General features: G+C 41.0%; 39 protein-coding genes, 2 long non-coding RNA genes, 4 other non-coding genes and 1 pseudogene across 100 annotated transcripts in view; 14 read left to right on the top strand and 32 right to left on the bottom strand.

Moving 5' to 3' along the window:
• The window catches only part of LOC146508513 (nectin-2), an 86344-nt gene extending 80027 nt beyond the window's left edge, over positions 1 to 6317 (bottom strand). For 4 of the 6 annotated variants that reach the window (XM_085177682.1, XM_085177683.1, XM_085177684.1 and 1 more), the window contains exon 1: positions 5513 to 6311. In XM_085177682.1, coding sequence (XP_085033808.1) covers positions 5513 to 5600 — 88 coding nt within the window. In that variant the 5' untranslated portion in view covers positions 5601 to 6311. Of the gene's footprint in view, positions 1 to 5512 lie in introns of all 6 variants that reach the window. The other 2 variants (XM_085177686.1, XM_085177687.1) reach the window with 2 other exon arrangements.
• Positions 6318 to 8551: 2234 nt separating this feature from the next.
• On the top strand, positions 8552 to 20808 carry g6fl (g6f-like). Its single transcript, XM_085177681.1, has 11 exons — positions 8552 to 8736; positions 9612 to 9944; positions 11359 to 11625; positions 11933 to 11968; positions 12269 to 12601; positions 14959 to 15234; positions 19013 to 19135; positions 19347 to 19420; positions 19648 to 19674; positions 20037 to 20083; positions 20375 to 20808. The coding sequence occupies exons 1-11, from the start codon at positions 8664 to 8666 to the stop codon at positions 20394 to 20396; spliced, it is 1611 nt and encodes a 536-aa protein (XP_085033807.1). The 5' UTR covers positions 8552 to 8663; the 3' UTR covers positions 20397 to 20808.
• A 50-nt stretch (positions 20809 to 20858) lies between these two features.
• On the top strand, positions 20859 to 35393 carry abhd16a (abhydrolase domain containing 16A, phospholipase). Its single transcript, XM_085177679.1, has 20 exons — positions 20859 to 21006; positions 23832 to 23888; positions 23993 to 24059; positions 25753 to 25839; positions 26113 to 26198; positions 26298 to 26371; positions 26533 to 26640; positions 27085 to 27199; positions 27283 to 27384; positions 27494 to 27557; positions 27671 to 27720; positions 28023 to 28146; positions 28595 to 28699; positions 28786 to 28849; positions 29022 to 29078; positions 32236 to 32298; positions 32399 to 32475; positions 34434 to 34532; positions 34632 to 34678; positions 35304 to 35393. Exons 1-20 carry the CDS (start codon positions 20905 to 20907, stop codon positions 35385 to 35387), a joined length of 1632 nt encoding a protein of 543 aa, XP_085033805.1. The 5' UTR covers positions 20859 to 20904; the 3' UTR covers positions 35388 to 35393.
• Positions 32189 to 51268, bottom strand: vars1 (valyl-tRNA synthetase 1). Its single transcript, XM_085177653.1, has 29 exons — positions 51118 to 51268; positions 50245 to 50603; positions 50017 to 50160; positions 49724 to 49925; positions 49522 to 49637; positions 48866 to 48941; positions 47327 to 47427; positions 47106 to 47233; positions 46852 to 47016; positions 46683 to 46764; positions 46472 to 46591; positions 43785 to 43893; positions 43512 to 43691; positions 43212 to 43336; positions 42977 to 43080; positions 42724 to 42882; positions 42106 to 42196; positions 41871 to 41976; positions 41645 to 41715; positions 41309 to 41434; positions 41118 to 41222; positions 40535 to 40682; positions 40023 to 40150; positions 39586 to 39741; positions 39270 to 39494; positions 39025 to 39136; positions 36833 to 37008; positions 36314 to 36463; positions 32189 to 36230 (listed from the first exon to the last, which is right to left on the bottom strand). The coding sequence occupies exons 1-29, from the start codon at positions 51251 to 51253 to the stop codon at positions 36162 to 36164; spliced, it is 3969 nt and encodes a 1322-aa protein (XP_085033779.1). The 5' UTR covers positions 51254 to 51268; the 3' UTR covers positions 32189 to 36161.
• A 917-nt stretch (positions 51269 to 52185) lies between these two features.
• Positions 52186 to 57714, bottom strand: LOC146508509 (uncharacterized). Its single transcript, XM_085177680.1, has 3 exons — positions 56127 to 57714; positions 53925 to 54719; positions 52186 to 53102 (listed from the first exon to the last, which is right to left on the bottom strand). The coding sequence occupies exons 1-3, from the start codon at positions 56439 to 56441 to the stop codon at positions 52581 to 52583; spliced, it is 1632 nt and encodes a 543-aa protein (XP_085033806.1). The 5' UTR covers positions 56442 to 57714; the 3' UTR covers positions 52186 to 52580.
• A 92-nt stretch (positions 57715 to 57806) lies between these two features.
• On the bottom strand, positions 57807 to 63073 carry ino80e (INO80 complex subunit E). Of its 4 annotated transcripts, none has more exons than XM_085177696.1 (8): positions 62983 to 63073; positions 62596 to 62678; positions 62427 to 62497; positions 62288 to 62340; positions 62107 to 62188; positions 60603 to 60720; positions 60200 to 60298; positions 57807 to 58660 (listed from the first exon to the last, which is right to left on the bottom strand). In XM_085177696.1, the coding sequence occupies exons 2-8, from the start codon at positions 62674 to 62676 to the stop codon at positions 58454 to 58456; spliced, it is 711 nt and encodes a 236-aa protein (XP_085033822.1). In that variant the 5' UTR covers positions 62677 to 62678; positions 62983 to 63073; the 3' UTR covers positions 57807 to 58453. The 4 variants fall into 4 exon arrangements, with proteins under 4 accessions (XP_085033822.1, XP_085033821.1, XP_085033823.1 ...); XM_085177695.1 differs by lacking the exon at positions 62983 to 63073 and adding an exon at positions 62810 to 62976; XM_085177697.1 differs by lacking the exons at positions 60200 to 60298; positions 62983 to 63073 and having other exon boundaries at positions 62596 to 62976.
• Positions 63074 to 65717: 2644 nt separating this feature from the next.
• LOC146508507 (zinc-binding protein A33) lies at positions 65718 to 69408 on the top strand. Of its 2 annotated transcripts, none has more exons than XM_085177357.1 (7): positions 65718 to 66257; positions 66476 to 66550; positions 66737 to 66832; positions 67005 to 67238; positions 67725 to 67747; positions 67915 to 68030; positions 68119 to 69408. In XM_085177357.1, exons 2-7 carry the CDS (start codon positions 66485 to 66487, stop codon positions 68670 to 68672), a joined length of 1089 nt encoding a protein of 362 aa, XP_085033483.1. In that variant the 5' UTR covers positions 65718 to 66257; positions 66476 to 66484; the 3' UTR covers positions 68673 to 69408. The 2 variants fall into 2 exon arrangements, with proteins under 2 accessions (XP_085033483.1, XP_085033482.1); XM_085177356.1 differs by having other exon boundaries at positions 65719 to 66257; positions 66442 to 66550.
• LOC146508505 (uncharacterized) lies at positions 69337 to 93760 on the bottom strand. 3 transcript variants are annotated; one of them, XM_085177353.1, is made up of 12 exons: positions 93474 to 93760; positions 89797 to 89869; positions 80513 to 80578; positions 80316 to 80336; positions 79933 to 80211; positions 78065 to 78185; positions 77763 to 77938; positions 77390 to 77532; positions 76129 to 76276; positions 75151 to 75332; positions 74958 to 75050; positions 69337 to 74244 (listed from the first exon to the last, which is right to left on the bottom strand). In XM_085177353.1, the coding sequence occupies exons 2-12, from the start codon at positions 89813 to 89815 to the stop codon at positions 73561 to 73563; spliced, it is 1932 nt and encodes a 643-aa protein (XP_085033479.1). In that variant the 5' UTR covers positions 89816 to 89869; positions 93474 to 93760; the 3' UTR covers positions 69337 to 73560. The 3 variants fall into 3 exon arrangements, with proteins under 3 accessions (XP_085033479.1, XP_085033477.1, XP_085033478.1); XM_085177351.1 differs by lacking the exon at positions 89797 to 89869 and adding an exon at positions 81353 to 81489; XM_085177352.1 differs by lacking the exon at positions 89797 to 89869 and having other exon boundaries at positions 93474 to 93759.
• Positions 87579 to 89790, bottom strand: LOC146508506 (uncharacterized). Its single transcript, XM_085177358.1, has one exon. The coding sequence runs from the start codon at positions 88837 to 88839 to the stop codon at positions 88231 to 88233; it is 609 nt and encodes a 202-aa protein (XP_085033484.1). The 5' UTR covers positions 88840 to 89790; the 3' UTR covers positions 87579 to 88230.
• A 1379-nt stretch (positions 93761 to 95139) lies between the features above and the next one.
• Positions 95140 to 107334, bottom strand: mdc1 (mediator of DNA damage checkpoint 1). 4 transcript variants are annotated; one of them, XM_085177347.1, is made up of 12 exons: positions 107159 to 107334; positions 106344 to 106508; positions 104534 to 105094; positions 104368 to 104446; positions 103041 to 104278; positions 102609 to 102671; positions 99170 to 102528; positions 98554 to 98691; positions 97463 to 97645; positions 97247 to 97372; positions 96538 to 96648; positions 95140 to 96405 (listed from the first exon to the last, which is right to left on the bottom strand). In XM_085177347.1, the coding sequence occupies exons 2-12, from the start codon at positions 106477 to 106479 to the stop codon at positions 96202 to 96204; spliced, it is 6198 nt and encodes a 2065-aa protein (XP_085033473.1). In that variant the 5' UTR covers positions 106480 to 106508; positions 107159 to 107334; the 3' UTR covers positions 95140 to 96201. The 4 variants fall into 4 exon arrangements, with proteins under 4 accessions (XP_085033473.1, XP_085033472.1, XP_085033476.1 ...); XM_085177346.1 differs by having other exon boundaries at positions 106344 to 106481; XM_085177350.1 differs by lacking the exon at positions 107159 to 107334 and adding an exon at positions 106865 to 107152 and having other exon boundaries at positions 106344 to 106481.
• A 3342-nt stretch (positions 107335 to 110676) lies between these two features.
• On the bottom strand, positions 110677 to 115234 carry tubb5 (tubulin, beta 5). Of its 2 annotated transcripts, none has more exons than XM_085177355.1 (5): positions 115069 to 115234; positions 112483 to 112591; positions 112111 to 112218; positions 111772 to 112016; positions 110677 to 111661 (listed from the first exon to the last, which is right to left on the bottom strand). In XM_085177355.1, the coding sequence occupies exons 1-5, from the start codon at positions 115123 to 115125 to the stop codon at positions 110849 to 110851; spliced, it is 1332 nt and encodes a 443-aa protein (XP_085033481.1). In that variant the 5' UTR covers positions 115126 to 115234; the 3' UTR covers positions 110677 to 110848. The 2 variants fall into 2 exon arrangements, with proteins under 2 accessions (XP_085033481.1, XP_085033480.1); XM_085177354.1 differs by having other exon boundaries at positions 112111 to 112221; positions 115069 to 115233.
• A 7084-nt stretch (positions 115235 to 122318) lies between these two features.
• On the top strand, positions 122319 to 131814 carry flot1b (flotillin 1b). Its single transcript, XM_085177046.1, has 13 exons — positions 122319 to 122479; positions 123090 to 123140; positions 123527 to 123602; positions 123849 to 123939; positions 125129 to 125272; positions 125436 to 125555; positions 126241 to 126336; positions 126705 to 126857; positions 126943 to 127124; positions 127208 to 127253; positions 127416 to 127553; positions 127991 to 128155; positions 128250 to 131814. The coding sequence occupies exons 2-13, from the start codon at positions 123098 to 123100 to the stop codon at positions 128277 to 128279; spliced, it is 1284 nt and encodes a 427-aa protein (XP_085033172.1). The 5' UTR covers positions 122319 to 122479; positions 123090 to 123097; the 3' UTR covers positions 128280 to 131814.
• On the bottom strand, positions 131078 to 177718 carry ddr1 (discoidin domain receptor tyrosine kinase 1). Of its 5 annotated transcripts, none has more exons than XM_085177037.1 (20): positions 177316 to 177718; positions 161328 to 161485; positions 157951 to 158053; positions 154169 to 154244; positions 153022 to 153174; positions 152055 to 152202; positions 150825 to 150927; positions 149680 to 149866; positions 146369 to 146618; positions 144627 to 144779; positions 143958 to 144017; positions 142684 to 142850; positions 141518 to 141725; positions 140519 to 140638; positions 137346 to 137647; positions 137130 to 137257; positions 136009 to 136206; positions 135639 to 135906; positions 134804 to 134953; positions 131078 to 132999 (listed from the first exon to the last, which is right to left on the bottom strand). In XM_085177037.1, the coding sequence occupies exons 2-20, from the start codon at positions 161425 to 161427 to the stop codon at positions 132859 to 132861; spliced, it is 3015 nt and encodes a 1004-aa protein (XP_085033163.1). In that variant the 5' UTR covers positions 161428 to 161485; positions 177316 to 177718; the 3' UTR covers positions 131078 to 132858. The 5 variants fall into 5 exon arrangements, with proteins under 5 accessions (XP_085033163.1, XP_085033162.1, XP_085033161.1 ...); XM_085177036.1 differs by lacking the exon at positions 177316 to 177718 and adding an exon at positions 175663 to 175929 and having other exon boundaries at positions 140519 to 140596; XM_085177035.1 differs by lacking the exon at positions 177316 to 177718 and adding an exon at positions 175663 to 175928.
• A 13373-nt stretch (positions 177719 to 191091) lies between these two features.
• On the bottom strand, positions 191092 to 206598 carry gnl1 (G protein nucleolar 1). Its single transcript, XM_085177040.1, has 12 exons — positions 206390 to 206598; positions 205319 to 205466; positions 203833 to 203969; positions 203563 to 203714; positions 200369 to 200440; positions 197917 to 198109; positions 197611 to 197709; positions 197285 to 197467; positions 195467 to 195645; positions 195042 to 195219; positions 194073 to 194213; positions 191092 to 193962 (listed from the first exon to the last, which is right to left on the bottom strand). The coding sequence occupies exons 1-12, from the start codon at positions 206460 to 206462 to the stop codon at positions 193691 to 193693; spliced, it is 1827 nt and encodes a 608-aa protein (XP_085033166.1). The 5' UTR covers positions 206463 to 206598; the 3' UTR covers positions 191092 to 193690.
• Positions 206599 to 207037: 439 nt separating this feature from the next.
• Positions 207038 to 217763, bottom strand: znf384b (zinc finger protein 384 b). 5 transcript variants are annotated; one of them, XM_085177042.1, is made up of 11 exons: positions 217532 to 217762; positions 214579 to 214633; positions 214171 to 214238; positions 213854 to 214082; positions 213287 to 213400; positions 211693 to 211847; positions 211517 to 211608; positions 210574 to 210798; positions 208953 to 209120; positions 208762 to 208840; positions 207038 to 208644 (listed from the first exon to the last, which is right to left on the bottom strand). In XM_085177042.1, the coding sequence occupies exons 3-11, from the start codon at positions 214234 to 214236 to the stop codon at positions 207952 to 207954; spliced, it is 1821 nt and encodes a 606-aa protein (XP_085033168.1). In that variant the 5' UTR covers positions 214237 to 214238; positions 214579 to 214633; positions 217532 to 217762; the 3' UTR covers positions 207038 to 207951. The 5 variants fall into 5 exon arrangements, with proteins under 5 accessions (XP_085033168.1, XP_085033169.1, XP_085033167.1 ...); XM_085177043.1 differs by lacking the exon at positions 214579 to 214633 and having other exon boundaries at positions 207038 to 208341; positions 208486 to 208644; positions 217532 to 217760; XM_085177041.1 differs by lacking the exon at positions 214579 to 214633.
• Positions 217764 to 226432: 8669 nt separating this feature from the next.
• LOC146508498 (F-box and WD repeat domain containing protein 10B) lies at positions 226433 to 237143 on the top strand. Of its 3 annotated transcripts, none has more exons than XM_085178084.1 (13): positions 226433 to 226878; positions 231446 to 231564; positions 231992 to 232245; positions 232586 to 232709; positions 232971 to 233092; positions 233577 to 233663; positions 233840 to 233929; positions 234224 to 234312; positions 234950 to 235172; positions 235272 to 235394; positions 235817 to 235982; positions 236764 to 236852; positions 237013 to 237143. In XM_085178084.1, exons 1-13 carry the CDS (start codon positions 226789 to 226791, stop codon positions 237117 to 237119), a joined length of 1683 nt encoding a protein of 560 aa, XP_085034210.1. In that variant the 5' UTR covers positions 226433 to 226788; the 3' UTR covers positions 237120 to 237143. The 3 variants fall into 3 exon arrangements, with proteins under 3 accessions (XP_085034210.1, XP_085034207.1, XP_085034208.1); XM_085178081.1 differs by having other exon boundaries at positions 226434 to 226878; positions 232016 to 232245; XM_085178082.1 differs by lacking the exons at positions 226433 to 226878; positions 231446 to 231564 and adding an exon at positions 231585 to 231931 and having other exon boundaries at positions 232016 to 232245.
• A 1225-nt stretch (positions 237144 to 238368) lies between these two features.
• pianp (PILR alpha associated neural protein) lies at positions 238369 to 260184 on the top strand. Its single transcript, XM_085178111.1, has 5 exons — positions 238369 to 238479; positions 238678 to 239069; positions 239453 to 239531; positions 246683 to 246829; positions 247500 to 260184. Exons 1-5 carry the CDS (start codon positions 238469 to 238471, stop codon positions 247519 to 247521), a joined length of 651 nt encoding a protein of 216 aa, XP_085034237.1. The 5' UTR covers positions 238369 to 238468; the 3' UTR covers positions 247522 to 260184.
• LOC146508497 (uncharacterized) lies at positions 238955 to 242588 on the bottom strand. Its single transcript, XR_014876945.1, has 3 exons — positions 240573 to 242588; positions 239139 to 239277; positions 238955 to 239060 (listed from the first exon to the last, which is right to left on the bottom strand). It is a non-coding gene; the product is annotated as an uncharacterized LOC146508497 (long non-coding RNA).
• cops7a (COP9 constitutive photomorphogenic homolog subunit 7A) lies at positions 250433 to 269625 on the bottom strand. Of its 2 annotated transcripts, none has more exons than XM_085178101.1 (8): positions 269373 to 269625; positions 262952 to 263074; positions 258516 to 258591; positions 257703 to 257791; positions 256680 to 256882; positions 256483 to 256588; positions 252325 to 252486; positions 250433 to 251005 (listed from the first exon to the last, which is right to left on the bottom strand). In XM_085178101.1, the coding sequence occupies exons 2-8, from the start codon at positions 263072 to 263074 to the stop codon at positions 250943 to 250945; spliced, it is 822 nt and encodes a 273-aa protein (XP_085034227.1). In that variant the 5' UTR covers positions 269373 to 269625; the 3' UTR covers positions 250433 to 250942. The 2 variants fall into 2 exon arrangements, with proteins under 2 accessions (XP_085034227.1, XP_085034229.1); XM_085178103.1 differs by having other exon boundaries at positions 252317 to 252486; positions 269373 to 269616.
• A 2238-nt stretch (positions 269626 to 271863) lies between these two features.
• Positions 271864 to 280560, bottom strand: LOC146508494 (C-type lectin domain family 4 member E-like). Its single transcript, XM_085178106.1, has 6 exons — positions 280154 to 280560; positions 278221 to 278331; positions 275431 to 275565; positions 275177 to 275328; positions 273230 to 273351; positions 271864 to 272964 (listed from the first exon to the last, which is right to left on the bottom strand). Exons 1-6 carry the CDS (start codon positions 280242 to 280244, stop codon positions 272802 to 272804), a joined length of 774 nt encoding a protein of 257 aa, XP_085034232.1. The 5' UTR covers positions 280245 to 280560; the 3' UTR covers positions 271864 to 272801.
• Positions 280561 to 281451: 891 nt separating this feature from the next.
• Positions 281452 to 284850, top strand: LOC146508493 (perlucin-like protein). The gene is made up of 5 exons (XM_085178110.1): positions 281452 to 281616; positions 281704 to 281898; positions 282007 to 282158; positions 282246 to 282367; positions 284561 to 284850. The coding sequence occupies exons 1-5, from the start codon at positions 281595 to 281597 to the stop codon at positions 284721 to 284723; spliced, it is 654 nt and encodes a 217-aa protein (XP_085034236.1). The 5' UTR covers positions 281452 to 281594; the 3' UTR covers positions 284724 to 284850.
• On the bottom strand, positions 284233 to 305741 carry cd4-1 (CD4-1 molecule). Its single transcript, XM_085178112.1, has 11 exons — positions 305673 to 305741; positions 292165 to 292290; positions 288263 to 288331; positions 288008 to 288165; positions 287757 to 287906; positions 287251 to 287487; positions 286786 to 287163; positions 285833 to 286078; positions 285586 to 285686; positions 285438 to 285481; positions 284233 to 285221 (listed from the first exon to the last, which is right to left on the bottom strand). Coding segments are annotated over exons 1-11 (1542 nt in total). The 5' UTR covers positions 305675 to 305741; the 3' UTR covers positions 284233 to 285190.
• Positions 304577 to 338970, bottom strand: LOC146508489 (uncharacterized). Of its 8 annotated transcripts, XM_085178095.1 has the most exons (11): positions 313723 to 313758; positions 312069 to 312149; positions 311191 to 311540; positions 310225 to 310265; positions 309770 to 309928; positions 309549 to 309686; positions 307864 to 308106; positions 307715 to 307780; positions 307483 to 307619; positions 307293 to 307357; positions 304577 to 307075 (listed from the first exon to the last, which is right to left on the bottom strand). In XM_085178095.1, the coding sequence occupies exons 4-11, from the start codon at positions 310250 to 310252 to the stop codon at positions 307000 to 307002; spliced, it is 912 nt and encodes a 303-aa protein (XP_085034221.1). In that variant the 5' UTR covers positions 310253 to 310265; positions 311191 to 311540; positions 312069 to 312149; positions 313723 to 313758; the 3' UTR covers positions 304577 to 306999. The 8 variants fall into 8 exon arrangements, with proteins under 8 accessions (XP_085034221.1, XP_085034220.1, XP_085034219.1 ...); XM_085178094.1 differs by lacking the exons at positions 312069 to 312149; positions 313723 to 313758 and adding an exon at positions 311813 to 311917; XM_085178093.1 differs by lacking the exons at positions 312069 to 312149; positions 313723 to 313758 and adding an exon at positions 311807 to 311911.
• On the bottom strand, positions 312077 to 318646 carry LOC146508491 (uncharacterized). The gene is made up of 8 exons (XM_085178104.1): positions 318537 to 318646; positions 317588 to 317628; positions 317135 to 317293; positions 316909 to 317046; positions 315939 to 316181; positions 315769 to 315855; positions 313723 to 315647; positions 312077 to 312149 (listed from the first exon to the last, which is right to left on the bottom strand). Exons 2-7 carry the CDS (start codon positions 317613 to 317615, stop codon positions 315481 to 315483), a joined length of 822 nt encoding a protein of 273 aa, XP_085034230.1. The 5' UTR covers positions 317616 to 317628; positions 318537 to 318646; the 3' UTR covers positions 312077 to 312149; positions 313723 to 315480.
• On the bottom strand, positions 326460 to 338964 carry LOC146508490 (uncharacterized). Its single transcript, XM_085178105.1, has 7 exons — positions 338816 to 338964; positions 337873 to 337913; positions 337433 to 337591; positions 337214 to 337351; positions 330671 to 330886; positions 330483 to 330566; positions 326460 to 330371 (listed from the first exon to the last, which is right to left on the bottom strand). The coding sequence occupies exons 2-7, from the start codon at positions 337898 to 337900 to the stop codon at positions 330205 to 330207; spliced, it is 792 nt and encodes a 263-aa protein (XP_085034231.1). The 5' UTR covers positions 337901 to 337913; positions 338816 to 338964; the 3' UTR covers positions 326460 to 330204.
• A 2960-nt stretch (positions 338971 to 341930) lies between the features above and the next one.
• Positions 341931 to 346011, top strand: LOC146508488 (uncharacterized). Of its 3 annotated transcripts, none has more exons than XR_014876944.1 (4): positions 341931 to 342425; positions 343473 to 343622; positions 343936 to 344111; positions 344206 to 346011. It is a non-coding gene; the product is annotated as an uncharacterized LOC146508488 (long non-coding RNA). The 3 variants fall into 3 exon arrangements; XR_014876943.1 differs by having other exon boundaries at positions 342111 to 342420; XR_014876942.1 differs by having other exon boundaries at positions 342118 to 343622.
• A 2981-nt stretch (positions 346012 to 348992) lies between these two features.
• LOC146508487 (uncharacterized) lies at positions 348993 to 351551 on the bottom strand (annotated as a pseudogene). Its single transcript, XR_014876941.1, has 6 exons — positions 351377 to 351551; positions 350831 to 350857; positions 350276 to 350434; positions 350052 to 350187; positions 349262 to 349504; positions 348993 to 349180 (listed from the first exon to the last, which is right to left on the bottom strand). The product of XR_014876941.1 is annotated as an uncharacterized LOC146508487 (transcript).
• Positions 351552 to 352225: 674 nt separating this feature from the next.
• On the bottom strand, positions 352226 to 365280 carry usp5 (ubiquitin specific peptidase 5 (isopeptidase T)). Of its 3 annotated transcripts, none has more exons than XM_085178071.1 (20): positions 364982 to 365280; positions 364306 to 364434; positions 364139 to 364202; positions 363909 to 364036; positions 362595 to 362740; positions 361314 to 361498; positions 361069 to 361163; positions 358578 to 358771; positions 358395 to 358466; positions 357529 to 357616; positions 357256 to 357381; positions 356846 to 356999; positions 356534 to 356696; positions 356353 to 356441; positions 354956 to 355141; positions 354515 to 354658; positions 354281 to 354423; positions 353458 to 353608; positions 353237 to 353321; positions 352226 to 352512 (listed from the first exon to the last, which is right to left on the bottom strand). In XM_085178071.1, the coding sequence occupies exons 1-20, from the start codon at positions 365087 to 365089 to the stop codon at positions 352419 to 352421; spliced, it is 2544 nt and encodes an 847-aa protein (XP_085034197.1). In that variant the 5' UTR covers positions 365090 to 365280; the 3' UTR covers positions 352226 to 352418. The 3 variants fall into 3 exon arrangements, with proteins under 3 accessions (XP_085034197.1, XP_085034196.1, XP_085034198.1); XM_085178070.1 differs by having other exon boundaries at positions 364139 to 364205; positions 364982 to 365279; XM_085178072.1 differs by having other exon boundaries at positions 355013 to 355141; positions 364139 to 364205; positions 364982 to 365278.
• A 239-nt stretch (positions 365281 to 365519) lies between these two features.
• Positions 365520 to 385480, top strand: p3h3 (prolyl 3-hydroxylase 3). Its single transcript, XM_085178074.1, has 16 exons — positions 365520 to 366117; positions 367448 to 367632; positions 367849 to 368007; positions 374450 to 374642; positions 374725 to 374856; positions 374962 to 375104; positions 375313 to 375402; positions 375494 to 375546; positions 375636 to 375715; positions 378255 to 378382; positions 378456 to 378551; positions 378636 to 378786; positions 378928 to 379045; positions 382671 to 382746; positions 382835 to 382975; positions 383761 to 385480. Exons 1-16 carry the CDS (start codon positions 365823 to 365825, stop codon positions 383926 to 383928), a joined length of 2208 nt encoding a protein of 735 aa, XP_085034200.1. The 5' UTR covers positions 365520 to 365822; the 3' UTR covers positions 383929 to 385480.
• Positions 385481 to 388573: 3093 nt separating this feature from the next.
• gnb3a (guanine nucleotide binding protein (G protein), beta polypeptide 3a) lies at positions 388574 to 395139 on the top strand. 4 transcript variants are annotated; one of them, XM_085178087.1, is made up of 10 exons: positions 388574 to 388777; positions 390295 to 390472; positions 391269 to 391377; positions 391510 to 391655; positions 391907 to 391970; positions 392271 to 392433; positions 392520 to 392586; positions 392673 to 392874; positions 392982 to 393198; positions 393632 to 395139. In XM_085178087.1, exons 3-10 carry the CDS (start codon positions 391321 to 391323, stop codon positions 393736 to 393738), a joined length of 1023 nt encoding a protein of 340 aa, XP_085034213.1. In that variant the 5' UTR covers positions 388574 to 388777; positions 390295 to 390472; positions 391269 to 391320; the 3' UTR covers positions 393739 to 395139. The 4 variants fall into 4 exon arrangements, with proteins under 4 accessions (XP_085034213.1, XP_085034214.1, XP_085034215.1 ...); XM_085178088.1 differs by lacking the exon at positions 390295 to 390472; XM_085178089.1 differs by lacking the exons at positions 388574 to 388777; positions 390295 to 390472 and adding an exon at positions 390493 to 391145.
• Positions 395140 to 396842: 1703 nt separating this feature from the next.
• On the bottom strand, positions 396843 to 399790 carry cdca3 (cell division cycle associated 3). The gene is made up of 6 exons (XM_085178086.1): positions 399678 to 399790; positions 398997 to 399149; positions 398291 to 398411; positions 397299 to 398186; positions 397158 to 397225; positions 396843 to 397052 (listed from the first exon to the last, which is right to left on the bottom strand). Exons 2-6 carry the CDS (start codon positions 399126 to 399128, stop codon positions 396960 to 396962), a joined length of 1302 nt encoding a protein of 433 aa, XP_085034212.1. The 5' UTR covers positions 399129 to 399149; positions 399678 to 399790; the 3' UTR covers positions 396843 to 396959.
• Positions 399791 to 400822: 1032 nt separating this feature from the next.
• Positions 400823 to 418287, bottom strand: pex5 (peroxisomal biogenesis factor 5). 5 transcript variants are annotated; one of them, XM_085178076.1, is made up of 17 exons: positions 418065 to 418287; positions 414377 to 414533; positions 412844 to 412882; positions 412565 to 412682; positions 412327 to 412473; positions 411690 to 411774; positions 410231 to 410321; positions 409828 to 409950; positions 407182 to 407295; positions 406706 to 406789; positions 406275 to 406394; positions 405929 to 406072; positions 405657 to 405727; positions 405051 to 405272; positions 404799 to 404964; positions 404551 to 404708; positions 400823 to 402611 (listed from the first exon to the last, which is right to left on the bottom strand). In XM_085178076.1, exons 2-17 carry the CDS (start codon positions 414488 to 414490, stop codon positions 402365 to 402367), a joined length of 2043 nt encoding a protein of 680 aa, XP_085034202.1. In that variant the 5' UTR covers positions 414491 to 414533; positions 418065 to 418287; the 3' UTR covers positions 400823 to 402364. The 5 variants fall into 5 exon arrangements, with proteins under 5 accessions (XP_085034202.1, XP_085034201.1, XP_085034203.1 ...); XM_085178075.1 differs by having other exon boundaries at positions 418070 to 418287; XM_085178077.1 differs by having other exon boundaries at positions 414377 to 414526; positions 418070 to 418287.
• Positions 418288 to 427129: 8842 nt separating this feature from the next.
• clstn3 (calsyntenin 3) lies at positions 427130 to 458505 on the bottom strand. 3 transcript variants are annotated; one of them, XM_085178067.1, is made up of 19 exons: positions 457969 to 458503; positions 456987 to 457053; positions 454494 to 454616; positions 452916 to 453126; positions 452531 to 452739; positions 447464 to 447613; positions 446427 to 446612; positions 446056 to 446343; positions 443184 to 443296; positions 440354 to 440513; positions 439629 to 439688; positions 439362 to 439510; positions 436825 to 436973; positions 432532 to 432758; positions 432238 to 432399; positions 431610 to 431755; positions 430668 to 430803; positions 429331 to 429515; positions 427130 to 429141 (listed from the first exon to the last, which is right to left on the bottom strand). In XM_085178067.1, the coding sequence occupies exons 2-19, from the start codon at positions 457051 to 457053 to the stop codon at positions 428992 to 428994; spliced, it is 2871 nt and encodes a 956-aa protein (XP_085034193.1). In that variant the 5' UTR covers positions 457969 to 458503; the 3' UTR covers positions 427130 to 428991. The 3 variants fall into 3 exon arrangements, with proteins under 3 accessions (XP_085034193.1, XP_085034194.1, XP_085034195.1); XM_085178068.1 differs by having other exon boundaries at positions 439641 to 439688; XM_085178069.1 differs by lacking the exon at positions 456987 to 457053 and having other exon boundaries at positions 457969 to 458505.
• A 613-nt stretch (positions 458506 to 459118) lies between these two features.
• Positions 459119 to 476209, bottom strand: lpcat3 (lysophosphatidylcholine acyltransferase 3). Its single transcript, XM_085178085.1, has 13 exons — positions 476066 to 476209; positions 472852 to 472959; positions 470636 to 470742; positions 470090 to 470183; positions 469885 to 469922; positions 467469 to 467647; positions 467230 to 467338; positions 467036 to 467122; positions 466643 to 466806; positions 462710 to 462857; positions 462272 to 462427; positions 460169 to 460312; positions 459119 to 460082 (listed from the first exon to the last, which is right to left on the bottom strand). The coding sequence occupies exons 1-12, from the start codon at positions 476148 to 476150 to the stop codon at positions 460193 to 460195; spliced, it is 1395 nt and encodes a 464-aa protein (XP_085034211.1). The 5' UTR covers positions 476151 to 476209; the 3' UTR covers positions 459119 to 460082; positions 460169 to 460192.
• A 9052-nt stretch (positions 476210 to 485261) lies between these two features.
• Positions 485262 to 491409, top strand: LOC146508478 (triosephosphate isomerase B-like). Its single transcript, XM_085178108.1, has 7 exons — positions 485262 to 485453; positions 488476 to 488599; positions 489302 to 489386; positions 489505 to 489637; positions 489866 to 489951; positions 490031 to 490118; positions 490196 to 491409. The coding sequence occupies exons 1-7, from the start codon at positions 485345 to 485347 to the stop codon at positions 490312 to 490314; spliced, it is 744 nt and encodes a 247-aa protein (XP_085034234.1). The 5' UTR covers positions 485262 to 485344; the 3' UTR covers positions 490315 to 491409.
• On the bottom strand, positions 490844 to 490899 carry LOC146508479 (U7 small nuclear RNA). The gene has a single exon (XR_014877054.1). It is a non-coding gene; the product is annotated as a U7 small nuclear RNA (small nuclear RNA).
• Positions 491410 to 491902: 493 nt separating the features above from the next.
• Positions 491903 to 491958, bottom strand: LOC146508477 (U7 small nuclear RNA). Its single transcript, XR_014877061.1, has one exon. It is a non-coding gene; the product is annotated as a U7 small nuclear RNA (small nuclear RNA).
• A 534-nt stretch (positions 491959 to 492492) lies between these two features.
• Positions 492493 to 492548, bottom strand: LOC146508476 (U7 small nuclear RNA). The gene has a single exon (XR_014877053.1). It is a non-coding gene; the product is annotated as a U7 small nuclear RNA (small nuclear RNA).
• Positions 492549 to 493661: 1113 nt separating this feature from the next.
• LOC146508474 (triosephosphate isomerase B) lies at positions 493662 to 499525 on the top strand. The gene is made up of 7 exons (XM_085178107.1): positions 493662 to 493876; positions 495587 to 495710; positions 497997 to 498081; positions 498194 to 498326; positions 498466 to 498551; positions 498631 to 498718; positions 498796 to 499525. The coding sequence occupies exons 1-7, from the start codon at positions 493768 to 493770 to the stop codon at positions 498912 to 498914; spliced, it is 744 nt and encodes a 247-aa protein (XP_085034233.1). The 5' UTR covers positions 493662 to 493767; the 3' UTR covers positions 498915 to 499525.
• LOC146508475 (U7 small nuclear RNA) lies at positions 496156 to 496211 on the bottom strand. Its single transcript, XR_014877055.1, has one exon. It is a non-coding gene; the product is annotated as a U7 small nuclear RNA (small nuclear RNA).
• A 2888-nt stretch (positions 499526 to 502413) lies between the features above and the next one.
• On the top strand, positions 502414 to 503706 carry LOC146508473 (uncharacterized). The gene is made up of 2 exons (XM_085178100.1): positions 502414 to 502675; positions 502787 to 503706. The coding sequence occupies exons 1-2, from the start codon at positions 502504 to 502506 to the stop codon at positions 503470 to 503472; spliced, it is 858 nt and encodes a 285-aa protein (XP_085034226.1). The 5' UTR covers positions 502414 to 502503; the 3' UTR covers positions 503473 to 503706.
• Positions 503707 to 512574: 8868 nt separating this feature from the next.
• atn1 (atrophin 1) lies at positions 512575 to 529294 on the bottom strand. Of its 7 annotated transcripts, none has more exons than XM_085176491.1 (10): positions 527699 to 529292; positions 525820 to 525954; positions 525266 to 525367; positions 524765 to 524884; positions 521736 to 524584; positions 521383 to 521599; positions 519735 to 521247; positions 517953 to 518126; positions 517628 to 517808; positions 512575 to 515179 (listed from the first exon to the last, which is right to left on the bottom strand). In XM_085176491.1, exons 2-10 carry the CDS (start codon positions 525844 to 525846, stop codon positions 515146 to 515148), a joined length of 5217 nt encoding a protein of 1738 aa, XP_085032617.1. In that variant the 5' UTR covers positions 525847 to 525954; positions 527699 to 529292; the 3' UTR covers positions 512575 to 515145. The 7 variants fall into 7 exon arrangements, 5 of the variants coding, with proteins under 5 accessions (XP_085032617.1, XP_085032618.1, XP_085032619.1 ...); XM_085176492.1 differs by having other exon boundaries at positions 519735 to 521244; XM_085176493.1 differs by having other exon boundaries at positions 517959 to 518126; positions 527699 to 529291.
• Positions 529295 to 531128: 1834 nt separating this feature from the next.
• Positions 531129 to 538668, bottom strand: LOC146508471 (gamma-enolase-like). 3 transcript variants are annotated; one of them, XM_085176501.1, is made up of 13 exons: positions 537779 to 538668; positions 537146 to 537231; positions 536886 to 536981; positions 536691 to 536749; positions 535214 to 535283; positions 534958 to 535091; positions 534643 to 534865; positions 534371 to 534568; positions 533760 to 533836; positions 533272 to 533396; positions 533077 to 533185; positions 531890 to 531948; positions 531129 to 531725 (listed from the first exon to the last, which is right to left on the bottom strand). In XM_085176501.1, the coding sequence occupies exons 2-13, from the start codon at positions 537228 to 537230 to the stop codon at positions 531656 to 531658; spliced, it is 1305 nt and encodes a 434-aa protein (XP_085032627.1). In that variant the 5' UTR covers position 537231; positions 537779 to 538668; the 3' UTR covers positions 531129 to 531655. The 3 variants fall into 3 exon arrangements, with proteins under 3 accessions (XP_085032627.1, XP_085032628.1, XP_085032629.1); XM_085176502.1 differs by lacking the exon at positions 537779 to 538668 and adding an exon at positions 537579 to 537758; XM_085176503.1 differs by lacking the exon at positions 537779 to 538668 and adding an exon at positions 537583 to 537758.
• Positions 538669 to 538791: 123 nt separating this feature from the next.
• mlf2 (myeloid leukemia factor 2) lies at positions 538792 to 545695 on the bottom strand. The gene is made up of 9 exons (XM_085176506.1): positions 545366 to 545695; positions 543165 to 543179; positions 542964 to 543075; positions 542821 to 542856; positions 541386 to 541439; positions 541144 to 541272; positions 540742 to 540901; positions 540332 to 540547; positions 538792 to 539262 (listed from the first exon to the last, which is right to left on the bottom strand). The coding sequence occupies exons 1-8, from the start codon at positions 545407 to 545409 to the stop codon at positions 540336 to 540338; spliced, it is 762 nt and encodes a 253-aa protein (XP_085032632.1). The 5' UTR covers positions 545410 to 545695; the 3' UTR covers positions 538792 to 539262; positions 540332 to 540335.
• A 1139-nt stretch (positions 545696 to 546834) lies between these two features.
• Positions 546835 to 552421, top strand: cdc42l (cell division cycle 42, like). Its single transcript, XM_085176509.1, has 6 exons — positions 546835 to 546962; positions 550067 to 550171; positions 550319 to 550391; positions 550509 to 550618; positions 551962 to 552159; positions 552284 to 552421. Exons 2-6 carry the CDS (start codon positions 550067 to 550069, stop codon positions 552371 to 552373), a joined length of 576 nt encoding a protein of 191 aa, XP_085032635.1. The 5' UTR covers positions 546835 to 546962; the 3' UTR covers positions 552374 to 552421.
• Positions 552422 to 552728: 307 nt separating this feature from the next.
• Positions 552729 to 561291, bottom strand: wnt4b (wingless-type MMTV integration site family, member 4b). The gene is made up of 10 exons (XM_085176504.1): positions 558559 to 561291; positions 558423 to 558465; positions 557952 to 558179; positions 557461 to 557614; positions 557273 to 557357; positions 557023 to 557154; positions 556587 to 556729; positions 556355 to 556495; positions 555385 to 555547; positions 552729 to 555271 (listed from the first exon to the last, which is right to left on the bottom strand). Exons 3-10 carry the CDS (start codon positions 558038 to 558040, stop codon positions 555102 to 555104), a joined length of 1077 nt encoding a protein of 358 aa, XP_085032630.1. The 5' UTR covers positions 558041 to 558179; positions 558423 to 558465; positions 558559 to 561291; the 3' UTR covers positions 552729 to 555101.
• Between the last annotated feature and the right edge of the window lie 4329 nt (positions 561292 to 565620).

Here is a 565620-nt window from a genome sequence, read left to right as displayed (position 1 = left end):
GCAGAGGGATAAGCTGAGGAACAGAGGGAGAGATGTTTCAAGGTACGGCCGTGTCGACAGTGCAAGCCCTAAATGTTTTCAATATCACATAAGGGCACTGCATCATCCACCATTCAATACCAGATCGATAACGCAAACCACCTTCCACCTCGCAAAATACATTTAGACACATTAAGGTGACTGCTAATGAGCAGGAGAGTGCGTGTGCGTGCGCACAAGTATACAGGGACACGGTGAGGAGGACGCAGTCAAGGGCCTCGGTGCTTAGCTGCACAGAGATCTGCTGAGTGCACTATGGGGATGGTTTCAGAAATAAAAAGGATGTGACAAAGACAGAAGAAAGAGGAGAAGGATGACAGAGGGAGGTTACAGGCCAGGAAACAATAATAAAAAGAGAAAGGTTAGTGGAGGTAGTCCTTTACTGTCTGCAATGAAGGCTCTTTAGTTATTAAATATGTGCCTAATGCTTTGAGAGCGTGAGAGAGAAGAAGGGAGGGAGGGAGGTGCGACTAAATTACAAATGAGCTGATAATTCCTGGCCTCCCTGGTTCACTCCCTCACACAGTTTTCTGCAATCCTCCTCCAGCACCTCTGCCAAGACGCTGCGGTGTGGAATTTGAAAATGTCGACAACCTCAACCCCCCCGACTCACCGCTCTGCCTCCGCTGCTCATCCTCTGTGATTTTTTCTACAGCAGGGTCACAGAGACACCCATCTCCCAAGCCTAGTTAATTAAGAGGATTTCATTTTAAAGAGTTTGGCTGCCTTTCAATGGATCTTCAATTGGAATCACCGCTCATTCTCTACGTCGGCTGAGCTGGAATGGGTTTGACCTGCATCCCCCTAAATTCCATCTGGGGTTTGTCAGGAAAACGCAGATAGGAAAATGCAGATTTGGCAGAAGGTATCTTGACTAATGGTGTGGAAATGTCTGTGCGACTGGGGGGAAAAAAAATAAAAAATAAAAAATCTCACTGTATACAAGATAAGCTCCTGGCATGCAACTTCAGCAAATGCTACAGTCTTAAAAGTCTCCATTATGTAGAAGCATGTGGGTGGGTAGGGTACATTATGGAACGGTATCTTGCGTCGAACCTTAATCGGTGCGTGTGCACATGCACGCAGATTTGATGTAGATAGGAGTTAAACCCAACACCTCCGCCAAGAATATCATCGACCCCAGCACAGTTGTGTTTTTAGAAACCCCTTAGCTGCACCATGCATATTAATAACATTTGGCATTCCTTCCAAAAGAAGGATTTCTGCTCATTTTCCTTTGGATCAAATGGGACTGACTTCAGCCGTCTGGCAACTCTCAGAGCCAAACACAAACATGCCGGCTGGGGGCTCCCAGTGTGACCTCCATCCACCCAGCATGTACAAGTCAACGGAGGAGAGCAGGGAGGGACTTCAGACGCAGAGCTGCTGGCTTTGGCTCTCTTGTCACAGGAAACCCACTATCATTATTACAAGTTGCAGGATAAGCCTCGTTTAAGGCAGTCAATTAAATGAGCATGGAGTTGGGGAAAAAAAGAAACTCCTCACATCTGATGTCTGTAGAAGATAACAGGGTTGCTGATGAGGATAACACTTGCCTTCCTGAAACAAACAGTAATACACATGCAGTGTCATTCTGTGATGTGTCGCCTCCGCCCTATTATTGGAATGTCATCTGACTTACAGTGCAGCCTCAGGTTACATCGCCCATGCATCTGCCTCTGTGGTATACTATGTGGCCTAAAACGCAACAAGATGCAGTGGCTGGCGCGCATCGACCCCCTCTGCTCCGCTCCATCCATCCAGTCTAATAATATTTGCCAAGTCAACAATAAACCTGATGGATCTTTTGTGTCTGTGGTCACTGGTAATGAAAACTCTATGGAGCAAAGTAATCTCACTAAAACCTGATTTATCAAAATAGCTGTATACCTAAAATCCGGTAAAATGTCAAGGATCAACAATTTAATCAATTTAGCTACCATATTGGTTTTAAAATGAAAAGTGCCTTGTGCTAAAATGTTTTCAATGCGTCAGTTAAAAAGCTTCACATTCGTCACAATTTTATAGTGGGATAAGTGGTGCTTCATTTCTGAGCGACCATTAAATATTACCAAGTCCTGCACCTGGAAAAAAAAACAACAAGTAGTATTAAAAAGCTGTCTAAATCATTAGGCTCATCTGGTGAAATGCCAAAGCTTCAATCATTTCACAATTTTGTTATTCAAAATTAATTGGGACACATTTGCCAAACACTGCCCACGTATAAAGGGAAATACAATGAATTGGCATCAATCTCATGTCTCCATTAAGCCATAAATTCAAGAACACTTTTATGTCTGAATCAACAAACCTTTAATGGCGACCATAAGCGAGAGGAAGACGTTATTGATGTGTCATTTAAACAGAAACGCTCAGGGAGTATGCATGTGTGCGTGCATGTGTGCGTGTGTGTTTTTAACAGCACATATCACAGTCGGGACGAGATTTTCTTTCACACGTACAGAAGCACACACCTGACCTTTTCAAAATCCTTCTGACATTTACGGTGCTGGTGCAAAAGGGTGAGGACAGCTCATTTACATAATGATAGGACCAAACCTCAACAGCCATTAACACAAAAAACTAAAGCCAGACTGAAAACTCCTCGCTCCACTGAGACTAATGAGATACTAAGGACTTACTTTTTTCTTCCCCTTTATTAGCATTGAAAAGAAAAAAAAAACTCCTCTCATGATCCATCAATTACATTCCTCTTAATAGACAGAGTCTAGTGCTCTTCCTCTGTTGTAATGATGAATTGTTCCAGACTTGGCAGGAATACACTGTTTCACACCATGTGGAGGGAAACTGTTAGACCTAATAGTATGAACTATTGCACACCGAGGACTGCCAAAAGAAAGATCAGTACATTCGAGTCAATCAGTATCCATGCTAAGTACATCTGTGTATGTGTGTGTGTCTGTGTGAGACTGAACAGGGTGGGCAGTTAATGATTGTGAAAATGCTGTGGTTTTTTCAGTACTTTGATATTCTACTGCATAATCATATTAGCTGGTGTGACTGTAGCTGTAAAAAGAATACAGCTCTGAAATCCTACAGTCACGACAGGCTATGGTAAGGTCATGTGGTTTATTGTCCTGTCTGGCTGCATGTTGTTCCTGTCATAAACAGCACAGCCTTGAGTTCGAAGAGAGGTGGGGGGAGGGAGGGAGGCCATCTGAATAACCCAATCACTACCATCACCCACACAAAAGCTCTGGACAGGAAAGAATAAAAGACAGCAGAAAAAAAACAGACGGAGACAAGAACAAGGCCTCTGTATGTAGTGGACAGCAGCGGTGGGGGAGGGAGCGCGTGCTTGGCGGGAGGGAGGGAGGGGGAGAGATTTCAAATGACGGTGGGAAAGAGGGTAGTCAGGGCGTCGCCTGTCTTAATCAGTTGCTGCCTGTTGCGTTTTCCAGCCAATCCAGAAGCTCAGCCACATCAATCCAACGCACAAAAGCAGCGGGCCGCTGAAAAGCCACCTGTTTTTGCTTGAATCTGAGGAGAGTCGTCAAGAATGGCTTTGCATACTTTTCTGAATGCTTTCAGGTATACAAAAGATTAAAAAAAACACAACAACAATGGCTTATTTGTGAGCGGAGAAGGACAGAGTCTCTTCTCCCAGCCCCGACCCTGCATGCCCACCGGTTTCTTGGACGCCCAGCCAGCCACCCCCTGCAAACACGCAGCTTACTCAGCCATAAAGACAATACTCCCACAGCCTCATACTCCCCCACTTTAAAAATTAAAAAAACAAAAAACAAAAACAAAACACTCCCCTCACGTAAGCCCACTGTTCTTCCAATAAAAACATCTCCTTGGTAATGGGCCAAAGCCTTTCTGACCCACATCCATGGTTCGTGGTGATCTTGGGGGTCGGGGTTGGTATTATAGTTCAATTTCAGAGCTTAAACTGGCAGGCCACTTGTCTGCTGAACTCAGAAATATTACAGAAGCCAACATAATTAAAAACCTATCCAATTCAATATTGAATTGGATAGGTTTTTACATTAAAGCTGGGCCATGTTAAATTGAAAACTTTGCAGAAAATTAATGAACTTCTTTCGCTCTCAGATTGAAGCTGGAGAAGTGGAGGTAAGTGGTTGCTGTCAAACCTCTAGAGGGAAAAGTGAAGGTAAAAAAATGCAAAAGGAGACCAGTAAACGGTTTCAGTTCCCCATAGCATATTAACCAAAAGGAAGTCAGACAGAAGCCCCTTTTGAAAAAAAAAGGAAAAAATACTAAAAATGAAAAGAAAAAGCCACGTTTGTGCCTGCACAGGGAATGCCTTGCTTTTGTCCTCACTCATAAATATGTAAAGCCTTTTGTTTTGTTTTCTCCACTTTTCTCCCTCCACTAAGAGCACTTCATGTTCTGTAAAATGAAATCGGACAAAAAAGGTCCACTGCATGAATAACTCAAAAACTGCAATTAAAAAAAACAGCACAACCCGCTCACTATTGAAAATGTATACTGTAGCTGTGCCAGGACTTTAGATCTAGTCCTACATTCCTGCCCCAATTACAGGAAAAAAGAACAACAAAATACCCAGTCTAGTGAGGAAAGGCAGCGAGAATGTTGAACTGGTTTCCTGCAACATATTCATATGCTAATAGGTTAAGTGCATACCAGGAATATTTTTAGGGAGCCCTACGGTCGCGGTACCTGTACACTACCTGAGCTCAAGCAGACAGGGAAACAGCTGAATTATTAACGCGAGCAGGCGTGGCCAGTCACTTTGCTTAAGTAATAGACGCCAGATTACATTAAAAAAAAAAAATCCAAGCGGTACACTGAAAGAAAATCATGCGCAAGTTCCATCTAGATATTAGCCAGAACGGGCCATCCAGTTCTTGCCCCCTCTGTCAGTTTCAGTGTACATTCAGAGCCGTTTCCAGACCAGTTTTCGTCAATCCGTGGATACGGGAATGAAAAGGAGCAGGGAGGGGGGCAGTGGGGATGAAATGGGCTTTAAGGTGGGAATAGGAGTACGAAGGATAGACTGAAACAGCGCCTAGGTTTAAAGAGGGGTAGTCACCAATGAAGCGCAGAAGGCACCTCGCCTCAACACCTTGCTCCACAGAGCCACACCTTAGGGAAACTAAACATGGCGTTGAGTCACCGACCGAAACTCGGGTCAAAGACCGATGGGCCTGGTTTACCATCAAAACCTCAGAGAGAAATAATTAAAATAAAGAGTTCTCTCTCTGACCACCGCACTTCGCGTTAGTCTAGTCAAAACTCAGAGAAAATCCGACGAGTTAAAGCGAAGAGTTAAAGCGTCGCCTGTACAGAAAGCAAGGAAATCACCTGCTGGATTTTCTTCGCCCGTCACCGCCCTGACAGGTGGTAGTCAGGTTTAAATTGGTCTTCTCCTAAATTATTCAAGCTCGGAGAAGAAAACGGAAAACAAGACGGTGTCGGCAATGAGCTGGACACCACTGACTTGTTATAAGTGATCTTTTCTTACCGTGCTGTAGAAGTATCGACGAAACCAAGCAGAGCAGTCCTATAATTTTTGTGCATTCAGGCCAGATTCGGGAGTCATGTCTCGCCATGGTTGATTACGGTCCGCTAAAACCCCAGGAACGAAGGCTCGCCGAAATAAATAGGGCTTTGAGAAGAAAAAAAAACTTCAAATAAAGGTCAACTTCCGACTAAAATCTCACTCAAAGAATAAAAACTTGTTTGGTTACAGGACAGGTCAAGAGTCCGACAGAGATTCTTGTTTGAAGTGTCCCTCGTTCGTCTTTAAAGCTAAATGCGCTAAAAACGAATGGAAATCCTTGTGAATTCGTCCTGGCAGCGCACAGGTGAATAGTTCCTCTCCGCCGGTGTTCAGGATGTGAAGAACTGCTGCTTTCTTTCTCTTTCTCTCTCTCTCTCTGCTCCAACAACTATTTCCTGCGTGTGAGCGCGCGGCTGTAGAACTGTGTGTGTGACTGAGGTGATGTCATCAGGCGTCACAGTCCTTATCCTTTCCACCCCCCTCCGAAAAAAAACAATTAAGATTAGCAATGGCAGGCGGGGGGGCTCAGAGAACAACTTGTTGAAATTGCTGAAAGAATTTTTCCCTGGAATACAACCTGCACCTAGATACCATCCAAACTACGCAGCAGGTTTTAAGTCAAAGCGAATTTATTTGTACAGCCCAATATCACAGATTTGCCTCATGGAGCTCTCCAATCTGTTCACCACACAGCACCCGCTGTTCACAGACCCCCGATGATGAACTGTACCAAAGACGAAAATGGGAGGAAAGACACCAGAGCAGTGATCTCTCTTCTTTGACGGGCAGATGCGCAGTGGAGCTGGTGCGTAAAGAACAGAGTCACACAATTTATGTGCTTCACTTTGAGGGGGAGATTTATTCCTTCAAAAGCATCAGGATGATACCGTTTTCACAACCCACTTCCAATTAGGGCACTGCCAAGTAAAATAATCTCACCAGCAATTTGTGTAGACTACTAATTGTTGCCAACAGAAAAGTGACTTACAACCTAAAACTATATTTAAAAAAAAAAAAACACGCCAGAAAACAAAACAACAACATAAAGTTAGCTTACCCAATTCCTCCGAGTCATGATGAAATAAAGCAGATGATGCTTACGCCCTCTGCTGTCTGCTTCTGCGCACAGACGTGACATTAGCTCATATAAACCCCAGAACAGCAGATGCCAAAATCAATAAGCATTCATTAATGAACGACAAAATACGAAACCAGTGGCAGCCACAAAAATCAAATCACAAGGAAACAGCTTCTCGTGTGTCTATTTGCAGACTCCAGCACACTCATTGTTGATGAGATTTTTTTCTTCTACAGAATAACTTCCAATTCATTTTGCCCTATTTTCCTCTGAAGCAGGGTGCACACTAGCATAGCAATGGCATTATCTGGTTTAGGTCTAATCCCTATACCCAAGTGTTTTACAGCCAATGTAATTACATCTCCGTAAGTCCCACAGTTTAAACCATGTTGCCTTCTTCCTGCCGTTCTCTTCCTTTTCTCAGTTCCCCTCAAGCGTCTTATTTCCAGACTATTTCTGAGATGCAAATTCTGAAGACGCTGATAGTGATCAGAGGTCAAGCAATGGTGTGCACACCTGAAAAAACAGCTGTAAAATATATTTTTCTTTTAGACTTCTTTTCCTAAAAAGGAATTCATTCTGCCTCCTGGCTCTGTAGCAGTGTTAGAAGACCAGCACAGTCATGGGAAGTGAGCGAAGACCACCCATACCTGCACTGCTGCTGCTAAATCTTATGCATTCATGGGAGAATAGGAGCTTTAAAGAAAGTCCCCACCAAATGGAGGGTTTCATTCCTTTTCCTTCCCACACTCATCCATTTTTCATACCCGTACCAAATCGACCTTCACACCTTCCACTTACCAGCCACTACCCACTTTCTTTACACAGTACCTCAACTCCTTTTTTCTCTCCATCTCATACCCTTACACCTTCCCTTCATTTACACTTCACTTTCATCCCCTTCCTAATTTCTCCTTCCTTCCTTCCTTCCTTCCCTTCCTCTCTCCCTCTTCCCATGTCATTCAGTTTTCTTTGTCCACTCGTCCTTCACTCCTCTCTGCTATTCATCCCGTCCTCCATCCTCATGCTCTCCAGGGGTCTGTGGCAGTGATAATGAAGCCCATAGTTAACAGATATTAGCTCATTGGCAGTGGCTTCATTAGACAGAGCCAAGGCTTATGGTGATTATTTACCCATAGAGGAGGGGCCACAGGATCAGCACCACGTTCTTTGTCAGCAGCCACAGGCTTCTTTGAAGTCACACTGTCTCTGTTCCCCTGCAACACTCTCTCACACTTCTTCTCTCCCCGGGTTTTTTTATTCTGTCTGAGCACCTCTCCTTCCACATTTCTCCCCCTCGTGCTGCTCTTAATTTTTTTTCTCTCTTTCCCCGTCATTAGACACCCACAATACATATCTACTTTCTCTCCCTCTCTCTCTCTTTCACTATCTCTCTTCACCGCCCCCATTCACCCAATGGTAATTATGGAAAAATCTGTAATAGTGCTCAGAGGAGCTGATAATACCTTTAGCTTAATTAAAGACATTTATGGGATGTAAAGACATGTAGCCTAGGGGTTGCAGTGCACCCACACCAACCCAAGCTCTTTATTTCTCGCTTTTTCATCTCCCTCAATCCCTCACTTTCTGTTATTCTTATCGTTTTCTCAGTTTCACACACACATTGTGATACGCACATGAGTACATGTTCATTCCTTTTGTCAAACTCGGCGTTGGGGTCAGAAGTTCTGTTACTAATTGCCCTGAAGTTCAGCTCGCAAGTGTTGTAAAACATTGTACACCAACATTATGGTAATGCCCGTGTATGTAGTTTATCAGCTCCATGCACACATACATGACTGGAATAATAACAGTCTTTTCCTGCTGATTATGTCCATTCTGGTTGCTCCATATCCTGTTCGGCTCAAAGATGTGCAGCAAAAGTTGTTAAGATGCCACTCAGGCAAACCAATAATATTGGAGGATGCAGAAAAATACTTCTTGCTGTTCTGAAGAAGAGTAAGAAAGGTCACAGTGTCAGAGACAGAGACAACTGGTGCAGTGAGAGTGGTTTTTCTTTTCTTTAAATCTGTGATGGAGGCTGGTTTTCTCACCTTTATTCTTGCTTCCTTCTCTGTGGTATATTCTTGTCGCGTCGGCATCACAGGTACGAACCGATTTCTGTGATTTTTGGAAGCACATTTTTAAACTGAACTTGAAACTATTCATGCTGAAAACACTGCCTTCATTTCCCAGCAATTACAGCTTTTGTAGTGCAAACTTTAATGAATTCACGGCTCTGAATGTAAATTATGATGATGAGTCACACCTAGCGAGGCTTGTTTTGTTGTCCCAGAGGGTCAATTTAAAAAAAAAACAACTGTACCTACTGTATCTTTTACCAAGTTAAGAAGAAGGAAAAAAAAGCTTTCTTCTTTCCTTTTGCTGTTTGCCGTTTTTGCCACCTGGTCCAGTTTACCTTGCTATTTAATCCTATGCAGCACCGATATGCCCACAGTTATCATAAGATGGAAAAATCCACAGTATTTGTTTTTCTGAAATGCATTTTATATTCATTTGAAGCAAATGTGATGCTTTAGTTGTCTGTTTTACATAAATCGAGTTGTTATCTCCCGTAGTCTTTTTAGTGCAAAGTTCTTTTTGTTACTATCCATCCACAGCAGCACTACAAGGAAATACTGTACCGTCTGGGGAAACAAAGAGAGGAATTCTGTGCTAAAAAGACTTTGAAAGATCACCATTATGTATGACTGACTCTAACAGCAGAAGCCTCATAATAGCCTCAGCTAAACTCATCTAAATCATTTTTACTCATAAATAGGGATGAGGATTAACTGTAATAGTTGCTTTTACTCTACGTATGGCCATGTGTAGAGTCATTTCTTGAGTTGAAAAACATAATCCTGTCCTTTGCGCATAAGATTAAAAAAACTCAAGCAGTAAAGCAAGACTATATTTTCAATGCATTTCATCTTCAGGAATTAATCTTTTATAATGACAAACATGTCTATTCTCCTTCAGATTGGAACGATGTTGTGGTGGTCAGAGAAGGAATGCTTACCACTTTGATCTGCAATGACACAAGTGTGAGAGGGGCTGTGACCATTAACTGGAAGGTGAAGCTATTTTGTACAAATGAGTGGAAACTGATCATGTTAGCCAGTGCAAATGAAAGGATCTCTGGAAGTGCCTTGAAGCCATCCATGCAACTGACTGACTCTAACTTTAAAGACAGTGGGGTTTTCTCACTGTCTTTAAAGCCTGAAGCAGCAGACATTGGTTTCTACTCATGCTTGATACGACAACAAGAGAAGATACTCAAGGAGGAGATTATCCTTTTAGTCATCCTTACAGGTAGGAATAACAAGACGTTACAGTGCATTTGAAAGATACTCCTACTAACATGTCATCAAAGATTTTCAGATATATAAAGTATGCATATGTGTTTATACAGATCTATAAATGATTAAAGTTCCCCTCCAGGTAATTTGTGAGATCTAAACACACTCATCGTTAAATAAAGAATTTTGTAATGCGGTTTTCAAGAACTATCAGCATGGCTGCATGGCAGTGTAATGGTTAGCACAGCAAGAAAGCTGTAGGTTGAAACCTCCTGCTTGATTACATGAAGTTTGGATGGGGTTTTCTCAGGTACTCCATCTTCTTGGTGCTTCTAAATCAACTGTAGGTGTGGATGTGAGGGTTCTCCTTGTGTTTACCTTCCCTCCCTCCAAATTCAGTTCAGTTCTGTTTATATAGCACCATTTCTCCAAGTCGCCACAAGGAAATTTACATTGTAGGTAAAGACCCTACAATAACACAATCAGATGACCCTCATGAGCAAGCAGTTAGTGAGTGACAGTGGGAAGGAAAAATGTGGTCTGTCTTTATAGTCCCTGTCAGACCATGACGAGGGCTCGAGCCCACCACACCTAGCAGATAAGCAGTTAAGAAAACAGATAGATGAATTTCCAAATGTTACTACAGGACACAAGCTGCCACTGAAAAAGTCTGTTCTCAGTGTTTGTGAGTCCAGGCTTCAACAGTGTATTTTACCTATTGGATCACTGACTTCCAAAGTAGTTGTGATGTCTGTCCCAGATCAGTCTTCTGGGTACTCATCTTTAAGAACACATTTTAGGTCCACTCAGAGAAACTTTCCACTTGAAGAGCTTTCATGTGTCTCTGAACATCCATCATTCTGTAGAGTCCCACATCCAGGAGAAGAAATACCAACTAAATCTTTTAGTGGAGGGAGACTTTAACTTAGTTGTTTTTGATTTTTCTGTGTTTCGGCTCCTCCATGCTGTTCTTTCCTTTTCTTTTAAATCTCTCTATGTTTTTTTTATACACAGTTATTCTTCGCAATGCTGCATAACTAAAAGAATATTATTTGCTTTATTTATAAATGACATCAAACAGTATATGTAGGAAATTATCTTTTCTGCAACCACACTTTTATTTCGTAACATCTGGCACATCTTCTTAACTCAAGTAGTGCACCTATATATGCAACTCGGTTTACACTGTTTTATTTGAACATTTAATCCACTGCATTCCAGAGGGAAACACTGGACTTTAAAACCTACTAGATTTATGTTGATAGTTACACAGCAGATAAATAATTTACTTGCAATCGAAAGGAGCCTCACATCATCCAGATACAGCAATAAAAGGCTGTTTTTGCCTGCCACAATGAATGTTTGTTTAAATGCCTGGAGAATTAAGTGCCTTTGCACAAATTAACTCTTTCCTTTCTCATCTCCAGTCAGCGTCGTCCCCAATGTACCCATTCCTCAGTACAGCACCCTGCGGCTGATTGCCAACGTCACTCCTGACTTTGCCTTCACAAAGGTCACCTGGGCAGGACCTGGTGATATTACACTGAAGAGCGAAAAAAAGTCAAAGACCAACACTGTGGCCAAACTACCACAAGTTCTGAACAACGATGATGGTGCTTATGTCTGTATGGTTTACCCCCGGGGTAACAGCAGCAGCCGTCTCTTTGCTTTCAATGTGGATGTAACAGTTTCTGGTAAGGCTGACTGGAAGAAGAGAAGCCGTGCAGAAGCATTACAAGCTAGAATGCATTTGTTGTTGCTTTTATTGATGGTGCAAGTGGGCATCAATGCCAGAAACTCCAGCAACAGCATTATTTATTTAGAAGTCTTGTAGCTACAGTTCTTCAAAGTATTTACTTTTATAGACCAGTTTCAAGACTCAAAAGCAGAGTGTAGATCTGCACTAAAATCCAGCTAGTCCTCCTGTGAATATTATAGTTGCTACATTTATGTATTATTCATTATTTGCTTTTTGCCCCCCACCCAACCCCATCCCCACAGCTGACAAAGTGGCCTCATTCACCAGTATAACACATGGTAAGTAACTCTGTAACATAAGCAGTCTGAAAGTCCTGTGTCAGCAGTTTGGTAATCAGGCAGAGCAGAATGCAAGAGCAGAGCTGAAGAAGTGACTCTGAGCATATAAGAATGTAATCCCTATTGTTGAAGGAATTTTTTTCCCTACTGTATCTCCATTTCCCCACTTTCTTGCTATTCTGTTTATAGTTTCTCTACCCCACTCTTCATGCATCCACTTTTTAAGTCTGAATCCCCCATTCATGTGTCTTCTTGGACAGTAATGTCTCCATATCTGTCCTCCTCCACCCTTTCCTGCAGGTCCTCTGATCTCCACTGCCATTCAGGCTCACACATCCTTCCTCTTAACCTGTCCTGGTGTTGTGGGGGACTATGTGCAGGTGCACTGGGTTCCTCCAGACACCAGAAATCAATATAATATGAAGAAGGTGTTCCATTATGACCGTTGGAGGGGTACTCTAACGACTAATCAAAACGAGAAACTACAGATGGCTGGTCTACCCTACAACCCAGAGGCTGGGAGCTTTTCCTTTCTGCTGACTCCTGACTTGAAAGATGGTGGCCTCTACGTCTGTGAAGTCTTGCTCAATGACAACATTTTCAGCCAGAGGACGTCGCTCAGCGTGCTGAAAGGTACAGATCGGGGTCAGAGGGAGGAGGCAGTAGAAAGAGGTGGACGGGAAGGAATAAAACAATAGGAGCAGCTCCAGTGGGTCACTGGAGATTAGGACTGTAGGTTTTAGTGTAACATGTGTTAGAATGACATAAAGGATGCTGTTATGCAAGCATCTGTGATAAAAGAGATACATGAAAAGACAAATTGTCTTTATTCTCCTTGACACAGATTCTAGAGAGATTTTAGACTTTTAAATTTGCTGGACGAATTTAAGCGCTGCCTTCAAAATATATTACTACAAGCTTTGTGAACAGTTGATGTATGTATGTGTGTATATATATATATATATATATATATATATATATATATATGTAGGTATGCATGGGTGGATGGATGGATTTTATTTGGTCTTTTAATCATAAAGTATGCCATATGTTTTTGTGTTGAGCTGAAATCCTGCAAAGGCCATAACATATGACTCACTCATCATTTTCATACTCATCAATTCATTCAGTGACCTTTCATGTAATCGCTGGTGGCATCTCCATTTGTTATATTTCTACTTATTCTGTTTTTATTATTATATTTTTTTCATTTTCTGTACACTTTTAAAGCAGTACTTTGACATTAAACGAAACATGCTTATTCACTTTTGTGCTCGGGGTGACGTTATAGATCAAAATAACTTGCTTTGTTTGGCTTAGTATCTAACTGATGATTAACACAAATCTTTTTTTGGCTTGAAAATTTCACATTTACCAAGATAGCAGAAAAATTCAAAATATAGCGATACAGAAAAAGTAGCTACAGTTTTTCCAGACAATCAACCTCCTTCTTTTTTACGCCACAATTTTAGTTGCCATTTTTTTTAGTTAATGTCATTGTTTTTTTGTTTTTTTTTATCTTTGTCGTAGTTCTAAGTTATTCTGGATGTGGGAGGAAAACTTTTTAGGGTCAAAATCAGTGGGTCCTCTTTTTTTGAGAACTGTTTAGTTTGCATTAGACTGTGAGGTTAAGCCCATTCTAACAACGTAGATCAGTCTAAAATATGTTAATAAAATCAGCCTCATTGCAGCGTCTTTGCTTGCTGCACAATAAGTCTGAGTATGTTTAAGGCTGTTTGGCAAACCTTAGATATTCTTTCACTGGAAAAAACAAACAAACTTTGTCTTTATACTAAACTAATATAAATGCCTCTTTTGTTCCTCTGCTAATACATTTCACAATGACACTGGACAATGGTGTTGAACTTACCATAGAACAAAAACCGTATAAATTGTGAAACTAAACTATGTGCAGCTTAGTTGCAAAGTCAGTGCAGGCTCAAAGAGTGCTGTAGTGAAAAGAGACTTCCTTCCAGGAGGCCCGTGTCAAGGTGTCATTTCTCCTGCTGAATTGTCCTTGAGCAAGACACCGACTTTTTCTCTAACCCAGTTCAGTGTTCCTACAGACGATGCACTCTGACTGCAGAATAAAGGAAGAGAAAATTTCCTGCAGCCACTGATAAATTACATTATTAAAGGAATACACTGACTTTACACACATGAAAAAGAACATTTGCTCAATTCATAAATTTAAAGGAGGAAAGAAAATCAAGCAGAGTGCTTGTTGATTTTTATGAGTGTGCCTTGGGGAGTTTTCACACTTTGCAGAAGCACACATTATCACCCACATTCACCAAAGCTAATATGCACGCATACACCATGCCCTGTCATGGTGGCCTTGGAGGGTTTTACTAATCACAGTCCCCTTGGCATCCATCACAGTTGTCCAGACATGACCGGGCGATCAGTCACTGTCGCTGTCACCCTGCTTCACATCTGCATCCCATACACACACACGTCCAACCATGCACCACCAATGCACTAATCATGTGATGCATATATTTTTACCCCACCTCATTATAAGTATCATTATGCATGATTATACCTGCTGCCCTCCCACCAAGGCTGTAGGTGGCCCACACTGATCACGCTAATCAAGAGTGAAATGTGTGTGTTTTTTATGTGTGTGTAGATGGGGTCTGTGGAGCTTGATTACACCCAGATGGATTCTCATTCCACTTTGATGAGACACTAAACATCAGTCACAGTCAAGCGATGCATTAGCAGCAAATCAAGTTAATGAATATATATTATTTTGACCCCTTCTCTGAATTGTTCTTTGTTTTTCATATCCCTTTACCTCATTACTCTCTATCTGTCCTTGCCCTTTTCTATATTCACACACTACCCTTTAACACACCTTGTTCCCCCCCGTAACTGCCTTTTCTCTAACTCATCATTCCCACTGACTTCCCTTTATTTCTTTGGTCTCGTTCTTTTTCCGTGTTGCCCTCCACTCATCAGCTTATCACTCCGCATCACCTCCACAGTTAAAATCAAGAAATATTCCTCAAAGATGGAGTTGATCTGCCTCTACTCGGAGCGGTCCCAGGTCCGAAAAGTCGAGTGGAAGCATCACAACGAGAGTCAAAAGCTAAAGATGTCAAGCAGCAGCCTCGGCAGCATCACCACCAGTCTGCCCTTGCCCATCACCTCTGACATAGCAGGAAACTACACCTGCGTTCTCCACCTGATAAATGGGCAGGCCATTCAGGCAACACAAGCTATCACAGTGTCTCCAAAGGTTGTGAAGAATTTGTCCAAAGGTTGGTCTGTTTTCTGATTTTCTTTAGGATCACTATTATATAACACACAACAGTCCTGGCAGACTTCCTGTCTGCTTGGGAATAATTAACCATGAATGTGGATGCTTCCCGGATATCTGCTCCACGAAGCGTTCTATGGCGTATTCAAGCCAACCCCAGGTCAGCTCGTCTGCCAGAGAGCCTTGGGTTTACAGAGACGAAAGCTCGTGACAGATACCATATGTTATGCTTTCTTAATGTAGCTAAAGAGGTCACAGGTCAAAGCTTCTGTACAAAAAGTCTTTGTGATAATATCCAGCTGAATAACTTAACGCATTGGATAATATTCTACTCTGCATTTTATTCTAGAAAATATAAAGCCATATAGGCTATTTTTTTTCTCATCAAACTCACCCAGCTATCTGAGTATAAGAAGACAAGACCTTAGGACATCTCTTCCCACAAAAACTAAATAATTCAAGCTTATTGTATTGGTGGCTGTGGAGGAGCACAGGAGGATGTGACAGTTGAATGAATCCCTTAGCAGAGATGAGTTCACTCCCCATAACCCAATACATCACTTGGGTTGAAGGCCCCCAGAGCTCATCATGATGCATGGTGATGGTAAAGCTATAAGAATAATGCACAGGAAAGAGCGAGCATTGGAGGGTGAATGGTGAGTAGGAGAAGAGATGAGGCAGCAAGATTTTGTCTGATTGGAGTGGTCAGGTTGTGATACATATGCAGCTGCATGAGAAAGTTTTTGGACTTTCTGGATATTCTCATGATAAGCTAAGTCGTGCTTATAGTCAAACACAATCTGACTCAATATGTAGCTAGAAGTTGCACTTTTTATGCACAGATTGAGCACACTGAGTAAATATTTAAAGTCTAGGCTGAGAGAAGTTAGGGTGCTTCTGTGCTCAGGTTAGACTGGAAGTGTGGGCTGGAGATGTGCCTCTTCTTACTAAATACATGCACACAAAGTCAGGTTACTGGCAAAGTCTGCTCTTCTCAAGAGAGACTGATTTGAAGCAACTCTCACGTGAAGATGGCATCATAGAAGTGCATAATGATAGAAAGGGCTCCAAAAGCATTTCTCTCAAGACATGGGTGTTCATGAGTTTACAAGAAAAACTGTCTGCAAGTGGAGGAAAATCAGGACTGTAGCTGCTCTACCTCGGAGTGGGCGTCCTGCAAACATCACACCAATTCTGAGTTCTGACCTCGACCCAACTGAGATGTTGTGGTTTGACCCGAAGGGGGCTGTTCAATCAAGATGTCCCTGAAATACTGATGAGCTGAAACAAGAGCATCTCAAAGATGCGCAAGTCTCAGAAGCAGCCACAGGAAAAAATCCACTGGAGATTGTTGTTGTTAAAGGGGGTTCAGCAAGTTAATAAATTCAAGAGTGTAACAAATTTCCGCCTGCACTCTAGCTGGTAGCTCTGTGTTTGTTATTATTTTTAATCAGATTTGTCTATAATTTTGACTTAGATAAAGATAAGACCACATTTTATGAGTAATCGCCTCATAAATTCTGGTAATTCAAACTATTTCTTGCAACTGTGTATAGAATAAATATGACAAGCGTTGCATTTTTCCAGCATGTCACAGGGAATTTAGACTGAACAGAGTGAAAATTCAAATAATGTGAGTGTTGGATGACCTACTTTTTTTTCTGTTGAAAAGTGGCAGACTGCACAAACACAGCAATAGTGCAAGATAGCACAAAAAATCAAATCATGGTTAATAATGGATAATGTGACAATAAGTAGTGACAGTTTAAGGTTTCTGAACTGGATTTTTTTTCTGGAAGATATCTCGGGTAGCATCATTTTTGTGCTTTGAGCAGGAAGTAAGTGAAGCAAGTTTTTAGTGCACCAAACGACCCATATTTATATTTATAATTTTAGGATATTAACTGAAATGTAAGCCAAGCAGAGTGCATGGTGTAGGAGGTAAAATAACAATGCACTGTCAAAATTCTTTCACCGGTGGCAGAGTTCAAAGAATGCAGAATTGAACCAATTATTGTGCTGAGGAGCACACAACATACTTCAAATGTCAGGGATTTTCTGCAGTCATTTTCCATCTTCAGTTTGTCCATCGTTTGCAAAGCCTTCAAGCAGTTCTTCAGGCACTCCTCCCTACAATTGCAATAATATAAATCACTCCCTACCTCATTTGAGATTAAATAGATGAGGTAAAGAAGTGGCAATGGGGGAAAGAAATAGTAAAGATATAGAGGAAGGTGAAAGAAAGAAAGAAAGAAAGAAAGAAAGAAAGAAAGAAAGAAAGAAAGAAAGAAAGAAAGAAGACAAGTGGTCATGAGAATCTAGGGGCATTTACGCCTCACTTCACTGTGCTCAATTACCATAATTCATGCGTTAAAGCTGGCATGGAGAACTGAGCAGGTCAGTCTTGGGGTCAGCTCTCACTACAATATTCCATTAGCAACCTCTACACTCACTCACCAATCAATTACACCTCACACAGCACATAATGATTGATTATTTTGAAGCTGGCTAAAAGCTGAGACACCAGGGCTAAGGTGAAGCCCAAGGGCCAATCCCCTTTCAAACAAAATGTGTGAAAAGTTGGTGAAAGTTAACTTTACTTTTCACCTGTTTTCTGTCCTTTGGAGAATCTTAAATGAATCTTTTCTTTGCAAGCTCCTTTGACTTAAATGAAGGAGTTAATCATAAATTCTGCTAATTATGTAATTACATAATCAGTCTTTGCAGTGATTGAGAGTGAATGAGGCTTCTCTTGTGTAACCCAAAGACGTTTGTTAGATCTTACTGTTTTGTGCTCTGTCTACAGTTGAGCAGACAGACAACGGTGCGCTTGTTCAGGTGCACTAATTTACACAATCTCTGTGGAAACAGGCGCCACCCTGCTGCTTCCCATGTTGCCCGGTGGCTGTGTTTTGCAAGACTGATGTCACCGTCATTATGCAAACAATCCTGACAAGTTTGATCGCACGCATGTGCTCTTCCCACAAAATTTGACTTGTACAACAGTGAGCTAATGTTGTGCTTATGTAATGTTTGTGATAATCATGCCTACGCTTTTAAACCACCTGTTTTTAAATACTGCATCGGCCGGGATTGGCTGAAAGACTGCAATCCCCCATTGTTTGTCAGTTTGCCTAGAAGCTTTTTGTCGCTGGGATCAGATGTCAAGGGAGTGCAAAGAAAAGCATCTCCAGACTTTACCTACATCATATTTAGAAAATGAGAAATGGAATAATTAGGGTTTTGTTTTTGCATAAACAGCTTTGTGTGGACGTGGCATTTTGCTGAGTTTTTGTTGTTTGTTGTAATGATCAGAGAGTATCTGGTCTCCTTGATACTGCTGCTTTCCGTCTTCTCATCCACACTTCAAATTGACAGCCTTTACTGTCCAGACGGAGGGTCTGTCAGATCGATGTCTTCGAAGCTGCTCTACAGACTATTCATTCTGTCTGTCAGAGTCTTGATTTCCTCGCCTTATTTCACTGCACCCTTTGTCTATGACTGACAGCAGTATGATGCAAATGCATGTAACATGTTCAGGAAATTGGAAGTACAAAATGTCCTAAAATATAGCTCCAAGTGTTAAGAAAAAAAGGTGTCGTCCCCCCCCCGCTCGACTAGAACAAACTGGAGAGCAAACAGCAATAAGTTCCTGGACAGCCTTAATGTCATTCAACCGCACACCATCACCGCTCTCTGAGTTTTATATTAGCACCGTTCTTGGGAAAAATCATGCTTCTCTCTCTCTTTTCTCTTTCTCTCACTTTTTCCTCTTGTAGAGAGTGTCGATGACACCACCTCCTCCCCGCGCCCTTCTCTCGCTGCTTTATTACTCCTGGTGCCCCTGGTTGCCGCAGCTGTCGGTGTGTTGCTATGGAGACAGAGACACATTTCTGATCGCGGTGAGTCTTCTGGCGTTTTCTTTTTTGACAGCTTTCCGTGTTCCGTCCATCTTCGGCCCCTGTTGGCTTCCACTGAGTGATCTGGGCCGTGACATCCTCTGGGGTTGTTGTAATGAATCTGCCCCCCACCCCACTCCCAGCTCCTCCATCCCTGTGCAGCCGAGTGTGTTTGTGTGTGTGTGTACACTAGTAACTGTCTTTTTGTACTCAGGTATCGAGCAGTCTCTGTCTGTCCACTCGGGTGAAGCAGAGAACATCTATGAGAATCCTGAAGATATTAGACAGGTGATGAATTCAACTAAATACCTCCTGATGATTTTTGCCCTGATCTTCCCCACTTCTCCATCACCCCTCTGGTATTTGCTTCCCTCCCCCTCCCCTCCCCCTTTACCGTCTTCTCTCTATAGTGCACTTTTTCTTCCCTCGTCTGCTTCTGTTTTCCTCCGACTTCAAGTGTCCCTCCCTCTCTGTCACTTGATGTTCATTAAACCAGTTTTTTCCCCTCCCAACAGGCCCCTCCCCAGGGTCCAGTCTACATGGTGAGTTATTATGCACTCACACACATGCAGGCACTGTGCATGCATGTGTCTGTGCAAGTAACTGTGACACACATCTTCACTAGTGCATACAAAGTCTCATTCTCTCTATTGCACCCTCCCTAAGCTGTCAGCAGATACGTCTTCCTTCTCACTTCCAGTCTTCTCCTCTAATCTATCAGCCTTCTCTCAGATAAAAACATTGCCTATCAACTGTCACCCTTACATTAGTGGTATTAACAAATCAATCTCATTACACACCAGAGGGACATAAATCTGGCCTGAGTACATCTCTCTATCCTTCTCCTCTCTGTCCCACTCCTTCTCACTCTCTCTCTCTCTTTCCCCTTTCTTCTTTATGTCAGGATTTGAAGCCAAGAGGAGAGGATGATGTCTATAAAGAACTGGAGCGGTAAGCAAACACAGTTGCATCACCTGTGTGTGCTTTTGTATGTTGTGTGTTTGCACTGCCACTCATGTGCCCTTAACATTCTTCTCACACTCACCAATCACCCCAGCCTGAAAATCACTCTGACACTGTGGCATAATATCACGCCACGCGCTGACAGGCAGCACTCCTTCACCCGTGTGCTGTTGTTGCGTGGGCTGTCTCTGTTTGTGTTTAAGGAAGAATAAAAGAGACTGGGGCACTGGAGATTTGTGTGTGTGTGTTTGTGAGTGTGTCTTTGCATTCTGTTTTCAGATACGAGCAGTGTCAAAGCTGATCACCTACCCACATCTCCCCCGTATCCAGCTGTCACATCCGCTCAGCTCCCAGCTGCTGCAGAAGGCCTTTTTAAACACAAGTAACAGCTAAATGTCAGAGTTTGGATTTAAAGAAAAACTTCAGTGCTTTAGGGACATGCTACACAATTGTTTAAATGTTTTACTGTATTCTAAGCTATTGTCAAGTAGTAAAGTTAAAGCATTCTTTACTTAAATGCTTCAAAACCTGTCACCCATGTATAGCAGTTGATACAGTACCCTACTTCTGTATGTCAAATTATCTTTTCATGAGTTAGCTGTCAGTCATATTTGCTGTTATCCAATTTTATAATGTTCTGCAAATAATATGTGTACCAATATTTTATTTTAATTAATATGTATACTAAACTTTTAAATAAAGACTTTGGGTGTAATTCTTGCTTTCATTTCTAAACAAGAAATTCTTAAGAGCGCTTCGCGTTTGAGGTTTTGGTGGGTACGGGCTTCCGTAGTTCTCGTAGTGGAAGAATGGCCGTCTGGATGTGGCTTCGCTGTGTTTTAGGGCCTCATCTTCAACGAATTCATCGTTCCCCGGAGCAGTCTCGACCTGACGGGAGATCGGGAAGGAGGGTACGGATGTGTACAGTATTTTGCATGATTTTTAAAGCAGCTGAGTGCGAAAGATTGAGCAATAATTAATCCTTTCGCTTCCATTTAGCTGCAGCTGCGGCCCGGAAGTGTCAGGTGTTTGTTATTGAAACCCTGCATTGCAATGACATTTTAGAAATGAATGAAAAGACAAGGACGCAACAACACGCTTTCCTTGGTCTCGTTGTGTTTTGTTTCGTCTCGTCGTCTAAGGAGTGGTCATTTAAATTCAATCTATTTTGATGATGTCAAACCGCTTCTGCTAACGCTAGCCAGAAGCCGAGGAGAATCCAGGAGGAACGAAACAGAAAAACAAATAAATTGAATAAAAAAATTAAACTCAAACAGGGACAATTTAAAGGCATAAAAACTGTAAAAAGGAATTTGGGAAGACAGAATTGTAGAATACATTCTGTCTTCAAATTATAATGCTAACAGCTAAGCTAACGTTTGCTAACTTGTATGAAATTAACGATAGATCGAATAAGACCAGAGTGACGCGAAGGAAATTACACCGCAACCACAAAATAATTAATTAAAAGTAACCCTAGAAATTAAATGAGAGCTGGAGATCTAAAGAATTCGACGCTCAGCATCGAATACATACACGTCTACATAGACTTACACACTTTATTAGGTACACCTTGCTAGTATCGGGTTGGGCCCTGTTTTGCTTTAGTTCTTCGTGGTACAGATTCCACAAGGTGCTGGAAACATTCCATTTTGGTTCATACTGTTATGACAGCTTCGCGCAGTTGCTGCAAGTTTGTCAGCCTTACATGCATTATGTGAATCCCATTTCACCACATCTCAAAGGTTTTGGTTGAGCGAGTGGTAGGTCGTTTGAGTGCGGCGAGCTCATTGCCATATTTAAGAAACCAAATTGATAAGGTCTGAGTTCTGTGATATGGTGACTGCTGGAAGCAGCTATCGGAAGAAGGGTACACAGTGGCCATAAAGGGATTGACATGGTCAGCATCAATATTGGGGTAGGCTGTGGTTTTTAAATAAGGCTTAGTTAGTCGCCCAAAGTATACCAAGAAAATATCCCGCACACTCGAGCCGGTGCAATTTGTAGCCTCCTTTTCTATTCTTAGGTGATAAGAGTGGCACCTGGTGTGGTCTAAAGCAGCTGTACACCATGTGTGTAAAGATTCAAGATGCGAAAAAGATTCAAATTCAGCAGATGGTCTTCACTTTGTTTACATGCCTAAATAGTTCTATCTGCAGTTGCACCTAATAAAGTGGCCATTTTACTATATGTGGTGATGATTAAAAGGAAGAGGGAAAAGATCAATAGGAACAGATGTGCAAAAACAAAGCAGTGAATAATATATCCAGTATATGTATGAATATGTACAGATGTTAACGTTCATGAGTACAACTGTGTGTTCACCTGTCACACAAGTGTGCAGTTTTATAGAGCTAATTCTTCCTGTCAGCAGAGGCGAATGAGTGTGTTGGAAATGTGAACGCAGATTGATACTAATGCCATTATCAATTTTGCCTTTAATTCAGACTAAAGCAGTTGATTAGCTTTTTGATTCCAGATCAATTTTATATTTGAGTCTGAATATGATCTGTAAAACGAGAGATGTGCAGATTAAGATGTGCAGAAGGTCCACAATGACATAAATTTGATGTCACTGTTTTCCAACTGTCAGAAAAACATGTTGTCATTGATACGATTCCTGAGGGATGGACACTCAGTTTCCATACTTTGTTGTATAATGTGCTTCATGGTAAATGGCCTGTATTTGTATATAACGCTTTACTAGTCCCTAAGGACCCCAAAGCGCTTTACACATCCAGTCACCCACCCATTCACACAATGGTGATGGCAAGCTACATTGTAGCCACAGCCACCCTGGGGTGCACTGACAGAGGCGAGGCTGCCGGACACTGTCGCCACCGGGCCCTCTGACCACCACCAGTAGGCAACGGGTCAAGTGTCTTGCCCAGGGACACAACGATCGAGACTGTCGGAGCCGGGGCTCAAACCGGCAACCTTCTGATTACAAGGCGAACGCCCAACTCTTGAGCCACGATCGCCCCATTGTCTGTGTGTAATGAATAATAGACAGAATAGGATGTTTTGTCTTTTATGGGGAGAAATCTGTTCATTGACCACCTTCATCTCACTGTCTGAAATGTGTTCAGCCTTTTCCTAATGATTGTTTCATCCTTGTGAATGACTTTATTGATCCTGTTGGCATCTCTTCACCAGTAGACCACAGACTGCTTGAAGTTCTCTAGTTGCATAAATTGACTGAGCTGAGCTTCCACAGATGATCCTGGTTCCTTATATTTCTGCCTACATAAGTAATTCCAACATTTAGCCTTTGCACTCAAACTTTAAAAAGCAATCAGCAGCTTTGCAAATGGCTATAATAAGAAAGGTAGATAAATAACAAAGATGCTGCCTGCAGATTCTGTGTGCTGTGAAGAAGATTATTAAAGTAAGTGCTCAGCAGGTATTTGTGCATAATATAAATGTTCAAATTTGACCATTATCTTCTCAGTCTTGTTTACATTTAGTAGCAGTTGATTCCTGCTACACCACTTCATAAAGTTATCCACCAGTTCCCCAACCACCCCCCCCCCCCACCACCACCACCACCACCACCACAAAGTCATCAGAAAGCCTCTGCAGGCGGCATGATTCAGAGCTGTAATAGAAATTTTAGGTGTACAGAGTGAACACGCATAACACCACTTTTTTTTTTTCTATTAATAACTTGATTTTACGTAACATGAGGGAAACTATTGATGCATGATATGATCAGTATTTCCTTCTCTTTTGCCAGGGATGGAACTACCAACCTAGGGGTCTAGAAAGACACACTGACAGCATTCTTGGCTGGGTCAGTATTATATTGTAATGAACTGTATAGAAAGAAGTAGGTGGAGTCAAATAGAAGTAGATTAAATTAATGATTAGTGATTTGTTTATGATTTCTTCCTCCAGGCTTCAGCACTATGGTCTCTGTCCTACTACAGCTCTCCTCTTCTTCTTTGCTATCTTTACAGGAAAGGTAGGCTGATTCATGAATTGTGTGACTACAGCTGAAATGATTAGAAATGTTAGTCAGTGTGTTGATTATCTGGTTAACTGGAATTTAGTCAGCAGCCATTTTTTACAAGTGATTAATGGAGGAAATGTCCAGTGGGAAGGTTATTTTTGTAAATTTGAAATTATTTCAGGCTTTTGAAGCCACTGCCTTGGGGTGTGGGAATGTTTAATAGAGATTTTCACTATTGTTTGATGTTTAAAAGACCTGAGTTAATCTATAGATTTGAGTAAATAATTGCTAAATGAATTGATAATAAAAGTAATTGATATTTGTGCCAGATATGTTGATGCTCCAACAAGTTGCAGTTAAAAATGAGTCTCACGACGCCAGATGATAATTTAGTGAATATATTATAATACATTGTGATGATGATAATAATGATGGTAATAATAATGTTATTTTGCTGCCTCTGGAAAAAAAGTGAAGCAAGTAGTTTTTGTTTGATGCGCAGTAAAAATAGCTTTGAGCATCAGTTTGATTATTTAATGTGGGAGTTTTTCATTGTTCTGGTTTTTTCTACATTACGTGTGTGTTTTTTAAATAGATTCATATAATTATACCAGTCTCTTTGTCCAATTCTGCTCCTTTGTATCCTCAGTGAAAAATGGCAAATTAAAAAAGAAGCACTGAAGCCATTTTCTCATTCTTTGTACTTCTAAAATGTGAGCTTCATGGGTTTAGTGGATGTCGTTCTCAAAAGCTTTAGGACCATTTTGGTGTTATTTATAATTTGAAACTGACTGAAGGTAGAATACATGGTAATTAATCTAGTGTAAAGACATTATAGATATTATGAGAAGTGGTTATGAGTACAAAATGTGAACATTCTAATTATTCTCTTAAAGAAATGCGAGGCTTCAAAACAGGTGCATAACCTGAGAGAGTCATATTAAAAAAATGAACTGGAGCACTGAGAAATAAAATAAATATTAACTTAAGTTAATATATTGATTTTACCCTTCTGTCCTCAAATCATAAGATTAATGATTTTTCTAAAGCTTTGCCTGATTAGATGCAATAACAGTGTTTACCATCTATGATATCCGACCCTGCAAAATGAAGAAATGTGGTCACAAAAAATTAACAAAAAGACGTTAATTTCCGATTTTTGGGGTTTTTTCAGATGCATTTATGGGTTCATGTGTATCTCAAAGAATATTCAAGTTTTTACTTGTAATTTAAGATTTGTTTTTTTATTCACTTGATATTTTCTTTTAGGTTTTACTACAGAATATTACCTCCTTCTCACTGCTATTTTTTTCATTAATTTGCTTAGAATGGTTTCAAATAATCATCACCATAATTTCCACTTAGACACATGTGGCCATATTTCTCTTTCTGCTGAGAAAGGGGGTAAAAATTACCATTAGGAGATGTACTTAGGAACTGCTGTTCACATACGTGTGGGAATAATATAAAGCTAATCAACTGAAACACCCAGTAAGACTGTGCATCAAGAAAGTAATTGCTTGAGGTTGTGTGTTACTCCTTAGTGTAAAGTGCTTATGATATTGATTTATGCACATGGTTGTAGGGTAGCTGTCAGCTTGTGAATCTTTTTATCAGTGCTTGTTAATGAGCCTCGAGTCTGGCAGACAGATGAAGGGGTACACTATTATGGTGTTTGCATCACTGTTACTTTGTCTGTCTTTAGGCTTCATCTGCAGCAGTAAACTGGTTCCTGTGAGTCAGTATGTGGGAACTGTTCTTGTGTGTCTTCTTGGAGTGGCCTGTCTTAGAGGTGAGGCTGCTGATTTGAACTCGCTGGGAGACGATGAGTAATTCAGTTCATTCATCTTTCGAGATCAAAACCAATGCTGTGTATGCTGCATGCCAATAAGATTTTATTACCATTGAGACAGTTGAACAAGGTCTACACCCACGAGGCATACTAAACGTACCCTTGAGGATTTGCAGTGAAATGTGTTTTGTGTCTCACATGGACTTTGCTATAACTCCATCTGTCTTTGCTTTACCCCCTGCCTCCCTTTGCTCTTTTCATTTATCGCCAAAGGGTGGGGGAGATTTAGGAACACTGATTATGTTCAGTTTATCACAATTCTTGAGGAAACCAAGAAGAATCACACCCCAGCAAACAAGGTAAGATCATAGCAGCTGAACTCAGAAGCTCAACATTAATACTGTTTTGAGAATTAAGAGAGATAAATGACTAAGACCTATTTTCTGCTTTCCTTCCAGAAAAAACTGAGATGCTATGACTTTGACTTCTCACATTGGCCTTTGGATTTCAGCTGGACAGAAGTCAGCAGTCCGTAAGTTTGTTTAATCTGTAGTGAACCTGAGGTCGCTGCTTTTCTCTTCTCTGCTTATTTTAAGTATATGAATTCAAAGCAATGGGAAATACAGCTACTGAATGTCAAATGCTTTGTGGCTCACTTGATTCATTGTAAGCCTTTGACTACTTGTCTGACAGAAAGCTGTCCAAGGCTGGCGTTTCTCTGCTGAGGCCAGAGCCCAGATTAAGAGGAGCAGCAGACAATGTCCTCCACTCTGTCCGCACTTTACCATGCCACATCATCAGGTAAATGCAGAGTTTGTGTTACATCTCTTTTCCACCTACATGGTGTCTGTGCTGGTACTGATGCAGGCTTGCCTGTTGAGATCCATTTCTGCATGTTTAAGAATGGATTATTAATATCATAGCCAGTGGAAATTTGGGTAATTTCCATGGGCACATCGGGTGAAGCCTCTGGCAGTAATTGATGAATTTTGTGTGGAAGACTCTCCCATAAAAAAATAATATCTTTTGTGGTGAAAATGCCTGGACCCAGCACCACACCTGTGGAAAAGGGGTAACACTGATCAATGATTTGTTAATTGCAACGCACAACGGAGCACAAACTCTTAACCTTAGTACTAGGCATCCTATTCCATCCCCTTCAACCCTTTTTTTTTTTTTCTCTGAAAATATTTTTTAGCCTGTTAGCAGTTATGCCACAGTGTCATTATCTGTCTTTGTCTGCAGTTTTGTCATTGCCAACACGTTTGGGAGGAGGATGCTGTACCCTGGCTCTGTGGGTTTACTGCAGAAAGCCATGAGACCAATGCTGCAGCAGGGTCAGGCTAAATTAATAGAAGAGGTGGGGAAAGAAGCATATTTGGTTTCTCATATAGAGTATAATAAATGCACACACTCAATCATTTTTGTCCCACTTTGTCACAGTTTGACGGCCAAAGAAACAAGCTGGTGGCCTGCGACGGTAATGAGATTGACACAATGTTTGTGGATCGAAGGAGAGATGGGGGACAGAATGGCCAGACTCTGGTAAATGTCTGCAGTGATTTGTTATTTTATGCCTTGGGCTTGTTCCAGGGTCCGACATCATTTCTGTCGCGTTGGTCACGTTACAGCTTGTTCTCTAATTCTGCCACAGGTCATCTGCTGTGAGGGGAACGCGGGCTTTTATGAGGTGGGCTGCATGAATACGCCGCTGGAGGGTAAGGAATGCTTTACTTTCCAAGAGCTGAAATATTTTCTAGTGACATTTAAATTTTGTGCAGTGGGAAATTGTCGCAGTTATAGTTCAGTATTGTGCTGATGTACACTGTAGGTGGCTACTCTGTACTGGGCTGGAATCACCCTGGCTTTGGAGGCAGCACGGTAAGCAGTGTTGGTAGATTTATTTATTTTTTAATCATAAAATAGGTCTACAATGTATGTGCTGCATACTGTACTGCTGTGTGCTTGAGTTAGACCAAATAAACAGCTCAGTGGAAAATACCAGTATGTGGAAATTCTAGTTTTAGCCAGGGAGTATTGTTCAAGAGGAACGTGTACACTCCCATTAAAGATAAAATCATTTGGGAGGTTACTTAAAGTGTCATTGTTTATGTGTAGGTTGAGCCTGTTAATTTAGTCATGCATGATGGGCGGGTTTTTTTTAACCTGTATTTTCCTTTCAGGGAGTGCCGTTTCCCCAGAATGAGGCCAACGCCATGGATGTGGTGATCCAGTTTGCAGTACACAAACTGGGATTCAGCCTCAGTGACATTGTTATATATGCCTGGTCCATTGGAGGATTCACAGGTTCTCAAAGACAAGAACAACACATGCTATTTTTTTTTCCAGTTTGTTGTGCTAAAAAAAAAAAAAAGTAATTCTAACCTTGAATACCCAGAGGTAAAAATGTAGCACCCACACAGAGCTTCAGGATACTGTAGAGTAATCTTAATTTAACCTGTTTATTCTGACCATGTCAACAAACATGCTAATGTTTCAGCCTCGTGGCCCTCGTCAGAGCATGGCTGGAATAAATCGCTAAAATTAAGATTAGTCAACCTTATCCCGAGGCTTTGTGTGTGCGCGGTACTGTGTTTAGCTTTTGGGTATTCAGCTAAAGTACAGTACATGATCAGCACTTTAATGTTAAGTGTGAATTATGGTATGTAGTCCTTCCTCAGGCTTATGCTTATCCCTTATCTGTGTTTTCTTCTCTTTTTTTTTTGTTCCTCTGTCTCTTTATTTCCCTTTTTAGCCAGCTGGGCAGTGATGTCATACCCAGAGATCCAATCATTAGTGTTGGATGCCTCCTTTGATGACCTTCTGCCTCTGGCCCTCAAGGTCATGCCTGACAGCTGGAGTGAGTCCGAGATGTTAAAGATCTCAAACTCTATGTAGCAACTTTTTGTAGAAGTCAGTAACTTGAGTGTATTTGGTCTCTTTCAGGGCCGTTAGTACAACACACAGTTAGGCAATACATGAACCTCAACAACGCTGCGCAGGTTCTCAAGTGAGTGGGACAGTCTGATTGCAGTGACACTAATCGTGAAAAGTCAAACTCTGAATCACTGAATGTTATGCAATACAGCCGCTAACAATAGCAAAACTACATTTTTTTTTAGTGGATTGCTCACAGTTATGTGGTTGATGATTAACACAAGCGCATGCAACTCTTTGTGCAGATACCAGGGACCAGTCCTGCTGATCAGGAGAACCAGAGATGAGATCATCACCACAACGTAAGTCCACACATGTCATGAAATTTATAAAGTCCTTCAAATGGCTCAGCATGGCAGGTTTGCTTTTTACTGCCCAGCCCACTGCAGAAATGTCCACTCATGATGCAGTCAGACCACAGAAAGTTCAGTGATTGCTGGTGACATGAAGTGGGCAGGTTTTCTCACCACTGGGGTGAGCAATTAAAGCAACTATCAATGAGAATGCAGGGTATTGTTGGTTGATATGAGATACGGTTACCTAGGTAACCAGAGCCTGGAATATCTGGTAATTGCATCAACCACCAATGCGTGACAAACAAAACATTTCCGGTGTGGACTTTCCTAAGCAGGGACTTTTTTAGGGGAAGCTGAATTTAGAGAAGGAGAAAGAAAGCGCTAAATGACATCTCAAATTAAAAATGCTCCAAGATGAAGGAGATGGGGCATGTCTAGTTACCCAATATCAGTTTCCCAAAACCTGGGACATACTTGGTGACCTGGACACACTGACACACACAAGTATCTATAATATCTAATTATTAAGTACACTGAATTACCACCCATAGTATACCCTTACTTCATCCATAGAATTTGCTACAGAGGTGTGCATTAACATAGTGAACATAAACATTCATCCCAGAGTCATCCTGGGCATGCTCTATGCTCACGGACACTACAAGAAACTTACAGAGATACTACAGCTCGGACTTGTAACATTTAACTTGCTGAAGCCTGTAAAGTTGAGTATAATTAGAAGAAGACTGAACAAGTGTGGCTTGTTTGGAAAGGTTTGCCGGGAGAAAACCTCCCAGATGCCTGCAAAGTTGCATCTGAACAAACAACAAGACTTCTGGAACAACGTCCTTTAGACAGACGAGACCAAAGTGGAGATTGGTGTAAACCAAACACGGCATATTAGCACAAACACCTCATACCAACTGTCAAGCACAGGGGTGAAGGGGCTGCTTTGGTCTTGTTTTGCAGACACAGAACCTTTTTGCCTTGCAGTCATTGAGTTGTAACTCCTCTGTTTTCCAAAGTTTTCAAGAGTCAAATGTGAGGCCATCTGTTCTTCAGCTAAACATGGCTGAAATTGGGTTTGATCTGAAGCACAGCAGCAAATCTACAGAAGGATGGTTGAAAAAGAAAATAATCAAGGTGCTGCAATTGTCCAAGGTCCAGATCTCAATCTGATTGAAACGCTGTGGCAAAAACCTTAAAAGAGCTGTGGACAAACAAACACCCACAAACGTCAACGAACTGAAGCAAAGCTGTAAAGAAGAGTGGGCCAAAATTCCTCCTCAACGATTTGAGAGGCTGATAAAGTCAGTCAAAGAATGCAGAATGCATAATCTAGGAAGAATACTACAAATAAATTAAGTTATAAATAATTCATGTGATGAAGCTATGTCTTCGCATGCCTCAGCATATGTCTGAATGCATGACTTACAGGTTTGTACTAAATACACAAGCAAACAAATCCCTTAACTTGAGTTTCACAGAAAGAAAGGGAGAAATAAGAGTCACAATTTAACACTCTTATTGAAACGCTGTGGCAAAAACCTTAAAAGAGGTGTGGACAAACAAACACCCACAAACGTCAACGAACTGAAGCAAAGCTGTAAAGAAGAGTGGGCCAAAATTCCTCCTCAACAATTTGAGAGACTGATAAAGTCATGCAGAAAATAATTAAAAGAAACAAATAAAAAGCTCACGCTCCAGACTGCTTCAGGTTTTTTCCTACTCTTAGGTCTGTATAATAGCAGTGACAGTGGATTCTGGTAACGTGGCTGACTCTCAGGCACACAGCTCTGGCTGTGAGTACAAGATCCCCACGTAACCCTCCTATTTAAGCTTCACGGTTGTGAGGGACAGTCATTCAGAAGAAAGTTGATTAATATGGATTAGATTGTAAGTAATATGAAAACCTTTTAACCCTTGTGTACCAAGCAAACAGTTGTTTATTTATTTCCACAGCACTACAATAATGTAGTTGACAAAAGCAAACTCTCACAATACAGAGAGAAGTAGAAAGTTCACCCTCAGTCACAAATTGACATATTTCTTGGATAAGCAGTAACCAGAACTTCTTACTTCCTTTGGTTCGGTTCATTACAGTTATGAGATAGCTGTATTGTAGATTTCTCTTGGAAACTCCAGGGAACATGAATGCCAAGTTGAGCTTTTGACTCAAACTGCAGAAAATATTCAGTGCAGCGATATTTGATTTGAAGCCCTTGCACTGGGTGTTTCAGTTCAGTTTGCCTTGTAACCACTACAGGGAACGTGAAAGGAAAGTCGGTGTTTGTTACTTACAGCATTAAAAATCTGATTAAAAATCAGTATTTATCTGATGATGATAACCGTCTGGATTTTTCACAAGTTCCTGTGCTTTTTGTCCAAACTATTTCCAGTAATAACATCCTGTAGTCATAATTTCAGTTAAGGTTATGAAAGTTTTGTGTTTGTGAATGGATTTGGTTGCTTCTATTTTTTTTTTTTTTTTTTTTTTTTTTTGTTAAGAAATATTATTTAAATGTGAAAATTTGAAATGTGATGAAATTTGAAATGTGTTTAATTAAATATATGAATAATACAGCAGTCTGAGTGAAGGCAGATTCAGATGGATTTAAAACACAAATTCTTACACAAAGTTGCTGCAGGATGTGAGTTTAACTACAAAATCTTAAAGGCACTCAGCAGTCTTACTCTATATAGGAGTACAAGCAGAACACCACCAGTTGGCAACTAGTTGAGTGGAGTCTCCTGTTGCAAAGAGACCCATCGAAGGGTTGCGTTTATCAGCGCAATCCTTTTCATATTGATTGCAATCTGTTGGCGCTCTGTCTGCAGATAAATTCAACAGCAGTTATTTGCAAACCTTTATAATCTGTCTGAGTGTGATTGCAGTCAGTCTGAGTCGGATCATCGTTGTTTGGAGATAGGTTGCCTCCTGCAGGGTGATCTGTGCAGTTTCCTTGTGATTGTCCTGCAGTCAGTTGCACCAGGCACACCTATGTTTCCTCGCTGTAAGGAGAGGCTGTTGTCACATTTTTACTCTATTCACATTTTGTTGTTTCACATGTAGTTTTAAGTGTTTAGTTGGTTAAAATAACCTTTTTATTGTTGGATTTTTTTTTTTAAGTAATTAAACTTTGAGTTTTATTTTGCATTTCAGGGGTCCAGAGGACATCATGTCTAACAGAGGCAATGACCTCCTGCTCAAGCTGCTACAGTTCAGGTTGGTCTCTTAGCCTTCAATGTTCTTATTGTTCTCGCTGTTCAGTCAATTTGCACTTGAGTAATACACTTTTTAACTGGCGATATCATTTTCTGGACAGGTATCCCAAAATAATGACAGATGAAGGGATCAGAGTAGTCAGACAATGGCTCGGAGCCTCCAGTCCATTAGAAGAAGGTACGTGGCACAGTAAAACATGTTATCGTAAAAGTCTGACTCCTTTTAAACATCTAAAAACTATAATTCACATTTCCTCTTCGTGATGGTTTCCTTGGACAGATCTTGTGTTCTGATTACTCAACAAATGATTCAGATTGTGTTGCTCTGGCTGAAAATCTTCACAGCACAGATCGTTTGCCTCAGGATATTACAGTAGACCTTGTTGAAAAATTTACCCCAAGGTACAGAGTTACAGTGCACAGTGCACAACCTCGTGTTTGTAAAACCGATGATCATGCGCCTGTTTGCATTTCACCTTCAGAATTTGTACAATGCAGAAAATCTTTGTTTTGACTCTGAGGTCATTTAAATTAAATAGGTTTTTATTGTTTTATTCATTTTTATGGGTAAAACTTTTGATAACTTTGTCACATTATGGCCAACCCTGCATGAAATTTTTACTGGAGGTGCGATCTGCCCAAAAACTAAAGTGATAAAGTTTTGAAAATTGATAACCTGATCTGGGTCCAGGAGAGATGCAGTACTGTTGTGAAATGGGAGAAAATTGGGCAGATTCTGCAATATAATCATAAATACATTAAGAACGAGTGAATTTATTGTAGAGGGAATTTCCAGCCTTGTGGTGGTTGGACTCGGACATCTACAGTTATGCCCTTAGGTATTTAAAGAGTTTGTACACCTGACAGGAGGTTTTGAATCAAACAATCAAAAAAGCAGGCTTACCAAAAGTACTGTATCACCTGTTTTCAGATGCTTAGAAGTAATCGGACCAGTGGCTTACAGTTTCATGGCCTGGTGAGGCCTTTTCCCCTTCTTATTAAGTGACGATTAAACCAATAAGAGCTGAAGTTATATTTGGTAGCTTTTTACTCTCAATGAGAAGACCAGAGAGGTGTTTATGTAAGTGAAGGAAGACCATCATTAGGCAAAAACACAGACTCATCAGAGAGAATGTAAACTCTAGAAGTGGTCAAATAAACAATCTGATTCTTTCTTAAAAAGAAGGAATGCACTCACCAGAGGTAGGCAGATCATTGTGAAGATCTACAACCAAGAGGGGCATTTGTGAATGTAAATACAGAGGGTTTACAATAAATTGCAAACCACTGGTTACACACAAGAACTAGTAAGGACATGTGCATAGTCCTAAAATAAAAAGTATGAATGATGGGAAAAGTAAACCTATGGAGAAACAGAAACTGCTCATGATTTGAAGCATACCACGTTTTCTATAAAACATGGTGGAGGGTTATGACAGTGTAACTAGGTCACTGATGTTTGATGTTTTTGTGACTGCTGATAGAAATGGCAACATGAACTGGGACGTATACAGAGCTGCAGATTCAGCCAGATGCTGTTAAACCGATCAGGTAGCACTTTGCAGTGCAAAGGGATAATGACCAGAGTGGTTAAAGCTAAAGAAATTGGATGGCAGTCATTTGATCTCAACACAAATAGAGCTTCTTTTCAATTTTTACATGCAACTCACTGCAGCAAAGAGCCACAAATAAGCAGTAACTAAAGGTGGCTGCAATTATAGGCTTGGCAGAGCAAGGCAGGAAATACGGCATTTAGTGATGCCTATGGTATCTACACAGGTACTAATTGAATGTAAAGGATTTCATTCAAGTATTATACTTAAAATTATTATAATTTGTCATTTTACTTTTGAGCGTCGGGAAATGAGGACAGCGTTTTAAAGTGGCTGTTATTCCTTAGCAGTAAATGCAATGTATTTTAAAAACAGCTTGAATTCAAGCTTAGTCTGCCCTTCACTCCTACAGAATCCAAGCTACAAAATTAACTTAACTCATTGCTACAAAATTTGTGGAATTGTCCAAAAACATGTGGTCCTAAATGTATTCAAAGTGTAAATTTTGGCTATATTTAGGACACCAACTTGCTCATAAATTTGTATTATTAACTGTATAATAACACCAGCTCTTTGTCTGCAGCGTCTGTGTACAGTGGCTATGAAGTGGACGACGACTGGTGCGTGTCTGTGCTGCAGTCCTATCAGGCAGACAGAGATGTTTCGTTTCCATGGAGTGTTGGTAAGCCCTGGGCTGCTTTCACATTTAAAAGGCAAATAAACTCCCCACAAACATAAAGAGTGTTTTTAATACAGTCTGATGCACTCTTAATGTTACCAGGTGAAGATATGACTCTAGAGGGAAGGCGGCAGCTGGCTCTATTCTTGGTAAGGAAGTCATCCGCTGTTATCAGTGTGCTACATCTCCGTGAGAACAGTTATTCCCCTGTGTGGCTTAAAGGGCAGCCACTTGTCTTTATCTGATCTGTCCAAGTTTGATTTTAATACATTCAAGTCCCACCTTTTACGCTCAGCATCTCATTTCCTTTTCTCCGTAAGCCCCATCTTCTCGTTTTAGGTCTGTTTACCTTCCCCCCCCCTTCTATTGCATCCCCATTTTAAAAAAATAAAAAAAGATCACAGCTATTCAGACATCATTACCACTAAGGAACACTTTCCTGGTCGCCATAGCAACCAGCTCACCTGTGCTCTCAGGTTGACTGGTGTAATATATTTCACTGCGCTCAGCTTATTGAAGTCATTTAACATCAAACAAGAGGAGTGCCATCAATTACAGCTAATGCTATGCTTTTCCTCCCCTGGTAATGCCTTCTAAATTAGGCTTTATTCACCTCCTGTGTAAACCCTTAAGAGATGGGAGAGATTTGTAAGGCACTGAGCCAGATAGACCAAACCTAATATAATCAAGTTCTGCACTTTTTGTTCATTGCCCTCCCACACCTCTCATTCTACATTCCTCCTCCATCCCTGCTGTCTTTTTCTTTCTCTCAAGGCACGGAAGTACATGCGAAACTTCGAAGCAACACACTGCACTCCTCTCCCCGCCATCGAGTTCCACCCGCCTTGGAGACTGTAAAAAAGGGGGAAAAAAAGCCCACTGATGGATGGACGAGGGCAAAGACAGAGGACTCGTATGGCCGGTGGTCAGAGTTTGTTCCTGGCACAGCGTGAATGTACTGCTGTGATTTTGTTCTAGGATTTTTCTAAGACGAGTTGTCGCGTATAGTTTTGCCGTGATGGCATCTAGAAGTATCTGGTCTACTATTTATGCCCCCTCAGACAAATCCCTGTAAATTATAACATGTTTTATTTTAGTTTTTGTAATGAATTCTACTTTTCAGTGTTTCTCCTTTAAAAAGAAAATAAAGATGCATTTTAAATAAATGCACAAGCCATTACTCACTCCTTCCAGTCTCCCCCTCTTTGGCTGTATTTCTAAAGCAGCTGTAAGTAGAAATAGGTTGTAAGTGGATTAAAAAAATTCCCAATATTGTCAGGCCAGAAGAACTTAAGTCTTTAAAAATGCAGCCGAAGCCTTTCAGGTTCGTTTCCTTTCTGCAGGCACCGTCTTTCTGAACAAAGCTGTATCCTAAAATGATGCTCTTAAATGTTCTATTAAATATGCCGAATGAAAATTTGACAAGGGATTTGATTCTTTTGTTCATTATTTGATACGACTGCTCAACACTTTACAGATTTACAAGCGAGTTAGATTAATAGATTGCTTCACATCCCGCTGTCTGGAACAAGAGTTTTATTGAGTATTGTCCATTATTCACATTTGGGAAAAAAAAAAGAAAATTAACGTGACATGAAAAAAAAGCAGATTTTACATAAAGCTAAATAGGAATTAAATCATTTTCCTGAAGTTGTCCATGGCTTCTTTCACCTTCTCAAGCTCAATCTGGCTCTGTCGTAGCTGTGGAGAGAAAGAGGAAGTTTCTTATTTACAAGGAATTCTTACATCCTGAGAATCCTGGCGAGTCAATTTCCTTTTCCCACCTTCTCAGCATCCTGCTCCTGCACCTTCACCGGCACCTTCTCCTTGTAGTCATTCTTCCCCATCTTCTCTCTCAGTTTCTCCATCTGTTTCTCCAAATCACCTTTCTTCGTCATCAGCTTAGCCACTTCCTTCTCCACGTCAATGAGACCCTGTGGGGGGGAAAAAAGAAGTGAAAATGGGAATCACAGCTAAAACTTGTGATCCTGTTATTTTTGCTCTGTAATGGAGAAACTAAAAAAACAAACAAAACCAAAAAAAAAACACTGAACTGCCATTCAGGTGGAGCAAATTTAAAAATGGCATCCCTGATAGTATAAATGCATATCTACTCATATCTATCAGGCTATTCACAGGGGAATTCACCTAATTTAAAACTTGGAAAAAAGAAAACCTACATGTAAAACACTAGTGCATTCATACTACAAGGGGTCTAAAATACACACTTAGAAACACACACCTGATATAACAGACAGATGGAAGGATACAAACAGAACAGGGCAGATTATACTGGCCCTCACCTTGAGCATAAGGTTGACAGTACATCTGTCAGAAGCGATAGCCACAGCACAGCCTTCTGGGACAGGCTGGTTGGCTGTCAGAGGGATGACGGCCTGAGAATAAGACAAGGTCTGGATCTGCAGACTGTATTTCTGCACCAGGGACACGGTTGCAGAGTCTATGCACTGGAGGTAGCCTAAGAGAGGAAAATACAGATGGTAAAGGTTTCGAGCATCAGAACAGTGCATTCCAGATGAGCTATAACTCTGATTCAGTGCATACACATCCTCTACATACTGGTGTGCAGTATAATTCATTTTAATGAAGCATATTTTATAATAACAACATATGGTATGTAAATGCTTTAACATATTTTCCAATATCTGTATGCCAAAGTTGAACTATAAAGTAGGAGAGGTTGGAAAATATGTAAAGTAGCTGAAAACTGCTTGTTAGACTCTAATCCTTCCTTTTAATAGCAAGTTTACTTCTTTAGAGAATCAGAAACTTTTCTTGGAGACTTCTAAAGTCTTCGTGTGTTTCATGCCAAACTCTTGTTGCTATAGTCCACTCGATCTGTCACTACAGTTGCTCCCCTCTTTAGATCTTTAAATCATTGCTTGTCATAAAACGCAGCATTACTGCCATCAGATTCAAAACTATAATGGAATAAAAATAGAATGCTCAAAAAAGTAAAATAGGGGAACACTCGATCATCCCAGTATAACATAATATCCCTAAAATTTAAGTGGCATCAATCTGTCCAGTCAGAAATACAAAAACCATACAGAATCATGTTCACCTGCTTTGGTGCAAATGAAAGTTGCTGGAGAAGCAACAACAAGACAACCTCTGGAAATGAAATGGTTTTCACAGGTGACGGCCACAGACCATTGCTCTCGCTCTATCCCTCCTGATTTTACTTGCTGCTGGTTGCATGAGTCACTGTCTACATCCCACTCAGGTTACTCAGTGAGTCCAGCTCCAGGATGGCCACATCCATACAAGAAGATTTGCGGTGTCTCTCAGACAGACACCAGGGGACATGAGGAGAGCTGGGCATACTTGGCAGCAGGATTGGTATCTGGTCCATTGTGCAGCAGAGACAGAATGACCTCCAGCAGGTTATTCAAGCGCATGTTTCTAACCAAACAGTCAGAATCAGACTCTACGAGGGTGACAAGTGGGATCTGTGCTCACAGCCAAGCACCATGCAGCTCAACTGGCATTCTCCTAGGAAAACCAGAACTGGCAGGCTCGCCACTGGCATCTCATTCTCTTCACAGATGATGTTGCAGGCAGAATAACATTTGCCACAGCATCTCCAGACTATTTCATGCTTGTCACATGCTCAGTATGAACCTGCTTTCATCTGTGGAGAGAACAGGGCGCCAGTAGTGGACCTGCCAGTTCTGGTGCTCTCTGGCAAACTCCAATCAAGCTGCACGGAGCTGATCTGTGAGCACAAATCAGATTGCCAGATCAGGTGAATGTCGCCAGGTCCTCACATATTTTGTTTCTAACAGTTTGATCTGAAACGAGGATGTAAGTAGCCTGCTGGAGGTCATTCTGTAAGGGCTCTGGCAGTGCTCCTTGTCCCACAGAGAAGAACAGATAGCATAAGAGCCAGCTCTGCTAGTATCCCCAGGTATCACCTCCACACTGTTGAGACTGTGGTGGGGAAAGACAGCTAATCTTGTGATAACACTTATGAATGTACTGCCCTGGATGAACAGGACTCAATGGGCTTCAGATACCGACTCGAGCTACCAGCAGTGACAAGGATACTAACAAAAAGCCGAACTAAAGGAAACTCAACCAGGAGGGCAAAATTTTCTGTGGTCACCACCCCTCCTCCCAACTTTCTCTGTCTTTGTTGCCTCTCCAGTCCACCTGCTGTCACTTTCATCTGCACCAAACCATTGTGAAGTGAATTCTAAATGGTTTGTGCTTCCTAACTGGACAGATTAATATCCCAGAAGCTTAGCTGGGACTGTAAGGTCAAGTGTTCCCTTAATCTTTCTGAGCAGTGTGCAAAAAGATTTCCATGTGAAGCTGGCAGGCTTGTGTGAACATGCTGAATTGAGCTAATTTCCAACTGTAAGTATAGCATTGAACAGACATGCTGGTTAATTTCCACATGAAAATAGATGAAATATGAACTAAAAATTATTTTTAGCATCACTTTTAGAATTTATTTTGTGTGTCTTACAGTCAGCTCTGGTCTTGGTTAGATTGTAGTCAGCCCTGAGCGATCGGATTGTCTTGACAATGGTCATTATGAACTCCATGTCGCGGTCCACCTCCTCACTGTTCCAGCAGAACTACAACAAATCACAGGGAAAAAATGTAATTGCAAAAAACACAAAACAGCACTCTCCACAAAAAACTTTTTAAGGCTATTTGAGCATCAGTTAGATTCAGCACAAGCTGCCCCCCCCCCCTTCTTTTTCTCACCTCTTCGGTGGTGGGATATGATGTGACGCAGATGCTGGGAGGATCGCTCTGAGGTTTTCTTCGTGGTAACCTCTGATAGAGCTCCTCAGTGACGAAGGGCATCAAGGGAGACAGCAGGCGTAGACCAACCTCTAGACAGGTGTAAAGGGTCTGTCTGCACACCAGGGCTTGTCTCTGGCTCGTGCTGTCTTCCTCTGCTTTACTGAATACTGGTTTCACACTTTCCTGGAAAACAAGAAGAGAGAAAGGAAAAGATAAAGAGGAAGTGGAACTTTCATGAGACTCTGGGCTGCTCAGTCGCCTACAAGATCCTTACCAGGTAGATGTCACAGAGCTCATACAGCCAGAAGTTGTAGATGGCGCTGGTGATGGTCGGGAAGTCGTAGGCCTTGAAGCCGGCGTCACAGAGTGTAACAGCGGCGCTCAGCCTGGACAGAATCCACCTGTCAGATACGCTCTCCTCTCCAGATAACTGAGAGGATCGACAGAAGTGTAAAAAAGAAAAAAGAAAAAGAGATATCTTTAGATTCAGGCAACACAACCCCGTACCAGGTATGTCCCAAATGTCAATGTGTGCAAATCTACGAATACAAATCATGGCAAACTAAGCCCCCAAACAAACACTGTTTTGTTTTTTGTTTTTAAACAGAGATTTGGTCAAAATGTGTTACGCATGTAACTCGAGAAATATCAATAAGCATGGAACAGTCTTTGTTTATGTTCTGTATCCTTCATCTGTTCCCTTGGTCTCACCTGGACTTTCTCTGAGGGTACAAAGTTGTCTCCTAGAGTCTTCATGGCAAACTTCACAGCATTCCACAGTTTGTTGCAGAAGTGACGGTAGCCCAGGATGCGGTTGACATCCAGGTTGATATCTCTACCTGCGAGATTCAGAAATGAAGATTTCAGTAAATACCAAAGAACGACTCCAGTGGAAATCAAGCTGTATACTTGTTATACTTGTTAAAATGTGGTTTTCTATCTGCTAGAAGAATTATCATGAGTGAAAATGGCATTAGTGGCCATAGCTGTGGGTACTATAGCATTGGTCTGATGAAAGAAAAGGTGCAGATCTACACCAAAGTCATTTTCAGGCATAAAGGGATTCATTTACCTGAAACACTCATGAATGTCTACTTCTGATTGACAGAGATAAGCTTTATGGTTTGTAATTAATGTATATGAGTGAATCTCAAACACTGGTCATTAAAAGGAATCTAAGAAGAAAAAAAACAGGACAAACAAGGAAGACGTAAAAAGTTCACCTTGGCTGGTGTAAGCACACAGAGCAAACCGGAGAGCATCTGTGCCACACTCTGGGATGCCATTTGGGTAGTCTGACTTCTGGCCCTGCTGCGCTCTCTCCACCTCCACAGGATCCAAGTTGCTGTCCATCAGCTGGGCATGAAGACCCTAGAGGATAGAGAGTAAGAGGACGAGAGATGTTTTCAACAATTTTCTCTTTTATTCTTCAGAATATGAGACCTCCTTCGACTGCCTGATGTTTAAACTGGCCAGGGAGGAAAGGACCTTCAGAGGGAAAACATTCAGGGTTAAGCTTAGTTTACAAGTCCTTCAGTGCCCTCTAGAGGACAGGTCTGTTTCATCTGACTGAACATTTTCCCCGCAGCTGGTGAAGAGATTGATGGACTCAATAAAAGCTTGTTGGAAGCAGAAAGAGGTGCTTAATAAAGCTTATATAAGAGTAAGGGCCTCAAGGGACCCATAAGAGCATGGTGACTATGTAAAAGACAACCCAAACAGATGGGAGAGAAGAGTATGTATATTTATGTTTGCCTAAGTGTTTGTGTGTATCTGAGCGTGGATTAAAGGCTGATTAGGCTTTACCTCCAGGGAGATCCCTGTAATGACGTCTAGAGGGTCGATAACGTTGCCCAGAGACTTGCTCATCTTCCTTCCGTGAGCATCACGTACCACTGCATGCAGATAAACCTGACAAATGAAACGAAAACATCAGTGAGTCATGTAGTACAAATATCACATCCTGCTGTGTCAGTGTCGTGGGTGATTGGTCTCACCTCTTTGAAGGGCAGCTTGCCTGTCAGTTTGAGACCCATCATCACCATGCGGGCAACCCAGAAGAACAGGATGTCATGGCCCGTCTCCAACAAGGTGCCGGGGTAAAACACCTGCAGGTCCTCATTCTAGAACCAACGACAACAAACACATTGGGAAAAACACCGAATGACTAATATTTTAGGAGGGTTTTTTCTTTTATACTATGAAACCAGAAATCAGGTATTAACATTTCCATGTTTCTCTTTTCTATTCTGCTTAAGGTATTCTTTCAGTCTACTGAAACAATGTGCCCTCTGTGTCAGCAGAAAGAAAGTCATTTAACCTCAGTGTTTTACCTCATTAGGCCAGCCGAAGATAGAAAAGGGGAAAATGCCAGACGAGAACCAAGTGTCCAGAACGTCCTCGTCTGAAACGCAGGAGCAAAAGTTATCTAATCTGCATGAATATGGCGTAGAATTAATTAAATTAGGTGAATGTGTGTGTTGGCGCATTATGAAGTTATTAGATAACTTTACAATAATTGTACTACGGAAAAGAAAATTAAAAACAGCTAAATCTCACCCTGTCTGAGGGTAATTTTGTCGGCAGACACATTAAAGCGTTTCGCCGCCTTCTCCCTGGCCTCTTCCTCTGATCTCCCACTCATCCAGTAATGACCGTCCATGTCCTGCAGGCAAAAGAACAGAAGAAGAAATAAATCAGGGAAACAGACAATGACATGCACGATACGGATGCAGCTTTTATCTGTCATCTGAAGTCCTCTAGACCTTGACAACAGAAAGAGAAGTCATCTTACCTCTCCTGGTTTCACAGACGGATCGCTGACAGTGATGAAGTAAGCAGGAATACGGTGACCCCACCACAGCTGCCGAGAGATACACCAATCCCTGAAAAAGAAGACAGAGAGAGACGGATGTGAAAATGAACTCTGTGCACACTTTCTGATAATCATCTCCTTTCTAGTCCTGAACCAATTTGTTCACTAATAGGTGAGGCGATGGCAGAAAATTAACTAGCATCAATTTTAATAATTGATAATGTAATATATTCTTTTTTTAATTCAACTTTCTCCGGTTCTGGCTCATCACTTTCTATTAACTAATTTCCTTTTTTCCTGTGTGATGAGAAATCAAATATCTTCGGGCTTAAACAAGCTTGTTTCTGAGAAAATTTCATCTGTTTTAAATAACATATTAATCAAATAGCCAAGGAAATATTCTGCCAATTAACTGATAACAAAAAGACTTCCAATTGTAGCCCAACTACAGTAAAGTTAATATTTCCTACACTGAAATTGACACCTTTTCTCAAGATTTCTGTTTAAATGCCTAAAACCGCAGAAACCGAAAGTGTCAAAATGCTTAAACTAAAAGCTTAAAACTAAAAAAATAAACAATCAGGAAGCAGTATTTACTTAATGTTGTCCAGCCAGTTGAACCATGTTTTGAGATGGTGGTCAGGGATGATTTTGAGCCTGCCTTCTCTGACAGCATCAGCAGCCTCCTTGCCCATATCTCTGCAGTCTACATACCACTGGGGCTTCAGCAGCGGCTCCACAATGTCCTTGGAACGGCTGATAGGGAACACGCACAATGGGGCTTAAATACATACAGATAAAGGAAGCTCAAACAAAAACAACCCATGTCCAGCTTGTGCACAAATTTTACCTGCAAACTGGGACAACCATAGGGTTGTCTTTGATCTCTTTAAACTGGCCTCTGTCTTTGAGAGCCTGAAGCACTGCTTTCCTGGCCTCAAAACGCTTCATGCCCTGGGGGGGGAAGGACGAGTTAAAAATAAAAAATTCTGAAAAATAAGATAGCCTCATGAAGCAAACTATGAGAAAGCATGACTTTAGTGTCACACACTGCAGGGGGGAAGGATGATAATGAGACACTATACCAAGAAGGGAGGAGGCACGTTAATGAGCAGGCCATTTTCATCCAAGATGTTGATGAAGGCCAGATTGTGTCTCTCTCCAACCTCGTAGTCATTATGGTCATGAGCCGGGGTGATTTTGACAGCGCCTGAACAGAAAATGGTGCAGAGAGACAGGCCAAGCAGAGAACAAGGGAAAAAAGAAAAAAAAAGAACAATTGTAATGAGGCAAGTGGCTGGGCTTAACGACTTGTTATGATTACTTATTCTCGGCACACTGTAGACCTGCAGCTATGACATCTTTTTTCTGTACCCCAGGCCTACCTGTTCCAAAGCTCATGTCCACAAAGTCATCAAAGACTATGGGCATCTTGCGGTCACAGAAAGGATGAAGAACCATTTTTCCTTTCAGATGCTGATATCTGGCGTCGGCAGGGTGAACGGCTACTGCGGTGTCTCCAAGCATAGTCTCAATACGAGTCGTGGCCACGATCACCTCCTCATCTGAAGGACAGAGAAAGAACAAGGAGACCTGTATCGTAACAGCAGCACAAAGTGTCTTTGTTAACATTTTTTGCTTTCCATAAATTTACATACCAGATCCATCCACCTTGTAGGCAAAAGACACCAAGACCCCAAACTCAATTTTCTCCTTGTAACCAGGCACAGGCAAAAGAGTCCTGCCAGCGAGCTCCTTTTTATCCACCTGAAAGCCAAAAAATACATTTAATCAAGAGGGGACACAATGCCTGTCACTGCCAAAATGGCTCTGTTACTATTACAGCCTAATAACAGGGTTATCAGTGGAGCCTTTTTCAGGGTATTTATTCTGTTCATGCAGTCACACATTTATACAAAAAAGCCTAACAAAATAAGCAAGAGCCCTTAAATGCAAAAGTGTTTCATTTTGTATTCACACGAGCAGGAACTTGCATGAATTACCACATTACACAAAGTAAAGATACAATATCTCATCACAGTAAGTAGTACAAAGAATCCAAGAGTCTTTTTTCAATACTTCAGACATAATTCCGTAGGTAATCTAAAGGTTTGTGCTGATATCCAGTCCTAGTAATCAGTGGGTGACATTACCTAATGTAACATTGCTTCATCAGTTTGTTAAAAGAACGCAACTCTATCATCGAGATGTGATTCAGTTTTATGCTAATGTTCCTCACGGCTTCATTAAGACATTCTCACATCATTATGAGAACGAGCTGCAGTGCTCACGCCACATTTACCATATTTGGAAAGCACATCTAATGCCATGAAATACACGAGCTCAGGGATATCATACCATAACACTTGTACTGTATTATGATGGTTAATTTGATCATTAAGAGACGCCACATCCAATATCTGGCTATGGAATAAACATCCATACACTCAGACTAATATTAAACTGTAGCTTAGAAATGGAGCAACAGTAACAAACTTCATCTCCTGTTAATACTGTTCATTAACTTTACTAATCAGGACTTCAGATGGGTGAACTTTTATCTCTTTCCCCCATGAAGACAACATTTGACAACCTTCCTAGTAGCCTTAACAATTAGTCTGACACCTCATATATCAATAAAGATGTAGTTTGGCGACCAAGTAGCTACATAGGTGGAGACCATCCTCACTATCTTCTGATGCAGAGTTAGTCATTTTGTTCTATAAGCAGGCGTGAAATATCACAGAACCTGCTCAGCTCAGGAAAGAGCTTCAAGGGTTACAAGGTAGTAGACTTTCAAGGGCTAAAGGGACAATAAATGTGAAATTATAGAGTGAAATGAGTGAGGGCAGGTCTGTGTACACCTCCTGCATGTAAAGGCATGCTGATGGTGTCTTTGGGCTCTGTGTGATGTATCTGGACCAGTGCTGCTGGTCCTTAACATATATCATATAGTTTCATAAAAGAGCGGCTTTGAAGTTTCCTCTTTGTCACAGCCGCAGATCGCCGGACTCACTCTTATGTGTGGTTATTAATTTGTTCTGACAAGTCAGTGCAGACCTCTGTTACTATTCACCAGCCTGTTTTCCTCCGTTTCATCCACAACAGAGTAATTCACGACAGCCATTTCAAAAACTGGGCAGTCTGCTTTGTGCCTCCTCCTTGTTTGTTAGCTTTTAGGGTTGCGTGTTGCCTGGTGTGAAAGATTAACTGCACCTAGAAGGGCTTTCATGTTCCTGACTGTTATTTTTTTGTTCTGTAATCTTTTTTTGTCTGAGTCCAAGTTGAAAAACCTCCAGGAGAGCATCTTCCTTGCAGTCCTATTTTATTTTTTTTGCAAAACAGTAAAACCTTTAACCCATACTCGATAACTTTGTTAACTCTCACTAAACCTCTTTCCGCCTGGTTAGTTAATATTGATCCCCCTATTAAGTTGGGGTGGTATCATTTGTTTGGCCTAAGTTTGATTTGAGCAGAGTGTACCAGATTTGGTACATTTTTTTCCTCAGGGTAACTGTTCATGGGGGAGTTCAATATAATAACAATATAATCATGTTTCAATGAGCTTAGCAAATCCACAAGATGCATGTGAGACAGCTCCATTTATATTCTTTATATACTTGTCTGTGAATGTCCATCCTAGTATGAGTACCACTGCGGCTAGAGGTGAGACACGCCAGACATCCCCCAATGCAACATCACAATACTTAACTCAAAATAGGATATTAGTGTGACTTCCAACATTTATCGATATGTTGAATGTTAAAGTAATATATATTGTAATTTATGACCCTTTTTTCAACTGTAAATTGCATTCAGTCCAAGGCAGACTGCAACTGTTTACACAAAGCTCGCCTCCTATCAGACCACCTGTGCAATTAGCTTGCGATCAAATGTGGTTGTGCAGCACCCTCAACCTCTTGGCAACCATTTAGTCATCACAAGTTGAAATCTGCCAGAATGTGAAATAATTCAATTTAACCTCCAGGTAGCCACCAATTTATTTGTAGATGTGTCACATTTTTATTTGTGTGACTGAGCTTTTAGCTTGTCTTGAATTAGGAGGTAATTTTGTCAGTTTACGGATGGGGTTTTTTGGTTCAGCCGATTTAATTTTCTCGGCTAACATTACCTCAGGGTGTGGTGCACTCTGAGCACCGCTGTTCATATCATTCCAAAAGTATTTTAAATATTTCATTAAACATCAATATTTGTTGTCCCTGTATTGATCCAATGTTGCCATGGAAAATATCTCAGTGTATCAATATTCCCCCCACTTGCAGTTGTCTTGGGGTGAAAAAAGGTCCCGAAAATGAGACACACTGCTTAACGCAGAGTGACTTGCCTCTATGTCAGAGATGGCAGAGTTTAGTGTACAGGACCAGTTGACCAGCCTCTTGCTCCTGTAGATCACTCCCTCATCGTGCATGCGGATAAAGGCCTCTTGGACTGCATAGGAAAGTTTCTAGAGGAGCCCAGGTAAACAGAAAAATTTTATTTTTTAACTATTATTGAACACAAAATGTCCCACACTTCAAAGATTTTAGAAACCTTACAGGATCCATAGTGAAGCAAGCTCTGTCCCAGTCCAGGGAAGAGCCCAGTTTCTTCAGCTGATGGTAGATCCGGTCTCCTTTCCTACAAGGGAAAAAATAAATAATGTGGTGTTTTTTCCTATTTAAGAATGTTTAAATTGTCACTTTTCCTGCTACTTCTTTTACTCACTCATTCTTCCATTTCCAGACTTCCCGGATAAAGTTTTCCCTGCCCAAGTCATGACGGCTCATGCCCTTCTCTCTCATCAGCTTTTTCTCCACCACCACCTGGGTCGCAATGCCAGCGTGGTCACAGCCCGGGTTCCACAGGGTGGTCTCACCTCGCATCCTGTGCCTGCACAGACCGGATGGTAGATTAGCTCAAACATATTAGCAGAGAGAAATTTCATCAGTTAACAAAAGAATTATAGTTTATTAAATTACCATCTGGTCAGACAGTCTTGGATGGCGTTGGTGAGGGCGTGACCCAGGTGAAGTGATCCTGTCACATTAGGTGGAGGGATGCACATCATGAAGATGCCCTTAGCATTTTCCTCACTGATACTCTTCCTCTACAGAATATAGTGACAGACAGGTTATTTGAAGCTAAAATTATCAATTAAAAATCTAATTCAGGACCATTTTTATAATATCTGAGGACTTACCCCATACTCAGGCTTGAAGAAGCCCTGCTTCTCCCACCACGGATACCAGGCAGCCTCCACATACTGAGGACTGTAGGAGTCAGGAAGTGGACTAACAACATCTGGCAGCAAAGGTGAGGAAAAGGTTGAGTAAAGCATCTGAAGCTCACTCAAGTGAAATGCTGAAAAAACTACTAATATCATAGCCTGAAAAGAAGGTGCACTTTTTTAAAATACGTCATCACTCAGTGGAATAATAAAATAAAAATAAAATGAATAAAAAAAAGCTGCAAAACCCAGAAGGACTGAACGTGAAGGTCAACAAAGCACAATAATACACACATAATATACGATGAGAAGTGTGAAGACACTTGGATGTTAAGCTTTCTAGCATACATACGAATATCAAATCCTGAAGCCTAGAATCTGTTCCCCTAAATCTAAAGAATACTGTGGTTGTCTATCCTGTGTGTCTTTTATTTTACACAGCACCTACTTGGTGAAATGTCCACATTTATCTAAAAACTAAAAACTGTGGAGTGACCACAGGCCTGAGCTACAAAGCAGGATTTGGTGTTTACTGAGGCAACTTTATGTTTAAACCTGGATTTTCTGGGTAATGACAGTGGTGAACTTGTGATGGGATGGCGCATCACCATGGTAACGTCTGCTGCAGATCCATCTTGTTATAAAGGAAGTTAAGTTCAAGAGAGGGGGTCAATTGGTACAAAACTACCACCCACTGATCAATCAATTCTCCGGAAAATAGTGGTACCATTAACGTGGACCTCGTGCCCAGACAGCAGGAAGGTCTATTTTATCCAGTTTTACTTCCTGCCTTTAAAAAGCCTTTATTGACATAGTGCAGACACACACACACACCTCTATAAACTAACTTGATTGACAGTGGGGGGTTTAAATACTAGGCCACAGCTTAAATCATTTGTGCTTTTGGTATCAGACACGTCACACTTGTAATGCTTTTAGCCCACACTGTTTGAACTTTGCATATTTTTCAGATATTACAGTCTTTGTTGTTTTGCTGCCAACAGACCTGTCAGTGTTGTTTCCCCTTTCCTGCCCTACTCTCCTACTTTGCTCGTCAATTCCCTCTTTATCACGTCCAGTCATTAATGACTGTTCTCTAACTAAAGGACCTTGTTCTACCAGACCAAGCAGCTCTCCAGCATCTTCAGATCTCCACTTCCTTCTTTCTTTTTCTTGTAAGATGGAAGTACTGGTAGACTGTCTTTTTGCAGTTTTATTTGTTGGTTTACTTTTTTACCTCATTAGTTTAGGGAGAGAAGCTCTTGGTCCTACAGCCCACTGACCCTAATTTGTTCCACTTTTTTGCTTTCTTTTGCCAGGCCATTTCCTCTGTTTTATTTTCTGTTTAAATTAAACAGCTTGAAACTTAGGTGTGGCATCTGCTTTACAGGTTGTGGTCACTGAGATAAGGTAACTTCAAAGTGCAAGCTCAAGGGAAGCTTCCCTGGAACACTAAGTTACGTGCAATGTGCTTACAGTACACAAATCAACTCAAACATAGTGAACACTCACCTTTTTTTTCTCCAGCAGAGGTGGTCATGTTATATGTAATCACTCCCAATTCCTTCTTCTCAGGCTTGGTCTTTTTCTGAGAAAAAAAAAAAGATGAGAGACTTTGAAATAGTAATGTCTTCAGTGACTGTGTCACTATCAACTACAAATCAGATGGCTAGCTCAGGGTCACCCTTTCGAATTTTCATTTTCAAATTTTTGTGTTCCGTACATTTGTTTTTCTTACAGGTGAGGCAGTTAGCGATAAATTGTACTTTGTCCTTTTATGATGTCTTCCCTTATCACCCTCCTCCCCCTTTCCCCCCATATCCTGCCTTAGACTTTGTCATACTGTACACGACATACAATATGTAATAACTGAAATGGCATGAACAGAAATGAAGAAATAAACAGATAAGCTCTGAACAAGAGCAGTCTATGGAGAATTTATACAGCTGATCACAGTGCATTGAGATCATAATTTTGACAGAACACAGCAGGACTAAAAATAAAAAAACAAGAAAGTGCTTGTATGAATTTAATATGTTATATAAATCACTTTCACTTTCAAGTAGAGTAGAAAAGCACTACATAAGAACAGATGATTTACCATGGATATTTGCGATTTTCAAAACTTCACAAATGAATTTCTCTTTGTACATGTTGGGTATTTATACCTCAGATGGCGGCTGTGTCTTTTTCTTTGCTTCCATTTCTTTCTTCTGTTGGAATTTTTCAAGCTTTTCTCTCTTCTTTGCTTCTTTCTTCAGCTGGGCCTCCGTCTTCGGTGGGCCTGAGAGAGGAAACATCACAATGGCATGAGATACTGTACATTACATTCTGCTAATACTTATCAAGTGATTCGTTGAAGTTCCTAACCGTTTGCTGGAGCGCTGGGAGAGTCAGCAGCAGGACTGCCATTAACAGCATTTGTAGCAGCATTTGTTTTTGGTGTGACTGGGACCATCTTTTCACAAAGAACGATCTCCCCCAGTACCTTCAGGAACTGCGGCTGATTAATGCAGGTCGTGAACCATCTGGTAACATTCGTTACAGCCTTCCTGTCTGATGGCTCCAATGCCTGAGTATTCATAAAAGCATAATAAAGCTTATCTGTTCAGAAGCCATGCAGAAAAACCTGTTAGACAGAAAGTGTAGCGCAGCACACATACATATTTGAAGGGGAGTAAAACAGCTGCAGCTACAGCCATATCAGCCAGGGTAATGCTCTCTCCCACCAGGTAGGTTCTTGGTGCCAAAGCCTGATCGAGAACCTTAAGAACACGCATCAGCTCTGCACGGGAACTCTGCTGGAGCTGAGAATGCACAAAGAGTAGGAGAATACATTTTTACATGAACAAATCAGACACACATTCAGGTCCAAGGAAGCTTTTAAATACCTTCTTATCCACTCCTGTCACCCCCATCAGAGGGAAGACCACAGCACACGACACTGGGGTGAGCTCATTGTCTGCAAAGCTGAGCCACTGCCACACCTGGCTCTGCTGCTTAGCATCCAGACCAGCCCTCTTTCCCTGAAAGGCTAAGTACCATGACACAGCAGTGGCCCCGCTCACTAGAGACTCACCATCCCCAGCGGCGGCCAGCACCAGGGCTGGTCTGGAGCGGGCGTTCAGAGATGCAGGAGGGTCCTCTGTGATGATCTGCGGCCGGGAGGACGGTCCATATTCTGCAGCTAAGAGAGCCAGAAGGCTCCTGAAGTCATCAGGGTGAGGAGACACGTAGAGAGTGGTCATCTCTGGTGAAGACACATTCAGGTTGCATAAAGTAAGAGAGAAACATTCATTTTGTTGCTGTAATTGAGCATTTCCTTATCAGACTGGATGGGTGTGTTTGCTGGCAGAAACACTGTTATGCCAAACTTCATGCCACTCAAGGGGCATGTCCAGAAGGTGTGTCAAGTTTTTTTTAAAGCAAACTGTTTTAAACATATTTAATAAAATCAGCTTTAAGCATGTCACAGTGGGTATCAGATTAGCTTTAAAAAGGATAGATATGCTAGCCCGTTAACTCTTTGTTTCACTTTCTGCAGCTCTGAGCCGTGGCACCTGTCAAACTGATGAAAACTCATGCAAGCAGGCTAGTTAGCTTAAGCCAAGGAGTCAAACTGAAAGAAGTTTTTCTTCAGCAGCTCCGCCGTGAACTTTAATAAACCTTTATTCAAGCTGCCACAACTTTAAATTCACCAGAAAGTAAGCGTCTAAGAAACCTGCGGCTTGCTATTAAAATGTTTTAAAGCGAGTCATGCGTACCTTTGAATGAAACAGACGGAGAAGTCAGCTCAGTTAGCACACACACACAGCCACATGAATGCCAGTCTGATGCAATGAAACGGCAACGACGAGTTCCGGGTTTCAGCCGTCGCTTCCGGCACAAAACGGAAGTCATGTTATCTACAACCCTTTGACGAGAACAGATCAGCAACAACTACCACTGAAGGTATTTTAATCAGCGATCGGTGATTAGATTAGATTAGCAACGCCACTGTGTAAAGCTATTAAATTAAAAATTAAAGGACCTGCATTTAAAAAGTCGTATTAAAGCTGTTAAAACTGCTAATAAAAGCAATTTAAAAGCAGTTTAATAAAAAGTTAAAGTATGATGACGATGATAGTGATTATTATTATTAGTACTAGTTGTAGTACATAACTATTACATCAAATCAGGTAATTGTAAGAAAATGATAATAAGCAAGTATTTATTTAAAAAAAAATAGAAATTTCAATCAGTTGACTGAATTTAATTACACACACACGTATATTCAAATTTAAATACATTGACACACATAATGACTCTTACACTCTCGCCACTTTACCTTCCACCTTTAGCCCCTGGTACTCTATTGTTTCGCTCTCCTTCCTCCAGATGTTGCTATTTGGACTGTTATACTCAATCACTACAATGTCTGTTGATATGTATATTGCACCAAAACAATATATTTGCATGCAAATAGGCATAACAAATGTTTTATATCTCATGTGCCCTCGATAATAAAAATTTATCTGTGGTAGAGTCTTGCAGGTTAGGTTATATATTAGTTTTGCTTTCATTGTCATTTAGTATAAATAACGCAGTATAATAAATATAGTATAATAGTATAATAAAGCAGCAGTTTACTGAACTGGTTAAAATGTATTACCAACATCATCATGGTTTAATCTGTAAAATTCTGTCATTTTTTACTGTCTAAAAATACAGTTTGCAGTAGAAGTATAATATGACTGGGTAACTGGGTAAATTTACATATATGTGTCAAATTGTACTACTGGAAGAAGGAAACAAGAATATTCAATTAAGGAAATTCAAGGAAATGGTGCATGTCATGTTGGTAACCCAGCATACTCTTTTATTCAGATTTACAGATGTGACAGTTATCACACAAGTTGTCTTGAGTAATTACATCCAACAGCAGAGTGTGCACAGTGTTATTCAAATCACAGTTGGTTAAGCTCTCAGGTACAGCAGACTATTTGGCAGCCAGTTTTCCACAGTGAATTGTAAGATCTACAGTGTAAGAAATGCAGTGAAATTTACTCCATCACTATTTTACAAAATAAATCCAGCAAACCATCTGTAACGACTAAGGCATATCAAATTACATCATCTTTAATTAGTTTTTCACACGTTCATATCTGGAAGAAATTTACAAACCAAAACTGAAACTTCAGGGAAAAAAGTTTATTAAAGGTGTCATCTTGAGTCTTATTTTTTTCTTTCATTCTTCATTCGACTCCTGCCCAAAGGTCTCTCTTACACCCCCAAAGACTACATCAACCATTCCAAATATAACCCCTCCACCCAGCCTGAACACATTGATCACTCCCTTCCCACTTCTCCATACCAGTCTCCCAAAACCTCCTCCTACAGCTTGTGCTTGACCTCCCATCTCTGACATCACTGTTCCCACATAACCCTCACTGTGCTCCCACAGCCGCCCTCCAAAGAACTTGGTCACTGACCAAGCATTATCCAAAGCATCACCAAATACCCCCACCGTGTCTCCAGCTAGGGTGCCCAGACCAGTGACCCCAGTGTGGCAGCTGCTCAGCAGTTCCCCCATCATAGAGGAGGTGCAGTAATAAACACTACAGAAGCAGGTCTCCCCAATACCTAGCAGCATTTCTCCTGCTGTGCCCATCCAGGAGAGGAGGTCAGAGGTCAGTAGATGGAACAGGGTGAAGGTCTCTCCAGGCAGGGTAGAGAGAACTCCAAGGTCTTCCTGGAGAACATAGGTGACCTGAACGCAGATAAGAATAGTGAGTCGACTTCACAGTGTGACTGCAGGAAGTATAAACAACAAAAAGACAGAAAGCCTTGAGGCAATGTACTACACCTAGAATTAACTCCACCTGTACACCGCACCTCATTCCAGTCTACGGGCGGAGCAGACTGGAATGAGATGATTTATTATTTAACTCTGGACCTGAATATGTTAATACATAACAGGTTAATACATAACACAAACTCTTGAGACAGTTTTATTAACCCGAGGCTCAAATGTAGAAACAAAAATTGTCTATTTCTAATGATTTGTAATGGTTTTATTTTCCTATTGAAAACATTAATCAGAACCACGGGTCATTATACTGTTTAATGAATATAAAGTCATAATATCTTTTAATTCTCAAGGATTGAAATTAGAGAGTCTCGGGGAGCATTAGCCAGTCTGTGAAAACAATTGTCACACATGTGTTACACACGTGTCTGGAATGTGGATCTGAGAGGTCTGCCAAAATCATGAAGATGTTAACAATGATGTTTTTACAAACTAGGGTGTGGCGAGGTAATCCATGAAGTCTCAGTAATGCTTTATGGGAAAGTGGACCCAGTATTGCACCTTTCCCTTAATATAGACTCGACTCTATGGAAGTGTATGATATACTCCCAGAAAACATCTTTGAGTCTGAACCTCTTAATATCTGCACATCCTTTACAGAGAAAATAACTGTTAGTATGGTGAGAGGGGCAACTCAGTTTAAATTATGTTTATATTTATATTTTGTGTAGTATATTTTTGGATGTTCACATATTAGCGCTATTAGAGAGCTATTAGAGCTACCTGTCCAGGTAGTTGTGTGATTGTAGAGAATACAGGACGCAGAGGAAATTTGAAGATGGAGAAGGTGGTGGAGAGGATGGAGACCAGAGTGCTGGTGGAGTTTGTGTCCGTCTCTTCAGCAGTTTCATGTTCAGCTGAGGAGTCGGAGTCTGACCTGACAGCTCCTGAACGTGTCACATCACCCTGTTCATTACTGCTGCTCTCAGAAGTTGCTGCATCTGCTGAAGTCTCCTGCATGGCGTCAGCACCATCAGCTTTCCCTGACTGAGAATTAGCTGCCTGTTCTTTAGTTATCGACTCCTCTCGGCTTTCCAGAATCTCTGTCTGCACATCTGTATTTCCAGGAAGTCCCTCACTGTGGAGACCAACTCCGACTTCAACACTTTTCCCATCTCCTCCTCCACAGCCTTCAGAGAACATTTCTGCCAATCCTAGCATGTCTTCCAGCTCCTTCACGTTCACTTGCCTCACCCCTTCCTGCGTCTCTCTGATTAACCCAACGCTGAAGCCACCCTTCCCCTGCGGGACAGCACAGCACGCCGCAGACCACAGCGGCTTCGTCTGACACTCCTCGTCTCCATCCTCAGCAGCCCCGAGTCCTCCCGCTCCAGTAAGGATGTAGAGATCACCCCCTACAGTGCTGCACTGGGGAGACACGCTTGACTGGACCAGTGTTGTGACTGTTGAATCCCAGTGGTGAAAAGGGGAGTCTGTGGGCGAGACAGAATGAGATGGATCCACACCTCCTCTGAGAAGAGCTGGTGCTGCCACTTTAATGTCTTCTTCCTGCTCTGTCTGGCAGAAAAAGAACCAAAACCAGCAGTTTAAGAAAGAGTCCATCAAACTCTTCAATCTATGCACTCTGATTTTTAAATGTTCCCATATAAGGACACAACAATAACAGAAACATCTCTGATTCCTGTTTCTGTGTGCCCAGCTGTTCAATGTTGATAATTATGAGTGTGATAAAGATCCAATCCATCTTTTAAATTTATATTGTTTGCATTTTCTTTAAGCTCCATTTTCAAATGATTTTTAATGTGGAAAAAATAATCAGACTCCTTTCCTAATTAAAAAAAACTTTTTGTTTGGCCTGAGAGCTGAATGTTTGAAAAATAGGTGTTTTATTTTATATTGAATACACTTGTATTATTCAAAGGCTCTGCATTAAAAATCTTTAGCTATCCCCAGACACCTGTAATCCTTATTCGTATACTACTATTTCTTATTTATTATTATCCCAGATTATTTCCATTGTCTGGGATAAAGTATTCCAAGTAGAGTGCTTAACAAAGTTATTAGATCACCAACCAATATAATGTTTATGCCACAGCTGCCCTAAATTAACAGCATTGTAATTACGAAAATAATTTCTTATGTTTCCTAAATGCTAAAAAATCATTATTGTTGTTATTCATAAATTCTCTAATTTACTGTTTTGCAAAAAAGCAGAAAAAAGATAGAAACGTGTTATTATTTTTGATGCCAAATTGCAGTTATTTACTTGCCTTCCTGAAGGGAAAAATGTATTTTAGTGGTCGAATGTTATGTTTGATTAATTCCAGTGTGTTAGCTCAAATTTAGATATAAAAACATTCATTTAGTTTGACTATTAAATAACAATATGTAAGACATATGTAATATGTAAGAATGCATTCTGTACATAAATGTTCCTATGAATCATGTTTTCTATACCGATGATGATTTGACATTTCTCTGTAGGAGTAGAGAAGTAACGTCCTGTTTGACAAATTTATTTATCTTTTCTGTGAAATATTAATTAACGGTATCTATTTCAGTACTGAGCTAGTATTCAGATGTAAACACCTTAAAGTTTTTTAGAGATGAAATTTGTCTAAACTTCAACTGCAAAGAGTTAATAGTTATTACAGGCCCCTCTTAAGGGGTGGCCATCAAATCCAGCCCTGCGTTTTCTTCTGCTTATCCAATTCAGGGTCACGGTTGGGCTAGAGCGTATCCCAGCTGTCACAGGGCAGGTGGTAGGGCACACCTTGGACACGCTACCAATCTTTTGTAGGGCTCCATTTTCTGCGTTTTTTTACTTCATTTTCTTTATTAGAAAATTGAGTGGTTACCACTCACAATGTACTTAGTTACTTTCCACCACATTTCTTTACTTATAACTTAATATTTTAAAACTAAGCACTTCTACTTTAAGAAATGTGATAGATGTACTCTTACCTCAGGTTCTCTCCCCTCCTCTCCCTCCCTCTCAGTCCATCCCTGGCGGAGATGGAAGGCAGAGTAGACAGCTGTGTCACAGGTCGGTCTGGACAGAGTGGCAAACGTCTGCCCTCCCGGCAGCCTGTGGCAGCGTGGGCGCAGCAGCGGCCCTGCAGAGGATCCCTGAGGAGGCGTCTGTCTGTAGAAGCAGTTGCTGCAGAGGGTGAAGTCTGCCTCTGAGTTGTCCTCAGCTGGGAGAGACAGGCCTAGGCCCAGCACTGCCAGCAGGCAGACAGCCGCAGCAGCTGCACTGACAGCAGCAGGACACAGCATGATGGTGGTGAGCTTAGCAGATCCCCCCCCCCCTCCTCTCACTCACACACACACACACACACACACACACACAGAGTGAGAGGCTTATAAATTACCCAGTGATTTCCGTATATAGATGAGAAAGATAATGTGGCCAAGGTTGGCTGCTGATGGCTTGTTGTTTTCCTCACTCGCTCCTTGTTTCCTCCTCCAGTTTCTCTGCAACCATGTCTGTCCGCTGGAAATGTTAGCTGCACTCTGTGAGAGTGAGTCTGTTTGCAGGCACAATCTTGCTTACTCCTTCATTTCCCTTTTCCTGAGAGCCTCGCCCCCCTCTGTCAGTTCCACCCTCTGTGACTCTCCCTCTGCCTGTACCTCCACTTCACCCCTCCCTCTCATACTCTCTATGGTTACACCTTTAACTCCCATTTCTGTTAAGTACACAAGCAAAGCCCACACCTATTCAGAGCTGTCAATTACCTGTATGTCTGCATGCCTAAACAATGGTCTCTGTGCAAGGTTATTTGATTGACAAACTCTTGTTGTTAGGTAAAGCGCTTACCTTAAAGTGCTGACGCTCTATCAGATCAAATATTTGCTTTGCTTCCAAATCAAGAAGAATTTCACACCTAAAAGTCCAGATAAATGAGAGAAAGTGAACTCTAAATATAGCAGGGTCTGTTCATGAACTCCTTATTAGAGCTAAATCCGGATAGCGACAGTTTCACGGGTCATTGTCTCTCCCAGAGTGCAGCGATTCTTGAAATCTGAACACACTCCCTTTCATGGCTTGCACATTTGCCCTCCTAAATATCAGGACCATGCCTGTTGAGGCATGACGCTGGCACTGAGTCCTTTATGCAAAATCATTATGTCGCAAAAACAGAAATCTGCATGTAATACCACGGCTCTAGAGTCAACGGAAAAAAATATCTTGCACTCTCTTTTAGTCATCAAGAGCTGGAGTCGCGCCACGCTCCCTTCACATTGCTTAAAAGTTATGGCCAACATGAGCCAAATGTACCCTTGGGCTTCAGTCAACAACGGTATCAGGATTCCTTTGCAAAGAGGTCAAGCAAGCAAAGACAGTCATACACAGTAAGTGACATGGACATGAAGTTTACGCAGTATTTTAGTGTTGTAAATATTTAAAAAAGCAAAATGCAACACAGTACAAAGAGGACTGCCTACTTCAGTGTCTGTGTGGAGCTGTGGAATTAGAGTTTCAGGGTGTGAGTTCAGGGTGGGGCAATAAACCACAACATAAGAGCAATTTAACACTTTCACTTTAAAAAATATGTTACAAATGCATTTTGATAAACACTTTCTGTTTAAGTAAAGCTGCATCGGTGGAATCTGTGAATAACACACACACACACACACAAGTGAAGTTTAAATAAAAACTTTTAGTCTGCTGAAATTCTTTTAATCTGACACACAGTTGGATGGGTACAAAAACTATACACACCCATTCATGAGAAACACTTTAATTTTTGACCGATTTGATTAAATAAACTGTGTGTACAAATGAGAAATGTCAAAACTGTAACAAGTAAACAAAACTTAAAGCTGCACACATTTATGTCACAGTTGAACAGTTTTAAAAGGACTGCAGCACTTCTACAATACAAAGTCAGAGACAGCTGTTAAGCAATAAAAAACAAAGGACACACCTAGTTGTATTCAGTTTGTGTGGATGTTTTGACAAAAATAATCAGCAGGTAGTTTGAAACCGCTTTACAAAGTAAAGTATCCATCCAGCTCAGTGATTCCAGATCTTTCTTAATGCTTTGCAGACTGCACTTTTGTCAAAGTAACCCAACATAATTTTACACAAACGCACTACTGATGATATTGTTTGGACAGCGCTGCTGCAGTTAAGCTTAAGTCCACAAGGGGGAGCTTGACCCTCCTTTCAAAAGTGAGGACTTGTTTGTTCAATGCAGAAATACATTCAACCCTGTTCTATTTTTCAACCTTACATCCACATACATTTCCCTCACTTATAAATAAATCTAATCGCACACTCAGGCTCACTCATTAGGGATGTCAATGACGAGTTCAGCCTCGTCTCCCTCTCCTCTGTCTTCGTCTCCTCTGTCACTGTCTCCGTCGCTCTCGCCCTCTTCCTCAGCTGCATCTCCGCTAAACATTTGTCTAGGAACCCAGCTGAAGTGGCCACTGGCTGTTGGGGGAGCTGCAGGGCCTGATGGGTAATTAGCTGCCATTGAAGTAACGACCTAAGAAGATCAGAAAGAAGAAGTTGTTGTTTGGAACGACAAAGCGAGGGATGGACGGAGTGTAAAAGAATGATGAGTGGGGATTGATGGTAATGTCACAGATGACCGGAGTAAATCAGGACAAAGCATGAACAGTCATGGTAAAAAGACAGTACACTCTACTTAAAATCTAAGCTTTTATGTATCCGGATAGAATTTTTAAAAAAAAATTCACCTGGTCCTTAGTGGGTCTTAAAATTAGGTAAATACAACCGTAACAATTGCATATTACAGTGTGTCATTAGGAGTGTAGGTAGCAGCCAGATGCTGCTAATCAAATGCAATTGGTTAATTGATAATCAGCAAATGTGAGCACCTTTATGAAAGCAGACGATTTGGCAGTTTTCTGATCTGGAGCATTCAGATGTGTGTTAACACAAGCCATCAGTAATGATCAGCAATCTTAGAGAAGCAACTGTTGCTGCCCAAGGGCATTTCCAAACAATCTGCCCCATCATTCTCCAGTGAGAAGGATTATTGACAAGGGGCAAACATTCAAGACAGCTGCCAATCCTCACAGGAGTGGGTCTTAACACACAATGCTCAAAGAAACTGCAAAAAATACAAAACAACCAAACACAGCCTGTCAGCACAAACACCTTATAACAAGTGTCAGGTGCAGTGGTGCAGGGATGATGACTTGGCTTGCTTTGCAGCCACTGGATTCAGGCACCTTGCAGTCATAGAGTGGAGCATGAGCTCCTCTGTACACCAAAGCATTCTACAGTCAAATGTGACATCATCTGTTGGCTAACTCTGCAACAGGACAAAGATCCCAAGCACAGCAGCAACTCTAAAACAGAATTACTGAAAAAGTGAAGAATCAAGGTGTGATGGCTCAAAGTCCAGACCTCAACCTGACTGGAATGCTGTGGTGGGACCTTAAGAGAGCTGTGCATAAATGAATGCCAACAAACGTCAATGAACTGAAGAAGACTGATAAAGTCAGACAGAAAAAAATACTTCCAATTATTGGTGCTAAAGGTGGGTCTACAAGCTACTGAGTCATTGGGTGCACTTTGTTTTTCCACAAACTGCTTCTGCATTTTATGTTTTTGGTAAATAATAAAGACACAGTGTATAACGCCATGTGTTATTTATCTCAGGTTGTATTTAGCTCAATTTAAAACCTCCTAACACCAGATCATTTTTTAAATATTATATCCTGATATGTAAAACCTTACAATTGACAGAGGCTGCACTTTCTTTTTATCACAACTGTATATGCACTCATATATTTTTTCATTTTGGGGCTCAACAAAAGGGTCTTGAAATGTTAGAGCAATAAAAATGAAAAACTGTACACTATGAATATATATATTTTAGATGCTTTTTACTTTGTTATAAATATGCATCTAAACTGAAAATACTGGAAACAGCCTGCCGGGCCATCAAATATAAATAGCTGGTTTGTGTACAGTTTGTGAGAATAAAGCGTGAAGTGTTTGATCATAATTATTTTTATCTCTGAACATCTTGTTTCCCCTCTTCCTCTCTCACCTTCCCCGTAGTCTCTTTCTTGTTTTTTGCCGTCTTTGTTTTTCTCTCTTTCTTCATTCGTTCAGCTGGGGGAGCCAAATACTCTGGTGGGAAGGGCATCTGCCCAACACACACGCAGGCCCCAAATCATTGTCAAATGACCACACAAACATGCATGCACACAGTCAAAGGGCAGTTTATAAGACAGACACACAGAAAAACAAACAAAACATACACAGAAGAATGAACAATAAAAAGACAGTGGAGCAATTATAAATCTAAAAACAAAAAGCAAGGAACAGACTTGTGAATAAAATAATGCAAAATTAAAAAAACAGATTATGCTCTTTGATGAGAAGATGAATATGACGGCAATGTTATTGCTGTTGGTTGCAATAAGATAAGAGGGGAAAGAGAAACTCACAGCATTGAGGTAGGCCCCAGAGCCGGATGACTGCAGGGAGTTCACACCAGGACGGGAAAGCAGGGAGAGATGAGGAGATGATGATGAAGGGAGGCACGCACCGGGACTACTTTTTCGCCTGAAAAGAAGGTTGTGGATTAAATAAAAATAAATATGAATGTGTTTAGTTTAACAATTAGAAAGCACAAATGTTTCACTCAACTGTCCTAACAGGCTTACTTGGCTTGGACATGTAAAGTAAGCCCAAATAAACCTAGCTTTAAAATGCCCCCTACCCCCCACCTTCTGTCTTCATTGCATATCCATCCATCCATTTTCTGCTGATTATTCGGGGCCAGAACGTTGGGGCAGCAGAGAAGCCAAACCTCCTTCTCCCCAGCCACCTCCTCCAGCTCACTCGGTGGAACAGCGTGTCCTGGGATTACCCCGGGGCCTACTCCCAGTAGAACATGCATGGAACATTTCACTGCTACTACTCCTAGTACGTCCCAAATGACTGAACTTCTCACCCTGTCACTAAGTGGGAGGGCAAGCCACCTTCTCCCTCAGAGACAGGGTGACAGAAAGATTATGCTGAATTTTTTTTTTCATACAGAATTGTGAAAACACCGTCTTGTGCTAGCTAGTCACAGTTAAGAAAACGGAGAAAAACAATATTCAGCCACTATAAAACAGTAAAAATACTCACTTTATGATTTATTAGTGTTGGCTAGAGACTCACACTAAACAAAGGGAAATCACTACTCTAACCTGTACCTTAACATCATTTAATGCCTGAATATAAAATGACTGGCCAAATCCAGTCACCACCTGGATTTAACACCTCGAATAGGAAAGAGCCTTCCACCAATAATTACTGTGGTAATTCACACGCTTCATATATGGAGCTACATTTCAAAAGGGACAAATTAATGGTCTGCATGCATTCTGGATGATCTCTGAAACTACAAAAATTGGGTTAAGAACTGTTCAATACATCATTAAACCTAGAAGGGGTGCTGATTGAATGACTGTAGATCAAATCATACAACATGGCTATGTTTAATACTGAAAGACAGGGTATTTCCACACATAGCCTTAAGAAAACTACTTGTCAGATGGGAACCTGTTGGTCAGTGTTATGATCTGTAGTTGCTTCAGATTGTCTAGGGTTGGTTTGGTAGTGTTATTTGTCTGAAAATGAGATCAGCTAACTACCGGAATATACTGAATGCCCAGGATTTTTCCATCACTGAATTTTTTCTTCCCTGAATACACTGGCTTATTCCAAGATGACAACACCAGAATTCATTGGGCTCAAACTATAAAATGAGTGATTCATGGAGCATGCAACTACTATGAATACTTATAACACACAGTGTTGTGCAATGCAAAGTAAACAGGTAACTTCACATTGCACAAGACGTCTGTGGAGGGTGGAAATAAAAGGTTAAATATGAACCTACTCAAAAGTGAATGGTTCTGGTTGATCTACCTGGTAATCTATTTACTTAAATAGCCTTACTTCTTTGCTCCCTCTCGTTCCCTTTCCCTCTCTCTGGGTCCTTCCCCTTCACTGTTTTCCGAGGAAACAGTTGCTTCTGAATCTGATGATGAAAACAAAGACAAAATTGATCCACAGGACTTCAGAAGCAACAGCTTTTTCTTTTTTTTTTACTCATAAAGGTTTTATGTTCCTAGTCTACCTGATGAGTCTTCATCTACTCGCTCATACTGCAGCAATCTGTCCAGAAGAAAGCTGGAAAACATGTATAGAAAATAATTTTTTGCATTTCCATTAGGATGCACAAAGCATACCTATATGCAGACACAATCCTCTCAAACCTCTTGTCCCTGGAAACTTTCAGAAGTTTCCTCTGTGCTCTCCTCAGCTCCTCCTGAAAACACTCCTGCTCCTGGAAAAGGAAACCAGCGAAACGAAATCAGCGCAAAGACAGACACGCAACTATAGCACGGCAGAGGAAACGGGACGGTTTAAAATGAAAACACTCACATAGACAAGAAACTTTAATTTCCGTTTGAGATTTTTGTATTTCCGCTTGTAGTCGACTTCGACGTCCGCTTGGCCGTTCATGTCTAAAATGCAAATGATTAAACCATGAAATCTGCAGTTTGTTAGCAGCAGTGGATACTAACTGTAATCGTTTTATAGCAGGTAGTGTCTGTAAAAGCACATTCTTCGTTTCCAGTGGAACCAGCCTCCGTACCTTCAGCTAGCTCCGATATCTAGCCTGCTACCTATAGCTAGAGCGCCACGAACAGTTCAAATATTTACGAGGGCTTATTACAAAATATGGTAGCACGACTCAGGTGAATTTAAAGCTAATTTATCTCATGACACCTCTCTCTTGAGTCTGCCGTGGGACGTGCTATTGTTTACCTATCTGACGTCGTATTCGTGCGTCCTTCTTCTTCTGCTGTTACAGTTGTTTGACATTCAGAATTTCGGTGCTTTCCCGCCACCTCCTGGGCTGGAGTGGAAGTACCAGCTTTAAAAATCCCAACAATGTTTTATATTTAAATCCCCTTCTTCTTTTTCATGGTCATCCAGCTGTTCTCTTTATGGGTCACTACTTCGGATCACTTAATAATAATAATAATGGACTGGATTTATATAGCGCTTTTCAAGGCACCCAAAGCGCTTTACAATGCCACTATTCATTCACTCTCGCACTCACACACTGGTGGAAGCAAGCTACGGTTGTAGCCACAGCTGCCCTGGGGCAGACTGACAGAATGACATATCGCGCCATCGGCCCCTCTGGCCAACACCAGTAGGCGGTAGGTGAAGTGTCTTGCCCAAGGGCACAACAACCAGGACCCAAGGATCGAACCGGCGACCTTCCGGTTACACGCTTCCCAACCCCCTGAGCCACGGTCGCACTTGTCGCCATCTGACCCTGTTCCCTGCGTCCTCAGTCACACCAGCCCTCTGCATGTCCTCCTTTACTACACACATGCATCTTCTCTAAAGTCTTCCTTTTACCTTGTTTTAGCTCATTTTCAGTCCAGTCCTTGTAGCTGACTATTCTCAAAGGAATGTGTTTTTGTTTGTTAAAATGGACTGGTACATAAATGATGCTTCTCTATGAATTTGAGCATTCAAAGCACTTTTTTTTTTTTTTTAGCATAATCCTCATCTGGACCTTCAGCTGATCCATTCACTATTCATTGAAGCCTTATCAGTGGAAGGGCAGCTGTCAAGAAGACATTTTTAATGAAGGTAAACAGGGCAACAGGTCTTATAGAGTGATGAATCCAAACTGAAACCTTTGGTTCTAATTGAGAGAGGTATGACTGTAGTGTCTACAGTCATCTGTAAAACACAGTGGAGGCTGTGTCATGTTTCAGGACTGCATTTCAACTACTGGTGTTTGGGATCTGGGAAATTACGAATCCAGAAAAGTATAACCATTCAATATCATCTAGAAAACATCTCAATTGACACTACTTTAATTTCTAGTATGACAGTGATTTCAAACATACCGCCAGTGCACTGAAAGCATAAGCACAAAAACAAACAAACAAAAAAACGCACACAATGAAACACTATCAGTCAGAGATTGGCCTCCCCAGAGCCCAGGCCTCAACATTATTGAAACAGTGTGGGATCATCTTGACAAAGAGTAGAATAAAAGGCAGGCAACATCCAAAGAAGAGATCTGAATGAACTTAAAGAAGAGGAAAACTAATCCAAAAAGGCTTCTCAATTACAGGGAGTTCTGGCTGTGCTGAAGAATAAAGGTGGTCATACCTTTTTACATGCATATTAATTATCAAGCTTATTAGAATTGTTGTTTCCAAATTTCCATTTATGTTTGCATGTTTTTACACAAAACATAGAGAAGTTAGGGATGGCTCACAACTTTTGCACAGTGCTCTAAAACTATTCTCTCCTTGACCATTAAAATCAAGTTGCATAGGTCCTTCAAACATTTGTGCCCATGACAAAATATTTTCCATCTGCAGGAGTGGAAACTTCGGCCCCATTGGGGAAGTAAGTTGAGCCTCTTAAGTGCATATTTTTAAAGACCTGTTATGCAGACTTGTATCAACTTTGTGGTTGCAACTTATAAAAGTATGTAGTCACTGAAAGGAACAGTGTAGGGCAGAAAACCAAAATATGGGCTTACCTTGGCCCAGTCTCCTGTAGCCTGAACCTTTCTCTCTGGCCTATGAGGAGTAATCCAAATGTGAATTCCTGCAAATCAAATTTCCTCATATTGTTCCTTCTCATCTCTCTCTCTCTTTTTGCACTGGGGTTCTGCTGAACTCCCTTAGATATGTCTCCCTGCCATTTTCTGTGCCTGACGTCCCAAATTTGGGTTTGACATAGTATCCTCTCTTGTGTGTTTATTCCCTTGTTTTCTGCATGGTGGGAACTTCTCAAATTTTTCTAAATGTATAAATAAACACGAAGAGGAGACGGAAATCACTAGGAGGATTGTGTTAGGGAGGTCATCCAGAGTAAAACCCATACCAAATCAAATATGTGCAGATTTCAAGCTTTTATAAATACACATTTAGAGAAAGAAAAGTTCCACATGAACAAATGCATGCATCAGATGTCTTTTATTTCTTTTAGTATAAAGTATTAGACATATATTACTAGTAGTAGTATTTGTTCCTATGGATTAAGCATTAACTGTATTAGTATTGTAACACAATAGTTTGTGAAACTAGACCTGATTTATTAGGAATCGATCACAATGGCGATTAAAAAGCTCATGAAAAATCCTTTTATATTCTAAATATATAAATTTGATAGCCAGCAATGCTTTACAGCTACCTTTATCCTCAGTCAACAGTAGCATGCATGCGCGTCAAGACATTTTATTAAATCTCCCTGTCCCCTCCACCTGCCGCATGCTGCGGTGCACTGAATTTTCTGCTCAACCTTAGTTCAGCACAGTCACTGGCCAGCACCCAGCACCATGAATTATAGATGAAGAACATTTTGCAGAGATGCTGCTTCAGTGCACGTAGCCCACAGCCAGACCCCTGAGTGTGTGGGGGGGAGTTGATGGGGTGTGGGTGAGGCAGATATATATATATATATATATATATATATATATATATATATATATAAAAGTTTGGATAAGTGGACAGGCTGGAGGGAGGTTTATTTATTTATTTGTTTTTTTAAGACAGAAAGTGAGAAGAAGCAGTGGGGCGCAGACAGTGTTTCTCCAAGGGCATGGAAACGCTGACTGCACATTTCAAGATGCCACCCCTTGCAGTCGATATAGAACCCGGCAGGGCATCGATAGTGAAACAGCATCTTTTAATGCACCTTCCAGATCAGGCAGATATCAGAGAGCCACCTTGCAAAAATAAACACACACTGTCTCCCTTCCAGGCAAAACAACTGCCAATATGAAACACAATATCTCACTGACTTGCCGCCCCTCTCGTTGTTTCCAAAGACACTGGCAGACAGAAATAGACTCCTCTGTGTCTGCTGCCATAAATCGCTGCTGCCAACCACCCAGCCAGCCAGCCAGCAAGCCCTCCTGGCAGCTCCAGTCATCTGCCTCTCTCCCACCCCTCCATTTCCTCCCTTACTTTTAATGGAGCCATATTTTCTCGAGTCAGGCTGTGGCTGCTGATCTGTGCTTGTCAATACGTTTCCTCTTGTTAATTTTCTGCTTGGATGTACGTCCTCGTTGCTCTAATAGTCTGACTGTATCTCACTGTTGTTCTCGTTGTACTGGCATGCGTGTTTTCCCTCTCTCGCTCCTTTGCTCTCCCTCCCCATATTGATGTGTTTGTGCTGTATGTCATTAATTTTGTTTCTCTCCTTCTAACTCCGTCTTTCGCTCTTATTTCAATTTCACAGAGGCCTTTTTGTTCCTGCTTTGTCCTATACACAGAAAACTGGAATGTACCAAAACCACACTAAAGACACCAACAACAACTGCCAAAAAAGCCTTTTCTGTGGTCAAAAGGTAAGCTTCGAGTTCTATGGTTTCCACCTGCTGCTGTGTTTGGAACAGTTGAGAGCAGATACATTACCTCTTGAACGTTCTTTATTTTTAGCTTCCTGTTTTTTTAAACTGTTTGCAGTAGGATTCCTGTTCTCCTTGTATTTTATCTGCAAGGTTATGTCTCCTTTGTGTGTGTGTGTGTTACAGGAAAAGCTCATCCAGGCTATTAAAAGAATCAAGCATGAGGTAGATGAGTGCAGAGGAGCAGAAAGAGAGACATACATAGAATCAGTGGAAGTAGAGGTACCATCCCCACCTTATTAATTATCCTTTATCTCTTTTTACACACAATTATTTCAGTTTATTGCAGACTAATTGAGTGTGCTGAAGTCAGCAATGGTTAAACACAGTAACCCTTCAGTTTGACCTACACACTAAATTTCTTTCTTTCCATTTTCCCTGATTTATCTTTCAGAACAGGTTTGATGACCTAGAAAGGGAAATCAGAGCAGAGTTTCAGAACCTCCACCGCTTCCTGGATGAGGAGGAGTGGAGGGACCTGGAGCGACTAAGGAGGGAGAGACAGAAGCAACTGAAACAGCTGAAGGAGAGAGAGAAGAAGATAGCGGGGCAAGGGCGAGACCTGGAAAAAGCCATCGCAGTGCTCAACAACAAGCTGACTGAGGAGGACAGTCCTAAGCTGATCAAAGTGAGGAAGAGTGTCACAGAATAAGAAGACACGACGTGTGATTGTTAATTAAACTTGGGCTTTTATGAACTTGACTCTAATTATACTCTGCAAAGCTGTGGTGTGTTGATAGGCAGGGTTTATGTGTGTGGTGAGGAGCAGCAGCAATACAGTGCTTTATCTAGAGCCACTGTTTTCCACCCTGCTCCTTTGACACACTCGCCTTAGAGTAAAAATAACTTTCTATAATTGTCCATCCTCTTTAAACACTTTCACAGTTAGAGCATGCGTGTTTACAAAGGGCCACCCTTACACAACACCACTTTACTGGCACTTATTTGATCAATAAGTATTACATTAGATTTGATTGATTTGATTAAAAAGCAGTTTCTCATTTAGAAAACAAAAGACCAAACAGCAGACACGTGTCCAAATGCAAAGCTTTCTATGAGAAAAGTGCTCTGTTATGTTGTTTTAACTAATCAAGGCTGAATTCTTTTCTTGTAGGAAATTCAAGATCTCATTAAAAGGTATGTTTTCTCAATAGCGTGACTTTTAAATTTAATTCAGTAAATAATCTGAATCTTGAAATTGCCTCTTAACTCATTTATCCTGTGCGTATGGACGTTTAGCATCTGTGAGACTGTCTTAGAGATGGACCTCCTACCATTTAGTCCTTCTCTCTGTGTCCTAACAGATCTCAGGTCAGCTTTGTTCTCCCAGCGGAGGTGGACACAGAGGTTCGCTCTGGCCAGTTTGTCGGTCCCATCCAGTACAGAATATGGAAACACATGAAAAGCTGCCTCTACCCAAGTATTTCCATACAGCATCATTCATTCGATGCAATACACTTGTGAATAAGCAGCATCAGTCACTGTCCTCAATCTGTTTCTGTTTCTAGATATTACATCAGTGACCTTTGACCCTGAAACAGCACACCCGAATCTGACTCTCTCCCAGTCCTGCACTTCAGTTTGGTTCGATGAGGATAAAGACACAAAAGACTTCCAGGCCAACCCGCGGCAGTTTCACTATTACTACTGCTTGCTGGGCCGTGAGGGCTTCACCACAGGGCGACACTACTGGGAGGTCGAGGTTGGGGGCAAGACGGCGTGGAGGCTGGGTGTGGCAAGAGAAGACGTCCCAAGAGGGGAGATGTCTGCCACGGGCACCTCCAATGGCCTGTGGACCCTGGCACTGAAGAGCGGCTCTATCCTAGCCTGCACTGACCCAGACCCGATAAAGATCAAGGTGTCGCTCTGCCTCGTCCGCATTGGCGTGTTCTTGGACTGTGAAAAGGAGGAGGTGACTTTTTATAATGCCCTTACCATGGCACCAATCTACACCTTTTCCATGGGCACTGTGGAGGTACCTCTGTTTCCCTTCTACAACCCATGTGACAAAGATTATGGAAAGAATACGGCACCACTGAACATCTTTTTCCCTTCCCTATAAGAAGCTGTTCAGCTGGAACCAAACATTAAGACATTTGCAGAATTAATTACCAATGATTTCATCATGATTTTTCATTTTTAAAGCACCTCTCCAATTGGATTACTTAACATCTTACTCATCTAACATCTTACTTAGTAAAGCGCTATACAAATAAAGGCCAAGGCCATCTTACTCAAAAGTATAATAGCTAGATTAGTCAAAAATAAAATTAATAGTTGCTACAGTGATTCTATCATGTCTCTCATTTTAAGATGAAGAAAATCCCTCTCATTGATTATGCACTTATTTCCTGGTAAAAGAGGGTATAAATGGAAAAACTCAGTTTATGAAATAAACACAGGTCACTGCTTCTGTAACTTTCCTTCACTCTTTAAGGTTGTCATTTGCAGCCAACCTGGAGCTTCAGGATCCACAGCAGGTGTAAACAAAACTGTGATGTTCTTACCTTTGGCCTACATATAAATAGCTCTGTGTCCTGGGGCAGCTATGGAAGCTCAAAACGCACCAGAGGGGATTAATGTGGTCAGAAAGTGACACGTGTTCCCCACAACAAATCACGGCTGACATTGTGTGAGATCTCCGCTTGGTGGGATAGCCCTGAGGCGGCACTGTCCTTCTGAAAGGTTGTTAATCGCAGAGAAAGAAAAACTAAGACAGCAAGGCAGCAGATGTCATAATCTTTTGTTTATTCTTAGTATTCCTTTAGACATGAAATAAAGATATTGTCTTTACAAAACATCTGTGTGAAGTGTTGTGCAAAAAGGGAGTACAGAGAGAGAGAGAGAGACCATGTGGGACATCACACCACAACCAGGCCAGGAGCAGGAATTAGAGAGGATCAGAGCAGAGACAACTCACATAGTGCAAGGAGTACCAGTGGTCTTAAAAGTGGTGGGGGGGTTTTCTCTAATCAGAGGTGGGTATGAAACCACAATCCCTCTGGCACCAATTAGCTGTAATAACTCTTCCTTCCACTCACCGTCTGCCTCTCTCACACTCATACTCACTCTATTACTTTCTATTGCAATCACTGACAGCACACAGTAGTGGCGTTGTGTGGAAATGCAGTTTTAGCCACCTCTCATTAACCACTCACAACAACATAACCCAAACCCACACAAAGCTTTGTCATTCATCTGCTGCTATCATGAACTCACTCACAAACTCCAAACTAACCCATAGACACTGTTAATGGAAACACGCTTTGCTTCTATGCTGCCTACAATTAAATCAGACCCTTTTCATCTCTTTTAGAGCCCAACCAACAAAAGAGTTTAAAGACCGGAAGCAATACTTGGTGATTTAAAAATGCTATTTTCTTACAGACACATCAATCATAAACAGATTTCCCCAATATTTGTCCATTTGCCATGTGAGGTTATTTCTAATTTGACAATTAAGTTTATATATATATATATATATATATATATATATATATATATATATATATATATATATATATATATATATATATATATCTTGAGTTGGATCAGCTTGTTTTGCGTTCTAAACGTTGATCCTTGAATCTGCTATTTACCAGAAGGCTACCAGATGCTGTCAGCTGTGGTTGTAAAAAGGCATAAGGTCCTATAGAAGTCTATAGGAAAACAGCTTTCTGGGTTGACCTCTGTAAACACTTTCCTGCTGATTTTATGACTCAGTCACAGATTTTGAGTAATACTGAAGAAAAATCTTTCTGGTGATATGTCGGTCAGGCTCTAATCACACACATTTCTTTCACATTAACACATCTTAGGTTAGCCGGCAATTTTTGCTTTGTTCATTGAGGTGTGCAAACTGCATATTCTGGATCAGTGAACATCCTCCTCACTAAAAAGGTGCCATTAGGATGCGGCTAACGACAGAGCACAGGCCAACTATCCAATATACATTTTAGGCACTAAAACAAAGACAAAGAGTCACTTGAATATCTCAGAGTTACAATAAGTTTTTACAATATTCTTGTGGCTTCCATCACATTCACACTCATGATTTAAACACTGCACTTTTTGTTTTTTTCTCTTCACACTGCAAGACGACTGAAGCAGGCACATGGATACTTTGCTCACAACAAATGGAGAAGCACACATGAGAGTTTCGTTTCTGTACAAACTCCCTGTGCATAGATTCAGCACACGCTCGCTCATAAATCACACGCACACTTATAGATACGTGCATCATAGGCATACGGACTTTAAAACGCACACAACGATGGCGACATTAAAAACACCACTCCTGTATTCGCGCACACTGACACAACGTCTGGACGATAGAAGCGGAACGTGTCGTGGGCATGCTGCAGTCAATGCTGTAAATGACACTGGTTAAACATTATTAATATGTAAATAGTGTGAGAGATACGGTGTGCTGACAGCAGCGGATAATAACTGGTCTAAAATGGGCTAATACAGTCTCGATGGGAATTTACAATATTTGGAAGTTGATTTAGTTCAATACATTAGTGAATATTAGTATATATAGTATGTGTGTGTATATTTATATAATTATATATATATATTTATATATTAGATTTAAGTTTGTAGAGAAATTTAAATGATTTTTTTTTTTTAATATTAAGTATGACACATTAAAAACATTCAGCCTCATGGTGGGGAGGGGTTACACTTGCATACACATGCAGTATTTACAAGGCTGGAGTCCATGTTTGCGTTTTACATGTGTGTGTCTGTATCTGTGTTTATTTATATGAAGAGCTTTGTTAGTACTGCCAAATAGCGTTGTGGTTCCCACACAGATGCAGGCTGGAGAGCAGGCGTATACGTCTTTGTACACATATTACATTAAAAGACCTTTGTCCATGTGTAATACATCTGACTTATTGACGCTGTTAACCCATCTAATGCTGAGGCACCTTGAGTTTATTTTTGTATTTTTGTATTTTGTATTTTTTGTAATTTTAGTTTATTTATTCTGTTGCTCTTGGTATCAAATCTGACATCTAAATCGAGCTCATTTTATGGCTTTTTCAGATGCTGACAAAACACCTCATATTCATTTACTCATAAGAAAACTCTTTTAGTAAGGAAAGCTATAAAGAAAGGCCAGCTGACTGTATACGGATCTACTTTTAGTTTCCCTACATTCCTCTGATCATTTGATCCAACATGCTTTTTTTGATGTACACACTGTCAGTGTGTACATCAAACACTGACAGTCACTGGTTTGCCACTGGTCAGTTAAAACATGAAGTAGGGACGTGCACATTAAAATGAACCTGCACACCTCCTCTTTACCAGAAGTACCAAAAGAGTTTCAGCTGAAATTGCATTGACTGGACATCCTGAATACCAGGTCAGCTCAACACAGACAGTGTCATGGATTTGGTGAAGGCTTCGTACTGCTGGTTTTTGAAGCCAGTGAGGCATAAATATTTAGTTTCTGCCAAGTTTTACAGCATTTATGTAAGCGAGCAAAAATGAAAGCAATCAAATGAAAGCAGAATGAGGGAGAAGAAGAAAGGAGCGTGAGGATAAAGAAAGGAAGAAGAAGTGAAAGGCTAAAATCCCCTCTACATAATGCATGATTACCTCCGAATTAGTCTCGCAGTTTTCATTTGTGACGATATGGGGTGAAATACAAAAAATGCTGAGGATTTTTTTTATTTTTTTCAAAAGTCCCTGGATCCAGATTTGGATGACATTCAATAACTGAGCACTTCTAAGATGGGCCAAGCCCAGCTCTTTTAAAATTGTCGCATGAATCCACTAATACCTTTTGTAAATTAATCAATCAACCAAATCAGTCATATAGCCTCCTTGGTAGTCGTAGTAACAAAAAAAGAAGAGTGAACAAGGGCAAAGAAAAAAAGAAGGTGGTGATAACAGCAGAGGAAAGACTGAAGGAAAAAAGAGCAAAAGAATCGTGCTCTAACTATGTGAACTTACCACACACTTTGATTTTATATTTCATACTGCAGGCACGGGGTGGTCCCTTTAAGCTGCTGGAAGTTTTAGCTGTTGTGAGTTTCCCATTAAATTGTAAGAGTGCTGGGATTTTTATGGAGCTATGGGGAAATCCAGATCAAAGACAATAAAGTGGATGATCCGGACTTGAGGGATCAGCCCATAAAACACAATTTAATCGTCTGAAATTTCCACTGGGAGTGTGAATCTCAATCTCAAAGACTAGAAATAATGTGGTTAGTATTTTTAGTATAAGTGTGTGTGGTTAATGTGATAATGCACTGTGGATGTTTCTAGAGGACTGGCTCAAGTGAATGAAATCCAAAATTGAGCTATGTATAAAACTTCACCAGCAGTGTGATCTGATGGGGTTTTTAGTTCATTTTGATGATATCGGTGCCATCACATATTTTAGGAGGCTTAAGATGACACCAGCTGAAAGATTTTATCTGCTTCATCCATGTGCTGTTCATGTGCTGCTAGAGGAACAAGCGTCGAAATGAAAAATGATGGTTAGTTAGGGTCAAATAAGCTGTTGTAGTGAGCTGTTTCAATGAAATGTCGTAAACCTTTTAGGATACTTTAGAAAAAGACTTCATGTGGAGTAAACATTTTAGTTGTAAACTCTGCAAAGGATTGAACTTGCAGTTTGGCAGTTTAACTTTAAAAATGAACAGAAAAACAAGGCTGCGAGGCGTGTACAACTAAAATGTTTAACAATCAAAAGCCATGTTATGTGAAGTGTTTCTGAGCCAGAAAGTCTCAAAGGTTTAAGTGTCAGTTACAGATAAGTGAGATTATCAAGGTAATACTGTGTTCAGGCATTAGACATGTTAAATCGAAGTCCTCGCCCCAGCTGCAGTGGTTTCCTCATCATTTGGTAAGGGGTGTTCGATTGTCTACAGTAGTGGTGAGCGGTGGAGAAGATCTGTGGGGCTTCCTTTGTGTTTTTGAAGGGGCACTTCTCAGGTGGTAGTAGTTGAATCCTCAGTTACGGTGCCATCTTTGCCCGCCTCCAATATGGCACCACTAGCTTTCAGCTCCACTTCAGGGGTTTTAGGAGCGACTGCTTTTGGAGCTGAGCCTTTGATAATATCAGCGTGATCCGGGCTCAGTTTGGAATCCGGTCCAGGTTCGGGCGTGCCGTTGGTAATTGGTTCTGGTGTGGTTGGCTTGGGGTGCTCAGGGGTGGGAGTAAGGGCACTCTTACTCTCAGGGGTTGGAGTGGTGGCTTTGGGAACAGCTGGTTTAGGCTCTGGGCTTGGGCTGGGCGCAGGTTTTTTATCGACCTGGGGTTCTGGGCTTGGGGCTGGACTAGGTTTAACAGCTGCTCCTTTAGGCACATCCAACTTTTCCTCCACAGGTTTATCAGGAGTTTTCTTGGTCTCCGGGGCTGGGGTCACTTTAGTTTCAGGTACAGGACTGGGCTTAATTTCCACAGCTGGTGGAGCACTTGGCTTGGATTCGGCAGCAGGCGGAGGACTTGGTTTGGTTTCAGGAGCAATAGAAATGCTTACAGCCTCAGAGTCAGGGATTTGATCAGGGGCCTCAGTGTCAGTGTCCAGGGGGAGAGCAGTGTTAAAGCCAACGCCGGAGTCACTGGTCTCTAGATTACCAACTCCAACTTCTTTAGAGGAAACCTCGAGACCCTGAGGGTAGGAAGACACGGTCAAGCAAGTTTGTTTGTGTCTATTAACAACAAATTGATTCAAAGTTGCATTAGATATAAAAAGGGGACATAAAAAGGCACATATACAAAAGATTTAAAACCACAAAATAAACTGGAAGATAATAATAAGCTAAAATCGAATAAAATAGGAGAGTACATGTCACAGCGAAGCTACAGTGCAATGCAAGGTTTTAACAAATGTAACTTAAGGTAAGGTGTAAAATGCGGTGGCAAAGAAATGTTTTCAGCCTTGATTTAAAAGAACAGAGTTTGGGCAGACCTCAGGTTTTCTGGGAGATAGTTTGAGAGATGTGGCGCATAAAAACGGCAAAGCTCAAAGATGCTTTGACATGTTTGGCTGTTTGTTTGCTTGACCTATCCCAAAAGACCTGAGGAGTCAGAATGACTCATGACACAGCAGCACATCAGAAAAGTATTTTGGCCCTGAATCATTCAAGCCTTTGAAAATCATAGTGATAGTGTAAAATCCATTCTTCGTCAGATAGGAAGCCACTGCAAAAATCTGAGACCTGGACTGACGTGATCCGCTTTCTCGATCTTAGTGGGGACTCTAGCAGTAGCGTTCTGAATAAGCTGCGACTCTCTGTAAACGCTTAGAACAGCATAAGAGTTGAGACATCATTAGAAACCTCAGTGACTCAGTTTTAAGTGGGAAATAACACATTTCCTTACTTTAATATCCACCTCAGTGCTCTGTGACTTCTCCGTGTTGTCAGCCTGGGAATGCTTGGATTCCTCGCTCATTTTGGTGATGTTCTTGACCACCTTTGAAGACGTACACAGAGCAGAACTTGTCGTTATATCCGAGCACACTCTATCCTTATGCTCTTCATCACATTGTCAGTAGTGTATTTTTTTCTCCAACCTGTCTGAAGGCCTCTCCTTCCTCCTCTTTTCCAGCGTTTTGGGCAATCTTCTCCAGGGCGGCAGCCCTCTTGGCCCTTTTCTTCACTTTGATCAGACAGGACAGCAGGCAGACCAGCAGAAGGAAAGCCAGCAGGCCCAGCAGGGCTATGATGGCCACATACAGTGTCTCCAGCTTATAGGCTACAAGGACACATGGCAGAAAATATTATTAATATTAATATTTCAACCGACTTCTCATTGATGTGTTGAAATTCTATTACTTGCATACAGAAGACAAATTCCAGAAGTTTTCAGCCCTCATTACTTCACAGGTACAGGAGATGGCCACATGACATTTTAAGGGCTAAATTGCACATTTAATTTTAAAAAGCTTAAATGGCTTAAATTCACAATCTAAGCAAAAATTAGCAAAAATGTATTGCCTATGGTGTAGAGTAGACTTATTGTTCTCCGATAATTCACCGGAGAAAAGTTTTAAAAGATTATATTTTGGCTAAAAATATCATCACGTGAAAGAGGTGGCTGGTCAAAACAGGGTAAGGCATATGAAATGTCTAATTTCTACATATTTTTAAGCATTTTTACTTTTATTAAACACTTAAGATCACATCCACGGTTAACCATTTATGCTCCCTTTCACACCTATGGTCAACCTAGAATTACTAACTAACATAACAGTCATCCAAAGACAGTCTTCACAGTCTTCTAATTTAAAGTCATGTTAGAAATGTTATCATTGAGGGCTTAAAAATTCAGGAAAATAAGACGAATCAAAAAACACCAAATTTGAATTTACACATTTTGAACTTGAATTTTGAAGCTAACATTTTGCATGACTTTAAACAAATCAACTCCCTTTGTAGGGTTCAGCTAGGGTGATTTTTCAGATCCAGTGTAATTTAGATGGAATGACCTTTTACCAGCATAAACAGCAATGCAACCCAGTCTATTAGTGTTTTCCCCACTCCTTGCTTACGTTTAATTTCCAAGAAGACAGTAGATACAGTGAAATTCTGTAGGTCCTTAATCGTGAACAGGCCTTCATCTTTATCATTGACGTCATCCAGAATGACCAGTGAGCCCTCCAGAGACAGACGGTTCTCAAAACCCAGCTCTGTTTGGGCCTAGAGTGAAAAAACAAACATTTTCACATTTGGCATCAAATACAGAAATCCTGATTAGAGCAATAAACATTAAATGTGAATGACTGATGAGAAATGGAATACAAACCTATTCATACTGACTGATACAAGGATTTAGCTCCTAAGTAACATAAACAACACACACAGTCTGTTAGAAGCATTTATCAGCTATAAAACAGCCTGACCTTCAGCACAGGCACTTAGAAAAGCTGCAATTACTCAGCAGGTTACAAATAATGAGAAGAGGAATATGGGCAAATGTCGTAAACAACAAGAGGCACACATAATTACAATAGCACTTATAAAATTTGCTTTTACAATATGTTTGAAAAATGAATGCTTTTTTATGCTTTTGTGCATAATAATATGTATATATTTTTATATTATACACCACAATATAGGGTATAATTTGTAAATGGCAGCTAGTGTGTAGATACAATACCTGTGGATAAAAAATAATCAGCCGCAGCTTTTAATCTTTGAATTCAGGTGTATAAAATCAAGGACCGACTCATGCAATCTGCCTTTACATATAGAGTGAATATAAATCCCATTAATCATGTTGTATTAATACCTATGAATTAGCTCAGTTTTATTATTAATTTTATAACTAATTTTAATTATTAAAGTTAAAGCCAACCTGTTAACATTATTAAATTAAAGTGGATCTTGATGCTCATTTCATGCCATATTTTTTTCCTGGAATTAGTTGTTTGGTATGAATCTTAGTTCAAAATAATCCTTATTTATCTGATACTCAAAGGTCAGCCACGTAGACACCCCCCATCTGAAACTAACTGTCCTGATCACCATCAGTATGTGAAGATGTTCCTTACAATAACAGGCTTAAACAGCAGGTGGTTGGGTTTCCGAGACGATAAAAAGAAATTCCCTTTCACTGAAATTATACAAATTTTTAAAAAGCCTTAAATTGAAAGATTACACATGCTGACCTTTTTTAAAACTTAAGCCATGTTTAAAATCAGCATCCACATTCGTAACAGTATATGGCAGAAAACAAGGAACAGAAATGACGTACAAAAATGAAAGAGTCATAGCTGGACTATAGTGGGGGGGAAAAAAGGCTCTAATTACAGGTGTAAATTCTCCTTTGTCCAGCAGCAGGCGCAGTGTGGAGTCACTCTTGGGGCTGTAGTAGAGGTACACCAAGGAGCTGTTGAGTATCAGGTTGATCTTCAGTTTGTTACCGCGTTGCACTTTCACAAACTCTTTGTGCTCTGAGACACAAAGAGGCAGAAAAGAAGGAGGGACATTTGATAAATAAATCACAAGTCTGTTTACAGCTCCATGGATCATCTGAAATGCATCAGCCCGCAGGAGCCCATTAATGTTTCCGTCTTTAAAAAGCCATTATGGCAGCAGGGGAGGGGGGGTTAGAAGCTCATTTAAAACAAGCCAAGTGTAGGAGAAGAACATAGGCATGAGGTGTCTTTATATGTGCTCTCACCTTTGACATTGAGACAGACTTTCCGTTCAATACGACCTTTGTTATCCCTGACAGTGTAGCTACCCTCATCTGCATCTGTAACACCGCTGAGGGTGACATAAGGACCGTCGGCACTGACGCGACCCTGATAGCGCTCCGGTGATGTCCCTGCAGCAGTCAGCACCACCAAACCTGGTCTGCAGGAGGGGAAGTCAAAGAGGAGGAGCTTTTTCTCAACCTTTCCTGTTACCTCTGTCTCACTGAATGTACATCAATGTTGCAAAATGTCATTACATATTCTCTTGGGTTAAAATATCACCTACTTAAATGTCTCCCTGGCCTCTGTAGCTCTGGTTCTGTATTCAAGGGTGATGGGAGGATTCACCCCCGACAAATGAATACTGAATTTGTCTCCATATTTGACCATCTGCTCAACGGTGCAATCTAGAAGATAAAAGCGGAGAAAAACACTTGATTAAGTGGACAGAAAACTGTCTGAAATTTTCACAGAGATGAGCAGAGACAGAGTGACAGTTTACTTGAGAAGGGAGTAAAAAAGAACAGGAAGGATGATGTGACAAATGCTGCAAAAAGAGGACAAAGGATCCAAAAATATCAGAGTTACAGGAATGAAGGGGAAGTAATACAAACCAAATAAAGTGAAAGACAGTAAAGACGAGATAACGACAGGACACCAGCAGGCAGGGAAGGAGAGCGGAGTGGGTTGGTGGTAAAAGAACTGCATAATTACTGCAGGGCAGCTTCACTCTCTACACACAAACACACACATACCTCTTCATCACTTGACTTCACATTTACTCTCAACATATGGTACACAGCGCTGCGCTATGGTCGCTTTTATCAATATTGGGTTTGAGCCCACCGCTCCTCCTCCCAGCCCAAAATGCCTTCTTCACATTTGTGTGCAAGTCTAATCTCTACAGAGTCAACATTGCTGCAACTTATAATTCTCACAGGACAAACAGGATGTGCAAACAGTAGGTTTATTAAGCTGCTGAAATTATTATTGAAAGCACAAGTAGTAGCAACAGCAACATATACCTAGTATCAAAAATATCTGTATTATTTAGTGGGTTTAAGAAGGCGTGTCTGTCTGTGTTTTGGAAATATTAACAAATATTATGTGACTAATCGTCTTTGACGATGTTCAGATGCTGTTTTAGAGCACTAGTAAAAACATGCAGTAATTGTTTCCTGCATGATTTTATCGGTCTCTCACATCATCGTGGAGGAATTTGGCCCACTATTCTTTACAGTGTTGCTTCAGAGCATTGAGGTTTGTTGGCATTCATTTATGCACAGCTCTCTTAAGGTCCCACCGCAGTATTTTAATAACATTGAGGTCAGGACATTGACTGGGCCATTGCAACAGCTTGATTCTTTTCTTTTTCAGCCGTTCTGTTGTAGATTTGCAGCTGTGCTTGGGATCATCGACCTGTTGCTTGACCCAAGCTTCACCTAAGCTTTAGCAATCAAACAGATTGACTTTAGAGAACTTTGGTATACAGAGGAGTTCATGGTCAGCTCAATGACTGCAAGGTGCCCAGGTCCTCTACCAGCAAAATAAACCCAAATCATCATCCCTCCACCACCGTGCTTGAAAGTTGGCACGAGGTGTGTTTTGATTAGATGCCACTGCAAACCAAAGCCATGCTGCCGTGTTCTTTGTAGAGATAAAAGGCTTTCACCTGGCAACCCTTCCAAACAAGCCATAATTGTTCAGTCTCTTTTAATTGTACTTGATGAAGTTTAACATTTAACATGCTAACTAACCGAGGCCTGTACAATCTGACATGTAGCTCTTGGGTTTTTTGGAGCGTCTCCGACCTTGGAGTGATCTTGTTGAAGCTTGCTCTCTTGAGAAAATTGGCAACTGTCTTGACTTTTTTCCACTTGTGAATAATCTTTCTCACTAATAAACCTCAGAATGCTTGTCTAATGTCTTTCCTCCATGGCAGTGTGTTAAACACCTGGATGCTGCAGACCTGCAAACATTTCTTGATTCCTAATCAAGTATCAATTATGTTATTATATCAATTATGACAATCAATTATGTGATTATTACTGTATTTGTAAAAATACAGTAAAAACAGTATTTAATTTAGGTGTGATTTTGTGGGTTTTTAGGAATTCTGTCACCATGTTTAATGTGTGTCTTGTTATTCTGTACCTCGGACTGTAAGCGACATGCGTTTGACATCGTCTGGCTTCTCTAGATTCTTCACGGTGTACACGCCCTCATCACCCTCACCCACAGCCTCTATAAGGAGATGGGTGTTGCTGCGGTCGAGTTTAGGCCGACTGTGGACCACTTTGCCTTCCCTCATCAGGTGCACATCCTTTGACCGAGGAGCAGACTTGTTATGAAACGTGACCTCCACATTTTGGGAGGGTAGTAGTAGGATGTGGAAATCCTCTCCGTGGAATAAGGTGTAAGCTTCCTCATCAGCTGGTTTTTATGGTGGATAAAGCAAAGATACAAACAAACATTAGAGTAAAGCTCACAATATATATGAGACAAATCAAAAAGTATCTCTCAGACACACGTTTTACCTTTTAAGGGGGCAGAAAGAGCTGCAAACAAAGACAAAAGAGCATTAGAGTTAAACTGATATGAGTAATATTTTACAACCTTTTCATCAGTTAAACTTAAATAAAAATTTCTAATTCCTCTTATAGCATAAAATTTACTAATATAACATCTAATTGCATGTCTTGTCAAAAACAAAACATGCTAATAATGGCCTTACCCGTGGTGACCAGAAGGCTAAGCACGATCACTCTGAATGTCCCCATGATAGTCGATTCTTTAGCGTCTGGAAAGAAAAGGGAAGATTAATTATGTTCAGATTAAATCACAATAAAAGCCAAAGGTACTTATTTTCCTTCATACTTGGACATAGTTTATATTTATGTAGGAAAATTACTTAGATATAATGAAAACCCATTAAGTTCAGTGCCTCAAACAGGAAACATCTAAAAACAGAAAATCAACAAGACAATGATGATTTTTACGAGACCCTGTGGAGGTTTACAGCAATGCTCAGTTGATATTGACGGTTTGAATGGCTGGCTTTCATGCCGACACATCAGAAGCAACGCAACAGGGGGCTGCAGCAAAAATAACCATCCTATGGTTTTTGAAAGCCCAGGAGGACCAGGAGGAAACACCTGCAGTGACCACAGCTTGACAGTGCAGCGTTTAGTAGCATATTTATCAAATATATGATAATATATTATCATATATTTGATAAACCTGACAAAGTGGTGCAGTTACCTGTGTTCACCACCTCTCTAGTTAATCTCAGCATACAATCATAACCCCACTCATCCTCTGGATACAGAGGAGCGGGTTCAGTGAACAGACGAGGTCTAGCTGTAGCACAAGCAACACAATCAACCACTTCCTGCTCTTTAGCATTTTGAGCCACCCAATCTAACCAAAGATTCCTATCACCGACTTAGGGTAGCATACCATAGGGTGATGACAAATCCACACATCATATGTTCTCCAGCTGCTACCGTCTCCTGGGCATCTAATTACCTCACACAAATCGAATGTGAATGCCGTCGTGGATCCACTCACATACCCAAACTCGACTCCCCCACTGGCTTTGAGACACCCATCGTTCCCACCTGAGCCAACCTCGCGCTTGAATTTTCTCGCCGACTCGATCGGTTTGGACTCTGGAGCAGATAGACCTCTGCGTCTGGGCAATTCACCTGTCTGCCAATGAACAAACAAACACGTTACAACACTTATCAACCCCAACATCCCCGTTATTTTCCAATTTTCCAACAGTTTCATGATCACTGTTCCCAGGCTCTTTTACTTTTACTTTAAACTTCGTGATAACAGTATAAGGTTATGAGTATAAAAGCTTTCGTCCTGTCTAGGTGGAGGTTAACCTTGAGTCGTGGTCAAGTCTCGTCAGCTGTTGTCAGCTTTTACCAGTCAGTCAGTTTGTTTTTATTTCCATTCATTCATCCATTCATTCTTTCTTTGCTGATAGTGGAAACCATCGTCGCATTTGATCTCCACCCTCAGCAAAATGACGTCATTTCAAAAAAGAACTTTAGATCGGATTACCTCGCTGAATCCTTCTTAGGCCGGGACTCTCATTTTCTAATTGTCCCAGATAAGTGGCTTCCCCAGAGCCCATTTTAATGTGGAGAAACTCACTTGCAACAACTTTATGGACCTGTAGCGCTTTTAATTCCCAACGTGCAGATCTGCTTAAAGAAAAGAAATTCACAAACAAAATCAGTGCACTGTTCAAAGATAAAAATAAAATAAAAATAAAATGAAAAAATAAAAGATAAAACTGAAAAACAAAAGTAAATAAAAATACAGAAGCCCAGTCTTAGGACTTGTCACTCTTATAAGTGAAAAAATACCAAATCTAAACTTGGTGCCATGGTAAAACTTTCCCCATACTTCAGAAACAAAAACAAAACAAAACAAAACAAAAAATCTGCTAGTTTCACTCATTTAAACTCTGGCTGCAGGATTCTGTTCACCCCTGCTATCATCTTCCCCAAAATAATACTAATTCAATCTATGTATCAGTTCTCGACCCACTCAATAAACCAGACAGGATGCTGGTAACAGTATTACCTTCTTAAAATTGTGTTTGATCCTAATGAGCTGATCGCGTGTGTGTGTGTGTGTGTGTGTGTGTGTGTGTTAGTCGGGTTAATACATTTTCTATTTCTATGTATCCTTTTATGTACCTTCCCCCTTTTTTCTGAAACAAAACTCCATTCACTCCTAAGTTTGTTTCAGAAACATCCAAATGAAAAACTCTGGCATAGTCAGGCACAGCTAAACCCCAAATGTTTGCAGGTTACCATCGGCAACCACACTGTGTGTTGTTAACCCCTTCTACAAATGCCCTCTTTTAATGTGTTACACTTTATGTATGATTTTGTGTTATCTCTAGTGCATATCATGTGAAGGTGTGGTGTTGTCTCTTCATTTTTCTACCAGTACTCTTGCATACCTCAGTGCTTGTCTTCCTCCCCCTTTTGTGGTGGTCTGGACACTGTGTCAATCCTCCACTTCCAGGCAGTCGTTTGTCTCCCCGGATTCCTTAACCCAATTTAATTCCCCAAACTAAAGCAGCAGCCTCTGTCATCACGTGCTCCTTTTCTCTCCGCTCTTTTCTCCCACTTTTCAGTCCAATAGCAGTCAGTTCTCTTCAGCTTTGTCCCGTGTATCTCTTTGTCCCACTGTCTCTCTCATTGCCATCTTGCTCCAAACATGGCAAATGTCAAACTCAGACAGTCTTCTCAAAGGTCCATCACACACAGTGAGGTTGCAGCTTGCTGGAAACGCATCTCCATCCATCCAATCTAGATGGTGGGTCTTCTCTTTCTGATGCCGTTTGCCCACAGCGCTGCTGGACCTCTCTGCCCAGCACTCCGGTATTGTCTCTTGGACTTCTGTCCATTGTTGATGTTCATGCTCATGCTTCTGGAACTGCACTCTGTGTCTTCAGGGAGAGATTAGCTTCCCTGGAGCTTGCTTGTCCAGGATGAGGATGGGAAGCTGCAAAACAATTCAGCCAAAATTCTGGCTGGGTGTTTCCATTTTTGTTTCTAATGATTTTAACCTATAATTTTCTTCCGACTGCTGCCCATGGAGAATTGATCCAGGTCCGTTCCCCACCTGTAAACGACAGACTGAGAGACTTTCATTACTCACTGTGACTGCAGATGTTTTCATCACTCCTAAAACAACACATCTCTACTTATTCTGTTTTGAACTCTACTGACTTCAAACCCCAAATGTGAATTTTTAGTTGTTCATAACCGCAAACACAAAAAATCTTCTTGATGTTTTTATTAATTATTTTTGTCCACAACACTCCAAATTATGTTTTCATTTTGTGTCCAGCAGGGGAATAAGGTGACCTCTAGCATCACTGCTTCCCCAGTTGGAGACAATTCCTCACTCACACTTCCACACTTTTATTTTCTTTGTTTATTTAGTTCTTTCTTTCTCTTTTCCTTTCCTTTTTTCTTTTATTTTTTTCACACGCACACCTTAACCTGTTTACTCACTCATACAGTCAGCCATCAAATTCTCCATTCATCCTTGAGTACTTGATCACCTTTAAAGTCACTGTTAATTTTGTCAATTTATTTATCTTTACCTTAACACTAATTCACTATTTTAGTTTCCTTTATTTATTTTCAGTTCACTTGCTCCTATTTGATCACTAGGATTTCTTGACTCTTATTATTTCACAGAAAATCAACTGATCTGCTTCTCCTTCTTTTGTCATCCAGGAATTCACACACATGCACAGGCTGGTCACTCGGCCCCCACCTTTTTCTCTCTCACAGACACACACACATTTTACTCCCCGTTCGGTCCGCCTGTGAACCCGCCCCTCGAGGCTGGCTCACACTCACTTCATGCTTGTCGCAGTACCATTCAAACTCTCTGTGAGACACTTCTTTCTCTGCTTATTCTGGACAACGCCCTAGACGGCACACAGAGCGGGTGCCATCCGCTCTTGTGCACCTCACAAATTTGCAAACTGCGCCACAGACTCGATACCGCAGTTTCTCTTCCCCTAAAAAATATAAAACCAAACTCAACCCCCCAATTGACTTCACAGTTTGATTTCTACACACCACAAACATACACTATTTTGTTTAATCCTCATACACTCAGCTTCTGTATTAAATCACTTTCACAATACACGCAGTTATAATCAACATAAGCAATTTACACAGCCGATTTACACTTTATTTTATATACATTTTATATACACAGGCCTGTATCAACATGAGAAACGACGCCAGATGCCAAGACAAATTATTCACTAGTTCCTTATCACTTCTTATCACTTCTGTACCGGTACACCTAACTGAGTTGAACAATTAAACAAATAGAGGAAAACAGTTTTTCCCCCCATTTTCCTTTAATACTCGATGGGCACATGCGCTGCCCCCCCCCCCCCCCCCCGTCTCTCTCTCCTCACACACACGCTGCGGGGTTAACCAAGCCCCCCTCTTTGCAGCTGCTTGAGACAGAGAGAGAGACACACTTTTCTTTTTTCTCCACCACACACGAAAGCAAGCCTATACATGCAAGCTTTTAAACAATATAAGCGCTTCTACACCGGTATTTACACACTATTTACATACACGGGCCCATATAGATACCAGTATTCCTAAGTTTTTAACTAATTTGAAAGCTCTAAGCCCAGGCTTCACCTTGGTCCACAGAACCAGCCTTGATGATCAATAACCCCGCGTCGGGAACGCCCTCACCGGCCGCGGTCAGATTTCTAAGCCCTAATTAATTTAAAACCGCTTCCCGCAGGTTGACAGGTCGCTCCACGTCTCGCGTCAAAGTCTCAACCTCACGCGTTCAGCTTTACTTAAAACTCACTGTCACCCACGTTAGTAGTCACGGCCGGGTCGCACCCTTCAGCCAAACAGCACAGTAAAAGGTAATCCTTGATTACCTGGCCTTTAACGGGTGTCCGAAGTCCCGCGGGAGGCCACCCGAGCTACCTGGACGCCGCCAGTGGTAACCGTACGCAGTAGCGGTTTTAGATACGGGCGACACGGGCAGTTGCCCGGGGCAGCATCGTGGTGGGGGGCGGCATCACGGGCAAAATGCTCGTACTCATGCTTCCCCGACGTCAGCCAGCGCATATTGGGAATGGCATAGGCACCGATCGGTTTTCTATCGCCCATTTGCTGGGAGTAAGGGCGCCCTCCGTTTGCGAGGTGCGCCTGCTGCTTGCGACACAGGGAGGAGAGGGCGGGGCGGCGGGGGAGTCTCTGGCTGGCTGGAGCGGCATCTAATAACCAACTCGCAAAATAAAACAAAATTAAAACAAACCAACAAACATGAAAACACCAGACATCATGATACAGACTTATAATTTGCACCGATGTTTTTTCGTAATTCTGTACACGAAAAGTGAGCGCGAGAGCCCTCGGTGCGCCTGCTCGCTGCTGAAGTCAAAGTAAACTTTATTGTCATCTCCGCTACATACAGTCCAGTATATAGAGAGACGAGACGACGAGGCTCCAGTTACAGCAGTGCAAGTAAACAAACAATAAATATAAGAAGAGTAAGAAAATAAATATACACTTTAGGACTCGGGGTAAAGAGATCAATAACGATTTAAAATTTATAATTTACAGTTTGATTATTTAAAGTCTCACACACAACCCGTCGAAAGGGGAGGAGGGGCCTGCTGCTTCCAAATAGAGCACATTTCATTCATAATGCTGTAAATCCAAGCCCATCATGTATTCATGATTTGAGTCCTGGGTTGTGTGAAATCTCAGAAATAAACCAGAAATAAACAAAGTGAATCTGTGAACTAAGGTGTAGGTCTGTTAGGTTATGTTGTGGTGATCCAAGAGTTGGGGGATTTGTGTTCATACAAATGATTCAAATGATAAAAAATAGCAACAGTAACAGACTAAACTCCAAACAATACATTATGTTACAGATTTTAATATTAATTAGTCATTGTCAGTTGTTGATTTGTCCTGTTCTCATTGTATGATGAATTATGATGGCTGTTTGGTAGCCGTTTGCATACTATGCATACTCTCTCTCTTCATATGTGTGTGTGTGTACAACAGTTTTATGTTAATGTACAATCCTTAATATGTTTGTGTGTGTGTGTGTGTGTGTGTGTGTGTGGTTGGGGGGGGGGGGGGGGCGCCAGAGGGAGTGTTCGCCCAGGGCGCCAAACAGGCTAGGACCGCCACTGACCGTACGTCTACGATTACCGGTCGCTGCCACACGCTGAACAACTGTGCTCTACGGGGTCCCACCCCGGTCTAGGTTAATTTATACACTGTTTAAAAGCGTCCCTGGGGACTCTCAGCCCCTCAGTTTTTAATTACCTGACGCCCGAAACCGCGCTTCTACCACCCAATGAGTCCGAATTCCCCTAACCTTAAAGAGTGCTTGGCATCTAACTCCACACTCTCTCTTAAGGCACATAAACCAAGCCTCTTAGCTTTAACACCACAAAACACCACACAAAAAACACAGAAAACGCCCTAAAATAAACAGCAATAACTTTTGGGAGAATTTTATCCAACTTTTACCACTAATTATCCTAATTAAATAAAATCACTACGGACAGAACCCAGCAGAAGGCCCCCCTGAGTGAACATTCAATTTAGTTTTAACTTCCCATTTAGTACCTTTGGATAAAAATTATTCAACAGGTGGTACTGACCTTTTATGCCGCGGTTTTTGTCACTCAGTCGGTCACTCCCCTGGGTTCCCCCGTCTTTTGGCACCCCCCAGGAGCTCCGCTCCCCGCAGCGCGTCTTCTTTCCCCCCAAACCGGGTTTTGGCACCAAAATGTAAGGTTCTTTTTGATTTGGAAGGAAAAGTAAGCGCAGGCAGAGTCCTAGGGGGTGTCCAAAAGTGATTTATTAAACACACACGTATTATACAGTGTGGGAAGCCGGACTTCCCTTTCTGCCTGATACAGGAAGCTTTATAGCCTTTATGACGTCAGAACAATTCCTGGGAGTCATCTTATCAGAACAACTCTTTCCCAGACTTAAAACCAGATGTTTCCAATCATCAGTATTTGGGAACATAACAATTGTGTAAGACGAGTGTGCAGTTGTGTAAGATTGTAGGTCCAGGCTAATGAAAGTTCAGCGTCCTCATCTGACTTACTGTGAATGTGTTTTATTCTGCGTGCTCTGGCAAATAGAAGAATCAGAATCAGAATCAGAATCAGAATTTATTTGTCACATACAGGTTGCCCTGCAGTAAAATGAGACACCCCCCCCCCCCCCCCCCCCCCCGACCTTACACATATAACACAGACATTACATTGGGGTTACAAGTCGGAGATCGGCAGTTATGGAAAAAAACACTGAAATGTACACACAATGGGAAGGTACAAGAGGAAAAAAAGAGACCCCTACTCATGCTGTGCTTCCATGGTAGGACAGCACGAGAACAGGAAACAAAAAAACTCCTCTGCACAAAAAAAAGCACATGAATGTTCACAGCACAACATTATGAAGACATAACAAGCCACAGGGTTGGGTAGGGGGATGGGGAGTAATCCCAGGCAACACAGCAGCCATCCTGCCACTGCGCCGACTCGCCAGCGCGGGCCCAGACCCGCCTCGTGTTCCCAGGAGGTAACAAGCATCGAAGGCGTTGGAAAGGGAAGGGGAGATGAGTGAGTGCTTATCAGTGTAAGTGTGTGTGTGTGCGTGTCCATAGTTCAGCTGAGACAGTGTCCTTCGCCCTATCAGGCTAAGTAAACAGTCCTCCAGCCAATCCAGGTGGCCTTGCAGGGATGGGGAGAATAGTCATCACACAGTCGTTATCAGGGAGTGTTTGTCCGGCTTCAGCCTTGGGCCTGTGCAGCTGGCACCGTGGTGGTGTCTGCATTTGATCCCAAATTTGTTGATTTATTGAGAATTTTCAAAGCTGATCTTTTTAACACTCTGATGCTGGTCTCTCTATCTCCCGTTGGAGAGTCGCGAGCCTCCCCATGATGGTATCAAACTTCTGATCCGTGGTGTTATCATTCTTTTGATTCTGAGACCTCACAACTGCAGTGATCCGTTCTGTGATGTAATCCAGCTTTCGCTCAAGGTTCTCATTTTGAGCAGGGCCCTCTCTGATGTATCCCACCATACGCTCAGTGGTGTTGTTTTGAGCCTTCACAGAAGCCGTAAGCGTCTCCAAGGTGTTAACCATGCTGCGTTCGTTGTGAGAGGTCGCGACTCGTCCCGTCGCTTCGATTCCAGCGGGCAGCTTTGGGGGGGTTTGAACAGCCGGTTCCGCTCTGTTATTTCTCCGATAAGTCAGGGCCATGCCAGCTCCGATCAGCAAGAACCCCGTTATCATGGTTCCGAATAGGTAAACATCTTCAGCGTCCTCGATCGACAGTCCCGCCAGGCACACGACCCTCCATTTCTGCCACCCGTCCATCGTGTAACTGGCAGGGAAAGTCCCTCCGGGGCACTCAGGCTCTCCCGAGCCCAGACTTCTCGTTGAGAAGAGGGTGTCAATAGCATTCAGAGACCAGTTGATCAAATCCATAATTCTCTTTTAGGTTTTAGAGAACGACAGTGAGAGACTGTTCCAGGGAAAAGAATAATGCACATGAGACAGACAAGGACAGAGAGGCTAAGCAGGGAAGATAAGGGTAAGGAGGAGAGGAGAAAAATGCGACCGCCTCCGCTGAGAGCCAAACGAGAATAGCATTATCAATATCATTTAATATACTAAATGATACATGATAATATGGGTGATAACCTGATGATAAGTGATACAGACTAATGAAGTAATGATGAAATAATGACCGTGCATGTGAATAATAACACAGTGACAGTAAAATAACATTCCTTTACGTGACACTAGCTATATACTTTAAAAAGATCACAATAAATTGAAATGTGTACATCTTTGACCTCATAATATATGTATGACCTTGTTTAATTATTTATGTAAAAGAACGTGTTTTGAACCTCTACGCAATACCTCTAAGGGTGAAAGTGCCTTTCCTCTCTTTTATCTTATTCTGTACAGGTAAAGACTTAAATTAGAAAAGATCTAACCGTCCAAAAAAAAACTGTCTGCGAAGAAGACACTGTATGCAGGGGCTTTTGGAGTCCCTTCATTTTCTTGGTTCTAATTACAGGTTTTACACAAAATTGGTGCTTGAAATGCAACTTTTGTTGACAAAATAGGATATAATAGCACACAGTTCTGTATAAAAAAGTATTGAGCCACCCTTTTTTTCAGATCTCAAGTTATTTCAATGGTTTTAGTTAGGCTACTTAACACTTATCCTATGACTCAATCCAAGGATAAAAAAGGCACCTAACTCAAGGGATTAGCCAGTGTTGTGTCTCAACATTACAATGTAATAAAGATAATAATAAATGATAGCTATAATAAATAATTTGTTCCCATTTCTTTGATTTTAATCCATAAAACAGCTTATTGCAGCATGACAATGATCCCAAACTCACTGTCAATGCACTAAAAGTATACCTGGGTAGATATCAGTCATTGATTGGCCTCCCCAGAGCCTGGATCTCAATCTCACTGAAGCAATGTGGCGTCGCTGTGACAGAAAACAGAACAGAAGGCAGCCAACATCCAAAGAAAAGCTTTTAATGTCCTTCAATAAGTCCAGAGAAGCCTTCCACAACTACTTAAAGAAATTATAAGAAAGCTTGCCTAAGAGAGTTCAGGCTGTGTTATACACTGAATTTCACTTTCAAGCCTTTTACAATTCTACTGAAGTACTAAATGACAATTTATGTTTCAATAAATTATTGCCCTTTTTTGTATTTTTGAATCAAACCATAGAGCACTGAGGGGTTGTTCGAGATTTTCTGCTCATTACTGTACATAAGCTTTAAATCGGGGTTTTAGGTTTATGTTTTAAAGCTTTTCTTAAAGCTGAAGAGAGGCTCTTTCTTGTTAGGAATATGTAAATATTTATGAGGCCCAGATGTCTTTGGGTCAGTTTCAAGAGCTGCTCATTAATAACATGCCCGAATGTCTGAATGTGACCACAGTATAAAGGTGATCTGGGTACCAGTTTGACTGGTTTTCCCATAGGAATTAAAAAAAAAAACAAAACAAGGTCTCTGTTGGGGAAGAATTCAGCTGAAACACTGAAGGGATTATTGTGATGTGAAGTGCCTTCTGCTACACAGAGGCAGCACATCAAGACAGTTTGTGCAAAATAGATTTTTGCTGCAGTTTCATTTACAAAGCCCAGGAGGGGCCTGGGAGGGAACACCTGCAGTGCTCACAGTCACACTTAGCAGCAGATAATAAACATGCAGTAAGGATTAAAGTGTCGCTTTGTAACACTGCAGACATCACAAGACATCCCGTTCCTGCTGGAAGTGATGAAGCACGCAGCCATCTTCACACTGTCTATTAGGCTGATCGTGTATTTCCGGTATGCCGGCCATCTAACTGGCTTTGGAGAATATGTTTCTTCAAAGCCTAATACTAAAAAGGCTCTCGTTGTTCCTTATTATTTAATTACAGTAATTAGCATTTCACAGTGTATTAATCTGACAACCAGAACTGCTGTTACCCAGAAGGCCTCATGCGACCCTCTGCAGTGTGTCTGCCACATTTTCACACAGCCCTCTGGGCAGAAAGCCTAAAAGCCCACTGATTTTATTGTATCTGAAATAAAATATGGAACAGAGCTGCGTCACACAGAACACTGTCTCGTGGCAAATGAATAAGTGGTGTCCATTCATCACTAAAACTCAAATTACACTGTAATTGTATAACAACAGTCCCCACCTTTGTTTTTCTTCTGCTTGAACCCTTTGTTTGAAGCTGCTGCATCATGCACTGACTGTGACATCTAACTAAAAGAAACCAGACTGACCCTTGAAGAAGTCGGCATTTAATTAATCCAGCAATCTGAGACGTAGGATTGGTTGGCTGTGAAGAGAACGAAAGGGGAACCATTTGTCTCAGCAGTTGGTCTCAGGGAGTCGCAACGGACAATCTGGTGTTTCTGTGCAGGATACGTGAACCAAAAAAATAAAAAATCTTCTTGTTTTTTTTTAGCGTTTGAAGCGAAACATGAGAAGACGAGGCCTGCTTCACTGAGCATGAACATGCATGCACATGACAACACGGGCATTAAGCTATAATATAATTTTATTTATACACTGCCCTGTGGGATGCCAACATAGGGACAGACTAGCATGCCATCTGCCACCCTTGCCTGACTTTCTCTCTCCTTTCCCCAAGCTTCATTCAGTCTTTGTTCCACCTCACTGGCCTCTCCGCTCAGTCTCCTTCTGTTTTTTCTTCTGTTTTCTCACTTCTGTCACCATTTTCGCATCTACAGATATTACCTTCTACCACCGTGACCTTGTTCAACTCACCCTGTCTTCTTCAGCTGCCTTCTTTAACTTTCTGTGCTTCTGTTTGACAGTTTGGTGTCATTTCTCAGTGTCTCTCCGCTACATTTTGTGTTCTCACTATGACTTTTCTCAACCCGAATCCCATGCCTCCTGTCTCAGGGCAGCTGTTTCATTTGCCACTTTCTCTGAATTTTCTCTGGCTCTCTCTCACTCTCGCTCTCTTATCGTGTCTCTTTTATCCTCTCCTCCTCCTTATCTTATATAATCCAAGCCAATGCATCCCACTCTGAAATCAAAGCCCGTGCCTGTTCCTTCAAACGCCAAACTCCCTGCTTACGGGAGACACAGTCAGATCTTTGTCCATGGCCTTTAAAGAGGCGGAAATGCCTTCAGTGACTGCAAATGTGGGGCAACTACAAAGCAAACTCTGTCTTTAACCTCCATCATTTCTCCTTCATTTTCACTTAACTCATTTTCTTTGCACGGGGAACACGGGGTCACGTCCCCCTCGTGCTGAGTAGGCAAGCTAGCTCAAGCTCAGGTGAGCTCAAGCAAGTTTACACAGAAGTACGTACTGCACCCTGCCTTCACAGAGCTTGCAATTTATAAATCATGAGGAATCAAAAAAAAGAAAGAAAGAAAGAAAGAAAAAAGTATTGTTGCATTAAGAGACACATGTGGGAGTGGATGAAAATGGTGCATTTGATTGCATCATATGTCAAAAACGAGCTTGGAGGTTTCCCCTTTACCAAAAGAAAGAATGGTGAAACATCACTGCAGATCTCCTCTTGTTGAAAAACAAAACAAAACAAATTCAAAGATCTCGTCCAAGCGAACTCAGAGAGTTTCATTTATGTACCATTTAGTAGAGGAAGCCTGTAGCAGCTGACAACCTATTTTCTTACAAAGCTCGCTGCAGTGAACTAAAGGATGAGACAGGTTTCCACCATATTGCTTGCACCTGTCAGATTCATTAAAATCAATGGACATGAGGGAGGAGCAGGGAGGTGGAGGAGGAGGGAGCTGGTGGAGCTATGTGCAGCATTGACAAACATGGTAGGAGAGGTGATGAAAGAAAGAAAAGATGTGAGATATATTCATGCTTAGGATGAAATAATTGTGCAGTGATAGAAAAAAAATGACTGGTTGGATTTGTTGGGTTTTGATGCTGTGCAGCAATGGCCACAGTTTACGAGCAGGACTGCAGGCAGAGGCAAGGCAGAGACAGCCTGTAGGCCAAGGCTTCCTCTGAGAAATGAAGCTATAAACCAAGCCTTTAAGTCTTAACAGAACATTTACCCAATAGACCACACAACTAGTACCACGAAACACTAAAATAAATGTATCTATATAATTTCCATATAATGATTAAATTACCAGCAATAATTAAATCAATCAAGTGTTAAACCTGCTTAGATGAGCCTGCATATTGTTAAAAATGAACATTTCCCCATCCACAATTTACATTTCTGAATTTTTTTTTGAATTTTAATTTTAACAAGATGAGTAATATATATATATATATATATATATATATATATATATATATATATATATTGAAAAAATAAATATCCACAAAGCCCGAGCTCCACGCCGGGACCGTTTAACAGGTAACATATTTTCACACCTCTCCTCGTTCCCAGTAAAGCGTGCACTTGGTGATAAACCCCGCAGCTCGGAGTCTTATCAGCCACCTCAGAGCCGGGACAGCGCATCAGGCAAAAAACTGCAGAATTTAACCCGTCACGTACCGGCCACGTTTAAGGCACACATCCGTACATGTATGTGAAGAAAAACGGCGCTCTGCGGCGCACTTACCTTTGAGTGGCCGGCTGGAGCTGTGGTGCATTCACGGAGCAGACTGTCGGGATGCTTTCAGAGGTGAAAATCTGTGCGGACGTCGCCTGATTTCTCCCTCGTCGTCTCCCTCCCTTGCAACCTCGCCCCCCTCAAGAGCAGCACTTCACGACTCGGGCTCAACATTTGGAAGATGTTCAGAATATGTCGGGCTCTGCTCCCTCTCGGAGCCACTCGACTCGTGTCGGGAAACACCGGACACCCTTCGTCCGCGCGATACCTATGGTCATCTGACAGCTAGGGGGGGTATTTAACGAGGTACCAGCCAGGTGATACACGAGGATACCGATAGAGCACAAAGCTGTTTATTGCACAGCATTGTCCACTACACATTCCTGTACATATACTGATCCACTTTAATGTCATTATTAATGTTTTTACTGCATTTAGTAAGCCTTTAAAAAAAATATGGTTTTACTTCGTTATATATCGTTGATATGTTTATATGTACTTAATTTTTTTAATAGGCTATATTATCTTTAATCTGAGACATGCTTTTACCTTATTAAAGTATTTGTTGTTTACCTACTGTTTTTACCACATATCTTTTATACAAACACAAAAAATTGTCCATCATTTCCTCAAACTATTGCTTTGTTTGCGTTTTTGCCAAGAAGATGCCAGAAAAGGGAGAGCCACTTATGCCATTTGGGGTCACCACAGTAGATCATCCATCTCCATCTCACCCTATTCCAGGTATCCTCTTCTTCCATACCAAACCTCTGCATGTTCTCCTTACATCCACTCATCTTCTTGGTGGTCTTCCTCTTATATTCCTGCCTGTTGGCAGCTCCGTCTTTAAGATCCTTTATCCACTTCACCTTTCCACCTCTCTCCGTTTCCTGGTGTTGTTTTGCTTCTACTGATTTCTGTACCTCTTCTTTCTGCAGCATACCTCCACTTCGCCGGGCTTTCCTCCACATCATCTCTCTGTAGTTAAAACCCTTCCACTCATCACCCTTGTTCTTTAAAATCAGTATCAGTAAATGGCCTGCATTTGTATAGCGCTTTTCTAGTCCTTAAGGACCCCAAAGCGCTTTACACTACATTCAGTCATTCACACACAGGCGATGGCAAGCTACATTGTAGCCACAGCTGCCCTGGGGCGCACTGACAGAGGCGAGGCTGCCGGACACTGGCGCCACCGGGCCCTCTGACCACCACCAGTAGGCAAACATGGGGTTAGTATCTTGCCCAAGGATATTTGGCATGCAGCCAGGAGGCAGCCTGGGATCGAACCACCGACCTTCTGATTAGTGGCTAACCTGCTCTGCCACCTGAGCTACAGCCACCTCAGTACACATCTCCATTCCTCAGACATCCTCTCACTCTCCAAGGGCGTGTCAAAAATATGGTCAAAAAGTTGACTGCCCTCTCTCCTGAACATCTCCACAGGTGGACCAACCACCTTTCCACTCTTCATAGCTGCCCTCGCGTCCTCCTCACTAATCCTCTGCTCGTCCCAATTTATCTACCCCCTTCTTCATTTATGACGTCCTCAGTAGTCTAAAATTACAATCAAATCTACTGAAAAACAAAAAGGTTTAACTTGAAAGTCAATTTTTGGATTTAGAAACTTCAGTCTGTGACATTTTAAACTCAGCAGTGTGGTTACAGCTGGAAAATATTTAATGTTTTTCATTCATAATGGAGACATTTTATTATTTGATACGAAGACAGACTTCAAGTTAAGGCATTAGCAGGCTAACAGTTCTAAAAATGACAAGCTACCGTCTTTAAAACACCAGTGACACAGCAGTGACGGTGAGTCAGTAATCAAGCTTTGTGCATTACACAAAAAATACACATCCACATATAAAGCAAACAGACATCGATGGCGAGAACAAACACCATAAAGGCGTTGATGCAGAAGGTACATCCGCAGTCTGTCTTGTTCTCTCTGGAGGAACAGGATGGGATAAGGCCTTAATGGAGTAGATGGTGGTGGTTAATGGAGACAGAAAAAACCCCAGAAAGACACGTGCGTAGCTTCGTCATTATCTCCATTTAAAAAGGCACCGTGAACTTCTTAAGTAGGCCGGAAATGAGCTTTTTTCCTCTGACTACAAGGCTGTTGGATTCCATAACAGACACCATCTCCACATCTATTCTCCCATCCACCATGATTTACACAAACTCCCTCTTCAAGGTTGGTTACCTGCCAAACAGGCTGATTGAGCTGAAGCAGTTCGCACACATGGAGGGTACCAGCAGTTTAGCAGTATTAATTTCCTGCTCTGCTTGTTTCTACATAAAAAAAGAAGAGTTTGAAGTAGAGGGGAGGTAGCTTTAACAGTTTCAATGTGTTTGTGTGTACAAGGCAAAAGAAAAAGACTGCACAAACAAGGTTAGAAAGAAAGTTTTCACCATTCTTCCAGAAATGTCTTAAGTTAACTCCCTTTTCTGTTTGTTTCTCAGTTCATTCTCTTCGAAAGTTGTAAAATTAGCTTTAAATATTTGATGATGGACAGTCAAATAATTCACATTCTTCCAGCACTGACGGCATCTGTAAATGACGCATTTACATCAGTGGACAATCGACAATACATTCAATACAGTCTTTCACAGTCCAATAGCTAACAGGTGTTTTACTGGTCTACAGTTTTAAAGTGTATCCAGAAATGATGGACAAACCTCACAGCTAAAGATTTCATACACAGACAGTCACTGTATTTTTGCTCCGGGAGTACTAAGTCTTCTTCCTGCCCCTTCCTCTGCCACCTGCAGGTTGTACATTTGCTGTGGAAGGCGAGAGTGTGTGGGACTGAAAATCGAGTTTCTGCTGCAGGATCCCTGTGAGGATGAACTCAGCGGTGACGACAGGGAGAGATGCAGACAGAGCCGGGCGACACTGAGGCCAGTCCTCCTCGCAGGAAACCACTACAGTGTGAGGCTAAGAGCCAGAGAGGGAGACGGGGGTGACAGAAAATAGAAGAGGAATTAAAATGTAGGTAATAAACATCATAAGCAAAGACTTATTTCATGTAACGTTTGGCCGGAGAAGAGCTCTCAGCTTAACTGGCACCTTATTAGAAGAGGGCATCTTTGGTAGAAAGGTAGCTCCACTGGAGGAAATGATGTCCTTCATGTGAACTGGCTCTGGCTTAACCGATCTAGTAACATGGACCTCGTATCCCTGAGAGACAGAAAGAAGGCAAAGCATTTTGCTCTATTTTTATTTGGAATACATCCAATGGTCTATTTGCTTTTTGTCCTAGGACAGCTGGGATAGGCTCCACCGCAACCCTGAATCCAATAAGCAGAAGAAAATAGATGGATGAGTGAATCTATTTTTATTTAATCTCTTCAAGAAATTTAGTAAAAGCCTCCTGGGATTGAAATTTGATATTATATGTCTAATTTTAGCTGGTATTATGTTGTAACAAGGTATGCCTTTACAAGCGTCTATGAAATAGCGCAAGCTGAGAAACATAATACATGCAATATAATCAGTATATTTACAGCAAATATCAAATTACTTTCCCCTAAGCCACAGAATGATGATAAACAATCCACAGGCTGCTGTTTTGAAGATTTGAACATTGCTAACAATAAAGAGGCTCAAAACAATGCTCGAAGGGAAGTATTAAACCAGATTTAGACTGAGGATGACTCAAACGTTTATGGGCTCCTATCACGAAAACATCATGCACCACCCCTGTGCCGTCTGCTAGTGGAAATACTGTTAATGGCACACTGTCAACCTCTCACTCTAAGGAAAAATGAGTGAGTACCTTTAAGAGAGGCTGGCTGCTGGCAATCCTTAGAGACTCGTGCAAGGAGAAAGTAAACTTCTTCTCTTGCTCAGGATCCTTAACAATAAAAGAGGAGGGAGACAGGAAGCTCCCAGCTTTGCCACTCTAAAACAGACAAGAAGGGCGACTATTATCATAATATACATCTGCAATAAATTAAGAGAGAACTTTCTGATTGCAGTTTTACAAACATACCTTTTCCAGCCAGTCTGTAGTGACGATTGGAATGCCTTTGGCCAGAGCACAAAGGAATTTCACAGTTCTGCGCACTTTGTCAGTCACAAGGCAGTTCATGTCTCCCACACCTTTAGCCATGCTGCCGCCTAAGCGCGCCAACACTTTCTCCCCTGCTTCATCCATCAGCCCCGTGAACAGAACCTGTGAAAGCAAAAGCCTCAAGTCAACTTAATCTGCCATGCAGGCAAAATAGCGGTGTGAAATTAGGTATTTTTCTCAAAGAAAAGCACTGTCATGCATTTTACAGTCATGCTCCAGAGTCGATTGAAATTTCAGAACAAGCTGCAGGAGGTAAGCGGAACAATGATTTCGTGAGCTCAAAACACCTGCTCTCATCTGCACGAACAAACCAAAAATAACTTTAACCCTGCACAAATTGATTACGCAGCTCTAAGTGTGAATGCAACGCTTAGTGAAATACTTTTACTCTCAATGATTTGGATGAGTAGATACTGCTGTTATAATAGACCACTGTGCACAGAGGTTAGATGGAGGAGGTTTTGTGTTTAGTTTATAATGCGTCCAAATATCCAAACGTTTTGAGCAGGAGCGGTGACTTCTGAAAGCTTCATCGATAATATGATGCTAACAAAACCACAACATGAATTTTACAATTCTATTAGGACACTGAGTAAAATGTTTATAAGACTAAAGCCTGATGAACTGCCAAAAGATTTAAACACTATATTAAACTGTAATTGTAAACATACATGTGCACTCATTTTAAATGTAGTGCCAGCAGCATGTTTCAGGAAAAACTGGGAAAAAACTGGAAGAGCATGTAATGCTAGCACCACGTGGTGGACTTTCCATAAATAATAAGTTTCACTGGCTACAGCTCAGTAATATGACTGAGAGCATTGTCGAGATGCTAAGATAGTTTAGAATAGTGTTTCTTAATATGATGTCAAGTATATAAGAATACAAGTATAGGATTTGCCACTATGATTCCGATGTCTTAGGCTAGGTTTGATCAGCCTAGCTGCCACTGTATGAGCGTCTCTTTCCTAAACACAACATGCGTGTTTTGCTAACACAACCACAGAGACCTTGTATGCCTGGCCTGCAGTTTGTAGTCGACCACCAGCTGCTGGGGATGCAGAGGAGGAGCGAGGACTCTTTGCCACGGGAGAGAAATTTGCAGGAGCTTGCCGCTTCCGGGATGCGTTGCTGGTTGGAGTCTGGGGCTGTTATAGGGGAGAGGGTAGGTAAAGACAGGGAAAACAAAACAGGCTGAAGACAGCGAAGGGCAAAGTATGGAACAGGCAAAGAAGATGGTACAACATCTTGCACCAGAAAGCAAACACCATAAAATGTAAGTGGAGGAAGTGACTGGATGACCACTAAACCACTTAATTCATTAGCAGTGATGCGGAGCAGGTTAGACTGCTCTAGAGAAAGTGGAGGAAACAGAGAGAGTAACTCATGTTGATGGTAGTTCATCAATATTGAAAAGGCTGACTCAGAGAGGAAAATGCACCATGGCCTTGAGCCAAGGTAAAAGCCTTCCTTCACAACAGAACTTCTCGACACTAATTATTTACTACTCAGCTTTCCATTTCATCTGATTTACCCTTCAATGTTAATGCATTTTTGTTTCAATCAAAACCGCATCTTTATCGTTTCCGTTTGGCCGCGTATGTTTAAAAGTGAAGCAATAGTCACCTCTGATGCCTCCAAATTTGCATCTTGATTTGTGGCGGTTAAAGATGTTCCACTTTCTTCCAGCTCCTCTTTCTTCTTTCTCGAGACCGCTGATTGTCGACCTCTGACTTTTTTCTCCACAGTCTCACCCTCCATCTTTTCTCTCTCCTCCTCCTCCACCTCTGAGAGAGACTCTTTTGCGCCCTTCTTTGCCTGAGTGGTGGATGCTCTACCTCTTTTCTTCCCTTGTAAACTAACAGGAATCTCATCGTTTGTTTTGCCTTTTCCTTCTTCCTCGTCTGTTTCTGCCGTTTTTGAAGCTCTTTCTTTCCTTTTGCTGCAGCTGAGATCTGCTCCAGTATTTGCCTCCAAGTCTCTCGTTGCTTTTCTTTTATCTTTAGCCTCATCATCATCATCATCACTGACCACAGGAGCAGCTGGTTTCTCCACAGTTTCACTCTTTACTGCTCTCTGACCTCTGCCCCTGACATTCCTTTTAGGTAGTGATTCCTCGCTGGTGCATGCTTCCTCTTGCTTCGACTGGTCTTCCTCATCTGTAGCTGCACTGGCTTGTTGTCGCCCTCTAGTGGTTGTTGCTGGCTGAGAGTCCTCTTTACCATTTTTAAGGAGAGCCTCATTGGAGGACTCCTCAACTTTCTTGCCCTTTTTTCCCCTGGCAGGGCTTAAATTCTGATCACTTTGACTCTGACTAACAGAAGGGATAGAGTCTGGGTCATGTTCTGTTTTCCTCGCTCTTCCTCGCTGCTTGCCTCCTCTTCCTCTGTTATGAGAGCTCACGCTGCAGCTTGAAACCTCAGGGGTTCGTGAGTTGGACGAGTCAGGCTCATGCTCTACGGCCCCTGCAGCCACAGTGGTCCTTCGATTGCTGCTTCTGGCGACGGGTTTCTGGGGTGTCTCACTGGTCTTTCTCGTCCCTCGGCCTCTCCCTCGGCCTCTGCCCTTGCTTTCCTGGGCGTGGACACTTGAAGCAGACCTCTCCGAGCTGACCGAGTTGGAGGAGTTTGAGTGTGATCTGGTTCTCCTTGCTGGGAAATCGTCATTGGTTGATACAGTTGAGTCTTGCTCTGGCTCTGCTGTGCTCTGTGAAGCAATAGTTCTTCTGGTTGTTCTTCGGCCTCTTGAAGGCGTTTTGGATTTGTCTTGTTCCTCTTTCTTTTCTTCCAGTTCTTTCAACTCTTTTTCTTGGGCTTCTTTTTCTTTCTCCACTTTCTCTCTCTCGAGTCTTGCTTGCAGTTGTTGCTCCCGCTCAAGCCTCTCTTCTTCTTCTCTCTTTGCAGTTTCTTTTTCTTGTTCCTTTCGTTCCCTTTCTAATCTCTCTTTTTCTTCTCTTTCTAACCTCTCCCTCTCTTCTCTTTCAATCCTTTCAGACTCTATTTTCTGTTGTTCTTCCTTCTCCTTGATTTCTCTCTCTGCTCTCGCTGCATCTTCAGCCTGCAATCTTTCTTGTTCTTTATTTACTCTTCTTTCTGTTTCTAACTTCTCTTCCATGAGTTGCCTTTCTATCTCATCCTGATGCTTCTCTCTTTCATCAGTCGTCCTCCTTTCTTTATCATTTTCTTCTCTTTCTTGTCTGAGATCTGCACCATCTTCCTCCTCTCTAGATTTCCCATCTTGTTGCTTTATCAAGCTCTTATTCACAGCCTGCTTGTTTCTTTCTCTTACCGGTGTTTCATCCTCTTCCTCACCATCATGTTTCTGCTGCTTCGTTATCTTTCTCCCTCTAGTCCGTTTTACCATTTCCTTATTGTTGTCACCATCAGACAAAGGTTTTCCACTCCTTCCTCTAGTCTGCCTCTTGGATGGTCCAGGACACGCCACCTGATCTTCCTCTTCTCTCGGTTTTGCTCTTGTCACTCTTAAATTTGGAACACAAGCTCCAATGGTTCCAGCTTCAGATTCTTCTGAAGACGATAATCCGGTTTTTGTTGTCAAGGGTCGAGTTTCAACAGGGGTAATTTTAGAATTATCGACTGGCTGTGTCTCTTCTTCAAGCTTCATCTGCTTTGCTTTTCTTTTCCGTGGACCTGGAATTGAGTCCTTATCATCACATTTACCTGTCACTACTGCCGGGGTTTCAACATCAGCACTAGTGAAGGGCTGCGTCTGCTCCTCTTCAAGCTGAAGTGGCTTTGCTTTTCTTTTCCGAGTGCATGCAATCACGTCCTCTTCATCACTTTGCTGGCCTTCATTTGTACTCAAGGGCTGAGTTTCCAGAGCAGAGACTTCAGAACTAGCAAGGGGTTGCGTCTCTTCTTCAGGCTGCAGCTGCTTTGCTTTCCTTTTTTGTGGGCCTGGCATTGAGTCTTCATCATCATCGGCACATGTAGCCATGGGCTGGGTTTCAGCAATGGAGAGCTCAGAGTCTGCGACAGGTTGCGTCTCCTCTTCTTCGAGATGAAGCTGCTTTGCTTTCCTTTTTCTCGGGCCTGGCATTGAGTCTTCATCATCATCTTCACATGTAGCCATGGGCTGGGTTTCAGCAATTCCACTGTGCATTGGCTGGGTTTCAGGAAGCAACAACTCTGAACAAGTGAGATCTTGTGTCTGCGCTTCTTCAAGTGGCTTTGCTGTTCTGTTTCGCTGAACTGGAAATGAGCCTTCATCATCACTTTCTTCACTGTCACTTGTACACATGGGCTGAGTTTCAGTTACAGACTGAGCGTCGCTGAGGCCCTTCTCCTGAGGCCGAGCTGCCTTTGCACCATCCTCCTTGAGGGATCTCGGCTGAATTTGTTGAACAGAGCAAACTGGATTTTCAGCTGCCAGATCCTCCTCTCCTGCAAAAGGCAACATTGGTTGGGTTTCTGCTATGGCAAGAGTAGAAGAGGCAGTAAAGTCTGAAGGCTGTGTTTCACAAGCATCATCATCTGCATCATCCTCAGCGTGACTGTATGGCTCTGCAACATATGCCTGTGTTGCTTCTAAGGCCACATCTACTTGATATCGCTCAGGCTCTTTATCTTCTACATAGTCCTGTGTGGCCTCCAGGTTCGTGTCATTTTCTGCAGAGGATCTGTCTGCAGCTGACATGGCTGCATATGCTTGGGTATCTTCCAGGTTCACACCCCTTTCCACAGAAACAAAAGCTTGGGTGTTCTCCATAGCTAAAGCTTGGTCTGGACACTGCAGGTGGCTGCTGTCAGACAGTCCCAGTTGGAAAGACTCTTCTTTGGTAGATTGGTCATTTTTATTGTCACAGGAAGACTCAAGTACAAAAGCTTGGGTTGGTTCCTCACTGCTCACACGGTCACGGCTCTGAAATGTAAAGGACTGCGTCTCAGCCACAGCAAAATCCTCCTCCTCCTGGATGTCTGAGCAGGGCGACAATACTACGGGTCTTACTGCAGGCACTGCCGCTCCTGTTGGCCAAGAGAAAAAAAAAATGAACTAATGTTTTTGAAACAGACTCGTTTGACATTATTAAAAGTAATTTACTCACGCCTTAATGAACCTGAAGAGGGACTGACGAAGGCTTGAGTTGCCATGTCTTCCACTTCTTCATCTGAAATCCAAAGTAAAAGTCAATTTAAACTTTCTCATCGCAACACAACAAACACTTTACACAATTGGATCGAAGAAGTTAACACAGAATCTCAAGTCCACTCACTTAAAAACAGATCGATTTCTTCATTTCAAACCTCTCTCTCCTGCAGGCGCCGTCTTTATTTTGAGCACCAACAATACACTTCACATATTTTGTATTATTTTCTTTGATTATATTTCTTCAAAGAGTGCGCCTCACCTAAAACTGTGCCACTGATGTATGTCATATATAATTAGTTACTGAATTTTAGTATTTAGAAAGGTAATGCAATAAAACAAACGAGTAGATATTTGCAGTCTAAATGAATTCTGAAGATCGATCGATTACCTGACATCTGCACAGGAGTGGAGCAATTCTGCAGAAGGGGAGCCAGCAACCCAGGTGTAGTTTCCCTGTGCAGCCCGGGCACCTGGTCCTCACCTTCTTCTCCAATATCTGACTTCTTATCTTCTGTATCACTGTCGACTCTGACATCAGCTGGTTTAGCCTCATCCCCAGCAGGGGGCACGCTAGATTCATCCACATCTGTATCTGCATCAGAATCTGCCAGAGAAGTCATTAAAGTTGGGCCAGGAGAAGCTGACAAGGTTGTGACACCAACAGGTATAGCCAGAAGAGATGCATCTTCCACATCTGTGTCGCTGTCAGAGAGAATCTCCAAATCAGCATCTGCAGTGGGGCGTGAATCTGCAACAGCAGCGACCACTGAGGGTTTACTGGTGGCAGGGACAGGGAGAGCCTCGTCATCCGTGTCACTCTCTATCTGCAGGTTGTCAGGAGCCACAGGAGCAGATTTAAGAGCTGTAAGCTTTATATCTGTTTTATTAGGTGTTTCATCTGTTGTATTTTTTGCTTCTTCTTCTTCGTCCTCATCTACATCAGTGTCACTGTGGAGGGGAAAATCTTCTGGTTGCACTGAAAAAGCAGAGTCTGCTGTGTGTGCACTCTGACATACTGTCGGTCCTGCTTTTGTGGCAGCGTCTGACACGACCGCATCATCGTCCACATCAGTGTCACTGTCCATGGTGACGCCTTCAGGTGGAATAACTGAAACAGCATGAGGAGTTTTGGCATTCTCATCAGAGGAAGGCAGAGCTTTGGGAGCTTTACCTGAAGCATCATCATCCTCATCGATATCTGTGTCACTGTCCATGTGAAACTGGGCCGTCTTTGGAGGTTGATCAACTTGTTGGTTTGTATTCAAGGTCACAGGCCCCGCTGATGCCACTTCTTCGTCCTCTCCCTCCACATCAGTGTCACTGTCCATGTTAAATGCAGGGATTGCGTCTGTAGAGACTGCTGGTGTTGACAATTCACCATCTCCTGTAAGACTGGCATTGCTTTCCTTTTCCACTGGCATATGCCAATCCCCTTTCAGAGACTTTGTCCCCGCTTGCACTGCTCTTTCTTCCTCCTCTTCACTGTCCTCCACAAGTGCAACCACTTTTTTGTTCTTCAACTGCTGTCGCACCGCATCTACCTCTGTCTCCTGTGTGGTGAAGCTGTCATGTCTGTTTGGTTTATTTTTAGAGGAAGAAGAAACTGTCATGGGGCTTTCATTGTCACTGTAGAACAGGGAAAAAACAAATTAACAGGTCTTACAATGAACAAGTCAAAAAGAATACCAATAAATAGCTTATTTTTATGGGTATACCTTTCAGGGACAACTTTGTTTGGGGGACTCAAGAATGACGAGCTGATGGGGCTGGATTTATGGGAGTCAGAATCAGACACTACAAAGAGAATTAAAGTGAACTTGTAAACACCAGGTCCAAAAAGCATAGCTTCAATAGTTATAAATATTTACATAATGTACAAACCTAGAGTCCTTCGTCTTCGTTCTCCTCTTACTCTTGTTTCGCTGTCTGAGTCTGAGTCAGATTCTGGGACCAAGGTCCCCTGTGGCTGATGGGGAGTTTGCTCTAAGGTCAGGCAGCTGGCTCTGACAGGAGTCTCTGTCCCTCCATTGACACATTTCTTGCTGTCTGTGCTTGTGTCATCTCCCTTTTCTCCCGAGGCATCTGGCAACTTGGTCTTTACCCCTGAATTTTGTCTCAGAGGAGAGTTTGCATCCCCCTGAGAAGAATCTACACCACAAATGACAAACTGACACGGGATGTCTGCCACCACCAAACTGTCACCTTCACTGAGGGCATAGCGTACATTAGGAGTCAGCTTTAAGCGGCCCTTGCAGGTCCCATTCATGCTCCCTAAGTCCCAAACCAAAGCTTCCATGTCCACTTCACTGCGACAGGCACGTCTCCGGTACACACAAAGGCAGATAGTAGCATGCTGTTTGGACACTGAGGATGCCGGCAAGGGCACAGTGCAGGAGTTGGGGTCACGGCCAAGCACATTATCACCCAAAAAGAGGGGAAACTCTGTGTGAAAGAGAGCATCATCATTAACGATATACTTAGATATATAGTCAGAAAGGTGAAGACATTTCTCTGGTTCAGATCTATTTATTTATGCCTTCATTTCATTTCAGTGTCTTTATTCGAGCGTCAGTATGTCACTGCAGCTGGTTTAAAATGCTGCAGCTCAGCTTTTTACTGGCAAATACTATTGAAACCGCATACTCCCAAACTGGCTTCCCTATTTGTTGCCTATTTGTGTAGTTTAATTTACTTTATTTGTTTATAAAACATCAATTTAATTGAGAGAGACAGAACATTAACCAAAATCCAGGAAAAAAAACATTACAAGTTTTGATTTGGATGTCACTGAGTGAAGTAAGTATTCGATCTTCTTGAATCCAACCAGAATTCTTGCACCCGCAGATTGGCTGTGTACAACATTACAATAAATCAGAAGAATGCATTTTTTAAACTCCAACCGCTCCATCAACATGGGAAGGACCAAAGAGCTGTCAAGGATGTCCTGGACAAGATTTTAGACCTGCACGAGGCTGGAATGGGCTGCAAGACCATCAGCAAAAAGCTTGGTGAGAAAGTGACAACTGCTGGGCCAAAACTACATGGGAGGAGGTTGTTAATGATCTGAAAGCAGCCAAGAACACCACTGATAACATACTACACTGTAATGGATTGAAATCTTGCCTTCCCTGTTCAAGAAGGCACATGTACAGGCTAGTCTTAAGTTTGCCCGTGAACAGCTAAATGATTCAGAGAAGGTGCGGGATAAAGTGCTGTGGTCAGATAAAACCAAAATTCAGCTCTTTGGCAGTGAAATTCGGAAGTGAAATGCAGAGTACGACCCAAAGAACACCATCTCCACAGTCAAGCATGGAGGTGGAAAAATTATGCTTTGGGGCTGTTTTAATGCTGAGGGTACCGGACAACTTCACCGAATTAATGGGTCAATGCACTGGACCATGTTGATCCTTTGCCAACAAGAGTTTCATCACTAACTATTAAGGGGGATCAATTATTATGTAATGTGTTTATATTGTCCCTCTTTATTAAAATGAAACTAGCATACTAATTAGAGACTGTTCATTTCATTGTAACTGAGCAAAGTTGCAAATTCTCCAAAGGATCAAATGTTTCCCCCTCTGTATGCAAGATTTACACATTTCCCACGTGTGGGACTAATAAAGGCTATTTTATTTAAGTAGTACCAGACTGTGCAGATCACGTGTAAAAACAACATCAGTTACCCACTCACCTGCCTCAGGTATGTGTTTATTTTTTAAGATGCACAGTTTAGCCAACGGTCGTCCCCTCTTATTTTCGATCTCCTCTTCATTATCTTCCTCATCTGACTCCAAGATTGAGTCACTGATCATCTGAGTAGCATCCATTCCTGGCAGAGCGCAAGACAGGAAGAGTGCTGCACATAAACACGGGTAACATGATGCATAAACTGTAATGTTAACGCATAATTAAGGTAACATTAGTTTTAACAGGGCTTTAAAACAAAGATCGAATAGCCTAATTAGAAACCTGTGCAGCTAACGTTAGCCTGAATGGCTAATTGACTCCCACCCACCATAGCGTTAAGTTAAAGTTCATCGGTACTTATTGACTAGCTAACTGTACCTGTGCCGTTGTATTCCTGCAAACACCCAATGTGTAGTGATCTAAACAGCGTTAAACAACGCGGAGGCAACTTTTATCAAAAGTCACCTCTAAAATCGCATCCCTGTAATACCACTTCCGGTCAATATGAAGACAAAATCTGCTAACGGCTAGTTTGTGTGATTCAACCATCGACATCACAGATTTTATGTGTCTGCAACCCAGCCGTCAAATTGATTATTACTAGCAACGAGGCATATGTAAGAAAACCATTTCTGCTCCTACTTTCAGGAGAATTATAATCCTAACTTTCCAACTTAATTACTTTGAAATCTATGAAGTAAGTAAAGTGATTTGTACGGGTGACTTGACTGAAAAATGTTTAACTGACGTCCGGTGTTAGCCTACAGTGAAGGTGCATTAAGTTTAAGCCTAAGAAAAAGATCGTACTCGGACACCCACCTTCGCACGCCAGGCCTTGTCCCGTATAGATAAACAAAAAATGTCATGAGCGTCCTGGAAGTGATTAACCACGCCCACAATAGGCGTTTAACGATGAAAACGATTGGCCAATATAAGTATCACTCAAGCTATAATATGTTGCCATTGGACACTAACTTCTCACTCAATGTCTTGGATTGGCCCACATGTCCTCTGGACTTCAGCGTTCATACATTAATTTTAGCGCCGTGCACCATTTTAACCACTCAGACTGGATGATACCATTATGGGCTAATGTGGGTTTAGCCCATACCAATATGGGCTAAACCAAGGGTGTCAAATATACCGCCGTGGTGCCGCACAGGGACCAATTTGCTTTACTGGATATCATTTAAAATGATGTAAACTCGTTAATTGCTCAGTAATAATATCAGGATTATAATAATAAAATAATATCAGATCGTGTTAGTGATGCAATGCCAGCATTACTATTTAAAAGTAAATGTTTTTACATTAAAAATCTGAGTGATGAATATTGTTTATTTAGCAAAACTCCACGGGTAAAAGTTTTCTGCCTTTATGAACTGGAATATGTGCATGTAATGACAGCCGATCCACTGAATGCAAAAAACTAAGGGCGTGTATGGAGGCAGCATCTCTACCAGTTATACACATTTTGAGAGATGTCAAAATGTCAAGTGCATGTATCCCATGTACTAACATAACATACCTTAATCATAACATACCTTCATACGTGTATATTATAACATACCATAATAGACCCATTTGTGTAATATACTTACATATCTATATTATTGCTAATATATATTTGTAATATATCCATATCATGGCTAAAGCACTTCTGGATGGATGCAAACTGCATTTCGTTGCCTTGCACCTGTGACATGTGCAGTGGCAATAAAGTTGAATTCTATTCTATTCTATTCTATTCTACTAAAATAAGTTTAACACCTCTGATCTAAACTGTCTCCATTAGATATCATATAATGATATAGAAATCACATATACTTATAAAAATAATGTAAGGTCTTTCCCTCTTCATGACACTAGTTTTGAATGTTTTGCAAAAGTTAAAATTTGCATGATACAAGAGTTAAAATAAGCATTTGGTGCTGCTTTATTGAGGCCTTGTCCCAAGTAGGGTCTAACTAAATTCAATTATATAAATTTTGTGCTTATGTGTTTTATATTCATAGAGAAATTATCGCATCAAAACCCAGGTGTATGAGTAGGAGAATTAGTGGCCCAGCAGCACAGTTTTGCTTTGGGATCCAACTCTTGCTGCATGCCTTGGCCACGAAAGTCCACTAAAGTGCTTATGTGACCTTAAGTCACAGAGCTGGATGATGTGCACTGTAGGGGTGGGGTATAATATTGATAGCTATAAACTGCATTCCTTCCTGTGTTGTAGATTTCTTATATATTACTTATAGAAAAACAAATTATAAATAGAAGGCTGGCTGATGCCATTCTTATGGAAGGGAAACAGCGAGAAAAAGGTGATGTAATCAGCAGTGTTGGGAAGGTTACTTTTAAAATGTATTCCATTACAGAATACAGAATACATGCCCCAAAATGTATTCTGTAACGTATTCCGTTACGTTACTCAATGAGAGTAACGTATTCTGAATACTTTGGATTACTTAATATATTATCATGCTGTTTACAACTACGTGAATGTACTATTGCTGTGATTTATTACTGTTACTGAAGGTCCGCGGCTCCGAACCGTAGTAAAGGGACCTCTGGCTAATATGTCGGGCTCATAGCCGAAAACTAGCTTTACTTTGTTGTCTGGGTCAACTTTGCTAGCGAGAGACAGAGAGAGGCGTCGAAAGGTTGCTCCAACGGAACTTATTGTTTCGGAGGAAAACACGAACACAGCGTACAGTCGAGTCTTAATAGCTTACTTACAACTGGGCTCGTCAGGCTCTCTTCTTGGCTGCAGTGGTTATTATTATATTTACATGCTTCCAGCTCCCGTTTTTGCTCGATGACAACTCGTACTTTTCCTTTTTCTCCGTCCCTCGCTCACAGACACATAACGGGTATGGCAGTCAATTCTCCCTGCAGCACAGACTACACTGCCTATGATGCTACATTCTTTAGAGCTATGCCTGTAGCATTCTGCCTATTAGCTTAGCACAACAACAAAAAGCCGCTCTCTCACCCAGGAAACACACAAAGAGAGAGAGCGGCACCCTGTAACCATGGCAACCGTAACACTGCCGCCTGGAACTATAGAACGTAGCTGTCAAACAAAACCCAAACAGGCCTGACCCGCCACAATATGAAACAGGGAAGTACCGCAGTGTAATCCATTTATTTCAACAAAGTAACTGTATTCTAAATACCACATTTTTAAATGGTAACTGTAACGGAATACAGTTACTCATATTTTGTATTTTAAATACGTAACGGCGGTACATGTATTCCGTTACTCCCCAACACTGGTAATCAGTGACCAGTCTTACTGAGTGGTGTATCCAAATGTAAAAAAATTTTTAAGAAGGAAGTCAAGAGAAAGAGGTACAACAGTGAGTGTCTAAAGGCATCTTTAAAACACTGGAGGCTCTGCCCTGGTTTGAGGCTGCATTTAAGCCAGTGGTGCCATTGCAGTAAAAACATACCTGGACAGAAAAACACACAATGTAGATGTGGGATCATCTTCACAGAGAGCAGAATAAAAGGTAGCCAACATCCAAAGGCGAGCTTTGAATGTGCTTCGAGAAGCCTGAAAAATATTCCTGAAGATTTTTTTTAAAGCCTTCCTAAGACAGTTCAGGTTAGAACTGTAAAAACATTTTTTTCCATAATTATTGTATTTCCTTGTGTGTTGTCATGTTCCAATAAATCACTGTACCCATTTCACATTTCCTTAGCATGATATAAAGAAATGGGTGTGGCTCAAGAAATTTACACATTATTGTACACCTCAATGCAATGAAGAAATCCTGTGTTTTAAATGTTTTTCCTTCAGTTAATTCAATATCTTGATGTATTGTAGCAAACTGTCCTCTATTGTAACATAGATGTGGAGTTTACCAGTCAAACTGTTTTTAATGTATTTCCAGGGAAAAAAAAGAAGTCCTCTTGTCAAAACCTTTACTGTAAATTCCCAAAATGAAATAGCTCTTACGAGTTCCCTACAAAATGTTAACATCTCAAATAACACATGTATATAATTAGTAGGTTACTCAACCAGCAAATGCCCTCCTACTTTCTCTGGTGTTATGTTATTGTCATCTAAAAACTGCCAGGGTGCAATCTCTTCAATGCCAGATAGTTGTGGGAATGTGGGTTGGTGCAGAATGTTGCAAATGGATGTGGGCCCTTAGCCATCACAATGCTTATGGAGCAGAAATAAACCCTTTCATTACATCACATTAGATTTTCCAGTAACTCGCAGCTCTATCTAGCCTACTGTACACTGCACCGAGAGGGCCTGGATCTTACTTTCCGATTGGCTAAACTGATGAGAATCCTGTATGTGCGAAGAGGAATGAGAGGCAAATGAGTTCTCAGTCGACAACTTTATTTGCACTCAATGACAAGGAAAAACTAACAGACACTAAAATTTTATTCTAGCAGTGATCTTGACACTATGTTGGTTTCTTGGTTACTTGTGGTTGTTCCGTTTTGATTATTTTCTGTTTTGGCGATGATTTCTTGACCTTCACATCTTGACCTTTAAGCATCCTCTTCAGCTTCCTCCTCAAATTCACCCTCTTCCTCCGCAGTGGCATCCTGGTACTGCTGGTACTCGGACACCAGGTCATTCATGTTGCTCTCCGCTTCAGTGAACTCCATCTCATCCATACCTTCCCCTGTGTACCAGTGCAAGAAGGCCTTACGGCGGAACATGGCTGTGAACTGCTCGGAGATGCGCTTGAACAGCTCCTGGATAGCAGTGCTGTTGCCGATGAAAGTGACGGCCATCTTGAGGCCACGAGGTGGAATATCGCAGACTGCGGTCTTGACATTGTTGGGGATCCATTCAACGAAGTAGCTGCTGTTCTTGTTCTGCACATTGAGCATCTGCTCATCGACCTCCTTCATGGACATGCGGCCACGGAACACGGCGGCAACTGTCAGGTAGCGGCCGTGGCGTGGGTCGCACGCGGCCATCATATTCTTGGCATCAAACACCTGCTGGGTGAGCTCGGGAACTGTGAGGGCGCGGTACTGCTGGCTGCCCCTGCTGGTCAGAGGAGCAAAGCCAGGCATGAAGAAGTGCAAACGAGGGAAAGGCACCATGTTGACGGCCAGTTTGCGGAGATCTGCATTGAGCTGGCCAGGGAAGCGGAGGCAGGTGGTGACCCCGCTCATAGTGGCGGACACCAGATGGTTAAGGTCTCCGTAGGTGGGTGTGGTTAGTTTCAGGGTGCGGAAGCAAATGTCATACAGAGCCTCGTTATCGATGCAGTAGGTTTCATCTGTGTTCTCTACAAGCTGGTGGACCGACAGGGTGGCGTTGTAAGGCTCGACCACAGTGTCTGACACCTGAGAACACAGAACGTCTATTCAGCTTCAAGATCTTAGGAGAAACCTCGGGCCAAAGAAACTATAATTAAAGCCAAAATTTATCATGTGCTATCACAAGGAGATGTTACCTTGGGGGAAGGCACCACACTGAAGGTGTTCATAATACGGTCTGGGTACTCTTCGCGGATCTTGCTGATGAGCAGGGTTCCCATACCAGATCCAGTTCCTCCACCAAGTGAGTGGGTGAGCTGGAAACCCTGCAGGCAGTCACAGCTCTCTGATTCTTTGCGGACCACATCCAGGACTGAGTCCACCAGCTCAGCTCCCTCTGTGTAGTGACCCTTGGCCCAGTTGTTTCCAGCACCACTCTGACCTGAAGGAAAAGGTCAGCGTTTTCAAGCATTCAAGTGAGTAACATTTTTCCTTAAATCAAAAAGGAGCATGAGATATGTCTTTAAGGCACCCACCGAACACGAAATTGTCAGGTCTGAAGATCTGACCAAAGGGTCCAGACCTCACAGAGTCCATGGTGCCAGGTTCCAAGTCCACCAGAATGGCCCGAGGCACGTATTTACCTCCTCCACGAGAAAGAGAAGAAGAGGAGAGCAAGACAGAGAGAGAAATAGAAAGAAAAGGGGGCAAAAAACATACCAGCTCAATAATGCAGGAAGGAATGACCTTTGGATATAGGTGAAAAGGTGTAGTAAGTAATAGTACAGAAGAGATGAGAATGCAAGAAGAGATGTAGTGTCATACTTTGGAATTAAATTGTCAAGTTAAAAATGAATCCATATATAATATACCCTCACTTATTAACATGAGTTAGGAAGACAGCTAACCTGTGGCCTCATTATAGTAAACACTGATCCTGTCCAGCTGCAGGTCACTGTCTCCATGGTAAGTCCCCGTGGGATCGATGCCATGCTCATCGCTGATCACTTCCCAGAACTGCAGACACAAAATGGAAGGTATCACATGACAGTTACTTGCAACGAAAGTACACATCTACCCATTAGATGTGCGGTTCATGGGATCGGGGGGTGGGGGTGAAAATGAGGAAAACAGCAGTGGGTTTGCATTTTTGTTTTCTGATGGAGATGACAGGATTTTTCCATTTTTCAGCGAGCCATATCTGAACCCATTCCCAACAACGCTGCTTTTGAGATTTCCGTAAGTGTCGAGTGATGACTTAGCAGAATGCGGTTCTTTCATATGTAAAATGCAAAGGAGGGAGGAACAAAGGCGCTACAGATCCGTCTGCGGGCCAACCTGCAAATAAAATCCATTTGCAAGCAGTCAGACGACACTGAAGATACTGACTCCCTTCAGATCTGAATTCATGTCTTGTTCACTGTTTAAAGACTACATTCAGATCTTTCAGAGTGTTTATGTATTAAATCTCGTCAGTGCGTATTACTCTACCATATTTACTGATATCGTCCAACTCAGACATTTCTTTTCAACACAGCCAGTGATTTCCTGCTAACAGCGCAATACGAGGATTTGGAATAATCTGGATAAGCTGGCTGTATAGCAGAGCACTGCTTAAGAGATTGGGAGTCAGCTGTGGACCAAGTATCATGACATCTAAATAAGACCATGTAAAGCAAAAATGATTAAGTGACCTTAATATGGGGAAGATAAGATCAACACAGCAGAACAAAGAAGCCCAAAATCAAAAACAAGAATAAAGAAAAATAATGCTAGGACAGCTACAGTGACAGGAGAGTAGATAAAGACTGAAAATAACCACAGTGAAAGAATGAGGACAATAAGCAGAAAAGCAATGCCACACCCTGACCTAATTCACCACAGTGTAGCCCTTCAGCAGTTCTGTCAATCATACCCACTGGACATCTGAGTCAATGAGTCCTTGGGGGGTGGAATCCAGAATATCCTCACTTCCAGGCTACAAGCAGCTATCTTTACATCATATATCATTAACACAAAGGAAATAATGGAGCAGCGGGCTTAAATAGGGAGGTGCATATAAATTGAATTTAGTAACATAATTAATTTTTTTTACTGCAACTGATTTTGGTGCAACTGCAATAAATACTAAATAGGATTACATACAATGGGCACAATTTGTATTTATTCCTAAAATTAGTCTACCAAGACATTGCCAGCAACTGCACATTAAGTCAATTGAGAACCCAGTGACTTCACCCACTGTGCATCAGCTGTTTCCTCCATTCCTCCCCCACCCTTCTCCTAATTTGGTTAGGGGAGGAAAGACATTGATTGCAGAGAAGGCCCTGTTTTACAGAACATCTGTCAGCAGCGCATCATGGCAGTAATGATGCATCCTGCAAAATATGGGCCATTGTTAGTGTAGTCTTTAAACTACAGTCCATCTAAATAGCAGGGCGAGATTACTGTTCTACTTAAACATATGCTGTCTGTGGCAAATGATCAGCTGGAGAACAAAAGGAGATAGTAAAACAGGGATAATAATGGGCCACTCATTATCTAACCTATTGTAGCTGACTGCAATTGTTACTATAAAAAATGGGTGGGTGATGAACTGAGCCTATGCAGACTTTGACTCCCTCCCCCTTTTTTGTTGGAATATAGAATTAAAATGCAGCAAAAACGTATAAAATTTGATTTTTAAAAAAGCAGTTACGTGAATCTTGATTATAAGTATTTAGATTGTGTCTTTGTTAATATGCAGCTTTAAAAACAAATAAATAAAGGGAGAATTTCTTTCTTGACCAATTATCCATGCCACACCCTTCCACAGCTCTTCTGCTTTCCAAGCACCCCAAACTGCAGTCTTCCTTTAAAGCTTGCCAAATCAATAATCTAATCAGTATGGACTATTGATCCATCAGTCTTTAGCGGGGGGCATAAGTAGGCCTCTCAAGCCCAGCTCCCCACTCATTGTCTGGAATACCAGTCATATCTGGCTGTGCAAGACAAAGAAACCCGAGTGCGGGGAGATCTGACAAGTAAAGAATAGACTGAGTTTTTCCCTCTCTCCCTTTTTCTGTCTCTTTTCCTGAGACAGTGTCTTGAGGTCAGCTGACTCTGAAGTGCCGGGGACACGCCCGGCGTTGTGTGAACAAAAACCAGTCGAGACACAAGAGCCCCCCGTTATACCGTTACTTCAATACGAGCGGCTGCGCTCTGCTGCTCCACACCCACCCACCAGTTACCGCAGTGCACAATATTTAGTAAAAAAAAAAAAAATAGACGCACACAAAAGTGATCACTTGACATTTACAGTTATATTTATATGCTAAAAGATATATGGTGCATGAAAAGAAAAGGGTATCCTTTGTCTTCACTGAGAATTCTTTTCCAGACAAGCCGAATGATTAAACTATGTCCTGATTATTAAACGTGAATTGTGACAGAAAAACACAGAATTTATTTTATTTATTTTAAGAACATAAATTCTTTGCATTTTATTTTCTTACCTTGGCACCAATCTGGTTACCGCACTGGCCGGCCTGGATGTGCACGATTTCCCTCATTATGGATGCAAAAGTTTTACAATGGGTAGCAAAAAAAGACAGCTGTTTCGTGAGCACGAGGAGCCGACCGCAGACTGGTGTGAACGTGCCGGACAATGGATTTATATCGCTGGAGCGTTTCCAGAGCTAGGCTAGGGTTGGGCGTGGCCAGACACCGCTGCCGCAGACGGGGATTGGCTGAGCGGAGTAGCACGGAGGAGTAGGAGGAGGAGCCTCACAGCTGCAGATCTGGGAGTGGAAATTAGATATATGGATTGACCAGAATGTTACCAGCTGGTGTCTGGAAAAAAAATGCCAGAAAGATACATTACAGTTGTTTTAGCTACCAGAGGATGACGACAACCCACTACTGTATCTGCTTCTGCAGAGGAAACAGATGAAGTGGGGACAAGATGGGGTCAGCCGGTTCATCAGGACTAGCTGCTGAAACAAGAGCATGTTGAAGCCTTTCTCTAGCTTCATGTTCAAACGAGCTGCAATACCTTACATATAGTTTACATATGTGTGCATTGCTGTACTTATTAGCCACCACAAGACAATGTGAAAATGCAAGGGTAGGAATTATTGTGTAGGAGGGGTGTGTGCCAAGCCTCTGATCCAAGCTCTCAGCAGATGGTTGTCAGAAAACAGGAGCAAATCTATATATGTTTGGCAATGGATTGCAGAAAATAAACTAAACACTGTTTCTAAAGAATGATAATGTGTATAGGCTATGAAATTGTCTTCACAGATCTTTAGAAAATGGCACAGTTTATTGATATTTTTACTCCATTGCATTGGTTCTATTCTTTATTTTCTTCCTTGTTCAAGACAGAAAGGACACTTTCAGCACATTTGGGTAAATGACTAAGCATAATTGTTACTAGCTGTGAATGCATCTGCAATCAAATTTAGCTTCACTTTAGATTAATAGTTACTTAGCCCTGCAATGAATCTGTAAAAATGTTATGTACCATTTTAAAATTAAAATATATGTTTTTACAGTGTAGGGTGTATCCTGCCTTTCACCCTGCAGCTGGGATATTCTACAGCCCCATGCATCCCTGACTTGCACAAGCAATTAAGAAACTAGATGTGTGATGGTCGTACCAGCAACCACACACTTGAAAAAATGTGGTAATATTCATTCAGACTCCATGTGGAGATACTCCTGAGGTGGGAGTGTAAAACCTTATATCTTACATTCTAACATTTAAGTTAATTAAGCAGTCGTTAAAGTTGTAATACCAAAAGTGAGTTCGATTCATTTGCTTAATCTATTCTTATTACACATTATGACACTACACTGATTGCACTGAACACTGTACCAGCAACCACATATACTGTACCAGCAACCATTATATACATAATAAATTGTATTATTATTTTTCTCTATTTTTTGAGTTACCTGCAGGCGGCTTTCATCCTTCTTTGTTTGAGTAAAAGAGGAGGCTGAGGGTGGAGCTGGATTAAATACAGAGACTAATCAAAGGGAGTGAACTGCCTGTTGTGACCGCATGGTTTCTTTATATTAAATGTAGTTATTGTGGCGTCTGCCTTTGAATGTAACCCTTGTGGTGTCCTCGGATCAAAAATGGTCCCTAGGTGAATGGCAAACAAGCATGGGAATCCCGGGGACACCACAAACTTTCTCTCAGTTGTTAAGCAGTAGCTTTGAGTAGACGTCTGTTTCATGGATGTACCTCTTTCTCAGAGTAACTTATTTTCTTTATTATTTTTGTATTTGGGGGGTATATTAAAACACATATTTTGAAAATTATACCTGTGCCTGTACATCCTTTGACTGCTTGGACACTTACAGGAAAAATATTTCATGAAGATATTATAGGAAAAGTTGCACTGCACAAGAGCCTGAAAAATGTGTTTTTTAATTTAATATCTGTATCACAAAGTGATCAAACAAGTATTTAGGTCTCTTACTTGGCTAAAAGTAATAATTCTGCTTACATAATAGTACAAAACAATGACTAAAAGTACTCATGCACAATGCCCCCTTTCAGAATCATATACATTTTCTAATCGGATCATTCATCATTACTGATTTATTAATATGTAGATCACCATTATATTGTCACGAGGCTGGGTAGTTTGTCCATAATAATATGCCCCAATGGCAAAATATATATTTTAAAAGCTGCAAGCTAATAAGTAATAATAATAAGTAACTTTAACATAAATGTATGCAGTATAGTAGCATTTTATAATACAGCCTATGACTAAGAGCAAAATTCTGCTGTAATTACATAAAATCTTATTATGTTTAATATGTATTTTATTTGAATTTACAATGTAAATATATTTACCTACCAATAGTTAAGGGTCGGCACATTAGAATAAGGGGGTAACAAATCAGGTTTTTACAGGAAACAAAAATAAAACAATAAATGTACATTCTGCATATGTAATTTTAAGTAGCAAGCAATTTGACTGTAATGTTTCACAAACATATTCATATTTCCTGATCTCACATTTTAAATACGTTTTTGGGGTGTGAGCTGCAATATGAAGTAGTTTAACTTTGCCGTTTTACATCTTAACATCTCATTGTTTTACCTCTTTATTTAATATCCATTATGTACCTGACAGATCTTCTATTATTCAATTGCCCCTTTACTTTAGCAATAATAATCTGATAAGGACTAAAAAAAATAAATAAATACCATCAAAGTTTGCAGGTTTATGTGATGGAGCCACTCCATAATATGGTCTGCGGCCTGAAAAAGTACAGTGTATATAGAATATAAGACGGGGAAATATTTTTTGTGCTTCCACAAAATTACCAAGAAAGTAGTACTTAAAATTGTTTATGCGGTAGTCATTATTAATTACAGTATAATCTGTGTTTCATTTTCTGTAAAATACCTAGAATTTAGGCACTACTTAAAATTACTTACAGACTACTTACATTTACCAACACATTACTTTAATTTACTTAGAGACTACTTATATTTACTTAAAGTGTCATTATTTCTTTGTTTGCTCTAAAAACCTGACTCGTTAAGCCCTTCTTCTAGTGTGCCTACTTTTAAGGATTTGCAGGTAAATCTAATTATATAAAATACATTGAATTTCCATTTAATTAGAGTACAATTAAGCCCTTAGTCAAAGGCCATATTATAAAGTGTTAGCCTGTCTACAAAGTACAACATTTTTATCCAAACTATTACAGAGCAGAAGTAAAAAGCACCAATGCTTATATGCAGTAAAAGTACTTTAAAACTGTACTCCAGTAAAATCCATGAATAAAGTTAATAAGTTGGTCTAGTCACATTTATACTGTCATTCAATGGCTCTGGACACTTTGACACTAACAGTACTCTTGTCCAATCATATTTCAGGTGTGACAGTGCCACCCATATATTCCTGCCTCTGGAAAAACCTCTGAAGCCCACATTTTATAAAATGCATCAATATAGAGTCTGCTTAACTGATGCCTTTGTTGGTATTTGAAAATTTAGGATTGGGTATTTTGTCACGTCTTAATTCAAGCAATGGTAAACACTGCCCACTAGTGGAAGTAATGAGATTAACCGACACACAATTTATCAACAAGTGCAAATGTGCTTAGATAAACATTTACAGGGGCAACAGCTTGCACATGCCAGCTGCTCTTGTAGGAATAGTCTGAATTCAGAATACTCAGTATTGCCTGTTACACAGATTACATGGCTAAGAATTCTTCATCTTCTTTTTAAACCATAGACTGTATGTTTATAATTAGTGGCAAAAGTATTTGCCACTTTGATAGCCATGGAATATTAATGGTATGAACAAGTTATGGGTTTTTGCAGGTTATTCCTCACACGATGCTCTCCGTATATTATATTGTTACAAAAATGCACTTGCAATATTGCAAAAATTAAGGTGTATTTGATAACTTATCAAGGCAAACGAGAAACACTAAATGTAGCTGGACTATTAACTTGTTTTAATTTTTATCATCTTTAAAATAGTTTCAATTTTGTTCCCCACCTTTGGATAAAATAATCTCTATCAGTGTGGCTTTATTGTGCAAATTGTTACTCTCATATCTGAATACTGTACATAACACATACCCGTGTACAGTTATTCCATTACAGTTATCAGTTATTTGGAAAAGTAGTATAGATGATATGATGACGGAAAAATATTATTAATTTGATTCTGTTGTTATTATTTTTTAATTAGCTGGAAATGAGTGAATTTTGACCTGTCCAGGTATGTTGTTAATCAATTTAAGATAAAATATACTTTTTAAAAAATAAAAAATGTTAGAAAAATCATGTGTTACAGCAGCCAAAATGGTGAAAAGCATAGACTAGATTAAGTACAGTACTGTGAAAAAGTCTTTAGCTACCCCTCATTTCTTTTCTTTTTTTTTCTCCTTTTTTTTTAACCATCAACCTATCAATCATTGAAGAATCAAAAAGGCTACTAATTCAAGGAATGAACCAGTGTTGTGTCGACACATACAGACAACCTTAGGCACTTTGTTACTAGCAGCCTGTTGCAAAAACATATCATTTGTTCATTTTTCTTCGGTCAAATCTATGAAATGTGCCAAAGACAACATCGTTTTATGGGCATAAAATAATATTTTTACACCAAAAACCCGAATCTCAAAAAGCTAATAGCTGAAATCTTGGCATATCTCGGCATGGTGTGCAGTGTGTTCTTTGAAAAAGTGACAGAACTGGTCAATTGGATGGCAAAAAAAAAAGAAGTAGTAGGCCTAAAAACAATACAGAACAGATGAACAATATTTTAAAATCATGTTCTTAAGAAATAGGAGAATTATATTGGCAGCCTAACATGGGACCAGAGAGATCCAGACCTTCAGCCAATCGCTTACTCTTTGCTGACGTCTGCACAGAAATGGTCTCAGTGGAAGCATGGCTGTCAAGAAGGGGAAATGGAGAAAAAAGGATGAGGTAAAATGCCAAATTACACAAGAACTGGAAATCAGGGGCAACAGGTCTTTTAGAATTTGAATCCAGATTTGAAACTTTGGTTCAAATTTTTGTTAGTGTGTGCAGAGTAGGTCAGGAAAGAGGCACAACAGAGAGTGTGAAACATGGTGGAGGCTCTGTCATGGTTTGAAGCTGCACTGCAGTCAGTGGTTTTGGAGATCCTGACAAAATTGATCGAATTAGGAACAAAGAAAAGTACCATTGGATTTTGACCCATCATGCAATACACACCTCACACACTTCTGATTGGCAGCAGCTTCATTTTTTAGCATAACAATGATCCCGAACTTGCTGCCAATGCAATAAACACACAGCTAGACAGAAAAACATTAACCATTTAATAATATTAGTCATGGATGTGTCTCCTCAGAGCTCTGACCTCAACAATACTGAAGCAGTGTGAGATCATCCACAGCCAACATCCAAAGAAGAGCTTTGAAGCCTGGAGAACTATTCCTGAAGACTACTTAAAGAAATTACAAGATCTTTGCATAAGAGAGTTTAAGCTGTGAAGAAAAAAAGGTAATCATACCAAATTTTGACTTGAAACGGGTTAAATTTTACAAACACAATGTTTTCCCTGCAAACTTTATTGCCATGTATTTTTACACGTTTCAGTAAATCCTTGCACCTATGTTCTATTTCCCAAGCAAAACATGTAGAAACGTACCGTAGAATAACTCATCAAAGTAAAAAAAGAAAAAAAGAGCCATTCATCCCTTTTTATAACCACTATTTCAGAATAGTGTGGCCTATCCCTTTGAGAAAATAGGGATCACCTTGGAGTGGTTACCAGTCTATAACAGAGAGAAACAGAAAAATAGAATAGAAAATAGAAATAAATAAATAATACAATAAAACACAACGTAAAAAAAGCTTAATTTAATACCTTGACATAGTATTAAAATTTTGGGTTTTCTCAATTGTACGTTTTTTTTTAAAAATTTCATTTTGATGTTTTGTTTCTATTTCAGTTTAGTTTCAGTCAGTTTAGGATTTTCCTGTTGTTGTTTTTTTTGTTGTTGTTTTTTAAAACAATTGTTTGAAAATGTTGAATTTTAGTCTAGTTTTTATAAGTTTCAGTCTTTTTAATTATTATTATATGGAAGACATACACTACCAGTCAAAAGTTTGGATACACCTTCTCATTTAATGCTTTTTATTTATTTTTTCCTACTTTCTACATTGTACATGCATGCTGAAGACATCAAATATATGAAGCAAGATATATGGAATTATGTAGCAAAGAAAAATTTGATAAATAACTCTAAATATGTTTTAGATTTTAAATTCCTCAAAGTAGCCACCCTTTGCTTTATTGGCAGCGCTGAAAACCCTTGGTCTTCTCTCAGTGAGTTTCATGATGTAGTCACATGACACGGTTTCACTTCACAGGTGTGCCTTGTCATTTGTGGAATTTCTTGCCTTCTTAATGGGGTTGGGACCATCAGCTATGTTGTGCAGAAATCAAGTTGGTACACAGCTGACACAATTCATATTTGACCAAGAAGAAGAGTGATGGAGTGCTGCGCCAGATGGTCTGGCCTCTACAGTCACTAAAATCCACGTAAATCCATTCGAGATGGTTTGGGATGAAGTGAAGGCAAAAAGGCAGAAAAGTGCTCAGCATCTCTAGGAACTCCTTCAAGACTGTTGGAAAACCATTTCAGGTGACAACCTCATGAAACTCATCAAGAGAATGCAGTGTGCAAAGCATGTTTTGAGTTATCTCACACTTTTTGTTTACTACATAATTCAATATGTATTCATTCATAGTTTTGATGCCTTCAGTGAAAATCTAGAATGTAAATAGTCCTGAAAATAAAGAGAAACTGTTAAATGATAAGGTGTGTCCAAACTGACCGGTAGTGTATGTCAGAGGCAAGACTGAGGAAAATCATCACAGGTATTACTGTGAAAAAACAACTTTTTAAAGGTGGGTGACTGCATATAGACATCCAATGTCTGAATAAACATGTTCATCATTGCCTCATCAGGCAAGTTGTAATGTTTTTAACCAAAATTACAAATACTAAAACTAAGAATATTTATTCTGTGTTTTTAGATTTTTCAAAAGTTGTTTCTTTATTTCTAGTTTTAGTTTTTACTTTAAGTTAACTATTATAACCTTGTATCATGATATCATAAATTCTTTGCTAGATAGATAAATAGATATGGTGGAGGTGCAATTGTCGCCGCCAGATGACAACAGACACACTTACGTCACTGTTAGCGTGAGGATGGGCGTGGTCGCAGAGCACTTCCCACTCAACAGACATTTTTCTGATTGCAGTGTACGGGCAGCAACGCTCTCACCATCGCAACAGTAAAACCGACTTTATTTTACTATTATTATTATTTTTATATAAAAAAAGGAGGTTTCCTTTTGACCTGACCGGATAACGGTAAGTTAACCGGAGTGCTCGTTTTAACGTGTTAAATCGCGGTGCTGTAGCGTAAACACTGGGCAGTTTTTTTTAAACCCCCACGTTATCGACCCAGACTCGATCCACTGGCTTTAAATAGCGAGATAGCGAATTTTAATATGCAGGTTAGGTCGCTTTCTTTAAAGTTTTTAATTTTACATCCAACACCCGTGTTTGTTTGCCATTATCGGTACTTTTTTGTGCTTTATGTGCTTTTTGGTTGCTCCAGCTATTACATTGAAAGTCCGAGTTGCGTGTGAAGATCAGGGCTGTCGGGAGTGGGAGGAGCCCCGAGGGTCGCCTGGAAAACATGGAAACCTAATTAGGTTTAAATGGTTTAAACCGACATGAATAAAATATAGTTGGCAGCAAAGGCCTCATTGCCTTTAAATAAGCAATAAGACGCTGTAATAAAAATGATTTAATCTATATTTTGTGTGTTGAACAGTGGGTTTTGTACTGGTGGATACATCCACCTGTCTGTTTATACATGTCATACATAGATTTTCTACTTTAAACATTTTTACAGGGCAAATCAAGTCCATTGGGTTTTTTTCTCACAAGTTTTTTGTGTGTGTCTCAAATTTAGGATTCAAGATGTTTTACACATGTGGACCCAATGAAGCGATGGTGGTGTCTGGTAATGGATTAATTATTGTTTCTGTGATTGTTTCTGTGAACAACACATGAGAATATTCTCACCATAGCATCTGCAAGCTTTATTGTTGTTTAGAAACTTGCAGCTCACAAGATCAGTGTAATAAACAAAAGACAGAGAAATCCTGGAACTGGATTGTTAGAGTGAAGTGTTGTGTACAAGTGTCACATGTGTCTTGTGATAAGGCCAAGACTTGCTGACAGTTTAGAGTAGGAATTTTCCAATGGCGCAAGCTGTTGTGGATGAATTGCATGAGTCGCACTGTCATGAAACTTTGCAAGTTCAGCTGTGCTCTCTTGAATCAGTTCCTGAATGAGTGACTCTTATTGGATGGATTTGTTAATGTTTGGTTTCCCCTCTTTTGTCAGGCTGCGGCCGTTCTCCACCCCTAATGATTGCTGGAGGAAGAGTGTTTGTCTTGCCGTGTATTCAACAAATCCAGAGGTAATTCCCATTTTCATTTTAATTTCCCTTGTGTAGTTTTTATAGCTACAACATTGCTGTGCAGTTCATCATAGTGTGAAATAAAGACAGAGACCGCAAATAGGGAAGCTTGCCATTATCAGGGAAGCAATCTTAGTTTCTCCAATGTTACTGTTACCCTTGCTCTCAGTTTTTGAATCTCATCAGTTCCACCCTTCCTTTTGGTCTTTTTTTGTTTGTTTGTTTGTTTGTTTTTGGTCTAATCAGGATCACACTCAACACCCTGACTCTAAATGTGAAGAGTGACAAAGTCTACACCCGCCATGGTGTCCCTATCTCTGTCACCGGCATTGCGCAGGTATGCTTTGAAAACTTTTTTCAGAATTTGAAGTTACAACAGATTGGGAATAATTAGATGTCACATGGCACAAAACTGCCTTTAAAATCAACTCTCACAGTTTCAAGTGAATCTCATTATGATTAAAACAGAATTAATAAAGTAAGGTACAAGGCGAGGTACAGTTTAATTCACTTTTAGCAGTATATTAATAGTTATTTAAATCAACAGAGTAACTAGTTTAAGAACTTTTAGCTGATTGTGTGTGTGTGTGCGTGTGTGTGTGTGTGTGTGTGTGTGTGTGTGTGTGTGTGACTTATGGGGACAAAATGCCCGTCCCCACAAGTTTGGAAGGAAGTTTTTGAGGCTGAAAATGTGTTTTTTGTGTCAGGGTTACAATTAGGTTATGGTTAGGTTTAGGCTAGGGGTATGAGTTAGGCATTTATTTTTGTTGGTTAGAGTAAGCAGCAAGGGAAAGCATTATGTCAATCAGATGTCCTCACTAAGATATAAGAGGTGTGTGTGTTTGTGTACGCGCATGTGTGTTCAGACTCCAGAAAAGCTGCTATGTCCTCCTCCTGAGCTCTCAACTTCCTGCTCTAATATTTTTCCTTCCTCTGCCTCATGCTCTGAAAGCAAAAAGTCTGACTCCACTTCTACAATTCTGAGTAAAATCCTCTCTGCCACACTCAGCCCTCTGCTTCCTGAAGTATCAGCATGGGTTGAAAACACATTTTTAAGTCCCACTGATTAAAAGTTTAATTTTGAAATGGTTGAAATTACGGTACTTTTTTTGAAATCCTGGTAAATTAAACTGAAGAATCTCATATTGAAGAAACAATTTCATCCTTAGCAATAGAAAAACAATATCTGCAAAACATGTATCACATCCTCACCTACTGCCATAAAATATGGAAGCTGTAGAACAGGCCGTGTTGTCTGTGGCATCACTAGAAAGGATTTCCTTTTCACAGTACAGTAGGACTCAAATTTTTGTAGGACTGCATAGTTTATGCTTGACATGTCACATGAACTCCACAAAAGACAAGAATGATTTGCTGGGTCTTAGGTTATAATGGTTATAAACTATTTTCTTCATGGTGAAATAAACATCTGTCTGTCTGTAGCTCGGGCCACACAGGAAGCATTATGGAGGATTCATAGCAGTGTCTTAATGAGTTCACATTAACCTGTGTTTTTTTTTCCCCAGGTGAAGATCCAGGGCCAGAACAAGGAGATGTTGGCAGCTGCCTGTCAGATGTTCATGGGAAAGTCTGAGGCTGAGATTGCTCAGATTGCATTGGAGACACTAGAGGGACACCAGAGAGCCATCATTGCCCACCTGACTGTAGAGGTTGGTTCACTGAGGCCCTAAAATGCATTTTGCAGAACTTTTATGCACAAAATTATAGTGTTTATTACTCAGTACTAGCACAGGGCATGCCTTTTTTTTCTTTTCTTTTTTTCTTTTTACAGTATGTAACTTGACGTGTGCAAATCTTTATGTGTGTGTGCAGGAGATCTACCAGGATCGTAAGAAGTTTTCTGAGCAGGTCTTTAAAGTAGCTTCCTCTGACCTGGTCAACATGGGGATTGGTGTCGTCAGCTACACACTGAAAGATGTTCATGATGATCAGGTATGCCAAGTCTGTTTATATTCTTCTTCTTCCAACACTGGTGACAAGACTCTGACTGTAAAAACATTACAAAATACGCTGGAAGGGCATGGGAGATATGCTAAACCTTTCCAGCTGGCCATTGTCAGTTCCTCAGTGGGTGATTGAATGTGCATGTATAGGAAAAATAGGATTTTGTTTTAAATATGACAAGCTGAAATAAAGCAAGCTTTGCGTGGAAAACCTGTAACGTGTGTTGGGGTCAACAGACAGCTTATCTACCATGAGATCTTGAATATTCTGTCAGAGCATTATATTTGGTACAACAGGAAACGATGCATCGTTGAGTGATAATATGCGGGATCTGTGACAGACCACTAAAAATAAGCAAATTCATGCAAAAAATTGCCTCCCCAAAAAGCCAAAAGCTGATGGACTTGTGATAAATTCATTAGAAATATGTAGGTTTTCAAAGCGTTTAGTCTTTGATGATTTCCTCTGTTACTGCAATGCTCTTAAGTGATTGATATTGACTTACCCGACTCTCAGCCTGGAGCCATCCCAGTAGACATAAATAAGGCTTAAGTGCTTCTGTGGTAACGACATTACTCGTTTGTCTGATGTAATACTTTACTTTTCAATGCCTGAATAAGGCTCTCTGGTAGTCGGTTGTCACTTTCTCTCCTTCTTTCTGTCTCTCCTACAGGACTACCTCCTCTCTCTGGGTAAAGCCAGAACAGCTCAGGTGCAGAAGGATGCCAGGATTGGAGAGGCTCAATACAAACGAGATGCTGTCATTAAGGTAAATAATCGTCAATGTCATTCTGCCTGTTCAGTTCAGTTTTATCTAGATAGGGCCACAACAACACAACAATAGTTGCCTCAAGGCGCTTTATATTGTAAAGTGAAAACCCTACAATTATACAAAGAAAACAGAGAAAACCCCAACAATCATATGACCCCCTATGAGCAAGCGCTTTGGTGACAGTGGGAAGGAAAAACTCCCTTTTAACAGGAAGAAACCTCCAATAGAACTAAGCTCAGGGAGCGGCCATCTGCAAGGACCAGTTGGGGAGAGGGGAGAAAGACGGCACAATGACATGTACTGACAAGATAATGCTGATGAGCAGTACCAAATTTGTCTTTCTCTCCTGTACTGTTCATTTTCAGGAGGCACACGCAATGCAGGAGAAGGTGTCTGCTCAGTACAGGAATGAGATTGAAATGGCGAAAGCCCAGCGAGACTATGAGCTGAAGAAAGCAGCTTATGACATTGAGGTCAATGCCAAGAAGGCCGAGTCAGAAATGGCCTATCAGCTTCAGGTACGCTCATCATAATGCCTGGCCAAGTCCAAAATGTTGTGTTTTATTGATGGTAAGCTTAGGATTGTTGGAATTTCCATTTCAGGTGGCCAAGACCAAGCAGCGCATCGAAGAAGAGAAGATGCAGATTCAAGTGGTGGAGCGTACGCAGCAGATTACTCTGCAGGAACAGGAAATCACACGCAAGGAGAAGGAGCTGGAGGCCAAGGTTAAGAAACCTGCAGAAGCTGAGAAATACCGACTGGAGAAGTTGGCTGAGGCCCAGCGGTGAGCACTAAATCATAATATTGCTTCTGTATAGTTTGAACTGAACAACAAAAAACTCTTTTTTTTCCCCCTTTCTACTGCAGTTCACAGCTCATCATGGAAGCTGAGGCTGAGGCAGAGTCCATCAGAGTGAGAACCGCCCATTTTCTGCCACAGTTTTTTCCTACTATTAATTTTCTCGTCAACTTTCCTTCTGTGACTTTGCATCATATAATGTGGCATTCTTTTCTCTCCTGCTTCATGTGACTACTGCCATCGTCACTTTTATCTGCTCTGTGTGTTGTCATGCAGATAAAGGGTGAGGCAGAGGCTTTTGCCGTGGAGGCTAAGGGCCGTGCTGAGGCCGAGCAGATGAACAAGAAGGCAGAGGCCTTCAAGCAGTACAAAGAAGGAGCCATGGTGGACATGCTGCTGGAGAAACTGCCATTGGTCAGTTTGACTCTGATGGATGAAAATATCATGAATATTGTTTTTTAGCCTTTCAACCCATTTTCATCAGAGCTAGTCCTTAATGTTGATTTCATTTTACTTCTCTTTGCATAAAAATTTGCAAAAGTTTTTTACATTTTCCAACTCCAAGGACTTTTTAAGATTTTAAAATATTTTTTTTAACCAAATTTCAGTAATCAACAACACAACTGAACTGTTATTCATAAAAGGTATATTAATTATATACCTTTATATCCCAAAGCTTGATACATTGTTGCTTTAAACCTTTGAGATTTCTTTGAAATTGTGATTCTCTGCTCAGTTTTCAGAAGAATTAGCTGACTCGCATGCTTCTTAGCTCACGGATGGCACACTTTGAAGGTGCAAGCATATCATGCTCCTTCAGTGTACCAATTCTGATCTTTCTTGTTCTGCAGATGGCAGAGGAAATCAGCAAGCCACTGTCAGCGACACAGAAGATTACCATGGTGTCCAGCGGTGGCGCAGATGTAGGAGCCTCCAAACTTGCTGGAGAAGTGCTGGACATCATGACCAAGCTGCCGAATGCTGTAGAGAAACTCACTGGAGTCGACATCTCCCAGGTGCAGTTTGCATGAAGAGCAAATAGGCTTTGTAACAGACTTCAAAACAAGTACATGTGTTATTTCATTCGTATTTGTGTTTTTGACCTCGCAGGCTGCAGGGAAAACCACCCGGGCCCATTGAGAAGAGTAATCAGGAGAGGTGTCAACAATATTTAGACAAAGAGCTCCACATCTCCTCGTACCTGTAACGACTGTACTGACTTGTAAACACTGTAAACCTTTCTCATTGTCTGTGTGAATGCATGCTTTTCACTCATGTCCTTCCCCCAGTCTAAACAATGCTAGGTTTTTCTTCCCCTGTTGTGTGGTTTTCTTTTCATGTCCCTGAGCTGTGCTGCTGTGCTTCATGCTGCAGGTCACATTGCAACCAGCCTCACATGATACAGCGACTGCACAACTTCTGTCTTTGGCTGACAAAAGCCTCAGCTAATACGTAGAAGCCCAGTTTTTAGGGACTAGGTCAATGAACTATTACGTTTGTTTGTTGTTTTTTTTACTTTTTAATATGAAAATGTAGGAAAAGCTTATAACCTTATTCTATTTTCTTTCTGTGCCTTTCAATTAATCAAATAATGCAAAACATACACTTTCAGGGAGCCCAACTGAGTATGCTGCTACACTTCTGCCACTGCTACACACCCCTTTATTAAATCTGATCATTCACCTGGAGGCTCTGAGCACGAGAGGAGGTGGTTCTGACAAAGTCAGACCCTAAAAAAAAACTAACTTTAGCGCAATGTACACTCTACATTTAGACCACTAGTTGGCTGACTGAAATCTTGCTGAGAGCGTTTATCAAATCACCTCAGAGTTTTGTGTGTTGAAATTTTTTTATTTTTATGTACTAATCACAAAAGACCGAATGTCTCTTCTTTGTCTACTAGTTCATTGCAAAAAGACATACGTGAGTCTCTTTGTAGTAATGGATTACATTGTTGGCAACAATGTTATCGGCTGGAACTGCAAGTGGGAGGAGTTTCTTTGTGTCTTGAAAGGAGGAGGGAGGAAGTGGGTGGTTGGAACAAGTTATGGTTTGGTTAGGTTTCCTGTTAAAGCCAATGAAAGTATGTTGAACCTTTTGTTTTCTTCTTCACTGTAACTGCCTTTTTATACAGCTGTCATAAGTAAAGAAGGACCATCACGAAGTAGCTCAGCCTACTGCTTTGTTATGCGTGCTGCTTTGAGTTTAGTCGCCTTGTCTTGTCTTTTTCCTGCGTTAAAGTAGTGCAATTTTTTTTTTTCCTTGTCTTTTTTTAGAATCACTCCGCATTTTGCAACCAAGTGCCTGGTTAAATCCTCAGGCATCAGTTTAAGACTAGTTAAACTCGTCAGGGAACAGTTCCTCATATCAAACTGGTCTTAACCCAGTTTGTCACCTTTGAGGACAAAAGCCAGAATCCGCCTGTCTTTTTTGGTGCTTTCTAGTGACTAATACTTTCTTCTTCTTTTTTTTTTTAATGTTGCATTTTCAGCCTTTGTTGATATAGTGTGAAAGTTGGCTGCTTGTATCAAATATTAAACATCATCTATGTTAGACTTATAATAAAATATATTTCAATCGATGAAACTTTTGATTTTTTTTTTGACAGATTTAAACAATAACAAGCACACACTGATTTTGAAAAGATTAACTTTATTAAAACATCTACAAAAATAGACAACACAGTGAATTACAATAGCATCAACGTAGCAAGCGTTCTACACAAACACAGAAGACCCCCAGTTGGGACAGAGTTTATATATTAAATGAAATTGTAATTCTGTCCTTAAAATATGTACATACTGTGATTTTTCAGCTTCAGACAGAACGGGACAAAGATCAGACAACAAGGAGAGCCTAAGTACCTATAGTATATATAAAAAAATATGGGTTTAGTTAAACTACAGTGTATCAAAAAGGACTCGTATGGCACAACCATTCACCACCGGTGAATTTGTTACTTCATGATGTTGATCAGGACTGATTTACAGTGCTGCTCTGTCGGTTAGGTAGATGCACTGACTCTACCGCAGTCAGACTGGGTCATTCAATATAAAGTCAGCCAAATCTATATAGCTATATATATATATATATAAAAAGTTTCCACCTGACCCCTCTGAATCAATATATTTTTGGTACAATAATTCTATTTAACAAAGGCATGCAAAATATTACAGTCATACCATAAATATTTTAAGAGTTGGTTAAAACTCGGTGCTTATTTTATTTGTTCTTATTTTCTAAATTTTTTGAGATGAAATGGGTGAAAAACATATTTTAGTTGTAATGTAAATATTAAATTGTTATTAATAAACCCCCACCGTCACAACCTGGAGCCAATACCTTGTATTTACTTAGCACACTTTTTCTATAACCAATTTTAAGATGAACCTTGTGCAGAGTTTGCATGTTCTCTCCCCTCTCTGGTTTTCTCCCGCAGTTCAAAGACGAGCGTGGGTTTGGGTAAGCCTGAATTGACAATAGGTGCGAATTTGAGCACGAATGGTTGTCTCTCTGTTAGCCCTGCAACAGACTGGCAATCCGTCCAGGGTATACCCTACTTTTACCCTATATCAACCCTCAAATGAACAAGTGGTAGAAGATAAATGTTTTTATTTTTAATTTAGTTTAACTTTTTGTATTTATTAAATAAGAACGTGTGAGTGAGTGAAGGTTGAATGAAACGCAGGTTGGATTTGACACTGGTGAGGACTCGAGTCTTTGGTACAGGAGTTGCCTGCTCAGTCAAGTGGACTATAGGGGCGCTGGATCAATCATAGCTCCAAAGCAAAACTACACTCATATAATCTGTATGCTATAGAGAAACAGAAATAATGACAAGCAGCCTGGATGCCTGGATCTGATTTGCTCACAGGAGGAAAAAAAAGTGCATTCTGGGTAATGTTTCAAGGCTCATATAAGCATGTGGTTATAACAGATGCTGTTGCTTCATTGTCTGCTCAACTTGTGGCAGTTTTGTTTTGGCGCAGGACAACATGTTCCTTTTACTCGATCCAAGTTTTTTACCTCAGATTTTGACAGTTGGTATCAATTTTTTTCAGGTTTGGCAGCGTTTTGCAACTATTCCCTGCACTTAACATTTCCACATCTCGAAAATGCTAAAACGATAATTTAAATTAAAATGTGTAACATCTGAACCCTCGCCTATGTACTTTGAGTTCCTATTATTTGGAAAATATTCATAGTATGAAGTATGTACAGTATAACCATGCATGCCACATTTTTTTGTACAAAAATATCTGCTGGTTCTGATGGGCTCAGGTGGGAGGCACTGATTACTTTCCATGGAATGACCCGCTTAATATCGGATACGACACATAATATCCTTCTGAACAACGATTACAGTGATACATTTGGATGAATGGAAACAGATTACTGGACGACTAAACATGTCAGCGCATTAAAAAAAAAGTGAACAGAAGGTTGTCACACATTTAAAATTAAAGTAACTGAGGATGCCATTCCATTTAAAAAATAAAATATTTTACATCTAATGGTTTGGCGAAGCTGTGTTGGAGAGGATTTTAAAAAAAAGCATGTTTGACCTGCTTCTGTGATTCGCTTCGATCTCACTTTGGAAAAAAAAGCAAAAAAAAAAAAAGCATTAGAATCCACATCAAAGAGGAATCATCACAGAGACGAGTTTCATCACAGCCGGGGATTCGTGAAGGGTTTAAAGTGCAGCTGGTTTTTGGAATTAAAAAAAAAAGTCTTTCCTTTTTGATGAGTCACAGCCGAAACACCCGAGCAGGCGCATCTGAAGTCCCGTCCACCGCCTGGCTGGTGTTACATCTGCTTGGAAAAGCTGTTCCAGTTTGTGGGAGCAGCAAAGGTGTAGCAGAGTCTCCTCTTCTGCACCTTTTTCTCAGGTTTGAGAAGTTCATACAACCTGCTTTGTTTTTTCTTTTTAAACTGTGGCTCAAAGATGAAGTTCAAATATTTCTTTTTGGGGTTTTTGACTACGACGTTGGTGTTGACTTGATCACATTGCAGAAATAGGGCTGCTGTTGTCTGGTCCACATCATTTCACATTAGTCCACTAAAACTGACAACTCTGGACGTGGGTCGCTACGTACGGATAAGGAGCTGAGATAAAAATGAAATCCATCACTGAGGTTCTAGCTCAGCCATGTCTGTGTGCAGTAATTTATACATACTATAAGTACTGACACAATACCTGTCTGTGTGTGTGTGTGTTTCTTCTCTAGACATGAGGCATTCTCTTAAAACTTTGCGGGTCATGTGACCCACACCTGTCATCCTGTGTGGAGATGCTGAAAAAAAAACAATCATTAAACTTCATAACTGCTCCTGATTTCCTACGTTTACAGAGTGTTTCTTGTAACTGAGCTCCTTAACTCTACAGTACATAATCACCAGTCACAGAAACCCTCCATGAAGAAATTAGATCCTATGCAGACCGCACCCACCACCAGTACCACCACCACCACCCGCAAGAAATGTAGCTTAAACTATGTTAAGAGGAAGTTAGCTTTGTCTTTGGGGTCTGATGTGGAATTAAAACCGAACCAGCGGTCTCTCAGCCCCATCCACCCAAAAAGTACAAAATATAAAAGCGAGCAACCCGGTCTCCCTTTTTGTCTGCCCCGTATGTGTAGCCACCACCACGTCTTCCCACTGTGGGAAGTATGCATGAATGCACAAGCCTTTTCTTCTTATTCTGCTCCTCTGCTTTACTTTACACCATGTTCATGGCGTCCTCCGTAAGAAAGGAGTGGATGTAAGCGAAAGATGGGCGGACCTTGCAGTCTCTGTTCCAGCAGCTCAACATGAGCTCGTAGAGACCCTGAGGACACACGGCCGGCCTGCTCAGATACACCTGTGGGAGAGAGGGAGAGGGAGAAAGGTGCAGGAAGAGATTAGAGATCACAGGCATTGCTTTGTTATATAGTACATTGTTTCCACACGTGACAAAAATCCGCTGTTTTAAACATATGCAAAAGTTATGAGTTTTCTTTTATTTTGATTTAATCTGAAGTGCAATTTATATTTTTAGCCTGTGGATTTTTTTTTACTTGTTTAGGAATTATGTGAATCATAAAAGTGTAGTCTAACTTCACCAGTGCATGCAGTTTTACCCTTTTAAACTCAAGGAAAAGGTTTGGCCCAATGAACGACCACTAGGGGGCGCCAGATAGCTGATGAGTTTATACTTTCAAATCACTTTATGCAAAAATTAAATAAGCTAAAGTGGAAATATGTGGAAGAATTCAAGAAAAGAGACGGAAATGATAAAATCTTGTATGATTAATCAAATATTGAAAAAAATAATAGGACACCTGTGTAAAAATCAGCACACAGCAGACACATCTTTATATTTTTCTAAATGTGCAGGCGGAGGCAGAACGGTTACTGGGGAAACTTTATATATTATAAAAAAACCCAACAAAAGCACAAAGTGAGCACTATTTAACCCATCCCCTCTCTTGGGTTACCCCCGTTTCTCTTTTCTGAACTGAGTGGTTTCTGTCACGTTTCAGAACAAAGTGACAGAAGTTAGTGAGGGCGAAGAGGGTCATCAAAGCATGTCTTTATGGGAGTTAAGGGAGTGAAAAACTGTATGAAGAACAAACAGGATATCTGATGAATCTTCTCATACAACATTGATACTGAATCTTTTTTCGGTACTTCTGAAACAAATAAAAATAAACAAATAAACATCCCACCATTATTTAATAAATCACTGGAACATAAAAGGATCCAAGCTGAATTTCAGTTCTGTAAAAGCCAGCACTGTAGCATCAGCAAACGCGTGTTTTGTTCATTTAAAATCTTCCATCAATCCCTTCATTATCTTATCCACTTATCCAAAGTCAGGTTGTGATGGCAGTATCCTAAGCAGGGTATTCCGGGCATCCTTCTCCCCAGCCTCACTTTCCAGTTTCTCCTGGGAGATCTGAAGGCATCCACAGGTCAGGTAAGATATGTAATCTCTCCAGCAGGTTCAAGTTTACCCCGAGGTCTCTTCCCAGTTGGGCATTCGTGAAAAACCTCTAAAGGAAGGCGCCTAGGAGGCTTTTTAACCAGATGCCTGAATCACATCAAGTAGCACCTTTTGACATGCAGAGCAGATCTACGCTGAGATCCCTCCAGATGTCTGAGCTCCTACCTCTAAGGCACAGGTGTCGAACTCCAGGCCTCGAGGGCCGGTGTCCTGCAGGTTTTAGATGTTTCCTTGATCCAACATAGCTGATTTAAATGGCTAAATTACTGTCCTGAAGGTCTCCAGAGGCCTGGTAATGAACTGATCACTTGATTCAGGTGTGTTGATCCAGGGTGAGATCTAAAGCCTGCAGGACACCGGCCCTCGAGGCCTGGAGTTCGACACCCCTGCATAGTCCAGCCAGCCTGTGATGCTTCCTCTGCAAGGTGGCCGTGTTTGCAACCTTACATGAAATCGGTCATTTGATGCAGTTTGTTTGTGCTTTTTTTTTTTTCCAGGTCTGCTCAAATCACGATTAAGTTCACAGTTCGAAAGTGATATTTCAGCATATGATCACTAAACAGTAAAAACATGTTAAAGAGGTGGTTTCACCAGCTGGGATGGTGAATGGGACAAACAGTTAAGAAAATGGATGGATGCTGCTTCAGTTCGTTTTAGTGTGTTTGCGTTTGAGATGTACCTGTCTGCCCTGGTCTCTGAAGAACTCGCCAGCATTGTCGATGACTTGTTCATCCGTGAGGGTGGAATACGGCTGCTCCTGACAAACGCTCAGCATCTCCCACAGAGTGACTCCGAACGCCCACACGTCGCTCGCCGTGGTGAACTTACCCTGTGATCAGACACCAACACAGTCACCTTCATTATCATAAACTCCATTACTGTAAAAGTAATCACATTGTATCATCTATGCTCAGGTTGTGGATCTATTCTTTAAAATTTCTTTAAAACTTTCTTTAAAACTTTTAAATTTACTGACTGGATATTTGAGACATTTCACAGTTGGCCAGTAATTTTAGTGTGTAAGAGCGATGACCTACACACACATCTGTACGGCTATCTTTCTGTGGTCATTTCTGTGATCATTCATTGCCTCGAAAAACCGGCCTGTTATCATCATTAAGTTAATTTAACCCTAAAAAGACAGAAAATTTGAATTTCTTGAATTTTTAACTCTCTGATAAATAAATTAAATATCAGTTTCCATATATGAGTTTTAATGTATCTCACTATAGCACTGCATGTGTTTGATTGTATAAATTCAGGGGAAAAAAACCCATGTACACTGATGATGTAGAGGCCTCAAAAATTCCTGAATCTAATATGATTCACTTGCCGCCACACGACTGCATGTGTATGATGCATGTAGGAAACATTAGGAAACTGAAGCCCCATAACTGCAAGTCAAACTGTGAACCACTGCAGTCAAATGTGGTCTAAGAAACTGTATAAAAAGAACAGTCATCTCTACGTTTGTTAATTAATCCAATATATAGACAAAATTCCTGTGCTCTCACCATGAGTATGCACTCCCAGGCCATCCAGCGTATTGGCAGCACGGCCCTGCCCTGGATCCTGTAGTAGTCTCCAGCGTACAAGTTCCTGCTCATGCCGAAGTCGGCGATCTTGATGTGACGCTCTCCGCCTTGGTCCTCTCCGCTCTCGCCCCTCTCACCCCCAACCAGACAGTTACGTGTGGCCAGATCTCGGTGCACGAAGTTAAGTGAGGAGAGGAACTTCATTCCTGACGCAATCTGGCTGGCCATGGAAATGAGCGCTGGGTAACTGGAGGGAGGAAATTACAGATGGAAGAAAATAAAAACTGTTGCTTTCTGTGTGTCTGTGTGTGTTTTTAAGTGTGTGTGTACATTTGTTTGCATGTCCTACCTGATGGTTGGTGTATTGTGTGAAGGCCCAGTTTTGTCCAGAAGCACTCGCTGGGACAAATACTGGTTCAAGTCTCCACACTCCATGTATTCGGTGACCATGCAGAGCGGATCACTGCTCACACACACTCCCAGCAGCCTGATTATGTTCGGGTCCTTCAAGCGAGACAGGATCTTCACCTCTTTCAGGAAGTCGTTCCTGTAGAGGTGAGAAGAAGTAGTTATCATCAGAGATAAAAAAGAGAAACAATTCCTTCTCAGGCTTACTGTAAAAAAAAAAACAAAAAACAAAAAAAACATGTTTAATGTTAACTCTGGGTTAAGTGAAGAGGTTGCCGATCCCCCCTGTGGTCAATAATCAACACCTCCAGCCTGCAGCTCCTTGTGGCTTTCCACACTTTTCACTTCATTGATTTGTTTTTGCTGCTCAATGTTTGTGTAGCTCTGGCTCTCACTCTCTCGCTCTCAACCTCAAATATAAATCTGTGGGGAGATGTTCCCTGAACATAAGCTCACGCGTGCTGATTTAATCTGCTCAGAGCAAAACTCCGGGAGAGCCGGAGTAAACAAGCAGCAGGTGAAGGGAGTCCAACACCTACAAGTCTACAGACACCCAGAAACCTCACCTAGTTTGTGCACATATGGCCAAAAAAACCTACAATTAGTTCCGAGACAGAAACATGTCATTAGAGGTCACAGACAGGGAGAGATGTCTGCACAGTGATAGGCATCAAATAAGCAGTTGAATTCTCTTAATTAACTTTTGATCCACAGAGATCAGAGAGAGAAGCAGGCATTTATTGTAGAGGCAGTAATCAGCTCGCTGTCACCAGCGAGTGGCTTGTGAGTGATTTGTACAAGAAAACAACAAGGTTTGCTTTACAAAAATGGCAACAAACTTCTACTAAAGGTTAACACTTCAAATAAAACAGAGAACCTGAGAATATCCAATGATTTGTTTTCAAATGACCACTAAATACTACTTGATAATTAAGAAACTTATTAGGTTCAAGGACCTCAGGAGGAAGCGTGAAAGACAAGTTAGGGTGGGATAACAGAAAGAAAACTTGTGAATCACACTGAAGCCAGAGTCCAGGCTGAGGTGCATATGACGCTACAGACCTGGCGTTCTTGGAGGCATCTGGGCGCAGTATCTTCACAGCTACCAGAAGGGGGCGACCTTTTCTCACATTGAAGGGGAATTCCAGTGTAGGAAGGTCCTGAGGGCTCTCGATTTCACACAGGTGTACCTTTCACCCAAAAAATGAAAAAGGCAGGCACTGTTAAAGCACACTCACCCTTCTACCCACTGGAGTTACTTTTCATCTCATTTCTCACCTCTCCAAACTGCCCCTCCCCGAGCTTCTCCTTGAAGATGAGACACTGGCGCGGCAGCTCTGGCAGCGGGGCGGCATCAGCCCCGGGGCTTGAAGAGGCCAAGGCCGGAACAGCGTAGGTGTTGTTGCCACTGACACCCTGCAAGCTCACGATGTCTGCCTCGGCATAGTGGGGGACGCTGGGGGGCATCGGGGGAGACACGGGCGGAGAGAGAGAAGGGTAAGGAGGGGACCCGGGGTAGGGAGGAGGCTCATCCTGTGCTGGGGGGAAACCTTTCTCCATGTCAAAGTCCAGACCACAAGCTGAAGAGAGGAGGAAGACGCAGAGAGGCTGGATGAGACTGAGAAACTACTGTGAGAGAAGAAATGTGTAATCAAATACATTTTAAAAACGGAGCTGTCTCTAAACAGTTTGTGAATTCTTGTTGTGAAGGGATGGATTGGATCATTTGAGCAGTGAGACTTGTTCAATAAAGTTCAGCACATCTACTAGAAGAGTAAAACAGGCAAACTGAGTGAAATCACACACAAAAGGCGTTTTGACCTCACACATTCAGCGTTGGAAATGAGCAGATGATAGGCCCGCACAGCTGTGCAGTCATTCATCTGCCTGGACGCTGAGCTAAAGGAAGAATAACTCAGAAACTGTCATCCAACAGAAATTCCAGCGCACACCGGGGATCTCTAGATCGTCTTAATTTATTAAGAGTCATCAGCAATCACAAATTTGTGAGCTCGTTTCTCACTGCGGTTGTGTCTGGTATGCTCATTCACACAATGCAGTGATGGCAGGGGAGACTTTTGCTTAAGTGGACACACTGAATCACCCCAATAAGAAATAAATCACGGAGGTCTGTGACGTGAAAAAGCCATGAAGGTGCTGTCAAAATCAGTGACACGCTCCTGACTGAAGGCTAAACTTTCTTACTTAAAAAACCCCAAACCCTTTCATGTATTGCACAGCATCGGTCTATTCTGCTTAGATTTAAACCTAATTAAAATGTGCTGCTGCGCTTACTAATAGAATTTCAACAGCTCTGAAATATTTAATTTAACAAGGGGTAACTTTGCATTCAACACAAACTCCTCTCATGAGGTTTCAACAGTTCATAAAAGTCAAACACTTGCGGGAGTGTGGCCTTTGAATACTAAGTTGTTATATTTTGGTTAAAATAATAATGGGAACAATAAGAGACTTTTTAGTCCACTTCAAGCTGAGCACCCACGGCCCCATGAATATTAATTATGTTTTAAACAACTGCTTAAATTCAGCAGTTTGGACTTTATAATAATTAATGATAATTAAGAAAAAATTAAGAAAAATAAGCCATGTTGCAGTTCTGTATGGCTGTGATTGATTGCAAACAGCAGCATGCTAACAGTCTCACAGCGGCAGGACTAACATGTTAATTTTAAACAGGTAGCAAAACACAACGTGCACAAGAGACTGGTCGAGATTAGTTTTACCGATTTTTGGCCATGAACCAAATTATTAGACAAATTAAAATTGTGACCAGATGACGTGAAGCGAAGGCATCACCGCATTTAGCCATCGAGGCTAGTTTTATTGCGGTCCGTCTAATAATTAATGATTCAATCAAACCCACAAATGTCGAAGTCAATGGTGGGAACCGTGGAAGAGTCCAGGAATGACTGCAGACGTGGCGCCAGGATTACGATCCAGGACTGAGGCTTGTAATTAATTATTAATTCAGTGTTTTTAATAATGCTGCTTCTATTTATTAAAAACAAATAGACGTACAAGTTAAGAAAACAATACTGTGATTTTTATTCTGCTGTGGATTGTGAAGACCAATGTAGGCTGTCCATTTAATTAAGCACCAAGTAGAGAAACAGAAAGACAGAAACTAGTGGGTGAGCTCCAAGGTAGAAAAAAAATGCACATTGTTCTATTCAAACTTTGCTTTTGTGACCAGTAATTGATTTTTAATTCAATTTACAAATGTCATTTGAAATTTTGAAAATAATAATACCACTAATACCACTTAGTACACAGCAACAAAAATCGTGACCTTCTCAGAAGTACGACGCTTAGAATTATTCGTCTGATAAAGTTTGTCACAATACTTCTTGTGATTTATGTCTTGTATACATTTGTCCTCTGATGTATTTTCCTTTTCTGTAAAATGAAGTTAAAAATGCAAGCTCACTAACAACAGTGAGCATAAATATTTGCAAACCAGCAAACACCACTTGATCAATCACATGACGGTGACTCACTGCATTCAGCCATGCAGAGATGGTCAAGAGACCTGCTGAAGTTCAAACCGAGCATCATAATGAGGAAGAAATGTGATTTAACTGACTTTGAATGTGACATGGATGCTGGTGGCTGGTCTGAGTATTACAGAAGCTGCTGATCTGCTGGGATTTTCACACACAACCATTTCTGGTTTACAGAGAATGAGCTCGGAGAGAGAACATATCCAGTGACTCCTTTTTGAAGTCAGAGGCAAGAGGAGACTGGCCAGACTGCTTCAAGCTGATAGGAAGGCAAGAATAACTCAAATAACCACTCGTTATAAGCAAGGAGCATCTCTGAATGAAGAATGAAGAGAGAAAAGCATCTCTGAATGCACAACATTTTAAACCTTGAAGCAGATGGGCTACATCAAGAAGACCACACTGGGTGCCAGTAGGGCACTTCTGAAGGCATAAAAGGGTGCAAACCTAATAAATTGGCCAGTAACTTTATTTCTCTTCATAAATAAAAGTTGCTCAGTCACTCAGTGAAAGGTACAAACTACAGGGGGGACCGTCCAATTGATCATTACAGCCACACTGCTTAGTGCATCTAGCAGCAGCATGACTGCTAGTATGACAGCTCTGCTTTCAGCTTGGCTCAGCTGGCTGCAAGCTATATTAAAAGAAAAAAAAAAAGTCTGAGTCTGTTAGTCAGTGAACACTTTTAGAATTACCCAAGAGCCAAACCATCCCTTCAAACAAGCAATGAGTAATTTGAGTGGTGAGTGAATGAGAAATGAGTGGAGAGGTCAGACACATGCAAAATACACTAATTCTAGGTAGGAAGAAATGTTTGTGTCTCGACTGCGACAGCACATCTGCCGTCTCGACTCAGGTAGTTACGGATGGATAGGTAGGTAATGAAGCAGGGGCCCCTCTTGACTGTTGGCCCAGTCTGAAGTCTCTTACCCTGGGGCACATTGAGGCTCTTTTTCCGAACCTGTGTGGAGCTGGGGACGACTAATGCTCTCGAGCCTTTTCTGTGATCTGGTAGGAGCAGGTAATGGGCTGGGTTGTTTAACAGCAAGGCTGGGAGTGCACACATAGACACACACACACACACACACACACACAAGAGGATGCACGGGGCGAGGTGGGGTATACACAGGCACCACAAAGTGGATCGTACAACGCACAGAAAGTGGCACAAAGTACACACACAGCAAAACAAAATATCAATGATTAGCATGACAATGTTAGCATATCCATCATAATAAAAAGGGATGAGGTGGGGTTGCGCTGGCACATGGAGCACAGAACAAAAGTGCATTGCAAAAACAGGCAAGTTAACATAACTCAGGCAACAATCAAACATAACAAGAACCAGTGGATAAAATAATGTTTCTGTTACTCGTGTTATTTCAAATTCACACAGGCGCCTAGTAAAGACGGCATGCCAACCTCCTGCGGTACAATGCAAGCAAAGGAATGCCTTTTATTTCTTTACTCGTCTTTCCCCCTCCCTTGTTGCTTTGTTCTTCCCTTTTTCCAGAACAATAGCTCTTTTGTGCCCCCTCTGTGCTGTGCATCTTCATGGAGGCCCTCTCCCTCGCAGGGTGTTTAGTTTGATTTACTTTAGCGTGATGGAACGTGTTGTAAAACTATTGTTTTCTTGACATTCATGCCACATTTTTTCCCCCGTCTCCAAATGTGTTTGCTTTCTGATATGATCAACAAAGCAATCCGTATAAACCACATACATTATTGTAGAAATTTACACACTGTACATGTGGAAGAGTGCATCGTTTCCAAGCCAGCTGCAAGTGGCTGATCAATCTTTGCCACCACATGTTTAGCATCAATCAAAACTAAGAGTGATTTCTTTGGATTGAGCAGCTACAACAGAAATCTTTAACCCCTCAATGAATCAAACATTTCCATCCATATCCTACATAACTGAGTAGGTACCTGTGCTGTCTCTGTGATCTCGGGGCCGGAGCAGGGCGCTGGGCTCCTGATACTCCCCTTCTGCCTCTCTGTCGTGGTCACGGTCATCTGGAAAAGTGTGGATGCGCTGGTAGCGACTCGAGTAGCTGTGGGTGTTATTGATGACCACGTTGTCCGAGGGGACCGAAAGGTGAACCCGCAGCTCATCGCTGGACAGACTGCCTTGGGCCTGGGGAGGGCAGAGTATTCAGGCAATATAAATGCACCATCTGAGTCTCCGGAGCAGATGTGATATCAAACCGTGGAAACGGGCACTGATCGTTACACAATTAGCAATAAATGTAAAATGATCCAGATGGAAATGCAGAGTGTCTCTGCCAAAAGACTGGCAGTTGTTATCTCAGGATGCCATCAATCATTTAAAATCGGGTAAAAGGACCAGCTCAGCCTAATCACATTTATCGCTTAGAGCCATTTATTCAGCAGAAAGTAGTTCCACTTGAATCTGTTAACAGCAAAATTACCGTTTACCATTTTCGGTTCTCTAGAAAATTATCGTAATTTTTGAGGTTTTCAAGACTTTCTGAAAAAGTAAACAAACATGTTTTAGCTGGAGTTTCAAAAGTTTTGCTAATAAAATCAGGACTATGTTTATAAAGAAAAGCCCACACTGATCATTATGAGTATATAATGAGTTGGCTTTTCTGTGGAGCTGCTCAGATATGAAGTATTACTATACTCATGCACTAAAAGTATCCCACAGTGCACACATACTTTAAAATGGGCTGGATGTGGTGACCCTAAACCCTCCCTTAGTTATACTGCAACACACCTGGGTTACTGGGGGCTTCCCATGATGCACTGAGTGTTTCCTTTTCACTTTCTGATTGTTTATACACCACTCTGCATTTAATCATTAGTCATCATTAACCTCTGTATCTCTTCCACGGTGTACCTTTGTCCTGCATCATCGTCATGTTGGAAAGTTTAACTGACTATACAGTAACCTACATAAAATTCCCAAAACAGGGAGTAGGGGAATTGTGAATGAATGACTGACTTTGGATACAACCCAAGATCGGATGAATATAAACCACTTGGGATAAATAAGAAAATGTTTCATGAGCTAATCCTCCATGAGCGCCAGTTTAAAAAGGAATGCCATGTGACCCTGAGTCTGGACCCACCTTTCCCAGTAACTTTTTCCAGTACTGCCTCCAAAGAATGACAACTATCACAGCCAGGAGCAGAAGGATGATGCCCACCAGGCAGCCAATCAGAATGGCTGTATTGCTGCTGTCGTCTTTAGCCACGGGAAGCCCCGCCCTTGGAGTAACAGCAGCAAACGCCGGCCCTGGAGAAGGCAAATAGAGGATGAAATGTTAGCATGTTTCCTTGATTTCCTATAAGTTGCATGCGGGTCTGACGTAATGTCTATCGATCACCATGCAACACCGGGTTCTTCGTGTGTGGGTGCTTGTGAGAGACCGCACGCTGGTCTGAGTTAATGCTCTGGTCAGACTGCGAGGATTTGCTCTTTCGGCACAGTCACTGAGGTCACACGCCAACGCGGTTTCATCAGGCTTACAAAGCATCTGATAGGGATTGCCTGTGTGAGAATGCATTTAGTATGCCCGCTCATACCAGAGAGCTTCTCAGAGCCCGCTGCTGTGAGAACAGTATGTCAACACTGTTTGGCTTTATGCAGCGCTTTAAAGTCAACTATTAATCAGAATCAAGCAGCTATTTCTTCTCCTTTGAAGGTCAAATGTGGCGTGTAATTTGAAAGATGAATGAAAGAGTTTCCTCGGTACAGTTTAGTGTAAACTTTTGCCCATAAACAAACCCTTACAGGCAACAGAGAAACTCATGCAATATGGTGCATAATGCATTTCCGTGGATGTGCGCACATAAATGCATATCATCAACAAACACACACCTGCGCCCACGCTAATGCGCGCACATGTACCACCAATTGATACATTACAATGTCAGAGCAGAAGACGGCCCCTTTCTGTCTGTCACTTCAACACCATGCGGGTAATAAATAAACCCAAACAAAGCCCTTCAACCGCAGCCAGTAACGAGGACAAAGCAGCATACACGCCACAGAAAACCATTTCCAGCTTTCTAAAAAGCCTGTTATTGTTTAGCTGTGGAGACTAGAGCCAGTTCCCGAAAAACATGCAGTTTGTGAGACCACAGGAAGCCCAGTTGTTATTCATACATAAATAAATTTTACTATAGCTCGGTTAGTGTTTTCTCCTCCAGCTGTATATCTTCAAACCCAGGGGATAGAGCCCGGTGCCAAAGACTGCCCCTGTAATCCCTCTCCCATTATACTTCATACTCTCTACCGAGCAATGGGACAGTTTTAAGATGTTGGAGGAGGGCCAGAGCGGATGGAGCTAGCTTCCCCACCCCTCTGATCATCCCCTCTCTTCTCTTTTTTTCCTCTCACCTGAAAGCGTCCAGTTACCAGTGGTGTCCATCATGACTGCGGTGGTGGTGGTGGGGGGTTCTGGAGGAGCGAGGGATGGACAAAGGAGGAAGGCATGAGAAGAAAAGTGGTGGAGACTCAGAAGAGAGTGATGAGCAGAGGAAAAAAAGTCCTGGAAAGCAGAATTCTGCCTTTTTTCTTTTACTCCGATACAGCAAGCTTTAAAGTTCAAAAAACTTTTTAAAAGCCACACTGTTATTTAATGAAACATTTGACCTTTAATTTTAAGCCTGATTTCTCCTTTAAATACAACACACTGTGTTAGATAAGGATCGGGCACAGAGGTTCAGGCAAAGAAATTTCAGAGCTCGTGATGACGACAGAGGCTAGTCAAACACGTGCCTCCTTTGGCGCTGCATGCCTCTGGATCTGCTTCATACGCATGACACAGATGCACTGCCGACATGCTTACACTCATCGCAACAGGAAAATAAGAGATGGGAGATGATAGAGAGATCAGGGGAATTAGAGATGCGGTAGAGCGCAGCATGGACCACGGAGGGGTAAATGAAAGAGCACGACAGGTGATAAAAGGAGACAACAGAGAAGGAATGGTAAGTGGAAAGAGTGAGAGGGGAGATAAAGGTCGGGGTGATGAGCAGAGGGATAGAGGGGAAGCGCAGGACTCACCAGTAGGCCCGGTAGTGGAATTGAAGGCACCGCGGCTCGATGTGGGAGCAGAGGAGGTGACATTAACAGGAGGAGGAGAAGATTTGGTGCCAGGAATCATGGGAATATTTGGAGGAAATAAATCAGTGTCTGTGACATCCTCCTCAAATGGCTCTGAATAACCAAAAAGAGACAGAGGGGAGGGGGAGAAGTCAATTTAATGAAAATAAATCATGTTTTATGTGTTTAGAGGGTTTTATGTGACGCAGCACACCTTCTGGTAGCCCGCAGCTGTGAGGAAACAGTGACTGTGGTCACAGCTGGTTGTTATTCCAGAGAAAGCCAATTAATTTCATTGCATTTAATTACCTTGTTTTTGACTGGGAACTGATCCTTTCCTTATTGATTAACATGACTGATTGTGTTAGCTCACTAACCCTCGGCAGGTAATCAAATAACATACTCTGTTTTGTTTGCACAACACAGCCAGCATCTCGGTCTTGTAGCTCACGTATGACTAAATGTTAATGCAGGAGTCGACCGGAGAGCTGGAAGGAGTTTGCTGTCAACTTTCAGAAACCAGAGGAGCTCTGAGCATACTCTCAGCTGCTGAATGCAGAATGAATGAGCGCCGAATGTTTATATGGACCCCCTAATATGAGAGATAGACTGTAGACATACGTGATTAGAGGGTGTAAGGAACATCTGACTCTGAAATTACCTCTAAGCCAGCAATGCTAGCCCGGTGGATAGTTGAGTAACAGGTTATCAACCAGGCCGATCGCTTTGTGATGCCAGATGTGAGCCAGCTCTAACTAACACAGCATACAGCTGCATTTGTCGGTAGTTTTGTGAATAAAGTCCGTTACAGACCTCGTACGACCTTTCTTTCCGTGTCAGACGCTTGAACCAAACGTCATTTGGTCATTTATCACCAGTCTGGCTCGAGTCCAGCAGCAAGACGTGGACTCGAGAGATCCCCTGACCTGAGCCACCTAAGTTTGGTGAGATAACTCGTTTGATTCTTATCCAACTACACCTGACAGTGTTTTTAACTAGAAAAGACAGCTTAATTAGTCACAGTAATCTGAAGCTGAGAGCAGAGGAGTCCTCTATCCGACTTTGACTCAGATAGGCATGAAACTCATCTTTCTCTGTTCGCCTTCATGCTGCGCCTGATTGTTGTAACCTAGACACAGATAATGAAGACAACAGATGGAGGGAAAATAGTCACTTTTTTAAAAACAGTGTTTTAGATCAGGTAGAAAAAAATGAATGCTAATTATCTTCACAGATGGGCTGCTTTGGGTTGTTAAAATTCTGAATAGGAAAGTACTGATAATGTCTCAGAGAATAGCATGATTTTTCTGTTCATGTCCAAAAGAGGACTCTCAAATGCTGATCATGTTAATCAGTTAAAAGGCTGAAAGCTTCACTCTAAAAGCCACAGAAATACAGATAAGCAGCTCCACTTTACTTAAATTTTACACTGAACACCTGAGGAAAGCTGATTGCTGTAGCATGGATGAAAATCCAATCTCTCACAGGTCTGTATTTTTTGGCTTTTTGTTTTGGTGTCATCTATATTTAGCCTTTCCTTAGACAAAGCCAAATCTCAGCTTGACTTTCACGATAGTGCAAGTTGCTAGGATATGTGTGACGTAAGCGCCTAGCGTCTATAGAAGCAATAACCGCCTGCCAGAGTGGCAAAAATACACATCTCACAGATGAAAAAAATGGACAAACTCAATTCTGTTTCCTACCAGAGAGGAAAGATATCTCGCTGATGAGCAGCCAACGGTCGGCAAAGTAGAATTTGCAGCGGAGGATCTGAGCCGGCCGGCCCCCCAGTGGGAGAGAGATGGGTCGTGACGAGGGGTCTTTTAGATCCTCGAGGGGCACGGGCAAGGTGAGGGCAGGAGAGGACCATGGCTGGAGGATGCCAGGCTTAAAAAGGCACTCCACTTTGCTGAAAACTCTCACACCCTGTGTGTGACGGTTATTACTGTGCACCTAGAGGAAGGAGAAAATTGTGTGAGTGCAGAGAAGCAGAAAAAGAAAGAACAGATACGGCGGCGAAAAAAAGTTGCAATCAGTTACAAAATCTTTTCACTACCTGTACATCGGAAATAGCTCATGGAAATATCTGGAAAACCTTTCGACCTTTGTCATTCATTATCCGCGGAAAGGCAGGAAATTAACACACAAAATTAATGACACATTCTCTTTCTGTTGAGCCATAATTGCTTTGGCACGACTTAGAGCAGAGCCGGGCTGCAAATTAACAAAATTAGAACACAGGAGGAGGGAAGAAGGATAGAAGAAAAGAAAGTGTATGACAGAAGAGAAGAGAATAGAGGATAGTTCTTCTCTGTTTTACAAGCAGGGAAAGGCCAAAGACGGAAGAATCCATAAAAGCGGAATTAATATACGAGGAGTCGTTGTGGCTGGAAGCGGAAAGAGGAGCTTGACAAGAAGAGATGAGGATGTGGGGAAAGACGGAGGTTGGTCAATTGAGGTCAAAAGTATAGATCTAAGAGACTGAAAATTAAGAACGAGATGATAAGAAAAATTATTTTTTCCCCTCTTAGAGAGCAGAGGCTGTTCTGACAGGTTAGCTGTAAACCTTACACACTGAAAGGCCAGCTGCTCTAACCTAATCCACATGTTAATTCTCTCTCACACACACACACGGCGTGCAAGTGTTTCTGTTTGGAAAGGGGACAAAATGGGGTGTGTGGGTATGCACTGGAAGTTGGTGGTAGAGGTAGAGCTCTGATAAGTCAACAGAAATGAGGAAATTTACTACTCCTTCAGGGAATGCAGCTGCAAGAGACTCACCAAAAGCTTAATGTAAGACACACGTTAAGAAATCAAGGGATATATTTGTCTACGTCCACATGCACGGGAAAAAATGTTGGACAAAAATGAACCAAAGAACAGAACAGAAACATTAGAAAATGTGTAAGAAGTGCATGTTATGGCTGACAAAATGTCAAAGGGCAGATTTCTCTTATTAAACACAGTTTGAGGAACTGCGGTCTTCAGAGACGAGTCAAGCCAGAATCAGGTTCAGGTTCCCTCTCCTTGTTTATTTGACCTGTGTGTCTGACATATCCGCTCGGGCAGGCTAGTGTAACGCTGCGTGTCAGTTGAGGTTAGTGTATGAAAACCACTGTGGAAAAGGCAAGAAAAACAGGATAAGCGTAGGAAAAACACCACGAATACCGCTGGGAGAGATTTTTAAAAGGTAACGGAGGTAAACTGTGGAAAAACACGTGGAAAAAGAAAATAAAGATTCAAAAAAAATGTTCAGTCACTGTCAGGAGATTTCAGAGTAATTACTTGTGCCCTTTATAAGGCATGCAGGCTGTTCAATCCACAGAGATGTATATGGTGCTTCTCACCCAAACCGACATTCCAGTCCGCGTCCAATGAGACAACAGTTATAATTCAAACTGGGTTGCTTCACACCATTATCCCCCTCATTGCTCCACAAACTAACCCCAAAAGCCGCACAGACGCACAAACAGACTGTGATGCAATTTGGTGGCTCCCAGAGAGACGAGCACTGATGCACTGTCCCATCATAAACAATGGCGCATTCAAACTAATTAAATGGCTGCAGAGCTATTCCAGTAAAAATGTTGCTTCCTGACGCTGCAGATAAAGGAACTTAGTGCTGTTTAAAAAAAAGAGACACACAGACACATAACAGTGCTGATGGAGTTCGTTTTAGGGCCCGAGCTGCTTGGAGACAAAGGAATTTCTAAGCAGTTTCATCAGATGGAGAAATGGGACATGATTGTTTTGGGCTAATGAGATAATTAATCAACCAAAACAATGTATTAATTACAAATACTTCTTTGTCAAGTCAATGGCCTGTTCATAACACAGGAAGACAGGAAGACAGACACAGAGCAGTTAACAAAAGTTAATATTTTTGTGCCTTCGAGAAGCTGGACACATCGAGGTGCTTCAAACGTTCAGACTGTAGCCCATAAAAAAGAAAGTTTGATTCGACTGCTGTCTGGTTTTCTCAACTTAAGTTGTTTTGGAGGGTTTTTTTGGCGGACAGTTAGAAAAAAAGATCTTCATTTTAAGCTGAAATGGATGATATGCATCAAGGACGCCCCATTTACTGAGCTGTGCTTTGAAATGTATCACACAGACAAAGAGACTCCTGTTGGATGGAAACTGTGGAGGGTTTAACTGCCAAAAAAAAAAAAAATCAACTACATAAATGCATTTATATGATCTTAAATGCACCAATCAATTTAACTGTTATATATAGAGAGAAATCTCAGTTTTAATAAGCTGTGTTCCTTTCCCTCCTGGTACTGATTGCCCTGTTTATACATATATGATTTTTCCTTTGCATTTTCCCTCATATTTATTCCCCAAAATTTATTTATTTTTGTGTTCGTTCTTTATGCATTTCTGCTTATAAAGGGGGGATTATTCAAAGTGTAACTGCACCAGCCAGAACAAAGCTATTAGTTTTCTACCAGTGGGAATACACGCAAAGAAAAAGTAATACAGAAATAAATCCATAAATAAATGAGTATTTCTTAAATTAATATTAATACATGGACGTGTGAATAAACAGGGGAGAGCAGGGAAAAGCAAATGGAAACCATTTATGCCACATTTTCTTTAATAAGTCAAGATCTATGTTCAATTTTAAACTGTAAAAATGTAGATTTCAATGATTTTTACCGACTCTCTTTCATTCATTTACTATGGCAGTTTCACATCTCCATGAACAAAGTCCTGCCATGTCCTCTTAACCATTCACCCAAAACAAAAACACAGGAAATGCACTGAAATGTGACCTGATATGAGATTATCTAAACACATAAAAAACTGGTTTGCGATAAAATGAGCGACGGTTTCTAAAGATGATCATTCTTACAAAGTGGATCTCCTGGAAGGCACAGACCATTGACTGTCGCTTTTAGCCCCAACGGCATCTCTGATTTACACGCAGAGCGACGCTATCTGCAGAGGTAACAACGCCCTGCACAGATTTATACACGCACTACTGCACACAAGCACAACTTCGAGTGCCTACCTGCATGTGGTGGAAGACTCGTGGTTTCTCAAAGTGGAACTCAATATCCACGCTGCCTTGCCCGAGGGCTTCCCGGCTCCAGCCCAGGTAGTCATACCCAGGCCACACCCTCAACTCCTTAGTCTTTGTAAAGTCGTCTCCTCCCAGGACACCGTCACACAGCTGACCAAGCCCTCCAAACTGTATCCTGCACACAAACAAGCAACAGGTAGCTTTAACTAAAGAGGTTGTGCAAAGTGTTGAAGTGTCCTCGGGCACTTATTGCATTGCTACTGAACCCCAAATTGTTTTTTGTGCGCACCAGAGGTTAAAAGAAAAAAAGAGAGAGAGAAAAAGTGTATAAAGGCACAGAATAAAGCACCAATTGTGTGTCTGAGTGTGGCTTTTAGAGCTCAGTAAGAAAAGAAAGTGCTTTGTAAGGACCCGTACATTTACCATTTAAAGCAGAAATAAAGCTGTGTGCACCAGGATGCCACACACTAACACAAGTTCAAACACAAACCTCAACCCCACTTCGTTTTCCCCTACAAACACACACCTCAGCAAACACTAAGCAACAGAACTGGATCCCCAAACAGTTCCCCCCACTGCCGACCATATGAGCCCTCACCCGTGTGTTTTGCTACGGGAGCGTCTGGATTACATCAAAAGTGCTACATCACTGGCTAACAAAACATTTCAGCCCCATTAAGCGCACAGCCCACGCAAGGGTGGACACCACCCCCATTTCCCCCCCTCCATGGCTCCCTACCAAAAACCTCACGGCCAGGAAACATGCCTCAAATCCCAGAACAACTAAAGAAAATAATGTCATTCCCTTTCGATTAGGCCAACTGGATAAACCTCATGAGAGGATTTGGCTTCAGAGCTAGCAGATGTGATAAGCACAGTTTTTGTTACACCATTGATGAAGCCACAAATATCATCATGATAGCGCTTCACCCCACATTCCTGGGTGTCACTAATGTGGTGTGAATTGTTGTCATGATCATATTTCACATTTGCCGCTGCAGTGCCGTGATTTATAAACGAGGCCATGCCTGCACATTTCCATTAGAGCGAAATCCAGGCGTTTATGGAAATCCAGCATACTCGTGCATAAAAATGAAAATGGAAAAGATGCTCGGAGCAGATGTACGTCTTACCCTTGTTCCGTGCTCCCATCATAGGTGGAGTCGTTGAGATACACAGACATGCCGGGCAGCTGCATGACATGACCCACTGGAGCTGTGTAAGCCTTCAACCCATCTGAAACACGGCAAGACGGGAAGAAATATTAGTCGAGAGGTCCTTGAAACAAGCATTTTTTTTCCCGTTTTCATTGTGAGTAGTTCAACATGTACAGAGCCAACAGAAATCCCAGCTGCAGGGAAGAACTGCTACAGCTGGATTTCAAGCAGTAAAACAAACTAAAAGACCAGCTTCTCGGGCCTGCTTGGCCCATTCACCATCCACCAGCGGAACTCGAGCCTCCTTGCCTCTAATGTACACCTAATCAGCCCACTCCCTGAGAACAGAGGTGACGTCAGTAACGCTGACTCCAGCCCAGTGCTTTGCTACCCAAAATAAACACAGTTCTTCACATAACATATGTGCAGCACGCCCTGATTGCACATAAACATGTGTCTTTAGATGTGAGTATTTGCAGGTACCGGTGTGCGAGTGCTTGAGAGCCAAGCAGGTCCAAAGTTAAAGCTAAGGAATAATAATGGGGTGACATTGTGCTGCCTCTCTAAAATCTGATATGGAATGAAATAAAAAGGTCAAATTGCACACATTTGACCTTTTATTTCATTCCATATCAGATTTTAGAGAGGCAGCATCACATTGTGTAGATTCTGCATAATCTCCAGCCCGTAGGTAAAACGAAAAGGGAAAAGAGCCGAAAGCCACATTCAAGCATATTTCAGAGGGATGGTGTCCCTGAAGACACAGATCGGGAACTGGTCTTTTAGTGCCAGTGGCAGTTGTGATTTACTGACAACCCAGTGAGCGTCTGAGGGAGGTGGGTGGGGCAGGATAGGAGACATAAATACTCAGTGAGTCAGTGTTGTGCTTCAGCAAACATGGAGACCAACACCATTCATCAATATGGGGCTTCTTTTATTTGGCCAAATCCCACAAAGGCTGTAAATTTGAATGCCTCAATTCGATGTATGGAATGCATGGAAAAAAAACAACCCACACACTTGTGATCATTACCATCTGATACAGGATCAAATCTGGGACAACAGCCAGCTACGCCATCTTCACCATATGAAATATTTTATCTGATCTGGAGGGCACGCAGCGCCTAGCACAGACAAAACGAGTGTCCGTAAAACCGGGGACACTGTGCGACGTCGTCCATCAACTCCACGCTCAAACACACTCACCGTTCCAAAGGCAGCCATAGAGCTCCACCCGAAGACAAACGCTCATAACCCGGTCGGCGAGGGGGTAGAATCGCACCATGCGAGCCACAATGGGAGGTCCGAGGTCTTTCAGCACAACATCATAGGTGTTCTCATTACCAGACACCACCTAGGGGAGAGCAGTTCAAATATTCAATCACACAGCATGTTGTTCGCCTCTGCTAATAACTGTAAGCTTGAATAAATCCACACCTTAAGGCGCCCAGACTTTATTCAGAGTGCATTTTCTGAATTTGTTAATCCAAGAGGAGCTGAAATGAACCGACTGAACTTTTTCTTTAATACATAAAGGTGCAAAGAATGATTGATTTGAGAGGTTAGAGCCTCAGGCTGTTTTTAGATGAAACACATTAACGCAAAAAAATTACTTCGGTTTGCAGTTTCTCAATATTTGTTGTGTGTCAATATAAGGTCCAGAATAATAAATGCAAGTGAGAGCCAAACAGTGTAAGGTCTTCCTTAAAAATTTTGTTGTCGGAGTTTGTAATTCCCAAGCTGCCATGTAAGAGTGGTACAAAACACAGAGTACGATGTATCACCAAATCGAATATTCAACAGATGCAATAATAGGGGTTTTAAAATAATATAAACTCTGCAAATGCATTCGTTGCATTGTTCAGCCAGAAGCTTGGCTTAGTTCCAAACTGCTCAACTTCACAATGAATAATAAGTAAATCAAATGCAAATGAATTATACAGATAGCTGTGATTAACACTTCATTTATACTCAACAGCCCCAGGATATTAAGTCGTATCCTATCAATAATGGAGTCGCCCTCAGCTGTATGTTTCTTGTGTTGACACCCCACTTGCTCATTTAATGACATTCAAACTGTTATTTCACTCCATTTGTTTACCAGGCGTGACAGAAACAGAGGGATCCAGTTCATTTGTAATCAAGGCGAGGACGTGAGAAAAATCCCACTCACATCTTGGCCCCAGCGGTCCTTCCAGGTGATCCATTTCTCTCCATCTCGGGAATAGCGGAGCCGGTAACTGCGTGCAAACTCCTGACCGTGCCCATCAGCGTGGCGACCTTGAGTGCCGACCAGAGCCAGGAAGTGGAGTCTGCGCAGGTCAATCTACAGATGACAGATGATCATAACGTATGTCACTCAGAAAGCTGGAAATGCCAACAAGATTTAAAAGTACTGGGATGCTTCCAAACTCACCTACATTTACTCATATTGTTCAATTTCAATATATTTTAAGACTTATTTTCATATGCTTATGATAGTCTAAAAAGTGTGTGCTCAGAATGCAAAGAGCTGATTTGGGAGGATATCGATGACCTTGATGTAGAGAAAAGATGATTAGCACGGTCTAGACTGAAAAATATGTGTCCTTGTAGGATTACAGTTAAGAGCTTCTTCACCACTGCAATTTCAATGATTTTTAAAGATAGAAAGGAAGAACTCATGAAGAGCATAAAGAGATCTTATCTGTCTTTCAGTATCTACTAAAAGCTGGGAGTGACACACGCATGCATTAGGAGAAGAAAAAGGAAAACAGCGACCCTGCTTCTGCCCAGAGGTAACAAACATAATGACTGGTAAAATAAAATCCTATCTTTGTTGCACTTTTTGCACAACTGTAACAAACATCCATCCACCCGATTTCTTAACCTTTGGAGTCTATCCTAGCTGTGATGGGTGAGATGCTGTGTACGGCCTGGGCGGATCACCAGTCCATCACAGGGACTAACTGAGAGAGAAAGGCAACCTTCACATTCACATTCATTCATGTTTGTAGCTGTGGGAGGAAACCAGAGTTCCAGGAAGAAGAAAAAAAACGCACATGCACAAGGAGAAAACGCAGACTCCACATTTTTTCTCCTAAATGTTTAAACAGTATATTTGCACTTTATTATTATGCCCAACGAAACCTTATAGCTTCTGCAAAACCACCTCAAAGTAAAAATCTGTCTGAATTATTGAACAGACTTTTATAATGGTTACAAATGCACTCACACCTTGTTAATCATTAAATATCAATCAATACCTTTCACGAAACCAGCAGCTGTACTGAGCAATAAGTGCACCTGCAAATCAGAGCAGAAAAAGATGAGCATCGCACCTGAAGGTACTCTGATCCGCTGGGGAACACGGATCCTAATGGACACCATGCTCCGTCCCCCTCTCCAGTACTCAACCTGAGAAAGAGACGATAGAGAGAGATGATAATGTCAGATAACAGTAAAGGAAAACAAACTGCAAGTTGTTTAAAGCGAAAACACAAATCGGAAGTTCACGAAATCCCAGTCCCACACGCAAACACTCGCACGCAGATACAAACATGACTACCGACAGACTGCATCAAAACCCCTAGTGCCGGCAGTGTGCAGAGGTACAAGTGAGAATTCAGCGCAAACAGTCCAGTCCTCCACCAGCACAAATTGGATTTTACAGCAGCCAAACATTCACATATAAATACGACAACACTATCTGAAAAAGAGAGAAAGACGCATGAAAACTGAAAATGACAAAAGACAGAGAGACTGAGAAAACCTTCAGACCCCTGTTATTACTGTATATTGATTTTTAGTTGATGTTGAATCTGTGTTTTTAATTTCACTTTAGGGTCCAGAGTGAATTTCCTGCTTTCAGTGTTTAAAAATGTTGGTTTCAGTTTTTATATATAGTTTTTATATGCATATATATTTATGTATTTTGAGTTTGTTTATTTGTCTAGAATGTGGTTTCAGTTTAAAAAGTCTAGTTTTTATCTTGAAATGTTTTTGTGCACTCTGTTTAGTTTAGTTAACCTACCTCATGGAGAAAGCAGAGAACACAAGCGGCTCATGAAGAGAGGAAACGAGATGAAAGGAGCAGAGTGAAAATTACCAGCTCCTCCACATTCTTCAAACCTCACAACAAGATCTGTGCGGTGTCGAGCGTCAGGACCAATCTTTGCTCGCAGGCCTGCCACGACCACACACGCACCAAAGGTTTTCACTCAGTCCAAACCCTAACCCTGAGAAGAAAAGTTCATAGCAGCACCGCGGAGCAGCCGCACGGCGACCACAAATTTGGCTGTGTGCGACTCCGACTCGTACCGAGGAGCTTTGGAACAGACGCCAGGCCACAACCGCGCTCTGACCACCGTGGGGCTTCTCTCAAAATGAAAGCTGCTGCTCAGACCACCAAAACAAATCACTGTATCAACTCGGTCGCACTGACAGCCATGCTTGGACTTTAATCACTCCCGTTCTCCCCTCAGCGGGTGAGATCATGCTGCTGGGAACCACAAGATGATATCAACACATTAGGGCTCCACCAAGTGTCCTCTAATGGAGAGAGGATGAGGAGGGAGAGCTAGCGTGCACCAGCCAGCATGGATAACATTACAGAACAGCGCTCTGCCAAGTAACTCATTTTTCTCCCGTCTCACTGTGTGTCTGTCTTTTGATTCCTCCCTAAATACCAGCCAACTCTTCATTCGTCTCCCATTGTTCACAGCTCACTCATTCCCTCCATCACTTCCTCTCTTGTCCAACCAATAAGCTGGTATTCCACTGGCCAAGCGTAATCACCTACCAGCTCTGCATCTCTCCCTCCACACACCACCCTCCCTCAAAAACCCTGCTTTCAGATTAATTTCCCCTGAACCTTTCAGCACGCCATCGCAGCGATCCACCTCACACTTATTTTATTTTATTTATTTATTTTTTTTAAACTTCATGTCCGCTGCTCTCTCTGTTTTCTCTCTTTTTGGATCTCTCTGATGTGCCTTAAAAAGAGGCTGCGCTAATAATCATTTCCACATGGTTAGACGCTCTGCCAAGAGACCCAACCCAGCAAGCTGATGGAGGCAAGTGAACCCAAACACACACATGCACGATCCCACAGATTACACGTGGCGGTAACATGTTGCAGACCTTACAGCCAGACAGAGAAGGTGGTGATCTAATTACCAAGTAGGTTTAAAGAAGACACACAAACTATCATCTTCCACCTTAATCTAATAAACCTGCTAAAAATTACTTTAGCACGGTGCCAACAGACTGAAAATAAGACAGCACATCAGCCTGGCATGAGCACTGGAATATCTCATTCCTGTGGAAGAGAGATTGCTTCAATTTTGCTCAACAAGTTTAAATACAACAGCAGCTCTTTTACAGAGTATGACAAGTGGCCAGCGTGACATCTTGACTCCTGAAAGAGATGATAACGCAGCCTGATAATTGGGCCCAATTACCATTTTGCTGCACTTAAAGACTCTGTATACGATTCGCTGAACAAATCAGAAATGTGGGCGGCAATTCAGACGACCGCTACCAGGCTATTAAATCCGCCCTATCAAGTAGAAACCAGCTGAGATCCCAGTCGGTGCTGCTATTCAAAGAGGTGATTATGTTTTCTTTATAAGAAGCTTTCTCCCGTGGCTGGCTTGGAAAGAAAAAGCAACCCAATTTTAGAAGCACCACACCTGTGGTTTTGCGTGCGTCAATCCATTACACCTCACATCAACCCTAATCATTCTGCTCTCAAACCATCCTTTAGCATTTTTTCCCTACTTCTCCAGGCATCTAATTGTTCTTTTTGATCTCAATACGGTGTGAAAATCAAATCGCTCTGAGAAGTTATTCGAGTTACGTAATCCGTCACAGCGAACATCAAGTCTGTATTCATTTTGTCACTGTTACACTTTCACTGCGTGGTGATGTCTGCTGTCTGAGCTGTATTATCTCACCACATCAAAGCGGTGACAGCCAGGAATAATAGGAAAAGAACTTCTGAATTTAATTACTGTACAGCACACATCCAAAATAAGTCGAGTCGCTGCTGCCGTCCTAAAAAAACCTTGTAAATCTGCCATTTTTTACTTTCTAATAGTAACAGAGTATAGCACTTGGACAAAAATCAAGCAATTTATCATCCCCTGAAACCTTCACTTAGTTGCTCTGATGCAGATGTGAACCCAAAGGTGTGTGTGTTGGTGCACGGTGACATCACTGCTGTTGAAAACTGTTTTTCAGCCGTCGCAACCAGAAACCGCTCTTAACCCTGCGTTATAACTTTCCACGTAACCCGGCATGCACCTTTTTAGAGAAACGCAACTCATCTCGGGTCGATGCAGCCCTCACTGAGTCTGACTGGCATTGGAGGTTGCGGCGCGGGGTTAGAGGGGTTTCCGGTTACATCATAAGTCACGAAGTGGATTTCTTGCTGAAGCAGAATTCAAGCGTAACTCTTCAAAAACTCGTCTTTAAAAACGGGACGGCAACCTGCTTGCAACTTGGAAAAGTCTGTAGATGTCTGGTGACTGCAGGTGGTTGTGGCAACCAGCTTTCAATCACAAGGCAGTTGCACAGGTTGCATGGTGAGAGCCAACCTGTCTCCAAACAATCAGAGTCAGAAAGTCAGAAAGACTGGCAAAGGTTTGAAAGTAACTTACATCCAATTCATAAATGCAAACATATTCAACACACTGTAATCAGTCCAAGTCAGAAACTCATCTGCAACATGTCTCTTACTGTTACTCAGTGCAACTGGTTGCCAACTGGTTGTATACTGGTTACGATGCACATTTTGCATTTTCTTTGAGGTTCTGGCTCTACTCTGAATCTAAACAGGTATTGTGAATTTCTGTCTCTGTAGATTGCAACAGATTTGATCACCTTCAGCTGCACATTGAGTTCATCTTGTTGCTGTTTTATTGCTCTCTCAGCTGACTGCGGCCATCTTCAGAGTAACCATTTAAAAGGCAAAGAGATCACTTTTGTTGTGACTGTAGCATAAGCGGAAGAAGAACTACAGATTTTAGACAAAAGTTTGTGTTTGTGGAAATGTGCTTAGGTATTTGAGAGTAACCTTTGAACTCCAGGTACAACAGACACACAGACACACACTTCCCACCTTCCATGTTTGGCCTCTGTGGAGTCTGACCAGGCGCTGGAGGCAGTGATGTCAGAATCTGGAATGGTGCCATCCTCCATCCCCAGGGCGTAACGACACTGAGCTGTGAGGGAAGGGTTGAGGGAGATAAAGACAGAGAAGAAGAGGAAGACACAGGCCGGATAAAGATATGAGAAAAATTCTCCTCCGTGTGGAGCACATGTCAAGGGGAAACTTAATATTTCCATTAGAGCATGAGTGGTCATCATTGGTCACGGAGCATAATGTTGTTATGTCATTTCTGGGAAAACTTCCGGACTTCATGCTTCATAACTCACACAGACAGTGAGTGGAAGGGGAAAAATGTAACGCTCCTACCTTTGCTTTTATTTGCTTTAATGTCCGTTGGTACTGCTGAGTTCATGCAATGCGTAATGTCACTGTCACTTATTCCGGTAATACCTCTCTGACTAGTCACAAGTGACTTCATTAGACGGACTGCCAGTAATGCCCGTATGCACCTCCAAGTTTATGCTCACAGCTTATGAGGCCACCCGCTGTGAAATACTGTGACCTGTCAATACACCTTTCCAATTTCTTCAGTCCCTTTTGTCTTTCCATGCAGCTTTCCAGCTCGCACAAAGCCACCTCCTTAGGGCTCCAGTGATCCCGTTTCTTTTGGGCATTTGCAGAGAGAGAACTAAAGGGAGAAAGAAACTAAGGGCGATGGAATGAACACAGACAGGTCTCCGATATCTGCACCGACTCTGCTCCAGCGGCAGCATTATCAACCGATCCAGATAGCGTGGTCCCAGGCAGGGATTACCCAATGATGGCGCTATCTGAGGACGAGGTGAGGGGGTGAGAGGCTGCGGGAGTGTTTGGGCAGTGATAAAGTGGAAAGGGGTTACTGACAGCGATATGCAGGGTTGGCTGAGGGTGACATAAAGAGGCGGGGGTTGGGTGGGCGTCTAACTCAGTTTCTGTCATTGACTCAGTGAACAGGAATGTCGGGCCGCATGACAAACCCTAAAACCTCTCAACGGACGCAACACACACACGCACACACACATAATTCATCCACACCCTGAGGACAGGTGCCCATTTCATTACATCATCATCATTATACCACATCGCCAGTCAACAGCCCGCCATCTGCAGTCTTTTCACCTCTCGCTCTCTCGTCTCTGCCCCGCTGTGTCCTCTGGCTTCACTTTCTCTGTCTGTCATCTTACATTAAACTTTAGCGCATGCACCAAACCTTGCTGCTCACACTGCCAAGTTTGATTTAATCATTTCAACAAGACAAAATGCGAGCGTCTCTATTGCACTACACAGCCTGCTAATTTATCTAGATTCACGGATATGATTAAGTAATAAATCAAACAGTCATTTAACAGGTGATTACTCCTCCCAAAACAATTTTTTAATTAGAGCTGTAAATAATAACCTTTTTCCAATACCAATCACTCCTCTTCAGTTTTTACTATATAATTTTTTCTGTCAGTTAAATAATAAAAAGATAAGCACAACCAGAACGAGCTTAATCTTATGTGTCAGAGACCATCAGAGAAGTCTTTCTTGAAAACTGTTTGGAAAAGAATCTTTACTTTCAGAGAACAATGTTTGCCCTGATCGTAGTCTATCACCGTCTACCAGCAGCTAAACTTCAACCGAGAGCTCAAGAAACCGTAAGATCAAGAAGTAAAAGGATATATTTATAAAAATATGTACATAAAAGATGGAAGAAACACTGGCAACAGGGGACGGAGACTCCTCTGTTCATGAAAAAAGACTGTTAGTGAATATTTTCAGATGATCTTAATAGCTTGTTTTAAGTCTTTTTTTTAAATAAAACAATGTGTTTGTTTTGTGAGTTACAGACCCACGAGGAGTAAATTGACCATATAAAGCATATATCCATTGTATGGTTTCACAAATGTAAGATGGCTCCAGCCAAAGCTTCTAAACGAGACATCACAAACCAGCGGGTAATGCCCTGGTGATTCAGTCCATCCTTTATATACAGTCTATGGGGAAAACAATCCATTGTCTAATGGGATTTGAAAGCTAAAAAGCAGTCAGTGTAGGAGATGCAGACACAAATGACTAAAATCAAATATTCATTTTATGAAAAACACCATCAGGCCTTTCAAGGACTCACACTGGCTGTGTTACTGTTAGCCATTACCTGTTCACTTCTAGTTTGGGTCTCTGGTACTCCACTGGTAAGATGTGCACTTTATTTGAAAGCCTGCACCAAAAATGTAAACGAAGCAATTGCCACAAACTTTCTTACTTTCTTTACCCTGTTTTAGTTGAAGTTGTTTGTTACAATTTCTTAATTTTTCAGGATGTTGGAGATATTCTCAGTTTTCAGGTGTCTGGTAATCATGCAATTAAAGCATTGGACAAAAAAAATCTGGGAACTCATTGGCTAGTCATCTCACCTGATTTTTGCTTTCAGTGAAGCCAGCAGATATCTGGGCCAAGATTTCCTTTCCCCTGCACCAGTGATTTCTTATGAACACAGATACTTAACAAAAAAACTAAAAACTATGTGGACTGTTTACCTGCATCCAATCAGGTCCACCACAGATTTAAATCTTCTGGCACCAAAAGACTGTCCAGGACAGAACAGCACAGCTAGAGTATGTTTTGCTATCCAGAGCGATGCTAATCAAGATACCGCCCATGCAAATATCATGTTTAATAATTCGACTACTTGTTTCAGTTGTAATTTGGGTAGACTTTAAGCAACTTCATGCAAAAACTCATAAATTTACTCAAATGTTTGCTGGGTTTTTTTGTTTTATATCAGCTTAAATATTGCTTAAATGTCACATGCTGGCAGCAGGGGATAAATACTAAATGTATAATTAAGTCAGTAATGACAATTACAGATTTGCTCTTATTCACAGACCAGCTGCTCCAGTCCAAAGTTTGGCCGCCCTGCAGACACTCTCCTCTGGTTACACCTGGCTGGCACACATTCACTAACTCCTCATGCATTCCCTTCCCTGACATTTTGATTGACACTTTCACGAACTGCTTGTGCATTAGCGGTCTTGCGGTCTTGACAAGCTGGCGGTTGGGGGGGGGGGGGTTGCCTAGCTATCTTATTCTCCTGTTTCAAACAACTGGCTGGCAGACAGGGAGAGGACACAGGATAGCCTGTTGATAGTGGATGGAGAATGAGGCTGACTGATCTGAGAATGTGAGGAGAATTTCAGAGCAGCGGAGAAGGCGTTTGCTGTGCCCAAGGAGAGGAAGAGGGTAACAGGTTTGAAAATGCAATCATGTCTGAGTTTGGGGGACAAAATAGGACACAAACAAAAACAAAGTCAAACTGAGGATATGATGTTTTTTGCTCTACACATGTATAGATGACATCCCACCTGGATCAAAGTGCCACTCATGCTCCTCTGCAGACGACGCCAGCACTGCCAGGATGGTGACCACAGCGACAGGGAACACTCGCAGGGTTGTCAAGGCCATGAGAGCAGCAACACACCTGGTTACCTGTTGGGAGTCAGACTGACGACCAAAGGCATACCTGTCGCAGAGAAAAAGGCATTTAGAACCACATCTCCTATAAAATTTTTTTTTTTTTTTTTAATTAATTCACACCACAAATCATTTCATATACATATATATACATTCACATGCACACATACAGGCCTACCCCCAGACTGCAAAGCTCACAGACCCGCCATCGCCATCGAGAACTCAACCCTCGGTTAAATCCTCTTATTCCAAAGCACGTCACGTGTCTCACAATCATTTGTTTCTCAACAATTTCAATGCCAAATGCAGAAATGAGCCAAAAGCCCCAGAGAAGCAAGCACAGAGCCGTATAACAAAGGCCACTTTCACAGGCTAATTTGTTTTTCTCTCTGGCACCAGAATGCCACGATACAATAATACTAAGCTGCCTGTATGAAGGCTACAAACGAAACAGCCTGGTATCCAAGGATGGTATAATTAGCCATCAACCATCTACTCCAAGAGAATTATATTCCTTCTGTATTTGAAATGCCATTCATCTCCAAATTACTGGTTTCAAACCTACTTTACGAGATGGAGCACATTTGGAGCAGCCAGTTACAGACGCTTGTTTGTAATAAATAACAAACAGATGAAACTGTAAGGCTGAAGAAATGAGAGCCAACAAGAAAGGGAACAGGACAGATGTCAGTGTTTGGAGTTAATGAGGACACAAACGCAGCCTGTGATAGGTTAGTACTGAGTAAATTACTTGCTTATTACAGACATTGTTTTATTCGACCGAGAGAGAGAAAGGCTCTAAAGATCATTAAACATTAAAACAGCTGCACTCAGTGGCCAGTTTATTAGGTACACCTCTCAAAATTTGAAAAAACAAAAAAACTCCAAAGCTGTAATGAATCGTTCCCTTGTGAAAGTTAGCATGTTTATTTTTTGTCTAAACTGTTTTACAGAGGTGTGGATTTTACTTTATGGTCATTCTGGAGTCTTTAGTCCGTGGTGCTGAACTGCACTGTTATGTATGGAGCTTCCAAAACGGCAATAAAGTTCAATAAATACCTCCCTAGTTTCAGCAAAAACAGTACATTATACCCGTCAAGAAGGCAGGATTTACTGCAGGTCTCCTGTGTTAACAGTTGGGCTATATTTATATAGTTTTAGCTAGTGACTAATAAACTGGTACCAGAGCATATCATGCAAGTGTAGATTTTGGATGGAAATACAAGACACAGGAGACGGCAAAACAAACAGAATGAGCTTTTTTTTTTTGTAAATGGCTGATTCTAGAGTCCCAGAATTCCAGACGTTAAACAAAACAGGAAACCACAAAAGGAGCACGGGAAGCACGAGGAGTGAGAGGTAAGCAGACAGATGAAAGACCGTAACACTGTATATGCACAGAGGGCCAATATACAGGTGGGAACACATCTCAGGGAAACAAATACTAACAAGAGCAGGGCTGCTGACCACCAAGGAGGAAAAGAACAGCCTGTTAAAAGGCAGTTTTTCCTTCCCACTTTTGCTGGCTCATAGGGGATAGTGTGATTGTTGGAGTTTTTTTTAATGTAACATTGCAGGCTCTGCCTTACAAAATAATGTGCCTTAAGGCAACAGTTATATATGTATACACATACATATACATATACAGTCATTCTGGAGTCTTGTTAATCTTGTTCACCACCAAACAAAACTGTTTGACTTCATGAGCATTATGACTACATGGTCATTAATAAACATGGTAAAAATAAAGCATGATCATGTCTGATGTGATGTCTAATGGTGATACAAAGGCTTAAACCTTCCTAATGTGGGAGTCGACCAATAGGACCACTCCCTCAATCATAATGACCAATAAGATAACGACACTGAGCAGGATATAAATGCTACGCACCACACGTGGTAAAGTGATCTAAAGGTGCCAAATGGATCAACACATAGAATCTGATGTTAAGGGCTTCACTAAGTGGTTTGAACTGAATATTGTTCAGTAAATGAAAAGTGAGAATTTGGTGAAATTGTGGGTGGTGTGCATGAAGGTTATGCTGTGAAAATGGAAAAGTGCACATAAAACAACAAATCCGACATTGACCTTCTGCAACGTTTCCGTGAAGCCCCATTAGGTGATCAGTGTGTGTTTGATTAAATCCCGACCAACACTGTAGGAGTAGGAGCGATCCTCGTGAAATTTGGATCCATGTCAAAGAACAGTAAAAAGATGAGCTAAACAAAAAAACGAACCCTCAAAGCAACACAAAGCTAAGAATGACCAACAATAAACACCAAGACGTAGACAGGGGAACACCAAAGGCAGGAAAAACTAGAAGCCCAAAGAAACCAATCAAGCATGTGACTCTTACAGAAATTAAAAAAAATAAAAAATAAATAAAAAAAACAAAGAAAACTTCCGATAGGGAAGCAAGAAGGAAGAAAGAAGCCTTAATGATATGTGGAAGTCTGAAGTGGGAGTGACAGCTGGGTGAAACAGAGGGGCCAGGCTGTCTTCCCTGCAGACCCTTTACATTTCAGCTTCATCTCTGAGTAGACTGGGACAGGCCAACAGCTGACACACAGCTGTAGTGACAGAGGATCAGAGGGAGGGGAGGGAGAGAGGCAGGCAGGGGGAATGTATGGAAAAAGAGGGAATAGTAGAGTCAGCTCACGCACAACGGGGTGGAGGGGCAAGAGCAGCGATGACACGGTTACATGAATGTGAGTATTTGGGAGGTGGTGCAGAAATGGTGACTTATGGCCTCGCAGTGCGTGTACGTATGGGTGCGAGCCGGTGCAGCTGTCCTGAATGGCAGTCACAACGCAACCGATACATGGTGCACGTGTTCACGTCGAGGAGAGAAAATGAAAGAGTGCCATCTTTTCTCCCTCTTCATCTGAATGCACATATGCCTGATGACACAATGCAGAAATATGGGGCTTACTGGACTAGGCTCAGCGTGCAAAAAACACTCAAGAGTTGAAACTGATGAGTGGGGCCACAAATCCAAGGCAATCACTATAACAACCACGGTGATATCAACAAACATCATCCTGAACAGCGTCCCATCACCGTTTTGGTCAGCAAGGCAACGAGCTCTCATCCAACACACCACTGAGAGACAAAGACATTAAAGAAAACCAGAAGAGCAACTGTTCCAGCGAGAAGGAACAAAAGTGGGCACAGCCATCTGAGAACATTGTTGTTAGGAAAAGTCAAATGGTGTTGAACAGCTGTGGTTAGCGCTCAGAGAGAATGAGAAGGGCCCGCTGTGTTCTGGAGGAGGCAGCGCAGTGTGCAGTCCAATCTACGCTCACATTTTGTCTCTGCTAATCCACGAGCAGGACTGTGAATACTTATGAGCAGCTGCTGTTTCTGTCCCGCACAGCAAAAAAAACCAAACAAAAAAAAACATGTCTGAGATAGACGAGAGCAGGGACGAACACACAGGAGAACTTTTTTTAAAGTTAGCAGCCATTGCATCATTAAAGCTAGCGTGCCAGTCTATAATTAGATTGCTTCAGCGAAAGCTGGCGAGACTTCCTTGGCTCTGGTTAGCGTCTTTTCTGCGGAACTCCTCGCCTTGGGCCCAAATTTTAGCCTTCATTATTCTTTCCAGTTGTCCAATAAAGCCACCCCCCCCCCCCCCCCCAAAAAAAAAAATAAAAAAATAAAAATAAAAATCAGAAATGATGTAAAAGTTTGTTTTGTTTTTTTTCTCCACATTTTGCATGTTTTAATACTTGAATTGCAAACTCTGCATGGTTCACATCACCGGCCGCTGACTATTATTAAAGTGTATCTCGACTTGTAGGCTCTTTTTTTGTTGCAGCCATTAGTATCAGTTTGTGTCAGTATAGTAGAAAAAATAAAGCTGCACAGGCTTGAAACCTAAGAGAGGTAATCAATCACAGTTGATACTTCGTCCATTTTTTTCTGTCAAGGGTTCTGCCGAACAGCAACCTTAGCAAATTTCATTTCATGCCTTTCATACTGGCCATGTTTGCTTACTATTTGCTTATCTTTCAAGTTTCTGGAGCAGAATGCATCAACTTATCAACTTGATGAATATGATCATTTACACTTGCCAAAACACTGCTGCTCAAAATGTTTGGGGTCGCTTAGAAATGTCTTTATTTTTGAAGCACACTTCACCCCTTTTCTATTTTAACTGATGATAAATGTTCCAAATTACAATCAGTGATGGATGGCGCCATTAATTATGAGTCATTCATTATTTTTATTGGAGTATATCCGTAGGTGTAAAGTCTTGTATTCCACTGAAACAAATTTCAGTACCTACTGCAGGTTTCGGATGTTAAAAGGCCAATTTATCGTTTCACGAGTGTGTATGCACAGCTGAAAACCGTTCTGCTGATTGCACAAGGAATACATTTGGCTACCTGAGTGTCTGGATTATTAGCCTTTATGGGTTTGATTATAGTTTCAAATTGACCTGAAAAAAGGAGCTTTCATCTCAAATTTGTCAGAGTATTTTTGCTCTAAAAGAAAGGATGCTTCTTTATTGAGGAAATTGTCACAAATAAAAGAAAAAATTAAGATTTTATATGATGGTGTGTGCCACTCAGTCCATAGATGAGCACAAACTGGCCCTAACCAGAATAGAAGGAAGAAGGAGGCCACAGTGCAATTCTGAGCAAAAGGACAAGTGCATTAGAGAAAAAGACACCTCACAGGTCCTTAATTGGCAGTTTTATGAAAGGTTACAGCAAAACAACAGTTTTAACGTCAACAGTGGAGAGGCGACACCAGGATGCTGTGCTTCCAGAAAAAGATTTTGCAGAGCCCATTTAAAGTGCCAGTTTGGAACCTGCGAGGCGTATGTTTCTCAGACTTCAGTCACTGGTGTATTTTTTTGTTTTGCTTAGTTATAATTAAAGCCAGACTGTGCTGTTCTATAGAGAGAATAATTCACTGCTGAATAAAACATGCAGCACACTTTTTATGTCTTTGAGCAATAACACGCTGATGAAATTCATAAGAAATATTTCTTTTTTGCCATTTTGAGACTGTGATCGAATCTTTGAAGGCTCTGGACACTCAAATAGCTAAATTAGAATAAGCTCTGAGAATTTTAAAAACACAGACTTGCTTTAGGTAACACACGGGAGTGATGTTTCTAAAAAAGGTGCACTGAACACCTGTGTAGATATTCCTTGATTGATCCGTGACTCATTAATAATTGATAATTACAACATTTTCAATTAATTTAACGTTGATGTGAGAGTTATTATTATTTTATGCTTCTTTACATTTCACATTTAATTAACATCAATAAAATGATCAAAGGTAGTGCGCTTTGCAGCAGTGGTATTCGTTACACACTCAGATACGTTGTTAGGGCAACCACTCACATGGCAGCAACCCAGGGCATTTAGACATGCAGGAATGGTCAAGATGACCTGCTGATGTTCAAACTGAGCATCAAAATGACGAAGAAAGGTGATTTGAATGTGGCATGGTTGCTGATGCAAGATGGGCTGTCTGAGTATTTCAGAAACTGTTGATCTACTCTGATTTTCCTACATAACAATCTCTAGGGTTTACAGAGAACAGTCTGAAAGATAGAAAATGTTTAGTAAGCGGTGGTTCTCTGGGTGAAAATGACTTGTTGATGTCAGAGGAGAATGGTTAAACTGAATTGAGTTCACATCAAGGCGGCAGTAACCACTTGTTACAACCCAGGTAGGCAGAAAAGCATCTCTGAATTCACAACATGACCAACTTTGAAGCTTAGGGGCTCTGGCAGCAGAAGACCACACTCCGTGCCACAGAAACAGATGTTACAATGCACACAATCCAAAATAAAGCTTGACTACATAAGACTGGAAAAAGCCTGGTCTGAAGATTCCTGATTTCTGATGCAAAAATTCAGAATTTGGTGTAAACAAGATGAAAACATGGGTCCGTCCTATCTTGTCTCAACAGTTTAGGCTGCTGGAGGTTTAATGAGGTGGGAGATATTTTTTGGGCACATTTTAAGGTGTTTAACACTTTAGTAACAATTGAGCACCATTTAAACATGATCTACTTGAGTATTGTTGCCGACCATGAAAAGACAGTGTCTCCCCCCTCTGATGGCTGCTTCCAGGAAGATAAGACACCATATCCCAAGCTGCAATCATCTCAAACTGGTTTGTCTGTAAAATGGCCTTCACAGTCACCTGATCTCAATCCTGTAGAGCACCTTTGGGATGTGTTGGAATGGGAGGTTCACATCATGGACGTGTAGCCAGTAAATCAGGAGCAACTGTGTGAGGCTATCATTTCAATATAGACAAAAATCTCTGAGGAAGTACATTGTTGAATCTGTACCACAGAGAATTAAGGCAGTTCTGACCCCAGACTTTCTCACCATCTTGTATTTTGTTTGTCTAAATCACCAAAAACCTGGCTTTGTAAGAATATGAATGTCACTCAGTTGGTGAAACATTTTGGTCAAAATCAACCTCATAATGGTGGGAAGAGAAAATACAAAAGTCGGTAGAGTTCTTCATCATCATCATCATCATCTCTGGGCACAGCTAAAGTCTGTTTAAAATATAACAATAATTTATCCATCTGATTTTGCAGATTGTACAGGAGACAGAACAGAGGTAATGAACCAGGACTGCATCACCAGCATGGCTACGAACTCTTATTTTGACAAGCTTTGATAAAATGTCTAAAAGTGTGAGGTTTTTGGGGAAAGTTTAGCAGTAATGTAGTGCAATGCATAGAATTTGCAACAAAAAGGGAATCAAAAGGCTTCGAATGTCGCTTATTCAATGTCGTTCTTGTTCTATACACAGATCTCGACATGTGAAGTCTCCAGTCTCGGCCAGATAAAGTAACACTCTGCCAGTTAGACATGAGTAATGGAGACACGGAGTAGTGAGCTCTTTGTTTTGGGTTTCTGTTCGTGTGTGCGCGCGTGTGTGTGAGAGAGAGGAAGCTGGGTGTACGCACTGCTACGCTCGGAGTCCTGGAGAGAATGAAGCATGAATTTATCTTCAGTCTTCACAACGCTTTAAAGGGTGATACTGTGGAGACTGTGCCAGTGACACAAACAAGGTCATCTGATGGCTTCCTTGAATACAACCTTGCTTTTGTGTGACTCAGGACTGGTGTGAGTAAAGTGCTGATCCCTGTGGGGCCACTGTTTTCTTATTTTCACTGAGGATTCACTCCAAGGGCAGGCTTGAGATGCTTGGCTATAGCAATATGTCCATGGGGATCTGTTTTACTGAAAACATTACCTACAGCTTGACTATTACAACATTACTCAGCACAATATTTGCTCGAGTGGGTGAAACCGCACAGCTTTTCACCCTTACTGAGGCTGCAAACTAATTTGGTATTTAAACTGAGAAAACACAGCACAACTGTGACATCTGCCATCAAATATATGACTGGGAGCTTCAGGTGAAGAGTGGTATTACGCCCTGCTCTTCATCATGGATTTGGGCCATGCACTAGGCATCCAGTTGAAAATCTGTGTGTCACAAAATTCACCTTTACAAGGAAGTGCCAGTCATGTCTGTGGAATCTGATTTTGCTGAGTGTACAGGAAGAAGCAGAAGGGAAGTGCGGATAACTCACTTGGAAACGGAAACGGCAAGACAGTGGAGTCAGAAAAACAAATTAAATCTGCATCAGTAAGAAACGGAGACCATAAACCATGTGAACAATTGCTGAGGAAGGTGGTGAGTCATGAAGACAGGGAATTGTTAAAGATGAAAACTGCTTCCAGAAACATTTGAATTGTGCATAACACCAGATGACTCATTACGACAGCTCAGCTTCCACCCCCTAAAAAACAAAGAAGCCCAATTTTAAAAAAATCTCCTTACTAAGACAGAAACGGGAGCCACAGGAGTCGAAGCTCAAGGATAGAGCAAAAACAAGTAAAAAAAATGAACATAATAAGGTTGGGTTCATTAGCATGCGACTACACAAAAGCTGACATCAGTCATAGCAACAGAATGAAACCTCCACCGGCTCCCTTTTCAGGTCCACTTGGCTCATCAGTCCATAGCAGCTGTAGCATTGCTCATCCTCATGGTGGACAGAGACAAATGCTGACTGATTACCGCAGAATGTTCGGGCAAATGAGATTGCCTTCGTCAATAGCAGCCACACAAACCTAGCTGTAAGTGCAGGGGACAAAATGTTACAACAAAACCGTTTTTAACGCATGCACTGCAGCTCTAAACCTTCCTGAAAACAGCTGAATATGGGAACTCCAATGTCTCAAATCAAACTTTTTACGTGGGTTTAATCTGCCAGCTGCCGAGTCAGTGTGATGTCCGATTGTGAGGACAGAGCAGGAAAATGTGTGGTGAATTTAAAGCAAGCTAGCGGGCATCATCCATCCTGCCTACTACCTCTACCTAAGAGTTCCCTCACCCACACCAAAGGGAGTATTTTCAGTGTTAAGAATGCATCGAAGTGGACCGTTTCCTCCTGTGCGCTGCATCTGAGTGACCGCTTCAGTCAATGTCCCAGCTTTACTCTCCTGGCATTGTCTCCTGAGTTTATTTGAGAAAATATCTCAAGTTTTAAACCAGAAACACATTTTCTTCGGACTCTTGGTTGGTTGACATGTGAAACATATTCCAGCCAAAAGATGCATATGTAAATAAGCTTGTACTGTGCAAAAGACTCCTCATTTCTTTACATGTTACTAGGAAAACATGTTTCGATTTAACACAAACTTAAATACATAATAAAAGGCAAACTTTAAGTAGTTTTCAGGAATAGTTCTCCAGGCTTCTTGAAGGACATTCAATGTATTTTATTTTAAATTGAAAAATCACAAAGTCAAGTCTTCTGGCTGTTTTTCCATGTTCCATATTAATGGCTTCTGGTAGAGCTAGACCCCAACCTTATGTTTGTTTGTCAACCCACTACAAGAAACTGTAGCTCTTTGCTGTGCGTCTTCCGCTGCTCTTTCCTGCTGAACTGTCAGATAAAGGCAAAAAAGCACCCCTAGTACAAACAGAGATAACAAATCTTAAACATACATACATCAAAAACACTGTCAAGCACAAAAATCCAGCACTTTTTCAAACACTGTTTCCTTGTCAGTCCTGCTTACTTGAGAAAAGACTCCAATTAACACACATTAATGAACAGATAACGCTCTTTTTCCAAGTTCCCTTTATTCTGAGCCCCTTCTGAAGTTTCAATGCTTTGACGGCAATGCTTGCCTTTACATATTTGCCTTTTCTCGTGTACTTGTCTAGACTTAATCCAATTGAAGCTTGTGAAATATTGAAAAACAGGAACTTTGCAGGTTTGTCTTTGTCAGTCGTCACAGAAATCAAGTAATTGAAACAACCTGCAGAGCAGGTAGTCCCAAGACTTGTCTCATGACTACAGTCCTACCAATAAACCATATATTTACCTTGGACTGTTCTTGTTATTTTTATTAAAGTTCCTATAATTGCGCTCCAACATTATGGTATCTGCAAAGGCAATCAAAAGGAAATGAGCCTGATCAGATACAGCAACAACACACAGTACAGAAGGAGGTAAACTGCCTGTTCGGTAAGCTCGACACAACAAGAGAGAGTCAAACCAAATCAGAAGAAGATGTTCTCTAAGCTGAAATAAGACAAAGAACAGAGAGCATAACAAAGTCGCACACAAAAAGAAAATGAAGGTTTTGTTAACACCTCTGATCTACACGGAGTCGGCTGTTTATTATCGTGAGACTCAGAGCGAAGTCTTCTTTCTCAGTTTACAAAGGAAAAACATGTGTTCAGTTTTGTCTGCATTTCTTCTGGGAAAGTGGTTGTGACTGACAGAAACTGGAATACTATTATGCTTCTCGGGGCTCGAAGCCTCGTACTTGTCGGCACATGTAGTTAGACTGTCCTCAGCTCCTTTTCTGCTCTGTTTAATCCATCTGGAATGAGATGAGATCCACTTCACTTTCTAGTGCGTCTCACTTGAAAGCGAAGCAAGCTCATGTGCTGCCTGAAGATTAACCATCACTGCTACTCCGAGGGAAGATTAGTTCTGAGTTTGACCTTAGCTGAAGCATGGCTGTAAGACTCGTGATGAGTATCCAGCAGGCATGAGGGACCATTACCATGTTAATACGATGACCTCGCAGCTGAGTGCATGTGAACCTCTGGCTCTAGTTTGACACCGAAGGTCCTTTAGGGCTGCAGTGTGATGGAGAGCCACAGCCCAATTCTCTGAATTCAATTTGCACAGTCTCACTACCACCTGTCAGAGAACAAGTGAGAAGCAGAGGGGAGGACAGGGTGAAAGGAGAGGCATGTGACGGGACAGTGAGAAAAACAGCCGCAGACTGAAGCAGGCAGACAGACAGAAGAACGCCATGAAGGAAAATTCCCACCAGTAATCGAACGAAGAGACTGGCAGAGCAAGCGTGGGACAAAAGCAACTCTTTGCCGCAGGAGGTTGAGAATTATTCATCCGCTGAGAAGCCACTGAAAAGGAGGGAGAGGGAACAAGAGAAGGGATGAAAGGAGTGAGGGAGAGGTGAACTCAAGAGTAGCAGAGAGAAAATGACAGAGAGGAAGAAAAAAAAGATCAGGGCAAACGGGAATGAGCTCAGCTAGACTCAACATTTTGAGTCAATGTGAGGAAATTAACTGGCCTAACCGAGCAATACGGCAGTCTTCAATTCCAGTGAATAAGAGCTGAGGACAACGTAGAGGTCTTCAGATGTTGCAGCACAAAATAAAAAAAATTTGCACACAAAAGCGCATTAGGATCCGAAAATATGGTGGCCTGGTTAATATAAAGCCTGGGCTTGCTCAAACTACACACACACACACACACACACACACACACACACACACACACACACACACACACACACACACACACACACACACACACACACCACACACACACACACACACACACACACCTTTTAAAAGCCTCAGGCACAGGTTGATACCTCTATCAAACTCTCAGTCCTCCTCCCTCTCAGCAGTGAAAAACAGCCTCAAAAGAACTAAATTACACATCACACAACAGTTTCCTGATGCTAATGCGACCCTACAAACCCCTCGGCGGAAACGGCAGACACGTCCAACCCACTCAGCGTGGATGTCATTGCAACTCAAATTCATCATACGCAAAGAAGACATATTGAAAAAGAAAGTAACCTTTGATGTTTAACGCAATTTTCTTCCCATGTTCCAACAAGGTTTCCAAACACTTACTTTGCCAGAAGCCATTAGTAATTATTAGTGGCGCTTTGTGCCACAGGAGGCACTGTGTGTGCTAAAAAACACCAAGTGCAATATGATGATTTGAAAAGTGGTGAGAAAAAAAAACAACTAAAAAGAAAGAAAGCAAGAGGCAGAGAAGGGAGCACGCTGGCTTTTAAGTTGGTTTCCATCTTTTATGAGGTTCTTTTCCAGCAGCAATAACTTCAGCTTCCACAAGTTGGCAAAATGTGTAGTTGTTTTTAAATCACAGGATTCACCATCGTCCACTTCTAATTAGACCATCCTAATCATCCAATTCAAAAATGACCTTGGCTAATTTTGCAGATTAAACACAGTCTTAAGGTTTTTGGAGAGTATGTAGTGCTGTGTGATCTGATACCAAGTAAATCCAGGGCCAGTATTGCCAGTACAGACTTTGAACTTATAGAGGCAGCTTATGTAGGGAAAGCAGTGTGTACTCATGATTAATCATCATCAGTTTGTAAATTCTGAACACATTTTTAATGACCACAAGACACTGTGAGGAGGACAGCACCATGCTGTCGCCTCACAGTAAGAAGGTCCTGGATTCAAATCCACCAGCCTGGGTCCTTCTGTGCTTGTCTCCAAGCCTGTGCACGGTCTCCCACAGTGCACGTTAGGTTAACTGGTGATCCTAAATTGGGTGTGACTGTGAGTGTGAATGGTTCTCGGTCTCAGTGTGACCCCGAATTGGATGAGGTGAAGGAAACTGATAGACAGAGGTGTGGATTTAGGAAAAATGAGACATTTCTTCATGAGGTGACAACAGCTGCTGGTGGCAAAACTTATTCAGATCACCAGCTAGACTCTCAAGGGTTTAATTACATTTTAAATAGTGGCGATACCAGGCTGTGACTGACGATACACCTGAAACTGAAGCAAGAGTGAAAGGGCCTTAAATCTGTGTTCTTTCTGATGCCCAGCAGGGGGCGACTCCCCTGGTTGTAAAGCGACATTGAGCTGAATAAAAGTAAATGGAAAAACCATCCTTGGCTCCCAGGATCTGTGACCTCAGTAAACACCCTCCTAATGCAGCTATGGCCTCAATAACTGTTAAGTATTTTTTTTTTTATAATAATCATGTTGATTGCAGAAATATAGTCCCCACTAAATTCAAAAAGAAGGGAAAAATAGGGTATAATTTACAGTGTGACTGCAGTGTCCCTTGCTTCCACTCATTGCATAAACACTGAGAAGGCATCCTCCAAAATATTTAGCTCAAGGTTATTTTTTTTCTTTAGTCCATTCAACTAAAAACAGCACACATTTGTGTATAAAAAGATTCCCTGCTGCTTAAATTGCACATCAAAATTTCACAATGTTATAGGAGTGCAATGGCTAATAAATGGAGCTCTCTTTTAATAAGAGTTTTTTATTATTTCATAAAGTCATAAAACATGTACTAGAGTTGAGAAATTATATATTAGGGAGATATGGCAGTACCTTCAAGCTTCTAGATTTCTGTACTTTACCACAGGCTGTCACACACACGTACATTATCACCTTCAAAAATAGGCCACCTGTAATTTTGGAAGTCATGCAGAGGCATTTCTGCAGTTTTCCGAGCTTATATCAGGGACCAAGTAAATGTCTTAGATACTTTGATAAGATACCCTGTGAGATTCTTTGAAGAAAACTTAACCCAAGGGTACTTGCATCCAAGAAGCAACACCGCTATCTAACAAGGGCACCCTTCACTGAAAGAGCAAGCAGATAAATAAGGAGACTCACAGGGACGATAGGAGAAGAGGCTGAGGGTAAGATGGATGAGCAGAGGAGGAAGATAAATAAAACGTCTAGTGCTGCTTCAAAGGGAATGGGGAGATACAGAAGATGAAGAAGAAAAATTCCATGTTACATGTAGGGAAAGAGACAGATTGCCAGAATGATCAATTAGAGGATCAAAAGTGTGCTCGATGCCAAACGAAGGATGGTGGGGAGGGACACTGGGAGGAGGAGGGCAGTCTGATCTGAGAAAAGGTAGGACTTCAGGGATGTAGATTTGTGAAGAGGAAATCAAATAGATTTGAAAACTCGCTGACAACTAAAGCCCACGAACAGCCCAGATCCCGCTTTGAAGTGTCACCACCCATTACACGATTAATTTGTTTGTCTGACAGCCTTGTTGAGCTCGCTCTGCATGTGACCACACATACACAGATGCAATTGAAAAGTCCAGCTGTCTAGACTTGAAGGGAAATTGGTTTGGGAAAACAGGCTGGACACTGGAGTCCCGCGTTCAATCGGTTTCATTTCCCATTACAGGGGGGATTGTCGAGAGGGAAGGCACGTAACCATGTCGTGTCTTTGGACTTAAATGAATTCTTCCACTTGCCTTCCTGTTCAGTCTGTCCGAGCCAATTATGACCAAAGACAGACTTTCTGTTTAATGCATGATCTCTGTGAGAGGTGTCACATAAAAGACAGTTCTTCATTGCCATTGTGCCCTTTCATGTTGTTAAGTAGCCCCTTTAGCGAGAGACAGACCAGGCAACTGTGCCAAACGTGCAGTTCAGTCACTGTTCAAGCTGCGACTCCTTTGAGGTTCAAATTTGTATCCACCTGCTGAAGTCTTTTAACTCCAAACAATGACCCAGATAGAGGATAACAGACTGGAGTCAATGATCAACCAGACCATACATACCAGTGTTCCCATGGCAGAAACTACACCGTGCTTCTATGTTTGCAGAAAAGCCTGCACTGGCACGCAGCAGCGTGTTTTCAATCATAAAACAACACCACTGCAAAACCACTCTTCATTTTTTTTTCTTGTCTTGCACATAAAAAAAACCTTTCCCAGACTTTTGTTGCTGAGTCTTAGACACAAATCAAATAAGAGCCATTCCTTTGAACAATGTTAGACAAATTACTTTGCTGTGTGCATACTTCTCCACAAATCATATTATGCAATTAATGCTGCTTTGTCACGAGCCTGCCAAGAGGAAGACAAATCAATAAAAAGCTGTTCCAAGTCTGTGCGTGAACACTTATACTCACATAACTGGGCCATCCAACTATTTCAAATATCTTGTGTCTTCTTTGCTCAACTGCACAGCTGATAAAAAACTAACTACTCCGAGTCAATGCCTCTCTCGGGACATTGTGGAAGAATCAGCGGCCAGATGCCTACTAGACTGAAATCCAGCAAACATGTGCATCAACACTCAGGGATCCTCCTCACTTTATGCCCCTGCCTTAGAGGCAGAGAGGGAGGGACGGAGAAAGGGAAAATGGCATTTTATTGCATTTCTATCTCTACAGCACAAGCACCCCCACCCACTCCTCCCCACCCAGCAGTTTATAACAATGGTGCACCTCCTCTACGCTGGACTGCCTTCTCAGTCTGCTAGCCAACAAACTACCCACATCAGCCATTTTCATGCAGTCAGATAGGTGACTGCCCACTGCACTTCACACCCACTGAAGCCCATTGTTTGACTCCTCCACTAGGTCAACAGCCCCCAGAGAGGCATGCACAAACACACAGGAGCAAGACAACACCACAAACACACGCAATCAAACCCACATTTTCCCTTCTCTTTGTTCTCTGTTATACAGAAATTAACAGAGACAAGATGCTGAAATATACATAATTCTGCACCATCCTGTTGTCAGACAATATGAGAATCACTTGTAACACCACATGACTGATCAGCTATCACCGCCCCCTTTCTTCTGCTTCATGCAAACACAAAATATACATCCTGTTCAAAGTCCACACTTTCCTTCAGCTCATCCCCAGAGTCTGAAATGTTTCCTTTATCAACACAGATCCGAGTTCCAGGCAACTTTACACTGATTTCTGACTTGGTTCTGGTGACTGATTAGCTCCCCACTGGAGAACCAGAGACCAGGGGTGAGTGAAACCAGAGCTGCCGGTCCCACTCAGGGTCCCCATGTGTTGCTATAAGGTCACAGGGTCAACAGTCTGTGTGATGACCATCAGCTGGATGTCACTAGGTCCTTTTAAATGCTACACGTTTGACTCAGTGCGTCATTACGCCCGCTGCAGTCAGTTTTAAAGTTTCCACATGCCAGCTCAGATTACTTTTCTTTAACTTTTTTTATTAATATTTATTTAAATGTTGTAAATGAGGTGGACTCTGAATAATGACACTCAAGGACTTTCAAAAGAGGAATGACTGTACAACTTAATCAAACCCGTGTAACTGTCTGAGAGTTAGTGGCAATGAGTCTGAGGTCGGGGAACGAGAAAAATCCACACTGAATATAAAAGGCGTGAAAGCAGTGAGGACTCTGAATAACGTTTTCTCTGGTGTCAGGCACCCACTTTTAAACACGATGTTGCAATAAGTCTAGACCATGATGTACGATGTCAGAATATCTCAGCTACGCAGTCGGCAGCATAAATACCACAATGTATCTGCCACACAAACGCGCAGAGTCCGGGGCGCAACGTTAAACCTCATATGCGCTTCCAAGGAGTCCGTGGCCAGCGTCCAGAGCTGCAGCGCTCCCGGATCACAACGAGACATATAGACGCCAAGCCAGCGAGTGAGAGACGCACAGACACACACACACAGAGACAGACAGACAGCTGGAAATACCCACAGCAATATTATTACAGCCGCTTATTATGGAGCTAAGCGCACGGAGAAGAAACGCGCAGAGCAGGTTGGGAGTACTTACCTAAAAGACAGGCAGAAGTGTGCTGTGACAGCGGTCCAAACTTTGGGATGAACTCTATGGTGAATTGCGCTCAATACAACACGCGTCCACCGAATAATCCAAACTGACCTCCGAGAGCAGCAGCTGAGTTTAGTGAACGACCTCCACCAAAACTCAGAAAACAGCGCAATACTCCGTACGGGCTGCGCGCACCGGCTGATTTCACACCCACAGGCTGACTTTCACTTGAGAGGAATATTTTTCAGCCTGTGGTTAATGGAGGGGGGATAATAAGATAAAGGGGGGAAAACACGCAAAGTGTCTCTGCTTCTCGGACCTTCTCTGATTCTGCGTCCTCTCTCAGCCGCTCCTCCACAGTCCGGGCAGCAGACGGGCCAGCAGGCGCCACCAGGTGCTCATTTACATAACTGCACCGGCTGTGTCCAATCACAGCCGTGAGCAAGGTGTCTGATTAAATATTCCAGCAGGCAACTCGACCAATCAGCGCCTCCCGTGGGAGGGCGCTGTGGTCTCAACGACGGTGTAAAATGAAATCCAAAGTGAAGTCTTCGGGGCCAGTGGGAGTTTCAGCGTTACAGCAACACAGAGATCTGGGGGATATTAGCTTACCCACGATACAGCTGCACGCAAGACGGTTTCACCTTGTTAACCCTTTGCTTGTCAGAACAGGCTTTCCTGCTGCTATGAAACTGATTTTGTTTTAAAGAAAATAAACTTGTAAACTCTTTAAATAATCTGTTCTTCCTCTTCACAGATGGTCAGGCCCATTTAATGTAGACCCAGGACTCTGCCTCGGTATTTACCTCTCTATTACAGAGTATTGGTGGTGTAACTGTATACCATTACTGGCTCTGGGCTATAATGACTCAGACTGAAGGGTTTGCAGTAAAACACAGCACTGAACTTGAATCAGGATATTTGTTGATGTGGGACCTTGAGGCAAAGCAGGAGGGAAGAGTGAATTCATGTCTGAAAAAGGGCCACATGTGTGCCCGTTTATGCTTAATAACATCAAAAAACTGAACACGTCCGACTCAGAGAGGCTGAAACAAAGGTTGTAAAGCAGCTACAGTATGTGCTGGTACTTGCCCAAGAGCGAGAGCGGGGAAACTTTAGCTGGTGCTCAATCAGCAGGCACAGACAATAAAGGTCATTTAACAGACTCCAAGCTCCACCTTGGATAAACAGATAAAGGGAACATGGATACATGGATACATTCTCTGCTGTCTAATGTTCCCTTGCACTTGTAGTTTAAACCTGCAAATGAGCTTTTTGTCTTGAAGAAGCTATAAAGGCTGCGTAGATTCATACCATACAATAAAATAAAATAAAAAAACCTCAAATACTCAAAACACAGAGAGAATATCTCTCCAAGCTAAAAAATAAAAAATAAGCGTAAAACAGCAGTTCCTCAAACAGCCACTTGAAGCTGGGTAAATATTGGACCCTTTCGTATTGATCTGGTACCAAGTAAAGACATTACCGATACTTTTAACATATAAATGCAGCTTATATATTATGAGATGAATCATCATCGATTTGAAATTCTGAACACATTTTAAAGACAACTGTGATTTTTATTTTCCACAATAATTAGTTAATACAACAAAACACACCTCTCAGCTTTTTGTGTATTTTGAAACTTGGTTTATAGGAGAGCTGTAAATGTTAATGTGCCTGTCTCTAAAGCACTTTGGGTCACCTTCTGTTGTTCAAAGTGTAGAGACTGTAGAGACTTCACAGTAAGTAGGAGAAAGTTTTTAAAAAAGAGTGTACAAAAAGTGCGGTATATTTGTGCTTAAAAAGGCTATATTTATAGGCTATCAATAAAATAGACCTGAGAGTCAACACAAAAAGGTTCAGACATTTTTTCATAAAAAATAAATAAAATTATTGGGCTACATTTTGAACTTACAGAATAGAAACCAAGTATTGAACTTTATGTGCTAGTATCTATCCGATGCCAATACCAGTATCGCTATCGATGCTATCAATATTTGGATTCATATGCATCTCTACTGTACATTAGTCGAATGCTGATTGGTTGACAAGTCTGGTGGGAGTGACAGCGGAGTTGACCAGGAATGGGAGAAGCGTGAAAAAATAAACATCAAACATCTTATCTGGGAGCTATTAGCACATGTTTTTGATACTGCCCCCATCTGAAAGTAGTCGCTCTTTGCAGGTAGAGGTCTGCCAGCGTGCTAGCATTGCTGAACCATATTTTCTCAGTCTTTAAATCTGACGTCATTAGCCGTTCCCAGGTCCAAACTCTGCTTTAGGTCCCAAAGTCAAACGAACACTGTGGCATCACTGAGAGTTACAAACTGTCTAAATTCTTTCAGCTGTTCAGCTCACATCACGACAACACAACAGCACAGACGTTAAGGCGGCGAGGCGTGATTGCGGGTGCCGCTCAGGTGCGTCAGCCTCCCACTGCAGCGGCACTGCAGACCTCGCCCCGCCACACACATTAACCAGGTAAAATACATATTTAGGCAGAATTTTGCAAATATCTATTTTTCTTTTTTTTTAGGAGCATAGTGCTTTTTTCCAATTGTTTTTTAAAAGTCAAGTCAAGGCTCCAAAAGCCCAAAGGAGATATAAGGGTGGAGGCTCACAACAGTTTTTGTTTGCTACATGGATCATTTTAGTTCAGCTGGGTGTCTTTCCTTTCGTTATATTTCTTTAAGAGTTCAAAATGTGTTAATTACATAAATAAAATGTAATTTTCTCTGTAGCACTTCATGGATTTCATAAGCAACACACCTTAGTTGTTCACACAAAGCATAAAGGTAAAAAACAACAACAATCTATACAGTGTTATCTTCATTTTAGATGTCAAAAAGTGTTTGAGGCTCCCAGTGTTTTCTTTTGCGTGGAAACCAGGTCCAAATGGCTCTTTGGGTGTTAAAGGTTGCTGACCCCTGGGATAGACTATCACGTTAAAATGGCGAATGCTACAGCCAGGATGAACATGTTTACGGCCCAGTACCAAAAGTGTTTTATTCTCTCTGGATAATCTCCCTTTAATTTTATTTTATAAATCAACCACTTTGATGTTATTAAAGGTTCAGATCAGAGGCTTGGCAACTGTGGATTACTTTTTAATGCTAGCAGAGTTAGCTGTATGTGGTAGCTTCTGCTAAGCTAAATCTTTGCTAATTTGTAGTGGTGCTGCAATTATCTGACAAATAAAATGGCTTGCTGTGCAGTTAATTGTACCGACAGCCTGTAAAAGAAGTTCGTGCTTCTGTCTGCATGAGGGAAAATTCTAGTATTTTATTATCCTGGTATTTAGTCATAATTAGCAGGTACAGTATGTGTGTCTGTACAGCGTGATAAACAAGCTTGTTAGTGTTAGCTTGTACGCTTTTGTTCCAGTAATAATAGTAAGAAGAAGAAAAAGAAGTACCGTCATCATCACTCCTGGCTTAAAAAACCACAATACTTACAGCCAATGTTACAAATGAGCAAACTGAACACTTTCTAGCTCCATGATGTGAATCTCCTATTTCATCACATCCCAAAGGGTCTCTGTTGGAGTGAGATCTGGTGATTGTAGATTGTGATGTTTAAATGAAATGAACCAAAGTGGAAGCCAAGAATGTTTTTCATTTTTTCTATGTTGTTCAATTTTGATGATCTGCTACTTGAAGCCTCTGTTTCCTGTTTGTAGGTAGGTTACAGGAGTGGGACAGAGTGTGGTCTTCTTCTGCTGCTGTAGCCCTTCTGCTTCAAACTGTTGTGTATTCAGAGATGTTCTTCTGCAATAGCTTGGCTGTAACCAGCTGTTGCCTTCCTACAAGCTACTTCCCTTTCTCCTCTGACCTTTGGCATCAACAAGTCATTTTCGCCCACAGAATTGCTGCTCAGTGGTTGTTTTCTCTTTTTCAGACAATTCTCTGTAAACTAGAGATGTTTGTGTGGGAAGATCCTGGTAGATCATCAGGTTCTGAAATACTACCAGCCTGTCTGGCCCCAACAACTATACCACATGTAAAGTCACTCAAATCGCCTTTCTTCCCCATTCTGTTGCTCAGTTTGAACGAGTCATCTTGACCACCTTTGCAGACTGATAGATTATTTGCACTAACAAGCAGGTGTACCTAATGAAGTGGTCAGTGAGTGTATATATGATTAGACGCAGGGATTAAGATACAAATAAATGACATGAGCCTCACGTGTATGCTCACAGCCACAAATACTTTCTAATTTCTCACTCGGCTTTCTGAACATTGCTTAATCTTGAACTTTCCTGTGTCTGCTTCATTCGTGCCACCTTTACCACCTCTACCCCTCCATCCTTCCCCCTTCACCCTCACCTCCTCCCTCTCTGCTTCTGCCTCAGACTTTAGACCGGCTTTCATCTGGCCTCATTCTCCCTGCATATCATTAACATTCTCTCATCGCTTTTCAATTGAAAGCTAAAACCAAACTAAGACTCTCCTCTTTCTCTGTGTTTAACATTGAAACTTTCCACTCGCAGTTCTGTAAAGACATATCGCTAATCTTCTAAGCAGTGGTTTCTCTTAGCACAGCCACTTTATAGACTTTGTTTTTCAGTAAAGTTAAGCAAATCTAAAGGCTGGTATACTTCATCTGAAATTAAAGGGACGACAGAGGGATCACTGCGTGTATTTGTGGGTTGTTTTGCTAACCGAGTTGTAGATATTACCCGGCTGAAGAGTGCAGCAACTCCCAGCTCGCTCCCCAGAGCTGTTCACATTTCTTTGCAACCCTTTCTGTTGTGCACATCGTCCAACTGCCTCTGCTTTGTTCGTCGTCCAGGCAACTGCAAATCCCCCGGCAGAAATTATGACCTTTTTCAGCATTATTTCCTTTCTGCCCCGTGCCGCCTCTCGTTGACTCTTTTCGTGTCTCACTTCTTCTTTCTCTGCTCCTTTTTATATATTTTTTCATTCCCTCACTTATGCTCACTTCCAAAGAGTTTTAGTTTGTTGTCACTAAAACGCCTCCCCCTTCCCCCCTTCGCTACTTGCTGTGAGTGAAAAGCAGTAGAGCATAAAAAGCAGGTCTGATCCTGTGAGGAATTCTCTTAGTAAGGGAGAGAGATGAACAAGGGGGGGAAGAAAGGGAATAGGAGTTTGAGCTGTATCACAGTTATGAGTCAGCAAAGACAAGAAAGCGCTTCGTGCTAAAGATAAAGAAAGTGGAAAAGAATGAGTTGCCCAAAACATCAGTGGTCTGTCAAGCAGAAGAAAGGGTTTTCAGCTGAAAAAAAGCTGTGTTCAAAGTTAAAAGTCTTCACTTTTTTACGAAAGGTGATTGCATTCAGTAGAAAATTACCATTTTCACCCAAAGCTTCTATTCAGCAGTAGTGACAGATGATCTATTGCCTGTCATTGTAAATATGCAGCTTGAATTTATCACCTCTCTGACATCACTTTGGTCCAAAAAACACAAACATCTGAATTAGAAATGGAAGCATTCAATTCAGAGGCATTTCATGGGAGAACACACACACACACACACACACACACACACACACACTAACTCACAAACACACTCAGTCAGGCAGCCTGTCCACCCCCTGTTGTGGTCTGACAGCTGTGCAGTGCTGCAGGATTCAGACAACACAGATCAGTTGCAGAATGCGAAGCTTGCAGTATGTTGGGAACCAGCGCTGAACCACATACCAGACATTCTACCCTCTCAAACATCTCCACCAGTGTCTTTTTCACTGGGAATATTCAAAACCGATAATGTCTCCAATTTACAAGGGTCAACAAATCCTCCAGGAAGTTAATTTTACAGCAGCATACCTCCTTTCTTCACATGCATACGTGACCTCAGGCCTTTGTTTGGCTTGAACGCGCATGTGTGGATGTGTGAGAGTGTGCACGCACCCCTACTTTCCCTTAATGTCTGCTTAGTGTGTCTTATCTGTGCTCAGTCAGTATCGGTCTCGCAGGCCTGCGGCAGGTTGTGTTTGAAGAGGATCTGTGAGCGTTGGAGGTCACGGGGTTAGCGTGTGCTCTAGGGGGAGGTTCCCGGGCGAAGGGTAACGGTGGGCGTTGCATGTCCCGAAGCTCTCTTCTTAGTTGTCTGGTAATGGTGTAATGGAGGTTCCCGTCATTTTCCACAAAGATCTCATTTGTTCATTGTTGATTTCCTGCTTTCAGATTCAAGGTCGTTAATGTCTTTTGTTAACGTGGTGAGTTTACAGTCATGTTCTGAGCTCTGGGAGGGTGTAGCTAACACAGCGCTGCTTTTGGCTAAACGCATGTTAATATGCATTAGTTACAATTCCTAATTAGCGCAAGGCGCAGAGCTGAAGCTGAAGGGAAAATCATAATCTCACATGATTCGAGTCTCATTGTTATGGAGATAATTCATTCAAAATCACAAATGTCAACATAATGGTGGCACAGAAGGAAAGGTCAGGGGGTCACCAAAGTGAGTTAGGGGTCTTTAATGGCATTTCATGGCAATCCATCCAATTTTCAGGCTGGTCCTTAAACGCACGCTGCTAGAATGACTAAAACCGTATCATTACATCGTCAGATACACCTACAGCTTTTAATCCTTTCTTTCACGCTTGAATTTTCTGTCTTCCTTTTTGAAGAATTCGAGTCATGCTTCTGAAAGGGAAACGCAGCTTACACATTTTTTTAAAAGTGCTTTTCACAAGTTCATTTTTATGGCTTGCAGCAGTTTCTCTCAAAGACACCCGAGAATCGGATAAATCCGACCCTGCTTGAGGTGTCCCTGTGATCACGCAGCTGGATGTGTGTGAAATGCGATGAACTCGGTGTTGTCGGGGGAATGAGGGGGGAGAGAGAGAGAGGTGAGGCAGGATTGGGTTTAGAGGAGTTGGCATTGTCAAGTGTCGGATCAGGCATGTTCCAGATGACCCCTCATGCGGTCAGAGCCTCTGGAGATCCTCTCAGCTGTAGCCGTGCACTTGTGCCTCCTCTTCCTCATATCTGGAGGTGGTAGAGGTGGAGGGAGGGGGTGCAGATGCTTTTTTGGTGTCATGTTTCCTCCTCTTTAGAAAGCCCCTGCTATTCATCTGTACACACACACACACGCACATACATCTGACAGTGTGGAGGGCTGCAGCCTCTGCTATGGCATTTGGGAGGCTCTTCCACAACTGTTGCCCTCTGTTCAGAGTGCCACTACAGCTCCTGTATTATTTTACTTCCCTTTTCCTCCCTCCTCTCCTCACCTGTCTGGACCAGCTGAGCCTGAATGCCTCCTTTTCTTCTCCAGTCTCTTTGTGCTGCTTTCAATAACATTTCGGGAGTTGTTTATCCATGTGAGAGTCGTCTTTGTCTGCCCTCCACCCTACTGTCATTACCAATTACATGTTTAGCCCATCCACACCCCTTGTCTGTTGCTCAGACAGCAGTTTAACTTGACTGATCACCGCCTCAAAACATCAGTGCCATGTTCTCAGAGCCTTTATGAAGAGACATATAATTACAGCTATCCTTTAATTATTTTAATCAATATTCAAATTGGCCAAAGCCCAAGGGAGAAACAAAGCTCAGCTAAATCACTGCAGTCATTCTGAACACCAAGTTTGATGGTCTGCCTTCCCCGTCTCCACGCCTGGATCTCAAAATTTCCCGCCCTGTTTTAAATCAGGCAGGCTGTTGCTGGCTGCTTCCAGTGAGAGTGACTGTTGTGGCTGACTGGAAGGCCCCAGAGACGGGGATGACGGGGAGGAGGTGAGGGAGGAGGACTCAGAGGGGTGCGAATGAGTGACATTGCAATGCAGTGAGAGGTGGCGCTAAAAATACCTATTGACACATGGGCTCCGACTCACAAACAGGGTCAGAGACAAACACGCCAGCCAGCAACCAAAGAGGTGTCATTCATGCATCACCGGGCAGAAACACTCATGCGTACACATTAAACCACAAACTCACACGCTGAATAATTAAACCAATAATGCTGCTGCCACTACTTACAGTAAAACTGGACTATTCCACACTGAATCACTCCGACTTTGCACTGGCAGTGTTTTGTATTTTGGAGCGCTCTGAATCAAACAGAGAGCAGCCTCTTTCCACACTCGAGTACAGGTCCTCAGAACAAACAAACTCAGCTGCCATATTGTGACCCTCTACAGGAGGAAGATGGGAAAGCTGCTCTGTACACAGCGTGTTGAAGGCTTGCTGTGGCAAATATTGTTTTTGAGTTTACCCCACGCTGACATGCTGCTGGGACAGTTTGCAGAGCGTTGATCACCTGAAGAAAAGAAACGCTTGCAGCTTTTCTTCTCTGTGTGCAGTTAACGGAGACCTTACTGTGCAACATGTTTTATGTGGTGTGAGTTCCCCTACAGCAGTTATGTAGATTTGTTGTGAGGTCATCCCCAAGAACATAAGGGGAAATTGACAAATGGATGTCAGATAGTCAATTTTACACATTTTCTGAGGCCTTGGTGTGTGTATCATTGGGGGAAGATGCACTCAGGTCATTTTTTAACTTCATAAAAATCACCAGTAAAATAATCCTGTTATAAGGTTTTTATTTAAAAGCCTACTTAAATCTAAGTGTATAGAGTTTCTTGGCAAGTACATTGTACTTAAATTATCAAAGTAAAAGTACTCATCCTGCAGACTAACAGCCCCTGTTGTCGTTACAGGGAGACTGATTTCACCCTCTTTCTATTCTGACGTTAGTTTAGGAGATAAAATCTGAGTTTGTGAGATGACTAATGGGAGCTGGAAAGACAAATTTGTAGTTATTTCTTGTATCATTTATTCATTTTTCATATCTAAGATTGTGCTTTTGATAGATTGGATAATTTTACCTCTCTGGGCTCTGAGCAGCTACTCCAAATGCAGAGACGTTCAACCAAAGACTCTCTGCAAAGTCAACAAGAAGTCACTTTGAAATCCATTTGTGTTGCAAGATGGTGCTTCATGTCTTACAGACTCGGTTAAAGTCAGAAAATGTGGGAAAGCACAAAGAATGATATTTTGTAGGATAAACTGGGCACATCTACATCAAAGATACTAAAATTGACCGTGCAGACAGCGCTGGAGTGTGTGTATTTCACACAGTTGTTGGTTATGGCAATAGGAGGCGATGATAGGGGAAGCGGCGGAGGACATCCAATCTTCAGTGTTAAGGTCTCGCCACCCCCCACAGCGCTGCTGCAGCACCAGGATGCCGACTGGGGGACAACTGCCAGAGCTGTAAATCAGTGTGTGTGATAGAAAATGAGAAAGCATATGTGTGTGTGTCACTACCAGTGTGGTTTCTGTATGTGAGAGAATAGTGTCGCTCTCTGATTTGTTACACAACTTCACTGAAAAGCGTAGGAAAAGGAAATTGCCTGTTGCAGGGAAAAGCCCAGGAAAACGGTAGTTCTGATCTTTTCACACTCTGATAATGCTCACAGACAGGAAATGTGTTTATAAAGGACATAACACCCACGTAATTGTGTCCCGACTTTTCTGAAGACAGTAAAGCTGAACATGGCTGGAATATCATATCGCCTGTAGACAGGCAGCTCGGTGCACCTGACTATTAACCGTAGCAAAAGGCTCTTGATGTTAATGCTGCCTTTGATAGCCCTCTAGTGACCGCAGAGGTGTACCTGCCAGCTGAGATAAAGAACTGTAATTCACGATAATGAGACTCTTTGCAGTTTGGTTGTTTCTACAGAGCCAAGTGGGGCATTTTTTACCCCCGTCTTCAACGCTAACACACTTGTGTTTCTTGTTGCTTTTTCATCATGCAAAGCTTTTTACAACTCCCCATTCGCCCTCTATCTCACCTGTACGTGTGTATGTGTGTCTACACAGCCCAGGGGAGAGTATAAAACCAGACTAATGAATTTTTCTGCTCTGCTTATGCTCTAGCTCTCACGCGCAGCCATTTCATTATTCCCCGGTCTCGCCCAAATGTTAGCCTGGGTCACACGGGGAGCACGAGTGGGGCAAATAAGTTGAGCAGAGAGGGGGAGAAGAATCCCCACAACAACCTGATCACGTCATGAGAAAGCTTTCCAAACCAGAAAAAAAAAAAAACAGGAAGAAAGATCAAATTCAAACCACATGGGCATGATTGGCGTGACCGATGTTGGCAGCAAACACATTCAGCACAGCAGAATTTAATTAACACTTTTGAAATTTATGGCGACATGCACCAGTAAATCTGGGGTCTTTGTCTGGCTGTAATTACTGCCATACAGGTTTGAGGGCCACAACATAGTTAGAGCTCTGACTGGGGAAATTAAGGAGCTGCAAATCGGAAACAATTCCAGATGATTCCTCTACTTCCACCCTCTGAGTTTATCTAGTCAGCAAATAGCTTCTCTTAGCACCATACAAGTTGGCACCGAATCCAAATTATGCTGAAATGAGGGAATTTCCACCCACTTCCAACCAGTAAATAATGATTATGGCACTTCTCGGCGGTGATTATCATTGTACTGTCTCAGCTTGCTCATGAACGGTGCCCATTGGGTCATGATAAACATAATGAGATAATAGCTGCAGCCAGATTTACTCCGTCAGGAGGATTGGATGGGCGTCGAGAGTGATTTTGATTTGACAAACACTGTCAGTCCCACAAGGATGGTGACGAACGGCGCTCGAGCAGAGCATAAATCTCAAGGAAAGGTTTGAGATTTTTATCAGATGACTATGGATATCATTTTATTAGGAGCTGGCACGGATGATAATCTGTTCCACATGCTTCACAGATAATAGAAGTAGTTTTGCTGTGGTCAACGCGTGGAGCTGCAGCGTTTTTTCCGCGCAAACATATCCCGCTTTATTAAACGTTGTCATGTAAGACACACAGTGGAGTGAAATTGAAAAATGGATGTACTTTGATAAACAAACAGCATTATGATGAAAGCAGACAACACGTTCCTCGGCAGCATCTTTTCTCCACGCTGCTGATCCTCTTCCTCGCTCTCGAGGGACCAGACCATACTCATAAAAATACTCATACTTCTTTTTTTCTTTTTATAATGAAATGTGTGATTTATTCCAGCAAAGCAAATGGTTATACTTTGACAATAATAGCAAGAAGTGCAACTATCTATTTTCTCACCTCCTACGCAGGTTAATGCAACACTGGAGTCTATCCAATCATGCACAAACCAAAACACATCTCATCCTCACTGACCCTGGAGAACAAGTTATTACCAACTTCAGATTTGCAGAACTTTATTTAAAATTCTACTCTGGGCCAGAGAGTTCTCAAAAATCTAAAATGTGTATGGATAATATGGAAAATAATGCCAATACACACATTTTGCATTTTCCTGCAGAAGATATAAACTATATACACTCAATAGCCACTTCATTCGTCATTTGTAATTAATCGATATTTGGATTACATCATTAATGCAAATACCAAATCAACCAATCACATGGCAGTAACTCCATGCATTCAGGCACGTAGACATGGTCAAGACGAACTGCTCAAGTTCAGACTTGCCAACACAATCGGGAAGAAATGTGGTTTTGGGGACTTTGAATGCATCACAGTAGTTTATGACAGTTGAGCTGGTCAGAGTATTTCAGAAACTGCTCATATACCAGGATTTCCCCACAGAACCATCTCTATAGTTTAGAAAGAACAGTATGAAAAAAGAAAAAAGACTTCAGAGGAGAAGGGCCAGACTGCTTTGAGCTGATAGGATGACAACAGTAACTCAAATTACTGACTTGTTTCACCCACGGTCTGCAGAAGAGCATCTCTGAACACACAACACACGAAATCTTGAAACGGATGGCCTGCAGCAGCAGAAGACCACACAGGGTCCCACCGAGGCAAAAATTCACACAAAATTTCCCATCTTCTGTTGTCACCAACACTGGACAACAGAAGAATGGAAGAATGTTGCCTTTTACAATGAGTTTCCATTGTCTGCTGTAACGTTTGGATAGTAGGATCTGCAGAATCTGACATAAACAACATGAAAGCATGGGCCATTCGAACCTTGTATCAATAGTAGAAGCTGCTGCTGGTGTAATCCTGTGGGTAGGGTGACCAGATGACTCTCTTTATGTTGGGACTACACAGCATCTTTATTCTTTATTCCCACATCTTGAGAGAAAGTCCCACACTGTGACTGCTTCTGCAGGATGTGCACTTCTAAAGTCAGTTTTTTCCTCAATATCCATGCTGGAAAGTTTTGATTTCTTTATTTTTTGTAGTTCCAAGAAGCCTAATGCCACACTCATGGGGGGAAGTTACAAGTCACCAAAAAGTCACAAGCTTTGCTTGGTGAATATGACGGAAAACGCAGCAGACAATATATTCTCAGAAATACGGTTTTTAATTTTTCAAGTTTGCACAGGGGAAAATATGGTGCGAAGTATCTGTGTGTCATAATTAGATATGGATATGGACACATCCAAACTGTAATCAGAAGAGCAGCTGAAATAACTGTGAAATAAAAGAATAAGGGAGTATGTGAGGACTGTCACAAGGAAACATAAGATCAAACTTAAGCTTCTTTTATCCTTACATGTAGTTAGCAGACACTTGAAATATAATATATCTGGCCCGGACATGCCAAATGATCACCTAGTAACATGCACAATTAAGTTTAATATGAAAATGTCAAAACCATCTCTCACCATTGTCCCACACTGCCCCCACCTCCCCACACACACTTTAGCACCAACTCACTTAAACATCACAGCACACCTGAGTATTGTTGCTGACCATGTCCATGCCTTCATAAGCACAGTGACCTCATATTCTGATGATTGCTTCCAGCAGGATAACATACTATCACAAAGTTCAAATCATCTCAGACTGGTTGAGTTTATTATCTCCACAGTCACCAGATCTCAATCCAACACAGCACGGCTGCTGAAACGGGATATTGGCATCATAAACGAGTAGCTGTGGTATCTGCACCAACTGTGTGATGCTGTCATGTCAGTTTGGACCCAAATCTCCGAGGAATGGTTCCAGCACCTCGGTAAATCTGTTCCTTGAAGAACTGAAGCAGTTCTGGAGTAAAAGGTGGATTCAACCTGATATTAGCAAGGTGTGCCTAATAAAGTGGCCAGTGAGCATATGTTATGCATACGATTATTTTAAAACCTCTTGTTGGACATGTGCAAATGCAGTGTGAACCAATACTAACCACCTATAATATTACAGTATGAAATAGATGGCTACAACTACAATTACTATGTTTAAGGTTTGATTAAAGCATCTCCACTGACATTCAGACATTTCACCTGGGTTCAACCTCAACAACAACTTTAATAACGCTGTAATGATTTTGTGGTTTGATAACTTTAACTTCATTTCACGGTATCTGCTTTAAATATTGGCCATCTGGAAATTTACCAATTAAGTAGTTTAGGAGGACTTTAATTAGATCTGTGCAACATGCAGCTGATCGTTATCGTCACTAAATCTCATCATCGTAATTATCTCCCTCGGGTACTCATAAAAGAAAGTCACCCAACTAATTACGAGACAACTATACAACTATAAAGCACCCAGATCGCCATGATAAGTCACATGTATCTATGTCTATTATGCATTCAGGAAGTATACCAACAGCAATTAGTCTGACAATGCTCAACCACATGTCTGAGTTGCCCACTTTGATCACAAACCTCCTGGAAGATTGTGTCAAACCATTCAAAGGAAAAGCTTAATTATGTGCATCTGAAATTAGGAGGATGTGGTGGACGGGGGACTTCGTAGAAAGACTGTCCTTTACAGCTCTGGATACAAGCAAATGTCATAAACACATCATTAAACAATGCACTAAAAAAAGAAGAAGAAAAAAAGATGCCAGAGTTTCTGAAGGTTATCTTCTTTTATTGCAGAAAGCAGTCCAGTCATCATCATTAGGCATACCAGGAATGAAATGAGGAATGCAGCAAATAGCCTGAACACACCTTGAGCCTTTACACTCACACTACACTCTCCAGACGCTGTCAGTTTCAATATTTCCAGGGAAAAAAACCCTCCCACATCAAAACAACTAAAACTCTGCTGTGTTTCTAACAGCATGGTAGTGTTTAGCATCTACTTTCATTGTACCAATAGTAGAAATGACAGCGTGTCATTGCTGCAGTGTGATGTATTACACAGTAACACAACACCGTGCTATGGGATTCCCTCGATGAACACATGAATGATGTACAACAGCACACGATAATACAGCACTCAGGTTTGGAGCGGGGCCATCGCACATTACAGAGAAATGTCCACTTTAAAATTTTAGACAAGAGGTGGAGCATAATGTTATATATAATGAAGGACATGTGGAAGCTGTAATGGCCAGTATCTCCTTCTGTGTGTTTTAAAGGAATAGATTTGATAATTTTTTATCGCTTGTTTTTTTAATAACAGTGTTTTGAGTTTTCATATAAAGGTGTCAGCAGTGCACAGAGGGACCAGCCAGCGAGGAGACGTCAAAAGCTTAAAAAATCAGACTTCCACTATCTTCAAAGGCCATTATATCTCAGTTTTTTCCATCGGAAAATATTTTAAAATAAAAGAACCCCCCCACCCCCCGGGGGATCTCAGGGCACTAAGAAAAATGCATAACAGCTGGTTAGTATTTATTGCAGGTCGTGGCGATGATACACCACAAGCATCCGTGCGAGGTTGCTTTGGTTACTAGCAGATGGATCTTCGATCTGTAGTGCAACTGTGAAAAGTGCAGTGCAAACCGGAAACCTGAACATTTGCTTTCAAAATAAACACAACTTTTAAACTTCGAGGCTAACTCTGTCTGGTACGCACTGGATTGTTTTTTTTCCCCATTATAGCTGAGTGACTTGTTTGCCAGTGTTTGCAGACAAGTTGGTGTCTTCCATGCAACCTGCTGGAAATCAAAGTGATCATAAGGAGGCTTTCAGTACAGCACCACATACTTCTTTGTGACCATTTTGATGCTAGCAACTGCCAGCAGCGGTTGCTGAATACAAAATTTTCTCTAAGATCACTGGTGATCAGGGGGTCACTGATCAGTCTCTAGGCCTGCATCAATGGGGCTTTAAGAGTGACAGCCACCAAACATCTGCAACAACTTGCAGAATACACATTCAAGCAACTGAGGACTAAGGTATCATACACTCACTTTGTTAAATATACGTGGGCCAAAAACTTTTAATCTTGTTTCTTTTAGTTTTATAAAATACTGAAATGTAACAATTAATTGCAGTTTTAATAGGATTTTATTGATGAGGGAGAGTTTCTCTGCTCACAAAACCTCACGGTGGCAGGAGTCCACTGCCCAAGAACAACCAAGAAAGAAAAAGAAGATTACAAATTGCAGCTTTTAGAACAGATTAAACAAACTTCTGGCCAATTATGGTCTGATTTTACAAGCATTCGACAGAGTCACGCTAGTCCCAGTCTTGCTAATCAGCTGCTAGCTGTAGCTTTATTTAACAAAGGGCTCAATCTTCAAACATACCTTTTGGCAAAAGAGTAAAAATCAAATAAATGTTAAACAATCCCTTCAATTATTGTTAAGCAGTCTCGGTTGGATAAAATTCACTGTGCTGGCATCAGCATATAAACATGCTGAATAAGCGCAGCCGAATCCTGGACGAAATACTGACAATCCCCATCAACATCTATGGAAAACAGTTGTAGTAGTTAAAACACTACAGGTTTAATTCCTGAAACAGCCTCATCCAGCAATACAGGAGTGTAAACACCCACTCCTCCCTCCCCCCAAAAAACCCACATCACTCTCTGACACAGAATAATGTAAATTCAGATCAGATAAATTATCTCTAACTGACTCATAATAGCAGTAACTGTGCGTAAAATGTTTACTTTATTAGTTCTAGTTTTACAGCCTAACATTTCCCACGTCCCCCCCACACCCTCTACTCAAAGTTGAGACACGCTGTGGTCAATGAAAAAGATTTAGAGTTGTGTTCTTTTAATCTCCAGCTGCTCTGAGAGCCAAATGGCTGCTTCAGTGAATGACATCATATCAACAGTGCATTTGATTTGTTTCATCATACTTTTCCAAACTTTGGCATCTCAGCTGTGAGGTCACTCATTTATGAAGATATTGATCATTCCAGGCTGAGGGAAGTTACTTCATTTTGTCTCTGAGAACTACATGCAATGTGTGAAGCTCAAGTCAAACCAAACCCATTCCTAAAAGCTCCACTTTAAAAAACAAAGGCTTCAAGGAAGAAGAAGCAGAGCAGAGGCACAGCATGGAATATGCTTTATATGAACGGATTAGAATCGAGCATGTTAATGTACAGAGAAGGTAATGACACGAGGAGGCGGAGGTGCAACAAAAAAAACCGAGGAGGAATGCAGGTCTATGGGAAACAAGGAACGAAGAGTGGACTGGGGCAGATGGGTAAAAGTCAGAGCAGAGGAACAGGTTATTTCTTTCTTGCGTCTCCTTCTGTTATCACTCGCACTCATTTTCCCGAAGGACGTTGTACATGTTGACCGTAAAGCCAGATGGCTTATCGTCGCTTCGTCTCGGGTGCCCGAACCCCTCATCTTCATCGTCCCCATCTCCGTCCTCGTCATCGTCCGCATCCCTGTCTCTCTCTTCCTCTGGCTCAGTGCTGGACTCGCCATCCTCCTCATCGTCCCTCTCTGCGGTTCCTTCTTCCTCTGTTGCTCTTCCTTGAAGAGCCATAATCTCTGGCAAGTCTGGGTGATTTTCCCAGTGCTCTGCAGACCATAAATAATCCCCAAAATAAATTAATTCCATCCACCTGGCATTTTAACTTTTCGAATAGTCTCAGAGTTGAAATGAAGAGACACAGAGGGCCTTCTCTTACCTCTCAAGCAGCTGTACCCGGGCGGTCTGAGGCAGAGGCACAATCTGCCATCAATCGCCAACCTAAGGAGGCTATTGGCTGCACGGTACACGTCGTTGCGAGCTGCTTTCGCTGTCTTGTAGCCTCTTCTCTCCGCCCAAGCTGAAAGAAGGAAGCATTTGCATGACATAAATTGGTGACAGTCTATCAAATGAAGGTATAATTAAAAGAGGAATAATGTCTGTGTATCCAAAATATCACGTCTGCCTATTCCTGTGCACAACTGGGCTCTCTTGTTGTACTGATAATATTAGAAACACCACAAAACTGGCTGACTCGTTCTTTCATTATCATGAATGAGGCTGTTGTAATTTATTTTGAGTGCTTTACTAAAACACCACCCTGCTACTGTACATGGTTGTTAGAGCACCGAATCCACAGCTGAGAACAGCCCAAATAATACTGCCTGAGTGACATGGACATCTAGCTGTCTGAGTAAATAACAGAGCCCGTTTAAAGGCCAGAGTTTATATTTGTGATGTACATTTTTAATCTAAACAATGTGCCTGGGGCTGAGTGCCACAGACAGCTAGGGCACGTCAGTATTTGTTTTCTAATTGTTTTATTGACTCATTTTTATTTTTGTGACGTTGAGCAGCACTTTAGTCAGCATTTGTTGTGATTAAATGTGCTACATAAAAAATTGACTTTGTTCAATTCGACTTGATAAATGGACCAGTGCATTGTTGGCTGATTTTTACTACAAGGCTGTGTTGACAAGAGAGAGCAAATAATGGCAGTGGCCCTGCAGCAGGGGGATTGGCTCTCCTTTGAATTGTACTGATTTTGTTATTTTAGAATCAATAAAGATCTGTGACTTGCATTAAATGAAGCTTGCCATTTATCCTCTCAATATTTTAGTGTATTGAAGTTTCCAAACTATCAACGACCACAACAACTCAGATGCTGTGACGCTAACTATCACCTTACCCTCACACACATCCCAGGCGGTCCAGCTGGGCTCCTCAGACTCCTGGTTTCTTTCGTTTTCCTGCAGACTGGGATGTTTGAGCTTCAGTATGGAAAGGAAGGGGGTCCTCTCACACAGATAACCCACTGAGCTGTAAGGTTCTTGTAGCTGAGACACTGGGTAGATGCCTGCCAGAATCTATAGAAAATTCATTTAAAGATAAAAACAAGAGGAAGAAATTCACGAACAAAATAAAGACAGGTCAGAAATTACCTTTGGTAACAGCAAGATAGCAACTAAGAGCTGTTTAAAAATTAAAGCGACAATCACACAAAATACTCCTGGAGAGTGTGCAGCTCAATACAATTATGTTTCTACCGCATCTAATCGGGCAAGTAAAGTGAAAGTCACATCTGCTCTGGAGTACACAACAGTGAACTTGTACCTGTAACTGTTTATTGACACGGGAGGGGAAGACCAGCCCGGGGCAGTCACAGAGCTTGACTGTCGGAGTGAGGTAGTAGGTCTGGAAGTATTTGGTGTGACCTGGGGTTCGAGACACGCTTACCACCTTCCTTCCCACCAGGCTGTTTATAACTGAAGATTTACCAACATTGGGAAAACCTGGAAAACGAAAGAGAGGTTACAAAGGCACTCATATGTTACAGTGTTCAAGCTCTATAAATTCTTTTTAAGAGTCACTGTTTGTGAATTTATATTCAGATGCCAATAACTACATTCAGTCAGGAACACTAGATTCAAAAAAATACGTTTGTAAAAACTTCTTAATGTTTAATGATAGTGAGGTGCATGTTTTAAGTGCATGACGCAATGTCTTTTATTAAAAGATAGAAACACCAATTGTACGGTCACTTCACACATCAACACCACAAGAAGCAGATCGAGCAGGTGTTTTTTGTTGTTGTTGTTTTTTTTCAATTAACTTTGCAAAGAGACAATTTGGATAAGCTCCAATATGCACAGTTTGATTTAACAATACACACACACATACAGAATATGTTACAAGAAGCAGAGAAATAAAAATACTGTGCCTATAACAGGCAAATATGAACTCAAATGACCTGCTGGGCGCTCGGTTGAGCGCAATGAAATGCATCATGGGAGGTTGCTGCAGAGCCAATATTTTCCCTGACAACTTTTCTTGTTGTATTTTATTCTGAAGGCTGAACCCTCCCTCTTCTGCCACACTAGACACTGAAATTACCACCATCATTTCAGCCACAGTTTTGCAGTCGGCCAACATTTCTACTGACATTTCTCACTTTGCTGAGAGGAATTCACACAAGTAACTTCTTCTGCATGAGGGAACACCTACAGCTATGACCTTGTGACACTCACAGACACGTCCAAAGATCTAGATGGAGAATTCTAGTATGTTTAATTTAAGTTAAAGTTATGAGCAAGACTGACCACTAACAATAACAATCCGAGAAGGTACTGTGGGGGAAATAATTATTTGACACCCTATTTTATGGATATTTGCTTAAAGAAAAGAAATAAACTCTGTCTAATTTTTCTAGTATTTTCATTTTGACGAAGATAAAAATATCAACCAAATCCAGTAAAAACAGATAACATAAAAGTTATAAATTGATTTGCAAGTCACTGAGTGAAATACATATTTGATCCCCAAGCAAAACATTAGTTAGTACTTGGCTGGAACTCTTGTTGATAATCACAGCCGTAAGACGTTTCTTGTAGTTGGTCACTGGGTTTAGACAAATCTCAGAAGGAATAGTAGCCCACTGCTCTTTATAGAAAGTACAGTTTTCTTGGCTGCTGCTTGGAAAATGAAGCTTCAGCTTCCTCACAGATTTTCTACAGGACTGAGGTCTGGAGACAAACTAGGTCACTTTACAAGCTAAACTATTAGCCTAAGCAGGCTGGATATTGAGATTGGTCAATCTACTAATGGTACACTCGATTATAATCAAGATACACATAACAGACATACCATGACTTCCTTTATATGGCCTTCAGGCTAAACCTATTTGTCCTCTAGTTTTTAATCTGAAAAGCGAATTATATTGTTGTGGACTGGTAAGACAATGTTCTTTCCTAATCAGATAAAAGTGAAATAATACTGTGAAATATTCTAATTTCTTACCAAAAAAGCAATATCTGGAGAAAATACTAAGATATACTTTCCAAGTTTCTTAACAAGAACCTGTTTTGCTATAATTGAAAAGAAAATGTTCACTGATTCTGGCCAAAGATTGTTGTTCTCTGAGAAATGGATTACCTATGCAGCCCAATGTAAGAACACCATCTTTGTAGAGCTCCTGTGATGGACTGCTCATCTCCAAAGCACTATCACTTTGATGCTCCACCAAGACAGACTCTGCTCCTTCATCTGTCCGTTCTCCGTCCAGCCGCTCAGAAACAGCATCTCTCTGAATCTTCTGCTCCCAGCTGGAGAGGTCAACTGACAAAACAACAAAGCAACAAAAAACAAAAAGATGATCAATAACATTTTGAATGAAATGCTGATTAAATTCATTGTGTGTATAACTTAATGTATTCATTATTATTATAAAAGAAGAACAGTGAAATGACTTTTTCTCTTACCTCTCCCTGATGTGATCTCCTGGCAAGACTTTAGGATATCTAAAGGACCTCCAGCCTGACTCCAGTCAGCCTTTCTCCTCATCCTCTTCTTCTGGAGGACTGTGAGTCAGAACAGAACAGACAAGTACAACAGTTATTGCAGTCACCACAGGGGCTGAACAGACACACAGCAGGTTATTCTGATTACACTGTGCTGAAATAAGTTCAATAAGTGACAGGTTTGTCTTTATGACTTTATTTTTCATGTATTTCTTCTCTCTATAACTCCCCCCCCCCCCCCCAAACATTGGCTCTCCCTCTCCTCACCTGTGCTGTATGGCTGGCCACGGTGTGAGGTGAAGCAAACTATTTCCAGGTGGGGGAACTGGGAGGCCATGTAGTGTTTCCAAGCAATTACCAGTGGTGGAGGACACAGGTCGGCTTTGTTCAATACCAGGACCACATGCTTCTGTAGCTCTCCAGTGATGTAGTGATACAAGTCTGGAGGGAACTGCAGCACCTGGGTGGTATACAGGTCAAGTCAAGAGCAATAGAAACATTCATAGGTAGTTTGACAAAACAATGATGGAGCTCACACTTAACCAAATCCAACAGAAAATAGGTACACCTTATGTACATCAAAAACCTTTGGTTCACCTTTGGTTTTTAGGCGAGAAGAGGGCACTGAGAGAAGTTGTTGGAACAATGACCTCGCTGACCTGGAGGCAAAATACTGAGCTAAAGACCTGTTGTGTATCGCAGAGCTAATCCATGGAGGGCTTTGAAAAAAAAAAAATTCATTTATGAAAAACCTTACAGGTAGCTAGTGCCGCTGAGCTGAACCAGTGTGGATCTGCTCTGTTTTCTTTGTTGATAGTTAAAAGTAGCTGCATGCTGAACCATCTGCAAATGAGAGTGAGTGGGACCGGGTAATCCCATGTACAGGGAGTTGCAGTAGTCCACTCAAGAGGTGATAAAGGCATTCCATAACAACTACTGCCTTTTGAAAAAATAACCCATTAGATTGAATCATTATAAATAGAAACAAATATAAGTGTACTGTTTTTAAATTTGCATTAAAAGGGAAATGTAACCATGTCAGAAGCACGGAACTAGTTTTTATTTTTAATGTGAATTCAGATGTTTATAAAGTGTTTATAAACATTCTTAGAGTAACGCTAAAAAACTAGTCCATGTGTTTGTTATATCTAGGCTGAAATGATCAAACCCCATCATACTACCTTGGCCCAATAAACCACTATGATCTAATACCATTTTTTCCATTAGTACCAACTCAGGTCAGGTCGACTCGACTTGACATGTTTTTCAAGGTTTTCCATTAGATGATAGTACCTGGTACGGGGTACATTTTAAGTGCCTTCTCCACTGGGGTTCCAAGCAATCTGAGGCAATCTGAAAATGTGACATCAACAGACTGCATGCATGACCCATGAGAGTTTCGTCCTCGGTTTCCTCCTTCGGGAAAACCAAAACTGCTGTTTTTGAAACCCAGCAACGAGGGAAACAGCTACATGGAAACAACACTGTGGTCCCCGAGTCTGACATAAAGCCACAGACCGAGCAGCAGGTATAACACCACTTTAACTTCCACCTTCATTGTAGCATTTGTGTCGCATACAAATGACGTCACAGGACAGTCGGCCGCATTGCTATAACGGTCCCATGCACATTAGGTGGTATTCAGTTGAAATGGAAAATGAGCCGAGTAGAGTCGTATCGCCTCAAGTCCTGTTGAGCTGATCTGAGTAGGTACTGATGCAAAAAGAGCTTAAGAGTGCAGGCTTACTTGTGATACCTTGAGTTTCCCACCCCTTCCAGTTTTGGTTTGGGAGTCAGACAAAACTCTACTTTTAAAATTTCTTCTTTGACAAAGCTCATAGTTAAGTTTGGATCAGGTGACCTTGAACAATCAGATCTGCTGCTATAAGCTCAGGCGTCCCGTGATGCACCTCACCTCTCCTCATTTATGGGCCACTACTGATGCCATTAACTTTTGTCTTCTATTTCCAGTAGATTTGTGTTTTATCTTCTCAGTGCTCCTTGTTCTGATGGAGATCTCTTCATTTTAAAAGGGAGTTTTTCCTCCCTACTGCTACCAAGTGCTTGGTAGGAGATCATCTGATTAGTGAGATTTTCTCTATCCAATATGGAAATATAGTTTCCTTAAAATATCAGGCACCTTGGAAAGGATGTTGCTGTGAACCGGTGTTATATAAATAAAACTGAATTGACTTGAATCTTCAGGAGCAGATCACACAGACACACACTGAACACAGCAGTAAGTAAATTCAGCTCACTTCATCAGCAAGGTCACAGCATCTATACAATTTAATGAGATGCTGATAAAATGTTCCAGTGAAATTTCTGATAAACTGAAGAGACGAATGAAGGGTCAAATTTATTCACATATAAAATACGGTCATTTATTTTCTTCTCAAATAATCAGCAGACAGTTTTGGTGCAACTCATGAAACTCAATTTTACATCTAAAAAGTGGGTAAACTGACAATATGCGTTTGATGCCAAAGCAGCATTTGAGATAATTTTCTAATTTATATCTTTTTTTGTCGTCTTCCAGCGTGCACCTACAGGTAGTAATAGCTGTATAGAAATCTTGCTATCTACTCAGCGCCCTCTGTTCCCATTCGAGGCTCTCTCTAACAAAACCTGCTTTCAGGATAAAATGCATCAGGTAAACAAACAGATAAATAATAACTTTTGACTGTGTCTCCATCTAGTGGTTACCAACTCTACCTACCGGATGCCTGATGTCAACAATGAGAAGAATCACATCCGACATCTCCAAGACTCTCCAAAGCTGCCTCCACGTCTAAAAGAAAGAAAGCAAATGGGGGAAGAAGAATGAGGTTTAATACTGTAAATAAAACAAATTCACTAGTTCCTTTTTTACTCAACTTGAGGATGTGTTAGAAACTACTCGAACATTTTCCAAGTGACTACACACAAATATATAAACCCAAAGACAAAGTCAGAGTGGTTGCTTGTAACGGTGTACATAAAGAGAGTTATTTAACAAATAGAAAGCTCTGCTCCGACCTGCACAGATGGATACCGAGTTTCAAGCTGATTAGCTGCTTGACCCACAACTGTTCAGCAGGTTCAGCTGCAGTGGGCAGCTGTTTTCAGAGAAAAAGCTCTAAATAACACAATGCACCAGACCTCCACAGCTGACAAACAGCAGACCAATGTAATTATTAACTAGCTGGTGAACATGGTGGAGCATTTAGCAGCTCAAGAGCCAGATGTTTAGTTAATTTGCAGAGACTTCATTTGGGAACCAAGAACAGGGACTGAATATTGGACCTAAATTTCCCAGGTGGCCTAAACATTCACTCTCCAATTGAATGATGCTTCACAACTGCCACATGTGTAAATGCAAAACTATTTTCTTAAAGTTCTTATTAACTTGTTTTACTGCTTTGAGAGAGCCAGAGTACAAAAAAAACAAACACGTTTCAGGTTTATTACCTGTCATTTTAACATGTCAGTGTTAGTGACCTGTATTTAACAGCATTTAATCTCTATCACAATAATGACAGAGGAGGGTGCATACTTATGAGAGGAAGGAGTATAAAAATAATCACCATGTGACACATGTGGTCATTGCACAGTCAAAACCACACAAAGCAGCTTTATGCTTTTCCCCTGAAATAAGAGTGAAGGGCAGTAAAACCAGCTACAGTGCTTAAAAAGGCAACATTAACTTAATCAACTTCCACTACGGAAACTGGAATAACCAACACCATTTAAACCAAAAAATGAGTCCCAAAGCTTAAAACTTAGATTTCAAATATTCTTTACACTGCAGTACTGTATATTTTACAAACTGAGAAGCTGGTTTCACATGCAAACACCACACAGAAAGGCCTCAGGGAGGTTTGAACCTCTGAGGCGATTGCGCTAACCACTTTACCATGTACCGTCCAAAGACCACCCTCAGTTTTTATATTTGTCGAAATGACAGACAGCTTTCTGATGTTCCTATTAATATAAAAAAAATAAGTTGCAGGTTTATGATAGCATTCCATTAAAGTCTAATGTAATCAACCTATTCGGGAAAAACAACATGTTCAATCAGCTTTTTAATCTAAATTATATTTTTCTATTATCCTGACTTCCATTTTAAAAAACAAAACAAAATAAACAGACAATTTCAGACTACTGAGGATCACCTATTACACCAGCCCTGCTTCTGCTGTGATATGGCCCAAGAACCCCCACTATGAAATTAAATGATCTGCAGGGCTTGTGGTTTTGAACAATATTGTTATCGGTTTCATACTCGGAGCAAATCTGAACAATAACACAGCATGCGAGGAAGATATGATGGTGCTTCTACCAGTGGGAAATATCAGACAATACAAAGCTATGTTCTATAACTCTTTGTAATCCCTACATCATCCTGAGCTAAGAAATGAAATAATCAGTCTGTGGTAAGTCCTGGAACCACATGCTGGATAACAGCTTGAACACTTATGCCTTTAAGACAAATATGGCACAGCAGGTCTGCTGGGTAATCATCAGCTTACCTAAAAATGTGTTAACAAGCAGCAATTCTTCATGTTTCATCTGTTCTCAAAGAGTCAGAAATGATTCAAGAACACAGACTTTTTGCAGAAGTGTTCTGCCACCCAAAAAGCAGTTACCACATTACTAAAATGGCTCCATGACTGCAAAATGAAGACCAATATTGAGAAAAGACACGCATGAAAGCACAGTGGCACAGCAGAGAATTTCATTAAATTAGTCACCAGCCCTGGTTCAGTGTGAAAATGACGAGGTTTAACCACAGTGGTGTGGCGTGTGATGATTCATCTGAAAAAGTGGAGAGTGTTTTGACTTGTTGGATTCTGGACAAAGGTTGTTAGACTGAACACAAGCATTGCATTTATATAAACTAAAGCCCTGTGAAGTTAGAATCATTATTTATAAATTATTTAGGCTCAATATTATATTTAAGCTTATGCATACGTTCAATAAGACAGATCTGTGCTCACTCATCTGCCTGCAATCCTGGGTCACCGGGATACTAGCTATTCTTCTGCTTAGCGGTGCTGTCAAACTTAATTATGTTGTTATCACTCAGGTCCAACCATGTTCATGCCCACCTTCTACAAACCAGCCTCAGTTCTGTGTGCTTAAATTTCCTCTGTCATTCTGCCTTTTCAGATTCTGATTCATACTGTTTTGTAGCTTCATCTGAGACTAATGGCCAAATAATTTCTAATTCAAACTAAGTGCTTTAATGAATTCAATTCATGTCTTTTGAAGGATCACTCCTTAATTAAATTAAATTAGTTAACCTCAATAGTCATTAACTTAATGACCATCATTTATTTAGCTTTAAGACTTATGAAAATGAATTAATAGCTTAATTATGAAAATTAATTAATTAATTAAAATGTGATGGTGGTGTTGAACACAGATTCACGGGGAGGTGGGGCCTCACAAGGGCATCTGTTAGTCCCAAAAGCCATAATCCTTCCACAGTTTTACCTACAGAGATATTTACTTCTTTTAGATAGATCCTGGTAACTAAATTAACTAGCTCTCTTTTAATTGCCTTGGCTGCAGCTACAGTAAAAAGTGCATGAGTTTGAGCTTTTACGTAGGGGTGAAAGTGCACAAAGTTGTTTTCTATGCCCATTACTTTGCTTTCATAATCATAAGAAGCCATAATAATTGAGATTAAGTGCTTAGCAACAATAAAAGCAACTTCATAGTACAAAGGTTCTCCTAAAAAATCAGCACTTCAGCCTGAGTTAGTTTAGGCAGCAAATGTACTCCTGGAACTTTTAAAACAAAATTTGACCTGCAAGACTCACCACAAATGCGGGTGAAAAAAAACCCCCATAACCATCAAAACTTTTTACATTTCATTATTGTGCAGTGGCACTTCTACAGTAAAAACAAACTCCTTTACTTAGTTACCTCCAGATTGTGCTCAAAGTGGCTGAGAGAGCCAGGTGGGTTTCTGGAGTGCAAGTCATCCAGGTAGTCTCTGTACGATTTCTCCTCTTTCCTCAGCAGGCTCTCCCGTGTCATCTCATAATTCCAGGACGGCCGTCGTGGGAAACCAAGGCCTGGCAGTGAATAATCAAGTGTTTGTGTGTCAAGCAGTGACCCACTCCATTAGCCTACTCTGCTCATGTTTGGTTTATTTTAGGATGAAGAAAGAATTAACACCAAAATGAATCAGACCTTTCTCTGAGGGGTAGATGTCATTGATGTCAACCTCAAGTTCTTTGTCTGAGACTTGTTGCAGCACCTTTTCCCTGGCCAGCTTCTTCCTCTTCTCCACTTCCTCTTTACCCTCTTTCTCAAAGTGCAGTCGGAACCTAAAAAATGAGAAAACCCCCTGTTGAGCCTTTGTATGACTGTCTGCTGTTATGACAAATTAATGATGAAAGCCCCTATCCAGTGAAAAATGTGCCTTCTTCTTCTTCCTACATTTGAAAGGTTGAACCACATTATTTACAAATACATTATATGAGCATTTGATTTATACTGGGGGAAAAACAGGTCAACTATGTAACGTCCTACAGACCTAATTTATTTTAACCTAATTTAGGATTAGAAGATCACTCCCTACTTGTTTCCTTTTTCCCTTCTCTCTTGTGATATCTTCACTTTCTAATTTGTTGTATATTTACTGTTGGATATTTATAATAATTTAAAAAATTAAACAAAGAAAAAGACTGTATAGACAAAAGTATTGGGCACACCTCTTAATTTTGAATTAAGGTGTTTTCAGTACAGGCAAATTGATCACCAAACCATGTAGTCCATCTTTACAAACATTTTCAAGGGAATATGTTGTTATAAACGGCTCATTGAATTCGAGCATAGTACCATTAAAGGATGCCACCATTACAACAAGTCAGTCTGGGAAATTTCTTCCCTCCTAGACTGTAGGTGGTATTATTGCAAAGTGAAAGGGTTTAGGAACCACGGCAACTAAGCCACAAAGTGGCAGACAAAGTAAAGTAACAGAATGGGCTCGCTTAGTGCTGAGTGCGTAAAAGTCACCGACGTTCTGCTGACCCATTAACTGCAGTGTTCAAAACCTCCTCTGGCATAAATGTGTATGAGGGGCTTCGTGACATGGGCTTCCATGACTGAACAGCTTCTGCTGAGTGTCAGTGGCTTTTAAATACTTTTGATGTGTGTACGTAAAGGCAACAAATTCAACAATCTGAATTTTCTCTTTGTTTACTGACCATTTGACCTGGAAACCGATCCCGATTGAGTAATCAGCATAAAAATGGGGTGTTAAAGCTTCAATTCTACAGTGAATATTAAGAAAGACTTGAAGCATGAGACAGTTTGTGTCCAGCAGTTAAAATTGTGAAATTAAAAACCCTTCTTATCGTTGTATTCTTCTAAGTGTTGTAGAATTTTTATTTTTATAACTGGAATGAGATTATAAGCGTTAATTACATTTTGACTGCAAATCATGTCCAACACAAATTACATTATTTTTGTAAAATTCAACACATGTGAATTTATCTTATTTTCTGCATGATCTTCTAAACCTCCAATTAGTTATCAAAATGTAGCTGCTTCCTACTTAAGCATCTTTTTTATGTGCGAATTCAAGCACAGGCTGTTGGATTTCGCTCAGTTTTACAGAACTAGAATCTGAAATCTGTACTATACTGAAATCTGCTGTACTCTTACAACTCACCTGTTAGGGTCATATCGTCCTTCTCTGTTGAAGGGCTGCTGATTTATTCTTCTAATATCAGTGGTCTCGCTGTCTGAGGTATCTGACTGCCGCTCTCCTCCTCGCTCCACACTGGCATTGCGACTGCTTGGTCCAGAGCCTGTGTCACCTGGAAGATCACAAACCAATACCAAAAAATTTTCTTTTAACTTGTCTGCTGCTTAAATACTGTGCTTATTAACAGGTTTATTGGTTCATTTTGGTGGAAATGTTAAATGCTTCCAGGCATAAATTAATTTGAACATGATAATTTTTATGAAATTCACATCCAACTATCCTGACCTCTTGATTAGTTAATGGAGGGTACAATAAATCCATAATGTCCTCCTGCACTGCAGAATTCATTGACTACCCTGTGTGGATGACCTGACCTTGGTAGAAAAGACTTTCAGTGTATGTCTTAAAGGGTTTATTGGCTACAGTAAGCACTTGAGTATAAACATTGTTATGAAAACTAATACTTTTCTTGTTAATCACGCTTTAAGTGGACTCAGCAACACCTAAAGGAAAGGCAGGATTTTCAGAAAGTGCCTAGTTGGAACATGCCTAGTTTTGACAAGTTATGTCACATTTTATGGCGTCCTTGATGGAAACTAAATCACGTTATCACTTGAAACATAGCGAGCACATGGAAAATCTTAAACCCAGCATGCTATTAGTGGTAATAAATTGACCTATTGACAGCACCACGGTCCAAGACCTCTGTTAAAGTAGCTCTGTCTCTAGTAGTTTCTATGGTTAAACAACAAGCACACGACTTTGCATTATTTAACACATTTAACCCAAGTCTGTGCGCTAATTTTCACGTACTTGCCCACTCCGAAGGCAAAGTTATACCACACTGCTTCTTATGACTGCTAGCTGAAACAAGCACTGGCTTCGGGTTACGGGCTAAATTAGTGATTTGATAATCAACTTAAGAACCCCCGACAACATGCAGACACAAAGAGTCATTGCAGTTAAACTCAGCTATGGAGCACGGACCGTTAGCAAACTGCTAAGCCTAGCATGCTAACGGCAAAATACTGTTACCTCTCTTTCTCTCCCGTTTGACTTGTAGCTGTTTCTTCTTTTGTTTGTTGCTAAATGGCTTTTTCCGGGGCATAGTTTTAAAAAACAAACAAAACGATTAATATATTTATATAGAGAAATATATGGAGTATGTTTTGCTGCGTAAAGCTTCTCACACAGCTTTCTTATTGGCGTTATTTACATGGATGAAGTTTCTCGACTCGTACACTTTTCAATGACGCCATATCCACTGCAGACTGCGGAGAATGACGGAAGAAACCAATTTTAGGTGTTGGAAAACCGATCATTTTGTGCATTTGTGGGGCTTTATTTAAATCTCATTTTACGATTACACTTCAAACGATTAAACATCTTTACTTTGTGTATCATTACGTAGAAATATAATCTGAAAATATCCGAGAAATTGATCACGACACCCCTGTGCTCTTATGGTACAGTCCACTCTTGTAAACACCTCGCAAATTTGCACATTCCAGCAAATATACCTGATCCACGGGCATGATTGTCATAAAATAAACAACATAAATGTGTTTATTTATTTTTAAGAAAAATAAAGACTATGTGAAAGGAATTGGGGGGAAAAGGATAAAAAGTTAAAGTTCCCCCATAAAGCAATTACAGCACATATGAAAATAATTAAAAAGGCAATAAAGTAGAAAAAAATTAAAAAGAAGTAATCACTTAGAGGGTTTTATTTTTATTATAAGCAGAAAAAAATCTCATGAGTCATTATGTCTATGAATAAGTGTTATAAATGTTGTTACTATGGAAGTATAATAGCAGAAGCACATTTGGATAACACTACTTTGAGGACATACATACAAAGCAGTACAACTGGATTACATGAACAGGCTCATCACTCTCTCTCAAAGGTTATGTGAAGGCCTGCAAATCGATTTAAATACATTATGTGTTTTACCATAACCTTTAAGCACGCAACCATACTTTATAAACTGGTAGGATATAACTTTATATATGTGATTGCTATTTTTTCTTTCCAGAAAAAAAGGATCACAAGCATTCGTTGTTATAACTTCGCAGAGTTAATAACGTTGATGTAAAAACTGAAAGTTTTTGTATGAAAGTATAAAAAAATACTTTCATAGTCAACTACTAATTTCAATAAAAGGAAGTCAATAACTTGAGATGGCCACAGTTGTATCTGTAGGGAAGAGCAGGAGGTGTTAATAGTAAAGTGAAGTATCTCTTAGATGCTTCCTATTATAAAACCATCACTGTGATGGACTGAAACATACTTTATTGCAGCCTTCACATGCACGTCAGACTGGACAGCTAAGCAAACAAATCAAACAAGGCAAGAAAAAAAAAAAAAGAGATAAAACTTAAAAAAATAAAACTAAAATTATAGTCTTCAGTTTATTGTGTCATGGTATTGTTTCTCCTGTCTGCCTCAAAAAAATCATTCAGGCACAGTCATTTGTTCCAAAGTTTCTGCATCATCTTAGTATTGCTTTAATTTTTCCACTCTTCATCCTCCATCTCTTGTTATTATGAATAAATTTTAGCTTGCCAACCTCCCACTCTCTCTCCTTTCATCTTCTCTAAGAGTTCAGGTGCTCCACTTGGATGGTGGATGCTGACACAGTGAGACAGAGGTCCTTGTGGGTACTAATGTCCGCCACACTGACTGACTTGTACTGGATGTCGTTGGCAGACACCGTCTTGTATTGATGGAGGTCAAACGGACAGGAGATGGATTCTGTCTGAGGGTAGTTGCTCTGGCTCTGTCCTTGCTGGCCCCTGCCCGCCGCTCCACTCCCAGCTCCTCCAGGTCGGCTCGATGCTCCATCTGCACTCTCTACCCGGCTCTGAGCTCCAGCCTGGCCCTGGGCCTGGCTTTGGTTCTGTTGTGCCGGCTGTGCTGCCATGACTGCTGATGCAGTCAACTGCTCTGGGTTGTGTTTCTCCATGTGTTTCACCAGATACGTCTCCTGAGATGAAGGGAGGATAGGTAGAGGGGAAACAGTGGAGACATGACTACACGGTGTAAAGTAGCTGCCAGGTGTCTGATGCCAGTGAGGCGATTCATAGTGTTGCATGTAGTAATGCTCTTCAGAAATGGACATTTGTCTTACTGAAGTGTAAGTGCGGTTGCAGAGACCACACGAGTAGATCCGGGCATGTTTGACAGTGTGTGTGGACATGTGCACCTCCAGGCTCGCTGCATCTATGTATCCTTTATTGCAGTTGGGGCACTTGTAAGGCTTGTCTTTGTTGTGTTGACGCCGGTGAGACTAGGGGAAAAAATTGTTATTGGCAAAAAAAAGGCATAACAATACAGTGAAATGTTTTGAGAGTCAGTTAATACCCAAACACTCCATGCATAAGAACAGAACCAAACTCATTCACACCTGTAAATTTGAGAGTTGCGTGAAGGATTTCTCACAGCCTGGGTGACTGCACTTGTATGGCCGATCTCCGGTATGAATCCTGAATAAAACACAAAAACACACACATGTACAAACACAGGCGCCTATCACTTTCAGGGTGACCTAACCTGACCGCAAGGAGATGAGAAACCCTAGACCAGTGGGTGATTTACCTGCTGTGCTGCTGAAGGTGACTCAGCTGTCTGAAGGACTTTTCGCAGTAGGAACAGGTGTAGGGTTTCACTCCGGTGTGGATGCGGATATGTTGGGCCAGGTAACTAGAGTTGGCAAATGACTTGGTACAATGGGGACACTTGTGGGGCTTTGCATCTGTGTGGTTCCTGATGAGAGCAGACAAGATGGTAAAAGAGAGAAATGAAAACAGGACTGTAAGGATAAACTGAAGACAAAAAAAAGCCTCATTTTAAGATAATCCTCTTAATTTATCATTTCAGGGAAAAACATCTCACACAAGGAAATTAAAGCTTGCGGCGATGAAGCACAGAGCAATGAAACATTTGGAAATTCTGAAGAAAACACCCCAACAAAATACGCTATACTGATTACGGCCAGCAGTAATTACAAAATTCACACAAACATCCAACAACATTAACAATTTTATATGTCTGGACCAACGCGATTAGATGCTTAAGATTTAAACACAAGAGATTATATTAAAGGGGACCCATTATGTTATGTAATTCTCAGCTAATACTGAATTTAACATGAGTAGCTTTTCAAGCCTTACAGGTCTGATGCAGCCCCTTGATGCAGCCCCTCAGCTGTCTGAAACAAGTCGTTTTATCTCCTTCTCGCTCCCCTTCAGTCAATTTTCTCCATCAGACAGGAGGTCTGAACAGCAGGTGGGTGGGGAATCTATGCTCCTAGCCAGAGCTGTGTCCCTGAGGTGACCACTTTATGGATATTGACTCTCACTGATATCATACAGAGCTAAGAGTTGAACAAAGTATCTACAACTAAGAGAACAGTCTAAAAGCTGTGTTTTTGCCTCACAGAAATTACCTTACACTGACTTGTTTAATATGAAAATCCAGCATTTTAATGGTATACATATGCCGGAAAATACAAAAAGCATAATAGGTCCCCTTTAAAACAATAAAATAATAAATACTAACACGTTTTACAAATGTATCAGTTTATCATGCTTCCCGAAATGATGGAAAATTGATACGAGCACAGCCCCCCAAAAAGGATCAAACAAACAGGATAACAGAGCATGAAAGCAAAGCATGGCAGAACATCACTATTGAGTGTTGAAGGTGAGAAGAGCACTGACAAAGATATGAACCATCAAATCAATAACACAAAGGGCTGTACAATGGTAAAGAGCAACAATACTGTCAACTTTATTTTTTAGAAGTTTACTTTGAAATATTTGAAATAGGTATGTGTGTGTCTATGGAAGAAGCAGTGTCGGAAGACATGACAGCACATGCAGACAGAAGAACAGAAGGTGCAGTGCAAAAAGGAGCAAGGCCTGCACAAACACAGCAAAGACAGAAACAAAGGCAGGGGGGAAAAAAACAAAAGAAAAATTTTTTTTACGGCCAAAGGCCAGACTTCAAAGGTGTCGTCTGAATTTTAATATGCTGAAAAGGTCACTGGATGGAACTGGCAACATGCGAGCCAACATCCACAAGGCAACGTAATATGGTCTGCACTTCACTGTCTTCACCAGGATGGAGAAGAACATAGGAGGGGTCTTAGCAGGACAAGTTAAGAGAACAGGGTATATGGTATGGGTGGGTAATGGGGTTGGGGGGTCTGTAGTACCGTGAGTGCTGCTGTAAGTGACTGAGCTGCCTGAAAGATTTCTGGCAGTAGGAGCAGGTGTAAGGCTTGGCCCCACTGTGGATGCGGATGTGCTGGGCCAGGTAGCTGGAGTTGGCGAATGACTTGGCGCAGTGAGGACACTTGTGAGGTTTGGCCTCTGTGTGCGACTTGGAGTGGATCTGCATGTCAGACTTACTGAAGAAGGTCGCCGCACACATCCGGCACCTACAGGCGTAGAGACAGAGAAATGGAAGGATGGGATGGAAGTACAAGGAGGAGGAAGAAGAGGGAGATGTACAAGAGGAGGAGAAAAAAAGAGAGAAGATGGGACAGAAGAAGATTAGGAGACAGGGTAATGGAGCAATGACCCACAGAGAGAAATAAGATATCACAGAAAATGAAAAGAAAAAGAAGAAAAAAAATCAATGAAGACAAAGGCGGGTTAAATCAAATAAAGACGACACAACCAGACAACACAGTGAAATGTCAAGGGAGAAATCAGTGAAAACTGAGGAGGAAAGGTACACAGATACTATAAAAAAGAGGAAAAGAAGGACACAGAAGTGAGATCACAGCTCAAAGAGCATGCTATATAAGGACAAAGGGGAGAGTAGAAGACAGGTTTGTGTCCAGTGTGTGCAGACGGAGAGAGCATCTACAAAGCATGTATTTGTTTTCTCAAATACATTTTTAGTAAAGAATTAAGCATCCATCACAAAGCCGGTGTGTTCAACCACAACATGCAGTGAAGAGTGTTTGTCTGAGGAGTCGGCGTGTCAGACGCTAATATCCAGCACTGCCAAGGTCATCTACAAAAGCTGAAAATCTCAATGCTAATTTCCAGAAGTGAACAGAGAAACAGATGTATGCATTTTTCACAGCCAGAGCAAGAACAAATGGAGATGAGCAGCAAGTATTTAAAAAAATAAAATAAAATAAATACCTGTATGTTTTCGTGCTATCTTTCGAGGCATGGTCTTCGTCTTCATTTGAGAGATCATATGGATCTCTAGCATGATGCTGCAAAGTTGTCACCTATTGATAATAAAATTAAAATTGATTTAATGAGCAGTTCGTTGCAACACCCTTCCTCTTTCACATCTGTAGCTGTTCTCTTACCTGGCCACCTGGCGTCAGATGAGCCAGTATTACAGTTTCATTTCCCGGCATGCCCAGAGGACCAACCCGAGACACTGTGGTCTTCTTCTTTCTCCCTCGTTTAGAGGGCGCTGGCATCACAACCACATGTGAATTCCCGTCCGCTTCTTTTTTGTCTATGAGAAGATCGACAGAAACAGGTTAAGATGCTGGAACAGAGTTTTGAAAGCAGAAGATAGAACGAGTTTGTAATAATCCCATCCCATATTTAAATAGCATCTACATAATGGTCTGTAGGTGCATTGACATCAAACTGAAAACCAGAAGATGCTGAAGGAAGTCTAATGTGTTTCAGTATAATTGACATGTGAATACATTTGGACAGCATCAGACACATGATCAAAATTGATGTGCTTCTTTTATAAATATGGGCACTTTTCATACTGAAAATCTGTATTTATGTTTGTTTTCTAAAAGCAAAGACACCAATAATTTATTAACAGTTTCAAACAGCATCTATTGTACTGGAAGACATAAATTTACTTAAAAAGACAGAACCATAAGTTACTGACACAGGCTTGGTAATAAAATAGTTTTCTGGTTTTGTTACTCATCAGATCACTCTGTGCTTTGTGGACAAGGACACAGATGTGTTCATAGCTCAGAGATGTAATTAACGAACAACCTGAACAAAGTCTAACTTAGCAGTGCAAGAAAGACTCTCAGTCAGGTTTGATCATGTTCCAGGTAATCAAGTCATCATTAAATGCTTCAGACATTTTTGTCTCCTGAGTTTTTAGTGTAAGAATGTTCTTTTATAGTCTCAATAACTCCATAAGAAAACATATGAATGCCCCCAAAAGCCAAAATATTCCACAGATGAGGGATTCAGTCAGTGATTAGTCATATTAAAACCTGGTTTATGCTCATTATAGTGGCCCTCATGAAAGTGCTAAAAGCACAAACCATGTTAAGTGTTGTTTCAGTTTATCGTGCACCTGAAAACTTTTGCAACCCAGCGTGCACAGCATTGCTGAGAAGCTATGAAGACACAAGAATAAGAATCCTTTATTGTCATTACGTGTTCACACAATGAAACTTTGTTCGGTAGCTCAGAATTGAATGGGGCCTTAGCGCACCCATCGACATACATATACTGTACATACATATATACAACTGTGCTGGTCTCAATGATATATACTGAAGCTCAGACATTCTCAGATTACAAAGAAGGAGATGCAGCAACACCTTCAAAATGAGACTTTCTGGAGAAATCTCTATGAATTCTTAGCTTCTTCTTTCTAATTCTTCTACTCATGTACCAGCACTGATGAAAAGTTGCTGCACCTATTATCTAGGAGAGGACTTCAGCGAGTTCAGTGCGCACTGAAGCGCCAGTAAGTAATGGCCATGGGGCTGCAGCGGCGTCACAGTCGGCACATACCAAAACCAATAAGGTGACCATAAACCAGGCTTTACACAATACCCTGAGTTCTGAATCGTAGTAAATCTATAACACTGTTTGATCCACCCATATAAGTTTTAATCATTTACATAGTAACAATATTGTACTTAGAAACAAGTTAGCCTGTGTGTATAATAACATGCTGTTCACCTGAAGAGTGGAGCGCTGAAACAATCATGGTTGTTGCTGGATGGCCAGACACAAACGACTGAGAGGAGGTTGGAGAGACTAGAGTTCCCTGAGGAGTCGTGATCACCAGACCAGCTGCAGAGAAAGAGACAAGAGCAGAGATGAGAAATTGTCTAAGATGAGCGGTGTCACTGAGGTTGAGGAATTCAATTTACAGCTTCAAAAACATGTTGCCAAAGGCATTTTTTAACTACAATCTACATCTCCAAGTGTAACAATAGCACTACAAAGCAGAATGTTTGTAATACAGCGCTAAAGTTGTCTCAGTTGAGGAAAACCTTGAATTAAAATTTTTAGTTGTTCATTTTACCCCCATTTTCTCTATTTACAAAATTTGTTCTCATAACCTAAATCATTTAACACACTGCTGTTACATTATACTTCAAAAACTGAAGGTATGGGATCTAAATACGGCCTTAATATTTGGTGTTTCAGTTTTTTAACTCAATCCCCAAATATGTCAACTCTTTCAACCTCAAAACTGAGAAAGAGACGCTTAAAGGTTTCTAAACACAGAAACAAGCCCACCTGCTGTCATGATGCCTGTGGAGGGGACAGGCAACACTGTGATGTTCTGGGTGCTGTGCGGAGGGTGGAGGTGCGCCGCACTACCAGCCTGGCCTCCTCCATCTGTCTTGGCCCCAGGCGTGGGGATGGTGAGAAGAGTCGTCTGGTAGTGAGATGCAGAGGAAGCAGAGAAGGAGGCGCTTTTTTCCTGTTGCTCTTTTACTTTGTTTAGGAACATGGCATTCTCAATCTGTCAGGAGAAAGGAGATTTTTCTTTGACGGAAACATTCTCTCCCCGTCATCAACTGATTGAACAGTAAATTATTTTGTAGCCTAACCTGTCCGGGCATAGTCGGGACTGGGGACCAGAAATATGATGAATTAAAATGAGAGTCTTCCATCATTTCTGCAACGACACAAAAGCAGCAAGATATAAAAACTTTCCATCACAACAGGCTAACACTAGAATTTATTATTATTCATTAAAATGAGCTAAATGTATCTTATATATATATATAAAAACATAAAGTCTAACGTTAGAGTTGATTTGGAAGCTGACGTTTGTAATAATGGTACATGCATTGTGCCATATTACATTTAGTCTAACCTCATTAAAACACTCAAAGTAGGAGGGAGGACCCATCGATAAAACTATTTTAACAGAAAATTAATTTTTTTAGCTTTATGATTCACTGGATAGCTTATTAATAAAATTTTAAAAAAGCATTGTTTTGAGTTAGGTGTACCTAATGAAGTGGCAGCGGAGCCTGTTTCCCTCACAGCTGCTTGTGTACATTAGGACTAAAAAAAAGAGAAGACATTTCTACTAGAGTAATTAAAAATTGTAGTGAAAATGCTCATGCGGTGTGTTTCTGTGTCTAATGAGAAAGACCTTAATGAAATGTTTCCCACACCAAAGAGCATGTACTACATTATTCTCCTGCAGATCAATGACAAGACAAATACCAGATAAATGCACTACTGTTTTAACGGCTCACCCACTACAAGGATTTCCTGTTAGGAGGCCTCTGGGCAAAAAAGGAAAAACAAAAGTAGTAATGGTTTGTCAACCCTCTCAGTTCATTTGTGCACCTTATTCCTAAAATATAACATGGCTTATTGAGTGCTGACTGCACACTGCAGAGCACCAATTAATTTGAGAACATACAGCTTGTTAGCAAAACCAAGAGAAATAATGAAAACCATAAATCTGAATCTTGACATTCTTCGAAATGGGGATCAGGTAATAAGGTTGGACCTAAAGAGCCTCGCCATATCAGTCACTTCACCGTAGCGGCGGGTGTAAAGCAGACAAAGTGTGTTGACGCAGCACATGTTGTTGTGACATGTTTTAGAATAAAAAGCAAAGACTGTTTCACTTCTAACCGCAGTGTACCAACAAGCCAAACCAGGACATTGAAACTAAAGTAGAGAAATGAAATTCACGTAATTCTGGCTGCTAAAAGCAAAACAAAACAATCCTCCAAAAATCAATAGGAGGCGAAATTATTTTAAAGAAACTCACAGCAAATGACTGCAAAGAGTTTGAAGGGTTGTTTAACTCAGTTGTGATGCAAAAGTGTCCTCTGCAGTGGTGCACATCAGATAATCGGCACAATGCAGGTTATAACACTGTGGTGACACTTTTGTTTGTTTGTTTGTGTTATTCTCACCTGTAACCAGGTTTGATTCACTTATCCTGTGTGAAGCACTGTGGTTACTTTAACTATGCTGATATGGCCCCAGGGTCAAAATCAGCCCTGAATGAGGCCAATGTGGAGTTTATAACTTACACTTCTGCTTTTTTTCCTTTGTGATACGAAATATTTAGACTGTAAGAAAACCTGGTTGACAGGGTGTTTTCCAGTTCAAGAAAAAAAAATACAGTTAAGAGGTGAGCATATTACTGAGTAGAAATACATGCACTCTGTCGTCATTTCCCACTGTTTGTTTTCTTTTGGCTCTGGCAAAAACTTTTGTGGGCACTAAATAAAAGACCCAGTTAATCAAATTACGAGACACTAACTCCCCAGTTTGAGGGTGGAGGTTTTTTAAAGGGTCCCTGAAGGTGTGGGTCTCTTGGGGAAGCACTAGGCTCATTCCTGTGACATCTTATTGCTATAGATACAGTTTAAAAAGGAAAAGTAGAAAGGGGGAGAAAGATTCTGTTTTTCTTAATTAATGAGATAATTATGTCGCAGAAGAAAATGTGCTGTTGCTCAGACTAAAAATCCCAAAAGAGTCTCTGTTGATTTAAAAGTTTCACTTCATAAGCATTAATGTTTAATTAAGCTTCATTTAATACAATTTTCTTTAGGTTCAGGTCTGAACCAGTGGGGGATACTGGTGTCTATGAGTAATATAGATGGTACTACACTGTTTATCAGCTTGATATTACATTGTTTCTCCAGGATCTTTAACATATAAGACAATCCATGAACATGTGTTTATCACCCAATTTTTCTAACTTAAAAGAAAACAAAATTGTACTGCATCACTGTTTTCATGAAGTTTAATATTACAGAAGCTATACTGGGGGGATTTTAAGAGATGTCAATAATTCAGAAAATATTTTTTTGTCAGATTAATTTAATAGATTTTTGAGATAGTTGGTACATTTATATGATAAGAAAAGCAAAACAAGCATGTTGGTCTCATGGATGAGTCATTAGAGATATTTCAATTAGCTTTTACTTTTGTCTTAATTTTTTGTTGTCTTATTGTTCATTACTTTCCATATTAAGTTTGCTGGTTACATTTTAGTTTCTTTTGTTGGAAAATGTTTAGTAATGTTTTGATCTTTTTATCTATTAGATTACAAGGGATGTTTGTACAAGGGAGAATTTTAGAAGCTCAAATCAATAAAAATACTCGACTAAACGTGTGCACAGATATCCCCCATACTGAATGTGTTCACAATTAAAACGTATCAGAAACGACTAAAGTGAAGACTTGTAACTTATATTTCTTATTGCACTCAGATTATTAAGGAATGTATGAAATACTGTTTAGTTTAGTTTTTCTTTTTTGTTTTGTTGAGAATTTGTGTTACTTTTTATTATTTCCGTGTAACTAACATGTATTGTCACACCCACTTTTAGTTTTTAGTTTGGTTGCCTATTACAGCCTTGTCTGGGTGCAAGTGTTTGGCTCCATACAGCTGTGATTTCATAACTGCAGCTCTGATTAAGCGTCCAGATGTGTTAAAAAGCACTATTAAATAATATGAGGTTAAACTTTCCTGCCCGCTTTCCCATATTTCAGTATTTAGCGGCATTAAAAGGGATCCACATCCAGCTACTTAGCTTTAAGTTTGCTCTGCGGAATAAAGTCGACCTAAAAGAACTACAAAAACATGAACTTTTATAAAACGCCACACATCGAAACAATGTAAGGCGCATATCTACAGCAGGTCTCCATTTGGCCTCCGTGCATCCTGCAGTTATTCAGGCCCGACGTGCTGATTAACATACATTTAGCAGACACACAGTGTGAGCCTGTGCTGCCTTCCCGCTCGGGAAAAAAATAAACGCAAAGCAATGAAAAAAAACAAAAGCATAAAAAAAACTGAAGCGAAGAAAAAAAAAATAGACCATCCTCACAGACTTCCGGCTGTGGGGACGGGTGGAGAGGCGGCAGCAGAGTCGACCGAATCTATCAAAATTTACTACCGACTGCGTGGAGAAGAGTGGCGTTTACCGGAGCTGACGACTCCGCTTTCCTCCGCGAAGCTCCAGCAGGCCGGGATAGTTTGGACACAGTTTCCAAATCTGTCCAAATTCCAGTGAATCAGTGAAGTTTCCCCCCCTCCTCCTCTTTTTTTTTCTCTGGCTCTCGCTCTCTTTTTTTTTTTTTTTCGTTTTTTTCCCTCCGGTGAGCCAGTCGCTTCGTCTGAGCTTCACTTCCTCCTGATAAGGTCGTCAGACAAAAGAAGCGTGTGCAGTGACGTCACTTCCGCTTTCTGTCAGGCAGTTAATTTAAAAAATCTAAAAAGTACGCGATCAGCTGGTCGTGTTTTTTTGAGTTGTAGTAGTGGTAGCAGTAACATAAACAAATAAATAATTATTTCACTGTATCGCATGCCAGCTTTTACTTACCAAGGGAATAAGTCCCCAGTGGTGCGTTTACTTGTGGTCAGAAATATAAATTAAGTCAGTACTGTCAGGGGTGTCCAACACTCGGCCCGCGGGCCAGAACCGGTCTGCCCAATGAATGTTTTGGGTTTTTTTTGTGAGGCACTAGACTCAAATGACTTTGTTATTTCATTATTAAACAATATACACACATGATTACTTTACTTTGTCACTCTTCCTGGGGACCAGAACCGGTGTCGTGCAAAAAGGGATCTCCTGACAAAAAGTAATTTCTGGCATTTAAACTGTTGTAAATGAGTTGTTGGCCTATAATCTGTCAAACATATCTCTCATGAATGATATCAACTCCTTTTGAGCCAGACAGAACATGAGAGATGACAAAGAGACATTCATTTATCCTTTGTGTATCCAGGTAAGAGTCGCTGACATAAAAAAAGGCCATTTTCAGGAGAGATCTGGCCAAGAGAGCAGCAAACATTTAAATAGCTATATTATCACAGTCCATAACGCCAAAACTTTTTGTTCCCAAAAGGTTATTTTTAAAGGTAATATTCCCTAAAATTATTCTTCCAAATTATTACCTTTCTGAAATATTTATCATTAACATTGTTATAACATTGCTAGTGGCACTTAAAAACCCCACATTTAATTATTTGTTTTTATTAATTTCTGTCTCTCTTCCAAAGTGTGTCTTTTGTTCACTCCCAATCGATCGAGGCAGATGGGTGCACCTCCCTGAGCCTGGTCCTGCTATAGATTTCTTCCTGTTAAAAGAGAGTTTTTCCTTCCCACTTTCACAAAGTGTGTGTTTAAAGGGCATCATTTGATTGTTGAGGTTTTCTCTGTATTATTTTAGGGTCTTTATCCAACAATATAAAGCCCCCTGAGATGACTGCTGATATGATTTGAAGATACATAAATAAAACGGAATTGAATTGAAATGTTACCAGGGGGATGTTTCATTAGTAAAAGGTTTATAAACATGTTTTTAAAATGAACCAACTGAGTTTTTTTGGGAAGAGGTCTGGTACACCTGGATGCTCTCTCAGTATTAAGAGAGCTTTAAAGAAATCTGTGGTTATTGAGCAATCTTGACAGCTCAGTTTTGATAAACGGTTATTGGTGGAATCTCATGGAAGCACTGATTTATCAGGGTTTTTTAAAATTATTTTTTAGATAATAACAGTACAGATTGCCTGTGTATTGCAGGGCTAACAGAGATGGAAAGATGGTGATTCACTCTCACATTCAAGGCCAATTTAGAATCACTAATTAACCTGGAGAGAACCCACATAGGTTACAGACTGATCATGGAAGCGCCAAGATCCCAGCAGAAAAGCAGGTTTGAGCTTCTTGCCGTGAAGCAAGAAGCGCAAACCTATTACCATGTGCACTACTGTGTAGCTACTTTTGGCAACGCCTTAATTCACAAAGGATGGCCACAGCAGGTAGCTCCACATGTTTGATGTGGCAGATTATTTTTTACACTGAATGCCTTTCCATACAAAAACTTAAAGATATTTGTGTCTCTGTGTCTCCTGGATTGAAACCAGGAATGTTTCACTCATTAGACGAATATGTAAGCAACGATACTATCGAGCTGCCTGTGTATATATTCCTAGAATAACAAAAAACATGGTTATCTGTGCACCAAAAGTGGTCAGGGCTCATTAACTAAGGACCATGAATGCAATCACCAGATGAAATCTAACCAGCACTTTCCAAGAGTTTAAGACTGAACGCTATAATCTGTTGTCCCAACGCATCCTCAAAATGTTACGGGGAAATGTCTTCGGGAAATATACAAAATCTGTCACTTCAAGCGTCTGTAACATCCTGAAAACAGCTTAAAATATTGCATTGACAATTTTTTTAAAATGTACTGTTACCATGCAACACTGGGTAAGATTCCCTATAAATAAAATTATACCCCAGTTAGCAGTGAACGATGCCAAATGTTCTTCTCTAAAACATTCCAACAGACATAATTACAACCTGTAGGTGGAAAAAAGGTCAGCAAAGTTCAAAGAGCATTTGGTTCAGTAGTAAATAATTGTGTAAGTAATTCATAATCATGCAGACAGGAACATGTTATCTCAGAGAAAATTAGTATATTGCATACTGTTTTTATAATTTGATTAGTTTGGCTTATAAATAAATTCAAATGTTTAGTGGGGCTAAAATAACATTCATAAATGTCTTGTTTTGTCCAATTAATATTTCCATAAAATCTGACAGATACTGCTCTTTTTGGCAATTTTAATGATCAAACAGGCTTCACTGCGTTTCAGACAATAAACAGAGCAAGAAATAGAAACACTCACAGTATTTACTTGAAAAAAGCCTTATCCAGTCGTGGCCAAAAGTTTTGAGAAATGACACAAATATTAGTTTTCACAAAGTTTGCTGCTTCAGTGTTTTTAGATCTCTGGCATGTTGTCAATCAACTTCTGGGCCAAATCCTAACAGATGGCAACCCATTCTTTCATAATCAATGCTTGGAGTTTGTCAGAATTAGTGGGTTTTTGTTTGTCCACCTGCCTCTTGAGGATTGACCACAAGTTCCTAATTGGACTGAGGTCTGGGGAGTTCCCTGGCCATGAACCCAAGATGATTTGTTCCCCGAGCTACTTAGGTATCACTTTGGCCTTATGGCATGGTGATCCATCATGCTGGAAAAGGCATTGTTCTTCATCAAACTGTTCTTGGATGGTTGGAAGAAGTTGCTTTCAGAGGATGTTTGGCTGTTTTTTGGCAAAATCGTGAGTGAGCTCACTCCCTTGGATGAGAAGCAGCCCCACAAATGAATGGTCTCAGGATGCTTTACTGTTGGCATGAGACAGGATTGATGGTCGTGCTCACCTTTTCTTCTCTGGACAGTCCTTTTTCTAGATGCCCCAAACAATCGGAAAGGGGCTTCATCAGAGAAAATGACTTTACTCCAGTCCTCAGCAGTCCACTCGCTGTACTTTTTGCAGAATATCAATTCGTCCCTGATGGCTTTTTCGGAGAAAAGTGGCTTCTTTGCTTCCCTTCTTGACACCAGGCTGTCTTCCAAAAGTCTTCGCCTCACTGTGCATGCAGATGGACTCCTGCCATTCCTGAGCAAGCTCTGCACTGGTGGCACTCTGATATCATCATCTTTAGGAGACCATCCTGGCGCTTGCTGGACTTTCTTGGGGGCCTTGAAGCCTTCTTCACAATAATTGAACCTCTTTCCTTGAAGTTCTTGATGATCTGATAAATGGTTGATTTAGGTGCAGTCTTAGTGGCAACAACATCCTTGCCTGTGAAGCCCTTTTTATGCAACGCAATGATGGCTGCATGTGTTTCCTTGCAGGTAAGAACAACGATTTCAAGCATCACCCTCCTTTTAATGCATCCAGTCTGTTATTCTAACTCAGTCAGCATAACATAATGATCTCCAGCCTTGTGCTCGTCAACATTCTCACCTGAGTTGATGAGAAAATGTTTGAAATGATCTCAGCAGGTCCTTTTATGGCATCAAATGCTGAATGATGAAATGCAGTGGAAATTGAATTTTTGAGATTAAGTTCATTTTCATGGCAAAGAAGGATTTTGCAATTGATCTGATCACTCTTCATAACATTCTAGAGTATATGGAAATTGCTATTATAAAAACGGAAGCAGCAAACTTTGTGAAAACCAGTATTTGTGTCATTCTCAAAACCTTTGGCGACAACTGTACTGTTAGACTTTGGTGAATATTAGAAAATAGAAATAAATAAAACTGTTTTTAGAAACAGCCTTTAATTTTTAGTTCAAATTATTTTTCATTAAAGTCCCAGCGTTATGTCTTTAAAAGTTAACTTCCAAACTAACTTGTTGTCTTTTTCTAAATACCCATTTGTTCACTTAATGTTTCCCCCTTAATTTACTCTCTTACTTTAGCCATTTTATGTTGCAAATATTTTAATGAATCTTCTGTACTTGACCTCCTCCAGCTCTCAGTAGTCCAAATTGGACTAGACATACCATCTTACTTGGTCCAACTTGGACAGGCCCAGTGGCCCATAATGGTTATGGGCTACTGGGCCTCTGGATTACTAATTTGCCCCACTGGCCCATATTTCTGTTTTAGGTCTGTGGGATTTGGAGGCAAAAAAGAACCAGGAAGACTATAATTTGCCAGCTTCTCCAGGCCAACCAATGCCACCTGTTATCATTGTGCTCATTAAGACATTGCAGCTCACTGTAATAATACGAGAACAGTAAAGATCCTAACAATGTTTCAAGAACTTTCATAGCCTTTGGATAAATGCATAAAAATCTTCAAAATTTAATGATTTTAAAAAAGTGAATTTCTGGTAACATTTGCAACCAATGTGATGCTCACTGGAAATATTTTTTACCTTCTTCCCTACCTTTATAGTCATCTTGTAAAATTGATATTGGATCACAAGGAGGACCACAAATGAAGGCTTTTTACATGACAGAATGAAAATGGAAAAGTGTTTTAACAAAGTGAACACCATAGAACAAAGGTGTCAAAGTCATTTTAGTGCGTGGGCCACATAAAGTTGCCATGGTTGTTTGAACTTAAGCAGGTTGAACCACTAAACCATTTTCAAAATAATCAGTTTTTCTTTGAACGTAAAAAAGTAAAAAATGTTTTTCCTGTTTAGTATCTATAAAACTAATAAATTTGTGTATACACCAGCTGGAATTGTGATTGTGATATCTATCTATCTATCTATCTATCTATCTATCTATCTATCTATCTATCTATCTATCTATACATATATATATATATATATATATATATATATATATATATATATATATATATATATATATATATATATATATATATATATATATATATATATATCCCACCACTGCCACCCATGTAAGAACAAGATCCGGGCCATCAACACGTACGCCCTGCCCGTGATCAGGTACCCTGCTGGGGTAATAGGCTGGCCAAAGGAGGAGATAGAAGCCACTGACATAAAGACAAGAAAGCTCCTTACCATGCATGGAGGGTTTCACCCCAAGTCCAGCACCCTGAGGCTGTACGCTAAGCGGAAGGCAGGGGGTCGGGGACTGGTGAGTGTCAGCACCACAGTCCAGGATGAGACAACGAACATCCAAGAATACATCACGAAGATGGCCCCAACTGACAGCGTGCTCAGTGAATACCTCAGGCAGCAGAAACCCAAGAAAGAGGAGGGAGACGAGGAACCATCATGGAAGGACAGGCCCCTGCACGGTATGTACCACCGGCAGATAGAGGAGGTGGCTGATATCCAGAAATCCTACCAGTGGCTGGACAAAGCTGGACTGAAAGATAGCACAGAGGCACTAATCATGGCAGCACAAGAACAAGCTCTGAGTACAAGATCCATAGAGGCTGGGGTCTATCACACCAGGCAAGACCCCAGGTGCAGGCTGTGTAAAGATGCCCCAGAGACAATCCAGCACATAACAGCAGGGTGCAAGATGCTAGCAGGCAAGGCATACATGGAACGCCATAACCAAGTGGCCGGCATAGTGTACAGGAACATCTGTGCCGAGTATAAACTGGAAGTCCCGAGGTCAAAATGGGAAATGCCCCCAAGGGGGGTGGAGAATGACCGAGCTAAGATCCTGTGGGACTTCCAGATACAGACGGACAAAATGGTGGTGGCTAACCAACCAGACATAGTGGTAGTAGACAAACAGAAGAAGACGGCCGTAGTGATCGATGTAGCGGTTCCGAATGACAGCAATATCAGGAAGAAGGAACACGAGAAGCTGGAGAAATACCAAGGGCTCAGAGAAGAGCTCCAGAGGATGTGGAGGGTGAAGGTATTGGTGGTCCCCGTGGTAATCGGAGCACTAGGTGCGGTGACTCCCAAGCTAGGCGAGTGGCTCCAGCAGATCCCGGGAATAACATCAGAGATCTCTGTCCAGAAGAGCGCAGTCCTGGGAACAGCTAAGATACTGCGCAGGACCCTCAAGCTCCCAGGCCTCTGGTAGAGGACCCGAGCTTGAAGGATAAAACCGCCCGCAGGGGCGTGCTGGGTGTTTGTTTATATATAGGCTGACCAACTTGTGCACTGCCTGGAATGCCAAGAACTATACAAGTTCAACAAGGCCCTAAGAGCCTTCATCAGGACCTCAATGGGGATGTGGTGGACAACACTAGAGGCCAACTTCAAGCCCATAGCACAAGTCACCATCAAGTGCGGGATCTACCAAAGAGATGCTCTGTCCCCACTGCTGTTCTGCATAGGCCTGAACCCCCTCAGTGAGATCATTGAAAAGACTGGCTACAGATACCAACTACAGAATGGAGCAGTTGTCAGCCACCTCCTGTACATGGATGACATCAAACTGTTTGTCAAGAATGAACGAGACATCGATTCACTGATCCACACTACCAGGATATACAGCAATGATATCGGAATGTCATTTGGACTGGGGAAATGTAGTCGGATAATAACAAAGAGAGGGAAGGTAGTCAGAACTGAGGGGATCAAACTACCAGAAGGCAACATTGCGGAACACTGAGGACAGCTACAAGTACCTGGGGATCCCACAGGCAAATGGGAATCATGAAGAGGTCGCTAGAAGGAAGCTCCTGACCATGCATGGAGGGTTTCACCGCTCCTGACCATGCATGGAGGGTTTCACCGCTCCTGACCATGCATGGAGGGTTTTACCGCTCCTGACCATGCATGGAAGGTTTCACCCCAAGACCAGCACCCTGAGGCTGTATGCTAAGTGGAAGGAAGGAGGCCGGGGACTGGTGAGTGTCAGCACCACGGTCCAGGAGGAGACAACAAACATCCACGAATACATCACGAAGATGCCCCCAACTGACCGAGTGCTCAGTGAATACCTTGGGCAGCAGAAACCCAAGAATGAGGAGGAAGAGGAGGCACCATCATGGAAGGACAGGCCCCTGCACGTTATGTACCACCAGCAGATAGCGGAGGTGGCTGATATCCAGAAATTCTACCAGTGGCTGGACAAAGCCGGACTGAAAGACAGGACAGAGGCACTAATCATGGCAGCACAGGAACAAGCTCTGAGCACAAGATCCATAGAGGCTGGGGTCTATCACACCAGGCAAGACCCCAGATGTAGGCTGTGTAAAGATGCCCCTGAGACAATCCAGCACATAACAGCAGGGTGTAAGATGCTATATATAAATATAAATATAAATATAAATATAAATATAAATATAAATATAAATATAAATATAAATATAAATATAAATATAAATATAAATATAAATATAAAAGAAACAAGAAACAAATTAATTGCCCAGGATGAAACAGACAGACCTGTCAGTTCTCTGGCAAATGCCAATGAAGATGCATGGTGCTGGTCTGTGAGCACAGGTGAAATATGCACACGAGTAGTCTGCTGGAGGTCATTCTGTAGGGCTCTGTCAGTGCTCCTCCTGTTCCACTTCAAGTAAAGGAGCAGGTACCAGACCGGGTGGGTTAATGCCCTTCTATGGATCTACGGCTTCTACCACTCTTGAGTCGAAGAGGAGGAGGTGGAGTACCTCTGCAACCTGAATGGGCTGCAGATAGTGTCTCATGCATTAATAACAAGCACACTAGGAAAAAGCAAATTAGAAAAAAAAGAAAGAAAAATAGTACACAAACTCTGAATGCAATGATCTATGGACACCACATGCAAAATGAGTCTGTTGTGAGCCGTGCTGTGCTGTGCTGTGCTGTAGTGTGCTGGAGCAGCAGAATGTGGGAAGTGGATAAAAACAGAGTGAATAAACTGATTCGCGAGGCCAATAATGTTGTGTGTGTGGAGCCTGATTCTCTGACAGAGGTGTCAGAAAGGAGGATACTGTCTAAGCTATTGTCAATATTGCACAATCCGTCATGCTGTCTTCATCTTGTGCTGGAGCGTGTTCAGGAAATACTCATTCAGCCACATGCACTACAGAATTCTACAGGACATCATTCCTACCTCTGGCCATCTTTACAACTTTTCCTTATCATAAATTGACTATTTTCACTTGCAATATCCTGTCTATACTCTGCATAGTATCATTTTAACTTTGGAATATTAAAATTAATATTGCACTTATTTTTACTTGTTTTTTTTTTATAGAGTTAAATGTTGTAATCATTCATATTTATATTTAAATTGACCACCTGTAACAAAACAATTTTCCACTGGGATTAATAAAGCATTTGGATAAAATGCATACCCTTTTGGGGGGGGGGGGGGGGGGGGGGAATGCTGTTTGTTGTTGCCTCTCCACTATTCATGTTGTCACTTTCTTTGCACCAAAGCAGGTTAAATGATCCACAGTGGTTAGTGCTTCCTAACTGGACACATTGTTATCTCTGATAATGAAGTTTAACCGACTTTGTGTTTCCTTAAATTTTTTATTTATTCATTTATTTTTTAACCAGTGTCTTTCACTCGTCGGACGCTCAGAAATACAAGCTCTGGGGAGTACATTTGAATGCAGCACAGTTTTACAGCGCTGTCCTCCGGTTGTCATGGTGACCTTCAGGGCCTGGATTTTGAAGAAGAGCCTCACACAGTTATATCATTTCGTGTATGCGAAACCGTACATACGCATTACAGTCTTTTTAAGTAAGAACATGGCGTACTTTTATTATTTATTAACGGGATTTAGCGCCTCTTTCTGAACGGGCCACATGATGGCGCTGTAAGGACAGTAATACACCTCTAACACATCGTCAACATCCGGCGACACGTCTCTGAGCCACCCTGCTAAGCCTCTCGATGCATCTTTATTTATTTAAACCGCTTCAGACTCTTTATTTAAAGGAAATGCTGTTTGTTTGACGCTCTCTTCCAACTTGAAAGCCAGTTTTAAAGTGTAGCTAACCGGGTTAGACAACGCCAATGGGGGAGGTGAGGAAGCTGCAGAAGAAGTTGAGACAGATTGAAAATCTGGAAATAAAAATCAATCTCACCCCAGAGGAAAGATTCAAGGTACAGAAACACTTCATTCGCCTTTCCCTCTTCATTACATCTCCGTGTAGCCTGTGTGTAAATCCTGAATAAATTTCCCTCAGGTGAAGCACGAGGTTATACCTGCAAGAGCAGCACAGACACACATTTAGCCTAAATTAAAAACATCAGATAGATATCGACCTGCTGACAGTCACTACAACAAAGCTGTCTATTCAATAGACCAAACAGTCAATGTAAGCATTAGAGGTTTGCCACGCAGTACAAGTCAGCTGCAGAAAGGTGTGAAGTAAGGCTTCTTAAAACTAACAGTGTTGGCATCGTAAAGCCCTGATTAACCTGCATTAATAATAACCGTGCAATGAATAATTTGACAGTTTTTGCCCCAGGAACAGCAGAAGATCACAGGTTGAGCCGAATGCATCTGGAAAATATAATAATCAGAAACTTCAGGAGAACCTCTGCGTGTTAAAGACCAGAATGTGAATGCAATACGAGAGTGGCCGAGCCCCACAGCAGTGATTTCCGTGTACTGAGCTGCCCCTGGTTCTGGCAGCAGGACTGTAAATGCATGCATGCATGGCGTGACACACATTTTCCAGCTGAAAGGCATTTGGCAGCGTTTTTCCCAAACATTTTGTGCATAAACAATGCAAGCCAAAATTTCAATTTCAAGACACACCTGCATTCATAGTTGTGGAAAATAGCCTGCACATCATCTGAAATAGGATCGTTTTTCTTTTAATTATATATTCTTAGATGAAGGCACTTTTAAAAGCACATGTAAAGGATCGGGACGGAGCTTTAAACCTAAAGTTTAGCTAGTTCCGTCAATTTGAGAACCTTCATTCAATGAAAAACAACCAGCGCTTCCCACCTGACTCCTCAGAGCCAGCTGATTTGATTTGTGCAATAACTTTAGTCTATTTAATGAATCCATGAAAGTTGTTATCTTCTTACTATATAAGCATTTTATGAGTTGCAGGGCCTCAGGTGGGCTGAAATTTGGAGCTTTTTTTTCCTCTCTCTATCTATAACTGTATATATAATAACATATATAAAACTCCAGGTGTCAAAGTCTAAAGACAAACTTTGTACATCATAGTTTCAATTGCATGGCACCAGTTTAATCTCTGTGACATGGAGTAACACAAACAAGCAATGGCATCCTTCATGTTTGATTTGTTTTCTCATCATTCACTGGAGAAAACGTCAAACATTGCATGCTGGGTAAACCTTCAAGGGTCATATCAACATGTGAGATAGATGGCCAGTCAAAGCACGTGAAGGCTGTAATATTTATCTGCGTTTAGATACCAGGTTCATCTCCATCATCTCGCTGTGATTCCCTCTGTGCCAAAGGCATTTTCTAATACAGTCACATTTCAGCACTTACGAATGCAGCGTTTGGCTGTGAGATGAAGAGGCAACATTGGTACTGACATGTTCTGTATAATCAGATTCTGTATAATTTCTTGGCTTAAACCTGACCTTTATGGTGTAACTATGCATATTTCCAGCTGTAGTTAGGGTAAAAAGTTTTTGTTACCTTACATAATAGAAGTTTATGCATACCTGTCCATTTAAGAAACAGAAATGGATGTTAAACTGAAATAAATGAGCCCCACTTATGTAAATTACTGGTTAGAATATTGTGTTGCTAGAATTATGTATATGCAGTAAAACCCTCTGTAACAGTTTGGAAAGATATCACAAAGAGGATCCTGAATATATCTATTCTGAAAATGAAGTAGGACCTGGATCAGAGGATGATCTGAGATGAGCCAGCAGATTAGGACACTACAAGTATCACAGCAACTGGAGTTTTTTGACATTTTGTTTTTAATTCAATTTTGTTTCAAAGAGTGATTTAGCTTGTATCAGTTTAGTTCTTTTTTTAGTTTCACTGTTAGCATAAAGACCTTGCTTCCCTCTAAAGTTTAATAAAGTGAGTGAAAGGGACACGCCATCTTATGCAAAAAGAAAAATGACACAAGATTAACAGGGAATGAGGCAACGAAACACAGCAGGAACAACCACTGACATATTTGATGGTATCACTGAGCAAACCCAAATGATAAAGTATAAAAAATCAGCTGATTATGAGGAAGTCAGTCGAGAGCATTTACACTTTACGTCATAAAAAAACTAACCAAAACATAAAGGTAATATGAAACGGTGACAATAACAACATATTGTGCAAATTAAATCAGTTCTTAATTATAAAAACATATCGTCTCTCTATTGCAATGTGATGAAGCGACTGAAAAACATAAAAGAGTAGCAACATTTTCTTTGTAGTGTTGTTAAAATGCAGTTATATTCAGAGTTTTTAGTATTGCATCCTTTGCCTCACAATGTAGTGGTTTACACACTCGCCTAACAAGATCCTCAGTTTGATCCCAGGAGGAGAAACCAATCCCCTGGGGATTACGTCAGCAAAAGCAGCCAGCATAAAAAAAACATCTGCAAAGCCACCTGCCGTGGCGACCCCTTGTGAATAAGGAAGCAGCTGAAAGTGGCTTTATTGTGTCCTTTACTTAATGTGATGAAAGTTTAGGTTAAATAACCAATACAGGGAAGATGATATCGACTTTATGTGCAGGAAAAGATCAAAACGGGTACAATTTCAAATCAATTATAGTGCAAATTTAGGAGTAAATGCACCTGCTGCTTCTGCAGTCTTTTAAAAAATAGCTTAAAAATCCCCATAATAACCAGTTCAAACATCTCAGCTTGTTCCATAGGAGAAACCAGGAAGAGGAGCAGGTGTGTCTGACTTTATTTAGACTCTGCAAGCAAACATTCGTGGTTTAAACACATGTGTATTTAAACCAATCAGAGGAAGGAACCAGGCCAAGGAGAGATTCATTTATAACAGCCTGCTTTAGTCTTTGGACATATACAGCTGGCTTCTTATCACTTTAGAGAACAGTGTTATGTGCAGTTTTCACAGCTAGTAATAAAAGGTAAGGCACAATGGTTTAGAGTATCCAACGTAGTGGGATTCTTTCATAAAGAGCAGATCACAATAATCCAATAAAGGTGAAAAATGAAGTGTTACTTTGCCGTGTGGGAGAAGAAACTTAATTTTGATGTGCTTTCCTTCAGCATTACCATTTATTTCTCTACTTCGCTACATTTTAGAGCAGCGGTGTCAAACTCATTTAAGTTCATAGGCCACTAGGAGTCTAGTTTGATCTCAGGTGGGCCCTACCGGTGAAAACACTTCATAGTAATCATGTAATAAAAGCAGACTTTTAAACTCTTCTTTTTTCTAATACAATGTGAAGATGGACTTTCTGAATGTGTTTAACAAGCCTCCCATTCACAAAACAGATGAAGTGCAACCTGAGATGTTTTAGAAAAATAAGTGCAGTTTTTCCACGTTCTGTTATTACAAAGAAACTTGTAACTTTGTGATCATGGATCTTCATTCCAAAAAATACTTGCCACAGGGAATGTCTTTGTTTATAAGAAGCCTGTAAAAATGAGAAGAATGGATCATGTCATGATCTTAGAGGTCTGAATCATTAACCTCTTTCAAAACAATTTTTATCCAACAAAATACAATCTTCTTCTTCTTCTTCTTCTTCTTTTGGCTGTTCCCTTTAGAAGTTGCCACAGTCGATCATCTTCCTCCCACCTATCCTTAGTATCCTCTTCTCTCACATCAGCATGTCTCTGCATGTCCTCCTTCACTACACACAGCTCCACATTCAGCATCCTTTGTCCAGTATCTCCACTATCCCTCCCCTGCACAACTCCAAACCATCTCTGCCTTGATATTTATTTGAGCTGTCATTCTGATCTAATCCACTTTGGTCACTCCTAATGAAAAGCTTCAGCTCTGCTACCTCTAGCCTGCCCTCCTGTCCATTCTAGGTATTTATATATATGTGCATGCCACAATAGGTGGGCCAGTTGTGGCCTGCAGAGGCTGCATGTTTGATACCCCTGTTTTAGAGTGAAACGTTGTGCCTTGTCTTTAAATAATTGATCTGACAGATATATTTGCTGGTTCCATTTTTAATTAGAAAAGTAGACGGCAGTCTCAACTAGTCTTAACTAGATTAAAGTGGCTCTTCCACAGCTGATGATCAAATATTACGATTACACAGCAACACTTTATTGTTCTGTTTTAAGAATACATTTCCCACAATGCAAAAGCGTGTTAGATGTACTGCGCCTTGGAGTTTTCCAAATGCCTGAACCCGTGTTTTAAAAATCTGTATTCCGCAACCTCCTGCTGGTAAAAACCACGATGATTTCGAAGCTCCGCGAGAGCCACGAAAGATGCAAACACTGATTTTCACAGGCAGAGTAAAACGCTGACAAATAAATTGAGAAATAAAAACTGGGGGAGTGCTCCTTTAACCGAGGAACCAGCCACCTAATCTAAAATTGACACGCTTGATTCACTCATTTATGCATATTTCAAAGCTCACAATCTAACAGGAGTATGCTGTATGTTGCGGGCTGCAGTCTAATAAATCGAGACAGGCCGGGTATGTTGGTTGTGCATATAAACAACTTGTGGATTTAGCAGCTTGGTTTACAACCAATCTCGTGCCTCTTCCCTTCTCAGATCTCCAGGAAGGCGGAGCTTCGTTCCAGATTGGCTGAGCTTCAGCTGCAGCTTTCTGGCCCGCAGCAAACTCTTGGGATTGTGGGAGACGGAAAAAAGGAGAAGATGAAAAGACAAGTGTAAGGAAGTGAGGGAGAGGTACCAGCCACGGGTGGGGGGGCAGATGAAGAGAAACATAATTCTTCAAAAGCAACAACATTCACTTTGAAGCCTTTGATCTGTTTTGTATGTCTATCCAAACACATTGCAGGTCAAATACTGTCATGCTTTAGGAAATTTGGAACTTTCTCCTGCTCGTCATGTGTAAACATTATTCAGGGATGTTGTTGTCCTTATTGGAGCCCCTAAGGAGGGAAATCCGCATGTGTGGACATTAACATAAAACTGAATGAAGTACGCTGATTTTCTCCTGGCAGGCAGACTACAGACTACTACTCTTACAGGAGTATTATTTTAGTTTGTATGACACTTGGAGATCCTCCGCAGGTATCCTCACTGTCACCAAGCTGTGACTGTGTGCAGTTTGCATCTCGATTATATATTCAGCACCTGCTTTCTGCACTGGCACAGGGATGATGTCCCTGAGGCCCTTCCATCACAGACGCCTCCAGCCTCCAAGATCCTTAAGGGTGAAGAGGAGTCCAGAGCTCAAGCAGCGCCAGCCCTGGCTGCCAGGCAGAGGAAGGCGGAGATGCGCAGAGAGTGGGAAAGGACAGCGGTGGCCAGGGTGTCAGATAACTGTCGGGACGTCTCAGGCGACTGTGCGGGCTCTGACGAGGAGCAGCTACTACGGCAGGAAGGTGGGATAATTAAGAAAAGCGGCTGGAGAGATTGCCGTTACGATTTGTCAGTGGCAGTTAAAAGCACAAAGCGGTGCCCTAATTTGTGATTAACATCTAAAATCAGATTATTCTTCTTTGCCCCGAAGGAGTCCTAACAAGCTCACGAGGCTGCCAGTTTTAAAACCAACTGGCTGCATATGCTTCCCTGAAGACAGGGCCCACGTTTTGCATCCTTGGAGCTAATTTAGCCCCACGCTTTGCAGTGGCAGGCTAATCCATATTGAAGAAGTGTGTAGATTAACGAGCCAGGGTGCTGATGAGTCAACACTGCTAATTGCACAAATCATTTCTTTTACAGAAGCTGAATTTACATCCCTCAAAGCATCGTGGGAGAAGGCGAAGTTTCGCTTGAGGCTGTTGCAGGGTCACAGTGACATAGTCACCTGCGTGGTTGCTGTTGACAACCTGGTGGTTTCTGGGAGGTAAAGCAGGAAAAGAAGACTCGATTTGCATAATGGATATGCAAAGTGAACATTTCACCTAATTTATCACTTAATAGGCTCTTGCTCTCTCCCTCGCTGTCTGACATATATTTGGTTTTCTTCCTCCGCCTGATCACTCGGCGCAAATCTCTTGCGGTTTATGTGGAACGCCTTTTAACTTTGCTTGTTTTCTCCCCCCTCTCTCTTTTTTCCCTCCTGGGCCCTCCCTTTTTCTTCCCGTCCGTCATTCTCACTCTTAAGTCGAGATACGACAGTGAAGGTGTGGCACGTTCCCACTGCAACAGAGCACAAGAACTTAGGAGGTCACACCGGCGGGGTCACCTGTCTGGCAGCACCTCCCCCTGAGTATTGCAAGAGGCTGGGTGAGGAAACACACACGCACACACACACATCCTAACATGTGGGCCGAGCAGAGCTGAGTAATGCCTCTGTCCTGCGGTTTGGTAATTATAGGAGCAGTTCATCAGATCAGCCCAGAGAGAGGTAACCACAGTGGACACTTTAGAGAGTTCACTGTCTGTCTGAAGCAGGCAGCCTTCCATCATTTGCACTCCAACACATCTCCGGCTCTCCTCCTACATCCCCTCCCCACCTGCTTCCCCAACTTAAAATACCAAGTCTAGAAGTGCACTGATGACGCAGCTCAGTCAAACCATAGTCTCTATTACTAATTACATGGTTCCTTTTTAGTCATTTTCAGTCTTTGTCTTGCGGTCTCCTCTTTTTTATTTTGTGCATCATCACTTGTTTACAGCTTTTTGCCAGCGTAATCTCTTTTCTCTTTCCGTCTCCCCTCCTCTGTCCCCATTCTGCTCTTTGTTTGGTCTGCGCGTACCCCCTCGACAGCCTGGTCCCTGTCTTTGTCCGACAAAGAGAGGTTTATCTTGAGTGGCTCAGTGGACTGCTATGTGAAGATCTGGGCCCTGAGTATTGGTAGGCTTAACCACACAGACACACACACACATGCAGCGACATAGTGACATATATATATAGGTAGATGGAGCCTGAGGGTTGTGTGTGGGAAATGTGTGCATTGTAATCAATGTTTGCCTGTGTGACTGATGGCCTGCACCCTGTCAGTTAAATTAGATTTTTACTGTTTCCTTCAGGGCAGTGTGTTAAGTCTATCTACACATTCAACGCTGTGACCGCGCTCTGCTTTGTGCCGGAGGAGGATGGCTACATCATCACTGGATCAGGTGTGTTTTCCTGAGGACAGTAGGTGTTAGTGACATATCTATTTTTGTGCATGTATGTGCCCATTTTTTGTTGTTGTTGTTGTTGTTTATGGGACTAATATGCATGCAGAGTCTGACAATGTGGCATCATCTGCCAGTGAGTTAGGGAGAGCAGCTCAGAGTTATCGAGCTGAATCACAGTGATGGAGGCACACAGTTTAGGCAGCCAGGCTCAGGTGGGTCAACCGTAACCCACAATAATGACTGCCAGTCGCCTGTCAGCGCGTATTAACCTCACACTCTGTCACCCCGCAGACGGGGGGAAAGTTCAAGCCTGGAGTTGGGACACTTTCCAAAACTGCCAGTCAGTCAATGCTCACCAGGAAGCCGTCACCTCCATCCAGGTGGGTGGGTCACTCACCTGCTGACCATCACGCTCTCTTCACACGGAGGATGCTCAAGCTGTTTTCATTTTCAGCCTATTTTTAACTTGAAGAGATTTTTCGTTTCCCTTCTGTGGCTGTCTAACGTAGTTTTTCAAACTCTTCATTAGTAATTTGTGAAAAAGCCTCTTCCCCGGAAATCAAATGGCTATATTTCTTCACATCATCCTCACGCAAGCTTTCCTTGTTTATTGCTTTCAAATGGAAATCAAAGATATTTGTTAAGATGTAAGCTGTGGAGCTCGTCCAATTTTAGAGCATACTGTATATATTTTGAGCGAAAAAAGGCTTTTTTTTATGAATATTGAAACCCAGAGCTGGATATGCACATTTTTTTTCAATTTGCAATCATCATAATATGCCTGAAGCATTAAAGCGTAGCACATCATTGTCATCCTCTGTGTTGTTTATCATGCAAAACGCAAAATCCATTTATAACCAGCAGCAGAAGCACAGAGACATTTTAAAACTGTTCACACACTTCTCTTGCATTTGCACTAACATGCATACACTCATTCTAAGACACGTGTACACAGACACACACACAGGGTAAAGACTTAAATCACCATGACAACTGTGTCTCTTGTGCCCTCCGCAGTCTCAGGGTCCACTGGTGTTCAGTGGCTCGGCTGAGGGAGGGTTGTCTGTGTGGGAGAACCGGGGTTCGGATAGAGACCCCCTGAGGCTGCTGCACCACTGGAACAGCCAGGTGACAGGCTGCGGAGGGGAGGCGTGCGGGCGTCTAACCCTCAGCCCGAGGGGAGACAGAGTGTTCCTGGCTTATGGTCGAGCCTGGCTCAAAATCCTGCACTGGAGGACCGGTAGGCTGTGTGTGTGTCAGAGAGAAAGATCCAAAAAGGAAGGCAGATTTAGTGAAATCTGCATAATCCTTCCACCTAACATCTGTCCAATTATCACAGGAACGATGACCAGACTGACCAATCACAGCAGTATCACCGGAGTAACAGATTGTATTCACCAGACGGGAGGCCTCCTAATTGGATCCTGCTACGATCTGGCGAATGGAGAGAGCAGGCTAAATTGTGAGTCCCACATCTCTCTTTTTTTACCATTGCAGGTGCTGTTGCAAAGCCCGCACTGCTTTGGTATCTTCAGAGAACCAGACCATTTTTTGGCACCTTTGAAAACCAATAATTATGCAGTGTTGCTAACAGAAGCTGGGATAATTACCGTGGGAAGGAGATCATTGTGGACAGAGCCTGGGGGCTGCATCCCGCAGCAATTCCAGCTTTGAGGCCAGCAGATTGGCGATGGTGTGTTTCTGCCAGCTATTTTTTAGGGGAAGTGAAATATGCGGAACTGGTTCTAGACTGGGGACCGGTGCTTCATTGCTGGAAAGCGAGCAAACCGATTTTAATTTACAGAGAATGTAAAAACGCAGTTTTACACACTTTATGTTCCTCCGTTGATCTCCGGTCCTATCATGTCTCTCTCCTCTCTCTAGTGTTCTCTCTGCCTCAGTGTCGGTACCTGGCCTCTCTGACCTGGCCTGACGCACCCAGAATTATCTGCTTTGCAGCATGGACCACTGGGAGCGGAGACCACCGATGGGTCACCGGAGGTCAAGACCTCATCGTTTGGGAGCAGCTCCCGAGTTCCGGGAGGCAAAGGTGGGAGCGATACTCGTCAACACCACTGGCTTAAAAAGATTATAGATCCAAGCTGCTCAATTATCTTCCTTATTTGAATATTCATTGTTTGTTCTCAGGTCAGCTGCACTTTTAATTCTATTAGCACATTAGCACATTAAATCCAATTAATAATTGGATTTAATGTGCTAATGGGTTTAATTGATTTTGACACACACATTTATCTTGATATCATGCTTTTGGTTCAGGGGGTGTTAAATCTAAGGCGAATATAAGGGGCTAGAACCAGCCTGCCAGAGGGCCCAATCTGGTCCACTGGACGGGTTTGCAAAGAAAAGTCATGAATGCTTCCAATTTTTTGACGAAATCTCGGTGCAGTGGTACCAGCTTGACTGTACCGGGAGTAAAAATCTGTGAAAAATTGAAAGTATTTCCAGGACACACTGAGTTTGAGGACTCATTAATCAGAACATACTTTGGTTGTTCAGTTGTGATTTACTCCACATATGAAGGTTTGGTGCCTTTGTAGATCAGCTGTGTAAATTCTAATGCACATCTAATGAGAGTAGATTGAGTGAACGTGCAAAATTGAGACGTATTTCTACAGCTGCACCTTTTTCCTCAGACATCTCAGGCTGTTTTTCATCTGTTTTCTAAATGCGAGTGTTGCCAAAGCGTGATCTATAGGTTGCTATGCAGTAGTTTTACTGTTTGGTCCACTTCAGATGAAATCGGGCTCTTCTGAGAACTATAACGAGTTCAAAGCGCCTGCTTTATTTAATTGCGGGTGTAAATGTTACAGGGGTGATGTCACGGCAAGGATAGACAGTCTAATGGATTCCTGTTTACTGGAGTCAGAGGGAGACACTGAAGATGATGAGGAGACTGATGGTACACACACACACGCTGTAATTTCACACACATTCACATCTTCATTTGTTGCCTCACACGTTTAATGAGCAACTGTGGAATTTCCGAAATGAATACGGTCGTGTTAATTTTAGGTGATGCTTGTCGTGAAAAATCGTTATGACCCCCTCATCTAATTTAGATTACGAGGATAACGACGAAGGCGGCGATGAAGGAAAAGACAGCCGGTCCGCCGCCGCGGAGGAGGACGCAGGGTCCGGCTCGTGGCTCCGCTGCGCTCTCCAGTGAGCGCCGCTTTCTGGTGCCGACAACACCACGGCCTGCAGCCATGAAGAGGAAATGAGAGGGTGGGAGCGAAGTGACAGCGAGGGAGGGTGCAGGGGTGTGAAGTGTGACAGACCGAGTATCAGTGTTGGAAGGAGAAAGTGAGCGAGTGTACGTGTGAGCGCGATAAGCAGATTGTTTTCTGTGTAAATATTATTTTCACATACAATAAAGCTGTCACACTGTGACTCTCACCAACAAATTTGCATCTCTTTTTTTCTCTTTTTGAATTTCCGTCTGACCCCGTCTCCTCTGGAAACACCAGTTCTTTAGCCTCCTCTGCCAGCGTAAATGAATGTAAATTAAATTTTATTCCCGTCATCCTTTTCTCTCGCGCCTCTTCCTTTTTACTGTCTGTATTTCTGTCTATTTTTTCTCTCTCTGGGGTGTCCTTGCTGTCTTTGTAAACACAATTGGAGAGGTTTCTTCTTTTTTTTTTAACCTCCGCCTCCAAAATGGGCTTATTAATGTCGTCCTCGGTATCATTTCTGTTTGGCTCGTCAAATTCATTTCTTTTTCCTCTGTGTCCGTTTAATTGAACCCATTTTAAAAAAACACATAATTAGCATTTAAATCTCTTTCCTACAGTCTCTTGCCCTCCCCACGTCGCTCTCTCTCCCCTCTCTTACTCCACCAGACTCTGCATGTCTCAGTCGCTAAGGCAACCGATGCTTTTTTTTCCCTCCCTCCCTCACTCTCTCTCTCTCTCCCTGTATCTCCCCCTTTCTCTCTGTCTCCCTCTCTCATTCCCTCTCTCCACAGCCAGAGGTAGGCATGATAACTGATATGTGTCGGAGCGCGTGTGTTCGTGTGTCTCTGAGTGACATTTCTGTGGCATTTATGCAGTAGTTGTTGATAGGAAGTTATCTCTCTCTGTTCAAAGTGACTTATAGAGTGCTCGCTCCATGCATGACGACTCTAATGATGATTAATGTGCCGTGCTCAGGTGTGTGTGCGCTGTGGATGTGTGTGACAGGGCAGAGCAGACGGCCGGTGTGTACTTCTGGATGTTTTTTTTAACCATGCAGATGTATGTGAACATGTGGCGGACAGTTGAGCTTTAGATTGTGATGCCCCGGGGAGTCCGCATGTGTGCTTCTTTCAAAATGTGACAGAGTTGGCTTTTCGCCAGCACTCTTGCTGCTGTCTGTGTTTACATGGATTTTATGTGGCAAAACACAAGAAGAAGAAAGGAGGCGACAAAAAGCAGGACCCTCCCCCCTTTCTGGCTTTTATTCCTCTCTTGCCCCTCTGTTTTATCTTACAGAGAGAGATGATCGGAGAAGAGGAGTCTCAGTGAACAGAGTGAAGCGATGGAGAGATGGTAAGATGGATAGTTTCTGAGGTGGAGAGATGTGTGGGACGCAGATGCATAAAATGTCATTCTGAGTGATGGCCGGCTTGAGAATCAATGTCTAAGCTGTTGAGGTCGTGCAGGGCGGCCGCGGACAATGCATTTCCTCAGATAACTGTCCTGTCACTCCACCCTCTCTCATCCTTTCTCCTTCACCTTTCCTTCCAGCTCCATCTCTCCTGTCGCACGACTGACTGGCCTCATCTCTCTCCTCCTGGTTGCTTTGGTGACACAGCCCTCCACCTGTAACCGTGACGACAGAGAGGCCGAGGAGCAGGTGGACGCCCTGTCGGTCCAGTTGTCCGTCACTGCCCAAGTCACGCCCACCCCTCTGTGGGCGGTGGTCTGGGGTCCCACGCAGCAGCTGGAGGACGAGACCTACCACTTCCTCTCCAGCCAGGAAACCGATCACCTGTACCTGCACGGGAACCAGCAAGAGGCCAGCACCGCCACGCCTGAGAACTGGCTTTACCCCGACGAAAGCATGCAGCCACCACTGGAGCCCAAGAAGGGAGTGGAGGATGGTGGGACTGAGGCAGAGGAGACAGAGCCTGAGGAAGGTGGGCATCAAGAGATGAAGGATTTCTAAATAAAGGTGTCCATGAGTTGCAGTGAGCGAACACACTCACATGCCAGGAGTCCTCTAGGGAATTAGCTGTCATCGGGGTGAAGGCTGACACCCAGCTGTGTGCACCCGGCTGTGTCTGCGGCGGGGATTGCCTAATAAAGTTCTCATCACTCACAGGGAAGAATTAGCCGCTGTCATAACTGCAAAACACAGAGGAGACGTCATCGGATGGGTGTGATAGTTGGAGGCTAGAGTCTTGCACGTCCAATTTGATGTTTCAGCTGGCTACACTGTTTTCTTCTTTTGGTCTGGATACAGTTAAACAATCTGAGATGAATAACTTCGTGACTGTGTGTGTAAATGTGTGTGTTACAGTGGACCCACAGTTCTACGTCACCGTGACCATCTCCTCGCTGCTCATCCTGACAGCAGTCATCATTACAGCCAAACTCTGGTAGGAACCAAAATTCTCTCCTCCACCGTGTCGTGTGTGTGTTTGTGTCCATGACCACATAAATATGAGGTGGGCATTGCTGAGTAAGGATGAGGCGACTTTCCTTGTGTAAGCCTGACACGCAGCAGGGTGGTGTTACTGGATTCTTCTGATTAAAATACCTCAGGGCCTTTTTTTTTTTTTATAATGGTAAGAAATAGAAACTGGGTATTTTCCAAAAACTGAAATTGCACACTTCAGTGGAAGCATATGAATGTAGCAGCATCTTGGACACTTTAATGTTGAGAGAGGTGTATGAGCTGCTAATTATCATCTTGTTTTTGTTCTTTATTTTAAAATCATGGTTCTTTCCATTAAAGCAGGGATGTGTTGAGGCCAGCTGAATGTTTGATTAGAACAGTCCCAACATGGGGATTTGTAACCCCACCAAGGAGTTGAAAGAAAAACCTGAGGCGTAATGAGATGATTAAAAACAAAATATTCTGCTACAGAAAAAAAAATTGTTTTCTGTCTTCAGACTTTTATCTCATTAATTACTAGATAATTGCACTTCATTAATATTTTAATAATTGTAAGTGGACTAATCTCGATTTGATGACCTGGTTGTTATCCAAAGACAGTGAGGAGAGGGTGCAGAAAGGCAAAATCGTAATCTTGGCTTAAAGGTTATACCTGACTCCAAAACTTGTCAGGACAGGTCATAAGTGTTAACAGAGTAAAGCATATGTAAAAGAAAACGAGGCCATAAACTGTGATGTCACCGGTGGGTTAACAAAGTCTTCACTTGTGCTGAGTCCTTGAGATGAGTGTTTTTGGATGTCGCTCTCTTGTGTTTTTTTAACCAGTAAGCAAGTATGCATGCTAATAGGTAACACCGTGTTAATCACATGCTAGCCACGGGCTAAATCACAGCCTGCTTTATTGATTATTTCACTCCGATTGGGAGCATGATTTGCTAAGTAAAATTCATAATCTTCTCTTAAATTAATAAGACCAAAAACAAACTCGTTAGGATAGACTTTACATAGGAAGTGGACATACCTATGAAGCCATGATGTCACCCATTGCTTGGTGGAAGCTTCGAATTTAGCATTTTGGTTGCTGACCATGTTGGTTTGTGGAGCCTGTATTTGCTGTATTTGGGCAAGTGGACGGAGTAATTGGCTAAGGCTAACGAGCTCGGGTTAGCAAGCTGAGCAAGTAGCATCCATAAACTGTATGTGAGCAACACAAAGACACAGACATCTGCTAATTAGTCTTAATTAACAGACTGATTAAAATACTGCTGTGAATTTCACTCATTAAAACTGAAGCACAGACTTACACTGTCGCTGGAAGTTCCTGACGGTGCTCCACCAGAAACTTCCTTGTGATTACTTTGCCTGCTAGCATGTTACCACAGTCACCCACAGTTGACATGAATAACGCCGGCTTGTCTGCGGTCTCTGCATTTACTCTCTGAGCAGTAATTGCGAAAAAATGTGATGGAGTTCACAAACAGAAAATATTCGCCTTCATTGTAAAAGTTGTGCCTTACTGCTCCACCCAACACATTTTAAACAAACAACTTCTTCTCTAAAGGCAGAATATCATTATTTCCGGTTTGCATCATTTACAGGCAACCTGCTGTTTTCCATGCAAACTGAAGGTACCACAGTAACCTGGTAACAACCAAAGCAACTGCAAGAAGTTTTTGGTGTAGCACTGTGTATCTCTATTTCAACCAGTTTTATGCTAGCGACTGCTAGCAACTTCCAGCTACTGCATAATACACATTTTTTCTTTCAGGGCCTGTGCTAACACACTGGTATCTAGGCTTGTGTGACTCAAGCTTAAATGCAGCTACTGACTGAAGCTACCTGTGTTGCCACACCTTTTTAAGCCTTAAAAACATCAAAACAGTTGACTTATAAAAACATGTAATTGCTGTACAGTTGTTATAAAGGTTAAATAATCCATAGATGCCAAAACTGTATTTACTAGGCTGCAAATATGCTTTTTAATGGTGTAATGTTGGCCATTTAAACATAGAAGTCAGTGGGGACTGACTCACTTTTGTAGCCAGCCTCAAGTGGCCACTAGAGGAACAGCAGTTTATGGACTGGTTCCATTTTTCAGCTCTGAGGTGAGCACTGTCACTACCCGATCCGTACCGGAAACCCGATCGGTTCCCCGCATGCGCAAATCTCACGTCACTTCCTCTCTTTGCCAACATTGCGACATTCAATATATTTGAATGATACGGTTAGCGCCCAGTTAGCTCCTAGCATTTCTCAGCAGCTCTGCCTCCTTTCCGACTACCGGGACATTTAAACAATGGATAATCCGTATACAAACAAATTCATGCTTTTCTCCTCAACAGAGAGCGTCCCCCGATTGAATAACAGCACCGTAAAATAAGAAGAATGGCGCCTAATTACAGAGTTAATAATACAGACTTTGTAATATGTCACGTGAAGATTCAGATGAAGTGTTTACTGACAACTGACAGTGATAGCGGACATCATCATCACTCTTCCAACAATCCTCTCCACACAGACAAGCATAAACACACTCGATTATCACTAAATCAAATTAAACACACGTTTGTAATGACGCCAATTCAGTTTACAATAGGGTTCATTCGCTCGGTCAGCAGGTGGCAGTATCCTCGTACACTGGGGAGTAAACTGCCATTAAACGAACAGAAGAAGAAGAAAACCCCTGCACATGCGCGGTACGGATTGGGTAGACCCGATTTGTACGGTCCGACTTTGCACATGCGCAGTAAGGATCGGGGAGTCCCGATCCGTAACTATCTTTTTATTTTTCGTTTTTGTCTACATTGTACTGAAATGCTTCATTATTGCAAACATTTTAAGATATACTTATTATTCTCAACATCTTAACAGATACTCTGACCCGTAACTATCGTAAAACGCTTCGACCGGAAGTAGACATCTTTCGCGCATGCGGGGTGTCACTACCCGATCCGTACCGGAAACCCGATCGGTACCCCGCATGCGCGAAAGGTGTCTACTTCCGGTCGAAGCGTTTTACGATAGTTACGGGTCAGAGTATCTGTGCATACAACTGCGCATGTGCAAAGTCGGACCGTACAAATCGGGTCTACCCAATCCGTACCGCGCATGTGCAGGGGTTTTCTTCTTCTTCTGTTCGTTTAATGGCAGTTTACTCCCCAGTGTACGAGGATACTGCCACCTGCTGACCGAGCGAATGAACCCTATTGTAAACTGAATTGGCGTCATTACAAACGTGTGTTAAATTTGATTTAGTGATAGTCGAGTGTGTTTATGCTTGTCTGTGAGGAGAGGATTGACTGGAATAGTGATGTTGATGTCCGCTATCACTGTCAATTGTCAGTAAACACTTAATCTGGCTGATGAATCTTCACGTGACACATTGCTAAATCAATATTATTAAGTCTGTAATTAGGCACCATTCTTCTTATTTTACGGCGCTGTTTTTCAATCGGGGAACGCTCTCTGTTGAGGAGAAAAGCATGACTTTGTTTGTATACGGATTATCCATTGTTTAAATGTCCCGGGCAGTCGAAAAGGAGGCAGAGCTGTTGAGAAATGCTAGGAGCTCACTGGGCGCTAACCGTATCATTCAAATATATTGAATGTCGCAATGTTGGCAAAGAGAGGAAGTGACGTAAGATTTGCGCATGCGGGGTACCGATCGGGTTTCCGGTACGGATCGGGTAGTGACACGGGGTACCGATCGGGTTTCCGGTACGGATCGGGTAGTGACAAGCACCATTACCACTTTATCTTAGGCTGTCTCCCAATTCAGGGTCTGCAGCCTTAAAGTACGCAGCCTCAACGATCCTCAAGGGCCGCGTACTTAAAGACCGCTAAGGCCGGATGTGCGAGGCTTGTGAAATGGGACGGTCTAGCCTCCGTTGCGCTGCCCAGGTTGCCTAGCAACCATGATACTAACAGCTGGAAACGTTTCATACAGCTTTGTTAGACAGAAATTAAGGATAAAATCTTTTGTTCATTTGTTTGTTTGTTTCTACATGAGCTTTGATCATTCTCAGATTAAGCTCAGCTATTTAACAGCGTATATTTTAAAGTAAAGGCTGTAAAACCAAGTTAGTAAACGTCACTAATGTCACATAACTTTGCCGACATGTGGCCAACAGTAATGTTTTAATGATCTTCATTATTAAACATTTGCACATAAATAAGTGACATAATATTCAGTACTTAAGTTTACTCTTCGGGCGCCCCTCATCCGCCGTTTTTTTCGGCAAAATTATCCACACCCACCGCCGCGCTATGCATTCTGGGATATGTTGGGCCACGAAGTCTACACCGCCACGTCCTTAAAATTCAGGGAAATTAAGGACGCATTTGAGGGCCGTATTTCGGGCAGCCTTCGAATTGGGACAGCCTTCGTCGCGTCGCGGTGACGTAATCGGCCTTAAAATGCGGCCTTTAAGGCTGCAGACCCTGAATTGGGAGACAGCCTTAGACTCCTGTACAGCCAGGCTTCCTCTTGGACCCAGATGAGTCTCCCCCTGCTGGAAATAAATTAAAAATGCAGGTTTATGGCACCACCTATGGAACTTGTTTCCATCACTGAGTTTTTTCCCCTTTTCTTTCTTTCTCTTTTTTTGCCAGGCAGAGTTCATTTTGACTTAACTTTGGATTTTTAACTCAAACTTTTGAGTAAGTCAAAATTTTGACATATGGGTGTTTTTCATTGGCATAAACAAGCTTTAATAACCACCTAATTGTCTTTAATTTTGAGACCTATAAGTTAAATCCATCATAGAAAACCCAGATGCCTCATGTGTTATAGACAGTTTAGGAGAGTGCTGAATTTGCTTTTTTATGTAGTAGTATTTAGACTTTTGTTGTTGTTTTTTTAAATAAAGCGAGTAAGCAAGAGACACCATTTCCCCCACACATGTGTGTAATGGGACAGATGCATGGGGTTTAGATGAGTGGGGCTTTTTTGAAGAGGAGACTTTAATGGCTGCAGATGTGTTTGCCCGCACACGCTGGCCTGCCCGTCTTGTCTGTGCGCCTGTCGCCGATTATGTTACGGGCCTAAATGAGAGCTGAGTAATTGCTCACTAATGACTTTATTAACAGCACTTGTGTTCCCAAAAGTCACGATTGGCACAGATGTATCATTTAGAGCCATTAAAGTTGCAGTGATTAAGCATTAACTATAACCAGTGATCTCTTGTCTTATAGTTTTGGGTGTTCACGTGGCGTCCCCGAGCGTATAGACGCAGAGTGGGTGGTGTGTGTGTGCATGTGTTATGTTTTCAGGCTGGGGAGGCAGGTAGGAGGTGATCCGTACACACATGGCTATTATCTCTCCACGATGTAGTGAAGCACTTCTTTGCCTTGCTGATCAAACCAATAACGGCTCATTTATTTGACCGCTGGGACCCCTCTCTTCCCACTCTCACTCCCCCCCCCCCTTCTCGCACTCCTCCTCCTCTTCCTTACTGTAATCTCATCTGCACATCTTACCTGAATTTCTGTTGTATCACTTTTTTTTCATTGCCTGCATTGGTATGATTTGTTCTCCCTCATATCCCCTTTTCACGCTCTCTCTTAATCTCAATTTTGCTCCCACACTCGTACATTATCTACCCCTCATTCCCCATCTATCCCTCCCCTCCTCCTTTCTCCTTCCCCTTTGGCTCCCACTGGATTTTTTTTCTCTTCCTTTCGTTGAATACCTGTCCCCCCCCCCCCCCCACACACACTCTTCTTTTAGGTTCCTCGCTTTGTTCCAGTTATCGTCAGTGCCTTGCTCTAAAGCTGCCTGTCTCTGCACAGCCGGTACTTCTCTTATCTCCCCCACCAGTCTCCTATCTCTCCCAGCACCGCCAGTCCGGCTGCAGATCCACAGATAATCCTCCAGCTTGCCGTGAGCTGATACATGATAAGCCCCCCTTTCTCTCTGTTCCTGAGACTGGCCTTCGCTCTTGTTTCGATAACTTACTTCACCTGACGCTGGCAAAAAAAACAAAAAACAAAAAAACCCTACACTGCTTAGTGAATCCCAAGTGGTATTAGAATAGCGAGAACTGCAGGGATTCAGTCTGGAGACATGGCAGCAGCTCCTCTCTATAGACTGGCTCGTACTTCAGTGTCATAAATGTGTAAATAACACCATGTGTTAGAGGGAGAAAGTGCCGCGGAAGGAACGGGAAGGGGGTACAGATGGACCGAAATGATAGCCTATAGTGGAAATTGGCCACAGTCCAGTTCATTATGATTATAGAAGAGCGGCATATGTGCTCAGTGATTTTCCCAGCCCTAAAATCGTCAGTGTGGCTAATGTCATCAAGTGTGTGACGGTGTGTGTTTGTGTGTGCGCGTACAGTGAGAGAAGGAGTCAGCCAGGAAAGAACAGGTGTTACTGAGGGACGATGAGGGTGCACGAGGGCCTTTATGGCGGTGAGAACAGCTTTGTTGTGCGTCTAAGTGTTCCAAAGAGCCCGAACCTGCGGCTCTCAACTGCGTCTTCACCAGAACTCCCCTCTCCTTACAGGAGTAATGGCACGACACCTCAGTCACGCACCACTGCTCCGTCCGTTTCTTCGCCTTGTTGCATCCTTCCCACCTCCAACCTTCTGACTCCCTCCCTCTCTCCCACATCTCACAGTGAAGTCTCCTTCCCCATTTCTCGCTCTGCCTCCCTCCCTCCCCTCTCCGACAGTGTTTTAATGAGTCCGATGAGTGCACTAATTCTCTCTCACAGTGGCAGGATAATGTGTTCGCTGATGCTAAATGGATCGGCTGTTCCTGATGTTCTCTGACTTTGTTTCTCCCTCTGTGTCTTTCATTCTGATCGCTCTCCTTATCGTTCCTCTCCGCGCCTCTCTTCATTTCAATCTCTGTTGTTTCCTCATACCCGTCTCGCCCTCTCTAACCGTCTCTTACTGTAATATCTGTCTCAAACTCAAACTAACTTTATTGCATCTGTTTATGCCCCGTTTCTCTTCTTGTTTGTCTCATCTCTCTTCGTCCTCGCACTTGTGTCCCACTCCATGCTGACTGCTTGCCTCTAACTCTTCATCCCTTGCAAATCTTGTCCCCCTACTCCCCTCCTCCTCCTCCACCACCACCACCTTCTTCCTCCATCTATCTATCTGACTATCCTTTCTCTCCCAGTTACGATCGCAGCTGTTCCCAGCATCCGCCCCCGCTTTCCCGTGGCGTAGCACCCCCCCTCTCCCTCGCTCTCCCTCGCTCCCTTGCTTCGGAGGACAGCCGGCAGACGCTGCACAGCACCTCCTCCTCCTTCACCGACAGGGAGAGGTAATGAGTCGCCTCACCAGCTCTACACGGCCCGAGTGTGTGTGCGTGCGTGCGTGTTTGTGTCAGTCTCTAAGCCGTATGTGCGTGTGCGAGTCTCCGTGCAACCCCTGGATTGAAGTTTTCTTCCGTGTCTGTGTGTGAAGCACCCGTATTACCTTTTCGCATGCACTGTAAGGACGTACCTGGAGTGTAATTGGACGATGGAGCTATTCTCTGTGGAGTATTCAGGCCTGAAGTGTTGGCGCTGCTCTAAGATGTATCAGTGTTTTAAACTCCCTCACTGGATGAGTCATCCTGGGCCTATCAAAACAGGCGCCCAACCACCCTCCATGAAATGATGCTTATATTCGAGAGTATTTAAAGTTAATCTCAATCAGGATAATTATAGAGCTACACTCCAGTGCTCCCCCTCTCACTTCCTCCCCTCCCATCAGCTTCACCTCCACCTTCCTCTCCTCCTTCCTCGCTGCTCTTCCGTTTCTTCCTCCCTCCCGCCACCCTCTCTGTCCCCCTGCGACGCAGCGTTCCTTTTGCATGTACACAACTTTTCCAGCTTCAGGCTTTTGTGCTCCACTTCTCCTGCCTTTTCCTTCCATCGCCGGGCCTCCCCAGCTTCTTCCTTTCTTTCTATCCCTCTCACTCTTCTCCTCTGTGTCTCTTGCTGTGTCAGGATCCCTGTTGTGAACCTCTGAGGTGACTGTTTTTCCATATGGTAAACATTTCTACGGGGCCCGAGGAGGAGCATCAACAAGACCGGAGGGTGCGCCCGCAGCACCGTTTTTATTTTCTCTAAACTGTGAAATGAATTCAGGGATCCCAGGTATCCAGCCATCACAAAACACTCCTGCTTCCCTGAGGTCTAAAAAAAACAAAAAAGGAACATCTGAACTCATCTCCCTCCTTTCCTCCGTCCGTCCTTCCTTCCTTCTGGCTTGGTGTAAATTTCTGTTAATGTGGATCTTCGTCACTGTGACATGTTCTCTGTTTTCCAGCCTTTATTTGGCCCCGAGCTCTGCTAAGCTTCCACCTGCCACGACTAATTCACAAACAAGCAGTTTAAACAACCATGAACCATCCCATTATCCCCGAAATGCCCTACCTGTGCTTCCACAACCGTTCCCACCGATCCAGCCCCACATGTGAAGCTGTTTAGTATTAATGGCAATCCCGGCAGAGTCTTCTTTTTACATAACATGACACTCAAATTTGGCTCAGATTAACAGGCTTGTAGATGGTTGAAAAGCCATTCTGAGCACCTCCACACACTGAACGGGGCATTTCACAAAGCTGTTTGGCACAGCTGTAGCCAGCAGCCAATGTGTTTAACATGTCACGCTCCAAAAACTGCTGTTTATTCCCCGCTTTGGGAGCCCGAAATGCAAATAGTGTGGCTATATCCCTCTGCACTATGCAGAGGAGCCTGTTTTTGTTTCAGTTTTTCCTCATGATTTGTTCTCTTAATTATCTGGCCGACGTTCACCTTTTCTCGGCGAACCTTTTTTCTGCCGGACGCTGCAGAGGTACTTCAAATATTCAGGACGTGAATGGAAGCGAGGAACCGTTCCTGCTGAAAATCGATGTTTCCCAAAGGTTTGGATGGTACACTACAAAGACAGATTGATGTATCAGTGAACTGCACATGTGATCAAAGGACTGATGTTACCACAACAAGATGTTTTTCTTCTTTTTCCCCCCCTCTTCTTTTCACCCGACAGCCAAGTATCTCAATCTGGAAAACAAAACCACCATCGTTCCCTCTCACATCATTATCATCATCATTTTTTTTAGCTGTCTTGGGTGCACCAAGGGAAAGTAGAACATCAAGGAGCATCGTTTCTGTATCTCCTGTGAATCTGCATGTATACAGTAAGACAACCTGTGAGAGTTGCTTTGAATCTATTATTTATAAAATGTCTATTTTACCTATCAGTGAGTGATGTCTTTTAGACCCTTTCAAAGCCAAATGTCACTTTGTGTCTGGCAACTTTTCTAAGCAGCTTTGAGGCATGACCCCCTCCTCCCCTCCCTCTACCAGTTACACACAAACACACACAGATTCCCACTACACACATAGTGCTGGTGGCATCATGCGTAGCTCGTGCAATCCTCCAGATATCCAGTCTTGTGATTTTTAGTAGCATTCCTGTAGAAATGTGGTCTTTCTGTACCATGGAAGTTCAATAAAGACTCAATACTGGCGTTTTAGCTCTGCCTATCTGTTTATTTCTGTGCATGTTGAATAAATTCCCCCTGGAGCGGTGCGATCGGCAATGCTTTACGGGAAGGATAAAGCTTACACCGTGCATTTTAATAGCTACCCCTGTATCCTAATCTTTTTCTCCCTGAAGTGAACATTTAGTCCACTGCCTTGCATTGATTTGAAACCACAAGCTTGGCATTGAAAAGTCTTGAATATGCCAGCCACGGTTGGCTGTTTTTACACCATTGAGGAGCAGATGAAAGGCGGTGAAGAATAAGGCGCTTGCTTTTGTCTGAAACTTCTTCCTTATCTCCTCACCTCATACGGATTTCTCACGCTTTACAAAGATTAACGGGGTGCTAAGCAAGAATTTCCTGTGTAGTTTCTCAAACAAATGTCAATAAAATCAAGGCGGGCACGAGAAGAGAAATGCCACTGGAGTGTATTGAGATTCTGCGGCAGCATTGCCGCACAGCGTTTCCATCTCCTCTGGGCATTTTACTGATCAATCAAATTAATTGATTGGCTCGGTTCCACGTGGAAGTTTTAATGGTGGTCTAGTTATGAGACGTACCGGCAGGCGTTGCGGCAATTTAGGAACCATGATGGGTAAACAACAAACATTAATGCATAAGTTATAAAAAAAATAACAGGTGTGAACTCGTGCATGCGGTCTCTTGGTCACATGATCACACCTATAATAAAGCACGCAGCTGACACCGTCGACTCATCTTTCACTCGCAAACACCTCCAAAGGTGTGCAGCTGTTAGATTTCACAGATCCAATCTAGTAAAAAAAATTGAACCGATGAAACTGAATCACACTGACTGAAATTAACACCACTATTTATAAAGGTGAGGAGAAAAGTGGCAGGAAGGAGGGAACGGAGAAAAACGGGAGGTTAAATGAAAAGGGCCTCACAATTTCCGCCTGCTGCCCTTTCTCCATTGCTGATGGTCAGCTAATTGCAACCATTACTGTCACACGAGCGGAGAATTTAGAGGAAACAGAATCAAAAGAGTGAGAGAAGGACAGAGCGTTGAAGATGAAGGCAATTTTGACTGCGTGATGGAGGTACAAGAAAGGGTGGCAGGCAATTTCAACAGGCAATTTTGACATTGAAATAGAAGCTCTGGGCAAAACATTCTCATATGAAATATGGATGCTCTTAGAGTTTCTGTGTGTGTGTGTCTGTGTATGTGTAGCCATGCTGGTAGTGCACAGGGGAAGCCTCAGCTCTATAATACATTAGTCTCTTTGGGGACATGCCCTAATTAATGGCTTGACCTCCTAACGGGTAGCCCCCTTCTGCGAGTTAACATTTAGCAGCGCACCCTCCGGAGTTAGACTCCGAAGTGCATTTAATAAAAGAAATGACAGTGACATTAATGAGACAGTCGAGACAAGTACAGGGCTTCGTTTTATTTTCCAACAATTTATATTCAGATTTTTTTTCCTTTTTTTTTTTTACACGTCTCACCTCAGAAGCGAGCGAGAGAGACAAATAATACAAAGCAACATAGAATTAAACTAAACCAAGAGAACAATTTAGACCAAAAAAATGCAAACACACACACACGCACGCACGCACACATACACAAACAGGCGTCAAATACACTAATCCTGTTTCTGGTCAAAGGCAACTGACTCCTGCTGCAGACTGCTCTGTCTCCGTGTATTTACACCAACAGTCCGCCCGTTAACGACTGCAGGAGAGGATGTCACGCCTGCTTTATCCATCAGCTCCGTGTGCGTTTCTCAATCCGTCAGGGTGAGATTTGGTTAGAAGAAAAAGTTCCCGTGAAGCTCCCTGGTTGTTCTGTGGTAAATGAACTGTGATCACATTTTATTTATTTATTTAAATGTTTGTTTTTGTCAACACCATGTGTGCCCGTTGATTAGTGAGTGTCCATCAGTGCCGCTGTCCCTTCGTCCTCAGTTGGACTTGGACCAGATCTTGCCGCTGCCTCGCAGCCTGGACAGAAAACAAATACAAAACTCAGCTGGTGTTTTTTTATTTATTTAAATAATTTGATGACTTACATGTTTACTTTCTGCTTGCTCTACTGAAGCAACAAATTACTGATGCAACCTGGGTGCAAAAGTGTCTTTATGCTAAAATTCCCAACACCAGTATTTACAGTTTTGTTTTTTTCGCAGTGGCACTGATCACAGTTGATTTTCTTCTTCTGCATATTTCGGCAAAGAGCAGATTTCTAATAATAACAGCTGCAGTATCAGTCCCATCCTTTAAATAGCTTCATAAAGAAATGGTGTCAAAACTCGTTTTCATTTGAGGATTGAGGTTAAGCTATCATTAATTTGGATTTTAAAACACTGAGTGGATCTTCATTTGAATGATGTGTGGTGCTGAGTGATGGAAATTACAGGGCTCTATGCTTCGTCAAAATGTGACAGGCAGCCAGAAAATAATCACTGCTCTCTGTTTGACAAGAACAACATAAACAGCAGCCAAGCAAAGCATCTCGGCCGGCCACTGGAGGGGGGAAATGGTTCTTTCAGGAAGGAAACACGCGGGGCGTTTGTATATCCACTGACATTTTACAATCCAGGACAGATGTGAAATTAGCCACTGGTAATTAGGCCGGATGGAAGCAGAACAGAAAGAGAGTTCCTGATAGCGGGGTTATGGTACCGCTGCAAAACACTAATGTGCATCTGATAATAAAGCTACTTCATGCAGACACACGCTCAGGCACAGACAAGCCACTTACATCAGCAGCTGGCTTTTTACTGTTTATTAGAAAAATGGAAACACGGTGGTTCTCGGCTGAATTAACTTTTGCTCTCTACAAGAAACCCGGACTAATGGCTTTAATTTAGTGTTTGAAGTAGTCTTTATAGTTTCATGCTTATAAGTAGGGATATACGTATTTATGAAGCACCTTTCAAAAATCACAGTTACAAAGTGCTTCAAAGAACAAAAGGAGGTGCAGCGATAAAACAAACCTAATGGAAAAAACCTCCATATGAAGCTTTTTGTTCCAATTTTGTGATTTGTAAAAAAGAATTTCTTATTTGGATGGGGGGGTGGGGGGAAGAACCTCAACAACAGAAACTTCATTTAAAAGCGTACCAACCAATTTGAATAAAATGCGTTCAATCTGTAAAATATTTAGCCATGAAAACAATAAATGCAATTTCTATGCAAACTCCTGGTGGGTGCTTTTGTATAACAAAATAAATAAATACGAAAGCAGCTCACTCAAAATACTCTGCTGCCCGCTACGTGCAGCCACTAAAAACACAGCGGGACGCCACTCACCCTTTCACCTTTGAGCTCTTTTTGCCTGGTTGTCTCGGTTCCTGAGAGGAAGCGGGGTCTCGTGGCTCGGCGGGTTGGTCTGCGTCCTGATTGGAGGCGGCTCCAGCTGGAGCGGGGCCTGACGACGGAGACGCGGCGCTGGCCTTTAACGTCTTCTGTAGATTTGAGACCTGGTGGAGAAGTGAAGAGAGAGGATAGAAAGCGTGGGTGTCCTCTTGTGTTAGTGACACCAGGAGGCTGTGTCAAAAATATTTAGAACAACTGGTAACGTAAAACTCTTGTCTCTGGGCTGCTGTTGGTCCTTCAGCCTGCTGTGGAGAAGACAGCAGTCATAACAGACAAAGAACTTCTTTGTAGTGAAGTGAAACTGAGTTAAAAATGATTAAGACGGTCCACTGCGGCTGCTGTCTGTGTGTCTCGTGCTGATTGTTTGGTCTTTGATATTTTTCCCATCTTCTTTCCCATTGCGCTGAACTCTGCTGTCACTCCCTTTCCTGTTCTAGCCAAACTTTCAACCAATCAGCATTCTACCTACATACAGCGTCACTGCTACATGTCTTTGCCGGCTGCATACCCAGAATGAAGAAAAGGATCTACACAAGTGGACAAACACACGTCAGGGAGCAGATCTTGGTTTTCTTGTGCATATAAAAGTTACAAAAACCAAACTCCACTCTAATTATCCTTTTATGGTCGCGTGCTGAATTTTGTAGGCTGGTGAACTGGTCGTGTTGGACACCAGAGTGTATGAACGTTTCTTTCTTTAGCGCCATTTCAATGATATAACAATACAGGAGCTCAGATATGGTCTGATTACAGAGTAGGAGATGCTGCAACAGCTTGAAAGCTTGCTTCCTACTTTAACTTCTTCTATTCCCACACCAGCACTGATGCTGAGAACATGCAAGTGACGACTGCAGTGATTCAGGTGCACCTGAACCAAGAAGCGTCAATCACAGTTGACGCACAAAAAACAAATGCTTAATAACAGGGTTTTCTTCCTCAGAAAACATGTTGCTGAAAAGTCAACACGGTTTATACATCACTGAAGATAAGAATGAACAACTGCCTCAGTCCCACATTACTCTAAAGGGCCATATACAAATGGATGTGATGGTGAGAGGTAATGGACAGTGAGTTCTTAGGCCTGACCAGGAGGTATCCCACCCCTCTCCTACGACAACCTATGACAGGCTCCGGTTCCCCCAACTCTTCAAGTGGGACAGGTGGAGAGAACCAAATTCAGAGACTTGTAGAGATGACTGCCGAAATGACCGCGACACAAGATGCTCATTTATCCTGAACCAGAACCTGTAACATCCACTAGCAACCAGCTGTAAACAATGGGATTCAGAGCGATTCAGCTGATAAATGAATCACTTTAAATTCGGGGAGAGGTTATCTGTGTCTTCTAAGGTAATGAAGAGCCCGTGGATGACTTCTGGAGGGAACAACCTGCATTTAGAAGCTTTAAAGTAGATTTTGTATCAAAGGAAACTTATAAAAGCTTTTATGTTCCACTGATTGTAATAAGTTACCTTTAAATATCAACTCCTTGCCATCTTTTCACTTCTTCAAACATGCTTTGCTTTGTCGCCTCAAACCAGATTACTTATGCTTTCAGTAATTCAATCAGTGTTCTTCATTTCTTCTTTTAGTGAGTGATTTATTGGATGATTTGTTTTCTATAAGGCTGCAATTTGTTTTCTTGTTTCTTCTTTTCTTTGTTGTGCTATTTTATTATGTTTCTTCTTCTGCACTTAAATATAAAATGTTACATCTCGAGCAGTTTAACCGCATGTAATAATTGTCAGCACAGTGCACGGCAAATGTGGCTAACACTGCAGTGTTGTTTACTTATGTTACTCTCTCTGCTTCCATAAACTGTATTTTAAAAGAGCCGAGTTCCCAATAAAGCAGTTCTCATTTACATACCTCTATTTTTCTCTTGTCAGACAGCAGGACAAGCATGAAATAGTGACACAAACACGTCCCATTATACTGATGTTAAGCAGCCTTAACTGACAAGCCATTATCCAAGCTGCTGCACTGCTAAATCCTGATTTTATAATGACAATGATGTAACAAAACCACAATTCAGAAAAGTTAACGGCAATGTATAAGCTGCGATATTGTCCATATTTACATGTTAATCTTTCAGAGGAATGCGTTTAGTTAATCTTATGAAAACACTGTGCACTGTGTTAACTTAAGCAGTCCCAGTCCACTCATGTGAACTGCAGGTAGAAGCAAGTTAAATTTAGGATGTTTTAAGACCTTTTCAAGAGGAAAAAAAAAAGACCAAGCATGGAAAGAGAATACACATTCATTCATTTTTGGCACGTTATCCATGGTTGTCTGTCTCTATGTGTTGACCCTGTGACAGACATCCTGTGGCGACCTGTCCAGGTCGTTCCTCGCCTCTTGCCCCGTGACAGCTGGGATAGGCTCCAGCGCCCCCCGTAACCCTGATGGTGTCATCGGGAATAGAGATTATTCCCACTGCCACCGATACATACAGGGTGTATGAGAAAGAATTATTGTGATTTATTTATCGTATTGACGCATGCTGTGAGTCCAGAGGGGCAACACATCGAACACTTGTGAACATTGTTTATATTTTGTATGTAAAACTTTTATTAAACTAATTTTCCTATTGTTGCACGAACTGTTTTCTACAGATATAAGAACAGCCTCATATAAAGCAGCCACATCTAAATATGCAGCAGTGGCAGAAACAGTGGTGTTGTCTTACCCATACTAAAGTCAACACTTTCAAAGGTCATCTTATAGTCAAAGTACACTAAGAACACTTTCACTTTAAGAACTCTTTGTGAGCAAACGAACGCTTGTAAAAGGGTACGTCTGTGCCAAGAGAGCGGCTCGCTGGCACGACAAAAGCGAGGAAATGTTGATTTGGTAAGTAATTCCTAATTGGGGAGACTGGCCAGGTTTCAGAGTATGGACAGATGTGAAAGGGGAGTGGCAAATGTCGCCTAGCGGGTCAACAGAAGGTCAAAAATTCAATCCCGGGCTCTTCCATTTCACCTGTTGAAGTGTCCTTGGACAAGACACTGAAGCCCAGACTGTCACATACACTCAGGTGATGTTTTTTATGATTAGAAAGCTCTCAAACCCTCTGCTGCTTGAATGCAGTTTTAATGTAAAAGGGATTTGAGTGCTCAGATGGAGTAAAGAAGTACCATGTTATTATTGGTCCATTTACATATGACACATGTACAGTATGTTTAGTGAACATGTAAAACTATTCTAGTTACCCCCAATGAGTCTGCAAATATCTGTAAGTCTACATTAAAACAACAGTGAGGTACCTACATGAATACAAAAACATGCTTGTGTAGCTGCATCTGTTCCTGTTCACACTGCCCATGAATGCCTTTGAAAGTCCCCTCTCACTTTTCCATGCAAATTTGCAGTGAGAAGTTTACGTGAGGCTTCGGCCCCTTTTCCACAGACAGGACTTTAACCTTGCTGAGCTGCTCTCTTGCACAGAGAGGGAGTTTTGTACTAAGACAGCTTTAACCTTGGAAGATGCCCACTTGATTTGTCAAGCTCGAGCTAGTTGGAGCAATCACACATCATCAGTGAATTTACTGTCTAAATCTGGCATGAATACTAATAATAGAGGGGTGTGTCAGTGCCTGTGTGACTGACAGCATCTAGCAGGCTGCCTGAGTGTTGATGAAGGGAACATGAGAAAAGTAAACAAACTTGCACCGTGGCTTCATGTCAGTCAATTTAATGCAAATCTCGAAAAAATGTAAAATAAAAATGCATTCATTATCTTTTCTATTTTTTAACCCCACCAAGAAATTCACAGAGCTGCACTAACAGAGAATAAAAATGTTTAGTTTAACATCAGCTGGACATTTAAGGGACTGCAGGTTTTTACTGACACAAAGTGCATTAGAAAAGAAATCACTTTAAATGGGCGTTAAGAAATTGTTAATCGCATTCCCACTGATTACAGACTGATTACAGAAACGAGGTTGCAAATAACGAAATATGCAGTCAGGGTGAAACTAGAATATCACAAATGGCTGGGAGGGAAAAAGGGGGAGATAGTAGCCAGGGAAGAGTCACATTTATGGAATTTCTAAGCGGAAAAGAGACAGAACTGTAGACTGAAGGGAGGAAGGACTTACTTCTGTTTCCACTTGGACTTTGACCTTTAGCTGGCTCTCTCTGTATTGGTTTGCCCTCGAGACTTGCTCCTCAATACCACACAGAACTGCCTCACAACCTGCACACCTGAGAGAGAACAAAAGCACGGAGTAAGAAAAACAGATAATTGAGACATAAATCTAAAGTGTGTCCACAGACACTTAGAGGTGATACTGACCACTCCTGCAGCGTGTTGATTATGTTTGGCAGCTCATTAGGGCCGAGGTCGCGACCCACGCTGCAGTCTACCTCCACCTGCTGGTTCCTCTGATCCAGTTTCCCCTGGATGATGTCGCAGTAAACAGCTTCAATCAGCAGGTCCTCGAGTTCCCGCACGTTCTTCAAATCAAGCTGTTGCAGGAGCAGCGAGTACGGCAGGCACTGAGGGGAAAATAAAGAGAAGAGGAAAGTGTAGGTAAGCAGGCAGCTAATTTGATTCCACTTCAGTGCTCTGATGGAAAATGACTAAAAAAAATGTTACAGTGAAAACGCTCATTTGTGTAAATGTCACTGCCAGAGGAAGATGAAAGGAGCTCAAAACTTTACAATCCTTCACTGGGCAATTAATGGGTTCAAACCCACATGTAGGGAGAGCAGTGACACATTAAGGAGAAAAACAAGGGGGCAGGAGTGAAAGGAGGGATGTTAACAGACACAGAGATTAAGTTAGAGGAGGAAGAAAAAAAAGACAGCACTGGTGAGAATAATGAATCTATTATTTATCAGGAGCAGAGAAAAGAAAAGGGCACAAGGAGAGGTGCAGGACAGTGGAGAGATGCTGTAACAAACCACATAAGATGAATACTTTATCGTGGACATGGAGTGCTGGCACTGAAATTTCAAATGACACGAAGGGTACAAGTTGTGCTGGTAACTTTTCTTGAGAAATTAAGAGGCTCGTCTGTTGTTTTCCTCCAAATTTAGCTGATATATTTACAGCCACAAGCTTAGGATCACAGCCAACCTCACACGAGTGTTAAAAAGAAAAAGAGAAAAAAAATCTGATTATGAGCCTGAGGAAAATAGCAAAGCCATCTAAAAGCAGAATTGCCCACATATCATTTATATCAGGGCTTGCTTTATGACGCCTGCAGCAAATTTATTTTCTATGCTTGAGACAAAGAAAACAAAAATCAATACAACACCACAGCTCATCTGCACTTTTATGTAAAACCTGGACGAGAGAATAATGGACCTGTACCTTGAGGTTGGAAGCCAAGCTGATGATTGACAGATGACGGAGTTTGTTTCTCTGTGCCAGGGTCAGCTCGGGAAGTGAGGCTGCTCTCTCTACAGCAGCAGACGAGAATAATAATACACAAAAAAACAAATAGAAACACAATGGGAAACATTTACCAGAATAGTGTGTAAGTGTTACTTTACAGAGGGTCAAACAGCCACACATAGAGGCAAAACTTATTACTATGAAGTGTAATGTTACACAGCGAGGTGCAGGTGAGTGTGGAGCTGTTTAAGCAGTCAGAGAACAGAGTCGGGAGGAAGTCCATTTCCTGCAACTGTGCCTCCTGCTGACTCGCTACCCTGGTGACAGGACTCACGCCCCCTGAGACGGCAGCTCTGACAGCTCCTCTAAGGGATCCACTACACAGCTCTATGAAAGTAAATGTGTCCCTGACGGCAAGTCTCAAAAGGGAAAGAACAATAAAGTAGGCTACAATCTTTTTCCAGGCTATTGGTTGATCTTCAGTACAAAATTAGACATAATTAGGATTCCACTTCTACTTGAAGCTTCCTGGTGTGTTACGCAGAAAGCAATTTAAGTTAGAAAAGATTTGTTTACAGTCTGTTTGTGACACAGACAATCATCAGTCTAAATAGGCTGAGGTACTCCAGCAATTTTTATCCATGAACCACCTGCCTGCAGCATTTCAGGTGAGGGTGTTTAAAGCCTCTGTGTCAAGGTGCCTGCCTTGAAGCAAAGAAATGCGGCTCATAATAAAAGAGTTGCAGGGCCACCCTATTACTTATTTACATTGTGCTGCCGCTGCAATACCTTTGTAGTCGCAGTAGGTTCCATAGGCAAAGAGGTTCAGGAGCTGGTACACTGGTGCATGAGGACCATTCTCCAGCTGTGGTTTGGAGAGAAGATGAAAGAGAAAATAATGTGGCAGAATATTGTAAGTAATGAGACTCTCTACATAAGAGCTAAACAACGGCATTTTATCCATGGACAGAGCAGAGGTCTTTCTGTGAGTCAGTAAAAAAGAAAGAAACACAACAAAAAGACCTGACTGGTATACTCAAATGTGTTAGGACTATTCTGCATTCATACCAGGCTCCAAAATCCATCTCTGGTGATCTGTGGGTCATTCCATCTCAGTTTATCACAAAAAAAAGTTCCCACATGACAGTTTCAGTTTTGCCTGAAAAGATTCCAGGTAAAGATGCACTATTTAGCAGGAATTATGCTGAATTTCAGCTCCCTATTGACATTAATTTTTGCAGAAAAAATACTTTAAGTTATGAAAGGTTTTAGATGTTTTATAGCATCATTTTTGAGTGGCAACTTTAAAATTCTAGAAAATTACTTGAGCTGTGTCCTTCAAACATTTCAGGGTAAATATCTGGTGCTGTCTCTCTGACTCTCAGGAGTGTAGCTCAGGTTAACAAAGAATGATGGATGTTTGAAGCATCATAAATATTTGGATGCCTAATCTCTTTCAATTTGGAGTCCTGAAGAAACTGCAAGTTCACGTAGGGATAAGTAAGGGCTTATATTTTCTTTATAGCTTCTCATATACAAGACATAAAATATTCTTTAAATCAGTCCAGATCAGCTGAATGGTTTCACTGATATTCACGCTTGAATATGGAAAACAAAAACACATTTTCATTCAACTTCACTGTGATATTCCCCAGATATGACCCAATGTACCAAATCTAAATTACCTTTTTTGAAAGAGGACATTTCTGCTAATAACATATCAAAATTTGCGACAGTGGTTTCTCTCACTGTCCCAGTATGAATTTTGAAATACTCATATTTATGTATGGCAGTTGAGGATTATAATAAATTCAAATATTTCTAAAATTTACTGGATCTAAGACAAAGGGCCTAAATTTCACCCGCTGCCTTTCATTTTTAATAGCCGAGATAAAATTTGAGAGATTGTCCTTATCAGATTATTGGCTACAGAGATACTGGGGCTTCAAAAGTGCATTTTAACATTCTTATTTAAGTATTTCCAAGATATAAATTTCAATCACTTGATCATAAAGTCTCAGTAATTCAGCTAATGACATTTTTTTTCCCAAAGATATTATAAATACTACACCAACAGCATTTAATTCATTTGAAGAAATATAATATAACACCACATGCATGAATTCTGTTACCTGTATAGCTTGCATCATCAACGTTAATGAAACAAGTTATCTTCAATAGCAGAATGTAACTAAAAGTTGAATTCCTTCATGGAAGTCTCAGCCTTTTTATGTCATCCTCCTTAATTACATATCTGCATCCAGTGTACCAGGAACTCCTGCCTGTAATCATGTGCTTATGGTACTGAGCACACATCCTCTCTTCTTGGCTAGAAAAAAAAAAGCTTCCTGCTGGGCCCTGAAGGTGCATAAATTAAATTAAAACATGTCGCTCGGCTTCTGAAACAATCTTTGGCTCCCGTACATAAATTTAAGAGTGTCAAAAAAAAAAAAGAAAACACCTCATACTGAGAAAATGAGACAGAACACCATCACAAATTTTGATATATTATTAACAGAAACCTTCTCTTTCTAAAAAAGGTAATTTGGATTTTGGTACATGGAGGCATACCTGGGGAATGTCACACTGAAGTTGGATGAAAATGTGTTTTTTTCCCTCCACCTATATTCAAGCTTGAACATCAGTGAAACCATTCACCCGATCTTTTAAAGAATATTATATGCCTCGTGTATGAGAAGCTATAAACAAATTATCAGCCCTCTACTCTCCCCTTCCAGAATTTGTAGTTTCTACAAGCCTTCAAAACTGCTGTCAGAGATTAGACATCCAAGTATTTATGACACTTCAAGCAGCCATCATTCTATGTTAATTTAAGCTACACCCCCGACAGTCCATATTAATATCGTCATGGTACCAGATATTTACTCTGAAAAATCTAGCTCAAGTAATTTTCTAGATAAATGAACTTTAAAATATCCCCTCAAAAAAAGATGCCAGAAAAACGTCTGACAGCGGGGACCTGAAATTTAGCATAATTCCTATTAAGAGACTATCTTTGCCCTGGCAAATCTGAGATGGTCAGGTGGGAGGCATATTATGAACTGACACAGAATGACCCCTGTCTAATATTTCCTGGTCCTTAACATTTAAATAGTAATCACATCCACCTCACCAGGGTTTTTTCTTGGCTCAGAGTTGGCCTTAGGCGGGTGACTGCACACAGCATGATAAGGAAGATCGCCTGGTACAGTTACCTTATACCTTATGTGGCCATTTAATAAACAAAAGTGTCAATTATATTTTAATTAATAAAAACCTGGCTAAAACATGCATGTTAAACAGTCGGGTACTAACATAGTGCTTTTCTACTAAATTTGATCACTCTTTGCTACTCCAAGCTTCATCCACCCGAAACATATTCATACAAGTGCTTTCCTCGTTCACACACTTACACTCTGATGGATGAGGGCAACTCTGCAGTCAGTTTCTTGCCCAAGGATACTTTGACAGGCAGGTTAAGGGAGACAGGGATCGAACCACTAGCAATTAGCAGACAACCTGCTCTACCTCCTGATGCACAGCTTCCCCATGGTTTAAAAAATTTTTTTTTTTAATATAACTTAAAAAAAAGAAAGAAAGAGGGCAGGTGAAATTCTTCTTTCCTAATGTCCAGCTGCTCTATTGCAGAAATCCTATTCCATTTCAAACCATTTTCCCTGTCCTTATAAATAACTGGAGGCCATCTATTAAATTTAACAGAAATTATAGGGGGGAAAGGAATGACCGCAGTGGCCCTTCATCTGACTTCTGTAATTGCCTACGTCGATTTGAGTGTTGTGTATGTCTGGAAAGTAGCTAAGAGGAAAGGAAAATATTCACTGCTGTTAAAAATACAAATATTGTCTGATGAAAAGAGAACACTTGTCTTTGTCCTGCCAGAGGAAAATCACAATAGAACTGAATAAACTCACACAGTTTGGAATAGATTATTGTGTAAATAGATGCACAGTTAGAAAACAGTGAGGGGAAAAAAAACCCCACAGAGGTAAATATTTGTGTAGACTGTTGTATTGTTGCTCTTCTGTCTAAACTGACTCCAAACCGACATTTTTAATTTCCTGTGGTATTTATCACTTTGTCTGAACTGTTCAGAAATCTCAACTTTAGCTTTTTTTTTTCTCTTGTCTTTTTATTGCAATCTGTTAGTTAAAATGTCCTCTGCTATATTTCTTTAGGACTGCTTGTCTTCATTTTTTTTTTTCCACCTTGGTATGGTTCTTTATTAAATAAGGACAAATGCAATTTATCTGTTTAGTTCCTAAAAAAGGGTCTCAAATCCTTAGCAAATATTCCATCTGGTCTGGCTTTTTCTCCATCCTTTTCACGGCTTAACTTAAGTAATGGATGAATGTTTCTGCTAAATCACACTCTCCTTTAAAAGCAGCATTTCGCTTCAAAAACAGGGTATTAGCTGTGTGTATGTAACGTGTTATCCTGCGGTTTATGGTGTCTTCAGGAGCTCGATGCTTATTATGTGTTGTTGTGTTGTTCGGAGGGTGAGTTCTGATTTCAGTCACTGGAACATAACTGTGGTGTTTTTCCACTTGCACGGATGGCAAATGTGATTCAGTTTGTAAACACTTGCAATCATACTACACACAAGCTGTGCAGCCACTGGTTTGACTGATCAGCTTCTTCTTGTATTCATTAAAGGACATTTTTGTAATTTCCCTCTGCAGTTTTTAACTTTCACCACCAGGGGGCAGCATTAAGACAGGAAGGTCTGCCATTTACCTGGCCACAACTGTAAATAAGACTGTGCTTAATCATTTTCCTGGTTAAGGGATTAAGCTTAAAGGTTATAGTGACTTACTGCATAATCTTGTTGGCCCAGCTTGGCTCTAGTTCATCTTCAGTTTATATATCTTCAGGAAATTGACTTGTTAAGTCATTATCACTTCAGGATCCAAAAGCTCCTTCAGGTCCAAAATGCAAACAAGCACTGAGGCACCACTGAGTTAAAAATGCTGCAAATTCTTTCAGCGCCAATAAAATCATCAGTGTGGTTGTTCTCTGTGGTGTTGTTGGTAGCTTTAGTTAGTTTTGGAAGAATTTATTGATGGTGTACTTAAACACAAGACTTCATTTAAAAAAAATCCTTTAAAACTAGGAAGTTTAACTAATAATGATTTTCATTCATGCCAGGACTGACAATATCCCAAAGGGCAGAGTGTGTGGATAAAGCGTGAGGAAAGTGTATTTACCTCTCTGACATTAGGCAGCTCCAAGATGTCAGAGAAAACATAGAGGCCTGGGGTCTCCAGCAGAGAGCTGACAGCCTGGGCCAGTGCTGAGCCTGACAGAGACAGGAGCTGCTCCACCTCCATCTGATGCCGGGAGGACACAGGTACCAGAAACACAGTTAGCAGGTTAGACGAGACAAGAATACTACAGAGACAAGGATGAGCCTCAGAGCAATCACGATAAGAATCAAAGAGATATCCTCTCTTATTGCCTTAGCTCTGCCACTTTATTAAAGCCCTCTGGGGACATCATATCAAAATCTTTGAAAAACACAAGAACAAGAACCACAATGGTCTATTAATGAAGCCTCAGACCCCACAGCATCTGCGTGCAATGCCATGCCCTTGTCAAACCTTCCAGCCACTCATCACTTGTTGAAAAGATATCTATATAAATGAACAATACTCACTCTAATTTAATGTCCAACAGCCAAGGGCTCTTGACCAAAGCACTTAACCCCCAAACTACCTGGAGAGCTCCTCAGATACTGAAAGAGCAGCTTAACTGGGGAGTACCAAAGCAGGCAACAAGTGAAACGAATGTGAAGCAGGGCATGTATATTCATCAGCCCACTCCCTCAATAGAAATACGATGCAAATGCACTTTGGGCTGAAGGCAGCACCAGAATAATTACTTAAGTACTGACATGAATCTATCTGCGCCTCAAGCAGACACTTAAAATCTGGAAAGAAAACAAACAACCTAATAAACATCCAGGACCATACCCCGATCTAACCCGTCATATTTAATGTTTTCTTTACATTCTCTAGTTATAAAAATCAAAATGATAGCACTGCTGTATGCCAGTTTGATCCCACTTCCTCCTGATTCAAATGAGCCTCAACTGAGCAACTGATGGGATATTTTAAGATCTTAATCCCAGTAGACACATCCTGGGACACAAGGGAAGTTGGTATTACAGATGCATGATTAAATTATTGCAGTTGCATCATACTGGCATCATTACCTTAGGCCACTTCCTAAAATTTATGCAACAGTGTCTGGATACCCATTGTGGTGCTAATACTACTCTGCCTGCTTCTGCTGATAGCACCAATATAGTATCTTATCCCCATAAATTGGACACATTTAGATGCACATTTTCTGTATGTCGCCCCATCGCATCATCATTGAGGAGGTCCAAAGTGCACATTCCCAGATGAGCTGAAAAGGTGAGTGGACATGCGATTTAATCAAACAAGTTAACCTACACCATGCTTTAGAAACACTGCCTCTCGTGCTTTCAGGGCTCTCTAAAAGTCAAATCAAGCTCGAAGTGTGAGGCTGAACTGGATCCATCTGTATACCTCAACTGAATTTAAAAGATGGCCAAAACTGGCTGCATATCAGTGAGAGGTGGCATGAGGAATTTGTTGATCTGCTCAATATGAGAAATGCAGCTGTCCAGACACAAGATACTGTGATATAATAAACATGAATAAAACAGAAAAAAACCCACTGTCATTCATGAATAAATTTAAACGGACAGACAGCTGCAAATTAAGATACGTGGTTTTAACAAAAACCTTAGGTAATGCCTGTATTATTCTTTTTAACAACTTATCCTTAATTTTGCCTATTCATTTACTTTAATTGTGTATTAATGTTAATACAATGTCCCTGTCCTACCATATTCAGGCATTACAAGTCCTACTCAAAACATTCAGTTCTTTAGCTATTGTTATTGCTGAGAGGAGATTTGGACAGCTAGAAAATCAAAGTGACTAAGACAGTTTATTAAATAATAAAAAGTCTATACTGCAAGCAGAAGAAATACAAAATTGAATTTTGGAGCTGCAAGCTTCCACTGTTTTCTAATACCCCAAACTCACTAAACAGCTCCCTGTGCTATAGACTTTGCATCTCAACCAAGACATGCTGAAGGTCACTGCAAACCACTGCTAAGGCTTGAGTTTTTGTTTTGACACTTCACATAGTCAGCTTCTTATTAAATGCTGAGGCAAACTGAGCCATAAAAACACAGAGGTTACAGCCTGTGCAAATACTAAAAACCTAAAACAAAGAACAGAAACTTAAATCATTTTAAAGCTACTTAAAGGAAAATAACTGATGAGATGTTTGGTTCTAGATTAACTAAGACCATATGGACAGAGGACAGAAATGATCACAATGTGAGAATAAAGTTGCGTGTTTTGGTTAAGCGGGGTTTGTGTCCTCTATACCTTTCTGCAGGCAACTTTGGGAGCTGCATATGTTTTATGTTTGAATGCTGTCTAGTCCAGGGTCACTACATATAAACACATTGATTTGTGTCATTTTAACAGCATTTTTGAGCCCTCATAATCTCTTAAGTACAGGAGGAGCTGTAGCATGAAATTTTCTGGGCTGAAAAACAAATTTAACATCGAGTGAAGAACTGCAACCAAATTAACTTTACACCCACTCCAAGAGTCACCATCTAAGGCTAAAATCAATTTTTTGTTAAGCACAGTTTTTTCTGTAACCAACTTTGAGGATCATCATGGGATATATCACTGTTCAAATAACTAAACTGCATCAATGTAATGTCTATCACATAGAATAACAGAAACAAACACTGGTACCCAGAAAGAAACTTCAGGAAGTGCATTTTGGATAAACTCTCAAGGGTTATACCACGGTGTAAGGTATCTGGCTGGTGAAAACAAGCTACGAAAGCTATACACCTACATTTTGGTACCAGATTCATTTTTAGATGCTACTCAAACTATATGCTTTGTCAGTGCAAATTTTCACCCACTGAGGGCTTGAAAAAAGACTAAAGTAAATTTAGTATATGTTCTTAGCATATGTTAGCATATGTTCTTAGAATATTGAATAGTCATTAATAAAAAAGAATCTGTTTATTCAGAGAGGCTCAGGTAGGAGCCACTCACTGAATTTATCGTTGAATGACCAACCCACCAACCCGATTAGCATGTTTGATATTTCTCAATGCTAATGTTTTCTTTCTACCCTTTCCCCAACCAGTAGAGACAGATGGCAGCCCTCACTGAACCAGTCTGGTTCTCTCTGAGGTTTCTTCCTGCTAATAAGACCGGTTTTCCACCCCCTACTGTGCTTGCTCAAATGAAAATTGTTGTGCTTTACTTTAAACTACCGTATTTTCCGCACTATAAGGCGCACTTAAAATCCTTTAATTTTCTCAAAAATTGACAGTGCGCCTTATGTATGAATTCTGGTTGTGCTTACTGACCTCGAACCGATTTTATGTGGTACACAGCGCTCAAAAATCTGTCAAAAAATGTTTTAGTATGACTTAAGCTATGAAGCCGCACAGCTTGATGGATTGTTGGAGCATTATTGCTACCATAGTCAGGAGCCTCGCGGAGTAATCTGGGTACAAAACTCCGTCCGCATCAGGTCCCAAAGTCAGACGAACACTGCAGCATCACCGAGAGTTAAAAACTGTCTAAATTCTTTCCTCTGTAATAAAATGATCAGTGTTGCTGCTTTACCGGGTGTAACAGTTAAGTTTAACATCCAGGCATCCATGAAAACAGAATTTATTACATTTAACGGAGTTAGAAGTTTTCAGGAAGTTAGCTCGCTAGTTTCCACCTAAACAAGATATACTATGTTCTGACAGAGAGATTTCTGAAAAAATTAAAATGTACAGCTCTGCTATCACGTCCAACATAAATGAAGACAGAAAACTAAACAGCAGTGACGTTTGTAGCGTTACTGAAGTTGGGCTAGATGGTATATAATGATGTGCTACATGATCGCTAGTGGCACAGCTATGCTAGCATAACATAAACAGTAAAGCTGGAGGATGAATGCTAACGCTTGTTTCGCTTAATGCGCCTTATAATCCGGTGCGCCTATGTATGAAAACAGACCCGTTCATCGACAGTGCACCTTATAAACCAGTGCGTCTTATGGTCTAAAAAAATATGGTAGTTACTATTCTGAAATCCCCTGAGATTACTTGTGTTATAATTTTGTAGCATTTTAAGTATCATCTACGTATCAAATCTGTGAGAGTTAAAACATTAGTAAACTATTTAGAAGTAAGGCCATAACTATTAGTCTGTCAATTGGCTTCACTTGTTCGGAATATGAAACTTGGAATTATGGGCCCATATTGGTGGTAATTATCATTATTATCTCATTTTAAATTTGATAGTAGCAACACATCTCAAAAAAGTTCTTCTTTTTCATAGTGTTCCAAATGTTTTCAGTCAGCAAAAGAGCTGGATTGCAGGCAGTCCAGTTCAGCACCCAGACTATTCTACTACGAAGTCACGCTGTTTTCATAGCAGCGGTATGCAGTTTTACATTGTCTTATTGATTTATGGAAGGACTTTTTTGAAGAAAAAAAAAGCCAGATAATCCCTCTCCTCTTTAGTCAAGAGGATAGTGTCCACGTTTTGCAAAAAGAATTTCAAATTTCAATTCATATGACCTCAGGACAGTTTTCTATTTGCCTCAGTCCCTTTTCAATGAGCTGTGACCCAGAGAAGATGAGGTTTCTGGATCATGTTCACATATGGATTATTATTTGCATGATAGAGCTTTAATCTGCATTTGTGGATGTGATGTTGAAGTGTGTTTAAAGACAGTAATATCAACAAGTGTTCCTGAACCCATGCAGTGATTTTCAGAATAACATAATCCTGTCTGTTTTTAATGCAGTGTTGCTTGAGGGGCTGAATGGCACTGGCATCCAATAGTGATTGTCGACATTGTCCCTTGGGCACTTTGAATCATTTAATATTGTTGTGGACTGCAGATGATGAGATACTCAAAGTCTTAACAAATTTATTTTTGAGGTACATCACTCCAAAACTATTCTCCAATTTGTAGATGCAGTTTTTGTTCTTTGGCAACAGATCATGTTACTGACTTTTTGCCAATTAATCCAATTAGTTACAAAATGTTCCTCCATCTGTTTCTTCTTCATGCCGCTTACTTTTTTAACCTTTAATTGCTCCCAAGCCAAATTTATGGAAACATGTTTCTGACATGAGATTCAAAATGAGCGAATATTTTTCATAAAACAGTGTCTCCATGTGAATAAAATCTGGGTTTGTGAGATTTTAAAATCATTCCATTCTGTTTTTAGTCACATTTTACACAATGTTGGAATTGGGTTTGTGCTTGCCAATACACTGATATTCCCTTAATAAGGCTAATACTAGCGCTTACTAATATTCACTTCATGTTTATCAGTGTACCCTTGAGAAATTGCCTTTCACACTCTACCAGAGATAAGGGTGACACCTTCAAATAGCTTGTTTAGTCAAACAAGCAGTGTACCACACAAATTATATTTAAAGTGTTATAAATACCTCTGGGAACTAAACCATTTTTCTCATGTTTGTTTTATGGATATATTTAAATTGACTGTTCTGCATGAAAAAGGAGTACAAATACATTTTAGCACTAATTGACATTCATAACTAAGAGCCTTCTTTTCTGACAGTTTTCTTTCAAAGTAACAAATGAATCTGATCTTTTCAGGTCATTAATACAATACTGTTTGAATCAACTTGTGTGCATAAAGTTTGCATTTAAATATGAAACTACTTCAAGCAAAGTTCCTTCACCACTTGGAAGCCACCTTGAAACCTATCCGTGCATATATTTCCAAGCATTATCTATAATTATTTGTAATTTAATTGTTCAGCAGCACAAAAGCTGCATCTACAGAGCAAGCAGTCAAACCTGACTAACTGCTTTAAAAATTGCAGACTTTTCCCAGAAATTGGGTCTTTAAAAAGTTATTGTTTCCTTGCTTGAAGTTTTACTTCTATCATCATGTTTATTTTTGTTAAATTCTTTGTTAAAATTAAATTAATATCCGTCTTTCAAGTCTAAAGCAGTAAACAGAAACGTCTCTGTCATTCTGTACTGATTCAAGACCTCAATTTTAAACTTGTTAATATTAAATAACAATAACAACAACAATACTAATAATGATCTATTTATTCAAACAAAAATCAAACAAAACATAAAGTGGCGCTTACAGAGACTTAAAGGGTCATGTGTTGTCCTGAACTAAGTAGTTAAATTCAGGGTGCACTGACATTAAGCTTATACGCTTATCCGGGGAGAAACATCCAATCAGCTGTCAGATAAAGTTCTAAAGATACACATTATAACTGTAGTTTTGGGTAGCTGCCCGACTTTAAGCTCACTGTTTACGTAAACATTACCTATTATTCAAGCTCAATGTGTCATGCTAGCTCGGCTGCTAGCGGCTAACTAGCCGCCGACAGGCTTCATCTAACCGCTGACTTCAGGCCTCAGTCCATTTTAAGGCTTCCAATTGACTTCAAACATGCCACCATCGTATTCAGATAGCCAATAAACTACATATGCATTGAAATATTAAAACAAAAATGGTAAAACGCGGATTAGCGTGTTAAAATTTACCTTGTTGTGTTGGTTTCTGGCAGACAGCTTCCCTTTCGAGCGCTCAGTTCCGCTACAGCAAAGTGACGTAATCCGTGATTGGACAGCAGCTTAAAGCAGGCGGGACAAAGGCAGCTGTCAATCACGATTTCTTGCAGCGGATTAGAGAGGAGAGCACCACTTAGCGGCGACTGGGTATACTCCACGCAAATGTTAGCGGACTGTACCGAGTGTCAATGTTCTCATGAACAGCAGTCAGTGACGAAATGCTTCTTCCTGCTAAACACAAAGCCAAAACAGTTAGCATGCTTTCAACTTAGGAACATAAATATGAAAAAAAGGCCTCAACTGTTTATTATCTTCAATAACCTTTACTAATATTTATTTTCTCTTTAATATTACTCTACATCTCCCAAAGTCTATGTATGTATTTCAGAGGGAAACTCTAGACAAGCATGATATCTTTATCTTCTTATTTTGGCTGCTCCTTAGGGATCGTCTGCTAGCTCCTAGCATCCTCCTCTGTTACACCAATCCTCTGCACAGTGTTGGGGAGTAACGGAATACATGTACCGCTGTTACGTATTTAAAATACAAAATATGAGTAACTGTATTCCGTTACAGTTACAGTTTAAAAAGGTGGTATTTAGAATACAGTTGAAATAAATGGATTACACAGCGGTACTTCCCTGTTTCATATTGTGGCGGGTCAGGACTGTTTGGGTTTTGTTTGACAGCTACGTTCTGTTGTTCCAGGCGGCAGCGTTACGGTTGCCATGGTTACAGGGTGACGCTCTCTCTCTGCGTGTTTCCTTTTTGTTGTTGTTGTGCTAAGCTAATAGGCAGAATGCTACCGGTATAGCTCTAAAGAATGTAGCATCATAGGCAGTGTAGTCCGTGCTGCAGGGAGAATGGACTGTCATACTCGTTATGTGTCTGTGAGCGAGGGAGGGAGAAAAAGGAAAAGTACAAGCTGTCAACAAGCAGAAACGGGAGCTGGAAGCATGTAAATATAATAATAACCACTGCAGCCAAGAAGAGTGCCTGACAAGCCCAGTTGTAAGTAAGCTATTAAGACTCGACTGTACACCGTGTTCGTGTTTTCCTCTGAAACAATAAGTTCCGTTGGAGCAGCCTTTCAACGCCTTTCTCTGTCTCTCGCTAGCAAAGTTGACCCAGACAACAAAGTAAAGCTAGTTTTCGGCTACGAGCCCGACACAGAACCCACCGTATTAGCCAGAGATCCCTTTACTACGGTTCGGAGCCGCGGACCTTCAGTAACAGTAATAAATCACAACAATAGTACATTCATGTAGTTGTAAACAGCATGATAATATATTAAGTAATCCAAAGTATTCAGAATACGTTACTCTCATTGAGTAACGTAACGGAATACGTTACAGAATACATTTTGGGACATGTATTCTGTATTCTGTAATGGAATACATTTTAAAGGTAACTTTCCCAACACTGCCTCTGCATGTCCTCCTTAAACAACATTTGAACCTACGCTGTGGTTTGGTTCTTTCCTTTAACATATTTGCTTAGGAATTAATACAGTATTCTGATTCTGAATCCTCCTGCCTGGATGCTTGATATTCAACATTTTCTCAGTGATATATCCACACTCCCTCCTCTGCAAATAAACCAAACCATCTCAGCTCTCTTATGTACCCTCTGTTGCTTTGAATGGTTGGCCACAGGTATTTAAATCTTTACTATCTCTACTCCTTTTATGATCCCTCACACACACGTATTCTGTCTTGCTTCTGCTGACTTACATTCCTCTTCTCTTCAGACTATGCCTCCATCACTTCAGGCTCTCCTTTACCTCCTACCTACTCTAAGTACAAGTCACAATGTCGTCTGCAAGGAGCATCCTCCATAGAGACTGCCTGACCTCACCTGTGAACCTGTCCATAATCATTGGAAACAACAAAATGTTCCCCATACCCTTCACCACATGCTTTTAAATTACATAACTGATCAGTAGATATAACTGTATTTAAGTACTCATGGCCCCAAAAGGTTGATTCTGTTCATCTGGACGTAGCGTGACGAAACGTTTCTTCAATTGAAAACGCTACGTCCAGATGAACAGAATCCACCATTTAGGATTTACTTACCTGGATCACTGAGCATGCATCAAGACATTACTCGTGCCTTTTTTAAATTGCACAAGTTTTCCAGTATATGTTGTTAGGGCTTGTATCTATTTAAAAGTTATATTGTCTGTTTATTAAAAGGTGCTTTACGGGGGCTTGTATGTGACATTCTTGCAACTCATAATACTCTAATTCTTGTGTAATAGTCGAAAAATGTATCAAAAATAAACAAAGAATGTAAAGTCTGTAAGAGATCCGCGAACTCACATCTACACGAAGGCATTAACATTTAACAAGAGGTCACTAATTTAGCTTTAAACAATAAAAAAAGGGTTTGTAAACTGTTATATCTTTTTTATTTGTTCATTTGTCTGTACACAGCATGGAATAGACAGAAAGCAAAAAGGTAGATGATAAAATATAGTTTATTGATTTACAAGTGTACATACATACAAATATAGAATACTCCAGACAAGCAACATGGTTCATCTTAAAGGGAAAATACTAAGAAATTATACTGTAGCTGAAAGCAGATATGAAGGGCCAGTTCAGCAGAGCAACACACACACACACACACACACACATACACACACACACACCCCAGATGTTTCAGATGTCAGTCGAAACACTTGACCACGTTTACACATCAAAGCATTGCAGAGATATTATCTCATTTCCTGTTTTGCAGCCATTTTTTTTTAAATTCAATTGAAATCCTCAGTTTTAAAAAAACGCAACTTCTGTGTACGCACAAAACTCGATCAACAGAATCAAATCGCTTCCCTAACTTTTTTTTTTTTTTTACACAGGGTTTTACGGGCTGTCATGGGTTTTGTGCGATGAGGTAAGGTGGATTTCTAAGATAAGGTCAAAATAGGACATCCGCTGCTTGGCACCCAACAAACCCTACAGTGCTATTTCTAAATCAGTTTGCAGCCCTCAACAGCAGACAGATTTAAAAAATGTGACGCAGTGACAACATTCATGGTCATTTCCCAGCAGACCGTGCAACTCTGAAACTACATTGTAAAGTCAAAAATTGCCACTTGATGTCATGGTCTCATTTTTTTTTTTAAATATTCACGTCCTTGTGTAAAATCAGTGCACCACTAAGCAAAGGATCTCTTTCAGCGAACAGCTTAATCTCCAACAAGCTTTCTCAACATAATGTGCAGCTTTTCAGCAACCGTGAGCTTACAAAAAAACCCCAAATACAAAAAAGCAAAACTGTGCTTATTTTAGTGCCGACATCTATTTTCAGTAATCCCAAACATGTCCCCATTCATTTTCTCATCTTGCATATCCAGCCTTTGCAGGTCTGCATCATTTTTAATGGTGTAGGGATTCAGTTGAGCTGAATGGCATCCATCTGGCAGATTCGTTTATAAATGTGATCACAAGGAACATCAAACCATGTCTTGGAGTGGCTGTCTAAGGTGGCACAGTCCTCTCCGTGTTCCCCTCCTGTGTGGTGGTTATCTGGCTCTGAGCTCGCTTGATCCCAGTATCTGTGACAGAGGGAGAGAGCAGAACGTGTGATAGATTGGTGAGCTATAAATAACAACTAAACATGTCTGACAAATGATAAAAACAAGTTCACCTTGGCCAGCAACCTGATTTATTGATGATGAAATGTTTGATATACCTGGGGCTTTGATATAAGTGTGGGTAGAGTTTGCCTTTTGAATTTATATAGGTTGTTCCTGGACAGATTGATTGGTGTCATAATCGAAAATAAAATGCAAAAAAAATGCATGCATTAAATTTTGTTACTTGTGTTCAAGTGTCGTGTTGTCCACCCATTTCCACTCTCCTTCAGTCTCTGTGTCAGACAGGCCGATCCAGTAGTGGTAATAAAATCCACCAATTCTCTTAGCTTCCTTTGCCAGAGCATCCTGGAGAAAATGAACACACATACATAACTCGGAGTCCTTTTTTACACCTAAAATCTAAACTCAACCTTAACCATAATTTAGAATCTGTGTTCCTTGAAAACTGTTGATGTAAAATTTATGTTGCAAAACGTACACCCGCAAGGTCGAAAGCTCAAAATACATTCTCTTAATATTGCACTATTGAGGAATGATCTCCAGTTAATGCAGTAAACCAAACCCACATAGCTCCTTAGACATTTTTCTAGAAGCACAACAGCAAATCTAATAGCATATAAGACTAACAGTGTCTCCGTTGTGTCCGGCAAACCATCAGTCCTGATGCAAGAATGCCAGGAAATGGAACCTGAAGGTGATAAATGGACTTTAGCCATCATAAATCTTATTATTTACACCCATGCCTTTCTTTTTTGTGACATGTCCCAGAGTCTTTCTTGACAAATTAACAACAAAGCCAAAACGATAGTCGAACATGGTCTATTCGGATCACCTGTGTATGTTTATTTTCTTAAATTAGCATTGTAACTAGGCGTTAACCTCTGGGGCTCCACTCAGCCAGTTGCCACTTGAGGCTGACGCCCTAAAAAAGTAAAATCAGTGAACATCAGCAATGAAATGAGCATTTTAAAAACCTGATATAAAAAGGTTTTTGGCCTATTTTGTCAGGGCTCTGTGTGCGGGAAGGTGGAGATGTGGATCCAAGTGCAGGACTCTGAGTCGGAAATATAACTGAAAACCACAGCTTTATTGCTGGCACCAACAAAACAGAAACCAAACATGAAAATACTAACTGGAACACACAGGCAGGATCTGAGGGTACGACGCGACACTGGGTTGAGGACAACACAGGGCTAATATACACAGGGTGGTAATCAGGGAATGGGTAACAGGAGGGAGACACAGCTAGGAGAGATCAGGGCTAACGAGACAGGGGGAGCTAAGCTGCACACACTAACATAAGACAAAGACTTTCACAATAAAACAGGAAACCAGAAACCACTAAATAAAGATGCAGACACGACACTGAGAGACAGACCAGACACTGAACAGAAACTGCAATACACATGAGAACCCAAAACCAAAGAACTGATCCTTCACCAAGAACAGAAACAGATCTATAATGATAATAACAATAAACAAAGCACCAGAACATCAGAAAACAATCCATAATGCAAAAATAAACCAAAATATAAGAAACTCAAAATGCTGGGTCAACACTGACCCAGAACCGTAACATATTTAACCAATTCCCCTTTCATAATAACTGGACAAGAGGAGATTTTTCTCTCTTCTTTTCTTTTTTTGTAACTCAGTCACTCAGCTAGTTGGCTAATGTGGTCTTATCTGGTTCCAAAAGACCAAGATGGTGATCACATGAAATCACACACTAAGTAAATATTACTTACACTGTGGAGTTTAAACAATTGACTGCATTATTTGCATGTAGCTTGGTTACTGTTTTTTAACAAGTTATGTTGAATGTGGGCTGAGTTTTATTTTTTCGCTCCTATTGCAGCATCCTGGTATTGTGCATGACTCAGCCACCTGCCACACTGACCATGTTAACTGTGACACTTGAATAGAAGGAAGGCACCGTTAATGTTATCACTGAAAAATCCAGTGGTCCTCTTAACTTCAGCAGATAAAATAACCTTGCCTCGCAAAGATATATGAGTGTCATCGCTCCTTCCACCCACATCCATTCCTTCGCCAACAGCATGCAGTAACCCACACAATTAGGGGAATGAGCAACACCTGTGCTGGTCAGCAGGGTTCAACACACTCACGCACACAAGCACACGCACACAAAACGCATTAACTTGCTTACATGCTGTTCTATGGTGTGCAGTATGGTGAGATGGCTGCCAATTTCTTCACAGCTGTCTCTGCTCTTCACCCAGTCCAGCCTGTCATTGCTGAAATAGTAACACTGATTCCCGATGTGAAGCCAACCTTCAGGACACTCCCTGCACTGCTTAACTGTTAATGAGAAAGAGCAAGATAAAGGGATGAGGGGAAAGGGAAATCAAAGACAGCAGGAAATGAAGACTGTGTTCATTTGTTTGAACGACTTCCTGCCACCTGTCTTTGAACAGCCCTGTCCCAGGGCAGTGTAGTCTTCACACAGCTGGATGTAACGCCTCTCCATCGATTTCAAACCCAGAGCTGAAGAGGAGGAAGACTCCAGTGGGCCTGGCGGCACCGGCCTACTAATCACTGAGATAGATAGATAGATAGATAGATAGATAGATAGATCCATGAAAAAAGTCTCACCAATGAAGAACAGGAATTTACTGGCCACAATAGGTATACGTGTTCAGCTAAAACTTGCTGAAGTTTAAACTGAAAATCAGAATGGGGAAGAAATATGTGCATGATTTAGTCAAAAGGTCATGGCGCCTTATCCCACTTTCAGCAGCGCCATGTCACAAAGCTCAAATCATCACAAGCTGGTTTCTTAAACATAACAATGATTTTCCTGGACTCAAATGGCCTCTGTAGTGCTCCACACAGAGCACTGTTGAGATGTTGCACATCACTGTTGATGTGACGCTATCATGTCAATATGGGCCAAAATCTCTGATGAATGTTTCCAGCACATCCAGAATTAGAGCAGCCATGAGGACAAAAGGGTGTCCGACCCAGCAGTGGCAAGGTGTACCTAATAAAATTTCTGATGAGAGTATGTACCAAATTTTATGGCAATTCATGTGATACTTGGTAAGATCAGTCTGGAAAAAAGTGATGGACCCACCAGCAAAGCAATCCACAACAAATGTGATCGTTTGGTGGAGCATCCGCTGCCATGCTTTGCTAACAGCTATCAGAGTGCTCACACACTAATGTTTGGAAATTAGCTGGTTGATAGGAACATTATGAGGAAAATCTAATTGTTGACTCAGTGATGATATTGATGAAAAGAACACGGATGCATGTGCAAAATTATATGAGACAGTGACGACATTTCAATCAACACAGCCAATATCTCGGGGTCGATCACCAGATAAATCCATCCAGTATTTCTCGAGTTGGACCCGCATAAGACTGAATATAAACAAATGCAGTTTTTATACTGTTGTGGTTTCACATTTGCCAATAAACCGCTCCCTCTTGAAGCATATAAGCCTTCTCTTTACAGTCTGTGACTCTGTATGGTTTCATTGCTGCCCTGGCTGGAATGATTGTGTTTACATGAGATCCCTTGCGGCCAGAAGAAATTATCATTTGCAATCTGGTTTCATTGCTACATATTTTTCCATTTGTGTGTCTGCTCTCTTTTATGTTGCCACTTCCCATTTGAGTACTGAAACGTTTAAAAAATATATTCATCTAATGACATAAATAGAGATAATGGTTACTATAGTTACCTCACTGTCATTAAGAAGTACCATAAGAAGTGGTGACATCCTTCAGGCCCAATCAACATGTTACCCTGAAGAAGTGTCGCAACTGGTCATGTGTCAGGGAAGTGAAAGCCAAGGTGCTTGCAACAGCTGAACTGATTCAAAGTTATTTTCAGCATGTTTATCTTGATTTACTGTAAGCTGAACTGTGGTTAGTAAATCACATCAGAGTTAATATGTGCTAGAAAAACGAGTTGGACATTTTAACACTAATGACAGGTAATCCTTTCCTGGAAAGCCCTCTCAAATCACAGGTGCAGGTGCTGCTGTGGTAAAATGTGGCTTGCATGACGTCACAAAAAACTTTTCTACAAATGCATATGCTGCAGATGTTTGTGAAATTAAATGTGTTTACTTTTCATACGGCAGTTGTGATTTAATCTGCAGCTACTGTATATACCATTATATACCATTACATTACATTTAATTTGTTTTACTTAGGCAGACTTACTCTACAGAGTCATGAAGTGGAATTAAAGCACTCTCTCTTTCGAAAGTCTTAAAATATATTAGAGATCCCGTTGTCATAGGAAGTATTTCTTTTTATTTCCTCCTCTTGCTGCAAGACATCCCAGTCATCATTTTCAGATCTGAAAATTGTACTCGATAGCTTGGGAGTGTGCGTCTGAACGAGTGTGTATGTGCATGCGTGGCAATAGATCAAGCACGTACGGCCCCAGTGGTGTTTGTTTTAAATGAGAGAGTGTCCTCACAAGCACATTATTAGGCTGAGCTGCCAGAGACTCTTGGCCCTGCAGGAGAAATATTTCACAATTATGGACTTTTGTGCTTTTTCTATTACATGACCCTCACTGGACTGGAGAGAGTGCTTTATCTTTTTTATTGCCAATTCTAGGTGTCCAAAAGCCCACTGAGCTGAAATAAAGAGAGAATAATCAGTGCGGGATAGAGACCCAAAGACACAGACACAGACAGGCAGATGTAGAGCACAGTGCAAAAGTTTTAGGCACTTCAGATGTTTTTTTAGGGGTCATTTTCTATCAACCAATACCCGAGGGAGACATCAGGTTGGTACTAAATTCAGACTGCAGCACAAAAATGACTCCAAACATAGAGCCAGAGTCATAAATGACTATCTTTAATGACAACAAGAGCAATGAGTTTTCCCCCTAAAGAGGCCTGATCCCCACATGGTGGAGTCAGTCTGGGATTTCATGAAGAGACAGAAGATACTGAAAATAAATCCTTTGATGAACTGAAGGAAGAGCTCCAACATATACATCCTAAATACTTCGAAGCTGTGTACATATGCAGGGGAACTGATGGTAGTTGCTTGCAGCAAATATTGTTTTCTTTCCTCTTTCCTACACTCTTTATGAAGAAAAACTGATAAATATGGACTTTTAGTTACTAAGCTTTTTATTTTAAGTACCAAAGTCTTTTGCACTGGACCCAAAGTACAGCACACACAGGAGGGGGCACAGTATTTATACTTATTTATACTTACAGAGCACAGCGAGTACGATGTTGCCACAGATGGAGGCCAAAAAGCCAATAAGTATCAGGAGAGAAGTCTTACTCCTCAAACACTTGACGCCTTGCTTCAGTCCCTGGGAGCCTGATTAGACACAAAACAGTCCACAGCATGCAAGCTGTCAATTCACCACTTTAATTCCTCTGGTGTAGCAGCGAGAGCAGACTTTAAAGGAAATTGTGGGGCAGAACCATTTGACCAGAGTTTAGCTTCATTATATTTTCAAATCCCCAAAGATAGCAAGCCAGTGGATACTCTCTGCCTCATGCTGTCACATATGTACACTAACACTAAAATACAGAGTTTCAGATACTTCACTCAAGTAACATGTAACAGTTGTGCATCAATTTCATCCTTAGAAATTACAGTCATGGCCACAAGTTTTGGCAGGGTGCTTTGACGCCCCAGTTTTTATGGTGGTGGCTCTCAGCATTCCTGTATTATTATGATCAGAAGCAAATATGTTAATTACAAAGAGCTTCTGGATTTGTCCTGGCAGCTGATATTAAACACACTGCAGAAGATACAAAGAAGACAGATCAACATTCCCCATGAAATGTATGAAATGTGTTTGATTGTTTCTTCACTAGATCATAACACACACACACACACACCTACACACACACACACACACACACACACACACACACACACACACACACACACACACACACACACACACACACACACACACACAGTTTAAATAAAGCTGAAGCAGCAGATTGTATGCAACAAGAAATTTGTACCACTGCCAACATTTTTGGCTGTGATTCTATGAGACAGTTGGACTTAAAGCAAAATCTGCAAGCAACTTCCTTTATGAGACGATCTGTTTGTAAAAAATCTTCATCTGCAAAGCAGGATTGTAGACCAACTCTGTTTAATATGAAGAGGAAATTAAAGTTTAAATGAATTTGATGAGAGTAATTTGAGCTAAGATAAGAAGGAATAACCTAGCAACATGAGCTGAAGATGCACAATCCACACAGAAAGGCAGCACCTAGCTTTGAACCCTGGATCCTGATGTTAGAAGCAGCAGTGCTAAGCATGGAGTCCCTGAGCTGCCAGGAAAGAATAGACACGAGCATTCAAGTAAAATTTAGATGCGTTAAAACTGCAGCACTAAATTAAAGATAGTTCAAGTTCTTTCCAACATCACATGGACTTCTGCTCATGATAGCTGTGAAAGTAAGCTCGCCTAAATAAACTGATTCCAACTGTGTTTCTTAATATTTATTGTTTTTACTACTACATTCAAAGGATACGTGTTTAAATAGTCTTAACCTCCTGAGATCCTTCAACCTCATGTGGGGACATCACATTTATGGCTGTTCTGCACCTTAAATTTCAATGTGCTCAGTTTTTTCATGCTTTGTTAAGCAATGTTAAATTTATTGTCTTATGCTGCAAAATAAGAAAAAAACCTCACTATCCCCTTGTGTGAAAATACTATTTAAAAAAAAAAAACAAGGCATAAAAAAACTTAAAAAACTTGTAGCAAAGTAACAAGTTTATAATCTGGGGTAAAGCTTCATTATTAGACTAGACTATCAGGAGCAGCTAATCACAAATAGCTCGAGCCTCAGGAGGTTAAAACAGCAAAATCTAAAATCAGGTAACCCCAGCTACACAATAACTTTACCACACAGCAGCTGTAATGAGGAACTTATATGAATTCATTTCTTACAAAAACTCTGCTATAATATATAAAAAAGTAGCATTAATAAAGTCAAGTGAAATACAGGTGGTAAGTACTTTGTATCCATATTTTATTCTGCATCCAGTATAAACATTGGTACAAAATAGTAGTCTAGTACCATGTAAATCATAGCTGAGTTTAGCAATTAAGTAAATGTACTCAAGTCCACCTCTGGCTCTCACGCATCTGTTTGTTCACACAAATTACCGTCGCTGTGTTGTGGGATGAGCCTGTTCGCTCCCGGTCTGGGCTCCTCTGTGAACTCGTGCAGGCTGCTGTAGTTTTCTCTCTGCTCCATGTCTGTAGTTTCCTTCTCAACCCTCTTCCCCACTTTGTCCTTCTATATGCTACCTTTTCAGGTCCCTAAAGGTTTTGGTATCTTTTGTCTGGAGAAACAATGTTTCTCCTTAAAATTAAATTTGTCCCTGCTGGTTGAATTATTGAGGCACGTCCCCCTGAATCAAAGAACGTTGCAGTGTTAAATATATTTGCTCAGAGAACTACACAACACTACTCTGTGCCCTCCACGAGATAACTCAAGCTTTTCTGTGTCATCTGTTTCGTAGAAAAGGAGAATTTGTTAAGCCAAACAGGGAGGCTCTTCCCTCACATTTTTGGCACCGTGTGCTTCTCATTGGTGGGACATCTTGCCATCAAGCCCCATCTTGCGCAATCCCAGAAGTTTTCTCGGCTCTGTTTGGATTGAGCCACAGATTCTGGAAATTCGTTACGGATGAGTCAGAATGGGGGAACGTGTTCTTTAACAGGATCCGAAAAAATACAGTGTGTACTTGAACTCCTCCTGACATTAATTAAAGCAACAAGAGCTAGAACTGGAGCTGTGACAAGGTTGTGATGGGAAAGCAGGCGAGAACAGCGTGTTTTAAAAAAGAAGAGCCAAGCTGTGGCTCAGTGAGAAAAGTACAGGAAATCAGAAGAGAAGAATTTCTGGTCATGTGCAACCACAAATTTCAGCACAGCAGTCACTGAATATGACACAAACATGAAACACCCCTCCTCTCTGCTTTAATTAGTTTGGTTTGAATAACAAAAACCTCATGAAGCACAAGAGCTGACAATGTCTGTGGGAATAAGGTGCCAGGAAAAAAAATAACTTGGACATGTACCAGAAAAAATGTTGACAGTGTGCTGGAAGAACAGAGTGGGCATCTGGTGTGTGTGTGGTGAAGAGGTGATATTGTTACAGCTGTTCTGCTTATGGAGAGAATACAAATAACCTTAAGCACACACGCACATGTTTACCAGCACACACACACACACACTTGCAGTGCTGGTAAATGCTGAGTCATAGTCAGTCCTCCATTTTTGCCAGTTTTAAAAAAGTTGGGGACAGAAAGAGAACTTTGCTCATGTTTTTGGTAAATAATACTGAACCTACATGCCAGCTCGCCATCATCAAATGTTTGTTTGTGCAATCCAACATGGCAGGTTATCACTAGTTTGGCTACAAGAGATTGCACCATCTGAGTTTACATGGTTTGATAGCCATGAAGAGTCCAATCTGTCTGGAAGATTTGTGCAAGCTGTACTTTTCCCTTCTCTTTGATACACAAACTGCTATATAAAACATCAAGAGGGCAGAGAGAGGACACCAAAGTCTGCGATATCCTGCAAGCTGACAGACACCATGCATCTTATCCAAAAGAAAGGTAAGAAGCCCCGATGCAGCTCCAGATATTTGTATGTCCGGATCTGTTTGCATGTGTGCTAATGCTGAGTCCGCTGTCTGTCATCAGCCACCCTGGGCATTAAAGGCCTCGCCATCCTCTGCGTTGTGCTTGGCCTGTTCGCTAATGCTGAATCTGCTCAGGATGCAAACAAGACAGAGGGAGAGCTGACCTTTCTAAAGCTGAAACTAGAGTCTTTAAAGGACCGCTTCAGACACATGTGTAACCAGTACTCCGACCTGGCACACAACTGTTCAGCTCCAGGTACCAAATGTTCAGCAGATGAATGATAATTCAGTGCTTGTTTCTTCTTCTGCACCTTTCTTTAAATGTTTAACTTGTATATTTGTCTGTCCCCGTGTCACCCTACAGCAATCAACTGCACAGAGTGTCCTGACGGGTGGGTTCACGTAGGTGATCACTGCTTTTTCCTCAGCAAGGATACCGACGGTTGGCTTAACAGTACGCTCAAATGTAAGGATATAGGCGGACATCTCGCCATCTTGACCACCAAAGAAGAGCATGTGAGAATTTCTTTGTACTTTAAATGTTTCAAATGTATTTTTTTGGAATTCACAAGTGCTAAAGAATTTGACTGTACATATTTTTAGGACGCTCTTGAAAAAGAGGCCAGGACGATTGGGACGTTTAACCCATTCTACTGGCTTGGGCTGAGTGACATTGAGAACGAAGGAGACTGGAAATGGGTGGACAACTCAACGCTTCAAGTTTTGTAAGTATGAATTGATTGATTCAAATTTCAATGGTCTTCTCAGGATGGTATCATCATACAAAAAGTGGGTGATCTAACAAAAAAAAGGATAAAAGAATAAAGTACAAAGCATTTCTGATGGTTGCTAACACATGCAGTTTACAAATGATCATCAGTTAGAGAGACAAATAGTTCTCACTGTGGATTGTGTAATGTTGAAGCTTGTGGACATTTAAAAATCTGTAAAAGCTATTAGTTTAAAAATGTCCATCTGATGCTTTGTTAAAACAGGTTAAATCAGCTGCTATAGCTTTCGTGTCAAAAACCCTAAACAGTTACGGGGTTTCACTTATGAGTTTTTCCTCACTGTAACTCGAGTGCGATGTCTGCACCTACTGTGAAGACCACACAGGCTTTGTCTCATGGATGCAGGAACTTGCATTCTCTCAAATGGCCAGCAGGGGGCACCTCATATAGATGCAGAAAGAAGTCAGACTGTATGGAAGTCAATAAAGAAATCACTCATGAACACTTTGCTGATGCCTTATTGTTTCAATTGATAGTTATTTTAATACAAAATTATGCATTTTGTAATATAACATCAGATTGTAGTCAAAAATAAGGATTAGGCCTGTGTCAAACCAGAGTGTGGTTTAGCTCAGGCCTAATTACTGATTAAGAGCTGCAGTGCTCCTCGGGTCGCTCATCGTCATTGCTAAACTCAAGGTTTCATGGCAGGACTTTGCAAACCAGTGGGTGACACCATGCTGGCTGTGTCCATTTTTTATATACAGTCTATGGCTGGTAGAGAAGCAGTTGGGAAACAGTAAAAAAAAAATTGCGTGATTGTTGTTTATGTCAGTTAAAGGACTCCTTTGGCCACTGCTAGATAGATGTACGGATCACATTAGAGTCTGTTTGGTAGTGCAGATTGTGCGAAAAATGAAGGATAAAACAATTGCTGAAAATATGAATTATTAATTTTCAGTTTATAAAACAAAATGAAAATGCTGATGCTAATTCTGACCATTTTGCTCTTTAATCATATTTACTTAGTTAAACATTTTTAAACAAATATTTCTATTTTTATGACAAATGACAAACACGACATTTCTCTACAATCCTAAAGCAAACATGTATAAATGAACACGCTAGTCTGAATAATCATCGAGTAACCTATCGTTGGTTTAACGACAAACATTGTTGCATGGAGCTGCAGCACCTGCCTGCCTACACACTGAGCGCTTTAGAGACTTAAAATGAAGGCCTGGGTGTTTCTGTAATGTTGCCATCATCTTTTATTTAGGTTTCATATGCTGTAAAGGAAACATACAGTTTGACACCTACACAGAGTTTTGGCTCATACATGTTCACTAAAGCCTTAACAATAAATGTACTTCTTTTGAGAAAACAGTGATCGAGGCAGAGTTGAGGATCAGCTTCAATTAAAATCAACCCAGATGGGTTCACAGAGCTCGCCAAGACCTTAAAGAGCATTTTCAGCCTGTTAATCGGGCTTTTGTACACTGCAGGTTTCTTGGCACCAAGTACATAATTACTGGTTTAAGTAATGGGGGGTGTTTTTATTTTTATAGGTGTCATATTACTAATAATGCTGAAGAGGTTGCTAAAGTCTCTGGACTAGCCTATGGTGTATGTGAAATGAATTCCCTCCAACAGACGGTGTTTAGATTTATAGATGTTTTAATATAATTGCATGTCTCGTTATGTCCACGAGAAAACTGCTCGAAGAACAAAACTACTACTGTTTTCATGAGAATATCACCATATTAGACATGATGAAAAGTACAAAGCACAAACATTTATTAAATAACCTTTGCGGCAGTTCCCTGAAAACCTGATGGTAGCGCTGGAGGACAAGTCAATTTGATCTTTTTTTTAAAAAAGTTTTTTGCAAAACTTCACAGCAATTCATCAACTAGTATGTAGGTGTAGGCATGTTTTGCATCAGTTCCTCCATCCTTCAAACTAACTATAGTCAAAACTAGAAATGTGCACAAGGAACCATCCTGTAAATAAACAGGTCTTTTAGCTGGTGATGACTCTTGAAGAATAAAGAATTACTTAAAAGTAATGCATCTTCCCCTTAGCAAGACAACTGTTAAAACAGTGCACAAACTTAGCAGGTGAACTGCCACTTCAGCAGAATATTAATGAAAGTAATGTTAATCTTCTTCCATCTGCGTTGTAAAGATTTTGGAACACACTGAAGTCTGAGCCGGACAACAACGCGTCCGCTGGGGAAGCTGGAGAGGACTGTGCGGTGGTGGACACCCAGAATCAGAACTGGTACGACGTTCCCTGCTCCTTCCAGTATCGACGAATCTGTCAGATGGATGCCATCCCGCTAAATTAGCCCAAGAGGACCTCTACAGGAACATCACTCAGAAAGATTTTGATGCTTTATTGAAAACATCTGCTAATGTTTTTACACATTACAGTTTTCATCTTTCCATTTTTAGCAATAAACTTCACACAAATAATATGCTGCGCATGTAAATTTACAGAAGCATCTACACATCTGAAAGCATTACATACCTCCTCAAAAAATATACATAAGGGTAAAGGAAATTTAGTCTACAGATAGACTCAAAGTGTAAATGAATTAAAGTCACAGACGGTAATAATCATACATAAAATACATAAAATCAGTCCAGATTGGCTGATATGTTTGATCCTCAACCCAACAAAACTCTTTTACTTTTACTTTCCAATATGGCAAAATGAGAGATGTAAATCCAGGTAATTCAGGTAAATCAGAACATATCAGATCAGAAATTCAGCGTGTTCCCGTTTCTTCTTAAAGATCCGGTCTGTGAGCTTTCATGTTCTGTAAAATCCTTTTGGTTTGGGGCTGAAAAAGAAAAAGTTCCAGGTTTCTGTTTGAGTTATGGAAACTGACGCAGAACTACAAAACCCAAATCATAAATGCTTATTTATGTAATGTTCGTACTTCAAAAAATATCTCATGGCTCAAAGTGTCATTCAGATTTTAGTGCTGATAAGTGTGCATGCTTGTAAATGTGGCTTTGGAGCCATTTTACCAGTTCAGGAAATGGTTAGTACGTACTTTTTGCACTGGCAGAGTCGATGCCTGAGGAGTCTCGTTTTCTGCTAATGTGAGTGACAAAGAGGCAGACACAGAGGGGTAACTCTTAAAGCTGAACTAATAAGTCAGTGTGATTGAAAAGAAAGGAATATGAACGGCTGAACTGTACTTTTCTGCGTCGGTAGTGGATGAAAGCGAGCACGAGGAGGAGGAGAAGGATGACTGCTGCGCTGCAAATGATCACCAGCATCCACACACTCAGTCTGGGCTCTGTACACAACAGAGACAGACAGTCATCAAACAGTATACAGTATAGAAAGAACACATCATGTAAAAGAAGTTTCTGTCTTAAAATTTTGTGGTCACAAGGTCAGGCCCATGTCACACTTCCTGCTCGTCTCACTTCCCGTGCTCACCGATCTTAAGCAGTATCTCATCTGACGTCAGCTTGTTGCCGCCCTGCCACAGCTCACACCCCCACTTTCCGTTATCTTCTTTGCCCACTTCCGGGACAGTAATATGGGTGGGGTAAGAGATGTAAGGGGACGATGTTTTAGGTGAAGTCCAATTTAACTTCATATCATTGGGCAGCTGTTCACCAGTGCTGCAGGACAGATTGACCTGCTGACCGTAGATTAGCTCTGTTTTTGGGTGGGCGATGACTGGAGACGAAGCAGAAGAGAAAGAACAAAGAAATAAAATGAAAAACGTGCATTTTATAAAATATTTTGCTTCAAAGAAGTTGTCTGTAACGGCATTTTCCTGAAATCAGACTAAAACTTTGGCCATGAAAGCAGCGATGATGTCTAATCAAAACATTTTGATTTCTTTCCCAAATAAAAGCTTTTAAAAAACAAAAGGTTTGGCTTCAAACCTCCGCATGTGAATGCTGTAGAAATTCAACATCTCACATCAATATTTAAATATCGTTTTTATCATTTGAATATAATGTGAGTTGTGGGTTTGCTTGAGAACAGTCCAGAGAAATTGTGTTATAGGAGCAATTTCCTGTGAATTAATACATCAGATCTGTATTTGTTTCTGGTTCTACTTTAAAAAACATTCAGCCGAAACTGAGGAATCATAGTTTACTTCATAAATTCTCATAACACATGGTTCAATTAAGATTCACTGTGTTAGCACGCTGTTCTGGCAGAGGGGATGCTTAATACACCCAATTAAAACAAGAGGAGCTTGTGAATTAGAAACCTGTCACACTGTGGACACTTGCAAATAAATTCAGTAGCACAGAAATAAAAATACTGGCAGAGCAGGGAGGCAGCAAGAGCGGTCACAAAGAAAAAATAACCCTAAATATAACAGAGGTGAGTGCAACACAGAGCTGGTCTTGTCAAAAAATGTGACTTACTTTCCAACACCACTACATCTACTGTGGTCTCCAGAGTCCTGCCATTTTTAAATTTCATTGAGCATGTGTAGCGTCCTCTGTCTTCTACTGTTGCCTTTGATTTGGTCAAAGACAGATTTCCATTTTTAATGTAATATACAGGAGACAGTTCTGTGGGTTGTTCCTTCTTCCAGGTAAGTTTTTCCAGATCAAGGGAGAAGAGCTGCTGTGGCTGGTCAGGAGAGGTGCCTGAGGAGAGTTTAGGAGCAAAGTGCCACTGAACTTCCTCAATCTCCTTTTTTTTCACTTGTTCCCAGGTAACAGATGAAATTAAAGAACAAGGGATGGTGAGAGGCAAGTCTGTGGATGTATACTGATGCGAAGGCACAGGGGCGAGGTCTAAAAAGGAGGAGAAACTGTTAGAAACCTGATCTTAAAGATGAGGATACACAACTGCGAAACAAATGCAAACACACAGAAACTCACCCACAACTGTAACAGAAACTGGGAACTTCTTTTCATTGCCATTTTTTTTCACTACGCAGTCCCACTGGCCGTTGTGTTCACTTCTGGCTTGAATGTCAACTGTTCCTTTGTTTCCTTCTCTGTTTCCCTGGGGACTGATCCAGTAAATCTCAGGTGTGTTTTGAGGAACACTTCCCAGACTGCAGGTCAGACTCAGATTATCACCAGACAACAGAGGAGAGGCTGATTTCTCAATCACTAGCACAGAAAACAAGAAGAATAAAGGAAACAGAATAGAAGTGATATATTTTACATTTTAAAATAAACATTTTTGAAATACGTAGTTTAAAAAAAAAAGATTTTCATGTCTAATGAATTTATAAAGGCAGAATATATATAATACAGAATATGATGCAGATATGTAAATACAGTGGTTTAAACTTTAATGACCATTAATTAAACTTTTTTGTGAAACTGATCAACTGACGTAGGTCACACTAATCATGTGACCTGTTTTTTGCTCTTACCATTGACTTGAATGACTTTAAATACAGTGATCAAGTCACTCTGACCGGCTGCAGTGATTTTACAGAAGAAAGTCCCAAAGAGGCCTTTCTGTAAATTCTTTATGACCAGCGAGGTACCAGTTAAGGACAAGCTGTTTTTCCACTTCTCATCTACAAGGCAGAAAGTTGTTGTTAAAAATATTTTTTATTTACCTGTATTTACCTGTTCAGTAACAATAAATAAATAAAAAATATATAAATATATGGTTTACCATTACTGAATCCCTTTCCGCCTAAGTGGTTGACCCAAGCAAGTTGATGACCATCCTGTTTTTCAAAATACCAGTACACATAAGATTGTGCTGGATAGGATATTGGCTTCAAGGTAATATCCTGTCCCTCCTTAGCATAAATCTCTTCCTGAGCACCTACAAGGATGAGAAGGATGATATGTGTTAATATGGAATATCAAACAGTCCAGTTTCCAAATGAAAAATAAATGTGTCTACAGTCAGGGTTGTCTTACCGTAGTTGACACAATCACAGCGATAAGAAGGAGAAGGGACCGAATGAAGTTCTTCATCCTTGTTATATGTCTGAAAAATATAATAAAAAGAGATTTTTATAGTAACTATAAGCTTTATTTTTATAGCTTCTTTCAAATGTTAACTTTTTTGATTAAGACTTCAAGCCTGATTATTTGCTACTTTCTTAAAAGAGCAGAACAATATTCAAGAAATGTATTACTTTCTTTACATCAGAAAGCCCGAGGTATAATTGTTATATATTATATGATCACAAATATATGTAGTTCTTTGAAACAGATACAACAAAGAAGAAAACCATAAAGAAAATCTCCATGGAATTAAATTCCACATCAGCCTGCTGTACATTATTGATGTGTCAGAACAAATACAGCAAAAAGTGAGTGGTCCGAGTATGGAGCCATGTGGAACGCCGCCAGCAAATTTTTTGTTTCAAGTATTGAATTATAACAATTGATAACAATTTCTTTGACTAATAAAACACAGCTTTCTAAATGATTTTGCTGATAAAGAGTAGACAGAGAGCAAACAGGTCTTAGGTGATTCAAAAATGGAAAATTAATATTAAATATATGTACCATAATTCTTCAGTTTATATGGCAAACCCAATTTACTGTTCAATTGTCTGAGATTTGCTGCCTGAGCTCAATATAATCCTTTAAAAAATGCATTGACCGATTGATTTGAGGGTGTTTAGTAGTGATGTTGTACTTCACTGCATAAGAATCAATCAATAAATAACTCTCTATGTGACCTGTAAATGAAACTTGAAGGTCTTTCAGAGCTGTTGAACAGGTCAGCAATACATCGTAAATATGTCGTACTATATTTAATAATTTAGTGACAAACAAGAAGAAAAGTAGATGTTGAAAATAAGCATTTCAGTAAAAATGAGTCTTTAGTTTAGTTGTAGCGTCCTGTGTATATTGAAGTCATTCAACAGGAAGCAAAGGGGGGTTTGTGGTGGTCTCAGATTTTGAGAGATTTGAGAAGATAAAAGACAAGTAGTTCAGAGAGCTGAGAGTAGGCGGCCTGTGGTGGGCTTTGGATGAAAAGAAGCAGACAAATGTTGGAGGGAAGAGGCTCAGAGCGTAAGCTGGCTTGTGGTGGGACTTGATTTAGTGAAGGGTGCAGATTCTTATCCCAGTCCTCCCTTCTTCTGCCTCTCACACCCCCTCTCTTCCTCCTGTGTTCCACGAAAGACGGATCTCTCCACGCTTAAAAAGACCACAGCACCGGCAGCACACCTAGACTGTGGTTTAAGGTAGATGTTTCTCTCCTTTTTTTTCTGTGTTTCACCCCTTATCTCTGTTTTTCTTCTCTTTGCCTGTACGCTGTGTTATGGTTGTGCACAGAAACTCTAAAGGTATGTTTGTGTAAAAAGATAAATAAATTAATATTGAAAAAACGTTAAAAGGGGGCATTTATGTGCCCTCCCAACAAATACACTCTTGAAGGGGAAGCAGCTTTAAAGTAAGATTATGAATATTTCTTTAATGTATAAGCCGATGTTCATTAAAGACTTTTTATTTTGAATGAGCAGATTGAGCGAATCAGATTTATTTGTGCCACACTCCACAATTTCCAGAGATCTTAGGAACTTTTTGACTTTTAAATGATAAGACTTGAGTTCTGTATCAGATTTTTCCTTTTTGGATTAAACACTTTAGATCAAAACATAAATCGATCAAAAATAATAAATTATTTTGATGGAAGAAAAATGGCAATGCTGTGACGACACGATTCTCTATGAGACGTGGATAAAGCTGTGGGCTCTTTATTCATGAAACAGACAAAGATCAGAGAATTGTTTATCAAAATATTCTTCAATAGTGAGGTCAAACATAACTTTACGCCTAAATACATGATTTTTTTTATCGGCGACCAAATGTGTTTTAAATCTAAATTTAATGCACTATAATGTGTAAATAGGTGAAGACACTCGATAACTGTTTGTGTCCAGTTATTTTGAGTTATTGTTTAACCTCCTAGGACCTGGCGTCCACATATGTGGACATCACATTTTGGGTTATTTAGACCAAAATAGTCAATTTTGCTCTACAATGGCCTGATATCCACTTACGAGGACATTATACTGCTACTGTTCTATCAAAATTTTAAATGAATATCCTCATATATGGCTCTCATTTTTCTTAGAAACATAAATTAGGTAAAAAAAATCTGGTAATTCTTTGTTTTTACATTCATCAGATCCCAATCAGCCCAAATATCAAAGAGAAATTAAAAATGCATGCCGTGGATGAGTTCGGGTCTTAGGAGGTTAAGGTTTAACTGCTGATAGATATTTAAACTTAAGGCAAAATTAAAGGTTTCTAGTTTGTCTCTAGGCACCGGCTCTCCATGTCTCTGTGCAGTGAAATGCCCCCAAATACCTTTAATAATATTACAGGTTTTCACTAGTTTCACCATTGCAGGGAAAATCAGCTTCATGATGCACAATGTCCTTATGAGCTAAATGTGCATAAATGTGTTGGGATAAATATAAAAATCACCAAGTCCTTCTTTATCCTACTAATAGCCTCATTACTCACATGAAAATAATTTAAAAAATAATTCTCGTAACAGCTTTAGAGTGCAATCATCTCTCTAGGGGCCTCACTCACACAATTTAAAAAGCTAATTGTTAGCGCTCATAGATGAGCCAGCTACCAGAAGAAGAAAATCAACAGGAAATATTAAAATCTGAGGTGTTTTTGTGTTGAGGGAGAATGTCTCATAGAATTTATGCCCCAATATAATCTATTTCACTCGACTGAAACTGCATAGTGTTTAATATGGATTGTATCAGAGTTTGTAAGAAAAAATAATGAGGGAAGTTCGGTGATGGAGTGAAACTGATGACAAACTGACGTTCAAAGTCATCGCACCTGTGGAAGTATAACCCAGAAACCAACATGATCGTATCTGCAGTCAGGAGGGAGCTACAACAACAAATACAGAGACGGGGGGAGGGGAGGATGAGGGTCAGACACAGCAGAGAAATGAAGGAGGGGAGCTGAATGAACAGAGAAACCAGATTAACAGCAGCATTTCATTTAATTTCATTTATCTCATTTTTTTTAATCTTCATTTGTCATTTATTCTTTTTTTTTGGCCAGGCTTTAAATTAATTTGACAAAAAGATTCCTTTATTTTTTTCACCATCACCTCAAACATATTTTATTTACGGAGCTTAAGAAAAAATTAAAGTGTTAGATTGTTTGTTTTTCAGAAAAATCAGGAATAGTTGTGTGTCATAAAGCGTGAATTTGTGTGTAACTTAAAAAATAACTGTGATACACAACTATTGCTAATGCTACGTCAACATATTTAGTTCAAGCTAAAATAATGCACTGGTGTAAATGTTTATATCCTATTTTATTGTAAATGTATAATTTTAAAATTACACATACACTATTTGCTCAGCGGTCATCTGTTTTGTACGGGTCAGTTGCTCAGCGCTTAAACGATTATATGTTTTTTAAAAAGTTAAACGTAAGAAAAAAGAAATACAAGAAACTGGATTAGCATTTTAACATTTTTAATAATATGATCTGAAATTATATTTTCAGGCAACGTTTAATGTGTGTGTTTTTAAAATCCTCCAAAAATTTCATTATTTAGTTTTTTCTTTCAGTTTTTTCATATCTGGAGAGGATCGTCACTGCGCTGTCGTTTTATAAAACTTACCTTGGAGCTCTAATTGCATAAAACTTACATATTCTGGCTCCACTGGGCCTGCTGAGGCTTTACATGTTTATATTTCAAACTTATTATTTAAAAAAATGTGATACTGATAATTCTAGTATAAATTAACAACGTGTGCCGTGGTTCTGAATTATGTGTGTATTAGGTTAAAATCTGAAAAATTACACAATACTTACAGCGGCTGCTCAGTGCAGAGTGTCCCTCTGTGCTCAGTGATCCGGAGTCGGTCGGAAGTGTTGTGTATATTTATCAAACGAGCCCTCTTTTTAAATGCCGTTGCACCTCCCTCAGCACTGATTGGCCTGGAAGACACACACACAGATGCTGATCAGACCCAAAGTCAGAAAAATGACCTTTGATTGGTTGTTAAACTCTACTCAAGATCAGTTTTTGAAACTTTTCTACCCCCTTAAACTGTTTACCGTTGGGTACTGTTTAGAGTAAACAAAATATCTAAGATTCATATACACAAAACACTGAAACGCATCGCTCTGGCAGTGTAATCATGTCGTCATTTAATCAGTAAAATAAAAATGTTTTTTTTGAGTCTCTGTTTTTACTTTTAATCTGTCCAGTGGCTATAATAACAAATAGAGAACAAATCTTAATGGGGTAAAATGTCTTAGCTCATTAAGTTTGAGATGCTGTTTATGTCATAAACTCTGTGAAGGGTCTCTCCGGACTCATTATCTATCCTTAGCACGTTCTAAGCGGCACATGAGCCGCTTACAGACTAATTTATTGTAATTTTCCACTGGTCTTATAATTGTACCAATTTAGATACATAATTAGTGTATCAGAATTCAAGCATGAACTGCTGAACCAATCTTCACAAAAACAGTTGACTGATGCAAATTAAAAATGCGACATTTCCTGGAGAGAAAGTCGGATAATGTGCAGAACGGGATGAGAAAAGCAAAAAGTTTAGGGATTTTTTTTTCCTGGGAGAGCGCCATATATGAGATTAATTTATATATGACGGAATAACAGACTTCATGGACTTAAAACCTTCAAGTCTATCGACGACGGTGCAGTGCAGCGTCTCTTCTGTAAGGTCTCGCTCTCACACTTCAATGACCAGTCCTCTTCAGAACCTCTTCGCACTTTAAAATTGCCCTTATCGTTCATTTTTTCCCATCTTTGACATGTTTAGATTTCTTCCAGAAAGCAAACAAATATTGCTGTCTGAACACGGCGAGCGAATCATCAATCAGCCAATAATCACGGCCTACGTTTTAAAGTTCAGAACAAGATGAATGGATGTTAAAGTAGAATAAAGTCAACAAACACAATTACTTTGTGAAATTTATAAGTCCACCCAGCCGCGCGTGTAAAGGTGCTAAAATCACAATCGCACAAACATATCCGCCAGAATAAATGTTCGCAATATGTCTTCTTCAGTTGTTGCTGAGTAGCTTTTCGATGTATATAATCTGTTTGTGCTTGTTACGGCGCTCCGCCGAAGCTACAGCATCGAGGAAAACATTCAAATCCAACATACATCAAAATAAAAATCACTGTGTCATATTATTAGGCGGTAACTAGCAATAAATTGAAATTTCCTTTCAATCTAAGATTCTATGAACTAATTTTAATAAAACAAACTGTACTGAAATGTAAAGATTTGTCGAGTAAAGAAAATCTTCCCTTTGTGCGTTTGACAAGAAAAGACCCGCCAAACGGTCAGCGCGGGTGAAAGCGGTCAATAGTTTTTTATTGAATGTTTCCGTCTTACATAATTCCCGTTTCTTTATGTTTTACCAGAAAATTTGTATTAAACAGAAAAACTGATCGAACTTCATCAGAAAAATACTGGGTGCGAGTTTTAACTTCAAATGACCGCGTGGACTCATTTATGACGTTAGCGGTGTAGAAATATTTGTCTTTAATCTTTAATCATGAAAACATTTCCTACCATGAATTCATCGGTCTACTTCACTCATATCTTTTCATAGATTACAGGAATTGGAACAATGGTGTGTCAGGGATAATGGAAAGTTGTGTGGGGTCATGTATGATGATGGAAATGTTTCTGGTTTGTTTTATTTAAATGTTTTTACTTGGAATCGCTGCATTACAATGTTTTACAGTGAACGTAGCTAACAGACTCAGAGAACCAAATCTGCAAAAGTCGAGCACATACTCGTTACCCGATGACGATGAAATATAGCTAAAGCGTTTGAGTTGAGTAAACTTCAGCATCATAATGATTTAAAACCGTTACTGATTACATTAGAATAGAGCCATGTAAATTAGGTTTTGTTGTATAAAGTATAAAGGGGTCATTTTAGTTGCTAAAATATCTCGGACCCTTTGTTAACAGACAAACACGTGAATAAAAAGTTGACCAGACTGAGGTCTATGACGGCCAACATTAGTCTGTAAATGTAACTGTGCTAAATGTAATTATCAGCAAACTACTTTGTTCATTTAAAAAAAGGCACGCAGCATCAATCCAGTTCATTTTACCAGAGTGTGATCAAATTCATGGTAGAGGCAATATTCTTCTTTTCTTTGACATGAAGGCAATCAGTCGTCATCAGTCAATCTGCCATGCCACTAAAATTCATTTATACGTATAGCTTGCAGAGTTCGGGCAGTCTGGGAGAAATATAACAACACCTTTCCCTCAATCTCCCTTCTTGACCTGAACAGTGATATAAAGAGTCCCACAGATGACTCTTGTTGGGGATCAGTATCATAATTTTGAGCTTAAGATTTCAGATTCTGTGTCACTTTTCTTTCTGTACGGCACTCTGATTACTCATTGCTTTATTACTTAATTATAGTAACTGTCCACCTGTGAGGGAGCTGATCATCTGCTTGTTCTTATTTGCACTCATAAAATGCAGCCGAGTCACATCTGTGCTCGACTCAACAACATCTGTAGATTTCTGTGTTTTCTCACTGTTGTCAGCTTCTCAGAAGTTGTACACACGAGCTGTATGGGTGAGTACAGTATTGCCTTACAGCTACGGCAGCTGTGCTGATGTGCTAGATAAAACGTTAAACTGCAAACTAATTACAAAAATCGGAGCATCTTTGATGTCCTCAGAAAACATGAGAGATCCTGTGGCTGGAAGATTACATTAAATTGAATCAAAACTGCTTAAAATTTGGGCACCATACCAGTGAAGTACTACGCTTTGAAGGGCAGACCTGAGAGGCTCAGCAGCATGTTTGACACAGATGCACTGACTCTGTAAAGGGTTAACGTTTGGCTGTTTATTCTGCTGAAATAGAAGCGAATCGCTTATTTTTCATTCAAGAAATCAGATGATCTCTTCCATCACGGCTAATGAAGGCTACAGGGATCAGACTGGTGCTGCAGAAACACGCTGCTGAGGTGGTTTAGATACAGGAACCACAACAAGGACAAAACAAACATCTCACACACGTCTCATGTGTCTCTCTGAGGTTTCTCTGCCTGCCTCTGTACTGCCTTCATGAATTGCTCACACCTGCTTCTGTTCCTTCTGAGTTCGAAATGAAACAAGCTTTTGTTCACTCGTAAAGCAAAACCTTCACGTCTGCGCTGCCTCACCCAAACGTTTGCTTACAGGCCTAAATGAAATGAGCTTTTAAATGGAGCTCCTTTCAGATTACTCGGATATAAAAGCGGCTGCAAAGCCTGCGATCAGCGCGATGCCCCTTTCTTTCCTCGGTGGATGCATATTTGTTTATGAGCTGTGATTTTGATGGAAAACACCTTGAAAGTGAGGACTCCCTCATTAGTCACACACACCTAACGAGGGGGTGTGCACCACACTGGGTCATTACTGAAAAAGAAAAAGACAAAGTGTGGGCCACAAGCAAGAAAGACGAGTGATTCACTTTTTTCATATGCCTCTCATGCTTCCTCAGCCTCCAATCTCTCCTACAGAGGGTTTCCCTCGGCAATCGATCTCTATTTCCTGTCTCTGACTTGCGCTGGTTTTATTGTATTTGATAAAATTACAGGTTAGACTTATGGCGTGCGATTTAGCCAAAGACGGGAGGATGTGCTGAAGGTGCTGGGTGTGTGCTGGAAGTTTAAGAGTCTGTGGCTGTTTTTGTGTTTCATAAATAAACAAAATGTCAGTGGAAAAGAGGTTAAGAATCAGAAACAAGTGACATTCTCCCTCAGTGCCTGAAAACATTTAGTCTGTTTCATCACGAGGGGAACTTCATTCAAGCTTCTTTGAAACCTCAAACTTGTGAAACAGTCGCAAAGACAGAAAAGTTTACTGTCTCTCCCACTCATCGCTAAAACCTCCATCATCAGTATCTGTAAGTTATTTTTGGTTTGTGGGCCGCTGGATGATCATTTTTATCAAAAGGAAAATGTAGATCTTGCCACAGTTCATGTAGATTTTCTAATTCATATGGACTGCACACGACTGCTACTATAAATCTGTGATTAAGATGATGAGGTTAATGATGACGTTTGTTTGCAGTGGAAACACTGCTGTATATTTCCACAGCGCCTACAGACGTGTATGCAGCATTTGCGCTGAGCGTAGCTGAAGTACGTTACTGCATTCCTGTAAGTAATCGAGATAATATGATTATTTGCTTATTGTAATAAATGAATAAACAAAATGGAAACAAAAACCATTTGATGTCAGTTTTAGAGCATTTCTCAAAACAATGACACAGACAAAATTCAGTTTTCAGTCAGTAATGTTTTTCTGTACATCCTACAGTTTATATCTGGAAATTATGGAAATGTTTTGCAATTTTTTTTCCATCAACATGCATTTAAATAAGAACTAAATGTCTACTCCTGCATTTTAATTGCATAAACGTTAGGCACAAAACTACTATTCCACTACTCACATGTTGCCACTCATTGTACAGACAGCCACATTCAAAGTGTCAGGAAGAGTTCAGTGATGTCCCTTTGCTACATCTGCCCAATAGCTAAAAAACACACTAAGCTGCCATTAGATTAACTAATCAAATCATTTTAAAAATATGCCTCACATGTGCATTTGTGCAGTTTTTTTGTTCGCTGCAGGCTCGGCCCCGCGACGTTGATTTTGAGGAGCCTGCTTCCTAATGCCGCTTCAGAGGCAACAGAAGAGGCAGATTTTTTAATGGGCAAAAATCATCTTCAAAGTTAAAGGTAAACTAAAAGGAATAGAAATAGAAAAAAGTGTTTATATTGCCTTGGATAATGATGATCATGACCTGCGGTACGAGTCAAAAGTTTGTAGATTGATGTTTCAAAAGTATCTGTGACAAATTTAATAAAACATCTAATGCGCAATTACACAAAATAAAAACACAGCCAATATGAAGCCAGTGTGCCTTTTGGAAGATGTGAATGTAAACATCATTAATTCAGAAGTGAGAAATTTAAAGATGCATTTGTCGTTAAGTTTTCCACTCGCTGGGCTGCTGCTGATTTTTCGCAAACAGTTATTTAGTAGCAAACTACAAGCAAAACACACACATACTTGGTAAAAGACACAGTTTCCCGGTTCTGTAAGGTAAAAGAGGCTTAACTTACTCAGCTGATGTCGTTCTGTACAAAGTCTTGTTACAAAATGTGAAGAAATAAAGAGATAATTCACTGTGACCGAGTGGGTCATCTTTCATATTATTATCTACTAATTTCTACCTCACAAAACAATGTTTACTCAGTTCAGTGTAAATATCTTACGACTGTATAAGGAAAACGTCAAAGAGTCAATCACCTGAACATGAAACATAAACATTTCACTCTAAGCACTTTCTATTTCTTTTCCATGTGGGTAGTCAAATCAAGTGACACTCTTTTTAGCATGAAATCTCCCCCTTCATGTCTGCTGCAGCTCATTAAATGTTAGAAAACACTGACAGAGAAACACAAAAAGGGAAAGACTTAGTGGTACCTGCGTTATTTGTCACATTAACTTTAGGACGTCTTTTACGAATGAAGACAATCTCTTACATTAGAGCTGTATTAGACAGCCAGTACAGGTGTACAGTGAAAGAGTTTCTATTAATGTGAACCTACTGAAACAGGAAAACCAGAAAACACTTGTTACACAAACAGAGCTGAAGAGCATTTAAAAAGCCGGCCATAATTTAACCATTATGCTTCATTTCCTGATTCACTGCATGTTACCCTTTGCCTACTAACAACACTTTCACTTCTTTAGTTTTAAAAGCCAACAACACACAGCAAGATGAAGAGGAGCAGCTGAGACGCCACCTATGAGAGGACAACTTTAACAAACAAGAAAACAAATGATTTTAGCCTGCGACCGGTCACTGACCGATCACCCTCTGCAGGTTGCTTTAACAGCGATTCCAGTCATGAAAAGCTGCTCTGACACTAAAACCTGCGTGGAAGTGAAACACGAGGGGAGTTTACAGCAGGGAAATCACCCAGCACACAATCATTTCAAAAATAATCAGGAAATTCAGTTTTTAAAAAAGGAGTGCACCTGCAGTGGGGTTACAGCTGGCTGCTGTGTGCTGCCTCTCCCTGCTCTGAAAGCTCACACATCATCCTGCTTACTATTGCAACTGTTTTGTTTTGGGTGGTTTTTTTGGTGTTTTTTGCAACAATCTGCTGCTGTTTGGCATTTAACAAATTTGTAATGATGGTGGCTACATTGCAACTTGTGTCAGGGTCATTACGTAGTCTTTTTTTTTTTCTTTTTTACTGGTGTTTGCAAAAAAAACCCTCTCCGAATACTTCAATCTAACAAACTGGAGTTGAAATCAAGGACAGTTTACAGTTTTGGGCTGTAGTTTGTGCCAATTCCTTTGTACAAAAAAATATTAACAGGAAGCTACTGTAAACTGTAAAAAGTACGTTATATATAATTCTTTTTTCTTTGGTGTTCAGAGTATTAATTCAGAAATGTTATGGTGGTTATTTTAAGCTATTACGTGTTGAGGCTTTACCACCATCAACGAGACTCCTGTAGGGTTCAGTTGTGCTCACTTTCGGGGTAGATGCTCTGAAGTTAAATACCAAAGCATTCCCCTAACCATGTTGTGGAAGAAAAAGGGGAACTTCTACAGAGCTGATATTTTGGCATAGTATGACAAAACCAAGAAACTAAACTCGGGGTGCCCGAGCGAGGAGATGCTGCTACAGTCATGTGAAAAAGATAAAAACAGCCTCTTTGATCTCTGAAGTTTTAATGTATCACACATAATAAGAGAGATCTGGTTCTTAGCAGTACTTAACATTATTTAAATACAACCTCCAATGAACAGCAACATGTGACATGACATATTGTGTCATTATTTATTTAGCAAAAGTCAAAAGTTAAGAAGAAGTTTATGAATAATTAAACACATCCTTAAACAGTAAAGGGCCGTTTCTTATATAGCGCTTTTCTACTCAAGAACTCAAAGTGCTTATACATTTTGCCCCATTCACCCATTCACAGACAGGCACTTGTTTCTACTTCTACAAGCTTGTTAACTTACTGGCATACAAATTGGAGCAGGGAGGGAATCAAAAGGGATCCAACTTCCAAAAAGTAGATGACCTGCTCTATCTCCTGAGCTACAGCCAACATAGAAAAACTGGTATGACTCGGATCTGGCCCATACAATGTGCTTACACTTGGCTCACATACCGCAAAAAATGATGGCCCTTTAGTGGTCCAGATCTGGTTTTCCAGAGGTGGCCCACACATGGGCCAGCACAAGGCCAGTTGTAGACACACAGCTGGTCCTGTGCTGCCCCAGAACAGTTTCAGCTCTGGCCCCAGATGTCAGCCTAATGTGTACCTTAATCAATCCGTGTAATAACAACATGTGCCGGAACATAATAGTGCAAAAGTAACATGAGGAAACTCTGTTCAGACAGTGAATGGACTGATTCTTATATAGCGCTCCTCTACTCTCCCAGATTACTCAAAGTGCTCTGTACAACATGACACATTCACCCAATCACACACTTTCTCTTAACTGAGTGCTTCCTAACTACATTCATACACATTCACACTTTTGATATGCAGACTGGAGGAAACAGGGATCGAACCACTAACCTTCTGCTCTACCTCCAGCCACCCTGTGATAAACATGAGTAAACCGTCACTAGATTTTGGATAAAGTGTACACTCACAAACCTGTCAAACGTGCATTTGAAACATTGGCTACCATAGCAGTATAGTATTGCAACATGGCATTTGGGTCTTCTAACTAAAATAGGAAAATAGGAACATAAATTATGTCATCATTGGCAGACCTGGCTCACATCTGGTTGACATACACCCTGCCATGACACCAGTCAGTCAGAAGTGCCAGCTTGATGCCGGATCCGGGCCAGACCTCTTTTCTATGAGCCTGGGCAACATAACCCAAAACATAATCGAGCCAGATGTGGCATGCCATCACATAGTCAGTGCCATCTACGCCAGGCCTGGCCCATATATGGATGACATACCGCTTACCATGCCAGAAGCCAGCCAGCAGTGCCGGCTTGATACCAGATCCGGGCCAGACCTGCTTGCTATGTGGGAGCCACCACTTAATTCCTTCATCATAGGAATTAAGAGGTAAGGATCAGCCTGGTGCTGATAATCAAGTACACTTCATTAATTAATCATGTTAACTGTTTTAACAGTTTACAGGTCTGGAGCATTCAGGTTTATGTTAACAACAAGAAAGAAATCAATGGTGACCTCAGAGAAGTCATTTTTACTGCCGATCAGTCTGGTAATCTAACTAAGTGCTATATGTAAATGCTATAAATGCTCTAAGGCCATTTCCTAACATTGTGAAGTTTATTATTCTACACCGAGAAAGATTGTTCATCAGTGGAAAACATTTAAGACAGCTGCTAATCTTCAGTGGACGTCCCAGCAAATTCACACCAAGGTCAGACTGAGCAATGCTCAGAGAAAGTGCCGAAAACCCAAGAGCTACATCTCAGACTCTACAGGCCTCAGTTTATTAGATGTAAAAGTTCATAACAATACAATCAGAAACAGACTGAACAAGTACATCCTGTTCGGAAGAGTTGCCAGAAGAAACACTGTCTAAAAAGAACATGGCAGCATGGCTTTGCATCTGAACAAACCACACGACTTCTTTTAGACAGATCGAGCTAAAATGGAGAAGTTTGGCCATAACGCTCAGAAAAATGAAACACAGCTTATCAGCACAAACACCTCAACTGTCAAGCACAGTCAGGAGTAATGATTTAGGTTTGTTCTGCTGTCACTGTCCTGAGTTGACAGGTAACTTTATACGAAACACTTTTAGAAATGTGAAGCAATCTGTCTGATGGCTAAGTCATGCAACAGAACAACGATCGCAAGCGCAGCAGCAAATCAAAAGTCAAAAATCGAGATGTTGCAATGGCCCAGGTAAAATCCAGCCCTCAACCGGACTGAAATGATGTGTTGGGACCTGAAGAGAGTTGTGCACAAATGAATGCCTACAAACCTCAATGAACTGAAGTAAAAATGCAAAGAAAAGTGGGCCAACATGATGTGAGACACTGATAAAGTCATACAGAAAATGATTATTGTTAAAGGTTGTTCTGCAAGCTCCTGAATCTTATATTTCACACAGTTTCTGCTTTTTCGTCTAGTTTTTGTTAACTAAACAATGAAAGAGTTTAATCACATGTTGTTGTTTTCTTAATCTTTAAGGCTAATACCTTATAGCATCACATATTTGTGTTTACTGCAGAGAAGTTTTGGAAGTAGACTGTTACTCTGATACTAACAGACGCAACACTACCTTACAACAACCTCACAGGTATGCGCCCATACAGCTGCTGTTATGGTATGCACATTTCTTTAACTCTACTGGCCTGATTGGAGGACAGGATGTGGTTGCTGTGTTGCCTGCAGATTCCTGCTGAAGATCAGATGATATTTTATTATGTCCTGATACATAAAAGTTCAGAATGGGAAAACGGTCCACTTTCTTTTTTCACATAAGCGTAATTTCACAGTAATATGCTGTTTATGGAGGTTACACAAACAATAAATACATGTATCGCAACAATGTCCTTTAACAGTGACATTTCTAACCTGCTGATATCAAGAAGTAAAAAAAATTGATTTGCTGACCTGAATTTGGCTCCTGATGGTTTGTAGCGATGGAATGACAAGACAAAGGGAAATAGCAGAAGGAGGGACACACCCTGGTTCAGAAATTGCAGTTTCACTTTGAATGACTGCATGTTTGTGTCTATGAGTGTGCACATTTGGGTAATACAGTGAAAAAGAGAACTGACTAATGCAGTCCCATGAAAAGGGAATCCTAATGTCTCATATGAGAACACCTCCAGTGTAGACAGGTTATATTTTCATAACAGGGTAAGGGAAACACATCTCAGTAATCGCCTACAGAGAACAACAAAATACATACAGTGTGTGCCTCTAGGAGACTTTTTGCTCACTGCTAAAGTCCAAGAAGAAGAAAGAAGAAAAACAAGTACATTTAATGACTCTTCACGATGATATGCAACAAAAAGAGGAACTCAGCAGCACTTTTTAGTCTGTAATAAACAATAAAGGGCTTTGAACTGCTCTGAACAGCTTTATGGGTGTTCCTGGATAAGCAGAGATAAACAATTCAGTCCTTTGAATTGTAGGAAAAACATCTGGAGCACAAAGCTGAAACAACCAAGAACCCGGGGACATGGGATCAACATTCACAGGCCAAATCAACCAACCAACCTCGATCCTACTGAGCAAACTGAAAACAGACTACCCTCGAAACGAGAAAGGCAAGAAGACAGTTCAGCAAGTAAGAAGTGCCTGCTGACACCTGTGAGGTGCAGCATTCAGCTGTACGTTAACATTTTGGTGTAAAAAAACAAAACAAACAGTCAACACTGTAAGCTCAAGGTATCGCTTCTGTTTCAGAGTTTGTGTGCTGCAGCGCTGTGCTGGTTGGCCACTGATGGACTTTATCCGACATGTATGTTACCAAATTTAATTTGTGTCACAAAACATTTAGTTTTAGAGCAAACTGGAACATAAAATGTGCACACGCAGCAGAAGTAACATCATACAGATATGTGAAAACCAGCAAGTGTCTTAGTTAAAAGTTGGGCCGCAACGTGGCGCCTGAACAGCTTGGGTGCACTTTTCTACACTGTTTGCGTTAAATCTTTGAGACTCTGCTGGGGGGGATGCTCGCCAGTCTTTTCCAAGATATTCTCTCATTTGATGGGGAGAGCAGTTCAGTACATCAGCCTAAAATCATTCATACTGGGATAAAATCGCGTGTCTCGGGAGGCCGTATCACATCGTTTTATATTCAAACCGTTCAGTGACCCCTCGCGCCCTCTGGACGGGGGCATTTCCATCCTGGAACAGACCACTCCCTTCAGGATAGAAGTGCTCCATGAAAGGATAAAGTGCAAATCAACTTTTTGGTTGCTTGATTTCTAGTGACGCTTTGCTCTCGAGGGACAAGCCCCTCAAAGTGACAAGGGGCCACTGCATCGCATTGCTTCGCTGGCAGGGTCGGGGGTTTTCAAGATTTTCCTTTAATTTGTTACCACTTTGTAATATCATTTTTAAAACTGTGAGTTATATGACTCCTTTTATGCTAGATAAAACATGGAGAAGCTGAAAGGAGGCGATCTATTAAAGCGCTCACGCAGAAGGAGCCAGGTAAATTTATTTTTTAGTATTTTACGCCAGATCTTTGTGCGTCTGCAGCCACTTTGCCATGTTTGCTAGATCTAATTTTAATGGTGCTTATCATTAGTAAAATTTAAAATACTATGAGCCACGGATTAGTGAAATCTAGACTGTTATCCTGATATAATGCTCAGAGATAAGAAAAGAAGCACTACCTAATCTCAAGTGAGATATCTCTAACACTAAATTATTGCCCATTTTTGTAATATTAATCAAAAAATTTGAGCCAGTTTAATCCTACACTTATTTTATTTTATATTTGAGTGAGAGTACAGCCCTGGGTAAATTTCATTTCATTCATTTATTTATTTTTTCATTTATTTTATATTGGCAGTTTTCATAGGAAGCATTTTCAGTTTCAGGGTCCTCCTAAAACAAAACCAGCAGGACCCCGAGGCCATGCAAGCTCACTGCCTTCACGACTCTTTGGGACCATTCAATAAAACAAGGCCATCATTGATGTAACCATCGTACGCGCCACCTGTCTTTAACGAGAGGTCAAAACTTTTATTTTCTGAAGGTAACCTAGTTTGGATACCTGTGTAAAGCCTCTGAGTTTAGAGTTTAAAGCAAATATGAAATTTTGCCACTTAGTGTGATCTAAAGTTTAATTTCCTCAGTATAACTGCTGAACTATGCTCAGTGTTACAGTTTACAAGGAAATTTGCGTTAAACAAGCAAATTTTTCATTATATTACAATCATTTGTTGCCCACCACACGTAGCATTTGAACTAACCCTGCTATAAGTTAATTTTTTGGCATCGTCTGACGTATTTCTGAAGATAGTACGCACGCTGGAAGCTTCTCAGAGTTACTTGTTTGTTAAAGAAAACTCAGCAGATGAGGTGCGATCCACACTCAGCTGTAAATGGCCTTTACGAGGGAACGCTACAGGTCTTATTTACCTGAACTAAATAAAAGTGTTACGTTACTGTCGACACTATCAGTGCCAAAAATATAAAAATAAGATAAGCTGTGAGATTCGACTTTTTAAGGCTGTTTTAAGGCAGAAGTTTTAACTTGTGAAAACATTTTTAATGTTATATACTTAAAAAGAGAAATACTTGGCTACAGTGTATTTTAGTCATTTATAAATAATGAATAATAATAAGAAACACTTTACCAAGTGTGTTAAAAATATTTGAAGGTATTTGAAGCTTTTTGAATAACGTTGCTATTTACTTACAAAATTAAGCGTTCTGCATGGCACAAGGCCCTCAGCAAAGCTAGCACTATCATATTTTAGAGGAACAACACATACACTAAACTTAACGTTCAAGCAAACCTGCCTGATTTTAAACTGTAACTTTCTTTACATTTTTTCAAAAAAATTAAAATTGGTTTATGTCCTGATTGCGTAAGATCGGGACAAATTTAGCATCTTATTGCAAAATCAACAAAGTGTTGCTGGCACTGCTGTTATTGCATAAATTTTGATCTTTACGTTTAAAGAGACTGCAGAGCAGAAAATTCTATTTTAGGCATTTCTGATGTGACATTTTGAAATCCTCCTCAGGGCTGTCATTAGGTTTAAGCACATCAGAGAGACTAATGAAGGCTGAAAGATGTCCCATAGAGGGTAAAATCTACAGATCAGGTCCGGCTCATTTGAGAATTGCTTAAGTCTGATGATAAAACAACCATAAATCTTTCAGTGTTGACGAATTTAATTCAATTCATGTGTTGACAGTCAGACACACTGAACGCTGGCTACGAACTGTGGCTCGTCACTTTCTTCTAATGATATATAAATATATATGAAAATAATTGTGCCAGTTTTTCAGGCAACAAACACAAACACGAGCAGATCAAATTCAAGACAAATCAGTCAAAAAACTTTTAAAAGCGGCCTCTGTTGGGACCACATTTGAATCTTGACCCTACGTGCCCCTTTGCGTCTATCAGAGTGGATCTTTCGCAGCGTCTCTGACATTTGTCAGTATGTAGTTATGATTCGAGCCCCTGACATGTTGTTATCCTGATTAAAATATCATCTCCCTTGAAGAAAAGCTTTTAAAACCTGCTACTATCACGTAAAACACTAAAGTATACGTACAAAGTATTACAGAGTACTTACATGGGATCTTCTCAGTACAGCTATGAGTTCAGCTTTGACACTTGGTAGGCTGTGTGCACTGCAGGTGCCTCTTTCAAACACACACACACACACACAGGAAGTCAGCGTTCACTATGATCTCATCCCCTCTGTTATGCACTTAATACATTTTACAGACTAGATTACATATTCAGGCACAAGCCTGGAGGACACTTTTAGAAGTTTGATAAGCTCAACTTAGTGCACAAAACAGGGCTTTTCTTAACTCATATAAAAGACTGAAAATACTTCACTTGTGCATATTTATGAGCATGTATGTATGTATGCCACGGGTGGTCGTGTTATTGAGGTAAACAGGTGTTTACTGTTTATTCCATATCATGAAGTGCTGCTCTGGTGTCAACAGCTGCATGGTATTGCACCAGTTTTAGGGAATTCGTGAGCTTTGAAACCAGTGTAGGTATGGTCTAAAGCAGAGAAGAGCAAAAGAACAAGGGTGTAAAAGTTTTAAACTATAGTATTTTAATTATTTTGTTACTTGTTACCACTAAAGCACAATGAGGATTTACATGCGCAGTCTGACGGTGTTATGTGACCCTGTGATTGTGACATGCAGATAGAAATAAATGAGCAAATGTTGTCGTCAAGTAAAGTTTATTGAATGGAGAAAAAAACATTTGATTATAAAGCAATACAAGAAGAAAAGAAATATCTTACATATGAGCAGAAAAACACAAGAAAGACATTCTCTTTAATCAGCTCGATAAATGCGTTACATTTAAAATGACGTATAAATGTTGACCCGAGTGCAGCCAGGGAGGCAAAACGAGTGCAGATCTTTAGTTACAATTGTGCTTAAAAGGCAGACAGGCCAAAAAAAACAGAAAAGCCAACACACAAAAAAATCAAAATAAAAAAGAAGCAACAACGCTTGGAGGAAGATTGACAATCTGACAAAGAAAACAGCCGAGGATGTCACGGCTCACTGACTGGAGACATGCAGGTGAGCGTGGGGAGTCAGGTGACAGGAATTGGGAGGAGAGTCCAAGGACATCCGGTGGGTGGATGGTGAGGGGTGGAGGTGGGGTGGAGGGGTGAAATGTTTAAGACAAACAATGTTCAGACGGGAATTATAGTTGCAGAAAGAACGCCTACACAAAAAGTTCCTACATCATTACATTTCATTTTTATTTGCATTAAAAGCCTAATTTACATTCACGCCGTGTCCGCACTGGGGTTCTCCATCACTCACTCCTTATCTCCATCTATTCCTCCTTGCCCCTCCTCTCTTTCACTCTTTATTCTCCTGCATCTCCCCTCCTTTCAATCTGCCTTTCATGTCACTCCATTAGGCGGGGTGCAGAGGGAGGGCTGATGGCTTCTCTCTCCGGCGTCCTTGCTTCGGTTTTGCTGCAGCTGTTGGGCTGTGATAAAGAGAGCAAAGAGGAGAAGTTTTCACACTAATTACAACATAATAATGGAGCACTCGGTAAAAGCCACTGTGAAAATGAAGGTCAAACAGTCATTCGTATAAAGTGAAAAGAGTCTATTAGAAAGCATCTGTAAAGTGAAGAGAGATCGCTGAAGTGGGGGTAAAAGGGGATTTTTTTTATGAGATTGAAGTAAAATGAGAACATTTACTGGTCACACTGGCAGTATTTCTTATGCCTGGGTCGTTGTTGGCCCTTCATCTTCAGAAATCTCTTCTAAAAAAACAAGAGAAGAAAAAGAAATGCATTTTTTGTTTGCTACAGAGAGCCATTCTTCTTTGTTTCATCTTCAGTCATCACAGCACCACATAAAGATGCGATGAATGGATCTCCTCACTTACCTTCCTTCTTTTGACTCTCACGCACAAGACAATGACGCAAACCATCAGGAGAATCGCAACCAGGCAGCCAACACCAATGGCAACCCACACCCACCAGGCGAGCCCCAACAGCCCCGGTGAAGCGTCATCGTTACCGCCTGAAAGCCAAACAGATTATTGAAGCATTAAAAGTGTCAGATACACATTCAGTGAAGGATCTCTGTGAGCAGAAGTCGTGATAAACTGTACGCACATGTGTCGCAGGTTTTCTCACTTTTGCCGTCTGGTTTGGATGGTGGCTTTGTTGTAGTTGGAGGCTCTGAAGAACAAAAACACACATCTTTATGTTTCTTTGACCACATATGCACACAAAGGTCTTCATTCCTAGTGCCTGTGGATTACCTTGTACTGTGATGGTCAGACTCTGACTTAACTTATTGCTGCCACAGGTGACGATACACTCCCAGGCCCCATTATGTGAGCTTGTCACAGGTTTCAGTTGAACTGTTGATGGATTTGTGGGAGAATCTGTATTTGGACTCTGCCACTTCACTTCACAACCTTGGGGCTGACCTTTCACCTCACACTGGAGCGTTGCCTCATCGTTCAGCTTGAGAACAGCAGAGGGCTGAACGGAGATGGAAACTGAGAAGGAGAACAGATGGACAACAGACAGACAACAACAGATACAGTGAGAATCACAAAGAGAAAGGGAGACCATGCTGAACAAAGTGCTTCATCCGAACTTGCTACACACATTACAAAGCTTTATAACTTGAGAGGAAAAGAATGAGAGCATATTACACTAAGTATTAAAGGAAAAGTGGTAACGCTTTCACACATTGGAACATTTTTGGTGATATGAAAATATCATAGATGAACTGTAGAGGGATTGTAATAAGTAGTGACCCAGCTAGTGACAGAAAAGATCCGGCCTGGACTGTTTATTATGTCACAAGCTGATGTTTGTGTCTTTTTCCTTTACTACAAATTAGTGTAGTCAAATTGTATTTTTTTTGTCACTAACTGTCATAATTTGCTTACACAGGCATCACTGTCATATAGAAACACAGCATAAGCTCTATTGTTTAAGCAGCCGTTCACAAAAAAAAAGCAATCTAGCTAAAGTGAATTTTAAGTAAATTATGTTTACAGGGTTAATAAGATATCTATATTGTAATAGTTATGGATGTAATTCTAGAGCCCTGAGTATGTGTGTAGCCGTTCCAATGCTTCCCACTCATCTGACGGACTGGGCCACACTTAAACTGTGGTGGTCCTGCCCACCCCATGGCTCATCTCCTGTTCAGGAAGTTTCAGTGGTGTCCCACGTTGGGATTAGAGACATCAAACAAAGGAAAGCTGCCTGTACAACAGAGTTTTTTAAAGAGGTTTTTCCCCGTACACGTCTGAAAGAGGACAGGGCCTTTCAGTCTGTGGAACAGTTTATCACCAGAACTACGTTTGGCTGACTCTATGGTATCCTTTAAAAAGCATTTAAAACGTATCTTTTTAAACAAGCCTTCTGTTGATCAACGCTTTTTAAATTTTACATTTTTATTTACTATTAAACTTTTATATTGTGTATATTGAAAATTCTGTGACTTAACTTTCTGTTTATTTTAATCTTTGTGTACAGCGCCTTGTGACGGCATGTCTATGAAAAGCGCTTAATTAATAAACTTTACTTACTTATTTAAAGATGTTGAAGGCTGACTGGGAGAGGATTAAGTTGAATTAAAGGAAATGTAGTACTCTGAGCTTAATTTTTCAATAGTATAATCTGGATTTTGGTCTCTGCTGCTTTAAATTGTCTAATGTGAGTGCAAAACATAGTGTGTAAGAAATACATTGTATATCTTTGTTGTATATCCTTTTACCTGTTATAGTAACAAAACCATCAGTCACATTAAACAAATTTCCCCTCATTTCACAGCAGTGTCATTTTTATTAACCTGATTATCAGTGTAACATGAAAGGATCCAGAAAACAAAACCATAATTGTGCTAAAATGTTAAACCCCTCACTGTTCCAATAAATATGAACATTTATTTGTAATTGTATATTTTCCAGGGTCTGCTGTTTACCTGACAACACAGAAAGTGAATGTTCATGACGTGTCCCATCTGCCGAACATGCGAACCATCCAGCATCTGTTTCTCTCACACTGGAGATTTCCAGATTCGTCTGTCTCACGACTGACCTCTGCACAAGTTCAACAGTGCCTAACACAGAAAATAAAAATATGTTCTATTATAATGTAATCATCAAATACTTTACTGTTAAGTGTTCTGAGATAATCAAGTACCTTTGCGAGTGAAGCCTGTCTGATAAACAGTTAAAAGATGGTCATTTCCATGATGCCACTGCAGAGACTTTATGTTGCCGCTGACCCCACAGTTCAATGTGACTTTCCCCCCGACTTTTGCAATGAAATCTTCACCTGCAGCAGAGAGTGCACCCAGCACTGAAAAGAAGACAATCACAGTAAATATATATACGCATCTTGTATTAATGTGTATTTAAAGGAGGATATAAGAAACGTCTCTACATGGAGACAAAACCAGTCCTATTCTCTTTATGTCGTCGTAAACTTGTGCAGTGACATTAAATAACCTGAGATGATTAAAACACCACTTCAACCATATTTATAGAAGATTTTTCAGTTTGATTAAACATGAGGTCACACACCATCTACAACATGTGTGTGCAGTATTTTAAAGGATTATTCACAATATTGTCTTCACAAGTATATTCACTCACCAAACACAAACAACACAATCACCTTCATTCTGAAAGTTGACCTGAGGGTTTAAAATAAAACACAAATGAACATTACTGTTAACACGAAATCATAACAAGAAAACTAATTAAAAGTGAACACTTTCATTTCACACACAGCCACAGAGAGATTCTTCTTCACATGAACACTTTACAGAGAAACCACCAAGCCCTCACTCTGTTTCCGTCCTCTCTCTGTGTCGTATGTCAAAAATGATAAAACTCAGTGTTGGACTTAAAAAGTGAAAAAGAGTGTCACTGAGAAAGTCAAACATTTCTTGTGGCTTCTTAATTTAATCTCACCAACAGCTCATGTGAAGGTGTTTCCTGTAAATCTGCTGTAACTTTATCTGCCCATCAGAAAGGAGAAGTTTTAAGAAGAAAAATATAAATTTGTCTCCACTGAACTGACGTATATATTAACGTATATATTAATTCTCCTAAAAAACAGCTCAACTGAGATCATTATGTGTCCAATTAACTAGCATCAAAATGAATTTTAACACTTATTAAGAATTTGCTGCCTCCACATAAGGTGCTTCAATGACGCCAAAAGTAAAAAGTTAAAGCTCAGTTTTAAACTTAACTCTGTGAGCCTCATTTGAAAAATTAAATCTCAGTGACTGAACCACAGAACTGAAGTCACAGGTTAACGAATCTTTAAGCCTATTAAATTAACATGATCGTACACATCAAAGGCTTAGAAACAAACTTCAGCGCATTTTTCTTCAGTTTTGTTTAAAAGCTTTTAACTACAACTCCGTACAAACAACAATTTCTGAAACACTTAAAACATTTAATCTGTATTTGCTCTTAAACTGGTGCCTCTGCAGTAACTTTGAACTCCATTACGGAGCAAACAGAAAGTTTCCAGGATAGTCGAGTTAACTCCTTTGAATTTATTCTGAAACATAAAACCCAACTTTAAAATGTGAGTTGAGCTCTTACCTTAATTTTGAGCAGATTTTGTGTCTTTTAGTTCAATTATTGAAGGCAAAATTCTCTCTTCATCCTCTCCGTGCTTCACTTCACTGAAAACAAGAGCTCAAGGATGCAAAAAGTGTAGAAGGCGGAAGACATCTGAAGAGAGAGCTGCACTCTGGAAAGTTGTAGGCCACTGCAAACCCCAGATCTTTGTGGGTTTGCTACTGATGTCTGTGCTTTCCTGCAATCTAGGTCTGGCATTTTCTACTCAGTGCAGTTCTTACAAAAAGCTGAAGAAAGTTCTGCACAGTGACTTAAAAAAAGCTGAGCTGAAAACACTCAGTCAGATTATACTCATGGATCCACAATGATTCCTGTAACAGAGAAGTGAAAATAACTTGAAATAAACAGGGAAGTCATAATAGGAAGAATAGAAAGAACACAGAGTTTTAAAAAAGACCAATATTTATTCATCACAGCAGAAGTAACAAAGTATTTGTTTTCAAAATAAAAGAAACGGAAGGTAAATGAGCTGATTTGCTGTTTTTTTTTCTTCTTTTTTGACAGACATTAGTTTTTCATTAAATGACATTTTCTCTCACTGTGGATGTTAAAGTCTTTCTTTGTCTTATTTCCTCACACTAACAGGCAGAGGAGGAGGTGGCGTCAGACTGAAGTGATGACACCAAACTCCAATCGTCCAATAAACGAAGAGAGGACCTGAAGCAGCCGTGGGTCTTGTTGGTTTTCTGAAATAATTTTTAGGAGTTAAACTTGAACAAATGTCTGACAAAATCTCAGGTGGTTCTCAGTTTTACTGAGCAAGGCCCAGGAAACAAACTGAACCTGCTCTCTGAACAGACCTGAGGTTTGTAATCAGAGGATTTAAAGACAAATATCACCTCATTCAGCCTGCAGTAGAGGGAGAGCTATCATAGGTCTCTGTGGTGCACACCTTCACCTGATCGTTGAAGATCACCCATCTGTGAGACACAAAGATAAAACACACAAAGGCCTGTTTAACAGCACCTGCTGCCTCCAAATGTACAGCTCAGGTACAGATGTCATAATAAAAGTTAAAGCAGGACTCATCAGTAGAAACTGGTCCATTTTCTTTTATTCAGACATGACACAAACATTTTTCATCCAGGTATGTTGGTCATAGATGGATATAAATATTTCAAACCTTCACTTCTTTGACAGATTAACATGTCAGACTGTGCACATCAGCAGCTGTGAAATGAGTTTTGTCAGAGCAGATGTGGAGTATGGTGCCCCCTGCTGAAGAAGCTCAAAAGTTACCACATTTTATTTTAATGCAATTCTTTAGCGATATTTGAGCAAGCACATATATAATAAGCAGTTTGGACGTTTGTAAGGAAGTCATCTATTTTTTTTTCTGTAGGAGAAAATGTTTTTGTTTTCTTTTGCAATGATTTCACTAAAGTTGCTTTTAAATTTTGAGTAAAACTATGCAATGTCCCTTCAACCAGGGCTGATTTGTTAATAACAAATATGAACATGGAAAAATGGCTGATCCCCTCTTTTTCTGTCAGGTGCTCCTTTCAGGGTCTTTACAGCAGATCATCTCCATCTCCAAGGAGTTTTTTAACCGAATAAATGTTCACAACCTCATGTCTTTGTAATCACTGTAGTGATATTGTTTCTCCTATGACATCCAAAGACGATTTGTAGATTTTATCAAATTGCTCCAAGTTTCCACATTTGTCTTTTTCACCAGTGAACAATTGCTCGTTATTTTACATAATGTAAAAAAGGATTTTAATGTAAATCCTGTACTTTTAAACTTGCTGTGTTTCCCATAAAAGCAGATATTGTGTCTGATATTTGCAATAACGTTGCTATCACTAGCTTCACTGCAAATATTCAAGGAGTGAGGAACTCACATAAAATGGCACATACAGGGCAGTAGTCAGGCACCTAAAATGCTCAAAATATACAAGTTATTAATGATATTTGTCTCTACACCAGAATAAAAATAAATACAGGATGTAAAGAATGAAAATCCAGTTAAAATTGTAGCACTGCAATAAACACTCGTTCTCCACCACCCCTGGGAGCGTCTCCCATTTTGACCTTGAGACTTCCTGGCCGTATTCGGCACAGATGTTTCTCTATACTATGCCGTCCTCTTGGTTATGGCGTTCCATGTATGCACTTCCTTCTAGCATCTTGCACGCTGCTGTTATGTGCTGGATTGTCTCAGGGACATCTTTACACAGCCTGCACCTGGGGTCTTCCCTGGTGTGATAGACCCCAGCCTCTATGGATCTTGTGCTCAGAGCTTGTTCCTGTGCTGCCATGATTAGTGCCTCTGTCCTGTCTTTCAGTCCAGCTTTGTCCAGCCACTGGTAGGATTTCTGGTTATCAGGCACCTCCACTATCTGCTGGTGGTACATAACGTGCAGGGCCTGTCCTTCCATGATGGTTCTTCGTCTTCCTTGGGGCCATCCTCCTGATGTATTCATGGATGTTCGTTCGCACACATCCTGAGTTCCAAGTAATAAACTAATAAAACACTCGAATTTCACTCACCTGAACTGAAGCACAGACTTCTGGGTTGGTTATCAGTTATGAGAATATTAGTCACACAATCCATTAATTCTTCCCCAAAAGGCACCAGCTGGTCATATCGATTGACAGGTGAGCCTTATTTATGTGATTTTCATCTAATAATTAGCCCTACTCTGCATGAGAAAACCTTCTGATTGGCTGCCGCTGACAAATACAAGAGAAGAAAGGCAAGAGGGTGGGGCTTATAAGCTCAAAGATAAAGATATATAGCTGAGAAATTAACAACACCATTAACATTATCCACTCTTTTTGACATCATATAGAAAAAAAGTAGAAAAAAAATATCAGAAACAAAAATTGAAAGAGCACACAGCCTGACAGAAAAACATTTATTTATCACAGCAGAAGTAACAAAGCGTTTCTTTTTGAAATAAAAAACAAGACAAAACAAGAATCTTCAAATTACATCTCACCAAACCAAAGAAAAACAAGTTGTTTTGGTGCTTTTTTGTTGAAACACACTTTTGTTGTTATTCTGTTTTTTTGTTTGTTTGGATATTTTGCTATTTCCTCAGACTAGCAGCTCCAGGAGGAGGCTGAATGCTGAAGTGGTGACACCAAGCTGTAATCGTCCAATAAAGGAAGAGGAAGCAGTGATAAATTATGGCAGTGGAAATCAACAGTCAGGATGTGAGGAGGCTCAAAAATGTTGCTCTTGTTTGGGACTTCTTAATATACTCAAAATATTCACTCAAGCATCCAAATCATTAAATTCAGATGTTTTGGTCACTTCGTTTCTAAATTTCCACATTACTAAAAATTCCACGGTCAGCTGTTAGTGGCATTATAGCAAAGTGGAATAACAGAACCTCAGCCATGAAGATGTAGGACACATAAAATCACAGAGCAGAGTCAATCACTACAGACCTCCAACCTTCATGTGGCCTTCAGATCAGCATAAAGCACGCTACGACTGGACTCAAGAGCAGTGGAGACATGTTCTCTGGAGTGACGAATCAAGATTCTCCATCTGGACAATGCAATGGATGGTTGCCAGGGGAACGCTACTTGTCTGATTGCGTTGTGCTAAGTGTAAAGGTTGGTGGGGGTGGGGGTGGGGGGATTATTGTGCGAGGTTTTTGTTCAGGGGTTGGGCTCAGTTGGTTAGTTCTAATAAAAGGAACTCTTAATGCTTCAGCATATCAAGACAATTTGGATAATTTCATTCTTCCAACTTTGTGGGAACAGTTTGGGGATGGTCTCTTCCTGTTCCTGTTGGAACAACGTGACTGGCCTGAACAGAGTCGCGACCTCAACCTGACAGAACACCTTTGGGATGAATTAGAGCAGAGACTGTGAGCCAGGCCTTCTAGTCCAGAATCAGTGTCTGACCTTACAAATGTGCTTCTGGAAGAATGGTCAAAAAATTCCTATAAACACTCCTAAATCTTTGGAGCCTTCCCATAAGAGTTTTAGCTGCCACGGTTGGACCTACATCATATTAAACCTCAAGGATTGAGAATGAGATGCCACTCAAGTTCATATGTGTATGAAGTTAGACGAGTGAACGCTTTTGGCAATAAAGTGTCATTTGCAAGTAAAGTGTGAACAGATGTTTCACAGATTTCAGGTAGTTCTCAGTTTTACTCAGCGAGGTCCAGGAAACAAACCGAACATTTCATCTGTACATCTGCACCAATTTACTGAAGAGTGTAATACTCAATCTGAGACAGTCATTTAGACTTAAGCCATTTTTTGTTTCATCGTCAACAATCAACTCTACACATAAATATTTGATGAACGCCTTTCCTCACATACCCTCCTTCTTCTCATACACTTACACAAGACAATGACACAAACTATCAGGAAGATCCCAAACTGACAGCAGACTCCGATTGCAATCCACATCCAACAGGAGAGTCCCAGTGGGCAATCGTTGGCAGTACCTGAATGCAACACAGATCATTGGACAAAGTGAGAATGACAAGAATGAGTTACACATTCAGCAAAGGATCACTTTGATCAAATTTGCAGACATTTTGCAAAAGCCGGACGCACGTGTTGTACATGTTGTCTTCTGAACACTCGTTACAAATAATGTGATGTTCTTACGGGTGGTTGGTGGAGTTGTTGTAGTTGTTGTAGTTGGAGGCTCTGAAGAACAAAAACACACATCTTTATGTTTCTTTGACCACATATGCACACAAAGGTCTTCATTCCTAGTGCCTGTGTATTACCTTCGACTGTGATGGTCAGACTCTGACTAAACTTATTGCTGCCACAGGTGACGATACACTCCCAGGCCCCATTATGTGAGCTTGTTACAGGTTTCAGTTGAACTGTTGATGGATTTGTGGGAGAATCTGTATTTGGACTCTGCCACTTCACTTCACAACCTTGGGGCTGACCTTTCACCTCGCACTGGAGCGTTGCCTCATTGTTTAGCTCGAGAACATCAGAGGGCTGAACGGAGACCAAAACTGAGACGGACAACAGACAGACAATAACAGATACATGAGAATCACAAAGAGAAAGGGAGACCATGCTGAACCAAGTGCTTCATCCGAACTTTGTAAATTATGTTTACAGGGTTAATAAGATAACTATATTTTAATAGTTATGGATGTAATTATAGAGCCCTGAGTATGTGTGTAGCCGTTCCAATGCTTCCCACTCATCTGACGGACTGGGCCACACTTAAACTGTGGTGGTCCTGCCCACCCCGTGGCTCATCTCCTGTTCAGGAAGTTTCAGTGGTGTCCCATGTTGGGATTAGAGACATCAAACAAGGAAAGCTGCCTGTACAACAGAGTTTGTTAAAGATGCTGAAGGCTGACTGGGAGAGGATTAAGTTGAATTAAAGGAAATGTAGTACTCTGAGCTTGATTTTTCAATAGTATAATCTGGATTTTGGTCTCTGCTGCTTTGAATTGTCTAATGTGAGTGCAAAACATAGTGTGTAAGAAATACATTGTATATTTTTGTTGTATATCCTTTTACCTGTTATAGTAACAAAACCATCAGTCACATTAAACAAATTTCCCCTCATTTCACAGCAGTGTCATTTTTATTAACCTGATTATCAGTGTAACATGAAAGGATCCAGCAAACAAAACCATAATTGTGCTAAAATGTTAAACCCCTCACTGTTCCAATAAATATGAACATTTATTTGTAATTGTATATTTTCAAGGGTCTGGTGTTTACCTGACAACACAGAAAGTGAATGTTCATGATGTGTCCCATCTGCCAAACATGTGAACCATCCAGCATCTGTTTCTGTCACACTGGAGATTTCCAGATTCGTCTGTCTCACGACTGACCTCCGTGCAAGTTCAGCAGTGCCTAACACAGAAAATAAAAATATGTTCTAATATAATGTAATCATCACATACTGATGTTTACTGTTAAGTATTTCAAGATAATGAAGTACCTTTGCGATAGAGGCCTCTCTGATAAACAGTAAAAAGATGGTCATTTCCATGAAGCCACTGCAGAGAGTTTCTGTAGCTGCTGACCCCACAGTTCAATGTGACTTTCTGCCCAACTTTTGCAATGAAATCTTCACCTGCAGCAGAGAGTGCACCCAGCACTGAAAAGAAGACAATCACAGTAAATATATACGCATCTTGTATTAATGTGTATTTAAAGGAGGATATAAGAAACGTCTCTACATGGAGACAAAACCAGTCCTATTCTCTTTATGTCGTCGTAAACTTGTGCAGTGACATTAAAGAACCTGAGATGATTAAAACACCACTTCAACCATATTTATAGAAGATTTTTCAATTAGATTAAACATGAGGTCACACACCATCTACAACATGTGTGTGCAGTATTTTAAAGGATTATTCACAATATTGTCTTCACAAGTATGTTCACTCACCAAACACAAACAACATAATCACCTTCATTCTGAAAGTTGACCTGAGGGTTTCAAATAAAACACAAATAAAAATTACTGTTAACACGAAATCATAACAAGAAAACTAATTAAACGTGAACACTTTCATTTCACACACAGCCACAGAGAGATTCTTCTTCGCATGAACACTTTACAGAGAAACCACCAAGCCCTCGCTCTGTTTCTGTCCTCTCTCTGTGTCGTATGTCAAAAATGATAAAATCAAGCGTTACACTTAAAAAGTGAAAAAGAGTGTCACTGAGAAAGTCAAACATTTCTTGTGGCTTTTTAATTTAATCTCACCAACAGCTCATGTGAAGGTGTTTCCTGTAAATCTGCTGTAACTTTATCTGACTGCTCATCAGAAATGAGAAGTTTTTAAGAGGAAAAATAGAAATTTGTTTCCACTGAAGTGACGTATATATTAATTCTCCTAAAAAAACAGCTTAACTGAGATCATTATACTTCCAATTAAATTGCATCAAAATGAATATTAAACAAGAATTTGCTGCCTCTACATAAGGTGCTTTGATTTTGATGACGCCAAAAAGAAAAACGTTAAAGCTCAGTTTCAAACTTATCATTTAAAAAACTTCAGTCTCAGTGACTGAACCACAGAACTAAACTCACAGCTTAAAGCATCTTTAAGCCTATTAAATTAATGTGATCGTACACATCAAAGCTTTGAAACAAGATTCAACTGATTTTTCTTCGGTTTTGTTTAAAAGCTTTTAACTTTGACTCCGTACAAACAACAATTTCTGAAATACTTAAAACATTTAATCTGTATTTGCTCTTAAACTGGTGCCTCTGCTGTAACTTTGAACTCCATTACGGAGCAAACAGAAAGTTTCCGGGATAGTCGAGTTAAATTATATGAATTTATTTTGAAGTATAAAAGCCAATTTTAAAATGTAGGTTTAGATCTTACCTTAATTTTGAGCAGATTTTGTGTCTTTTAGTTCAGTTATTGAAGGCAAAATTCTCTCTTCATCCTCTCCGTGCTTCACTTCACTGAAAACAAGAGCTCAAGGATGCAAAAGTGTAGAAGGCGGAAGACATCTGAAGAGAGAGCTGCACTCTGGAAAGTTGTAGGCCACTGCAAACCCCAGATCTTTGTGGGTTTGCTACTGATGTCTGTGCTTTCCTGCAATCTAGGCCTGGCATTTTCTACTCAGTGCAGTTCTTACAAAAAGCTGAAGAAAGTTCTGCACAGTGACTTAAAAAAAGCTGAGCTGAAAACACTCAGTCAGATTATACTCATGGATCCACAATGATTCCTGTAACAGAGAAGTGAAAATAACTTGAAATAAACAGGGAAGTCATAATAGGAAGAATAGAAAGAACACAGAGTTTTAAAAACAACCAATATTTATTCATCACAGCAGAAGTAACCAAGTATTTGTTTTCAAAATAAAAGAAACTGAAGGTAAATGAGCTGATTCGGTGTGTTTTTTTCTTTTTTGACAGACATTAGTTTTAATTCTTTTCATTAAATGACATTTTCTCTTATTGTGGATGTTAAAGTCTTTCTTTGTCTTATTTCCTCACACTAACAGGCAGAGGAGGAGGTGGCGTCAGACTGAAGTGATGACACCAAACTCCAATCGTCCAATAAAAGCAGAGAGGACCCGAAGCAGCCGTGGGTCTTGTTGGTTTTCAGACATAATTTGTGAGTTAAACTTGAACAAATGTCTGACAGATCTCAGGTGGTTCTCAGTTTTACTGAGCAAGGCCCAGGAAACAAACTGAACCTGCTCTCTGAACAGACCTGAGGTTTGTAATCAGAGGATTTAAAGACAAACATCACCTCATTCAGCCTGCAGTAGAGGGAGAGCTATCATAGGTCTCTGTGGTGCACACCTTCACCTGATTGTTGAAGATCACCCATCTGTGAGACACAAAGATAAAACACACAAAGGCCTGTTTAACAGCACCTGCTGCCTCCAAATGTACAGCTCAGGTACAGATGTCATAATAAAAGTTAAAGCAGGACTCATTAGTAGAAACTGGTCCATTTTCTTTTATTCAGACATGACACAAACATTTTTCCTCCAGGTATGTTGGTGATAGATGGATATAAATCCTTCAAACCTTCACTTCTTTGACAGATTAACATGTCAGACTGTGCACATCAGCAGCCATGAAATGAGTTTTGTCAGAGCAGATGTGGAGTATGGTGCCCCCTGCTGAAGAAGCTCAAAAGTTACCACATTTTATTTTAATGCAATTCTTTAGCGATATTTGCCCTGAACTAATAAATAACTTAATCACTGGGCAGAGAGCAGCAAGCACATATATAATAAGCAGTTTGGACGTTTGTAAGGAAGTCATCTATTTTCTGCTGGAAGAAATGTTTTTATTTTTGCTATTATTTCACTAGTTGCTTCCAAAAATTTGTTTAAAACTTGAAATGTCACTTAAACCAGGGCTGATTTGTCAATAACAAATATGAACATGGAAAAATAGCCGATCCCTTCTTTTTCTTTCAGCTGCTCCCTTCAGAGGTCTTTACAGCAGATCATCTCCACCCTCCAAGGATGTTTTTAACAGAAGAAATGTTTAAGACTTCATGCCTTTGTAATCACTATACTGATTTGGTCTCTCCTTTGACTTCTTTGAGCACAGATTTGATCACATGGCTCCACCCAGTTTCCACATTCCTCTTTTTGAACAGGGAACAGGTGCTTGTTATTTTTGTCATTATGTAAGAACCGATTTAAATATAAATCCCGCACTTTCAAACGTGGCCTGTTTCCCATAAAAGCAGACATTGTGTCTGATATTTGCGATAACGTTGCTGTCACTAGCTCCATTGCAGAGATTCAAGGACTTAAGAACTCACATAAAATGGCACATAGAGGGCAGTAGTGAGCCACCTAAAATAATCCAAATGTACAAGTTATTAAAGCTGGCATGACACTTGTCTCCACATCAGAATACATTTTTTACATTAGACTCCAGGAAATAAAAAAATATGATTTTGACTAAATGCTGCTATTTTAAACTTGATTTGTTACTGCATCAATTCAGATTCTGTCTTAATACAAATGTAGTTTCATCTTTAAATGGTTTAAGACATTTAAATGTTAGAGTTATAACCTTCAAGTAGGGTCCAGCTCTTCTACCGGTAGGCCTGAGTGATTGTTTGCCAAAAAGTAATTGCTTGTATTATATCTGCTTTAAATAACTTGTTGGCCTATAATATGTGAAACATATGTCAACTGTGTCCCTGATTAATTATATCAAGTCATCTTGAGCCACAAACAACATTCCTATCACAAGGTAGAAGCTGCAATCATATTTTTGCAGTGGCTTATATATAAGGTAAAAAATCTTGTTGACATTAAAAATGTCTTTTAAAAAAAGTAATCTGGCCAAGTGGACAGCAGGAATTGCAACAAATATAATAATAGTTCTGTAAACATGTTTTAAGTTGCCAAAAAGGACATAGAAACAATAACATGGAGCCATAAAGATACTTGAAAAACAGGTAATTATTCAATTTTACATATAATGTTTTAAATCCTGTTCACTAAATTTTGGGGCGACCGTGGTTCAGAGGGTTGGGAAGCTCATCTTGTAACCGGAAGGTTGCCCATTCGATCCCAAGCTCTGTCTGTCTTGGTCGTTGTGTCCTTGGGCAAGACACTTCATCTACTGCCTACTGGTGATGGCCAGAGGGGCCGATGGTGCGATATGGCTGCCTTGCTTCTGTCAGTCTGCCCCAGGACAGCTGTGGCTACAACTGTAGCTTGCCTCCACCAGTGTGTGAACGTGACAGTGAATGGAAAGTGGAAATGTAATGAGGGTCTCGAAAAGCGCTATATAAATGCAATCTATTATTATTATAAATTGTATTTACCAATATAAGTAAAGACATTACACATAAGAAACACGTGAAAACAAATCAGTTTTGGACAGAGGATCACTTTTTGGCACAACACTGAACACCCAGGGGGCGACAGCCTTAGCGGTCTCCTCTCGATGTGGAGGAGCAGCGGCTCTACTCTGAACCATAATCACTGAACTCCTCATCCTAACGCTAAGGGAGAGCCCATCCACCTTTTGGAGAAAGCTAAGGGCTTGATTCACAGATTTTTGGCATTTCGCAACAATGCGCCATCTAGTGGCAGAGTGTTGCCAACATTTAGGACAAAGTAAGTTACTGACATTGGGTATCATTTTTTAATTTTAACAATTAGATTAAATGACAAGTAAATCTGGGACTGACTAGTGACAATGACGATGATTAGTCCCACACATCCCGAGTTCCAAGTAATAAACAAATAAAAGACTTGATTTCACTCACCTGAGATGAAGCACAGACCTCAGGGCTGGTTAGTAGTTATCAAAATATTAGTCACACAATCCATTAAAACTTCCCCAAAAGGCACCAGCTGACCACTTAGATTGACAAGTGAGGCTTATTTATCTTTCATCTATTTTTTCATCTAATATTCAGCACTACCCTCTGTGAGAAAACCCTTATCTGATTGGTTGCCCCTCACAAATACAAGATAAGAAAGGCAGGAGGGTGGGGCTTATGTCCTCAAAGCTAAAGCTATATACCTGAAAAATTTACAACATTAACATTATCCACGTCCTTTGACATCATATAGAACAAGAAGTAGAAAAAAAATATCAGAAATAAAAATTTAAAAAGCACATAACTTGGCAGAAAAACATTTATTTATCACAGCAGAAGTAACAAAGCTTTTCTTTATGAAATAAAAAAAACAAGACAAAACAAGAATCAAATTATCACAATGTCAAGCTGTAATTGTCCAATAAAAGAAGAGGAAGCAGTGATAAATCATGGCAGCAGAAATCAACAGTCAGGGTTAAGAAAGAGTGAAGAGACTTGGGGAAGTTGCTCTAATGTTTGGGACTTGTCATTATACTAAAAATATTCACTCAAGCATCCAAATCAGTAAATCAGGTGTTCTGGTCACTTCCATTTCTGAAATTTCCTCACTAAATATTCCACGGTCAGCTCTTAGTGGTATGATACCAAAGTGGTATAACAGCAGCACACCCATGAAGATGTAGGACACATAAGATCACAGAGCAGAGTCAATCACTACAGACCTCCAACCTTCATGTGGCCTTCAGATCAGCATAAAGCACACTACGACTGGACTCTAGAGCAGTGGAGACATGCTCTCTGGAGGGACGAATCAAGATTCTCCATCTGGACAATGCAATGGACGGTTGCCAGGGGAACGCTACTTGTCTGATTGTGTTGTGCTAAGTGTAAAGGTTGGTGGAAGGGGGATTATTGTGAGGGATTGTTTTCCATTAGTTGGGCTCAGCTGGTTAGTTCCAGTAAAATGAAGTCTTATTGCTTCAGCATATCAAGACATTTTGGACAATTTCATTCTTCTTTGGGGATGGCCCCTTCCCGTGCCTGTTGGAACAGCGGGACTGGCCTGCACAGAGTCCCGACCTCCGCCCGACAGAACAACTTTGGGATGAATTAGAGCAGAGACTGTGAGCCAGGCCTTCTAGTCCAACATCAGTGTCTGACCTCACAAATGTGCTTCTAGACAGCAGGTGTACAGAAGCACCAAAAACACCTATAAACACTCCTAAACCTTTGGAAAGTCTTCCTGTAAGAGTTTAAGCTGCCACAGTTGGTCCTACATCATATTAATCCCTATGGATTGAGAATGGGATGTCACTCAAGTTCATATGTGTCTAAAGGTAGACGAGTGAATACTTTTGGCAATAAAGTGTAATCTGTGTGTAAAGCCGGAACGGATGTCTGAGAGATCTTAGTTGGTTCTTAGTTTCACCCAGGAAGGCCCAGAAAACAAACCGACACCTCATCTGTACATCTGCACCAATTTACTGAAGAGTGTAATGCGCAATCTGAGACACTCTTTTAGAATTTTGCGAGTTGAGAAGCGTGCCAGGACTTTTGTAAGAACTTGGTGGAGTGAAATCATGACTCTGATCAGTTACACAATCAATGAAGAACTTTAAGTAGAAGTTCACCATAATCTGTAAACACAGTGGTGCAGGAGGTCTTTAACCCATTTTCTTTTGGTTTCTTTTAACATAAGCTATCAACTCTACACATAAATATTTGATGAACGGCTTTCCTCACACACCCTCCTTCTTCTCATACACTTACACAAGACAATGACACAAACTATGAGGAGCATCCCAAACTGGCAGCACACCCCAATCGCAAACCACATCCAACAGGAGAGTCCCAGTGGGCAATCGTTGGCAGTACCTAAATGCAACACAGATCATTGGAGAAAGTGAGAATGAAAAGAAGGAGTTACACATTCAACAAAGGATCGCTTTGATCAAATTTGCAGACATTTTGCAAAAGCTGGACGCACATGTTGTACCCTGAACACTCGTTACAAACAATGTGACGTTCTTCAGGGTGGATGGTGGGGTTGTAGTTGGAGGCTCTGAAGAACAAAAACACACACCTGTGTTATGTTTCTATTGACTACATATGTAGACAAGGGTCTTCATTCCTAGTAACTGTGTATTACCTTGTACTGTGATTGCCAGATGCTCACTAAATGTATTCCTGCCACAGGTGACGATACACAGCCAGGGCCCGTTATGTGAGGTTTTTACAGGTTTGAGTTGAACTGTTGATGTATTTGTGAGTGAATATGTATTTGGACTTCTCCACTTCACTTCACAACCATGGTGCTGACCTTTCACCTCACACCTGAGCGTTGCCTCATTGTTTAGCTGGAGAACATCAGAGGGTTTGACAGAGACCAAAACTGAGAGGGGAAACAGGCAGATAACCACAGATACAGTGAGAATCACAAAGAGAAAGGGAGACCAACAAGGTGCTTCATCCAAACTCATTACACATGACAAAGCTTTATAACATGAAAGAAAATACAATGAGAGCATATTACACTGAGTATTAAAGAAAAAGTGGTAACTCTTTCACACATGGAACATTTTTGGTGATATGAAAATAACATAAATAAACATTTAACTGTAGAGGGATTGTAATAAGTAGTGACCCAGCTGGTGAGAGGAAAGAGCAGGCCTGGACTGTTTGGTTTGTTTTGGTTTTTTTGGTCACTGTCATAATTTGCTTACACGGCATGACTGTCATATAGAAACACAAAGTAAGCTTTTTATTCAAGTATCTGACAAAAAGAAATAAAAACTAAGGAATACAGCTAAAGTAATTTTTTTAAAAGAAAATTATGTTTATATATCTAATAGTATAAAAAAATATAGAATTATTAATTAATAGTTATGTCTTATGTAATATTTAATAGCTATGGATGTAATTCTAGAGCCCAGCATATGTCCGTGGCCCCTCCGATGCTTCCCCTTCTCCTGATGGACTCCAGCAATGGCAGGGTGGCCACACTTAAGACTGTGGTGGTCCTGCCCACCCCGTGGCTCCGCTCCTGTTCAGGAAGTTTCTGACATTGCCACAGTTTGGAATCAGAGAGGACAAAGTTTTGGCAGGAAGGCTGCCTATAAGACAGAACTTGTTAAAGATGTTGAAGGTTGACTGGGAGAGGACTAAGTTGGATTTTGGGAAATGTAGTCTCCAAATTTCAAAACATATACAAGACATGTTGTGCAAGAAATTCATTTTGTATATTTGCTGTATATCCTTTACCTGTTATAGTAAAAGAACCATCAGCCACATAAAATAATTTCCCCTCATTTTTCAGCAGTGATGTTTTTATTAATCTGATTATCAATGTAATGTGCAGGGAACATTAAAACAAAACCATAACTGTCCTAATATGTTAAACGCTGCACTGTTTGGTTATATTTGAACAGTTATTTGTAAATGTATATTTTTCAGGGTCTGCTGTTTACCTGAGAACACAACAAGTGAATGGTTATGATGTGTCCAATCTGCTGAACACGTGAACCGTCCAGCATCTGTTTCTCTCACACTGGAGATTTCCAGATTTGTCTGTCTCACGACTGACCTCTGCACAAGTTCAGCAGCGCCTAACACAGAAAATAAAAATATGTTCTAATATAATGTAATCATCAAATACTTTACTGTTAAGTGTTCTGAGATAATCAAGTACCTTTGCGAGTGAAGCCTGTCTGATAAACAGTTAAAAGACGGTCATTTCCATGATGCCACTGCAGAGAACGTCTGTAGCTGCTGACCCCACAGTTCAATGTGACCTTCCCCCCGACTTTTGCAAAGAAATCTTCACCTGCAGCAGAGAGTGCACCCAGCACTGAAAAGAAGATGATCACAGCAAATAAATACTTGTCTTTTAGTAATGCTTATTTAAAAGAGGATATAAGAAACGTCTCTACATGGAGCCAAACAAGTCATATTTTCTTCATTTTGTCGTAAACTTGTAGAGTGACATTAAACCACCTGGGATCAGTAAAACACCATTACAACCATATTGCTACATGACTTTTCAAGAAGATTAAACATGAGATCACACACCATCTACAACATGTGTGTGCAGTATTTTAAAGGATTATTCACAATATTGTCTTCAGAAGTATATTCACTCACCAAACACAAACAACACAATCACCTTCATTCTGAAAGTTCACCTGAGGGTTTAAAATAAAACACAAATGAACATTTCTGTTAAAACTAAATCATAATAAGAAAACTAATTAAAAGTGAACACTTTCATTTTATACACAGCCACAGAGAGATGAACACTTTACAGAGAAACCACCAAGCCCGATTTCCATCCTCTCTCTGTGTCGTATGTTAAAAATAAGAAATCCTTTGAAGTCATTCTGAAACATAAAACCCAATTTTAAAATGTAAGTTGAGCTCTTACCTTAATTTTGAGCAGATTCTGTGTCTTTTAGTTCATTTAGTGACGGCAAAAATCTTTCTTCATCCTCTCCGTGCTTCACTTCACTGAAAACAAGATCTCAAGGATGCAAAAGTGTAGAAGGCGGAAGACATCTGAAGACAGAGCTGCAAAGTTGTAGGCCACTGCAAACCCCAGATCTTTGTGGGTTTGCTACTCATGTCTGCATTTTCCTGCAATCTAGGCCTGGCATTTTCTACTCAGTGCAGTTCTTACAAAAAGCTGAAGAAAGTTCTGCAGAGTGTCTTAAAACAGGCTCAACTGAACACACTCAGTTAGACTACTCTCATGGATCAATTGTTACAATGTGATCACAATGTGATCACAATGATTCCTGTAACAGAGAAGTGAAAATAACTTGGAACTAAACAGGGAAGTCATAATAGGAAGAACAGAAAGAACACAGAGTTTTATGTAACTTTATCTGGCTGCTCATCAGAAATGAGAAGTCTTTAAGAAGAAAAATAGAAATTTGTCTCCACTGAACTGACTCCATCATGGAAATTTCTTTATACACAGTTTCACTAATTTTCCTTAATTGAGATGTGAGTAGCAAACCCCAGATTTTTGTGTGTTTGCTACTCATGTCTGTAAGTCATAACAGGAAAAATAGAAAGAATGGTAAATGGACTGGTTCTTATATAGCGCTTTTCTACTCTGTCTGAGCATTCAAAGTGCTTTATACAACTAAGAACATAAGAGTTTGAAAAAAGACCAATATTTATTCATCACAGCAGAAGTAAGAAAGTAATATATAAGTAATATATATTCAATATAAAAGAAAATGAAGGTAAATGAGCTGATTTAAAGAGTTAAACTCAGTTTTATTCTTTTGTGTTGTGTTTGTGTTCAAATATTGTGTTCAGCATTTCATCACTGATCTTCCCCTCTTGTCTTACCAGGTTTAGGAGAGTGGAGCGACTGTGAAATCGAGTGTTGCAGTTGTTTGTCTGTCACAGGAACACAAGCATGGAGCAGGACTCGGGAAAAACGTTATTGAAACTGTTGCACATTGCTCACTGATTGCCACTATAAATAAACACACTGTCTTGGACTGGAAGGTCCTGCATTTGGGTCCCGTTCTTGCCATGCACCCTGACAAACTCAGTTACAGATGTCATAATAAAAGTTAAAGCAGGAATCATTAGAAGAAACTCATCCATTTTCTTATTCAAACATGAAACAAACCTTATTCTTTCAGCTATGTTGGTGAGACAGATATAAATCCTCTTGACAGATTTACACATCAGCAGCTATGATATTGATCTCTGTTCAGAGCAGATGTAGAGTATGGTGGCCCCTGCTGAAGCACCTCAAAAGTTACCTCATTTTATTTTAATGCATTTATCATCTGTCCTACATTATAAGTAAAGGAAGGAGGAAGCACATATAATACATTTTCTTATTAACTAATCTATTTTGTTCCTGTGGGAAAATGCCTTGTTTTTAAGTTTTATACCATGCATTTAATAAATATATTATGTAACATTTTTTGAGTAAAGACTACTATTGTAAACCTGATTTCACCTCAGCATCAATTAAGGTTCTTTATTTCTAATTGAATCTTTCATAAACGTAAATGGTTTAGGGCCAAGGGTTTCTATGCGATTTACTAGTAAAGTTGCCTCGGATGCTGCATTTTGGTCCTCATCCCTCTCTTGCACTGCATTTCTCTTGGATGGATGCCGCCACGATAACTTAATGGTTTTGAAATCCGTATTCTGAAGCCTCATTAGCCTCCCCCGGGTGTTAACATCATTTTTAGACCACATTCATGGTGGTCAGTTGGTTCTCTGCTTTCTTGGTTAAAAAGCTGCATCCAAAAAACTGATGCACAGACACATACTTACTGATATGTGTTTGAGCTCTTATGCTCAAAGTAATAAACTAATAAAACACTTGAATTTCACTCACCTGAACTGAAGCACAAACCTCTGGGATGGATATTAGATATCAGAATATTAGTCACACAATCCATTAAAACTTCTCCAAAACGCACCAACTGATCACTTTGATTGACAGGTGAGCCTTATTTGTGTAATACTATCTAATATTTAGTTAATATTTATCTAATAGATAGCTTTACCCACCTTGAGAAAACTTTCTTCTGATTGGCTGCCCCTCACAAATACAAGATTAGAATGGCAGGAGAGTGCGGCTTATGTGCTCAACCCTAAAAGCTAGTTAGCTGACCAATTAACATTAAGATCATCCACTGTTTTTGACAACATATAGAGCAAAAACTAGAAAAAAATATCAGAAACAAAAATTGAAAGAGCACACAGCTTGACAGAAAGACTTTTATTTATCACAACAGAAGTAACAAAGTTTTTTTTTTTAAGTAAAATAAAATAAAACACGAATCATTGAAAAATCACTATGTCCAAACCAAAGGAAAACAAGTTGTTTTGGTGCTATGTTTTCTTTCTGTAAAACACATTAGTTGTTATTCTTTTTTTTCTATCTCCTCACTCTAACAGGTCGAGGAGGAGGCTGAAGTGATGACAGCAAGCTGCAATCGTCCAAAGACAGAGGAGGGGACTGAAGGTGACTACTGATGGCAGTGAAAATCAACAGTCAGAGTTAGCACAAAGAGTGAAGCTACAACAAAGTTGCTTTAATGTTTGCCATCAGTAGAACAAGGAGTTCTAGTCACTTCTCTGGCCACAGGTGTATAAAATAAGCATAGGCATTCATACCTCTTCTACAAACTTTTGTTGAACAACGAGTCGCTTTCAGGAGCTCATTGAATTCCAGTGTGGTGCCATGATAGGATGCCACCTTGCAACAAATCCAGTTGTGAAATGTTGTTGTTGTTGTTACTAAATATTCCACAATCAGCTGTTAGTGGCATTATAACAAAGTGGAAGCGATCGGGAATGACAGCAATGCAGCTATAAAGTGATAGGTTGTGTAAAATCACAGGGTAGGGTCAGTGGATGCCGAGCTTCATAGTGTGCAGAGGTCTCCAACTTTCTGCAGAGTCAATCGCAACAGACCTCCAAACTTCAGGTCTTAAGATTAGCTCAAGAACAGTGCACAGGGAGCTTCATGGGATGGGTTTTACACAACCAAGCAGCTGCATCCAAGCCTCACATCAACAAACACAATGCAAAACATCACATGCAGTGGTTTAAAGGATGCCACCACTGAACTCTTGAGCAGTGGATACATGATTTATGGAGTGACAAATCATACTTCTCCATCTAGCAATCCAGTGGATGAGTCTGGTTTAAAGGTTGCCAGGCGAAGGGTACTTGTCTGACTGCATTGGACTTACTGTAAAGTTTGGTGTAGAGGGGATTATTGTGTGGGATTGTTGTTCTGGAGTTGAGCTTGGTCGCTCCAGTAAGAGGAATTGTTACTGCTTCAGCATACCAAGACATTTTGGAGAACTTCATGCTGCCAACTTTGTGTGAACAGTTTGAGGATGGCCTCTTCCTGTTCCTCTACAAGACAGCACAAAGCAAGGTCTATAAAGACATGGATGAGCGACTGTGGTGAGGAAGAACTTTTGAACAGAACATCTTTAGGATGAATTAGAGCGGAGACTGCAAACCAGGCCTTCTCATCTCAGTGGTAAATGGTAAATGGTACATCTACTGATTTACTGAAGAGTGTAATAGATAATCCGAGACACTTAATTAGACTTTTGCCAGTTGTGAAATGTCCAGGACTTTGTAAGAGCTTGGTGTAGTGAAACTATGAATCTGATCAGTTACACATTCGGCGAAGAGATTAGACCAACATAATCTGTAACCACAGCTATCAACACTATACATAAATACTTGATGGACGCCTTTCCTCACATACCATCCTTCTGCTCATGCACTTACACAAGACAGTGACACAAACTATCAGGAACATCCCAAACTGGCAGCACACCCCCATTGCAATCCACATCCAACAGGAGAGTCCCAGTGGGCAATCGTTGGCAGTACCTGAATGCAACACAGATCATTGGAGAAAGCGAGAAAGACAAGAATGAGTTACACATTCAACAAAGGATCACTTTGATCAAATTTGCAGACATTTTCAAAAGCCGGACGCACATGTTGTACATGTTGTCTTCTGAACACTCGTTACAAATAATGTGATGTTCTTTCGGGTGGATGGTGGAGTTGTAGTTGGAGGCTCTGAAGAACAAAAACACACATCTTTATGTTTCTTTTGACCACATATGTACACATGGCCTTCAGTCCATGCACCCGTGTATTACCCTTTATAGCAATACTCTTACTCAGTTGTTTGCCATCACAGGTGATGATACACTCCCAGGTCCCATTATGTGAGCTTGTTACAGATTTGAGTCGAACTGTTGATGGCCATTCAGGTGAATCAGCATTTGGGCTTTTCCACTTCACTTCACAACCTTTTAGCAGATATTTCACCTCACAGTGGAGCGTTGCCTCATCACACAGCTTGAGAACAGCAGAGGGAGTCACAGAGACCGAAACTGAGAAGGACGGAGGTGAGGATAGAGAAAGGGGAGTCGTTAGACACATGGCACAGCTTTATAACATGAGAGAAAGAGTTAAGAAAAAACAAAATGGCATATTACACTGCATGTTAATAGACAAATAACCATTTCACACACTTGTCAGAATTTTATGGATATAAAAGCACCAAAAATTTAACAGTGGCAGGATCACAGGAAGTAGTTGGTGAAGATAGGATCAGGCTTGGACTATTCATTACATCAGAAACTGATTCTTATTTTTGCATTTCAAACAAGTGAAGGCCAGACTGTAAAGTTTGTTGGTTACTCTCTCATCATTTGCTTATACAGACAAGACTGCCACATAGAAACACACCATAGGTTTTTCTCTAAGCAGCAGTTTACTGAAAACAAATACAACAGAAAATAAGGACATTTTTTTGTTAAAGCTCATACATTATAGTTACAGAACCATTAGTCACATTGAATTCACATTCCCCTCATTTCACAGCAGTGATGTTTTCATTAAACCCATCACTGCTCCATTAAATGTGTTAGGAGGTGGTGGGTAGGTTTATTGTTGTTTTTTGGGTTTTGTTTTCTTTCTTGGCACAGGTAGGCGGGGCGGGGCTTGATGGCATTCCGGCACACCTGCGGCGCATCGGACGTCATTAGGGAGCGCTTTTATGGAGCTGAATCTCGGACGTCTGGTGTCGGAGTATTGTCGTTTCATAAGTGTCTGTCCCGCTGCCTGTTCGCTTGCCTAGTTTTCTGTGTGTGGGCTTCTGTGGATCCGTGACGGAGAATTACTTCATACCAGGCTGTGACCACCGTTACATCTGTATGTCGGTGTTGCAAGTAATTCCGGTGCGTCATCGATTCGCCCGCATACCCCGGCTCCGTCTCATCCTGTCAGCGTTGCTCTCCGTGCACATTTTTATCTGTCACTGTATATAGCCCCTTCCCTTGTAAATATTCCCTCATCTGTGTACATAAACCTGCATCACTACAATCCTGTGCTCGTGTGTGTGTTTCTGCCGCTAAATCCATTCGGGTAAAGTCCCCTAACAGAATACTCCGACCACTCTTATGGATTCGGCAGAACGCGCAGGTCCCGATTCCGGCGAATTACTCCAGAAACACGAGGAGTCTTTGTCAAGCTTGTCTCAGCAGTTTAAGGAATCCGAGCAATGGGCTGGTCGGGTTAATGAGACCTTGACAGCCATTCAAGAAACTTTAGCTCGGTTAGTTCCTCCAACCGTTCCCACTGTTTCGTCCCCCCCACCTGTACCGTCCGTTCCGCAGAGTTCGGGCTCTGTTCGTGACCCCGCTCCCCCGGCTCTGGTGCCTTTCACGGGAAAGTTGGGCCGCTGTGGGGGTTTTTTGATTCAGGTTTCACTACTTTTTCAGCGGTTTCCCCAAGCGTTTTCTGATGATGCTTCTAAGATTTCCCATATTATCGGTGCCCTTCGTGATCGTGCTTTGGACTGGGCCGAATCTTATCTCGCTCTACATCCCCTAGAGACTGTCACGTATGTACAGTTCGTTCGGGATTTTAAGGCTGTTTTTCATCACCCCCTGCGCTCTGACGAGGCGGCACGGCAGCTGCACGGGCTCCGACAAGGGAGCCAGTCGGTGGCGGAGTTTTCTATTGATTTCCGGGTTAAAGCCGCTGAGACGGGGTGGGGTGATGACGCGTTACGCGGGGCTTTCATTATCGGGTTAAGCGATCGCATGAAAGATGAGCTCGCCACTCGTGATGAACCAGAAAGTTTTGAGGCTCTCGTTAATCTGGCCATTCGTATCGATAATCGCCTTCGCGAGCGGGAGAGAGAAAGGGGAGGCCGGTCCCGTGCTGGGTGGGGAGAGCACGCTGCTGTGCGCGCAGTCTCCCGCCCCCCTCCTTCCGGTCCGGCCCACGCATGGTCTCCTCCAGCGGACGCTGCTGAGGAACCTATGCAGTTGGGTCGTACGAGGCTTACTCCGGAGGAGCGTCGGAGGAGGTTTGAGGGGCGGTTGTGTTTGTATTGTGGCCAGTCGGGCCATTTTGTGTCCACCTGCCCGTTGCGGTCAAAAGGGGGTGCCCGCCAGTAGCTGTGGGGGTACTGGTGGGTAGCACTTCCTCTCTTTCCCGAGTTCCCCGCATGCAGCTTCCTGCTGTCGTGACCAACGCGTCTGGTACTTTCTCCACTAATGCACTTTTGGATTCTGGCGCTGAGCAGAACCTTATTGACGGCGGTCTCACGAGGCGTCTCGGTATTAAGACGCGGCCCCTGCAGGTTCCCATCTCCGTTGTGGCTCTCACCGGACAGTTATTACCCTCTGTTACTCACGAGACTGAACCAGTTTCATTGGTTCTTTCCGGTAATCATCGCGAGCTTCTTCGGTTTTTTGTTTTTTCCTCCCCCGAGTCTCCCATCGTTTTAGGTTACCCGTGGTTCGAGCGTCATAACCCTCAGATTAATTGGTCCACCCGTCGCATTGAGAGTTGGAGTAGCCACTGCTTGTCTCACTGTCTACAGTCTGCTCTTCCACCCTCGCCTGTCTGCTCGTCTAAGCTGGCACCTGAGGAGTTGGATCTCTCGTCTGTACCTGAACAGTATCATGATCTGGGGGCAGTTTTCAGTAAATGCTGTGCGCTCTCGCTTCCCCCCCATCGTCCTTATGATTGTAGCATTGAACTGTTGCCTGGAGCTCCATTGCCCACCAGCCGGCTGTATAACCTCTCTGGTCCGGAGAAGGCGGCCATGGAGAGGTATATCACTGAGTCACTGGAGGCGGGCTTAATTCGTCCGTCGTCCTCGCCGGTGGCGGCGGGTTTTTTCTTTGTGGACAAGAAAGATGGATCTCTTCGACCCTGCATTGATTTTCGGGGTCTTAATGATATAACTGTGAAGAACAAATACCCTCTTCCTCTGATCTCGTCTACAGGACGCGGTCATTTTCACGAAGTTGGACCTTCGCAATGCGTACCATCTGGTGCGCATACGCCAGGGAGATGAGTGGAAAATGGCCTTTAACACACCGCGTGGACATTATGAATATCTGGTAATGCCTTTCGGTCTGACTAACGCGCCGGCGGTGTTTCAAGCATTGATTAATGATGTGCTACGGGACTTTTTGAATCGGTGTGTGTTCGTTTACCTTGATGACATTCTTGTTTTTTCACGATCTTTTGAGGACCATGTTCAGCAGGTGCGCAGCGTTTTGCAGCGGCTTTTGGAAAACAAACTTTTTGTGAAAGCGGAAAAGTGTGAGTTTCATGCTAGTTCTGTGTCGTTCCTGGGCTATGTCTTTGCTAAGGGGCAAGTTGGGCCCGATCCTGGTAAAATCAGGGCAATTGCTGATTGGCCGACTCCCTCCTCGCGCAAACACTTGCAGAGGTTTCTGGGGTTTGCTAATTTTTATTGCCGGTTTATCAAGAACTACAGTCAGATCACTCTTCCGCTCACCCAGCTGACGTCCCCGGCTCGAGTTTTCAGTTGGTCGCCTGAGGCCGAGCAGGCGTTTACTCGGTTGAAGGAGTTGTTTTGCTCCGCGCCCATTCTCGTTCACCCCGATGGTTCCAGACAGTTTGTTGTGGAGGTGGATGCTTCTGATGCGGGTGCGGGAGCCGTGTTGTCGCAGCGCTCGCCCGACGATGGCCGTCTCCATCCATGCGCGTTTTTTTCGCGGCGGTTTTCTCCAGCTGAGCGGAACTATGACGTGGGTAATCGTGAGCTGCTGGCGGTTAAGCTGGCTTTGGAAGAGTGGCGTCACTGGTTAGAGGGGGCGGAACAGCCGTTTGTGATTTGGACGGACCATAAGAATCTCTCTTACATTCGGTGTGCGAAGCGGCTCAACTCCAGGCAGGCCAGGTGGCAGCTATTTTTTAGCCGGTTTCATTTTACTATCTCTTTCCGACCGGGTTCCCGCAATGCTAAGCCTGACGCTTTGTCCCGTCAATTTTCTCCCGCATCTGAGTCTACGGGGGTGGCCACTATCATCCCCTTGTCCTGCGTGGTGGGGGCCGTGACGTGGGAGATTGAGAGCCTGGTGCGCAGTGCGCAGCGGCAGGACCCGGACCCCGGTTCGGGCCCGCCTGGTAGGCTGTTTGTTCCATCGGCCGTGCGTGCCCGCGTTTTGCACTGGGTACACGCTTCTCGCTTCGCCTGTCACCCCGGCGTGCGTCGTACGGTTTCCCTGTTGAGGCGCTCCTTTTGGTGGCCCGCTTTGGAGAGTGACGCCCGCGAATATGTGTTGGCCTGCGACACCTGTGCGCGCAATAAGAGCCGTCACCTGGCCCCTCCCGGGCTGCTACACCCCCTGCCTGTCCCAGGTCGGCCCTGGTCGCATATTGCAGTTGACTTTGTTACTGGGTTACCGCGTTCCGCTAATCACTCAGTTATTGTCACCATTGTTGACAGGTTCTCCAAGGCAGCACATTTTGTTCCTCTCTCTGCGCTCCCTTCTGCCCTCGAAACTGCTCGCTTGCTCGTTGATCAGGTTTTTCGGTTACATGGGATTCCTTTGGACATTGTGTCTGACAGGGGGCCTCAGTTTGTTTCTCGGGTGTGGAAGGCTTTTTGTACTGCTTTGGGGGTGGGGGTGAGCCTTTCCTCGGGCTATCATCCGCAGTCTAATGGACAGACTGAAAGGGCTAATCAGCAGCTGGAGTCCGCCTTGCGCTGTGTGGCCTCCTCTGACCCCGCTTCCTGGAGTAGTCATCTTGCCTGGATTGAATATGCTTATAATTCCCTCACCTCGGCAGCTACTGGTTTTTCTCCGTTTGAGATATGCCTTGGATATCAGCCGCCACTGTTTCCTTCTCAGGAGGCGGAGATTGCGGTTCCGGCGGTGCAGGACCATTTACGCCGCAGTCGGAGGATCTGGCGCCAGACTAAGGCAGCGCTGCTCCGGACCGCAACTCGGACTCGCCGTGCTGCTGATCGGAGGAGAACGCCCGCGCCTCAATACACTGTGGGTCAACAGGTTTGGCTGTCCTCTGCAAATGTTCCTCTGAAGTGCGTGTCCAGGAAGCTTGCTCCTCGCTTCCTGGGTCCTTTCACCATCCAACGCATCATCAACCCTGTTTCTGTGAGGCTGCAACTGCCGGCTTCCATGAAGGTTCATCCCACGTTTCATGTTTCCCAACTCAAGCCTGTCTCTCGCAGCCCACTGTGCCCACCCTTGGAACCACCTCCGCCTGCCCAAGTTGTGGACGGCGGCCCTGTCTATTCGGTCCGGCGGCTGCTGGATGTGCGCCGTCGTGGTCGTGGTTTCCAGTTTTTGGTGGACTGGGAGGGGTATGGCCCGGAGGAGCGCTCCTGGATTCCTGGGGCCTTTATTGTGGACCCGGGTCTTATTGTGGATTTTTACAGGGGGCATCCTGACAAGCCTGGAGGACCTCCAGGAGGCGTCCCTTGAGGGGGGGATACTGTTAGGAGGTGGTGGGTAGGTTTATTGTTGTTTTTTGGGTTTTGTTTTCTTTCTTGGCACAGGTAGGCGGGGCGGGGCTTGATGGCATTCCGGCACACCTGCGGCGCATCGGACGTCATTAGGGAGCGCTTTTATGGAGCTGAATCTCGGACGTCTGGTGTCGGAGTATTGTCGTTTCATAAGTGTCTGTCCCGCTGCCTGTTCGCTTGCCTAGTTTTCTGTGTGTGGGCTTCTGTGGATCCGTGACGGAGAATTACTTCATACCAGGCTGTGACCACCGTTACATCTGTATGTCGGTGTTGCAAGTAATTCCGGTGCGTCATCGATTCGCCCGCATACCCCGGCTCCGTCTCATCCTGTCAGCGTTGCTCTCCGTGCACATTTTTATCTGTCACTGTATATAGCCCCTTCCCTTGTAAATATTCCCTCATCTGTGTACATAAACCTGCATCACTACAATCCTGTGCTCGTGTGTGTGTTTCTGCCGCTAAATCCATTCGGGTAAAGTCCCCTAACAAAATGTGAACATTTATTTGTAAATGTATATTTTCTGCTGTTTACCTGAGAACACAGCAAGTGAATGTTCTCGAGGTGTCCAATCTGCCGAACACGCGAACCGTCCAGCATCTGTTTCTCTCTGGAGATTTCCAGATTCGTCTGACGACTGACCTTATGATGGATGTTGGATTATGGGAAGTGTAGGACTCTATGGTTTCAAGACTTGAACTTTCAGTACTGTAATCTGGATTTTGCTCTTTGCTATTTTGAATTTTCCCCTTAAATTCATGGTAAAATTGCTGGAATGTTCCTGTGTGTGTGTGTGTGTGTGTGTGTGCGCACGCGCACTTGTAAAAAGTAGATTTTAAATTGATGTATATTATTTTCCATTATAACTGACCTACAAGAGTAAATTGCACAACTGTTTACCTGAGAACACAGAAAGTGAATGTTCATGATGTGTCCAATCTGCCAAACATGTGAACCGTCCAGCATCTGTTTCTTTCACACTGGAGATTTCCAGATTCGTCTGTCTCACAACTGACCTCCGTGCAAGATCAACACTGCCTAACACAGAAAATAAAAATATGTTCTTAAAGAATGTAATCAACATATACTGATGTTAACTATTTCAAGATAATCAAGTACCTCTGCGAGGGAAGCCTCTCTGATCAACACTATGTAGAAGTTCATATCCATGAAGCCACTGCAGAGAGTAGCTGTAGCTGCTGACTCCACAGTTCAATATGACTTTACCCCCAACATTTGCAAAGAAAACTTCCCCTGCTGCAGAGGGTGCACCCAGCACTGAAAATAAGGGAAATAAATTAAATAAATACTCATCTTATATTAATGTGTACTTAAAGGAGGATATAACAGATGTCTTTACATGGAGACAAAACCAGTAATATTCTCTGTGTGTCGTCATAAACTTGTAGTGACATTAAAGAAGAGAGAGATCACTAAAAACCACTTTTATAAATTATTTTTTAATTAGATTAAACATGAGGTCACACACCATCTACAACATGTGTGTGCAGTATTTTAAAGGATTATTCACAATATTGTCTTCAAGTATATTCACTCACCAAACACAAACAACACAATCACCTTCATTCTGAAAGTCGACCTGAGGGTTTAAAATAAAACACAAATGAACATTACTGTTAACACGAAATCATAACAAGAAAACTAATTAAAAGTGAACACTTTCATTTCATACACAGCCACAGAGAGATTCTTCTTCTTCTTTGAACACTTTACAGAGAAACCACCAAGCCCTCGCTCTGTTTCCGTTAAAAATAATAAAACCAGACATTACACTTAAAAAGTGAAAAAGAGTGTCACTGAGAAAGTCAAACATTTCCTGTGGCTCCTTAATTAAATCTCACCAACAGCTCATGTGAAGGTGTTTCCTGTAAAGCTGCTGTAACTTTATCTGACTGCTCATCAGAAATGAGAAGTTTTTAAGAAGAAAAATAGAAATGTGTCTCCACTGAAGTGACCCCATCATTGAAATTTCTTTAAACACAGTTTTACAAATTTTCCTTAATTGAGATATTTAAAAAAAAAAAAAATTCAATTAATTTGTGTCATATTGAACACTTAACATTTAAGATTTTTTGCTTAAAACTAAGTTAATCAATTACTCCAAACAACACACTGAGACCAAAAACTAAATTCTGATTCTCAGTTCTGTCATTAATATTGTTGTATTTAATCTCAATAAATACATTCACATCTCAAAATGAGTGAATTTATGTCTTTAACATCATAAATTAATGTTATTGTACACATCAAGGCTTGGAAACAGAGTTTGACAATTTTTTCTTATTATTTGTTTAAATGGTTTTAACTTGGACTCCTTTATGCAGCTCGTTCTGAAACACTACTCAATCTATATTTGCTCTTAATCTGGTGCCTCTGCCAGTAAGCTTGAAAAGAAAGGATAGCCACGTTAAATCCATTTTACAAGATAAAACAAAAAGAAACAAATGAAACTAAATTTGAAAACGAAGCTTGAGCTCTTACCTTAATTTTGAGCAGATTTTGTGTCTTTTAGTTCAGCAAAAATCTTTCTTCATCCTCTTGTGCTTCACTTCAACAAAAACAAAGATCTCAAGGATGCAAAAGTGCAGAACCCAGAAGGCCTTTGAAGAGAGAGCTGCACACTGGAAATTTGCAGGTTGACGCAAACCCCAAATCTTTGTGGGTTTGCCACTCACGCCTGCACTTTCTTTGCATTTTCAAAACAGTGCAGCTCTTTAAAAAACACGGAATGAAGTTCTGAACAGTCACGTTAAAGCTCATTTACAAAACGCTCAACTGGAGACGTGCGCTCAGATTATTCTCACAGAAAAGTGATGCCAATTTATCACAATTATTTTTATAACCAGGACAGTAAAATAAGATGAAGAAAAACATGTCAAGAAAAACACAAAACACTGGTTTACAGAAAGACATTTTTTTTATTTATCACAACAGAAGTAACAAAGTATTTCGTTTTTTGTTTTCAAGATAAAAATCTTCAGAAAACACAAAAAACAAGCTGACTCTTTGCTCTATTTTCTTTTTGTAACACGCTTATTTTTATTATTTTAAAATTTCCTCCATCTATTGGATTCTAAAAGTACCTATTTATAAAAATGTGTAAAGTGAAATGTGAGAGACTCATTTCCTTTCTCTCTGAACTTTGTATAACAGAAGAAATAAGAAAAAGAAAAAAGGACACTTCATGGAAAATATATAACAATTAAACCTATGTACATTAGTATGAAAGCATGAGGAGCATTAAAGTGAAAGTGAAAGTAAAAAGACCTCAGCAGGAGTTAATTTTAAGTGTTTTTATCAGTTTGGCTGAATAGCTTCACACTGCAGTAATAAAAAAAATATTCACCTCTTCTGCCATCTGTTCACAGTTTTTCTCACTTTGCTGAAAGGTTTTGCTATTTATTGTGTGAAATGGGTAATGTTTGTCTTGCATATACATGTAACACTGCAAGTGCTAATTTTAGGACAAGAAAAAAAACACTCTTCTCTGAAACAAGAAAAATAAAAAGGTTTTCCCTACACTTATTTTTTATTTTATTTTTTTTTAAATTTGAATATTGAATATGACACATAAAGCCAAAAGATGAATTGTTTGGGATCATTGTAATGCTGAAAAATAAAACTGTTGCCAGTCAGAAGTTTTATTTGAAAACCTAATGGTACTTTTGTGTGTTAATAATTCCATCAATCTTGACAAGATCTCCAACATCTCTGTTTAAAAATTGTCAGGTACTAAAACCGCAAAAAAATAGAATATGTCCAAATAAAACCTTTGAAAGATATACTTTTATTTCAACAGGCACTGATTGTATTCCTGCTCTATTCATACCTGTAAACACTTTCACAAATAAGGTTAAAAAATCTGGAAGTGCTATCATTTATATTTATATTCAGGGTGATGACCTGAGCTTTGCTCCAAATGCTAAACTTTTGTCATTTTGATGGAACACAAAAGGCTGTTAAAGCAACACTAAAAAACAAAAAAATTATTTAAGACAAGAAATTAAAAAGAGAAAGCCAGATTAGAAAGACTGGTATATGTAACAACCCCAGCACTGTAAAATGTCACCAGCTTACGTAATAAATGTTTTTAACACCTACAAGCTGGCAGACATCACAGCTAACACTATGACTCATGTTCCAGCCACAAATGTTTTTGAGTGTGGTTCCTATCACTTGTTTCTCACGACTTTTTAAATATTATAAATACAGTTGATTTTAAATCACTGAATCAAGAAAACATCAAACAACATTACAAACAGAACAAAAAAGCCAGAAAAGATGAAAAGGTTACAGCTTAGATGTGTACTGATGTATTTCCCTCAGATGTTGCGTTTACCTGTCTCAGATACACATAATTGAAAAGTGCAATAAAAAAAAAGCTCAGGAAATGCCCACAATATTCTTTTTCTTATCTGACTTCATTTACACTTCCATATGTTCACATCAAACAGGTGGCTTTATCAGCCTCTAACCAATCCTGAACACTGACAGCAGAATTCACATTCAAAAAATATGAAGAGTTTCAAAACACAAAACAAGCTAAAAGAAACACAGCTCCAACACCCAAAGGAGCAGTGTGTGTGTCTGTGAGTGTGTAGAAAAGGTACTCTATAAACCCAGTGTTCAGGGTAAGCCATGACATATAAACACAGCTGTGTACACCATTACATTATTATGATGCTTGATTTTATACACCTGTGGCCGCGGAAGTGATTAGAACACCGGACTTCAATTATTTGCAACATGCTTCCTGTCCTCTCCTCTTTTACTGGACAGCCACAGCTTAGTGTAACCAGAGCCATTCACTAAGTTATATCAGTGACTTCACCTTGACCTGTTATGTTAAAGTGAAAAAATAGAAGGAAAACAAATGATAGATTAACAAATGTGTATTACCAAATAAACAAACAAACAAAAAACGCCCAAAACTGAAGGACTAAAACGACTTGTTTTCTTTTGTTCTGGTGAGGGGGGTATCTGGGTGTTTTATTTTTGAACAGAAGTACTTTGTTTGCTGTGGCAAATAAATAAATGTCTGTCAATTTCGAATAAATAAAGTGTGATCTGTCCTTTTGGTCCCTCTAACTTCTATTTTTATTTTCACTTCATGATTACAGGAATAATTATGGTGAATTGGCAGTTTGCACCTGACAACATCTGAGAAAACATTTACAGTTTAGCTTTTTGGGCGCGTTTACAGGCCTATAACTTACCAAAGAACGGGTTTCTTGTCAGATGTTCTCCGCCTTCTTAAAATTGAACATTAAAAAAAAAAAAAAGAACATTAAAAGATTTAATGTGATGATCCTGGAAAAAACTTCCGCCTTTGTCAAGGGTTAGTATTTTCACGGAGGCTTAAAACTATGAGACTATGGACTATAAACCAGTAAAGCTGTCTCGTATCATATATGCGTATCCCATGTCACATGCACACACAGTTATCTATGTCATGTGGCAGCTATGCTACGTTTACTGAGTTTTCTTCAAAACTTAAATCAAAATATGTGAGATCCTTATTGATGCACTAAATCAGCTTACCATCTCATTCTAAAGCATCTCTACTGCAGAGACAACCAATGCAAAGGAAATGAATATGGGTCAGTTTGTAATCCTATGAAGTTGTGGCGTACGCTACGTGTAAACTTTCAGAATTTTAAAAATTATTTATTCACATCCAGGTTGTCAGCAAAAATACAAAGTGTTTCAGTAATTTTACAGATTCAGTTGTCAGACAGTTTGTACCGACAAAATAAATCAACATTGTCAAGTAATTGTTTTGTGTTACGCTGGCAGAGAGAGGCCTGCTCAAGTGTGACTAGAGTCTCTAAACTTTGTCAGATACCTGAAGTGGAATTTAAAAATAAAACAAAGTAGAACATGAGAAGAGAGTGTGTGTGTGTGTGTGTGTGTGTGTGTGTGTGTGTGTGTGTGTGTGTGTGTGTGTGTGTATGTACCCATCAGTGAGTGGGGTGAAGTATATAAACCACATTTCTGTGCTCCGTTCTGCTTCACTCCGAAGCTAAACTTCAGCGTCACATCACTGAATCACTAAACAAGCTGAGCAGGAAGTCGTCCTGAAGCCAGTAAGGTTGATGTTTACACTTATTCCTATTATCTTTAGTTGAGAAGTTGAGTAGTTGGAGAGGCCAAGTCAAAATTTTAAGATCTAGAAGCTTTTTCTTTCTATTTCCTTTGTGCTTGCACTGTTTCTACATTAACAGTACAAAAGCTGCTCAAATGGAAACTCGATGGAAATGTGGTTACTAGTGACGTATAACTTGATCTCATACTCATTCCCTTTTTTTTACTACAGAGATGTTTTTTGCTACTAAACATCTAAACTGTACAATTATAGCTATAATTACACAAGAGGGTTTAATTTAATGTGCTGTTGATTAAATATTTATGGATCAATCGAGTATGATCTGGTTGGAGTAGAATCACTCTGGCATTATTTTATTCATTTTTTTATATACAGAATATATACAGAATTTAATACAGAATTATTCATGTAGGTTTGTCTCCATAAACAACTTGTGAAGGAAAATTCTGTCTTGGCTGGAGAAATCAAGTTTTTGCTTTAGAGTTTAATTTGTTTCCTCAGTATCTCCTGCCTGATGCGCTTGTGTCGTGTTAAGTTCATTTACGTGTCTACATTTTCACATTTGATTAAGATTCTCACTTCCTGTTTTATTTTGGTAGTTAGTAGTTGGTAGTTAGTGTCTTGTGTTTACTTTTATTTCCCCACCTGGGTCTTTGTCTGGGTTGTCTGCACCTGTGTCCTGTTTTCCCCCCGGGCATGTCCATTTCCCCAGATTGCATTTCTGCTTGTATGTTGTTCTGTCTTCAACTCAGTCTTTTGTCTCAGTTTCTTTTATAATTTCCTGTGTGTCTGAGCTGTTCAGGTTTGGATTTTGGCTATTCTTGCAGTGTTTTTCTTGGCTTTATCCAGTGTTTTCAAACTTGGGTCCAGAACTCTGTAATGCATGACAAATTCAGCTGTTTTCTTTTTTGTTTTTAGTTAAACAGATTTGGCTTATTCTCTGTTTTTTTTTTATCCATAATTTCTTATGAATATCATTTGGTTAATATTCCACAGTCTCACTGTTGCACAACCTGCTATTCCACACAACAGGTTCTTTCCTGAAAAGGAATGAAGGATCTTTCACAGCAGTTTCACACAGAAAGTCAGCAAGCGATGAATTTTTCCGATTTTATCATATGGACTAACTTCATGTTCTGCCTTCCTTTGACCTTACTGGTCATCTGTTGGTTGTGTTGCTTGGTATGTAAATAGTCACACTTACTACTTTCTTTTTCTTTCTCACACTTGTTAAAACACTCAGTTCTGCATTGATTATTAATTATATCGTACACTTTTGTAACACTCAGTTTTTCATCTTTTAAAAAATGTTTTTATAAGTCTAAATTCTTTTTTTGTAAATACTTGCTTGATGCTTAATACAATAACAGCAGAGAAAGCAAAATCAAATCAATCTCCTTGTTCATGCATCATCTGATGTAAACATTTCTATGTGTAATTCTGCAATTTGTGTTTATTACTGCAGTAATTTGACTTTAATGAATCTCTCCTGCAGGTACAAAAGGAGCATGTGATCTATTTCACTAACCTCCTCATTGCCAATCTCGTCCACATCAGCATAATGTTCTCCTGGCAGTTGAAGCAAGGACCTGTAATTGAACAAGATGACATTATTTGCATAGCTGGTTTGACGGCTAGTTGGTATTTCAAGGCATGCATTGCTATTGAAAGGTGAATGTCTGTCTCTGTGTGTTCTTCCCTGACATTGTATTCTCTATCCTCATACAGAATAACATACTATTGTGATATCTCTCTTGTGTTGCAGGTGTTTTGTTATCACCTGCCCAAAGTTGAAGTGCAGCAGACAAACTAAGGGGTCCATGCTGGTTTCTCTCTTAATTTGGATCCTTTGTATTGCAACTGTAGTTCCTACTGTAGTCTTCAAGAAGTTTTTTATCCTCTATATTTTTGCCCTCCTTCCAGCTCTCTTGTTCATCCTGTTTTTAGTATGGACCTTTCACGCCTTGGCTGCTGACACCTTAGTGCCCACTGATGAAAAACAAAGAATTGTACGAATTTTCCTTTTGTTCTTCTTTAATTATTTTCTGATGATCCTTCCCGGTGTCATTTGTTCTCTTGGAGTATTTTTGGATAACCACTGCTTTAAAGTTATCGCTAATAAACTTTTGACTTTGTTGCTTCTCGGCCCTTTTCTGGATTTGATTCTGGTTTGTTTCATGCGTATAAGATGCAGATTCGACAACACTGCAGCAGACGTAGCTGAACATCGGCAGCCAGGTTGGGTGATGTCGCAAATACTAAGGGACAGAGAAAATAGGATACAAACTGTGTGAAAGATGTGGATAAAATATGCAAACATAAACACAAATATTGCTGTAAAGGAGACAACTGACAGGGAGTTTTACTTGATATAAGAAGTGTGTTCTTAGCTAAAGTTTCTTTGGTTGTCGACCACCTGAAACCCAGTTACTAGTAGTTACTCTTCACAGGAAGCATCTTAATGATGATTTATGAAGGAATTTTAAAAAATGAAAGTAAAAAAAATTGCATTTCTTATCTGATGTAGTGATGCATAACAATGTAAAGCTAAAACCGTGAACCACTGTTCGACTTATTGTGCTGTATTTTTTCTACACAGGCTGTTGTTGAGATCATAACTTCATGCATGACAGCTTTTACTGTCGTAGACTGTGGATTTTGTCAGTTCATTTTTGAGCCGTTAATATTTGGTATTGTTGAGTTTTGATTACTATTTGACTGGGTTTCCGTATTTTATTTTAAGATCATTCTAGCATTCTGAGTTCTGTTTTAGAGTTATAATTTTGAAATATGTAGTCTTATAATTTGGTCTTTGAGTCTTTGTTTTACTTGACTTTAGTAAAAAGGATGTTTTACTTGTAACACTTCTGTGTTTCTCTGTTTTGCTGATTCTTTTTTGTTTGTTTAGTTACTTCATGTTTTATTTTGTGAGTTCTTTGTCTCTTGTGTCTTGTCTTTAGTTTGACTTCCCTGTGACTTGTTCTCTAGATTGAGTTCAGCTATGTCTTGGTACATTTATGTTTCCATTCTCCCTGACTGTCTTTTTCGTGTATTTAAAGCCTCAGTTTGCTTGGGTTCTCTGTCATGGGAGACTGGATTCTGGCCTTTCTCTGGTAACTTACTTATAACTTACTTACTAACTTACTTACTCGAGTGTTAAAGTGTTCTCCTGCTTTGGGTTTATTATCATCTTCACATAATCTTTTCCTGTTTAATCTGGTCATCTGGGTGACAAGACCCACTGGAGATTGTAAAAAGAAAGGAAAAAAACTGCAAAACCCCCCAACAAACGAATTATCTTATTTTTTCTGAAAAACTCTTAACTCTGTCAAGGGAAAACCTGTGTTGATATAAGATTAGAACATGATTTTGTGTCATTTAAATGCTCCATAAGAATATTGTTCTAGGTTATTCAGTTTAGTGCACGTTAAACTGGTTGGTTTCCAGTGTTGTTGTGCAGTTTACAGAGCCGTCTGTGGTGTTCATGGTAAAACGCAGATCAAGGGCAGATCCAACGATTTTGATGTTTGTGAAGTTTTGCCACAAGAGTCAGGGGTTTTGTATCTGTAGTTTTGAGAAAAGAAAATCTGTCTTCTCTGAAAAACTGTATTTGAGTGTTAGCCACTTGACTTTGAATTACTGTGTGCTGCATTTTTAGATTTTAAATGTCAACTTCTTTCTATATTTACTGTGTCTGAGTCTGTCATATGTGTTACTTTCAGTGAAACCTTTTATCTTCTCCTCCGTTTTTGTCTTCTGATTTCAAATCTACAGAAGAACAATGTTGAAATGGATTTGCCACCAGCTGCTTTACCAACACACAGATTCTTTACTGAAGAAAGTAGTGAACTATTAAATAAATGCATCAGACAGAAAGCTGACTTGATGATTTATTAATTATGAGCAAAATTTATATGTGCCTCACTTGTTACAGTTACACAGCTAGCTTAAACATTATATTTTACAGGACTGCATTTTTTTTTAAAATACCTTTCCATGCAGAATTTGAACTTTCAGTGTGCTTGTATGTGTTTCCTCAGCTATTTCGGTTTCATCACACAGTCCAAGTTGCTCTAAGCTGACTTAAATCGAATACAAAATAATGTTATGCATGATAATCTTTTAAAGACCTTTCCATGTTAAATGATTTTTATATCATATATTCATAAAGTCTTTTGCACACAAAAATTTAAAATTTATATAAAATAAATAAATAAATCAATTTGTGTCAGCTTGTGTGCACCTGTATGGAAAGTCAAGGGAAAACGGCAATGCTGGTGGTTCATGTGGTGAATGAAGCCTACACCACCACCACTCACACATCTCCATCCACAAGTTACTCATAGACTCACTTTATTATGACACTTGTTTCAGTGATAAGCCACAAAACTAGGAGCTTTGTATAACTATAAGATTCAAGTTCCAATTCAATTTCTAAAATTCATTTTTCTCAGTAACCATTTCTCCATCACATTTACTCAAGCTGATTTATCACCAGTGATTTACTGTGTTTTACTTTCTATAAAACTGCAAACACTAAAAATTCACTAAAGCACATTTTCCACAGTGACGCACTTGTGATGCACAGTGCTAACCGCAATAGGCAGCGGTGAGTGTAATTGTGGTGGTTAACCATTATCAATTCCAACCACACTGCTCTGATTGACAGTTAACTAGAATATGATGTATAAACGGAAATGGAACAATCCAGTCTCCTTGTAATAGAGTGATGCACTGAAACATCTGTATACAGTAAAGATTCAAGAATATGATGGCCGAAGAGGAGCTGCTGAGATTGGATTGTTCATTTTGTCGTACATCCCGCAGCACATGATTTACTCCCGTCTCACCCTCAGCATCCTCCCCTGTCCCAACAACTGTGTCTTGAAACCATTGGATCTGAGCTGCCCCTCTGATGTATTTATTGATAATCTTGTCCATTCTGGTCACTCTCAATGAAAATCTTAACAACTTAGGCTCTGCCTTTCCTTCCTTTACACTCTTGCTGCTGTCTTCCTGTCACAAATTATCCCTCACTCTTGCCTTCAGCTGCTCCACCCACCCTGCCCTTACTCTCTTCTTCACCTCTTTTGTCCATTGTCCATTACTTTGAATGGTTGAGCCGAAGTATTTAAATTAATCTAACATATGTGTAAATTTAGTCTAGTCTGGAAATTAATCATCACACTCATTGATTAAACTGCATAACTTCAGTCATAATCAAAATGTTTTCCAAATTCCTTATAAAAATTTTAATAAATAAATCCTTTTAACAGAAGTTTAATTTACAAATGATATCCTAGGGTTAATTATTGCATCGTTTATTGCTTATCATCTGGGAAAACCATAGATCAGAGTGTTTGATGTGAATATAATGATGCTACCAAATTTCCCACATAAACGCTGATGATGTCCTGTGCAGTGACTGTTTGTGGCTTCTAGAGAGTGAGCTTTCAGACTGATCAGTATTATTTCTCCCCAAATTATTTTATTTGATGTAAAGTTTCCATGTAGATTTGTTACATAAGTACACTGTAAAATATTACGTTTATTGAAATCGGGTGAAATGAAAATTTACTGGATTTTTTAATAAATGTTTTTATACATTCATACAATGACCCTAAACAATGTTTTATAAACTAAAACCCCAGAGCCTGTTTAATCCAAAATACAGATACAATAATAAATGTTAGCTTCCCATGCATGATTTATGTTTTCTGTTATGCATTAAGTAAACCGACTTCCTGCCCCTCACCTCACCACATAAAGCTCCTGAGATGCAGAGGCATGTTCTTCAAAGTGCAAAGTAAATGAATGTATGCAGTTGTGCAGAAACACTTTCTTGCTTCACGTTTAGGCTGTTGTCTCAACAGCGTCTATTTATTACTTTATAAATTATCTGCAATCAGGCAGCAGATTGTGCACCAGAAATAAATCAATCAAGTTTAGGGAACATTTTCCAGAGAAATGAACTGGAACTATTTTATTTAAAACTAGACCTAAGGAGAACCATACTGGGCCATACCCTCCACAGTGTGTGCGTGCCACTGTGTATATAAAGGGCCACAACTTCGAGGTTTATAGTATACTAGCTGAGCCAGTCTCCCAGGTAAGGTAGATGTTTATACTTATCCAGCTTCACTTGAGGAGTAGACTAGCTTTAAAGAAACTGAAGTCAGAATTACAGCAAACATAATAATTAAAAAGTTCTTATTTTTTCCTTGTGTACTTGTGATGGAAATACTTATATTAGTGATGCATTAACTGTGCCTGATCGCATCCTCAGATTGTCTGACAGATGTTTCTTCTTGTTAAAAGCTTCTAGCTTAAGACTCCTTACATGCATCTATTCATGAAAGACGTTAAATATTCAGTCTGTTCTGAAACTGGTGGCTCGGCCAGCAATTTGGACTGTTTTAGAACAGAAATAAAGTGTTTTCAGGATAGTCACATTAAATCAACTGTCACTTTACAAAATATTACCTCTATTAAAATGTAGGTTGTGCCCTTAATTTTGAGCAGATTTTGCCTTTTTTTAATATAGTTACGTACATTAAGAAAAAAACTTAGGAAATTCATAATGAACACATAAGAACACAGTTTGACATAAAAATAATTATTTATTAATCACAGCAGGAAGTAAGAAAGCAAAGCTGAGCACACAATAGCAAAGGTGGTCTTTGGGCTATCCTTCGATCTGCACAGTGAAGCTGTTGTTGTTGATGTTGTAGGAGGCGGCTCTGGAAAGAAAAACACATGTTTGTTTTTCTTTTGATCACAGTGGAATACAGGAGTCTGCATTTCCAGTATCTGTGTATTACCTTGGACTGTGATGGTCAGATGCTCACTAAGCTGATCGCTGCCACAGGTGATGATACACTGCCAGGTCCCATTATGTGAGCTTGTTACAGGGTTGAGTTGAGCTGTTGGTGACCACTCAGGTGAATCTACAATTGGGCTACTCCACTTCACTTCACAACCTTCAATGAGACCTTTCATGTCACACTGGAGCGTTGCCTCGCTGCCCAGCAGGAGATCAGCAGAGGGAGTGACAGAGACCGACACTGTCAGCAGAAGGTGAGGACACAGTGAGAAGCATAAAGAGAGAGAGGAGGTCATGATGAACAAGGGACTTGATCCAAATTCATTAGACACATGAAAAACCCTCATAACATCAGAAAAAGACGATAGTTTACTACAACCAAGTGGAAAAATGGTAACTTTTATTTCTGCACTGCAAAACACTTTAGGCCAGATTGTACAATAAACTTTTTAAGATAACTTAAACACTTGCCATACCTATCCCTGCCCACCTCCTGAGTCCCTGAACAGAGGTGATGATGTTTGTATGGAGTACAAACGTTTAACAGAAATTTAAATGTTTGTGATGGATGTTGGATTATAGGAAATGTAGGACTCTATGGTTTTAAGACTTGAACTTTCAGTACTGTAATCTGTATTTTGCTCTCTGCTATTTTGAATTTTCCCCTTAAATTCATGGTAAAATTGCTGGAATGTGTGTGTGTGTACTTGTAAAAAGTAGATTTTAAATTGATGTATATTATTTTCCATTATAACTGACCTACAAGAGTAAATCGCACAACTGTTTACCTGACAACACAGAAAGCGAATGTTCATGATGTGTCCCATCTGCCAAACGTGAACCGTCCAGCATCTGTTTCTGTCACACTGGAGATTTCCAGATTTGTCTGTCTCACAACTGACCTCCGCACAAGTTCAGCAGCGCCTAATACAGAAAATAAAAATATGTTCTAATATAATGTAATCATCACATACGGATGTTTACTGTTAAGTGTTCTGAGATAATCAAGTACCTTGGCGAGTGAAGCCTCTCTGATCAACACTATGAAGAAGGTCATTTCCATGATGCCATGTCAGAGAGCGTCTGTAGCTGCTGACCCCACACTTCAATGTGACTTTCCCCCCGACTTTTGCAACAAAAACTTCACCTGCAGCAGAGAGTGCACCCAGCACTGAAAAGAAGACAAATGGAGTCAACAAACACTCTGCTTAGTTACATCAAAACTGCTCAAAAAATTAAGGGAACACTTGATAATCCCAGTATAACGAAGTCAGTTAAACTGTAATCTGTCCCGTTTGAAAGCAAAAACCATTTTGAAGCCATTTCACCAGCTTTGGTCCAAATCAAAACTACATGAGAAACACCAGAAAGGCAACAACAAGGCAACTTCCAAAACAGGAACGATTTAAAAGGTGATGGCCACCGAAGTGACCACTGCCCTCTTCTTTCCCATTGTGACTCATTATTCTGTAGTTTCACTTTTCCTTCATGCCCTTCTCACTGCTGAGACGTCACTTTCAGCCTGTTCAGGACTCACAGTATTTTTTCCAGAAGTATCTTTACTCACCAAACACAAACCACACCAGCATCTTCACTCTGAGGGTTTAAAAAAAGTTTTACTGTTGAGATAAAACTATGAAACAAATTGAATGTGAACATTTTCACTTCAGATACAGCCGCAGAGTTTCTACCAAGAAACCACCACACCCTCGATCTACTTCCATCCTGTGTGTCACTTATTAAAAATATTAATCTTGTGGCTTTTAGTTTGTCTGAAACAATATTTAAACTGTTTCCTATAAAACTGCTTCAACTTCGTATGTTCAGCAGAAAGGAGAGGCTTTTAAAAAGAATTGGTTAAAATTGAGTAAAGTGAGAGATCAAATGCTCATAAAATAAAATCGTATTTACATCAAAGAATGCCAAAACTCATCTACAACTATACATGAAACTAGTTTGGATCATTTGAAGATATTTTGTGTTTACGCCCCATAACTGACAAAAGAAAAAAAATTACAACTTAAGTCTTTTACCCTCAAATATTAAACCATCTATATGCACCAGGGTCGAAAATGAGATTTAATTGGGATTAATTAAATAAAAGGTTGAGCACTTACCTTAATTCTGAACACGTTCTGTCTTTTAGCAGTTAATGAATCCTCTCTGTGCTTCACTTCACCAACAACATGAGCACAAAGACACAAATACTAAAGAGGTTTGAAAGCATCTGAAGAGAAACCCATTCTTTGGTAGTGGTGGGTGCAGTTTAGGTCACTCTAACCCAAGTTATAAATGCTTAAACTGCACATTTGTCAACACAAAATGGCAGTTCATCATACTTTTGTCTGTAATCAGGATGTGAAAATAAAAAAAGAGAAGCTGCATAATGCAAAAGGACAGACCACACTTTATTTGACAGAAAGACAATTATTTATTTGCCACAGCAGAAGTAACAAAGCATTTCTGTTCAAAAATAAAAACAAAATAAAACAAGAATCACCCAGATATCACCCTCACCAAACTGAAGGAAAACAAGCTGATTTGGTGCTTTTCCTTTTTGTAACACACATTTGTTTTTATTCTTTTTCTTTTTTTTTTTATTCACTGACATTTTCTCTTATTGTGGGTGTTTAACTCTTTTGTCCTCACTAACAGGTAGAGGAGGAGTGATGACACCAAGCTGCAATCATCCAATGAAAGAAGAGGGGACCGGAGGCGGCAGTGACTACTGATGGCAGTGGAAATCAATAGTCGGGGTTAACAAAACAAGTGAAGGGACTCAACAAAGTCGCTAATGTTTGGGACTTGTTCCCTGAAGCAGGTTTTCTGAAATCATTTGTGAGCTAAACTTGAACAGATGGCTGACCGATCATCAAGGCCCAGGAAACAAACCAAACCTGCTCTTTGAACAGACATGTGGTTTGTAATCAGAGGATTTCAAGAAAAATATCAGCCCAACATCTCATCTGTACATCTGCACCAATTTATTGAGTGTGTAATACGCAATCTGAGAGACTTATTTACACTTTTGTCAGTTGTGAAGCGTGCCAGGACTTTTGCAAGAGCTTGGTGGAGTGCAACTATGAATTTTGTCATGGGTGTTTGTTAGCGTTCACGTATCTTCTCGTTCACCTAAAGCGTAACGCTGCTCTGCTTCATTCAGCCACCCTGCGGTAGAAGTAGAGATATCCCAGGTCTTTGGGAGGCTTCTCTGAAGCGCACACCTTCTGATCATTGAAGATCACCCATCTGTGAGACACACACAGAAAATGCAGTTTACAAAGGCCTGTTTAACAGCACCTGCTGCCTCCAAATGAACAACTCAGGTACAGATGTCATAATAACACATTAAAGCAGGACTCAGTAGAAATTGATCCATTTTCATTATTCAGACATGAAACAAACATTTTTCCTTTAGTTATGTTGGTGACAGATTGATATAAATCCTTCAAACCTTCACTTTTTTGACAGATTAACACAGACTGTGCACATCAGCAGCCATGAAATGAGTTTTGTCAGAACAGATGTGGAGTATGGTGCCCCCTGCTGAAGCTACTTTATTATCATTTCAATGCAATTCTTTACAGATGGCCTGCACTAGAAAATAAATTAAATTCAGGGACCAGGAAGCACATTTAATAAAAAGTTTTTCAGGAATTTCTTTGTGCAAGTGGGGACATGAATGCAGTAAATCACAGTTATTTTGTTGCGGTATTTTTATTGTTATGACAGGTGATTTTAAATTTCCAACCAAATCTGTGAAATATTCCTTAAACATCATGAAGTCTTGTAAAAGCCAATATGAACATGAAAGACTGGCTGAGCTGAAAGTAGTATGAAGTATGAAATTACATTTTAAGGAACTGCTCGTGTTTGAGCAAAAGTTCAGAAAGAGACTCATGAGTCTCTTTCTTTTCAGGTGAGAAATGTTAGGAACCACCGTCTCGAACCTCAATGTGTCTAAAATACTTACTGCTGGTCCTTCTTGATGTGGGCGACGTAATGGCCACACATGGTGCTCGTCCCCATGTGACTGATAAATGCAAACAACTCGTATTCTGGACAAACAAGAGAAAAAGAGATTGACTGTAACACATTAAAGCACTTTATTAACATAGTCTAAACTACCGTGAGCAGACACAATCTGATTATAAAGATTATTTCTCCTCTTTCCATCTCCTCCTATGGACTTACTTCCTGGTCCGTCTCTGACGCGGGGTCCAGGTGGAGGATCCCTGCCGCCCTCGCTCTCTGCAGCTGAGCGACCTCCTTCAGACACATCCATGGACTCCAGGTCATCCAGGTGAGAGAAGATCCAGTCTACTGCCCGGTCCAGGACGTTACTCTGTGTGACAAACACCAGTCAAGAGTCAAATAATTTCTAAGCTTAAAGCTGAGTCTCTGTTGATCACAAATACGTCCAAGAGTCTAACTGTTAGAGAGCAAAGACAACTGATGAAAGACCATCAGAGGACAGGAGCAGCACAGAAAGATTACTTAACACGCTGTTAGTATTTGTTCTGGGGAGAAGTAGCTGCTGTGCTTGGCTGCATGCCGAGTCATCAACCATCTCCCGAAGCTCAAATGTGTGCCAAACACCTTTAGGTAGGTTAAGCTATATGAGGTCATGTCAGAACTACGTCACCATTTACAAGAATCTTTCAGGAGTCCCTGAAGAGGGAGGAAGATCGATCCAACCAAGTGCTCACAATCAAGGTGTGTCAGTGAACTTCAAACAATACCCTATGTCCCACCCCAAGACCAATGGATCATGTAATGTCAAGCTACAGCTTTCATGCTGTATGCAGGCAGCTTTGGTCTAGTGTTTTTATATACTACAGATGTTACTTACTACTGCACTTGTTGCAGCCCTGAGTTCATCCTCCCTCCCTCTGTAATCTACCTTTCTTCTCATTGATTAAAAAGGAGACAGCAGAAACTGTGTGCCTGAGATGCTATTAAGAAAATCCCCTCTTTTAAGGCTTAATCCCTTTAAGAGAGAAAAAAAAAATCTGACTGTTGCTCGAAGTGCTTTGGTTGCCTGGTCTCGGCTGAAGCCCATAGAGACGATGGTCGCCAGGTGCTCCTCAGATAGGCTCTCTGTGGGTGTGGTTCCAGGTCCAGAGCTGCAGCCAGGCAACACCAAGGGGGCAGAAAAGTCTGCAGCCAATCAGAAGTAAAAGAAGATGTGAAAAGCAACAGTCATGGTGAGATGGTTTGATTTTTGGTAAATCACTGTTGGTCTACACACCTGGATCATCCATGTGGCTCATGATCCAGTTCATGGCAGCATCAATTCCAGTGTTCCCCGTGTAATACACCGCTTTCCTGCAGGCCTCTAGTGGGAATCCCATTTCACATAACTGGGACACAGTGGAGTCATCGAGGACTGGAGCTAAGACAGAGTTGAAAACAGCTGAATTACTTGGATGTCGTTTTTGGTACAACAGCACAAGATTTACAAAAGGAAAAAAACAAATATGAAAATGAAATGTTGTAACTTATTTTAATGTAAACTTAAACTGATGCTCAGAAAGAAACAGAACCAAAACCTTGTTTTGAACCAAAAAATGTTTTTTAAAAAGGCAACTGAAGGACGCGTGAGAACAGAAAAGGCAGAAACTAAAGAACAGAAGGAAACAAAGGTGGGCGAATGAGAGTGAGAGGGAAAGAGCAGAAATGACAGACTGACACAGCAGTGGGGAGTAGAGCGAGTCGTCCTCCTCGTTGCCATGGGAACCCAGGATACCTTTAACCTCCACATCTGGTGTAATGAGTGGGGGCGGGGCCACCTCTGGCAGAAGCTCCTCCCCTGGCTGCTGGCCAGTTGCACGTAGCCCGCTCAGGTCCAGAGTATCAGGAACATCGATGCTCACGTCTGCATTAGAAAAAAAGTCACACTATTACAAACCACCTGAAGTCACTCATCATCAAGTACAATTCGAAATGTCAACTTCCTGTCAATGGCTAATAATGTGTGGGTTTTTTTTTTTTTTTTAAACAATATATTTTGATTTCATTGCAGTTTGTAATGTTGTGGTGGTTGTTCCCTAGTGAGAAATCTAATTTTCAGTAATCTACAGTTTCAGTAATCAAAATATTTTAAGCATTTTTTTGAAAATTTTTAAATGTTACACATCTACAATTTTTAAATATTTTGTTATACACAGAAGCATGGAAGCAGCAAGTATTCAAAAACAATAACAAACAGACAACCACTCCCCCACAAAAAACCAACAAAAAAACTGCACTCCCTCATCCTCACAGTGGCGACAGAATTCCCATTCACAAGTGATGAGGGGTCAGTAGTAATGTAGGCACTGTCTCGTACTACTGTTATGAGTTATGGATTCTGTGTAAAGATCAAATGATGACTTTTGTCTGTAGGGTTTGGGGGCTCAGACATCCAGAAGTATCTCCTTCGTGTTTAAAGGAACCAGCTGAGTTAGTTTCATGTCGAGCTGGGAGGAGACCCCGTAGTATACCTAGAACTAACTGGAAGCATTATATATATATATCATATGGCCTACGAACACTTTCAGATCACCAAAGAAGAACTGGAAAGTGTTGCTGGGAAGAAGGACATCTGGAATACCCTGGTTAGCCTGCCACTACCATGACATGACTTCACATAGGAGGGATGAATAGATGTATGGACGGCCTTTGAAATCTCAACAATGTAGCATTGCTCTCTTATTTTATTTTGCAGCACCAGCATAGGCTTATTACATTTAATGTTTTTTTTTTTTTTTTTTAAATAAACAGCCTATTTTTGTAGGATCTCCATCACCTCTTTTTCTAATAATGTCTGACTGAAGCAGGTGACACTCAGTTCGGCCAAAAAAAAAGAAAAAAGAAAATAAGGTAAAATACTTTTCAAACACCTACTTTCACAAAGAGTTCATACCCCTAATCCCTTACTTGAGTTTTATGCTTTGTTAAGCCAGTTGACTCAAAGACAGCCTGGACACGACAAACTTGATTCATAGTAAACCCCTCTGGCGTGCATTTTTGTACACAGAAATTTATAAACAAGAAAAAAAACAAAACATGTTTTCAAAACAAAAATGTAACCATATCTTTGCTCACCCAGTTTTTTGGGCACCCAGTCAAGACCAAAGGTGAATTTCTTAATCTGGATAACCAGGTGGTCGGGGAAAGAGGCAAAGCGGGTCGTTCTGATAAATGAGAGAAAGGCTGTCATTACTAAAGATCTTTTAAAATCTGTTCCAGTTCACTACTTCCATTATGAGGGCGTCTCTCTTCATACTTGGTAGCAGTAGTTTTTGCTTGAACAGCCGAGCTCCAGAAGTCCGTGAGGATCTCTGGTTCGCTGAGAGCTGCCATGCACGCTGTGAAGGGGATTTGTGCACGCACTGTCGGAGCTGATGAGTCCCCCTCCTCACGGCGGCGCTCAGCCTCCTGGAGCTCTTCTGTTATTTAAAAAAAAAAAAAAAAAAAAAAATAATAATAATAATAATAATAATAATAATAACGGGTTTCTATTTAATGAAATGCTCAAGTCTTCAAGTCTAAATACCTGGAAAGAACAAAATGTTAATGTTGCAGAGATTGTCCTCACCTGTGTTGGTAGCCTGGTCCATGGGCACGGGCAGCTGGACGATGTAATCCACCCGCTGTGTGTATTTGGCCTTCTGTGACTGCTGACACACAATCCGCTCCTCCACCAGAAACCTGAAGGCTTCAGACGGGTTGGACCCAGAGCGGCAGTTTCTCTGTAGGAAGAAGAAAATGGACATTTAAAACAAAATAAGAAGGAAAAAATGTAAAAGTAAAAGACCACATGCCATACGGCGGAGAGCGGCCGGCCCGTGTTCGAGTTCGACCCGCGGCCCTTTGCCACATGTCTTCCCCCTTCTCTTTGCCCCCACTTTCCTGTCCTCTCTTCATTGTGTCTATCCAATAATGTTGAAAAAGGCCAAAAAACAAACAAACAAACAAATTAAAAATACAGTGAGAGTGATACTTTACCTCCACCATGTTTATGAAGTGCAATAAAAACTCCTGAGCATCCTGTTGTCGATTGGTGGAGAACTCCGGGTGGCCCCGCCCGACAAGTGCTTTGAACATTTGCGGTGCTATTCCGATTTGGTCTCCCTGAAAGCAAAGCCGGAGAAGAAGGATTTCTAAGTTGTGGGAGTCATCATTGGTTGTACTATAGGCTCACTCACTTCTGAGCGATAATCCCAGCATAAGGGACGGATATTTTTTTTGGATCCAGTATGACTGATTCTGTCTGCTTACCCTGGGTTCAGCTGCACCATTTTCCTCTCCTGGGTCTGGTACTGGTTTGGAATAGTCTCCTGACAGCAGACCATAACCAAGCTTGGCTCTGTAATAAACAAACAAAGCTGACAAGATGCACATCCAACGGGATCCCAGAGCCTCATGCACGAGGTGGATTTAAATATAGACCAAGATGTATTTTTTACATTTTTATTTCAAATAACAATCTGGAAAATCTAATCATGGAGCTGATATTATTATCTGTGTTGAAAGGTCGCTGCGCAGCTACTGAAAAGCAGAGATTGTTTAGAATAAAGTAGATATGAGTTTAATGAAAACAAGAAAATTAGATAGCAAGTAGACTTAATCTTATTATATCAAACTGTTGATAAAGAGTCAAGTTACATGAGCTGCGTCGACCTTCTGTTTTCACAATAATGGATTTTTCTTTTTTTTGTAAAGCGAGGCTCTTTAGTTGATTTCCTGCTGTGCTATCGAAATAACAGCAAACAGGTGTCGATGTAAGTCTGTCTAAAAATAGCGCCTTTCAAAAGAGAAAGGCAGTATTTACACATTAAAAGACAATTATCACTCTTGAAAATGCAGCTGCCAGAAAAGCACACAATAATTGGGTTCGTGGCTGACAGCTGGCACACTGTAAATGTGCCTGTGTATATTTATGCAGATGGCTTATTTGATTTTACTGTGTGTGACACCAATATCAGAAAGCCATATGTTTGTATGTAAATACATGTGCATGAAAACTAAAGTAGCACGAAAACATGTCTAACATTTTAAAAAGAGTCGCTTTCTCTCTCCTGCAGTACAAATGAAAACATTTAATAATTACACAAAAGCTTGTAGTTTAAAATGAGGAAACTCACACTTGGGTTTTGAAGTCCTGGGTTGGGTCGCTCGGTGCTTCATCAATTATCTTGTCGATATTAGACACGTACCTGCGAGGCACGGACAGAAAAGCTTGAAGGAAATTCTTTGGACTCATCTAAAATGTTCAGTTTGCCATAAGAAATAACATGCTGGACAAAAGAAAAAAGGAGGTTACTGACTTGCTCTGGAAGTCTGGGATGGTGAAGAGCACTTGCATGACAGAATTGAGGTAGCAGCTGTTTCCCAGGTTCTTCATGCCAGTCAGGCCGGGGCCAAACAGGGGGCGCAGGGTGGTCCCCGACTCCTGGATCACCTCCCACTCTCCCACACGCTGATTCACAGCAATCTCCAGCTCTGTCATTGTCCTCTCAGTCTGAAAGCAGAAAAGTCAATGCAGTAAGTATGGTGGCTGCAATCACACTACCTGGACTGGGTGACTGTATCTGGCTTCCGGACTTTTCAGGCAGAGCTCAGTTAATCTGAGTGGTTTAGAAAAGTGTAGGGACTGCACTGTTTGTGAATGAAACATCGGTTTACACCATGTGGAGAAACGCTTCTGTGGCCTAAATACTGAACTGTTAGCTGAGGAATACATTCATATTACTTGCCAAGGCCAGTAGCACCTGCTGTTGCTGTATGAATTCAGTTTGAATCGCTACACCGACTGCTCCATCAGTTAACACAGAGGCCTTCCAAATGACTATTAATTTCATTTCATTATTTATTTAAAAGGGACAATGCAATTTAAGTTAGTTCTAATGTGAAGCAAAAACTGATGTGCTACACAGAGTTTAGAGCTGTTGCTAATTTTCAGTATTTTACAAGACTATGCAGTCTAATTAAAAACTAAGCATACCCTTACTGCTTCCATAGTAATTAAGAGGTTTTAATCAATTAACTGATTATCAGTAACAGATCGGTAACGGTAACAGATTCTCATTGACCAACTCTATAAAATCAGAGGATTTGACAATTTATAGGCCTGACCTTGAGTCACCTCAAGGTCAGGCCACATAATGCTCAGAGACCCCAAAAACCCAAATGCTACATCTCAGATTGTACAGGCCTCAGTGTGTTAAACATTAAATTTTATTAAATTTCATTGATTTCATGATTAGAAAATCTATGGCTTGTTTTTAAAAGGTTTCCAGGAGAAACAAATCTTGCTTAAAAAAACACAGCACCGTGGCTTAGGTTAGCAAAGTTGCATCTGAACTAGTCACAAGAGTTCTGAAACAATTTCCTTTGGATAGATCAGACCAAAGAGGACATGCTTGACTGTAATACACAGCACCACATACTGAGAAAACCAAACAGCACAAACATCTCGTTCCAATTGTCAAGCTCAGTAAAGGGTTGATGATTTGTATTTGTTTAGCAGCCATACAACCTGGGTGCTCACAATCATCAAGTCAACCATGACCTTCTCTGTTACCGAAGTATTCTAGCCAGATATGAGGCAATCTGACCAATAAGTCAAGCCTGGCTGAAATTGGATATTGCAACAGAACAATGACACAGTTCAATATTGTTTGGTTAATGATGCAGAACTTTAACCTAAGATGATTTCCTCATAAGAAAGACAATTGTGTAATCCAAACTTATATTTAGATAGTTATTCATTGATGCTCCCCAAAATTTAATTTTGATTGTTTGCATGTTTATTTTTTGCCTCATTGAGTTTATCTTATTCCACTTTAAGCATGTTATAGCATATCTTTAATATTTGTGTTGCCATAACTTCTCAACTTAAGATAAACAAAGTATCTTATCTTACAAGTAAAGGCAAGATATGCGGCGTAAGAAAGCAAAATTCTTTGCAAGATAAAATATTATAAAAGCTTAAAGAAAAGTTTTTATATTAAGAAAACTGATAAACGAGATTAGGCAGTATGACTCATTAATGACACCAGGCAGGCAGACAAGACACTATAATATACAACTAATTGCTGTATTCTGTCTTCTGCTTTACTATCCCACAATTCTTTCACCTCCTCGGCTGTGCAGCATCATTAGGTGTGTACAGAAAAACATCAGGGAGAAAAGAAATAACATTAGAGTACACAGTGAGAGGTACAGACATCTTAGACAAGACAGCTGTGTAGACTGCACTCTGCATAAGAGGGGAAGCAGGTGGCCAAGAAATAAAAGACAGCAGGGATTCAAAGAGGAAACAGGTGTTGCAGAAAAAAAGGGAAGTAGATCGATATGATAAGCAGTAATAATTGTATTAAAGCACTATTATATTAAGAACAACATAATATGTAGTTAACAAAAAACAAAAGCAGTAATAAATGAAAACCAGATCAGAAGAGATGAGACATTCAATAAGAGAAGTATCTTTTTTAAGTATTTTCAGCTCAGTAGCAGTGCAACTTTTTTAGACCTTAATTTTTGCAACACCATAGAATCAATGGCTATCTAACAGACAAAAGTAGACACCACCATTATTTGGATGTCTGCAACCAGAAAGGGGGAAAAAGTCCCATATCCCTGTCTAAATTTACAACACTCCAATCATAAAGCAGCAGATTGATCAATACTTCTATCTACAAGACCTTGATCTAATGCATAACATTAAAAACCAGGAAGAAATATGACAGCTCTCAACTTGCATTGGTCGATAAGTGAACAAATCCAAAATAAAATCAGCAGAAAAACAAAACTTACTTTCTCCATGGTCATCATGTCAATGCCAAAGTGAGCCAGGTGCTCTGGTAACTTGGAATCGAGCACCATGTCGTCCTCATCATAGGAATACACATCTGGGGGGGGGGGGGGGGGGGGGGGGGGGGACAAAAAAACAAAAAAAAAACAGCACAGGGACAGAGCTTCAGACATATGCATAAGCTCTGTAAAAAAAATTTTATTTAATTAACACAAACCAATTACTATCAAATCGTTTTTTCGCTTACCAGCACCATCAGGAGTGATGGTACCGAGTTTGACAGCAAGTGGGTAACCGGTCTCCTGGTAGTGGAGAAGAGCATGGTTGTTGCCTCCTGAGCCATCAAAGTACCTGCGGCCACACAGAACTTTGCCATCCGTCAGGTTCATCCAAATGTTCTCCTGGAGGTCACACACCTCACACCGCCAGCCACTACGACAGACAGAAGAGAAAGCCTCCAATAAACACACTTTCTGATATAAAGATAACAGGCCTTTATAAAGCTTAAATGACAACATTCTCTCTTTTACAATGTATTACTGAAAAGGGAACAGGATCAATATTGAATCAGTGGATTCTAAATGTAGAAAGGCAGTATCTCAACTAAAATGGATACACCTGTGGCAACTCCATAAGATTTGTACATATAGACAGCCAGTAGGGGAGGGCAGTAAAAACACTATACAGTAGAAATGATATGAATGTGGCCAACGGTAGCGATTTTGACTATACCGCTCTACTGCGATAGCGCATGTTGATAATGTCATCAAGCTGCGCCTGTTTTGGTCAAAAGCATCGCACCGGCTGCAAGCATGGAGCTTAAAGGTGGGGAGGAGGAGGAGGTGATCATAAAGGGGACTGGTGTGACATTGGTCATATGGACCGTGTTTGGTTTTAAGCAGTCGGATGTTAAGCAGAAAAATATCATCTGCAAATTATGCCGGGTACAGTAATAGCGAAGAACATTTTGGAATATGAGGAAAGCCAAAAACTGCGCCCTCAACAAACGCCCAGTCAGTCAAGTGGAAAGACAAAAGACGGCCCTACACACCAACAGACTGATCTTTTCCAAAGGCACATTTGCACTTTATCTTAAACAACTATAATTTTAGAATTTAGTGTTTTACTGATATTTTACTTGTATTTTTTTATTCAAAGATTTTTTCACATTTACCTTCATTTTTATTTGTTATTTAAGATTTGTGTTACATTATTTGGTAAAGGATCGGTTACATCTTAAAAATAATTTGAAAAGTTTTGTAATTAATAAGAAAACAAAAAAACTTTTGCACAATAAATGTTCTTAAAATGACATTCTATACTGTTCAGTCATTTGGACATATCAATATATACAGATGAAAAGAATATCGCAATATATAGTTACCGCACATGATTCAAATTATACCACAATATGGATTTTAGGCCATATCGCCCAGCCCTAACAGCCAGCACATCTTTTATCAAATTTGAAGAGAATATGTGAGCTGCTGCACAGCAAGTTTATTAAATAATAGAACTTTGACCTCACCTGGGAGGGATTTTGACTCCATTGTCTAGCTGTTTAAGGTCAGCGGCATGCTTCGACTCCTGTCTCACCTCTCCATCCCACTGCTGAACTTGTAAGGTATGAGACACCGAGTCAGCTGCCATGATACCCGCCATAGACAGGGACACCTAGGTGGACAGCAGGGGGACAAATTTCAAGAAAATCTAATTTGAAATCCACTTGCTCTTAAGCACAGCAATTTTTCTTTAAAGAAAAAGAAAATCCCAAACAGACTGAAAGGAGGCAAAAGGTTAGATGATGATAAAGAGATGATATAGTAGCACTATGCATCCTCTGCACACAAACAAACAGCCAAGTATCAAGAAACGACACCAGAAATTATTCCACCATGGTAACAAATACAGCTCAAAACAATAAACCAAACATTACTCAAAGAATACACATCTTACCACCTACAATCTAAGTGATTTGATAAAACTTCAAATACTTGATAACTGACAATAGAAAAAGCATGAACTCTGGAAAATGTTGGCAGTCAGGTCTGGACATTGTCTGAAGTGAGGCAGGCAACTTGAGATAAACCACTCTGGTCGTGTTCTCACTACTGGAAATACTCTTGTGAGGTTTAGCCGAGACAGCTGCCTAGACAGAGCATGTGGAGGGCAGGACACATCATGCCCACTGTCACTGTGAATTCTCTGGACAATTATTTGCACTATTTACACATAGGAGCATCCAGAGATCTCACACTTTGCACTAGGGGGCTGACGTGTTCAAAAACTGTTTATCATTAAATCTGACTGTGTCACAGTTGAGTGCTCACATCCAACTCAATTGAGAAACAAGAGAAAATGCCTTGTTTATCAACCATAAATCATAATCTACACCTATATGCATGTCACCCAAGTTCTAGTATTAAAGGACTGTTGAAAAGGTTCACTTGTTTGCTAAGATAATGTAAGGCTGTGTGATTATGGTAAAAATCATAATGATTATTTTGGTCAAAATCTTGGTGCAGTATTATTTAACAAAATTATAGCAAGACTTTTAAAAGATTGTGGATTTATTAAACTTTCAAAAACAAATCAGTGGATTTCCTTTCATTTTAACTATAATTTGAAGAGAAAAAAATACATGTGAACGTAAATAACAAAGAAAAGGGATGGGTTTCCTATTTCATGCCACACTGAAACAGGATGTGGCATTATAATTATTTTGCATCAGGTATCTTGTTTGATAACTGAGCATATAGTAAGGAGATTTCCAACATTTGAAATTAATTACTGACAACCTGGGTAAACCTGAACAGACTAGAAAACAAACAAGACCTCTCACCCGCTCTCTTACGACATCAGGCATGGTGGCCAGGTCCTCAGATGTCACCTCCTGCCTGTCTGGCAAAATCACCACTTTTACATCCTCCTCATATTGCTCCTGCTCAACATCAAACCCTCCTTCAATACCTGAAAAGAACAAAAACAACAAGGGTGGAAGCATATGTGTCTCTAGGAAAAAGTGATACCCATACAGTTTTTAAAAAGATACATGCATGCTTATGCACTCACCTATAGCCAGTCTGGTGGGCTTTTTCTTAGGTGGGTGTCCAGAGCCAGAGTTACCATCATCTTCCTTCTGTTGGCATTGAGAGTAGGTGATTGGACATGTAAAAGGATGGTGCTGATAGAGACAAATATAATTTAGATCACCGTATTTTAACCATAAAGTGTCCCACCTTGGCCTTACGAGTCCGGGTGATGTGCAAATAAGCCTTCTGCCCAGTACGAGCATGGTGCCTGTCAACATACTGACTCCCCAAACCCAGGAAACTATTCATGCACACATACAGGCCTCCTTCACTCTCCTGTAAAGGAAGCACAGACAGTGTTTAATGCTTACTGTCCTCTGTTTATCTCGCACCACTTGCAAATTACAGTTGGATGCGATTTATAAGTCTTAAGCATGTCACAGCATCAGTTGCTACAGTGAAAGTAACTAGCACTCCTGTCAATTTGCTAGCCTTTGCTGTTAAGCAATGCTCGTTTATTTTAAAGTCCACAGAAAAATAGTGTCTGTTAAGTGTGACACACTCTGAGCAAAGTTACATTTGCATAATCAATGGTCCTGCAACAGTTGTGACTGACTTAGTTTGACAGCTTACTCAGTTAAACCCACACAGCTAGCTAACAAGCTATAGCCGCTAAGTTTCCATTACATTGCATTATTAGCTTAGCTTGAGGCTAACCTGCTAGTTAGTTGAAATGGGGAAAACGTAGAAAAACAGAGCATTAAAGTGAGACAGCACTGGCAAAACGTTACGTTAGTGTGAATCACGAAAGAGGAAGGGAATACAACACAGCAACACTGTCTATCGGCTGAAGTTTTGATTTACAAAAGGAAAAATGGCTCACCGGTGAGGAAAATGACAAGGCGCATTCGTCTTTGTGGACGCGGTCCCCGGGTTTCGGGACCCGAATTGTGGACAAAACCGACATCAAAAGCTCACCAACGTCCGCCATGACGAAGCTCGCTAGTTCCACCTTGCAGTGGGACACCTGCTCTGAGTTTGGACACCCAGCCTCTTGATACCCTGGCTCGGAAGAGCGTCTGTTGTCTGGCCCGTGTTGTACTGCCTGTGTTTGCCTGAATGAATCATGAGACGCTGCCTTGTGTTGAAGGAAGGCCGTAAAGAAGTCCCGCACAGAGTGGCTGCTGCTCATTACCGTAATCCACAGGATATAGGTACGCGTTCTCATTTTTGTAATGCAAAAACGACTATTTTATATTTGGCATTTCCACTGCCGAGTCGCCTTATGAAAATGTGAATGTGCGTTAGTGCTCTATTAATTATAAGAAATGATTACTTTCTTCAAAATATAACCAACAACTATTAGTTTCACTTCAAACTACCAAGGTTGTTTTACATTTGTATTTACGGTAACGTCGGTTGCGTACTTCGGGTTCCTCTCGGGTGAGGTACAAATACTGTAGCTTCAGACATAACAAGTTCAATCAAGTCAAAACTCATCAATACCGCAAATCCAATTTGACAAACTCAAGCAGACCCAACGGGAGTCGTTAATAAACGCGCAGTGTTGTATTACATGTATTAAATTCATTAAAAAGTACATAAAAATTCAAATAAAAGCCCCCACTTTCTTAACAGGGAGGAAACTTTGTGGGTAGCTCTCCCCTTGGAGTCCCTCCTCTGCTCCCACCTTCGCCTCCTCTGCTGGGATTGCCTGTCGGACCATGGCGCTTCAGTCGGGACGTTTGGCTGTATACGTGGCGTTTAATTGTGTTATTCTCTCACTGTTTAGTTTTACCTCAACGGCTTGGGCAAGAGGCAGCCCCAATGTTATGTCACTTCTGCAGCCGTATGATTTTCTGTATTACAGCGGGGTCCGCGCATATTTTAGTGGGGAGTGGGGCAAAGCTGCAGAGCTGCTGGAGAAATCCATCGTGACCAGGGAATCACTGTTCAGGGTCCGCAGGCAGTGTCATGATGACTGTATGGCAGCAGGGACAGAGGCTCTGAAGAAACTGGGTAAGCTGGGCGGTAATATAAATTATAACAGATATTCAAATACTTGTAATATGATGATCTGTCTGAACAATGCGCCTGAATGGTGCTGTAGAAGCTCATTAACAGTCAGTAACATGGTAATTACATTAAACTGCACTAATAAATTAGCTATATAACACTGGTATAGACCAGTTTTGTCCCTGCTGACTAATATTGGCATATCAGCAAAAATTGGCCAATAAAGATCGTCTGTGACACAGTTTTGGGCGACTTGGATGTTTCAAAACTGTGTAATGAAGAATTAAAGCTAATTTGCTTCAATGGAACAAAAAAAGACAGACTAAGTGTCAGTGTCTAAATCAGCTGTCAGCCAGTCTTTTTATTTTATACCCTGGTATTAATGTCATCAGTGCATCATGCAACATATTAGAACAGATTTTGTGAAATTCAATTATTCTTTTAGCTTCTCACAACTGACATAATTACACTTGCTAGATCACAAACACACCCTCAGGGATGACCCTGAAGGGCTATGTCAGGAGGGGCATCTGCTGCGAGAAATAAGGGAGCAGTCACTAGTACCTTCTTCCATACAACCTGCGGAATGTTTTCAAACCTGCCACTTTTAAGGCAAGGCCAGAAACGACTGACCTACTCAGTGAATACGTAGAGCATTCATGGATTCATGCAGACGAAATAGTGATGTGTACCTATGCTCTGAAGAGAAGAGGAGTAGGAGTAGTAAAGGTAGATGAGTTTAAATACCTGGGGTATCCAAAGCGACAAACAGTACACAAGGGAGAGGTGAAGAAGGTAATGCAGGCAGGGTGGAGTGGGTGGAGACGAGTTAGAGAGGTATGGTTGAGATGGTTTGGACATACGCACAGGCGAGATAGTGGCTATATATATTGGCGGCAGCTGCAAGGTAAGAAAAAAAGAGGAAGACCACAGCAGAGGTTCATGGATGTGGTGAAGGAGGCCATGCAGATGGTGGATAATAGGAAGAGAGTGAGATGGAGGCAGGTGATTCATTGTGATCAGCCCTAAAGGGAACGGCCAAAAGAAGAAAAACATTGGACCTATCATGTAGCCAGACAGATAGCTTTGAGTCTGTGTTAATTACTAGTTGGAAACTAGATTTTATGAAATTACTGGCAGCTTCACTCTCACTTCTCGGTGTCCAAATGCGTAACTAAAAAACAGTGTGACCTCAAGAGCTCAAAGAATGTGTAAGATAGGCTTTTTTGTGTTTTGTTGTGGATTGTTTGCAGTTCTAGAACTCAAAATTTATAAAATATAGGCCACAGGCTGGGACCTTATCATTTTTTCAATGGTGTGTGTGTGTTGTTAGACTCTGAACACGGGACTATGTGGGACCTCTGGGCCCTGGACTGGGTGCAGCAAAAAGCTGAGTGTTTGAGGTTCTGCATTGGACGCTCTGTCACACATGTTGGACAGCTTCCTGTTTCTGCTGATATAGAATACGAGTTTAGCACTCGCAACCCTTATAACTTTCTGCAAGTCACCTACTACAAGGTAAGCCATTCTTTACACAGCCGTAAGGAGCTGCTGCATAATAAAGCTCCTAAATTGTCATTACTGTGTTCCAAATTGTCATTTAGAGGAAAGCACCTGTCAGTATGGTCTGCAGCCATAATCATAGTTCAGCTCACAGCTGCATAAATAATCACAGCAACACCCTTATTGGTCTGTAACAAACTTCATTCAGTCTCTCATTTTCCTCCACATCAGCTGGAAAAGTTGCAGAGGGCGGCATCGGCAGCTCATACCTACTTCGTGGCCAACCCCTCTCACCTGGAGATGAGAAACAACATCGAGAAGTACAGACGGATGGAAGGCGTGACCGAGGAAGATTTTCAGGACAGAGAGAGTCACAATGAGAAACACTGGGTGAGGAGGGAAGAGTAATGGGGCATACAGTGTAAGTGGGAAGAAACTGGGTTGCACTGTTTAGAAAATCTATCAAATCTAAATAAATTTACTGTCTGACCCATTCAGAATCAGCTGATCCTTCAGCATTTTGGAGCCCTCATACCTTCATAAGCACAGAGGAGAGACACATGAAATTTCTATGTCTTAAAAAGACATTTAAAAAAACTGAAGGCTGTCTTACATCCACTCCAAATGTTGCAATTTAAAGCAAAAATGTTGTGATTACCTTAAAAATTATCTTAATTCAACAGAAATTCTAAAAAGCTGCTTCATTGTCATAAAATCTGTAGGCGAAGATAAAGAACACTTATCTAAAGAGGCTTAATGGTTAGGTTAACAGTGTTTGTCAGCACTAGTCAAACATATTGCCTTACCTTCGACCTTCTTTCACAGCCGCTAGTGTTGCTATTGTCCAACTATAAGCAGATAGCACGAAAGACCAAACTACTTATCTTTTTGAAGCACTTTAAGTCCTCTGAACCAATAGTTCTCAGATTTAGTTCCTAAAAAGCATAAAAGCTTTGATTCACTAGTTAAGCAGTGGAAGTGTGAGTTTTTGCACTTGCTAACTAGTTAATGATAGCAGACAGATGCAGACAGGTTTAAAGGCTTTGAACAGACATATCAGACTTTTCTTTAACTGATTGATCCTAACTAAGCCATAGCTAGTCCTCTAATAGTCCTCACTCTGATGTAAGTTCACAACTCAACAGCTAATGAAGGGCGTTCAAACAGAATGATTTTAGAGACGTCACTGTGGAGAGTCAGACGTGGCCTGAGGGACTCAATTTCTCTGTCTTACTCTCACCTTCACTTGTTTGCTTTCTAGCCGTGCAATCTAGATGTGAGGTGTCTGCCTCTGCCTCTCATTTTCACTATTCAGCCACATGTGTTATATCACGATTAGGCATAAATGCTGCCTGTAATGACATGCACATGTCTCAAAAGTAAAAATGTAAAAATTTACTTCATCATCGAATGCTTTTTTTTTTTTTTTTTTTTTTTTTTTGGGGGGGGGGGGGGCGTATAACACTTAACAATAAGAATTGTAATAATCAGTGTGTAAACTACGGCGGCCCCTAGAGACAAAGCACGTACAAACTCCAAAACACTTGCAAACTCCAAAACACTTGCAAACTCCAAAACACATGCAAACCCCAAAGCACATGCAAATTCCAAAACACAACGGAAGTGCTCCAGGATGCTAGGGGCAGTGTTGAGCTCAATTTGCAAAATAAACGGCAAGTTTGTCTGTATGGGACGGGTTGCCTAGCAACCATGATACTAACCGCTGGAAAAGTGTCATACAACTTTGTTTGACAGAAATGAAGGAAAACATATTTTGTTCATTTGTTTGTTTGTTTCTACAAGAGCTTTGTGTGATTTGATAAGTTTCTGAGGCTGAGACCACAGGACAGTAAAACATGATTTTTGGGCTTCATTTCTGTACTGAACAGTCATTTAAGATTAGTTAGTAAATAACAATTTGCTAATGTTGTTCATGAGACTAAAGTCATATCACTTTGGTAATGTAAATATAATATGGCCAATATTATAGTTGTTATATTAATCATTATTAGCTATTACAGCACTGAACAACTCTGTGTCAAATACTGAGCCTCAGTACAGATTCAAGTTGCAGTTATTTATATGTCTTATCACCTTAAATCTTCACTCAAAGACAAGTATCTTTGACAGTGCATATATAGGTGTATCACATATAAGAGAGAAATGTTGTTCCTTCAGTATGTTGGCATTACTAAATTTGGCTCATTGCTTACATACATGTGTAAAAAGAAATTGTATGAGCTGTGATAACTGTTTCTGTTAAAATGAAGAGTAGACTGATATAATGAATATTCCTTTATTGGGTGAGAAAATCAGACCATGTCATAACTGCTTTAAGTCATACAGAATAGATATCAGAGCCTTAAACAGGTTGACTTCTGCTAAATGGGTCAAACTGGGCAGAAAGTATACAAACACATAACATCCTTATAGAATATGATGTAACACTATAGATCAACTTACCTCAGAATATATAAAGCATATAAACAATTACAGCAATATGATGCAACAAACACAGCAGTGCTACTAATCCAAAATAGTCAAAGCTTCATAGAACTGAAATAAACATTTATTTTTAGGTCCATTCAGCTGCTGATACATACTTTAGGTTTCTGAATATTAAACTTATTTCTGCCTTTCATAGTGTGTAACTTGAAGGCCCTGAGTACTTTCTCCCATACTGAAAACACTGAAATGATAACATTATTTGAACATTATCTAATAAGACTGATTCAGGACAGACAATTAGTTATGTTAAACTTTCCTAGCAGTCCTTCACAAACAGGGAACAGTCTGTCTATTCTCTCCATCTGTCAGCTGCTGCTGGCTCTTCCTCCTCCTCTTCCTCACACACTTCTGAGTTTGTCCTGGTGGATCATCAGGGGTGTAAAGCCTCACAGATGATGTGCAGCAGTGGGTCCCTCAGTCTGTCCTCACTCTGGACACTTGCAGTTGTCACACATGGAAATCAAATGTGTGATAAGCTGCAGGATTCAAACACAAGTGTAACTTATAAATACATGTTCATACTTTTATTACACAATCAGAGAGAAAGAAAAAGAGAGAGAGTGCAGGACAGACAGACAGGTGACAGTCTCAGGTGTATACACTGCTACAAAACAGCACAAAAGAAGGAGGATTGTGTTATTACAAAACGAGAAGAGTTCCCAGATGGTACAGTGGACACATGTGTGACTCCTGTGATTAAAGCATCTTTCTTTCAGCTTAACGAGTGAACCATCAGCTCGTTCAAACACACGTTAAAGTCCGTTTGGCTCGACACCACCGAACAGAGGCAGCAATATAACATAGCTAACATTAACAGTGCAGTGAATCCTGCGTGTGCCGTGATATTCAGGACTGCAAACCGAGCAGCATCACTGACTTTCAGCTTGTTGTGTTTGTGGATATATGACTTACTTTAATTATCCATAAAATCATCACATTCTCTGTAAGATTAAAGTCAACTATTGAACGGCGTATATTTTGAAGTAAACGCTTTAAAACCAAGTTAGTACAAACATCGCTAATGTCACATAACTTTCCCGACATGTGGCCAACAGTAATGTTTTAATGTTCTTCATTATAAAAACATTTGCGCATAAATAAGTGACATAATATTCAGTACTTACTTGTGAAAGTTTACTCTTCAGCGGCTCCGCTTCCGCCGTTTTTTTCGGCAAAATTATCCACACCACAGCCAGGCTATGAAATCTGGGATATGTTGGGCCATGAAGGCTACACCGACCCATCCTTAAAATTCAGGGAAATTAAGGACGCATTTGAGGGCCGCATTTCGAGCAGCCTCTGAATTGGGACAGCCTTCGTTGTGTCACTGTGACGTAATCGGCCTTAAAATGCGGCCTTTAAGGCTGCAGACCCCAAATCCGGTCATTGGTACTTCCTGGCTTGTGTAGTTACTAGGTAACAAAAGCTCAACACTGCTGTCCCTAGCGTCCTGGAGCACTTCCGTTGTGTTTTGGACTTTGCAAGTGTTTTGGACTTTGCAAGTGTTTTGGAGTTTGCATGTGTTTTGGAGTTTGCAAGTGTTTTGGAGTTTGTACGTGCTTTGTCTCTAGGGGCCACTGTAGTAAACCACCTATAATTCAATAGCATCTCATTGTTATTGGTTAGTGTGTGTTTTATAAATGGTTAATCGTTTTCTCTAGAGGAGCATTGAGAATACTTTTGCACAGCAAAATAGTTATATTTAAGTTATATCTTAACTGTAGCATGGCCTCTGACTTTCTATCCATTACAGACTCTTTTAGTTTTATTCAGCATGTCTCTGGACCCACCCATGTTAAAGGCCACACCTTGGACCTTGTGTTTTCTCTTGGCTTAGACATAACTAATGTCGGTGTTAAAGACGTACAAGTGAGTGACCATTCCTGTGTTACTTTTAGTCTTAGCTTCCCACTGTACGCACCACCTTCTAATCTCATGTTCCATAAGCGCTTCATAAATCAGGATGTTGTTTTGAAGTTTTCTAATATGTTGGACCCTCATGTGATTAGTGGCTGCACTGATGCTGATGTTGCTACACAGTGTTTTAATAATCACTGCTTGGAGATTTTAAATTCAGTGGCACCTATGAAATCTGTCATTGCTGCCCCAAAAAGAGCTCATCCGTGGATAAATGATGATGTAAGGAAGGTCAAAAGAATCTGTAGAAAAGTAGAACGTCTTTGGAAATCAACCAAACTCGAAGTTCACAGGCTCCACCTTAGGGAACTCTGGGTTTCCTTACATGAAACCATAAAAACAGCCAGATCAGCATATTTTTCTCAATTAATATCATCAAGCAAGAGAAATTCCAAGGTACTCTTTGACTCCATAAACTCTATTGTTTCCCCCGTGGTCCACCGAGTACCTGTGACATCTATATCTGAGAGTGATGAGTTTCTGAATTTCTTTGTGGATAAAGTTGATCATGTCCGTATGAGCATTGGTTCTTCAATATCATCTGTTTGTGTCTCTGGGTCACCTCCCCCTCATTTACTGTCAGTGTTTAACCCAATGACCATACATGACCTTTCACTCCTGCTGGATAAAATGAAAATTACCACTTGTGCAAATGACATTCTACCTGCTGGGCTGTTTATAAATGCTCTCTCTGTCATTGGCCCCTCTATTGTAGAGATATGCAATGCCTCTCTTTTAACAGGTGTGGTCCCTACATTCTGTAAACATGCTGTTGTTGAGCCGATATTAAAAAAGAGCAGTTTGGATCCAACTCAGCTTAAGAATTATAGGCCTATCTCTAAGCTTCCATTATTATCGAAAATTCTGGAAAAAGTAGTTGCAGATCAACTTACCACTTTTTTAGAAAAACATGAAATTTATGACAAATTTCAGTCAGGTTTCCGTAAAAGTCACTCAACAGAAACTGCATTACTTAAAGTCTCTAGTGACATTATGATGTCAGCTGACTCCGGAGCATCCTCAGTCATGGTTTTGTTGGACTTGACATCTGCCTTTGACACCATTGACCACACCATCCTGATTAACAGGCTCCGGGACGTAGTTGGTGTGTCTGGTCTGGCTTTGAAGTGGTTTCAGTCATATCTCTCCAACAGATCTTTTAGTGTTTCTGCGAATCGGTTTATGTCACATTCTAAGGATCTGACATGTGGGGTACCGCAGGGTTCAGTTCTGGGTCCTATTCTTTTTCTTTTGTACATGTTACCTCTAGGACTTATAATTAGGCAGTTCCCTGAGGTGTCTTATCACTTCTATGCTGATGATATTCAGCTCTATTGTTCTTTTAAGCCGATGGAAGTCCATAAACTGTCCTCTTTAATTAATTGTTTAGCTTCCATTGAACAGTGGCTTGGTGACAACTACTTACAGTTGAACTCTGAGAAGTCAGAAACATTAATTATTGCCCCTGACAACCAGATATCTCTAATCAAACAGCATCTTGGTTCTCTTGGCTCATCTGTTCACCTGAGCCTCAGGTACCTTGGTGTGATCTTTGATTCTGCCATGTCCCTAGAACAACACTCTCGCCAGTTAATTAGGAACTGCCTTTTTCAGTTAAGAAACATCTCCAAACTGCGAACTTTGCTGTCTAAGTCTGAGTTAGAAATGGTTATTCATGCTTTTATTTCTTCTCGCTTAGATTATTGTAACAGTCTTTTTCTTTGTTTGAGCAAAAGGAATCTTGACCGTCTCCAGTCAGTCCAGAATGCTGCTGCAAGGCTTTTAACCAAGACACGAAAAAGAGAGCACATTACACCAGTGTTACGTTCATTACACTGGCTTCCAGTACATTTTAGAATTCATTTTAAAATCTTGGTACTGACTTTTAAAGCTTTGTCTTGTGATGCCCCTGCTTACATTTCTGATCTTTTAGAACCCCACGCTCCCTCTCGCAGCCTGAGGTCTTCTAATCAAAGGCTGTTGGTAGTCCCACGAACTCGTTTTAAGACCAGAGGAGATAGATCTTTTAGAGCGGTGGCCCCCAGGTTGTGGAATGCTCTCCCTTCATCATTACGTTGCCTTGATTGTATTTATTCTTTTAAAAAGCAGCTTAAGACTCATTTATTTAGATTGGCTTTTAATTAGATTTGTGCTGTGTTTTATTATTAATGTATTTTATGTATTTCTGTTTTATATTACTGTGAAGCACTTTGTGGTTTTTATCCTGTGAAAAGTGCTATATAAATAATTTGATTTTGATTTGATTTATATTTAAAAGTGTTATATTTCTTAAACACTATGATACAAAACAATATACAAGTCATTAGGGTTTTTTTTAAATTAGCAAGCAAATGGCGACTGTGTTATTTCACTGTGTTAATCTCTGTCTCTGTGTCACTGACTTCAGGTCCTGTATGATGCTGCACTGCAGCTCGAGGCTAACTCTGAATGGAAGCAAGCAGCAGAGAAATGGAAAGCTTGTGTGAATGAAACCCTGCGGCAGACAGAGGAGTGCAGGGTGCAGTGTGAAGTCGCTTCCCAACGGCTGCCTGAGGACAGGGGAGTTGACAGCGTTGACGGCGTGTTTGAAAAGGCAGCAGGTAAGAAGCAGGCAGAAGTTTTGAGCCAGACAGAAAGAGACCAGAAAGAGCCAAATGTCACCAGTTTTTGTTTTCTGTCCAGCCCTCTCCCTCTCCCTGCTCGCATGCCGACAGTCATGCGTGACTCAAGTGGCCACACGACCTGGAAGGATTTCTGCTCAGGAGGACTTCCTGCCAACACAGCTTGAGCATCTGCACATCGCACAGTTTAAAGGTCTGATTTTTTTAGGTCAATGTGAAGGTCACACACGTGATTTTATTATTCATCTTAAGACTGATGCACTACTTTGCATTACTTTGCATCCTCAATTCCCGGCAGCTGGTGACATAAGCGGGGCGTTGCAGATGCTTCGCTCTCTCCTGCTGTTTTACCCCTCTGACAAGGACTCCTTAGACAACCTGCAGCTCTACCATGAGACACTAGGGGGAGACACAGAGTCACAGAGCACACAGCCTGCTCAGGTACCATTCAAACCATTCAAGGTTCATTATATTAAAATGACCACAGTGGTGTAAAAACGTAAAAAGTCATAAATCCAATAAAGTAATCCAAGTAATTTAAATGAGAAATACATTTTTTCTCTTCTGTTCAGTTATTTCAAGCATTAAGTTTCAAATTCATCTTTAAAGTCATGTTTAAGCACAGGTTTGTGTGTTTTTTGTCACACAGGAGATTGTCAGATACATCAACCACTCCTTGCAGGAGAAGAAGCTGTTGTATTTTGGTATGGAGAACCTCGACTTCACTTTCACAGATCCAGTAAGTACTGATGCCAAATGTGCAGTGCAGTGACAAGAGAGCCAGCTATAAAGCATTTCTTTGCTGAGATTCTTCATCACCCTCTGTGCAGGATCTTTGGACTCCAGAAGATGTTGTACCTGAATCATTGAGGGAGATCTGGAGGTAAAAAAAGAAATCAAAGGTGAATCTGTCACTAGAGGAAACTAATGAAACAGAAAACTCCATCTGTATCTTTTGTGTTTTACTGTTAGAGCTGAAAAAGAGAAAATGAATGAGAAAATCAAAGTGGGTGAGCAGCAAGAGGAAGTGGATGACAGTGGGTTTTTTGCAGGTGAGAGACTGTATTTTCCCTATGCTATGTGTCTTCAGCCTTTTCTACCTAGGGCATCATGGGAGGAGCTCCTCGTCACCTTAATTGCACTTCAGCTAGCTTAAAGCAAGGAAACACGAGTGTATCCATGACAGATATGCCTGTTTATCTGGCATGTAACCATTAACATCCATCTATCCATTAACAAGTGAAATAATGAATAACATCCACACGTACCTACAGGCTTTGTAGGGTTGTGAGTAAGGATCAACAGATTATAACAGCTCACACATCTTATGTATGTGAAAATCTAACACATTAGAGAATAGAAGATCATTTATTTGTAGTGTGTCACAGTTTCTTGGCATCTCTGTTAAAGATGACACACTAGAAGACATTCTGTTCTTTATATTACACTGCTTTTTTTTAATTCTTCTTTGGCTCTCGGAGGAGGTGAACACACTTTTTCTCCTCTCCGTTATCTTCCCTGCTTATGTACTTGTCTTGTCTCGTGTTTTTTTTTTGTATTTTCCCTGGAACACTCTCTCACAGTCTGTTCTCTAAAACCTAAAAGAGGAATTATGGATTGGATCAACTGGTCCCTAAATGCAATTGACACCCCTTTCTCAACGAGAAGTCTGGGCTTGGGTGAGCCTGAGTGCTAAAGATATCTACCTATTCGGAACAATAGTAACAGGGTTCTGGCGGATCGGAGCTGGCTTGGTCCTGACTTATCGAAGAATTAAGAAGAACCGGCTGTTCAAACCCCCACAAGGCTGCCCGCTGGGATTGCACTCAATGAGCCCATTCTCAAATGGGCTCAGCACGGATAAGATCTTGGAGAGGCTACAGAATAAATGGTAAATGGCCTGCATTTGTATAGCGCTTTACTCAGTCCCTAAGGACCCCAAAGTGCTTTACACTACATTCAGTCATTCTCCCATTCACACACACATTCACACACTGGCAATGGCAAGCTACATTGTAGCCACAGCTGCCCTGGGCACACTGACAGAGGCGAGGCTGCCGGCACCACCGGGCCCTCTGAGGCCCACCAGTAGGCAAACAAGGTTAGTATCTTGCCCAAGGATATTTGGCATGCAGCCAGGAGGCAGCCTGGGATCAAACCACCGACCTTCTGATTAGTGGCTGACCTGCTCTGCCACCTGAGCTACAGCCACCCCTTCAGTCAGAGAATAAGATCTCTGACTGCAGACTGGATACATCTCGGAAGGGCTAGTCCTGAATAACATCTCTGGGCGCAAAATTGGATGACATCTCAGGGAGGCACACTGCCGTGAGTTCTCAGAAATTGGCTCCTTGAGCACAAGAAATGACAACATCACAGAACGCAAGTATGGCGAAGCTCGTGGCTCTCCAACGGGAGATCGAGAGACCAGTGTTGGACTGTAGAACTGCTTTGAAATTCATATGAGCTGTTCGCACTAAAGTAAAAAAAAAAAAATCACTAATGCGGATACCCCTTTGACGCCAGCTGCAAGGCCGGAGCTGAACAAAACACCCTGATAACGACTGTGTTTAGTCTGTTCCTTCCCATTCCATGCAAGGCCACCTGGGTTGGCTGGAAGACTGTTTACTTAGCCTGGCAGGGCGAAGGACACTGTCTCAGCTGAACTATGGACACGCACACACATACATATACTGATACTGATAAGCACTCACCGACGCATCACCCTCCCTACCCCGGATCCAACGCCACCTCCAATGCTTACCTCCCCTCTGATGTGGCCATCGGGTCAGCTGGAGGCGCAGTCGAAGATTGCAGCGGTCCCAGATCAGATGTACACACTGGAACTCTTTCCCATGTTGCTTGTCTGTGTTTATTGTGCTATGGTGTGTTGATATCTGTGCATTCCTGTATTATCCTTTTGTGTTACACATTTCGATGTTTTTTTTCCTCGCTACCTAGCCTGACCTGTTTCCCCAATGTGATGTTTGTGTATTGTATGTACGGTCGGCAAGGTCTGTCATCTTGGTTGTGGGCAAAAGACCTGCAACTGACAAATAAAGGCTATCTCATCTCTCATCTCATCTCTTAGACTTTTCTAAAATATAAAACAGGGAAGGAGTCACTTATAGTCAAGTGGAGATTAACCTGTCTGCTGCTATGGCCATCAGGGAAAGACACCAAAAAGTCACAAGCTTTGTGGGTTTTGTTGAATATCATGAAAACTATTACAAAGAAATTGAAGCGGCAGTTTATACCGAGAAATAGAGTTTTGTCTTATTTGCTTGAATAATTTATCAATTTCACACAGAGGAAAACGAGGCGTGAAGTGACACAGTTTCTATGGATCTACTGAAACCTGAAGACCAAACAGACCAGCGCCTGAAATAAAAGTAAAATCAAAAAGAATACATTCAGTTTGTTGGGATCTGGCCGCCCCATTACACACTGTTGTTATAGAAGCAAAGATTTCCCATTTGGCAGCTTCGGCGACTTCATATCACCAAAAACACAGTCGTATCACCATCTTCTGCTTAAAATAAGAAGTGACCGATTTACTGTCTTATACTTTCTTATTTGTCCTCTCTGCAGGAGGTCCGGTGCCTCAGGTGGGCGTGACTATCACAATGGATGACGAGATGCTGAATGGCACCAATCGAGTCGTCCTGGATGGAGTCATGACGGAGAAGGAGTGTGACAGAATACTGCAGTTAGCATCAGTAAGTTCAATGAGTTTTTTTAACGCATGCATGTGAAAACCCCTAACTTACACATTTACGTGGTCTCTCATAGATGGCAGGATCTCTTGGAGATGGTTATCGAGGACGGCGGTCTCCACACACTCCTCACGAGACGTTTGAAGGTCTGACTGTCCTCAGGGCGGTGAAGGTGGGTGGAAATGACGTAACTGAAGCAGGTCTACGAGATGCTCTCAGCAGCATCTCGTGACCCTCACTGCTGCTTCTTCCTCAGTTGGCTCAGGAAAGCCTGGTGAACCAATCAGATGCCAAGCTGTTACATGAGCTGGGTGAGAGAGTGCGAACCGTGCTGCACTCCTACTTCAGGAGCCCCTCAGGACTTTTCATCACTTTCACACACCTGGTCTGTCGCACTGCTGTCACAGGTAAAATCAACAGTACTCAATACTAGGATAATTGGAACAGGTTCTCTAATGTGTAACCAAATCATCCACTCTATTCTTACTTTATTACTTAAAGTTAAATGTGTTATTTTGTTCTTGTTCTGTTTTTTCTTTTTAAATCAGATGATCAGAAGGGCAGGCTCGACCTCTCTCACCCCGTCCACGTTGACAACTGTCTCCTCGAGCCGGAAACCAAGCAGTGTTGGAAGGAACCACCAGCTTTCACACACAGAGACCTCAGGTACTGAAAAAACATCTCTTCGTGGATTAATAATAAGTTTGGGCTCACACTTTCTCCATAAATAATTTTAGACGATGTTCTCAAGCCATTTTATTCCAGCAAATATCCACGAACAGAATGTTTTAATATGCCTTTACTGGTAAAATGTCACTTAGATATCATCAGCTTATAACAGTGAGAGAATGGTACACGTCATTGTTGCCAGAACAAAGCTGTCACAAACTGAACAAAGATCTCTGTGATCCAGAGACTTTTGTCTGCTCAGAATAGTTTTCTGAGAAACACCTTTAGTTGCTTGAGGAATGCGACATTTTCAAACCATTATATAGAAGATGTGAACATCGACGTTGTTTCTCCATTTCACAGCCATAAGCTACATTTGGGAGTGTTACAATATGACTGTATTAGAAAATGAAGTCAACTTTTTGAAGCTTTCCTTAGCAAATAATCAAAGGAAAGCTAAAACATAGCATGCTTGTATCTGCAACTAATTTTGCTGTTTAAACAATGATGTATCCCGAGATACTGGTGCTCAAAAACTGATTACAGAAAAATATCCTGCTGTTTTTGAAGAGGACAGATGGGAACATTTCTTAGATGTTGCTGATTTTATAGGGAATTACCTAAAAAGCATTAGTTTGCACTGCAAGTCTTAAACAGTGTTTCAGGGGAACAATTGTGGCAAATATCAAAACAACCAGAGCACCTGTCGTCACTGATAAATAGTTTTGTTCTGTTGTTATGGGGAAATAATGACACCTTGGAGCTACATGAACTGATGGAGGTGGAGGGAGAGCAGAGAAAACACTGCTCTACAACCAGTGTTGGGACTAACGCGTTATTAAGTAACGCGTTACAGTAACTACGTTATTATTGTGGTAACGAGCACGGTAACTAGTTATTATGCCAAAATCAGGAACGCGTTAGTCGTTACTGGGATTTAGATAGGGTCGTTACTCGTTACTTCGTGTGGTGGCTATCGCGGAGCTTCCACAGATTCAGTAACATTAGCAAGTGTTGGAGGCCAGCAGGTGGAGGAGAAGGAAAAGAGACCCGAGGCAGCCGCCGGTCCAAGTGTGAACTGAACTTCAGGTAAGACGTTATGACCTGCAGTCTATCTGGGTCAGATATAAACCAAGTTTAGGTGGAGTTTATTTTCGTTATTCTGACTTTTTCCGTACTGCGTACTAGCTAGAATGACGGAGTTTCTATACAGCTGGGTGGGTGCTATGAAGTTAATGATGTTGAACTTTATTTTGTTCATAAGTTATTAGAGTTGCCAACCGTCCCGTCTGGTATTCAGAGAAAATATTACGCGTTTCTTATTGAGGTGAAAAGGAACAGTTTGTCCCGTAATTCAGCTACAATGAAAAAGGCACAAAGCTGGAGTTATTCTGTGTCTTTGCTGCACAGCTGCCTCTTCTTCTTTCATTCTCCCCCCTCCCTCTCCCGTTTCTACTTCAATCATTAAACTGATCAATGATCAGCTGATCGCCTCTCTTGTTCGTTTATCGCCCACTTTGCGCCAGAAAGAAGAAACCAGCCGATGTCGCGTTAAACAACAGCAGCACGTTTAAGCTTGATCAGCTGTTGGTAGAATTTATTTAATATTAATTTCTAGTATCAGCTGATGTTTGCTGGAGCCACAGCTGCAAAAAAGCTGCGTGTCATGATGTCGGTTTGGTTATCTGGTGAGAGGGAAACATGAAGATGAAACCAGGAGATTTACTGAATCATCAGAGCTGAACAGGTGATGGAGAAACAGGTTTACCTTTTAGGTGACATGAATGAGTTGAAGGGAAGTTATGAACTGTTTCTGAGAGACAAATAACTCCAGGATCCTTTTCTAAGTAGCTGACAGCTGGTAACTGTGCAGGTGCGGATCTAGCAAAGTTTTGCCAGGGGGGCCAGGTAGGGCATTAACAGGGAGAGGTGGGCACAAAGAAATACTTTTCTTTCTTATTCTCATTTAAAATGTCTAGCTTTTAAAAAATAATTATCTGAATCTTACAACAAACGATTGATACATATATACCATCAAAACAGTGAACATCACTGTCACAACAGCGTTTGTTTTCATTCAAAGACTTGATTGAATGATTTTTCCTATATGCAGCCCATCTTCAGTCTGGTGTTACCTACATCTTCCTATTCAGAAGGCAGGATTTCAGAGTTCTGAGTACAATCAAAGCACCACGACTGCAGTTTTTGTGTTGGATGTAAAAGGCGCACATGACGCTGGGCTAGAATCATGGCAGCGGTCAATGACGGTCCAGGTGTGGGATTTCTCTCGTGGAAATATGCATATTATCTTTTCCTTTCTATTGGTAGGTGGCACAGTGCACTTGTGGCAAGTAAACAAGCTAGAAGACTGGCAAAGTTATGGAAGCAACACATTAACAAGAGAATTCTGAGTAAAACCAAAGTTACTTTCCCTAGTAACTAGTTACTTTGAAAGTAACGAGTAACTTGAAGTAACTGAGTTACTTTTGATAGAAGTAACTAGTAATGTAACTAAGTTACTATTTTAAAGTAACTTACCCAACACTGTCTACAACACAATTGCTCCATAAATAAATGCAACTGAAAACTGAACGTGGCACTTAAAGTTGGTGTTTTTCATTTTTATTATATGCTAACAGGTCAGTCTAAGGAAAAAAATGTTAATAATTGGAAACTGAAAAGTGTTTCAATGTTTCTGCTTTGACCAAAGGAAGGAAATATGTAATTGTTGCAAGTTCTGTTTGTCTGTCTGTTTGTTTGTTAGCACTTTAGTGTCCACAGTTTTCAAGATATCATTTTCAGATTTTATGAGATGGTTATGAGGTGGATGGAGGTGGGCTGTCTGAGTGCTCCTGTTATGAAATGTAACTGTCAGTTTTAACATTTCGTGACATTATTGAATTGAATTTTAGTCAGTGGCAAATCACAACAACCGTCACGTCAAGATGCTTTATATTGAAAGTTAAAGATCCTACAACAAAACAGAGAAACCCCAACAAGATGACCCCTAGGAGCAAGCACTTGGTGACAGTAGGAAGGAAAAACTCCCTTTTAACAGGAAGAAACCTTCAGAAGAACCAGCCTGTTACAGATTAAGGGTTTCTATTTCACATTTTAAAACTTTAACCCTGGATTTGACCTTCCTTGTGGCAGGAAATCTGCAACGCTGCAAAGTAAAGTTACATTTCTTTTATTTCAGGGGTAATTAATTAATTTTATTTTTTTTGGACAATTTTCTTATCTAAATGTTATATTATTTTTGCATGATTGATTAAACTGACATTTCTCCATGGCACAGAATCTCACCTAGACGCAACATCTTCACCTGCCTGTTTCTTCATCGTATAGTAAACGATGAAGAAATATAAAGTGGCTATAGATGGATGAAGACCTGAGAAGTTTTAGTGAGAAATTAAAACGGTGTACATAGGTGTGAAATTAAAAATAAATAAATGGGATTAAAATGTAAAGTTTAAATGGAATTAGCAGGACTACATAACAGTGTAATAACAAACTGTAATAATCAAATGACTGTGTGTGCATTTATGCTCAGATTTCAGCCTAATTCTTACACAGCAGGTTACTTTTACGACTGAATGACAAACATCTCTCTGTCTCACAGTGCCATCCTCTACCTGAATGACGACTTTGATGGCGGAGAGTTGTTCTTCACTAACACAGATGCCAAGACAGTAACGGTAAGTCATTCTAATCTTTTTATTACTATTTTAACTCTTTAATTAATATATTTGTTGGAGCTGGTAAACTTGTCTTCTGTGCCTTCAGGCTCGAGTGAAACCCAGCTGTGGTCGACTGGTGGGCTTCTCCTCAGGTCCAGTAAATCCTCACGGTGTTACCGCGGTGACCAGAGGCCGGCGGTGCGCCCTGGCCCTCTGGTTCACAAAGGAGAAGCTCTACAGGGACAGGGTGAGCTTTATGACAGCACAGAGCTGCCATGACCTCCTTCTCCTCCTCCTCAGGTCTGGCCGGTCACCTGCAGGCGTGTGGTTGATGATGTCATGATACCGGTGTTGGATAACATGAGCAGCTGGGGCACAATGCAAATCTTGTGGCTGTTTGCATGTTTTCCTATTTACTGTGCCTGGTCTGTGGTGATGCCATGACATTGTCTTTTAGGTTTATCATAAATGCAATCATTTTTTATGCCCCTGACAATTTATAAACCAAAACATGTTTAGTTCTTTTATAAGCTGTGATTTTCTGCAGTGAGGGAGTGCGTCCTCATCAGTGATAATAACAGAGATGTAAGGAGCTGTGCTGAAGAGCTGATGTCGAGCCGAAGAGACTATCGAAACGACTCAGTTTACATAACTTTTAGCATCACGTAGATAAAAGAAAATCTAAATTTACATGTAGAAACACACTTTGCTTGGATGAGCAGGGGGTTTTCAGCTCCAGCCTTACATTTTCTGCTTGGCTACATTTTCATAAAAGTTTTGGTTATGCAAGCAAAGTTTCATTAACTTAGTTTATCCCGCTTTGGTCATTGTTTGCCCTGTGGGCTCATGTTGAGCAAATGAAGCTCACTATAACAGAGGAGAATCTCTTTTACAGAAAAATTGTCCCGAAAGTGCAAGAAGAGAAGTTGAAATTATTCCAACAAAGATGAATGTTCCTCCCAAACTTTAGTTTTATGTCATTGTAACTGCAGGAAGTCAATATTTGAGCTGTATTTTGGATTTCTCCCTCAGGAGCGAGAGGAGGCAGAGGCCGTGTGGGCTGCAGATGGACACAGCGTGGTGAAAACGGACGAGGAGAAGGAGGGCAGCGCCACCTCTAGCCGTAACGCTCGGAGCCAAGTGACAAAAGAGAAGAAGCGAGAGAGAGGCAGGGTGACGGGGGGCAAGGATGAGCTGTGAGGGCCAGAATGAGCCCAAGCTCCATCATTTACCCACACGTTCACCCTCTTCATGTTGCTGCCTGGTGGTGTAAAGTTTGCATGTGTGTATATACTGTATTTATACTGTATATGATGAGGGTATATGAGAGAAATAATGTCCTGTCGTCCCTCTAATGTCAGTCACTGCCCTAAAAACCAAAGAGAATAAAAAAAGTTGTAAATGTGACTCTGTACAGGTGTATCGTGGGTATTGTATGCCAAATGCATGCAAGTGCTGAACAGAGAGCGCATTAGATGATGTGAAAACAGGGCTGTGTAATCTATTAGGTGATTACCGCACACCCTCTTTAACACCCTGCTGATAAAAACAATTAAAACTAAACAAAAAGAAGGTTAAAGTTTATTTTGTCTGTTAGACAAAGATAGGATGATAAGATAGGAACCACACAACAGCAGGAACCTGTGAACACAGTGACGCTGTCCGGAAACTATCATTTGAGGCAGTAAAAGAGGGAGAAAAGGACCAGAGAGAGACAGCGAGAGGTGTGGAGGGAGGGGAAAAAAGATAGAAATAGAGAGATTACTGTTAATCCCTCATAAATGAGTGCATTTGTTTATGAAGCTTAAAAACATCTCCCATTTGGAATATGGAATAGTAATCCGGGAGAGATGATTTAATCATTCACATCCAGCGCAGTGACACTCGACCACCTTCTCCCATCTTATCCTCCCCATTACAACCAGAGCCTCCACTCAGCCCCCCTCCTCTGCTTTCATCTTGTGCATTAGGTGCCGACTTAAGTACCATTCATGGCCCATATTAACACTCTTACTCCCCTCTGTGTTATAATCCCCTGCTGCTGGAATTGGGTCGGTGGGCCCTTTTTAATGCAGCCTTGGGTTTAACCTCTTCCCTCCCTCTCACATTGAGACCACGTAGCGCCCAAAACACCTCCGCATTAATCTTCACTTAAGTAGGAGTTAGTCACTAAAAAGCATTTTATGCATAATGCCTTTTAATTCTTTTTAAATGCACATTAAAGACCACAGCCGTCTAATGATACCTGCGTTTACAAATGAGAATTTTACACATCAAATTTCTATGTTTTTACATGAGCAGCAGAAATTATGTAAGGCTCAGCCGCATAGTTATAAAACTGGTGTTATTATAATTAAATGCTGTGTGTTGTGAGTAGCTGACAGGATCACTCATCTCCTATATCACATTTTCTACTATTTGTGATTATGACCCTAACCTAATATTGGTTGCCATCTGATGATGATGTCTGGCCTTGGTGCCTTACATAATTTTGAAGAGTAGAGTAAACAGAAATAATAAGATTCCAGTTTTTATTTTTCATTCCTGTTTATAGGGGTGGCCTGACAACAGGCAAAGCTTCCTCAAATATGGGTAGAAATAGGCTAAAAATAAATATCAAAAGTTAAAAGAACAGCAGCAAAGAGGCAACATTTCAACACACCAACTGCTTACATACAGTTAGAACAACAAACTGTACTCTGTTTACAGCAGCTTACTGTTACTGTTGAACCCTTCAGGGTAGGTGCACCATCAGACACAGTCTAAGGTGAAAAGTTTTCGCAGTCATTTGAGTTTGCTTGGAAAGTGGAAGGAGATTTTTTCTCCTCGACTCCCCTGCAGACGGCTCAGAAAATCAACTTTGAGTTGAACCCAGAACCTTGTTGCTGTGAGACGACCTCTTCTGCTTATCTCTGCATCAAAACACTGCCAGTTTACACATGAATACTGAAAGAAACTTGTCAGAAAAACGAATGCTCTTCATTTTAACGTATACAGTAAAACCTTGAAATATCAGTCAAATTATACCCGCACCTGATTGACAGATTTTTTTTGTCTAAGCACAAACTGCCTGCTGAGAGTACACAGATATTGCTTGGGAACATATGCAAGGTGAATTTACACCCACTCACTTGCTATTTCATTTTCAAGTTCATCTTGCTAGTATCGAGTTGGATCCTCTTTCATCTTTAGAGCTGTCTTAATTCTTCACGGCACAGATTCAACAAGGTGCTGAAAACATTCCTCAGATATTTTTCACCATATTCACATAATAGCATCACGCAATTGCTACAGATTTGTTAGCTGCAAATCCATGATGCAAATCTCCCGTTCCACCACATCCCAAAGGTGCTCTATGGGACTGAGATCTGGTGATTGTGGAGGCTATTTGAGTACAAGTGAACTCATTGTCAAGAAACCAGTTTGTGATGATTTGAGCAAAATGGCACATTATAAAGGGAAGGATATGGTCAGAAACAGTTCACAGGTTGGCTGTGGTGTTTCAGTGATCCACACCTGGTAATAAAGTCCCCCCCCCCCCAACACACACACTCACTGTTACACCAGCAGCAGCCTGAGCAGCTGTTACAAGGCAGAATGAAACAATGCTTTCGTGTTGTGTCAAATTTTGACCCCACCACTCAAATACCACAGCAGAAATTGGGACTCATCAAACCAAGCAATGCTTTTTTAATTTCCCGTTGTCTAATTTTGGTGATCCTATGTGAATTGTAGTCTCGGTTTTCTGTTCTTAGCCAGCAGAAGTGACTGCGGTAGATCATCAGTTGTAGCACCAACAACCATGCCGTGCTCAAAGTCATTTAAATCAGCTTTCTGCTCCATTTTGATACTGGGTTTGAACTTCAGTAAGGGTCGTCTAGACCATAACGAGTTATATAAACATCAGCAGTCTAACAACATGTTTGTGTCTGACACATTTGTCATTTAATCCACTCACTCCTGCCACAGATCAAATGTTCAGAGATCTCGTTCAGTGAGTGCAAAGTAAACAAAACAAACTCTCCTCTTCTTGTTTTTATTGTGCTGTGCAGGGACCGAGTACAGAATGACATATATTTAAATTTTCATCTCACTCGGGGAGGGATGCTCACCTTTTCTGCTTTCAGTTCAGTCGGTTTACATCAGTAGTAAATGTAATAAAATCATAGCAGATTATAAGATTTTACAAACCACTTTGAGAGTTTTCCTTGTAGAGAGCATTGTTAGTCTTTAAATAGTAACCCATAATCGGACACTCTTTCTGTCTTTATCCCATCCTGTTTCTGTGCCTCTGCTAACAAATCCCTTGTTTTGCTCTTTGTTTTTTCTCTCTGTTTCACTCGCCGTTTCACAGCCTGTGCTTCCCCGACTCCATTACTCCAAATCAAGGGTCAGCACCACTGCCGTTACCACAATCCAGCGAGCAAAGGCCAACGCTTTTAAACTGCAGAGCTCAATTTAGCCACGCTGAATCACAGAATGAAGCCAGGAAGCACACAGCAAAGGCTTTTCTGCTCCAAACACAGATACAGTATGTTCACAAATGTGCAAACAAGGGATTCATATTGTCTGATGGCGTTCAACTGTCTGAATCCGTGTCAACAAGGGTTTGCCTGGAAAGTAGTAATGTGATATCTGGGCTACTTGTTCCATATTGGAACAAGTAGGATTTAATTTCTTCATTGGCAGGATTTTATGTTATATTTTCTAATTATTCTTTGCAACTAAGTGAAGTGTGTTTTAGAGAAAGAGTATTAAACAAGGTCTTAGACTGGGATGTTTTGCATATTGTCACTGTGTACTTGTAAACACCCCTAAGCAAATTTGTTTTAGGACTAGTTTAGGATTTGAATGTGTTCTTCTAGTTCAGAGGACACTGGGTATTTGACACAAATTTCAAGGAGAAGTTACAAACACTGCAGTACAATAGCTCTGCCATAAATGTTTCATGAACATGCTTCAGCTACAGAAAGTAACTCTCAATAAAGTGACTCTCCTGATCCATGTGAAAACCTCAGTGGGAGAAAGGAATGGGAGCTCCCTTTAATAATGCAGTTGGGATTCAGCACCTGATTCGGTGACTTTCTCCCAGGCCTTTTGGGTCAAACGCAATCTGTTCTCATGGATCCGGCTCTCTGCCTAACAATGCAATGTCATGATCATGAGTGCAAGCTGCGTTGTTTCGTAACTAACACAGGTGATTTACTCTGTTAGATAATGTGCAAACGCTGTGGAGTGGCACATCAACAGACGAGTGACAACAGAAACCTCTAAATTTAGATGTGTGGGCAGAACTCGAGCTAACCGAAGGGATATTGTGGCTCTTTATCTCTACCTTTAGATGACAAAGAACATAGGAGACAGCTATAATGGCGCACACTCTACACACTGTCAGGAAATGCCCATGGTTGTTGATCTGCTTGTGTGTAAGAATCATCCATTCCCCTGCTGCAGTTATTCTTGCTATATCATTGTAGCCAGTCTGATCCCTACACTGCCAATCTCCCCCTCTGCCCATACACTTTCTAATATTAGCTTCACCTCAGGTTTACAAAACACAAACCCTCCTGTCAGTCATAGATCTTTTGAAAACTATCTCAGCACCATAAAAAGCCATGTTCCCAGGTCCTCTATTTATCCTCTTCTCCCTCCCCTCCACGATTTCCATGTCTTAGTCTTTTGACTTGGATTCACCCCGGCTCATGTCTTGTGACCCTACAGACATGCTCTGCACCTTGTTTGGTTTCACCCACTGTTTCTTCTCCCTTTCTGTCTATTTCACCATCACCCCCCCCCTCCCCCTTACTCTTCCATCCCAGGGTTTATCCCCTCATTGCTGATCTCCCTTCATCCCTCCAATCCTCATTTGTTCCTCATAGGAGCAGTGAGGCAAGTGAGGAATACCGCACTGTCCGCGATACCAAAAGCGAATGAGTGGAGGAAAGAGTAGGAACAGACAGGCTGAACTTATGACAGCAACCTGAGGGAGGCCGCCGCAGGAAGAGGGATTGAAGATCCACCAGAACACCTCGATAGCAGTCTCCGATTGGTAAGTGGATGGTCATGTGTTCCTTTCAGCAGACATTGATGTTTTCAGTTTTCAGTTTTGTGGATATGCTGCTGTGTCATGCTTCATGGGCATCAAGGGTCATACAAAACTGACCTGAACACATTTCCGGCTTTTAAAAATGTGTCCATATTTCTGACGTTTTTAAATGTGGTTGTTTTGAGTGTTGTGATTCCTACACTTCAGAAAAGAATTGTAAGAGTCCTTCTCAAGCTGGAAACCTGCTGATTATTAAAACAGTCTGATTAAATATCGAGTATGGAGATGTCACATTTATACTGATGCACACCCGATGCCTTTAGCTGCGTTTCATCTTTTGCTTACAGCACATGCAGATGAGGGATTTGCACGGGATCAGCATACAATAGTGATTTAATTGTATGCTCTGATAATCTGAATAAAAAACAAACTCCTTCTGTGGTCTGACTCTTAATGCAATCGGACATAATCTGCATGACAGAGCTGCGTAAAGTTATTCCAGTTATTATTTTCCGTGTAAACTTAAGAATCAAAGCATCGGCTGTTTGAAGTTTTAAGAGTTGAAGAAGTGGTCGATGGCATTTATGCAACATGAAAAAAATTACAGTGTGCCTTTTAAAAGAAGTCATATACACTGTTGGTGGAGAAGGGAGAGGTGCTTTGGCTGAAGTCAGGCTGACATTTTCACTGTGACGCGAACTGAGTGTTACGGTTTAATTAAAGCCAATGAAAAACATCTTAATAGTGACATAAATGTTATTTCATATAAACTAATAATTCGCTGCCATTTAATAACTTCTTAACATCCCCTTCAAGAATATAAGAGGGAAACTGTTTGAGGAGCTATCTGATTCAAAGTCGAATCACAGGCCCTACTCATGGGCCCTGCCCCACCTTTCACCAGCTCTCCCTCTGCCCACCTCCTCCATCTGCCCCCTACCTCATTCTCATGCCCCTATCTGCCGCCCCATCCCTTTCTCCATCTCTTATCCAGATGCAAAGAGCAGTCAGTAATCGGATGAGAGCAGATTTGATTCAAAAGGCATCCCTTAAAATCTCAGCCAGTAGGATTTAAAACTCACTCTCCTGCCTCACCTCTTACCCCCCCCCCCCTTATTTCAACCCCCTGCCTCCCTCTGCCTCCACTTCTCCCTCTGTTTGTGTTAATGCACTCCACCATCCCACCACCCTAGCAGTCATTTAATCACACGGAACAATGGCAGGGTCCCAGGAACACAATGGCAAAAGGGTAATAGCACGACTAAAACACTCAAGTGTCATTAAAACGCTCATTACTGGAGCAATTTCCACATCTGGAGCAAAGGCTTTAAAATCCCCCTTGGTTCAGAAACTTCAGGGTCGACGTATCAGTAAGCAGTTTAAGAAAGCTACACCCAAAGTGTAGCTGCTGTGGCTGGTGTGTGTTTTTGGAGCGCCGCATCAGGCCATCATCCATTTACTTTAGCTTTACACATAAAGCCCAGTGGCAAACAATTAAATCAAATCTCTTTCTTTTACAGAGTCACTCCCTCCTTTCCCTTCCTCTCCTTTTCACTTCAAACAAATTAGAGGCAAATCCACTTGGTCATGTGTTTTGACAGGGACACTCATTCAAATAGTAGAGGGAAGAGAAAGCGAGAGATTGACGGACGCAAACGGTAAAATCAGCGCAAGTATTCCCTCCTGTCACTTTTTAAGGTAAGATAAAGGAAATGGCATCATGAAAACTGATTGCTTTAGAAAGAAAAAGAAGTAACTTTTAATATTGGTACAAGAAACTGAAAAGGGTGTGTTTTCTTTTTAAAGTTTGCTTATATTGTGGTGCTTCACCCGAGAAATCAACGCCGTGCTTTTCCATCTGAACTTCTCTGTGCCACTTTCTGACTTTCTGGCTGCCTCTTCAGTTGTGCGTTGATGATATTTGTCACACTTTATGAGTCTGACCATTAGGCGATTGGTTTTACCGCTAAACATTGCTCATTTAATCATCACATTAGCAAATTTAATAGCCATCAGCAGCAGATGAGAGCTCAGCTGGAGTGTTAAATGGCGCAAATTCCTCTACAAGTGTTGTGAATTTGCCGTGAAGCTGAGAGGCAGCGAGTGAGAGCTGATACGCATCATTACAGGACATACTGGTTTGTGTGTACATTGAGGGTGAGGATCTTTGCTCTCACATCGTCTGAAGAGCAAACTTTAACCGGGTGAATATTCATACGGTCTGCCTGAGCGTGCGTGTCTGAGTGTAGGTGTGTCTTGTGGGTTTCTCTGTATGTTCCTGCGAAGTTAGAAAAAGTTTGCAAAGCAGATGGGGGTGGTTTGACTTGCAAAGCAGCACTTACCTGGAGACCTGCAGTAGGGAGGTTAACAGGTAAATGCAGGTACAATTCTGGAATGGAGTGATAGCGCGGGTGACTTGGCAAAGATTTTATGATTTCTTGGTGACTGAGTTTTGTTTATGCTGCTTCACCGGAACTCTCCTTCTTATTCCCAGGACTACGGCCTCTTCTGACATCTTCTCTACAGCCCACTATTGATTGATCGCCATGGGTGAAATGGAGCAACTTCGAAAGGAGGCAGATAGTCTCAAAGACCAGATTACCGTAAGTTGGCCACAATATATCATCTGTGGTAGATCCAGCATAATACACATACTGTTCTGTCTGACGTGTGTTCACATATTATTCCTGACGGCACTTTGTGTGTGTGTGTCTGTGTACGTGTGTGCTCTGCAGGCAGCTCGCAAGGCGGTGCAGGATACCACACTGCAGGAGGCAGTAGCTGGAATCACAGTGGTGGGGCGTGTCCAGATGAAGACCAGGAAAACACTAAGGGGTCATCTTGCCAAGATCTATGCAATGCACTGGTCCACTGATTCAAAGTAATTACCCAACATGCTGCACAAATTGAAAGAACACCTGCTTTTTTGTGAAGACCTGATAGTTTTCTAATAATTTTCTAAATAATTGTGAGGAGAGTGAGCAAAGTCCAGATATGCAGAAGGGAGATGGTAAATTAGATTTGCTTTAAACTGAGTAAATTGATAGGGGGACGCATATTCTTAATGTTACAGCCTCTGCTTCACATGTTTTGGGTTTTTTTTGCTGATTTTAATCCACATTTCTCCCCCAGGCTGTGTGTCAGTGCCTCGCAGGATGGAAAACTCATAGTGTGGGACACCATCACGACCAACAAGGTAGGAGAGGCCAAAGGGCAGGTCTATTACAATTCCGGTAATAGGAATTTTTGTTTCCAGCTATACCTAAACCCAAAGTAAACGTGGTTGCAAACCTTGCAGGGTGCATTCACTCTCAAACACACCAAAATACACAATGTACTTCTCACTGTGCCTTAAGCATCTCTCGCTCAAACATTAAGACTTAAGCACATACCTTTAAAAGTTACAGGATCTAAATTTCCATCGTGAGACAACTAAATACACGACAGTAAATTCAGAGGCTGAAAACAAACTCTCCTGTCCTCTGTGTACACCTAGGTGAATGCCATCCCCCTCAAGTCATCGTGGGTGATGACCTGTGCCTACGCACCTTCTGGAAACCTTGTGGCGTGTGGCGGTCTGGACAACATGTGCTCCATCTACAACCTGAAAGGCAAGGATGGGAATGTCAAGGTCATGAGAGAGCTGGCAGCGCACACAGGTAGGAAGATGACAAGAAACAGAAATTAAACGCTCCTTTGTGATGAGTCCTGCGGTGCCCCATGTGGTATTTCTGTGGTTGTACAGGTTACCTGTCCTGCTGTCGTTTCCTCAGTGACACTGAGATCATCACCAGCTCAGGCGACTGCACTTGGTAAGAATATAGTTCGATTTACTGAACAAAAGAAAACTGGGATTGATTCTTTTGCACTTTAAATTGAATTAAACGTGCCTTTCTAGCGTACTATGGGACATTGAGACGGGGACCCAGAAGACTGTGTTTGCCGGACACCAGGGAGACTGCATGTCCCTCGGCGTGTCCCCAGACTTCAAGTTTTTCATCTCAGGGGCTTGTGACTTCACAGCTAAGCTGTGGGACATCAGGGAGGGCACCTGCAGACAGACCTTTGGAGGTCACGAGAGTGACATCAATGCCATTGGGGTGAGAACAAAGGAGAAAAAAAAAGATTTCCTTTTCCATTGTGTGCAAAGCTCTCAGCACGTCCTGTCCAAGGAGGCACGCTTTCTAACCACTTCTATTTCCTCCAGTTCTTCCCCAACGGTAATGCAGTGATAACAGGATCAGATGACGCCACCTGCAAGATGTACGACATGCGAGCTGACCAGGAGCTCATCACCTACCAGGACAGCAGCATCATGTGCGGGGTGACCTCTCTGGCCCCCTCCCTGTCTGGACGCCTGATACTCGCTGGCTACGACGACTTCAACGTCAACATCTGGGACTCGCTCAAAGCCGAGAGAGTCGGTGAGAAACCGAGTTATTCTACTTTTTTTCTCCATCTTTTTTCTGCTATATTCCTTTCACTTAGTTTCCAGAGTGAGTTTGCTCTCTTCTTTCTGTGATTGTGGTTTCAATACAGTAATATAATGCAACACAAACACCTGACACACAGTCCCATATACACCCCAGGGACAATAAATATTTGCACCAACTCCTCTTAATGCTGCTGGACAAATCTGACCAAACAAGAAAGACTAAAACTACATTTCCTGTCTATTATTAGTTTTACAAGCACACAAGCACACTAAATATTCTTTTAGTTACATTTCCTTGTAAAGTTTAGTTTTGCACATAAGTGAACTAAAAGAAAAAAAAAGGGAGATAAATCTGAATTGGAAGTTTATTTCAAAATGTTTGACCCTTTGTCTCATTTATTTCCCTGCTTGCTGCCGTTCAGGTGTGCTGGCTGGTCACGACAACAGAGTGAGCTGCATCGGAGTATCCACGGATGGCATGGCGTGCTGCACGGGATCCTGGGACAGCTTCCTCAAGATCTGGAACTGAGGCTGTTCATTGCAAAGAGAGCACTTAGTGAAGTGAAGAAAATATAAAGAAATTGAGGTCTGTGGGAGGGGATGAGGAGTTACATGGGGTGAGAAGAGGGTATGTCAAATTGTGCCAAGTCCTATCTAACGGTGGAGCGGGGTTGTAATGTGAAGATTTTCTCTCCTCTCCATCACGTTGCGCTCCAAACTTTCTTCTCACGTTATGGGGGAATTCTGGGTTCGGGGGTCTGAGCAAATGTCATTCCCATCAGTAGTTAATTGTACTGTGGTTCACATGGATGCACATTAATTACAGCAATTTGAGAACAGTTGCCAAATGGAAACGGTAGCACACAGGATGAGATAGAATTGAATACGTCCAGCCGAAGCATATGTTGTGTTGGGTAACTTACTAACATGCTGTGATTTCTATCATAGCATAAGTTAAATCATATAAATAATATGAGCTTTATTGTTTCAGACTGTTGTTTGTTGTTAGTTTTGGTAGATTCTCTAGATGCTTACATTTACTTCCTGTTCATTTTCTTAACTTTAGTTAAAATGGAGTTCTAGCTTGCAGATGTCTGCATTAGCGTGTGTTTTTGTATGTGATCGATGGACAATATTTACCAGGATTTCAGGTCTCATCGCTCGGCCTAACCCCTCGGTAGCTAGACCTGAAAAGTGCTTTGGGTAAACTGCTGAACTGACAGATGGGATAATAAAATGATTTTCATGCTTCGCTAAGCACTTACATAAAAAGATGACCCATTTGTCTCAGGACAGGACTCTTTGTATGAGTGGTACATGGATGGTAATGGCTGCTGTGCTGATGAGTAGTACATCTGAATGTGTATATAAGTGCTTACTTTTCCTCTGCATGCAAACCTTTAAACTTGAAGGACAGGTTGTGTATATAAAAATGAAAAAAACAATCTAACTCTAATTTAAACGGGCTTTTTTCCAGAGTGGATACACACTGTACAAAGTGAAGCAGCACTATCTAATAAACATCTGCATTACACAAGTCTAAATGTTTATTTCTGGCATTCAAATCCTTTTAGATACGAGTGAAGCATGTGAAATGTCATCCACGCTTCTGTTTTCTTTGATTTTACTGTAGAGAAAATGTGAGCATTTATTTGTAGCGTGACTTGAGTTGTCTAGACAAAAGCATAAGAATGTAGTTTCTCTTAAGGATAAACAGGCTCTTTTGTGCATTTAACAAGCTCAGATGTGAAGCCTTGCAGGCTTTTTACACACAGCTGCATGCTAAACAAAACCTGATTGGTTTTATAAATGAGCAGATCTTTAAAAATCTGCTCTTGTCCTGAATTCCCTCAACATGAATCTCTGTCAAACCTGTTTAGTTTTATTATTGATTAATCAGGAACCATGCACACACACACACACACACACACACACACACACACAACAAAAACCAGTTTAAGATACAAGTTCAGTTCCTTCTGCAGGTAGACAGGATATAAAAAGCTAAAAAATACAGTAATATAATTATTGATAGTTGCATTTATTCAAGCGGGACTTTATCTATCTCACATATTGCGTCCAGCTAATTTAAAAACACCAACTAACCTAACATATATGTCTTTGGACTGTGGGAGGAAGCCAGGAGAACCCAGAGGAAGCAAACACAGACGCAGGAAGAGCAAGCAACCCCCACATAGAGATGCACCAGTTGGAGCTCAAACCAGGGACCCTCTTACTGTGAGGTGAGAGTGCAAACTGCTTCAATCAGCCTCACTCCCATCCACACTGTAAAACCTTCACCTTGACCAACCTCTTTTATTCCCATATTATCAATTAAAATTAATCATAAAAAATGAGGATGATATAGCCTCAGGTAAAAATGCTAGAATAAAGATCACCTGTCAGACAGACGCAGGGTTGTTGCCTCAGCTCACCCCTTTTTGGAATATTCAGAGGCCTTGACTCATAGGAACTAATAGCTAAGGAGAACCATATAATGGCATTACTCACAGATAATCTTATCATCCAGATTTAACTCCGCCCATACTCATGTACATGTGAATCATGTGAATATCTCCAAAACACAAGTTCTCTATCAAGTTATAATACCCGGTACCGGGCCGCGAGAGTTGAGGCTCATGTGTGAAATGTATGGTTTCCAGCGTTATTTTGTTATCATTTTTATCGGTTTTCCTGGGTCTTTTCACATGTGTTATGAATAAATCTTTTTTTCGGTACCGGTACTAGTTTTATTTTGTTGTATTTATCCGCGACACCTTAAAGGCCGGTCCGTGAAAATATTGTCGGGCATAAACCGGTCCATGGCGCAAAAAAGGTTGGAGATCGCTGCTTTAGAGGACATATTTGGTTGTGATATTTTCAAGGATCCCAGAGTGACGCTTTTGGGACTGATACCTAGTGGCACAATTCAATATGACGATATTCCTCCCTTTTGAATATTGCATGTAAAAAGACCATAAATAGGAGCTGCTCCTCCAAGAACAGATCATCGGCTGGCACTCATAGAAAAGCGTTGGCCACATGATCTGTCTGCAAGTCAAACATTTAGAGTATAGAAAGACTGTTTACTACTGTGCTGTTTATTTATTGTCTGTTACTCTTTCCACACCCTTCTCTCTTCTGTTCTTGTTTCCTTGTGACAAAAAAATTAAAATGAATAAATGTAAACTTAAAAAAAAAAGCTACATCTAATTAATGCTAAAATGTCTGTTTTTCCTAAGATTTTATTAGGTACACCTGCTATAGTGCTCGTTAGTGCAAATGTCAAACAGCCAATCACATGACAGCAACTCAGCAGACATCAAGGTAACCTGCTGAATGAACTGGTAGCTACATAGTGCTTTTTCTTCACTCAAAGCATGCCTTGGGTATAGAAAAGACACTTTACACTCGCACTCTGATAGGCGAGGGCAACGAAGTGTTCACCATTGCCCAAGGACGCTTTGTCAGTTCAATGACATGTGAGCTATGCAATCTTTGTAAACTGAAGAAATATTAAATTTCAAGTGTTATTTCTGAAAGGTGTTGACGAAGATTAAATGCGCACAAAAACGAACAAGAAAATTCCCCAAATAACAGATAAGAGTTAATCAGTCAAATTTAAAGCTCTAGTAGGTTTGCAAATTTTATTTACACAACAACAAGCAGTTAAATATATACAGGACAACAAATAGTTTGTGGAAGCTATACACATAAAAGCACATTTTTAAAAACAGTGCGTGCAGTGCCTCATCGGTTCTCCTTATCCAGACACACAGCCAGCACTCGGCGGTCCATCTGTCCAGCCCTCTGCTTGTCGGGAGTGGACGTCTTCAGCTTCATCTGGGAAGAAATCAAAACGTGAATTTCCTGTGTTTTTGGACAAGTAAAAACACAGATGTTGCTTTCATGAGCTGATATATGTGGGTAAATTACAGCTACAAATACCTGAGCGCGCTGGTCTCTGGGCGAGTTGGTCTTCTTGAGGATCTGCAGCGGGGAGCGGCCTTCAGTACCTGAAGAAAAAGAAAGTTTAAAAAAGGAAAAGCAATACAGTCTCACCATAAACAATCAAAACTTCCTACACACCTTTCTGCTTCAGTTTTCCAGACTGTCCTTTGTTTTCGTTGGCTACGTTCTTAACGGCCACACGGACGGCGAGAGGAGAGGAGCCTCCTTTTCCACCGAGCCCCTGCACTCCTCTTGCTCTGAGCCCAGACGGACGAAAGCCATTTCCCAGCCACTGCGGTTTGAAAACAGTCTGGCTGGGGCTCTTTGAGTCAAAGGTGGGGCAGCGGATGCCGGTGCAAGCCTGTGGCTGCTCAGGACCACGAACACATGGTGGACTGGATGGAAGCAAATTAGCTTCTTTACCGAGCTCTTTAGTTTCTTCCTTCTCTGGCTGTGCAAGGGAATCATCAGCATCAGTGTTGGAGGGGGCAGGTTCAACAGGAGAGTCTGCTTCAATGGTAGCAGAAGGAAGGGCGTAAGCATGATCCACACCATCCCCAAGTGGCTCCACCTCTGTGCCAGGTTCTGGGGATGAAATATTTTCACGATGGACCTCTGCAAAGGCTCGGGGGGAGGGAGCGCCCTCGTGGCAGGTTATCAGGCTCATGCTCAGTCTCTTGTGAAGAGGAGACTCTCTTGCTTCCTCAGCCTCCTCCAGGCTAATATCTGCTTCAGTTTCTATCTCCACCTCCACCTGAGGCTCTTCGGGAAGCACAAAAGGACTCAATTTCTCTACGCTCTGGAGAGGGGGCTGTACAGGTGGCACCAGTAAGTTAGCATGCTCATTAAGGTTGCTGGACAGCTGTGGGCTCAGGAGGGGCTCCGTCGATGCCAGCTCTTCACTTATCAAGTCCTCCTCTTTCTTTGATGCGCCACTGAAGCCTTTCTGATAGCCTTCGGGGAGTTTCCCTTCAACCTCACTGTGGAAAATCATACCCAGGCGACGAGCAAAGGACCCGACTGTTGCTGGAAAGATGAATGAAAGGAAGTCATTTTTTTAGATTTTTTTTTTTTTTTAAATAAAGTGAGAAAAGTCAAGCTGAAAGTTATTACGTTTATATATTACTTACCTCTCATGACTTCTCTCACAGGGGTGCGGGTAATGCCAATGGTAGGTGAACGTGGATCACCAAACACCACAGGGTACTCGCTTTTCATCTCAGCAGACATTTTGGACACAAGCTGCCCAACCTTGCAAAGATATTCAATTATTTTGTTTGATTGCCCCACAGTTTACAAAAGTAGTGTAGAGAATAAAGCAGGATTAATAATTATCAGTGCCTCCCTCCTATTCCCCATCAGAGGGTAATTTTTTCCTGATGTTGTGACATGCAAGTTTAGCAGCTAAACTGCACCAGCTTTGTGTTTATTATACAAAGGATCAACGACAAGCAATGATATGTTGGATCTGTTTTCTGATACTTTACTGGAGAAAACTTCAAAATGTTTTTTTGAAGTCTTTCTAGACTCATCCACACCATCTGGGAAAAGATGGAGTATAAGCGCATGTGAAAAGTCTCATTTGTTCCCCTCACACCTTCTATAGTTTGGACATATCACACTGATCAAACAAGAAGCTTTTCAAAGTCTTTGAAATGTGAGTACAGAAGAGAGTTTGGATCAGAGGGCCTCAAGATCAAAGTAAAAATGTTCATGCCTTCATTGATATATAAAAAAAATGACTGCACATTTTCTGGAGTTCAGACTGTACGTTTTTTTTCAGACTTTGTGGGGGGGGGGGTTTTAATATATGAATGGATCCACCAGGTAACCCACCTGAATAGGTGTTCGTTCTATGCCAGCTGAGGGGGAGCGAGGATCGATGAGGTGACTGATGTGAGTCTTTTTGAAGGCTGGCTCTGGTTTTATGGCTGCAGATGCAGTCATCTTACTCTCACTTGATCCCATGATCCTTTTTTTTAATGTTACCTGCCATTCAGGTAAACAGAGTTCTATTCATTTATTTATTCATAACATAAAAAACACAGCAAAAATACAAAACACAGATGTACACACATTTAGATAAAATACAATAAAACTACGTATTATTCTCATTCATCAATACATTGAAAGGCTTGTTTCTTGGTGTATTCTTCATTCTTACAATCACACAACGGTAAAAACTAAAATATGCTTAACAAGACATAAATAACCTGTTGTTAAACATTGTATTTTAGCTTATTAGCTGATGGATTAGTGCTCGTGACTTAAAGTTAACGTTAGTTTTTAAATACAAAAAATTCGTAGCTCATCTTAAACACAACTTTACTACTATATCTGTCACTATGGACAATTTGTATGATATTTACAGAGCTGGAAACCATATTCACATCTACGTATGTTAGCTAAATGTTGCAGTTTCACGTGACTACACCGTTAACCGTTTAAAGTAGAGCAAAATAAAAAACACAAACTCTGTCTACATCATTCAGACGTGTCATTTATTTCACTACTCACCTGAAAAAACGACAAATACAGTGGACCAAGCGAATAGTTTATCCGCCTTTCTCCTATTCCACACTTCCGATCAACAAGAGGAACACACGACTTTTAAAACATTTAAATGGCGTGGTTGCGCTTATGTTATTTTTAAATGAACCAATCAACTTTCTCTTGCACTTCGCCTTCTCGACTCTGATTGGCCTAGAGGAATGCGAAGTTTAAAAGTGGGCGGGGTGGGCTGCTGATAACTTAAGGAAACGTTGAAGGCGATTCACGTTTTGTTTTTCACTTGTGGGAGAAAATGAATTATTGCGTTGGGAAAAAGCTCCGGAAACACGAGTTACGAGTTTTCTTTTGAATATGACTTGTTAAAGTAAGTATGGAGGCCGGAGTGTGCCAAGAATAAATAAACACTGAACATGAATAGCGAGTTCGCATTTAGTGAAAACCTACTAAAGTGAAAATGAATAAAATCTGCGCATAAATTACAATGATAGTCAAATGTTAAAAACACAATGCTTGCTATAACCCTTCAGATTTCCAGATAGATTTCGCAAATTTTTTTTTAAAGCATTTCAATTTAGATTTTTTACTTTGAGTACCTGTATGTTAGGGAGTGGATTAAAACAAACAGACAAACATAGGAACTGAATTAAATGTAATGCAGTTCAGCACCAAGTAATCATGAAATCAGGTTACTTTTTCCTGACAACCTCAACAAAAACCTAAATGAATGAGCCAATGTCATTGGTATGAGCTCTGAAAATTTCAGGCTGTACTATATCATCAGGACCACTCAGGGATCAGTATCTTGCATGAAGATCCTTAAACTTGTAGACCAGATGACCTGCACTACCTCCCAAGCCACAGCTTTTTGTATTTCACAAGTTTTAATAATTTTGCATTACTCACAAAAAACGTGTTAAACAAATTAAAATCATTATTAACTCTGAGGAAACTTTAAATGCAATGCCCTGCTGATTTGGCAAGTCTTCCCACTTCTTAGAGCTGACATTTTGATAAAGCCATCTTGCTCTATAATATGAAAATCTAATTTAGTCAAAACATTTAAATTGCAAATTAGTCGATAGGTCCATGAAACAACCCATATACCAACTAGAGGGGGTCCAAATTGAAATAAAAGGATAATAACAGATGTCTGGAATCAAAGCTTTTATTGCTGAATATTATATTAAACATTGCTGTCAGGATATAAGTAGCCTGAAAACAATTATAGTGCATCAATTATGTTACAATACACAGTATGGCATAGAGCATTATTTTACAATGAAGCAAGTAGTTTTACAGGAGCAATATTAAAAGAGCACGGAACCCAGAAAAGCCACTCTCATTGACATAATGTCTCTCACCTGACCCACACACACACACAGAGACACACACACACCTTATCATTTGAGTAACAGTCCCGCTGGTTATCAGTTCATTATCCTGGCATGATAATGATTACTAAAAAATTAAATAAAGTATAACAAAAAGAGCTGTAGCACTTATGACTTGTATTTCTACTTTGAAATGGCATAATCTGTAATCCTTCCGCCTGCTGAGCACCTTGGATCATAAGCAGCACTCTTTAATGTCAGAGGTCTTGTACCTTGATTATACATAACCGCAGAGAGTACACACATCTGATAATTGCTGTGTTGTTCCTCCATCAGGACCATCACTGATCAATCACACCGTTGCAATCAGGGATGGTTGCAGCTCTGGAGGTAGAGCGAGTCGTCTGCGAATTGGAAGGCCTGGTTAGACCCCTGGCTCATCCAGTCCTTTGTATGAAGAGGCATGTGAATTGATAAAACAGGGTTTGTAGTGTACAAAACACTAGCTTAGCTTTGCACCTGAGGGGGGAGGGGAAAAAAAAGATGCTTGCCTTCACAAAGTTCTAATATGAACACAAGAACATCTTTTGCTACCGAAAACATGATCATTTTATACACCTAACCAAAGTGACTGAAGTAAATACTTTTCAAAATGAAAAGCAGTCCACTAAGTCTCAAATGAACAAGGACTACAAGCCTCAGTCTCCTGGGTGAAAGTCTTATGTTTCACCCATTCATGAACCACAGCGTTGTCCCTACCAGACTCTTGTGTACATCTTGTTCCCAAGTTGTAAAGCGAATACAACAATGTGATTGTCCAGTTGCAATGGTGGTCCTGAAGCAAAGTTAACGAGATGCTGTAGGAACAACATCAACACAGTAATAATAAACTCAGAGGCCACCAATCTATGAATAAAGACAGGGAGAGGACTGAGTGTCTTAACACAAACTAACATTGCTGGATGGTGAACAGATTAGTGATTAAACCATGCTTATTCTTGTTTCTCTTCTTCTATGAGAAAGATTTTCAAGTTAAAATCATTCAGTCTGGTTCTCTTGATCAACAAAGGAGGAAATCCAGTGACTGCTGAACGTGTGAAACAGTTCGTGACTGGATTACTGCTGCCTGCTTCTCTACAGGTGAAGCCTGATACTGCAACACTTTTAAACACACATGTACACATGATGATGATGATGAGCACTTTGATTACTTCACAGTGTGTTCCTCGATCATCTTCTTTTAACCGTTAGCTGTACCATGTCCCCTTCATTCCTCCATTCAATCAGCTTCATTCAGTCACTCATACATTTACCTCCCAGCAAAAAACATTCACACTCAATGAGCCCTCCCCTGGCAGATTCTCATTCAGTCCCACCATCCACCTCTCTCTGGCAGAAATGAGCCATCAAGGTGTCCAAGTCTCGCCTGTCGGCCGCAGCGTACAGAGAGCTCTCTCCCATCATGCTGAGAGCCATGCGCAGGGTGGACCAGATATTGTCGGACATCATAGTGGCCGCAGCTCCTCCGGGACCCCTTGGAGCTCTCGCTCCATCCTCTATAGCCTGGCGCTGGAGAGATAAAGCTTCAAGGAAATGCTCCACTGCCTCTCTGTGGAGTTAAAAAAGAGAACAGGATGGATTTATGTTCAATCTGCAACGTGCTGATATCAACCTGAACAGGCAACAGTAATAAAAAACTTGTGTAAACTAAGTTCACTTTTGCAAATTAGGTCCATTTCTCACTGGTGTACACTCTGGTGGCCACTTTATTAAGTACACCTGGTTAAGCGCTGTATAAGGCAAATATCTAATCAGCCAAATGGCAGCAACATTTAGCTTTTTAGACATGGCGAAGATGACCTGCTGACAAGAGATCAGAGATCACAATCCAATACAGCACCTCTTGGATGTCAGGGAATCATTTCGAAGCAGACGAAAATGTCTGAGGAATGTTTCCAGCTACTCGCTGAAGGTATATCTTATAAAGTGAATGTCAATCATCATCAACACAAACCTTTGTGAGATTTCTTAGATTTCTTGCACGTCTGGTCTAGTGTAGCATCTTTTGTGTGTGGTCTAACTGTATCACATAAGCCCTTTTTGCATTAGTACCTACTCTGATCTACTTGCCACAGATCACTACGACTCGGATCGACTGGTTTTCCATTACAACCCAGTGTGCGCGCTTGTTGCCATAGCAATGCGTCTGGGCATCCTGCGACGTAATTAATATGCAACACGAACGCTACAACAAAGGTGGACATTGAGCCAAGAATATACAGTGGGGCAAAAAAGTATTTAGTCAGCCACCGATTGTGCAAGTTCCCCCACTTAAAATGATGACAGAGGTCAGTAATTTGCACCAGAGGTACACTTCAACTGTGAGAGACAGAATGTGAAAAAAAAAATCCATGAATTCACATGGTAGGATTTGTAAAGAATTTATTCGTAAATCAGGGTGGAAAATAAGTATTTGGTCACCTCAAACAAGGAAAATCCCTGGCTCTCACAGACCTGTAACGTCTTCTGTAAGAAGCTTTTCTGTCCCCCACTCGTTACCTGTATGAATGGCACCTGTTTGACCTCATCATCTGTATAAAAGACACCTGTCCACAGCCTCAACCAGTCAGACTCCAAACTCCGCCATGGCCAAGACCAAAGAGCTTTCGAAGGACACCAGGAAAAGAATTGTAGACCTGCACCAGACTGGGAAGAGTGAATCTACAATAGGCAAGCAGCTTGGTGTGAAAAAATCAACTGTGGGAGCAATCATCAGAAAATCATCAGGGAACCTGGTGACCTGGTTCCCTCGTTGCTGGTTTCAAAAATGGCAGTTTTAATTTTCGTGAACAAGATGCACTTATGACTCATTGAGTGATGCTACTGACGAGACAATCGGTGGCATGCAGCATGACGACGTAACTTCTAGTACCTGCTTGAATCGCTTGAAACCCTGGCTGAGCAGGTACTAATAAAGTACCTGGTACCAGTTTCTATGGCCTCATGGAAAACCCTGAATAGCATGGTGAACCGTGCTGAGTTGATCGGAGTAGGTACTAATGTAAAAGGGGCTATAAAATACCTTCCACTAGGCGGCAGATTTAACTATAAACTGCCCCCTAGTGGAAGGTAAAAATATCTGGGAAGCAGCATAAAATTGCTAAAGTTCAAAAGTAGCAATCTGACAGAATTTGAAAAGGCACAGAAAGCATTTGATGTGTATGTAAGCAGCAGAATGTCAGTGTGTTTAAGACAATTTAAAAAGGGAATATCAAATGCTGATTTCACATAACATGTTTTTTAAAAGTTTATGTAAATGTAAACTGCTGGACTAATTCCACATCTATCAGGAAACTGTTCTGTTAAGAGAGCCACACTCAGGTCATCAGTGGTAAGGTTGTGAACCACAAAATGAGTAAACCTTGACACTCCCCTATCATAAAAACCAGCTTCAGGAGGATTATGCATTTAATCTAAAGAAGATTTTACTTCTTTACATGCCAAGACTCTCCAGCAAAATACACATCAAAACAGCACTGTTGTCTCACCTATGTGCCCCTAAGTTTACACAGCTGATTCCCAAGTTATAGCGACTGCGTATGAAGCCAGGCTGCAGTTCCAGTGCTCTCCTGTAGGCGGCCACAGCCTCTTCTGAGCGGCTTCCGTTGGCTAGTGTGGCACCCAGCTTATTCCACAGCAGATAGTCCTTATGGGGACAGAAAAACAAAGAAAGAGCTCAGAAACTGAGCACATGACATGAAGCCATTGGGATTTCTACAAAGGCTTCTTCACCAACCTGTGGAGTGACGGAGAGAGCAGCGCTGAAACAGTCCACTGCCTTGTCATACTCTCCACTGAGGTTGAAGAGGACGCCGAGACCACACTGAAGCTGAGGGTCCACCTGGGTAGGGTCAACATTGGCTGCTTGCAGGTACATGGACTGGACGTCGGTATACAAAGACCTGCACGAGGGAAAAGCAATAAGGAAAGGGCAAAGAGAAAGCGGTATCTTTGTATTTGTATTCTCCTAAACGTGCGTGATGCTCACTCTGGCAGCAATGACCCGAACCTCTCTCTGTCCTTCTCCCTTTCTTTGGAGCTGTCTTTGGAGCGTTCGCGCTCACTCTGCTCCCAAACAGAGCGGTATTTTGGATTGTGCTTTAGCCAGTCACGAAGAGTCTCACAGGCCTGCCTGTGCAGTGACTCATTGGTGAAACTGACAGCCAGCGCCATGAGGGCAGTCAGGTTGTCGTTCTTCAGCTCTATACACCTATGGGAAGAATGGTGGCAATAAAAAGAAGTAGTCAGACAGAAAAAACCCGACTATTCATTTGGCAAAGAAACTCTTCTTTGCAACGACAAGTGTTAAAATATGGAGGTGCTTTCCTGGTTGAAAATATTTCTTTTGAGGTGACACTCACATTAGTATGCATTTAAAAAGGTCTTAACAAAAATCTATCCTCACTTTAACATAGTCTCTGTGGTGGAAAAATAAATTTTTTTTATATGCAAAATTTGTTTTATATGCTTACAGATACAAAAACTATACACTACATTTGATGAGACAAGAGACAACACCCACATCTAGAGTAATAATAATAATAATAATAATAATAATAATAACTACATGTTTTAGTCAACTTTGACTTCTGACCTGCGGAGGGCGCTGATGGCAGCAAATTCTTGCTCATTCTCTGCCTGACAGGTTCCCAGATATTGCCAAGCCTGCAATTTAATGGGGAAAAAAACGACACATGGTATTATTTCAAGGGCCTTCTGTTGGAAGCAGGAGAAAAACATGGCTAAAATTAGAAGTAGGGAGACCTTTTGGCCCACAATGTTATATTAACTAATAACAGGATGTTCTAAGAATTAAAAAAAAAAGAAGTGTAATGCAAATGAGAACACAGCCTTTCAGAGTCTTACCAGCTGGTTGTCTGGTTCCTTCTGCACAGCACTTTCAAAGAACCGGACGGCACCAGGGATGTCCCCTGCCTCCATCCTCTTCAATCCCTCTGACAAAGGGTCCGGGTGTGATAAGTAGGGGTTCTCCTCTTCAAACTGATAACCCTGCAAATGAAAACAAGGAAAACATCGAAACTGCTCAGAGAACTTGTGTGTGTATATGATTTTAATTAGTACTTAATAGGGTATATGAAACACAGGAACACATTTGACATTGTGCACGATAGCTGTATGCACAAAAATGCTGAAATCTTGCAACACAAAACAGATAGCAGCAGACGCCTGCTCTGAGCAGGCTGATGGATACCTTGTCGTAAGAAGTGCTGAGTAGCTGATCGAAGTCAGACAGCCAGGGATGACTCTCTGCATCTCTCTTTGCCATCTCCTCCCACTCCTGCTGCAGCTTCTCCCAGAAATCCACATCACTCTGACAAAATGACAGACACGCATCATTACTTCACAGCGTATTGGAGATAACTTTGACCTTTTTCAACTGGAAGACGCTGCTGCATCGATGATGCCTTATAGAATGGCCCTATATTTTTTTCGTTCCTTAAACAGGATTAAGTTTGTGGGTGTTTTAAAAAAAATCAAGGGCACCTTCATGCCAATCATTCAGGAAAGTTTCCATTTTCAAACCTCAACTCCGATGACACTCAGTGCTTTAACCTCTACAATACTACTTATTATACTTGGCTTTGGGTTTAAGGTTTTTATTGTCACAGACTCTTGCCTCACCTCCACTGCGGCTTTCGCTTGTTGAAAATCAGGTCCTGATGTAGCGAACTCGTCTACCCAGGCTTCAGCAGACTCCTCTGACACCTGAATAACAATGAAGAGCAATGGCAGTGGTTGATAGGAATCTGTATGCGCTGGCTGAGAAAACTGTTATTAGAAGCGGAGAACCGGGGCATTCAGAGAGGAAAAATATAGAGGGGAGTGAATGTGAAGGAGTAAAGAAATGAAAGCTGGAAGAACACAGAAGAAACCATTTTTCTCGTACTGCTTCCTTTATCTCCTTCCTAATTAACTCCCAGTTTTCTCCTAAGACAGTAAAAGCACTAAACAGCAACTAGATGCAGGTAATCTGAGACTATCTGAATGGATGGGTAAGATCGAAATCGTTAACACTGGTAGCAAAACATACAAATAAGTAACTACAACTGCAGCTTAAAATAAAACATGGATAGCTGCCGTGACCACAGAGGTCGTACCTGCCTGACGACTCTGGCCCACTGCTCTGCTTGTTTAGCTTTTACTTTCTCAATCTTCTGATTCACCTCTGGGGGTTCCAGGGGAAGACTCCCTCCCCCCGTCTTCATCAGGAACTACGGAGGGAGGGGTGGCAGTAGGGAACGGGACAATGTTTCGAGGAAGAGGAGGAGTTGGTGTGGAGGATTTTTAAACATTTTTTGGAGGGGTGGGCAAAAAAGGAGTAATTTGAAGTATCAAGAGGAGCAGATGAATAACAGGTGTTAATGGAGGTAATGGTAAGCCAAGAATTCAAAGGCAGGTTAAAAAAATAAAAATAACAAAATAAAAAAAAAATAGGAAAAGCACAATTCAGTTAGAGGTCGATGGCATAGATGTAATCATAATGTAGCATGAATATGGTTGACAGCTACACATGCACAACATAATGTGGAAGCCATTTAGGCCAGGAAAAGAACACGAAACAGATGTAAAGCAGAAAAAAAGCAAACTGAGATATCAGGTCAAATTTTGGACTTACAAAAGATTAAATTAAAGTACAGATTATAGCTTAATTTATACTTCTGCGTTGAATCTATTTAGAGCCTACGGCCCAGTCACTTATTTTGGGTCATACTGAATTTAAACAAATGATAATGATAGTGATGCTATCTTTTAAAATAGAGGATTATCATTGGTATGAACCTGCACACTCACTGGCTAACCACCTGTCAAACAAGCAGTTTCACAGTCAGACTTTGTCACAGGAACCTTCTTGAGGTAATTGTTTTTGGTTTGTTTTTTGCAACCAAGATCCCCTCTCTTACAGTCGATTTGAAAAAAAAAAAAAAAAAAAAAAAAAAAGGCAACAGAAGAAGTAGCCAGAGAAGCTTAAGCCCAAACGGCGCTAGTAAACGAGACTGTGTTGATGATGCATTTATGGAGATACATGGTTACAGCATAGAGCTTCACAAGTCTTTGCAGTAAAAACATCATAGATTCAAGGCAGGAGTATAAACACCCAATTTCTCAAAATTCTGACTAGATTAGTAAAAATGAGTAAATTTAAAAAAAAAATAGTTACTAACAAATCTCTAGATCCAACTTAGGAGGTACAAAAAATAAAATAAAATAACCCATACCTTCTTATTTATACTCATTTAATCAGAATAATTTAAAAATCCCTAAGAAAATTATGAGTAATTTGCTGCTTTGCAGAGTATTTTTAACTTTCAAATTACATGATTCATTTATGCCCTCAGTGGTATATTTCTTTGTGCTGTATGTTTTATACTATGAATTTTTAAATAGACTTCTTCTAAAACTTTTGTTTCAGGAATTAGCCCATTAATATAGCAGGAATAACATAACTGAATATATGTGCATTTTAAATATTATATGTGTTGATTTTGTTTGTTCTAATCACTACATTACATACTTGTAATGTTCTGCAGCAAACTATGGATCATAAACCTAAAATGGCAAGACTTACTGCTGCAGAAGTCTTGAGGCTAAACCTAACCTTTTCAGGATACAGAATGACTGAATAGAACAACATCACAGCAGTTCAGAATTTCTGACATAAACACAAACATAACAATATATATATATATATTTTTAAAAGAACCTATTTGGTCATTTTAGTCACTTGTGGGTTAAAGATATTTAACTCTGATCTATATTTTTGGGGGGTTGTGTGTATTTTTGAATGCAGTCAGAAATGTTATGCATTTACTTGACTAATTATTTTGTCTTGTTTTTCTGGATCAAAGATACAGCTTAAAAACCAACTGTTCAGAGTATACCTCACCTTTCCCCCATGATAGCTACGTTAGCAGTTAAACATTGTTGTGACGGACCTTAAAATTCCAAAAGAGCCTCTATTAATTTGAAACCTTGATTTCATAAGCAGTAATGCCCCGTGCTTTGTTTAATACAGTTTTCTCTTGGTTTATGCTGGAAACATTGGGAGGTACTGGAATCTTTGTCTCTTGAGTCACCACTTAGCCAGTCTGAATGCATTTTAGATGCATCGTCTTACATCCTGAAGCCATATTGGTTCAACTGGTCTAAGAGAAACATGAAATATCCAGCAGACAAACTGTCTGCAGCAGTATTATAGCTCAAGAAACCAAGCTTTCAAATCAATAAGGCTCCTTTGGGATTATAAAATCTCTCATTAATTCAGTCAAGTGAAAGCATTACGCTTCCGTACTTTTGTATCTGTCGTCTTGTAGAGAAATACATTTAGAGAGAAACTCGATCTGGCATCAGCCTTTTACTGCCTGAACTGGTCGAATACAAAGCAATGAAGTTGCACCTTCTGTGAAATCCAGAACGAAAGGAAAATCACGTCAAGATGGGAAAACCCCAAATCTTGGTCGTGCACATTAAAATCTAAATGCTCAAGAGGAGAAGCTGACAGTTATGAGAGCCCTTTCTCTGCAAAACAAATTCCATCTGCAACACTGCAGCCTGGAGACTCATATTACAAGCAGACTGGTGGCTGCTTCTGGTTACATTTGTGGAAAATTTTACACTGCATCAGATACTGGGGTGATGAGTCACAAGGCTTAGCCTATACTGGGCAACAGTGAACCAATGTTCTACCCCAATATACAGTGTTCACAGTTGTAACCATCCTTTCCTCAGTGGGCTGCGACTCGTACCTGGTTGAGGTTGGAGGCCCAGTTCTGAGCATTCTCGGCCTGAGCTTTATCTGTGAGCTGTTTGTCTGTCTTGCTCTCCACTGTCACAGTGCCCTCGCCAATTTGCCTAATGAATCGCAGGAACTACACAACAACAAAAAACAAATTACAACAAAAAAAGGCATTTACTATTACCAATTCATCAGTTTTACACCAGTAATGCTAGTTTCTTCCCAAACCAGCAACTTTCTTCCCATACTGAGACAAAAGCCATTAAAAACCACAAAAATCATCTGTGCACCACATGCTACAGTCTCAAGGACCTAGTCCACAAAAGAGTTAAAGAAAAAAGTGAAAGAACATGGTGATAGACATGTAAAAGGAAATGATGTGTATTATGGTGTCACAATGACACACTGCTCACCTCTGTGTTTTGTAACTTTGGGTCATCAACCTTTGAGACAAGCTCATTGGCTGTCTGCCTCAGCTCGTCTTCTGCTTGATACTCCTTAGTCCTGTCAGATTAACAATAAAAAAACAAAAATAAATAAATTTGATGCTATAAAACTAGAAGAAGATCTTGAGCAAGACTTTCCCATGATGTTTTAAAGTGGTCTAGAACAATAGTTCTCAGGGTTTTCTGAAGGTCTTTCAAAGCCTTTCTTTGATCATTTGCTGTTTTTTCACTCATTTCGACATAAAATAGTTTTATTTTTGTACCAATAAGGTGATTCCCAAAGAGCTATTAACTGGAAACTTAGCATAAGGCCTAGGCATAAAAAAAGCAGAAAATGAACAGTATGTGGAAGTCGTGTCCTTAAAAAAAGATGGAAAAATCCAGAAAAGACCTCAGAAAAGCATCTGGACCTTCTACTGTTCACTGAAGCCTCATCAGAAATGTTCTCAGATGGAAGGTAGCCATCAAGAAGCCAATAAGGAAAGCAAACAGGGAGAAAGGCAAACAGGGTGACACAAAAAAGTGTCACCATTGGGCTGGAAAACAATCATTTGGAAAACTTCTGATTGGCAACAGCTTCATTTTCAGAACAGCCACAAACAGACTGCCAATGCAGTAAAAGCACAGCTGGATAGAAAACCATACAATGGAAGACAATCAGTCATGGATTGGTCTCCCCAGAGCCCAGATCTCAACATTACTGAAGCAGTGTTGGATCATTTCGACAGAACAGAACAAAAGGCAGCCAACATCCAAAGAAGAGCTTTGAATGTGCTTCATGAAGCCTGGAGAAGTATTCACGAAGAGTACTTAAAGAAGTTATAAGAAAGCTTGCCTAAAAGAGTTCAAGCTGTGTTGAAGAATGAAGTTAGTCATAGCAAATACTGCTTTTCAAGCACATTAGAATTGTACACACGATTTTCAACTTATATTCTGTATTTCAATGTATATTTACAGATGTTTCAATGACACCCATTTCCAATATTTCATAGAATATAAAATATAAAGCAATGATGATGGCTGGCTCAAGACTTTTGCACAGTACTGTAGGTTGGAACAAATCACTTCAAATATAAACTGCATTTTACACTCTCGTATTTAGAGACTAGTGCACAACGATGATTATACAAGGATTCTTTAAATCAGCTTTCACTTCATGTTCAGCTGCTTCCCTGGCTTCTACCAGAGCTTTAATGGATTAACTCAACACTGTCAGACAAGAGAATATCAGGTTAAATGTTTAACAATTAAATAGAAAATTCACTCACCAAGAAGAGAACATTATCACAGTTTTTCAAGTGCTTTAAGTTCTGCCAACAGCACTCTTGTCCTCCTTGATTCTCCCTCACATGTCTAGCCTACATTTTCTACATGTAATGCAGTGCTAATAACCCCCCTCCACCCCCCGGCTCTATCCCCTGCTCACCATTCATTTGCCTTGTCTCCAAGATCCCCCAGCCACAACTTCTCCTCAGACTGCTCCAGATACTCTTCTGCCCAGCGGCCAGGATCTAAAAATGAGAGAAATTGAAAAATTGAAAACACAGCAAACATGTAATAATGACATAAGCCGTTTTCACCCATGCAATGCGTCTAAAAAAACCTTTGTAGACGCCTAACAGAGCTGCATGTGAGAACTCAAACGTCTGATTCTGCTGGATCAGACATTAAATGGTTTATAACTGTCAGCTTCCTTTTAAACAGCCTGTGCCTGAACGCGTGTGAGAACAGTGCAGGTAATGATTCGGTGGACTCTCAGCACTCTCAACAAACAGGTTATTTTTTAGCAGTGAGTAGATTTTAAAGTAGATCATCTCTTGCTTTTTGCTACATGTGTGAAAGGACAACCTTGAAAGAAGCTTGGATGCAATTCTGCTGACACTGTCCAGAGTTCATGTGTCAGAACAGCTACACTATGAAGACTTTGTCCTAAAGATATTCACTCTGATTTGAGCAAAAAAACGTGATGATATGAGACAGAGTGATGATAACGGCAGAAAGAGGATTTACTCATTAAGCAAAAAATGCAGAAGGCCAAGAAAAGCAATGAAAACAAAACACACCTGCTGCCTCTGCAATAAATTCTTTCGTCCAATCAGCATCTGCGGCATCGCCGAGCGTGATGAGCCCTGGGGCGGAGGCAGAATCAGAGCCTTGGAGGAACTCCTCCACCCAGTCACCAGAGAGGGCCAGCGCTGCCACATCAGGAGCTATGACAAGGAAATACAAAGAAGTTCAAATTTACTGGAAAAAAGGTTTAGAAAAATCTTTTAAACTTCATCAAATAATGATGAAGAGCACCTCTCTGTGGAGCTTGTCTGTAGCTCTGCTGGTCAATCTGCTGCATTTCCTCCAGCAGCTGACCCATGTCAAAGGTCTGTGGAGGGCGTGGAGGTTCCTGAAGGAACTCATTAACGAGCTGGAACAAAAACATTCATTTTATATAAAATCTAATGGTAACTTTTAATGATTAGAGTATATGCTGAGGAAACCTAAATATTTTGGCTTTAGGGTATAAACTTGAAGTATATACTGTACAGTCTTAGGGCAAATCATTAAAATTGAAAGAAAATCACTTACATCTTCCTCAGTTGCAATTTCAATGGGAGTGGGATGAATCTGCAAAAAAAAATAAAAATAATAATAAAGTATGGTATCTCTTAGCAAAATGTTTTGCACAAAAATGTTAAATCAAGCAGCTCCAGAGATAAAGGTCACAGGGAGCTTGAAAATATATTAAGATAAGTTATTGCAAAAGCAACACTAGTGCTTTTGCTGTAACCTGGTGCCAACTGCACATAAAATTCTGGAACTTAATATTAATCATTTTTAAAGGCCAATTAGCTCTTAAACTGCTATATAACAAGGGTGACAGAGAACATTGTTAGATTTTCTAATTAAAAGGAAAGATATACTCTTAAATTTACAGCCCTACAACAGATTGTGTTAAATCTTGTATTCTTGCAGCAGAGGCACTCTTATACATTTACTGTATGCTTTGATACAGTTTCTGCATTTTAAGTTAAAAGCATGGATCCAGGAAATATTGTTCAGATCCTGACTCAAAAAGCTCGATCAGTTACTCATAAGAAGGAGCTTTTCTATAAGCATCTCGATGCAAAGTGGGTGCAGGACAATGTTCTGTTTTGCTGATGAAGAACTTGCCTTCTGTCTTTGACAATGGCGACCACCTCAATTTTCTCAATAGGATAAGAATCTGGGCTCTCCTCTGGAGCAGATCATAATACCTGTCAGTATCTGTATAAATGTTCCTTTTCTGTGGCTGCTTCTTAGTTCGGGTTCTTTTCCTTGTCTCTAGTCTACGGTGTGCCACAGGGTTCTGTTTTGGGGCCTTGCTCTAGCTTCAGTCCATTTTGAGCACTTTTAAGGACATCTGCTCTCATGTCCACGCAGATGGAGAGTTGCACGCGCAATCGGAAATTGTTACTGTTATTATTAAGATTCTGGTTTTGACTTTCAGAGTTCCACATGGACAAACACCTGAGTACTCATATTTTCGTCTTTTGTTTTGATGTTCTAGCATTTTTTTGTGTGGTACTTTGTGATTTTTATCTTGAAAGATCCAATATTAGTAAAATTTTACTTACTTGAGTTCTATGTTGTTCTGTAATTACTTTGCTGTGCGTCATGCAAACAAGGGCCCTCATTAGCAGGAGTAACAGAACATGGACAAACCCAAGAGCAAGGCTACAGCTGTTAATGGTATTTCACACCTGCTACACCAACTACTTTTAATTATATTTGTTACTTAACCAGAATCTCCTGTCAGGACTGAAAAGCTCCCACGAGATGAGGCAGGTTCTCTCTCATTTGTTTGTTTGGTAACAGAGATGTTAAGTAAAAAGAAGCAGAAGGAATTGCTGGAAAGCTTCATTACTTTTAAAGTAACAAAGTTACTCTTCCTTCCTCAGGCTCTTCCTCACAGATAAAAATGAGTGTTTATTAATTTAATGTTGAAACGCAAAGCCAAAGTTTGCTAAAAATCAATAAAGAGACTGAAAAATAACAGGCACATTTCTAAGTGACCCCAAACTTCTAAGCATATCGTGTAGACTACAGAGCTCAGGGCCTGATGTCTTACAAAATACTCACTGGAGGTGCTGTGGCGTTCCGCCATGGCCCCCCTTCCTTGGTCATGTGACTGGTCAGCTTCATGAGGGGATTGGCTCCCCCGCATTCTGCCTCCACCAACTCACGCATCGCCATGGCAACACAAGGATGAGGCAAACCCAATCAGACCACCTGCAAACTGAGAAGAAGAGCAATAAATGAACCACTCGTATTCAGTCTGTGTTCAAGAAAAGTATTGCTATGAGAAGAGACTTATTACACTTTTATTTTGTCTTCAGCTTAGCTTCACTAAGTTTCCCCGAATGGGTTGGCTTGTTTTACTTTAGTTTTGACTGTTTACTTTTTTTTTTTCCATGTAAAGTTTCAGTTTAGGTTTTATTAGTTTCACTGTTTTTGTTCCTTTTGTTGGTGGCAGATCAGAACAGATATAATACAAATACTTGTCTTACAAACATTAAGAAATTCCAGTCCCACTAAACATCTGCACCAAATGCTCCTCAGTGAGAAGCCCTAAAACGAAATACATTTTCTATACATTTATTTTCAGTTGGTTTTATTTATTGTATGAGTGTAAAATATTTTTGTAGCTAGTCTTCTTTTTTCCCTAATGTGCAGTTTTTTTAATTTATTTACTTATTATTAGCCCAGTGATGGACTGGCTTTTTTGTTTCTCACTCGGCATCAGCTGGAAAAGGCTCTACGCCCACTCTATGACCCTGCATTGGGTAAGCCATCCACATTCTTCCTCTCTCACAGAGCTAACACAGAAACAGATAACCCACGCTAATTTAAAATCACCAGTTAAGCCAACATGTGCGTCTTTGGAATGGGGTGCTTCCAGGAGACCTGGATCCAGGACCTTATTGCTGTGAGGCAACAGCAGCAAACCACAGCACCAATGTGTCGCCTGTCAGTGCGCCCCAGGGCAGCTGTGGCTACAATGTAGCTTGCCATCACCAGTGTGTGAATGTGTGTGTATGGGTAAATGACTGAATGTAGTGTAACGTGCTTTGGAGTCCTTAGGGACTAAGTAAAGCGCTATACAAATGCAGGCCATTTACCATGAAGAACATGCAAACTCCACACAGAAAGGTTCCAGTCAGCAGGTGGATTCAAGGCCACTTTGCTTAAAGATGGCACCACTGACCACTGCACCACCACGCCATCCAATTATCATTTTATCTATTACCATTTATTTTCTTTTTTCATATTTAGTTTTACTGTGATAGTCATGCAATGGACTATGTAGAGTGAAGCACCTCAATGGAACAATTAAAAGACGCAGATCCTAAAGCATCCAGTATGAGGTCCAATTTCTAATTAGAAACTTAAATATTAGAGAAACTAAACAGTTATGCACCAATAACTGAAAAACCATCCCCCAAAATATAAAATGTTTTAATTTTTAACACTTGACATATTCAACCCTGAAAGATTTTTTTTTATTATTATTATTCGGCACCAGAGAGTAATTTTAAGTTCAGTTAGTCCTTCACGTTGTTTTGTGTCCCTTCCATCATATCTAAAAATAATTATTCAATTTCCTGACCCCTTTAAAAGCTGACAGGCCGAGCGAAATCTTCAGGCTGCTCAAATAGCCTCATGAAACGTGCACAAATTCAAGCTCCATCTGCTGTTTTTCATTTCATCTTCTGGCTCTTAGTGAACCATTAATAATGAGAATATGATGGCTCAGCAGGCACAGGCATCCACAGCATGTTTCACTTAACTCATCTGGTACGTTCAGGAGATTTTTGCTTTTAAGAGCGTTTACGAAGATAAAGAACATCAGCATCACTATACTAACACACTGACTACATGTAATACTATTTTATTTAAGCAAATCTTCTAATCAGTTGAGAAATGCTTATTTTGATCAACGCTAGCGCAAATACTCTGGATTTGTATGCATTACTGTTAAAAGCTCTTGAGCCACCCCTCATTTCTTTATATTTTGTTAGGAAAATTCAAAATACATGTTTATTTATACATGATTTATTGAAATGTGCAAACATGCATTGAACTATGGAATATAAGCTGAGAAAAAAAACACCCCAACAAGATTTGTACTACTCTAATGAGCCTTAAAGTTAATATTTGGAACTTTGTTATGCAAGCTTTATTATAATTTTATTAAGTGGTCTTCAGGATAAGTTTTCCTCTTTGGATGTTGGCTGCCTTTTGTTCTGTTCTCTGTCAAGAGGATCCCAAACTGCTTTAATCATTTTGAGGTAGATGCTCTGGGGAGGACAATCCATGACTGATAGTGTTTTGCTATCCAGGCAGTGAATTAAGCTGCTGTCAATCAGATGCTTTCTAAATGGCAAAATCTGATGGATTTTCTGTGTTTAAAATTCCATCAATTCTGACAAGATCCCAGCACCACTGCCCGAAAGAGAGGAAAAAGGTTCATACTCACCATTGTACCACACTGACGACAGTTTGAATCAAAACTTTCAATTTGGATTTTTGCTGCACACCAAGCACTCAGCTAACAGCACTTTGGGAATTACTTTGTTGAAGCAAAACTACTATTGCAGATATATCAGACTGTTATCATTGACATTTTTCAAATTAATCTAAAGAAATGATGTGTTTTGCTACAGGCTGCTAGTAAAGTGCCTGATGATACAGTTTATTCTTTGCCAAGCTACTTGTACTATAGTTGACACAAGACTGATACATCACTTGTGTTAAGTGCCTTTTATATGCTTGAATGATGGATAGTGGGTCAGTGTTAAAAAATTGGTCAGGTACAATTACTGTGTTCAAGACCACTTTAATATATTACAAGAATGTTTGGCTCCTCTGTGAAGCAAAATATAACGAAATGAAGAGCAGCATGTTTGCACAATACTCCATATCAGATCTAAAATAACAGAATAAACTGCAAACGTTTCAACTGATCCTGCTCCATCTGATGATTACTCACCTAAACCTAAGCATTTAAAAGCAAAATAATAAACAATACCGTGACGCTGTTTCACTCTGAAATGTAGTCCCAGATGTATGAAACTGCTGCTGAACTTCAATGACCCCTATCAATTACATTTGTTGACCTCCCTGGAGAGGAGGAACATAAAAATTAATTCCCTTCCTAATCTCGCATGTGAGCGTCTACCTAAAAACTCTTCAGTGACTATTACACAACACCTTACAGGTGGACTGTTGTTATTGCTGTCTAGGCTGAAGATTTAAAGGCTACTTTAGTCCCACCGCTTCAAATGGCTGCTGTATTATGATTAGGGTCAAAGTAAGAGGATCAGACACAGATATTAATACACACACTACCAAAGACGGGCCATTATGACACCTGTTTATTGACTACAAATCCACGGAGACGATAAGAATAGGCGAAGGTTGCTTTTGTCACACATAGTCCACTAGTTATAGATATCAACTAAACACACCTGCCTGCATTGTTACCTTTCTGGGTGCACTGTGTAATAAAATAGAGCTGCTCGGAGCTAACTGCAGCTTCAGCTACAAACAGCAACATTAGCTCGATAAGCGATACTCTGTGGTATTTATGTAACTAGCGTGCTGTTCATGAAACCTAAAGGGAAACCGAGGACGCTCACGACCGTCCGGAACTCAAAAAATATCAGCTGTGGCTAGCTGGCTAGCTGCAGTAGGGCCAGTGCAGAGATCACTCCCGTAGTGTGCACCCAGCGAAGAAGCATGAATAGACGGGAAGCATACTGTTCACCTCACCGCCAACAGCTACTGCTGTATCCGAGCGACAGTCCCTCCCTCCGGCGGTATGTCCTCTCTTGTCCCGCTCTCACACCTCCGTCCGAACAAATTTTCCAGTAACCGTCCGAAACCAGTCGCTGAGTGCTATTAGCTCCCCGCTTTTATTTACCTTCCTCCCCCATGACCCACAAAACCCTTCACTGCTAGCCTGGCTCGTGAACGTTACGCCAGTTACGTATTCTTCAACTGGTTTTACGCATGCGTAAGGAAGCGAAAAAAGGCGTAAAGAGCCTAACGTTAAAATGTAACATGCCTGAGAACAAAGTCCGCTTCCCGGATGAAACATGTATTTGTTAAAACAAACAAACAAACAAACAAAAACACGAAAGTAAGGCGCAGTGCTGTGCAGAAGTCTTCAGCCAACCATCATTTCTTTATATTTTACTTCCAAGGAGCCTGATTTCTGTCTTTGATAGTAGTTTTGAGAAATAGTTCTCCACGCTTTTAGAGATTTTCACTTTTTCTCTTAAAAAAAAAAGTCATTTTCAGCCCTGTTCTTATACCAAACCCTTTCAGAGGAACGTTTCTACGTTTTAGCCACTAAACACTGACATATGAATAATGTAAGCATAAACACGACACCTAACAATGGTTGTGTCTGCATATAAAAGACATTTTAGCCAAAAAACCCAAAGGTGTTTTATCTTTATGTAGTTTGTTACTAGCAGTTTATAAAACCACATCATTTGTTCTTATTTCTTTACTTGAATCTGAATAATGCCAAAGATAACACAATCTGACAGACATAAATCTGTATTTTTACAGAATCAAAAAAAGTGCTTTGAACAGCATTTGCGAGGATAAAGAACATCAGCATCACTATACTAACACACTGACTACATATAATACTTTTTTTTTAAACAAATCTTCTAATCAGTTGAGAAATGCTTATTTTGCTAAATGCTAGCACAAATACTCTGGATTTGTGTATGCATTACTATGAAAATGCACTGGGAGTCGAAACCTGGTATATATCAGCATGGTGTGCAGTGTGTCCTTAAAAAACAAATAAAAAAAGTACAGTTCAGTAGATGAAGAGTATCTGAAATTAATGTCCTTACAAATTAGGGAAAAAATCCAGCAAAGGGCTGCATTAGGGCTGCGTTTTAGCCAGTGGTGTTTGGGATCTTGTCCAAATTTATGGAATTATGAACATAGAAAGGCATAGAGTACCATCTGGAAAACATGAATTGCAATATGTTCATTTTTCAGCAGTGATCCCAAACACGTCGCCAATAGTGTAAAAGCATACCTGGATAGAAAAACACACAATGTAATGCCTAGTTATATAAATCTTTGAGCTATAGATTGTGTGTCACACTTTAAGTACATGTTAGTTTTACATGATCAGATAATTTTGAATTGTAGGACATTTAATGTAAATTTAGTGTTGCTGAACTAATCATTTTGCTTAAAAAAGGATCGGAATGCTTTCTCTTTCATTTTACTGTCATTTATTTAAGTAGAAGCAGCCACAGAGGACAGAAATCTGCTGCTGTACTGTAACAAAGGTTGAAATGTTCTTGTGCCAAGCTAATAAGGAAAATAATCCTCACATCACACTGTGGCAGGTTTACCACATGGTACTAACACAAACAGCCAAGTTCAGGTCTTCCACATGTTTCAAAGTGAAATTTTTTTCATTTGGGTTTAGAATAATTATGATAATCCTTGGCTTATCATGCTTATTACAGTTCCTGAATTCTTTTATTTTTTTATTTAACACATGTCAAGCTAAAAAGAAGAAGCAATGTGTGAAAAAATAAGCACACCCACTGAGTACATGGTAATTAAGAGGGTAAGTAGCAGCCAGGAGCAGCCAATTATTCACTTTGATTTCTGCTGATGATCAATTAATCAAGCAAAAGGCCCTTGATTAGTTGAAAATTTGACCACCTCTATAAAAGTTATGGCAGTGTGCTGGTCTGTGTGCGTTAACACGGTGTCAAGAAGGAAAGATTTTAGCAGTGATCTTAGAGAAGCAGTTGTTGTTGCCCATCGAACAATTGCCCATTATTTACAAGTGGAAAACTCAGAAAATGCTCAGATAAATTGCAAAGTGCCCAAAATCTACACCTCAGACTCTGCAGGCCTCTTTTAGTATGTTGAATGTTAAAGTTCATGACAGTACAATTAGAAAAAGACAGAACAAGTATGGTTTGTTCAGAAGGGTTGCCAGGAGAAAATGTATTTTCTCTAAAAAGAATATGGCAGCATGGGTATTGTTTGCAAAGCCACATGTGAACAAACCGCAAAGCTTTTGGAACATTGTGCTTTGGAGAGACAACACCAAAGTGGAGAACAAACACAGCATCATCAGCACAAACACCGCATATCAACTACCAAACACAGCAGTGAAGCTGTGATGATTGGGGCTTGTTTTGCAGGCACAGGACCGGGGCACCTTTATGTCTTTGAGCTGACCATGAACTCTTTTAGATATAAAAAAGAATCCAATGTGAGGTCATGTTCTTGACAGCTAGAGCTTTTTATAAACTGAGTCACGTAACAGGACAATTGTCCAAAGAACAGCAGGGAATCTACAACACTGTTGGCAAAAAAAGCAAAGAGTCACTGTGTTGCAATGGTCCAGTCAAAGTCCAGAGCTCAACCTGATTGATATACTGTGGTGAGACCTTAAGAGAGCTGTGCATAAATGAATGCCTACAAGCCTCAACTGTTTAGTTTTTGTTAAATAATGACACGTGGCGGGTTTTTATTCATCTGAGTTTGTTTTTACCTCGTTTTAAGAACTGCTAAGGACTACATTATTTTTTATGTTCTGATATAAAGCCTTAGAACTGAAAGAGGGTGTTCTTTCTTTTAACCATAACCAATGTTTTGAAATATCCAAAACGTGCTCAGATTTTTAGAATTTTTGACTATTTTATCATGTATTCGAATTTTTCATGTAAACCTTTAACTAAACTTCCAAAATTGTTATTTCTCTGAGTAGTTCTCTATTCTAGTTACCTTTTTAAAGTATGTCTATTTATTTGTTAGCTGTTGTCTAGAATTGCTGCATGAATGATTTTCTATATTTTTCCAGCACTAAAATCTTTTGTTATTCCACTGATGAAACTTTCTACTGACCTTCCTGTTTCATTTTGATTCTTTTTTGTAACCGGTAAATTATTGCGTGAGCTACTTTTGTTGTTGTTTGTTTGTTTTATGGTTATAGCTTTTGCTTTCTTCTTCAAACATCTGGATACTTCATAAGATATACTAGTATTGACTGTTTGGTCCTTGTTATGACTTAATGGTTTTTCTGGTGTTGACTGTCAGATTTGTAGTCTTGTCTTTATTATTAGTAATATTAGTTCTAGTTCCCCAGTGTTTCTCTGCCAGGGGCATAATTTCCAGGGGGGTTAGAATAGAATAGAATTCAACTTTATTGTCATTGCACATGTCACAGGTACAAGGCAACGAAATGCAGTTTGCATCCATCCAGAAGTGCTTTAGCCATGATATAGATATATTACAAATATATATTAGCAATAATATAGATATGTAAGTATATTACAGAAATGGGTCTATTATGGTATGTTATAATGTACACGGTATGATGTATGTTATGAATTTTCTATAACTATAAGTATGTACAGGCTGTAGTGAGTACAAGCTATGTACAGGCTATGAACAGGATATAAATATGAAAAACTATACAGAAATATGAGATATACAGTTATACAGAAATGTGAACTATGCAGGTTATAAACAGTTGTAGAATTAAAAATTATCGTATTGTACAGAATTGTATTTACACAGAATTATACAGTAATGCAGTTAAGAGGCTATATAAAGTTCTAGTGGTTGAGAGTGGTGGTTCAGTCCATGTTATGTATTGTGTGTATTGAGGGTACAGTTTTCCATTGTGTGTGTGTGTAGTTTGTTGTGGGTGTGTATGTCCAGTCCATGAGTTTAACGTGGGTCAGATGTCAGGAGGCAGAGTTCAGGAGTCTGACAGCTGTGGGGAAGAAGCTGTTCCGGTACCCGGTGGTCTTAGTCCGGAGGCTCCTGTAGCGCCTCCCAGAGGGCAGGAGGGTCCCTCTGGGAGGCGCTGTGATGGGTGACTGGGGTCTTTGATGATTTTCCCAGCCCTTTTCAGAAACCGCTTCCTGTAGATGTCCTTTATGGCAGGAAGTGGTGCTCCGGCAATGCGCTGGGCAGTTTTCACAACCCTCTGCAATGCCTTCCAGGCAGAGCAGTTCCCGTACCAGACTGTTATACAGTTGGTCAGGATGCTGTCGATGGTGCAGCAATAGAAGTTCACCAGGATGTCTGAGGACAGGTGGTCCTTCCTCAGAGTCCTCAAGAAGAAGAGGCGCTGGTGAGCCTTCTTGACCAGCTTGGAGCAGTTGGTCGTCCAGATGAGATCCTCGGAGATGTGGACTCCCACAGCCGTCCCCTAAAGGTAGATGGGTGGATGTGGGTCAGCATTCCTCCTGTAGTCCACAATGAGCTCCTTGTTCTTCTCAGTGTTAAGCAGCAGCTTATTTGTGTTGCACCACTCAGCCAGACGATCCACCTCCTCCCTGTAAGCGGCCTCACCGTTGTCATTGATGAGGCCAATCACCGTGGTGTCATCAGGGGCCAGAGCAGGCGACATTGAAGGAAATTTAAAACTGCTGGCTAAGGGTAAACGTAAATTCAATAAAATCATAATTCACGTCGGCAGTAATGACACCCGGTTACGCCAATCGGAGGTCACTAAAATCAATATTGAATCGGTGTGCAACTTTGCCAAAACAATGTCGGACTCTGTAGTTTTCTCTGGTCCCCTCCCCAATCAGACCAGGAGTGACATGTTTAGCCGCATGTTCTCCTTAAATTGCTGGCTGTCTGAGTGGTGTCCCAGAAATGATGTGGGCTTCATAGATAATTGGCAAACCTTCTGGAGGAAACCTGGTCTTGTTAGGAGAGACGGCATCCATCCCACTTTGGATGGAGCAGCTCTCATTTCTAGAAATATGGACAAATTTATTAAACCCCTCAAAACATGACTATCCAGAGTTGGGACCAGGAAGCAGAGTTGCAGTCTTACACGCCTCTCTGCAGCTTCTCTCCTCCTGCTACCCCCCCAAAAACCCATCTCCATAGAGACTGTGTCTGCTTCCAAAAAGACAAAAAACAAACTAAAAACCAGCAACAAACAACTTAAACATTTACAAAGAAAGAACAATACAGTATCCACATCTGAACCAAAGAGTAAAACAGTGAAATGTGGATTATTAAATATTAGGTCTCTCTCCTCCAAGTCTCTGTTAGTACATGACTTAATAATTGATCAACAAATTGATTTACTCTGCCTTACAGAAACCTGGTTGCAGCAGGATGATTATGTTAGTTTAAATGAATCAACACCCCCGAGTCATTCTAACTACCAGAAATCTCGAAGCACAGGTCGAGGGGGCGGTGTGGCAGCAATTTTTCACACCAGTCTATTAATTAATGAAAGACCAAGACAGACTTTTAATTCATTTGAAAGCCTGATGCTTAGCCTCGTCCACCCCAGCTGTGAAACTCAGAAACCAGTCTTACTTGTTATCATCTATCGTCCACCTGGGCCTTACACAGAGTTTCTGTCTGATTTCTCAGACTTTATATCTAATTTAGTTCTGAGCTCAGATAAAATAATTATTGTGGGTGATTTTAACATCCATGTTGATGCTAAAAATGACAGCCTCAACATGGCATTTAATCTGTTGTTAGACTCAATTGGTTTCTCTCAAAATGTAAAAGAACCCACCCACCACTTTAATCACACTCTAGATCTTGTTTTAACATATGGCATAGAAACTGAACATTTAACAGTGTTTCCTGAAAACCCTCTCCTGTCTGATCATTTCTTGATAACATTTACATTTACAATAATTGATTACGCAGCAGTGGAGAGTGGACTTTATCAAAGTAGATGTCTTTCTGAAAGCGCTGTAACTAAGTTTAAGAATATAATCCAGCCACTGTTATCATCGTCAATGCCCTGTACCAACACAGAGCAGAGCAGCTATCTGAACGCTACCCCAACAGAGGTCGATTATCTTGTTAATAATTTCACCTCCTCACTACGTACGACTCTGGATACTGTAGCTCCTGTGAAAACTAAGGTCTCTAATCAGAAGTACCTGACCCCGTGGTATAATTCTCAAACACGTACCCTAAAGCAGATGACTCGTAATCTGGAGAGGAAATGGCGTGTCACAAATTTAGAGGATCATCATTTAGCCTGGAGAAATAGTTTGTTGCTTTATAAGAAAGCCCTCCGCAAAGCCAGAACAGCTTACTACTCATCACTGATTGAAGAAAATAAGAACAACCCCAGGTTTCTCTTCAGCACTGTAGCCAGGCTGACAAAAAGTCAGAGCTCTTTTGAGCCAACCATCCCTTTAACGTTAACTAGTGATGACTTCATGAACTTCTTCACAAATAAAATTTTTATCATTAGAGAAAAAATTACCAATAATCATCCCACAGATGTAATATTATCTACAGCTACTCTTAGTTTCATTGATGTTAAGTTAGACTCTTTTTCTCCAATTGATCTTTCTGAGTTAACTTCAATAATTACTTCCTCCAAACCATCAACGTGTCTTTTAGACCCCATTCCTACAAAACTGCTCAAAGAAGTCCTGCCATTGATTAATTCTTCGATCTTATATATGATCAACCTATCTCTAATAATCGGCTATGTACCACAGGCCTTCAAGGTGGCTGCAGTTAAACCTTTACTCAAAAAGCCATCTCTAGACCCAGCAGTCTTAGCTAATTATAGGCCAATCTCCAACCTTCCTTTCATATCAAAAATCCTTGAAAGAGTAGTTGTCAAACAGCTAACAGATCATCTGCAGAGGAATGGTTTATTTGAAGAGTTTCAGTCAGGTTTCAGAGTTCATGACAGCACAGAAACAGCTTTAGTGAAGGTTACAAATGATCTTCTTGTGGCCTCTGACAGTGGACTCATCTCTGTGCTTGTCCTTCTTGACCTTAGTGCAGCATTCGATACTGTTGACCATAATATCCTATTAGAGCGATTAGAACATGCTGTAGGTATTACAGGTATTGCACTGCAGTGGTTTGTATCATATCTATCTAATAGACTCCAATTTGTGCATGTAAATGGAGAGTCCTCTTCACACACTGAGGTTAATTATGGAGTTCCACAGGGTTCAGTGCTAGGACCAATTCTGTTTACATTATACATGCTTCCCCTAGGCAGCATCATTAGAAGACATAGCATACATTTTCACTGCTATGCAGATGACACCCAGCTCTATCTGTCCATGAAGCCAGATAACACACACCAATTAGTTAAACTGCAGGAATGTCTTAAAGACATAAAGACTTGGATGGCCACTAACTTTCTGCTTCTTAACTCAGATAAAACTGAGGTCATTGTACTCGGCGCAGAAAAGCTTAGAAATATGGTATCTAACCAGATTCTTACTCTGGATGGCATTACCTTGGCCTCCAGTAACACTGTGAGGAACCTTGGAGTCATTTTTGACCAGGATATGTCCTTCAACGCACATATTAAACAAATATGTAAGACTGCGTTCTTCCATTTGCGCAACATCTCTAAAATTAGAAATATCCTGTCTCAGAGTGACGCTGAAAAACTAGTTCATGCATTTATTACTTCCAGGCTGGACTACTGCAATTCATTATTATCAGGATGTCCAAAAACTCACTGAAAAGCCTTCAGTTAATCCAAAATGCTGCAGCAAGAGTACTGACAGGGACTAGAAAGAGAGAGCATATTTCTCCTGTTTTGGCTTCCCTTCATTGGCTTCCTGTTAAATCCAGAATTGAATTCAAAATCCTGCTCCTCACATACAAGGTCTTAAATAATCAGGCCCCATCTTATCTTAATGACCTTGTAGTACCATATCACCCTATTAGAGCACTTCGCTCTCGCTCTGCAGGCCTACTTGTTGTTCCTAGAGTATTTAAAAGTAGAATGGGAGGGAGAGCCTTCAGTTTTCAGGCCCCTCTTCTGTGGAACCAGCTTCCAGTTTGGATTCGGAGACAGACACTATCTCTACTTTTAAGATTAGGCTTAAAACTTTCCTTTTTGCTAAAGCATATAGTTAGGGCTGGACCAGGTGACCCTGAATCCTCCCTTAGTTATGCTGCAATAGATGTAGGCTGCCGGGGGATTCCCATGATGCATTGAGTTTTTCCTTTCCAGTCACCTTTCTCACTCACTATGTGTTAACAGACCTCTCTGTATTGAATCGTATCTGTTATTAATCTCTGTCTCTCTTCCACAGCATGTCTTTTATCCTGTCTTCCTTCTCTCACCCCAACCGGTCGCAGCAGATGGCCCTGAGCCTGGTTCTGCCGGAGGTTTCTTCCTGTTAAAAGGGAGTTTTTCCTTCCCACTGTCGCCAAAGTGCTTGCTCATAGGGGGTCATATGATTGTTGGGCTTTTCTCTGTATCTATGAAGCGCCTTGAGGCGACATTTGTTGTGATTTGGCGCTATATAAATAAAATTGAATTGAATTGAATTGAATTGAATTGAAAATTGAATTGAATCTGCAAACTTAATCATGGTGTTAGAACCATCGGCAGGTCTGCAGTCATGGGTGAAGAGGGAGTAGATGAAAGGGCTCATCACACAGCCTTGTGGTTATCCAGCCGGACATGTTGGGGGCGGTTAGGTTAGGGGGGTTATGACCCCCCCGATAATCAGACCCAACCAAAAAAAACCCCCAATAAAATTATAAATTATCTTGCATAAATAGGCTGTTGATTTCTTTACTCAATTCAGTTAATACCAGCAAAATAGTTGCATGTTTAATCATATGGGAATTTACCCCGATTTATTTATTTATTTAGACAGAGCTCTTGATCCCCCCCAATTTTCAGCACGAAGTTACGCTGATGTTCTCTGCTGTGCATACAATAGATTTTATAATCATATCATAATCTGTAATATAAGATTCAATCTTCAGGGTTAAATTTCATGTGCAAAGTCATACTTACAACATTGTTATTTCCAAGAAAACCCTCTCATGGAGACGTCATATAGTGTTTTTATTATGAATTTCGCAATGTTTTCCGACAGTTCTCAATAACAATTAGTCAGCATAATCCATGTTGTCCTTGTATCAATAATTACAGGTAATGTTTGAATAGTAACATAGTAATAATATAAGTTCTTAATCAATGCAATGTTTATTCCTTCTTAACATCACACTCAAAAACAACAGGCTTTTATTTACTGACAGCTTTAGCACTGCACATTGATAGGCTACACAGACGGACAGCAAGAGACACAGAGGGACAGTGAGGGAGAGGTGAAGGGAAAAGGCGGTGGGGTAGGGAAAGGTGAGGAGTAGCACACGGTTGTACATTCATTAAACCGAAAATACCGAATGTAGTGGAAATCTAATTCGAAAAGAAATAATAAAGAAATATTTTGAAATGTGAAAAATAATCGGCAAGAAGTGCGCGAGATGAAATGAGTGAGACGCTTCTTGGTATCACAACAATGTGCCCTCCTTTTTCTGTGATATCGACAAGTTCTTAAATTACAACAATATTACACACAAATTAAGAGACACTCATCAAGCCAGGGATTATCATCCTTATCACTACTACTATTATTATTATTATTATTATACTGTTTTTTGATGCTGTTAAGGTGATTACTCAAATGGGGAAAAGTAAATGATGATCAGCTTTCTCTCCAAATGTGCAGATAAAGAGAAGAGTGGCTGCAATAATAATAGTAATAACAATAATATCATAATAGTCATCATCGTATGTACAGAAAATTCGTTACAATCAATACAATCAAAACTGCCCAAGCTGAGCGGACATTCTGGAAACAGCACGGGTAGCGTTATGGAGTGTGTCTGCGTGTTTCTGTTTGTGTGTGCATGTGGCGTCTTGCAGTTACTGTAAGAGCAGTGTGCAGTGAGTCAAACAGTGCAGTCAGAGTCATTTAGAGGCATTGCAGCGGTCACTGTGTGTGTGTGGGAGGGGGGCTCAGAGGTCAGGTTACACCAGCTTTATTGTACGAGGTGATGTTTTGTCATTTTGTGTCACGAGCTGAAACTTTGCGAAGACTCGATTTTGAAGTAGAAACCACACCGAGGGGCTCTCAGTCTGCCTTCTTGGAGCGCTGCAGAAGTGCCAGCTTGGGTTAAGGATGAAGTGGACGCTAAATAAGTTCCTAATAAAACATAAAGTGCTCTCACAGAAACAAAAGCAAAACACCTGCAAGCTTATCATGAATACGTGACCCCGTGATGTTTGACCCCACTGTCTCTACTCTGTGTTTGGACTTGGCCGAGGAATGTGTCAGGAGAGGATGCAAAGAGCGAGAAAAGAGCTTGTGCAGACTTCTCGGGTTAGTCTAATGAACAGATGTGTCAGGATCGAGGCTTGTGTCTACAGATCTACTCGAGGCCTACGTGTTGCAACAAATTGTCCCTGTTTCCATTTTGTAAAGATCTCATTCTGTGTTCGATAACAAAAGATAGAGTACAATCTTATTATTACTTTTTCTTTTTTCTTTTTTTTAAAACAAAACAGTCTTATTCAACCAGTATTACACTATACAGACACATGACCATTTTGTGATTTAGCACTGGTGCACCACATACAAATTTGGTGGGGTTTAATCAGGTGGTTAAATTACATTAGCTGTATACATTGTGCCACTGAACATTTAGGTGGAGGCAGCCTGTTGTTGGCTGTAGGTCACATATGGCGTTGGGTGTCAGGAGTATTACGGTGACTGCATTGTGCGTCGTGTTTGTAAGCTTACATTCCTTATACTAGTCGTTCGTTGATATTAAAAGTGTTGGAGTGTGTGACTGGTGAGCTGGGTTGTGGTTTCCATGAGAACGGGTGCAGAGATACATGTGGCTCAGTAGCGGCGGGCGTTGCCGTCTCTGCCCTCCTTCTTGATGATGATTCGCTGGTCATCGCTCGCGTCGTCAGGCGACTCTGCTACCTCCTCATCCTCCTCCCCCTCGCCCTCCGTGTCGGCAGAGATGCCCATACGAGACTCGTAGGACTGGGGGAAAAAAAAAGAAGTGGATGAAGAAGTGTGATCACATCAATAAATTTTGTTTTTTTGGAGGGAATACTCTGTATTTCACAGTCAGCTATTAGCGGTATTACTCAAGTTCACGCGTGTGAAGGCAGACGAGCAAACACTTTTGGCAACATAAGACAAAGAATGAAAATCAAACATCTTTATTACCTCCATTGGGTTGACGATGATGGTGAGCGCAGAGTCGTCCCATTGACTGCTGCCCTCCTTAGCCCCGCCTCTGGCTCCTTCACCACGGCGATGGATTGAGCGGATTCGGAAAACTCCCAGGATCACCATCACAACCAGGAAACCTACGCACACCATTATGATGACGGTGGCTGCTCCTGGGACCACTGGAATAAAATAGAGCAATCAGATTAAAGAATCACACCACAATTTTCCAATTATCACCCTATGAAATAACAAAGTCCCACAGCAATTAACTGATCACAACTACCGGGGCACCCAATGCCTTGTGTGCCTGTTGTTCTTCAGAATTATTAAAACATGCGATGGATGGGGTACATGGGGAGCACTGTAGTTCAATTTTGAGTCATCTCTATGTGTGCTGTCCTCCTGCTTTAAATGCTCACTTCCATATGTACAACCTAATTTTGTTCATAGTCATAAAATTACGTTTGTTTGCTAAACGTTAAAACTATACAGGTGCCGTACAGTCATTTTAGATTATGGTTCAAACACAGGCTAATTTGATCTCAAGAGGGCTGGAGCAGTAAAACCATTACATAACACCCTACAATGAAACATTCATTTACAAAATAGATGACGAATAGCCCGAGGTGTTTTAAAAAAAAAAGAAAAAGTCAAAGATCTCTCAATTTTTTTCACATTCAGTCAGTCTACTGTCATTGTAGAAAGAAATCCTGCTCTGGTAAATCACATAAAAGCCTTTGTGTCAGTAAGACGTCTACAAAAGCCATGATGATTCAGACCTTTGAATGGATAAAACAGCACTTTAACCCACTCTCATGACATGCTCAATCCTTAACAACTTGGAACAAAATGCTCCTGGTGCAAAATATGTGAAAGGGTGCCAAATTTGCACCCAGGCCAGATGTTTGACACCAGATTGGGTTACACATTATATCTGTAACCAAATCCAAAGGCTCTTTCATCATATAGATTAAATCCTGGTGATTACATTCAGAGGTCTGCGCGTTTGGACAGACTTTCAAAAACTACTGCAGTATTTTATCACCAGTGTGATTTAGTGTCTGTTGGCATTTTCTTTCTACAAGGACTTTAATTAAGGTAGGACGTGTTTTTGCCACTGTTTTTTATTAAATTGTAACATCTTTGTAGAGCTTAGTCACCTTTAAAAGAAATATTGGAAAAAGCACCCACTGGGCTGTTTTTAAGTCCAATTTATATTTACTTTAGTTTTAATTACTTATGTTTTGGTATTCAACATTATTTTATCTTTCATGGTGAAAGACTTTAAGACATCTGAAAAAGGTGCTATTAAAAAAAAACAGAAATGTCACCTGAGTTGCGATGTGGATTAGGTAGGGTGTGTCCACTCAACTCTCCAGCATGGTGGGATGGATGGAGGAACTGCTGCTGGGAAGCGAGCAGGTGGGACGGGTGGTACAGACTGTCCAAAGAGTGGAGGAAGTTCACCTACAGGGAATTAAAAACAGAGAAGAAGAAAGAATGACTTCACTGGCTGTGTGGTTAAACTGCGTTGCTCCCTCACAACATCTCCAATTGCAGTTATCATTGGAACATACACTCGGGTGTTGTTAGCTACACCTGATAAACTGCTTGTTAAATAAAATATATATTCAGCCAATCACGTGGCAGCAACTCATTTGTGTACGCAAACATGCTCAAGACGACCTGCTGAAGTTCAAACCGAGCATCAAAATGGGGATGAAAGATGAAGTGATTTTCAATTTGTCATGGATGTTGGTGTCCAAAAGACAAGTATTACAAAAACTGTTGATCTGCTAGAGTTTTCCTACATAACCATAAGTGTCAGTTCTCTGAGAGAAAATGCCTTGTTGATACTAGAAGTCAGTGGAGAATGGTCAGCAGTAACTCCTTATCCACAGTTTTCATTTGATATCAGAGCTACTGGGACACGTCCACCCGGAAGGCAAAAACAGTAATGTTGTCCTTTGCCATCCAGCCATCTGGCACCAAATTGTGAGCACACGTCTCCTAATGCTGCCTTACAGGCAAAATCATGCAAGTCCCTGTTTCTCCACAGCAAATATGGCTGTTGGTGGTGGCTCATTTAAACTGTAAGAATGTAGGTCTAACCTGAATTACAACGGTGTGTGCATGTAATTAGATCCTAGCTTTCACGGCTGATACAGACAAGCTTTTTATGTCATTTCAGATGATACGTGACCATCAGTCTGTGGCATTGTCATCTCTGACAGCGACAAAGACTTATGTGACTGGCTGATGGTTATCTTCACCTCCAGAGTCAGCTCGTTGCTGGTGTATCTGCCGTTCATCTCAGAACAGGACAGACGGAATCGTCTCTCAAAGCGAGCTGAGCCTTTAGCCAGTCGGTAGCGGACAGAGCGAAGGACGTCCTCATACACAGAGATAGATTCGGCACCTGTGGAGGTGCAAAACACAAACAAAGGAAAAAGGACAGCACAGAAATAAAGACAAGAAGTCAATGCAGAGACAAAGGAGAAATAACAGGAGGATATTAAAAAGGAGTGACTGATTAGTCATTCTCTCTTATCAGATGGTTAGCTTTTGTTTTAAACTTCATGGCAACCTAATATATTAATTATAATAAGGGTTTTTTATTATAAGGATTGGCACCAATCAAGACTTAGCAATATTTGAATCACAATGCTATGACATGTTTTCCTTTCCTGTGACATAAACCAAGTTATACCAATAAGAAGGTTAAGTTTGAACTGTGAAATGCTAATGGGAAATATATGAGGAACATTAAAACAGAGACATGGGAACAACTAAATTCAAATTATCTAATAAATTATGGTTTTATGGCCCTAAATCTGCCTAACTTTTCGTACCTAAACAAAGCACGTCTGGTTAAAAACAGAGGTGTATGCACAGCTGTACCTGTGATGGCAATATAAGCAGTAGTATTGATGATTTCTAGTCCTCTCTCTCGCACAACATCCATGTCTACCAGAAGCTCCTCTCTCTCTGGATTTAGCTCCTCCCCCAGTGGTTGGACCTCACAGCCATCCAAAGTGTGAGCGACAGCATCGGACATCAGAGCTAGCAGACAATGATGGAGGTCAAATTCAAATAATGACACAATTAACGCTTTTCAGACAGAAATGTGTGCAGACTACAGAATCTGCTGTTGTTCTGCTCCTTAAATCAGACTAGAGACGACGGGTGACTCACCTCCACCTTCCATCCCTTGTGCAGCTGTGTTGACAGCATGAGACAGGGAACAGACGATCCGGAGTTCGGGGAAGAGAGGGACGCCGCGGGGACCTTCGAACTCAGGAGCTGGACGGGCCAGATGCGGCCCAACCCCAGACAGAGAGATCTGAGGAGCGTCAGGCTGAAGAACCACCAAGTATCCTTCGAGCTGCTTCAGGGACAGGCAGCTCTCCTCGTTGAAACATCTGGCAGGAAGTCAGAAGGGTAAGAGGGAGGTAATGTCTTTGGCGTATGCTGAATAAACCTCCACTGCTTTGGTCCAGACTCAAATATCTCTGCAGGTAGCGGCCTGATTTACAGAGGATGAATCTTAAGTATGATGATATCTTCTCACATTTTGTGTCACCATGTGGCAGATATTTTGTATTTCAGTGATTCACACATTCCTGCCCATCATCCTCACAAGTTACTGGTTTTGGAGTACTCCCTCGATAACACTGTCAGACTGACAATCAACACTCTTTAAAAAATATCTAAACAGATGCATCAGATCCAGATATATTTTTGTTTTTTTATTCCACAATTTCTTTCAGCGCTACATAACACAATGCCTACATTACCCACAAGGCACCTTGACTGCCAGCAGTTCAGGTGGAGAGTCAAGGTTCCTTTACTGACATTAAACCTCCATCAGTTATTAAGTGTGCCTCGTTTTTTTTTAGAAGTCTTCAGGCTGTTGAGCATTCAGTGAAGAGGCTGTGATTCAAATTTGTATGTAACATGACTTTGCTTCTTTTTAGTTAAATTAAATCATGCAGAGATTCAGCTGAGAATTTTCAGTCCACTAACATCAGTAATTACAAAGGTCTCAGTAACAAAGGCTGAGAGGCCGGTTGGCAACCCCTCGAAACCACCATTCGCGGGGAAAATTGTGCACTGATGGCACAACAACTTTTACTTTGAAGCTGAACATGCTCTGTTCTTGGTTTGTGTCACACTGTCAAGTTTCAGTGGTGCTTGTGAGTTTTTACAGACAAGTTGGCATTGTTCACACAATTGTGACTATCTGCTAGTGACCAAAGACCTCAACAGGAGGTTTTTAGCTCATCACCCTCTTTGAAGTAGAAACAACCATAAACCAGCTGGAAAATACAGACTTTTGCCTACGATCTATGGTTGCCAGAGGGTAAACGACCATCCCTCTAGACCTGTGCGACTGAGGCCTACCTCATGTCAAAATGATGTCGTTTATTCCCTAATGTTACAGTCACCGTAGGAGAAACAGTGACTGGAGACTGCGGCATGGCCAAAACTATTGTGAATGTGTACATCGAACTCTCGCTGGCACTGAAATAGTTTCTTTGAAGATGGGGAACAGGTCTGTGACCACGTGCAGTCAGTTGCTGTATTCAAAGAAACTTTGGTGTGTCCAAATTGCAACAAACCAGCAATAAGACAGAGTGAGTCTGCCATGAATTCTCAACTGGATGTGATCTGAAATGTAATCTTTTTGTAATATAATATTTATATCTTGCCAAATCATAACAGTTGCCTCAAGATAAAGGCCTTACAGTAATACACATAAAACACCAACAATCAGCGTCCACCTATGAGGAAGCACTTGGTGACAGGGGGAAGGACAAACTCTCTTTGAATAGGAAATCTGCAATTGAAATACACAGAAACTCACAGTAACGCCTTTTATTCAGAGTCCAGCAAAACCTGGACTCAAACCTCAGATTTGAAACAAAAAGTCAGAAATTTCTCCTTATTTTTATACGAATGTCATTAAAATACAACCAGTTCAATCGAATCCTCTGTTGAAAAGAAAAGTGTCATTAACAAGTTTTGCTCATCTGCTTTTATAAATTAGACTGCAAACCTTCTGACTCAGGTTGCCTCCATGAAGGCAACCTGTACCATTTCCCTCTGACTAAAGGAGGCTGCATGTTCACTCTATGGGCAACCAGTTGGTTGCTAGCAAAAACATTCAATGCAGTAAGAAAATACTAACGTTTCCTAGTTGCAACTGAGCCGTGCGACTGAGCCATTCAGTACAGTTTAATGGGGCAGAAGTAAAAAGTCTGAGTTTTGCTGTAATTTTTAAATATGTCACTGTGTCCTGTTTTTTTTTCAGGCCATAGTTGTTTCTTTTGACCATACAGTTGTGGACTTCTTACTGATCAGGGGATGTGTTTTTTAAAAGTGAAATTCAGAAAAAATAGTCAAGGGCCTAAGGGTTTGGGACACAACTGATGCAGACTCTAGTAGCAGGAGTTAAGACAATTTATCAGACATTGTACAGAGTATTCTTTCACTTCACTCATGCAGTAGTTCTCTCACACACCTCTAGAGAAATAAACAACAAGCTCTTTGCGCCCTGCGATAATTGTGGCTAAGAATTAGCTTTATAATTACACAAATTTAACTAAAATAAGTATTTTTTTCCTTTGCATAAAGTGTCACTATAACACCAAGATCTATTTTTTTTACTGTTTCAACTTTGCAACATTTCCATGTGCACGGTGTGAACTGATGTCTTGGGTGAACATTGGGCTTGGGTTTTCCTCGACATCAATAAAGAGTGAAGCACCATGGGAATAAAGAAAACAGACTGTGCCACACTTTTTTCCTACTCTTAGACCTACTGTTAGTGATCACCACCTTTCTACAACACTTGGTGTGCTCTGCTGCTGCACGACTGTGAATTTGTTCTCTTGTCCTGACATTTTGATCGCCTGGTGTTGAGTCACAATGATCGTGTCAAAAACATCTAAATCTACAGCTATCTCCTTTTGCTATTTTCACCACAACCGTGTTAACTTCTGTCCGTTTGTGACACTAAAAAAAGAGCAAATGTCAAACTTCAGCGGCTCCGCTCTTACAAATTTAATTTTCCTGCCAGAAAAGAAGAGCAAATCAGATGGATGGCAGACTGATAACACATATTTATTCATCTGCGCTAAAATTCGGCATTGTATTTGAAAGGGAATTAAGCTGCACGTGTAAGTGTGTGTGTGTGTGTGTTATATTTCCGCTATCAGAGGGAGCAGCTGCTTCTATCAGCCTCTCCAGAAGGGCCTGCTGTTCAGCCATCTGGGTAACTCCTGGCCTCAAATCAGTCTAATCTTCACACACGCAATAAAACATGCTCAAGTAAAGAAAAAATATAAACAACTCCAGCACACTAAAGCAGAAACTAAGAGGGAAAAAAAAAAATCTGTGCATGACCTTGAATCCTTGGGAACTTAAAAGCAGTTAGTTGGGGAAAATAATCTCCAGTGTGACTCTTGGTCTGATAACGATGATAATCTTATAAACAAGTGTCTAAAACAGCAGCCGATAAAGACGGCAACAGGGATATCTGCACTAGAGTTTGATCAGATGGGATTTGTCGGGAAGGACGCTATTTTGAGTATAAATTCACAATATACCACGAAGTATATGTGCCGCTCTGCCTGACTGAATTAAATTTTCATCAGCTAAAAGTGGCTGCTAAAGCCTGGGAGCTGGTTCACAGTTGTTAAGCACAGCGGAGCACTGACCCGGAAACAGAGTTTGTGTGCTTTTCATCTCCAAGCCAGGTGACTCAGTATGATTAACACTGAACCGATGTGGGTTATTTTTCAGGCGGACTATGCAGGAGCTGAGCAGCGGTGTGTTGTGCATATCAACGACAACATCGACAGCAAATAGTAAAGATAACGTTTCCATTTGGGTAATTATTTAATGGCTGCTTTACAGTAAAGAACAACGATTAAAAAAACCCCCCAAAGATTTAGTTTACCAAAGCAGTTACTGGGTGGCTGAATGGATAAGAGAGATAAGATATTCCCTGTTATCGCTTGTTTTGAGACACCTTGTTCACTACGTAATCACCTCTTTCATCACACGTCAGTCCTTATCACGGCCGAGGCGTGGTCCACGTTTGATGAGTTCAATGTCAGAGGAGAAGGCAGCAGTGAGTGACACTTCATCTGACAAGTTCAGCTGCTCAAACTCAATTTCTGCTGTTGGGAGATTTCCAGTGTGCTGATTTACATTCCTCTCTGCCTTTGTCATCTTTCACTGCCCCTCTTTGTTTCCCGCTTTTCTCCAATTCTGTTTAAATAGCACGAATGTTTTGTTTCCACTCAAAGGACAATCTGAATGTAGTCAGATAGCAAATTTGTCTTGCAGGAGGTTCCTGATTGCATCCTTGCATTTAAATTACATTTTGGCCCAGGAGTGTGAAACCAGCACGTCTTTATAACTCAGTATTACATGTAATATTACTGAGGTTCATGCACACTCATCTTTGTGTTTTTGTACCTGAGGGAGGTGGTAAGCTTGAGCGGACGAACGCCAGGGGTGGCGAAGCGTAGAGAGTTTCTGTACGTGACCTGCTGCACTGCACGGTTAAAGCTCTCGATGTCGTCTCCTTCCAGCACTAACACAGACTGGCTGGGGTTCACGTGAACCTGGAGGGTCAAAAGAGAAGGACGCTCATATTAATTTACATCAAAGCTCCCGGCAGGTATGGACCGTTCATGTTAACCCTTAAACAACAAGTCTATTTTACTCACTAGAACGACAGAGTGGGCACATTTATGACCATTATACAACCATTGATTTGATAAAGGAACACTTTTTCATCATAATGTCATTAATTGTTTTCAGCAGTTTTACAAAAAGGAGTGAGCCCGACTCGTGTCCAGCAGTTAAGCTGTTTTCGCCATCAATTTTGGGCATTAAGTATCTGCCTCAGTGCTTCTGCAGCAGTAAATATTCACTGTATAACAATGTAGGGATGTCAAGTGAAATTACAATGAAGTCAAAACGTATAATGTAACAAAAACAAAAGAAAAAGCATTTTCAGGAGTCAGTAATGGTACTACACTTTCCATTATCCTTGCAACATCAGTGGACAGGTTCCTGTAAATAATATGAAAGGTTGCAGGAGAAATAGGAAAAATTCATGGTTGGAAATATTATGATGAAAAAAAAAGTCACAATGGCACACAGAGTCCATAAGTATCTGGAGCCTCCTTCACTTGCATCAGCATCCCTTTAGACTTTAGACAATAATGGCTGTAATTCCTAAATGAATGCAGTTCTTTTGTCAAACCACTTGATTTAAAAGTGAAAGTCTGCGCTTCAATCACATGCTCATTGTTTGATTTAAACACAATGTAGTGGTGTGCAGAGGCAAAATTACAAAGGAAAAGTGTCATTGTCTAATTACTTATGCAACTAAATGCAAATGTATTGTAGAGGACAAACATCACACTCAGATCTTTGCTTAGGTGTCTGCAAGCTCTACTTTCAGCATCAAAGCAAACAACATGCACATGTGTATGGTTGAGCAGTGGCTTGTTTGTAAAGTTAAGTAGCTACTGTTCCTATGGTTGACATACTACACAAATATCAATGGACCTGGTGCAAGTATGTTTTCTTCTACATCTTTCAGCTGCTTCCTTCGGTGTTGCCACAGCACATCATCTACCTCCATCTTACCTTATCCCTAGCATCCTCCTAATTATTTAAAGCACATGTTGCTGCTTTTTCGTCTTAAAAGCTACAGAATAGAGGAGAAAATGACGGAATTCACAATTCTGCTTTAAAAGCAAAGACCATAGCATTTAAGGTGGATTATTTCTTCATAATATTCGTAGTTTCTCACGTGGCCTCTTAGGGAAATTATTTGCCCACTCCTACTTTAGGTCAAAATCATAACTTTGGGCAGTTATTGAACATTTATCTGCTCGCGCATTACAAATGCTTGGTGATGAATAGAGCTACTAAAGCTTAAAAATCAATATGGATTATCCAACCAGCAAATACATGGTTTCAATTCTTATTGTTTTGTTTCATTTTGTCTTTAAACAGCAAAAAAGTTTAGGAGCATTGCTCAGGTGAGCTGTGATGATGCTACACCTGTGTCTTCAACCAAGCAAAAAAAAAAAAAGACTTAAGTGTGTGCACATTAAGTGTGGGATGACCTCGTTTGCAACCTTTTTTTCTGCACCGAAGATGCAACCTGCTTAACAAACTAAACACACAAGTGTGAGTTATAAAACATGACGTAACATGCTTGAATTTATACAGTATTTTTCTGGACTTACTGAGCACTTAAAGCACAGCCTAAACATATATTCATTTAGAACCACTAATTAACATGTCTTTGGACTGTGGGAGAAGGTTGGACAAAACCAAGTGTTAAACAGTGAGGCTCCAACTGAGGGTTGAACCAGAAACCTTCTCACAATGAGGCGACATTGCTAACCACTCCAATGCCACGCTGTCAAAAAACACAGGGAATGTTGTAAAGATGGATAAACTGATGTGTTTTTTCTGTAAATGGTCGATATCCAGATGTGTTCCTCAATAAGTGAACATTTGGGATTTTTATATGAGGCACTTTAAGTTTGCAAGGATTTTGGGACTTCAGAAGCTGAAAAAGAGCTGAATTATACTGTATCGTTATTTTGATTTTATTTAAATGCAGGTCTAAAAACTTACAAGAAAGATGCAATATTTGTCTTTTATTGAAAAATTAAGATTCAGCTTCCACATTTAAGGAATATTTCTTTACAGTTTACTGTACTGTTATACGATTTGTACTTTCAAGGATAATGTTGTTTATTTCCATGCAGTGTCTCTGTCATATCCCAGCTGCACTGCATATAAAGTAACCATGAACCACAAACAACCTCAGCCATCACGGCATCAGCCAAAAAAGATTTGGAGAATAAAGCGCGGCATGCTGTAGAAGAGATGTGTTTGAAATGTGGATATTAAGTGACTTTCCCAGACGGGAATAACTGGAGGTGTGTGATCTGGCAGCCTAGAGCTCCCTTAGCTGTTACCTTCATGCCAGAGCCCAAAGTCTCCAGGTCGCCAAAGTCCAGCCCCTCCCTGCATGCGTACAGGCACTCGACCACGCTGTGAGGCTCCACGCTGCCAGGACGCACCGTCACCCCAGACAACAGGCCATGGTAACTGCCAACATACTTCACTAAGGTGTGAACACACATAACATCATCCCATGAAACTTCAACTACACCAGCAATGACACAGCAAAATGGCAGACCGCACACCTTCACGCTGACAACAGTGTGAAACAAGAAGGTCACCTGAGTCTTTACCCTCTGGGATGGTGTTGTTTAGTATCTCCTTCTGCTTCTCCTCAGGCTCTGCAGGGAAAGCGGCGCAGCGGGGAGAGAGAGGGGGAAGAGAAAAACAGAAAACAATGAGGCGTTCCAAGAAATACTTTTCAGTCGAGAGGGGCTTGAAGAGCAAGCGAGAGGAAATCTGAGGGTACCAAAGATTGACAGGGAGAATAAAAAACACAGGCAGCAAGAAAACTGTTGACAATCTTCAAAAATTGCAGCATCTCCTCATTATCCGGCAGCAGCTGCTGCCACGCAGAAAACGGGGTGACTGTGTGTGTTTTTCACTACTAATTGGCAGCCAGAGCTTCCCATTTTAACCAGCGGCTCGGGTGTAAGTGGCTGATGGCTGTCTGGCCTTCGTGTTGTTCTGCTGCCCTGAATAATTGATAAGTCAGTTATATTATTAGCCCTCAAAGACAAGATGCATCAAGTGAATTATAACTGAGTGAAATGAAGGGGAGAAACGGCGCGGTGTGAAACGTCTCAGAGGCCTGTCTCGAGATGTCTCACGAGGACTCGTAACTTGCCAGAAATTGCATCCTGCTATCTCTGCTGATGTTGGGTTTAAACGACATTTCAGGGATGGAGAAACGGAAACGAGGATTCAAACTGCTGCTCGCAGCTTTCAGACAGGAAGTAAAGCTTTTCTTTGAGCTGAGATGAAACGCGCAGCATGTTAGTCTCACCCCAGCAGGCACCGATGAACATGCGCTGACGCGGGGCGGGGTTCGGGATGGCTCCGTTGTCGTGGATGAGGGCGGGGTCAAAGGTCACTCCATCCACGTAAAGGGTCACTGATGGGAACTGGACGCTGAGTGAAAGATGATGCCACTCGCTGTCACACACCTGTTGGAGGGAGATAACATGGAGTCAGTGTTAAGAGATATATTCTAAAACACTTCTTCAGTAGAGAATCAGAGAGGAGAAACACACAGAATTTCTTGCTAGCAAGGGCATCTCTCAGAACTCACACCCCAAGAGTGAGTCTCAGAGAGTGGCCCTGAGGACTTGCCCTGGTCCTTTATTTATACACTTCAGTGGGTGCTTGTGTGGTGTGTGTGTGGTGTGTGTGTGTGGTCAGAGAGTGACCCCATAAAGACTTCCCTAAACCTGCTGATCTCCAAGTCCAGCAGTTCATCAAACCAAAACCACTTAGACTGGAAACAGATATAACTACGTTAATCCTACCGCAAAACAATAAAACAAGGTACGGCCTTTTCCCATGCTCCTAGGATGTGGGGGTGAATGCCAGAACACCCTGGAATGTTACAGACTTCCTAGGATGAGACCAACTACATACTTCTAAACACAAATGATTACATGCAGTATTCTACCATATTCAAACTTATATCATTAAAAGATTATACTGACTACTAAGTACAATTTTCCATTGACAGTCAGCATGAGTGCATTATCTGGGTGGAATGATTACTCAGACTCTATATTTAAATAAAAGCACCACTACAGCCATGGAAAAATACTGTGAAGCCCTACAACCCTGCAGAGTTTGCATGACTTCTCCTCTCATCAAACAGCTTGGCTCAGGTATTAGCATTATAATGTATGTGAAACAACACTCTGAAGACAAAAATGTCTCCTATTATTGTTGTAGCTGGTTCAGGAAACAGTTTTAACTAATAAAAATAAAGTAATGCTAATAATTTGTACAGTTTAGCTCAGTGGTTCTGAACAAAAAGCTTGGAATCGTTCAAAGGGTCACAAAATGGGGAAAGAACCGGAGTTATTATAGTTTTTTATGTTCTTATTCATTTTTATTTTTATTATTATTTTCATTTTAGTTAACCTAAATGTTTTGTCCACATCCAGCTTTACCTGTAATATCCTTGGTAGGAACATAGACTGTATAAAAAGATGGGTGCACCCCGCTATGACATCACAAACTGGTTTGAGAGACCCTTTCTAAAACGTTAGTGCTGGTGTTGTGTTGGTTTTCTTGGATAAGAAGGAACCACATTTGGATGAGACGGGTACAGGCACAACAAGATGTAATACTTGTCAGTTAATTCTATTAAAAAATGCTTCAAAAGACACCAACAACACAAAAACAGCAGAGAGGTCCAGTTCAGGGTGAGGCTTAGCAGCTACCAGCTGCAGCTGCAGCAACCTCAACCCTCATTTTAAGTCATGATTTAGTACAAAAGCTATAAAGAAATTCAGCCCTGTACATACTATGAAGGTAAAGCTGTAAGGTGAAGTTGGGCATGCTAACATGGAGTCTGTGTGGTGTGACTCGTGTTTCGTGCAGTTTCTTCTGGGAGGTTTGGGTTGGTTTTCCTATATTTTTAAGCCTTGAAGGTTGCCACGTTGGTAGGAAATGAGATAAATGAAATCCGACTATGCAAATTTTCTTTGCCTTTGTGGCTGTTTTTGCCACTTATTGAATACTTGTTAAAATTCAAGTCAAAGTTTTGAGGTGAAATTTGCTTTTGGAACTTCTGAAAATCCAATCAAGTGACAAATTCCCCTGATAAGACATTTCCTTTTGTAAGCTGCAAGTCAAAATTATAATCCAAATGATTCTACTACTTGAGTATTTATATATATATATTTATAAATATGCTTTCCACCACGGGTGAATTCCTGCAGACATTTACTGTGATAAACTTTCTTTATCAGTGATGTGAAACCTGAAGGAATACAGCACACAAATGACAGGGGAATTACAAAGGCAGAGGGAGTAGGAAAGAAAGACAGGGTAATAAGATATTGAGGTCCAGACAGGGGGATTTAACAAATCTTCTCTGTATCAGCTCAGCATCCTTTAATCCATGTGACTTCAATCTGTCTGAGACTGGTGGCTTCCGTCAAAACAAACCCCGATCACCCTCCACCACGTACACCAAACCACAACCTCGCATGCATCCAGGTATACAGGTGTGCTGAAAGACCTCGCTACTTGTATTCATGTATTCTGATGCATGCTGGACTTTTAACCTCACGGGTAGCTTTATGATGAAAGATATAGATTTAGAGCCGAGAAGTATGTTGTGATACATAAAAGGTTCGTGCAGCGACACAAACATCTTCATGTACTCGGTTGAGACTGCGCGTTTCACCGCGGTGCTGAAAATGGAAGAAGATGCGGTGTGATCAGAACAGAAAATGAGTTCCATTTTGTTCCATTTCCTTTTTACTGGGAACGGACTGCACAAAATAGTCCGAACAGAAATTGATTTTGTAAATACGGATGACGCACAGAACCTCTTCATGCATGAAACATTTAAATGATCTCGTTAGAGAAAGCCCGGGAGATGAAAGAAAAAGCCTTTTATCTAGATAAACAATAGGGTTGTCATTTCACTCGCTCTGCATATATTCTCATCTGTAAAATAGCTAAATTTCCAACGAGGGATGGTTCTGATGTTTGACATGGCACAGACATAAAAAGTAACGACTGAATTTTCTTCAATTTCAGCTTAACTTCGAGCTTGAGATACAGAAGAAACTGTGCAACCGACAGCATCAAAGCTGAGCGTTGCACTTCCCTTCAGTTACCTGCTCCAGTTTCCACAAGAACTTGACGGGGCGAGCGGCTGAGACGTCGGGCCAGTAGAAGAGGGAGAGGCGGCAGCCGTGGACGGAGAGGGAGTAATGGGAGAAGGAGTCATCTGTGGAGCAGGAGAGCAGAAAAACAGAAGATAATTGGCGCAGGCCTGTCAGAACTTCTTAAGATTATCCAGCGTTTCTTTGGGAGAATAAAGAAGAAATGGGAAGAATTACTGGTTTGCTGTGGTGTGGATTCACCAGCCAGTGGAGCGGCCAGTGATTCTGACAGTAGAGGGTGCTTCATAATATGGATGTGGTGGCAAATAAGCTATATTCTAATACATGGAATCTGTATGTACATCCTCAACATGGTAGCACAGAACATTTACACTTGGGGCAATCATTTGTTGGTCAAATACCCAGTTTCTGTAGTTTTCCCTCTGCACAGTGGATTATAAATCAATCAAGATGTGATTAAAGTGCAGACTTCCAGCTTTAATTAAAGGGATTTTGCAAGAATTTGCATTAAGTGTTGTTGGATGAAAATCCTTTGCAGTCTAGAAACCATGGACATCACCGAATGCTGCATTTCCTCCCTTGAGATGTTCGGCCAGATTTGGTTGCTGCTGTTTGTGGGTCTTTCTGCCTTTTGCCTTCAGTTGTTACAGTCTCTGGGTCTAAGAATCACACTTTTGAGTTTTGTGTCCTTTTTTAGATCATTTCCTGATTTGTTTCTCCGTATTTATGTTCCCAGGTTTAGGTTTCGCATTTAATTCTGTTCTTGGTTTCAGTTTGTTTTCTGGCCTCCCTTATGTTTCTGTGTCTGGTCTAATCCAGCCTCTGTGTTTTGTCTTGTATCCCTTTGTGTCGAGTTAGTTATAATTCCTCAGTGTTTAGCCCTTTGTTCTTGGTTTCTGTTCTGATTTAAAGTTTGTTGGTTTCTGTCCTGTCTTGTTTTATTTGTCGGCCTCGTATGTGTTCCCTGTGCTTTGTCGAGTTTTCCTCTGCGATTCAATGTGTAGTATTTTCCCGTTTTATTTTGTTAGTCCTTGGTCTCCTGTGCCCTGTGTCTAGCTTTACTTCCCGTGTCTCGTTATCCCTGATTTGTTCCTGCTGTGTCTCCCACCTGTTTACCCCTCACCTAAATGCCTTGTGTTTAAATTGTCCGTGTCTTCCTCCTGGTCCTTTGTCACATCCTTGCTCTGACATGCTCTGATGAAGAATATCAACTCATTGATATTCTTCAATAAATTGGTCATTGATGAATATAACATTTCTTTGCTTTGAGAAACTCTTTATTTGCTTTTGCAGTTTGCTTTGACTCATTATCCATTTGCACTGTGAAGTGCTGTCTGATTAGTTTTGCAGTCTGAATCTAAACGTGTACACTTGATAATTCATCCTGCTACTTCTTTCTGTGGCCACATCATCAATAAACACTAGCTGCACGATTCCACTAGCTGCCATGGATGCCCAGGCCGTAACATCGCCTCCACCATGTTTAACAGATGATGCTTCTGTTTTACCATCATTCTACTACAAGTTCACCCTGGCCAACGATTTTCTTTTCAGGCTCTTTTACATGTTTTCTGGGAAAGTCTCCTCTGGCCTTCACATTCTTTTACCAGTGGTTTGCAGCTTGTATTTACATTAATGAAGGTTTCTCTTGGTTGTGGACCTTGACACTGATACAGATACCTCTTTGAGAGTTTTCATGGCTTGGTTGTTCTTCTTAACCATGAAAAAAGAAATACTGTCATCATCCACTTTCATTGGCTTCTGTGGTCTTCTGTGGTCTTTCATAACATGTCAAATTGTCAATTTAAACACTCCTAAGGCTTATTTAATCTCTCTGATTTATTTTGGCTTTTCAGCCCAGTGATGGCCTCCCTCTCTCGTACTGATATGTCTTTGGGTCTCATATTTTTAAAAAAATACAGTAAAAAGCCATAAAATACAAGGTAAATGCTTTGATCAACTTCAGATATTATGTCTGCTTCATTTATTATGAAATACCAGGCGAACAGGCCTCACCTAGCCGTGAAAAAGCTCATCAGTCAATTATCCAATGATTTTAAAGCCTCTGAAAACAGGGCACTGTGTGTAAACATGGCTGTAAAGAGTTAATGTAATACTTTTGTTAAACCCCTTGAATTTAAGCTAAAAGTCTTCACTTTATTTGTCACATATGTACATAGAGTCTTTGTCCAACCTATTATGGATCTAAATGTATGCAATAATTAGCATATTAATTCTTGAGTAAAACACAAACACATTTATTGAACTTGTTTAAGAACAGACAAAAAATTTATAATTCCATCCTTGAGTCAAAGTGAATCTTTGTGCCATATTCCCTCAAACACTGCTAAGACGTCACGCTCACGAGAATGGGACACACGACAGGCGGACGAGGTGAAAAGAAAAAGGACCAGCCAGCTTCTGCTGCTGGTGCAGAGGCACGACGTGAGTTTACATTCAATCTGAAACTCCACCATGTTTTTCTCACCTGTGAATTTTATCAAAAAGGAAAGTTTGCTGAAAACTGCACTCATACAAAGTCACACAACTGAAAATATTCACATTACCCATAATATTGTTCGTGGCACAATTACAGTATTTTACTCTTCTTCTGTTTTCCACTTTGTTGCACAAGCAGAGCAGCTGGAGGTTAAGTGCCTCTCTCAAGAGCACCTTGATAGTAGCTTTAAACAGTTTTTTTTCGGGGCACGATTTTCCCCGAAGCTCACGTGATAAAATGGTGCCCTCTAAGGGTTTAGATGACTGAGGAGTGGATAGAAAAGTGAAGAAGCAAAACCATTTATAACCACAACATCACTCGCAGTCCGAAAGGCTAAATTAATGTGCGAGGGACAGCGCTTACCATTCCTGACGGTGCTGCAGACAATAGTCTCCTCCTCCTTGCGATTTCCTCTGGTTTGCGTGGTCGCAGGCTGGATGTTGGCACCACCTCTGCGCATCCACAGCTGGAGGGTGAAGTGGTCGCCGGATAGTGCGGACACAACCGAATCGGGCACGACAGCGACGTGGTTGGAGCCGTTGAAGGAGAAGATCAGAGATGAGTCGGAAGACGGGAGAGTGGGCAGCGCTGAAGTCCAGTTAGCTGCAGGAGATGGAGGTGGGAGCAGGTCGACTTCGCCCCTGACAGCACCTGATACAAAAAAAGGAGGTGATAGAAATAACGGATCTGATGTCAAAAGGTTAACGTGTTTTCAGTCATAAACCTGAACCCACCACACAGACGTCGCACAGATCTGTCGGAGTAGCTGTCTCTGTCACAGCCTTTCCCGATGTGGCCGGTCTGGAGCTCTACGGTGGCCTGGATGTTCCACACGGTCTCTTCACAGGTCTCCAAATGCAGGCTGGGGAACAGAGGGATGCTGCCTGACCCAGGGGTGTACTCTACACGCTTGGTCCATCCTGAAAAAAAAGTATCAATACCCGCTTCACCTTTAACACCTGAGCCCTTCAGACCTTTTCTACAATCCTTTAACATCAAACGCAGACGACTCGGACATTAAATGTCTCGAACCACCGACTTCCCCTAGCACAAAGTCTGCCTGGTGTCTGATTGCGGCCATGTGAGAATTACCACGGGTAATTTGTGGAGTGATTTCCCAGCGAGGGAGTGGGCGTCATGTCTCGGCTAAACCACGATAGTGAGAATAAATATGACGCAAACATTCCCCTGCTGTGTGATACATGTGAGAGAAGGCAACCTCAGACAATATCCTTGACAGAACTTGATTCTCCAGTTTTTCCCAGTGTTCATGTCTGAAAACCGCTTTGGGGTCAACTACCCTTATCTTTAAAAAATGTCATGGCCGACTGGCTCCAGCATGCTAAAAAGGGGAAAGTGTGTTAAATTTATACAGCCCATCTATCCCTAACATCCTCCTTCACTACATCCATGAACCTCCTCTATGGACTTCCTCTTTTAAACAGGAAATCTACTGTCTGAAAAATCACGTAACATTGCTGTAGTCGTATGGGTGATCTAAAAATATACTGTCACAGTTTAACTATGCTGTTACCTTCCCTTGATATTACTAAGATTCAACACCGCCTCTTTAAAACACAGTTCTTTTGATCTAAACATGCAAAGGTGATTCATCCAAGTGGCAGCCCACACACTTTCTAAATCAAAGTGAAAGTTTCATCCCCCCCATCACCACAAAAAAAGGAAAAGATTAAACAACTAAAGCGCATGTGTAAAGTCTCATTGGCCTTGTTCTGAGATCAGAAAAAGAGAAGTGCGTGTGAAAAATTACCGATCCAGCCGGGTTTGCAGGACGGCTTGACCGTGACAACGACCTGAGCGTCAGCCTGAGCGCGGTTCTTCCCACAGTCGAAGGCTGTCACCCAGAAGGTGTGAACGCGCTGCCGCTTTGAATCCAAGGGCTCTGTGTTCTTAATGTTTCCTAGGAGACACAGAAAAATAATGAAACAAAAAATAAACCGGGGAAAAAAATAGAACATTAGTCACCCAACCACAAGGTTTTTGCATAACTGAAGCTCGGGTCAAATAAAGACCCATTGATAAAACCGGCACATTCCCAACAGCAGAGCCACATGCCCTGTTAAACGCGTCATGCTCGGTGATATGAAAGCGAGGACAGATTGCACACAACAGGATAAAAAACTGAAGGGTTTTCCTGTTTTTAGAGATAGAGATGAATAAACAGCGAGTATCCGTGATAGGCTGACAGCACTCAGCATGCCAGCTGACAAACAATGCTAAGGAAAGAAGATGGTGTGACATGGTGTGAGGGAAAAACAGAGGGATGAAAGAGATAGAGGTAGAAACAGGGGCAGAATAGACAAAATGAAACAGAAAATAGACAATAAACAGCCCACAGCGTTTGAGCAAAGCTGGAACAAAAGGTTGCTGTGCTGTTGTATCAGTCTGACCCCTAAAGAAAGGAACCGCTCATCCTCGGCAAAGCCCTCCAAGTCTGGGACATTTCTGCACAGTCATACCAAAACAGGGTCCTTCTCAGTTGCTGTGACACTCTGTTAAACAGCTGCAGTTGATCCCAAACCAACCAGTCAAAGGATTCAGCCTAAAGCTCCAATATTCATTCATTTTCAAGGTTTTCATTGTTGTTCTAAACAGATTGTTTGGAGCTTTAAATCAAACAGAGACGAGAGACAGCACACAGCACGCATTCGACCGCAGGGCAGAAGATATAGATGTGAAGGAGAACGTGCTCTTTGTGGGATCATTTCACATGTAAATGTGACGAAAATCACAAGACAGCTGTTATTTTCATCTTATTTCTTTTAATTTATGTGTATAGTGATTTTATCGGAGGACCTCATGGTTATAAAATCAAGATTTTAGCAGTGCAGAGTGGCAACATATGGCTTGTTAACAATGTAGTCTTAATAGGCCACATTTGTGTCACTTTTCACAGTCTTTTCACAAACTAACAGCAGAAACAGGAAAAGTATGTGGATGAGATCAGCTTAATGTGAATTAATCTGTATTAAAGCACACTATATGTGAGCACAGAAGAAACAAACAGATGTGACCGATGGCAATGAAGCACAAAAAGCGACATGGAAACACAACAACCCAAACCCAGCTCTCGCTTTTGGACAAATCTGTGCTAAAGTTTGCACGCCTTCTCACGTCATCCCTCCGCATTACAGCTTGGACATAGCGATGGAGCATAATTAGGTCCCACGCCTGAGGAGGAAAAACGTCTAATGACTCTCTTAGGTTTGTTTTGCGTGAAGGTGCCTCCTCGTCAATTCTGTCTGCTGGCAAAAACTGATAAATGTGTAAATGCTTCTGTGCAGCGGGACGGTCTACCAACAAGATAAAAAATATATTTTTAATAAGCTGTCAAACCAAAAACACGAGCCTTGCTCTGTGGAGACCAAAGTTCATAACGCTGGCAATAATACATGGGGCATCAACAACAAGAATGAGAAAGCTTTGGGACTCTGTTACTCAAAATGCCTACACGTTCAGCATTTTATCACTAAAATACAACCAAATATCAGCTTTAGGTTCCTGTATTTCTGTAAGTTAAGACAGCAGCAACAACACAACAGCTTGTTAACATATAAATAACCTTCACAGGGTAGTCAAATAATCCTAATATAACTATAATTTCCAGCTACAGAAAGGCACCTTGTCAGGATTCAAACCTCCAGTTAGTGAGTATGTTTGTGCTCTGTGTTCTTATGAATCAAAGCTAAAGGTAACATCAGCCATATTTACTGCACAGCCTACCAAGGAAAACAAATCAGTGCCTCCAACCCAACTCCCTAAAAATCAGCTCATTCTTTTTTGTATAAGAGTTTTAGTTTATTTAATAAAGTCATCTGAAATTTGACCTTTATATTCTGATTACTTTTTTAACTTTCATGCTCTCAGAGCACATATGACAGGGTTGAAATTGTTATTGTTTCCAGCATTTCCAAACTTTATTTACTTAAAAACGTGCAGGAGGTGGTCACATGACATCCTTGGAGCCTTTAAGCTTCACTAAACCAAATCAGTTTTACACCCAGTTCAAGAAGACAAAAACTTGTTTTTGTTCAGCCATATTTAGGCATCAGTTTCATGTCATAGTTCGAAAAGCAAAACTCCAATTTAACACCAATTTAATGTCTATGACAGAGACCAATAAGCACTGGTACCCTCCATGTTTTTGAAGTGAATTCTGGTCTCATTTTAATCTGAAGTTTGAAAACAGCCTCGTGTTCTAGCAGTGATTTATTGAGTTTATGGATAATTACCGCAACATCAATATCAACAGGTCAAATTTATCAAATTATTAAATATTCACTTTAAGCGATGATCAGTTTTGTACGGCAGCAAATTTCTTTTTAATTAATCCAAAAGGTCCATGGGTTTTATTATTTATTTTACAGAACATGTGCTCGCTGTATCACAATTTGCTTGTTTTTGGTGCTGTCTGGTTTACTAACTATCAAGTTTTACTATTCAAATTAACATTAGGATACATGTCTGTTTATTAGTTTCATCATTTTTTTTAAGATAATAATTAAAACCTGAGAAAGGTATTTTAAAACTCACTGACAAACCCTTATTATACAGCAGCAGTTTGCCCCAAAGTGGCACAACAGCCAAACAAATGATGGCAGAGGGAATTTAAATGCTTCTTCTCCTCTACAGTATTGTCGTCTGTATAGAGACGGTTAATTGCTTGTATTGTGTATTTGCTTAAGATATTATTTTAACAAAAATGCAGAGAAAGTTTATTTAAACAGCTGAGATGACATGTTAGCACTTAGCACTCAGCACAGGGGCCTAACATGAAAGAAATAGCCAACGTTTTCCATTTGAGATGGTATCAGGATTTGGGCCCACCATCATAGCTTATGCTTTTACTGAGTGTTTCTGATTTTATAAAATCATTAAATATGAGTTCTTTTTATTAGTAATTGAGGCGACCGTGGCTCAGGGGGTTGGGAAGCGTATCTGTAATCGGAAGGTCGCCGGTTCAATCCCCGGGCTCTCTGTCCTGGTCGTTGTGTCCTTGGGAAAGACACTTTACCCTACTGGTGTTGGCCAGAGGGGCCGATGGCGCGATATGGCAGCCTCGCTTCTGTCAGTCTGCCCCAGGGCAGCTGTGGCTACAACCGTAGCTTGCCTCCACCAGTGTGTGAATGCGAGAGTGAATGAATAGTGGCATTGCAAAGCGCTTTGGGTGCCTTGAAAAGCGCTATATAAATCCAATCCATTATTAATGCCATTATACAGAAATTACATGTGATTTTATAGTAATAGATATAGATTTTATAGTAAATTATATAGTAAACATTACTTTTAGAACAGATTAATATAACTGATCTGAACACTGTTACATTGGCTGAGTACAGTATATGGTACACTGAGTAAATAAACTGGACTCAGTATCATTTTCAGCAATACTCAGATCAACAAAGCAATGATTTCATGAGGTATATTTGATATAATTCAGTGGTTTGAAAGGTTCAGTAAGGTTGGAAAACTGCAAACTGCTCCTTTAAATCATTGTGATCACACTGCAGTGTTGCATAAACTATTAAACAAAGTGCTTTATGTTTCAGGGAGATGAAGTTATCTTCTGCTGAGAAGCAGCGTTAGATAAGGGCTTCATATTTATAGAAACACAGAAAGGAAAATAAAATGTCTTCTATCTGAAATAAGGGTTTCTCTCTTTCTCCTAATGCATCCTGTTAAATGTGTTACTTTGTCAGCTATGTAATGTGTGCTTTTTGTGTCATAAATCTTTAAAATGCTGGCTGAACGACAATAAAAATGTTGGGGTACATTTCTAGGGAGGAAAATCTTACAACAGTCTTAAATCTTACTTAAGGATGTTGAATAGCTGTAAATTCAGTGTAATGTGGATTTATGTTGAAAACCTCCAAACTCCCAGGTGACAGATTTGAAAACATTCAAACTCAGTTGTTTTTTAAATCTATCGCATAAAATAATGATCTCAATGTTTATTTCCATTTAAATATTTCCCAAATCATTAGCACTTAAGCTAATGAATGGATGTTGTGGAAACAACTCAATAATTAGGCAAAAATAGTTGATATAAAGAGTACCTGTAATTACTGAATCGCTCTTGTATGGGATCACCTCTGAGGATTTTGTCATCAAAACATATGTAATCCACTGGGACACTGAGTCCTCAGGTGTCTGGAGTACATTACACGTTGTAGTTAGGAAAAGTTGCTTGAGCGAGGGAATAATAGTTGCGCTTGCCTTATTCATAATTTAAGGGGAAAGGTCTTTTGACTGCTGAAGACTGTGCTTATCTCTTTTTGACATCAAACAGGGCAGTAAATTTTGAGGCTCAGTTCCTGATCTCTGCAGAAAGAAAAGAAGCAAGCAAGCGGTCTTTCTTCACAGTTTTGGGGTTATACAAACCCAAATATACTCAAAAATACAATTAATAAATAGGTGGATTTTGCACAATAAGCCCCCTTTAAGCCGAACAGCTGTTGCGATGTTGATGCAGAGACAGAACAATCGTCCGCCCACACAAAGTCTATTTTAACATCTTTTGGTTTCTACCTGAGAGGAGAAGAATCATAAGTGCCTGCAAATCTTTTCACTCTGTCGCTATGCAGCAGCGTCTGGTGTGTATGTTCTCCATGTATTGAGGACATCCAGAGTTTAGCAGCTGAATACTGATCCGAATATTGAATTTTGTTATTCTATTTGAAACCAAAACCACCCAAGAAAGAGAGAAAATAAGGAAATAATATGGTGACTGGCGGGCATATTGTATTTTTCTTGGAATCAAAGGGGAAATATGGATTAGTCTGTGAGGCTCTAATTTGCAAAATGAGATTCATCTCACCGTCGTTGTCAATAGCAAAGGGCACATTGGGAGTGATGATGTCATAGAAGCAAATCTGGCTGTACTGCGGGGAGCAGTCGGCATCCAGAGCCTCCACGTGTACGATTCGGTCAAACAGACGCCCTTCTGGGACCGAGGCCTCATAGCGGCGCTCAACAAACACGGGGGAGAACTCGTTGACGTCGTTAACGCGAACGTGCACGGTGGCCCTGAGGGAAGCAGGAGCGGGAAGACAAACACAAGTAGGGAGATTACTGGAACAAAAGAAAGCAGTACTGGATGCACAGTTTTTACAATGCATAGCTAGAAGAGCCTCAAACACTGACTTTGATTATTGCTGAAAGGATTAAAAATCTGTCTAAATTAGGGGGGGTAGGGGTCTAACTTGTGGGATTTCTTGCTGTTGACTCCATCAGGTCCCTCTCCGCAGTCATAGGCCTGGATGGTGAAGCTGTGCTCCCGCTGGCTTTCACAGTCCAGCGGCTCCTTGGACCGAACCAGACCCTCACCGGTGGAGCGGTCTAGGACCACAGCTTCAAACTGGACCGAACCGGATCCCGAGGGGCCATTATGGACCCGGAAGCCACAAATTTCACCTGGGTGAGGCAAAGGGGGGCAGTGACAGATAGTAGAATCAATGAAATTATACTGCAGTCTTTATTATAAAGAAAAAAGCATTGTCTGAATTGGGAACTCTACACTAATGCGAGGTTACATAACTAAACAGAGCGGCTTTGCATTGGCTTAGCTTTGATTGATGAGCATTGATTGGTTAAGCTTTACTTGTTATCTTTAAAGCACTCCACGCTGTGACTCTGTCATACGTTTCTAAGTGTTTGTGAACTATATTCCTCCACAGTACACCTGAGATCCTGCAGCACAGCTCTGCTGCAAATCCCCTGGTCCGGTCTAGACTAAAAATGAAGGTGATCGTGGCATCTCTGTTCTCCGAAAAAAGCTTCACTGTTCAAATGTATCTTCCCAGCTTTGAATCTCTGCTAAAAACTGTGCACATCTCCTTCAATCAAACAATTATTTTAATGTTTTCAGCAGCAAAAATTCCATTTAATCAACCCACTGTCAAGTTTAAATAAGTTATACTGTATAAATTAGGACAAACAGATCACACGTGATCCACAGTGGGAAGGGAAATGTCCCACAGTGCTACATTATTGAACCAACTGTGACAATTTATTGTAATATTCAGCAGATTGTAGGTCACATCATCCATCCTTACACCAGAAATGTGCCGATAACTATCTAGATATTGCTTTAAGTGGCACTTTATCTCACGCTGGGAGTCATGTCAGAATAGAATGAAACAGATTGCAGCTGCGACTCAAAATGAAGGCGGATCTTCCCTGGCTGACATAAGTCGAAGGTTTGTGCGCAAAACAGCTAATTTCCTCTTCATTCTTGACACGGGTCCAATAAATTTCAGGGAGCCCCTGAGTAATTTAAGTTGATCTTTTAATAATTTGACTGAACATAGTTATTTCCAGGTCTGCAAGTGCAAACACGATAACCTCATTTCCACCGGGCTGCAGAGGCAGAGCGCCGCTGAATGCTCCTGCAACGAAGGGTTGAATTACACTATGATGGTCTAAAAATAGTGGACTCTGTGACTGAATACATTGCTTTTAATATAGAGACCCGTCTGTTGGGAAATATGGCTGGAAATGGCAGCAATCTGACATCTCAAAGTGAAAAAGGAGCACTCGTGGTTTACTAGTAAAAGTTCAAGTACGTAAACTGACATAAATAAACCTCAAACTGGCCTCAGAGCTGCAGCATCAATCTGTTCATAAAATTAAAGTCACATCATTTCCAATTTGACCCAGTGAGAGGATTTCGGTCCGGCTACTCAAGCAGATGATTTGACCTATTTTACCGCAGGCTTCACATCAAAAATGTTTGCATCAACTTTATGCTCTTCCATGCTTCTTATTGCAGTTGGTGTTACCAGCGTAGTGAAGTGGAGCATCTTTGTCAAGGGCAAAGAGAGGGGGATTGAGCAGCACGGTGTTGTCGTTCTCCATGACAATCCCCTGGTACTCTGTCTCGATCCATGGCTTGTGCTTATTGGCTAAACGGCACAGAGAGGAGGCTTTGGGTTAAATGGAGCATTAGAAGGAACCAATGCATCATATTTTAACTCTTCATTATGGGTGAGGACACGGTGAGAGTGTGCACGAGTGGGAAAAATACACGATGGATGTGAGACAGTCTGAGCACGTTCACAATCTCACAGTTCGCCCCCCAACCCCCCTTTTTTCTTCTCCATCATGGACCACCTGCCCTTGTTCATGTCAAGCACCACTCTGCACACCTTCCTGTCTGACAGTGTAATTAAAGCCAGTCAGATTTCTCCCTATCACACACACACAGAAATATACTTCTCATATCAATCACCTAAACTGACCTGCCACAGGCGCCTCACAAAAAAAAAAAAAAACAGAGTCAGAATCAAATGCCTCAGGTTTACTCTGAATTTAACCTTTAATTGCAAATTAATTATTCATCCTGGTGCTGAATGTTCTGTGCTGAGTGATCAAAGGGCGAGTTAATGAGCCAGAAGGATGATGATTTTACACTCCAGCAAAGAGCAAAAACAAAAGCCGGAGTGCCCTCCCTCTGTTGTCCTCAATCTCTTAACACAGAGTCTGAAATCAGACACAGGCACAGGACTTTTGTTTGGCAATCACTTTGTTGTCTTCACAGTGAGTTTTCTCCATAAAGTCTGACTGGAACTAATTTTGCTGTCTCGTCTGAGAGAGGAGAGGGAACAGAGGAAAAAATGCTCCTGGTTCTGAATCTGATCGCACCGCTCTCCCTTCAGGGAGAGGCGCCGGGGTGTCGTGTGAAAGTTTTCTGATTCTAATGTCAGTTTTAGCACAAACACAAGAACGCTTTTTATTGTCGAACTTGCTTAAGAACATTGGAGGAGGTATTTCATTTTACTTGCTATTACACTTTTTTTAAAAAGCACGCCGTAATGTATTTTTCATTTAAGCCCGTCACGCTCCGTTGCGGTATCTGAAAATGAGCTCGGACTCACCAGCTATAATGGGCTTTCTGTTAAAACTGAATTTGCTTATGAGGTTTTGTTGTGCTTTAATGAAACTGCATGCAAAGACGTGACTAAAAACAGACTATTTTTAAAAAGACATGTCCGTTTCTGTCAAACCCCTTCATCTTCGGGTGTGACATTATGCTGCTTTGTCTTAAATGTTTTTGCAGTTAAGTGGTTAATAATTAATCCACATATCAAGAAATTAATCAAGAAATTAGGCAGATTATGTGACAATGAAAGTATTATTAATTGCAGCGAGAGCTACATATACTTTAATAGAAGAGTTTTTATTTTTTTTTATTTTTACATTTTCACAAATGTCCAAATTATATATGCATGCTTTCATTATTTAATATGACATAAAGGAAAAATTACTGAGCAAAAAAGAAGTAAGGAGCACAAATGTGAGCGTGCCAGACAGTTTGTAACACCAACTGGTTCAAACCAATTTTAGCTGGCACCAAACACATACTGAGGTTTAATACCCAGCCCTAATCAAAGACATTCATCCTCTCCTCCTCCTCTGTTTCCATGGTCCTCTGGTGTGTGTCTCTTTTTTGGTCATTTATCTCCTGCCCTCTGTCCCCTCTGCTGATCCCCCCTCCCTCCCCTGCCCTGCCCTGCTATAAGCATTAATCTGAGCATCAGGCCTGTGGATTACATCCCGGATTACAGATTGAGAGGCAGCTCACTCCATCTCTCTTCCTTCTCTGTGTCCCCTGGCACTCCTCCCCTCTCTGTCACTCTATCGCTCCACAACATTTACCCACCCCTCCTCACCCACACACAGAAATAGCCCAGTATCTCACACTTTCCTCTTCTCTTTTCCCTCGTGTCACCTGATCTCACGTACCACCTCTCTACACCCCCCCCCCCCCCCCCCCCCCGCTTATCAGCAAGGATCTTTTCGGCACGTCCTCTCCTGTCACAGCTCCTTCTCCTCTTTCTCTCCTAACACCCCCTCCCACCCCACCTCCCCATCTCTCTGACACTCCATCTCCTTCAATCTCCTCGTCTTCCCTGCGTCTCCGCTCCTCTACCTTCTTCTCCTCTGACATTCTCCCTCCACGCCGCCCGTTTCATCCGCCTTTCCTTCAACACGATAATCACAGGAACAATGATGCTGAAGCAGAGTCGTGCTTTTCCAGAATGATCAATCTGCTATAGACGGGGAACAAATTTATAATTTTCTCAGAGTCACACCACAGGCGACACAGACACACCGGGTCATGAACATGTATGAGGGCTCAGACGCGCTGCTGAACGAGCGAGGCGTCGAAGCTGTAAATAAAGGAACAGTTCGGGCCAAAACAGCCACGGTCCTGCCTCAAAACCATCATCTCAATACTTCACAATTAACAGTCAAAAGGATGAGGAACTGACCTTTGTTGCCAATGGCAACCGAAGTCAAGCAAAGGAGGAGGAAGGAGAGAAAATTCATTCTGTCCATCTGAGGGAGCAAAGGAAAAAAAAGGAGGGGGGAGAGGGGCAACAGGGTGGGGGTGAGGAGAGAGGGGGAGGAATACAGTACATGCATCAACAACTGATCAGCAGTGAGAGGAGACAGGAACAGTAACAAGACAGAGAGACAAATCAGGCCTATCAGCTGGTGCTGCCTGTGTGTGCAAAAACATCACTGTGCAAGAGTCACGTATGTAAGACCTACACAGCCAAAAAAAAAAAAAAAAAATGAGGCTACACAAGGAGGAACATTAACGATCGAGAAGCTGTTCACCATCACGAGAGTGGCGTGGTTTCAGCTTGAGAGCCCAGGATAGCCTGTGGATCACATGCATACCTGCTCAGGAGTGTGTGTCAGGAGAAAAGGTGGTGTGTGTGTGTGTGTGTGTGTGTGTGTGTGTGTGTTGTGGTGTGTGTGTGTGTGTGTGTGTGTGTGTGTTTTCCCAGGTTTTCATTGTGGATTGTTGGAGCTGAAAACCCCTCAAGGACTCATTCTTCAGATGTGGCTGCAGCTGCATTTCCCCCCCCTAACCTAACCTGATATAAGAAACCTCTATTATGTTTTCACCTTCACTGCTGCAGTCCTCGAAAAGCTACAGGACAGCACAGATTAAACCAAAAAAAAAGGAGGAGGAGGAAATATATCACAGAAGAGTCCATCTGGTCACAGGTTGTTCAAGGCTAGACACACAAACACACACATTCAGGAGCAGAAACATGCGACTATGCGACAATTTGCAGCCGATTTATATCACAGCCTGCCTGCACTGACACACATTACCACACAGCACCGGGTACATGGCTGCCGATAGCCGTGTTCAGACATCGCATCGGGAACCCGAGCAGGCTGAATGTCGCAGAAATGAAGGTCTGCTTGAGCAGAAACATGCAGGTCTGACATTACCGTGCTGAGTGCGGTGATGCTCCTGGTTGGTACCCTGCCTCTACGCTCGCAGCATCCGCCTCTCACGCCCCTGCCGCTCGGCACAGCACGGCAATCCCCCCGCAGGCTGCAAACGACCCAGTCCTCCAGGTGGAGACGCACACAGGCGGATGTTCTCAACAGCCCAAGACCCGGAGAGGAGGGTTTATCTCCCAAGCTGTGTGATGAGATGCGAGGAGGATGAAGACACCGATGGATGCCCTTGTTTTTTTCTTTTTTTTTTCGGCTCTACGGGAGGAGGAACGGGACCAAAAAAAAGACGGTAGGAATATTACGCTGACGTCCCCTCCCTCTCGGCGTTTCTTAACCCGCCCACACTGCGTCCTTCTCCCTCTCCATCTCTCTCTCTCTCCGGCCCCCACCAGCTCCGTACCAGACTGCTGCTCTGGCTGTTTTTTGCTGTTGAACGCACATTGAGAGTGACTCAGACCTCAACACAGCAATCCATCTCATCACGTTTATCCCCCACTCCAAACAAATAAAAATAAACTCCAGCAGTAGCATCATGGTTAGATGAGTAACACACGAGCTGCCCCATAGTTTTTTATTTTTTTCTGTTAAGATTTATTTTCGGATCATTAGTTTTGCCACACAAACCTCCCATGGCCACACTGCAAAATGACGTCATGCCACCCCCCTTTTGCCCCTGTAAGGCACATGAAAGCACGAACATATGAACTACAACCAGAGGTTGAAAGCAGCATTTTATTTAACATTACAAAAAAAAACAAAAAACACCCTCCCCATCTCCTTTGCCACATACAGTTTTTTTGTTCCTTTCTACATCTTTTAGGAGTAAGGCATGAAGAAGAAGTCTCTTGGAATAGCAGTTCACATCAATTAATAATCACTGTGTCATGTATAAATATTACCAAAAATCTGGGCTGTCTTTACAGCGAGGTTCGTCCTCTCCATGGGTGTGCGTGTGTGTGCACCGGCCTCAGAGGCAGAGGCCTTTCTCCAGCAATGCATGGATCAGACATAACAGCCCCCCCACCCCTCAGAATAAAGGAGGCTTAGAAGCCAGGACTGTCCCCTCCCCACCCCCCAAACACCATTTTATTTGTTTGCTTCCAGTTCAAAAAAAGAAAATTACACCCCCCCCCTAAAAAAAAAAAAAGCCTGTTTCTCCACCTTTTAATATAAAATCAGAACACCAAAAGAAGCAAAACAATTAACTGTAGTGACTGTAGGGCTGTTCACTTTCACAACTGTGCATTTTCAGAGTCGAGGGACTTGAATCGAGGCAGACAGAAAGACAGATTGGCGTAAACAGAACACAGGGAGAAGAGGAGATGTGGCGAGAAGAAAACCATCACTGAGGAAAGGCTGGAGAACAATGCAAATCGTTTCATTAAATCTTATCCAAAGTTACAAAAAAGTTCATTTTCAGAAAACATGTTAACTTTATAAAATTCAATTTTTTACCCCCGCCCCCAATAACAAATCAAATTAAATCCAGAACAAATGTACTGTAAAAACATTCATTAATACAAGGCCATTTAGAGTTGGGTGTTAGTGTACAGTGTGTGATTTAGAGTGCTTGTATAACCGCTGGCAGCCATTTAGGAAGAAGAAGCCCTGATGATGATTACCATCCATCTTCTTATACATGTCGTAGCGCAACATCAGAAAGTGCCACATGTGTGCTCACACTTCCTGCTCAATGTGGACGTGAAATAAAGAACGCATTTAAACAAAAACAAAAACAAAAAAAAAAAGCCAAAAACAGACTCTGAACCCATGACTTGTGAGCGTGTGCAGTTCTGTGTTGACAGCAAACGAGTCCCACGTGGTAAAATTTTAAAAAAAGAAAAGACAAAAAACAGGAAATTGCTCCTGACTGGCTCACAATTAAACCCCTGTGGCACAATGGTAATTTCCTGTAAACATCTCTCCAAATGTTTATAAAAACACCCTCCCCGCCTGAAACACAAAAATATATAGAAATTTATTTATTTTTTTCTTTTCAAACATGGACATATATTACTAAAAGGCCTTAAAATATTTTCCGTTCTGCTCCTTGGAAGTCGCAGTTCCCTTAAGTGAGTATTCAGTCTCAACGATGGATGGACCTGAAGGAAACAAACATGTTAAAAACCAATCCACACACAACTGAAATGTCTTTATTTGCTTAGCAAAGCTGTTCAAGTTTGCTTACCACGCCAAGTTCTAGTATCAAGTCTTATTCCTGCTTCTTCTCTCTCCCCTCGTTTTTAGGCACCAGCGCCTTACGGAGGCATGGCATTATTAAATATGCTACTAGGAAGAATAGGTGACCACAGAAATAAACAGAAGAATACACCTGAGGGGGGAAAGAGAAAGAAGACGGAACAGTCAAATCATAATCTGCACGTGCAACTCTCAGTTCCTCTCTGCTGAAACCTGCCTGGCTGTTTTCCAGCTCTCAGACCATCTGTGTAACCCACTTAGCCACTCCATTTCCTAAATAAATGCTTTTTTTTGCTTCGTTGCTGACTGTTCCTTATAAATCTCCTTTAAGGCAGTACAGAAAAGAAAGACGAAAATTCAATCCCATCAGTCTTTTCAGTGACTTTTCTTTTCATCGACGCAGCGGGAGTTCTGACACGGAGGCCTCTTGGGAGGGGGGGGGGGACAAAGAAACCAAAAAACACCAAAAAAAAAAAAAAAAAAAAAAAAAAAAAAAAAAAAAAAAAAAGCAAGCAAACAAACAAACAGACAAAACACAACAAACACCCACCACACACGGTTGTCTGGCAAGAATAATAACTTTTGAAACTTTTTGCTGTAACACAATGTGACAACACACCGAAAAAGTGCCAATCGTTGTATCATGAATAGCTGCAGTTTTTTAGCACCCGATAAGTCTTCAAGTTTAAACTTAAACGCCTCCGGTTCTCCTCTAGTCTGAGGTGCTTTGTATGTTGCACAACAAAAAATGCGAAATGGCACAAACAAAAATTGTGTTTGTGTTCCTCACAAATGACCTTCCCGCAGTCGAGTTCACAAAAGCTCTTTCAGTGCAGTACTTAAGGTTTTGTTATTGGCTGCTGCTGAAACGCTGCAGAAAAATTAAACAGACACAGACGTGGTCAGGTTTTCCGCCATCGGGGCAGCACAGCGGTATGTCACAAACAGCAACTTTGTAAACACAGCAACTAGTTAATATCATAAATCCAAAGATCACTGCACACTAAAAAAAAAAAAAAAAAAAAAAAAAAATAGCAGCCTTTGTGGCTCAAAGTGTGCATTAAGCATTTAATATTAAAAAAATAAAGATAATATTGCACATGTTTATACACGGCATGCTTTAAGGGACTGATGTGGTTGAACTTTAGTCCTACACAGAACTTTGAATACCCTCATCTAAATGTTGTAGCTGTGTACCGTCACCAGGGGGCAGTGTCAAACACACATGGACTGTCTGTTGAGACTACTGTCCTCTGATCAGGAGCTAAGCTAAGGGACCCACAACAGCACAAACACAGTGAAATGAAACAGTGTTTCAGATAATGAACACCGCTCCCTGCAGCTGCTCATCCTGCTTTTCTGATCTTTGATCATTTTTGGCACTCCCTTTCCTTTGTGGAGAACTATGCTCTCTAAATCAGCATTCTACCATCGAGGGTTTTTTGTTTGTTATTTTTTGAGGACAGCATGTGAGCACATCTATATGTGATAGCTTGACTTTGCATAGCCAAATACAAAACACCCGTAGCACCACAGGTGGGACACAGAATCGCTGCAGGTGGGGTGTGGACAAATATGAAAAATAATGAGCGGAACTAATTTGAATAAATTATTTTTTGTGCCTAAGGGAAAGGAAACAAAAAGTTCACTCGTGCTATTATGATCATTATACTTATATGCTATTGTTTTTTTATTGATAGGATTCATAAAACTGTGGTTCTGTCATAAATATCTGTGGGTGTGAATGGAGAATATTCTTATCTTAACTGAGGGCTTGATAAAAAGCGTTTGAGAATCACTGATCCATGGACACAAATGTGGCACCACAAATCCACTGAAGTAGGATTGAAAGACCGAAGGTAGGGTTGGGTTCACATCTACACCTTTACAGGGAATTTTCACCTATTCAGCACAATTAAATTCCATATTGTATTTAAAGAGATTTTATTTGAAAAATAACATCTTATAGTTGAAACTTCCTGTTCTGTATGCGGCTAAAATGCATGAAATGCTGCCCTAAGTGAATGGTCAGGGGTTCCTTTCAAAGAGAAGTGAAAGAAGGAACCAAGAGAACTGTGACTTCTGGATTTACCTTGAGCCATTTGTCATAACTGAAGATGGAGAATGCCACTAGAGGATACCCCATGAAGAGCCAGTGGATAAACTGCTGGACTACATAGATGAGTGGGTAGAGTGCACTGTTGGCCAGCTTTGTCAGCACAGGACTGTCCCTTACTAGTGCCTGGGCCTGTCACACAAACACACACAGGTCACATCAAGATAGAAGAATGAATCTATAACCTTAAGTCACAATTATTCTCATTAGTAATGTGCATTTAATCAATAGTAGCAGACTATTGTTGATTCAATAAGAGCATCACCACTCAGTTTATAACAGAACTAATACCACAGTTGTAATCAATATACATTAAATGCAACACTCTTAGTTTATACAGAGAACAATCACTACTTTCTGAATAAAACGTACAGCTCGAGTTACAGGGTGCAGAGCTGGGACTGGGTAACTGACCTGTCGCTCCACGGTGATGATGAAGAACTCCATGGAGAAGCACAGGATGTACCCGGAGTGAAGGCCGTGCCAAATCGATAAAAAGAAGAGCGTGGCCACATGAGATAAAGTCTTATTGCCCAGGAACCTCAACCGCTTGAACACATGTCTTTGTAAAGAAGAAGGAAGAGGAAAAAATAATAATAAAATGAGCTGGCTGTATCCACAACCACAAATTAAACAACAATTTGCGAATCTTCATCCACTTTCCACAAATTGGACACACAGGTTTATGGTTTCTACCACATTACCAACTACTTCGCTCGCTTTAGTTAATTCATTTAGACTCATTTTATGACACAGCACTTTATTTTCAAAAGATGACACAGACACACACTCTCTCTATCTTAATTACTTTTTTCTGTCTTTTGAGTTACATATCTGCTGCTCCAGTCATTCCCCGTTGGACGAAAGAGGAGTCTGAGGGTGTGCTGGTTAAAATAGATCTATACAGGTGGATAAAACCACTTGCTGATGTACTGGGATTTTACCACAAAAATCCTCTATGATGGCAGTTCACAAACTCTGGGCCACAGAGCGGTACCGGCTCTGCAGCAACTATGATGCTATCATGTCAAAATGGACCAAAAATCTCTGAGGAATGTTTCCAGCACCCTCTTGAACCTATACCAAAGTCTAAAAGGGGATCACACCATGGTAGTAGAGTAGAGGTGTACCTAATAATGACTGCTGGTTGAGCTCTCCCTTTTTTCTTTAAAATTCAAGTTCCTGTTTTAATAACAAAACATCATTTTTTAGTGGTGTTTTCTTTGATTGACCTCTTTAGGGGACAACCCATTTCTTATAATAGTTTATGACTTAGCCGGGGTGTATCCCCACCTATCACAGCTGAGATGGGCTCCACCACCCAGGCACCTGGAATAAGAAGTGCGAAAAGAAACTGATGGAGCTTAATTTGATCCTTCTGAGATTTTTAGATTTAGTCAGTGTGACATTTTCAAGTTAAATAAAACCTTAAACTGTGCTCGTCTTTCATTTGGTCTCTTATAAAGAAGTTAGAGTTATAGATTATCTCTTTAACTGGAAATCCAGGCTGCCAAACATGCTTAATGCATCAGCTGTCACGCTGGTGAGCACTCATTCACCTTGAATTTGTTGTTGCATAGCAACTGAGTTATATTAAAACCCAACAACTTTATGTCCTGTACTAAAAGGACTAACTGTGACCCAGCCTGGAACATTCTAACAACTTAAAAATCAAACCTCAAACCAGAGTTTCTTCTTCTATACTAGATACAGGTGAGAAGCTGCAGTGTTAGCTGAATGGAACGGGACCAGACCAAGGGGTACATGAGGTGGTGCTGTGTAAAAGCACCAGTACACTTCAAAGCGCCTCTCAGATAATTAACAGCTTCCATCCTCCCCACTGTCAATCGCACAAACACGAACTGAGTGATCTTGAATACCAGGACACAATACTGTTTGGATCCAATAGTAACTGAATATTCAAAGGCTAGCTGGAGGGACACAGGTGTCTGATTTTATACTAAGGACCCTATCTAATGTTAAAATAAGGGCCATGCTGTGATTTTGAATAGACTGACATTTCTAAAGGTGACTCAGAGAAAGCTAGAAGTGGTGAAAATGATGGTTGGGAGGTTGACAGTGATGTGCCACTCAGTGAAATAAGCAAGAACTTGCATGACAGCCAGTAATGTCTATAGACTGTAGATGCACAGATAAACAAGAAATCAGAACATCAGTGATGCAGCAGTTCACAATCATTCACAGTTCAGTTTATTGTAAATGCAACCTTGACCACAATATGGGTGAAGACCTAGGGTTGGAAAATTAATTTCCCCAAGGGGCCACACGAGAAACTGGGACTGTTGTGGAGGGCCACACAAATAAGCTTATATGAGAGTTTGGTTTATTGGTGAAGACCTCGACAACAGTCCCAGTTTCCAAAAGTTAACTATTTAAATTCTGACCAGTGCTGTAGAGGAGCAGTAACTGTGGCCAAACAACTGACTGACAGACCGACCGACAACGGACAACTTGCCATGGCATATGCTGGTCCTTCAGCCTGCTGAACTAAGAAGTATCTAAAAAGTCTTTGAAACTTTACTAAAGCTAACTAGGTTGGCAACAATGATGTTAACTGAAGGAATGATGGTCACAACTGGGAGTGACAAAAATGATACCAAAGCTGAAAACTCAACACTTCCTTGATGAACAAAAATCCAAACACATGAAGGTTCGGTGACAACAAACAGTCAATTCTTTTGCTACTTCTTCCTTTGTGACACCCGTACAGAGGGTGAAACAGTCTTAAGAGACTAATTACACAAGCACAAGTCCTGACACAAGCAGGTGTAGCTGTTAGCCGTCTGCTAACAACAGGCTTTCCTGTACACACACACACACACACACACACACACTTAAGTCACTGAAATTATAGCATTTTCCTAGCTTACTATAAGTCTGTGTCAGACACTCATAAAGTTTACTAGCTAAACCTGCTACTGTTGGCTAAGACAGGAATCCACCACGTGATCCAGATACAGTCACCTCTGGCAGCAGAACATTAAAGATAGCAAAGGGCAAATTGTTATCTTTAAGACTTGAACTCGTGAACCACAAACCAAAAGGTGATGTCACAGTGGCTATGTACATCTCGCATATACGGTCTATGGGACAGATATACACTTGTAGCAATTGTAGGCTTTGAAGAAAACCAAAAAAAAAAAAAACCAACAACACAAAGACTAAACCCCAGATCTGTGTGGTGCAATGAAGACACCAATGATTGTAGTATAATGCATGGTGTGTTTTCAAATCATTTCAGGTTGGACTGGCTTCATTTCATAAGCACATGACCTTGCTGCATGTGTATATATTCAAACCACAGTAGTGGACTGAAACTCCAATTAGCATTTTATTTTGAGGATTTTTCTGGAGGTTTTTTTTTTCTTTTTTTGTTCCAAATTAAAATCTAAAGCCTGACATTTTCTGCCTAGCAGTGTGGCACTTCTGAATCTGAACACTTAACACTTGTTCAGACGACCCTTCTGTTTAATATTTTATACGCGTATAAGAACGCTGAACCTTTTGCCTTCGTTTCCCTAAGGTTTGTGACTTCTTGCATCTTTCATGAATTTAATTGCACACCCCTCAAAAAGATCAGCATAACATAGCCTCACATTAACCAGTGCATCTGAAGCCTTTCATTATTAAAAATTCTCATGTGTGCGCCAGGAGTAACTCAGAAGTGGTGCATTTTAGGCTAAAAATACGACTTCCTTTATAGGTTACACAATGAGCCCAGCAAATGTCAAGCCTGTGATACATCTACCAAATGCTTGAAAACGCTCCATCAACTAGTTCCAATATAATACCCCCTTAAGTCCTAATTGACTTTATAGGTTGCATTTCTACATCCCAGCCACTTTAATTTCCATTTGAGCCAGTTTCTACTGCCACTCTACATCTGAAGGAGTGTCGTGGAGTAGAAAGAGAAAGTAAGCGTGGGTTGGTTAATGTTGTTAAAACAGAGCATGAAATAAACTGTATGTTCAGTAAATTGCTTTGCGCACTGCGGCGGTTGTCGTAAAACTGCCACGCTTTCAAAGAATTTCACGCATGAATCTTCAGCACGAAAACTGTCAATAATTGTCTTTAATTGCAAAGTTTTAAAATCCTCCCAGCATGCCTTCACCCACCTGTGTGAGGATTCTTTTATTGTTAAACTGCAGAAAGGCAGAGGCTTTGGTAATTTATTTATTTATTTACTGACAGACTGGCAAGTATGCATATTGGATTGGGCTGTTATTCCTCCCTCTCCCCATTATCATCCAAGCAAATATTTAACTTTTATAGCATGGCTTTGCATACCAGCTAGAGAACGTCTCAGATTTCAGACTGCACACTGACCTGGCAACCCAGGCGTTCGTGTTGATGTTGAAAGAAGAAATGGTTCCTCCAAAGAGTGGCGTCGTCTCAAAGAGCCACACCTTCATATTGGCGCACGCGTTCCACTGGTGCTTACCATCCACTACTCCATTGTATCCCAGTCCAGTTAATATGCATACACCTTCCTGTAACACATAAAGCGTGCACTTTACTGGCTCATGTAAGATCACACCATGAAGCACACAAACTTGATTAACTGGGACTTCACGCTAAATGAGGTGTGCCTTAAAGAAATGTATGAATGCATGCAAAACTGGCGAGACTGCCGAAACCTTGTGCAGTTTCACATTGAGGCTTTATTAGCTTTTAGTTGTTTGCAATGAGGTACTTGCTCAAGATCAAGAGTCTACTTACCGCTATAACCCAACAGCTGACATATTTATACAAAATGATTTTGCCCCACAGGAGAATGAACACACAGCGATACCAGAATGGCTGCGCCTGTGGAAAGCAAATCGTTTTGCAATTAAGACATTTTAAAAAAAAAAGAAAAAAAATATTTTCTTTGTTTATATCGTGATTATTGGGAATGCTATTGCTGTTCTCACCTCATACTCATCTGTTAAATAGTAGCTGTCTGGATAATGAGGACTAAATATCGCATATATCACCAGGCAGAGGAAACCAAGAGCAAACCTCTTCATAGCTGGTACAACACTGAGAGAAATAAGGAGAGATAAAGAGACTTTAATAATGTTAACTGAAGGGCTTTGATACTGGGAACTTGCTTTTCCCCGTTTAAAAGAGATCTAATAAAGGATTATAGTTCAGTTCATTTTTATTTAACCTGTTGGGAACTTTTCCAGGGCAGTCTGTGAGCTCCCTCGCCACAAGTCTTTGGTAGCTGCGCAGTGTAAACTGGGGACCCACAAGGAAACCGCCATAGAAGTAGGAGAAGCCGCACACCTCGAGCAGCGAGGGCACGGACCGCAGAGCCGACGCCTTCTGCTCTGCGCTCAGCTTGGACTGGAATTTAAAGATGTGGCCAGTAAGCAAGAGGGAAAAACCAAATGGGCATTAAAAGGCTCAGAATAAAGGCAGGTTAGCAGACATGAAATTGAATAAAAGACAAATAGGGCTTCACTAAATACTCATTAACTGACATTCAGCTGACGGCTGTAAACAGTGTTCTCGTGTATGACCCTTAGCATTCAGCTGCAGTACTGAGTAATGACATCGATGAATGGCGTCTATGCAGATAAGAGATAAAAAACTGAGTGAAAAGCAAAAATCCTCAGATTAGAAAGAGAGAGCAGTGTGGCTAATTAACAGCCACCATAGATGTGCCAACAGCAAAAGAGAGAATTCAAACTAAGCGAAGGAATGAGGAAACAGTAACACCTATTGTTGTAACATGATTATTAATGGACTGGTTAGGTGAAGTCAGGGAAATGGGGAGACGCATTAATGAGTCTGGAGTAACATGAAGAAAACCACTGTAGTGATAGCACTACAGTGCCTATCACAGTACTGTAGCTAAGAGAGAGCCTGAGCTAAGTGAGACATAAAGCAGAGAAGGCTGAGAAGAAGATCAGCGCAGATCCTCCCCACTATAAAGATTTCTTATTGTCGCTTTGAGCTGCTGGTAGACCTGCTTTGAGTCCTTTAGTTTCACGTCGTTTTAGTAGTCTAACAGGAAAACCTGCTTCCAACTGCCCAATGCTTTGCAGCGCCTGAGGCAGTCCTACTACTATATACCAACTTCTTACAATTGCAACAATTGTTTGTTTTGCAATTAGTCCTCATGTCGCTGAGGACACTGGGCGCTTGGTACCCATTATGCCTCAAGTCCCACTGGATTAAGCCTAAAGCACATGAGCGCACTGTAGTGTAGTGGCATAAAAATGGCATGGAGAAGCATGCAGCTCCGCCTCTGATCATAAACTCTATATCCCTCGTGGAAACTGCAACACTGGCGTATTGTTTGCTGTCTACTTTGGTTACTTCCCTACACATCTGTATGAAACCTGTAGGCACCAAAAGGCATTTCTGATTACTTCATATTTTACTACAATTATTTAACTGATTAAAAAAAATAGTCATGTAAAAAAAAAAAAAACTAAGTACACCCTTACGGCTTGTAAGTGAATTAAGAGGGCAAGTAGCTGCCACGTGGTGATAATCAAATGTGCTTTATTTAACAGACCATCAGTAAGTGAGACTTTGGGTAGGCTGGTATTCTGGAGAACATAATCTTCCCAGAGGTGGACAGCTCACTAAATTCACCCCAAAGTCAGACTGCGAGATGCTCAGGGAAACTTAAACGTAAAGATCGTATCACTACGGTTATGAAGAGACTGAACAAGTATGGCTTATCTGGGAAGAGAAAGCCAGGAGAAAGCCTCTTCTCTCTAAAAAGAACATGATGGCACAGGTTAGGCTTGCAAAGTCAGAGCTGAACAAACCACAAGCCCTTAGGAATAACGCACAGGTAAAACAAGCAGAACATCAGCCTCATGCCAACTACTAAACACAGTAATGGAGGTGTAACGATTTGGGCTTTTTTGCAGCCACGTGAGGCGGCCATGAACTCGTCTGTGTTTTTCAGATTTTTTATTTATTTATTTATTTTTTTTAAGAGTCAAATGTGAAGCCGTGTGTCTGACAGCTAAAGCTTGGCTGAAGCCCAAGGACGATGTTTCCAAGCAAAGCAAATCTACACTGAAAAAGAAAATATTCAAGGTGTTGCAATGGCCCAAAGTCCAGACCTCAACCGCGTGCTAGGGTGGTGGTGGTGAAATGCTGTGGTGGGACTTTACAGAAGCATAAACAAATGCATGCAAACCTCAATGAACTATAATAATGTTGCTAAAAGAGAGCACAGCAAAAAGCTCCTCCACAGCGATGTGAGAGACTGATAAAGTTACACAGAAAACAATCGTTTCAAATTATTTTTGCCACATGTGGTTCTACAAGCTGCTGAATCATGGGGTGAACTTTTTCCACAGGACTGCACAGCATACAATGAAAAGTCTTTTTCACATGACTCTAAATATTTTCTATAATTAACTTTTTACACAAACAGCCCTGCTCGTGTAAGCAAAACAAAACAAAACAAAACGAACTTAGAGACGTGACTCTGCTGATGCAGAGATTAAACCCTCCCCCACAAAAAACACAATACAGAAATGACTGTTACATGGTCTAACAAAGATAATGTTAAGAAAACCTCCAAGCTAAAGCAAGACAGAGCAATAACTCACTGGTTCCTTCCCGCCATCATAGTAATCAAACGCCAAACCTGCAATCAGAAAACACAAATTTGTCTATGAGACTGTGGTAAAGGCACCATTACTGTCAGGAGCATTTGATTAAAAACAGCTTAAAGCATGTAAAGGCCCCGCGTGCAGCCTTTCAGGAGGTTGTAATGACATCAGCAGGAAAAAAGGAAAACGATTACTGACTCACCGATAAGTTTAAGTGTGAGGACACAGTGTGGCATAGTCCACTTGATGTCATACTCCTCTGTCGCTGTGAAATAATACCCCGCTAGTAGGTATAACTGTAGGAAGATGGCATTCGGGTATCAGATATAGGGTGAGCAGCTGTTTTATTTTTTAGATTTACAGAAAACCTGAGGAAAGAAAGGACTCACAGGAAGCTGCTTAAAGTTTGAAAATACAGAGTTGGCACATTTCTTTTTATGAATGTACTCGTAGTTTGTCAGACTATGGGCATCATAAAGCATGTAAAAAGTGCCACTTCCTTAAAGGAAGCGTGTGAATGTGTCGTGAGATTACAGACCTACTTCAATAAATGAAACAAACAGTAGTTAGACATCAACAAGACAAAGTAGACCAGAAAATGCAGAGAAAGAAATTAGATTTTAAACTTGTGGAACAAACTGCATTAAAAGTGTCCTGTGGATAAAGGAGGGGGCTGCTGCTACAAAGTAAGCCTGAATCACAATATAGTACATGCGAGAAAAACAGCAGTGCAGAGATAAACCCTCACCATTTGAAAGGTAAAGCTGCACAGGATGGCTGTTACCGTCCTTCCCATGAGCCTCAGCATCAGAAATTGGACAAGGACGCATACTACGGAGTGATAGAGCTGAGAGCCTGGAAAAAGAAAAAGAGACAGTGAGTGGGGGAAAATGGAGAGTGTAGTCAAGTGTGACATGACAACAGTGTTCTTCCTCTGCAGTTGAGAATTGGCAGAGACAGAGAGAGGACAACAAGACGATGACATGACAACATCTGACTTGAAACGAACTCGAGGAGAAAGGTAAAGCAACAGACCTGCTGTAAAATCCAAGTGCAGCAACAACAAAATAAAGAAAAGAAAGAATCAATGTTGGCAGTTTGTTTACTACTCCAGCAGACCACTCTCCCAACAGCAAGCACAAGCCACTCAGTTTCTTAGTCTTCCAACAACAGACCTCAAACTGAGGGGCAGGCCCCACTGGTGGTACAAACAGCCTACTGTGGTGGACAGGAGGGGGTGCAGAAGACCTTGCTGCTGCCACAGGAAATTACAGCCTGGATTATTTCTTAGTATTAATTATTTATAAACACTGTGGTAGTTGAGGTATAAACTTTATGCTTTTTAAAGTGGATGTGCCAAAAAAAACTGGTCTACAAAAGGTACACTGAGTGTTATGAGTTTGACATTTGTCCTGATGAGCTTTCTGTTTGCCTGAAACAACGTGTTGTTTATTAGTTATCAGACTGAATATGAGCTCCTTTTCTTTTAATAATAATAATGTAATGGCCGCAACTAATGATTATTTTCAGTTTTGTATTTTTTATTTTTGAAAAAAAAAAAAAAAAGTAACCCTTTTTAAAAGAAAGTATATTATGTGACAGCCTAAAAAATTAACATTTTTGTTTTATTCCAAAAATATTGAAATATTAAAAAATGTTAACTCAATTTACTATTTTTTGAAGGCAAAGAAGAACATCAAATAACTGCATTGAGCATTTCAGATGCCTGAAGTGGAAAATATTTGGCATTTTTACTTGTCCAATAATTGGTGGATCACTTTGGGCTCTGAGAAGCTTTTTATTGCTACTGATTGGAGCAAGAAAACGACTGCCAAGTATGTTTTAATAATCAGTGGCAGCTCGCTGCTCATATGCTACACACGGGTAACAAAGCTGGTTACATACAGGAACTCAATCTAGTGTCATAGCTGAAGGGGGGGACGTTTTACTTCCCTGTGACTTGACAAAACTCGATGACTAATCCATAAAAGCTTCAGTGCGGTTTTAAAAGAGGCATTAAAACCGCACTGCATTTAAAAGAAAATGAGGCAAAAGTGCTTTCTGTTCAAGTCCAGCTTTTCCTTTTTTTTTTTTTTTTTTAAGTCAAAGTGTCTCCGTTCTTAGTCATAAATTTGGACAGCTGCAAATTTAAAGCGCACTTCAACATGTCCACACCTCCGATTTTTTCCTCAAAGGGTGAAATAATAAATGTGTTCAATTTCAGAGTAAACCTGACAGCTGCAAATTATGATTTGCAAGTAATGGAGAAAATGATAATGCCATCAAAATAATCATAAGTAAATGTAACAACTCTAATACCGGTAAAATGAATTAAAAAGCGTAGCATCACTCCAAACATTCAATTTCAAAATTAGAAACATTATTTCACGTTATAATATTCCTACTCAATTCACATTCAGATTAATCTGCAACTACTTCTATAATTTGCTCATTGTTTTATCCCCCGCCAGTCCCGTCCCAGGCACAGTGCCAAACTTTTTCTACTGTTAGATGATAGAAAACTGAAAACTGAATAATTTCGCCCTTTTTCTTGTTGGAAAAATAAAAAGCAATGATTGACTTAACAGAAAACAACTTGACTCTGAACATCCTGAAAACGTGTTGAGAGCTTTAACCTTAGAAATTCTGACTCGATTCATTATTTGTTACGATTACACAAAAAAGAAACACAGAAAAGCTTAACCAAAAATAAAGGAACAAGATCACTGTCAGCGATTTAACAGGAATGTTAACAATACAGAATTCAATCAGGTTAAAAACAAATCTCTAAAAAGAGTACAATCAACAGACTGTTAGATGTAAGAGACACAGATACCACGTTTTGGTTAATAACAGCAAATGTATAGATCCTTTTATGCATTTACGATAAACATACATGAGAGCAATTCACTTGAAATCATAAAAGATAAATCAGGTCTTTGGAGACATGCCACTTCATCTCACCAAAGTTGAATGCTGCTAGAGCCAATCCAGAGAACGTGTGGAATAAATGGATAACTGTGGGAGTCTGGTTGAACAAGAACGACCGGTACACCACAGCAAAGGGATACCCTGCAGAAAAACACAAGGAGAAACAGGAAAATATGTTAATGGGAACTCGAGTGTGGTTCTTCATATCAGCCGAGTGGGCTACTTTTAATCTCTCCTGGCGCTAGCACCGACCTTCTAGGTAGCGCATAACTAACACTGGTGGGTTTGTGTGCCACGTTGTGAGAAGTCAGGCATCTCAAGGAGAAAGATTACCTCCACGGCGAAAGACCAATTCTTTTATATAGCGTGAACCATTTTGAGGTGAGGTAACAAAAACTTAAAGATATTTATATGATATAAATCTAAAATGTTAAAAAAATATATGCATGTTAACTTTTTCTCTGCATTTGAAGGATAATGAATAACAGCAAACCACCATCTGTGTCAGCTGTAATCTGTGAGACGCAAAGATCAAGTCCATCCATCCACTGTCATAGCAAAAAAAGAAAATAAAACCCCACAAAAACAAATAAACTCAAACAAAAAGTTCTTATTCAGACCGAGTCAGGATATCCACATATTCATTTCACTAATTACTAGTCTAATTCTGGGTCGTGGAACCTATCCCACCTGTCACAGGGAATATCCCGGACAGGTCACCAGACGACCTGATGGCTCGTCTTGCTTCTTATTTGTACTCGATACACAGTTTTTGTTAAGGTGGTAGAACAAAAAGGTTTGTTGTGTCAGTGTCTGTGGTGGGGACCAATTTTCTGCAGAAGTTGCAGCAACTCAAGTACGGTTTTCTGCTCTGTGTCTGACTTTTCATAATTGCACCATGTCTAAGCTACAGAGGTAGCCCCTTGTTTAGGAACACGGTCATCTATTTGTTTTGGCTGGTCCTTCTGTGGTGCTGTGGCAACTATTGCAAAATGTAATCTCAAGCAATTAAAAAAATATTCCAGTAAACAGTGTGGTCCTGGTCTGAAGAGTGAAGCCAAGGCAAAAGTGCCTTAAATTGGCTACCAAGGGGCGACTGCTGGCTGCAAGAAGCGGTCCGACTGTAGAACTCTGGGGTAAAATTACCCTCAGATTCTTTTTAAAACAACATCATTTGTATTCATCTATTTTTTCAGGCTGATTTAGGGCTGTGGGAAGCTGGAACCTATCCCAGGTGTTAAAGGCCAAAAAGGTGAGATGCACATGAAACCAATCACTTGCCCATCACAAAGCTAACAAAGAGACAGACAACCACACATTCTCAGAAACACACGTATGGTCAACATGATCAATTTAGAATCGCCTATGAGAAACCGGAGTACCCTGAGGAAAAAGCACACATGTACAAGGAGAACATGCAAACCTTTTTCCTGTTCTGCCCTACAACACGGCATTCACTTTGTGTTTATGGTGCTTATTAAAGGCAAACATGGAGAACAAACAGGGTATGTTTTAGCTCAGCTCAAAGCTTCAGGAATTTAATGTAGCAGTGACAATGTTGCTCTTTCATATCTAGCCTACATTCTGGTTATACTTTTATTAAGCCGAACACGCAACATCTTGCTGCCATACACATTTACTACCATCTGTTAACAGCAGCATTTTAATACTAAGCTGTACTTTATACACCTCTGTGAGAGAAACATTGGCTTCCAGTGTCTGGTGGCTTAAGAGTTTAAAAATCAGGAGGACCAAAAAGAACTTTGGGCCAAGTGCCACAGATGGGGTAAGGAAGTCAGAAAGCACTGAAAGACAGATTAACACATTGTTTTTTCCAGGGGTATTTGTAGAAAAGTATGTAATAGTGCCAGCTTTATCCTTTTAAACTTTTGCAATCTGAAGAATCGGGTGAAAAGCCGCTGAATCTCTTGAATGCAAAATCCTACAGGCTTCAAGTAGAAACCAAAAGCCCCATTAAGGAAAAGTTTTAACTTTTGTGATGTCCTACACAGCAGTTTATTATAAGTTACTTGACCTACACACAAAAGGATGCACAAGAATGGAACAGATGAAGCAACTTTGTTTTCGTTGCAGTGTGCAGCTGTTACTACTGAACTACACTACTATGCAATGCACATGAAGCAACTTCAGGACCGGGGATCGTGCAACAGGTTAGGTGACAAGTTTCCAAACAAAGACTGAATAGCCCTTTTCTTTCAGTCTATAGCAGGGCTGGAGTCAGGTGAGGGAAAACAGACGTGTCCGTGTGTTGGAGCAAAGTTCAGCAAGGACAGTGTGGAGCACCCTCCCCCACACCATTCACACACCCACATAGGGCATATTTTGGTGAGGACCCACACTGACATACTGCAGTCCTTAATGGCACGTTCCCCTGCACAGCTTCAGCAACATAGTCTTAAGTTTGAACCCAAAACAGGCAAAAGGTTACAAAAAAGAAGACCAGCTAAAATGTCCTTACAATTCCAAGGTTGGCAACTGGTCCTCACAAGGACAACTACACGTGAACGCGCGCGCACACACACACACACACACACACACACACACACCTCTGACAGCTCTAAAGTAGTGCTATGTGTTAATCCCAAAGCACTAAACCAACAAATGTAAAGTTAGACATGTCAAATGAAATTTAGCTCTTGTTCCAGTGTTCAACCCGCTCCTCAGAGCGTGTCTCCTCTCTGCACAGCTTTGTGTGGAAAAAGGGGAGTAAAGGGGCATATTTTGGCAGCCTGTGCTTCTTCCTCCCAACAACACTGCAGCTATTATTGTCGACCCCGGTGCCCCCAAAACCCCAATCCCATACAACAACGAGCAGGCCACACATAGCTCCAAAAAAGTGCAGAAGGATGCATTTTGCTGCACAATCCTAGCTTCCCGTTAGGCAGTCCCAACAGGTAGAAAATTAATGTAGTTCAGCTGAAAGCCACATGTTAGCCGTTTGTGGTGAGGCTGTGCGGGAAACTATTCTGAGGGTGTGTGCTTCCTGGAAATAAAGCTGCTGTTTGAGGGGCAGCCTGAGATTTAAATATAAAGCTAATGTTTTCGCTACCAACACAAGCAGACCGACAGATAACTGGATAGTGTCACAGCTGAGTGAGCGTTATGTTAGCTCAAACTATTTAACAGTTACACCACCATAGGAGCCGCTCACACCTAACGTACAGGTTGGTGTGATGACCTCTGACCGCGACAACAACCTGTAAGTGAATCGTGGGTAGAAACTCACCGATTAAAATAGATAAAATGAGTCGAATCGCTGGTTCCGGGGAACCTAAAGACTCCGACAGTTGCTCCAGCAAGGGGGCCGCCATCTTTCTTGTGGGCGGAAACGTCTTTTCGCCACAGTTCGGAGAGCTGTGTGGACGCAAACCTCAACTTTTTAAAGGATCCCTCAACGCCTCCTCTCTTCACCTCCCCTTTATGATGTCAACTTTTTTTTTCGTTTGCTTTCTGAGTTTGTTAAATGAAGATATCAAAAAAGGTGGGCATTTGCGAAAAATAAGAAAATAAAGCTAAAATATCAGACGAAAAATATAGTAAAGTAAGATAAATATACATTTAAATAAAACGTTAAGTGATTATATAATAAAACCAAATATTATTAGCAAAGCAAAACCATTACGGCTTACAATCGTCTCCACTCGCGATTTTTTAAAACTGAATTTAACACAAAGCTTAATTATCCTTCTTTTATTTAAGGAATAATCAGCAGAGTTTTTAAAAATGCCATAAACGTTATTTAATTATGTTTTTGTTTATGTTTTTAAGCTTTCCATATGTTATTAGCTTTATTATTGCAAGGATTTGTTTTAGTTTAATGTATATAGTGTGGATGTATAAACAAAATATAAACAAAAAGAACAACTGCACAAACATTTATGATAATGTTATATTTTTATTATTAAAACAGAATTTATTTAACTTCTTTCTTTTTTTTAACATGTCACGTTTGGTGACAACTTGGTAGGTCAGTATCAGCCCCATTTTTTTAATCTCTGTGGGTAAAAGCAATGACTGTAGAAAACAGATGATACACGGTGGTGTAAGTGTGCCCCCATGTGGCGAAATAAAGAAACAATATTTAGAGATGCTCCCTGAACAAGAACATCAAAAAGTCATTTTAACTAGCCTTATAATTTATATTGGAGTTTACTTAGTTAAACATTAAAAATGCCCCTTTTTGTTTATTTCAACAGTCTCAAGTGCAGACAAGTGTTACGGAAATCTTAAATAAATCAATCTACATAAAACAAGCTGTCTTTCTGAGATTTTAAGTCAAACAACTATGCAGAGTGCAGGAGATGTCCACGTGGCATTTAACAAAAAGTAATAACAAGCATGGAATAATTTCTAGGAATACGTTATCTCCCCACCACGGTCACAGAATACAGTCAGGACATAACGTGCAAAAGACAACTTGTACAGATGAGTGTATCTTGTAATAGAGAATTATATTGAGACAAAAACATGATACCATGGAGCCTTTCATTTAGCTATATCAACACAGAGACAAATGTCAGGAGCGATTTGTAACAGAAGGATAGCAGCAAGATTGAAAGGGAAAGTTTACATGATGGTGGTGAGACCTGCTATGGTGTGTGGTTTTTGTATAGTACCACTAACAAAAAAATACAGGAGGCAGAAGTGGCTGTGACCAACTGAAAGAACAATATAATGTTGTATTGTATTTTCTTTACTTTACTCCTTTATTTTAAACTACCTTGACTTATTACTGAGCTCATTCTTTCAATTCTTATTTTGTGTTTTTTTTTTTTCTTTTTGGGGGGGAACATTTTATTTTGCTGGATTGAGCTTCATATTTATTCTGCTTATTGGAGCACAGCTTAAACTACGGCTTTTGTAACAACTTGTCATACTAATGACGATCAGCAAATTTTGCTAATGTAATTTTTTTTAGTACACTGCATTTTCAACAAACAACAACGTGAACAAAAGAAATTTCCATTTGGTAATTAAATATTGTGGGTATATGTCATTTAAAAAACAACAACAACGACAACAACATTAAAAGGTACTCCATAAATAACATTAGAAATCCTTGAAAAATAAACTATGTAAGTATAATACAAATGATTTTGAAGAGGACTCGACTACACACCAATCACAACGCTTCTAAGCCGTTATTAAGGGGTGGGGCTGGGCAGACTGGCCATTCATCCAGAAAATGTGATATTTTCTGTTTTACCTTTGCCTGTAACACAAATTGAAAACAATACTCTAGGATTTGTATAATCAACTTTAAAGCTCCTGTTTTACCACAGTTATTGGGGGGTTTCTCTTTATGAGACACCTAGAAAATATCTAAGCGCAAAGATTCCTGACATGAACCCATCGGTACTAGCACACTAGGCACAGGCACTGTTGTCATGGTGTCATCCTGTAACTTTCAAAACTGATGTCAGAATAACAAACATACATGTAAAATATACAGCAGTATAATATGTCTTCATATACAGCCAGAGATATTCACACAAATCTCTTAAAGCCATCAATTGGGGCTGTAATCAGTAGATTAAAGCTCCTAAGAGAACCAGAACCTCATTTGTCTGTACGCATGCCTAGAGGCAACAAATTCAGGTAGAAAAACATGAATAAACAACTGTTTTCTGCACTCAAATCTGTGCAGAATCCCCCGATTTACGCTAAGCAGAATTATTTTAATCATTATTAATTAAAATTAATTCTCCACCAACATAATTAGTTAATTAATTATGTTGGTGAAGGAAACTGGATTACCCAGAGAAAACCCACGCAAGCATGGGAGGAACACAGAAACTCGCCAGGGACCTGGGAGCAACAGAGAGAGGATGGATGCTTTTCACTGGTATTGTATGGTGGCTCAAAATCTGACTGTATTTGTGTGTGTGTGTGTGTGTGTGTGTGTGTGTGTGTGTGTGTGTGTGTGTGTGCGTGCCATAAATTTCCATAAATTCCATAAATTTTGAGTCCCAAACCATGACACAGCCCCCACTGTGTTCTACCGATGGCTTACTGTTGCACCTCTCTCCTTACATGCTCCATAAATATTGACAATGATTTGAACAAAATTATCATGAAAAACATAAACAAAGTAAATATGCTAACAAGTCACATGTTAAAAATTAAGGCCAACATGTGACCCACCTGCCAAACCTTAATACAAAAGCAGTAAATTTAGTTGATCTTAATGAGTAATATCACAAGCTAACCACCTCCTATTATAGTTTTAAGTCTCTTTTTATATAACTTAATACATTTTCTTAGATATGTAGCTGTACATAATTGTGAGCTATTTCAAACTGAATTTCTGTTATTACTGGGGCCCACCTGCAGTCCCACTATGGACCACGAGGGGGCTTCAGCCAACACTGGACTAGAGTGCTGTTAACACCAGTGGATGAGAGGACAAATAGGACCATTTGCTCAGATTTTATGCACTGCCACGTCATATATTTTCCATTTATTGCATTGTTGCTCAAGCAAGTTTCAACATTAACAAAATATATACGCATCAATAAATCAATCATTACAGCCAAATAAGTGAGTAAGACTGAACCTTCTGTTCCAGGCCAGTTTGAAATCCATGTTTTATTTATATAAGCCTGGAAAAAATGAAGGCTGGATTTTCTGTTTCCGAGCCAGACAAACGTGAGACTGTGTTTCGTGTTGACGAGCCTGCTATGAAGTCAGAGACTGTGTTTCGTGTTGCCAAGTTGGCCCAAATGAATTTGAATTTTGTGTTTTCCAACTTGCCGATTCAGACACTGATCCTTGTTTTTAACTTATGAAATCAGAGTTGTTTTGTTGCTCCTTTAACATAAAGTGAGGCTTATTTAGTGCCTCACTCTGAACCTGCTCATAGTGTACCACAGTCTCAACTTCTTCACAATGTGAATCTGAATCTGCTCCTTATGTGCCTCAAAGTGAAACTCCTCATTATGTGCCTCAAAGTGAAATGGCTCACTGTGTCCCTCAGAGTGAAACTCATTCCAAAATAGCTGTGCTAGAGACTGGTTAGCTTCCCTAAACTAACCTCTTCAAAGACCGCTCGAAGCAACAGTCTAGAGGCTGTTCCTTTGCAGTTGACCAGTTTGATCTTCTAGCTCCCTCCATGACCCAAGTTGGTAATAGTGGAGATGGCTAAGCACGCTGCATCCGTCCCAGTACTTAGGGTGAAGGTGGCCAGGGCCCAGCTTATCCATAGTTTTCACGTGACATCTAAGCTACTGGGACACGCCTTCTCAGAGGTTAAAAACAGTACTGCAGTCCTTTGCCATCCAGCCATCATTTGAACATCTTCGAGTTATACTTAACCACAATGCCAGATAGTTGCCGTTCTATTGGATGCACGAATCTACGTTTATTTACAACTGCCAGAAAATGTGTAGAGTATGGCACCAACATGTGAGCACACCTCTCATAACCCTGCCTTACAAACCAGTTGTTACCAATCCCTGCTTCTCCATAGCAACCCATGCTGTCAGTGGCGGCTCATTTAAACTGTAGGAATGATTTACCTGACATCGTAAAAAATACTCTGTCAGCTACTACTATGACACAACAATAATGTGACAAATTAATAGTACAGGAACTTTTCTGGGCCTACGCTGTAAACTTACAGGTTGAGAAAACAGAAGATTTATACTTGGTAGTTTGTTTACGCTTGCTATGTTGCACTTATCTTTGCTTTAATGACGAACCTCCCACACGGTGGTATTATTGTCCATACTGTCCATACTTTTAAAGGTTTCATCCTGGCAGCAGTATACGTTGAGGGATTCTCTAGAGGACACATGTAGATATGCCACTGAACTGGAGCTCTGGGAAAGACGTAATCACTTTCAGGGATTTAAATAAAGCTGCCGGGATCACAAGACCCCAAAATTCGTACTTTCTCTTTATATCTTCATTTTTCCACCATGGATGATCTTGGCTCAAGACAGGTGAAACAAATAACACTCATCCTGCAGTACTACCGAGTGTCCACTGTTGGCCTTTATGTCTCAGTCCCTAGAAGTGTATTTTTTCCTACTTAGCCTTTTTTTTTAGTGAATTACTTGAAATTGTTAAATAGACATTAAGGCTATTTTCGCTGCACTTTTGCATCCCGAGTTCTGCATTCGGGTCAGCAACCTGACCGTCACACAGCACTACATGATACTAACTGGAAATCATTGCAAAACAATGTCACATGAACACATGGAACAAAAAAATCATTTCCACCATGCAATTACCGAAACATCTTTTGTCTTTTATATAAGAGATATATTATTTCATGACCTGCCAAGGGACTACAGATGCAAATTAGCTTAAGCCAACTCTGGTACAATGCATTGAATGGCTACATTCATGTTAATATCGTACACGGTCCCTTTTCACATCAAATATAATATCCATCCATCCCTTCGCTTCCGCTTATCCTTATCCTAGAGTAGTAGGTAATATTCATGTATAAATTTGTTAATTATAGGCAAGAGTAAAAAAGAGTTCCATATTATAGCATCAGGAGTTTGTTCATTACTTTTATATTTAACTGGCTTCATTGCTGGCGTGTGTGTTTTCGTATTGTCATCAAACAGAAAGAAGTTGAATGCAAATGGTTTCAGTAATCAAAGGGAATACCAGAGATCTGTTTCAACACTTGGAGTATAATAATCACCGAAGGATGGCTAGTATCAGCATATTTCTTCCCACAAACTGCAGATGTTTGATTTGAGTTTTACGCCGTTGCTTTTCATAACCTAACCCTAAAGAACAATGTTGGGTTTCTTTGTTCATTTGAGAATAAAGTCTAAATTAAGTTTTGGAATTTGAGTCCAAATAACATCAACCAGGATCCAATATGTTGAGAAAAATTGGAAATGTTAAGATTAAAGTTGTTGTTTCAAGTTAGATTACTGCCAATTAGTACACAGCTGCCCCACCCTCCACAAATTATTTGTATAGATGAGTCAGTGTCATGGGACTTCAGAATTGGTTTTGGTGGCGAGGGATTTTTTTTCTCTTCCTGCACATAAACATAGTTTTATATGTATATATGTATGAGAACTTCTGTCTGTTCAGGAAGTCAAAAAAACCCCAACAAACTGGGAAGAAAAGGCCACAGTTGTGCAAAGTTGGCAATGAACAGATGCAATGTCGATTATTACACATGTGCACATTACAGTGGAGGTATGCTGTATCAGAAAAATCAGGTTGCAACTGATGATATTTCACAAGAATACATAAGAACTAATACTAAGATACTAAGATTTTCAGGTGATTGTCAAATTTCGAAAAAATAAAATGTGTTTTTGTCAATGATTTTAAAAGACAAAGTCTTCAATGAACTTTGATGGGTGAAAACCACAAAAATGTATGATTAAAATTTTAAAAAGTTAAAATCCTCAATCCAAAGCTCTACGTGTACGTACATGCAGATGTCTGGTGGGACAGAGGGATAGGGTGAGATAGAGTTGGATGATTTGTTGTGTCGACATCTAAAGGAAGCAGCTGAAACAATGAAAAATCATTTTTAGCTCACGTTCATGCACGTGCAGCAGGTAAGGCTTCACAATACAGACTTCAAGCACAGACAATGATGCAAAACACACAAAGCAACTCAGTAATTTCTGAAGGGCAGAGGATTATTCTGCAGCAATCAAATGAATCACCGGAACTTAACTCAGCAGAGAATGCTGAAGACAAAACTGGATCCACAAAAAACAGCCTAGCAGAGCATCTTAAAGGAGGTAACCCAACTTTGCTTTTTGCTGATGATAGCGATAATTTGTCCGATTACATGTGAGCCTTTTAAAATTTTTGTTAAATGCCTTGAATTAAAGCTGAACCACTTTCAGCACATAAACATGGTGGGTGATAAATATGAGGACTTTGAAATGATTGTGTCTGCTCAGAAGAAAGAAAAAAATTAAGAACACACACAAACTTGGACAATTTACCACAATTGTGCAAGGTGACAGATGCAATATCACTGGTTGCACATTTGTGCAAAAAGGAGGTGTGTTTTTTCAGAAGAACAGGTTGCAACTGATGATATTTCACAAGAAAACACAAGAATGCATACTGAGAGACACCCTTGAACTAATGAAGTTGATCTTTTCAACATTTCCGATTTTTTCCCCAAAAAATCTGACTTTGAGGTCAAGGTCACTGGCATCAGATTTGTTTGAGGTTTTTAGTAAATGTACCTACGGTATGAATTTGAAGTTCCACATCTCTCAAGTTATTATGTTCAAGAGATTTTCAGAAAACCTGATCTCTGAGGTTTAGGTGACTGAGATTCAAATTCTTCCAGTGCTTTTAGAAAATGCACTTATGATATAAATGAGAAAATCCTAGCTGAAATCTTTCTAAATTTACTGTATTCACAAGGTTTTCAGAAAATTTGACCCCTGACCTTGACCTGGTCAAGGTCAGCAGGATTCAAACTAATCTGAGATTTGGTGTCAGTTTGAAAATCATATGTCACCTCATTCTCAAGTTATTGAAGTCACAAACTTTGGTGTCCATGCTGTCTGCCCGCCCGCCTGCCTGGCAGGGTAACAACAATGCCTCGTTAGCCTTTAACGGCTGAGTGATAAAAATTGTTTTTTATTTCTCATTTTGACTATAAAGTTGAAATAACTACTGCCAATTAGTGCACGACCTGCTGCACCCTCTACAAAATACCTTGTGTAGATGAGTCCGAGACATTTTGCTTCAGAATCGTTTTTAGTACCAGGAGATTTATTTTTCTCTTTCTGTACATAAACTGCTGTGTGAGAAATATGAGGCCTGTGAAGGGTCTATTAAGAAAGAAAGAAATAACACACTCAATCCCAGAAGAGTTGGCTGCAATGGTGCAACGTGAAATTGCCGGCAGTGAATGGATGCAATGTTGATGGTTACATAACTGTGTAGTAAAAATGGAGGTGTGTTGTATATAAAAAAAAAAGAGGTTGCAGCTAATGGTATTTTACAAGAATGTACAGAGAAACACATACCGAGAAATCCCCGAGGACTGAGACAGTTCACCCTTATCTCAGCACTTTATTCTCAAAATGAATAAAACACTTCAATGTTTCTTTCTTAACATGGTCCTAATACTCTAAAACCAGGGTAAGAAGGGCAAGAAAAAAGAACATTAATAACGATCAAGTTAAAATGTTCAACTAATCATCAAAGTGATCTGAGGTCATATCGCCCAGCTCTACCAAATGCACAGATTCACTCATTTCATGACAAACCACTGATATAATCTATGTAACTTTTAAAGAAAAGTCAGAGCATTATGTCATGTAGATGTGTTTATATGGTTTTCAGTGGCACTGAAACATATTAATAAGACAGAAGCTGCTGGATGACAATCTTATTGGACATGGATGCTGAGCTGCTGTGCAGGAGAAAAAGAATAAGACCACAGAGAAGATCCATGGAAGTAGTGAAGGAGGGTTGGTCAGGCAGAAGAGGATGATAGAGGCAGGGAGAGATGGAGGCAGATGATTCACTTTGGTGACCCCTAAAAGAAGCAGCTGAAAGAAAACGAAGAGGATTATCATCAAGAAAGACGAAGAAAACAATGAAAAAGAATTTGTGTGTGTAGGTTCTCAGTCATCCAGGTCGTGGTAATCTAAGGAGCTTGGAAAAAAAAACGAGTGGACTTCTTTAAGTGTCTTGAAGATAGCATCACCTAGCATTCGAGAAGCTTCTTCAATTCTAAAACCAAATGCTGGAGATTACCAGGTATTTAAACTCAAATGCCCAAAAAGTTTATTCTGTTCATCTAAACGTAGCGTTTTCAGCGAGGATGACTACCCAATATTAGTCATGTTGGTTTTAGTTGTTATGCAAATGTTATGTTATGTTATGAAAACGCTAAATCCAGGTGAACAGAATCAGCTCTTTGGGATTTCCTTAACTGGATGATTCAGCATGCATCAAGACCTAAAGGGAGTTGTCCCTTCAGACGGTTGTTGACCAATTATTGAACATGTGCCAGTCCACAGAGACTCCTGCCTGACCTCATGTGTCAACCGACCCATTAACAGTGCAAACAAGAAGGGGCTCAGAGCAAGGTCAGTGATGTAAGCCCACCCTCACCTTAAAGTCATCTGTCACCGATTTCTCACTTTCCTCATACAAACTCTTCACCTCTCCTGACTTCCTCAAAGAGTGCCACACTTCCTCTCATGGTACCCGTTCGTATGCCGTCTCACAATGAAACTCTGAATTTATTAGAAATAAAAGTGAAAATAAATGGAAAATGCTCTCTCATTTGCTATAAAAGACCATTTACCACACAACACATGAGCACATCATAACACAACTCATCTCTTCCTCTAAATAAGGTACAACTACATTTATGGGCATGCCAGGATGACCCAATGGCACTGAGAAAGAGGAGGGGTTAAATCTCTCGCATTAATAAATATCCCGAGCTGCTCTCTTACCCTAGAAGAGAAGGACCCCGGTTGGCTTTGTAGTGTTTTAATCCTCAGAAAAAAATCCACAAAGATCTGCAAACATGACCAGAAAATTCTTTGTTTGTGGAAACTGGAAGATGAACGGCAGCAAGAAAAGCATCGGGGAGCTCATCCAGACCCTGAACACTGCAAAGCTGGACCCCAATGTCGGTATGTGTCTTCTGATATTATTTCTCCATTTGAAGGTTCACCATTTAGACACTTGTTGCACTATTTTCAGTTAATTTAAGCTTTTCTCCTTGTATTCATGTCATAACTCTATGGTCAAAATTACTCTTTAATTCAAGGGGAAAAAAATCACAGACTCAATTAATGCCAGGAGCATCTGCAAAAGTTCAGGAGTAGTTTGAGGTCATTTTAAACCTCATTAACTTCTATAGGAAAAATGTGAGGAAAGATGAGGAAAGCTCTACACTGAAATCAGGCTGGTTGTTAAGGTGCTGCTCTTTCATGAGCAGACAACAAGTTTTCAAACATTGAATGAATCAGTTATTGAAACCAACAACTGATTCATTCGTTTTGCTCTTCAGAGTTTACTAAAAGCTTTTGTGCTATAAATATACTCACCTTTTAAAACTGGGTTATTTTTTCAAAGAAAAGTGTGTACTATCTTATCATTAACACAATACAAGGAAACAAAGATAAACTACTTATGGTTATTTATCAGATATTTGAAACAACTGATATCAAAGGCTACACCGCTTTACGTGGAAATGATTTATGGAAAAAAACCTCAAATTTTAGTTTTAAAGTAAAAAGTAGGAAGATGTATTGGGGCCATTTATTAAAGAGAAACAATGTTGTTCTTTTTGAGATTAAGCTTTAGTCCATAGGCGTTTCTCACTATGCATTCTTGTGAAATATCATTAGCTGCAACTTGAGTCAATGGCACAACACACCTCCACAAACATGTAACGGTCAATATTTCATCAATCCATTGTCAGCTGTTTCACCTTGCACAATTGTGGCCAGCTCTTCCCAGTGAGTGTATATTCGGAAGTTTTCAATCTGTACATACAGTTTTCTGCAGCATCTTGTAGGAAAACTTCCTTTAAGAAAAGCCGCTGAGAGGCTAAGTTGGGCTTTTACTGGGACTCATTCAACAAAGTCGATTCTTCCTTAGATGGATGATGATTTTATTCAAACAGGAAGGAAACCAAACATTTCATTCCAATCAGTCAGTGATGCATGAGTGATGAGAATAGGATCAACAGAAAATATCTGAGGACTACTCATCCTCTCTCTTTCCATGCCACCTGAGGCGTGACCAGGTAATTAAGGTGAAGCCACACCCATTGTAACAATTACTGTTTGTTGAAGTTGCCCATGGTGACAAATGTGAGTCAAAACAATAACCAGAAATACATATTTTAGCTGCTACATACCTATAACAAGCTGTGTTTATGTGCTAAAAATAAGAAAAAATCCCTGTTTATTAAAACCAGTTCTGTGGTACGATGTCACTAAGTCATCTACACGAGACATTTTGTGTAGACTGAATTTAAAAGCTTCGCTTTAAATGAAAAGGTGTTTGTGTAAAAGCAGAAAAGGAAAAGCACTCACTTTTAATATTGTTGTGTGAAAAGCCGAAGACCAGAAATGAACTTTTTAAATAATACCACATCAAAGGTGGAAACTAATAACAATTTATAATGATAATGATGGAACAGCAAACTTCTAAACAAACATCTAAAAGCAAAGACTCCTGATCCAGTATGAAACCAGCCGCTGACAGTTTTGTTATGGTGTTATCGTGTAACATCTAAAATAACATATCTGACTTTTTTTTCTATGTGAGATTGAAACCTGTCTCTGATCATCGTCAGTGTTTAGTTACTCCAATAAAATGCAAATGGAATCCCTGTATCACAGCCTTTACTGAAACTTCTCACACTCACAAACTCTGAGTTAAATTTGACTATTAACTGACTTGAATGAAATCTAAGATATGACAGTAGCGCGTGAAAAAAATCTTCCCAGACATTCTCATCCATATTCATTATTCATGTCCTTGTTGACAGGTTTATGATCAAGGTCAACCATAGGGTCAGAAATAATGGCTAATATGCCAGTCTTGCAGTAAGAAGCAATTACTTGACATGTATGACATAAAAACATGTTACACTGCCAAAATAAAACTTAACCTGTATACATAGGTCAACACAAATGGGTCTATAGGTCAAATGCTTAACATAACAATTCCCACTTATAAAAGCACTTTCATTATATCCCAATGTTATAAGCCATAAAAAACAACAATACACCCCAAAGCAAATGCACAGGCTTCAGTCCCTCCTCACTGTGTACAAGCCTATACTAATGGAGGAAAACTGATAAGAAGAGAAGTCAAGGTCTGGTATGGAGAAGGCACTTCCACGTCACAGGGATGCATGGTATATACTGACTGGTCAGTATTTAAAGACTCAGCATTGGACTTAAATGATTTAACTGAAGCAGTATACCCATGTTAAATAATACTCCAATAAAAGTTGAAGTACAGAAGCAACTTTTTTCTTAGTATGCATGCAGTGATCAGCTGACCTACAGGTCTTTGTGGATTTACACAACTGAATTCAACAAGATGTAAGCATACAAAGTACCCAACATTTTCACGCAACATTTGAATAACAGAGTGAGCATAGCTTAGTTTGTTTTGCAGGAATATCAACTATGTAATTAAAATTACGACATCGCATGAAAGCTTCTTCTGCACTTTATCAAGTGCCACTAAGCAATCCTTACCTTCTCCCTCTCCTATCCATCTGTCTTCCTAAATCTCCATCTCTGAGTGAAGTTAGCTCTCTCTCTTTTCTCTCCCTGTGAAATACAGCAGCTGGTCGTTTAGCCTGCAACACTGTGGGACAAACTGCACACAAACAGTTATTGCAGACCAACGTCAAGAGTGACGTAGTTTAGTTTAGTTTTTCTTCTGCTGGCTTTTCCTAATCAGATGTCAAGAGATGCAGCTTTATGTTGAGCCATCACAACCACATTACTAATGACCACAGTTTCTCTGAAAAACCAAAAGGACGTGTCAAACTCCAGCTAGTTCATGGTCGTAAATATTGTAATATTTAGTTTTAATATTTACTGTGTTTGTGCCCTGATAAATAAATGGACTACATATCTGTAACCCAAGTATTGTGCTTTCTCTCTCTCTCTCTTTAAATAGAGGTGGTGTGTGCTGCTCCAGCCATCTATCTGGAACTAACCAGGTCCGAACTGGATCCCAAGTTCAGCGTGGCTGCTCAGAACTGCTACATAGTTCCCAGTGGTGGCTTCACTGGAGAGATCAGGTACACAGTGCACTTTATTCTGCTTAAGATAGAATAAACTCGGTTATTTGGTATCATGGTGCTAGCTTTGGGTGCTAAAAGTCTGTATCCAAATTCTGGATCTTAGGAAAAGCAGAGCATCACAGCATGATGTTTCCTTTTATACATTTTAGCTCCATTTACACAAATATAATAACGGTAAATAAACTGGTTCTTATATAGTGCTCTTCTACGCTACCTGAGCACTAAAAGCACTTTATTCACCCACTCATGCAGCACTTTTTCTATGTGAGTGCTTTCTATCGAACATTCACACACATTCTGATTCATCAGAGAGAAACTTGGGGTTAATATCAGGGGTATTAGCAGATTGAAACACCAACCTTTCAATTAGTAGATGACCTACTCTACCTACAGCCAACCAAGGTATGGGTTAGGACTTAAATACCTTGTGACTCACAATTCAACACTGTATGCATTTATACATGACCACGATGGTGACGGCTAACATGTTCAAATTGAGGCTTCCAAGTGGGACTTTATCATGTTTTGCTCAATCTCTTATCCTTGAAACTCAACCATCTGAAAATCACTATCCTCACACAGTTAGGACAACCATCCATCGCAGTCGAATACAACTAATGACTGGGTCATAACACTGTTTATCAATGAAAAAAAGAAGATAATCAGTTTGTCTTCATGGGAATGCTTCTGGTCTTCCAGCCCTGCAATGATCAAGGACTGTGGTATGGACTGGGTGGTCCTGGGACACTCTACAAGGCGCCACATCTTTGGAGAGAGTAATGAGGTAACTACAGATAATTTTATCCTGTTCATTTAGTTTTTCACCTGCAAATGTAAAGAATTGAATTCCTCAAAACAAGTAAAACACACAAAACATGTTTTGTTGCCTCCTGTGCTGTTAGTTCATTGGCCAGAAGGTAGCTCACGCTCAGGAGAATGATCTCGGTGTGATCGTCTGCATCGGAGAGACGCGGGAAGAGAAGGAAAAAGGCATCACAGATCAGGTCATCTTTGCTCAGATGAAAGCCATTGCAGGTATGCAGCTCCTCACGCTGTCACTGGGTTTTTATGTGCACATGAGAGCTGGAATGTTGAATTGTTATAGGCAAGTTTTATCAATTTGGTTCACTTCAGTTACACTTTTTTTTTTAAATAAAATGTATTTTTATTGCCACCAAATCACAACAACAGTTGCCTCAAGGCACTTTATACTGTAATGTCAAGACCCTACAATAATATAAAGATCGCATGTCTCTTTAACAGACAACGTAAAGGACTGGAACAAGGTCGTGCTGGCCTATGAGGCTGGGTGGGCCATTGGCACTGGGAACGCTGCCTCTCCTCAACACGTAATTATTACAAATCACTGAATATTTAACTTATTGTGTGTACCATTTCTAACATAATGTCTCCTGTGTGATATATCAGGTGCAGCAGATTCATGCCAAAGTGAGGGAGTGGCTGAAGAACAACGTGTCTGAGGCGGTAGCCAACTCTGTGAGGATCATCTACGGAGGTCAGTGCTGTGCTGGGTAGCTGTTTTGCTTTGAGTCCCACATTGATCTCTTCTCACACATCGCTTCTACTTCTCAGGTTCAGTGAGAGGTGATACCTGCAGAGAACTTGCCGCCCAGAAGGACATTGATGGTTTCATTGTGGGCAAAGGCTCCCTGAAGCCAGAGTTCATTGACATCATCAACGCCAAGGCATAAAATGTGGACAACTGCAGTGTGATTGGATTAGAGTCCAACTCCATTCAGACGGTTCAGTTCTGCATCCCTCTCTCTCACCACTTAGTCCTCTTTCCCTTTTTCATTTAAAGTATTTGTGATGATGACATTCCCTCCTTTTCCTTTATTATTTATTTTTTTTAAATTTGATTATATATTTTGTCACAAAGACATGGGATAGGGGTGGAAAGCTGTAAGAAAACATTATAAATATAAATGACTTAAAGACTATTTCAGTGTCTTGTCTCATTTTTATATCCTTTCATAACAGTATTCATTTTAGTCTCAGACTGGTTCAGACTAGTTGCTTCCAGTCCTTGTACCTGACCATTTTCAGAGGAATGCTTTTTTTTTTATTTTTGAAGCTGCCTAGCAGCTGAAAATGGAGCTGCCAAGCAGACAGAAAAGAAAAAGACCACAAAGAAGATTCCTGGATGTAAAGAGAGAGGACATACAGGACACAGGAACATGTGAAGCAAGAAAATAAACAACTTTGCTTTACACAGATAGGGGGGGCTTCTCTTTATGAGAAACCTTCTAGATAACTTTCTAAGAGCTAAGATTCCTGTTCTCAACCTAACCATTGTAATCACTACAACACCAGGCACAGACACTGTTGTTATGGTGGTATAAAGCGCCACTGACTTCCACCAATCATGAAGTAGTCACGCAGGGGGCGGGACTTCTGTCACTATGGCCAATCAAACGACAGGCACAGATCACTTGTACACAAAAGTGATTTTTAACTTGCTGGCCAGAAGGACATTGATGGTTTCATTGTGGGCAAAGGCTCCCTGAAGCCAGTATTTATCAGCATAATCAACGCCAAGGCCAATAAGAGCGGTTTAGAGTTCGAGTCCATTCAGATGGTCCAGTTCTTCATCCCCAGCTCTCAACACTTAGTCCTCTTCCCCTTTTTCATTCAAAATATTTGTGTGAAGATGTCATTCCCTTCTTCTTCTTTATTATTATTATTATTATTTATTTTTTTACTTGGTTAGATTTTGTCCCACAGAAAAGGGACAGGAGTGGAAAGCTGTAAGGAAACAAAATAAATTTAAAATGGTTTAGAGACTATTTCTGTGTCTTGTCTCATTTTTATAACCTTTTATAAGAGTTGTAATTTCATTACTACTGTAATTTTAGTCTCACACTAAAATGTAACTAGTCTGAACTAGAATAGTTGCAGGACCTTGGACCTGATCATTTTCAGAGGAATTCTTTTTGGTTTTTGAAGCCTCTTTAACACTGGCCTACAACATTAAACGGTGACATTTAACAGATCACATAGTTTTACGAGAGCAGTCAGATAAGAGTTAGGCTCACATTATAGATTTCATTCCAGCAGGGCTACTGAAGAATACGCATGTTCACTTTAAGTTTTCAGTGAAGTGTGTTATTTTATTGTTATTTTTTGCGTTGTCCAGCAAAAAATAAGTGTAATACAAAATGAAATTACAGTGTAACAGAAACTAGTTATAGGACTCAGAAATAACTCTACAGACACCTTTAACTGCTTTTTATAAAAGAACAGACAGACCTCAAATTAGCTTTCTTTAAACACGTAAGAGAGGGCTTCTCTTTATGAGAAACCTACAAGACAAATATCAAAGAGCAAAGATTCCTGTCTCTAAGTTTAAATCTATTGGTACTAGGACGCCAGGCACAGACACTGTTGTTATGGTGGTATAAAGTGCCAGTGACTTTCACCAATCACGATGTCGTCTCGAAGTGGGTGGGACTTGTGTCACTATGGCCAATCAAACGGCGGGTGGTTACTACTCACAGGCACAGATCACTCGTACACAAAGGGGATTTTAAACAGTGACATTAAACAGTCTTAAAAATCACGTCGTTTTACGAGAGCAGTCAGATAAGAGTTCAAGAGATAAGAGGCTCACAATATAGATTTTATTCCACCAGAGCTACCGAAGAACGCATGTTTTTACCTTATGTTGCATATTTTTGTGTGTTATTTTATTAATACTATTTGTTGGACAACGCTGTTTGAGCCACGTCTGTATTTTATAAGTGTAACACAAATTGAAATTGGAGTATTAGAGTAAACTAGGCCCTAGATGTGGTAAGAACTCGTCCAGCTTGCTAACATTTTGGATATCGGATGTATAGACTTGCAGAGCTTCTTTTAAACACGAGAGTGAGGGCTTCTCTTTATGAGAAACCTACTAGACAAATATCTAAGAGCAAAGATTCCTGATACGACAATGAGACCTATCGGTACTAGAACGCCAGGCACAGACACTGTTGTTACGGTGTGATTCTGTAGGTGCAAAATACGATGTCAGAAATAATGGAAATATTTATAAAATATTCATTTATAATATATTTAAATACATGTACAGCCAATGTATCAACTGAAACCCTTTGAAAATTATACTTTAAAAGAATAAAAAGGGCATTCTTAGCGCAATGCATGCCGGATATGCAAATACTTTAAAACCGGCCCGAGTGTTCACCAATCACAACATTTTTTGAACAAGCCGTCAATGGGTGGATGGGCGGGATTGGTGTCGTCACAGCCAATCAAATGGTTGACCGTCATGAATGAGTAACAGAAGCTAGTCATACTTATGATTGAAAAAAATAAGGTACCGTAGGTCTGATCATTTAAAGGATTCAGGTGAAATAAAGGCTAATACTATACATATCAATGCTGAAATTTGATCGAAACAAGACTACTTAAATGTAATAACTGCCTCTTTCGGATGCTCCCTTTAGATGTCGCTAAAGCGTACCATCGGCATTCATCTCACCGTATTTCGACCACCCTACATCACACTAACCTTGTGCATGTCCTCATTTACTACATCCATAAACTTTCTCTGTTGTTAACGAGTCTCTTAAACGAGTAGATAAACAAAAAATCCCTACATGTTTTTTTTTGCAACTCTTTATTTATATTTTTTGTTAGCTGTAGTTGTGTTACATGGAGTTAAGGTGCATCGTTCCCCGATATTCCTGCACAGCCCTAAATACATATACTTAAGAAAAGCTAACATTAAAACGATTTAAGGAATACAAACGAACACACTCTGGAAACTAACTCAGAAAAACATGAAAAAATAAATAAGAATTAGAAGGAATGAAAATAACACAAGACTGTCGATTGCTTCACTTCATATCTGTTGTCCTCACTAACGGGTTCATCCAGGGAAAAGCTACTTTTCCCGCACGGCACTTGAACGCAGCATGATATTCTCCTCTTCCTCTTCCTCAAAATGAGGCAGAAACGCGTTTTACGGGCGTACCAGCGTGAACCAATGGCGCTGAGGGAGAGGAGGGGTTAGACCTCCACGCTCATAAATACCCCGAGTTGCTCGTTAACGTCCGCTCTCTTACCCCAGACTAGAAGGACCCCAGTGGACTTTCAGTACCGTTTCACTCTTTGGCTAACGTCTCCCCAAAATCGCAAACATGACCAGAAAATTCTTCGTTGGTGGAAACTGGAAGATGAACGGCGACAAGAAAAGCCTCGGGGAGCTTATCCAGACCATGAACGGAGGCAAGGTGGACCCCAATGTCGGTATGTGGCTTCTTCTGACACCATCACCCTTCTTGAATGGGGTTCAGTATTTTTGGCCACTTGTCTTCATATTTTCAGTTATTTTAAGCCTATCTCTGCGTATTCGTGTCACAGCTGAATGATCCTCCGCGGTCAAAATGTCAGTTTCATTCAAAATATTTAAAAAAAATCAATGACAGCGTTGGTGCCGGAGCTTCTGTCTGTTTCAGGCCGTGTTTAATTAAGTCGGGATTAGCGTGAGGTCGTTTTAAACCGAGCTAAATCGTGACCAGCGGCTGGCAGACGTGCCGGAACTCAGCCGAGGGAAGCTCGGGTGGCTTTTTCCATTCATGTCGTGGTGGGTGTGCGTTTGCAGCGGCACGTAGACCATCAGAGCAGCTCTGCCTCTGCTGTGGATGTGCGGGGTGCATTCAAGTCAGGCTGGTCGTTAATGGGGTTGCTCTTTCGTCAGCATATTGAGCCGAGTTATTCAGCAGCTTAAGCTTTAAACAGCCCAAAAGTCAAAAACAAGTAAAAAAACGGATGCACTCATTTTTATTTCAGCTCTTCACTCGTGTGAGTGTGTAGTCAGTTTTTTCCCAACTTGCCCTGAATGCAGCAGAAGACATTGCCCTGTTGCTGTCTGCTTCCTGCAGATGAGCCAGACAGAGGCAGCACCTGCTGTTTCATTAAGACACTGAGCTCTGCTTATATTTCCCTTTTTTAAGTATATGACATTATGAAGACAGCCTGTTTCTGCTGTCACAGGCCCGTTTATCTCGTCCTGTGTGTTTGTTATGCAACTGTAATGCTGTGTGTACTCACAGGCCTGAGTGCTCAGGACTGAAGTCTGCTCACACTATCCTTGGACCTTGCTCCCTTTAATGAATCCACCCCATTTTTAGAGCTGAAGTGAAAATGAAGACAAGCATTTTTCCCCGTGCTTTCGCCTCTAAAGTCAGAGTTCACCTGTTTCATCCTCAGACCGACCTGTTGGATATTTAAACTCTGGATCTTCTGTTTGACCCTTTGAACTTGGGTGCATGGGTTGTCTCTGACCTCTGCTGAATGCAGCCGTGGCAGGTGACCTTTTGGAGGCTGAACTCAGACCTTTACTGCAGGGAGACCTGACTGACCTTTGCCAAACTAATAATAACGGGCAGTGTTTAATATAGACTCCATAACCCCAAAGATATAGTTACAATGTGAATGTCAGTGTCTTAACTTTACTGTACTCTTCTTGACTACTGCAGACTGTACCTCATATTGAACCAGTGCTTCCTGTGGTTTTTATTTTATAATTTTTTTTTTAGTTCCCAGTCATTCGCTTTGAATTTTGCTCACTGGACCATTAAGCTCTTATATTATTGATTTTTAAAGATGGATTCAGTTCAGCCTCTTAGTTGCAGTAGTGCTGTGTGGGGAAAAAAATGTGTTCTTGTGTTTGGCATGGCTCAGATTAGCTGAACTGTAGACGCACATATATAAAAACATGTCAAACTAATCACTGAGGATGCTTTGATAGTCTAATTACTACTGTTGCTTTCTCCGGGCCTTTTCCTAATCACAAAAGGCACATTAATAGCTGCTGCCTCTCTGAGGTACCACAAGGAGGTTTCAAACTCTGCTTGATGGATGTCAGGTGGTCATAAATATTCTAATATTTGGTTTTAAGAGTAACTGGATTAACTAGCTGTAACCTAAGTGTTTTTCTTTTTCCTCCTTTAACAGAGGTGGTGTGCGGCGCTCCATCGATCTACCTGGACTTTGTCAGGTCCAAACTGGACTCCAAGTTCGGTGTGGCCGCTCAGAACTGCTACAAAGTTCCCAAGGGTGCCTTCACTGGGGAGATCAGGTATTTAATTCAGGTTATTTTTCCTAATTCCTGATTTCACACTCTCAAAATGCAGAGGTATGAATCTTACGAGGAGTTGTAGTGTCCCTACCTTAAAATTAAGCAAACTGTTGCTGTGAATTGTTGCTATATAAATAAATTAATCCAGGGGTGATTTTAGGGGAAACCCAAAGTGTTGCCAAAGTGACCCCCCCCCCTTTTTTTTTCACTCTTAACTGGGTTGATTCACTTAACAGTAGAACAGGTGTCAAGGTGAGGACAATCAAATCAATCTAGAATAATGTTCTCAGAGTTACCTCCTACAAATTAACATCAAAGTCTCTTATCCACACTTCCTACAGGGTTGCTGTCAGACAATATTTTCATTAAGTCTAATATTTGTCAGTTTATCAAAACTAACTTTACGTCTTGCAGCTATCGGTTGTTTCATATTTAACAAGTACATGGGGGTTTCTCTTTATGAGAAACCTACGAGAGAAATATCTAAGAGCAAAGAGTCCTGCCTGATGACACAAGCCTCTCAGCACTAGGACACCGGGCACAGACACTGTTGTAACGGTGTGCTCCTGTAGTTCCAAACACGACGTCAGAAATAAACAAAACGTATAAAAATAAACTGTTTATGTGTATGAGTGTATATATTTATACAGTCAAAATGCCAACTAAAAGCACTTGATGATTATACTTTGGTTTAATAAGTGCAGTTTTAGTTCACTGAGTGTCACATATGCAAATATTTTAAAACTGGCCTGAATATCCACCAATCACAATGTTTCTTTACAAGGAGTGGGTGGGGCCTAGGCTGTTAAAGCCAAACAAGACAGATTGCAGTTTTTCTAATGGGCAGCAGAGGGCGACTCTTCCTGAAGTCTGAGAAAGTGATGCTTCTTCTTGCTTCCTTTGGGACCTCAAACATTTTCCTAATGAATTATTGGTCTTGTTCAATAATTTTAAGTCTTATCTCACTTTTGTAAATTATAGCCAGTGTTGGGGAGTAACGGAATACATGTACCGCCGTTACGTATTTAAAATACAAAATATGAGTAACTGTATTCCGTTACAGTTACTGTTTAAAAAGGTGGTATTTAGAATACAGTTACTTTGTTGAAATAAATGGATTACATGGCGGTACTTCCCTGTTTCATATTGTCGCGGGTCAGGATTGTTTGGGTTTTGTTTGACAGCTACGTTCTGTTGTTCCAGGCGGCAGCGTTACGGGTTGCCATGGTTACGGGTTGCCATGGTTACGGGTTGCCATGGTTACGGGTTGCCATGGTTACGGGGTGCCACTCTCTCTGCGTGTTTCCTGGGTGAGAGAGGCCTTTTTTTGTTGTTGTTGTGCTAAGCTAATAGGCAGAATGCTACCAGTATAGCTCTAAAGAATGTAGCATCATAGGCAGTGTAGTCCGTGCTGCAGGGAGAATGGACTGTCATACTCGTTATGTGTCTGTGAGCGAGGGAGGGAGAAAAAGGAAAAGTACGAGCTGTCATCGAGCAAAAACGGGAGCTGGAAGTATGTAAATATAATAATAACCACTGCAGCCAAGAAGAGTGCCTGACGAGCCCAGCTGTAAGTAAGCTATTAAGACTCGACTGTACACCGTGTTCGTGTTTTCCTCCAAAAACAATAAGTTCTGTTGGAGCAGCTTTTCAACGCCTATCTGTCTCTCGCAAGCAAAGTTGACCCAGACAACAAAGTAAAGCTGTTTTTCGGCTACGAGCCTGACACAAAGCCCACCACATTAGCCAGAGGTCCCTTTACTATGGTTCAGAGCCGCGGACCTTCAGTAACAGTAATAAATCACAGCAATGGTACATTCATGTAGTTGTAAACAGCATGATAATATATTAAGTAATCCAAAGTATTCAGAATATGTTACTCTCATTGAGTAACGTAACGGAATACGTTACAGAATACATTTTGGGGCATGTATTCTGTAATGGAATACATTTTAAAAGTAACCTTCCCAACACTGATTATAGCCACATTGACATGGAATTGGATGGTGCAACAGGGTGCAGTTTAGGACAGGCCTACTTTGAAATTGACAAGTGACTACAATAGGAGCGTGCAGTGTCTCCGTGATTTCAGAACCACAAAGTCCAAGATGGCTACAGCCAAAAATGCTAAAGTTGAGTCTTCTGAATGTGACATCAAGGTGGCTGTTTCCATCTCTTGTATATACAAACTGTGTCACACTCAGGCAGGGAGGGAGAAAACATCCATTACGATGGAATTTGTGGAATTCTGATTTATGTTCACTGTGTGATAATCTCGTCTTCCAGCCCTGCGATGATCAAGGACTGCGGTGTGAACTGGGTGATCTTGGGACACTCCGAGAGGCGCCACGTCTTTGGAGAGAGTGATGAGGTAACATGGATAGATTTTTTTAATTTTTTTTTTTTTTTTTTTTTTTTTTAAATGGCAGTCATTTAAATTTTTAAAAACTTTAAATATTCATCATTGTCTCCTTTGTTGTTAGCTGATTGGTCAGAAGACTGCTCATGCTCTGGAGAACGGCCTTGGCGTGATCGCCTGCATCGGCGAGAAGCTGGATGAGAGGGAGGGAGGCATCACTGAGAAGGTCGTCTTTGCTCAGACCAAGGTCATCGCAGGTAAGCAGCTCACAGGTTTTATGCCAACATGAGTTCAAATGTTGTAACAGACATTCTTGTACATGCTTGTGCAAGCAAGAGTGTGGTGGAAATCCGAACTCTTGTGAAATATAAATCTTATCACACGTCTCTTTCACAGACAATGTAAAGGACTGGAGCAAGGTCGTGCTGGCCTACGAGCCTGTGTGGGCCATTGGCACTGGGAAAACCGCCTCCCCACAGCAGGTAAATATTAGAAATCACTGAATATTTAACTTACTGTGCTTACAGCCTGGAACACAATGTCACCTGTGTAATATCTCAGGCTCAGGAAGTTCATGCGAAACTGAGGGAGTGGCTGAAGACCAACGTCTCTGAGGCCGTTGCCAACTCTGTGAGGATCATCTACGGAGGTCAGTGCTGTGCTGGGTAGCTGTTTTCCTTTGAGTCCCACATCGATCTCTTCTCAAGCGTCATTTCTTCTCCTCAGGTTCTGTCACCGGTGCTACCTGCAAAGAACTTGCCTCCCAGAAGGATGTTGATGGTTTCCTCGTAGGCGGAGCCGCCCTGAAGCCAGAGTTCATCGACATCATCAACGCTAAGGCATAAAATGCGGGCAGTTGCAATGCGACTGGATTAGAGTCCAACTCCAGACGGTCCAGTTCTTCATCCCTCGTTCTCAGCACTTAGTCCTTTTCCCCTTTTTTCATTCAAAGCATTTGTGTGATGATGTCATTCCCTCATTTTCCTTTTTTTGGGGGGGGGGGGGGGGGGGGGGGGGGGGGTTGTATTTTGTCACAAAGAAAAGGGACAGGCTGACACACACTGTACTGCACTGATAACAGTCAAGTCCACTGAGAACAGTCTGTGCAAACTAGAAGCAACTCAGAGTGCTCAAGCTGTAAAGACTGACGATTACACCTTGAGGTCGACGGGCAGTCCACACTTTAAGTAAAAGTTCATGAACTTTTTTTCTGTGTAAAACTGTGTGACAGCTCACGTCGATCAAATCTGTCTTTTTACTGGCGTCTCTTTTGTGTAATTATGATTGGGTTTTTTTCTGTGGCCTTTACCTCCCTCTAGTTGTGCATGATCCATTCTCTCATTGGTTGTCCTGCCAAAAGTAAAGTGTCAATTATGTTCATCACATTGTGTGTCACAGCTGATGGGAATAAGGGTAGGAAAGCTGTAAGGAAACATAATAAATGGTTTAGAGACTCTTCCAGTGCCGCGTCTCTTTCATCACATGCACTTGAGGCTGCTGTGTGTCCATATACACAGTGGTAATCCCAGTGGTATTCTCAAAATGGAGAGGGAGTATCATGTTACAGGAGTGAGGTCCTGTTAGCACAATGCCATGCAGAGAAGAAGTGCAGTGCTATTTTTAATGCCAGCGCTGAGCTAAAACAGACATGGCAGTGAAAGGTTTATGAATCGGGGAAATTAAAGCCAGTTACAAGTTTGTGTAGAGAAATTATTGTTTTTAGACTGTTTACAATTAATAAAAGCAAAAGCACATGGACCACTTCAGTCTTGACAACTTGTTTACTGTAAGAAGGCTTCAGTAAAACCACTAATCGCTCTCAGGAGGCCTTCATGAGGTCATTTTTGGTCCCAGTTTTTATGCTACTCTAAAATACTCAACACTTGCTCTGTGCAAGACTCGATACATTGTACACCACCCTTTTATATCAATCAACATGTGACTACTTTCAACACAATCATAGATCCCTCATCCTATTCAGTAAGAACAAGTTCTGGGCTATCAAAACCTACGCCCTCCCCATGATCAGGTACCCTGCTGGGATAATAAGGTGGCCAAAGGAGGAGATAGAAGCCACTGACATCAAGACCAGGAAGACCACCTTACCATGCATGGAGGGTTTCACCCCAAGTCCAGCATTCTGAGGCTGTATGCTAAGCGGAAGGAAGGCGGCTTGGGGAGTGTCAGTACCACAGTCCAGGATGAGACAAAAAACATCCATGAATACATCAGGAAGATGGCCCCAACGACTGCGTGCTCAGTAAATCCCTCAGGCAGCAGAAACCCAAAAATGAGGAGGAACCATCATGGAAGGATAAGTAAGCTCCTGCACGGTATGTACCACCAGCAGATAGAGGCAGTGGCTGACATCCAGGTCCTACCAGTGGTTGGACAAAGTAGATGTGTGATTATCAACAATCAAGAGATGCCCTCATGAAAGGAAATGCAAAAGGTTTACAAGAAGGTGAAATACACTTGTTACACTCAAGAACAAGAAGGTCAGATTGGACTTTAAAAGAGCCTGCACAAGCCTGAAAAATGCATAGATGAAACCAGCTTTTGGCAGAATGATGTGAAGAAAAAAGTATGGATAAAGCAAAGAAATAGGTCATCAAGCATATCGAAAGGAAATGTGGCATGCATGGCTGCCAGTGGAACCAGGCCACTGATTTTTATTGATGATTTCTTAGGGCGAGAGGCAGGGTACACCCTGGACAGGCCACTAGTCTGTCGCAGGGCTAAAACATAGACTATTCACACCTATGGGCAATTTAGTGTATCCAGTTAACCAAACCCCACTAACTGCATGTCTTTGGACTGTTGGAGGAAGCTGGAGTACCCGCAGAGAACCCACACAGACACGTGCAGAACACACAGAAAGACCCTGGCCTGATGGTGCAATTGAAGTCAGGACATTCTTGCTGTGAGGCAACAGTGCTAACCCCTGTGCCACCATGCTGCCCTTATAATAACTATAATTTCCACAATTTCTCCTTTAATCCTTTGAACTCCTTTCCCTCCTGCATCCTCTCTTTGTTGTGGTTGCTGTTTTGTTGACATATACGTACCCAAGCTCTTTACACTTCTTCCCTCACAAGCTTTTCCCAGAGTTAGGGCAATGAGTTCAGGGGTTTGTTGACATATGGGTCCTTATATGGAGGCAATGATTGTTATTTCCTAACTGAAAACTTCAAAAACTGAGTTGAAAAAGTTGCTGGAATGAACAGGAGAAATCATCAGTACTGAACAGGCTTACAGCTGATATCCTGCTGTGAGCAATATCAGGGCCAGGCCTGAACAGGAAGGGCTTTGAAGCTGCGATGATGAAGTGAATGTGTGTGTGCATGTGTGTGAGAGTGTGTGTGTGTGTGTTTTGTCAGCAGACAAGAATAAACAGCCAAGAAAAAAACCCATACAGGATCATATACAATATTTTAAATAGAACTTGTCTGAAAAAATGAAGTAGTCTAAAAATACATAAATATACAAAGCTACACGTCATACCCTGATATAACAGCTGAGAAACAAACTCACTGATATCTGTCAGTCTGTAAAGGATTATAAAACCTTTTATAAGACTTATCTACAAATTAAGAAAACCTGGAACAGCAGTGAAGCTTCCCAGGAGTGATCAGTCTATCAAAATTACTCCAAGAGTACATCAATGACTCATCCAGGAGGTCACAAAAGAACCCAGAACATCTAAAGAACTGCAAGCTTCACTTGTCTCAGTCAGAGGATCAGAGTTCATGATTTAACAACAAGAACGAGGCTGGGCAAAAATGGCGCACATGGGAGAGCGCTAACCAAAAAGATCACAAAGACTTACATTTGCCAAAAAAACATCTTGATGATCTCCAAGACTTTTGGGAAACTGTTCTGTGGACTGATGAGACAAAAGGGTTTGAGTCCTGTTACATCTGACATAAAATTAAAACAGCATTTCATAAAAAGAACATCACACCGACACTCAAACATGATGGTTTTAGTGGGGCTGCTTTGCTGCTTCGGGACCTGGATGATTTGCTGTAATTGAGGGAACCGTGAATTCTGCTCTCTACCAGAAAATCAGGCTTTCTTTTCTGTGCTGAAGTTCAAGCACACTGGTGTTCTGAAGAAGGACAAATTTTATTAGCATTGATATTAAAAAATGTAAGTGTCACAAATATTCAAAAAAGAGGACAATTCTTTTTAACATCACTGTCTATAATATTTAAATAGAACAGAAATCATAGTAAAGGATATTTTTTATTTTATCATCAAGGCGTAACGTTTATTCTTGTCCTCCACGCCAGAAGGTGGCGCTGTTGTCTCGTGTTGCACATTTCCCACCTCACTAGTTTCATGTCCGTGTTTACAATCCAAGCGTGACGTTCACGGACACGCACAAATACGTGTTCAGGAGCCACCGAGAGCTGGCAGCCTCCCGTCTAAATGTCCAGAATGCATTCACTGAAAGCTTTTCTGAGCGAGAGGCTGATGGTGGCCGCGGAGGAGATATTTGGAGCGGTTGAAAAGACAATAGCCGAATACAAAGAAGAGCTCTGTCGTTCAAAAGATCTGGAAATCAGCCGTCTCAGATTGGAGCTGAAGCTTCTCAAGGCAGGTAGGTTTGAATTAAATCCGCTTTATAGCCAAACCCGTGCAGCTTTTCCTTATAATGTCTGTATTTTGAGTTAAAAATGAATAACTCCAGCGTCTTTTGTCTTTTGCTCAGAGCCTCCATCAGACAAATGTCTTGCAGCCCAGCTGCTGCAGCAAACCTATCACCGCCACCGTCCTTCTCCTCCTCCTCCTCCTCTTCAGTCAGACCCTGCAGTGGATGCTTCTGAGCCTGAGGCCGAGCCTGAGCAGTGCGAGGAAGAGGAGGAGGATGGAGGCAGCAGCCTGGGGCAGATGGATGAGGAGCATCCAGAGACTTCAGAGGTCAAAAAGGAGGAGCAGCAGAAGAGCCACAGGGACTTCTGGATGGGTCACGATGCTGACCAGCTCGAAGCCCTCGAGTCAGACATCAAAGACTTCATCTCCTCTCCTTCCAGTCTGAAAGCCACTCTGCAGGACCAAGCCTTACATTTCCACCATTACCACCATCACCACCACCTCCACGGCAACGAGGAGGGCAAAGACAAACCCTACAGCTGCTCCGTCTGTGAAAAACGCTTCAGTAACTGCTCCCACCTGGCAGCTCACATCAGGACTCACACAGGAGAGAGGCCGTACAGGTGTGAAATATGCAGCAAGACCTTCATCACGACGAGCGCTCTGAACAGACACCAGACGATCCACACCGAGGGGAAACGCTTTGTGTGTAACTGCTGTGGCAAATCCTTCAAATGGATGGAGTCTCTCGGCAGACACGTTAGAAGTGTGCACAAGAGGGAGAATGTGGTTCAGGATCCATGAATGTGTAAAATTATAATCACGTAGTATTTACCTCTAAAGAAAAACACACGATGAGCTCGAACAGGGAATGTAAAGTGTGAAATGTTAGTTGTGGATTATGTTGGCAAATGTGCATGGATCTCTTTAAGCCTTGTGTGCATAAACTGTAGCAGCAGTAGATGATGTGAAAATAAACTTTTATAAACTGCTTATAACCTTAGATTGATCCTTTCAGAATAAAATATTGATTAAAAACCTGTTTTGTGTTTATGTCTTGTGTTCTCTGCTTTCCATGGTCAGTTTACATGAAGGTCTGGCTCAAAACAGGACTTTGGGGGACAATTAGTCCACATGTGTGTTACCTTAACTAAAATAATTTTTACTTTAAAATGCTTAAAATATTTTTTACCACAGTTCTTTTGAAACTCCTACAGGGGAAATGCCAAAAACCTGTTTTCTATATGGGAAAAATCCTGACATATTCTTCCTTTTAGCTGAATGGGATGTGTGAGTCTTTTTGCTGCAGGAATATAAAAAGAAGAAGAAGAAGGAAAAAAGTTACACTGCACTCCACTAGGTGGAGCTTTTCCTTCATAGTTTCCCATCAATCTAAGTATTTGGCAGGGTTCATATCGCCTCCTGTCCAATATACTCCATGTGGATTTATTTTCTGTGAGCTGGTGAACTCGCATATTAAAAACATGAAGGTAGTCTAGTCACCACATAATATAGGCCTCTGCACCATAAATGCATGCACAAGAAGCAGTGGTGAGAGAACTCTTCTGATTTTTAAACTACAAATACCAAAAGTATTTGTTGTAAATAATGAGCCATAATTATACATTATTGAATTCATGTATTCACTGAGTTATATTAGGGACCAAGAGGGATTATCTATGAGCCCATTATGGTTTAAACAGGGATGTTTATGGTTTCTTTAATGTTTCTCTTTGTGTTTATCATCAATAACAGATATTTTATGTGATTTAATGTATTTCATTTATATGTTTGAATCATTTTGATGCAAAAACAAGTTAATCCCACTCATCTCCATCATCACTTTGGGAATCAGCGTTTCCACAGCAGTAAATCTTGCTACTCCAGACGTGTTAGCCATCGTTCACTGTAACATCAACATAGTTGTAGTTTCTCTGAATATTGCACAGTGTAACTTGGGGTGAATTTGAAGTGTCTAGTCCTGGGACGACTGCGGCATTGTCTTAACACACAACTACATACTCCAGACAAGCAAACTGGTCTAAAACTGCTTTTGATTAGCAGCACCTGGCTTTTGCATACCCTCTTAATTCCCATGGAAACATTAATAGCACACTTTACTCTTCACTTGACTGCATATATGAAACAATCTGCTAAAAAGAATCAGATTAAATTCTACTGAAAGCAGTATTAAGGTCACATTATTTATTCTTCCTGGAGGCTTGATTTATGCCTCACAAATAACTGAATTAGGCCTGTTTCCTGTCATACATGTGATGCTAGTTAAGCTGAAGACAGCCCAGTAAGTCATGACAGTACTGTGCTTGTACATTTACACCCTCCTTCTGTCTGGAGGACAACTTTGTGTCATTTGTACTTCGTGTACTTGGCTCCTGGTGAGAGACTAAAATGAGAAGTGGTATGAACTAATTAAAACTTGGCTGCTGGGAGGTGGGTTGGTAGCACACTGTCCTGGCTGATGGCGTGTGTAGTAATCTCCAAACTCATGGGCAGACTTGGCAGATATGCCTCTGACTGTAAAATGATATGTTTTCTCCTGCTGACTAAAAGTTTGTAGATCTTGACTGTATTTTGCACCTCATGCTCAAAGTTATACAACTCTGAGCTCCTACCAGGTTTTAAAAAGAGATGATGGCTCCCTTTGACTTTACCGCTTTGGTTTAAAGGCACATTTGGACATTCAAGTACTCAAAGTTATACCAAATTATTGTCGTCCTATCATCCATCCATCCATCCATCCATCCATCCATCCATCCATCCATCCATCAATAGCCACTTTCTTAGGTCTGGGTCTGAATAGTGGGGCAGCCAACTCAATTCTTCCAAGGAGACAACAAGGCTTCCCAAGCCTGCTGAGGGATCTAATCTCTCCAATGTATTCTGGTTTTCCCCCCAAGGTCTTCTCCCAGTAGGACAAGCCTGAAAAACCTCACCTGGGAGGCACCCAGTAGGCATCCTAGTCAGATGGATAACTAGGATCCAGAAATCCCTCCACCTTGTCATGATGAAGGCATCTGTGCGCCTGTGTGATGCCAGGAGATATATTGTGAGGGCCAATTTACCCCTGGAAGGGTCTCCCAAGCAAAACTGCTTCTGAGTGAGAGGGTCAGACAAGAGCTATTCAGAAAACCCCTATAAAGGGAAGAACAAGGGATCTGTTAATCCTCCCCAGGGTAGAGTTGCCTTGGTCCCACCCTATAACCAGAAAGAGTAACATGCACCCAGTCCCTCATAAGCCCACCACGTACAGGAGGGGCAGTCTGATCCCCGGTCGCCAAAACCTGTTATAGGGACACTGAACACTGTCACCTCTTTGGTGGGGGCATGTATACAAGTAGCTTCTGTGAGCCAGAAGCTCAAGCATCAGACTGATTTAAGTCACTGATTGATCTGCGCGATGCCAAAGAGAGGATACCTTTAACTCCTTAACTCAAAGTGTATCATATTTGATACATTGAAAAACAGGAATAAATTGCTCACCACATTTTTAGGTAATAAATTGCAAAAGAAAAAGAAATAGAAAGGCCAGATGTAACAACTATGTAACAAATTCATTTATATGTTAATCTATATATCTTTTTTTAAAGTCAGGAGGTTCAATAAATGTTGAATTAAAAAAAAAGAATTTTCTGGCAATTATTTGATAGTTCAGGCTTTAAACAGTTAATATGGCAAAAATGTAGCTCAGTGAAAAGCATCACCTGTGATTTTTTTTTAAAAACATAATAAACTAAAATATAAGCTGCATAAAAAGGACAGCTACAACAAATTTAAATTTCTGAGAAACTGGAACAACATCCTTTTAATTTTTACTCAAAATAAGGGAAACTGTTTCCTCAGTGTGGCGTGCAGGCACAGAGCGCAGCGCACAGGGTGTTCAACTTTAATTAGTATTTCAGGGTCTGGACAGGGGTGTAATATTTAGGAGACCACAGAACTTTTTGCTATGTTTGATCTTTAAAAAAAATAGTTTGAAATAATGGTTTGATTCACCAGGAAACACAAAGACGTTTTCTCACCAGCTCCTCACTCCATTTTTTGGCATCATGTGGCCATTATCTATACTCAGGGGTGACATTGGGACTTGTTATTGTGAGCAGCTGTGACGTAGCATTTTCACCTCCTAAAAAGTTTTCAGTGGGAGATGCATTTTGTCACTTCTTCAGTCGTTTCTTGCACTGGAAATGCTACGTCCTGGATGACTGAGCATGCATCAAGACAGCATCTTGGCCTGTTTGTCAGCGTACACATGCAGCAGCAGCAGGGTCGAGTATTTTGTGTTATATGAAGCCGATATACGTGTTAATCAGCCCATTTCACGGTGTAAGTAATAAAGCTAAGTTCAGGTGTGCAGCAGTAACTGCCCTGTGACCTCTAAACATGAAACATGCAGTGCTTGCAAGCGAGCTGTGTTTGAAGATGTGTTTGTGTTTAGTTTATTTTTATTTCTTGCCTCTCATCCAGACCTGGTTTGGACCCAGCAAGTGCAAAGCCAGACCAGGCCTTTTTGGACTCCTTTTATGGTCAAGTTCCTGGAGGAATGTGCCAAGTTTGGTTTGGTAGATGTGTTAATTGTAAGCAGTTTGAGGTCAGGATTGGTTTCTTAATATGACTTGATTTGTCTTCCTACGTCCCTACTGTCAGGGGCTTACTTATCCGAGATATAGCCCTCAGTTTAATCTTTAAATCAGACATTTCCACCAAGTTACTTTGGGAGTTTTGCATGTAATTGGTTTTGTTAGTTAGTTTGTCCGTTTGTTTGTTTGTTAGCAGTCTAGTGTCCACAGTTTTCAAGTATATCTTTTGAAATTTTGTGTGATTGTAGGTACCAATAACAGCTCGAGCTGATTTAACATGAGCGTCATATCAAATGTGAAAATCAGTGAAAATTTTATATTACCCCCAATTTTTAAGTGAAATAAAAAGAAACTTCAATTCTAGACCAGTTTAGAAGTTCCAGCCTCAGTTTCCAAAGTCAGTAAGTCAGTCTCTCCAGTGGAGTTCTTCACTGGGTTAGTTTTGGACTAGGCTCTATTCAAGTCTGGGAAACTGGCTGACAGACTTCGGTATATAGACAAGTTTAATAAGTCAGTAAATTAATCTAAATGCTGCGTTTCTAAGTTCAGATTTAGGTTGATTTAAAATGCTTCCAGATTGTAAATGTGGAAAAAGCTCAGCAGGCACACTTCACGTCTCATAATAATGTCGAACAACATTATTTTATCGTACACTCACTTATTGGAGAGAGACCCGCTGAGAGCTCTCATGCACACGCAGGTGCTCCTTTCAGTAAACCACTTACAACAACTGTGCCGAGGAGACAATTAAAATAATGACACAATAACTACTTCAAAGCTGAACATCCAGATTATAACAGAGATGGATTGAGTTCTGGAGTTTCTGCTACAAATCATTTTTATAAAGGACTTGGATTTAGGGAAAGATGCTATGGGACAATTTCATGAAGTGTGAATACAAAAATGTCTCAACAGCGCAGATGACCTTGTTTTGTGACATCGCACCTCTGGTGTTTGGTAGAACCTCTCAGAAAGTACTTACCTTAAACTCTGTGCTCACATTAAATGTTTCAGGTACAGTCATGAAAAAGAAAGTACTCCCAATTTCAATTTTTAAATTTTATGTGTTAAGATGTAATTGAAAATAATAATCACCTTTAGCAGCAATAACCTGAAGTTTCTTTATGAATTTATCAGTCTCTCACATCGCTATGGGGAAATTTTGGCTCAGTCTTCAATTCAGTGTGGGTTCATTTGTTTATTCACAGCATTTCAGTCGCCTCTATTCTTTTCTTTTTCAGTCATTCTGTTGTACATTTGCTGCTTTTGCATGGGATCATCATCCTGTTGCACAACCCAATTTCAACCAAGCCTTAGCTGTCGAACACAGATATATTTGACTCAAGAACACTTTGGTATACAGAGGAGCTCATGGTCGACTTAAAGACTGCAAGGTACCCCCAGGTCCTGTGGCTGCGAAACAAACCCAAATCCCCCTGTATGTGTGAATGAAAAAGAAAAATCACACATATTCATCTGAAAACTATCCAACCACCATTTGACAAAAGAAAAGATGACTTTTATGTGTGCTTTGTTTTATAATTTCACTTGACAGATCTCTGCTGAACATCATTACTTTCTTTCTTCAGATGTTTTTCCTGTATTCCTTTTTGTTTTTTGAGCGTGACCACTGCAGTCCTTCAGCCGCTCCTGAAACCTACAAACATGAACGAACGTGTGCTCATTTGGACCCACTGTGAAATAATTTATCACCATCAAAAGCTTTCTGTCCACTTCTTGCTCTGTGCTGGCATCTTATTCATCTACAAATGCATTTGGTAAACCCGTGCTTTTAAAATGTGTTGAATTTCATAAATATTTCAAAACAGACTACTCTGTCTTTAATAACAATGTGCCCTTCACATCATGTTCAAACCCAGCGCTGCATTTGCTCCAACACACGCACTACCACATGCTGATCCTCACAGTGACTGAGTTTTTTTTTTTTTATCCCTTTCTGCGCCTTTGACTCACCAACGCACCACTGCTTCCATTTCTATTCGAATAGGCACTCTAAAACTCAGCTCTCTCATTTGTCCAGTCACCTTTGCCATTCTTTTTATTTGTTTTAAACCTGACTTTAAAAGACTCGCATGGCGGTGATGGCACCCAGACATATGTAGTCACCTCTGCCTTCTTGAGCTGGTTGTTATGGTTTGTGTTCAGCTATGGCTAGTAGTAAAATAAAAGGTGTAATAAATGTTCGATCCCCCTGATTTGGATGATCTGTCCTCAAAGAATCATTGCAGACCATATGTGCACATTCTTGCAAGTTTCACACGTGTCTGCATTCCTGGCTTGAAGATAACATAAAGCAGCGTGTGTAAATATTCAATGAAATACAATCTGAGTTTCAAGTAATCATGCTGCTTTTTCAAATGAGAAATCGATGCCCCTTCCTTTTTTTTTCTTTTTCTTTTGCTGTTTCTCTTCACATCCTTTGCGCTCAGCCGCACCCAATCCTACATTTCAGCCAGACATCTCACATTTGAAATGACTTATAACACCAGCCAATTACAGTCTGTGTTTGGGGTCTGGCTCATCACTCCCTGCAAATATGATACACATAGAAATGTTGGAGCGACGAGCTAAACATCCCTTTGAAGGACACAGGTGGATGTCGGGGTGGTGGGATGGTTGAAACAGCAGGCAGTGATGCAGGGAAATTCTGCAGCTTAAATAGAATGGCAAACTGAGAGGGTGTTTTTCAGCTTGGACTGCTTGCCTAAGCTAGCTCGTAGGTTTGCCATCATTTGTGTCATTGCACATGTCGACGTCAGAGAGCGAGGTGGCACGGAGGATGGTTGTTATACTGTGGAAGCATTTGCAGTGCATTATTTGTGCCATACTTGTCTGTTATCTGTTTCACATTCTAAAGAAGCACCTGCACTGGTGCCCCAGCTATCAAAGGGAGAGAGGTGACACCCAGGACTGTTGCCCTTACCAGGGTTCAGGGAAATCTAATGAAAATCTTCACTGGATCAGAATCTGATAACATTATTGCTTGTCCAGCTGTAGTTCCCTGTGTCTGATGCAAATCTCATTTGGAAGTGTGTCCCATATCCAGCTATTAACATTAACTTTTCATGGATATTTTGACCGCAGGAGAAACCTAAGCTCTCAGAGAAATCTTGCACAACATGGGGAAACTATGCAAACTGAAAACACAGAAGAGCCTCACCTGAGTACAACTCCAAGAGGCAAAATATGTGGCTAGGATCACTAAAGCAATAAGTTTTATCAACCCTCTTCATAAAATGCTAGTTTAACTTTTACTAAAGAAAATCATATTTCTGTTTCGATGCTGAAATGGTGAAGATGTTGTCAAACCGATGTGCAGTGGAAGGAGACCTCTCTGGTCCAATTCTCACTCTGATCACCCGCCTGTTGTCTACAACTGCTTAAAGATGCTCAGCAACGCCTCAAGATCATCCACTGGGATCATCTTCTCTGGGCTGGAGTGAGCAAGAGGTCAGGGGAGATTGATTGTCTGGGTGAGAGAAGGTGAAAAAGCCACAGACTCAGTTCTCCGCCAGCAATTGTGCCACTTTGCAGTTTGCCTGTCACTGCCGCAGGCTGCGACGACACTCCAATAGATGAATGAGATGTTGGGGGATTTGTTCAAGTAGAAGTTTCACTGACCAGGGTGAGTGTCTCTCCCAGTAGATTTCAGAATCACTATGAGAGTGTTGAGGCTTTAGGGCTATGAAAGGTACGACTAACAGAGGAGCCACAGTACGAGACTGAAACAGTAAAAGTGGACAATGAAAGGGAGAGTTAGCAGGTGTGATCATGTGATCAGCAGCGGGGAAAAACACGACAGCTCCAAAGGGACAAGAAAGATGACTGTGGTGCAGATATTTTAGAGGAAGAAGCAAAGCGTGTTATAAAACTCTCTCTTAGGCAAAACAGCTGAATGAAAACGGAACATGTGGAGAAGAAGATATTTTTGCTGGAGGAAAATTTGGAACAGGAACTAAACCAAATTAGTCACAAATTAGTTCAAACCCAAACATATGACACTGAAACGTCACATAGTCTGTGGCACCATTTGAACATTAGTGCATCATATTTGGCTGTTCGTCTGTTCCAGGTCTCGCTTCTCAGATTCGTGAATACTGATGAAGAGCTTATATATTAAAACATGTGTTTCTACTATTATCAACTTTATTTTGAATAAATCTGAAATAACTTATATGCAGTAACCCTGACATTGTGCCCATCCACTTAAATACATGGAATGAGCTTCCAAGGGCTCATAAATGATTATAGCACGTAGAACATGCATAAACTTCTTTGAGTGTTAAATCTGGCCCTGTTAGAAGCAGAAATGTTGGGAAATAATCCTGGCGTACATACGTAGTGTACACTGTAACCGATTTCTGCCATTTGACCAGTGTTATACTGTAATTACCAACAGTAAGCTACTCTAATAGGTTTATACAGTAATTTACTGTAAACAAAATTAAAGCAAATTAGTATCATGTCATGTATTGCTGTAATTATGCAATTACAGCAAGATGTGAGATGATATAGAGAGCTAAAAATTATTAAACTGATAACCAAACGAAATGGATAAATAGGTGAAACTGGTCAATAAACATAATGAAATGAATGGCAGTTACATTGAGTAGAGTGTAACTGCAAGGTTATGAATGGTTGAAACACTAATCTAATAAAGACGGTTTAACAAATGGTGACCTGAAAGTTCTCCAGGTTAACTGGATTTATTTAAGCAGGAAAGGTACTGGTTTCTGAGTCCATCTGCTGAGGCTGGAAAACATGACAGTCACCTGAGGCAAACTCCTGGGAATTCTTTCCTACTTCTGAGATGAAAGTAGCAAAAACCAAAATTATTTTTGGGGCAACTTTTGGCTGGCTACAGATGGGAATCCATTCATACAGACTCCATTGTTAAAATGTCCAACTTTATAGTATTAAAAAGCATCTTTACAGCCTGGTACAAAAAAGGTTTTGTGTTCATGGGTAGTTTCTCTGTGGAAGCTTCCACCACTTAAAGGCAAAAATGAATCAGTACATAAATTGCCATCTATAAGTCAAATTTTCTAGTTAGGTATCTCTAAATTTCTACTTACTAACTCAAACATCTGAGAAAAGAACTAAAAATGTAAAAATAACTAGAAATCTTGAGTTATTAAGCCAAGTTTTGAGATAACTTTACATTTTAGTTTAGATTTTTCAGCCAGGAAGCTCCAAGAATGTTTTATTTTTAGTGGTGAGAATAAACTTCCATTTTCCCTTTTCTTAAAAAAATCTATGAGTGGGGAAATTTTTTCATAACTCATTCACCTGGATCCAGGGGCGTGGCCGTTTTGATTGACAGGTGTTCCCATCTGAGCCTGTTAGACCTGAAGCATGAGTTTGAGTCAACACACTGGACTTTTTCATAATGTGTGAACTGTTGGAGGCTTTTGGAGCATCTTTATTGGATTGTCTTACTGACATTTTGGCTTGTTGTGTGATGCAGATCACCTGAGAGGTTTGTGGGTCGGTTTTGGTGAGTGAAATTCTAGCATTTTAGCTAACTGTTTCCTAGCACCCATTCACTTTATGAACATAGCTTGCTAACCAAGCTAAGTAGGGTTAGGTGAATAACTTAGCACTTCTCCCTTTCATCTGTCACTTCTGGATTCAAAACATTACAGCAGTAGGGACTCCAGCAGGTAATGTCACGGTGACTACATCTATGTTTTATACTGTCTAAGGACATTACCCATTGGTTTGAAACATCAACCTTAGCCATTTAGTTGACACCATGTTGCTTCTTGGGGGCCAGTATGTGGACAAAAAGTTTGAGTGCTAAGCTGTCAGTTGGATACCTGCTAATTACTTATTAGCAGGTATCCAAATACACTAAGAAAACTTTACTCACCTGACTTCTTGCCGGCGGTCTGGCCGCCCTCCTCTGACCTCTGGCATCAACAGGGCATTTTCACCCAAAGAGCGGCTACAATTTTCTCATTGTGTTGGAAAATCTCAATAGATTTGCATTTTCTGAAATACTCATACACCAGCAGCCACACCACGCACAAAGTCATTGAAATCACCTTTCTTCCTCATTCTGATGCTCAGTTTGAACTTCAGCAGGTTGTCTTGACCATCTTTAGAAGCCCAAATCCTCTGAGCTGCTGCCACATGATCAGCTGATTAGATATTTGCAGTAACAAGCAGTAAAATAATATTTCTTTGTTTTATGTCCACTTATAAAAAGAGGCAAATGCCAGCCACATGGAATCCCTCAAACAACCTCATATGTCTTTCATCTATACCTTTCCCTACGTCCTCATCCATCCTGGGAAAGGACTGATGAAGTGCTAATAATAACCCCCAGATGCGATGTCACCGGGGGGGAAATCAGGTTTGTCCTGCTAGAAATCACTTTACATTACACTGACACACTTATTCAAGGTGACTTTAAATGGCCCACAACCTACATACCAACTCAACAGAATGGCCTGTACAATATATATATTTCATCATAAGGCCATCAGTCAGTGCCACAACAGTACGAGGAGCTTTTATTGCACAAAAGGGATGCAGATTTGAGGCCTCTGAGGATCCACGTTAGACAGAGCACATCAGTAAAAATATTAAAGGTGAACGTGAAGTTTGTTTGAGCAGCTCCGTGAGCCAGCAGAGAGCCTGCCTGACGTAAAAAGGACGTATTCACTGATCCGTATCCGTTTTGAAGGAGATTCCTCTGGCAGGACGCGGTGAGAACACACACAGCCCCCAGCCTTCAGCAGTGTCCGTAAATCACACTCTCACAGCTCCTCCTTTCTTTTCATTTCTGTCTTTATATCTTTTTTTTTTCTCCCCACTCTTCATTTTTACAGTGCAGTAAGGAATGCTCGCTCTACAGGGTGGCTGGTGTTCACTGGAGCGACTCAACTCCCATGTCTCACACTCATCCCATGTGTCTCCTATTAGCCACACTCACCAAGAGAGGGAGGGAGTGAGCGATGAAGAGAAAGAAGGGGAGCAAGAAAGAGAGGGGGGGGGGGGGGGGAGAGAAGAATTTGATATGCTTTGTGCATGAGTGACTTGTATAAAACAAAGACAGGGGAAATACTCTGAATGTAAGAGCTGGAGCAGAGGTGGGGTTTGGGGGGGGGGGGGGCACAGTGCACACACACACACGAGCACTCGAGAAACTAGCAAAAAAAAAAGATTATAATTTATTTCCAGATTTTTTTGCCTTCCTTTGCATCTTGTTTCACAAGTTAAATTGAACGTAAAAAATAAAAACTGACTGCCATACCATGAAAATGTAAAAAAATAATACAAATAATATGTGCTGTATATATAATTATATCATTATCAACAAACGGACAACATTAATCATTATAACAATGCTATTGATCGTAAACATAACAGAACACTAAAATGCTGGTCTCATGCATATTGAACGCCCCTCAGATACAAAGGAGGGGGTAATTACTAAAAATAGAACCAAAAGTTCCACCAGTTCAGAATAAGCGCCTATAGCTACATGCAATGACATAAAAGGGACTCATGTACACATTCCTTCTGGCATCAAGTATTTTACATATACTGTACTTCACTATTGCTGCCCCCATCTAATATACTGTACAGAGCACAATACAAAACAACATTATGCAGGAAAGCGCTGGAGTCTGGTGCCGTTCGCGGGGACTCTGTGCAAGGTTTTCACGCCCTCCTCCCTCTTTTGTTAATCCTTCAAAATCTTCTCATTTCCTTCTGCGATTTCCCTGTCCATGAGTCCGACCTCTGTTCGGAGTCTTCAGTGCTTTTTTTGTTTCGCTGTATGTGTTCTCTTCTTGCGCACACTCTCCCTTGGTTTTTCTCCATGCTGCTGTTTGTTGGTGCCCCTCCCTCACAGGGTCTTGTCGCTCTCTTTCTTCAGGTGACTAAAAAGTGAGAGGAGGAATCGAATGAGTGCATTAACCTAAGGTTTTGGACGGAGGTTTGATTTCATCTCGGCACAAGTGTGTCGGAAAACGCTTCAAAGACTCGTCCCCGTGATTAAAACTTCCCTTTGGTCTTCATCTACAAAAATAACATCAGTGATGTTTGTAGAGTCAGCCTGATCAAGCCTTGTTTAGAAGCAGATCAAAATGTAGCATGCAGATTTCTGCTACTGAACACATCCAAACAACGTGTGAGGCCAAACGTCAGATTTAGGGACATTTTTACTGATTTTGGTCTTCCTATGCCCCAACACACAACCAACTACAGTCATGATCAAAAGATAGTACACCCTCTTTAACTTCTAAGATTTTACATATCAGGACATTATTAAATTTGAGTAGGAAAACAACATGGCATCCAGAAATCTTGCGGTTTATCCAGGTGCAGCTTTGCAGCCGTCTTCCAAACAAGCCATACTTGTTCTTTTTCTAATTGTGCTGTTGTGAACTTTAACATTTAACTTGCTCACTTTGGCCTATGGAGTCTGAGATGTAGCGCTTGGGTTTTTGTTTTTTTTTTAAAGTTTCTCTGACTCTGGGGTGAATTTGTTGCACTTCAAATTGGCCTTATAACCCTTCCCAGACTAACAGACTAAGATCACTGCTCATTCTTTCCTTCTTGGCTTTGTGTTAACACAAACCTGAATGCTTCAAACCAGCAATCTGCTAAAACTTCTGCTTTTATTGACAGCCACACTCACTGATCGTCAATTAATCAAGTGAATTTGATTAGCAGTTCCTAGCTGCTACTTAACCTCTTTTGCTATGGAAGCCATAAGGAAGCTTCTGGTGAATTTTATTACGTCCTGATATATCCTTTAAATTGAGGATGCAATTTCTTTTTACCAGGACTGTGTATTAATGAATGCAACCAGGGAACAACAGATAAAAAACTAAATATAAATATAAATATATAGAGAGAAATGCTAGTATATTCAGTAAGATTGCTTCCTGCATTCAGATTTTATTTGTTTAAGGTGATAAAATGCAAGACAGTCTCTTAAAAAATGAAGGATAAAAGAAACAGCTTTATTTTTATTGCAAACTGACATATGGAGCTAATTCTAATTGTTTTCCACCCATAGGAGTCTTCAAAGCTTGAACAGTACTTTGACAAAGCCTAGTCATAGATTTAAAGATTCCTACCAGTGGAACAGACTAATAAGGGCTGGTGGCTCCATGGACAATTATCAGCATTGTAACAGTTTTTAACCAGGTTTGTGTTAGGTGAATCAGAAATACCAAGAAAACGTGTAAAATTCAAATAAGGTAACACAGACTTTGCAGCATTTAGTTACCACCCAAAGGTCCTTTCTAAATAAAAAAATATATAAAGGAATTTCAATTATTTCTTAAAAGAGAGTACCCTGTAGTAATTTTTTTATGTTAATTTTAAATATACAGAAGACAAAGCTTAAAGGCTCAGCAATGCGTTCAGATGGATTAGTCTGTAAAACAGTGCCTCAGTAACAGTAGTGGTCATTATATCAGAACATATTTATCAGAGCATATTTGGATGAATAAAAAGCTTCTGGCTTCCTCTATGTTCAAAGATTCGGTTTCCATTTGTCTTACATGACAGCCACCCAGCTGTGTTCAGGGTTTGACTGTTGGTCAAGCAAAAAAAGGATACCACCACCCAAGGCAGTGCTGGGTGTCACACAGCACTGTAATTAAATTATATTTACCCGCAGTGAAGAAAAGTAGCACATTATTGTATTAAAGTCAGTAATCACACTTTCCCTAATCAACCCGATACTCATCGAACAATTATGTTCCATCTGTTTTTCAATTTTCTGCATCATTTTTTCCGATTTAAAAAAAGTTAATCAACATTTGCTTTTCCTGCTCAGTTGTGCTACACAGTTCATGTGGAAGGAGAAAACAGTATGTGGTCTATGAGGACTGGAGATAATGAGCTACTTTAATTTTACTTAAAGAACATGAACATGACGGTCAAGTGCAAAATGCACCCAGGCCAGGAACAACTATAAACTCCAGCTAACACAACATCACTTCACCAGCATCTATCAAAGAGACCAGGCTACAAAAAGCTGGCAGCCAAGAACTCAAAACCCACAATGTTGGTAAAATAGAGTGTATGCTGACCCCAAACCAAGCAGCCTGACCTTCATGAGGAAATGAAAATAGAAATGGGCAGCCAGGCTTGTAGCATTGCTGTCGTACCTGATTCTACAGCTGAATCACTGTGACCTCAACATTTTCCTGTGAAGTGCATTTAAGGATGGTTTGTATTAATATTTGTCGTAATTAGGATAGAGCCTAAAGTTTATACTGTTAAGTGGTTATTGTGTTACAAATCATCTGAAAAAATCGAATAGTTAGAGTCAAACACTGGCAGCTGCAGTGGATGCACAGCCTCTGTACCTGTAATACTCATCCTGGGTGAGGGAGTGGTGGTGATGATGATGGATCCACTGCTGTTCCAGGGCCAGTCTCTGGATCTGCAGCTCTGCGCTCTGGGCCTGCTGCATGGCCTGGAGCTGATGGGCTGCAGACATAGGGCCGGTGAGGGAGGAAGGCTGGGGCAAGTCACGGAAAGGAGCACCTGTCACCAAAACAGAGAGGAAAGAGCAGCCGCAGCAGCAAGTGGGAAAGGGAGAAAGAAAAACAGGGATCATTCATCGCCGCCAGTGTCAAAATGTTTCTTCTTTAGCTTTCAACACGGTGTTTTTAGAGAAGAAAACTGAACTAGTACATGGACGAGGAGCCTTCTCCTCACCGAACAGCTGTTGGCGGAGCACCTCGCTGTCAGTGAGGGGGTGTGCCAGGATAGGGGTGCCTAGTGTGGCTCCTGGGTAAGGGAGGCGTGCCAATGGAGACCCCGATGCCAACGGGTCCATCAGGGGGTGAACCCCGCCCGCCGCTGGATGCCAGTGATGTAATAGGAAATACAGGAGATTATTGTTGCTGCATTATAGCGCTGTTTGTTAACACTTAAAAGCTTTAGATTAAGTCAGAGCAGCTGTCACTACTGATACTGTGACATTAGGCTCTCATCGCACAATTTTATTCAATAAAGGGGTAAAAACATGAACTTAAGAGCCTTACAAACATTGACAAGTACAAATAAAGTTTGATTTTCTTTAGAGTTTGTACTTTAGTAATAATATAATCTGTCGTATGACATTCTGGCACCGCCCATAAAGACTCATTAATATTGATTTAAATCCCCCCTTTAAGGTCATCTATATTCAAAAGCACTACCACATGTGTCTGTGATAGGCTCTGGATCTCTTTTTATAGAATTGGGCAAGTTCTCAAGGAGCCAAATCTGGCTAGATCTGGTGGTGGGCTGGCGGTGTTGTTGCCAAGAAAACAATATGTTTTCATTAAGCTGTGTACCTGCATACGATGTTACGCATAATCAAGGCTGTTTCAGCCAAATGTTTTCCCTCAGATGCCTCAGGATGTTACAACAGAATTCACCCAGAGTAATTAATTCAAATGATCAGCATGCTCCTGGTTGCGCACCTTTGAGCTTCGACATAGCAGGTTTTCCCACTGAAAACAGCTGCTAGGTCTTCACGTTTTAGCCACAAACTCAGCTTTTAATCACTAGGGGCGATCCTCGACATGAAAGTCGGGTTGGTTTGACACGAAAGTAGATGTTTGCTCCTTGCAAAGGTTCGAGTTCACAGAGCACACAGTGCAAACGGTCAAATCGAGACTTCCGAGGAGCTTTCCGACTATAGAAGCAGTGCTAGAGGCAGTTCACACAGAGACGACCTTAAAGAGGAGAACAGCCAAACTTGGTTATATATTTTGATTTCTTTTTATGAGAAAAGTCCTGAAACTTCATGATCACAGCCAGATATAAACTTGTCAGTGTGCATTCCAAATGTCAATATGTACAATTTGGATTTAAAGATGGGTGAGCTGCTCCTTGTTGTTCCCAAACAGAGATCTGAGTGCACAATCATCTCTTTACTTCTCTTGATAAAACAAATGTCTTTGAATAACAATGGTCAGATGTTTCAGAGAAAACTATGCACTCACAGAAAAGCTGTGTTCAGCGCTGAGCTAAACTAATACAAAAAGTAATTATACTGGAGTTAAAGGATAAGGCTGGCACTGTTTTTTGTTTTTCCAATGAGCAGAACCATCAGTGTGTTCGGTCAACACTTTTCAGTGCTGTGCCCATTTTAGATGTACTCGTACAATAAAGAGGGAAATCTTTTAAAATGGGTCACAAATATAATTTTTAGTTTTTCTTAAAAACGTGCATTTGTTCTGGGCTAGACACATTTACTACAAGGGGAAAAAAAACCCCAAAAAACTACCACCGGAAAACCTCTGGCTTTCTTCTTTATTGGTGTCTGCACTTTACAGAACATCACCAGCTTTATCCTTTCCTGTAACAAGTTCTGTAAGATAAACTTTTGACTCCAGGAATTTTCTGAGCTACACGTCTGTGAAATCTGAAGATTGATGAGTTGGTATAGACAATTGCATAGTTAGTAGCAGTGGGTACCTGTGTCTTGCTGGTGCAGGTGAAGATGTGAGTGGATGTGTGAATGCTGGTGATGATGAGGCGTCACATTTAGCATCTGAAGACGCCCCAGATTCTCTCCTCCACCTCCTCCACCTGTACTGGCTCCACTTCCCCCTCCCCCTCCCCCTCCTCCGCTTCCTCCTCCTCCGCCTCCAACACTTCCTCCCCTTTCTCTCTCCCTCTCTCTTTCTCGCTCTCTGTCCCCAAAGGCCGGCAGAGCTGCTCTGTCCCTCTCCCTCTCCCGCTCTCTTTCTCCACTCCGTTCTCGCTCGTAAGAGGCAGGAGAACGAGTGGGAGTGGGGTAGGTCTCAGGGGCAGCGGCCGGGGCAGGGGCTGGTGGCTGATGAGAGGACAGGGAGCCGAGAAAGGAAGAATGGGGGACAGGGTGGTGAAGTGAGGTAGCGTTGGAGGTCGGTGGGGCAGGTTGAGGAGGAGCCGGGGGAGGAGCGGCAGAGGCAGCTGGGGGAGCCGGGGGAGCAGATGAAGGGTGAGAGGGGAGTGTGGGTGGGAGCAGAGATGAAGGGGGTGGATTCGACAGGGACTGCGGAGCAGGAGGGTTGGGAGGTCGAGTTACAGGGGCCAGAGTTGGGTTCTGGAGGTGAGGTGGGCCAAGTGGAGCTGGTGGAGGCGGAGTGCCATAGATTGATACCTCATTACTGCCCGCTGCACTGCCTCCAAGGAGCAGAGAGTGTGCATGCGCATGGGCACTGGCGTGAGCATGTGAGTGTGAATGAGCAAGAACTGCAGGATCAGGTATAGACCCTGGTGGGTAAACCCGCTCATCACTCTTAAACTCAAATCCTGGCTTTATCCGATCTCGGTGTGCAGCCATTGCATGAGGAAAGCCGACACCTCCCAATCCTGCACCCCCAATCCCTCCAGGTACTGGGCCCCCTGCCATTCCCGGGTGACCACCTACACCTGGACCACCTTCCAGGCTGCCACCATACAAAAATCCCAAGATGGCTGCTGCAGTAGCTGCATCAGTGGGCAAGTGGTGTGGGTGAGCTAAAGCATGATTCTGAAACTGAGGAAGAAAGAATGAGGGGTGGACGTGGGGATGACCATGATGAACTTGTGGGTGGTGTGCCGGGGCACGACTTGCCACCCCAAGTGGAGACATAGCGTGGGGGCGAGCATATTCACTCAGAGTTCTCAGCGCTGGGGTGTCAGGGCCTAAATATGGTCCTCCTAAACCTATTCCCAGGGCCCCCTGAGGGCCGCCAACCACTGCTGGTGACCCACCCATGGATGGCAAGAGGAGGGAGTGGGGGATAGAGTGGGAGAGAGTAGGGTGGAGATGGTGTGCCGGAGGAAGGTGAGCATGAGGATGTGAGTGATGATGTTGTGGATGAGGAGGAGGATGGGAGACGGGGTTGCCCGAGGAACAAGCGGAAGAAGACGAAGGGTCGAGGATGATCGAGGATGAGGAAGGAAAGAAGAGTGAGGAGCCCTGGCGACCTCCTCCAGCAGCGCTGGCATCCTTCTGCTGCTGAAGAGGAAATAGGAGAAGACAGTAAATCACATGTGCTTTGGTCTGCTTTACTCCCCTCCCATTAAACTGACCAATTTAAATGACATCAAATCCATTACATCTGACATGATTATCACCCTGAAATGTGCACACCTGTAGATGCCGATCAAGCTCCCTCTCACGCTCGCGCTCCCTCTCTCGTTCCCTTTCTTTCTCTCGCAGGTCTCGGGCCCTCTGCTCCACCTCCCTGCGGGCCCTTTCAATCATCTCATTTCTCTTCTTCCACAGTTTGGAGCCATCCAGGGGGACAAAGAGGACATCGCTGCGGGCGCAGGAGTTCCCACTGCCGCGGTCGAGGACCTTGTGAAACCTAGAGTCACGAGAGACACCGATGTAGTACATCATTATTACAATCATCAGGAGTCAGCAGCACCATCGTAACAATTATCGCTGCTGTTAATTACAGGGAGTGTACACATTTACAATCTCAATTAGGCTGACTTTACCGTGCTGACTGGCTGGCGTGGATAGGAATGTCTACAGGTTTTGGTTCAGGCGAGGGGCTTCTCATCACAGGTTGTGGGCTTTCACTTTCTTCCCTGTCTTCTATTGGTTCTTCCTTAATGACCGGTGTAGGAGGCGGGCCTGAATCCGAATGTCCGTCTCCACCAGGGAGCGAAGAACTGGAGGCAGGTGTGGAGATGCCATTGTTGTTGCTGCTGGCGGAGTTACTAAGGGGTGGAGGTCCCTTTGAGACATTCTGAGGCGAGAGTGACTGTGGATTGGTATTGCTGCTGTTGGGGGCGCTACTGTTGCTGCTGCTGCTGCTGCTGTTGGCCATAGTACTGCTGTTGTTTCCGTTAGAGTGGTAAGATCCACTGAAAGGAGGGTGGTTGTTCAAAGTGCTATGATAAGAGGAAGGGCGGCATCCAGGCGAACAGCTAGATGACACACCTGTCGCTGGAAGCGGCATGCTGGCTGCAGAGGAGGAGCCAGGGGGAAAAGATGAGAAAGCTCCCATCTGATTGGTAGATGGGCTGGGTAAAGGAGAAAGGGGTGTCGGAGGAGTCTGGGCAGAAGACTGGTAGTGTGGAGGACGTACATTGGGTGCCATTCCTGAGGGGGGTGGTTGGGTGTGGGAAGCTTGAGGTGGGGGTAGAGGAGGCTGAGGCGGTGGAGGGGGATAAGGAGCATTCAAAGGGTGTCCGTGATGGCTAGAAGAGGAGGAAGGAGAGAGTGCAGGGGGTTGACTTGGGCCTCCACGGTTTTGGTATAGAGAAGTGTCTCGCAGATTTGAGTCTCTCTCTCTGTCTCTGGGCCCGGATTGGTAGTGGGGATGAGGTGGGTGGGGGTGCTGCGTTCCCCCAGGCCCTGAATACTCTCGTCCCAGGTTAGGAGTTACTCCAGGGGAGTTTAGGTACTCCCGATTTGTACCAGTGGAAGGAGGCGCACCAGCAGGGAAGTCTTTTCCTCCGGTGGGTGGATACTCCCTGTGAAAGTGATCCGCCCCAGAGGAGGGCGTTTGTGCCTGGTCGATGGGAGGAGGTAAGTCCCGGTTCGATGAGTTTGGGGGATGTGGGTGGGGGTGTGGCGGCAGGGAAGGATGGGTAGTGTGACTGGGATTGTTTTGGGGAGATGCAGGTGGGTCACGGTTCAGCATGGGGGTGACAGGTAGCCCGCTGGTTGAACTTGGGGGGTTTCCCTGTGGGATGGAGTTGTTGTTAGGGTTACTGCTCCCCACAACGTCTCTCGTCTGGCCCCCAAACTCACCCCATCTGCTCCCATCTTTGTCTCTGGGATGCCCCCCACTGGCTCCACTGGGGCCAAAGTCTCTACTCTGGTTTTGGTTTGGCAGATTAAACTCCCTTCCTCCTTCACGCTCCCTTTCACGCTCCCTGTCTCTGAAAGCCGGAGCAAAGTCTCTTCTTTCTGGCCCCAAGTTAGGTCCATCTCTCCCAGAACCTTGGAATTCCCGGTTCTGACTGACTGACAGCGCTCCAAAGTCTCTGCCTTGGATGCTATTAGGCCCACCCATCCCACCACAAGGACTGTTACTATTTGCCCCGCTGCTATTGTTACTACTGTTGCCAATCGGAGCGGAGAACTCCCGGTTGATCTCCCTCCCCCCACACTCCCCCCTCACTCCCCTCTCCCTCTCTCCTGCACCCCCCCTCTCTCTGTCTCCTCCCCCTCCAGCATACCTGGGAAGGTACTCCCTGTGAGGGTGGGGGTGAGGATGGGGGAGGTAAGAGGGGTGGGAAGAGGAGTGGCGAGAGGATGGAGGGTTGTAAACGGAGGGAAGTTGCTGCTGCTGAACTGGGGGCTGGTGCTGTGGTTGGTGTGGGTGGTGGTTGCCAGGGTAACGGGTGTAGCCCCAGCTAGCCTGGCAACCAGTTGCCGTGCCACCCTGCCAGCCGGTGGAGCTGTAGTGGTGAGGGTGGGAGGAGGGTTGGGTCTGAGGCTGAGACTGGGACTGAGGTTGAGGGCCAGTCTGTGGCAACAGAGAAGGTGGAGTGGACTGAGACTTGTCCAGAAGTTTGTCTCCTTTTTCCATTTTGTCTCTTTCTGCCTTAACCTCAGTAGGCATGTTTTGTGCCCCAAGCTCCAAAGGCTTCAGGGCAGGTGGAGGAGGAAGTGGAGGGGGCAGGGAATGGGGAATGTTGGGGCTGTTATGGGAATAATCTCCTCCGGAGATAGTTGTCTTGGTCACGCACTGTGTGCTGGCTTTGCAAGTCATTCTGCTGCTTAGCGCAGCATCAACGCTGGTCGGTCCACTGTACTCAACTTTACACATCAGCTTAGAGTCCAGGGAGAAATATGACTTTCTCCCACTATTGCTGTCATTTGATGAATCTCCTGCTCCACGGAGAGAGGGAGTCAGTCCAGAGGAAGAGCAGGGAGTGGAGGGGGGCTTAAGAGATGGACAGTCCTCAATTCTTGCATCCACATCTCGCTTTTCTCCATCTCCACAGGGCTCCTCACCCCTCCCCTCCCGCAGCACTCTCCTATCCTCTCCTGTCACCTTCCCCGCGCCCCCCTCTTTACCTTTCTCACGGTCTCCTTGCTTTGGTGAATCGGGGCCATCAGAGTCAGAGTCCAGGCTCCCCAAAGGGGAAGCGGAAAGACTTGGGGATGAGGAACGATTGTCCTGGTCTATATCCCTTCCGCTGCTCAGACTGCTACTGCTATTGGCCAGGCTCCCTACAACTGAACTCCTGCTGCCCTGAGATTGGCCATCTTCATTGTCACTCTCACGGGATTGGCTGGCAACTGAGGTTGGAGGTGGGACAGTGGAAGGAGCTGAGCTGTCAGTCGAGTGTGTTGATGTTGGAGGAATTGGAGTAGGGGCTGAATCCTAACAAGAAAAGATGATTTGAGGGTGAGGTAAAAAGTTAAATTGTAATATCTGCTATCTACATGATGGCAGAAAATAATAATATATATCTATTTGAGGTGTCCCCTTTTAGGTGATTCATTTAAATCAAAGCTTTGTATTAGGTCTTTATATAACAAGTTGATGAAATGTAACACAAACCTGAACTTTCTGCCTCTTTGGAGGAGACACAAGTTCCTCCCCCTCACTCTCTGATGAATCATGCCCTTGTGATCTGCGACTGAAGCGATTTCCAGCCAATTCCTCACCAGCACCTCTTTGCTAAAACAACACAAGACTTTTAATTCTGTAGTGACGCTTTTGAATCCCTAATAGGCCTAGGTCTGTTTTTAGAACAAAGCTTCGCTTGCATGCACTCACGCTCTCTCTCTCTCTCACACACACACACACACACACACCAGTGTCAAACATGAAACATCAAAGATTTCAAAGTGCTACGGTGTAAAACACAGACTCTAACAATTCTGACACTGCAAGGGGTACATCTATGGCAATCACAGGGATGACTCATTCACTGACAACACATTCACACACAAAAATTCAAGAAACACAGGAAGGCCTTTATTGTTCATTATGTACACGTTAATATATGGCCCAAACAGTGACAGGAGAAAGGAGATAATAAGATAGGCGGGGTCTAACCGTCTGTCTGTCGTTGCGTTCAGGGCGAGAGGGGCTGGGGTGCGGGCGTCTGCCCCTTCTTTCCTCACTTGCCCCCCGCCGTCGCCCACTGCGCATGGGCATCTGCGAAGCAAAGTGCAGTGAAAGAAGGAAACGTGGCATGTGGGGAAAGTGTTAAAACTGGACAATTATACAGGAACATCGCAGTATGCATGGAGAAATAAAGAAGTGATTGTAGCAATCACAGAGTTAAATCAGGCTGAAGGGAAGTCAACCTCGTTCAATCCAAGGTGGAATTTAACAAGGACGACAAGATGTAGTGAATAAAAGAGGAGGCAATAGAGAGGAGGAACAGGAGGATACAGTGAAGAAGGGAGGGAGGTAAAAAAAAATCAAATTTACATGTGGAATCTGTTTTTTAGACCAAATAAATAATTTATATCTCAGTTACTCTGGCCATTTTGAAATTTGATCACATATTGAACTAATTATAATGTGGAAGCAGTAATCAAGAGTTAGGCAGGTACACAATCGCTGACATCATCATGGAAAGCAGACATAGGCCTTATGCATACCGATTCTTTGTGTGTCCTTGTTTTCATTATTTCTTCTTTACAACGTCCATTTTACAACACAAGCCATTGCAGGGATTGAACTGGTTCCAGCTGCTTACTGACTGGGCTGTACTACACGACGAGAGCTACCAAAACCTGTGAAGAAGCATAAACAAAAACATGGAAAACCTAATGAGAACACAAGGCTTTGAGTAACATGAGTTCATGAAATGATGGCAAGATTTGGTATCATCATTGAGCGCAGGGTTCAGGAATTTGTGACATTGTTGAAAACATCTGAGTTTACAACTGCAAAAGCCCAGTTACAACATTTAAATTCCCAGCATGCTTCAAACTGTATCAGCACAAGTGCTTTCTACTGGACTCAAAATAGCCTCTGCACCCTTGTTTTCACCACAGCAGCCCAAAACCTTAACAGCACAATAGGTTAACCCACTCTGACTGATAATACATGCAGAGCAGAAAAGGTGCTGATTGGTAGACTTCACTTCGGATCGCAGTCTGCAGAAGAACTCCAGCAAAACATCTTGGGAATATGCGGCCACACCCCCCCTCCTCCCTCCTTCCACCTTCACAACAACAGCCCAAACCCACAGCTACTTGTGGTTAACCCACATGACCTGGTTATGGCCAGCAGAATCACATGCTTATTTATCCAGCCAAGCCAACCATTAGGGAAAACACACACTATCAAGATCTTTTATCCATTTGATCGACAACATAGCCAGACTACTTCGCAGGGGCCCGACTAATCCATCCATTCATGTACCACTATGATGAAAAAATGGCTCATGTATATTGAATGAGGATATAAATAGTGCACACCGCTGGATGAAAAGAAAGAAAAAAAGAGTAGTTAGCAGAGCTGTGGCGTGGAGTCTGTAAATACGCCTGTATGTGTGTTTATTTAAAGCAAGTAAAGCCCGTAGCAGCCTCACTACACATGGCTATGCATTAATTAGTGCATGCTGCAGTGACTGATTCAGTTTTATGAGTAAAATCTTCATCACTGTACACACTCTCCACACATATTTAGAGGCGATGCAGTGCGTGCTGTGTGCATGTACAGTCCCCTTATTCACACACACACACACACAATGAAGTTCATGACACTGAAGTAGAAGCATTCAGAGCCTGTCTGGTGGGTTTCTGTACACACACACACACACACACACAATGCATCTCAGTTACAGGTGGCAGCTACTGGCCTGTCTGTGGTCCACTGGCAAGTTCTCAGCTGTGGTCGGAAAACAACTGCATTTACACCACAAGTTCCCCTCCTAACGCACATGCACACACATGCATGCACACAGCACGTATATTATCAACAAATTGGCCACTGCATGTGATGCAAAGCAGCAGCATGCAGTTGCTCTGCTTACATCACCAGCGAGCGGGGCACTGCAACGACTCTTTCTTCTTTCTTGCTGCTAATGTTATTGATACACATGCAGAGGAGACCGGCCAAAGCTGCTCTATGGTCTGCCTGCACAGACCATCCACGACGGGGGGAAGAGACGTGTTCAGCAGCACATACATGTTCCCCAGTCAGAATGGATGCCTGTGCAGTGCTGTTTCCAGACGCTCCACATATCTTTCTTTAAAAAAAAAAAAAAAAAAAAAAAAAAAAAAAAAGGAAAGATGATATGGAATGGCGAATCATGGCATTTCGCACCGGCTCTCCCTTTTCCTCGTTGGAATGTGGGTGCGCGTCGTGCGCTCAGTTCACATTAATTCACCGGGACATAATTTAGCCATAACGCAGGATGATCATTAATGCACAAAGAAGGGGAGAAAAAATGGGAGGGAGAGCACAAGCGTGGCCAGCAGGAATAGCTCCAAACACACAAGTATAAGCATCCATTTTCCTTCTCCTTACCTATAATATCCAGCGATGCGTGCTCCCACTCCTCTCACTCTCTCTTTTCCTTTCTCTCCCTGTTTTGTCGTTTTATGTTGCACGCTGACACGTACACCTCAGAGCCCAGTCGTCTGTCAACAGAGACTCGTGCTGGCTCATATTGCAACGGGCTCCGATCATAACAATAATGCAGAGGAAATCTCTTGCTATTCGTTGTAGGAAAAATACAGGGGTGCCAACTGAAGACTGTACAAATTGATGCGTACCCTCGCCTCTTCCCCACCCCCTTTCGCCCCCTTTTCTCTTTTGCCCCCCACCCCTCTCCCACCCTACCTACTCCCCCCTCTTCCTCTAAGACGACTTGCACTTTTTTTTTAATGCCCCTCTCTTCTGTTCTTACAGTCACAAATTTTTTCAGCGGAGGGGTGAGCCAGAGAGAGGGATGCACGTTGGGTGAGAGAAAGGGAGAGAGGAGAGGGCGTGATTTGCATAAGGAGAGAGAGAGAGAGAGAGAGAGAGAAGAGGGGAGGGGGTGGAGGTGGGGGGAGGCTGGCGAAGGAGAAGGAGGAGGGAGAAGGAGGGAGTAGTGAGGCAGGGAGAAAGAGGAAGAGAGGCGCAGAGAGAGGGCCAAAACTCTGAAGAGGGAGGGGATCAAGAGGGAGGGTCTCTATGTCTCTGTTGCCTAGTCCCTCCAGAGTCACCTTTACTGTATGGAAAGGCTCGCAGTGAATAACTATGGTTTTATCTGGCAGTGAAACAGAAAGAGGAGGAGAAGAAAAACAACGAGAACAAATACTGTTTGTTCTCAGAGGTTCTGCTGAAGGTGGACTAAAGAGAAAACAGGAAACTGGGCATTTTAATGTCAGTGTGTGCGAGTTAACAAAGAAGGCTCGTGCGAATTAATTAGGCAATTAATAAACGATCAATTAAATCTATGTCGTGTTGTGTGTCCGCCAGGCTGTCCAGCAGCTCCTGTCTGTCTGGGGAAAGCTTGCAGCGGTGTGTCCAGTCAAGCGGCTCTGCAGACCTCCTCCTCCTCCTCTTCCCCTCTCCGCTCCCGTCCCTCTCTCTCCCCTTCACTCAGCCCCCTGTCCCGTCTCCTATTGTGTGGTAACTATGGAAACCCGGCCGGAGACTGTGCGCGGTGCGCCTGCGCAGCTCCAGCGTTCCTTCATCATCATCACTAGCAACCGGGGCGAGACAGGAACCGAGCCCCGCTCGCGCTCCCTCTGCTGCCCGGCGCGTGCAGGTGATACCTGACCTGCAGTCACACCTGTGCAGCTGTCAGAGCCAGGTGTGAAGCTATGTAACCAATTTAAACTAATTTAATAATTACATGTTCTGTATTTCAATTTATTTTTGTTCCTTATAGAAGACCCACGTTGACTTAGATAAAGTGAAGGTGCACACACTCAAACTGCATGAATGTGGCAGGTTATTTTACAATATTCTTCTTTATTTTTGCTATTTTACTTTGTAAAGCCACTTTACTGCATTATATTCAGCTTTTAAGTCAAGACATGCTTTATTTCTCCCTAACCTGCAACAAAACTGAAATAGGCAGGCTAAATTTATAAAGCAATGTATAAATTGATAAATCAATAAAAAATACAAAACACGGTAAAAACTAAAAGGAGTAGACAAGTTTAATTGTAATACAGTTCCAATTGTAATAATTTAAAATCCAAATAAAATCCAACAAAATTAAAATAGTACAATGTAAACAAGTGTTACATAGTAATACTACAATTATTGTTATTAAATAAAAGCTGAGTATATAACAATAAAATGGCTTCATTCAGTGAAATATCTCAAATTCAGTAAACAAACTAAAACATAATTAAAATAGCTTACATGATGTTTTATTGTATTTCATTTACATTTTATGCTGTTGAGCTCCAGATTCCACACACTTCATTATTAACCTCATTTATTTCAATTTATTTTTATTTTATTGGGTTTATTTCTTTTGAGTATGCTTAAAAGAAAAGAAAAAGAGCTTATTGAGATTGTTCCTTCATATGTCATTGAGAAATATATTAATTCTACTGTATTAAAGTGTTAAGCTGGTACATCTAATGTATATCTTAGGGTATTACGGGCCCGTGTGTTGGAGGGGTTGTTTAGTTTTCCTATTACGATGTTTTTTTCTATGTGGTCTGCACATTTATTATACCTTTATCAAAAGATTGGTATATTAATCGACTACTTTACATAATTTACACATTTATTAGCCCACGCTTCAACTGTCTCCATTCCTACATCCACTTTACACTAATCTATCCACTATATCTATAGCTGTCTTTGCTTTGTGTGTACCGCCTCTTCTCCTAATATAAACTTCTTTGTATTAGATTATATAAATTCATCACCTTCTGTGATACTTGCTGCAATAACATTGTTTAAAACAGTTTCTAAAGACAATTTTTTATGCAGTATAAAAGATTAATAATATTAAAATGAAAAAAAGCTGCTGCACTGCTGCCTGTGGATGTAACATTTGAGCCACTTTTCCCTCGGCAACAGGTCTTTTTTAATATTCCCAATAATACCTGTGCTTTTCCTGTAGTATCAAAATTATCTGCTATGACACAGACTGTTGACGACAACACAGCAGGTGTTTGCCTCTGACAGCTGGTTATATTTAACGATGCGATTCTAATGAATTTCTGTGCACCACAGAAGTCTGTTTAAGTCGCAATGTGTAAAGAAGTCAAGACAGCTACAACATTTTTTGTTGTTGTGCATGAACTGTGAAACCAAACTGTCAAGCTGGAGAGACTCTTTGACCCAAACACACACAGATTAAATTAAAGTAGTTAAAGTTGCTTTAACTTAAAAGACAAACGCTGTGCAATGACGGCAGGATAGAGCATGAAAAAAGAGACTAACAAGATAAGTCTTAAAACACACAGGGTCACTAAAAGGAAACATTACAGCAACGATGACCTGACAAAGGCACAGGGCTTTTCTCATTACTACTTTGTGCCTCCTTGTCTTCTGTGTCCTCCTGACTGTGACCCAGAAATCCATTCCCAAATTGCATCTATAGGACAGAGGAGGCAGCAGGAGGAGCTAAAATCGAGGATGCACAGGTGTTTCCCTGCAAAAGTGTTTTTACCTGCATGAAAGAGGCACGGAACAGGCTTGAAATATTCAAACCATTATAGGAAGTCTTTAAGTATGAACAACTCCTTCTTCTTATCCAGAAGTTGTTTCAGTCACAAAGACCACAAAACAAACAAACAAACCCCTATAGAAAAAATACATTTGTGCTAAAAGATTCCCTTATTTCACCACAGGTTTGAAATTATAATCATAAACCCTGTAAGATAATATTTCAGAGCTACATGGGTTTCTAGTTTTGCTCCATAACCGATTTATTTACCTCTCAAATTATGAAAAGAAGCACAGTGAGGCTTCTCTTCAAAACAAACACACCCAGATCTTTGGTTAGAGTTAACATATATCCATCTCTTTATTAAGCTTCACTTTGAACAGACAAAGTAGCAGACACAACTTTGCAGCAAGCTGTTAAACAGGAGGAGGAGGAAGAGGAGGAAACAACAGGGCACAAAAAAGATCAAAACACTTCTGCAGCAAGTGAAAAGGAGAGAGTCAGGGGGCTCAGGAAAGTGAGAGAAACTAACAAGCCCGTGAAGGGGAGTGTGACTCAGTAGTTCAGTAGATTTTTTTTTCCTCCACCAGGCTTTGTTAGGATTTGTGGAGGCTGGCTGTAGGCAATCATCTCTATCACTTACTGAAGTGTTAGATCGATATATTGTAGCTATAATGTGAAAACTAATTTGTTTTGATGCTTTTAAGTTCATCTTTGCGTGTTTAGTGCTTTGCTGATACACGTAAACCTCTCACCACATAGAACTAATCAGGGAAATATGACACTATTCATATGTATGCGTGGGGTTTTTTTGTTCTCTCTCATTTTGTCTGCTAAGAACACCGGCACCCCACTCCCTAAATGGCGCTGGGGTTGCGGAAGTTGTGTCCAGCAAAGCGAGCCTGATCGCCCAGCTCTTCCTCAATCCTGAGAGGAAGAGGAGGCGAAATGCAAAGCAGGAAGGTGAATAGATAGAACAGATAAAAGAATGAAGACAAGAGGAGAAATATCAAAATAGTGCAAGCGCTATACAGGAATCTATTTGCATACCATGTACATACATTTATGCAGTGTAAGCTACAGATACCCACCTCATGAGCTGATTGTATTTGGCCAGGCGTTCAGATCGACAGGGAGCTCCAGTTTTGATCTGAATGAAGAAAAAAAAACAATAACAGCTACAGATGTGGCTGAACTTTTACCATTAATTCAACAAATCTCCACATGTCTGATCGCCTGTCGACGTTTATCTGATCTCTTCCTACTTGGGAGGTGGACTGCTGGAGTCTCCAGTAAGTGCAGTGCTGAGGATAAAGTTGTTTCGATCTGCAGTCCTCACAATTTGATTATTACTTGTTTTCAGCTTTAGACTGCCTGCATATGAAGCATTTAGGGAACAACGTAACCGGGTTACACTCCCCTCGAGCAGGTTCTGCACATTTAGTACTAATACTCTGTACCGAGGCAATAACTAACTGGCATTTTGATATTTAATACATATATTATTCTGTGTATAATGTTACATATTCTGACTACTATTCTTAAAATTATATTTTTAGACAAAAGTGTTGAGAAAAACAAGCTGCAAATTATTAGTATTATGAAGATCTTATGACCAAATGTTTTGTATGTTTCTCTCCTAAAGTTTGCGTTTCGTCCCGTCTCTGCTCTCTTCTTTTCCCTCTCACACCCAACTGGGAATGGTGGTTGGCTGCCTCTACCCTGAGCCTGGTTCTGCCAGGGAGTTCTTTCTTCCCACTGTTGCCAAGTGAGCTGGCTGACTGTTAAGGTTTCTTTCTAACAATTTAGGGTCTTTACCTTCCAATATAAAGCACCTTGAACTAAACTGAATTGATTGTATTGATATTTCACTGTTGTTATCAATGCACTGATTAGTTAACTTATTAATTTCAGGACTTCAGTTGTTTTTAGAAGTACAGTAAAAAGTTAATGAATATTGAGCTGCTTCATTTCCACATCTGTTTATTACCTCATGCTCTTATTTGCACTGCTTTATAATGTATAATACATATTATTATACATAATTACAATAATCATACATAATTTCCTTAGGGATTAATAAAGTATGCTGATTCTGATTATTGCTGCTTTGTATGGTCCCAAAGTGTGATGCTGCACTGTTATGTTGCTGTTATGTTGCTGTTGTGTTGCTTATGCACCGGGACCCAAGGAAAACTTAGAGCATGAAACATGTGATCAGTAATAAGCAGTTAAGCTAGCAGAGGGATATGAGCTGTCAGACTGTTGCATGTGTTACCTGTCCAGTGCAGAGACCAACCACCAGGTCAGCTATAAAAGTGTCCTCTGTCTCTCCTGAGCGGTGGCTCACCATCACGCCCCAGCCGTTCTCCTGTGCCAGCTTGCACCTGGAAAACCAGAGGGGAAATTAGTATAACTGCAATCCGTGTGTGTGCCCACAGTTTTTGGCTTGAAACACATAAAGTCAACTCACGCTTTGATGGCCTCTGTAACAGACCCAATTTGGTTGACTTTGAGGAGCAGACAGTTGCAGGCTTTTTCCTCCACAGCTCGTTGTATTCTTCGTGGGTTGGTGACTGTCAGATCATCTCCAACAACCTGCACAACGAGTGAAGTGAAGGGCACTGGGATTAGTATCACGTGTACTTATTCAGGGGGCATTAACCTTTGTTGTATCCCTAAGTGTGTAAATGAAGTTCTGGTCCACATAGAACAAATAAGACAGCAGTATTGGAGGGGAGAGGAGGGGTACGTGCTTTAATGTGTATGGATATTGATAGAAACTTGCTTTTTACGGCTTGGCTCATTCTGCTAAATAAAAACAGGATGACTTTACTTCTGCACCATTAATTTTGACTGTTCTTTGTTTAATGGAAGGAGGAGGAATACGAGATTACCTGTTGAAGAAGAGCTGCGCTGATCTACTTCCAAATAATAATGGCATAATTTGTAATATCTTACCTGGATACCCACTGAGGCTGTGAACTGAGACCAAGCGGGCCAGTCATCCTGATCAAAAGGATCTTCAATAGACACCACTAGAGGGAAGGACACATGGGTAAGATCATTTTCCTCCATGACTCAAATATTACAACACTGTAGGAGAAACACAAGGCTAGCTGAAATCACTAGTAGCTGTTCTAATGCCTTTAGATCTACTGATATTAATTACAGATGCAAACATGCACACAGCCCACAAATAGTATGCACACCATTTACAGGGTAAAGACCCACATCAGAGCAGTACCCCGCTTGCCAAATTTGCAATGTAGCACATAATTAAATCTTCCTTAACAACTTCATGTGTCGGGAGGCGAGACCAGGCTCTTTCTGCCTCCCCTTTTCTCTTTTTCTTTGACTATTTCTTTCTAAAATGTGACAAAAGAAATATGGTGGGAGGAAAAAAACATGGAGTCGACTGCGATAGCCCTGATGCTTTGATTCAAGCTGACTAAGGCTTAAAGAAATCAATAACACCCCCCCCCCCCTTTTTTCTTTTTTTTTTAATGACTAAGAGGTGCCCACATTGTGCTCTCTGGAGAACATGTGTACTCACACACCACATTACACACCTGGGTAGTTATTAATGAACCCCTGGTAGATGGCAGCCAGCTCATCAGCGGTGATGTTGCGGGCAGCATTTGGTGGAGACTTAAAGTCCAGGTCATATTTGCCCTCGCTGAAGAACTCTGAAGCAGCAACATCCATCCCTATCACCACCTTATCTGTGAAGCCCGCCTTCTCTATGGCTGTCTTTATCAGCTCCAGAGCTGACAGGAAGAAACAGGAGCGATATGTTAGATTAGGCTGAAGGAAATTGTTTTCAGGTGGTCGCCGTGCTTACCTTCACTGTTCTCTTGTATGTTAGGGGCAAACCCTCCTTCATCACCCACATTTGTAGCATCCTGACCATATTTCTCCTTTATGACACTTCTCAGTGTCTGGTAGAGCTCCGCCCCCACACGCAGAGCATCACGGAAAGACTCAGCACCCACTGGAAGAACCATGAATTCCTGCATGGCCAGCCTGTTCCCAGCGTGAGAGCCTCCATTGATCACATTAAAAGCCTAAAAGAATTTCGGAAGGATTTGTTTTTTTATAGTTGGTCATTTATGTTTGGAGAAAATGTTTTGTTTTTTTTACCAACTATAAAACTCACAGGAACAGGGAGGACCAGCTCTCTGTTTCCTGCCAGGTCAGCAATGTGACGGTACAGGGGGACACCTTTCTCTGCTGCGCCAGCTTTGCATATGGCCAGCGATACTCCCAGAATAGAGTTGGCACCAAACTTAGCTGGAGGCGAAATAGAGGCAGTCACAAACATAACGCACACATGCAGTCGGTACTCACTGGTGCGGAAACATGTCAGTACACATATATACCATCACCCCACACGAGATGTGAGCGAGGCTTACATTTGTTGTCAGTGCCGTCCATTTCAATCATCACATTGTCCAGCTTCTCCTGCTCCAGCACACTGATTCCCTGGAAGAAAAACACAATATTCCTCATACAGTAAACAGATTTTTTCATTTCAGTCCCGCTCGGCTGCTCATCAGGTTCTGCAGCATAAACTCAATATTTTTTTGTTTATCCCATCACTTTGCTGGATGAATCCCCATCATTTACTATCTTAATAGAGCATTTTGCTCTCACAATACAGGCTTACTTGTGGTTCCTCCAGATTTAAAGGGAGGCAGTGCTTCAGCTATTGCGCCCATCTCTCCAGGTTTGGGTTCAAGCTCTCCCTTTTTTTGATACATCTTATAGCTAGTGTTGGATTAGATGACCCTGAGGTATCCCTTAGTTCAGGGGTGGCTAACTCTAGGCCTCGAGAGCCGGTGTCCTGCAGGTTTTAGATGTGTCCTTGATCCATCACAGCTGATTTAAATGGCTAAATTATCTCCTCAACATTTCTTGAAGTTTCTCCAGAGGCCTAGTAATGAACTAATCATTTGAATCAGGTTTGTTGATCCAGGGTGATATCTAAAACCTGCAGGACACCGGCTCTCGAAGCCTGGAGTTGGCCACCCCCTGCCTTAGTTACACTGATGTAGCCTTAAGCTGATGCACTGATCACTTCCTCTCTTCCTATGCATTTTTATGTCACTATTGCACTGCATTAACTGTGTATCTTCTCCCTTTGTTTTTGCCCATTGTTTCTCTTTACCCTCAGCCTAACTGGCTGCAACAGATGGCTGCCCCTCCCTGAGCCAAATGCTGCTGAAGATTTCTTCTGAGCAAAACGAAATGCTAAATCTGCAGTTCCGTGTATGGCGACTTGGGGTTCTGTCCAACAGTGACTCACATGTTTAAAGTCAAAACCTTAGCCTGGTAAATAACATATTTACACGGGACTGTAGTCTCTATGGCTAATTAACATTACAGGAGTGTGGACACTCTGACCTGCATATATTCCAACACAACGAGCTGGAGCCAGTTGTTGTTTGCTAGGCCTCAAGCAGTAAACTCCACTTAATGAACAGGACCTCTGCCTTTTGGCACCAACAGTACTAATAATATAACATGCAATGAAGCATGGCCCATCCAAAAGGATGAGTAAACCTCTCGTATTTTAAGCAGTATGTCACTTAGCACTGATTAGCAGGTGTGCCTGTATAACAAAAACAAAACAAATACAGCTAGGCTTCATGATGTGGAGCCAATCTAGAAATCAATGTCATGCTGGCTTCACCCATCTTCTATATACAGTCTATGGAGTCTTCTTCTCCCACACTGTTTGGTGATAGAGGCGCATGTGATGTTTTTGGTTCTCTCTGTAATACTATAACATTTCACTTACAACAGAAAGCACCTTGGAGTTACTGTTGGTTGTGAACTCGTGCTATGTACAGTAAACAAAACTGAACTGAGCCAAAGTGAAGTACTCACAGACTGGATGAGGGTGGGTCCAAGGGTGTCATTAATGTGAGCAACAGCCTTTGTCACACCTTTAGTGCAAAACATGTGGAGCCAGTTAGTCCCCATTTTGTTACAATAAGGAAAAGAACCATCATGCAAAATCAGATACAGGCAGAAAAACAAGAGCGCTTAGTGCAGGGGAGACATCTTTGTAAGTGTTCACACCTTTGCCCTTGTAGCGAGTCTTGTCGCCATCTCGGAGCTCCAGAGCCTCGTAGATGCCTGTGGAGGCACCACTGGGAACAGCAGCCCTGAAAAGACCTGGAATCGAAGCATATGATTGGTGGGTGGATAGAGGAGGCAGACGTAATGGGGTGAAAGGTTGAGGGAGAGGAAAGAGGATGGAGAAGGATGTAGTTAACCTTAATGAAATAATCTAAACATTAATTTGAGACATTACACAAGAGATTTTATTTTTTCTAAACCTTTGTCTGTATGCAGATCTACTTCCACAGTGGGGTTTCCCCTGGAGTCCAAGATCTCCCTGGCAACAATATTCACTATAGACATCCTGTTAAAAAAAAATAAAAACAAGGGAACATTGGCCTCATTTCAAATGCAGATTTCATCCAGTGCTCATACACTCAGTCAATGTTATTTTAATTAGAGAAGGAAACACATGAGCAAGCAAAGCTGCGCGTGAAGATGAAGCTCCGTATGAAAATAGCCTGTGAAATACCAAAAGCACTCATATGAAAAACAAGGACTTCACACTCTCTTCCTCTTTTCCACTTGAACACACACTGTGATGATAGTGACGCAGCCTTGAGGATGGAAAGCTGTGGAAAAAGAAGCTCTCAAGGAAGATGCTCACACTCACACAGAGAAAAACATGAATCAGAAACCAGTGGTGCGCACCTACTTAAAAATCTGTCAACCTGTTCCAGACCACAAACCAGCTCAATTTCTCGCCTGTTTCAGTCAGTGACAGAGAGCACGGACCAACTGAGAGATGAGACGCAAAAGACAGCGCAGGTAGCGACGAGGAGATGGGGGAGGGGAGCGGGATGAGAGGGATGGAGGGACTGAAGAAACAGATCAATCTTTTTAAACGTTACCTGCAGCTTGTTTGAAGCCTGGTGGAGAAAGTGAGCGAATGTGGGCGAATGAGGAGCAATAGCGGGAAGGGGAGGTGGGAGGAGAAGGGGTGAAAACGTATGACACACGGGGGGGAGGGTGAGCATGTGAGTCATTGGAAGATGCAGAGGAGGGGAGGGAACAAAGCAAGGACAGAGGAAAAAGAGATAGGAAGGAGGAATTGAGTAGAAGAGCTGGAGCAATGTGAATTTGTGTATTAATAGGGGTGCAGGAAACAATGTAACCATCTGAGCATTTAACATACACCGCTACTTTACACCCACGCAGTCCTGTCATACGTGCTGCGTACACATCTGCTCACTGCTGATAACTACAGAGGCATTCGTGACATGAAAATATTGTCCCAGCAAACTGATACATGAAACGTTCATTTGCGCTTCCTGTCAGGTCCAAGCAGCGCTGCGATACAGCTGAAGTAAGTGCATGTGGATGACAGGCAGGAGACGTGACAACAAAGCAACCACAAGGAGGATGCATCTTAGCAAAGACAGCAGAAAATAAGGCGCCTTGTCGGGGAACGTTAGAGATCTAATGATAGGGATTAAAGGAAACAAGAAGACAGGTAGACGGGAGCAGCCGCTGCCGGAGGGAGGATGTGCATTTAAAAATAGTCTTAGATGTAATTAAAGATACAGCCAGCACAAGCAAAATGCAGACGGGAAGCTATGGGGCGTTTGGAGAAAAGGAAAGTTTTTCATTGGCTGCCCCGCTTGAACGTGCCATCTGGACATCACATGACCTGCAGACACGGTGGCACAGGGAAGATGAAGAGGGCGCACACCTATGAATGCGTGCATGCATGTGTATGTAGACTTGCATTGACACAAATGAACACGTTATTTAGCTGTCAATACATTTTATGAATAAGCAAGGGTTTAAAAAACAAAAGGAAAAATACAGAATTGGAAAACTCTTTAAACAATACTCCATAATTTAAGACATGCAACCCCAAAACATCAAAACAGAGGCACACTTTGCAATTATCTAACAATGTTTAATGAACTTTTTATTTATTACATTAATTAGTTATCAGTATACAATTCAATTCACCGACACACGAGTGTCTTCACAAACATAAAATGGATTGTACAGCAGATGTACTGTATACTGTAGCACTTTAGTGCAGTGGGCAAAGACACATGTCAAGTTTAGAGAATGAGTGTTTATATATATTTATACATTAAGTGAGTGTAGTTATACCCATGTTTACACAGGGGCGTTTGTAAGTGTGTCTGTGTGTGTAAGAGTAAAGAATTTAAACTCTAACCATTGTGTGTGTGTGTGTGTGTGTGTGTGTGTGTGTGTATAATATGTTGTTCATGTAAAGACAGTCCAGTCATATCAAACATTTATGGCGGGCATCAACTTCCCGTCCTCATCGTGGTTCACAGCATCGGGGAAATCCTCAACTCCTTCAATCTGGTCGCATTGTTATACGGAACACCTGGAGGGACAAACACACAATGCCAAAAAAGTGCATTAGATAAACTAAACTGAGTGACTGGTAGCTATATTGTGGGCCATAGATCACTGAGGTGTGATCTATGGCCCACAACTACTAATAGGCTTGCTCACACCTTTGCACAGCACTGAGACCCCAACACAGTGCTGGGATTTTGTGGCTGCTGTGCATTAGCCTAAAGGACTTAAGATTCCTAGAAGAAAATGATCAGGCTACGGTGGCGGTGCAAACAGTAAACAGAGAAGAAAACAACCTTTTTTTAAAATTATTTTTTAACGGTAAGAAGGTTTATTTGGGTATTGCTGAAATTAAGTCGATGAAATTATGAGACATGATCAGATAGATTGAACAGGCCATGTGCTGTTATAAGGTTTCAGAAGCTCTTCTATATACACAGGAGCCTGGCCATATAAGGTTTTATATGTTATAATTAATATTTCAAAATTAACTTCACTGGAAGCCAGTGAGGCCCGCCGCTCTCTGCGATGCGGCATATGGTCGCCTGCTCATCCCAGTGAGCTAAACTGGTGCCCCTGCCATTTTAATGATATATTAATACAGAAGCTCCGAGATTCAAAGGTTATACAGAGGGAGACTTTCTGGAAAAATAAAAAAAGACTTTGGAAAAAAACTTCTCACTTCTTCACTTCCTATACTAAGAGTAATGTGGAGGTTTTGTCCGAGTAATGGCACCTATTGTTCAGGAGGATACTGCAGCAGGTACTCATGTGTGAAGAGCAGTCTCAGAAAAGTGTTAAAACAAGGGCAGTAAACCATTCTGTAGAACTATGTAGGGAAAACAGCTGGCATTGTTTAATCTCCTAGCATTCGAGGTACAAATGAACAAAAGCAAATCAAAAAGCAGTGACAACTTTTAGCATTTATAATTTCTTACTGTGCAAACCAATATACTGCGAAAAAGTATTTATAAGAGTAAAATATGGCCATTTAACTTTATGTCTGATAACACACGTTCAGAAATTAATAAGCTCACAACATATTACAACAATTATAATAATAGTGGCACAATGATCTCTGACATCTCTCTTACCTTCTCACCAGTCGTAACGTGGGCGGGTGTGGGGCTGACGGTGTCTGGGGGACTCATGCCGATGACCTGGTGGGGACGTTGAACTGGGAGGAGCAGTAAGAGCGAGCTGCTGGCCGCCTCCTCGCCGATCGCGGCCGTAGTCCAACCCACGAGCATTCGGGGGAGCGTATCTTCCTGCTTCTCTTCTCCACTCCTCGTCAAATGCTGGAGCCTCACCTAGCAGGAACAAACACCGGGTTAAGAGCCAAAAAGAAAAAAAAAAAAAGAAATCACACGTGTGTGAAGCGAGACCATCAAAGTCACAATTCCTCATTCATCTCCTTTGCCCCTTTTTTAAATTCAATTCCAATTAGCTTGAATAGTAGGTGAAGCCTGAGCTAAGATTAGTGTTGTAATCAGGGTCGACTCACTCTCATCCAGGTTAATGTAGTCTTGCCGTTCTTCACAGTCTCCAGTGCGGCGATTTCGTGAACGCGCCATTATGTGTGCACGGTCTCCAATGTGGTGGCCAATGGAAAGACCCTCCAGGCCGCTCTCGCTGTCCCTCACCGACTGCCGCGTCTCACGGATCTGGGGGAAAAAAAACAAACAAATCAAAAAATACCTCAGATTAGAAAATCAGGCAGGAAGGAATGAACTTAAGTTCATCTCTGATATTTATACTGTACATAATCTATTTACAGTCACTACACTTACTGATGTTAATGAGGCCAGCAGACTAATTAGGCCCAGCCACTGAGCAGGTCTACTTAGGTCTACTACTCTGACTACAACTTCGTATATATATTTGAACTAATATGAGTTATTCCTACCCCCCCTGGGCCTGTCCTTGTTTCACTGGTCTGCTGATAAACTTTAGGAGCCCCTGGGTCTGTTGACGAATATGAGATCACTGTTGAGGAGGAAAACGTCTGACAGTTTGGTGAACCAGACATTCTGTCCTGGAAGAAGAAAAATAATGGAAAGTAAATAGAAATGATGGAGAACTAGTGAGACACACATTTCATTTACGACAGTAATTCCTTTGTTTATTTGGAAAGAAAAAACAACTCACCACGTTTCCCATCATTTCTCCCATCATGCCAAACATATCCATGAACCCTCCACCCTGCAAGCAATAAGAGGATCTTTACATTTCTCATTTGAGTAATCCCCAACCACAGGCAGAAAAGCAGCATACATTGTGTGTTTAGTGCACAGTTGTCAATAACCACTTTTCCAGTGCAGGAGCTTGTGGCAGCCATGAGGTGCTGCACAGCGCCATAAACAGCCCTTTCAGCCTCTCTGTTTTTCTCTGTGGTCTAGAACCCTTTGACAATATAACAACAGTGGACACTGTTGCGTCCACCAATACTGGAGAATTTCACAGTGTTGATAGCTACTCTTCTTCCTGTTTCTGACTGGTAGACGGTTGTTTTGTTTTCAAGATTAACCAATTAACTAGGCCACTCAGATATCTAACCTAGAGTATGCACTTCTATCCTAAAAACAGACTGAAAGATGTTCTATGACGGCAGTTCCCGTTGTTGGAAAACACCCAAAAGTGTTACGTTTTGTAGGAGAAAACATTCTTTGAGCAATCTCCTTAAATTTTTTAACCCTTTATTTAATCCAGGATTGTAGATGCTGAAAAACATCCCAGATGACATCAGGGAGGAGATGAAATACACCCTGCACAGGCCAAACAAAGATAAACAAATAACTGCAAACTCAACACAGAAAGATACCAGCAGGATTAAACTTGGTGACTTATTTCTGTATGGCAGCAGCGATAACCGCTGAACCACCATAATCATAAAATCCATATAATAAATGACAAAACTTATTTTATTATTTTAAATCAGCAGTCATTATTTTAAGATTTAAGATTCGTTTAAGGTAATAACAGATCTGGGTAATGTGCATTTATTTATTTTGTTGCATTTTTATTCAGATTTACTTTTTTACTTTTCTATATTTAACCGAGCTCCTACCTTGCATATTTTTTTACTTTATTTAGAGATTTTGCTTTGCCATATTGTAATGAGCTGGTTTCACACTGACACTCTGTAAAAAGTCAGAAAAAGCAAGTTCAGACACAGCAGGAGATGACTTGCGGTGTGTTCTCTCTAGAGAGAACATACTTGGCGAAGGAGCTGCCTGATGAGAGGGTACAGGAAGCAGGACACTCGATGCCAACTCATTAGCTATTATTAACTATTATTACTGCTGCTATTTTTTCTTATCCGAGCAAATCAATAAACTTAAACTTTGCACCACCTACGTTGTGAAATACCTTGAAATGTTCAGGGCTACAGAGTTTTGGGGATGTAAACCTCAATCTATTAAGAAGTCTAATATAATTACACTGGAGCCTATCAATCATCAGTCAGAATATCATCATGAGGCTGGTGACAGAATTAAGACTTCTGTAATTCCTTTAATGAAAATTAAGTCACCATGCACCGTGTCTGCAGTTGTTAAAAGAGGTCATAGAAGGTGTTACTAACCATTCCCATCATGCCAAAAGGAGCCAGAGGGCCAGCCTAAAAGACAAATATACACATTAAAATTTAAAAAAAGGCAGTAAACAAAAAGCTAATCTGGACATACAAAACTCATACAAAGTATCTATCAGCACAGAGTCTGTTACCTGTCTGCGTGATGCACGGTGTGGCTGCATCTGAGGAGCAAGAGGGAAAGGCTCCATCCCAAATGGTCCAAACAGACTCCTCATCTGCTGCCTGTGAGCTGCAAACGGATCCCTGGAAGAAATCAAAAGCATTTATTAGACTTTTGTGTTCGATTTCGCATGTATGAATCAATTGAGTGTAGCTGTGTGAACTGTACTCACATAGGTGAAGGTAAACTGAAAACAACACAAGGAGGAAAACTGTAAACTTTCAAGTACAAGGCAAATACTCCAGCAAAGTGTTTCAAGTTCCACTGGGTTTGTGAGCCCAGTTAGCCATCCATTATTTTGCTTTATTATTTTTTTCAGTATGGGGGTTTAATACAAGAAAAGCCAGTAATGTAAGAAAATTATAGTGTATTTTGTATACATATAAAAAAATTAACAAATTCACACAGCACCCTGCTTTATTAACCAGGCTATCAGCCACCTTTGTTTTCATTATTTTCATAATCTGAATATTGTTTCAACAAGCAAGTCAATCAACTGACACATCGTTTTGTAGCTAAAGTGATTTTCCAACCAGGGACCAGTGAATGTCAATGAAATTTTGCTACTGTTTTTTCTTTTTCTTTCATTTTTTTTTTTTTTTTTAAAATTAAACTTTTTTCTTCGAGCAACAACGTAAAGTGGGAAGACACAAACTTTTCTCAACTTTCAGGTGAACGATTTGAGAAACTTCCAATGAGAGCACAGGATATCAATGATTGATATTATCGCAGGTTACTAAATACTTTAGTGGGTTACCTCGACAACCAGAGCCTGGAATACCCACTAGCAACCAGCTTTAAAGTGAGGACAAAGTGGTTGTTAACGAATAGTTTTGACAAAAATTAGTCCCCACTTCATGTTGTCCGTTCTTGCTTTAAGCCCCTCAGTTTAGTTATTTTTCTATGACTCTGGCTGCATTGTTGCTGAAAATTGGTGTCTGTCTGGTTGCTCCTTTAAAGTGTGTTTGCCAACTTAAAATGTAATAGACAAAATGATTAAAAGAAGAAGAAGAAGAAGAAAGATATCAAAGGACAAAAACAACTGCCAATGAATTAGTTTAATAAACATCCAGTAAGCCTGGAGGCACACCAAACATTGACTTGTATAATATCAAGACCCAAATCCAGTACTGAAATTTGTATTTTGTGCATCTGTGTTGGTAGATTGTGCAGTGGTTTTAACAGAAAGCTGATGTTTATCTGTTAAATGGAAAATAAGTGTGATGAAGAGCTGAGATGCAATCATTGCATCTTTATTAATAAAAGGCCTATTGGAGATGAGTCAACACAGAAAGTTTATTACCACCTACAAAGGTGTTTTTGTTTTTTGTTTTTAATTTCCATTATAAAAATGCTTTTACACTGCATTTATAAAAGAGCAAAGTATTATGCATTTTCCATTTCCATCCATTTGCCTGACGGAAAAATGCACTAATGTAAAAAAAATGAAAGACTGGCACGACAGTAGGTCTTGAGAATGATATGAATGCAAAAAGAATATGCATACATATTTATTCAAAAATGATTTCTCAGCTATAATTAGAGTACCATCTGGAAAATCTAGAATTATGTACTATTTGGGTTAGACTATACTGATACTTTTGTTTTTGTGGTACACCTTCATTTTTGATAAAACCTGTATGAAAAGTTAGATGAAAAAAATAGCTATTTTTCATTTGCAAATAATATTTAGATTTATTTTGCATTATTGTAAAGTACAAATATATGCCATTCAGAAATTGTCACTACTAGTCTTTTGCAATGTGATGTTTTTTTTAAGTTTATTTATGTGTGTTTAAATATCAGAATAAAATCCCGGTTATATTCCATAATTGATTAAGCAGTGCGCCTTTTCTAAAAATAAAAAGTCGTTTGTTTGTGAGAGATGAGCCGAAATAGAAGATTTACTTGCACCTGTTATTTCGATTTTTTTGTCTGAAATAAAAGACAAAAAAATGCATATATGCTGTATTTACTGAGGGCTGCGAGATTACGGATTTTTTTCATCCATTTGCCAGCGGGAAATGCGCTAATGTAAACCTGCCAGACTACAAAAGTGAGCACTTTTAAACCTAAAAAACAAGAGATTTCTAAAGAAACAGTGGAAATCCAATGAGAGCAATTGACTGCTAAATGTAGTGACCGGCTGGTTATAACTAAATACTGTTGAACGCTAACACCTTTTTGTTATTGTCTATCCAATATGGTGGACCAGTGTAGGCCCCCACAGCTGGCAGGAGTAACGGAGGGTACCTGCTACAAGGGACAGTGGAAATTTTTTAAACTTAGCAATCGACAATATAGCTACCAATCACTTATAGAACACAAAGACACAAGTGTCAAAAGAAAAAAGTGTGAAATGTCAGTACTTACATCATATAGGGATCTTCATCAACGTCACTCAAGAACCGAAACATGCTAGGTGATTTCTCAGCTGGCTGATTCGAGCCAGCTAGCAAGGTAAACAGTTTTTAAAGGCTGATAGAAAATGAACTCAAACTCGATTTAAGCTGAAGTGGGGGATCTTTTACCAGCTACTTCTCGAAAACCACGCACAATTACTACTGCTTAACAAGGAGGCAGAAATCGTAGCGTCTCAATAAGCAGCGATTTCCAGAAACCTGGAGAAAACACAAAAACGGAAGTCAGTCCTCTGACAAAGGGAAGCAACGCTGCTATCAAGGTAGCATCAAAGCTAACAAAGCTAACTTCCGGTTAGCATATTTTCACAATAACACGTTTCCGGAGAGGCTTCTAGGGCAATTTTCGGCACTTTTTCTGCAGATTAGGGGTGTTTACAGGTAACTGATACACATGCATTTAAATAAATTATTATTTCAATTTAATATGTTTATATTATTTTATTTTAGTTTTATACTTTATTAAGATATTTTTGTTGTTTGATATTTTATTGAGCTGTACCATAGTACTTATTTAGACTACTTGTTATACGTTTGTTGTGTTTAACTTACAATTTAAAGGAATTTTCCAACTCTGGGATAAATAAAGTCTTATCTTATCTTTTTAGCTTTCCAGTCTTTCTGAAGTTTTTCTTTAAACACCGGTTTCCTACTAATTCGCAGTCGATTTCTTGTACCTAAACATTTATCATTCTTTTTTTTTCATTTGCGAAACCAATTAACACTGATCTACAAATCAGGGGCAAAAAGGGAGCAACTAACTCAAGAAAGGAACAACACACAACTTAGCAAAGAACCATTTTAAAATTGTATGTTTAGGTACTTTGTTACTAGCCCCATGTTAGAAAACATATGGTTTGCTCGCATTTCTTTAGCTGAATCTACAATCAATCAATCAGTCTTTACTGACAGACTTTATGTCCTTAGTTAAAACTTAATAGATCTTGGCATGGTATGCCATAGGTTCTTTACAAAATTGAGGAAACTGAAAAAATCTGAAAATCATCTCCTTAAAAAATAGGTGTGTGTGTGTGGGGGGATCCAGCTGAAGGGATGCATCTGGCCCTTCGTGTGATTCATCTACTGTTCACCGAAGCCTCATCAGAAATGGCCTCAGTGGTAGGATGGCTGTCAACAAGCTGTTGTTAAGGAAGAGAAACAAAGATCCAAAACAAAAGGCAGTCAACATCTGAAGAAGAGCTTCGACTGACCTTCAACAAGTCTGAAGAGCTATTTCTGAAGACTATTTAAAGATCTTACAAGAAAGCTTCAATAGACAGTTCAGGCTTTGTTAGATAATAAAGATGGTCATACAAAATATTCACTGTCAAGCTCATGTGATTTGTACAAACACTGTTTATGCCTTATGTGCTTTTTGCCATGTGAAAAAAAGCAGAAACGTGTTGCAGTTTGGGCAGCAGGCGACGCTCTTTCTTTTGTATCGATTCTACATTCGGGACTGGGTCCCGGTTTGCTATGCGCCTGCGCACAAAGTAATTCGACCCTCAAACCCGGATGTAACCAACGCCTAACCTGTGGGAAGAAAAACGGTGAGTAGAGTTACAAAAACTGCTTAAAACTACTATTTGTGGCTAATTAGAGTAGGCGACACATGCAGGAGAGTCCCTCTAACAATGTTCAGTCTAACAGAAATGAAACGTTTGTTTCTAGATGTTTTAAATCTGCGGGGTGGTTAAAGTTTTCTATCGATCAGGGTTAATTCAGAGCGGACAAACATTTCTTTAATGAAGCTGTCATGATTGTTTGTCAGCTTTGGTAGTGTGATTACTTTCATTTTGATCGATTTAGATCCCGCTGTGCATTGTAATTAAATAAGAAACCTAACAGTGACAGTATTTTCACGCTGCCTGTCCACTGTTCACAAATCTGATTTAATTTATTCAGTCAGACTCAGTCTTAAATTATTATTTTTTTATATGTTGGCTAAAACATATCATTTGCAGGTGTTAAACTTAAAGATGACAAATTTACAGATGGAGTGCTTATTTAGCGGAAGTGTTTGCAGTATCCGCTTCTAAATGTCATTTTGCTAATAGGCGGCATTTTCCTTTAACATCCTCGCTATGCAGCTTATGCGGAAGCTATTCACTGTCATTAATTTTTCGCTTGCACATGTAATAACAAGCCAAATAGGAGTACCTCCAAACGGTATGCACGCTGCTTAAACTCACACCTATCTATATACAGCCGTATCCTTCATGTTTTTGTTTCATTTAGACTAATTTTGCATTCATTTTTATTTCAAAGTAACTTTTAACTTTGCAAAATTGTTTGTCATTTGTTTATTCTACTTATTTATTTAGGCTGTTTTGATTGTGCCAAACAATTTTCTCAGTTTTGGGGATAAATAGTTTATCTTGTCTCATCTGGTCTGATCAGAGCCTATTTGATGGAATACATTTTTTTCTTTATTTTTTTATAGCATTGTTCATCATACGGCAAATGTATCTGTTTGTTTTTACAAGTAAGACCTGGGCCCAACTGATATAGGATTTTAAAGATCGACACTGATATTTGGCAATTTTAGAATCCAATATATCAACCAAATTTGACCAACATTTCTTATGTGTAGTTATTTACTTTAGTACATGCGTAGAGTTCTTACTAACATAATAGAAGTGCAATTTAAAAAAGAGGGAAGTTGGAGAGGGCCCGATGGTGGACAAACTGTGCAGCGTCAACACTGATAAAACCACTGAAAGATGTTTTCGCTGTGTCTTCTTTACTGTTTTTTCTTTTATTGTGGAAGATGCAACAGGATGTGGAGTGTGGTAACAAAGCACTAACAGAAACAAGAAAGAAACAATTGTAAAAGAGAAACAATCCATCCATATTTGTACACATGTTGTGTGGTTATGTGCATTATGTGGATAGGTGAAGCTCTATTCAGTCTCATTTATCAGCTGTTATAAATGCCAGTAATGACAGATGTGGACCAATAGATGAGTGGCATATATTGCTGATAAAGTTGTCGGGCTCTAACTAATGCTCTCTCTGCATGCTTTTATGCCTAATAACTTAATTGGTTCGTTCTTCGAATAAAAGTCGTATTACTAGAGGTCTAAGTCACATAAAAACGCCTTAGTATAATTCAGTCTAGTTCAGCAGCACCATAAAAGTTTAATTCATTTGTCTCAAACTGATTCGACTTTTACTGAATATTATAATTGTCATGAAGGGTGGATCGGGTTGCAGTTGTTTTAGGTGCTGCACATTAAAGTAGCAACAGAAATGTTTAGTAAATTTGACTTTTAAATAAGTGGGATGAATTTAATAGTTAACATGTACTGTAGGAAGGTGTGGCACCAAGAAATCTATGAGCAGGCACTGTTTAAATATGCAAATAGTTTATTTGAGCTAAAATAAAAAATAAGTTAATACTAAGTATTACCGTCACATGGGATTCAAACTTTGTTGCCTTCGATGTGAACGTTTTATGTTTAATCCATTGCAACACTACAGCTTAGTACCTGTGTGGACTTTTTCACCCTTTATGCTACTTTATATGACTCACCCGAGCCTGTCCAAATAGACCTATGATTGGATTTTCAAAAGCCTGAACACAAAGACCCAGCATCGGCGCAAGGGTCTAGTTCTGGCTCAGGCCATTTGAATTAAGATGCTGAAATTCTATAATGGATACTTTTTTGTCCACTAGTCCTAAAAAGACATACCCTGCCCTAACTCTAATGTTATCGCTGATCTTAGGACATAATATGTTAGCAGTGTGAGCTTAATGGATCAAAACTATGAAAATGGCCATTGAAATGCTGCTGTTGCAATATGTAATGTGTAAGCATTTTACTGTCAGAGTTACAGAGGTTGAGCTATTTAAAACTTTTTTATTTGTAAAAGTAATACTTTAACACTTAATACATAATACTTTGATGTCTAAAATCCTGTGATGCTGCATACAGATAATTACTTCATATATAAAGTTATGTAATCTTTATATGCAGTCTATTCCCACATCTACACTATAAAACATTGCAGTTGCAAGATTAGAGACAAATTCATGAATGATCAGACTTTCCATATATTATTTTTTTATTTTCAACCACTGCCTGACATGTCTTTCGTCTCAGAAAGGCATGTCAGGCGTTTGCTGGTTTCAGTTTTGCACCCCCACCCAAGGTGGAGGAAGGGTTTGTGATTGCTGCATTCTGCTTTTCTGTCAGACAGCAAGAGGGTGCAAATTCCACCAGGCCAAATTCCAGGAAAATATTGACAGAAAAACATAAAGGTTTAATCGTTTTCTTTAAAAATGCAAAGCCTCCGCTGAGGATGCAGTCTGTAAGTTTATAATTGTTTGACCTTTCATATTGTACTGACCAGTAATTGATTAATCTTCAAAATAATGTGCAGATTATTCAGTAGTGAATATAAATATTAATTCCAGGCTTAGATGTGCTGGTTAGATGCATCACATGTCTCTGTGAGTCTGTCACAGTTAGTGCTTGTGTGTTTGTTTCCATGTTGTTTCACTGCCTGTATGTGAACCCATGCGTGATTCTAGAGACAGCACTAAGAGTGCTTGTGTATTACTTCCTCTCTAAGAGTCTGGCTAGCTGTCTGGTGTACTGTTTCTGGCAAACATCTTATCATGTTTCCTACTTTCTGTTTTTCTTTGTAGATGCAGACGATAAAATGTGTAGTAGTAGGAGACGGGGCTGTAGGAAAGACGTGCTTACTGATCTCCTATACAACCAACAAGTTCCCCTCAGAATATGTGCCTACGGTAGGAGGAGGAATTAAGAAAGACCGAGCCATATTGTTGTAAACACGCTCACCTATCAAATTTCTGTTTCCTTTATTATTCATGGTTATAATGCTGCACTACCATTAACCACCCTTTTTTGCTTACTTCTTTTTCGTGTTTTCAAAGGTTTTTGACAATTATGCCGTGACAGTGATGATTGGCGGAGAGCCGTATACGCTCGGCCTTTTTGACACAGCCGGTAAGCTGGTCTTCGAAAGTCTCTCAGTTTCACTTTTTCTCTCTCATTTCTGTCAGTCTAAAACCTTTCGGGAAAAAAATGTCCCTGTTCTGCTTCTCTTTTGATTGCTGCTCTTAGGTCAGGAGGATTATGACAGGCTGCGTCCTCTCAGTTACCCACAGACAGATGTGTTCCTTGTATGTTTCTCTGTTGTCTCGCCCTCGTCGTATGAAAATGTCAAAGAGAAGGTCAGTTTTGAAATCTCTTTTTCACTGTTTTGGGAACAGAGATGTTGACTATTTTTTGTTAAATGTGTTGGCAGACTTACATTGGTTGTTTTATTCATAATCTATAATCAGCCAATCATGTTGCAGCAACTTAGTACCTTTAGGCATTTAGACATGGTCAAGATAACCAGCTGAAGTTGAAACTGAGCATCAGACCTGGGGGGGGGAGGTTAAGGATTTAAATGGCTTTAAATGTGGTCTGAGCATTTCAGAAACTGACGATCTACTGAGATTTTCCACACACAACCATCTATAGAGTTTATAGAGAATGGAGTGAAAAAGAGAAAATATTCAGTTGGCAGCAGTTCTCTGGGGGGAAATGCCGTGTTGATGCGAGAGGTCACAGGAGAATGACCACACTGACAGGAAGGCAACGGGAACGCAAATAACCTCTTGTTGCAACAAAGGTATACAGAAGAGCATCTCTGAATGCACAACATGTTGAACCTCGAAGCAGATGAGCTGCAGCAGCAGCAGAAAATCACACCGGGTGCTACCCCTGTCGGCTAAGAACAGGAAACCGAGGTTACAGATTGCATCTGCTCACCAAAATTGGACAACAGAAGGTTGGAAAAACGTCGCCTGGTTGGACGAGTTTCAATTTCTGCAACAGCATTCAGATGGTAGGGTCAGAATTTGGCATAAACAGCATGGAAACATGGATCCATCCTGCCTTGTATCAGTCGTTCAGGCTGTTGGTGTAACAGAGTGAGGGATGTTCTCTAGGCACATTTTGGGGCCTTTAGTACCAACTAACCAAGCATCGTTAAACACCACAGTCTCCATCCCTTTATATTAGCAGTGTCCCCATCTTCTGATGGCTGCTCCACCAGGATAACGTGCCGTGTCACAAAGCTGTAATCATCTCAAACTGGTTTCTTGAACACTAGAGTGAGTAGACTGTACTCAAATGGGCTCCACAGTCACTAGGTCTCAAATAGAGCACCTATGGGATGAGGTGGAATGGGAGATTCACATCATGGATGTGCAGCCATTAAAACTGCAGCAACTCTGTGATGCTGTCATATCAATATGAACTAAAATCTCTGAGGAATGTTTGATGCATGTGGAGTTGAGGCAGTTCCAAATGCAAAAGGGGGTCCAACCAGGTACTCGCAAGGTGAATCTGATAAAGTGGCCAGTAAGCGTATATAGACCTAAAAATAATGATTATTTTTAAAGATTTCCTGTTGATTTTCTCTAGCTAGCCTAATGCTTATATTTAAATAATTTTATATGTAATAGAGTGAAGAAAGTGCCGTAGTTTTCTAAATTTGACACACAATTGTTCTGTCTGTATCCAGTGGGTCCCTGAGATTTCACACCACTGCCCAAGCACCCCTTTCCTGTTAGTGGGGACACAGGTAGACTTGCGGGAAGACAGCAACACGGTGGAGAAGCTGGCAAAGAACAAACAGCGCCCCTTATTACCCGAGAGCGGCGAGAAGCTGTCTCGTGAGCTCAAGGCTGTTAAATACGTGGAGTGCTCTGCCCTCACACAGGTATGTAAAATCTCACTACACTTTTAAAACGTATTTAAAAAGTGACAGATTTGTTTGAAATAGAAAGTTATGCTTCCTTCAGTTATGCTTCCATCATCTTTTCCTCTTCTTCTTCTTTAACCAGCGAGGACTTAAAAACGTGTTTGACGAGGCCATACTGGCAGCTTTGGAGCCCCCCGAGACCAAAACAAAGAAGAGGTGTGCTCTGCTATAGAACAGTGCTGACTGCGAGAAGCGAAACGGTGCAAAAAGAAAAAATAGGTGGGATGATTGAAAACATCATAAAGATTAGTGGCCATTTTAACAAAAAAAAATCCCAAAAAGCAAAGGACAAAACCAAAGGGGAAGGGACGGTACCGTGGCACTGAAATGTATTTTGGTCACACGTACACTGATTGTGCCTTCAAAATAAAAGCTGAAACAGGCTGAGGATTCAAAGTATCAGATGTGCAGTGAATGCAGTTTAAGCACCACCTGTGTCCTTCTCTGAAACATTTAGAAATCGCAGTGTTCTCTCTATAAATATTCAGGTGGGGCAGGCCCCCCTTGCCTGTCACTGGTTTTTTATCTTTTCTTTTTTTTTCCCCCAAAGAAATGTTCATTTATAAACTTGACATTGGCCTCTTCCTGTGTTTTACTTACTGTGGCCTACTGGGTCCTTTAAACTATTCCAGTATAGGGAAGTATAAAAGGGGAAATACTTCAGTTACATTTAACATTAGTACGTTTAAGGGGGCAACTTGATGTTAAGTGGTACTCTACTTGCTTTCTTTTCCGACCTTCCTCAGTTGAATAATGTCAAAAAACTAAACATTTGCTGTCACTCCAAACAAAAGCAGTTGTCTGTAACAGTTACTTTCTTCTAACTAGTGGTGACTTGCAGGGATGAAAAGTGTTTTCACCAAGTTCCCTTATCCAGGTTACTTATGAGTTTCTGTTTTCTTTCTTGTGTATATTGTAAGAATTTCACAATGCTGTTTTGGGAAAATTTTTAGCATTTTTTAATTATTTGTTTCCCATTTTGAAACTTGAGTTGTTGTTTTTTGTTTTGTTTTGTTTTTTAATTGCAAGACCTCCAACATTTGAGCGAATGATGAGAAGATTCAAGTTGTAATATTTTTAATGGCTTTTGAGAAGATTAACTTTTTCTAGTCAATTTCTGGGTGTTTGTAATCACAGGATATTTTTAATAAAATGGTTGAGCTCAAATGAAATGTAATCATTGTTTTGTGTGTTTGAAGGCAAAAGACTGAATTCGAAAGTATTACAGAGTTTAAAGGTGTGATCACACAAGTCACACTTGCCTCTGCACTCGCACTGTGTTAATGATCTGGGCCTGAGTATGCTTCTCTCACATGCTCCCCCTGTCTCAAACAGCTTCGTAATTTTATGCATTTTGTTTATTTTTAGATCTTCTTAAAAGCTGCAGCATGATCAGTTGAGGAAGCGTAAGGTATCCAGTGAAGTGGAAAAAAAAATCCCTCCAAACCTATCTGGTCTTATTTGAAAAAAGTAACTGCCCCCTAAACCTAGTAACTGGTTGTGTCACCCTCGGCAGCTAGAATTGCAATCAAGCGTTTTTGATATATGGCAATCAGTCTTTCACATTGATGAGGAGGAATATTGTCCCACTCTTCACAGCAGAATTGTTTGAATTCAGCCACATTGGAGGATTTTCGAGTATGAACGGCCTGTTTCAGGTCGAAATGACAAAGCATCTTAAATGGATTTGGAGGACTTGAGCTATGCAACCAATCCAGATAAGGATTAAAGGATTGTTAACATGACGCCAGGTAGGTGGTGATTTCTCTGACTGCGAAAAGAAGTTCAGTTGTTTACAAGTCAATAGGAAAACAGCGCCCTTGATCTATGACGTCAATAACCACTTTCCTGATGAGTTTATGAGCTCGGTCGCTGGTTTCAAGTCTTACAGAAAACAACATGATGCTTATTGTGTAAATTATGGCTCCTGTTAGATTAAAAACATGATTAAGCTGCGCATGTTTTATGGTGAGGCTTTGTGATTGAAAAGTTGCTTTAAGTGGGCAGGATTTGAGAGTCACATGATGTAAAAGGACTCCACAAATTAATGAGTGAGATCTCTTTTTTTATATAAAGTCTACTCGCAATGACAGTCTGACAGTTATTGAGTTTCACTGTAGGTTTTAAATAATAAATCAATAAATGGTCTAGTCATGCAAAACTAAACATGTACAGGGACCTGCAACTATAACTTCTGTTCCAAACAGTCTCACAGAGTACCATTCAATAAAGAAACACTTTGGTATTTTTTTTTAATAAACTACTCTATTTATTAGAAACTCAAAAAGACCTAAACGCACTGATTGTGCAGGAAACAGAATAGTTTCATACAAGGACGAGGGCCAAAAACACAAGACATGGATGTAAGTGCAGCAAAGACTCTGATATACAAATAAATAAACCAGAATCAAAAAGAAGACATAAATACAGTACAAGTCCAAAGACGTGCTAGCCTATAACAGAATACAAGATAAAAGAAATCTTCAGTGTTTGAGAGTTAGTTCGGGTTAAGCTCTGCTTTAAAAGCTTTGTCAGTTCAGCGTGTGATTAACTGCTGTGTTTGTGTGTGTTCATGCCTACACCTGTATGCATGTCTGTGCCTGTCAGTTTGTCTGTCTTAATATTTTGAGCAGTTTAAAAGCTGAGCAGACTTTTTTTTTTTTGTACTTTCCGATGGAGCTTTGTCTTTACATTAGTTCTAATTTTGCAGCTTTTACAAGAAAACAATCAAACCAAACTGCAGTTTCACTTCTCTAAGGGAAAACGTGGACAAAGAAAGGCTGCTTTGGACAATAATTACGATAATTTGGTGTCAAAGTTAACCCGCGCTGTGTCCAGCGCTGTCTGTCTGGTGGTTGGTTAGGATTTGGGCTCATTTGGTCAGGCCTTGTTAGGACTTCTTACACTCTACAGGTATGAATGGTGACCGTATTCTTGCACTGCTGGCAACGCACCGAGCAGCACCAGGAAAACTTGCAGGAGCAGCGCTGCACCACCTCAGCCCGGCCTGCTTTGTAGCCTGGCCCGCAACATACCAGCTCGCAACCATCTGGTGCCAGCCGAGACGTTCCTGGGGGGAGGGGGGTTGGTTCAAAACATTGCAACGTCACTTTCTAAATTGATGTGAGTGGTAAGTTGGATTATGTGAATTATTTTCCTGTGACGTGATCATGGGGATCTTACCGTTACATCTTCTACCTGCAGTCCCAGGAATACCATTTTCAGGGTCGAGACGGCAGAAATCTGGGGAGGGTGCAAGATACACAAGATCTCTGGCAGCAGGGGGTTTGACCTGTGAGTCTCGGGGGAGCAAGGCTGTCCTGGAGCCTATACGTGTCAGGCGGACCTGGGAGGATTGTGACATTAAAACACAGTAATGTATACTGTAATAATACTGACTACTAAACATGGTCAACATTTTTAAAATATGTGGTCAGCTTATGCAGAAGTGATCCAAAAGCTCACAGCTTATTTTAGACTGTTTTTCCTTCTCTTGGCTACTTCTGATGTCAAAGATAATATCCTTAACCCTTTAAAGCCTGAACCAGGAAATAATTGCCAAGAAATTCAATTTTTCTGAAAATGGAGTGCTTATTGAACATTCTGACAAATTTTAAAAAATGAATCACATTTGATACATTGGCATTATTTTTTTTTTGCAATTTACTACATAAAAATGTATTGTGCTCAAATTATTTAGTTTTTGAAAAATCACAAAAATCACACTGATGATCATAGATCTCTAAAACTCAAAAATTTGAGGCACTTGGTGTTACAAGGTAAGGAAAGTAGCCCCACAACTTGATGTATAAACCTTCTGTTTGCAAGGAGCAGCCAATCAGAAGGAAACTGATTTAAGAGGAGGGAAGTTACATTGCTTTTAACCCCCATATTTCATGAGATGATGAGCTGAGGGCTTGCAACAAGCAACAAGAAAAATAAATATTTATTTTGAGATGTGAATCATATAAAACTACTGTAGCAAGGTCCAAAAATACAAACATGGAGCTGAAAAAGCATAACATGTTCATTTCGAGATGTTTCAGAGGAAATTGTAGTTTTTTTCTGATAAATAATTTACTTCAGCTCTTGTGACGTCTGCTCACCCATTAAGCTAGGGAAGATAAAACAAGCAGAAGGTATCATCTGTTACCTCTGTGGCTCCATCAAAACGTTCCTTGAGCACAACGCCCACACGCCTGAATGGGGGCATGACCTTCCAGCAGGTCCTCAGCTCACAGGACCCAGACACACCGTGACATTTACACTCAACCTGCATGTTATGAAGGATGGCCTGAGGAGGAGATAATAAGAATTTACAAAAAAATTCTGTAAATTCACACAGGGAGTTGGAAATCTGTAAGGACATTGGTGATGTTGCTAACCTTTCGACCCGCCTCGTTGTTGTGGAGGTTCATGAGCGGCCGGCCTGCTGACAGCCCCTTGGCTCGCTCCGGTTCATCCACAAATGTCTGAGAGAAAGCCACACCATAGGACAGGTTGTCACTGCACCCTGACCACTGGAAACCTGTGGTGGAACGAGGCTTAGATTAAGATGATCTGTGTTACTGCGATTTTGTAAGGTCAAAGAAGGTTAGATGTTAAATGGAAAATCCCATCTGGGTCATGTGAGGCAGGGGGCAGCTGCTACAGTCTCACAGCACAGGTGTGTTACATGTGACAGCTGATGGGAAACTACCAGCTGACATTACTGCTGCATACTTTAGACCCACAATCAGCACTGTAGCAGCCTTTCTATGCTCTGTGTGAGTCAGAGTCGATTTACTCACTATATTTTCATGAAATAGAGTTAAAGCTCACCCTCCGGGCTGACCCCCCTGACCTTCCTGTCACAGCCACACCTCTCCAGCTCCCCACGGGTGCAGGCTCGGGTCACCGCAACCGCCACAGCTGCTGAGGACAGAGCGTGCACAAAGGCTGCCTCACGAGTGCCTGAAACCACAGCAGAGACATGACACAACTTTATTTTTAGAGAATATTTATAAATGTTGCTCAGTGAATTGAGGTTTCTTCAGAAAATTCACTAACTTCATGCCAGTAATGGGTCTACCTTGGTTCATCACTCTGCCAAATACATTGATCCCACGTGGGGTGATGGAACAATTCCAGCGGCGATTCCTGAACTGGTGTTGGCACTGAATTGGACAGCGAGTTACACACCAGGAATGTAAAAGTTTCCATCTCTGCCACACATAATGGTGATTGTTATTTAAATCACTCAGAAGTTATGCTTCATACCTCTTCTATGACCATCTCTGCTGCCTTGCGTACAGACTCCATGACCTCCCCCCGTGCTCTGCACACCCCCACCTGGCCTGGGGTCAGCCCCCTCAGCCGTGCACATGGGGCAGCACCAGACACGGGCCGGGAACGGGGCAGCCTCGCCAGGGAGCTGGGACATAAAAATGGAAGGTGGAGGAGTGATTCACAGCAAGTACGTGGGGGAAGATGCATATTTAAGTACAAGGTTGGGGCCTTGAAAAGAGTGACAGAAAGATGAAAAGGAAACAAATAGAGAGGATGAAAACAAGGAGACAAACAGGCAAAGAAGACACGGAGGGCACAGTGAAGGCAGGGAGAGAGAGAAAAGAGAAAAGGTCACCAGGAGCAAGACAAAGAAAAGAGGGGAGCGACTGAAAGAGATTTAGTGACATGTCACCACCTTTTAAAAGTTATAGCATGACAAACAAACTCCCTCTTTCTCATCCTCCTTCACACACTAGACTTACAGCCAATTGGTTGCCATGGTGGGGTGGGTTGCCCATAGCAACAGGAGGAGGAGTGGTGCCGTGAGATTGACAGTGGAGACAGTTGGCATCAGACTGTCTGTCTGTCTGTCCGTCTCCGTGCGTCAGGCTGGGTCTTTGGGTCCACAGCTGAAGTGATCGCTCCGTCCGTCTGTGTGTTTGCTGCCGTTTAAGTTTAAAGTCCAGAGTCTGGGGATGATCCCCACATATCTGTTGAAATCACAAGTTAGCAGGTTAATGATGAATGCAGAGATGCTCTGCATGGTATTTTGGTCAAGTAAACAATAACTTCCTTATTAGTTTTCTAATGATAAGGTTTATGCAAGTTACTGGTGTTCGAAGTTAAGTCTATATATGCAGTTTATCATTTTATAGCAAATAAAACCACAAAATTACTGCGTTATACTCCTGAAATTTCCTTCAGGTTGCAAGAGTTTTAAAATTGATTCTTACCAGTTGATATTTTTGTGATAGCCAGTTATTTTTCTTTTTGTTACTGAGAGGACAGAATTTCAAAAGGAATCACAATTTTATTCAGCAAAGCTGCTCTTCGGCTTCTCTCTATTGTTGCCACTAAAAGCATACTTACATGACTGTTTCACAAACTCATCCTTGATGCACAAAAAGACGTCCATATGTCCGATTTCAGTCCCAGATTAACTGAATTCACCCCCAAAAAACAAGAACCTAAAATCCAGAAACACTAATAAAAGTCACTTTTTATTAGTCAGGCAAACAGTAGCACTGTGTCATCTTGTGGTTAGTTCTTTCCCGGGAAAACAAATGTGTCCATTGCGAGTTGAAAAAGCAAGAATGAGTGAGGGCAGTGAGCTGGGAGTGATGGGTTATAAAGGAGGTAGAGAGTGAGGGTGGGAGAGAGAGGACATCCAGGGTGTGGAGTGATGCTGACAGAGGGAGGAGGAGGAGGGTTTGGAAAAGGGTCATTGTTTTACTACGCAAGCATTACAAGCGTAAGTATGCCCTCTATTGTGTTAATCTGGCATGAAAACTAAAGTCTGAGCCTGGGCTGGTACCTGGACTGAAATCACAAATGTGGTCGTGTGCATACATGCCTTAACACATGTATGAACATATATATATGATTTATATCAGAGAAACTTATGAGAACTCCAACTCCAACCTGTTTGTTTCAATAAACTTTTTTGCAAAATCCTCTTGTCAGTGACTGAAACGCAGCACTTCCAGTTCCACATATATGTACACGCATGTGAGAAAGTGTCTTACCTAATGTGTAATTTTCCCAAACTTTGTTGCTCATTTTACGAGTCCAGCTCTCTCCCCCCCTACTTTTCCTCTATGTCCCCCACATTTGCCCTCTCGTTCTCCTTCTCTCTCACTCCCTATATTGTCTTAGAAGAAGGGGTGACATTTAGACAAGGGGAAGAAAACAGACTGCCGACAAATATTGGAACTAAGGCAAATAAATCACAAGAAGGGAGGGCACGAGGACAGAGCGGATCGGTGTCACACGGGAGATTGGGAAAAGCAATAAAGAATAATAAACCAGGTTTGTGGTATATGAACTGAAGACCAAGTTCTCAATCAAATTATCCACGTGAACATAGATTTTCTGGAGAATTTGAAATACCCTAAAAATATTTTATTGATTACTGCATGTTGGCTGTTTAGCACAGAAAAACCAAGAGCATGATTTAAACTGTACAGCATTTTTTTTTAAAGAATATTTATCGCTGCATATATTTTCATTTTTTATTTTGTAGTATTCCCTCCCTTTCTCTCCTTCAAACCAGTCCTAGCAATACTGGAAGAAATCCAGATGTACCTTCAGTGTTTTGAAAATTTGTGTTTCCTTTAGATTTAAGCTACTTTTGGGACCTGTTCCAGTCTTATAACACACTGAAACAACCAGAAGAAGCATGTAAATTATGTCTATTTCATTCCCCATATTTATGGTTTTTACTGAATAATGTAAGGTCTTTAAGGCCTACTAAGTCAAACTGTAAAAGAAATAAGAAAATAAAATTTTATTGACCTATATTTTTTCCTCAGTTGCTCGCTTCCCTCGGGAAAAGAAAAATCAGGTTGTCACAAGATCAGTAAAATGTCAGTAAATGTGCTGTTTCAGCTTTCTTGAGCATCAGAACTCGTAAATTAATATAGCTCATAAATGTATTAAACGATCAGTATATGATTACGATATGAATAAACCTTTAAATGCAGCTTAATTGCACATAATCACACAAATTCCACTTCAACCAGAATCCTAAACCAGAAATCTGGTTCTGTTGTTCTGCTAATCTAGGCTAGTCAGCATAGAAAGTAGTTTTGTATTACAGTTTCCTCTGTTATGATGAGATTCAGCTGACGTCCAACAAACTAAGTGAGAAGCATCAAAGTGACTTTTAAAGGTAAATTAGCTACATGGTGAAACTTGCAGCTACGTCACCAGCTAACTATAACCAGATGGTGGTAAATGCAGTTTTGCTTTCTTATCCATTTTTTTTTAAAATCCAGAGTTTAAATGTTTAATTTAGGTCCTGATTTACACATAGTCTGCCATCACTGATGTCTAATGGTAATTTTTGTTGATTTTAAAGTTGAAATTTAACTTCAAAGACTATAAATTAACATATGTGCCACAGTCTTGTGACACCTAATGAAACCCCATTTGCTCATCTTAGAGGCTCATGTGTTGAATCAGTCAATGCGTCACTGAAGCCAAACATTTGCAGACTCAAATGTTGGGAGTCCTCGTCTAAGATTTGGTGGCCCGTCTACCTGACACCCAGAGTAAATGGTCACCCATCTCTCTTGCACACTTTCCTCTGTGTGTATCAGCAAAGACAGGTCTCTTCGAGGCTCCCTTCCCTCCTTTTTTAGTCTTCCACATGTCGTATTACTCCTTTGTGTCCCCTGTTTCTCCAAGTGACGTCTTCTGCTGTCTCCCACAGCAACACCATGGAGATGAGCTGGCCACTGTCATGTCCGGCGCCTCTGTTATGCTCGTCCCTTCACCCCTCTCTCGTAAATAACCTGCCCTCTTTTTTTTATCTTTATCTTTCCCCCATTTTGTGGACATTTTATCATTCCGAAATGGTCCCACACTGATTGACTGTAGCCAGGTTGCAAAGCCTAAAGAGATGCTTGTTAAAGCTTCAGCATGACATATATGTGGAGATGAGTTGGTTTCCCTCTGTTAAAGTGGGAGACAGCAGCAGACTTTGAGAGACAACTCTTAACTGATCTCACTTTGTCCACTGATTCTTACCATTGGGATGGATGATTGGCCTCAATCGGACAGGGCTGCCTCAGGGTCAGTCTAGACTTCACGAACATGCCCCCCCCCCCCAACCCCTCCCAAGGTCATTAAAAGACAGAAATGTAACCCATCACCTTTTTCTCACTCCTTGATCTGCTTTGTTACTTCCCTGCAGTTGAGGGCTACCTGCCTCAGCAGTCTGAATGCAGATATCAGGCAGGAACATGACTGTTGTGCATGAGCAGGCTCACATTGCTCAGGCATCTCTGCCAACAAAGAGCACTGCACGCACTGCTGTGTATGAATGTGTGCGGAGCGTGTGCATGAATATTATGGGATGGCGGGCGGTGGTGTTGTCAGGCAGGGAAGAGGGGGTGGCAGAGTGGGCGGCGAGCTGTGTGCACATGGGGGGAGGGGGCAGAGGGAATGGACGACCCATAGATGTTATGGAAATATGGCGGTGAGTGTACGTGTGTGTGTGCGCGTGTGTTTGGGGGGTGGGGGGGTGTAGCAGCCTGCTTTAGGTGGAAGGACAGCTGTGCATATAGGATAGAGGGAGCAAGATGAAGCGTTGAAGATGACGGTGTTGCACGTGAGTGCATGTGCACCCGCACATGCATGTGTAAGGGGCATTCAAGCAAAAGTAACGGACAATGACCAGACGTAGGCCTTTGTTGCTATGCGATCTGCATGTCCTGTACAGTGGGGAATACTGCAAAGTGGCCTCTGGAGTGTAGAGAAAGGCCTCACATCTTTGCAGCTCCTGCCCATTGAGATCTGAATCTGATACCATAGGAATCTTTCTTTTATGAATCAAAGCAACATAGGTATCAATAATCAAGACCCACAAATAAAAAGCAGAATAAAATATTAATCACATGCCTATTTAGCAGTGAAAAAAATAATAGTGTTAATGTAAACTATGTAATTTTTCCCCCCCAATGAAATGAAGCACCTAGATCTCTGTGAAAAGTAAAGAAATACAGTAAGAAATTCAATTAGAGTTTAGTTATCCATGGCTGACAGTCTAAATAGTAACATGTCTTATGCCATAATGAGCAGCAGCCTGCAAAGTGAGCTAGTCATAACAAGCCAAATGCTGCCGAAATTGACATAAAATGTCTGTCAGATATCAAACACACTGAGGTGAACGTTGCACAAAACACCTGACTGAATGCTAAACTGCTGCAGCTAGTAGGCAAAGTATGTGTGTGTGTGTGCAAGCATATGTCTGTGTGTGACAGAGGAATATGATGCTTAAACTGTACGCAAATCTGATTCAGTGTGATTACAAAGTGCTCTTCAGAGTAGTAGAAAGGAGCGTTTCTCATGGTGAATGAGTAAATCTTTGGAGCCTGATTAGATGCCATGTGGCCTTCGATTGCTCCTTCTAAACTCGTTTATGAGTTCAAACTTTTCAAATTGGACTTAACATTAAAGGGATTTTACTTTGGGAAGCCACTCAGAAACGAAGAGACCCCGCTGAGCAGCTAAAAGCAGCCATTTTCATTTATTTCTTTTTTAAAATAATAAGTTTTAGAAATCAATCAGTGAAGCCACAACAGGGAGCTGAATTTAGCAGAGGAATGTGCTGCTGAAGCAGGCACATTTTAGTTAACTTATTTGGTACCTTTGCTTTTGTATTACATATTATCTTTGGTACCTGCAGCTTACATATATATAAAATCTATCATGATTATTGCTGCTGGTTTTGGATGTGCTGAAGCTCTGGTTGTATTTACTCCAGACAGAACCTGAAGGCAGCAGCAGTGTGCATGTGTTTTATGAATCAATTTTTAAGATGAGATAAGATAAGATAAGATAAGACTTTATTGATCCCACAACGGGGAAATTTTTGCGTCATTTTAGCACTTTAGAGAAAGTTACTCCCTTTCGACTGACACTTTACTACACAAGATACAAGATATGTGTGTACTTGCAAATCTGTTGGCTCTTGAAAGTAGATGACCAGATGTGAGACAGATGTGTTGCAGTCGAGTTGTAATGAACCCACTAATAACAGTCTAATTTAGGAACTCTGCGTATGATAATGGCCATCATTTGTGTACATAATCAAAACTGAATCACTGTGATTGAAATGCTGTGTGTGGCTCTCTTGTAGTGTATCAATAAATCTGTACTCGATCAAACTCACATGTGGCTCATTATTATGTGAGCTCTTATTTGCACATTCAGGTAATTTTTACTTCGGAATTACTGAACCAAGCAAACCCAGCAGGGAGAAGGTTTTAGTCAGGCCTGATTTTATTTTTCGATCCATCTGTTTTCTTCTTCTTATCCAATTCAGGGCTGTGGGATGAGGGTTGGAGTACACCAGATGGGTCAGTCTATCACAAGGCCAACACAAAGACAGAAAGAAAGAGAAGCACTGGAAACAATTTAGTCAACATGCATATTTTTGGACTTTGGGACACAGGAAACCCGCACAGGCCAGACAGGAAGAACATGCATGCGCCGCACAGAAGGCCCCAGCCAACCAATGGATTCAAGCTCAGGACCCAGGACAGTAATATCCATTGCATCACTGTGCACCCCTGATTTTACTTTTCTTTTAAGTTATTGTTTTTTTGTGGTGAAAATGTGCTGTTAGCTTTTTATTTGTTTCAACACCCAGCCCCTTATCTAAAAATTCAAGTTAATCCAGTTTTATTTATATACTGCCAAATCACTAAAACAGTTGCCGCAAGGTGCTTTATCTTACAAGGTAAAGATGCTACAATAATACAGAGAAATTAGAGAAAAACCCAACAATCATATGACACCAAGGAGCAAGCGCTTTGGCGACAGTGGGAAGGAAAAACTCCCTTTTAACAGGAAGAAACCTCTAGCAGGAGCAGGTTCAGGGACCTGCCACGACCGGAAGAGAGCCAGAGATGAGTAATAACTAAAAATTAAATGCAGTGAGATGTATAAACACAGATATAAAGAACCAAAAATGTGAGTGTAAAAAGTGACTGAAGAAGAAACACTCAGTGCATCATGAGAATCAGGGTCACCTGATCCAACCCTAACTATACGCTTTATCAAAAATGAAAGTTTTAAACCTAATCTTAAAAGCAGAGAGGGTGAATCCGAGCTGGAAGCTGGCTCCACAGAACAGGGGCCTGAATGCTGAAAGCTCTGCCTCCCGTTGTACTCCAGGAACCACAAGTAAGCCTGCGGGCTGAGAGCGAAGTGCTCTAATGGGGTGATATGGTACTATCAGGTCATTAATATAAGATGGGGACTGATTATTTAAGACCTTGTATGTGAGGAGCAAGATTTTAAATTCAATTCTGGATTTAACAGGGAGCCAATGAAGGGAAGCCAGTAAAAAAATATGCTCTCTCTTTCTAGTCCCTGTCAGTACTCTCACTGCAGCATTTTGAATCAACCGAAAGCTTTCTAGGGAGTTTTTAGGTCATCCTGATAATAAAGAATTACAGTAGTCCAGCCTAGAAGTCATAAATGCATGAACTAGTTTTTTAGTGTCACTCTGAGACAGGATGTTTTATTTGTTTAATACGTGCTTTGAAGGACTATTCCTGGTCACAAATGACACGAAGATTTCTTACAGTGTTATTGGAAGCCAAGGTAATACCATCCAGAGTAAGCATCTGGTAAAATACCACATATGTATTTTTTTTAGGCCCGACTACAATAACATCAGTTTCATCAGAATTTAAAAGCTGAAAAATTGAGGTCATCCAGGTCTTTATGTCTTTAAGACATTCCTGCAGTTTAACTAATTGGTGTGTGTTATCTGGCTTCATAGATGGATAAGTTGGGTGTCATCTGCATAGCATATATGCTATGATACTGCCCAAGGGAAGCATGTGTAATGCAAATGGAACTGGTTCTAGCACAGAACCCTGTGGAACGCCATAATTAACCTTAATGTGTAAAGAGGACTCTCTATTTACATGAACAAATTTAAGTCTATTAGATAGATAGATAACTCAAACCACTGCATCGCAGTACCTTTAATACCTACATCATGCTGTACTTGCTGTAATGGTCAATGCAATTGAACATTGCACTGAGGTCAAGCAGGACAAGCACAGAGATGAGTCCACTGTCAGAGGCTATAAGAAGATCATTTGTAACGTTCACTAAAGCTGTTTCTGTGCTGTAATGAGCTCTGAAACTTGACCGAAACTATTCAAATAAACCATTCCTATGCAGATTATCAGTTAGCTGTTTTACAACTAGTCTTTCAATATTGTGTATTTTGTATAATTTTTCCAGTGACAGGTCATTCGTCTCATCATGCATAATATTTGCCATGACGTGTCATGGGTGAGGTGTTTTGAGTCTTTCCAATTTATAATCTTTGAGAAAACCCAGGCCTCACTGAAGAGATTATGTTTGTCAGCTGACTTGGGAATGCCACGGTGACTGCTCCCACAG

Source organism: Neolamprologus multifasciatus, chromosome 11, assembly GCF_963576455.1.
Source record: "Neolamprologus multifasciatus chromosome 11, fNeoMul1.2, whole genome shotgun sequence".
Taxonomy (NCBI): domain Eukaryota; kingdom Metazoa; phylum Chordata; class Actinopteri; order Cichliformes; family Cichlidae; genus Neolamprologus; species Neolamprologus multifasciatus.
The sequence above is the reverse complement of the archived record's forward strand: the minus strand, read 5'-3'. Positions and strand labels throughout refer to the sequence as shown.

Bases quoted from the DNA above. Each gene is read 5' to 3' on its own strand.
- LOC146508506 (XM_085177358.1), bottom strand. From the start codon at position 88,839: ATGGATTTGATCAACTGGTCTCTGAATGCTATTGACACCCTCTTCTCA.
- znf384b (XM_085177042.1), bottom strand. From the start codon at position 214,236: ATGATGGAAGACTCTCATTTTAATTCATCATATTTCTGGTCCCCAGTC. The intron at 214,083-214,170 runs GTTAGGCTACAA...TTCTCCTGACAG, and splicing joins TCCCGACTATGCCCGGACAG to ATTGAGAATGCCATGTTCCT. The intron at 211,609-211,692 runs GTAAGAGAACAG...TATTATCAATAG, and splicing joins ATCTGACGCCAGGTGGCCAG to GTGACAACTTTGCAGCATCA.
- cdc42l (XM_085176509.1), top strand. From the start codon at position 550,067: ATGCAGACGATAAAATGTGTAGTAGTAGGAGACGGGGCTGTAGGAAAG. The intron at 550,392-550,508 runs GTAAGCTGGTCT...TGCTGCTCTTAG, and splicing joins CGGCCTTTTTGACACAGCCG to GTCAGGAGGATTATGACAGG. The intron at 552,160-552,283 runs GTATGTAAAATC...TTCTTTAACCAG, and splicing joins AGTGCTCTGCCCTCACACAG to CGAGGACTTAAAAACGTGTT.
- LOC146508509 (XM_085177680.1), bottom strand. From the start codon at position 56,441: ATGCTGTGTCCTGCTGCTGTCAGTGCAGCTGCTGCGGCTGTCTGCCTG. The intron at 54,720-56,126 runs GTAAGAGTACAT...TTTTTCTGCCAG, and splicing joins AGGAGGGGAGAGAACCTGAG to ACAGAGCAGGAAGAAGACAT. The intron at 53,103-53,924 runs GTAGCTCTAATA...ATCTGCGTTCAG, and splicing joins TCACACAACTACCTGGACAG to GTCACCTATGTTCTCCAGGA.
- LOC146508490 (XM_085178105.1), bottom strand. From the start codon at position 337,900: ATGAAGGTGATTGTGTTGTTTGTGTTTG. The intron at 337,592-337,872 runs GTGAGTGAATAT...CCTTATTTTCAG, and splicing joins GATTGTGTTGTTTGTGTTTG to TGCTGGGTGCACCCTCTGCA. The intron at 330,372-330,482 runs GTGCGTCCGGCT...TGTTGCATTCAG, and splicing joins GAAGACAACATGTACAACAT to GTACTGCCAACGATTGCCCA.
- cops7a (XM_085178101.1), bottom strand. From the start codon at position 263,074: ATGGAGGTGGAGCAGCTCCTGTCTCTGTCAGGCTCAGCACTGGCCCAG. The intron at 257,792-258,515 runs GTATTGCAGCGG...CTGCTGCTGTAG, and splicing joins AACCTACTGCGACTACAAAG to AGAGAGCAGCCTCACTTCCC. The intron at 252,487-256,482 runs GTAAGTCCTTCC...CTTCTCCACCAG, and splicing joins AAGTCCAAGTGGAAACAGAA to GTCTCAAATCTACAGAAGAC.
- LOC146508494 (XM_085178106.1), bottom strand. From the start codon at position 280,244: ATGGAGCAGAGAGAAAACTACAGCAGCCTGCACGAGTTCACAGAGGAG. The intron at 278,332-280,153 runs GTAATTTGTGTG...GTGTCTAATCAG, and splicing joins CATCCCACAACACAGCGACG to GCTCCCAGGGACTGAAGCAA. The intron at 275,566-278,220 runs GTAAGTATAAAT...TATCTATCTCAG, and splicing joins CATCGTACTCGCTGTGCTCT to TGATTAGTAGGCCGGTGCCG.
- pianp (XM_085178111.1), top strand. The intron at 239,532-246,682 runs GTAGGAACCAAA...TTTCTCTCCCAG, and splicing joins ATCATTACAGCCAAACTCTG to TTACGATCGCAGCTGTTCCC. The intron at 246,830-247,499 runs GTAATGAGTCGC...TTGCTGTGTCAG, and splicing joins TCCTTCACCGACAGGGAGAG to GATCCCTGTTGTGAACCTCT.
- LOC146508473 (XM_085178100.1), top strand. From the start codon at position 502,504: ATGTCCAGAATGCATTCACTGAAAGCTTTTCTGAGCGAGAGGCTGATG. The intron at 502,676-502,786 runs GTAGGTTTGAAT...TCTTTTGCTCAG, and splicing joins GCTGAAGCTTCTCAAGGCAG to AGCCTCCATCAGACAAATGT.
- cdca3 (XM_085178086.1), bottom strand. From the start codon at position 399,128: ATGGGATCAAGTGAGAGTAAGATGACTGCATCTGCAGCCATAAAACCA. The intron at 398,187-398,290 runs GTAAGTAATATA...TCATCTTTCCAG, and splicing joins TGTGAGAGAAGTCATGAGAG to CAACAGTCGGGTCCTTTGCT. The intron at 397,053-397,157 runs GTATTTGTAGCT...ATTTCTTCCCAG, and splicing joins CCAGAGACCAGCGCGCTCAG to ATGAAGCTGAAGACGTCCAC.
- mdc1 (XM_085177347.1), bottom strand. From the start codon at position 106,479: ATGGATGCTACTCAGATGATCAGTGACTCAATCTTGGAGTCAGATGAG. The intron at 104,447-104,533 runs GTTTGTACATTA...TTCTCTTTGTAG, and splicing joins ACGAAGACGAAGGACTCTAG to TGTCTGATTCTGACTCCCAT. The intron at 97,646-98,553 runs GTCTCTGTGGTT...TTGCTTTCACAG, and splicing joins CTGCAGGCCAGGCATACAAG to GTTCTGTTCACGGGGCTGAT.
- cd4-1 (XM_085178112.1), bottom strand. The intron at 285,482-285,585 runs GTACAGTTCAGC...CACTCACATTAG, and splicing joins TCCACTACCGACGCAGAAAA to CAGAAAACGAGACTCCTCAG. The intron at 285,222-285,437 runs GTACGTACTAAC...TTTCTTTTTCAG, and splicing joins CGACTCTGCCAGTGCAAAAA to CCCCAAACCAAAAGGATTTT.
- gnb3a (XM_085178088.1), top strand. From the start codon at position 391,321: ATGGGTGAAATGGAGCAACTTCGAAAGGAGGCAGATAGTCTCAAAGAC. The intron at 391,656-391,906 runs GTAATTACCCAA...TTTCTCCCCCAG, and splicing joins CACTGGTCCACTGATTCAAA to GCTGTGTGTCAGTGCCTCGC. The intron at 391,971-392,270 runs GTAGGAGAGGCC...GTGTACACCTAG, and splicing joins ACACCATCACGACCAACAAG to GTGAATGCCATCCCCCTCAA.
- flot1b (XM_085177046.1), top strand. From the start codon at position 123,098: ATGTTTTACACATGTGGACCCAATGAAGCGATGGTGGTGTCTG. The intron at 123,141-123,526 runs GTAATGGATTAA...CTCTTTTGTCAG, and splicing joins TGAAGCGATGGTGGTGTCTG to GCTGCGGCCGTTCTCCACCC. The intron at 127,254-127,415 runs GTGAGAACCGCC...GTTGTCATGCAG, and splicing joins CTGAGGCAGAGTCCATCAGA to ATAAAGGGTGAGGCAGAGGC.
- LOC146508471 (XM_085176501.1), bottom strand. From the start codon at position 537,230: ATGTCTATAGTGAATATTGTTGCCAGGGAGATCTTGGACTCCAGGGGA. The intron at 535,092-535,213 runs GTAAGCCTCGCT...TTTCGCCTCCAG, and splicing joins GGACGGCACTGACAACAAAT to CTAAGTTTGGTGCCAACTCT. The intron at 533,397-533,759 runs GTAAGATATTAC...CTCGTTGTGCAG, and splicing joins CAGCCTCAGTGGGTATCCAG to GTTGTTGGAGATGATCTGAC.
- gnl1 (XM_085177040.1), bottom strand. From the start codon at position 206,462: ATGCCCCGGAAAAAGCCATTTAGCAACAAACAAAAGAAGAAACAGCTA. The intron at 205,467-206,389 runs GTAACAGTATTT...GTGATCTTCCAG, and splicing joins CAAACGGGAGAGAAAGAGAG to GTGACACAGGCTCTGGACCA. The intron at 197,710-197,916 runs GTGAGGAGAGGG...TCTGACTCACAG, and splicing joins TGGCCAGCCATACAGCACAG to TCCTCCAGAAGAAGAGGATG.
- LOC146508498 (XM_085178084.1), top strand. From the start codon at position 226,789: ATGGGGGAGGTGAGGAAGCTGCAGAAGAAGTTGAGACAGATTGAAAAT. The intron at 234,313-234,949 runs GTGGGTGGGTCA...TGCCCTCCGCAG, and splicing joins AAGCCGTCACCTCCATCCAG to TCTCAGGGTCCACTGGTGTT. The intron at 236,853-237,012 runs GTACACACACAC...CATCTAATTTAG, and splicing joins AGATGATGAGGAGACTGATG to ATTACGAGGATAACGACGAA.
- LOC146508505 (XM_085177351.1), bottom strand. From the start codon at position 81,389: ATGGGTGTCTCAAAGCCAGTGGGGGAGTCGAGTTTGG. The intron at 80,337-80,512 runs GTAAGGCCATTA...CTTTGTTTGCAG, and splicing joins TAGCCTTCTGGTCACCACGG to CTCTTTCTGCCCCCTTAAAA. The intron at 78,186-79,932 runs GTACAGAATAAC...TTTATCTTCTAG, and splicing joins CATGTCGCTTACAGTCCGAG to ATTGCACCGTTGAGCAGATG.
- LOC146508491 (XM_085178104.1), bottom strand. From the start codon at position 317,615: ATGAAGGTGATTATGTTGTTTGTGTTTG. The intron at 317,294-317,587 runs GTGAGTGAACAT...TCTTCTTTTCAG, and splicing joins GATTATGTTGTTTGTGTTTG to TGCTGGGTGCACTCTCTGCT. The intron at 316,182-316,908 runs GTAAACACCAGA...TGTCCGTCTCAG, and splicing joins TTCACTTTCTGTGTTGTCAG to TTTTGGTCTCCGTTCAGCCC.
- LOC146508507 (XM_085177357.1), top strand. From the start codon at position 66,485: ATGTACCAAAACCACACTAAAGACACCAACAACAACTGCCAAAAAAGC. The intron at 67,239-67,724 runs GTGAGGAAGAGT...CTTTTCTTGTAG, and splicing joins ACAGTCCTAAGCTGATCAAA to GAAATTCAAGATCTCATTAA. The intron at 67,748-67,914 runs GTATGTTTTCTC...GTGTCCTAACAG, and splicing joins ATTCAAGATCTCATTAAAAG to ATCTCAGGTCAGCTTTGTTC.
- wnt4b (XM_085176504.1), bottom strand. From the start codon at position 558,040: ATGCCAACTGTCTCCACTGTCAATCTCACGGCACCACTCCTCCTCCTG. The intron at 557,615-557,951 runs GTAAGTCTAGTG...TTTATGTCCCAG, and splicing joins ACCATGGCAACCAATTGGCT to CTCCCTGGCGAGGCTGCCCC. The intron at 556,496-556,586 runs GTTAGCAACATC...TCTCCTCCTCAG, and splicing joins ACAACGAGGCGGGTCGAAAG to GCCATCCTTCATAACATGCA.
- LOC146508478 (XM_085178108.1), top strand. From the start codon at position 485,345: ATGACCAGAAAATTCTTTGTTTGTGGAAACTGGAAGATGAACGGCAGC. The intron at 485,454-488,475 runs GTATGTGTCTTC...CTCTTTAAATAG, and splicing joins AAAGCTGGACCCCAATGTCG to AGGTGGTGTGTGCTGCTCCA. The intron at 488,600-489,301 runs GTACACAGTGCA...CTGGTCTTCCAG, and splicing joins GGCTTCACTGGAGAGATCAG to CCCTGCAATGATCAAGGACT.
- p3h3 (XM_085178074.1), top strand. From the start codon at position 365,823: ATGGCGCTTCAGTCGGGACGTTTGGCTGTATACGTGGCGTTTAATTGT. The intron at 375,403-375,493 runs GTAAGTACTGAT...CCCTCTGTGCAG, and splicing joins ACTTCACTTTCACAGATCCA to GATCTTTGGACTCCAGAAGA. The intron at 375,716-378,254 runs GTGAGAGACTGT...TCCTCTCTGCAG, and splicing joins TGACAGTGGGTTTTTTGCAG to GAGGTCCGGTGCCTCAGGTG.
- clstn3 (XM_085178067.1), bottom strand. From the start codon at position 457,053: ATGGACAGAATGAATTTTCTCTCCTTCCTCCTCCTTTGCTTGACTTCG. The intron at 446,613-447,463 runs GTAATTTTTCAC...CTTTTTTTTCAG, and splicing joins CTGCAAACCCGGCTGGATCG to GATGGACCAAGCGTGTAGAG. The intron at 446,344-446,426 runs GTGGGTTCAGGT...TTTTTGTATCAG, and splicing joins ATCTGTGCGACGTCTGTGTG to GTGCTGTCAGGGGCGAAGTC.
- tubb5 (XM_085177354.1), bottom strand. From the start codon at position 115,125: ATGAGGGAAATCGTGCACATCCAGGCCGGCCAGTGCGGTAACCAGATT. The intron at 112,222-112,482 runs GTTAGCTGTCTT...TTTCTCGTGGAG, and splicing joins TTACTATAATGAGGCCACAG to GAGGTAAATACGTGCCTCGG. The intron at 112,017-112,110 runs GTGGGTGCCTTA...CTTTTCCTTCAG, and splicing joins ACCTGACAATTTCGTGTTCG to GTCAGAGTGGTGCTGGAAAC.
- usp5 (XM_085178070.1), bottom strand. From the start codon at position 365,089: ATGGCGGACGTTGGTGAGCTTTTGATGTCGGTTTTGTCCACAATTCGG. The intron at 364,435-364,981 runs GTGAGCCATTTT...CTTCCTTTACAG, and splicing joins CCTTGTCATTTTCCTCACCG to GAGAGTGAAGGAGGCCTGTA. The intron at 354,424-354,514 runs GTGTGTAGACCA...GATTGGCTGCAG, and splicing joins GAGCCACATGGATGATCCAG to ACTTTTCTGCCCCCTTGGTG.
- vars1 (XM_085177653.1), bottom strand. From the start codon at position 51,253: ATGACTTCCGTTTTGTGCCGGAAGCGACGGCTGAAACCCGGAACTCGT. The intron at 42,197-42,723 runs GTAAATACTGCT...CTTCTTTTTCAG, and splicing joins AACTGGCTGGACAACATTAA to GGATTGGTGTATCTCTCGGC. The intron at 39,742-40,022 runs GTGAGACCAAGG...CGATCCTCTCAG, and splicing joins TACCCTCAGAGAAAGTCCAG to TTATCTGGAGAGGAGAGCGT.
- atn1 (XM_085176491.1), bottom strand. From the start codon at position 525,846: ATGAAAACAAGGACACACAAAGAATCG. The intron at 517,809-517,952 runs GTTCAGTTTTCT...TTTTGGTGACAG, and splicing joins GGCTCCTCGTCCATGTACTA to GTGCTCCTTTCCGTGACTTG. The intron at 515,180-517,627 runs GTACAGAGGCTG...CTCACTTTTTAG, and splicing joins ACCCAGGATGAGTATTACAG to TCACCTGAAGAAAGAGAGCG.
- LOC146508474 (XM_085178107.1), top strand. From the start codon at position 493,768: ATGACCAGAAAATTCTTCGTTGGTGGAAACTGGAAGATGAACGGCGAC. The intron at 493,877-495,586 runs GTATGTGGCTTC...CTCCTTTAACAG, and splicing joins CAAGGTGGACCCCAATGTCG to AGGTGGTGTGCGGCGCTCCA. The intron at 498,719-498,795 runs GTCAGTGCTGTG...TCTTCTCCTCAG, and splicing joins TGTGAGGATCATCTACGGAG to GTTCTGTCACCGGTGCTACC.
- lpcat3 (XM_085178085.1), bottom strand. From the start codon at position 476,150: ATGGCGGCCCCCTTGCTGGAGCAACTGTCGGAGTCTTTAGGTTCCCCG. The intron at 472,960-476,065 runs GTGAGTTTCTAC...GTTTTTCTGCAG, and splicing joins CATTTTATCTATTTTAATCG to GGTATCCCTTTGCTGTGGTG. The intron at 469,923-470,089 runs GTGAGTCAGTAA...TTCTGATTGCAG, and splicing joins CCTCACACTTAAACTTATCG to GTTTGGCGTTTGATTACTAT.
- pex5 (XM_085178076.1), bottom strand. From the start codon at position 414,490: ATGGCGATGCGTGAGTTGGTGGAGGCAGAATGCGGGGGAGCCAATCCC. The intron at 406,395-406,705 runs GTGAGGCAAGAG...TCATTTTGTCAG, and splicing joins AAGCGAAAGCCGCAGTGGAG to AGTGATGTGGATTTCTGGGA. The intron at 404,709-404,798 runs GTTGGTGAAGAA...TGTCCCCATAAG, and splicing joins CTCTCTCCGTCACTCCACAG to GACTATCTGCTGTGGAATAA.
- LOC146508493 (XM_085178110.1), top strand. From the start codon at position 281,595: ATGCATCTTATCCAAAAGAAAG. The intron at 282,159-282,245 runs GTGAGAATTTCT...ACATATTTTTAG, and splicing joins TGACCACCAAAGAAGAGCAT to GACGCTCTTGAAAAAGAGGC. The intron at 282,368-284,560 runs GTAAGTATGAAT...TGCGTTGTAAAG, and splicing joins AACTCAACGCTTCAAGTTTT to ATTTTGGAACACACTGAAGT.
- abhd16a (XM_085177679.1), top strand. From the start codon at position 20,905: ATGGCCGTCTGGATGTGGCTTCGCTGTGTTTTAGGGCCTCATCTTCAA. The intron at 21,007-23,831 runs GTACGGATGTGT...CTCTTTTGCCAG, and splicing joins ACGGGAGATCGGGAAGGAGG to GGATGGAACTACCAACCTAG. The intron at 34,533-34,631 runs GTAAGCCCTGGG...TAATGTTACCAG, and splicing joins TTCGTTTCCATGGAGTGTTG to GTGAAGATATGACTCTAGAG.
- ddr1 (XM_085177035.1), bottom strand. The intron at 142,851-143,957 runs GTGAGAGGAAAA...TGCCTTCTCCAG, and splicing joins TGGTAACTGGACGCTTTCAG to GGCCGGCGTTTGCTGCTGTT. The intron at 141,726-142,683 runs GTGGGTCCAGAC...TGCCCTCCCCAG, and splicing joins GGAAAAAGTTACTGGGAAAG to GCCCAAGGCAGTCTGTCCAG.
- LOC146508489 (XM_085178097.1), bottom strand. From the start codon at position 310,252: ATGAAGGTGATTGTGTTGTTTGTGTTTG. The intron at 307,781-307,863 runs GTAATCCACAGG...TTTGTTCTTCAG, and splicing joins TCTGACCATCACAGTACAAG to AGCCTCCAACTACAACAAAG. The intron at 307,358-307,482 runs GTAAGTGAGGAG...TTGTTTTTTTAG, and splicing joins TGAGAGTCAAAAGAAGGAAG to AAGAGATTTCTGAAGATGAA.
- ino80e (XM_085177696.1), bottom strand. From the start codon at position 62,676: ATGAACGGCCAAGCGGACGTCGAAGTCGACTACAAGCGGAAATACAAA. The intron at 62,341-62,426 runs GTTTGAGAGGAT...CATGTTTTCCAG, and splicing joins AAAGTTTCCAGGGACAAGAG to CTTTCTTCTGGACAGATTGC. The intron at 62,189-62,287 runs GTAGACTAGGAA...TTTCATCATCAG, and splicing joins AGTAGATGAAGACTCATCAG to ATTCAGAAGCAACTGTTTCC.
- g6fl (XM_085177681.1), top strand. From the start codon at position 8,664: ATGGAGGCTGGTTTTCTCACCTTTATTCTTGCTTCCTTCTCTGTGGTA. The intron at 11,626-11,932 runs GTAAGGCTGACT...CCATCCCCACAG, and splicing joins TGTGGATGTAACAGTTTCTG to CTGACAAAGTGGCCTCATTC. The intron at 19,675-20,036 runs GTGAGTTATTAT...TCTTTATGTCAG, and splicing joins CCCAGGGTCCAGTCTACATG to GATTTGAAGCCAAGAGGAGA.
- mlf2 (XM_085176506.1), bottom strand. From the start codon at position 545,409: ATGTTTCGGTTCTTGAGTGACGTTGATGAAGATCCCTATATGAT. The intron at 542,857-542,963 runs GTAACAGACTCT...TTTGTCTTTTAG, and splicing joins ACCGTGCATCACGCAGACAG to GCTGGCCCTCTGGCTCCTTT. The intron at 540,548-540,741 runs GTGAGTCGACCC...TGTTCCTGCTAG, and splicing joins CTACATTAACCTGGATGAGA to GTGAGGCTCCAGCATTTGAC.